General features: G+C 41.6%; 3 protein-coding genes, 2 long non-coding RNA genes, 1 other non-coding gene and 1 pseudogene across 12 annotated transcripts; 3 read left to right on the forward strand and 4 right to left on the reverse strand.

The window, feature by feature from the left end:
- The first annotated feature begins 37,927 nt into the window (after window positions 1-37,927).
- On the forward strand, window positions 37,928-311,964 carry myo5b (myosin VB). Of its 4 annotated transcripts, XM_087990689.1 has the most exons (41): window positions 37,928-38,331; window positions 118,799-118,909; window positions 122,406-122,577; window positions 126,072-126,216; window positions 143,486-143,642; window positions 150,787-150,930; window positions 154,276-154,357; window positions 171,118-171,225; window positions 173,557-173,666; window positions 186,681-186,946; window positions 188,834-188,915; window positions 189,136-189,276; window positions 190,894-191,016; window positions 197,304-197,387; window positions 214,701-214,847; window positions 220,378-220,475; window positions 233,201-233,287; window positions 235,589-235,700; window positions 237,101-237,312; window positions 240,162-240,318; window positions 243,673-243,912; window positions 244,839-245,075; window positions 253,390-253,483; window positions 254,057-254,205; window positions 256,211-256,330; window positions 258,675-258,809; window positions 259,364-259,429; window positions 260,427-260,471; window positions 265,909-266,148; window positions 267,259-267,356; window positions 272,614-272,691; window positions 273,879-274,077; window positions 279,241-279,334; window positions 281,843-281,980; window positions 283,508-283,659; window positions 284,204-284,293; window positions 290,028-290,178; window positions 299,174-299,459; window positions 301,205-301,379; window positions 302,582-302,662; window positions 309,510-311,964. In XM_087990689.1, the coding sequence occupies exons 1-41, from the start codon at window positions 38,305-38,307 to the stop codon at window positions 309,660-309,662; spliced, it is 5,586 nt and encodes a 1,861-aa protein (XP_087846815.1). In that variant the 5' UTR covers window positions 37,928-38,304; the 3' UTR covers window positions 309,663-311,964. The 4 variants fall into 4 exon arrangements, with proteins under 4 accessions (XP_087846815.1, XP_087846826.1, XP_087846821.1 ...); XM_087990700.1 differs by lacking the exon at window positions 272,614-272,691; XM_087990695.1 differs by lacking the exon at window positions 260,427-260,471.
- On the reverse strand, window positions 127,985-128,099 carry LOC148152213 (U4 spliceosomal RNA; annotated as a pseudogene).
- On the reverse strand, window positions 311,657-346,110 carry LOC148152214 (uncharacterized). 4 transcript variants are annotated; one of them, XM_087990730.1, is made up of 4 exons: window positions 344,184-346,110; window positions 339,135-339,263; window positions 329,152-329,245; window positions 311,657-311,791 (listed from the first exon to the last, which is right to left on the reverse strand). In XM_087990730.1, exons 1-4 carry the CDS (start codon window positions 344,257-344,259, stop codon window positions 311,743-311,745), a joined length of 348 nt encoding a protein of 115 aa, XP_087846856.1. In that variant the 5' UTR covers window positions 344,260-346,110; the 3' UTR covers window positions 311,657-311,742. The 4 variants fall into 4 exon arrangements, 3 of the variants coding, with proteins under 3 accessions (XP_087846856.1, XP_087846849.1, XP_087846838.1); XR_015758166.1 differs by lacking the exons at window positions 311,657-311,791; window positions 329,152-329,245 and adding an exon at window positions 336,771-337,501 and having other exon boundaries at window positions 344,119-346,110; XM_087990723.1 differs by lacking the exons at window positions 311,657-311,791; window positions 329,152-329,245 and adding an exon at window positions 336,771-336,931 and having other exon boundaries at window positions 343,894-346,110.
- LOC122556044 (small Cajal body-specific RNA 18) lies at window positions 345,576-345,662 on the reverse strand. The gene has a single exon (XR_006313445.1).
- A 362-nt stretch (window positions 346,111-346,472) lies between the features above and the next one.
- acaa2 (acetyl-CoA acyltransferase 2) lies at window positions 346,473-408,221 on the forward strand. Its single transcript, XM_043719477.2, has 10 exons — window positions 346,473-346,565; window positions 377,634-377,800; window positions 380,396-380,524; window positions 388,914-389,030; window positions 391,807-391,954; window positions 394,783-394,958; window positions 400,123-400,252; window positions 402,030-402,100; window positions 402,941-403,095; window positions 407,431-408,221. Exons 1-10 carry the CDS (start codon window positions 346,550-346,552, stop codon window positions 407,513-407,515), a joined length of 1,194 nt encoding a protein of 397 aa, XP_043575412.1. The 5' UTR covers window positions 346,473-346,549; the 3' UTR covers window positions 407,516-408,221.
- Window positions 408,222-433,938: 25,717 nt separating this feature from the next.
- On the reverse strand, window positions 433,939-458,868 carry LOC148152215 (uncharacterized). Its single transcript, XR_015758169.1, has 3 exons — window positions 458,476-458,868; window positions 443,904-443,976; window positions 433,939-434,221 (listed from the first exon to the last, which is right to left on the reverse strand). It is a non-coding gene; the product is annotated as an uncharacterized LOC148152215 (long non-coding RNA).
- Window positions 458,869-511,619: 52,751 nt separating this feature from the next.
- LOC148152216 (uncharacterized) lies at window positions 511,620-537,533 on the forward strand. The gene is made up of 3 exons (XR_015758168.1): window positions 511,620-511,722; window positions 516,087-516,131; window positions 532,184-537,533. It is a non-coding gene; the product is annotated as an uncharacterized LOC148152216 (long non-coding RNA).
- Window positions 537,534-576,716: the final 39,183 nt, after the last annotated feature.

The raw sequence follows: 576,716 nt of genomic DNA on the forward strand, positions 1-576,716 counted from the left end.
CTTTGAATGGGTGCCTACAACGACTAAGAACATTGAGCCCATGAAATGACCTACATAATTGATGTGTAATCGAGTCCAGGGTTTACTTGGAAATTCCCACGAATCTGGGGAAGCTGCTGGCGGTAATTCCTGTCCTTGTTGGCACTCTGGGCATTGCCCCACTAACGTGGCTAAGTCCTCATCCAATCCTGGTCACCACCATCTTCATTTTGGAGATCCCTGGGTGGCCTTGGTGGAGTTCAGCCAGTATCTGGTGGTGACTTTTGCTTGGGACAATCACTCTTGCTCCCTATAATGATATGCCATCCTTCACTGTGGTCTGGTCTGTCCAGGTTAAAAAGAAGGTTTCATTTCCAGTTATGAAACAGGCTGATGATACCCCAGATGGCAGTCTCCTATATTAATTGTAGCATATGAGTATTAATTGTAGCATACTTCTTGGAATCCTTATCTAACTGCAATTGAAAGTACACGTGGCTCGTGAAGGACAGCCCCCTACAAGCTTTGAGTATAAATCCTCTATGCGAGAAATAGGATATTGATCCACCGATGAAAAGTGGTTTACCAATTAATTAAAATCCCCACCAAGGTGAACTGACACATTGGGCTTCACAAGCGGTATGACCAGTCCTGCCCATTTCACAAATTGTTCTGGTTTGATGATTCCTTCACATTCCAGCCTTCTGGTTTCTGTCTCTACTTTTACCCATAAGGCAAATGGCACTGGACGGGCCTTGCAGCATCATGGAATTGCGTCCTGGTCAACATGCAAGGTGGCCTTGACTCCTTTGATAGTTCCTAGACCTTCCTGAAAAACATCTGGGCATTTAATTAGGACTTCACTCAGGCAGCTATTTTCTAACTGAAAAATGTTGAGCCAATCAAGGTAAATCTGTCTCAACCAATTTCACTCCATCATACATAGGCCCAAGCCTTTACTGCAATAAGCGGTAACTGAACCAGTTGCTTTTCATTAGAGACTGGAACTGAAGTCATACCTTTAATCTTTAAAGTTTCCCCGAAATTGGTTTTCAGTCTAGCTGAGGTGTTGCGCACATTAATCCTGGGTAGATTTTGGTAAAGACTAGTTCTGCAATCTAGTTCTGCTGGCTGGCTTGCTGTGTTCTTTCAGCCTCTTGCCTGTCTATTTTGGATTCCAGCAGCTGCAGTTTTTCTGTCCTCTGCAATCACTAAAACAGCCATGATAGCATTGACCTCTCATGAAACCTGGTGACCATTTAACCAGATGTTTATTTTGACTGAGTCTGATTTGGATCTTGGGTTGATAAAGTGTGGCACTGGAAAAAGCACAGCAGGTCAGGCAGCATCTGAGGGGCAAGAAAGTCAACGTTTCGGGCAGGAGCATTCTTAGGACTCAGTTTGGATTCTGATTTGGATTTTGCTAAGCAATTCAACTGTTCCACACCAGATGTAGGTGAATTTTCCAGGGTGTGCACTCTCCTGGATATTGGCCTATGAGTTCTCTTACTCAATTTAGGTCTAGTCGTACTCCTTTGCTGTCTTGAGTGTGCATACCAGCTGCAACTACAATGAGTTACTGGACCAGATCCAGAAGTAAACTTTAACCATTTGGCTGAGGCCTGGCTTTGTTGTGGGGTTTTGCTGTAGCCTGACTCGGATCTGTCTTTTCAGAATATGTCCTGAGTGTGGCTATGCAACTGCCTTCACTCAAGTGATGTTCCCCAAGGTCAGTCGGATTGGTGAGGGTGTCCGCTTCCATTGGAATATCCTGCAACTCACACGTTCCACTTGCCACATATTCCAATGACAAAGCCAATTTTAATGTCTGTTTGAAGTCCAGTTCGGTTTCAGCTAGTGGTGCTTTTGCATGGTTACATCATTAATCCCACATCCCAAATGGTCTCGCAGCATCTCATTAAGGGTTAAACCAAAGTCACATGCTTCTGCCAGTCGTCTTAACCCAGTCAAACATCTCAATACAGGTTCCCCTGATTCTTTAATTGCTGAGTAAAACCAACAGCCTCTCAGAATCAGAGGAGGCTCGGAGTTGTAATAGTCTTTAACTAATTCTTGAAAAGTTTTAGTATCTGGTGCCTCATGGAAAGTTAGACTCCTAATAACCTGGCCCAGAAGCTGCTGTGAGAATTACTCTTTGCTTTTCATCTGCCCCAATGTCATTTGCCCAGAAAAAATAAAGTTTTATTTCCATATAGTAGGCCCAGTCTTTGACAGCAGGATTCAACAAGTCAAGCTTCCCAAATAACTGCATGATGCCAGAAAGGCTTCCCCCAACTCAAAGCTGATTGTTGTGAGCCAGTTTCTTCAAGGACATGCTTAATTCTCATCACCACTGAAATCACTCCACAGAGGCCGAAATCCAAATACCAAGACACCCTTTATTTATACTTGGAAAGTCTTTGACACTGGTCTAGCTCCCACATACCCAGCTCTCAGAGTCAGAATTTCTGACATTGTTCTTTTTATCTGTTAGCCTGGGCTTTCTGATTGAAACAGACTAACAGTCCCAATCAGGGAACTCATATTCTGTGATGTCTACTAGGCTGACCGTGTTACAATCACTACAAAAAGGAATTGGATAATTATTTGAAGAGAAAATACTTAAATTGTTATGAGGAAAAAACAGGGTGTTAAATCTAATTACATTGCTCTGTGGGGACACAGCACAGACATCATGGGCCAAATGGCATCCTATGTATCTTTGATTCTATGAAATTCAAACATACAATATTGGTTTGTGATATGTGTTATTTTCTACAAATGATATTAGTTTGTAATCCAATTCCTGAAAAGTCCTATTTTGTTATAATTGCTCTTGATTTGATATCTAGTTTTTAATTAATTTGATTAGCTGTTAAAGCCCAAATCAAGGGCCTGAAATTATTTTCTGTCACCTTCCCAATCATGTGATAAAGCCAGTTTCCATCGGTTTAAGACAGGAATTTGTTTTTCACAGGGGTGATTGAGTCTTTGGAACTGCCAAGATGGTAGAAGCAAAGTCTTTGAATATTTTTAAGGCAGATTTAGGTAGATTCTTGAGAAGCAAAGGACTGAAAGGTTATCAGGGACAGGTGGGCATGTAGAGTATTCAGATCAGCCATGACTTTAATGAACGGCAAAGCAGGCTCAGGAGGCTTATTTCTGCTGCTCAATCCTATGTTCGTGTATAAGAAAAGGAATGGTAGCCCTGGTAAATAATTATCCCTCAATGAACATCACACATAAAATGAAGTCTGGTCACATATATGTTACTGTTTATGGCGGCTTTGTTAGGAATTAGCTACCACATTCCCCACATTTCAAAATGGTCATGGTATTGTGGTAGTGTCACTGAACTTGTAATCAGAATGCTATGCCCATATTCTGGGGATGTAGTTCAAATCTCACCATATCAGAAGGTGAGATTTGTATTCATTGTACAAAGTCAAAGATGAAAAGCTTTAGCAGGCTGTTGCTGGGTATGGAAGGTTTTAATTACAAAGAAAGGCTGGGACATTTTTCACTCGAGCATAGGTTGATAGGCGATCTTATAGAAGTTTATAAAATAATGAGGGTATAAATTGAGTTAATGGTAGGTATCTTTTCCCGTGATGGGGGATTTCAAGACTAGGGGGCACATTTTTAACGTGAGAGGAAAGAGATTTGAAAAAGACATGGGGGCAAATCTTTTACACAGATGCTGGTTCACGTGTGAAATAAACTTCCTGAGGAAGTGATGGACGTGGATACAATTACAATGTTTAAAAGACATTGTGATAAGTAAATGAATAGGCAAGGTTTGGAGGGATATGGGCCAGGAGCAGGCAGGTGGACTTGTTTATTTTCTGATTACATTTGGTATGGACTGGTTTGGCCGAAGAGTCTGTTTCCTTGCTCTATGACTCTATGACTGCATTACTTTATGACAAATATATGGGATATCTGGTCGGCATGGACGGGTTGGACTGTAGGGTCTGTTTCCATGCTGTACATCTCTATGACTCTATATTATTGGCATTTTAAAAAATCTCATTCACTTATGTCCTTTAGGGAGGGATATCTGCTAACTTAACTTGATCTGGTCAATGTGTGACTCCAGACCAACAACAATGTAGTTGAATCTTATCTGCACTCTGAACAATTAGGGATGGACAATAAATGTTGACCTAGACAATGATGCCCACATCCACTGAATGAATTTTAAAAAGCACAAGAAGCTTGATGCTATCCTGAATAAAGCAGCCCACTTGGTTGGCACAGCATCCATAAATCCTCAATCATTGATGCTCAGTAGTAGCAGTGAGTACTATCCACAAGATGCACTGCAGAAATTAACAAAGGTTCCTCAGACAGCGCCTTCCAAATAGAGATATACAGTATGGTCCTACTCATCCGTGCTGACCAGATATCCTAACCTAAACTAGTCCCATTTGCCAGCACTTTGCCCATATCCCTCTAAACCCTTCCTATTCATATACCCATCCAGAAGCCTTTTAAATGTTATAATTGTACCAGCCTCCATCACTTCCTCTGGCAGCTCATTCCATACATGCACCATCCTCTGCATGAAAAAGCTGCCCCTTAGGTCCTTTTTATAACTTTCACCTTTCACCCTAAATCTATGCCCTCTAGCTCTGGACTCCACCACCCCAAGGAAAAGACTTTGTCAATTTATCCTATCCATGCCCCTCTAGAAGGACAAGGACAACAGATACAAGGGAATACCACCAACTGCAAGTTCCCCTCTAATGTGTGTGTGTATGTGTGTAGCAATAGCAAATAGACTGCAGCAGTTCAAGAAAACAACGCATTGACACTTTCTCAAGGCCAACTAATTAATGCTGGCACACAAAGAAAAACAAAATAAAATACTGTCCGACACAAACCACGCTGTCAATGTTGTTTGCTACAGAACCATAAAAAAAACCATTTTCTGCACATGTACTTGATTGAAACCCTAATTTTAAGGCGCATACAGTTCACCTCTCAATCTTCTCTTTGCTATTAAGAAGAGCCCCGGTCTGTTCAATCTTTCCTGACAGTGATTGCCTCATGGCTCTGGTACAATTCTTGATAATCTTTACTGCATGTTTGACAGTACTGACCTTTTTGCCAATATATACAGGAAAATCTTTGGGGGCAAGTGGATTGAGATATTTCAGGAAATTGACATTGTACTGGGTGGCATGGTGGCTCAGTGGTTAGCACTGCTGCCTCACACCACCAGGGTCCCAGGTTCGATTCCAGCCTTGGGCGACTGTCTGTTTGGAGTTTGCACATTATCCCTGTGTCTGCGTGGGTTTCCCCGGGTGCTCCGATTTCCTCCCACAGTCCAAAGATGTGCAGGTCAGGCAGATTGGCCATGCTAAATTGCCCATAATGTTAGGTGCATTAGTCAGAGGAAATGGGTCTGGGCGTGTTACTCTTTGCAGGATTGGTGTGGGCTTGTTGGGCCGAAGGGCCTGTTTCCACACTGTAGGGAATCTAATCAAGGTGATCTGCTCTGTCTATATGAGCAGATATGCACATTGAATCTCTTGGATATCCATGAAGTGGAGGTGCCAGTGTTGAACTGGGGTGAATCAAAACCTGCCACCCATTCTAAGTGATTTAAGACTTAACAGCAATCTAGGTCTGCTTAATACATCAGTTGTATGACACTTTGATCTTTTACCATAAAATCCGTGTTCTATGATCCTGTCCACTAGCTACCTATCAAAGGGGCAGTGTTCCAAAAGCTTGTTCTTCCAAATAAACCTAATGGACTATAACCTGGTGTTGTGTGACTTTTACTCTCTTGGGTAAGTCATTAAGAAGTGGCTGATTTTGTTAAGAAGACAATCATATTGAATGGAAGAAATTCCATTCCAAAAAATGGAAATATATTTCCTACCCTCATAACGACTATGCCAAAATATCATTATTCATGGTTCCATGTTTTTATCCTTTTCTCCAGATTTTCTATTATTTTTCTTTTTTATAGCTGTTATAGATCCAGTTTCTATCACCATTCTGGAAAGGCATAATCTATGTTATATATAATATATATACATAACCCCTCGTGTTAAAATTCTCTTCATTCTACTATGTGTTTCTCCTGTGATAACCCTTGAACCAAGCTTTCTATTTTCTGACATACCATCCAGCACAGATAGTCTGTATCTCTGTTATCAACCCACAACTAGAGCTGAGATAATTAGATTCATCACAGCTTGGAGATTGAACCTGGGGCATTCCTGCTATGCATGGATTAATTATTCATTGGATAAAACCAGTTATTCATTGGCAGAACTAGTCAATACAATTGTCAAGTGATAACATTTTTGAGATAATGATATTTAGTGAAAACTTTGTGTTTCATTACCAAATGCCATCCACTGCAGGGGTTGGTTCAGGACCTGTCATTGTAAAGGAGCTGCATCAACAGCAAACTGCATAAAATACATTTCAATCTCACATTAATTCACTTTCCTCCTGACACTCATTCTACCAAGGACACATTCCACATATATTAACATTATAATGAAAGTATATAAGTATATCTTTCCAGATGATTGGCTGCAGTTTAAAAAAAATGGCAGATAAAGAACCTACTTAAAGCAGGATATTATTCATTGTCCTTGAAACCACTAAATCAAGCAATCAAGGTGTTTCTGGAAATCATAAACCAAAGTTGGAAGGAAAAGAGGAAACATTCAGAAAGATTCTGAAGATTGGCAGGATTTAAACACGAGTGATACACAAGTGAAAACAAAGGGACACAGTTAAAATAGGAGGTTGTGAGTTCAAGGAAAGTTTAGCACATGATTTGTATACACTGTGTAATATGGGAAAAACAATGGGCTGGATTTTCCAAAGAATAGCATTCTTATGCAGCTTGCCATTTGGTCCTTTTTCTCTGAAAGAAGGGAGCTCTGCAATACTGGGGACATTCACTCAGAACTCCTGCAGAAATACAGAGCCATACTTCCATTCTGGCAGTTCTTCTGTCACACAGAACTGTCAGAACAAAGCAAACCGCACCCTGTCTTCACAGCAGGCAGCTGCCGAATCAGCTGAAATAGCTCTGCTGGGAGAGCATTGAACTGAAGATCGAATGGTCCCTGGTTCAATCGTGGGTCTTGGGGAGAACAAACATGGACCCTTGTGTTTCATTATTCCTCAGGAGTTCCTGCACATTAGTGCAGTGGTTAGCCCTGCTGCCTCACAGCACCAGGGACCTAGGTTTGATTCCAGCCTCTGGCAACTGTGGAGTTTGCACATTCTTCCTGTGTCTGCATGTGTTTCCTCCGGGTGCTTCAGTTTCTTCCCATAGTCCAAAGATGTGAAGGCGAGGTGGATTAGCATTGGTAAAACGTGGGATTTCAGGTTTAGAGTGGGGCTGGTTTTGGTTGAGATGCTCTTCAAAGGATTGATACAGATTTGATGGGCCAAATTGCCTCTTTCAGCACTGTAGGGATTCTAAATTCTGACATTGATAGGTTCTGACACCATGTGGACAGCTGTCGCCATATGGTATATACATACGGTCAGTATGACGTTAGAGTGCTGGGTAGGTTACCAGATGAGGAGAAGGTAGGATGCTAAGGAATTAGAATGCCAGCTGGGTTGAGGGGAGGGGGGGTAGGATGCCCAAAGATTAAAGAGGTAAGTAGGGTGCAGCTGTGAGGGCAAATGTATCAGTTGGTTTTGGACTGCATGAGGTAATGGCATTAGGTGCAAAGTGTGTAGAGTGCCAGTGTGCAAGAAGATCAGGTAGGAGATGCAACAGGTGGTGTTGTGGACGAGGCCACAACCCCTCAAAATGTTTTAAGAAGGTACCTCAGGCCTTAATATTTTATTATCTTTTAGCCAGTTTAAAGTGGATATTCCAGGACTGATGCAGCTGGTCAAACCACTCAGCTTTAAGCAAAACAGAATTTATATAAACACTACGGATGAAACACGAACAAAAGAAAACAGAATTTAGAAGAACTTAACTTATTTGGTAACCCAACCGACATGATATTGCAATTTAACAAGCTGTTCCAATCCCTGCAGCATCACATAAGGACATCCCTTGGCAAAAGGTGAATTCAAACACAGGTTCTTACAGGCAGGAGAGGTTTGACAGAGAAAGTTCAGGCAAGGCCTCTGTTGAAATATGGAACCTCTTTTCACTGAAGCTGCGTCTCTAGGTCCCCATCTAAAACTAAACCAAACTAGAAGAAAATCTGAACTGGAAGACCTGGCCACTCCCCTGCCATTGTTTCCAAGCAAATATTTCCAGACATATTGGAACCTCTGCCTTTACGATCCAGCTTGAAAAAAAACCAAGGACAACATAACCTTGTTAAAGGTGCAGCATCGTCGCAGTAGGAATGGGTGCAAGAAATTGGCTCCAGTGGAGGGCGAGCCTGGAATGTTCAGGTCTGGCAGTGGCAGTGGTGGAGGACGTTGGGTTGGCACCAGTGGCAGAAATTTAGATGGGTTTGGATGGTCAAATCCAGTCTGGTTCGGTAGCAGGAGCCTCTGGCCTGTTTGTGGTGGTGGAGGAGGGATGGTTCGTGTACAGAGTGGGAGAAGGGGAAAGCTTGTCAGACTGTGGGGGAGGAGGTGTTAAGTCAGATCTGGGGTGGAAAATGGGGAGAGGGAGTTTGGGAGTGGAGTAGGAAAAAGTGGAGTCAGACTCCAGGGTGGGGTCCAGTCAGAATCTGGAGGTTGTAAGGGTTTAGGGGAGGTCCGTTTGAAGATGTGTGATGTAAATATGAAGTCTGTTGAAGGAGTTAGACCAGGTATTTAATAGACTAACATTTCCTGTGTAACTATTTACATAATTTCACTGTAAATCTCCGAATTTAAATGGAAATTTAAATGTAAATGCAAATTTTCAGAGGTTCAAGGCATAGAAGAATTCCTGAGCAGAATCTTCCATTTGTCAGGCAATTCCCTCAGAGTCTGAGACAATTGGGATTCCATATGGTCTCCAGACACAACTCCTATGTATGTTGGAATAATAACTATCTGGTCATCAGAAAATCTGAATCTTTCCAACTTATTAGAGAGAACTGATTGCTGAAACTGGAATAAATGATTCGCGGAGTAAGGTGAGAATATAGACATATGAAATTAAGATCTCTATCAAAAGGTGTGGGATTGTTGGAAGCAACTGCTCTTTCAGGTTTCTAGAAATGATTCCCTTTGTATGTGTATTGTCAATTCATCTGCTTTTGGCTGTATGAATCCAAATTTATAATACTTATATTCCTATTGACTGTACGTCACTTAGATGAAGTGAGTTTAGGAGACATTACCTGTTTCAACTCAAGTTAGAAAGAAGAAGAAAGTTAAAAATTTTAGGAGGAAATTCCAGAGATTAGGCCTGAGGCAGATGAACACAACGCTGTCAGGATGCAGAAGAGGTGAGAATTACAGTTGTGTGAAGATCTTGGAGAGTTGCAAGTTTTGATTAGTTTACAGTGATGGGGAGGAACAAAACCATGGGAAAGCTTTGAAAACAAGGATAGGAATATTAAACTGAAGCATTAAACCTCGAACCAATGTAAATAAGCAGTGACCGGTAACATGTGAATGAATCTTGGTATGAGTCAGGGCATGAGCAGCAGAGTTTTGGATGAACTCAAGTTTGTTGAAGGTACAAGTTGGAATGCCATCCAGGAGTGCTTTGGATAGATACAGCTAGCAGCAACAAAGACATGGCTGATAGTTTCATGAGCTGGGACAGTGACAGGGAATGGTTATGTGGCACAGCTGGTAATCAAATGGAACAAAGGTTCGAAGCTTATCTCCAGTTAAAATAGAATTCAGCATTTGTATGCATTTGTTAAAAATTCAGATTGTTTAAATCTCAGATAGAGCCCTGCATAGGAAAGGTATTAAGGTCTTGGAGATTCCAAGGTATGGAGGGATTTTAATTATGAAGAGAGACTGAAGAAGCTAGGATTGTTCTTCTGAGAGCAAAAATAAGGAGAGATATAATAGACATGTTCAAAATTATGAAGGATTTTGACAGATAAATGAAAGAAAATTTCCACTGTTAAGAGATTTAAAAATCAAAAGACAATGGTTTAGCAACATTGGCTAAACAAAGCCAGAGAGGCGATGTGGCGATCTTTTACTCAGCATGTTCCGAATATCTGGAATGTATTCTCTGGAAGAGTGGTGGAAGTAAATTTGACAGAAACCCACAAAAGCAATCACAAACATTGGACTTAGGAGCAGGAGTACACTAGGCCATTTAGCCCTTCGTGCCTACTGCACTATTTGATCAGATCACTGCTGACCTGACTGTGGTTTCAGCTCTTTACTTTTCGATGCTCAGTCACTTCCTTGTCAATCAAGGGATCATATCCGTTGTCAATACTTAGCATGGCCTTTAAATATATCCAATGATTCTGCTACTTCTGCGGTCTTGAGTAGAAAATTCTACACACTAATGACTCTCAGAGAAAATAAATTCTCCTCATCTCCATATTAAATGTGTGGACTATGCTGAGTTGGTAGGACAGTTTCTGCCATTGTCTTTTCTGGCGCCCAGGTCAATGCCAGGTGGTTCGCCTGGTTTTATTTCTTTGTTGAGACTTTGTAGTGATTGATACAACTGAATGGCCTGCTCTGTCATTACAGGATAGTTAAAAGTCAACCACATTGCTGTCAGTCTAGTCACGTACATGCCAGACCAGGTGAGGATGGCTGATTTCCTTCCCTGAAGGACAACTGCAAAGTTTTACCAGAGTGAATGGGAAAATTACTGGGTCTGTTTCGTCAAACAGAAATAGAAATTGCAGGCAAAAAATCTGAAAGAACTGTGGATGCTGGAAATCTGAAACAAAAATAGAAAAGGGTCTGTTTCACATTGCCTTTCATTTCAACAGGTAGTGGGAGATGAAGGTTTGCAGCCTTTGTGTCTCACCCAATTAATCAGCTCTGGTCTGTTTCTTTTCTGTGGCTTTTAGAAGCTCTGAACATTCCTGTGTACTTCTGTTAGTAGTTGCACCTTGATGCAGCTCTTCAACATTCAATCTCAGCTCCACTCAGAAACCGCATTACAAAATTGACACCCAACATTTTGGCATGTACTGTATCTTTATTGTAAACAGGTGTCACAGTAGGGTTCACATGACTACGGCAAGTCAGGGGGCGCATTAATACATTTCCATTCCAAATAATTGCATTTATAGCTAGCAGTCTTTGAAAGTTATTGAACTACTTCAACCTAAGCAAAACAATAACATAGGAAGTAAAATGTTATTCTGTCTTTACAAAGCTGTGAAGTCCAAAGTTTGATCCCCAGTTGATTGATCTTGGCTGGGAGGAAGCTTGAGTCTATATAATTGTTTCAGTACCTTTGGAATAGAAAGGAGGAAATCAACCAAAGTTCTAGTGATCACCATACAGGGATTTCTGGTGGAATGTGGAAGCATGTGAATGCTAAATGCTAGTCGAATCTGGGTTTGACATGTTGTCAAGCTGGGAATGTAAAATTCATGGAACTGATGGGGAGTGCCTTAATTTAAAACAAAATTGAAAAATGGCACCAGCTCATGTAAAAATTGTTCATATCTAAATTACATGGATGAGTGGAAAGGGAGCAGAGTAATCCAGTCATTTGTTCTTGAGAGGTGAGTCCAAACCAATGGCTAAATAAAAGTGAGAACTTTGAGATTCCAGCACTTAAATGCTTTTGGGTCAAGAAGAGCAGAAATACTTCCTCTGAGCCTGTTAATCTAATCTGACACTATCTTCCCCTACTTCACAGCAATCTCTTCTTCATCAGGTCTCTCCTCGATGAGTTCTTTGCCCACAATACGTTTCTACCCGTGGTTTCTCTTCTGTGATCTCTCCCAATAGAGTCTTTTTACCCACAGTGATTTTCTGTGTCCTCCGAATAATGAAGATAATGATACTTTATTTTATGTGAACATGTGACTAGCTTAAAGTTATGGTTGGAATTAAAATGAGTAATGCGCCCAAGTGCCTTCCATCAGCCTCATGTTGTTTCTGTAAAATAAAATTCATCTTACTCACTTCATAAATTTAAATGTGAAAAATCAACATATGAATAAGCATCCATTACAATTAAACTTTATTGCCTGAGTCGTGACAATGAACCAAATATCATTGATGCAGAATGGAAAGTTTAAACATGCTGAAATAATAATGAAGCAGAGCAACAGCAGCTTCCATCAGCCTGAATAACATGCAGGGCTGACCTGATAAGTGGGAGGTAACATTCACACAACTTGTAGCTAAAGAAGTACTTTTTGAAATGGAGTCACTGTTGTAGCCAATTTTTACATAGCTAAATCTGACAAGTAGCAAATAATGAGGCACACGATGGGTTTTTTCCAGTGGAATTGGTTAAGGATAGAAACTGGTTAAGGGAGCACCCTTACATTTCTTCAGTTAATATATACAACATGCAAATCGGGAACAGGGGAAAGTCATTCAGCCCATTGATCCTGCTCCACTATTTAATAAAATCATGGCTGCTCTGATCATACTTTGGGATCTTTTATGTCAACCTTGGAGGTCAACCTTGAAGGTCACATGGTTCTTGCCCTGAAGAAGGGCTTATGCCCGAAACGTCGATTCTCCTGTTCCCTGGATGCTGCCTGACCTCTGTGCTTTTCCAGCAACACATTTTCAGCTCTGATCTCCAGCATCTGCAGACCTCACTTTCTCCTCTTGTCCAAACATGTCATTTAATAGAAAACTTCTTTGACAGTGCAAGGATTCTGCACTCCTTTGACCCCACCCACCCCGATGATACTCTCTTCTACTTTCTTCTGTTGAGTAGAAGATATAAAAGTTTGAAAACATGTTCGAACAGATTCAAGAACAGCTTCTTCCATGCTGTTATCGGAATTTCAAGTGGACATCTTAAATGTTAATCTTGCTCTGTTTCTGCATCTGCTCAGCAGCTGTAACACTATCCCACACTCTGTTCTGTTACCCTGATGCACTTGTATAGTATGATCTTTCTGAAAAGCACTTAAGACAACACTTTTCACTATACCTCGGTACACAGTAATAAACCAAATGAATGAAGTGTTAAACTTGGTATGTGCTTAAGTCTTTGAAATGGGGCTTCAACCTTTCTGAATGTATGAGAGTGTTATTACTGAACCAGGGTTGCCATTCTGCAACAAGCAAACTTGACACCATCCAGGACAAAGCAGCCGCCTGACTGGCACCACACCCAACAAATTCAGCTTTTATTCCTTTCACCACTAATGTACAATTTGTGCCATCTATGAGTTTCCCTGCAAAAATTCATCAAGGCTCCTTTGGCAGCACCTGCCTAAGCTGTAACCTCTAGCATCTAGACAGACCAAAGCAGCAGATGCTTGGAAACATCACTGTGTGTAAGTACCCCTCTATTTCTTGGGAAAGTTGGGCTGGAGTTGTGGTTATGGTAGTCGCTGCAATCAATAATCCCCCTCCAACAGCATCCCACATCCTCCTATGCATGACTGTATCTGCCCTCCTTATACAAGACAAGTTGAATTACGTAGTAAGTGGATTCTCAGAAGACTTCCTAAAGCTAGTGACTATACACCTTAGCCAAAATGAGGTGAAGTAGTTGAAGACATACCTGCAGTGAAGTAAAGTAAGGCACACTCCAAAGTGGCAGCATGTTCACACTAGCTCACCAGCTCCTTCCAAGATTTTTTTAATGTTGTTGAAGGTCCAGCACAAGTGCATTGAGGGCAAGTGGGGAAGATGCATTTCCACAGGTACAGCTCACTGCTGGTCTCTTATTGAAGCACAGAACAACCAGAGTAGTACTTTCTTAGACACAGTGGGCCGACTGTCTCCTGGGACTTATTGGGTGTCACAGTGTCTCAGTGTTTAGAACTGGGTACTCTGGTTTCCTCACACAGTCCAAAGATGTGCAGCATAGGTGGATTGGCCATGGAAAATGCAGGGTTACAGGGATAGGATAGGGGGATGGGTCTAGGTGAGGTGCTCTTCAATGTGGACTCGACGGACTGAATGGTCTGTTTCCATTCTTTGATTCTATTACCCAGGAAGGTGTTGGACAACAGTTAAAGCTAAGAAAAACCAAATGGAGACAGCTAAGTTTGCTTCTGGGATCAAACAGGGATCACTTGTCTTTAGCACAACAACAATTTGACAGGTAATGAATGATGGCTGCCTCCAACCCATGTCTAACGGAACTGAGTAGTCCTCCCTCGCTTACTGTATCTGAATCTGTAATGCTCTCTCATGCTGAAGGTGAAGTTCCTCCTGCACAATGTCTTCAACTTCCTATTTCTTCCTAAGAAATTTTCTGCCACTCTCTCAGCTCTTCACCACCCATCACATCCCTTCTTTGCCTGCTCCAGATATGCAGTACACAGCTGCACAAATTGTGCAGCACACTCTGTCTGGAGTATACAATAAGGACCCCCCACTCCAAAGACCATGGGCACAGCGACAACGAAACAGAAACAGAACTAGAGCCTCTTAATATTTTGTGCAGTCAGCATTCATATCACACACAAATGACTAGTTGATTTTGATAAGGAATATTTTCATTTCCACCCAAATTTCCTCACATTACCTCCGACCCCTGGCCTTACAGCTTAGCCATGCCAAAAACCATGGAGCACTGTCTTTCAGTCAAAGCCAGGGTGGTCATGATCATCATTGACCCCCTATCCCCTACAGTGACCATAGAAGCCCTACACTGTGGAAGCAAGCCATTCAGCCCATTGAGTCCAAACTGACCCTCTGAAGAACATTTCACCTAGACCTAATCCCGTACCCTATTCCTGTAACCCCACATCTGCCATGGCTCACCAACCTAGCATGACATGCTTGGACACTAAGTGGAATTCAGCATAGCCAATCCACCTAACCTGCACATCTTTGGACGAGAACAAAGAAAACAAAAAACAAAGAGCAACACATCACAGGAACAAGTCCAGCAGCCCTCCAGGCCTGCACTGACATATTTTGTCCTTCTGTTCGAAAACTGTCTTCACTTACAGGATCGATATCCCTCTATTCCCTTCTTATTTATGTATTCATCCAAGTGCATCTTGAATGCTGCTATTGTGTCTGCTTCCACCATCTCCTTTGGCAGCGCATTCCAGGCACTCACCATCCACCCTTTGTACTTGCTTCATACATCTTTTTTAAACATCCCCCCTCGCACCTTGAGATTGTGCTACCCAGTAATTCATCTCTCTATCCTGGGAAAAAGCCTCATATTTTCCACTCTGTCTATACCATTCAGAATCTTATAAACGTCTATCAAGTTGCCCCTCTACCTCCTGCATTTCAATGAAAACAAACTAGTCCAGCCAATCTTTCATTATAGCTCAAAATTCCCCATACCAGGCAACATCCTGGTAAACCTTTTCTGCACCCCCTCTAAAGCATCCACATCCCTCTGGTAGTGTGGTGACCAGAACTGTATGTAATATTCCAAGTGTGGCCTAACTGAAGTTCCATAAAGCTGCAGCATAACTTGTTCTATCCTTATACTCAATGCCCCTTTCCAATGAAAGTAAGCAAGACATAGGCCTTTTTTAACCACCTTACCTACCTGCACTGACACTTTCAATGATCTGTGGGCTTGCACAACCAATTCCCTCTGCATATCAATATTCCTAAGGGTTCTGCTATTCACTGTAGAATTTCCACCTGTAATTGACCTTCCAAAATGCATCACCTCACATTTGTTCAGATTAAACTCCATGCCATGTTTCTGCCCATGCCTTTGATTTATCTAAATCCTGCTGTACAAAGTTAAAAATCACACAACACCAGGTTATTATCAATTAGATTTATTTGGAAGCACTAGCTTTCAGAGTGCTGCTCCTTTATCAGGAGGTTGTGTAGTATAAGATCTTATAACCTGGTGGACTATAGTTGGACTATCATCTGGTGTTGTGTGATTTTTAATCTTTGTACTAATTAGACAGCTACTTTTTCCTCCAAATCATTTATCCAGATCACAAACAGCGGAGGTCCTGGCAGTAATCTCTGTGGCATACCACTAGTAACAACCCTCCATTCCAAAAAGCATCCTTCTGCTTCCTTCTGTTTCCTAAGACTAAGCCAGTTCTGTATCTATCTTGCCAGCTCACCCCAATACCATGTGACTTCATCTTTTGTACTAGCCTACCGTGAGGGACCGTGTCAAAGGCTTTACTGAAGTCCATGTGGCATCAACCGTTCTTCCCTTATCAATCATCTTTGTCACCACCTCAAAAAACTCAAGCAACCGAGTGAGGCACGACCTTCCCCATACAAAACTATTCTGTCTATCACTAATAAGCCCATTTGCTTCTAAATGTGTATAGATCTTGTCCCTGAGACTTTTTTCCAATTATTTCCTAACACTGATGTGTGACTCACAGGCCTGTAATTTCCAGGATTATCCCTGCTACCCTTCATAAACAATGGGACAACATTGGCTATTCTCCAGTCCTCTGAGATCTCACCTGAGGCCAAATAGGTTACAAAAATGTCTGTCAATGCTACAGCAATTTGTTCTCTTGCTTCCCCCAATATTCTGGGATAGATCCCATCAGGACCGGGGGATTTACCTACCATAGTATATTTTAAGACACATAACACCTCTTCCTTTTTAATAGCAACTTCGCTTGGAAATGTTTTACTCATTTCACTGAGATAATCCTCCACCAATTCCTTCTCTTTACTGAATACTGACACAAAGTATTTGCTTAGGACCTCAGCTACCTCTTCTGGCTCCAGACACAGATTCCCTCCTTTGCCCTTGAGTGGGCCAACCCTTTCCCTGGCTGCCCTTTTGCCTTGGGATTCTCCTTAATTCTGTTTGCTAACAACTTTTCATGACCCATTCTAGGCCTTCTAAGTTTTATCCTACAACCTTTTATACTTCAAAGGCATTGTCAGTTCCATCCTCCTGGACCTTACGTATGCTTCCTTTTTCTTTTTGACCAAGGTCATAATATCCTTGGTCATCCAAAGTTCACACAACTTTCCCGACCTATCCTAGATAAAGAAGAGAGTGGTCCTAAGGGAAGAGTACTAAACTGGGCCAAGGCCAACTATATCAAAATTAGGCAGGAGCTCGTAAATGTGGATTGGATATAGCTATTTGAAGGGAAGTCCACATTTGAGATGTGGGAGACTTTCAAAGATAGGTTAAAGATAGTGCAGGATAGACATGTCCCGTTGAAGGCAAAGGATAGGAAGGGCAAGATTCATGAACCATGGATGACAGGAGAAATTGTATGACTAGCCAAGAGGAAAAGGGAAGCATGCATAAGGTCTGGGCAGCTAAGAATAGAACGGGCCCTGGAGGAATATCAGAAGAGTAGGACAAGTCTTAAACGAGGAATCAAGCGGGCTAAAAGGGGAAATAGCTTTATTGAGCAGAATTAAGGAGAATGCCAAAGCAGTTTATTCTTATATAAAAAGCAAGCGGGTAATTAGAGAAAGGATTGGTCCACTAAAGGATAACGAAGGAAGGCTGGGTGTCAAACCTGAGAAAATGGGTGAGATTCTCAATGATTACTTTGCATCGGTGTTCACTGAGGAGAGGGACATGATGAATGTTGAGATTAGAGATAAAAGTTTGATTAGTCTGGATCATGTTGACATAAGTAGGGAAGATGTGTTGGGTAGGCTAGAGGTTATTAAGGTGGACAAATCCCCAGGATCAGATGGGATCCATCCCAGGTTGCTGAGCAAGGTGAGAGAGGAAATAGCTGGGGTCCTGACAGATATATTTGTGGAATCCTTAAATACAGGTGAGGTGCTGGAGGACTGGAGGGTTGCTCATGTTGTTCCCCTGTACAAGAAGGGTAGTAGGGATATTTTGGGTAACCACGGACCAGTGAGCCTGACGTAAGTGGTGGGAAAGTTGCTGGAGAAGGTACTGAGGGATAGGATCTATTTATATTTAGAAAAGAATGGTCTTATCAATGATAGGCAACATGGTTTTGTGCTGGGGAGATCGTGCCTTACCAACTTAATAGAGTTCTTCGAGGAAGTGACCAAGTTAATAGATGAAGGAAGGGCTGTTGATGTCATATACATGGACTTTAGTAAGGTGTTTGATAAGGTCCCCCATGGTAGACTAATGGAGAAAGTGAAGTCACATGGTGTGCAAGGTGTTCTAGCTCGGTGGATAAAGACCTGGTTGAGCAACAGGAGACAGAGAGTAGTAGTTGAAGGGAGTTTCTCAAAATGGAGAAAGGTGACCAGTGGTGTTCCACAGGGGTCAGTGCTGGGGCCACTGTTGTTTGTGATATACATAAATGATCTGGAAGAGGGCACTGTTGGTATGATCAGCAAGTTTGCAGATGACACGAAGATTGGTGGAGTAGCAGAAAGCATAAGGGACTGTCAGAGAATACAGGAGGATATACATAGACTGGAGAGTTGGGCGGAAAAGTGGCAGATGGCTTTCAATCCAGACAAATGTGAGGTGATGCATTTAGGCAAGACTAATTCTAGAGTGAATTATACAATGAATGGAAGTGCCTCGGGTAAAGTTGATAGGCAGAGAGATCTGGGACTGAGGTCCATTGTACCCTGAAGTTTGCTGCACAGGTGGATAGTGTGTTCCAGAAGGCATACATTATGCTAGCCTCCATTGGACGGGGTATTGAGTATAAGAACTGGAAAGTCATGTTAAAATTGTACAAGACATTGGTTCGGCCACATTTAGAATACTGTGTACAGTCCTGGTCGCCACATTACCAAAAGGATGTGGATGCTTTGGAGAGGGTGCAGAGAAGGTTTACGAGGATGTTGCCTGGTGTGGAAGGTGCTAGCTATGAAGAGAGGTTGAGTAGGTTAGGTTTATTTTCATTAGAAAAAAGGAGATTGAGGGGGGGACCTGATTGAGGTTTACAAAATCATGAAGGGTATAGACAGGGTAGAGAGAGAGACAAGCTTTTTCCCAGGGTGAAGAATTCAATAACAAGAGGTCACTCTTTCAAGGTGAGAGGTGGAAAGTTTAAGGATGATACATGCGGCAAGTACTTTACACAGAGGGTGGTGAGCATCTGGAATGCGTTGCCAGCTGAGGTGGTAGAGGCAGGCACTGTAGATTCATTTAAGATGCGTCTGGACAGATGCATGAGATGGTGGGGAGCAGAGGGATACAGATGCTTAGGAATTGACCGACAGGTTTTGGCAGTTGATTTGGATCAGCTCAGGCTTGGAGGGCTGAAGGGCCTGTTCCTGGGCTGTAAATTTTCTTTGTTCTTTGTTCTTCATTCTCACAGGAATGTGCACTCCTGAACTCACCAACTGCCATTTGAAATATTCCCACATGTCCGATGTGGATTTGTCTTCAAACTGTTGCTGCCAATCAACATTCTCCAGTTCCTGCCCAGTATTGTTATAGTTCGTCTTCTCCCAATTTAACACCTTCACCCAAGGACTGCTGTTATCCCTGCCCATGAGTATCTTAAAACTCACATTATTAGAGTCACTGTGGGAGGAAACCCATGCAAACAGAGGGAAAATGTGCAAACTCCACAAAGATAGTTGCCCAAAATTGGAATCGAACGTGTGTCCCTGGCGCTGAGGCAGCAGTGCTAACCACTGAGCCATCTGGCCACCCTGGAGAACCATGTTCTCCAATACAGTATCATGCGGCATCATCTGCCACCATTGTACATTGAGTTGTTTCTCTTCACAATTATTCTGCCCTCTGCATCTCAGCACGCTGCCTCTAATCTTAATAATTGACTTTCCCAACTTCCCTACCATAAGGGTGGCTTGACTTTAAGTGAACAGACCCTTACGACTGACTGCATCCCAAACCCCTTTCCCTCACCCCCCACCTGGACTGCCTTGGAGGATCAGCCCTGACAGATGAGTGACCAGACTCCTGACTTATCTCTGTATGTTCTCTGACTGACTTATTGCTAATTCCTGGACTGGTTGCACTAGACTTGCAAGACTGACCATGGCCCATTTCCTGGACTGCTGTAATATAGAACTCCTGACATTGAGTACCCCCAAGCAATCAAGCCCCTGGATTGAAATTGGATGTTTCCCCGCCTGACTGTGGTGACACCCCTTGACTGATGACAGTCTCCTTCACTGGACTGAGGATCACCCCCTTAGACTTTGTGATGTGGTCATTTGGCTGAAATATATACAGTGTTTTTGACACAGAAGTTGTTGTAACACACTGTAGGTGCAACATTGACATAACATCGTGCTATGTAATGATATGCCCAATCTTTTGGCTGTTCAGTGCTAGCAACCACAACAAGTTGGCTGGCTTTGTGTTTGTGCCAAATAGCAAGACAAGAGAGAAGTAATGTGAGCCTTTAAGATCTGAATGAGGTGACAAAAGTTTAAAAATGAAAAACAAAGCTCTGTGTATCCACTCGCAAAGTAAGCGAGTGCTAAGCAAGTGAGTGAACAGCAGTGAGGTGTATCTAGGTCTGATAGATGAGGTGGTTGCATGTTTATGAAGCTGTATTACAGCAGTGTTGAATTGAAAAGTGTTGGTTCACTCCGAATTACAGCACTGGAGTGAAAAACTGTATTGCAAGTGGGTTCAAGATGTGCCATGATGACATACTGAGGGCCGTGTGTGTCTGATGCCACCCTTTGGGGATGAGAGGCATAATTGAGGTTGCTAATCATGGAGTGTGCTGTGTGTTCAGGACGGAGGCCTGGCGGAGCAAGCCATGAACTGGAGTCGCCAGGTAACTGGTCTGACTTTCACACCAACAACATATGAAGTTATTGCAACAGCTTCTAGTCTGCAAATTCAACCATTTGTTTCTTCAGGATTTTTGGTAGTTTTCGTTGGCTATTCTATCCAGTAGTTTATTTAATGCATTGACCACTCTTTATGTGGAAATGGATTGCTTGATGTATCTTGTCACTGGACTAGCAATCCGAAGGCCAAGGCTAATTGCTATGACTGACTGAGATAACATGATGGAAATAAAGCCTCGCTCTCCTTGAGTTGTCACAAAAGTTACAGATTTTAAAAAGTACACAAAATTCCCCCATTTATCAATCTTACAGATCCAGGTTGACAGAATTCATAGACCAAGTTTCCATACATAACAAAAATGACTATGTATCATAAATATACACATCATAATATACATAAGTATACATATCATAAATATACTAGCTATGGGGAAATAGTTATGAACTGTCTGTATATAACTCTGCCGATTAAAAACCTCAACCCTTGTAAACTCACCCTTACGCACATACACAGACAGTAAAAAAAGTGGTGATGGATGGAAAATCTATGAAAGCTATTCAGTGATTCTTGTTCACAAGGGTTGTTAAAATGATTCTTATGATTCTTGTGCTGGTCAGAATGCTTCTTCTCAGTCATTCCTTTCTGGATATTTCCACTGATTAGCAAGAGACATGGAATGGTTGGATCACTAATGAAAGGTCTCTGACTTATCAAATCAAAAGTCATTGCTTGCAGTTATTGATGAACTGGTTTTCATCAGACTTTAAGTGGTTTACTTCAGAGAACACAGAGAGCTCCTAAGTTGGTTATTGTACAAAGGCTTCTCTGTTCTGGATTAGTGGTGCTGGAAGAGCACAGCAGTTCAAGCAGCATCCAAGGAGCAGCGAAACCGACATTTTGGGCAAAAGCTTCTCTGTGTCTTGTTCACAAACCCAAGCTATTTAGCTACCTGAGAACCAATCACATGATTGTTGGCAGGCCGAAGACTTTTACCTTGATAACTGGTCATTAGGTCTCAAATTAATCCACGACTCATTGCCAACCAAAGCTAATGGAAGTAGACAGACAGGTGCGGCAAGCAATTAGGAGGGCAAGTGGGATATTGGCCTTCATTGAAAGAGAATTTGAGTTCAGAAATAGGGATGTTTTAATGCAGTTATTCAGGACCTTGGTGAGATCACACATGGAATATTGTATGGTTTTGATCTCCCTACCGAAGAAAGGATATACTTTCCATAGAGGGAGTGCAGTGAATGTTCTCTAGGCTGGAATGGCAGGACTGACCTATGAGGAGAGATTGGTTCCACTGGGTCTGATTTAAATAGAGTTTAGAAGAGCGAGAGGGAATCTAGTCAGAATGTATAAAATTCTAAAAGGCTGGCTAGATTAGGTGAAGGCAAGAGTTTTTTCTGTTGTGGAGTCTAGACTGCAGATGTTGGAGAGTCAGTGTCTAAAAGTATGACGAGGGAGATATGAGGTGCCATTTCTGCCACCTACAATCAGATCTCACCACCAGAGACCCCACCCCTATCTGCGTTCTGCAGAGACCACTGCCTCTGAGACTCCCTCGTTAGGTCCACATCCTCTGCCAATCCTCCACTCCTGGCATCTTCCCTGGCTGCTGCGAGAGGTGTAAAACTTGTGTCCAGACCTCCCCACCCACCTCCATTCAAGGCCCTAAAGGATCTTTTCACATCTGGCAGAGATTTTCCTGCATGCACATCCACCTCATCTACTGTGTCCGTTGCTCTCAATGTGGTCTCCTCTACACTGAGGAGACAGGACGCCAACTCACAGAGGGAACATCTCTGGGACACACACACACACCGAACAACCCCACCACCCTGTGGCCAACACTCCCTCCCACCCCGCCAAGGCCATGGAAGTTGTGGGCCTCCTCCACTGCCAAATCCAAGCCACCCGACGTCTAGAGGAAGACTGTCTCATCTTCCACCTTGGCAGCCTTAAATCACACAGCATCAATGTTGACTTCACTAGTTTCAAAATTTCCCCTCCCCCCACCTCATCCCAGGTCCAACCCTCCAACTCGGCACCGCTCTCTTGACTTGTCCCACCCGTCCATCTTCCTTCCCATCTATCCACTCCACCCTCCCTTCTGACCTATCACAATCACCTCCACCTATCGCCTTCCCAGTTACCTTCCCCCCAGCCCCACCCCCATCCTCTTATTTATCTCTCAGCCCCCTTCCCCCCATCACTCCTGATGAATGGCTTATGTGCAAAACGTCAACTCTCCTGCTCCTCGGATGCTGCTTGACCTGCTGTGCTTTTCCAGCACCATACCTTTTGACTCAGTATATGGGGTCGACCATTTAGGACAGAGATGAAGAAAACTGTTTTTACTCAATGTATAGTGAACCTGTGGAATTCTCTACCACACAAAGCTCTGGAGGCCAAGTCACTGAACATATTCAAGAAAAAAAAGATACATTTTAGATCTTAAGGACATCAAGGAGTACAGGGGGAAAGTGGGAATTTGGTATTGAGGTAGAGAATCAGTCATAGTCATATTGAATGATGAAACAGGCCACCCCCACTTTCAATGGAGACAACTTTTCTACTCCAGTTTATCTGGAACAACTGCTGTAACCCACAGCTGTGCAGTGTTCACAATGAGTATCTAGTTACTTGCTTTGAAGCCAAGCAGAAATCCTTGCAATCCCTGGTCTTTTCTGATTTCACACCACTTTTAAAAATACAGTGGTGACCCCAGAATCTGAATACCTTATTGTTTGAACAACTTGGAATCCGAACAATTATTTTGAGAAAATTTTGCCCTAAAATCCGAACACATTTTCAGAATCCGAACACCACGTACCGTTCAGGTCGCACATTGTTTATTCAGTTCATCCCGGGAAGTAGTCATGAAAGCATCTCTCGTGTGTCCATCACCAGTTTACCTCGTGTTTTCACCTTGATTTGTGCTGGGTTTTTTTAATTATCACCCTTGTGCATTCACCATGGCACCCAAGAACAGCAGTGAAGCAAATGAGTGCATTCACCACTAGCACTCCTCACTAAGGTAAATAAAGTTATTTTCATGTTAGTACATTTATTTCCTGCCTTTATTATTATTACTTGATATTTAGGTCATTTACTCATCTTATTTTACCTTAACCATGTGTATTTGTAGTTAAAAGTGTCTTGAAAATGTTTTTTTTTGGGTCCAGAAACGGATTAATTCCCTTGCTATTATTTCTTATGGGGAAAATAGTTTCAGAATTCAAACCTTTTGCAATCTGAACAGCCTCCTGGATTGAATTAAAGTCAGACTCTGAGGCACCACTGTATCGGAAAAAAGATATGGTTTTTATATTATACTCAGATGACAAGCTTCGACTCCAACTCGGGCAGCTGACGGAATTTAAATTCAATTAATAAAATCTGGATTGAAAACTATTAGTAATGGTGACCATGGCAACTGACGAAAGGGTGGTACTGGAAAAGCACAGCAGGTCAGGCATCATCCGAGGAGCAGGAGAATCGACATTTCAGGCATAAGCCCTTCATCATGAATGAGGCTCATCACAACTATCAACAACTGCCTTCAAAACTTATCTGGTTTATGATTGCCCTATAAGGATTGAAATCTGCCTTCTTTGCCTGGTCTAGCCTGTATGTGACTTCAGACTCACAACAACCTTTTCACTATTCTTTAAAATTTACTAGTAAGCTATTTAATTCCTGTACAATTAGGAATGTGCAATAAATGCTGAGTCTGTCATTGACATCCACTTTCCTTATAAGAGTAAATTAAATAAGGTCCGAGATCTGTTTTTTTTTAAATTAGTTGGCGCTCTGCTGCCTTTCTACTGAAACCTCTTTGTTAATGTAACAAAAATAATTGTCCTATACTCTAAGGATTTCCAATGCTCATTTTTCTTAAACAAGCAAATAATTATATAGAAAATAATTTAACAAAAATGTCGTAACCAATTTACTAAACAAAAAAACACACACAAATAATGCAGAGGGAACTCAAAATCGTGAAATCAAACTAAATAACTGTATTGAAGTGAACCTCTTCTAACACAACACAACAACAACATTCAGGTCTGACTCTTACATTATGTAGGGAGAGCTATTTCTTAATATGGCCTCAGATCTGGTTAATCAATACTGTGCACACACTGCAGTGCCAACTATTTCTGAGTATTCAGGCATCACAGTGGATTCATGTGGAGGACAATGTCTTGAAGACATAAAAAACTCCACAAAATGCTCTTCATTAACCTAAGAGTGCAGTCAGTCAGCCAGATAGACAATCAGCCTTTTTAAATTGATTGAAATCTAAAAGCAGCTTATGACTGCTAGCTTTTGCTTAGTCCCTATGTGAATTAACAGAGTAAAGGAATCACCGTAATATGTGTAACTTTGAGTTTGAGCTTTGAAACTTAACTTTGTTGAAAATTGATTAGATATTAATTATATGAATGATATAATTATGATCAAAATTAATTATTTTAATGTGCCTCCACTGCTCGCCAAAACAAGCAAGTTACGTTAGAAATCAGCCTCTGCACAGTGACTTTAATCTAATGGCAGACTAGGCAATCAAACAGTTCAAATGGCTACATGACCTCACCCTCCAATTCTGCTGTCATACTGTGGCTTGTAACTTTTGCTATCTCTGTTGGTCAGACAAATATGATGCTATGCTTCTTCTCAAATATGAAGATCGGACACTTTATCACTTTATAGTAACTATCACTGAAGATTTGTATGAGGAGGCTGACGTGGCTCCCTTCCCAAACCAAACTGAAGCCAGAAGAATCCAAGAAAATAAGTTACGTTTGACTTTTTGGGGGGGGGGGGGGTCAAGTTGAGAAGGCGTGTCCCTTCAGATCACACAGTTAACTTCAGCAGAACCTTGCCCCAGATATTTCTCACCCTCCAACTGTGATGGCTTCTTAACTAATACATTCCCACTCACATCACATACCTGACAGCCAAAATCCATTCCTTTGTTTCTCTGGTAGTGGTGACCTGCTGCCCAAGATCTCATTCTTGCCCACTGGTCAGTTAATGATTTCCAACACATTCAGGCAATTGACTGTTAGGACCCATGGAGATAAAGCCTAGGAGGTAAAATTTCCTGGTGTCACGTTGTACAGGATCGGATGGTTTTGTATCTCGACCAGACCTCAGCCCACAAAACTCTCACTAGGACTTCAGATGTTCAATAGACACAAATAAAGCTGATTGCTCAAAATAAAAATACCGATTCCATCCCTGATGAAGGGCTTTTGTCCAAAACGTCAATTTTGCTGCTCCTCGGAAGCTGCCTGACCTGCAGTGCTTTTCCAGCACCACTCTAATCTAGACTCTGATCTCCAGCATCTGCAGTCCACACTTTTGCCAAAATAAAAATACTGTCGGTTTCAGAATAAAAGAGGTATTTCACTGAGCCAGAACTTTATTTTAAAGTAGGAGACAGTGAGGTCTGCAGATGCTGGAGAACAGAGTTGAGTGTGTGTTGCTGGAAAGGCACAGCATGTCAGGCAGCATCCGAGGAGCAGGAAAATCGATGTTTCAGGCCGGAGCCCTTCATCATCAGATCCAATACAATCAGTCATTGGTTGCAGTAATCAGTTTTCAATAATCTGGCAGCTGTACAGTAAGAGGTATGTTCAGTTATCTGTTGGAGCTGTCAGTCTAAATTGGTCAGGGAGGTAGTCACAGTCAGTCCCAGGTGTCTGTTCCCAGAAGGTGAAGGTATTTATCAGGAGCCAAATCACTGATGGAGCTATTGGAGAAATCTGTGATAGGGTTTAGAGGCATCATGTTGAGATGCAAAGGGAATATTAATTGTGAAGGGGCAAGATCAAATATGAGGATGGGAGATGATTGAGTATCGGAGAGCACAGATTATTGTGGGTGAAGAAGTCTTGAAGATGGTCATCATGATAGCTGGCATAACTAAGCTGTATGTCAGAGGCACAGGGGTAAAGTGGAGGATGACAGTAAAATAAATGAGTTTTGTGGGGAAATGTGGAAGTTCAAACCTGATGGGATTGACAGAGAAGGAAGTTTTCAGAGTTGGGGGAAGGAACTTGATTACCAGGCTGAAGCTGTTACTCACTCTGTGAAACATCATATGTATTACCTTCCATATTCATCGAATTGTAAAGCTGCAATGAAAATGAAAACTGACTGCCATCACACCTGGAGTGGTCGGACCAAGTTATTTTTATCTACCTGAATGACCAGGGATTTGTGAAGGACGTGAGGCCCTTCAAGGGACAATTGCATTAATCAGACCTTTAAATAATACAGGTTAAGGACATCTCCAATCACAGAATTCTGCATGTGAATCACATGCAGTGATTAATTACTATATGTCCTGATAAAAATCCTGACCACTAGCAATCTTAATCATGTTGTTGGTCATCTTTGTGAAGCAAAAGTAATGACAGAAGACATTTAAAGTATCACTTGTGCTAAACTTTGATGCAGCTGATAGCTTCCACCATCTTTAAATTAAGGGGTGGTAGGTATAGGACAGATGTTAGGGGTAGATTCTTTACTCAACGAGTCGTGAGTTCATGGAATGCCCTGCCAGTAGCAGTGGTGGACTCTCCCTCTTTATGGGCATTTAAACGGGTATTGGATAGGCATTTGGAGGATAGTGGGCTAGTGTAGGTTAGGTGGGCTTGGATCGGCGCAACATCGAGGGCCAAAGGGCCTGTACTGCGCTGTATTTTTCTATGTTCTATGTTCTATGTTCTATCTATGGGGACCTGTGTGGGACCTCACAGGCCTTGACCCACAGGTGTAGCAAGACTGTCATAGCAACATGTGCAAGTTTAACCCCCTGCATCTCATTTCCCCATGATGATGTCAGTGGTGTAGCAAGGCATTGCAGATATATTTGGCTTTCCCTCGGTGCAGGATGCTTTGGATTGTACTCATGTCAAATTCCATTTCAAACCGCAGTTGATTTCATCAATAGAAATGGCCAATGTACAACTCATTTGGGGTCATTAGTCTCACACCTTGGAGATTTGCACCAAGTACTCTGATGCCTATCTCCTTAAGAAGTCTCGGCTTCCCGCTTCAGTTCAAGGGCTGGAAGGAAGTTTGCTTGGAGATAGAGCTATCCTCTGTCTGCAATCAATGCTGATGGCACAATTACACAAATCTGTGACTGAGGCTTCGTGTAGGTACAATATAGCCCATTCTTCCACCAGCATTGGAGGTGCTTCATTCTTGTAGCAGCAACTACAATGACAGGCAGTCAATCAGATGAGAGATGATTTTTGGAGCAGTTACTACACCTTCTGAAAATGAGATTCTGATGCTTCGATCAGGCTGGGAGGAGGGAAGGAGGTGTGTTTGCAGTACACTCCAGATAAAGTGTGCTGCATAATCTTTGCTGGAGCAGCCATAAGGAGTTTGTGGTGGATGTTGGAGGACTGGCTTCAGGGTTCCAAGGAGGAGGATGGGGATAATGAATGGAAGGAACATCTCCTTCACTATTACTAAATAATTCATCATCAGGTTCAATAAGTCAGATAGGAGTTAATTGAAACCAACTTCCTTTAGAGCTGGATTTGGTGAAGTTATCTTTCATTGAGCTTGATCTGTTGTTGCTCGAAAGGCAAGCAGCTAATGTTTGTCCCAGAAGCAAATGTAATATTTTTGTTTGCTCTTTCTTCACTTATTCTACTGTTTAATAAAAGTCAACTTTAACAACTGTGTGAGAGTATTACAACGTATGATGTTTTCATTTTCAGTAATGAACAGATATTAAACTGAGTGAGGGTGAGATCAGTGGAGCTAGGGAGGAATAGCATCCATAGCTTTATTCTTGTAGCTGCAACTATGATGACAGTCAGTCAGTCAATCAGATAGGTGATGATTTTAAGCCCAGTATATTCATGAATGTGATATTCCATTTACAATGATGTGTTACCTGTGCTACCTATGTGCCAGTTGAAGCTTTTCTTTTTCACTTTCCTCCTTTTATGTCTCCTGTGAAGGACCATTTCTGGCTGGCAGTGTTTGACCTGATGTATAGCTACGGTTTAAATGCCCAGTCAGTCCCTGCAATAGCGAGGCATTTCCACCAGTGGTGGGGGCATGATCATGTACGTGTGGCACCATTGAAGCATGATACATACATAGAGGTGAGCAGTGGAGCACTGTATGGAATAGGCGAAAGTGAGGACTGCAAATGTTGGAGATCAGTGTCAAGGTTAAAGTGGTGCTGGAAAAGCACAGCAGGTCAGGCAGCATCCGAGGAGCAGGAACATCGACATTTCGGGCAAAAGCCTGCTCATTCCTGATGAAGGGCTTTTGCCCGAAACGTTGCTTTTTCTGCTCCTCGGATGCTGCCTGAGCTGCTGTGCTTTTCCAGCACCACTGTAATCTTGACATTGTATGGGATAACTAACTCATTAGAGAACACAGAGAGAAACCTTCTTTGAAGGTCTCTGAAATTGACAGTAAGGTGGATTTTCAGAAAACTCACACCAGTTTGATCAAACTGATCCTCCGAGGACTGCAGAATTCCTCCAGAACTTTCTGTTCATACTTCTTCAGTGATTATACTGGGAGTAGGATTGCCAACTCTGGTTGCCTGTATCCCTGGAGGTCACATCACATAACCTCATGCCAGCAGCAAACCCATTTGTTGTATACCAGTCTGAAAGGATCTGAATAGGTTCATTTTTGATTGAGTGAAATAAGCACTACTTGCTGTCAGGAGGAGAAAATAATGATTTCTTGAGAGAGGATAGGAAAGGGCCACATATGAGATATACCTAAACTTAGATTTTCACCAATTCTTTGTGGAAATGTGCAATCTATTTTTATAACCAGTAAATAATTTCAGAAATGTAATAAGCGATATTTAATTTACTCGACAAGACTTTTCTCATTATACCACAATATTGGAATGATAAGACCATAAGACATATCAGCAGGAATTAGGTCATTCAGCCCATTGAGTCTGCTCTGCCATTCAATCACAGCTAAGTGTCTCAACTCCATTCTCCCGCTTTCTCCCCATAACCTTTGATCCTCTTGACAATCAAGAACCTGTCGATCTCTGTCTTAAATATACTCAATGACCTGGCCTCCACAGCCTTCTGTGGCAATGAATTCCGTAGATTCACCACTCTCTGGCTGAAGATATTTCTCTTATCTATGCTGTAAAGGGTCTTCACTTTACTCTAAAGCTGTGCCCTTGGGTCCTGGCCTCTCTTGCCAATGGAAACATCTTTCCAACGTCCACTCTGTCCAGGCCATTTCAGTATTCTGTAAATTTCAATTAGATCCCCCCTCATCTTTCTAAACTCCATTGTTCCTTATTTGTTAACCTTTTCATTCCTGGGATCATTCTCGTGAACCTCCTCTGGGCTCCCTCCGGGACTAGTATAACCTGCCTAAAGTATGGTGTCCAAAATTGCTCATAATACTCAAAATGTGGTCTGACCAGAGCCTTAGAAAGCCTCAGAAGTACATCCCTGCTTTTATATTCTAGTTCTCTCGAAATAAATGCCAATACATTATTTGCCTTCCTAACTACCAACTCAACCTATAAGTTTACCTTAATAGAATCCTGGACTGGGACTCCCAAGTCTCTTTGCACTTCAGATTTCTGAATTTTCTCCCCATTTAGAATACAGTCCATGCCCCTATTCTTCCTACCAAAGTGCATGACCTCACACTTTCCCACATTGTACTCCATCTGCCACTTCTTTGCCCATCTCCTAATCTGTTTAAATCCTTCTGCAGCCTCCTGCCTCAATACTACCTGGCCCTCCACCAATCTTTGTATCATCTGCAAACGTAGCCAGAATGCCCTCAGTTCCTTTATCTAGATCATTAATGTATAAAAAGGTGTGGTCCCAACATTGAGTCTTGTAGAACACCACTAGTCACTGGCTTCCATCCTGAGAAGGACCCTTTTATCCCCAATCTCTGCTTTCTGCCACACAGCCAATCTTCAATCCATGCTAGTACCTTGTCTCAAACACCATAGGCCCTTATCCTACTCAGCAGCCTTCTGTGCAGCACCTTGTCAAAGGCCTTCTGGAAGTCCAAGTAGATAATGTCCATCGCCTCTCCACCTACTCGTTACCTCCTCATAGATTTGTTAGACATGACCTCCTCTTGATAAAACCATGCTGACTTGGCAATATTTTCAATTAGAACTTCCAAGTATTCAGAAATCTCCTCCTTCACAATGGATTCCATAATGTTGCCAAAGACTGAGGGCAGGCTAATCGGCTTGTAATATCCCATCTTTTGCCTTACTCCATGATCATACAGACAAGATTGCATAAGCCACTAAAGAATCCACATACTGGTAACTCTTCAAGAAAAAGTGATACTGCTTATTGCTGAGGACAAGCGAACGCTGATCCCCCGAAAAGATCATCTTGTTGCATAGTACTTCAAAGTTACAGGCTGCATCATAAGGCAGTGGTCTGTGAAAGTGGTTCCTGAGTTTACACTCAGGTAGTTTGTGAACAGGCATTGGAGATTGCATGAGTCAAGACAAAAATAATTCTTAAAAGAGGAAAACTTTAAACAGCACAGTGATTCAAGCTGAAAGGCAAGAATTTAAAAAATAAGTTGCTGCTCAGTTTGGGCATCACTGCCTCTGAATGCGAATAACATGAGACACAACAAAAAAAACGAAGTGGAATTAGCAGAGCCAAGAGAGAAATTTGCACAATCTTGGAGCCACGGAAGTTGTGAACATAATCACTTTAGCATTTGGCAGTTTTAAGAAGTGAGCAATCCTGGCCTATCACTGGTGGGGGGGACAGCCTAGCAGGGGTAAGCTGCAGTGACCGGGTCTGTGGCGTGAGGTCTGGCTCTGAGACTCAGAAGGGAAAGGGGGAGAGGAGGAGAGCGCTAGTTATAGGAGACTCTCTAGTTAGAGGGACGGACAGGCGATTCTGTGGGCATGGGCAAGACTCTCGGATGGTTTGTTGCCTCCCGGGTGCCAGGGTCCGAGACGTCTCGGACCGTGTCTTCAGAATCCTTAAGGGGGAGGGTGTGCAGCCAGAAGTCATGGTGCACGTTGGCACCAACGACATAGGTAGGAAGAGAGGTGGGGAGGTCATTCAAGAGCTCAGGGAGTGAGGCTGGAAGCTGAAAGCTAGGACAGACAGAGTCGTCATCTCTGGGTTGTTGCCGGTGCCACGTGACAGTGAGGCAAGGAATAGGGAGAGATTGCAGTTGAACACGTGGCTGCAAGGATGGTGTAGGAGGGAGGGCTTCAGGTATTTGGACAATTAGACTGCATTCTGGGGAAGGTGGGACCTGTACAAGCAGGACGGGTTGCACCTGAACCAGAAGGGCACCAATATCCTGGGAGGTAGGTTTGCTAGCTATCTTCGGGGGGGTTTAAACTAATTTGGCAGGGGGATGGGATCCGGACTTGTAGTCCAGCAAGTAGGCTAGCTGTTTTTCAGGATGTCCAAGTGTGTGGGGAGGCTGTGAAGAAGGTAGCACAGACAGGGAATACTTGTGGACACAGAGATGCGTATACTTCAACGCAAGGAGTATCAGAAATAAGGTGGGGGAACTTAAGGCGTGGATAAGTACCTGGGACTACGATGTTGTGGCCATCACGGAAACGTGGATAGAAGAGGGACAGGAATGGTTGTTGGAGGTTCCTGGTTACAGATGTTTCAGTAGGATTAGGGAGGGTGGTAAAAAAGGAGGGGGGGTGGCGTTGCTAATTAGAAATGGTATAACAGCTGCAGAAAGGCAGTTCGAGGGGGATCTGCCTTTAGAGGTAGTATGGGCTGAAGTCAGAAATAGGAAAGGTGCAGTCACCTTGTTGGGTGTTTACTATAGGCCCCCCAATAGCAGCAGAGATGTGGAGAAACAGATTGGGAAACAGATTTTGGAAAGATACAGAAGCCACAGGGTAGTAGTCATGGGCGATTTCAACTTCCCAAATATTGATTGGAAGCTCTTTAGATCAAGTAGATTGGATGGGGCTGTTTGTACAGTGTGTCCAGGAAGCTTTTCTAACACAGTATGTAGATTGTCCGACCAGAGGGGAGGCCATTTTGGATTTGGTACTCGGTAATGAACCGGGACAAGTGATGGGCTTGTTAGTGGGTGAACATTTTGGTGATGGTGACCACAATTCTGTGACTTTCACCTTGGTTATGGAGAGAGATAGGTGCGTGCAACAGGGTAGGTTTTACAATTGGGGGAAGGGTAATTACGATGCTGTAAGACAGGATCTGAGGAGCATAAGTTGGGAGCATAGGCTGTCGGGGAAGGATGTCGTGGAAATGTGGAACTTTTTCAAGGAACAGATACGACGTGTCCTTGATATGTATGTACCGGTCAGGCAGGAAAGAAATGGTCGCGTGAGGGAACCTTGGTTGACGAGGGAGGTTGAATGTCTTGTGAAAAGGAAGAAGGAGGCTTACATAAGGTTGAGGAAACAGGGTGCAGACAGAGCAGTGGAGGGATACAGGATAGCCAGAAGGGACCTGAAGAAAGGGATTAGGAGAGCCAAGAGAGGGCATGAAAAATCTCTGGCGGATAGGATCAAGGATAACCCAAAGGCATTTTATGCGTATGTGAGAAACATGAGAATGACGAGAACGAGGGTAGGTCCAATCAAGGACAGTAGTGGGAGACTGTGTATTGAGTCGGAAGAGATAGGAGAGGTCTTGAGTGAGTACTTTTCTTCAGTATTTACGAATGAGAGGAACCGTATTGTTGAAGAGGAGAGTGTGAAACGGACTGGTAAGCTCGAGGAGATACATGTTAGGAAGGAAGATGTGTTGGACATTTTGAACAACTTGAGGATAGACAAGTCCCCCGGGCCTGATGGGATATATCCTAGGATTATGTGGGAAGCAAGAGAGGAAATTGCAGTACCGTTGGCAATGATCTTTTCATCTTCACTGTCAACGGGGGTGGTACCAGGGGACTGGAGAGTGGCGAATGTTGTGCCCCTGTTCAAAAAAGGGAATAGGGATAACCCCGGGAATTACAGGCCAGTTAGTCTTACTTCTGTGGTAGGTAAAGTAATGGAAAGGGTACTGAGGGATAGGATTTATGAGTATCTGGAAAGGCACTGTTTGATTAGGGACAGCCAGCACGGATTTGTGAAGGGTAGGTCTTGCCTTACAAGTCTGATTGAATTCTTTGAGGAGGTGACCAAGCATATGGATGAGGGTAGAGCAGTGGATGTAGTATACATGGATTTTAGTAAGACATTTGATAAGGTTCCCCATGGTAGGCTTATGCGTAAAGTCAGGAGGCATGGGATAGAGGGAAATTTGGCCAATTGGATAGAAAACTGGCTAACCGGTCGAAGTCAGAGAGTGGTGGTAGATGGTAAATATTCAGCCTGGAGCCCAGTTACAAGTGGAGTTCCGCAGGGATCAGTTCTGGGTCCTCTGCTGTTCGTAATTTTTATTAATGACTTGGATGAGGGAGTCGAAGGGTGGGTCAGTAAATTTGCAGATGATACGAAGATTGGTGGAGTTGTGGATAGTGAGGAGGGCTCTTGTCGGCTGCAAAGGGACTTGGATATGATGCAGAGCTGGGCTGAGGAGTGGCAGATGGAGTTCAACCCTGTCAAGTGTGAGGTTGTCCATTTTGGAAAGACAAATAAGAATGCGGAATACAGGGTTAACGGTAGGGTTCTTAGTGAGGTGGAGGAACAGAGGGATCTTGGGGTCTATGTTCATAGGTCTTTGAAAGTTGTCACTCAGGTGGACAGAGCTTGTAAGAAGGCCTATGGTGTATTAGCGTTCATTAGCAGAGGGATTGAATTCAAGAGTCATGAAGTGATGTTGCAACTGTACAGTACTTTGGTTAGGCCACATTTGGAGTACTGTGTGCAGTTCTGGTCGCCTCACTTTAGGAAAGATGTGGAAGCTTTGGAGAGGGTGCAGAGAAGATTTACCAGGATGTTGCCTGGAATGGAGAATAGGTCGTATGAGGATAGGTTGAGAGTGCTAGGCCTTTTCTCATTGGAATGGCGAAGGATGAGGGGTGACTTGATAGAGGTTTATAAGATGATCAGAGGAATAGATAGAGTAGACAGTCAGAAACTTTTTCCCCGGGTACAACAGAGTGTTACAAGGGGACATAAATTTAAGGTGAAGGGTGGAAGGTATAGGGGAGATGTCAGGGGTGGGTTCTTTACCCAGAGAGTGGTGGGGGCATGGAATGCGCTGCCTGTGGGAGTGGTAGAGTCAGAATCTTTGGTGACCTTTAAGCGGCAATTGGATAGGTACATGGATGGGTGCTTAAGCTAGGACAAATGTTCGGCACAACATCGTGGGCCGAAGGGCCTGTTCTGTGCTGTACTGTTCTATGTTCTATCACAATTTTCCCAGAGTTTCCAACTGCAGAATTATCAGTGTAGCCCATCATGCCGGCACCACTTCGATTATCTAATGCCACTCTCCTGCCTTTTCCTCATATCTCTGCATATCGTTACTATCTAAAAAGAAACTATCAATGCCATCTTGAATGCATCAAGTGAACCTGCCTGCATCACATTTCCAGGCAGTGCATTCCACACCTTAACCACTCACTATGTGAAAATGTTTTGTTCTCCCATCACCCTTGCTTCGTTTGCATATCACTTACCTCAAGTCTCATTCTTGTTCCATATACAAGTGGAAATAGCTTCACTCTATCTCCTCTCAAGGTTTTGAAAGTCTCAATCAGGTTGCCTCTCAGCCTTCTCTCCAGGGAGAATTATCCCAACTTCATTCTATCCTTATAGCTGAAGGTTTCAGAGCTTTCTTATACCTGGAACCATTCTAGTAAATTGCTTCTGCACACTCTCCACTCCATTTATATCTTTCCTATAATGTGGCACCCACAACTGCATGTAATACTCCAGCTGAGGTCTAAAAAGTGTCTTATGCAACTTCAACATATCCTTCCTGCTCTTGTACTCTATGCCCCTATTATTAAAGTCAAGAACACTGTGTATTTTAGTTACTGCTCTCTCTGCCTGTCCTTCAATGATCTGTGTTTAGGGTGAGAGGGGAAAGATATAAAAGGCACCTAAGGGGCAATTTCTTCACATAGATGATGGTATGTGTATGGAATGAGCTGCCAAACGGAGTGGTGGAGGCTGGTACAATTTTAGCATGTAAAAGGCATCTGGATGGATAAATGAATAGGAAAGTTTGGTAGGGTAAGGGCTTGGTGTTGGCAAGTAAGACTAGGGATTAGGTTGGGATACCTGGTTGACATGGACAAGTTGGACCGAAGGGTCTGTTTCCGTGCTGTACATCTCTATGACTCTCTATATATTTAGGCCCTTCTGCTCCTGCACTCCCTTTAGAATAGTACCTTTTTTTATATTGTTCTTCAAACTGAAGTGCACCACTTCACACTTCCCTGTATTGAACCACATCTCCCACCCAGCCACCCACTCCACTAACTTGTCAATGTCCTTTTGGAGTTCCACACTGTCGTCCTCACAGTTTACAATTCTTCTAAGTTTAATAAGATCTGCAAACATGGAAATTGTCCATTGTGCACCAATATCCAGATCATCAAAACATAACAGAAAAATCAAGGGTCTCAATACAACTTCTAATGAACTCTATGACAAATTTTCTTCCCCCCAAAAAATATTCATTGACCATTGCTCTCTGTTTTCTATCATTTACCCAATTTTGCAAGTGGTGCGCTCAAAGCCAATCAACAGCTTGTGAGGCCTTGTTTTTTTTTAAATGTGGAACAATAGAAGCAACCTGAATGGGTGGGGTCGAGCTCCCACAGAACAAAATTTTAGTTTTAGCTTTCAGTTGCAGTTGCTGGGGTCTGGAAGCTGTTTTTTTCTTTCTCTGTTACAGCTAAATGCTGGGGTTCTCTTCTTATTTTTGGAATTGCATTTGAGACAATCTGTTTTACTGACTTTGCCTTTTCCAGAAGTGTGCTTGAGGGATGGAACAATTAATGAGTAGTTTATTATTTTGTTAAGTATTTCGATCAAGTTACAGTTAAGCCAATTATTTTCTTTCTATATTGACTGTATGTTAACTGTAGTGTTTGATTAAAGTGTGTTTTGTTTCAAGTCTGGTAGTTTGACCAATCTAATTGCTTTCTGAATGTATTGCCTGGCACTTACCTTTAAAATAAGAAAAGGTTAGGGTCTAGATGAACTCCTTCACATGTTTTGAGGGAGTTTGGTCTGGCCCATAATACATGACTTACTAATTTGTTGTGAGCCACTGTATCAAATATCTTCTGAAAATCCATGAATATGTCATGAATCTTGCCCTCATCAGCCCTTTCCATTACTTCTTCCAAAAACTCCAGCAAGCCAGTTAAACACAATTTCCCCTTTAAAAATGCATGCTGACCGGACACTGGACTTGAAAATGTTAATGTTAACTCTGGGCAGCCTGATCCAGTGAGAGCCAAACCTAAGGATAAATCCTCTCAACAGCCTTTGTCCTGTGGATCCTCTTGATATCACCTGCAAATAGTTGCAGAAATGCAGTAATCTACATCTTGCTTGCTCTACAGATTCAATAAACCAGGAGATGGCTAGACCAGGTAAATCCGAAAGAACTCATATGGAAAAGATATGGACAGCAGCTCAGACACTCAGGCCATTTATCACTAATGTCGACGGCCCTGAAGGGCTTTTGCCCGAAACGTCGATTTTGCCTGTCCTCGGATGCTGCCTGAACTGCTGTGCTCTTCCAGCACCACTGATCCAGAATCTGGTTTCCAGCATCTGCAGTCATTGTTTTTACCCCATTTATCACCAAGTCACACCCTTTGGATTGAGCGCCTTTCCCCAGTTCCCCTCTTGTTGAGAAAAAGACTTCACATTGGCAGTGGGAACACAACTTTTTCCCCCCCAATCTCTTACTAAATTTTACATCTAACAAATAAAAGTGTGCGAAGTAGAGAAAGAAAAGCGTTGTTTTAAAGCCCTTTTAAAAAGTGTTAAATTACTTGCAGGATCTTTAATTCTGGAAACTGGGGGACAAAGATGAGGGGGAGCCCAAGAGTCCACACTGAGCTTGACAGAGAGCAAGGACAGGGGAAGCAGCGCTCCCAAACAGCAGGAACTGCCCTGGGGGAGAACCCCAGCACAAGAGACAGGTGTCGCAGTGCTGAACCCGTCCCTGGCGCGGAGACTCAAAACGCGGAAGTCACCAGCAGATGGCTCACCTTCAGCTCGCTCCCAGAGCCTGTTGGGGAAAAGGCTGGGTTCAGTGACACGGGAGATTAGAGCACCTTGCGAAGCGTTTCACAAACACACGTATTTATTTTCCTCTCGAAAAGCCCACAGTGTACGTCTCCGGAGCCATTTATGATTCTTACGCGGCTGCAACTTTTTGCATAATTGCCCTTTCCTCCGAACTAAAGAGAAGAAAAACCCCATTAGGTCGGGGAGCGGCTTAAAACCTGCGGGGCGGAGATCTTGACACCAATTTTACACCTGAGTGAAAGGTCGCTGGGGAAAGGCAGGAATCTCGGGGAAAATGGCGACGAATGGAGACATTGCTTTGCTAATGTCCAGTTTGGATAATAACTAAAGCAGCTGGGGGACGGCTACACGTCCATCTGCCCATTGCTTCAGCAGCAGGACGAAGAAGGCGGACAAAGTACAGAGCGACATGTCAGCCTCGGAACTTTACAGCAAGGTGAGCGCTGGGCAGATTGTAACCATTCTAAATGTGTCCGCCTCCTGGATACCACTTTATTAAAAATAACAAACCCCCTAGTGTTAAAATCTACAGCCCACTGCAGCACCGAGTCCAGGATAGTAATATTAATGGGGGGAGGAAACAATACAATCCGAATCCTATCCTCATCTTTCACAAAAAATGTTTCATTTTAAAAATCAGTTTCTCCACCTTCCTTCCGTTCGCCCGTGTTTATTCGGAAGCTTCAGTAAACCTTTAAGTTTCCGCTGCCATTGAGATTAAAGTCAAGGCTGCGCGATGGGTAAAGTTGTGGTAATTTTCATTGTGGCAGATTTTCTTTCTCCCTTTTGTGTCTTTCTTTTGGAAAATAAACGCTTAATATCTCCTCGAAGCTGGTGGTGCGGAACAGGTGTTTAATGGTGCAGGGGAGATTGGGATCGTTTGTAGTTTAGCAATATCGGTAACAGGGCATAAAAATATCTACACCGTTTTGAATAGTTTTTATTTTTAAAAATGCAGTTCTACCTCCTGCACTTTGAGGTTTTGCTGTTGTCTCTTGATCCGGAAAGGCGAAAGGAATTCAATTTAAAAAAAAAGCATTGCTCTTAAAAACTCAGATTTAGCAGCATCTGTGGGGAGAACCGATTTAAAGGGCCAAGTGTGAGGACCCTCTTTCGGAACGTTTCTCTCCACAGATCCTGTCAGACCTGAGTTTCTCCAGCAATTTCTGTTTTTGTTTGTTTCAGATCTCTGGTATTTACAGTTTTCTGACTTTTCTTTTAAAAAAACGACGGATTTATGAAAATGCTGTCGGCCCCTTTTAGTAAAAGTTTGATTTCATTGGAGTGAATGCATCATAAATCTGCACACAGTGAGAATGTCTCTTCCTTGTACTCGATCCGGGGACTGGATTCCTTAATCTTTGAATCGGTGATATTAAAGATCAAACTGTGCCTGGATACTTAAAGAAAAGCCTTTTGCTTGCTGGTAGAACACCACTCTGCCTGCACAGTTAATCATAGAGATGTACAGCACAGAAACAGACTCTTCGGTCCAACCCGTCCATGCCGACCAGATATCCCAACCCAATCTAGTTCCACTTGCCAGTACCCGGCCCATATCCCTCCAAATCCTTCCTATTCATATACTCATCCGAGTGCCTCTTAAATATTGCAATTGTACCAGCCTCCACCACTTCCTCTGGAAGCTAGCTCATTCCATACATGTACTGCCCTCTGTGTGGGAAAAAGTTGCCCAGTAGATCTCTTTTATATCTTTTATCTCTCACCCTAAACCTATGCCCTCTAGTTCTGGGCTCCCTGACCCCTGGTAAAAGCCTTTGCCTGTTTACCCTATCCCTGCCCCTCATAGTTTTGTAAACCTCTATAAGGCCACCCCTCAGCCTCCGACGCTCCAGGGAAAACAGCCCCAGCCTGTTCAGCTTCTCCCTATAGCTCAAATTCTCAAACTCTGACAACATGCTTATAAATCTTTCCTGAACCCTTTCAAGTTTCATAATATCTTTCCGATAGGAAGGAGACCAGAATTGCACGCAATATTCCAACAGTGGCCTAACCAATGTCCTGTTCAGCTGCAACATGACCTCCCAACTCCTGTACTCAATACTCTGACCAATAAAGGAAAGCATACCAAATGCCTTCTCAACTATCCTATCTACCTGCGACTCCACTTTCAAGGAGCTATGAACCTGCACTCCAAGGTCTCTTTGTTCAGCAACACTCCCTAGGACCTTACCATTAAGTGTATAAGTCCTGCTAAGATTTGCTTTCCCAAAATGCAGCACCTCGCATTTATCTGAATTAAACTCCATCTGCCACTTCTCAGCCCATTGGCCCATCTGATCAAGATCCTTTTGTAATCTGAGGTAACCCCTTTTGCTGTTCACTATACCTCCAATTTTGGTGTCATCTGCGGGAATTGGTAGCGCCGTCCTAAATATTATTGTACATGCCAGATTTTGGAAACTTGCGATCAAAGTTCACAAAGGCAGCAGGAGGAATTTAGATTAATTTTACTTTTCAAAAAAAATCTTGAATTTTATGAAAAATTAGACCTGGTAGTGGTGAGTCTGATACAATCACATTTTAGAGAAAAAAAATCAGTAATGTCGAAGTATCAGAAAATCTGGTGACTTTACCAAGTCTGATCAAATGTGATTTACAGCTTTGTAGTTATCTCTGAATTGTCCCCAGAAGTAACCTAGCTAGTGATTAGATGCATCAAACTGCTGCAGGAAAGTCAAATACAAATAAAATGGGGCAGCCTCCATGCCATCCAGCTAAAACCTTGGATAAAACAAAGGCACAGCCTGCCTAGTCAAGCCTGAAAATACATTCTCAGTAACCATCTGCAGACTTGTGCCAATACAGGGGCTGTGCCACCCAGTCAGTTTCCCAGAAGTCTCCATTACCATCCCTGGTTAAGTCCTATGCTAATGGCAGAACAGAATGCACCTTTGGTCAATGGTATAAAATTGCCATAGTCCTACTGGACCACAGAGCTGTTATGATTTGATTTGGTTTATTGTCACATGCACAGGCAGATCGTAGTGAGCAGGGACATACAGGTTATATTGTGAAAGAAAAACTTGGACAGAGTATAACATACAGGCTACATCACACAGGATGTGCACTAGGCAAGATCAACAGGAACAGCATTATTTGAAGTTAGAGTGTCCATCCATCAGTCTAAACAGCAGGGAGGAAGCTGTTCTTGAGCCTATTGGTGTGTGTTTAGATCAGAGTGGTGCTGGAAAAGTACAGCAGGTCAAGCAGCATCCGAGGAGCAAGAAAATCAACGTTTCGGGCAAAAGCCCTACATTAGATGTGTGTTCAAGCTTCTGTATCTTCTGTCTGACGGAGAGGTTGGAGGAGAGCATTACTGTGGTGCGGTCTTTGTTGATGTTGGCAGCGTTTCTGTGGAAACAAGAGGTATAACTTGAGACATGGATGGTAGGTTGGCTTTTGTGATGGTCTGGGCGGTGCACACAACCTTCTGTTGTTTCTTTATGGTTGTGGGCAGAGCAGTTGCCGTACCAGGCTGTTACGCACCTGGATAGTATGCTTTATACGATGTATCTGTAGAAGTTGGTGCGGGTTCTTATGGACATGCCAAATTTCCTGAGGCACCTGAGGAAGAAGAGGTGTTATTGTGCCACCTTGATCATCACATCCATGTGGGAAGTCCAGAACAGGTTGTTGGTTATCATCACTCCTAGGAACTTGTTGCTGTCAAACCCCTCACCGTCCGCTCCATTGATGTAGATGGAGGGGGTATGTTCTCCTCCTACATTTCTGAAGGCAATGATCGGTTCTTTAGTTTTGCTGACATTGAGAGAGAGGTTGTTCTCATTGAACCATGTCACCAAGCCCTTTATTTCCTTTGTGTTCTGCCTTATTGTTCTCACGAGAGAGAGAGAGACAACTGGTGGTGGTTTAACATGAGGGTTACTACCCAGGTGAGGGGGAAGGTTGAGAAGGAGAGTCTTCATGGTAACCTAAATTGAACCATGCTGCATCGCAAACCAGCTGGCTAGCACAATGATATAAAGTAAAAGTAAAGTCATCGTTGTCCCACAGGACCATACAATGATATGAAGTGGCCCTGAGTGACCTCAATATTGACTGCGGAATTCGTGCCTTGTGATTCAAGTTAGCAATGTGAAAGGAAACCTCTGATTATCATCTCCTGCCTTATTTCAACTAATGAATCAGTTCTCCTCTATATTGAACCCTGCTTTGAAAAGGCACAATGTACTCTTTGTAGAGGTTGTCCATATCAACCATGAGGAGCACCACAGACTGAGCTAACTGCATCCTGAAGGACGTATCTGCCAGACTGGACCCACAGGAGACCAATGTCGAGAGAATCAATAGGTGCAATTTTCCATTAAAGTGTTTGTAGTAGTGACCTTTTCCAGTTCTTCTGGAGCAACGGTTCAATCTTCACACTGAGAATAGCCTGCAATTCTAAATGGGGTAGGTTCAGAATACTTGAGGGAATCCAACACTGGATCCTCTGTGTGAGCTCCACCTTTCACAAACGGTGGTGAGTGTTTGACAACAGGGATCTATGGAAGTCAACAAAAGGCCTAATGTACAATTCAGTGTTGTCACCACACTCCTGTATTGAGGTGATATCTGGACTCTATCCGTGATATGTAAGCGTGTCAGCAAAATTCCACCAGCAATGTCTCCACTACTTTTTCTGGATTTAATGGGAAGACTTCCATTTTAGGCAAAACTCCTGTAAAATTAACTACGGTGGACTGAATGCTGTGTCTCATGGTGAATGTGTATCTTCTTCGCAACCATGCTCTATTCTTGACACTGGAAATAACCAGCATGTGGAACAAATATGCTAAAGAGACTCATTGAAGTTTTCCTTGAAATGTGGAAGCATTAACTTTAATGATTGGGAAGGTCTTGTCAATCATTTAAAATGACAATAATATGTCTGTCAAGTTGCACCATGCTTAGACTCCACATATTTTATTGATCAGGGAATATAATTGCAGAGAAGGACAGAAAAGGAAACGAATCCTATACTCACTACCCGATGGGACATCCTGTTCCATGTCCCAAAGATCTGGAGGTGAGAATTGGCCACCTTTGGGTGTCACATGAAGAACCAAGCAGAAACTTGTGACTGAGGAAACGTCATCCTTGAATCAATGGACTGATCTTTTTATTCAATAACACCATACGATATAGGATTAGAATTCGGCTACTTGGCCCATCTAGTCTTCTCCGTTATTCAATCATTGGTGATATGTTTCCTAACCTCATTCCCCTGCACCTTCACTTACTCCTTGATCCCCATACTAATCAATTATCAAGTTGGCTCCAAGGTGATGTCACCAAAAACATTGACAATTTCACTCAATAGCTGTATTTTATTAGAACTAAGGCAAGTTATTGGGATAGTGTGGAGAGAGATGTTTGAGGACCCAGAGTACTGAATGTGCTCTTGTATCCTCAGGTGATACTAGGAGAAAGTGAGGACTGCAGATGCTGGAGATCAGAGCTGAAAAATGTGTTGCTGGAAAAGCGCAGCAGGTCAGGCAGCATCCAAGGAGCTGGAGAATCGACATTTCGGGCATAAGCCCTTCTTCAGCCCTGAAGAAGGGCTTATGCCCGAAATGTCGATTCTCCAGCTCCTTGGATGCTGCCTGACCTGCTGCGCTTTTCCAGCAACACATTTTTCAGCTCCTCAGGTGATACCTAAAGTGACTGGCCTGTTTACGTTATACACTGAGAGAACTGACTTAATCAGTGGAGCTGACTCTCCTTGGTAAATATTTCATGAGTTTTCCCCTCCTGTGAGCTATTAAGTTCATTTAGGAAAGGAATAAAGGCTAACATTGTAGAACACCTCAAACAGAAATTGCTGGAGAATCTCTGTTCATTTGGCAGTGTCTGTGAAGAGAGAAAGTCTTTGGAGCCTGATCAGAGGAAGGGTCATTGGATTTAATGTTAACATTGTTTTCAGTCCACAAATGTGTCCAGACTTCCCAAGTTTCTCCAGCAATTTCTGTTTCTGTTTTTGTTTGTTTATGATCTCCAGCACTGGCAGTCCTTTGTTTTGTGTTATTTTAGTGTAGAGCACCAGTAAGTTTGGAAAAAGTTTGGGTGAGCTGGCACGTTAAAGTGAAATACATGAACAAAATTAAGATTTAAATGTAAGTAGGACGAAGGAGGTAACAAATTTGACAGTTTTAAGGCCTAGAGAATTGAGAGTCAGTGTGGCAAAGGGCTGATATGCCTTGATTTTAAGTATTGACAATCTGGGTGAAGGTGTGCAAATGTAGGATGATATTTTTAAAAAGCTGATTATTAAGACCATGTGATAAGAGTTCAAGTTGGCCAATTAGTCCATTGGGTCTGCTCTGCCATTTAATAATCCTCAACTCCACTTTCCTGCCCTTTTTACATAACCCTTGATTTGTCCTACAGGTTAAAAAATCTATCTCCGTCTTTAAGATCTATAAGCCACTTTTCTATGATAAAGAATTGCATAGATTCACTACCTTCTGAGAGAAGACATTTCTCATCATCTCATTTTTAAAGGGTGACCCTTACTCTGAGATTATGCCCTCTGATTCCAGACTCTCTCTCAAGGAGAGACAACCTTTTGGCACGAGGCCTGTCAAATCGCTGTAGAATCTTTGTATGCTTCAATAAGTCACTTCTCATTCTTAACTCCAAAGAGTTTGACTCCACCTCTCCTCATAATACAGTAGTTTTAGCAAGATATCCCTTTTTAAATATACTGGGTTCCCTTTGAAATAAAGGACAATATTCCATTTGCCTTCCCTCTTTCCTGCTGATGTTTGCATGTTAGCTTTTTGAGATTTATGCACAAGGACACTCAAATCCTTTTGTGCTGTAGCTTTCTGTGATCTTTCTCCATTTAAATAATATTCAGCGCCTCCATTCTTCCTGCAAAAGTGCATAACCTCACATTTTCCCACATGATATTCTGTCTGCCAAGTTTTTGCCCATTCGCTTAACCTTTGTCCGTCTGCAGGCTCTGTGAGATAGCCAAATCTACTGGTGGCAAACCACTGAGCCACCATGCCGCACCCCCCTATAGGGGAGTAGTCAAATTCCAACTATAATGTTCTTATTGATTTCTGGATAAAAATGTAAATCATCACTGGCAGGGAAATGGCCGCGTAAACCTCCCACATTCCACCTATGAGACAAAGATGTACCACCTTAGCCCCGGGGCATTCAATTTCTTGCAGGTCAGTAGAGCAAATAACTCCTTAATATCTCAGGGATAGAGCAGAGTTAGCATTTTGAGTCCAGTGATTCTTCATCAGAACTCAATGCTCTTTAAGTAGACCAGCATGTGGCACATTGTCAAGTGCCTGTTGAAAATCCAAATGTATTACCTCCATTGTTCCTTTTTATCTAGCTTGCTTGTTACTCCCTCAAAGAATTCTAATAAATTTGTCAGGTATGGTTTCCCCTTAATGAAGCCATGCTGACTCTGCTTGATCATATTATGTATTTTGAATTCTTAGTTGCATCTTTTGGTAGAGGGCATTGGTTTAAGGTGAGAGAGAAAAGATATATAAATGGGACCTAAAGGGCAAATCTTTCAGAGTGGTGTTTGTATGGAATGAGCCGCCAGAGGAAGTGGTGGAGGCTAGTACAAAAACTGCATTCAAAAGGCATCTGGATGGGTATATGAAAAGGAAACGTTTAGAGGGATATGGGCCAAGTGCTGGCAAATGGGACTAAATTATATAGGATAATTTTGGTTGGCATGGATGAGTTGGACTGAAGGGTCTGTTTCTGTGCTATACATCTCTATGACTCTAATAATTGACTCTAACATTTTCCCAATAACAGACATTTATAATGGTATTAAAATAAAATACTGAACATATTATATTCACTAGCATAGCTTTAGACAAAAAGAATGTTGAACTATGATGACAAAGCTGAGTAAATTAGGATATGTAGAGAAGTGGGGCTGTTTGTCCCAATCATTCTTAGCTACTGAAGTGGTCCGTGCCCATATGGAGCAAGACCTGGACAAGATTTTGGCTTGGGCTGATGTGTGATGCATATTTTACTTGCCACGTGTTAAGTGCTAGGCAGTGCTGTCCAACAACAGAGAACCAGCCAATGCCCCTTGCTATTCAATGACACTACCATCTCTGGACCTCCACTATGAGCATCTTTGGGGGTTCCTGTTGATAGACTCTGAACTGGACACACACATACATTGGTTACAAGAGCAGGCCAGGGACTGAGAATTTTATGGCAGGTAACTTGCCTTCTGAATCTCCAGAGCCTATTCATAAGGTGCAAGATAGGAGCATGACGGAATATTCTCCTTTTGCTGGATGAATGCAATTCCAACAATGTTCAAGAAGCTCAACCTCTAGGACAAGCAACCTGTTTGATTGGCACCCCATCCACCACTTTCATCATTTGCTCTCTTCACCACCTTCAATAGCATCTTCCAAACCGTTTCACCACGTAGATGGACAAGGACAGCCGGTGCATGGGATTATGATTAGCTGCAGGTTTCTCTCTAAGTGCAACACTACCCTGAACTAGAATTATATCATTAATCTTTCACTGCCCAGGCACCAAAGTCCTGGACCTCCTGCTCTTATAGTATTGTGGTTGTACCAATCGCCAAGGTCTGCAGCAGTTCAAGAAGGCACCTGGCCACCATAACCTTTTTATTGAGGGTAATTATGGATGGACAGTGGCCTACCCAGTTGTGCTCCTATCCTGTGATATAAATGTTAAAAAATGGCTTTGGCTCCAGTCCTCCTTTTTTCTCTGTTAGATTGGAAAATACTATCGTGGTATGGAATATAGCAATGGAAAACCCATCTTTGTAAATTCAAACAATTTCAGAATTTTTGAAGACTTTTACAGTTTCAAGGATAAAATCATGTAATTATGCTCACTTCACACCTTTTTAAAGCCAAATGTTATTTTCTGTAATTTGTATTTAAATGGCACCTTTTTAAAATGTAATAAAACAAGCACTTCTTCCTGTGAAGCAATAAATGTCATCACCACGTAAACGGGAATGCAAGAGATTTGTAGATATAATAAATGTATGATATTGTCAATGAAACAAAGTAGAGTACACAACCAGCTTTTCAAAATAAAGCTAACAGAATAATCTTTCTGTGAAAGCAGATTAAGTATGGAAATTTTGTTCTGGTGAGACTCCAAAGTGCCTGCGACATTAAATCACTTTTTAAAAAAAAAACTGGTGAGCTGTAGTTTTGATCTTGGCAGTATCAATAATTAGTATTCAGAAGAATAAAACTAGTGTCTGTTGCAGTTTTGGAATATTTGAAAATTAGAACTCCATCTTGTTGATCTTGCTGTGAGGAACATGGGATAATAAACAGTGTTCTTTATCCCCCATTTTACTTTAATTCCCTCTTTCACTTTTAAATGTATCTTGGAGGGAGTGACAAGGAAGAATAGGTTTTTATCATGATGGAATGATTACAAGGTGAAGATCACATGATAAATTCCAATATCTCGTTTACTGGATTGATTCCTGGTGTGAGACCATTGTCCTCTGAAGAGAGGTTATGTAGAATGGGCCAGTATTCCCTCAAGTTTTAGAACAAGAGGTATTTTATTTGGAACATTGGATAAGGACAAGATTTCTTGGTGCAGATCCTGAGAGCTTGTTTCCCCGGCTGCTGAATGAGGAGACATCATTGGGATTGAGGCAGGGGTTGATCATCTGTGTCTGAAATGAGTAGTAATTTCTTCCCTGAGAACTGTTGAATTTTGCAAGTTCTGTAATGCAGAGAGCTCTGGACGTTCAGTAATTCCATCAGTTGCTCAGTATTTCAAGTTTGGAAATAACAAGGGAGTTCAGCAAGCAATTAAGATGGTAAGTTGAATGTTGTCATTTATTGCAAAGGAAATGGAATATGAAAATGTTTTTTTTTTGTTTTACTAGGCATTGATGGGACCAAACCTGGTGTGTTATGTACAATTTTGGTCTCTTTGTTGCAACACAATCGTTTCTTAAATAATTTTGGATAATAATAATTTGACTGATTTCCGATATGTGTTTATCTTTTTGAGAGAATCTTGAATGTATCCATTGAGGTTTAGAGGAATGAGGCGTCACCTTATTGAAACATAAGATCCTAAGGGGATTTGATTGGATGACTCACCTTGTGGGAGAGACCATACTCGGGAACGCAGTTTAAAAATAGGGATTTTCTAATTTAAGATGTGTTGTGTCCCTGGAATACTCTTCCCCAGAGAGTAGTTGTGGCATTGTCATTGAATATTTTTAAGCAGTGGTAGATTTAATTCTTGACTAACAAGGGACTTGGATCATTGAAGGCAGATCAAATATTGAATGGTGACCACTGTCAAATCAGCAGTGGTCTTTGTTGAATGGTGGAGCAGGCTTGAGGGACCAAATGGCCTATTCCTTTCATCTGTTCATGACTGAGATAGATGTTTGGGTTCTTGGGATCAAGGGAAATGGAAATCAGCGAGAAAATGAGATTAAGATCAAACTTGTACATGACCTTATTGAACGGTTGAGCATACTCGCTCTTGATGTGAAGGTGCCGTTGTTGGACTGGGGTGTACAAAGTTTAAAAATCTCACAACACCGGTTTCTCGTCCAACAGATTTATTTGGAAGCACTAGCTTTTGGAGTGCTGCTGCTTCATCGGGTTACTCCACAGCCACTTGATGAAGGAACAGTGCTCCGAAAGCTAAAGCTTCCACATAAACCTGTTGGACTATAAACTGGTGTTGCAAGATTTTTAACTTTGTGCTTTTTCTTGTGTTCTAATCAATATTGGTATCCCCATTGGAAATGTCACTCTGGATTGATAACTTGGAGTTCATTCGACTAATTGGAGAGTGCTATAAAATGGATTTTCCTTGAAATATAGAGGTGCAATAGATATCTTTTTATCTTTTATATAGATTCTCATAATGTGTAATAAATCTTAATATCCAATAGCCTAACAGACTTGATTTGGAACTATTACCCTACTCTATATATTAACATAGTTCTTGATGTATTTTGGAACCCACCCGGACCCATTCCCCTACACTTACCCCTTCACCTAATACTATGGGCAATTTAGCATGGCCAATTCACCTAACCTGCACGTTTTTGGACTGTGGGAGGAAACCGGAGCACCCGGAGGAAACCCACGCAGACACTGGGAGAATGTGCAAACTCCACACAGTCAGTCACCTGAGGCGGGAATTGAACCAGGGTCTCTGGCGCTGTGAGGCAGCAGTGCTAACCATTGTGCCACCGTGCTGCCTACGATGATTGTATTTATTTTTATATAAGATGACAGGTTTGTCAAGCTTAATACAAGGGAACTGCTTGTATTATGTCCAGTTAACTTTGGTAAAATATGTGTTCCTCTAGAGCTTATGCTGTCTTGTAAGGTGTTTATTTGCATTTTGAATGAACCACCTCAGTTTGTTCTTTTTAAAATATTGAAACTCTTAATTACACCTATTGTAACACGTGAGTGAATGTTACACCTCCTTTACAAGTTGGTGCAAATTGGTTTCTGAGGGACAGACCGGCTGTGAAATGTTTGCTCTTTCTGTAAGAGTGGTGTCTAGTGCCTTTTGGCATCAAATGTAAGATCAGGAATTGAAAGGTGCGATTGTAGAGAGGAATGGTTTTAACCTGCATTCCACAATTTGGTGCAGTCTGTTAGAGCTGGGATGCATGGCACCAAACTAGAACTGAAAAGGGGAACTGGAAGTTTGGGAGTCAGGAGTCAAAGTTTCAAACCGAATACAGCTTTGAGGGGAAATTACTTTCTCCTACAAGAGAATCCAGAGTTTTTTTTCTATTTCATTTTGCATTGACTTTGACTTTGTTTTCATGCAACTTTGATTTTGTGTGCTGCTGTCTTTTGAAATTTGATATTCAAATATGATTTTGTGTCACTACCTTTTTGTATGAAGTGATTTTCCTGTGTTAGCCTTCAGAACATTTTTCACTCCCACATTATCTCATCCAAGCTTCTGTCTTACAATGAGGAGTCACACTGGACTTGAAGCATTAACTTTGTTTTTCACTCTGCAGATGCAGTCAGATTTGCTGAGTTTTTCCAGCACTTTTTAAAATACATATTACTTCAGGTTTCCAGCATCTGCAGGACTTTATCTATTCCCCTTTCTTTGCTATATTGCAAGGGCAAGAGCTATTAGTGAAATCCGGCAGAGAAGAAATGTTTGCAAGTAAATAGGGATGGACAACAAATGCTGACACAGCAAGTTCTTTAACCCCCTCACCACCCCAACCCCACATCCTCTGGCCAATCCCATTAACATTGTCTTTTGTAAAAAGAGCTGATCTATGGAATATATTGTGCCATGTAAATTCTCGAATAGAGTGAGGACTGCAGATGCTGGAGATCAGCTGAAAATGTGTTGCTGGAAAAGCGCAGCAGGTGATGCTGCCTGACCTGCTGCGCTTTCCCTGTAAATTCTACTTGTGGTTGAATTTTTTTTTGAGTGCGATGCTTACTGAGTAAAGCAGTTCCCACAATGCTTCCTGACTCTTCCTCATACTTGGCCTCATTGGTATCTTGTCTTCAACTGCTCGGGTCATGTGCACTGGAATTCTTCCCCCAACTTAAACACATTTCTCTTCTCCATTTTAACACCACCTCTAAAGACCCACCTCCTTCAATTAAACTACTATTATTTAATTTTTGCTTTTGTGCTCATTTCTGTCTGATTACATCCTTCATTGAGTGCTCTGGATATCTTTCTATGTCATTGTGCCTTTATAAGTGGGTGGAATTGTATAAAATCTGCACACCACTGGAGAGAGGAATTCAAATGAGGTGGCAGTGATGCAATTTCACTTTCTCCTAGTATGATCTCATTTCAAGCTCAATCTAATATAAACCAATATCAAGCCGGTACACAGTGTGAAAACATTAGCTAAATTTAAAATGGCTAGTTGGCATGTTTGCAAGTACTGTTCAAACCTATTAACCAATGTATTATTATTGTAGTTTGTTAATTTGGCTTCTGTCAGTTATGCATGTGCACTCCTCTCTCCAACCAGCTTCTTCACTGTGCCTTTCATTACATCTGTGTGACTGTTTTGTATTTATTTAGGGATGTGGGCATTGCTGCTAAGGTCAGCATTTCCTTGATTGTCCTTCAGTAGGTGATATTGAAGCACCTCCTTCACTGTAAAGAAGTGGCTTACCATTTCAGAGTGCTGTTAGAGTTAACCACATTGCTGTGCATGTGGACTCGCATATTGGTGGCGAAATGTAGATTTCCTTCCCTGATATCAGTGAAATAGATTAGAACATAGAACATTACAGCGCAGTACAGGCCCTTCAGCCCTCGATGTTGCGCCGACCAGTCATACCAACCTGAAGCCCATCTAACCTACACTATTCCATGTACATCCATATGCTTGTCCAATATCGACTTAAATGTACTTAAAGTTGGCGAAACTACTACTGTTGCAGGCAAAGCATTCCGCAAAGCATTCCATACCCTTACTACTCTGAGTAAAGAAACTACCTCTGACATCTGTCCTATATCTATCACCCCTCAATTTAAAGCTATACCCCCCTGTGCTCGCCGTCACCATAATTGGAAAAAGGCTCTCCCTGTCCACCCTATCTAACCCTCTGATTATCTTATATGTCTCTATTAAGTCACCTCTCAACCTTCTTCTCTCTAATGAGAACAGCCTCAAGTCCCTCAGCCTTTTCTCGTAAGACCTTCCCTCCATACCAGGCGACATCCTAGTAAATCTCCTCTGCACCCTTTCCAAAGCTTCCACATCCTCCTTATAATGCGGTGACCAGAACTGTACGCAATACTCCAAGTGTGGCCGCACCAGAGTTTTGTATAGCTGTAGCATAACCTCGTGTTTCTGGAACTTGATCCCTCTGTTAATAAAAGCTAATATACTGTGTATGCCTTCTTAACAACCCTGTCAACCTGGGTGGCAACTTTCAGAGATCTGTGTACATGGACACCGAGATCTCTCTGCTCATCTACACTACCAAGAATCTTAGCGTTAGCCCAGTACTTTGCATTCCGGTTACTCCGACCGAAGTGAATCACCTCACACTTGTCCGCATTAAACTCCATTTGCCACCTCTCAGCCCAGCTCTGCAGCTTATCTATGTCTCTCTGTAACCTACTACATCCTTCGTCACTATCCACAACTTCTCCGACCTTAGTGTCGTCTGCAAATTTACTAACCACCCTTCTACGCCCTCTTCCAAGTCGTTTAAAAAATGACGAACAGCAGTGGACCCAGCACCGACCCTTGCGGTACACCACTGGTAACTGGACTCCAGGATGAACATTTCCCATCAACCACCACCCTCTGTCTTCTTTCAGCAAGCCAATTACTGATCCAAACAACAATCCAGTAGTTTCATAGTAATCATTTACTTTTATTTCAAGTTTTTAATTAAATCAAACTTAAATTCCCAGTTGCCATGGTGTGATTTGAACTCATAAATTGACCAACATAATCACCATGCTATTCTAATTGATATGTAACCCCTATGCAACCCTCTTTTTTTTTAAAAAAAAGGACATCATGAGATTTGGATCTTAGGAAAGATTGAGCAATTCCACATTTCTGTTTGAGTTGCTTTTTCTCTGTCTGTAGGTTAGATTTGCTCTGTAAAATTAACTCCAGTCTAATTCATTACCCATTTCCTTCTGGTAGTGCTCATCCTTGACATTTATGTCATCACTTAATACATTATAAAATCCTGGCAGTGCTGATGTTGTAGCTATGATTTTTCTTTTTCTTCTCTTTTGCATGAACAAAAAGAAAAGGAGAATGAGGCTAGAATGGTAGTTGAGGTTCAAAGTGATGGTGATAATTCAGTAGTATGTGCGTCATGAAGGTCTTTGATCTGATTGAAGTCTTCAAGATATTAACAAGAAAAGACAGGCTCGATAAAGATAAACTAAACTACTTCCCTGGTTGGGGACTTTAGAAACAAGAAACGTGTTAGGCAATGCTTGCACATACAAAGGATGGCTGAGAATCGGAACTCCTCACCACCCACAAACAGTAGTGAATATTGGATCAATTCTTAATTTTAAACCTGAGAAATTTTAGTTAAGCAAAGGTATTAATGGATATGGCCCAAAGGCAGGTATACAAAGTCACATATCTCATTGAATGGCGGGAAAGGTTTGAGGGGCTGAGTGGCCGATACCTGTTCCCATATAGTTAGCTAATAGAAAATGCAGGTGCAAAAGGATGATAAGGAAGACCAAAAGAATATTATAAACTCATAGTTCCCCAACTCCTAGACTGGGATCTGCGAAGCTCCCTCTTTTTGAAGACGTGGGAAGTTAGAGGTTTAGGAGTGTGTCACCTCTGTGTTCTTTTCCTGCTTGTATAGAGGTTCTGGGTTGCTGTGCTACACAGGGTGCAATAAATGAGTCTTCATTTACTAAGCATTGTGGTTTAAACCCAATTATCACTACTCTGGATAATCAGTGCATGCACAAAAGAATGTATATTCCTCTAGACTATTAATGGCGGTGTTGCAAAATGGAGTGAGTGACCTTTTCCACCTCATGGCAAGAGAAATTAAGTGATTGATGGTGAATAGTTCAAACACTTGACTGTCAAATGAGATGAAGGCATTGTATGTTTGAGACTTTCTTAGTGCAGTATATGGCAGGGATATGATGTTGAATGCTCCTACCATACCTTCCCTGGCCAAATCTTTAAGTTTCTAACAACACTGGTTGCTGTCGGGGGAATGATGGAGTTGGTACTCACTCCCCAATTTGTGAGACTCCACCTGTGCCAGGTGCCATTCTCTTGCATTTGACTTCATGCAGTCACGCTCTCACTGCTTTCGGATTGCTTTGGGCCCTCCTGCAGACACGATCCGCGAGAGATTCTTTGAGGAAGAAATTCTGTTGTGAAAGTGAAACTATGCTGCCATTTCAAGTTCATACAGGTCTTCAAATCTGGTAGTAAGATGACTTTTCACACATTCTAACTGAATATTCATCACTGAGGGCTCACCATCATAATTTATGCATAGCTTCCTCTGAAACTGAGGGAAGGCTAGTCTACTTGTTGCAATGCGGAAGCGCTGGCGGGTTAATCCAGTGATCTAGATAATGTTTGGGGAATTGAGTTCGAATCATGCCTCAGCATTGAGTTCAATTTTTAAAATAAGACTGAAAATATGGATGCAATGATGACCATAAAACCATTGTCAATTGTCGGGAAAAAATCCGTCTAGTTTGCTAATGTCCTTCCGGGAAGGAAACTGTCCCTTATCTGGTCTGGCCTATGTGTGACTCCAGACCCACAGCAATGTGGTTCACTCTTAAATGTCCTCTGGGATGGGCAATAACTGTTGGCCTAGCCAGTGAAGTCCTCATCCCATGATCGGCTTTTTAAAAAAAAATCAATATTTCTGCTATTTATCTGCTCGGGTTTGTATGCTTGTTTTGATTATTATGTTTCTACAGTGATTGACATGAAAGGTTTTTTTTAAATGGTCACATCCGTCACAATTGGTATCACCGCATACTAAAGACCATTTGGTTGATACTATTTCCATTTCTTCTTGTCCTGCCATCTTGTCTATGCAGTGTTTATCCTGTAGCTTCTGTTAAAGGAGCTTAGTTGAGGTAGCATCAACCCCAGCGCAGTATGCCTATTGATTTAGTTTTACATGCTTACTTGAAATGGACAGGAATGCCTTCAGAGGCAGCAACATTGAAATAATAGGAGAAACTGGAAATCCCAAACAAAAACTGAAAGTTCTGGAATTCCAAAGAAAGTATTTTTAAAAGAAAAGAAGCAAAAATGCTGGGAGAATCTGAGTTAATGTTTCATTCTGATATGTGTTGACAGACCTATTGAGTTCTCCAGTGGTTTCTCTTTGAATTTAAAGAAGATTTGTCTGCATTGCATCTTAAGTAGCATCTCCAAGTTACTGTTCTGCGTTCTGAAGAGCACTGCATGTGAAATGTTAACTCTGCTTTCTCAATACAGATGCTGCCAGACCTGCTGAGTATCTCCAGCATTTTCTGCTTGTGTGAATGATGACGTTGCAGTTTATTTATAGATTTTTATGTTGCTTTTATATTTTAAAAAAAGTCTCCAGATGCACTGGAAATTACACTGGCAGCAAGAAAGGTACAAGTAATAAAACTATTTAGATCTGAGATTTTATTTTAATCATGATGGGCAAATTTGTAGTGACAGGCAAAGGATATGTAAAGCTAAGTGATGAGACATTGTTAGCTTTATAAATCTTCCTCCCATATTTAACACTAGTGTGGTATGCATATCTTGTGAACATGTTGGAATTACCACTGATTTCTGGTTTTGCCCTGCAATGTAAATTGCATGGATTTAGCACATTAGGAGTAATACTGCATTATTGTGCACAGCAGATGATAAATAGTTCTGCAGTACCTGACTCCAGCATTTGCACTCTGTTTCTTTGCAGGACATTTCAATTTGGAAAGCAATTGCCTGATTGAATTCTTTGCGGAGAGATTTGAAGTACTATGTCATAAAGAAAGACATTTTAATTCAGGATTTGCTCAGCATACAGATGTGATCATTTTGCCCTTGTGATACAGTGATCAATTAGAATCATTGCTATAAAGCAGATAAAACAATCTTTCGAGGAGGGGACAAATATTTAGACTTGAACTAGAACAGCAACAAATCTGAAAGCAAAACATGTGGATATATGGACAATTGAAGTAATTTCAATTATCTGAATCTGCTTTATTTAGGGGGGACTTTTGTTCAAACTGTATTTTGTAGCAGTTTAGGTGGGTGACTCTTTACTATAGCCAATATTATGCAATAGCAAAATTTTCATTTGCAATTAGTCATAGTCATAGAGGTGTACAGCATGGAAACAGACCCTTCGGTCCAACCCGTCCATGCCGACCAGATACCCCAACCCAATCTAGTCCCACCTGCCAGCACCCGGCCCATATTAAGATATTTTGCTGCTTTTATTTAAAAGTTCAAGCATTTCATTTGAATGCATAGAAAACAGCATCAGGACCTATTAACATTCTAATTTTGCCTTTTTACTGCGTGCAAATTATGTCCCCAGTTTATGAACGTCCGACTCAGAAATGTTTGTACTTATGAATGTGATTTCATATAAATGTAATTTCAAAGATCTGAAATTAGTGTTTTCTGTACTTATTACAAATGGCTATTTCATTATTGTCCAAAGTTAAAAATCACACAACACCAGGTTATAGTCCAACAGGTTTAATTGGAAGCACACTAGCTTTCGGAGCAACGCTCCTTCATCACCTGATGAAGGAGCGTCGCTCCGAAAGCTAGTGTGCTTCCAATTAAACCTGTTGGACTATAACCTTGTGCTGTGTGATTTTTAACTTTGTACACCGACATCTCCAAATCATCATTATTGTCCTGCATTGTGACTCCAGGTCAGAACCTGTTCACAGCTGGAGGACTGCCTCTATATTTGCGCACAAGTTCCAGGCAGTGACCATCTCCAGAAGACAAATCTAATTTTCCTTCTGGAATTCAATGGCATCCCATTGCTGAATACTCCCACCATCATCCTGGAACTTACTATTGACCATGCACTGAACTAGAGGAGCCATCCTTCTTGAAGAAAAAGGAGGCATATAATCTGTACCAAAATAATAATAGATATCAAGAAGAGTACCTCGAATGAAGAGAGAACCTAAAGCTGGAATAAAGAAAGCTGAGAGGGAGCAAGAGGAAAGCATGGCAGGCTGCTCTAAAACAAATAGTAAAATGTTCTTCAAGCGTATTATTAAAGATTACTGAAGCAAAAGGTATGGCAGAAGTGTGAAATGAATACTTTACTTTTTTCTGACCAAACTAGAAGATGGTGACAATAGCTTAGTTGAAAATATGGGTGCTGAGCAACTGAGCAGTATTATGATAAATGAAGAGCCGTTTTCCCACATGGTCCTCAGAGCCAGTCTTCCTTCTAAGATAACAATCCAATTCTCCCTTAAATGCTTTGATTGAATCTACCTTTGCCATCTGTCAGGCATTCCAGATCCTAACCACTTGGTGCTTTTTAAAAAAAATCTTCTTGCATTTTTGCTGCAGCTTTTGACACTGAATCTGTGTTGGCCCATTTTTAGATCTATCTGCTATTGGGAACAGCTTCTTCCTAGTTACTCTATCCTGTCAGCCCTCATGAGTTTGATTGCCTCTCAAATCTCCTCTCAATCTCACCTTTCAAACCAAACTTTTCCGATATATCTACTACCTCTGTTTTCCTTCTGTTCTGATGAAAAGTCACAGATCTGAAACATTTAGTTTGCTTCGGTGCACAGATGCTGCCTGGTTCACTGAGAATTTCCATTTCTTTTGCTTTTTATTTCTCATTTGCAGCATCTGCAGTATCATGCTTTGCTCTTGTCCAACATAATCAATAATGTATTATATTTTTATATTTTACAATATTGTGACAACAGTAATATAAAAATCTTTATAATTGACATATGTTGATGTAACAGCTTAGACATTTGGAATAATAATGGACAAGCGCTCAACATATCTAGGTGACAATTTTTATTTGTGTACTAAGGCCACTGCAAAAGAGTTAGAAAGAAATGAAATTTAATTGTTGAGCATTTACCATTAATATTGGCAGCAGTGATTTTCTGGGTTCAATATTTTCTGTCCTCATCTAGAAGAAAGATTTGTACATCGTGTACTCCTATCTGTGGTTTTAATGTATCTCGGCTCTCTGAAATCTGGAAAAAAGAATGACTTTATCAAGATTAAACTGCATATTGTTGAATACCATTTCCCCCAGGCTACCCTCTCCTTACTCTACTCCTTTGTTCCTTTCCTGAAGGTGCTATCTCATGTTAGAGTATCGTTCCTTTTGTAGTACTGTACTCTGGCACGTTGCATGAGTGCCCAGGCTTAATAAGGTTGTCAGGGTAAATTTATATTAATGATAGTTGTCATCTCCCCTCAAGCAGACTCTCGTGTCTCTCTACAATATGTCCCTGGAACTCAAGTCTGCCATTCTGGAGTTGACACAAGATAAAGGTTTTATCAATGTTTGTCGAAGTTTCCCAATGTACTTGTCTGTTTAGACCCAGGCAAGCAGAAAGCATGAAGCAGGTTTTTATATCTGACAAGAATTATTATTTATTACAAATAGATGATTGTCTACCTATAGCTAGAATCTGAACTATTGACACACAACATGATTAGTTAAAACTCTAACACCGTTAAGGCCCTCTTATGGTGCAGTGGTAATGTTTCTACCCCAAGGCCAGGAGGCCCAAGTTCAAGTCTCACCTGTTCCAGAGACTTGTAATAACTTTTCTCTGAACAGGTTGATTCGGAAAGCAAATAGGTAAAACTTTGTTTTCACACAGACAAACAAGAAACTGGTGTTATGGTGGAGGGAAAACTGGAAAAACTAGTCTGTGTCTAGAAGGTTTGCTGAGATGATCCTTTTTTGTTTGGCAGGACTAGTTCTTCAATATCTCTTCTCCACATACACTCTCCACACCCTTCCAGGAGGCACAGACTGATTCACAAATTATAAGGTCTATTGATTATTGGTTAAAAACCACAACTTCCAGCAACTGATGAGAAGGCAAGAACTGAGGATGATACAAAATGTTTACAGAGCGATGTAGACAGATAAAGCGAGTGGGCAAAAATGTGGCAGATAGAATATATTGTGGAAAAATGTGAGGTTATGTGTTTTAGCAAGAAGCATAGAATAACTGATTATTATTTAAATAGATGCACAAAGACTGCAGAAAGCTTCAACCCAGAGGAATTTGAGTGTCCTAATGTATAAATCACAAAAAGCTACCATGCAAGTGTCATAGAATAATGGGGAAGGCAAATAAAGTACTGGCCTTTATTTCAAAGGGGATGGATTATAAAAATGAGGGAAAACATCCAAAGAACTGCAAATGCTAGAAAACCAAATCAAAAACAGAAATTGCTGGAAAAACGCAGCAGACTTGGTACTCATTGGAGTTTAGAGGAATGAGACGTGACCGTCTTGAAACATACAAGATCCTTAGATGACTGGAAAGGATAGATGTGGAAAGGTTGGTTGTTTCCCTCTGTGAGAGAATCTTGGACCAGAAGCCATCAACTCAGAAGAAGGTGCCACATAGACACAGATCAAGCAGATTTATTTTTTTGAGGGTTGTCCATCTGTGGAATTGTTCTTCACAGCAGGCTGTTGAGGTTGGATCATGAAGTATTTGAAGGATGTGTGACACAGCCTTTTAACCAGTGACAAAATTGAGAGCTATTGAGAATGGGTAGGAAATTGGAGTTGATTATCAGATCAGCCTGCTCAGGTTGGAACGGTAGAGCAAAATTGAATAGCCAATTTCTGCTCTTGGGTCTTATGATCTTGAGGGAAAATAAACTGAATAACTTCAGGTATTTTCTACTGTGAAGAGAGAGAGAGAGCGAGAGAGACACCACCCCCCTTTCTGGAGATCTGAAGGCTTCTGGTGATGTTGTTCATATACACCAGCTACTAAGGAGCCAATCATAAAGTTGTAGGCAGGCAGATAGCTTTTGTCATCCCCTGCTGGTCACAACTCTACAAACTGATCAGTTGCTTGTTGCTGGCTGAATATTACATTTTGTACAGACCCTGGTGCCAGTCTGTCTTGAATTTTATTGGTGCTGTACCATCCAGGCAAGTGGGAAGTATTCCATCACACACTCTTGATTTGTGCCTTGTAGATAGTGATCAGGCTCTGGGGTGTCAGAAGATGAGTTATTTGCACAGTATTCCTAGCTTCTAACCTATTTTTGTAACCACTTTGTTCATGTGGTAAGTCCAGTTGAGTTTCTTGTCAGTGGCAATGCCAAGGATTTGGTAGTGAGGATTCAGTGAGGGTAATACCACAAAGTCAAGGGACAGTGTTTAGATTCTCTAACTGGAGATGGTCATTGTCTGCATTTGTGTGGCATAAACGTCACTTGCCACTTTTCAGCCCAAGCCTGGATATTGTCTAGATCTTGTTACATTTGACCATGGATTGCTCTAGTCTCTGAGTCGCGAATGAGCAATCAACAACGATCATCCCCACTTCTGACATTATATGGAGGGAAGGTCTTTGAAGCAGCTCAAGGTGTAGAGTTTGCCCTTGATACACATTTATTCCCGTTTTGCTCGGGATCTTTCGTACCACACTTGGTTAAATGCAGCATTGATATTAAGACTGGTCATACTCACCCCTGGAATTCAGTTGTTTTGTCCCTGTTTGAACAAAGGCTGTAATAAGGTCAGGAGCCAAGTGGCCATTGCAGAAAATCCAAACTGGCATCACTGAGAAGGTTCTATGTGATAGAACCTTTCACGTCTTCCATCACTTTATTCTTGATTGAAAGCAGAATTATGGGGCAGTATTTGGCTTATTTGCATTTGTCCTACTTTTTGTGTACATGACATAGCTGGGGATTTTTCCACATGGTGGGGTCGATGCCAGTGTTGTAACTGTACTGGAAGAGCTTGGCTAGAGCAGGGCTAGTTCTGGAGCACAAGTCTTCAGTACTATTAGTGATCTGTTGTCAGGACCCATAGCTTTGAAGCATTTGTTGTCTCAACTATTTCTTGATATCATGTGCAGTGAATCAAACTGACTGAAGACTGGTATCTGATGCTGAGGACTACTGGAGAAGACAGAGTTGGATCATCCTCTGGACATTTCTGACCAAAGTTTGTTGCAAATACTTAAGGCTTATCTTTTGCACTGGTGTGCTGAGCTCTTCCATCATTGTGCCAACTAAATTGAGGTAGTTAGTAAAACAATCACTCGATCTACATTTGCTTTCCACAATATCGAGCAGATAGGGCACAGAAACTGGGACATGGTGAGAGGAGGTGGATGAATATTATACCTCGATGATTTGCATCAGAAGGAGAGGGGCTTGTCAATGTGGTGGAAGCATGATTGCATTAGATTCCCTACAGTGTGGAAACAGGCCTTTGGCCCAACCAGTCAACACCGACCCTCCGAAGAGTAACCCACCCAGATCCATTTTCCTCTAACTAATGCACCTAACACAATAGGCAATTTAGCATGGCCAATTCACCTGGCCTGCACATTTTTGGACTGAGAGGAAATCAGAGCACCTAGAGGAAACCCACGCAGTCACTGGGAGAATGTGCAAACTCCACACACAGTCTCCCAAGGATGGAATCGAACCTGGGATCCTGGTGCTGTGAGGCTGCAGTGCTAACCACTGAGCCACTGTGTCACCCATCTTGTGAAAGAAGTGCTGACTTGTAAAGGAAGGGGAAAGTAATTTTGGTAGAATTGTACTGGAAATGATCTATGGATGGTAGGTGATCTTTCAAATGCAGAGGCCTGGTTTGGGTTCAGGGTTGTGGCAGAAAGAAATGAAGAGAAATGAGTGTCAACTGAACGGAATTGTGCAAGATGTTTTGAGAGAAACAAGGTCAGAGGCACGAGAAATGGGATGAACTCATTTAAGGGAATTTCTCTAACACCAAGGCAATACAATCTTTTGGTCTCTGACCACGACTGTTGCAAAATAATTTAAATTTAATCATTTAGCAAATTAACAACTGTTCTCAACTATCAGTCCCATATAACAATAAAAACATCCCTGGAGAGGTCACCCACCCCACGACTGGTGCCTCCATATCCATGAGAAGTCATGCACTTTTCAGAAAAGTGCATGCCTGAATTATTGTTCTTCAAATATGTATGGCATGCTCGGAAAGCTAATATCAAGAACTAGCATCTTGCCTGCCCTTTAAAAATGTCACTTTTTTTTAGAACATGTGAAACAGAAATGGAAACTTATGTCTTCCCCTTGAGATGGAATTTGGCGCTCTCAGGTGATCAATATGAAAAACATAAATGTGTTAGAATACTGTAGATTAATGAGTTGTTAGTCCCAACCAGGCGGAGCTGTTCTACTTTACTGATTAGCAGATTATTGTAATAAGTTTGTATTTTATGGTTGTCATGTGTTTCCATTCCTATGGGAATGGAAGAAACTATGAAGTAAGACACAGTCGTTTGAAGGAAAGCATGATCTCCATGTGAAGACAATCACCAGACACACAATGAATTAAGTTTAGCCTCTTAGAAAATTTAAAAAAAATTAAGGAAAGTTTTCTTGGAAATTTCGTGTTTTTCATAGCTCTCTTACGCAACATACTTCCATTATGTTCTTGTAATATCAGCCATTTTAACAGCCAGAACTGATGTTAACTTTTAATTTTTTCCAGACATTTCTGAAGAAGTTAACAGGTCTGTCAGTTTCTGTGAAAGCAGGTTGACGTTTTGAGTCCAGTGACCCTTGCCCCCCACCCCGGCCACATCTCTTACCATCGCACACCCTCCCCACTGTGGCCCTCCTGAAATCTGCCCACGTGTGACTTAAACCATCGTATAGCACATGTGCCAGTGTCAGCAAATGCAACCAAAAATAAAACTCCAATTGACATCCCAAAGGACCTGTTCATCTGGAATTACTAGTTGTTTCTTATTCTGTACAATGATTTACTCTTTCTAAAAAAAACTTGCCTACTTGAAAGCTAGTTGGCTTTTGAATAGTTGAAATTAATTTGCAATACCTTGCATTGTCTGAAATTAAAACCTTGATTGTATCAGCGTTAAAAAAGTTTTTGTGCTTACCTTCAAACCTTTCCTCTGTTATCTCTTCCAGCTCACATTCCCTTCCTTGCTATGTGGCCCTCAGATTCTGGCTTTGGATGTATGTTTCCTACAACGTCTCGCACTTGTGCCCTCCTGACTTTCGGTAGAACCCTCAGCTCGAAGTACCCTCCCTAAACCCACTGCCTCCACCACCAGTACTCACGGTGGCAGTGGGCGGCACGGTGGCACAGTGGTTAGCACTGCTGCCTCACAGCGCTAGAGACCTGGGTTCAATTCCCGCCTCAGGTGACTGACTGTGTGTGGAGTTTGCACATTCTCCCTGTGTCTGCATGGGTTTCCTCCGGGTGCTCCAAAGATATGCAGGTCAGGTGAATTGGCCATGCTAAAATTCCCATAGTGTTAGGTGAAGGGGTAAATGTAGGGGTATGGGTGGGTTGTGCTTTGGCGGGTCGGTGTGGACTTGTTGGCCCGAAGGGCCTGTTTCCACACTGTATGTAATCTCCTCTCCCTCTCCTCCCTCTCCCTCAGTTTCCCAGAGGAATTTTTTGAATAGTCAGCCAAACTTTCAGTCTGTCTTCTTAAATATCTCTCCAGTACATTTTGGAATATATTCCATTTATTGATTATACCCAAGGCAGTATTCCTTCCCCCACTGCCACTTGCAGCACCTTGTGATTGTTCTCCATGAATGCTGCATGAATATAAAATGTTGCAGCAATGCATATTATAATACTGCCATGAGCAACAGCAATAGAAATGGACATTGTGTGCTTCATGATATTGAAATTTGCTTGATTATTGCTTTGTAGCTTGAAAATCCTAAGTTAAAAAGCTTTTGTGGTCTTTTGAGATTCTAGGAAATTAATAAATTAGAAATGAGCAATTATGCAATGAATCATAATCTCCACACCCTGAGAATGCATGGAGGCATAATGAGGGAGTAACTTGAGTTGATAAATGGTCTGGTGTGAATTTGAGGAAGTTGTTTTGGAATGGGGTATGTTGTGGGTGGGTGGAGGGGGAGAGAAAGCTACACTGGACAGAAGTGCCGAAAATAGTGATCAAGGAAGTGACCATTGAGTTTGTGAAGGCCTAACTATGACAAAGCAGTGTGCAGTAGGCACGTAAATTGCATTGTTCTCTGAACAGCTATTCCATTTTTAGTAGCTAAAGTAAAACCTTCTCAAATGATTTGCCAATGTATTTTTTCTTTGCAAATGACGTAACTCATATATTCTAGAAATCCTTGATTATATCGCACTCCAGATGTCAAATTGATACTTGGCTGAATGTGGTTCTTTTTAATATTACTAATTATGGCACAATACCTTCCATGTGACTTTAAGGTGTGCCTGATCACAGCACTTTGTCCTGACTTTTAAGGGACCAGTCCAGCAACATACACTGATGCAGATACGCAGTGGTATGTGTTTGACACAAATGATAAGGCTTCTGAAAGGAATGTCAAATTTTAACATCTCCACTAATCTTGGAGGTTATCTAATTGCATAAAAGGAAGCCATTTGAAGTGGAAAAAGTATCTGTGATGCATCTGGGTTGAAGAAAAGATACATGCGAAAGATGATTATCTGATATTTTTAGGTGGGTGTTCCAGCTGCTGTAAGTGAAATTCTTGTTTTTGGTTCAAGGAAAGTTTAAGTTCTCCTAAGAAAATAATAGGTGCGTATTTATAGCTGCAGCATTTACATTTGTTTTCAATAGGCGGTGGACATCTCCAATTGATCTCTCAGCTGAAAATGTAAGGCCTGCTTAGAAAAGGTTTAACATGCCTCTGCATAGTGTTCATTGCCTAATTTTCTTCTTGTGTTCTTCTGTGAACTGTGTCTCAGCTCTGTATTGTTTAGCCAATAATCTGCTCTTGCTGACTCAGAGTTGGTTCAGGCATACACAGGCTTAGCTGACCTGTATAATGTCTCTTTATGAAATTAGAGGACATCTAGTATGAAATTATGCCTCAATATCAAGTCAACACCTTTTTTAGCAGGTGGTCAAGAAGGGAAAAATGTTCCCAGATAAAGTATAGAGTCATAGAGATGTACAGCACAGAAACAGACCCTTCGGTCCAACTCTTCCATGCCAACCAAATATCCCAAACTATTCTAATCCCATTTGCCAGGACTTGGTCCATATCCCTCCAAACCCTTCCTATTCATATACCCATCCAGATGTATTTTAAATGTTGCAATTATACCAGCCTCCTCCACTTCCTCTGGCAGCTCATTCCATACACTCTTACCATCCTCTGCGTAAAAAAACGTTGCCCCTTAGGTCCCTTTTATATCTTTTCTCCTCTTCCCCCTAAACATATGCCCTCTAGTACTGGACTCCACCCCCCCCCCCCCCCCCCCCACCTCAAAAAGTCTATTTATCCTATCCATGCCCCTCATGATGTTATAAAACTCTATAAGGTTATCCCTTGCCCTCTGACACTCCAGGGAAACTAGCCCTAGCCTAACCAACTTCTCCCTATAGCTCAAATCCTCCAACCCTGACAACATCTTTGTAAATCTTTTCTGAACCTTTTTCAAGTTTCACAACATCCTTCCGATAGGAAGGAGACCTGAATTGCACAGGGAGGACTTAAAGCTTAGGGATGAAGACTTCTGAAACTTGAATATGAAAAAATCCATTAGTGTTCCTACATTTCCCACACACTCCCACATGAACCACACAAAGCTACAACTAAATCAGTGGTCATTTTATACAAACAAGGAAATGGTTATCTGCTTATTCTCGGGATGTGATGACAAAATTGTGGAAGCTCCATTTTCTAGTCACATGGCTATATGTGGAGATATTTAGAAACAGTGAGAAAAAGGAAGCCTACCTTCACCACTGTAAAGAGAATTAGTACTTGATCAAGCTGTAACTATTGTAAAGTTAAAGTCAAAATGGTAGAATGAAGATTTGAGTACGGTCTTAGATCTCTACCTAATTGAGCTGGGGGTGTGCAATCAATGAACTTTGTGTCAGGAAATTGGTCAGGGAGATTAATTGTCAGAAAGGGGAATTTATTGAAATAAAAACAAATTGTGGAAACACTTATGTCTGAAGAACAGAACGTTCTGAAAAAGGGTCATGGGACATGAAATGTTAATTCTACTTTGCTTCAACAGATGCTGGCAGATCTGCTGAATTTGTCCAGCAATTTCTGTTTTTGTCTGATTTCCAGCATTCGCAGTTCTTTGGGGAATGTATTGAGTCAGAAATGCATAAAAGGTTTATGTTCGTATTAATCATCTGTACTTTGACCAGAACTAGTTTATGGACTATTGATGAATCTTTTTGATTTATGTATCCTTGCAGTAATAAGTGATTAGTTCACATTGACTATTTTCAACTGAATATAGCACATCCAATTAACTGGTTTGGAACAACAATAATGATTTGTAACCCAGCGGAGAATGGATGCAATTTTATTTAAGTCAAAATTAAGAGCCAAGAAATAAGTTACCAGGGAAAGTCTTTGAATTGGACAGTATTTGGTTTACACGATTAGGGCTAAAACATTTTCGATTTTATATGGTGTCTTTTCACATGGCATAACTGTTCCTGAACTTCAGAAAGTGTGATGCCAGCTGTCAAAAGACTAAGCGACAGCAATCTTTCTTCAAAGAAGATAAATGCAAGTGTACTTTGTGCTAAGTAGAGAGAATATATCCTAGCAATTTTGTAAGTTAAATCATAACTACTGTTAAGCACTGACTAATAAAATTTAACATAGGGTTGGGAACAAGTCTTCACACACAATGATTAATGCTTCCAGTAGCTCTTCAGACTTCTGAACAGTGACTCCAAAATCAATTGAAGGGTACTCTTCAAAAACTTCAAGACATTCTGCAAATGGAAGTATTTTTTTCATTCTTTTGCCTGAGAAAACTATCTGATGTGTTGTTATTGAATCTATGAATGCCTGTAAATGTTTGCTTAGTGTTATAAAATGGAATTCAAAGTACAGTTCTAGAATTAATATGTATTCCAGAACAGATTTGAACTACCAGTATGAGAGCAGTCACTGAGGCAGTCCCAGACAACTTTTCTGTCCTCTATTGAGATATTGAAGAGGGCACTGTTTCTGTTTAAATAATTGTCCAATGTGGGAGTTATTGGGAAATTTAAGAGACTTGGCATTTATTTCACACCATATTCCACATTTGATGTAGGTAGACCCCTAGTGCTATTAGGGAGGGAGAGTTAGGATTTTGATTCAGTAAAAGTTAAGAAATAATGTACAGATTCCTATACCTTGTCACCCATCTGTGTTCCCCTGGAGTAAATGCAATTGAGATTTGTTGCTTTTTGTGTATAATTTTTGTCGTCATTTTCGGAAGTGAAGTTTAAAAATGGGATAAATGCAATTGAAATGCTAGAACCCCAGGCACATAGTTGTGTGGCTATGGGTGAGAGTCCCCCATGGAAGATACTGAAATTTGAATCTGATAAAAGCTTCTCTAAATGTAATCATATCGGTTTAAATGCATGAAGCTGTGTATGATCTCTGTAGGTAATTTTTATTCAGGGCTGTTCTCCAGCTGCATGTTTTTTGATCTGTCAAAATTTTATTTTGGAAGTTGTTTGTTAGTTTTTTTCAAGTTCATTTGACTTTGATATATATCTCGAACCTAAAAGATCAGAATTTTTTTTTTGAAAGAGCAGGGAACATTGAGGAACGTTGACAATACCATTTGGAGAAAGGGAGTTAAAATTGAAAACCTGGAATGTATTTTGGTTTTAAAACAGGGTTTATAGGAAAGAATCTGTACAGGTATTTGATAAGGTCCATTTGTAGTTTTGGTGGATTGTGCCACAGTGGAGTGGTGACTAAATGTTGGTTCAAAGTGTTTGATTTTATAGATGGATCTTTAAAGGTGGAAGGAACTAGAGAGGCCGACAGAAATAATTCTGAGAGTTTGGCACACGTAATTTAAACTCCGATCCGAATAGTAGGTTGAAAAATGTTGAGGAATCATTTTTTCATTCATGGGTTGTAGCTTTACTGGCAAGGGCAGCATTCATTGCCTATACAGAGTTAGTCTTGAAGGTGGTGGTGTGCTGTCTTGAGCCTCTGAAGTCTCTTTGGTGTCAGTAGATCCCCAGTGCGGATTCAGGAGGAAGTGAGGAATTGGTGACATATTTCCAAGGATGGTGAGTAGCTTGGAGACTAACTTGTAGGTGAAAGAGTTCCCATTTATTTGCTTCCCTCCTTGTGATTGTATGTTTGGAAGATGCTGTCTAAGGAGGTTTGGTCAGTTCCTGAGTTTGGTTTCAATGTTTTCACAATTCATTAATCTGTGATATATGATACAAACGAGTAACAGTGATTTCTCTAGTTGTATATTTTGAACTTCAAAAGAACAGTGCCAGATCAAGATAAGAATTAGGATTAGCTTAATGTCACGTACTCCCATCAGTACGGTGAAAAGTTTACAAATCATCACTGCGTTATCTCAGGTACAAAGGAATGAAATGTTCAGAATTACAGTATTTCCTCCCCAGTATGTGCCAGTCCCTAGCCTCCAGACTACAAAACAAATAAAAGAAGAAATAGCTTTATCTTCTGAACAAGGGTCAACAAACAGGGCTTTTGCAAGGTTCTGCAGCCAGAAGCCCTTGCTCTGGGCACTGCCTCTGCCGCAGCTGAGTCCATGTTTCTGGCATCACCACCAGCCTCCGACCAGAGTCTGTGTTGCAGGTCAACCCCAGCCACGAATCCCCTTCTGGGCACTGAGCACCGCCATAGCTGACGATCCACTGAGTTCCCAAGTCTAGGCTCTGGGCCTAATGCAGGCCCACTCCAGGCACCAAGTATTGCAACAGCTGATGACTGAGTCCCCGGGTCCAGGCTTGGGCCTACCACAGTCCGGAATCTTTGCTCTGGACACCTCCACTGTTGACACTGCTCCAGCTTCCCCACGACGTCAGAAAAGAAAATGTAAAAGCAGACAAGCTTTGGGCTTAGGAGCTTGCATGCTGCCATATTTAGAAGCAATGTGTAATGATAACAGATTTATGCATTAGTACTCAGAGTTGACTTTGACTTCTGAACTTTTACAACCCTTTATCCCAGGAATGAGCAGCAATATTTGCATTCCTTGGTGATCGAATAGATCAGACTTTGGAGCTGATTTTGAATATGGGTGGGTTAATGCATACAAAGCTTGGCTTTGGAAGAGTAGCTACTTCTACTGGTTTCATGAATGCAACCCATTGATGTTGCGAAACCAAGTGCTTTGACACGCCGGTTTTTCCAATCTGTCATGCACTGGTTAAAACCAATTTGAGCGAAGCCTTATTATGACTCCTTTGATTTTGCAAAGTTGGTGCCATTGGTTTTGTTCAGTATGCTGAATGATTATAATACCAAGGGCACAAACTCAAAATGAGTAATTTTGTAGAAAGACGAGAAATCATGTGGAAATATCTTGAGAAAACACCATACCAACTTGGCTCAATGAAACCACTTTTGGCTTTAAGCCAAAATCCTTTAAGCTGAAAGCTAAGTTTGAAAGCATGCACATACTTTGGATAATACTTCAGTGTAGAACTGTAAGGTGGCCTATCCTTTTGGGATAGATATTTACATCGCAACAGGGTCTTAGTTACAACATCCCATGGCAATTTTAAGTAGGAGCAGGGAATTTTTCAGGTGTCCTTCAATCGTTCCGTTTATAGCTATTTGTGGCATTTCACTGTTTTTAATTTGTTTGAAATGTCATCCACCTTGTAATTTTAAAGTAATTGTATCTAAAATTACATTATAAACTTGAGGATTATGCTCATTCTATGTGACTTTAAATCCTTTTCCTTTTACCAGCATGGTAGGTGAAATGGATCATTTAGGTACATTTAATGTGTTTCTGAAGAAAACTGAGCGATACTGAGGGTGGAAACCTGGAGCATGGACCTAAAGGATTTCCCCGTTAACTTTTTAAAATGGTTCTTCTGAATAATGGGCTCTGAATGCAGACACTTTCACTTGTACAGTTGTTGGAGAAAATGACATGGACAATACACAATGATGCAAGAGACTTCAGCTGGAGAACAATTCGTCTTTGTAATTTTCTGTGACAGTGTTATGTAATTGGACCCTAGGTAAAGATCATGCCTTGTTCATCATAAATGAATTATTTATTTTTCTTCTACACCAAGTAGTACGATACAGTCATACAACACAGAAACAGACCCTTCGGCCCAACTCATCCATGCCAGCTCAGCTTTCCTAAACTGAACAAGTTCCATTTTCTGCAGCTGACCCATATCTCTAAACCTTTCCTATCCATGTGCCCATTGAGATGCCTTTTTAAATGTTGTAATTGTACCCTGTTATACCATTTCCTCTGGCAGCTCTATCCATATACATACCACCTTCTGTGTGAAAAAGTTCCTTCTCCAGTCCCTTTTGTACATCTGTGCCTTCTCACCTTGCATCCCTGCCATCTAGGTTTGGACTCCCCTAATGACTTAGGCCATTCACCTTAATGCCCCTCGTGATTTTTTAAACCTCTTAAGGTCACCCCTCAGTTTACGATGTTTCAGGGAAATAAAATCTCAGGTTTTCATAGATTCTCACAAAAGAAATGAAAAGATATTGACTTCATGCAGTTTGCTTACAAAACTAGTTTACTAGCTCTTTCTCCCAGTCCCAGCTCTTACCAATGTTTTACTTTTTAAAAAAAAAAGGATGTGATTTTTAAAAATATACTGTGCTGTTTTTCTTTAACACTACTTTGTAGTAAATGATACTTGAATTAAGACCTTCTGGTCTAGAGTCATGGACATTCCAATTGCACCACAGGACCCCTTTCTTGATAAAATGACCGTAATCTGAACAGAACTGCATTCTATTGTAGAAAGCTCGGAGATGAAGGATGGAATTGGCACTTAGGCTATACACACTTCGCCTGCCGTCTTCAGGCATGTAGATTACAAATATTATCTTCTGAATCTTGATTCCGGTTATTCTTTCTTGTAATTTTTAAATCAACCTGTTTGGGTGTGTTATAACACACTTCCATACAAGAGCTTGGAACTTGACTCTGGTCCAGGGGTATGGACACAAGCCTTAAGACTTATCTCCTTCCCTCTTTTATAAAATATTTTCATTGACCCGATTAGAGATGTTGGAGTAAGTACGATATGAAACCAGGCCTCCTCCATTGTGGCACAGAGACCCTTCTGGGGGGAATAAAAAGCCATTTGTTTTGTTTCCTTAGCTGTAGAGATGGTGGTGACATGAGAATTCCCCTGGGTGTCTAGATTAGTATAGCGATATGTTTCTGGGACATGGGTGAAAATCCCACCATGGTAACTGATGGAATTTCAAATCCGTTAATAGATCTGGAATATAAAACCTCTTAGTAGTAGTGACTATGATAACTGTCATTTGTTGGAAAAATGCATCTGGTTCACGAACATCCTCGCGCGAAAGAAATCTGCCATCCTTACCTGGTCTGCCTTGCATGTGACTCCAGACCCACAATGTGATTGCTGCTTAAATGTGAAGATTATATTTCATTAGTTTTATGCTATTTTCCATGTCACCATGACTTTTGCAATTTAATGGTGGACAAACTTTGGGGAATCAGCAGGTGAGTTGCTTGCAGCAGAATTCCCAGCCTTTGACCTCCTGTTGTAACAACAGTGTCCATATAGTTGTTCCAGTTCTGTGTCTGATAATTGGTAATTGAGGTCTCCTTTTTAAAGTCTGCTTATCACCTGCAAGGCACAAGCCAGCTGTGATGGACTATATCTTGCACAGCTGGACAAAGTGGCTTCAACAATGCTCAAGAATGCGATCCAAAGCAGTGTAGCCTGCTGCATTTTGGTATTGCAATTACCACCTTAAACATTTTACTCCGTCGCCATGATGTATGTGGTAAACTGCTGCTACTGTTTAAAAGGCATTGCAGCAATTTACTACGCCTCCTTTGTCAGCACTTTTTACAAACTAACAACCTCACCCCAACCTTAAAGATGTGGTAATTCTTGATTGTTCTGTGGAAAACCATTCTTTCTGCAGATCCTAAAAGTCATTGCCCTTATACCTATGGTAATAATAGAGTACATATTTGGATGTGGAAATTTAAAGAGGGATGGGAAAAGTTGAGAAACAGCATGATTCAGTTGTATGGAGTAATTTGACCTTTCATTGTAAATACTTGAAAGTATCTTTTGGTTTAGTTACGATGCAAGACTATGTGTAGGAATGCAACCAGTGATAACTCTTTACATAGTTCTATGTGCAAGTAGTTTCACTTTGTGGTTATCAAGTACAGGAGCCATGGCGAAAGCTGGAGTTGAGCAGGAGTGAATCCAGAAGAATCCAATAAAAAGGTGTGATTAATTTTTTTTTATTAGATTACTTACTTAGTATGGAAACAGGCCCTTCGGCACAACAAGTCCATACCGACCCACCGAAGCGCAACCCACCCAGACCCATTCCCCTACCTCTATGGGCAATTTAGCATGGTCAATTCACCTAACCTGCACATTTTTTGGACTGTGGGAGGAAACCAGAGCACCTGGAGGAAACCCATGCAGACACTGGGAGAATGTGGAAACTCCACACAGTCAGTCGCCTGAGGCGGGAATTGAGCCTGGGTCTCTGGCGCTGAGTCAGCAGTGCTAACCACTGTGTCACCGTGCCGCTCATTCCTAAATTCTGGATTAGTGGTGCTGGAAGAGCACAGCAGTTCAGGCAGCATCCAAGGAGCTTCGAAATCGACGTTTCTGGCAAAAGCCCTTCATCAAGAATAAATGCAGTGAGCCTGGAGCGTGGAGAGATAAGCTAGAGGAGGGTGGAGGTGGGGAGAAAGTAGCATAGAGTACAATGGGTGAGTGGGGGAGGGGATGAAGGTGATAGGTCAGGGAGGAGAGGGTGGAGTGGATAGGTGGAAAAGGAGATAGGCAGGTAAGACATGTCCGGACAAGTCATGGGGACAGTGCTGAGCTGGAAGTTTAGAACTAGGATGAGGTGGGGGAAGGGGAATTGAGGAAACTGTTGAAGTTCACATTGATGCCCTGGGGTTGAAGTGTTCCGAGGCGGAAGATGAGGCGTTCTTCCTCCAGGCGTCTGGTGGTGAGGGAGCGGCGGTGAAGGAGGCCCAGGACCTCCATGTCCTCGGCAGAGTGGGAGGGGGAGTTGAAATGTTGGGCCATGGGGCGGTTTGGTTGATTGGTGCGGGTGTCCCGGAGTTGTTCCCTAAAGCTCTCTGCTAGGAGGCGCCCAGTCTCCCCACATCGGGAGCAACGGATACAATAAATGATATTAGTGGATGTGCAAGTAAAACTTTGATGGATGTGGAAGGCTCCTTTGGGGCCTTGGATAGAGGTGAGGGAGGAGGTGTGGGCGCAGGTTTTACAGTTCCTGCGGTGGCAGGGGAAAGTGCCAGGATGGGAGGTTGGGTCGTAGGGCGTCGTGGACCTGAACAGGTAGTCACGGAGGGAACGGTCTTTGCGGAAGGCGGAAAGGGGTGGGGAGGGAAATATATCCCTGGTGCTGGTGTCTGTTTGGAGGTGGCGGAAATGTCGGTGGATGATTTGGTTTATGCGAAGTTTGGTAGGGTGGAAGGTGAGCACCAGAGGCATTCTGTCCTTGTTACGGTTGGAGGGGTGGGGTCTGAGGGCAGAGGTGCGGGATGTAGACGAGATGAGTTGGAGCGCATCTTTAACCACATGTGAAGGGTGTCTAAAGGAGGAGGTCATCTGGTGTGTTCTGTGGTGGAACAGCTCCTCCTGGGAGCAGATACAGCGGAGGCGGAAGAATTGGGAATACGGGATGGCATTTTTGCAAGAGGTAGGGTGGGAAGAGGTGTAATCCAGGTAGCTGTTGGAGTCGATGGGTTTGTAAAAAAAAATGTCAGTGTCAAGTCGGTCGTCATTAATGGAGATGGAGAGGTCTAGGAAGGGGAGGGAGATGTCAGAGATGGTCCAGGTAAATTTAAGGTCAGGGTGGAATGTATTGGTGAAGTTGATGAATTGTTCAACCTCCTTACGGGAGCACGAGGTGGTGCCAATGCAGTCATCAATGTAGTGAAGGAAGAGGTGGGGAGTGGTGCCGGTGTAATTACAGAAGATCAACTGCTCTACGTAGCCAACAAAGAGACAGGCATAGCTGGGGCCCATGCGTGTGCCCATGGCTACCCCTTTGGTCTGGGGGAAGTGGGAGGATTCAAAGGAGAAATTGTTAAGGGTGAGGACCAGTTTGGCCAAACGAATGAGAGTGTCGGTGGAAGGGTACTGTTGGGGACGTCTGGAGAGGAAAAAACAGAGGGCTTGGAGGCCCTGGTCATGGCGGATGGAGGTGTAGAGGGATTGGATATCCATGGTGAAGATGAGGCGTTGGGGGCCGGGGAAACGGAAGTCTTGGAGGAGGTGGAGGGCGTGGGTGGTGTCTCGAACGTATGTGGGGAGTTCCTGGACTAGGGGGGATAGGACAGTGTTGAGGTAGGTATAAATGAGTTCAGTGGGGCAGGAGCATGCTGAGACAATGGGTTGGCCAGGGTGGTCAGGCTTGTGGATCTTGGGAAGGAGGTAGAACTGGGCAGTGCGGGGTTCCCGGACTATGAGGTTGGAAGCTGTGGGTGGGAGATCTCCTGAGGTGGTGATGTTCTGTATGGTCTGGGAGATGATGGTTTGGTGATGGGGGGGTGGGGTCATGGTCGAGGGGGCAGTAGGAAGAGGTGTTTTAGAGTTGACGTTTGGCTTCAGCGGTGTAGAGGTCAGTGCGCCAGACTACCACTGCGCCCCCTTTATCCGCTGGCTTGATGGTGAGGTTGGGATTGGAGCAGAGGGATTGGAGGGCTGTGCGTTGTGAGGGTGAGAGGTTGAAGTGGGGGAGGGAGGTAGACAGGTTGAGGCGGTTAATGTCCCGGCGGCAGTTGGAAATGAAGAGGTCGAGGGCAGGTAATTCCTAAAGTCAATCTTAGGCCTCTGTTTTTCTCTGGTTCCAGGTCCTACTTTAACCATCCCACTCCCTGTACCTGAACATCAACAATCAACACTTCACTATGCAAAGGGCCATTTCCTCTACTCCCACATGCTGCAGTTCCTCCCATTGTTAACATGAGACACTTTCCACCTGTGGTTTGTTCCATTTATTATTTGACAAAAACAATACCAGAACATTGCTGGAGTATCTGGACAGCTAAACACAGGAGGATTTTTTTTTAATTGGAGTGTGTATAACTGACTGCAAGAATGAAAATCTTCAGAATAAGTGGAGAGAGAATTTCAAAAGTGTCAACTATTTGATTTTTTTTAAGTGAAGAGTCAAACAAAATTTTCATTGACTAAACCAGGCACCAAAACATAATTTTAAATCTCCAAGTTTAATATTGGAGAAAGAATAGAGAAGAAAACAAATGTTGTGAATGTTCATGAGTCACAAAGATGTACAGCACGGAAACAGACCCTTCAGTCCAACTCATCCATGCCGACCAGACATCCCAATCTGACCAAATCCCATTTGCCAGCAATTGGTCCATATCCCTCAAATCCTTTTCTATTCATACACCTGTCCAGAAGCCTTTTTTAAATGTTGTAGTTGTACCAGCCTCCACTACTTCCTCTGGCAGTTCATTCTATACGGGTACCCCTCCCTCACATGAAAATGTTGCCCCTCCAGTCCCTTTGATATCTTTCTCCTCTTATTGTAAAACTATGGCTTCTAGTTTTGGACTCCCCTACCTTAGGAAAAAGACCCAATGGATTTTCACCCAATCCATGCCCCTCATGATTTTATAAGCCTTTCAGTCTCCGATGCTCCAGAGAAAATAGCCGCAGCTAATTCATTCTCTCCCTATAGCTCACATCCTCCAGTCTCAGCAACATCCTTAAATCTTTTCCGAACCCTTTCAAGTTTCACATCATCTTTCCCATAGCAGGGAGACCAAAATTGAATGGTGAGACCATTTTTAGAATACTGCAGTGTCCTGAACAGCTGCAACATGACTTCCAGTTCCTTCTACTCAATGTTCTGACCAATCAAGGCAACTGTGCCAAACGGCTTCTTCACCACTCTCTCTGGCTGTGACTTCACTTTCAAGGAACTATGCACCTGTACCCCTAGGTCTTTTGTTTGGCAACACTTCCCAGGGTCCTTACCATTACCATTACATCTAAATCTTGCCCAGGTATGCCCTGCCAAAATGCAACACCTCACATTAATATAAACTCCCTCTGGCCTATCTGATCCAAGATAAACCAAATCATCCGCCGACATTTCCGCCACCTCCAAACGGACAACACCACCAGGGATATATTTCCCTCCCCACCCCTTTCCGCCTTCCGCAAAGACAGTTCCCTCCGTGACTACCTGGTCAGGTCCACGCCCCCCTACAACCCACCCTCCCATCCTGGCACCTTCCCCTGCCACCGCAGGAATTGCAAAACCTGCGCCCACACCACCTCTCTCACCTCCAAGGCCCCAAAGGAGCCTTCCACATCCATCAAAGTTTTACCTGCACATCCACCAATATCATTTATTGTATCCGTTGCTCCCGATGCGGTCTCCTCTACATTGGGAAGACTGGACGCCTCCTAGCAAAGCGCTTTAGGGAACATCTCTGGGATACTCTCATCAATCGACCACACTGCCCTGTGCCCCAACATTTCAACTCCCCCTCCCACTCTACTGAGGACATGAAGGTCCTGGGCCTCCTTCACTGCCACTCCCTCACCACCAGACGCCTGGAGGAAGAACGCCTCATCTTCTGCCTCGGAACACTTCAACCCCAGGGCATCAATGTGAACTTCAACAGTTTCCTCATTTCCCCTTCCCCCACCTCACCCCAGTTCCAAACTTCCAGCTCAGCACTGTCCCCATGACTTGTCCTACCTGCCTATCTTCTTTTCCACCTATCCACTCCACCCCCCCCCGACGTATCACCTTCATCCCCTCCCCCACTCACCTATTGTACTCTATGCTACTTTCTCCCCACCCCCACCCTCCTCTAGCTTATCTCTCCACGCTTCAGGCTCTCTGCCTGTATTCCTGATGAAGAGCTTTTGCCCGAAACGTCAATTTTACTGCTCCTCGGATGCTGCCTGAACTGCTGTGCTTTTCCAGCACCATTCTAATCTAGACTCTGGTTTCCAGCATCTGCAGTCATTGTTTTTACCTATCTGATCTTGTTGTTCTGAGATATTTTGGTGTCATCTGCAAACTTAGTAACCATACCTCCTCTTCACATTCAAATAATTTATGAAAATGACAAAAAGCAGTGGACCCTGTGCTGATCCTTGTTGTATAATTATTTGAGAACTTGAGTTTTACAGTGGAAGATAATTGGATTTTAGTTTACAGTTCTGTGAAAATTTTGATTTTTTTTAAGAAAGCCAGAAAGGGTTTCTAAGAAGTCATAACTTATTATCATTGACCAAACCACAAGGGATAATTATTAGAGTGCTGTTTTCCCTGGAGTGTCGGAGATGAGGGATGACCTTATAGAGATTTATAAAATCATGAGGGACATGGATTGGGTAAGTAGACAAGGTCTTTTCCCTGGGGTGAGGGCATAGGTTGAGAGTGAGAGGGGAAAGATATAAAAGAGATCCAAGGGACAACGTTTTCATGCAGAGGATGGAATGAGCTGCCAGAGAAAATGGTGGAAGCTGAAACGTTGACAACATTTACAAGGCATCTGGATGGTCTGTGAATAGAAAGGGTTTAGAGGATATGTGCCAAGTGCTGACTAATGGGACTGTATTAATTTAGGATATCTGGTCAGCATGGACGAGATAGGTCGAAGATGTTTCCTTGCTGTACATCTCTGTGACTCTATGCTTGCTGACTTGAGTGTTATGACTGGAGAAAGAAAGATGCTAGATACAGGTTCATTGATAGAGTTTGTAACAACCTAGGTTCTGTTATTGACAGTTGCCAAGCAATCAGGGCGGGGAGAACTCCTGAGTGACATGCAACATCTCATACTAGTGTAAATTAAATCTGCAAATGTGATTTTCTTGATATCTGAGCTGACTGGTCTCCATGTCTTTATATAACATAACTTCAGGAGTTCACACAGTTTTATTTGTTCCACTTTGGTTTCCTGAACTTGCTTCGAGTTGTGGTCAAGTGATTGCAACCAGTCCATGCTTTTACCTTTTCAAAAAACTATGCTCTTGGGTAGTCAAATCAAATGATAGAAATTAAAAATTGCTTGTCCATAGTTTTGCTGTTGTTCTGGTAAGATGGGAGAAGAACACATTCAAGGCTCCATATGCACCTCTTCCTTTTTCATTTATTTGATCTCTACACTCAAGTAGACACCCTGGATATATCACTCTCAATTGAAATCTCACATCTAGGATTTGTCCAGCGTTGACTGCTCTTCATTGCACATGGTGGATGAACAGGCAAATGTTGCATTATCTGTAATAATCAGTAGTAATTCAAACACACCAGATGAACTAAACCATCTGATTTTTGCATGCAAACTATTTTTGCAACGTGCATATTTAGCAACTATTTGCACATATATGTAATTATAGGATGTTTGCAATTTAGAGTCTAGAATGGATATAAAATATGATGAAAATGTACAGTTCTTGTGATGTCAATCAGCTTCAGGTATGATGTTACATGCTGGACATTGCCAGGGCTGCAGTAAGTACATTTTTGAATATTGACACAAAATCATAGTTGTTAAAATTGCTTTAGAATTAAAAGGTATTTTTGACTCCTTGCTTAGTGATGTTCTTGTCAGGCACCACCCTTTTCCCTCTGTAGCTTCCACTCATTGGAACAGCTTACAATGAGATACTGACTCCCTTTGACAACTATATTTGCTTGGAAAACATGGTGGAATTTAACCCTGGATACAAATCTCTGTGGAAGTAGGTTAACCGTGAAATATATTGGTTTGATTTTCTTCACAATGAAGTTGTATATTTGCCACTTCAATGCACAATGGCTCTTATGTTAGAATTCCTGGTTACATAAATCACATTTGATTTTTTTTTTCCCTACAGGCATTATTTTGAAATCAAATTTAAAGGGAAAGAATATATGGACTCATGAAAAGTGACCTTGTTTCCCTGCTGTTTCTAGGCCTTTGTTCCCAATGACTTGGAACAAATATCTAATGCTGGTGGAAACCCACCTGTCCCCTTTCATCAAACAAAAAACAGTTCATCATGAAGATGGTGGGGAAGCCCATGTAGTAGCTGAATCAACTTGTTAGCTTTAAATACTGTACATTTTCACCTCAAATCATTACTTTGTATTCTGCAAATCTTTTGTGAAAACTAGCCTTTACCAATGTTAAATAAATCTCCTGTTAGCTTGCAGAATTCATGCATTGTCAAATCGGCACTTTTCCAGTATATTGAAATATATTGACTGCAATGGCAGCGACCATTAATGTACTTCAAATATTCCGACTCTCCTGATTTGTCAAATGGTGAAATTCAAAACCTTATCACAATACTACTAACTTTAAAGTACAGCCATCTACGATCTTTGTTTGAACTTCCCCTCCTATTCTGGAAGCCTCAACTCCATCCTTGGATGCAATTGCACAGGTACTGGCCATCTGCAGGTACCTCCTCCAATATTCACGCAACCAATGATATTTGTGCATGACCTCCACAGGTCTGATTTCAGCCCTTTTGCTAACTGCTGTCCAAGATTTAAGGGGTCACATTGCCACTGCTGCTGTGGGAAGTCAGGTGGAAAAAGATCTTCATGAATAGTCTGCTCAAACTACTTTCCAGAAAATGTCATGAGTGAGCAATAATGAAGTCCATGTGATGCTAATTTAAATTAGCCAACCCAAAGTGATGTTTGAGTTGGAAGCAAGCACCTTTGCATTCTGATGACTCAAATGAATAGTAAAATTAAATATCTAACAGGAAGGCAAGGAGCAGTAAACCTGTATTAATGCCATGGGAATCAAACTTAAAATGAAGGTATTTTAGAGATATTTGCATGCTACTGCATGGCTTTGTAAGTGAGTGAGGATCACAAATGATCAGATCCTGATCAATAGAGGTATTAAAACAAGATGCCCTCTGATTAGGGAAGGTAGCAATTTTGCAGCTGCCTTCCACATGAGGACAGCAGAAGTTGGCATAGTTCTAGGCTGTGTAGATTGGAGTAGGGGAGGTGCCTCTCCAGCGGATGCTTTAAATCTAGGGACAGCAATTACAGACACCGCTGAAATCAAACCCATGGGGATCGCACATCCAAGTATTGTTGGATGTATGAGCATTGAAGGAGTTGGAAAAGGAGCAAAGACAGCACATTACTGGAGAGGCAGGAGCAGCCAAAAGGCCTGCCCCACCATGTAATTCAGCAAAGCCTACTGCATCATTTTCCTTGATCTGCCTGCCCAGTGACTCCTGTACTTATGGTCAGCTTGGTTATCTCACTTACCTCTGGCATTTCTAAACTTGCAATATAAAAGGCTGAACTAAACACTTCAAAATTGCAACATTTATTTTGAGAATGTGCCTTTTTAAAAAATGAGTTAAAATGAGGATGTCATGTGACCTGACTGTAAGCCTGAGTGAGTTTAAATTAGAGGTTGAAGGAGGCCCAGTTTGCTTTGTTGAAAAGAAGGTGTAAGGTTGTTTGTACTTGGAGAGAATGGCAGCATTTACATGTTCACAGTGGGAGGAACTGGGTCTCCAGAGCCCCAGAAACATGTTGAGAATGTATTTGTAAACAGTGCTGCTTTAAACTGAGCATTTAGTTCCAAGATCGAGGTAGCTCACGCTCCAGGCCTGTCGCAGCCAGGAGTCCCTGCTCCACCACCACTGCAGCCAATGCCCCACGGTCATTCCAGGAGTTCATGCATTGAGATTACAAATTCAGGAGTCTCAGTTGACACTGTTCCGGTCTCCCTGTGACATCGGGAAGATGAAGGAAAGAAAAACAAAAAAAAATGAAAAGCAGCCTGCAGCTCGAACATTACCTGCTTCTCGCTCACTGGGAGACCCCAGACTGGGGCAGTGTCTGGCTCATCCTGGTGTTGCTGCCACCGCTGCTGGAGACCACCACCTTTACCCGCCACTCTCCAGACTATAAAGAAAAGAAAACTCAGAAAAAGAAGCAAAAATTAAAAGGAGAACAGGAGGAAAAGAAAAGCAGAAAGACTGTCAGGAGGTCTGCAAGCTTATCCAAAATGCAAGTTGCAGACATATAACTCCAAAATACAGGATATGAGAGTGAAATGGGCCTCATCCTCACCCCAACCATTTGGTGTGTCGTGGTACAACTAAACTGGTTCCAGCAGCTTGGCCCAAGTTATTATAAGTGTGAGCAGCAACAATGGAGTTCCATGAGCAAGATTTTATGTTACTGTTACTACATATAACTGCGAGATTGCTTTTCAGCACTTGTGTGGCTGAAGGAAACTAAAAATTGATTGACTGAATAGCAGGCCCTTGGACTCCTCCATCGCCAGAGCATAGCAACACGACGGCTGGAGGAAGAGCGCCTCATCTTCCACCTAGGAACCCTCCAACCATAAGAGATGAACTCAGATTTCTCCAGTTTCCTCATTTCCTCTCCCCCCACCTTGCCTCAGTCCCAACCTTCGAACTCAGCACCACCTCCCTAACCTGCAATCTTTTTCCTGGCCTCCCCGGCCTATCACCCTCACCTTAACTTCCTTCCACCTATCACATTTCCAACGCCCCTCCCTCAAGTCCCTCCTCCCTACCTTTTATATTTGCCTGCTTGGCACACTCTCCTCATTCCTGAAGAAGGGCTCATGCCCGAAACGTCGATTCTCCTGCTTGCCGACCTGCTGTGCTTTTCCAGCAACACATTTTCAGCTCTGATCTTCAGCATCTGCAGTCCTCACTTTCTCTCTGACTGACTGAATAGGGAGTCTTATGTGAGACAGAAACTCTTGGCGGTAGACGTTACCTTATTGGTGTCCCGTCATATAACATTAATTCACATTAATCCTGCGAGGTGTTGGTGTGGTAAACAGAAGGCTTCGGGATACAGCCCATTGCCTTTATTGTGCCCAAGTGGACTGTAGACAATCAAGTTTGTTAGTGTCGAAGTTGGACAAGTCATGGGGATGTTCTAATCAAACTTTTACAGCATTCTCGTCCAACAGCACCTTGTGTTGCATCCACTTCTGTCATTGAAAACCTAAAGTGACATTCAGGCACTGGCAACAGGGTAGAGTAGAGCAATTCTGACAGTCATAGAGATGTACAGCACAGACACTAACCGTTCAGTCTAATTTGTCCGTGCTGACCAGATATCCCAACCTAATCTAGTCAGAAGCACTTTAAGGTTTATAAGATTGGAGAGTGTTTTGTTGCTAACCTTTGAGATGAGGTCGCTGATGCATGATGTTTAAAAAGTATGTAAGGTAAGTAGTGTATAATATGAGGATAAACTGATGTATTGTTATCAATTAAGCTCTGGGACTAGGATGATGACTACATGTTCAATGTAATAAAAGATAGCTTCCTGATCTCAGTCCTAAAGTTATCTCAGGAAGATCAATAATTTGAATGAATATCAAGGCAGATTGGTGAAAGCAGAAACCTTGATCATTTAAGCAATAATTAATCTGGACGGACTAAATGGCCTTACTCATTAGTAAATAACTTCAAAGAGAACACCAGCTAGCTGCCTCAGTTTGAGAGCATGTGATCAAAGTTAAGTCATAGTACAAAATTAATTAAATTGCTAAGGTGCTGTAAAGCAAAAATAAAACTAAATTTGTAGAACACAAATCCTTCAGTGGATTTAAAACCCATTTTTGTTTTTTGCGTGAACATTTCCCTCTGGAATGATTATTGAACCAGTCCAGTTTCTATTTCACACAGTCTCTGAATATTATTTGAAGTCTGAGAAGGTGAATTTTTAATCATTGACCACCTGGGTGGTTCCAGAGCACCTGCTGCCCTATAGCATCTCAACTAAATGCTCATTACTTAATGGGAATCATTAAGGTTCATACTAACAGTGCTTTTGTGTGCGAGCATCACAGCCAGTGCTGATGTTTATAAAGGCAGAGTTTCTAGCTGGTATCAGCACAGAGTGAACAGCTGCCAAAACTGTCTCAACTGTATTGAGACTAATTATATTATCAGCAACTCGCCACCCCGTTCTTCCTGTTAAGAACAGATAACTCATAAATCTGGAATCTAATCTGGTGGCCTAAATCTGGAGAAGACTCTCAGATCAATGGAGCCAGGCTGACGAATGTCAACTTTTCACCAGTTCTCTCATTCTCCCCCCCGCACTTTATTCCCAGATCTAATTTTCCAACTCTGCACTGCACTCGCGTGAGTTTAAGAGGTATAGTTAGTAAGTTTACAGATGACACTAAAATCGGCGGTGTAGTGGACAGCAAAGAAGGTTACCTCAGATTACAATGGGATCTTGATCAGATGGGCCAATAGGCTGAGAAGTGGCAGATGAAGTTTAATTTAGATAAATGTAAGGTGCTGCATTTTGGGAAAGCAAATCTCAGCAAGACTTACACACTTAATGGAAAGGTCCCTGGGAGTGTTCCTGAACAAAGAGAGCTTGGAGTGCAGGATCATAGCTCCTTGAAAGTGGAGTCACAGGTCAATAGGATAGTGAAGAAGGCGTTTGGTGTGCTTTCCTTTATTGGTTAGAACATTGAGTATAGGAGTTGGGAGGTCATGTTGCGGCTGTACAGGACATTGGTTGGGCCACTTTTGGAATATTGTGTACAATTCTGGTCTCTTTCCTGTTGGAAGGATGTTGTGAAACTTGAAAGGGTTCAGAAAAGATTTACAAGGATGATGCTGGGTTGGAGGATTTGAGCTATAGGGGGAGGCTGAATAGGCTGGGGCTGTTTTCCCTGGAATAACCTTTGAGGTTTATAAAATCATGAGTGGCATGGACAAGCTAAATAGACAAAGTCTTTTCCCTGGGGTGGGGGAGTCCAGAACTAGAGGGCATAGGTTTAGGTTGAGAGGGGAAAGATACAAAAGGGACCTAAGGAACAACTTTTTCAGAGGGTGGTACATGTATGGAATGAGCTGCCAAAGGAAGTGTTGGAGGCGAGTACAATTACAATTTTTAAAAGGTGTCTGAATGGGTATATGAACAGGAAGGACTTAAAGGGATATGGGCCCAGTGCTGGCAAATGGGACGAGATTACATTAGGATGTCTGGTCGGCATGGATGAGTTGGACCGAAGGATCTGTTTCTGTGCTGTATCTCTCTATGACTTAAGCACATAATCTAGTGTCAGCCCAGAGTATGATAGAGATCCTGTTTTGCAAGACACGCCAACATGTTTTTGGATTTGATATCTCCCTAAGCAGGGAGCTGAAATCAGTTGTGAAATTATTATCACTGACTCGGCTTAAAAACAAATGGTTTGAAGGTACAACTCGGAATAATCCTTGTCTGTATGGATCAGCTAGTCATTAAAGCAATTATCAGTTATGGGGCAAGCTTGTTTCAATCTGATTTCTTGGTTGGATAGCTGTCTCTTCTATTTTACAGAAACAAACTGATATGACAGATTTGCCTTTGCTGTGTGATTGTTCAATGAAAACATTGTGTGGAGAAGGAAAAAATATGGCTTCATAAGTTTTTAAATTGTATGCACTTAGACTATTGAATAACTTAAAAGCTGATGTTACTTGGGGTTATTGGAAATTTGGTTCTGTGAACCAATTCTGACATTGAAATGACCAATTCATGAAAAACCAAAACTGTGAATCTGCACTTAGATTAAGGAAGCCAGATATATCCCTGTAAATTTAGGGAGCTGGTTTCCACATCTCCTGGAATCCAACCTGAACTTCCCATTTAGTCGCTTAATCTATTGCATTTCACTTTTCAAGTACTGATGATTTTAAAGGTCTTGGGTAATACTCCTATCAATTGTATTTCCTGTGTTTAGAATAAAGTTACTTTTAAAACCTCATCTTCATTACTTTTATGTCACAAATACATTTGCCGTATTTTCCTCTGGATTGTCTTGACTTATGAGATTCATTGTGAGACTTGATTAATTTTATTGATGTTGTATTTTCAATAAATGACTATCTCCTATTTTGTCTCTTGCCAGCCAATCTTGTTGTTTCCTGTACTAGAGTGTATTACTTTCTAACGAAAGGAGTTTTATAAATACATTTAAGGATAAAAGGGTAACTAGGGAGAGAATAAGACCCCTCAGATATCAGGAAGGCAGCCAATGTGTGGAATTACAGGAGATACTAAACAAGTATTTTGCATCAGTGTTTACTGTGGAGAAGGACATGGAAGATGTAGAATGTGGGAAATAGTTAGTTGGTGACATACTGAAAAATGTCCATATTACAGAGGAGGTGGTGCTGGATGCCTTAAAATGCAAAAAGGTGTATAAACCTCCAGGACCTGATCAGGTGTACCCAGAATTCTGTGGGAAGCTGGAGAAGTGATTGCTGGGCTCCTTGCTGAGATATTTGTATCATTGGTAGTCACAGGTGAGGTATAGGAAAACTGGGGGTTTAACGTGGTGCCACTATTTAAGAAAGGTGGTAAGGAAAAGCCAGGGAACTGGAGACTGATTAGCGTGACATCAGTGGTAGGCAAGTTGTTGGAGGGAATCTGAGAGACAGGATTTACATGTATTTGGAAGGGCAAGGACTGATTAGGGATAGTCAACATGGCTTTATGTATGGGAAGTCACATCTCACAAACGTGATAGCATTTTTGAAGAAGTAACGAAGAGGATTGATGAGGGCAGAGTGGCGAACATGATCTATATGGACTTCAGTAAGGCGTTCGACAAGGTTCCCCATGGGAGACCGGTTAGATCGCATGGAATACAGGGAGAACTCGCTATTTAGGAAAAGAACTGGCTCGAAGGTAGAAGACAGATGGTGGTGGTGGTGGAGGGTTGCTTTTCAGACTGGAGGCCTGTGACTAGTTGTGTGTCACAAGGATCAGTGCAGTCATTTTATAAATGGCTAAAATTTATTAAATGTTTTGGATATGAATAGTTAGTAAGGTTGCAGATGACACCAAAATTGGAGATATAGTGGACAGCGAAGAAGGTTACCTCTGATTACCATGGGATCTTGATCAGGTGGGCCAATGGGTTGAGGAGTGACAGATGGAGTTTCATTTAGATTAATGTGAGGTGCTGCATTTTGGAAAGGCAAAACAGGGCAGAACTTATGCACTTAATGATACTGTGCTCGGGAGGGTTGCTGAACAAAGACTCCTTGGAGTGCAGCTTCTCTATTGAAAATAGTTACAGGTAGATAGGATAGTGAATAAGGCACTTTCCTTTATTTGATCAGAGCATTGACTATCAGAGTTGGGAGGTCATGTTATGGCTGTAGAGGGCATTGGTTAGAGCACATTTGGAAATTTGTGTGCAATGCTGCCTCCTATCAGAAGGATGTTGTGAAACTTGAGAGCGTTCAGAAAGGATTTACAAGGATGTTGCCAGAGTTGGAGGACTTGAGCTATCAGGAGAGGCTGAATAAGCGAGGACTGTTTTCCCTGGAGCATTGGAGGCTGAGGGGTAATCTTGTAAGAGGTTTATAAAATCATGAATAGGGTAATTAGACAAGATCTTTTTCCTGGGGTAGGGAAGTCCAGAACTAGAGAGCATAGGTTTAAGGTGAGAAGAAAAGCTTTAAAAGAGACCTAAGGAGCAACCTTTTCACCCTGATCATGGTGTGTATGTGGAATGAGCTGCTAGAGGAAATGGTGGAAGCTAGTACAATTACAACATTTAAAAGGTATCTGGATGGGTATATGAATAGGAAGGATTTTGAGGGATATTGCTAAGTGTTCGCAAATGGGACTAGATTAATTTGGGATAACTGGTCAGCATGAATGAGTTGGACCAAAGGGTCTGTTTCTGAAGAAGGGTTATATCCAAAATGTTGACTTCTCTATCACCTGATGCTGTCTGGCTTGCTGTGTCCTCCCAGCCTCCTGCTTATCTACCTTGTACATCTCCTATAATTGTACTGATTTGATTTTTCCCAGATCCTTTATGACTGCTTTGATCCTCAACTCCTGGAATATCCTGGGTTATCAGCAAATGTTTTTGTTGTATCCTCAAAATATTCTCCTGCTTAAATTCTCAAATCAACTGTGTCAGATCAAGGGGCAGTACAATGGCTCAGTGTTTTAGCACTGGTGCCTCACAGAGACCTGGGGTTTGATTGGAGACTTGGGCCTGTGTGGACTTTGCATATTTTCCCAATGTCTGCGTGGATTTCCTCCAGGTGCTCCAGTTTCCTCCCACAGTCCAAAGATTAGGTGGAGGTTACGTGCAGATTAGGTGGATTGCCTGTCAGGCCCAGGGCTGTGCAGACTCAGATTAGCCAATCGAAATACAGGATTATGGGAATAGGGTGGGATGCTCTTTTTGGAGGATTGGTGTGGACTTTATGGGTTGAATGGCCTGCTTCTGCACTCCGGATTCACTGATTCTATATCAATGAACCCTTTGTTCAAATGTACTTGGCACTAGCTACGTTTGCAAGCTGGCTTCCTTCACCTGCTGCACCCAGCCCACCATTTAACGCTCTGTTCCTTGGTTTTGGATGACTGGTGGATGCGGCTACCAATCTAGATGTTGCTGACCGATGGGATTTCTGTCCTTTAATTTCAGGGAATGCCTGTGCAAGCACTTAATTACCTTATTGATCCTCTTCAATGGTCATCAGAATTGATGAGGCCTGCTGCTACTTCAGCCATTTGGTTAACTACAAATTCCCAGTCACAAATGCTAAGTTCCACCTTTTATTTTGCCCATCAATTGCTTTCCAACACACACAAACCACCATCCCCCACCCATCTCAATTGCAAGTGGCACTATTTTATCCCCACCTTTCATTCAAGCTGGTAAAATTTGTAATCCATCCTCTCCTTCCCTACCACAACTTCCTCCTATTGCTCAGTTAGTTATTCCCTCTTCCTCCCCATTGTCCAGTCATTCCTGGCTGAATCTCTCTCCCCTCTTCCCCTCTTCCCCTCTCCCCTCTCCCCTCTCCCCTCTCCCCTCTCCCCCTGCTATTCATCACCTCCCTCTTCCCTGCAGTACCACTCCTCATGTTACTTAGGAATGTGAATGGAACTACTGTGTGATGATGCTGAGAACTCTTGTCACTTTATTTTAGTTGTGTGCAATTATTGTTGCACATTTAAAAAAAAAACCTGCTATTAATGAGTGGGCTGAATTTTGTTATCAAATGCTGATGTACAGGTAATAAGGCCATTAGACATAGGTAGAGGTATAGGCTGTTTGGCCTTTCAAACCCATTTCTCCATTTGATTGGAACATGGTTGATCTGACGTACCTTATCTCTACTTTCCTGTGCTGTCCCCATAACACTGAGATTCTTCATCACTAAGGGCAGCATCTGTCTCAGCCTGAAATATGTAAGGTGGCATGGTTGCTCAGTGGTTACCATTGCTGCCTCAGCACCAGGGACCCAGGTTCAATTTCAACCTTGGCCAACTGTCTGTGGAGTTTGCACATTCTCCCCATGTCTGCGTGAATTTCCTCCGGATGCTCTGGTTTCCTCCCACAGTGTGTGGGCTAGGTGGATTGTCATGCTAAATTGCCTGTAGTGTCCAGGGATGTGCAGGCTATGTGGATTAGCCATGGGAAATGTGGAGTGACAGGGACAGAGCAGAGGAATAGGTGGGTCAGGATGGGATACCCTTTGGAGGGGCAGTGTAAACTCGATGTGCCAAATGGTCTGGTTCCACTTTGTAGGCATTCTATGATTCCAAGGCACTGTTCCCCACAGATTTCTGTGGAAAAGAGTTCCAAGGACTGTCAACCATCAAAGAAATTCCTCCTCGTGTCAGTCTTAAATTGGCAGCCCTTTTATTCTGCCACTGTGCCTCTGGTCCCAGACTTTCCCATAAGGGGAAATGTCCTCCTCAGCGTTTACTCTGTAAAGCTGCTTATGAATCCTGTGTGTTTCAGTGAGATCACTTCTCATTTTGCTAAATACCAGTGAGTGGAATCCTAACCCTTTTCAACCCTTTGCTCATAATACAGTTCCTCCATAACCGGGATCATCCCGATGGACCTTCTTTGAACTGCCTCTAATGAAATATCTTCCCTTAAGTAAGGGGACCAAAACTGCTTGCCATATTCCCAGACGTGGTCTCATCAGCACCTTGTACAGCTTCAGTAAGTCTTCCCTACTCCAACCCTTTTGAAATAATGGCCAACATTCTAGACTTTAGTCTGGCATTTGACTTGTCCTTGATTACCTGTTGCAGTTTGCAAAAAATTGGCTGATGGAATTTAATGTGGTAACGTGTATGAGGTCATGCATTTTGCTCAGAAGAATTAAATTAAATAGAGAAAGACTCCAAAAAAGTGCAATTCAATGATTTTAATGCCCAGATCATCAAGGGACGATGGTTAGATTCTCTCTTACTGTGTGTAATTTTCTGGTATAATATTACTTGTCACTTATTGCCTCAAGCCTAGATATTTTCCAGGTCTTGCTGCGTATCGACACTGTCTGCATTATGAAGTCACAAATCGTGTCCGAATTATGTGCAGTCATCAAAGAATACTCCACTTTTGACCTTTATGACCGAGGAAAGGTCATTGAAGTAGCTCAACGTGGTTAGGCCTAGGGTACTACCTTGAAGAAAGCCTGCAATCATGTTCTTAAACTAAGATGAATAAACTCCAATAACTACAACAATCTTTCGGTTAGTTATGAGTCCAGACACTGGAGATTATTCCTCCATGATTCCGTTGTGTTTAGTTTTGTTGGGCCTCTTGATCTCAATAGCAATGTCTCTCATCTCTTCTCTGGAGTTCAACCTCTCTCTCCTTGTTCGGACTAAGGATGTAACAAGGTCAATGGTTGTTTGTCCCTGGCAGAACCCAAACTGAGTATCAGTGAGCAAGTTAATCTGTTTGCAAGCTTGTTTGATAGCGTTGTAGGTGACCCTTCTGTGTCTCCCTGTAAGTTGTCTGGAGAGAGGAGATTAAGGGTGTGAGGAGAAAGTGAGTTTAGCTTCTGAAGAATAGAGACTGCTTTCATCCTATTGTTTTATTACTGTTAGAAACGAAAATCGCTTCTCAATAATCGCTCTAGACAAATTCAGGAAAACAAAGTTTTATTAACAAGTCAAGTCTGCAGAGTCGGGCACCCTTAAAGAAAAGGCGCGCTGAGGCTTACAAAGTCTCCATTATTTATAGGACAAGTCCCTCCTCTCCTTGGCTCCAACAAGCCATGAGGTTCACATTCTTAAAAACATCATTATTTTTATCACAAAGTCTGCAACAAAAGGCTCCAGAGTCTCCAAAGTTTGTTGTTTTTCTCACCCTGTAGTCTTATCAGTCAAAAAGCTTTAATCTTGAAACAGATGTCTCAAGTCGCACTCCCATCCTGGAGTCTTATCAGCGAAGGACTTATCCTTCTCTGCTGTGTGAATGGCTTCATTAATCAAGAGCCTGCTCGCTTTCACTATAGCTCACAAATTGTCAGCATTCTGCACAATTTAAACTACTCTACTTTTGAGTATATAAAATGGTTGTTAGAAAAGAAACAAAGGTTTTGTCTTTTATTATAGATCAGTCTGTGGTCCAGGCACATCTTAAAGTTTAAACCGAAATTACCTCTTACAATTACTAAAATTTCTTAAAGTTCTTGCAACAATAAATAGATTTCTTACCCTATAATCTGAACTGGACTTGAAGCCAACTTTCTCAAAAGTTTACATTTTTCTTTAAATGTCATCTACCCTCCACTGCTTTAAATACTACCTGTTTTTTGGCAGAAAATATAATGTAAGTATTTTGACACATGATTTGTGATTTATTTACACTTTAATATTGCATTGCATTTTTTCTTTCAATGAAAGACCATCACATTAAAATTTTTAAAAAGACTTTAGTCTGGCATTTGACTTGTCCTGTATTAATGCCATGTGGGATCATAACAGTATCCAATTTTTCAGTAGGAATGGAGTTGATTTGAGGGAAAAGATTGCTGGAAGATTAATTTGATTGACATCTCTCTTGCACACAATCAGTTGAGACTCAAGTTTATAACAAGGCACTTCCATAGTGGGTCAGGTTTGTATTGTTTGCTGGTTTTACCTTACTTGTGGTAAAGTAGATACTGGATTTTGGAAAGTGTCTTTTTTAATGAAATTGAGGATGGTTGGGTGGAGGCATTGACCTCTGTTTGCCATTGTGAACAGGGCATTCTTCCATGTATGACTAACATAGTGCAAACAACACAGAACTGTCTCTGATTTGTAATGCTGTGAATATGGCTGTAACAAAAAAAAATGGATTAATTAGGAATACCAGCTGGCATCTCACACTGAAATGCTCGCTGGAACAATGTTTGGTAATGAACTGAAGGTAATTATGCCCATGTTCTGAGCTATAACATCCTTGAGTTCAACATCCTAATATGGAGACCCTAGAAGGACACATTTTTAATTGTGCAGATGGTAATACTGCTTATGCTCGCAAAATAACAAATTAGAATGTTTTTGACATGAAGCAGGAAGGGATAAAGGATGGACATGAGTGGACCCTGGTGTGCTGTTAATATTATAAGAGGTTTTTGTTTAATCTGCTTGTCTACTTGTCATCTCTATCACCACTAGCCATTTATGACTTAACCTCTTGTGTACTACAAAGTAAACATTCACCGCAAATAGATAAGTTATTTATTTTCTAATAGTTCCTTCAGTTGTTTATTCTTTCTACTATCTGAAAACTTTTTAAAAAACCCATAATTAACATTCTATATGTTCTGGATCCTTAGCGAACTCGCTTTCTCTATTACTCATTTCAATCTTCACTATTCTGCTGAAAGGCATTGATCCTTCACCCAGAATGCCAATTTTAAAAGTTCAGTCTGGTTTTTCACTTCAAGACGTGGCCTTGCACCAAATAAAGAAACACTAGTCAGAACTTTGTTAATGAAGAGGCAATGGCCTAGTCGTATTATCGCGAATGTTATGGGAACCTGGGTTCAAATCCCACCATGGCAGATGGTTGAATTTGAATTCAGTAAGGAATTTGGAACTAAGGGCTTAATGATTACCATGAAACAATTATCAATTGTCAGGAAAAATCCCATCTGCTTCACTAATGTCCTTTATGGAAGGAAACTGCCATCCTTACCTGGTCTGACCTATGTGTGACTGCGGGCCCACCGTAATTGGTTGACTCTTAACTACCCTTTGGTCAGTTCGGAATGAGCATTTAATGCTGGCTTAGCCAGAAATGCACACATCCCATGAGTTAATTTAAAAAAAAAGTCTGCCTCTGAACACGTTTCTACATTACTAATTGGAGACAGTCCACAGAAGGTTCACCTAGATTGATTCTGGATATGCAGGGATTTTCTTATGAGAAGAGATTAAGGAAGTCGAACTTGTATTCGTTGCTGTTTAGGAGAATGAGAAGACATTCTATGAAAACCGACAATCCTTTCTTGGCTTAGGAGGGTAGATGTGGACAGATTGTTTTCCCTTGTGGGAGATTATGGGACTGGAGGACATAATTGAGTGAGGAGTAACCCATTTTGAGACTCTGGTGAGGAATTTTGTCTCCCTGAGGGAAGTGAACCTGTGGAATTCTTTATTTCAGAGGACTGTAGAGGCTATCTCATTTAAAAATCTATTTCAGTCTTGAAAGTACTTTAATTGGTATGGGAATTAAGGGTTATTGTGAAAAGGCAGGAGAATGGAGTTGAGGATTAATACATCAGCCATTACCTTATTGAATAGTGGAACAGACTCAGTGGATTGAATGGCCTACTTCTATTTGTACATCTACTTGGGGGTTTCCATTAGTTTATGGGAAGTTGTCATTTCTAGGACATGTTTCTGTTGTCTATTTTAAAATTCTGGTATCTGCTGTGTGCTGGGTAATCTCATCTGGGGTGACAGTTGGCTTTGCCTCCCTCAATCAGGAGGAGAATAATCTGTACTTTGGTTTAGTTGGTTTATATAATATTGGGTGGGTCCTTCACATGAAGAAAGAAAGTTCTTTGTCACATCCCTGGACTGTGCTAAATTGATGCATTATTGTCAATGCTGAAACTGCCATGTTGGGTTTGATGCCTGGATAAGTGAGAATTGACTGTTATTAAATAGAAGTTGTACTATGAGAATTAGGCCATGTTTTGGGCAGGCAGTGGCCTAATGGTATTATTACTAAGCTAATAATCCAGGGAACCAGGTAATGTTCTGGGGACCTGGGTTCGAATCTCACCATGTCAGATAGTGGAGCTTGAATTCAGTTTATAAAAATATGGAATTAAGAGTCGAATCATAATCATGAAACCATTGCTAATAGTTGAAAAACCTATCTGATTTACTCATGTCCTTTTTTTTTCAAGAAGAAACTATTTTCCTTATCTGGTGTGGTCTACATGTGACTCCAAACCTACAGCAATGTGGCTGACTCTTAAGGACCCTCTGGGCATTTAGGGATGGGCAATACATGCTGGCGAGCTAGTGATGTTCTTACCTGTCAATGAATTTTAAATAACAACTATTGCAACCATTCTGTGTTGTCATTTACCCTTCAAGGAAGCAAATATTTCCAATCCAGTTTGCAGTTCGTGCTCTTGTAACTTTCAGTCTCTTCTGACTGGGTCAGGCTCTGTATTAATTGCGCACACGTTGAAATAAATTACTCATGGCTGTTGTTCATATGAAGCTGCACAATGTGATTAATTGGGGGTGGTACAAGAGGACTGGCATTGTGGGTCACAGCAATATTAGGGCCGGGTGATGCCTTGGGTCCAAATCATGGTCCACTAAGAAGAGAATCTATCTTTGAGAAGCATGAATTTATGAAGTACACTGCAGAATGAAATAATAAAGTGATTTATATAATATTGTATGCACTTCGGGCCTGACTTGGTATTCGTGACATTGTACAATGGGGACATGATGGAAGGAGGATGTATTGGTAATTATTGACTAAAAGGGATCATCCTGGTGAAGTCAAAAGACACCACAATTGCAGTGAACGACCTCTTTCCTAATATGCTCTGACATAATGAGGTTGAATAACTAGTTCAATTAGTCTAGCTATTCAAACACTTCTACCCCACCCTGTGTCACCATAACAACCTAAAGCAAACAATGCTGTTCTCTGCTGGTACCCAAATAAATTCTATCAATATCAAGCTCTTTAGGACACACTGAGATGTGACAGAATTTCCATTTACCTACTTTTGTTTTTGCATGTCAGCAAAAAAAAGAAATGCAAAGTGAAATAATGTTCACCTCCCACCTTGTGGAAACATTCCTAGTTCAGTTATCACTGCTGAATCCCTTTCATTAGCTCTTTACTAACCGATAAAGGGACAGTGCTTCCCATTCGTTTGAATCAATGACTGAGATTTAATGCTGATCAAACATCAATAAGGTATTTAAATTATTAACTGGTAATTTTTTTGTCCAATCAGCAATGTTTCCACTGTCGTGTCACCCTGCCTTGGTGACTAGTCAATCCATTGATTTCTTTTTTTATCGATTTCAGTGGATGTAGGCCAACATTTATTGCCCTTGAGAACAATAAATGTTGGTGAGCTGCTGTGTTGAACCGCTGAGGTCCATATGCTGTAGATTGATTCCCAGTCCCATTAGAGAGGGGGTTCCAGGATTTGAACCCCACAACACTGAAGAAATGGTGATTTATTTCCAAGTCAGGATGATGAGTAATTTGGAGGGGAACTGGTACTGTTCCCATATATCTGCTGCCCTTGGCCTTCTAGATGGTCTTGGGTTTGGCTGATGCTGTCTAAGGAGCCTGGGTGAATATCTGCCATGTATTTTGTGGATGATGACAAAAAACTGCAGGTGCTGGAATCTAAAATAGACAGGCAGGAGGCTGGAAGAACACAGCAAGCCAGGCAGCAACAGGAGGTCGAGAAGGTTACACCCAAAATGTTGACTTTGCCACCTCCTGATGCTACCTGACTTGCTGTGTTTTGCAAGCCTCCTGCCTGTCTATTACGCATCTTGAAAATAGTACATACTGCTGTTACCAAGTATTGGTGGTGGAATGACTGAATAGCACTACATCCACAAACAGGCTGCTTTGTCTTGGATGGTGTAAAGTTTGTCGTGGAATTGGAGCTGCAAGCAAGTATGCAGTAATCTATCATACTTCTGACTTATGCCTTGTAGATGTTAGAAAGCTGTGGGGAATCAGGAGATGGGTTAGTCACGGCAGGGTTCCTTGTCCTTCACCTGCTCTGTGAATTCAGTTGAGTTTCTGGTCACTGGTAACCCCAGGATATTGATGGGGTATAGGACATAGATTCTCTCTTACTGAAGATAGTACTTGCTTGATACTTGTGTGGTGCAAATATTAGATTAGATACCCTACAGTGTGGAATCAGGCCCTTTGGCCCAACCAGTCCACACTGACCCTCCGAAGAGTAATCCATCCAGACCCATTTCCCTCTGACTAATGCACCGAAAACTATATGTGGCAATTTAGCATTGCCAATTCACCTAACCTGCACATCTTTGGACTGATGGAGGAAACTGGAGCACCCCGAGGAAACCCACGCAGACACTGGGAGAATGTGCAAACTCCACACAGACAGTCTCATCTGAGACTGGAATCGAACCTGGGTCCCTGACACTGTGAGGCAGCAGTACTAACCACTGAGCCACCGTGCCACTTTTCCTCCTTAGCCTGGATATTGTCTTGTCTTGCCTTGCTGCATTTAGATAGGACTGCTTCAGTATCTAAAGAGTCATGAATGGTGCTGAACATCATTTGGGTATCATTGAACTTCTAACCTTGTGATGGAGGCAAGGTCAAGTCAAGTTTAAAGAAAGCAGGAAAAGCACTCTGCTGTCCAAACATGAACAACAAAACCAAGGGCATCAACCAGTGCAGAGCTTGTAATAAGCCTCAAGTGTAGTGAGCTAGAGAGTTGTCTATAACACATGGATGAACTGGAGAGTAGACCTCTTTACATGTGCGGGAGATGATTACCTTATCACTGTGTGACTGTTCAGACTATTGGGAGGTAGATGAGGTGGAATTAACAGATGCCTAAAACACCAATGTAGCCAATATGGTATTCTTGACATTGTGATGAACAACAATGGTCCTCAGTCACGATAACTGAGTGAAGACGATTGAGAAATTTAACATCATATATCTCCACACTAATTCCAGTCAAACAGAAAAGCTAAAGTAGTAATGAAAATTGTCAAAGGATTCAGAAAGAAATTGAGCAACTCCCATGTAGATGTATGCAAGGTACTCTCCGAGTGGAGAAAAACATCAAAGGGAGGCATGAAGATTAGTCCGGTACAAAGACTAATGTCACACAGCACAATGTGCTACTCTTCCAATAGTAAATACTAAAGTCAGAAGTAGTCACGGGTGTGTGAGGCAAAGTGAAAGTGAAAAGACATAGCCCAATTGCATTTTTACAAGGCTGCTAATCCATTGCCACTGAGAACGTTGGAGAGTCAGAGTACAAACCTTCAATGCTTTCAATAAGAGTCAGCCCAAGTGGCAACTTAGACTTGTATAGAAAAGTTTTCACCTCAATCAGAAGATGTGCCATCACACCAGGCTCATTCGCATGGCTGGAGAAACCGGTCCTCCGACTGCAGGTAGCTGATCACGAAGATGCAAACTAACAATCAACCCTGTCCACAGATAAATCATCAGGCCCAGATGTCCACAGAAACCTAACAGTGGCAACAAATAACATCGGAGTGACACTCAAAGAAGAAGTAATGTTACTTTGAATGTTTAGCAAACGACAACGTGTGCCCGAAAAGACCAGCAAGATTTGTAGACTCTGTCTGTCTATCTGTCTATGCATGTGTGCATAATGCAAATGCTGAGACAAATGAGTGTACCAAACTGGCTAATGCATTAGAATAGTCATGTATATTGTGTAACTCAATATACATGAAACATGCAAATTTTTATTTTGTATAATGTGGATTGAAAGTAAATATGTAAAAATGCCCTTCCATTACTGGCAAGATCTCATGATATCTACTTGGGGAAGGCAGTGACATAGTAATAATTTCAGGCTGACGTTCTGCTTCACCCGTTTAGAATACAATTCCAGTTTAAACTTGAAAATTGCATGAACGTGTGTCACTTATCATGTTTATCAAAATCAATATTTTGCTTTTCATCTATAGGCTGGGTTTAGGTGAAAGAATGAAACTTTACCTCTGAAAGCAGTGCTAATTTATAAAATAGCAATTATGGTTTTATATAGAGGGTTGTGTATAAGAGGATTTGCATTATATTATTCCATTTTAACAAAGTTAACTACTGTTCCATTCATAGTGACTTCCCTGTGAAATCATCCAATGATATTCTACTTGGTGGTTGATAAACTGAATAATGGCACATCCTCCATTAAATAAAAAAAACCGATAACCACAGCAGAATTGTTGCATTCCCAGTGCATTGGAAAATTGGATTAAAGTTACGCTGAGATCAGGAAAATGTCTTACATTGTTTTTTAGAGAATATTAAATAACTAGTCACAGAGTCATACTGTCGTAGAGATGTATAGTATGGAAACAGACCCTTTAGTCCAACTTGTCCATGCAACCAGATATCCGACCCTAATCTAGTCTCATTTGCCAGTACTTGGTCTATATCCTTCAAAAGCGATTCTATTCATATACCTATCCAGATGCCTTTTAAATGCTGTAATTCTACCAAGCTCCACCACTTTTCTCTGGCAGCTCATTCCATACATGCACAAACCTGTGTGAAAAAGTTGCCCCTTTTATATCTTTCCGCTCTCACCCTAAACCTATGCCCTCTAATTCTGGACTCCCCCACCCCAGGGAAAAGACTTTGTCTATTTACCCTATCCATGCCCCTCATGATTTTCTAAACCTCTGAGGTCACCACTCAGTCTCTGACGCTCCAGGAAAACAGGCCCAGCATAGTTGGCCTTTTGCTGTAGCTCAACTCTGGCAACATCCTTGTAAATCTTTTCTGAACCCTTTCAAGTTTTACAACATCCTTCTGATAGGAAGGAGACCAGAATTGCAGACGATATTCCAACAGTGGCCTAACCAATGTCCTGTACAGCTGCAAAATGACCTCCCAACTCCTGTACTCAATGCTCTATCCAATAAAGGAAAACATACCAAACCCCTTATTCACTATCCTCTCTACCTGCGACTCTACTTTCATGGAGCTATGAACCTGAACTCCAAAGTCTCTTTGTTCAACAACACTCCCTAGGACCTTACCATTAAGTGTATAAGCCCTGCTAAGATTTGCTTTCCCAAAATGCAGCACCTCGCCTTTATCTAAATTTAAACTCCATCTGCCACTACTGAAACCATTGGCCCATCTGGTCAAGATCCTGTTGTAATCTGAGGTAACCTTCTTCGCTGTCCACTACATAAAGTCATAAAGTTGTATCACTTTACAAATCACATGAAGCATATTGACCACTGTCATTTTAAATTTATTTGCAAATATTTTGCCGCCTTCTTTCTCCTTCCGTCAAACCTGGTCTCATTTCCTATTAATGCTGTACTCCGTTTATCATTCTTTTGAACCAGACATTGAGTGTTGGCATGTTTTTGAAATATGGAAACCCCAACTGGGACCAAACATTTCTTTCTCCTCTCACCTTGGACCTTTTGGCAGGAGATGCTCCTTAGTGATAAAGATTTAAGCTATTGTTGTTTGAACGTAGTTACTGCCATTACCTTTGGCCAGTGCATCAGAACTACTATGAGACTCTGAGGATGCTGTTAATAAGTAGATCAGTCTGGAGCGCTACAGAGCCTGGCTAATTTATATTTGTTCATGAATGTAGAGTGGTGAGGCTATTCTAGCAGAAATCCACTGAATCTACATCAGTACCTGACTGGGCAATGCATTTACATTCAAAACCTTCAGGGGCACAAACATGCTCTAATTCAAAGCATTAAAGCTCTTCTGCAGGATAAATTTATCTTGTGTTCAGAAGTGCTTTTTGTTTTGTCAAATTTGCTAGAGGCTGAACTTGTTTGAATTCTGAATAACTGCATCATGTATCTTTAGAAGATTTTGTTCAGATGAAGAACTTTAACACATTGAACTTTTTTCCCTGTTGTACAAGGGCAATGAATATATCTATTACCTAAAGCTTTGTGTTTTTGTTTTTTTAATAATATTATGACCATTGTATTGAGCAGTAAGTGACGTCATTACCTTAATATAACCTCAGCCGATTTTAGTATGTCCCCATTCTGTTCATGTAATTCTGATGCTGGTCATCTTTTTTTACTTTACTCATGAATCTGTTATGTAATCCTGGGCCTGCTTTCTTGGTTTGATCTATCCCTCATATATCCAGCTGGTTTTTTTCCTCCCCCACACTCAGACTTGCACACTTTTATTTTTGCTTGATCTGTTCAGATCATTTGGATATCACAGGCCAGACCGGCATTCTTTGGGCATTCCTTGATGCCCTTGAGACAATGGAGATGAGCTACCATTTGTTAAACCACACCGATCCACGAGGTAGAAGTACACCCATAATGCTATTAGGCAGGGTGTTACTGGTTTTGATCCAGTGTCACTGAAGGAACTGTAATTTGTTTGTCAGGATTGAGTGTGGCTTGGATGAGACTTGCAAGTAGTGTTCCTATGAATTTGCTGCAGTATTCCTAGCCTCTGACCGGCTTTTGTAGCCATTGTCTTGATACAGGTGAGATTGGTTCAGTTTCTGGTCAGTGGTAATTTATGTAACTCCAGAGGCCTGTGTCCCGTCACCAAGTCACACTTTAATTACACGTGGAAAGTCCTTGCCGCTCATCCAGCTCTGAGTGAACTGAACCTCTGACACTCCTATTTATATCTGTCAGCCAAGGCTCCCTGATTGGGCCAGACTAGCAGCCCCGATCAGGGAACTTATATTCTATGAAGTCCACCTGGCTGACCTTGTTACAATCACTAGATCCTGCTCCCTCTGAGTCTGAGGATATAGGGCTGTTCTTTATTTTGTAACTGCCCCTGAGACATTTTAGCTCTGCCTCTGAGACCAACTCCATGTAACACACAGTGGCTCGCCTCTTGTGCACTGAGCATCTTGGAAGAAATTCATTCTCTTCCTCAGATGACAAAGGTGTCAAGACATCGACATCCACCGTGTCCATCTCCAATTTCGATGTATCTTCTCCATGTGGTGGAGAGTGAGAGGCCATGGAGATGAGTTCTGGGACAGTTGAAAAGGTAGTTGAGCTGAGCATGTTTTGCTCCTGTACTTTTTTTTTGAGCTTGCAGCTTTCATATGGACCAGGTACTTGTTCGGGACCGTTGCACCTACTCTAACTTTTTATACATCACTGGACCTGACCTCACGTCAACCATGTCTCTTACCCAGGCAGGGGTATTCCTGTGGTTCCTACACCAGACCTTGTCCCCTTAAGTAAACTGCCTCTCTCGCTTAGTGGAGTCTTGACATTTCTGATGCCAAGTCACCACTTCCCACCCTCCTGACCCACCTCGGCAAATCAAATTTAATCTGATACGGCACCTTCTCCCCATTAGCAACTCTGGAGCTAACCCTGTCGTTGCATCAGGAGTGAGCCTATAATCAAATAGAAACTGGGACAATTTGGTTTGCAGTGAATCTAAAGGCAATTTCTTTAAGCTTACCTTCAAAGTTTGGACTGCTGTTTCTGCCAGACCATTGAATGATGGATGATCTGGTGCTGTCCTTTGTCGCATATCATTTGAATTTAGGAAATCCTTTGATTCCCTGCTAGTAAATGATGGCCTGTTATCTGTGACCAACACTCCCAGATGTCTGTATATTGCAAAAGTTTTGCAATTGTTGTCCCTGTGTTTGATGAATTAACTCTGCTTGTCCAGCCACTTTGAGTGGGCGTCCACGATGACTAAGGAAACTGGTTCATGAAATGACCAACATAGTCAACTTGTGGGGGAACTGCTGGTCGTAATTTTTGACCTTGTTGGCACTCTGGGCACTGCCCCACCAACATGGCTGTGTCTGCACCCAATCCTGGCCGCCAGACATAATTTCTCAACAGCATCTTCATTTTGGAAACCCCTGGTGGAGTTCAGCCAGTATCTGGCAGTGACCTTTGCTCAGAGCAATCGCTCTTGCTCCCCATAATGTGTCTTCTAGTGTGATCTGCTCTGTCCAGTTACAAAAATATTTCAATTCTGGTTATGATGGTCCTTTTGGTTTCCCGTATCACCACCAGCTATTTCAGTTTTACCAGGATCAGATCTCTCTATGTCCAAAGTCTGATATTATCAGCTGTAACTGGAAGTGTGTCCAGAAAATTTAAACCATTGCAGACTCTTCCAGTGACCTTTCCACCATCCGTTGAAAAATTACACAGGCTGACAAACCCCAAATGGCACAAACCTTTGTGGGTTTTAATTGTGGCATACATTTTAGAATCTTCACCGAACTGAAATTGCAACTACCCATGGCTTATGTCCAGCTTTGTGGAGGGCAGCATTTATGTGTGAATCCTCTCTGAAAGAGATTGGGTATTTTTGGAACTGCAAAAATGCAATTTACTATTTGTTCAAAATCTCCACAAAAGTGAACCACCCAGCGGCCTTCATAGTTGGTATGACCGATGCTGCCCATTCTGTGAACTGGACTGGTTTCTTTGCTAATTTCTGCCTCTACCTTTTCTGGGTGGGGCGTTGCAGAATGGTGGAATTGCTTCCTGGTCAACATGCAAAGTGGCCTTGGCTTTGATGATCGACCGTCCTGAAAAACTTACAGGTATTTAATTAGGACTTCACTCAGGCTGCCATTTTCTAATCAAAACATGTTTATCCATTCTAGATCAATCTTTCCCAACCAATTTTGCCCTATCAAGCTTGAGCCTGAGCCTTGTACTAAAATCAGTGGTAACTGAACCAGCTTCTTCTCCTAAGAGACCAGATAGGTTCTCTGTCTAGCCAAGGATTTGGGGTCCAGAGTAAATTTTGTTAAATTCTGGTTCTGCAATCACAAACAGCCACACCTGTATTGGTCACCATTAGAAATAGATGGTTCCATTCAAGTCTAGCGGGACTTTCTTGCTATCTCAACTCCTGCTTACTGGAGTAAAATGACTTGTCAGCCCAGATGCTGAAGTAAATTTTAACTGTTTGGCAGAGGCTTGACTTTGTTTTGGAGTTTTGCTGTGGGCTGCCTGGAGTCCCTGTGTTCAGGATATGTTCTGACTGAGACTATGCAATTGCCTTCACTCGAGTGGTGTTCTCCAGCTCAGAGACTGGCAAGGGTTTCCACTTCCATGAGAATACCCTGAAACTCATAAGCTCCATTTGCCAATGATAAAGCCAGTTGCAGTGTCTGTTTGAAGTCCAGCTGAGCTTCAGTTAGTAGGTGCTTCTGCATAGTTACATCCTTAATCCCAAATACCAAATAGTCTCTCAATATCTCATTAAGGGTTAATGTAAAGGCACTTGCCTTTGCCAGTTGTCTTAGCCTTGTCAAAAATCCCAATATGGATTCCCCGGTTCATGAATTGCTGAGTAAAACCAATAGTGCCTCAGGATTGGAGGAATCTTGGAGTCGTAATATTCCTGAACTAAATCTGTCAATTCTTGAAAGCTTTTAGGATGTGGTGCCTCAGATTAAGTTAGGCTCCTAATAAGTGAAAAAGCTGCAGATCCACAAGCTGTCAGGAGAATTGGACATTGCTTTTCATCTGCCCCAATGTCATTTGCCCAGATGAAAAAAAACACATTATTTTCACATTTTGGGCCCAGTCTTCAGGATCGAATGAGTCAAACTTCCCAAACAATGACATCGTGCTTACCCCAACTCAAAGACAACTGTGGCAAGTGAATTTCTCAAGGACTGTGCTTTTCTCTTGTCACCACTAAAATAACTTCAGAGGCCACTATCCTGTCACTAACTCACTCTTCATTTGCATGTGGAAAGTCCTTGAGCCTGATGCAGCTTTCTCAGACCCCAGCTGTTCGACTGAACAGAACCTCTGACACTAATGTTTAGATCTGTCAGCCTGGGCTCCCCAATTGGGCTGTAATCCTTCCAATCAGGGAACTTGTTTTCTGTGAAGTCTACCTGGCTGACCTTGTTACAATCATGACAGTAATCACCAGGACGTTGACAGTGGGAGTTTCAGTGACACGCTATCAAACGTCAAAGGGCAATTGTTAGATTTTCTTCTTTTAGAGATGGTTATTGCCTGGCACTTGTGCAGCATGAATGTTACTTGCCAGGTCTTACTGAATTTTTAGACATGTTTCAGTATATGTAGAGTCGTAAATGGTGCTGAAAATTGTACAATCATGAGCAAATATCCACACTTAAGATGTTATGATGGTCATTGTTGAATCAGTTGAATTTTCCACATTGTTAGGTAGATATCAGTGTTATAGCTGTACTAGAACAACATGGCTAGAGTTTGGCATGTTCTGGACCACCATGTCTTCTGTACTACTCCCTTTGCATTAGCCAGTGCCTCTAACCATTTCTTGATACCATGTGAAGTGAATTGAATTGGCCGTGATGCTGCAGACCTTTTTGGAGGAAGCTGGAATGGATCACTCAAAGCATTTCTGACTGAAGCTTGCTGCGAATGCCTTATCCTTTACACTGTGTTGGGCTTCCACATCATTGAGGATACGGATATTTATGGATCTGCCGCCTCCAGTTTAATTGTCCACCACCTTTCACAACTGAATGTGGCAGGATTACAGAGTTTTGATTTGGTCCATTGGTTGTTGAATTATTTAGTTCTGTCTAGCACTTAGTGATTATGCAGTTTTGACGTGAAATAGTCTTTTGTAACTTTAGATGGACGCCTAATTTTTTTTTAAGGCATTTTGGTGCTGTCCCCACTCCACTCTTCTTTCAACCAGACATCCCTTGGTTTGATGGTCATACAAAGTTAAAAATCACACAATACCAGGTTATAGTCCAACAGGTTTAATTGGAAGCACACGAGCTTTCGGAGCGACGCTCCTTCATCAGGTAATTGAAGGAGCGTCGCTCCAAAAGCTAGTGTGCTTCCAATTAAACCTGTTGGACTATAACCTGGTGTTGTGTGATTTTTAACTTTTGTACACCCAGTCCAACACCGGCATCTCCAAATCATTTGATGGCCATAGTTGAGTGGGAGCTATGCTGACTTATGAGGTTACAGATTGTGTTAGAGTACATTCTGTTACTAGTGATGACCCGCAGCACCTCAGATCTATGCCATTTAGCATGGTGATGGTGCCACTCAACGCAATGGAGGATATTCATGATGTGAAAACAGGACTTTGTCACCAAAGGCACTATGCAGTGGTCACCCTTACCGATACTGTCCTGGACAGATGCATCTGCAGCAGGCAGATTGGTGAAAATTACATTGTGTATTTTTTTTCCCCTCTTGTTTCCCTTGCCACCTGCTGCAGACCTTGTCTAGCAGCTACATCATTAGCTTGATCAATACGGTACTGCTGAGCCATTCTAAGGATAGACATTGAAATCCCTCAGAGTACATTCTGTACCCTTGTGATCCTCAGGGCTTCCACCAAGTGGTATTTATCATGGAGTACTGATTCACCATCGTGGGAGCATGGGAGAGAAAGGAGAGGAGGGAATCAAGGCATGTGTTAATCAGGGGATTTCCTTGCCTTTATTTGGTCTGAACATTTGAGATTTCATGGAGTTTGGACTCAGTGCTGAAGATTCCTAGGGCATCTCCCTACTAAGTGTTGCACATCAATGTGCTCCCCCCTCTGCTGGTATGCCCTGTTTGGATTTGAACCCATGACCACAGATCATTTGCCCTGGGATTCGGAATTGATATCCTTTGATATTCCTATTATATTAACCCCCTGTATACCAAGTTAACCTCTGCTCCCTCCTGTGATTGAAGCCTAAATAATGCAGTTGTGACCCTTTTTCGTGATAGTATCTCTGCTCCCAGTGACTCTGCATCCTGTCTTTGCAACTTTGCTAAGACTGGCACATTGCACCAAATGTAAACTAAGGGAACATTTCGCCGAGCATCTCAGCTGGGCCCGTAGGGGCCGACCGGACTTCCCAGTCACTGCCCATTTCAATTCCCCTTCCCACTCCCTTTCCGACATAATCATCCTTTGCCTTCTCCATTGCCACAGCAAATCAGATGGCAAATTGGAGGAACAGCACTTCCGCTTCTGCAAGGGCAGCTTGCAGCCTGGAGGACTCAACATTGAGCTCTCCAATTTCAAATAACCCCCCTTTCCATTCCTCGACTCCCTTCCAGCCCCCTCCCTCCCTATCACCTGCCTCCTCAACCCTTTCTTGTAGCCACCAAACAGATTCATTCCTCCCATTGACCAACCAGGTCATACCGTCTACCTGTCTTCACTATCCCCACTTCATCACCCTGCCCCCCAACTCCCTTTATCTGCAGCTCCCCCTACACCCACCCCCAATCCTGAAGAAGGGTTACACTCAAAACATTGACTTCTCCACTTCCTGACGCTGCCTGGCTTGCTGTGTTCTTCCAGCGTCCTGCTTGTCTGCATTGCTCTACTCCGCACAGTTTTGTCTTCAGAAAGAATTGAAGAAAAACAAAAAAAATTGTCTCTGTTCTTGTAACTTATATTTCTGTGGGATACCACTGAAGACCACCAGTTTCTTGAAACAATTGATGGTTTTCATTGAAGCAGTTGACTTTCTGTTGGAGAGCTTAAGCTGACAGGAAACTAATCACACTGCATCATTAATATTGCTTCATACTTGATTAGTAATTTGTTGATACTGTAGTCCATGAACAACTCCTTCAGGCTTTGTATCTGTGTATTAGGCCCTGACTTAATTAGTGTTGGCTGATGTCAATAATTGAGTAATGCTAAGGGTGTGCTATAGTGCTAATGATTTTGCAAAGTAACTGGCAGATAATTGGAACCCACAAGAGATACCAAGTATAAAATCCATGCCGTTCTACATTCTTGTTTATGCAGATGGACGAGGTGTCCATTTATTGGGCTTAGTGTTGGAATATGATTTTGATGAAAGTAGGAGTCAGTTAGGAGTAGTTGTGGATTAAAGAGAAACTGTAGGTCAGCATTGAGCAATTTGCAGTTCGGAGGTGGGGGGGAGGCGGCATCAGCAGCGGGGGTATAGTGTGGAGGGGATAATGTGGAAGAAGGGTGAGAATGCCTGGTTTGTCTCGGAATATGTGCCTAGGCAGATGAAATCATAGTCCACCCTACTGACAGTATAATAAAATGAGCTGCACAGGTAAAGAACGTATAACACACCCTTCCATAGTCTAGGGATAAACTGCTAATCTGAGAGGTTGTTAAATTACTTAATTTGAGAATGGAAAAATATCAGTCCTGTAATGAATATATATTGAAGATTTGTGGAAAACTTCATTGTTAGAGCAGAATCTGGATCTGTCATTAGGTTTTCCCTAATGTACGCTGTTCTAGGATCACTGCAAATTATTGCAATTCCTAAAATCTGCAAAATTTCCCCTAATGTAAAAAATGTCAGAATTGGAAGAGTGATCATGTAGATTTCACACATACAAACACAATACGCCCATTTACTTAATTAAACAATCCTACTGCCGACTTCCTCTATTTTTAAATAAGATGTTAGCAGTTGAGTTTTATTTTCAAACATTTTGCTATGATCAGCAAAGAAAGATGTTGGGGTTTCCATGGACAGAGGTTTAGATCTATTGTGACGATACTTCCATTGCTTCCAATGGGTTGAGGTTTCACAGAGATTTAGTCAGATCCACATTTAATATCCTGATTTATGTACATTGATTTCTAGATTTGTTGCAAATAATTTTAACAGGCCATATTCAAAAGTATTGGTGAAAAGGACAAATTGTCAAAGATTTTCCTCTTGCACTCATCAGGACATTTCACAAGAATACCAACACTTGGATTGAAAGCAGAGTTGAAAAATGTGTTGCTGGAAAAGTGCAGCAGGTAGGCAGCATCCAAGGAGCAGGAGAATCGACGTTTCGGGCATAAGCCCTTCAGGCACCGAAACGTCGATTCTCCTGCTCCTTGGATGCTGCCTGACCTGCTGCACTTTTCCAGCAACACATTTTTCAGCTCTGATCTCCAGCATCTGCAGTCCTCACTTTCTCCTAATTGAAAGCAGAGTGCTGATTATTGGAGTTGCCATGAAAATTGCACTCATTGATTCTAATTGACTGTTTACAGTCAGGCTTTGTTTAACTTTAAATCAGGCAGATTAGCCCTGGTCAGTGAAAGGGACCAGTGAAGGGCCGTCATTTATTGTGCCAAGTTAAAACAGGTGCAATGTGTGTACATTTTCTTTCTGTCCTAGGAAGGACAGAACCCAACATATATGCAGTTCATGCAAATGCACTACACTGCAAACCTGGCTGACAATCCTAAATTAGTTCTCTGGGTAATTCCTTACACAACCAGGGCTATATTTGTCGAATGTTGTCCAAATGCAAAGTTACGTCTAATGTTAGACACTCTTGTGACAGCTGTCTGTCACTTAAATGAGTAATGTCATGTCTGAATTTCAGTATTGGTGGAGTTCCAGGTGTGCAGGCCAAACTGGGAGATTATATCATACAGCATATCCCTTCAGCTGTTTACAACATGCAAGGTATTGACCTTACCCAATCAGCTGGCACTTGTAAAACAATGTCTATAATTAGTTGTAATTCTACAGTCACTAATTTGCTGGTAACAAATTTAGGATTATGGGTGCATTCTCATTTGCAGCATGTCTACAATTAGAGTTCACTTGCCAATGATCAGCACTATCCTCTCATGAAGTATAAATGATAGTTTCCCCCTTGAATTTACATTCTTGCAAAATGTCCTGTTTCTCAGGTGTAGATCTTGAGAAATGGTGGTTTGGGCCAGAATGCGCAGGTTCTGCCTCCACATTGATCGATCTATTTTTTGCCAGCAGGGGAAAGAATGGGTATGATTTGGGAAACTGCAGGAAGCCTGAACTTAAAGGCCCATTTGAACATTGTATTGAATTCAAACAGATGTATTTAGGCTGTTGCAATGGATTTGAACCCACCATATTGGAGTCATGAATCAATGGAGGAGATGAAAATACTCTTAAAAGTCTGATGCAGTCTGCTTAGTGTCTTTGTCTGTGGTTTTCAAATCTTTCGTCACGGGGCAAAAAATAAAGCTGTCAGTAAATTTTAAAATGGAGTCTTCGGGACTATGTTGGTTAACAAAGCACCAGTTATAGGTAGGAACCGAGGAATAAATTACTATTGGGCCTATTCCACCATTTAAGATAACTATAGATGATCAAAGACTTTTAAAAAATTTTTCTCCATGCTGCACCCATGTCTCTCTCACTGGTAATCAGATCAATCTTAACTTTGAATACATTTAAAGACTGAGCTTTGGCATCAGTTTGTTGACTTTATGCAAATGGTTGTTATACTGTTTAAGCTGGAGTTGTAAAAGGTAATTATCTCAGAGTTTGAGACCCTAAAAAGGCTACTAAAGGATTATCTGTCTGTGACTACCAAATGAACAAATATTTTGTCTATAAGAAATGTAATACTTTGAAGCCAGATTGAAGTTATTTTTAAATGTACGGAATGTGGGCATCCCTCGTTGGGCCAACACTTATTGCCTATCCCTTGAGAAGGTGTTGGTGAGTTGCCTTGTTGAACTGTTGCTTCCCATTTGTTGTAGGTACAGGATTTTGATCCAGTGAGATTGAAGGAGCAGTGATATATTTTCAGGTCGCGACGGAGAGTGGCTTGGAAGGGAATTTGCAGGTTGGTAGTGTTTCCAGGTACACACTGCTCTATAATTACTACCTTCTAGATGATAGTAAATATAGAGTCATAGAGCATGGAAGTGGACCCTTCAGTCTGACCAGTGCATGCTGATCATAATCCCAAACCAAACTAGTTTCACCTGCCTGTGCTTGGCCCATATCCTCCAAACATGTCTTAATTAATGTATTTATCCAAACATCTTAAACTTTGTAACTGTACCCACATCCATCATTTCCTCTGGCAGTTCATTCCACACACAAACCTTTGGAAGATGCTACATTGGTGAATTTCTACACTGTTCTACTCGTTCAAGATCTTCCTTTAAACTTAGTTCTTTGAGCAATCATTTTGTCTGTCCTCCTTGTTTATCTTTTGACTCGGTGTCTTTTTCTTTTACTATGCTTTAAATGACAGAAATATATTTTTACACGTTTTCATGTACTGGAAGAATGCTAGTTCTTTTTGTAACTGCTAATATTGCAACTGTGTGTGTGATATTTTCCATATTTTGTCATAGCCTAGTTAGTTACTCAATACCAGGTTTGCATCAACAAATACTCCCAAAATTTAGTTGACATTCTGTTCTATTTCACTGAGTGTTGACCAACCTTTCTTGATTTGATTGAATTGTGCAAGGGTCATATCTTGTTATTCCTGATGAAGGGCTAATGCCCGAAATATCGATTCTACTGTTCTTTGGATGCTGCCTGACCTTCTGTGCTTTTCCAGCACCAAACTTTTCGATTCCTATCTTGTTAGTCAATCTAGTGATTTCAGTTTGTTTGTTATTTTTTATTATTCTTCAGAATTTCAATCAATAGTAATTTTCACCCATATTTCTGAATGTATTGTCAGTCAGTCTTTAGCTGCCTCAATTGTATTGGAGTTGCCTGAATTGGTCGAGTCAGCACCACTGCTTAAGACATTGGTACTTGTTATCATTTTCCTCAAAATAGCTGAGAGTTATGCACTGACAATTGCATACTACTTAAAGTATCAGTGCATTTGACATTGTTGAAGTTTATATCATTCTGTAGCTGGAGTCTGCAGAAATATTTATCACTTTTTGTGGGGGTGTTGCAATTTTCAACTTTTATTTGTATCTTACTTTACATCTTAGAAAATTATAAGGAGCATAATTTTGAATGACTTTATTCACTTGTTAAACGAGTTCCTGTTTAGTACACCTTCCAAATATTGGTTTGACAGCTTTTGCTCCCCACCTAACTGCAAACCTCTTTGCTGCAATAATAAAAAAATTCAAAGGCAGCTTTGGAAATTAATAGAGTATTTGAAATTTTGTGGAGATGTGCATTGAGCAGTGGTCCATTAAGTGCCATGGTACACATTAATTGATATTTGCATGGGGACTTTAAGTGAACTTTATGTTGTGAAACGGGTTAATTTTTGGATAGTCACAGTTGCCAAACTTCCTTCAAACAAGGCATTGGTCTCCAGAAATGGAAAAAATAGTCTCCTTATGCCCTTTCTCTTTTTAAGGGATGTCTGCACAAAAAGGAAGTCATCTAACTTCCGGTCCAAATCGTACAAAATGCCTCACAGGCTCATTGAAAACACAGGAACAAACTTCATCCTGATCAGAAGCTGCAAAGTATTATTTGAATTTTCGGAAGCCCTTTATAATTTTATGGAATTGCGCTTACATCTTGCCACAGTTGCAGCAGTTTGGAAATGTCAATACCCTTCATGTTACAGCTTGTTTTTTCTTGCATAGGTATCCCTATTGTCTGAGTTGGTTGAGAGCATAAAGCCAGGTATTTGTTAATCATAACTAATTACTAAACTGAGTGACTTTCTCTCTGGTTACTTCCACACCCATAAAATTCCCCAGACTTAATTATCTTTTGTCATTCACCTTTTTAATATTGGATGGCATCAGTGAACTAGCTCCCAACATATAAACTATCAAACCCAGCTGCATCAACTAACCGACAGATTTAGATCTAGATTGTTGTTTCATGTGGCATTGAGTTAAGAAAAGAAAGAGCTATTCCTTCCTGTCCCACTAAACTAGCCAAACTGGATGAAAACAGACATGGAAATAAAAGTAACGTTGAGTAACATTTGCATAAATGTCAGAATCCTTCCCCAGAAGTGACACAGATTGGAGTGTTTTGGATTTGGGCTGTGAGCACCCACCCATTTCCCCAGAATTGTGTTGTGATGATCTGAACAATTATTGGCTGAATGCTGCAGGCTGATGATTGAATTGGGGCAGCACCTAGATCAGGTGATAGAAGTTGCCTACAGTATAATGACGTTATAAATTAGGCATTGGAAAAAGCAGACAGCTGACTCATTGTTCCTATGTAGGAGGCAACAAAGCTGCATGAGACTGCTTCAGGTTACTCACAGCTTAGACACACCTTCAGTTTTTAAATACAAGACTTTCACTTTCTGCGTAGTGTTTTTTTTAAGCACCGGATTGAGAAATTTAGAGTCAAGCAATGAAATAAAAATGTTTCTTATGGGACAGCAGTGGTGGTGTGCAGTTGGCTTAAAGGCTAAAGAGTAGATGGATGTATTTTGAACTGGAGGATGGTGGACTGTTGTGTCCCAAGGTTAGTTTTAAAACCATTGCATTTTCTGCTGTATAAATGACTTGGATCTTCAAATTTGGGTAATATTCCAAAATTTGTCTGACCAAACTTGGAGAGGTAATTAGTACGTGAATTGTCTGCAACAGGATGAAAACAGACAAACAGAATAAGCAAGTAAATGGTGGGTAGAATTTAATATAGAAATGTCTGCACTTTGGCTGAAGGCATTGAGAAAAGCAATGTAGACTTATTGGAATAATTCGAAAGAGATTATAGGAAGAAAAGGACCTTGGGGTGCTCATGCATTAATCTGTTGATTGTAGATAAGTCCCCAGGACTCCAACTGATCGATCCCAAGATTCTGAGGGAGGCAAGGGAGGAGATCAGTGGGGCCTTGACACAGATTTTTGAGTTGTCTTTAGCCACAAGCAAGGTCCCAGAAGCATGGAAAATAACCAATGTTGTTTCTTTTTTTAGAAAAGACAACAGGGACAATCCAGGAGGAGAAAGTGAGGACTGCAGGTGCTGGAGATCAGGGTTGACAGTGTGGTGCTGGAAAAGCACAGCAGGTCAGGCAGCATTTGAAGAGCAGGAGAATCGACATTTCGGGCATAAACCCTTCATCAGGATCAGGATTCCTGATGAGCTTATGCCCAAAATGTTGATTCTTCTGTTCCTCAGATGCTGCCTGATCTGTGCTTTTCCAGCACCACACTTTCAACAGGGACAATATAGTATTTCATAGGCTGGTGACCCTGAGGTCAGTAGTAGGGAAATTTATTGAAACACGCACACAGGGATAGGACTTACTTACTTGGAAAAGAATGGATTTATTATGGATGGTCAAAATGGCTTTGTGCGGAGATGTTTTGTCTCTCAAATTTGATTGAGTTTTTCGAGGAAGTGACTAAGATGGTTGAAGATATGATATAAATGATATTTGGATGAAAATGTAGGTGGGCTGATTAGTAAGTTTACAGATGACACAAAAATTGGATTTGTGGATAGTGAGGAAAGTTGTCAAAAGATACAGCAGGATGTATATCAGTTGGAAAGTTGAGTGGAGAAGTAGCAGATGGAGTTTAATCTGGACACGAATGAGGTGATGCATTTTGGGAGGTCAAGTGCAAGAGGAAAGTGTGCAGTAAATGGCAGGACCTATAGGAGCAGACAGATATGCTGAGGAATCTTGGGGTACAGGTCCATAGTTCGCTGAAATGTAACAAGTGGATAAAGTGGTAAAGAAGGCATATGGCATGCTTACCTTCATTGGTCAGGGCATTGAGGACAAAAGTTGGCAAGTCATGTGCAGCTGTATAAGCTTTTAGTTTGGAGTATTGTGTGCAGTTCCGATTGCCACACTATCGCAAGGATGTGGAGGCTTTGGTAAGGATGCAGAAGAGTCTATTAGCTGTAAGGAGAGGCTGGACAAACTTGGATTGTTTTCACTAGAGCTTCGGAAGCTAAGCAGCAATGAAATAAGTTGCCTTCCCACTTCCAGGATTGCCAACTATAGGCTGAAGTATTATGTCCTATGACTCTAATTTGGGAGTGTCTTGTGAATTTGAGAAGGGCACTCCTAAGTGCAGTACTGTGTCATGCTTAACCAGCAATCTCAGAATGATCCTTGTGTTGAGTTTGATCTTGATTGGGACTGTTGGTGAAGAAGGGGAAATACTCCAATGTTCTGACAAAGATGGCTTACTAACAGAAAGCAGAAAGTTGGGATGAATAGATTTTTTTTAATGGTTGGTGAACGTAGCTAATGAGACACAGAAGGGTTTGGTCCTCTGACTCTAACTACTTACAATTTGTATCAATGACTTTGAAGCAGGGATTAGAAAGTATTGCAGCCAACTTCATAAGTGATGCTAAAATAAGTAAGTTGCAATAAAGAAATAAGAAATTTTCAAGTGGATATGGATAGTTTGGGCAAGAATTTGGCAGATGGTGTTTAATGTGGATAGGTTAGAGGTATTCATGTTGCTTGGATGAACAGAAAGGCAACTTATTGTTGAAATGGAGAGAAACTTCAGTGCAGAAGGACCTGAGTGTTTTTGTGCATAAATCACATAAAACTAGTATATGGGTAATAATGAAGGTAAATGGAATTTTGACATTACTTTTATATTTATTCCTTTAGAAATTAGTGTTGTTTCAACTGCACAAAGCACTAGTAAAACTGTACCTGGAATACTGCGTGTAGTTTTGGTCCCCTTGCCTGAGGAGGAATGTAGTTATATTGAAGTCCGTTCAGAGAAGGTTCAGTAGATTGATTCCAGAGATGAGGGGTTTGTCTTATCGAGAGAGTGAACAGTTTAGGCCTATCCTGTCTCAAGTTTAGAAGAATTAGAGGAGATCTAATTGTTATATATTGTAAGATGCTAAATGGGATTGACAAAGTAGATGTAGAATGAATGTTTCTTCAAGGGATAGTCTACTATGAGACAACATAGTTTGAGGAATATGGGTAATGGATTTAAAACAGATGAGAAATTATTTCATGTGAAGAGTCTGTGGAATTCACTACTCCTAAGTGTGGTGGATGCTGGAACATAGTAAACTTAAGAGGAGATCGGCTTTTAATGGATATGAAGGGTTACGGAGAGCTGGCAGAGAAATGAAGTTGAGGCTGAGATACGATCAGCAATGATCATATTAAATGGCAGAGCAAGCTTGAGGGGCTGAATTGCCTTCTCCTGCTCCTAGTTCTTCTGTTTGACCAGCAAGCAATGATTTGTCTAATAAAGGCTTTGTATTTACTTTGAGAGCTTGAGTTTTGAAGAACTGCAGAAAAATTGATTTATTTCAACTTCTGTATCTGGCTTTACTTTTTAAAGATTGATGGAAGGACACATTTAAACACTTTCTTTTAACAAGGCATTTCTTGGAAACTACAATATTTCAGTTTAATTTTACTTGTTTGGCTGTTTCTGTTGTATATTATAGTTGGTCTAAAAGTGTAGTGTTGGAAAAGCATGGCAGGTCAGGCAGCATCAGAGGAGCAGCAGAATCAACGTTTCGGGTGTAAGCCCTTCATCAGGAATATTCCTCATGACCTGCTGTGCTTTTCCAACACCACACTTTTAGCCTTTAATGTCCAGCATTTGCAGTCTGCTCTTTCTCCTATTATAGTTGGTGTATGTTATGTTGTGACAGTCCCCTTTTAAGGGGCAAGTCACATGACTGTGTGCAGCCAGTGCTCACGGGCTTGTTCAGATTAAAAACTTCCCTGTTGGGCCAACTGGTTTGGATGTCCTTAATGCTGACTGGAGCCTGGTGTTTCCTGTCTGCAAAGGAGCTAACGGTTTGTTTGAGCAGTACTGTGCTGAAGGTGGAGGTTGTTTTGATTCAGGTGGGGGAGAAAGCTATTGAGGGACAGGCTGCTCATCTGTCTGCCTACCTCTCTCTGAATAACTATTATTCTGAATCGAATGGGAAACCTGATTGTGTTCCTGAAGAGTGTCAGGAACACTTCCTGAAGACATTGCAACTGTCAAGACCCTGGAGATGACCGTGGGTGCCAGATTCCCAAATCAAAGGCCAACTGAACATTGCATATTTTGTCTTTTTTACCTTTTGAGAACTAACAATTTTAACTAAAATTGTTTCCCCCAAAGTAAAGCTCTGCTGGGAGAAATCTGATTTTATTTCTCCCATTGTGTGTGTGCAAGGCTAAACATTTAATACTTTTGTATTACAAACTGTGTGTAAATTTATTCAATGAAGATGCAGAATTAGTTTTGTGCAATAAAAAATGAATTATTTTGAGTTATTTCCAAGAAAAATCTGGTTATTTGATTCATTCTAACTGTAATATAGAGAAAGCTGTCCATATCATCAATAGACATTCGATACAACACAATATCTATTCTGACTTGTGTAGTAGCAAGACTAGAGAGAACACACCCTCCTCCTTTCTTTGTTGTAAGAAGTGAATAGCAGTTTCTGTGCTTATTAACTTTGGTTCTTGTTAACCAAATGGCCATTTGCTGAAATTAGCAATAGTCTTTTTTTGTGGTAACTTTGTGAGAAAACTGCTTGTCAGCATTCTATTTCATCTCTGCTGTGAATATTGGTCTTTGTTGGATGACTGAAGAATCATGGCATTGGCCTTCAATTCATCAATTCCAGGAACAAGTGGAAGAAATTGCAGCAATAATATGCAAATTTGGGTGTGGAAATTATTAACGGTGTGTCTACGCACCATGCAATATGTGACCCATACATTGGTCATTTGTTAAGATGCTCTAAGGTAACCGTCCAATGATCTGTCTTTCAGTTTACCAAGTTTGGTTTTTGCGCCCCTAAATAAGCCTTATAACAGCTGATCTCAAGTGAATTACCAACTAAATTGAGATACAGATGATCCGTGATCTAATTAAATGGTTGGATGGGCCGAGTGACTTTCCTCTTGGTCCTAACTACACTCAGTTTCTCTTCTGTAGAAAACTATGTACTAGGTATGCACAAAATATAGGTTATGCAAGTTATTTGCTTTACAATCCAGTATTTGAGAGACAAATCGATTATTGTTGTAGTTTGTATCAATAATACAAAGAATTTGCATAGTTGGGTGGGGCAGAAGACAAAGTATTTACTCCATTGTAGTCACTAAAGCATGAACAGAAGATTTATATTTCCAAGAAATAAATATTCAAGCAATAAAAAGTTTCGTGCCATGGTATGATTTTGCTGCTACTCTTTCCTTTTATGGATTTTTTTTTTGTCCAGTTAATAGCAGTGATGACCATTATGTCTCCAGAATGGAATTTTTACTGACCTTTGCCTTTATGAAATATGTCAGGGACCAACTCCAAAGTTCAAAGTTGTAACATCTTCCAGTGTAATGTCACATAACACAGACGGTGTACTGCAGTTCTCTTTCCCTCAGTGTAAAAATAATCAACTTTTCTGATTATGGAAGGGGTGAATTATATTCTATCTGAGGTGAACATTTGAGAAAGACCTTGTTTACAGTTTAGTTTTGGAACGCCAGCTTGATTTTATTAGGATATTGTGTTTGAAATTGATCTCATGTTATTTTCATTCTCTGCTGATTTGACTGGTAATAGCAGGTGACTTGGGACCAATGCACCTTCTGGCTCAGGTGAAAGTCAACCTCAGAACAGAAACTTCAGATTTTTACACATTCTGCTGCAGCAGAATTTGTAATAAAGTTGAGGCAAAATCATGCTGGATTGTGATAGTTGGTGTTAGGTTATGGGACGTGAGGCACACCACCACCCATAATTGGGGCAGGGGTGTGGTTGGGAGTGTTCTGTTCTGCTGTTTGGGCGGGGCCTGGCTGTGCATTCAGTTCATGTCCCTGTCTGGTGTGAATAACTTGCTGTCCAATACTCACCGCCTGGAGGTTTACGTAGTCTCTTGGCAAGGTATTGGAGTGTTACTAATGCATGTAATCTGCTAAATTGGACTAGCTTTAAGTAAAAGGTGTGATTTTTCTTTTCCAACCATACTCCTGCACTCTCTGCCCCTGCACCCTCCACCCCACATGATGTCTAGAATATAGAAAAGTACAGCACAGTACAATATTTGCCCTTGTGGTTGTGCAGACCTTTTATCCTACTATTCTGGTCAAACTAATATCTGTACTAATAAGTTACATAGATATTGACTAATTTTTAAAATATCAGTTCTATGATGAGGCCAAATAGGTTACATTTCGTGTACTGTAAATGAAATGCTTAATAGGCAACTGGATCTCTGTGTAATTCATTTAGCATTGAAATTTGTAACATGGCCTTGCAGAGAGAACTTTCACCCACTCATCTGAAATCCTTAAGAATATGTTCAGTAAATATTTTAGCAGATACTTGTATCAATTCTGACACAATACAAATGCCAACCCATACGGGGAAAGGAATTTCTGCGTATTATATTCCTGCAATATTGGTTGACCCATAGAACTCAGCAAGCATTTGTAAATCCTAAAAATGATCTAGTGCCTACTTTTATCAAGTTTGGTAGTGACCTTTGTATGACTTCAGAATTTGAAGATTTGTGCTCGCTCTAGTATGCCAGCAGGATTGAGTTCTATTGAATTTTGCACGTCACTTGTCGTCCAATATTGCTTTAGTGTATAACTGAAAGTTGTGTTATGTGACATCGTAATACATTTCTCCTCCATCTAAGAGAGGGGGTGTCTAACAAGCTCACAGGATGTTTGATTGGATTGTGAAGGCAACTTTTTCTCTCTTAAACTCAGCTACTTTACAGATCACCACCATTTCATTGGAAAACCATCCTTAAGAATTTCAGGACATTTTCTTAATATATTGCTTTTGGGGCTTGTGATATCATTAGAACCGTTCAAGTGCATTAGCAACATTAGAGAAAAAAAAATTTTTTACTCCTGGAGGGTAGTGGATTAGACATTTTGGAAAAAGTAATTGATTAAATTAATCAACATTTTCTTTGGCCTTTATCGAATTTTTTTTATTACTGGGGTGATTAGGCTTAGCAGTGATAATGGCACAGTTTAATTTATTTTCATGTTATTTATGAGGAGAAACTGGATATACCTTGGGAATTGACAGGCAGTATTCGTAGGTTGTATCTGCAGTTATTTTATTATACAGTACTAATCATACACGAGCTCTGGGCAGAGCCAGCCTGATGAGCCAAGTGCTCATCTTGCTTTACAATATATCCTCTTAACTCCATCATAAATTTTTATTCTACAGTTACAGTAGCTAAGAAAGCGTAACTTTCCTAAGGCAATTAAATGTGTGCTTCAGACAACGCACAAAGCTTTAATATTCCACAGATCATCTGAACTAGACCCCAGAATTCAAAATAATCCTTTTCAGTGACTCTATCAATGTCATTTGAGGACTAGAAAGTGACCTGAATTAGCTTCATACTCCTAAAAGGAGTGATTAAAGGATCAAGGATTTATGAACTGCAAAAACAAAATTTGCTAGAGAAACTTAGCAGGTCTGGCAGCAGCTGTGGAGAGGAAGTTGACTTAACGCTTCGAGTCCAGGGACCCTTCTGAAGGAATTTTTTAAGTGTGTCTGTATATATCTTAACATCAATTCGAAAAAAGTGTGACATTTTCAGTATTCATCGTAACAGCTTTTTGAAACTTTTTTAAAGGAATTAAATAAATGATTGTGGAATATCGAATAGATTTAGCACATTTTGACTTTTAGAAACTAAAATAAATTATTGACAAAGCATCTATATTAAAAATGGAAAAGAATCTGTTTGGGTCAATGAGTTGTGAAGTTCTCATTCTCTGTTCTAACTCAGCATTTTCTTACTGATGACTGCTGCTGTACAATTCCTCAGTCGCATCACAGACTGGTTTTAATTCCCACATTTCATACGTATTACCAATAAATCAAAGCTAACAATAACAACCTGGACTTGACAAAGTGAGCTTGTTGCTTCCCCTTCACCTCTAATAAATATATTACTTAGTTACGTTGCCCTCAAACTTTTCAAATAATTTGAATTCCCAAGAACAGAAATGACCAAATTAACACATTCTGGACCATAAGGGACATGGCTTGCACATTCTACCAGCCCTCTTGTCCCTGGAGACACCCTTGCCTGAAACTCATTGACTTGATGAATCCTTTGATGAAAGGAAAATGGTTTTAGCCAATGGTGCACTGATCCCACAGACAGCCCGTGGTATAAAGGTACTGACTTAATGTGAACTGTTGTCAACAGTATGTCCTTCTAAGAATAAATTTTAAAGATCTATTGATAAACATAAAATCAAATGGCTGGCTGACTGCTGTCCTAAGGGATGCTTTTCTCTGGTTGCTCTGAGGGTGGGTCGTCTTAAACAATGCAGCAGTTACCATGATTCTTGTATGTTAAAGTAAGATCAGACTGCTTCTTGCAGTGTGGTCCTAAAAACACACACTGTACCTTAATGCTTTCTATCCACTAATCATCTTGTATTTTATTTGCAGTATACGAAGGTTTGGATCCCTGATCCAGAGGATGTTTGGAAATCAGCAGAAATCACCAAGGATTACAAAGATGGTGATGAGATCCTACATCTTAAACTGGAAGATGAAATGGTCAGTTTGTGTTTGGCTTTGGTGGAAAGTGACATGTGGAGAAGGCACATCTATTGTTAGGGAAGTAAAAACAATGACTGCAGATGCTGGAAACCAGATTCTGGATTAGTGGCGCTGGAAGAGCACAGCAGTTCAGGCAGCATCCAAGGAGCAGCGAAATTGACGTTTCGGGCAAAAGCCCTTCATCAGGAATAAAGGCAGTGAGCCTGAAGCGTGGAGAGATGAGCTCGAGGAGGGTGGGGGTGGGGAGAAAGCAGCATAGAGTACAATGGGTGAGTGGGGGAGGGGATGAAGGTGATAGGTCAGGGAGGAGAGGGTGGAGTGGATAGATGGAAAAGGAGATAGGCAGGTAGGACAGGTCTGTACAAGTCACGGACATCTATTGTTAGTACAGTCCTTTTGGGGTTTGAACATGTATTACACTTAGGGTGGCTCTTCTTTGAGTTAGCTTCTATCTTTCAAGAGGGATGCAAGATGAGCAATTTCTTCAGTGAGTCAATGCCATCTGTAAGTGGCAGGAGTCATGGACTGAGGCACAGCACATTATACAAGACATTCCATATTTACATGATGAGGAACGGAGAGCAGTTTGTAGTATTTGGTTTGATAGTATATCCCATTGTGCAGATGTATCTTGTCCACTTTAGCCTTAGCAAAATGTGTCTGATGATTTGAAAAGTGATGTGGGATGAACATTGTGTTTTGCTTTACTATCAACCCAGAATTTGGCTGGTATAAGGTAGCGAGACTTCTAGTGAAGTGGTCTTCGTGGGTCAAGGCAGGATACGGGAAGAGCGACATCTGAAACGATGTACGCTGCTTTCTGATAAATACAAATCCCAGAACTCTGACATTGCTCATCACAATGTGCTGGTTTGGACAACTGCTACCTTGCTTTCAGCTTTTTGGCTCATTTGGTAGTGTTATCTTTAATTTATAACTGTTCATGTCCTGTTCCACTTCTGCATTGCAAGAAGTTTCTTCTTTCATGTGACATTTAAGTCAAAAGTCCATCTGTCTGCTCTGGCAGGTGTAATTGATGTCATTCTCAAAAGTGAGTTAGGAAGATAGACTTCCCAGTATTCTGCTATTTTCCCGTGCATCTCCTCTTTCAATTCTGCCAAAAATTCAATACTCTGGTAATTCACCCTACTGACGATTGCAGGGCCTTGCATGCAAATTAGTAGCCCAATTTTCACTCCTTGTGTCTGAATTATTGTTCAAGATGAACTTTGAAACGATGAGAGGCACCACGTGAATGTAAATGATGTATATTTTTACTCGAACAGCAAGTGTGTGAAATGCAAGGGCGGACAAAAAGATGGACAAAAGAAAATGCTTTAAGAGCATTTATGTCTTGTGAAATCCTTGTTTCTCCCTTCGCTGTGTATGCTGAGTATTGGCTCTCTGAATTCACTTTGAAAGTGCAGCTTCTTCTCCATCTTTCTCCACTGTTTCAATGATGATCCTGACTGCTGATGTTTAATCTGGGTGGTGTTTGGTACCCTCAAAAGCCTCTGTAACATTGAATTTACTGACAGAAAATATGGGTGAGACTTTTGACAGTGGTGATGGTGAAGCAAAGATGGATGAGTGTAATGTTGTCATGTTAGGAATAGGTAATTTTGGTAGAGTATAAAATTTGGGATTTGAAGATCTGTGAATCAAGTGGGTGCAGTGATAGTGCATCTTTTGAGTGAACAGCCAAGGAAGGGAATAGACAGAATCTAGGAGTTGAAGATTTTGTGAGAAGCTGAAAAGGATGACTTTCATCTTGCCTAAACTACACGAGCTTCCAGTTTGTATCTCCAACTTGATTTTGGAGAAACCGTCATTCAGCATTATGTTGTGTGAGATGTTAAGCATGGTGGTGGAGGAGTAGAATTAGAAGTCGAGAGACCAGAATATCGATTTCACTTAAAAGATTTCCGCAATGCGCAATTTACCAAGACCGTTGGTTACTATATCTGTTCTTTCCTGAAAAGCAGCATGTATCAGAAAATGTGTTTTTCTGGGGAGAAAACAGTTGTCAAATGAGGCATCAAAAATCAACATTTCAGGGAGAGGAGACCTCAAGAACACCCAGAAAATGCCCACGTGTCACACGCATTGTATCCACTTTTAAACTACCACAACACAAATGATCACCTATACTGTTGTCATTCCCTGACAGTGGGTTTCCTGCAGGTCTAGGTCAACTGAAATGTTGTGGTACAAAAATGTTGATTTTTAAAAAAAAAAATCTACTTGTGGAATCTGTGAGTCCCTGGCTTTCCAGCATTTATTGTCCGTCCTAGTGAGGCTGATGGATTTCTTCTGATTATTGGCGATGGAATTAAGAATCTAAAACCAGTTTTTTAAACATTGTATTCAAGTCCAGTTTCCTAGAACATTAACTGAGTCCCTGGGTTGATAGTCTAGTAATGACCTCACTAAGCCACTGCCTCCCTTCTACTGCCATTGCATTCAATGTGAACTATTCTGCTGGCTGTAAAGTCTTTTTTATTGAATGTGCATTTTATTCCTTTTTAATGATATTAATGATCTGGATGAAGGGACTGGGGACATTCTAGCGAAGTTTGCCAATGATACGAAGTTAGGTGGACAGGCAGGTAGTACTGAGGAAATGGGGAGCCTGCAGAAGGATCTAGACAGTTCGGGAGAGTGGTCCAAGAAATGGCTGATTGAATTCAATGTGAGCAAATGCACTTTGGTAAAAAGAATACAAGCATGGATTACTTTCTAAACGGTGAGAAAATTCATAAAGCCAAAGTACAAAGGGATCTGGGAGTGCTAGTTGAGGATTCTCTAAAGGTAAACATGCAGGTTGAGTCCGTGATTAAGAAAGCGAATGCAATGTTGTCAATTATCTCAAGAGGGTTGGAATATAAAAGCACCGTTGTGCTACTGAGACGTTATAAAGCTCTGGTTCGGCCCCATTTGGAGTCCAGTTTTGGTCCCCACACCTCAGGAAGGACACACTGGAGCGTGTCCAGCGGAGATTGACACGGATGATCCCTGGAATGGTAGGTCTAACATATGAGGAACGGCTGAGGATCCTGGGATTGTATTCATTGGAGTTTAGAAGATTAAGGGGAGATCTAATAGAAACTTACAAGATAATACATGGCTTGGAGAGGGTGGACGCTAGGAAATTGTTTCCGTTACGCGAGGAGACTAGGACCCGTGGACACAGCCTTCGAATTAGAGGGGGTAAATTCGGAACAGAAATGCGGAGACATTTCTTCAGCCAGAGAGTGGTGGGCATGTGGAATTCATTGCCGCAGAGTGCAGTGGAGGCCGGGAAGCTAAATGTCTTCAAGGTAGAGATTGATAAATTCTTGATGTCACAAGGAATTAAGGGCGACGGGAGAATGCGGAGTTGAAATGCCCATCAGCCATGATTAAATGGCGGAGTGAACTCGATGGGCCGAATGGCCTTACTTCCACTCCTATGTCTTATGGTCTTTTTGATTTTTCTGTTTTACTTCTGCAGCCACTGGAGTATTCCATCAATTCCAATGCAGAGCAGTTACCTTTCCTGCGCAATCCGGATATACTGGTAGGTGAGAATGACCTGACTGCTCTCAGTTACCTTCATGAACCTGCAGTACTCCATAACCTAAAGGTCCGATTCCTGGAGTCCAATGCCATATACACGTATTGTGGTAAGTAGAAGACAGTGATAGAATAAGAAGCAGGTTGACTCTCCTGTTTGGACATGCATGTTTGGTGAGGAGGGAGGGGCCTTGGGCCACTGCTTTGGGAAAGAGAAGTGAAATGTTTGTTCAAGATGTCACGTTGATAGGTGAATTTATTTGTTACTGTCTGAGGACAGGCAGAGGAATTGTGTACAAGTAAGTTGTTTTTCACCACCCACAAAGACTCAATAATGGCTTCATAATTAGTGGATTAATTAATCCACTAATTATGAACCATTGCTTACCAAAGTCTCAAATTTTTATCTGCTGTCTGCTAAATCAGCTTACCTCCAAGTGTGGTGCCAGAACTTTGCTCTTGATCATTGATCTGAAATGGGAAACATGAGTTGTATTTCGACTTGAAACTGCAATCAAATGATTTTAAGTAGACTGGTATTGATTGTAGGTTAGAGCACACCAGCTTTGTCCCTTCCACTACCTCGTTTCTATTCACTGTCGCTATTCATTATGGTTATTTTCCTGGGCTAGTAATCCATACAATTAAATTGATATCATCATTTTCCAGATTATTAAATTCCACAATGACAGTTTTAAGTACACAAATTCAGTTTTGCGAATAAATCAAGAGATTTTTTTTTTAAAAGGCTACCAACAGTAAAACTGATCATGAAACTTTGATTTGTTGTGGAAGCCCAAATGTTTCTCTAATGTTCTTTTATAGGAACAAAACATGCCATCCTTGCTGTTGAATCTTAGGAAGATAGAATACAGCACAGATCAGGCCCTTCAATCCTTAATGTTGCGCCGACCTATGAACTATTCTCAGCTCATCTCCCTACACGATCACAGTCATCATCCATGTGCCTATCTAAGGATTGTTTAAATCTCCCTAATGTGGCTGAGTTAACTACATTGGCAGGTAGGGCCTTCCACGCCCTTACCACTCTCTGTGTAAAGAACCTGCCTCTGACATCTGTCTTAACTTCAAATTGAGGGTGATAGATTTATGTCCCCTCATATAAGCTGACGTCATCATCCTAGGAAAAAGACTTTCACTGTCTACCCTATCTAATCCTCTGATCATCTTGTATGACCCTATGAAATCCCCTCTTAGCCGCCTTCTTTCCAATGAGAACAGACCCAGGTGTGTCTCAGCCTTTCCTCATAAGACCTCCCATCCATACCAGGCAACATCATGGTAAATCTCCTCTGCACCTTTTCCAATGCTTCCACATCCTTCCTGAAATATGGTGACCAGAACTGTACACAATATTCCAAGTGCGGCTGCACTAGCGTTTGTATAGTTGCAGCATGATATTGCGGCTCCGGAACTCAATCCCTCTACCAATGAAACCTAACACACCGTATGTCGTCTTAACAGCACTGTTGTAAAAACAATGACTGCAGATGCTGGAAACCAGTTTCTGCATCAGTGGTGCTGGAAGAGCACAGCAGTTCAGGCAGCATCCAAGGAGCAGCGAAATCGACGTTTCGGGCAAAAGCCCTTCATTAGGAATAAAGGCAGTGAGCCTGAAGCGTGGAGAGATCAGCTAGGGGAGGGTGGGGGTGGGGAGAGAGTAGCATAGAGTAGAATGGGTGAGTGGGGGAGGAGATGAAGGTGATAGGTCAGGGAGGAGAGGGTGGAGTGGATAGGTGGAAAAGAAGATAGGCAGGTCGGAGAAGTCCGGACAAGTCATGGGGACAGTGCTGAGCTGGAAGTTTGAAACTAGGATGAGGTGGGGGAAGGGGAAATGAGGAAGCTGTTGAAGTCCACATTGATGCCCTGGGGTTGAAGTGTTCCGAGGCGGAAGATGAGGCGTTATTCCTCCAGGCGTCTGGTGGTGAGGGAGCGGCGGTGAAGGAGGCCCAGGACCTCCATGTCCTCGGCAGAGTGGGAGGGGGAGTTGAAATATTGGGCCACGGGGCAGTGTGGTTGATTGGTGCGGGTGTCTCTGAGATGTTCCCTAAAGCGCTCTACTATCAACCTGGGTGGCAACTTTCAGGGATCCAAGTACATGGACTCCAAGATCCCTCTGCACATCCACACCACCAATAATCTTTCCATTGACCCAGTACTCTGCCTTCCTGTTATTCTTCCCAATGTGCATTACCTCACACTTAGCTGCGTTGAACTCCATTTGCCACCTCTCAGCCCAATTCTGCAGTTTATCCAAGTCCCTCGCAATGTAACATTCTTCCACACTGTCCACTACTCCACTGACTTTAGTGTCCTCTGCAAATTTACTAATCCATCCACCTATGCCTCAATGTTTAAGTCATTTATAAAAATTACAAACAACAGTGGTACCAAAACAGATCCTTGTGGCACACCACTAGTAACCGGATTCCAGGCTGAATATTTTCATCAACCACCACTCGCTGTCGTCTTTCAGAAAGCCAGTTTTTAATCCAAACTGCTAAATCACCCTCAATCCCACGTCTCTGTATTTTCTTCAATAGCCTAACATGTGGAAACTTATCAAAGGCTTTACTGAAGTCCATGTATACCAGGTCAACTGCCCTACCCTCATCTACACGTTTGGTCACCTTTTCAAAAAGCTCAATGAGGTTTGTGAGACACAACCTGCCCTTGACGAAACCATGTTGACTATCTGAAATCAAATTGTTGCTTGCTAGATGATTACAAATCTCATCTCTTATGATCCTTTTCAAAACCTTTCCTACAACAGAAGGAAGGCTCACTTGTCTTTAATTACCTGGGTTATCTCTGCTGGCCATCTTGAACAAGGGCACGTTTGCAATCCTCCAGTCCTCTGTTTTCGAATGTTGTTTTGATACCAGAAAGTCAGTTGTGAGAAGCCAAATTCCTGCCTCTCTTGGTGTTGCATCTGAGCAAAAGGAATATGAAACCTTCTTTTCTGAGTGTTGGAGAACTCCTGCTCAGAAAGCTCTATGGCTGCAAACATGTAACAAGAGACACTATCATTTCTCACATTCGTCATCATTAATCAATGACTAACCAGAATGTACTTGGCAGCTCTTGGTGTTCAGTCAGAGATTTACTTTTTTTTCTCTCATTTGTGTAGAAGTCAGTTGACTGCTCATTTTAAAACAGATGTCCTCACTTGGGTGAACTAGCTTGATGTCATTGTGCCTTTTGATTCAGATGTGTGAACAAAACTAAAATGTATCTGAGCAAATGACATTGGATGGAGCTTGCCGTTGCTGTGCAATAATCTTTAACAACAAACCTGGGAGTCTGTGCTTTACAAGTAATTTATGAAATTTATAATCAATGCTATTTTTCTATTAGGAGAGCGAGAGATTAATTTAAATCGTTTAGGAAATGGGTTCCATCACTGGAAGTAAAACTATTATGTCTACTGCCTCCAACCTTTGTCGTCTTAAAACCTTCTAGCCACAGCCAGAGATGTTTGAGTTTGCACATTGGTCAAATTGAGGTTTGAATGCAGACTATAGAGTTGGAAATACAATACACTTGATCTTTGGGTGTGTTATAATGACCTTTGTATTTCCAGGTATTGTCCTGGTTGCTATTAATCCTTATGAACAGTTGCCAATTTATGGAGAAGATGTCATTCATGCATATAGTGGACAGAACATGGGGGACATGGATCCTCATATCTTCGCAGTTGCTGAAGAAGCATACAAGCAGATGGCAAGGTGAGTGTATTTGTACAAGTTGACCTTTCTTACCGTGTATTATAAGGAAGAGAATTTTAGTTTGATTCCATTTTTTTAATACGCACGTAAATAGCACATAACACGAGCTGCTGTTTTGGATACATGAGCTATGTTATCAAACTGCTCTTCTGCACGTGTGATGCTGGTGATCTGCAATCTTAAAAAGTGAGTGCATTGTTGGAAATGAAGAGGAAAAAAATGGAAAACAAATGAGACTTATCTCTCTGTTTGAAATGTTAGAATACTGGGGCAGTTTCCATTCCATTGAAAACACAAAGGGACTCATTAAAATTATCACCCAGCTATGTTTTAGGTAGTCCCTTGGGATAAAGGATGATAAATCTGAAGTATGATCTATGGCCTCAGCAGCATGGCAGCGTTTGAAAGGTCAAGTACATAAGTTGTTTGGAGGTCTGTCACTTTTTCTGATGCCTCAACTTTGCATGTGCATTTTTCCAAAAAATGCCATCAGTTTTTCCTGTCAAATGAGTGAAGTTCTCCATTTTAGTTGGTCACAAGCCCTGATCTCCCATGAGTTAGGGGACATATGTGACATCTTCAGGATTGCTTTAAAGATGTCCATTGAGTATTTCTGCTGTCTTTCTGACTCACTCCCCTTGCTGCAGCTGAGTTTGATGTAAAGCTGTTAATTAAGCAAGCATAAGAACAACCTACCTTGGCCTTTGGAGCTGGTTTAGCCTGACTTAGCAGCTCAGTGCTGGGCATGATGGCTTGAGAGAGGACACTGTTGTTGGACTACCTTTCTTGTCCTTAACTTTGGAAGATCTTGAGAATACACTGCTGATTAGTACTTTACCAGTGCTTTTGAGGTGTCTGTTGCCGTTGTCCAAGTCTCTGAAGTATATTTGAGAATGGTGTTCACAGCTGCCTAGTAATCCATAATCTTAGTCATGGGTTTGACACCCTGGTCCTCAAATACACTTTTACTCAGTTGGCCAAATTTAGTTGACTACGCATTTGTTGAGAGAAGGCTCCTCTCAAGATATAGATGATGGTCCACATTTTCCCAGGTATTATTATTTGTTGTAATAGATGAAAAAAATATTAAACTAGTTGTCACTCAGTTGCGCGCAGTAACAACTCTTTACTCTGGTAACAGGTGGGGTTTCATTGTGATGGTGGATGGATAAAGCAGGAATAAGTGTGCTTCCTATTGTAGTTTTTATTATTTTTATTATATCTGCCATCCTGTGTGAGAAGATAAAAGCCAGCAGTAGAGAGGCCAGCATGTGAAGAGTAAACCTACGTGAGAAGGGCAGTGGGTGGGAAATACAAACAAGTGGCAGAGGGCTCCTTCAACCTGTTTCTACCTGTACCTGGGTGGCTCAGTGGTTAGCACTGCTGCCTCACAGCACCAGGGTCCCAGGTTCAATTCCAACCTTGGGTGACTGTGTGGAGTTTGCACATTCTCCCTGTGTCTGCGTGGGTTTTCCCCAGGTGCTCCGGTTTCCTCCCACAGTCCAAAGATGTGCAGGTCAGGTGAATTGGCCATGCTAAATTGCCCATCATGTTAGGTGCATTAGTTAGAGCGAAATGAGTCTGGGTGGGTTACTCTTCAGAGGGTCGGTGTGGATTAGTTGGGCCAAAGGGCCTGTTTCCATACTGTAGGGAATCTAATCGAATAAGTACGACTTAACAGGAAAAAAAGGTGATTTGAGTATTTCTTCGTCTCTCTCAATGTGTTAAATGGTTTTAATCAGGAGACTTTATTACTACTGACGAGAAAAATTTAGCAATTCATTTTAAAAATATTTAACATCCCATGTTTTTTGGGAAAAGTTTTCAATAAGCAATAATTGCACCTCGGTTAAACCTCATCGGCTACGATATCTCACTGGGGCCTCTTTGCAAGTGGGCGGCACGGTGACACAGTGGTTAGCACTGCTGCCTCACAGCACCAGAGACCCGGGTTCAATTCCCGCCTCAGGCGACTGACTGTGTGGAGTTTGCACATTCTCCCCATGTCTGCGTGGGTTTCCTCCGGTTTCCTCCCACAGTCCAAAGATGTGCAGGTCAGGTGAATTGGCCATGCTAAATTGCCCGTAGTGTTAGGGGAATGGGTCTGGGTGGGTTGCGCTTCGGTGGGTCAGTGTGGACGTGTTGGGTTGAAGGGCCTGTTTCCACACTAAGTAATCTAATCTAATCTTTTAAAAAAAAGTTAATTAAATGGAATTCAGATGGTTGAATAGGTGATGTTTTGCAGCTTTAGTATGTAAAAGCTGGGAGACACTTGGTGTGATCCACAGTGACCATATCTGCAGCAAGTGTTGGCTGCTCGAGGACCTCCAGCTCAGAGTTCATGAGCTGGAGTGTGAACTGCAGACAATGTGATGCATTAGAGAGGTAAAGAGTTCAGGGACACACTTTTTCAGGAGGCAGTCACACTCCTTTGATGTAACTAATCTCACTGGTCAGGATAGAAGGATGGACTGAGGGAGGTAAGTAAAGGAGTCCCGAATGTAGCTTTGGGGAGTGTCAGACAAATCTTTATCTGATAGGCACATGATTGTTGCTCCACATGGAGGCGGGGGCACAGACTGCAGGGGTACAAGCAAACTGACCACAGCATTATGGTACAGATGTCATTCAAGTGCTGAGGGAGAAAAGTGACATGTACTGGAAATAGGGGAATAGTATAGATAATAAACATTTGTCTGTTTAGCCAAGACAGGTATTCCTGAAAGTTTTAAGTTGTCTACCTCAAGCCTAGGCTAAATACCTCTTGTTTGGGCTGAAGAGCAACTTGGAATGGGAGGGGAAGGATCCAGTGTGTGTGGCTCACGTAGGTTATAATGACATAGGTAAGATGAGGGAAGAGTTTCTGCTGAGGGATTATGAGCAGCTTAAAACTGAATTAAAAAGCCAAGTCACATTCAAGGGATTTAAAGGAAGTAGCTATTGAGATAGTGGAGGCAATAGTTGCAATATTCCAAAACTCTTTGGATTATAGGAGGATTCTAGCGGATTGGAAAACCACTAATGTGACACCCCTGTTTAAAAAGGAGGAAAGCAGAAAACCAGAAACCATAGACCAGTTAGTCTACTGGCAGTTGGGGAAAATGCTAGAGTTTGTTTTTAAGGAAGAAGTAGAACACTCAGAAATGCTGAGCACCAATCAGAGTCAGCACCAGTAGATGTCATGTGTATGGATTTATGGATGGCATTCACACTAGGGTATTACATAAAACATTATTACACAAAATAGACAATAGGTGCAGGAGTAGGCCATTCAGCCCTTCGAGCCTGCACCGCCATTCAATATAATCATGGCTGATCATTCCTAATCAGTATCCTGTTCCTGCCTTATCTCCATAACCCTTGATTCCACTATCTTTGAGAGCTCTATCCAACTCCTTCTTAAATGAATCCAGAGAGTGGGCCTCCACTGCCCCCTGTGGCAGAGCATTCCACACAGCCACCACTCTCTGGGTGAAGAAGTTTCTCCTGAGCTCTGTCCTAAATGGTCTACCCCGTATTTTTAAGCTGTGTCCTCTGGTTCGGCACTCACCCATCAGTGGAAATATGTTTCCTACTGCCAGAGTGTCCAATCCTTTCATAATCTTATACGTCTCAATCAGATCCCCTCTCAATCTTCGAAACTCAAGGGTATACAAGCCCAGTCGCTTCAGTCTTTCAGTGTAAGGTAATCCTGCCATTCCAGGAATTGACCTCGTGAACCTACGCTGCACTCCCTCAATAGCCAGAATGTCTTTTCTCAAATTTGGAGACCAGAACTGCACACAGTAGGAGCTTCGGTCATTGGGTATAATGATCAGAATGCATTGACGATTGATTAATACACAGGAGTCAATCAGAATTAATGGATCTCTTTCAGGTTGGAAAGACATAACTGTGTGCCAGAGGGATCAGTCCTAGGGCCTCAATTAGTCACTATCTATTTTAATGGCTTGGAGGAGGGAGCAGTTGTAATGCATCCAAATATGCTGATACAAAACTAAGTGGGAGGTATATTGTGATGAGGATAAAAGAATATGCAAGGGGATATAAATTGAGTCGGTGGTAAAATCTTGGCAGACGGTGTTTTACATGATGTTAGTGATGTGTGAGGTCATATCCTTTGACAGGAAGCATCAAAAAGCAGACAATTATTCAAATTGAGAGAGAGAGAGACACCAAAAAAAAGTACAGTTTCGAGCGATCAGAGTGCATGAATTGCCAATGATTAGCACATCAATGCAGCAATGGGAGCAAATGGAATTTTGGCCTTTATTGCAGGAAATCTTTGGGAGGGTTGACTCTGGAGATTGGCCAGCATACTTGGATGTTGCAGAACCCTGATGGCAAAGCCTCTGGATCAGAAGCTTGCTTGATCTAGTGAGCTCTTTTGCTTTTGGGGCAGGCAATTAATTGCCCCTGCCATTGCCTGTCTCAGAACAAAGCAGTCCTCTTGATCGGCACACAGACAGTCATTCCCTTTACTACAGATACTCAGTAGCAGCAGTGCGTACCATCTACAAGTTGCACTGTAAAAATGCATCAAGGTGACTTAGTTAGCATTAATTCAAATGTATGATCCCTATGGCTAGAAGGGCGACCAGATAAGTGGGAATGCCACCACTCCCAAGTTTCTCACCAAACTATTCACCAACCTGACGGGAATATATCACTATTCCTTCACTATTGCTGGGTCAAAATTCTGCAGCTTCCTCCTTGACAGCATTGTGAGAGACCAAAATCAAAAAGACTGCATTGGTTCAAGAAGGCAGTTCATCACCACCACCACCACCACCACCACCTTCTCAAGGGCACCTTGGGATAGGTACTAAATGCTGGCACAGCCAATGATGTCCACATCCAAAAGAACAAAGAATGTTACTGGACAGGAACAGACTCTTCAGCATCAAGTCTGTGCTGATATGTGACACTTTTCTAAACAAAAAAACCTCCTTAAGCGATTCACATTTCTACCCTGGGAAAACGACTCTAGCTATCCATTGTATCTGTGTCCCTCATAATTTTGCAAATTTCTATGAAGTCACCCCTCAGCTATTTCCAATGAAGTGAAAATCTGGTTTTTTAAAAATTCTATCCTTGCCATTCTGATTTGTCAATTTTCTGCCTCAATTATAAACTAATTTAAAAGTTGTCCTTGGTTATTAAAATTCCAAGTTATTTTCCCCCTTTTTTTTGCTGCAACTCCTCAAATATAGGTGTCACAAAGTAATAGTTCACTTCTGTTCTTTTTATATTAGAATTATTAGATTTTGAGGGAGAGCTCAGAAGGCTTGGGTCTTCAGTATAGTCTGTTTAATAGAGCTATATAATGAATTCATTTGAAGTTACTAGCTTTAAACAGATCAACTATAATGAGCTGCCACATCAATTTATTTCAGAACCTTCATTTTCTGGTAGTTTTTACATAGATCTCCAATTTTATTGCAGGCAGGATAGGAATGCCCAAATTGACTTGGAAAATGCACAGGCATTTTGGGAAGAATACAAACTAAGAAAATAATATCAGATTCAATTAAGTTCTAGATGCTATAATTGGCCCTGACTTGATTTTTTTACTGCACCAGTGAACATATGATTTATGCCTGGGAACATCAATTGTCGAAAAGCTGGAGGAGACTTTAATTGATTTTAGCACAGCAGAATTTTTTTAATCTTCCTCTTTGTTTCTTCAGCTGAAAGCATTGCCATTGCTGTGGTGTGGGTACGTGGCAATTGCTCATCTCCCCCTTGCTCTACAAGAGTTTTTATTCCAGCAAGGAGCAAGAAAGGTCACTGCTTGTAAACAAGGACTGGCTGTTACTTCTCCCCTTTTCTCTTTCTGTCTTTTTTGTTTCAGGATGCATTATTAAGGGTTAAATGTCAATGGTTAACCCTTTAAAAGTGAAAGTAGCTAGCTGGCTGGCTGACTAGACATCTGATTTCTGGTGCAGGGTGAAGCCAGCAACATGGGCTCAAATCTCATACCAGTGATGTCATTGTGAAGATTTTGCTTTCTCAATCTTGCCCCTCAACTGAAGAGTGGTGACCCTCTGGTTATACTCACTACCAGTCGTGTCTCTCTAATGACAGAACAGTCCTTTGGACCTGTGGCAACTTTCACTTTCATTTCTAAAACTTTTGATGTCGAGGCATACCTCAGAATTCTGCGGATGCTATACCCATTTAAGCATCCCACTGAGTCCTCGTTATGTTGTTAAGAACTTGCATGACTCATTCTTCAAATCACAGCAGTTGGTTACCACTGCATTGTGAACAAACAGCAGCATAAGAAAAATGCATGAGAAAGCTCCAACGAATTCTGAAGAGGGGTCAAAATTTGGTTAACTCTGCTTTCTCTCCACAGATGCTGCCGGATGTGAGTTTTTCCAGCAACTTCTGTTTTTGTTTCCGATCTCTAGCATCCATAATTATAAAGTCATGTCCCATGGAAACGGATCCTTCGGTCCAATCAGCCTGTGGCAACCATGTTTCCAAACTAAACTAATCTCACCTGCCTGCACTTGGCCCACATACCTCTAAACCTTTCCTAACTATGAACATATCCAAGTGTCTTTTGAAATGTTGTAACTACCTGTATCCATAACTTTGTCTAGCAGTTTGTTCCATTTTTGAACCACTCTGTTTTTAATAAAAAGTTGCTCCTTATGTCCCTTTTAAATCTTTGTCCTCTCATCTTAAAAATATAGCCGGAGTTTTCAACTCCCCATTTCCTGATGAAGAGCTTTTGCCCAAAACATCAATTTTCCTACTCCTCAGATGCTGCCTGACTTGTTGTGCTTTTCCAGCACCACTCTAATCTTGACTTTCGAACTCCCACCTGAGGGAAAAGACCCATTTAGTCTGTGCCCCTTGTGATTTTATAAACCTCAGTAAGGTTACCCCTCAACCTCCCTCCTATGCTCCATTGAAAAAACTCCCAGTCTTTCCAGTCTATATTTTAATATCCCAAACCTTCCATTCCCAGTAACATCCTGGTAAATCGTTTCTGAACCCTCTTCAATTTAATAATATTCTTCCTATAACAGGGTGACAAGAACTTCACACAGTATTCCAAGAAAGGCCTCACCAATGTCCTATACAACCTCAATATGATGCCACAACTCCTATACTCAAAGGCTGAGCAATGAAGGCAAGTGTACTAAATGCCCTCTTAACCACCTGTGATGCAAATTTCAATGAATTATGTACCTGAACACCTGGTTCCTCTATTCTACAACACTGCCCAGGGCCCTAACATTAATTGTATAAGCCCTGTCGTTGTTTGTTTTACCAAAATGCAATACCTCGCATTTATCCAAATTTAGTTCCATCTGCCACTCTTCAGCCCATTGACCCAATTGATCAGGATCTTTGTGATCTCTGATAAACTTCTTCATTGTCCACTATGTCACCAATTTTGGTGGCCTCTGCAAATTTACTAACCATGCCTCCTGTATTCTCATCCAAATCACTTATATACATGTCAAACAAAAGTGGACCCAGTGTTGATCCCTGTGGAACGCAGCTGGTCACAGGTCTTCAGTTTGTAAAACCACCCTCCACAACTATGCTCTGTTTCCTAACATAAAACCAATTTTATATTCAATTGGCAAGTTCTCCTTTAATCCCATGTGATCGAACTTTACTAAGCATTCTGCCATGTGGAACCTTGTCAAAGGTTTGACTAAAGTCCAAGTAAGGAATGTCTAATGTTCCGCCCTCATCACTTTCTTTTTGACGACTTCATTTTTTAGATTAGATTAGATTCTCTACAGTGTGGAAACAGGCCCTTCGGCCCAACAAGTCCTCCAAAGAGAAACCCACCCAAACCCATTGCCCTACCCTACATTTACCCCTGACTAACGCATCTAACAGTGTGGGCAATTTAGCATGGCCAACTCACCTGACCTGCACATCTTTGGATTGTGGGAGGAACCCAGAGCACCTGGAGGAAACCCACGCAGACATGGGGAGAATGTGCAAACTCCACACAGAGTGGTGGGAATCGAACCCAGGACCCTGGTGCTGTGAGGCTGCAGTGCTAACCACTGAGCCACCTTGCCACCATTAATAAAAAAAACTCCAACTTTGTGAGACATGATTTTCCTTTTTTTTTGTTTTCATGTCTGGCACACTGTTCAGAACTGTGGTCAATAAATATGCCTGTTCACTGTTGTGCACACACCCTGAGAATTTTCTCAAAGAATCATGACAAGCCCTGTAACTTCTAACTGACACTGGGTGTAGTCATTCCAATTAGATACCCTGTTCTTTAAAGCACACCTTAGGTGCCTCACCTTAGCCACAGAGTGAATAATGATGTGCATACAAAGCAACTTACACAACATAGGAAACATCGACTAACCGTTTCTAAAACATTGCAATCCAAAGAAAACCAGGAACTGTCAAACCATTATGCAACTTAAAGATGGGCCTTAATAAAGGCTTTAAACCGTGATCATTGCTACAAGATAGCGAAATAAGATTGTTAACTTTTTTTTTATTATTTGGGATTTTTGTCAGTATTTTCTGATCGCATTTCACAATTCAGTTTGGTTTTCAGTGAAAATTGAAACCCCTAATTGATAGCTTATTTAGTTTCAGGAGCTTTAAACTTCCTGAAGACACAACAAAAGGCTTTTTATTCTAATGTGTCGCCATTGACCTGTAAGAACTTTGCTCAGAAGCCAGTTCAAAGTTCCCCATCAGAAGTAGGTCACTTATGAAGCAAGAGTAAACTGAACAAACTGTCTTGTCAGTACTCAGCATAATTCCTATTTTGTTGAAGGGGCCAATACTCTAATTGGATAAAACTTGGACAGTTTCACCATACCTTCTGCATTGATTATTTTATCTGTGTGTTTAACTCTTTCCACAAGCATTATCACTGCTGTTACATTACACAGGATTATGTAATAAGGACTTATAAGGGAAAATATGAGTCTTGTGAAATAAATAGAATGGAAGTTACTTTGGTTGGAAATGACTGGCTTCTGACAGCCAAAACAATCATCCATTGCATCATAAAAACATAGAACATAGGAGCAGGAATAGGCCTCAAGCCGCTAGAGCTATAAGAAGCTACCTTCTTGTAAACACATAATGTTTTGGCCTCAACTACTCTTTGTGGTAGTGGATTCTGCACTCACCATACTCTGGGTGAAAACATTTCTCCTCATTTCAGTCTTATGAGGTTTACCCCTCTTCCTTAAATTATGAGCCGTGGTTCTGGACTCTCCCACCACCAGGAACATTCTTCCTGCATCTAACGTGTCTAGTCCTGTTAGAATTTTGTAGGTTACTGAGATTCCCCCCACACCCCCCACCTCCAATTCTTTTAAATTCTAATGAATACAATCCCAACCAACTCAATCTCTCTCGTACGTCAATCCCACCATCCCGGGAATTGATTTGGTAAACTTTTGCTGCATTCCCTTTACAGCAAGAAGATCCTTTCTCAGATAAGGAGACAAAACCACCCACAATATTCCAGGTGCTGTCTCACCAAAGCACTGTATAATTGTAGGAAGACATCCTTGTTCCTGTACTTGAATACTCTCTCAGTATGAAGGCCAACAAACAGTCTGCCTTCTTTACTGCCTGCTGCACACAAATGCTTAATTTCAGCATCTACTGGAGGATTGCCTTGGTTTCTCCACAGCAAGTTCAAGTTTAATCTCTGGGGAACGGTTTCTAACATTCCTGGAGAAAAAATATCTTGGGCTTTAAAGATCTCTGAATTGTTGTGGGTCCAGTGGAATTCATTGAGCATATTGTACTTAGGCTGTCACAGAGGAGGGATTTCTTCAGCCAGAGGGTGGTTCATCTGTGGAACTCATTGTGGCAGAAGGCAGTGAGAGGGGCCAAGTCATTGAGTGCATTTGAGACAGGGAGAGGTTCTTGATTTGTGAGGGGATCCAGGATTATGGGAGAAGGTGGGAGAATAGGGTTGAGACATGATAGGCTGAATGGCCTAATTCTGCTCCGAAGTGTTATCGCTGTATGGCCCTCCAACATTTTGGACTTTGTGTAAATCTCCTGCCTTTTCTCTTTAGCCCTGCACATTGTTGCTATCCAAATAATCATTCAATGCCTCTTGAATGCCTCAATTGAACCTGCCTCCACCACACCTTCTAGGTGATGCATTCCATATCCTGACTACTTGTTATGTGTAAAAGTTATTTTATCTCACCTTGCTTTTGCTAAACGCTTCAAATCTATGCCTTCTGGTTCTCAATCCATTTGAGTGGGAATAGTTTCTCCCTATCTACTCTGACTAGACCCCTCGTAATTTCATAAAATCCTATCACTTAGCCTTCTCCTCCAATGAAAACATTTCCAACTTGTCTAATCTGTCTTCATAGCTGAAGTTTCTCATCCCTGCAGCCATTTTCATAAACTTATGTACTCGCTCCAATATATCACATCCTTCAAGTGTCAGAAGTTCAGGACTGTACACAATACTCCAGGTCTAACTAGTGCCTTAAGTCCTTCATAACCTCCCTGCTCTTGCATTCTTTGCCCCTATTAATGAATCCTAGAATACTGTTTGCCTTATGAACAGCTCACTCTACATGTTCTGCCTTTAATGACTTGTCCATAGAAACATTGCTCCTGCACATGTTTTAGAATGGTATCCTTCACTTTGTATGGTCCCCTCATTTCCTTAGTACAAATGTTCCTTACACACCTCTGCAATGAACTTCATCTGATATCTATCAATCCATCCATTCCCCCACATGTCCTTTTGAAGATTGACACTGTCCTCCTCATAGTTTACAATGCTCTCAAGTTTTAAATCATGTGCAAACTTTGCAGTTCCTTGATTATTTTTTTTTAAAAGTTCATGGGATGTCAATGTTGCTCACCAAGCCAGCATTTATTGCCATTCCTAATTCCTAGAGGACAATTAACAGTCAACCACATTGCTGTGGGTCTGGAATTCTACGCAGATCAGACAAGGATGATACATTTCCTTCCTTAAGGGTATTAGTGAACCAGATGAGTTTTTATAACAATTTGATAGTTGTAGACTTTTTTCTTAATCAAATCAATTTTCAGTCTGCATGGTGTGATTTGCATCTTGCGTGTCCCCTTGAACATTAGCCTGGGGTTTTGGATTACTAATCCACTGTCTCCCCTGAGTCCCAATGTTGCACCATGGAGAACTTCGCTATGTTGCTTACTCTCGTCTGAAGAATGTTCATTAACCATTGCTGTCTTTCCTATCACTAAGAACTTTGCATTCATGTTGCTGTAGTCACTATGAGTCTGTTAATTAAAAAATATTTCTCTTAATTAACAAATGAATGTTTCAAACAATTATAAAATTCTAGGGAGAGGGGAAGAAGGTTGAATGAATCATGATAGTCAGTCAATTATTCATTTCCTTCAGTTGGCATGAGAGGTTCTGTGACAATATATCTGTGCTGCAATTGATGACAACAATGCGGCTGTATTTGGAGACATTAGGACCATGTGAAAATATCTGTGGGATTTTATCCAACCAAAGTTTCTTTATAATTGGTAATTTTTATTTTTCTTTTGGTTCTAGTTGCTTTGGGAACATGTGCAGCAGCACTGCAAGTGGTTTCAATTTAAGCGATTTGTAATAATGGCATTTTACTGTTGAATTCATTAAATTGCTGATATTACCTTTGAAACTAAATGAACCTTTGAGCCTTAATTTGTTTTATAATTTCTGACTGATAATGCCTCTAGTTTCTGTGCTCCTTGGTTTATTAAAAATCTGCATTGGGCAAGCATAACAAGGTAGCAGCTTTTGCTTAGTTGCAGTGCTTTTGCCTCTAGGTCATTGCGTTATTACTTTTTCTCTATATCACTTTATTACTAGAGAGGGTGATTGATAAAGATCAGGAGTAGCTAATCTGTTTGATTACTTTGTCATCCCATTGCTCTTGCACCCACAATGTCCTGGTGCTATTGAAGTTAATCCATGTCACTGTTCATGGGTGTCCTGCCAGGCCAATGGCTCAGTGTCTGCTGATGCTACATCCTGAAGTGTATTTGTCAGCAGTGTCTTGCCATTTCCTTCCAATCTCAAGGATAAGGTAAGGAGGCAGGTTCCAAATCTATTTTAACTCAAATGGGAAATAAACTTGCACTTGTTATTCTGAACCCATAAGATACAAGAGCTATTTCAACCTATCTAGTCTGTTCCACCCTTTGATCATAGCTGATATAGTTCTCAAATCCATTCTCTTGCAACCTTCTATAGCCCATGATTCCATTACCAATCAAGAGCCTATCTATCTCTGTCTTAAATACACTCAATGATTTAACCTCCACAGCCTTCTGAGACAGAGTTTCACAGATTAACCACCCTCCTCATCTCAGTTCAGAGACTTGGAACATTGGGACCTTTTCTGAGGCAGGGGTGACTTGTACAAAAGGGACGTGTTGTATTGAAACTGCAGGGGAACCAATATCGTGTCAGGGAGGTTTGCGACTCAGGAGGGTTTAAAATAGAGTGGCAGGAGATGGGAACTAGACAGCAGGTCAGCAAATGGAGGGGTTGAGGGGAAGGTAGATGTTAGGACCAGTAAGTCAGAAAGGAAGGACAGGCAGAGACAGGTAAATGAACATGATGGTTCCATGGGTTAAAGTGTGTTTATTTCAATGCAAAGAGTATAATAGGCAAGGCAGATGAGCTTAGAGCCTGGATCAGTACATGGAACTATGATGATACAGCTATTTCAGAGACTTGGTTGAGAGACATGGATAGGACTAGGGGGCATAGGTTTGGGGTGAGAGGGGAAAGATAAAAAAGAGACCTAAGGGGCAACTTTTTCATGTAGAGGTTGGTGCGTGTATGGAATGAGCTGACAGAGGAAGTGGTGGAGGCTGGTACAATTTCAGCATTTAAAAGGCATCTGGATGGGTATCTGAATAGGAAGGGTTTGGAGGGATATGGTAGGTGGCACTAGGTTAGGTTGGGATATCTGGTTGGCATGGACGGGTTGGACCAAAGGGTCTGTTTCTGTGCTGTATTTCTCTGATTGTATGAATTTAAATATGAGGTGCTGCACTTTGGGAGATCAAATGTTAAAGAAAAGTATACAGTTAGTGGCAGGACCCTGAAAAGCATTAATGTACAAATTAATCTTGGGGTTTAAGTCCATAGCTCCCTTAAAGTGGCCTTGCATGTAGATAGGATGGCAAAGAAGGCATATAGCATGCTTACCTTTATCGGTTGTGGAACTGAGTACAAGAGTCAGGATGTCATGCTGCAGCTTTATAAGACTTTGGTTAGACCATATTTGTAATGTAGCGACCAGATTTGAACACAGTATTCTAAGGAGGATGTGGAGGCTTTGGAGGGAGTGCAGAAGAGGATTACCAGGATGCTGCCCGGATTAGAGCGTATGAGTGATAAGGAGAGGCTTGAAAAACTTGGGTTGTTTTCTTTGGAGCTGAGGGGAGACTGGAAATGATGAGATACACAGATAGAGTTGATAGTCAGAATCTTTTTCCCAGAGTTGAAATGTGTAATTCAAAGTTTGTGAGAAGATTTGTAGCTCGGGTGCTCGTTGTTGTGGTTCTGTTCGCCGAGCTGGGAATTTGTGTTGCAGACGTTTCGTCCCCTGTCTAGGTAACATCCTCAGTGCTTGGGAGCCTCCTGTGAAGCGCTTCTGTGGTGTTTCCTCCGACATTTATAGTGATTTGTATCTGCCGCTTCCGGTTGTCAGTTCCAGCTGTCCGCTGCAGTGGCCGGGTATATTGGGTCCAGGTCGATGTGCTTGTTGATTGAATCTGTGGATGAGTGCCATGCCTCTAGGAATTCCCTGGCTGTTCTCTGTTTGGCTTGGGGATATGCAAACAGTGAAGTTGGTAGGGCGAGCTGAGAGGTCAGTTAAGAAAGCATTATGGGTCCTGACTAAGTAGAAAGCCAAGAAGTTATGATTAGCCTTTTTATAAAGTTCTTGTTTGGCCTAAACTGGAATCCTGTTCTGACAGCACGCTTTGGGGAGACATTATAGATGATGCAGAAAAAATCCACAGAATCGGTCCGGGCACTGGGCGTATTCACCTTGGATATGAGAAGTTGAGAGGAGATTTGATCAAGGTGTTCAAAATCATGAGGCATTTAGGTGGAGATGATGGAAAGATTGATAACAAGTATATTTGGCAAAGAATGGTGATATGGCTAATGTATTTCAGTGATAAGTGGTCAAGATCTGAAATGCACTGTCAAGAGTGCAGTGGAGGCAGATTTCGAATGTGGCTTTGAAAAGAGATCATTATGTAAAGCAATATAATTTGCAGGCCTGCAGGGAGAAGGTGGGGATGTGGGACTAAGCGTGTTGTTCTTGAGTGATTTTTGCAGACTCAGGAGTGAATGACCTCCTGCAGTGCTGCAAGTGCCTTGTGATTCTGAATCTTTTTAATCTTGCTGTTTTAGCACATGGTTGGGTAGGGGCAAGTATATTTCTGCGGAGCAGATTGTGCCAATATCTGCTTCCCTTTGAAAATGTATTGAGTAGGTTTGAGTTGTAATAAAGGAATGAATATTCAGCACATTGATCAGCTCTTTCGGAAAACTTACATATTGAACATTTTGAAAATATGAAATACAAGAAAATGCTAGAAATATGCAGCAGGTCTGTTACAATCAGAATGGGAAACATTTATACTCTTTGTCCAAATGAATATCATAAATGTTGTGAAAAATCCCTACAATTGACCCTGTGCTTTGTAATCGTCTAAATGAACTTGAGAAATATTACTGTAAACGATAGCTCCGTAGTGCAGTTTACTTAAATTCAGCTATCCAATCCTGTTAAAAGAGGTAATGATGAATCTTCTGGGTTCTGCGCAATTTGCTGTGATTTTTCTAAACATGTGTAAATGTAGAAGTTAAGTGATTATCATGCCAATTCCTTTTGCTTTTCCTACATAACCTCTCAGTGATGTACAGCACAGAGACAGGCCCTTCGGTTCAACTCATCCATTTCCTCTATAAATCTAGTCCTATTTTCTAGGATTTGGCCCATATCCCTTTTAAACCCTTCCTATTCATAAACCCATTCAGATGCCTTGTCAATGTTGTAATTGTACCAGCCTCCACCACTTTCTCTGGCAGCTTATTCCATACACGCTACTTTCTTTTGTGACTGAGCCAATTAGTTAAGTGACAGTGACAGTAAAGCAACACAAAACAAGTCAGACAGAAGCATATGACTGAGTGCAATAAACAGGAAGCATGAAATATTTTAGTTTTACAGGAAATCTAGTAATGCAGATTGCACTTACCAATATACAATAAATAGCAATAGAAGAAGTGACCAATAAAACTGTTCTGGGGGTGCTGACAGAAAAAGAAGTACAACCAGGATGTCTGTGAGAACACTCTTGCTCTCTTCAACCACAATATGACTTCGCCTTCACTATGGCAGATTCAGACCCCAGTTGTGACAAATGGATGTACAATATTTGCCAATTGCAGTGAGTAATGTTGGTCTTTGCATAGAATCTGAAATGTTTACCAGTTGTTTTGGTACCAACATTAGAGATTTACTTTAATGCATATACCAGCCACAAGGAACACTAACTATTACCAAAGGATCACCCAGTTTAGGATTGTTTGTCACTTCGCCTGATACTAACATATCAGAATTCAGCTCTAAACAAGTTGCCTTGGGCTGCATTGTTCCGAGAGCAAACGGTCTGATGTGTTGTGACATATTCCTCCCACAGGGAGTGTTCAGTCAGCATGTACCCCTAAGAAAAGGGTACAGAGCCTTTTACCATAACCCAAAGCACTCGACATCCAGTGGATTACTTGAGGTGTATTCCCTGTTGTTGTTAGTTCCTCCAGTTAATAACAACATAAGCCAGTTTGTTCACAGCAATGATGTAAATGATCAATTAGTGTCTTTTTTTGTTAGTGTTGTTGCTGAAGAGATGAATGTTTGTCTGAGATTGGGAGAAAAGAGAGAACTGTTCTACCCGTTTACTAGTGCTGTGGGGTCTTGTGCACACAATTTTATAATTAAATGTTACCCTGGGTTAAGCCTACAATCTTTTAACTCAAAAGTACAATTGCTGAGCTAAATGACATTTGCGTATATGTGTATAATTTAGTTAAACAGTTATGAGAAAACTCTTATGCAAATAAACCCTTTTTTATTTAAAAAATAAAGTGAGAATGGGGAAAATTTGTACTGCATGTTTTCAGATTATGTAGCAATTTAGTAAGAAGTTAATTTTACTTTTAGTTCAAAGACCAATGCTTTGGAGTGCCAAATGGTGTAATGTGGGAAGGACAACTTGGTAAATCTGATAGTAGTGACTGGGTGATATTAATTAACTCCAATTATCTATTTTACAGGAAATATTTGTGTTGAGTTCTCATATCTTCAAGATTGTTTGTTTGCCTACATGTATAGTCCAGAGGGATTGAACTTTGTGCTTGTAAACAGGCATAAATTACGAAGTATTTCACCACAAAGGTTAAATCTGTGCATTTGTTTTGAAACAAAATGTTTTGGTACCTTGTAGTTCCTGAGGATCTTGTCTGAATGATGCCTCTGTATTGATAACCAGCTCATCAAAGTGAGAATGAGTATTTGGTTAATCCTTGGATGCAATTATTGGTTGATTTGGTTTTCAGCTGAAATTTCACTGGGCTGCTTCTAACCTCTGACTGTAACTTTGTCTGAAGTTTAGTAGACATCCAGGACCATCATTTCCACTGTGTTCTTGCTGATTCTCTGAAATTACAACTGGAGATCAGGAGAGACATCTCTTAATTGTGATGTTAAGTGAAGAGACCCAACTGACCTGTATATCACTGCCCTATTGTCCAGCTTGGTTCAAACTCTGCATAGAGTTCAACCCTTGCTAATGCTCAAAGCATTGTGTCAGATGTAGGATTGGGGTGTACCCACGCCAGAATGTGATCTATGGAATCCACAATTAACAGACTCCAACATGAGCTTGTTGTTCTATTACACCAAACAAGGTCTACAAAAATTAAGGTCTCTTCAGACAGAATCATATAATTCAGAAATATGAATGTTTATTGACTGTGTGTACAAGTCAACGATAGATAAGTAACATGAATATTTCTGGTTCACTACATACAACAATGGGAAAGAGTATATTGTGTGGTGGAGCAGGAGCTTAAGGGGAATAAAAGTGAAGTTTGAAAAGGATAAAGCACTGAAATTGTGATAAAATAGAACTAAACAAGATTATGATGGAGAGAGACAAATCTAAGCTGTCTGTGATTTTTGTTTCTACTCTCCAGAGATGAGAAAAATCAATCTATTATTGTAAGTGGGGAGTCTGGAGCTGGAAAAACAGTCTCTGCAAAGTACGCCATGCGCTATTTTGCCACCGTTGGTGGATCAGCCAGTGAAACAAATGTTGAAGAAAAAGTACTGGCCTCAAGTCCAATAATGGAGGTAAATGAGCTATTTTCTGTATTGTTATTAGGAAAATGAAATCCTCCTTAACCCAGTTACTGTGAGATATTTAATGACAGGTGATTCATTTCCTTCCCTCCCTTCCATTCAAGCCACCTTGAAACAACCAAAGTCTCAAAAATAGGTGGGCAACTTTCTCTTGGGCCTCTCCAAGTTCCTCTCAAAAATAGAAATAAGGGACTAGGAGGCGAGATTGGAACAAGAGTAGACCATTCAACCCATTGAAACTACCTCTCCATTCTGAATAATTTTTGAATATGCTTCGTGCCATTTTCCTGCATGATCATCTTAACCATTAGTGTCAGTAGTCTCCAGAAAACTATCAGTTTCTGTCTTGAACCTGCTCAATTTTCCACATAAAAGATTTAGTGGATAAATGCCGCCCTATTGAAGTCTTAAATGGCATGCCCTTTTCCTGAAATTGTCGTCTGATTGTAGGAGAAAGTGAGGACTGCAGATGCTGGAGATCAGAGCTTAAAAATGTGTTGCTGGAAAAGCGCAGCAGGTCAGGCAGCATCAAAGGAGCAGGAGAATCGACGTTTCGGGCATAAGCACTTCTTCAGGAAGGGCTTATGCCCGAAACGTCGATTCTCCTCCTATCTTCTGATTGTAGAGCCACCAGACAGGGGGTATCCCCTATCAATACCCACTCTTCCAACTCCAGTAAGAAGTTTGTAACTTTTGATATTCAGACTTCTCAAGAATGCAGACCCAGTTTTCCCCCTCAGACAATCCTACCATCTCAATAATTATTGTGATGGGCCACTGCTGTGCTTCATGTATAGCAAATGTGATTAAAATTGAGATTCATATACTTTGAGCTATTTTTAGAGCTTGGATTTCAAAATAGTGACATATAAATGTTGATTACTTCTGTGAAGGCATTTTTAAAAAAGAAAACATCAGAATATTCTTCTGGAACAGTGAACTAACCAAATGGTGTCAGAGGGAAGGTTATTCTGAACTCTTGGAGTGTTACTGGAATAAACTCTTTATGCTGTAGAGTTTATAATAGGTCGCATAGATATGGAAGACCATTGGCTTGTTTTAAGATTGGATAATTGAGGATTGATTTTTAGTTTTAAAAAATTGGGAGATTGAAAGTTTTTATGGCTTGGAAGTGACTCTCTTGAATTGGCCTGTCAAAATTTTAACTGTATTTAAACTAGAATAAATTACCAGTTACTCACCAATTGCTTTTTCTACAGCTCCAAGCTGGCTGCCAAATATTAATCTGTTTTTAAAAAAGGGGGTAAAAAAGCACCACCACCTCCGTTCACCAAACACTCTCTGCTTGAATTTTGCACTCCACTTACATTTCAAATCTTTAGAGCTACAGTGCAAGAACTGCACTGAACTAATTCACCTAATTTAGCTGATCAGATGTTCTCTGGGGCCGCTTAACTTGCTTTACTTTGTTACCTTACTTTAATTTTTAGCCAGAGATAATCCGTCAAATGCTAGCTACAGACTGTACTTTCAAAAAGACTTCAACACTGCATTTGCCAAATGAAACCATGGTTATTTGGCAGCTTGATTGGTTATGTTTATTTTTGATGAGCTGCCCTCATTCTGTTAGTGACTTCGTTTAGGAGTTGTATGTTTGTATTCTGTTAATCATGCATTCCCACTTAGATGGCAGCAATTCCATTTTGAAAGATACCAATCGCTATTCTGTTTCAGTTGTTCCCCTTTACAGAAGATGATTGAATAATGCTTTGGATACTGTTGGGGTAGCAGGGGTAAGCTGCAGTGACCGGGTCTGTGGCGCAAGGTCTGGCTCTGAGACTCAGAAGGGAAAGGGGGAGAGGAGGAGAGCGCTAGTTATAGGAGACTCTCTAATTAGAGGGACGGACAGGCGGTTCTGTGGACATGGGCGAGACTCTCTGGTTTGTTGCCTCCCGGGTGCCAGGGTCCGAGACGTCTCGGACCGTGTCTTCAGAATCCTTAAGGGGGAGGGTGTGCAGCCAGAGGTCGTGGTGCACGTTGGCACCAACGACATAGGTAGGAAGAGAGGTGGGGAGGTTATTCAAGAGCTCAGGGAGTTAGGCTGGAAGCTGAAAGCTAGGACAGACAGAGTCGTCATCTCTGGGTTGTTGCCGGTGCCACATGACAGTGAGGCAAGGAATAGGGAGAGAGTGCAGTTGAACACGTGGCTGCAAGGATGGTGTAGGAGGGAGGGCTTCAGGTATTTGAACAATTGGACTGCATTCTGGGGAAGGTGGGACCTGTACAAGCAGGACGGGCTGCACCTGAACCAGAAGGGCACCAATATCCTGGGGGGTAGGTTTGCTAGCACTCTTCGGGGAGGGGGGGGGGGGGGGTTTAAACTAATTTGGCAGGGGGATGGGATCCGGACTTGTAGTCCAGCAAGTAGGCTAGCTGTTTGTCAGGATGTCCAAGAATGTAGGGAGGCTGTGAAGAAGGTAGCACAGACAGGGAATACATGCGGACACAGAGATGGGTTCAAGTGCGTATACTTCAACGCAAGGAGTATCAGAAATAAGGTGGGTGAACTTAAGGTGTGGATCGGTACCTGGGACTACGATGTTGTGGCCATCACGGAAATGTGGATAGAAGAGGGACAGGACTGGCTGTTGGAGGTTCCTGGTTACAGGTGTTTCAGTAAGATTAGGGAGGCTGGTAAAAAAGGAGGAGGAGTGGCGTTGCTAATTAGAAATGGTATAACGGCTGCAGAAAGGCAGTTCGAGGGGGATCTGCCTTTGGAGGTAGTATGGGCTGAAGTCAGAAATAGGGAAGGTGCAGTCACCTTGTTGGGTGTTTACTATAGGCCCCCCAATAGCAGCAGAGATGTGGAGAAACAGATTGGGAAACAGATTTTAGAAAGGTGTAGAAGCCACAGGGTAGTAGTCATGGGCGATTTCAACTTCCCAAATATTGATTGGAAGCTCTTTAGATCAAGTAGATTGGATGGGGCGGTGTTTGCGCAGTGTGTCTAGGAAGCTTTTCTAACTCAGTATGTAGATTGTCCGACCAGAGGGGAGGCCATATTGGATTTGGTACTCGGTAATGAACCGGGACAAGTGATGGGCTTGTTAGTGGGTGAACATTTTGGTGGTGGTGACCACAATTCTGTGACTTTCACCTTGGTTATGGAGAGAGATAGGTGCGTGCAACAGGGTAGGTTTTACAATTGGGGGAAGGGTAATTGCGATGCTGTAAGACAGGATCTGAGGAGCATAGGCTGTCAGGGAAGGATGTCGTGGAAATGTGGAACTTTTTCAAGGAACAGATACGACATGTCCTTGATATGTATGTACCTGTCAGGCAGGAAAGAAATGGTCGTGTGAGGGAACCTTGGTTGACGAGGGAGGTTGAATGTCTTGTAAAGAGGAAGAAGGAGGCTTACATAAGGTTGAGGAAACAGGGTGCAAACAGAGCAGTGGAGGGATACAGGATAGCCAGAAGGGACCTGAAGAAAGGGATTAGGAGAGCTAAGAGAGGGCATGAAAAATCTTTGGCGGATAGGATCAAGGATAACCTAAAGGCATTTTATGCGTATGTGAGAAACATGAGAATGACGAGAACGAGGGTAGGTCCGATCAAGGACAGTAGTGGGAGACTGTGTATTGAGTCGGAAGAGATAGGAGAGGTCTTGAATGAGTACTTTTCTTCAGTATTTACGAATGAGAGGAACCGTATTGTTGAAGAGGAGAGTGTGAAACGGACTGGTAAGCTAGAGGAGATACTTGTTAGGAAGGAAGATGTGTTGGACATTTTGAACAACTTGAGGATAGACAAGTCCCCCGGGCCTGATGGGATATATCCTAGGATTATGTGGGAAGCAAGAGAGGAAATTGCAGTACCGTTGGAAATGATCTTTTCGTCTTCACTGTCAACGGGGGGGGGGTGGTACCAGGGGACTGGAGAGTGGCGAATGTTGTGCCCCTGTTCAAAAAAGGGAATAGGGATAACCCCAGGAATTACAGGCCAGTTAGTCTTACTTCGGTGGTAGGCAAAGTAATGGAAAGGATACTGAGGGATAGGATTTATGAATATCTGGAAAGACACTGCTTGATTAGGGACAGCCAGCACGGATTTGTGAAGGGTAGGTCTTGCCTTACAAGTCTTATTGAATTCTTTGAGGAGGTGACCAAGCATGTGGATGAGGGTAGAGCAGTGGATGTAGTATACATGGATTTTAGTAAGGCATTTGATAAGGTTCCCCATGGTAGGCTTATGCGGAAAGTCAGGAGGCATAGGATAGTGGGAAATTTGGCCAATTGGATAGAAAACTGGCTAACCGGTCGAAGTCAGAGAGTGGTGGTAGATGGCAAATATTCAGCCTGGAGCCCAGTTACAAGTGGAGTTCCGCAGGGATCAGTTCTGGGTCCTCTGCTGTTTGTAATTTTTATTAATGACTTGGAAGAGGGAGTTGAAGGGTGGGTCAGTAAATTTGCAGATGATACGAAGATTGGTGGAGTTGTGGATAGTGAGGAGAGCTGTTGTCGGCTGCAAAGAGACTTAGATATGATGCAGAGCTGGGCTGAGGAGTGGCAGATGGAGTTCAACCCTGCCAAGTGTGAGGTTGTCCATTTTGGAAGGACAAATAAGAATGTGGAATACAGGGTTAACGGTAGGGTTCTTAGTGAGGTGGAGGAACAGAGGGATCTTGGGGTCTATGTTCATAGATCTTTGAAAGTTGCCACTCAGGTGGATAGAGCTTGTAAGAAGGCCTATGGTGTATTAGCTTTCATTAGCAGAGGGATTGAATTCAAGAATCGTGAAGTGATGTTGCAACTGTACAGGACTTTGTTTAGGCCACATTTGGAGTACTGTGTGCAGTTCTGGTCGCCTCACTTTAGGAAAGATGTGGAAGCTTTGGAGAGGGTGCAGAGAAGATTTACCAGGATGTTGCCTGGAATGGAGAATAGGTCTACGAGGATAGGTTGAGAGTGCTCGGCCTTTTCTCGTTGGAAGGCCAAAGGATGAGGGGTGACTTGATAGAGGTTTATAAGATGATCAGAGGAATAGATAGAGTAGACAGTCAGAAACTTTTTCCCCGGGTGCAACAGAGTGTTACAAGGGGACATAAATTTAAGGTGAAGGGTGGAAGATATAGGGGAGATGTCAGGGGTGGGTTCTTTACCCAGAGAGCGGTGGGGGCATGGAATGCGCTGCCTGTGGGAGTGGTAGAGTCAGAATCTTTGGTGACCTTTAAGCGGCAATTGGATAGGTACATGGATGGGTGCTTAAGCTAGGACAAATGTTCGGCACAACATCGTGGGCCGAAGGGCCTGTTCTGTGCTGTATTGTTCTATGTTCAATGCTAAGCCAGACTGAATAATAAATTGGTGCAATAAAAATCTACACATCTTAATTCTGCTTTTCTAATTGCTAGTTTAACAAATGACATGAGTTATTTGTAAAAGGTGGAAATTACACAAAGGATGTTATCAAAAACCAGTTATTTTAATTTAAAGCTTTTGACCTTTACATTGATTTTTATTTCAGCGATTTAAAACAAAAAATGTACTTAAGAGAAGTATAGTTGGATAAAAAAGATGCTAAAACTATGATGAGCTTGCCTAGAGGGATGACCATAAGTGAGGGAGGTGAAGAAGAACAGTATAATTTCAGAAAATGGCTGGTGGTAGGATGGTCAAATGCACAAAATGCCAGTTACACTTAAATGGAGAATTCAGCAGTAAGAGTAGTGGTGAATGCACAGGAGTTGGAGGCTAGGGACAGGGAAGACTAAATAATAAAAGAATTGAAACACAACAAAAGTGAAAATTTTAAATTGTAGGATTTTGTGGTCCCAACCTTCATGCAGTCCAGGAAGACCTATGGGAATAGGTGAGTGTGGCTTGGTACAGGAAAGAAAATGAGGTTGGCATGCAAGTGAGAAGAACATTGGATTAGCTGAGTCCAGAATCAATTAGAGAATTCAGTATTTCAGTGGCTGAAGGCAGGAATTGGTTAAAAGAGTTGGGAATGGGTTGTTTGTGACTGGCTTGAGAGAAAAGTTGATGTTATGGTGGCGGAGATAGATGCTGCTTGTATTGGGGAGTTTGTGGGCTTAGAAACTTGGCTAGCGTGTATCAGAGATAGGAAACTCTCAGCGTCAGCCTGCAATTGGTGGAGGGTTAGTTGGGTTCATTGTGAGTACTCAAGATGATAGCTTCAGTGTTTTAGTGTTTAGTTGGATAAAGGTACAGCTAAACCAACAGCTCATATTGGACACAGTTCATATTGGGTAACCAGTCTTATGACATTTTGGCAGTGCAAGGTTGGGAGAGATGGTGAAGAAGTAGGGCTCAGTGTATATCTGAAAATTGACTATCTGTGGATGCTAGAAATCCTAAATAAAACAAGTGCTGAACGAACTCTGCAGATCTGGCCACAACTGTGCGGAGAGAAGCAGTTAAACATTTTGAGTCCAAAATGACACTTCTTCAGAACATAGGTTCCAAAGACAAGTCCTTTTGGACTCTAAATGCCAACTCTGTTTCTCTCTCCCCAGATTTTGTCAGACCTGTTGTGTTTCTCCAGCAATTTCTGTTTTTTATATTGGTGATGTCATCAAGTTATCTAAGCAACAGTCATATTAAAGGATTTTCATGGATTCATAAAATTCTTATCCTTATTCCTAATTCTGTCTTGCCTCTGCCTATCCCTGTAATCTCCTCTCATCCTTGGAGACACCAGCACTTTTCTAATGCAGGTCTCTTGCATTCCTAATCATTATTCACCACTGGTGCCCATGCCTTCAGTTGCTACAGCCCAAGCTCTGGAATTCCCTCCCTATACCTCGCTTTTCTCCATTAAAATACAACTTAAAACCTACTTCATTTCAAGATTTTAGTCATTTGACCTATTACCCCGATGTGGTTTTATAACTTATAGCACTACGCTGAAGAACTTTTTAATGCTCTCTTACTTTTAAAGGCATTATATAAATGGTGATTGTGTTGATTGATGTTTCCCTAATTGTGATTTGGATAATCAAGTGGATTTGCCTGTTGAAAAATTAACTTGCAACTCCACTGCACATGTAGGAACACTATTGATTCTCTAAAATGCTGAGCTTCTTATCATATCCAGATTCATATGTCATTATCAGGTTTTAATAATTTCAAAGTTTCTTCTTCTCAAATAGGCCATTGGTAATGCGAAAACGACAAGGAATGATAACAGCAGTCGCTTTGGGAAATACATCCAAATTGGTTTTGACCGACAATATTATATAATTGGTGCCAATATGCGAACCTATCTGCTGGAAAAGTCCAGAGTGGTTTTCCAGGTTTGTATCTATGACGTCTGCAGTAAAATATATTAGGTCATGCACGTAATAAATCAATTTTAAGTTATTCTCTGTAAAATTAAATGGAGTGGAACATATGTTAAATGTAACTTTTTCACCAAAGATTCTAAGCAGACAGGAAGATACAAAAATAAATGATGACTTTCACCTAACCTTGTGTGGTCAGTAATTGATCAGCTGAACGCCAATTGGCTGCCCCCTTTTGGTGTTGGGTTTTGCTTGCATGGTTGAAAATGTTCTAACTTATTACTTTGCCCTTACAATTAAATTCGTCAATACATCATAACAAGTATCAGTCTGATGACGTCAATTTGATTTGCATGTTTTTACATATCAAATGTTGAATTGTAATCCATATTTCCAAAAAGAGCATTTATCCTAAATTAATGCATAAATTATCTGCATTTACTCATTTGTTATCCTAAGCATTGAGTTTTACCAGTTACACTCTCCAATTAGTTCCCGCACTACTATTGTCTTTTTTTTTATTATTCAGCATATTTGAGTGCTTTCTGTTCCATCAATGTCTTGAGGAAGAAGATAACATTAGAGCCGCACTGCTCAATGTGTGTGCACGGCCCACCAAAATAGAGATAATAAGATTTCCCTCTTGCTGAAAACTGGAAGTGATTACCATAATTATGAAACTGACTTTTCCACCTTATGCAAAAGAAGAATATTACACTTCCAATCATGTGTTAGGTCATTTGAAATGATTTTTACTCTGTATAGCAACAGTTTTGGTAAAGTATCCGTCATCTGCCTGATGTATTTAAATTTAACGAGCCTAATTATTGGTCTGAAATGACTGTGGTACTATTTATAAGGTTACTGACTAATGGGTGATTTTTGTGATTGAGAATTGTTGGGAATAATTAACTTTCTATTGATATTAGAAAATTATCTTTCTTTTCAAGTTGTCTAACTATGGTGGGATGATGTGGCGCCACAAAGTGATAAAGCATTGGTGCATGTCCAAAATCTGTATTGGGGAATTTTCAAGTGCAGCTGTATCATTTGTTGGAATTTGGAGGCCACACCTTTGGCCTCTATATTGGAGGAAGGATATGCTTGCTTTGGAAGCAGTACAGTGAAGATTCACTAGATTGTTTTCTAGGTTCAAAGAGTTATCCTATGAGCAGAATAAATTAGACCTTGCTCTCTGGAATTACGTAGAACATAAAAACATTAAAAATATGAGCAGGAGTAGGCCATTCCGCCCTTTAAACCTGCACTGCCTTTTTGTTGTGATCATGGTTGATCATCCAACTCAAAAGCCTATAACTGTAAGATGTGAATTCCTTGAAACATGCAAGATTCTGAAGAGTTTTTGCATTGTAGACACTGAGAAGTTGTTTTCCTCTGACTAGGGAATTGAGAAACATGCAGATAAAATCTTGGCAGAGGGAGACGACACTATCATTTGAGATTGAGATGAGGAATTAATTCACTTAAAATATTGTGATTCTTTGGAATTCTGTACATCAGTGAGCAATTGATGGTCCATCGCTGACTATATTTATTGCTGTGGTAGATGGAATTTTGGTATCATGGGCAATCAACATATGAAGAGCGGGCAGAAAAATAGAGTTGAGATAAAAGATTAGCCCTAATTGTATTGAATGATAGAATAGGCTGGTAAGGCTGTGTGGTCCTGCTCAATTATGTCGACAAAGGTGGAAAGACCCAATACCAGAAAAAGAAGTGGATGCTGAGTTACCCAGACCTCAAATTGGCTTTCTATGGCTGCTCCCCCGTTGTATTCGGGGGGAAGATTCTCTTCTGGTTGGAGTCATACCTGACACATAGGAAGCTGGTTGCCGTTGTTGGTGACCAGTTCTGGGGCATCACTGCTAGAGTTGCTAAATGGGATAGACTCTGACCATATCTAGATTGGTCAACCATAAGGCCTCATGGGCCATCAGCAGCAGCAGAATTGTACTCCAACACAGTCAGTCTCAAAGACACAAATCAGGAATGTGACGGCGTACTCCCAACCCGCCTAAATAAGTGCACCTCCAACAACACTTGAGGAGAGTGACATCAAACAAAATAAAATGACCTGCTTGATTGGCACCACAACCACAAATATTTTCCTCCACTGACGTACAATAGTGCAAGCAATAGGTACTGTAGGAATTCACAAAAGCTTCTTAGGCAGCATTTTTAAACCCATGATCGCAACCATCTAGACGCAGCAGATACGTGAAATTTGGAAATATATTGCCAATCCTTCAGTTTCTCTGGGTAAAAATATCACAATTCCCTCCGTAAGGGCATTGTTGGTCTACCTACAGCACATGGACTGCAGAGGTTCAAGAAAGCAGATCACTACGACCTTCTCCAGGGCAACTAGGACCGGTAATAAATGTTAGCTACCCAGTGTTGCCCATGTTGAATGAATGGGCACCTGCAGTTCTGCTCCAGTGATCTTCCTCATTTTGGAAATATATCACCTTTGCTGTAGCTGGAGCACAATCCTGGAACTCACTCGCAACATTAACTCCACCACAAGGCAACTAGGAGTGGGCAGTGGAGCTGGCTGAACCAGTGAAGCCCAGATCCCTTGAGTGGTTTTAAAAAAAATCTCAATTAGTTAGCTGGTGGGCAATTTGTACTTGGATTTAAAACAGGGAAAAATAGCTATCAACTGTGTATCCTTGATTAATATAATTAAATAGCATTTCTAGTTTAAATTCTGAACACTCCGAACACTTGATATTTAGTTACTTTCAACCTCTTCGCAGTTTTATTTACATTTGGCATCACAAACAATTGATAGAATCTACTGCAACCATATTCTATTTTATTTTTTTAAAATTGCTTTCAAGAGGATAGTAACCTGGCAAATGCTGTAAAACGATTAAAGTTCAAACAAACCTCAAATTCAACCAGGCTACTTGTAAAAAAAAACTCATGCATTAATGAAAAGCAAGGTGAACATACTGCAAGCTACTTAGTGCACTGGTGCTTCAATACCTTGGAGTGATGTAAAAAGCCTCTTTTTACCTAAGAACAAACAAACTTTGGAGGGACAACTTACCTTGAGCATCAACTGGATATTTCTAAACTAGTTTGTGTGTTACATGTTGACATCCTGGAAGCAAGTCGCAACGTCTTCTATAAAGAGGCCATGGTGCAGTGGTGGTATCCCTACCCTGGACTGAGAGGCCCAATGCCATCTGCTCCAGAGATGTGTAACAATATCTCTTAACAGGTTGATTAGAAAAGTAAAGCAGGAATCGAGCATAGGAAGAAGAGAAGGTGTTAAAGAAAATTCTGCCAAGAGAAAAACATTTTTGCCTTTTGTCTTTGTTTGTTTAGGCAGAAGATGAACGTAACTACCATATCTTCTACCAGTTGTGTGCCTCGGCCAATCGACCCGATTTCAAAGAACTGAAACTAAGTAAGTTAGTTCATCCAATTGTTCCAATACTGAAATAAAAAGATGTACTCTCACCTTTCACCTTGTGTATGAATTCACTGCCAGAAAAGCACTGTTTTGGATATGTTTCCACAGTCATATTGCTGTTAGAGAAGTCAAAATGTTAATATAGGCGATATACATTGCTTGCTGATGATTCGTATGCATTACCAGCTTAATCTTACCTCCTTGTGTTTATTCTGAATAAAATACAAGAGTTTTAAATAGAATGTCAGCATGCCCTAGGAATTACCCAAGTGCTTTGTAGCTACTTTAATTAATTCTATTTGAAGAGCTGTCATTGTTGTTATGCAGCAAGGTCCCAAAAGAAGCAGTTTGGACTTTTTGGTGTTTTTGGCTGAGGGGGTAACATCAATAGTGCATCCACAAGTTTCTCTGTACTTTTTCAGGTAATGCAGCAAAATCTTTTGTATGTTAACTTTATAGACACTGGACCAGCTTTGTTTAAAACAGAGACCCAGAGATAGTTAAGTATTAACTTTAAAGATGGCAAAGTAGGTCAAGAAGGAAATTAATAAAATGTGGAATCCAGGGCTAATGATAAAGATATAGTGGATAAAAGTCAAGAAATTATGAAAATCCTGGATTAACTAGCTTGACCATAATTATCATCATAATGTATCAAAGATTATTTTGTTACATTTATTTGATAAACTTCATGCATACAATGAGCTCCTGAATTTGACCATGAATGGTGAGGACAAGAGTTTCTTCAATGAATGAATACATTTTAGTATTGTTAAATAATGTTTTTTTTTAAAATCTGAATTAATTCACAGTTTTAAAAATAATATGGGGTTAATATTTGAATTATCCTCCTGGTGAAATGTTAAATAATGGGAGAAAGTTATAGACTCTGTAGTTTTTGGAGGGAAATCAATTTAGGGATATAGGGAGCAAACTGTACTTTCTGTTTTGAACTCGGAAGCCAATCAGCTAGACTGAAATATTCTTTTCTAGCCTTGTGTATTCTTGTGGCTGATAATAATGCAGCCTGCATCATTCTTCAGTATATAAATAACACTGGTGACATTCAAGCTGTTAAAACAGTTGGACAAGCAGATTATAAACTTGAACTCAACATGTTACTACTTAAGTAGTGCGTATCAATTTGCAAACTGGAGTGGGAGTGAAAAATGTTTGGAATCAATTTCTACAATGATTGGTTAATATAATTTATGCACTTGGTGTCTGATAAATGCAAAAAATACTTGGAGGGGCTTTCATGAAGTAGTGAAACATTTGCAAATTAAAGGTTTGCCAACAAGATGAAGGAAACTTTCTTTCAAGGATTTGATCTCCACAACACAATTAGGAGCTGTCACTATAATGAATATGGCATAGTCTCATCATAAATTAGCACTCTTTCTTTAGCTTTGTGCCCTTTTAGTGCTTTGTAATGTAGGTTACTTTGTAGAAGATTGCAGGATAGTTACAGGGATAGTCTAGTACAGGGATAGTGTAACATTTTTCAGGATTTTGATATGGATTAAACTCCTTGAAGGGTCACATTGATGATACAATGTGACATTCATTAGGAAATGGTGGCATCATAGTCAAGTTACTGGACTAATAATCCAGTGGCCTGATGGCAGTTAAGATCAGTTAACCTATCTGGAATAAATGTCTAGTTTTAACAATGACTGTTAAATCCATCATCGATTTGTTGTTTTAAACAACTGATTCGATAATGCCCTTTTTTAAGGGGAAGAAAGTCTGCCATATTTTTTTCATTTTCTAATCAACCTGTTCAGAGACTTTATTACACATCTTTGGGGCAAATGGGACATTAGGGACACTGCCACTGTGCCACAAGAGTCTTAATCTACTTTGCTTACTTTGTCCAACCTACATGACTCCAGATCTACTGCAATTAACTGCCTTTTGAAATGAAAGAGCAAGCCATTCATGTCAATGGCAATTATGTGCGGGCAACACGTTGGCCTTGCTGGTGACACTCAGATGGACGAATGGATATTTTAAAACAAACCCCTAAAAATGAGATACCAACCTAAAACTACAACTCAGGAGTACACGCTAAGCTACAGATACTACATCGATGAACAGGGCTAAGTGATTAAGTAACTCTTAGATCTGATCATGTGCTGCTATTCTGCCAGAACCAGTTGTGAAAGGTGGTGAACGCCTACAAAACTCACCATTATTAGTGATAGGGAAAACTCCGATAAGCAATTTACCGACTTCTTGAGTAATGAGAATGAGCCATAAATACTGGCTAAGCCAAAGAAACCCTATACCATGAAGGCATACAAAAAAGGAGCAAATAAAGGGATATTGTAAAAAATAAAAGCTCTCTGTGATGAATGCAATAAATTAGCATGGGTGCAAGATTGGCTCATTAGCACAAAACAAAAGTGAATCCAGAAATAAATCATTGTCTGGTAGGGTGTGACGAACAAAGACCCAAAGGGGTCTCTGTGGAACTTAAACCTTTTACAATTTGTATCAATGATGTAGCTGAGGATGTGAAGGCATGTTAGCTAAATTTACAGCAGGCACCAAAGCAGTTATGAAAGTATGCTGTGAAGAATACAAGAGTTTGGGGACAGATGTAGTTCGGCTGAGTGAGGAGGCAAAAATCAGGCCGATGGGTATGATGTAGGAAAATATGAAGGAGTTTCCCATGTACTCTAATTTTATTTACTTACTTCCCCTGGGACCTTATTCAGAAACCTTCTGAAAATCTACATATACCATATCCTCTTGTTCTTCTTTGTTTATGCTGCAAGTAGCATCTCCAAAAATCTCCCGAGTTTGTCAAACATGATTTCCCTTTCATAAGTCCATACTGACTCTGCCTGATTTTGCACATCTTTTTCTAATAGTTTATTTCTTCCTTCTTTATAACTGATTCCAATATTTTCCTTTCTACTGCTGTCAGACATCAGGCCTGAAGTTTTACACACATCCTCATAGGATCAGCCCATCAAGTTCACACTGATGCTCTGAAGAGCATCCCACCCAATCCCCATAATCCTGCATTTCCCATTGATAATTCATCGAACACGCACACCCCTGGACACTTTAGGACAACTTAGCACGGCTAATCCACCTAACCTGCACATCTTTGGACTTTGCGAAGAAACCAGAGCACCTGGAGGAAATCCACGTGGACACAGGGACAATGTGCAAACTCTACTCAGACTGTTGCCAGAGGGTGGAATCGAACCCAGATTCCTGGTGCTGTGAGACAGCAGTGCTAACCATTGAGCCAACATGCCGCACCAACCTCCTTTAAATAGTGGAGTAACATTTGGCAACTTCGAGTCGGAAGCCTTCCAGTAGGAACCTTTCCAGAATTTATAGAACTATGCAAGATAAAAATGAAGTGTTGGAGAACTTCATAGGTCTGGCAGCATCTTTGGGAGAGAAACAGTTAACAATTTGAAGAAGAATGAAAGAATCATACAGCATGAAATCAGACAGTTTGGACCAACTCATCTACACTGACTGGACATTCCAATCTGACCTAGTTCTATTCTCCAGCATTTGGCCCATATCCCTGCAAACCCCTCCTATTCATATACCCATCCGGAAGACTTTTAAATATTGTTATTTTATCCACCTCTGCCACTTCCTCTCTCAGCTCATTCCATGCGCGCACCATTTTCTGCCTAAAAAAGTTACCCCTCAGGTCTTTTTAAAAAAATCTTACCCCTGTCGCTCTAAACCTCTGCCCCGTAGTTTTGGACTTCCCCCACCCTACAAAAAAACCTGAGGCCATTTGCCCTATCTATGCCCCTCGTGATTTTATAGCCCTCTGGTCACTCTTCAGTCTCTGACACTCCAGGGAGAAAAGTTCCACATTATTCAGCCTCTACCCTTAGCTCATAACCCGCCAATCCCAGCAACATCCTTGTAAATCTTTTCTGCGCCCTCAAAAAAAAACAACTGTTTCTCTCTCCATAAATGTTGTTAGACCGGCTGAGTTTCTCCAACACCTTTTTTAGTTATTTTATATTCACATTGTCCACAATTCTTTGCTTTCATTTTAGAATTATGATAAATACCTGCCAACTCATCCATTATTTCTGTTACTACTTCTTTTAACACTCTGGGATGAAGTTTATTTGGTCCAGGAGATTTATCAAACCTCAGCAAATGTTATTATAGAGTCATAGAGATGTACAGCATGGAAACAGACCCTTCGGTCCAACCTGTTCATGCCGACCAGATATCCCAACCCAATCTAGTCCCACCTGTTAGCACCTGGCCTAAATCCCTCCAAACCCTTCCTATTCATATACCTATCCAAATGCCTTTTAAATGTTGCAATTGTACCAACCTCCACCATTTCCTCTGGCAGTTCATTCCATACATGTAAGAGGCGAGTAAAAGTTGCCTCTTAGGTCCCTTTTTATATCTTTCCCCTCTCACCCTAAACCTATGTCCTCTAGTTCTGGACTCCCCCACCCCAGGGAAAAGACTTTGTCTGTTTATTCTATCCGTGCCCCTCATAATTTTGTAAACCTGAATAAGGCCACCCCTCAGCCTCCAACGCTCCAGGGAAAACAGCCCCAGCCTATTCAGCCTCTCCTGTAGCTCAAATCCTCCAACCCTGGCAACATCCTTGAAAATCTTTTCTGAACCCTTTCAAGTTTCACAACATCTTTCCGATAGGAAGGAGACCAGAATTGCACGCAATATTCCAACAGTGGCCTTATTTCACCAGTTCAGTTTTAGAAGTCCCTTGGTTGCCTCTTTTTCTGAGTTTTTCTGAATCATTGCCATGAAGATATATGAAAAGGAATTTCTCCACCATTTTTCTTTGCTCCGTTAAAAATTCTCCTTCCCCCATCTGTAATGGGCGTACATTTATCCTTGTGAATCTTTATCCTTTTGCATGCCAATAGAAGTTTTTTTCGTCAACCTCAATGCTTCTCCGCTTGAATTTATATCCTTTTTTTTTCCTTTCCTCATCAATTTCTTGTTCTTCCTTTCAGTCAGAACTTGCTCCCATATCTCTGGCATTGGAAACCACTATTGCTAACACAGCTTTAATGTTTTGGGGAAGATATGCGGGGATATGAGGAAGATTTTTCTACACTCTCTGGATGATAATATTTGTAAGCTTGTTCTATGAGGGTGATGGAAGGGGAATGATTTATGATTTCAAAAGGAAATTGGATGACCATTTAAGTGAAATAAGCATTTGGAATGGAAGGGGGTAATGGGACTGATTTGAATTGTCTAGCATGGACTGGATGGACCAAGTGGGCTGCTGTGAATATGATTCTACAAAAATCTAGAAATTTGCAACGCATGCTAGAACAGAAATGCTAGATAAGAATCAAAAATATTGTCATAAGCTGGTTGAGCATTTTCACCAAGCCAAGTCAATAGAAATTGATACCATTTCTCTGCAAGTCAGTAAATTACCTTAAGTGTCAGTATAATTGTAGCATGCTGTACATAGTGACTGAATGTACAAATTTATTTCCAGTTGGTATAATGCTGTACTTTAACCAACTGCAAGCCATGATCTCTAGTGATTGCCTGCTTTAACACTGATGCAATGAGAATGCCACCTCGAATTTGATTACGAATCATTTTTAATTATTTCATTTATATGAATCATGCGGTTCCTATGCATTTTAAAAAAATTCTTTTCATTATCTCTAATTTGTCCCATAGAAAATAATTTCTTTGGAAAATCTTTGTCAAATATCTTGTAATGTAGAAAAATCAATTTTTATCAATTTTCTGTTTTTTTTTGAAGGAATTCAAGACCCATTCCTCTGATATTAAATTGCTAATTGCCTTTGAATGTTTTGTCTTTGACCTTGAGATGTGCAGAAGTGAGCAACAATGTTTGGGTGCATGTCTGTCTGTTTATTTTTCTTGCCAAATTATGTGGAAGAAATGGATGCTTTGAAATGAGGAGTGAAAACTTTTATAGGGCTGCTCAAAAAGAGAAGTGGAAGAAAGTCCATGGGATATCACATTATGAATCTCTCTCAAAAAAAATTGATGTGGAATGGTGATGAATTATTTTAAACTTGGTCAGTGTTGGATGCAAATAGACATTTTGAAAAGAGATAGCAAAGATTGTTTGTAGATATTTGATAATTGAATGACAAAGAGAAACTAAAGGAGGATAATTTATTATCATTGGAAAATGGTCTTAAGAAAATGTTGTCCAGATTTGTTTTGTAAAATGCAAAAATGGGGTAGCTAATGGGAGTGAGATGGGGCAGGGTTAGGGCTGGTGGAGGTGGAGGTTGGAGTCAGTTAAGAGTCAATCATGCTGCTGTTCCAGTTGACTTCCCATTCCTGTTGATTTCCCATTCCATGTACCAATTCTCGGTCAGCAATACAAACTAGTGGATAATTTTATTGGAGTCCGTTGAGATATATGGAAATGGGCCACAGTGGTTTTCCCTTTAATTTTCCATGATTCTTTCTGTCCATCTTCTACTGGGACTCTTTCTGTACTTTTCTCAACAGTGTGACTGTGGTTTGCAGCTTGGCCAAAATTAGTCAGTCAATCAATCATTCTTTCTTCAGTCCAAATTGGTTGCAACCAATATCGTAAGTCACCCTGTCTCTCTCATTTGTGCTAATTTATGACAGTTATGGATTTCAGCCAAATGATATGTGGCTCAAGAGATTGTGTCATCTGAGACATTTTCCAAATAAATACTGTGGACAGATGTCAGTATTCTGATTGTAAATGAAAACTACATTGAAGATATTCTAATTATCACAGCATGTTTAATAATTAATTTAATCATATTCAGTTTTAATCCTTTGTGCTGAGCATTGTAAGCCTCAAAAACCCTCAAATGAACTTCGTGGTTCATTTACTCATTCGGAATGTTAATTTCCAGCCTTTCACTTCAACGAATTTGCTGATTTCTCACAGCATTTTCAAGAAAGTTCAGGAGTCTTGTTGAATAAATGTAATTGACTAAAATCTGAATAAAAAGGATAAGTAAACTTGGGTAAGGAGACCCCAATCAGGTCATCAAGTCAGCCATTTCAATTCACTTTATAGTGGATAGAAATGAATGTTCCTCAGTTTAGCAAGTTGGAAGCCTGGTTTTTGACTGGGTTGAGGGGTGGCAGGAGTAGGGTGGGGGGAGGGAGTGGTGGAGGTGGAGATTGGAGTCAATTAGAGTCAATCATGCTGCTGTGGGCCTGGAGACACATACTGGCCACCTGTTCTTATTTCCAGTAAACACAGCTAATTCAAAATGATCAATAGATTTTTATTATTTTTAAATTTTCATGAAATTCTTTGTCACTGTGTTTCCAGTCCATTACAGAAACTTAATAGCTTAATACTTTATAACATCCATTCTACTAAATTACTAGCATAAATTGTGGTGTAATTGCAGACTAGGACATGCTAATTTTTTTTACATACACTTCTGGGTTGTGGATATTGCTGGCTGGCCAGTATTTATCTCACAGTCCTGGTTGCCCTTGAGAAGGTTGAACAAGAGTCTCATTGTAAATGCTTGGCATGAAGGAGGGAGCTTTCCAATTTATATTATATTATTTGTTCTGTTGGAACAGAAAGTTTAGGCTGATGCTCCAGAACACTACTGAGGGAAATGTGCAATGCTAGAAATACCATCTTTTGAGTGAAAGTTTGAGCTGAGTCCCTGACTACGATTTCATGACATTCCTTTAGTGAAGAGCAGGGGAGTCAACCTGGTGCCGTCACCAATGTCTTTTCCTCAACCAATATCGCTGACAGCAATCATCTGGTTGTTATGGCATTATTTGTTGGAACTTGCTGTGTGTAAATCAGCTGCCACCACTCCTACATTGTAACAGTGAGCGCACTGTAAAGTACTTGCATTCGTAAAATAATGCCCTTATTAGGTATTGTCAGCAGGGCTATATTGGGGAGGGGTGGGGTGATGTCTCCAATTTGATTGAGTTTTTTGAGGAAGTGAAGATGGTGATTGAGTGTAGGGCAAAGGACGTTGTCGACAAGGACTTTAGGAGTTGGGAGGTCATGTTGCGGCTGTACAGGACGTTGATTAGGCCACTTTTGAATATTGCATGCAATTCTGGTCTCCTTCCTATCAGAAGGATGCTGTGAAACTTGAAAGGGTTCAGAAAAGATTTACAAGGATGTTGCCAAGGTTGAGGGTTTGTGCTATGGGAAGAGGTTGAATAGACTGGGGCTGCTTTCCCTGGAGTGTCAGAGGTTTAGTGGTGACCTTTACAGAGGTTTATAAAAACAATTGGGGCATTCAATAGGATAAGTAGACAAGGTCTTTTCCCTGGGGTGGTGGAGTCCAGAACTAGACGGCATAGGTTTAGGGTGACAGGGGAAAGATATGAATGAGACCTAAGGGGCACTATTATCATGCAAAGGGTGGTGCCAGAGGAAGTGGTAGAGGCTGGTATAATTGCAAAATTTAAAAGGCATCTGGGTGGGTATATGAATAGGAAGGGTTTAGAGGGATATGGACCAAGTGCTGGCAAATGGGACTAGCTTATGTTGGAATATCTGGTCAGCATGAGCAAGTTGAATCAAAGGGTCTGTTTCCTTTGGTGATCTCTGACTATATTTGACAGAGCTCCTCGTGATAGGTTGATCCAGAAGATTAAGGGGGCGGCACGGTGGCTCAATGGTTAGCACTGCTGCCTCAGCGCCAGGGCCCCAGGTTCGATTCCAGCCTTGGACGACTGTCTGTGTGGAGTTTGCACATTCTCCCTGTGTCTGTGTGGGTTTTCTCTGGGTGTTCCGGTTTCCTCCCACAGTCCAAAGATGTGCAGGTCAGGTGAATTGACCATGCTAAATTGTCCATAGTGTTAGATGCATTAGTCAGAAGGAGAATGGGTTTGGATGGATTACTCTTCAGAGGGTCGGTGTGGACTTGTTGGGCCAAATGGCCTGTTTCCACACTGTAGGTTATCTAATCTAATCAAGTCACTTGCTCCACGATGAGTTGATAAGTTTGATACAAAATTAGCTTGGCCAGATAAGGCAATTGTGGAGAGGTGTTTTTCTGAGTGAATATCTGTTAGCAGTGGTGTTCTGCAAGGATCAGTGTTTGGACCTTTGTCATTTGCTTTTTGGATGAAAATATAGGGGGTCTGATAAGTAAGTTTGCAGATGAAATGAAAGTTGCTTGAATAATGAGGAAGTTTATCAAAGGTGAGTGTACAGTAAATAGCAGGACCCTTAGGAGCATTAATGTACATAAAGATCTAGGAGTGCAAGTCCTATCGCTCCCTGAAAGTGGATACAGTGGTGATGAAGTCAAATGACATGCTTGTCTTCATTGGTGAGGGCACTGAGTATAAGAGTTGGCAAGTTGTGTTACAGCTGTATAAAACTTTGTCGGCCACTTGTAGAGTATTGCATATAATTCTGGTCGCCATATGCTATAGGAAAGATGTGGATGCTTTGGAGAGGGTAGAAAAGAAGTTTACCAGGATGTTGCCTGGATTGATTGTATTACCTATAAAGAGAGTTTAGACAAACTTAGATAATTTTTGCTAGAGCATCAGAGGTTGAGGGGCAACCTGAAACAAGTATATAGAATTATGAGAGACATGGAAAGGGTGGATAGTCAAAGTCTTTTTTTTTTCTCAGGGTGGGAATGTCAAAAACTAGGGCCATGGGTTTAAAGTGAGGGGGAAAAGTTTAAAGGAGGTGTGTGAGACATGTTTTTTTACACACCAGTTGGTAGATGCCTAGAATATGCCATCATGGGAGGTGGTAGAAGCAACCACGTTAGCAACTTGTTCGAGGCATTTAGACATAGGCAATAGAGGGATACGGACCATGTGCAGGCAGGTGGGATTAGTTTAGAATGGCATCTTGGTTAACATTGACATGGTAGGCCAAAGGGCCTGTTTCTATGCTCTACTGTTCTGTGTTCTATTTACTTTGCGACCTGTAAAACCAAAATATCTGGGACATCTTATGGTCATAAATTTTAACTTTGTAACTCAAAGGAAGATTTGCATTTCTAAGAGACATGAAATAAAGGATTTTATTTGATGTCTGTAACTGGAAATTTGAATGGTTTTGATTCATAAAAATTGACAGATGGAATGTAATCTTTGTCACTGCCAATTAACTGCCTGATGCAGACTGTTGTTTATTCCACAGTGTTAGCAATTATCGAATCCAAAGTAAAGTATTGGGCTTCCCCACTTCTGGCATGGGGTCAGATACAATATTCAACTCTGGGTTGTTGCCGGTGCCACGTGACAGTGAGGCAAAGAATAGGGAGAGAGTGCAGTTGAATACGTGGCTGCAAGGCTGGTGTAGGAGGGAGGGCTTCAGATATTTGGACAATTGGACTGCATTCTGGGGAAGGTGGGACCTGTACAAACAGGATGGGTTGCACCTGAACCAGAAGGGCACCTATATCCTGGGGGGTAGGTTTGCTAGCACTCTTCGGGGGGGTTTAAACTAATTTGGCAGGGGGATGGGATCCGGACTTGTAGTCCAGCAAGTAAGCTAGCTGTGTGTCAGGATGCCCAAGACTGTAGGGAGGCTGTGGAGAAGGTAGCACTGACAGGGACTACTTGCGGACACAGAGATGGGCTCAAGTGCGTATACTTCAACGCAAGGAGTATCAGAAATAAGGTGGGTGAACTTAAGGCGTGGATCGGTACCTGGGACTACGATGTTGTGGCCATCACGGAAACGTGGATAGATGAGGGACAGGAATGGCTGTTGGAGGTTCCTGGTTACAGGTGTTTTAGTAAGATTAGGGAGGGTGGGAAAAAAGGAGAGGGGGGTGGCATTGCTAATTAGAAATGGTATAACGGCTGCAGAAAGGAAGTTTGAGGGGGATCTGCCTCTGGAGGTAGTATGGGCTGAAGTCAGAAATAGGAAAGGTGCAGTCACCTTGTTGGGTGTTTACTATAGGCCCCCCAATAGCAGCAGAGATGTGGAGAAACAGATTGGGAAACAGATTTTGGAAAGGTGCAGAAGCCACAGGGTCGTAGTCATGGGCGACTTCAACTTCCCAAATATTGATTGGAAGCTCTTTAGATCAAGTAGATTGGATGGGGCGGTGTTTGTGCAGTGTGTCCAGGAAGCTTTTCTAACGCAGTATGTAGATTGTCCAACCAGAGGGGAGGCCATATTGGATTTGGTACTCGGTAATGAACCGGGACAAGTGGTGGGCTTGTTAGTGGGTGAACATTTTGGTGATGGTGACCACAATTCTGTGACTTTCACCTTGGTTATGGAGAGAGATAGGTGCGCACAACAAGGTAGATTTTATAATTGGGGGAAGGGAAATTACGATGCTGTAAGGCAGGATTTGAGGAGCATACGTTGGGAGCATAGGCTGTCAGGGAAGGATGTGGTGGAAATGTGGAACTTTTTCAAAGAGCAGATACGACGTGTCCATGATATGTATGTACCTATCAGGCAGGAAAGAAATGGTCGTGTGAGGGAGCCTTGGTTGACGAGAGAGGTTGAATGTCTGGTAAAGAGGAAGAAGGAGGCTTACGTAAGGTTGAGGAAACAGGATTCAGACAGAGCAGTGGAGGGATACAGGATAGCCAGAAGGGACCTGAAGAAAGGGATTAGGAGAGCTAAGAGAGGGCATGAAAAATCGTTGGCGGATAGGATCAAGGATAACCCCAAGGCATTTTATGCGTATGTGAGAAACCTGAGAATGACGAGAACGAGGGTAGGTCCGATCAAGGACAGTAGTGGGAGACTGTGTATTGAGTCGGAAGAGATAGGAGAGGTCTTGAACAAGTACTTCTCTTCAGTATTTACGAACGAGAGGGACCGTATTGTAGAAGAGGAGAGTGTGAAATGGACTGGTAAGCTAGAAGAGATACCTGTTAGGAAGGAAGATGTGTTGGACATTTTGAACAACTTGAGGATAGACAAGTCCCCCGGGCCTGACGGGATATATCCTAGGATTATGTGGGAAGCAAGAGAGGAAATTGCAGTACCGTTGGCAATGATCTTCTCGTCTTCACTGGCAACGGGGGTGGTACCAGGGGACTGGAGAGTAGCGAATGTTGTGCCCCTGTTCAAAAAAGGGAATAGGGATAACCCCGGGAATTACAGGCCTGTTAGTCTTACTTCTGTGGTAGGCAAAGTAATGGAAAGGGTACTGAGGGATAGGATTTATGAGTATCTGGAAAGACACTGCTTGATTAGGGACAGCCAGCACGGATTTGTGAAGGGTAGGTCTTGCCTTACAAGTCTTATTGAATTCGTCGAGGAGGTGACCAAGCATGTGGATGAGGGTAGAGCAGTGGATGGAGTGTACATGGATTTTAGTAAGGCATTTGATCAGGTTCCCCATGGTAGGCTTATGCGGAAAGTCAGGAGGCATGAGATAGAGGGAAATTTGGCCAATTGGATAGAAAACTGGCTAACCGGTCGAAGGCAGAGAGTGGTGGTAGATGGTAAATATTCAGCCTGGAGCCCAGTTACAAGTGGAGTTCCGCAGGGATCAGTTCTGGGTCCTCTGCTGTTTGTAATTTTTATTAATGACTTAGATGAGGGAGTCGAAGGGTGGGTCAGTAAATTTGCAGATGATACGAAGATAGGTGGAGTTGTGGACAGTGAGGAGGGCTGCAGAGGGACTTAGATATGATGCAGAGCTGGGCTGAGGAGTGGCAGATGGAGTTCAACCCTGCCAAGTGTGAGGTTGTCCATTTTGGAAGAACAAATAAGAATGCGGAATACAGGGTTAATGGTAGGGTTCTTAGTCAGGTGGAGGAACAGAGGGATCTTGGGGTCTATGTACATAGATCTTTGAAGGTTGCCACTCAGGTGGATAGAGTTTGTAAGAAGGCCTATGGAGTATTATCGTTCATTAGCAGAGGGATTGAATTCAAGAGTCGTGAAGTGATGTTGCAGCTGTACAGGACTTTGGTTAGGCCACAGTTGGAGTACTGTGTGCAGTTCTGGTCGCCTCACTTTAGGAAAGATGTGGAAGCTTTGGAGAGGGTGCAGAGAAGATTTACCAGGATGTTGCCTGGAATGGAGAGGAAGTCATACGAGGATAGGTTGAGAGTTCTCGGCCTTTACTCGTTGGAACGGCGAAGGATGAGGGGTGACTTGATAGAGGTTTATAAGATGATCAGAGGAATAGATAGAGTAGACAGTCAGAAACTTGTTCCCCGGGTACAACAGAGTGTTACAAGGGGACATAAATTTAAGGTGAAGGGTGGAAGGTATAGGGGAGATGTCAGGGGTGGGTTCTTTACCCAGAGAGTGGTGGGGGCATGGAATGCGCTGCCCGTGGGAGTGGTAGAGTCGGAATCATTGGCGACCTTTAAGCGGCATTTGGATAGGTACATGGATGGGTACTTAATCTAGGTTAGAAGTTCGGCACAACATCGTGGGCCGAAGGGCCTGTTCTGTGCTGTATTGTTCTATGTTCTATGTTCACTCGCACCTCCAGTTTAGGATTCTCCCTCTCTTGTTTAGATTCATGATTAGATTTGTCCCTTTCTGTCTCGTCTATCACATCCAACTCAACGACTTTCCCAAAGTTCTGGCTGGGATCTTTGGAAGAGGGCAGTTGTCGGGTTGCCACTCTATTAGGAAATTCTGCTGACTTGGTGCTGTTCCACAGTTCTTCTGGAGCCTTTTAGGTCTGGCTGTTCCAGAAATGCAGAGTGCTTTGCCTATCTGGGAACTCTCTGAGGGGGAGCGGAGTCAGGGGAAACGCTAAAACCCTCTCCACAGCCCCCACCAAAATGATCTCTTCTCACCCACCCACTCTTCCCCTCCCCACCCGCCCTCCATGTGGCACTAGCTGCATGTGGTAAGTATAAATGTCTAGTCTTTGAATGTTAATGAATAGTAACTGGATGAATGAATGGACAGATGGTGAGGTAAGTAGATAAGTTGGCTGTGGGGCAGCCTGCTTTATTTGGATGGGCAATCAGGTGGTGGCGCGGTTCCTTGCATCGGGTGGGGACTGTAGTTAAGCCAGCGAAATGAGGTCATCGCTAGGAAAGGTAATTTGCTGTGGTTGGGAGTTGCAGTCTGGTTACATCAGAGGAGAATAGTAAGTTCTTCAAGGAGTGGGAAAAGTAAATGCTCGAGTCTCAAGGGGTGCATTTGGGCCAAGGAGTAGTCAGATGCTCAGGGAATAGTTGGATTTGGTCAGTAAAGTAGGCAGTGGCAGCGGTTAGTCCAGTTGGGTCAGGTTTGGGAGAGTTGCAGGTGATGGGAAGGCAGTCAGGTGGTTGGAGAAGAGAGGTCAGGTTGAAAACGTATAACAGGTAATTATGTGGTTGGGGGTTGGTTGTCAGTTCAGGGAGCATTAGTCATATCAAGGTGGTTGGGTCCAAGAGTAGTTTGCTTTCTCTTATGTCAGATTTGTTAATCCTCTAGTTAGGAGTTAGTTTAGTACAAGTGCAATTACGAATTGTTCTTTAGTTGATTAATCAAAGAAAATTAATATTTTACATGTATTTCAAGTCATGGTTGAATTTCACAAGATCCGCTTATAATCTTGGGTTCTGTTGTAGTCCTCAATTCCTATTTGCTGCGCTATTTTATAGGCTGTAAGGGGAATGTACTGCGGTGTTCTCCAAATTAGCATCACAGACAGTTAATGACATGAATATGAGTAAACAGAGTATATATTCAAAAATAACACCAACATTTTAAAATGCAGTAAATGCTGAGGCATGTAACAGCAGGAGTAGCACAGACTGATTAAACAGACACTTGACAGATGCAACCTAAGGCAGTGAAGCGTGACGTGATACAATTTGATGAGAAGCAGTAATTTTTTTTGTTAAAATTCTATAATTTTGAAGAGGATTCAGTGACAGACCTCTGGGTATACACAGGGTAGGTGAAAACACATACAAGCCTTGGTAGGCAGTGAGGGCAAAGTGGTGACTTTTCTTCATTTTTTTTTTTGAAAAAACAAGTAGAATCTGTGACTTTATAAACAGGAGCCTTGGGCGGAGTCTCCACTCCCAAAGGTCTGTGCTTTGCGGTTTAATATGTTTATTCTCTTAAGCATCAACATTACTCCCCTTCTCACCATTGAACCCTCAATCCTTCCCAATTTTCCAGGTCCCACTGCCCCTCAAGTAAGCCTCATGAGCTGAATATAAATATCTGCTGTTGGGCTCACCATCATCTTCTCAAGGGCAATCGAGGATCCAGCAATAAATTCTAGTCTTGCCATTGACCCTCTCATCCCAATGACAAGTATAATCAAATGCTTTGGTCCTGAGGCCAAGCTTCCTGCTTGAAAGGCTCTAGCCAGCAGATTAGATCGTCTTTGTGTAGAGACTGCAGAGGGATTAGAAATTCTGCAGTTCCATAATTAAATTCTGCAGAACATTTGGGGAACCCATTTCCTGTCTGCACAACAGCTCTGTCCCATCCCCTTCAGTCCACATATAAATAATTTACTGCCAGAAAAAAATTCTACTATGGAGTGGAAGCCTTTGGTTGGGTTTGTTCTCGCTGGAGCAGGGAAGGTAATATTCAAAACCACGAAGGGGTTTGATAGAATAAATAATGGGACATGTTCCAGAAGACAGTTAAGTAGTATTGGCTCTGGAGTCACATGTAAGCCAGACCAGGTAATGATGACCGGGCAGATTTCTTCCCTGATGGAAATTTACAACATGACAATGGTTACCATTAGACTTGCTTTCGATCACAGATTTTTATTACATTTGAAGTTTTGCAATCTGTCGTGGTGGGATTTGTACACACATTCCCAGAACATTAGACTGGGGCTCTGGATGACCATTTGCATCACCATTTCCCCATTTTAGCAAACATGTTATGTACAGCTTGATTGTTATGATCTGCAAAGCACTGTCACAAGTGCATCGTGAATAAATACAGTAGTACATTTCAAAAAGAAATGGGAGTGAATACTTGAAGGGAAACAATTTGCAGGGCTTTGGGTAGGACTGGAATAGAATTAATTGAGCTAATTGAACTAAAATAGCTCTTTGAAGGCTGGCAGAATACTTTGTACCATTCTATTTTGTGTTTCAGTGTTCTGTGATTGCAGGGAAGAGATGGATATGGTTGGCACTAAACTGGTTTAGTAACAAATGATTTGTGTTGATTTAAGATTAATGGTTTTAATTGGGCAGTGTGGATCCATGTCAGCGAAGAATCCATGTTTCTGTACAAAAATGAACAGTACTGTAATCCAGCAATGAGTATAATACGGAGAAGGGTGGGAGGGATGCAGTGTGATTGATTTTGTGCGGAAAGTCAAAGGGTTAATGTTGGCGCTTCTGTTGGCTGTAGGATGATTCACTGCCCGTTCCCAGATCTTTCTATTTTTATTTGGATTTTCAACATGCATGATTAGTGTTTTAATTACAAATTCTAATCTTTGGTAATTAATCAAAATTCATCAAGGAAAGAGAATCCAACTAAGAATGGAATGTATAATCTTAATTGCAATAAAACCATATATTCTATGGGTAGATTGTAATTATCTTGAACAAATTAACTGAGATGGGTGACACTAACTTTTATATAGCCGGAATGCTAATTTTCACATAGAATCATTTGTAAAATGGTATTAAAAAATTCCATCGCTCAAGACTTTTAATTCCATTTTAAACATGTAGACTAATTAATATGACTTTATTTTCTAGCTGTAAATTCTTAGCTTGATGAAGTTATAATGACGGCAGCACAACAACTTTACCTTCCAGAATGGAACAACAACGTACACTGCTAACCCATTCATCTGTAATTATAAATAACTGGAATTTTGCTAATTTTTCAGGCAGTGCGGAAGACTATTTTTATGCCACACAGGGTGGTAACACAGAAATAGATGGAGTTAATGATGCTGAGGATTTTGAGAGGACATGGAATGCTTTCACACTACTTGGTAAGGTCAAAGGTCTCTAATTTCAAAAGATAAATTCAAATCCATTTTGTATTTATGAGTCTTGGATTCGCTGTCATGTTAAAGTAGTGTCATTTTCATGCAAGTATGTTTGTTGAAGGTTGTTACATAACAACTTATCCTGGAATTTTTAGGTTGACCAGAAAGTATCTGGTAGAATTTCCACACTCAGTTGCTGTCATGGAGTCCTATTCATATCAGACAGAGCTTGCACTGACTTGAGGAATGGCTCGTTAAGTGAGGATTTCTGGTATCCAGGAGTCAAACCAACAAGGACCATCTCCCCTTAACATTTAATTATGCTCTCTTGGGAAATGTCCCACTTTGAACATGCTGGTACTACCATTGACCAAAAACTGAACCAAATCAGTCATGTAAATACAATGGTTACAAGAGCTAGTCAGAGCCTGAGAATTCTGTGGTGAGGAACTCCTCTCCTATACCAAAGCCTGTTCACAATCTTCTAGCCACATGTTGGGATTGAAGGGCTGAATGGCCTACTCCTGCTCCTTAGTCAGGTGTACTGAAGTAAGACAGGAGTGTGATTGAATATTCTTCAGTTCCCTGGTTTGGTGCAGCTCCAACACCACTAGAAGCTTGAACCATCCAGGATCAAGCACTCTGCTTGATTGGCACACCATCCACCAGCTTCAGAACTGCTCCACAGTGGCCCCATGTACAAGATGCAGCTCCCTATGATAACTGACCGCACCTTCCAAATCCATGGCAAAGACAGCAGATGCATGGGGGCACCACTATCTGCAACTTCTCTTCCAAGCCATACATTATCTTGACTTTGAACTGAACCGCTGTTTATTGTTGCTTCAAAATCTTGAAACTCCCTTCCTAACAGCACTGTAGGTATGCCTGCTTCAGGACTGGGGCAGCTCACCACTGCCAACTCCAATTCGGGACAAAAGTAGAAATTGCTGGTAAAGCTCAGCAGGTCTGGCAGCATCTGTGGGGAGAAGTCAATTAACGTTCCAGTCGAGTGACCCTTCTTCAGAATTGATGGTGGCTAGGAAAATGTCAGTTTATATGCAGAAGGTGGGGGAAGGGGCTAAGGAGGAAACAAAGGTGGGGATAAAACCTAAAGAGAGAGAAGAACAGTTGAACAGACAAAGAACAATCTAGCTGGGAGAGCGAATAGCTGTTAATGGGGACTGTTAATGGCTATCAATGGGTTGTGTGTAATAGCAGACTACAGTATATGATAACAATGACTGGTCGGAGTAAGGACACAGAAAAGCTCAGGCCCTAAGGTTTTTTTTTAGATTACCTACAGTGTGGAAACAGGCCCTTCGGCCCAACAAGTCCACACCGACCCACCGAAGCGCAACCCACCCAGACCCATTCCCCTACGTTTTACCCCTTCACCTAACACTACAGGCAATTTAGCATGGCCAATTCACCTAACCTGCATGTTTTTGAACTGTGGCAGGAAACCGGAGCACCCGGAGGAAACCCACACAGACACGGGGAGAATGTGCAGACTCCACACAGTCAGTCGCCTGAGGCGGGAATTGACCCGGGTCTCTGGCCACAGGCGACTGACTGTGTGGAGTTTGCACATTCTCCCCGTGTCTGTGTGGGTTTCCTCCGGGTGCTCCGGTTTCCTCCCACAGTCCAAAAAGAAAATGTGCAGGCTAGGTGAATTGGCCATGCTAAATTGCCTGTAGTGTTAGGTGTAGGGGAATGGGTCTGGGTGGGTTGCGCTTCGGCAGGTCTGTGTGGACTTGCTGGGCCGCAGGGCCTGTTTCCACACTGTAAGTAATCTAAATCTAAAGTTATTGAACTTGGTTTTGAATCCAGAAGGCTGCAGTGACCCCAAGGTGGAAAATGAGGTGGTGGTGTTCCAGCTTGCGCTGAACTTTGCTGGAGCACTGCAGCAAGCCTGAGACAGATGTTGGGCTGGGAACAAGGTAGTGTGTTCAAATTCAGGGTCTTTCTTTTCTGTGAACTAGTTTTGGTTTTTATAGAGTGAAATTAGAGATGGGCAATAAAAATGCTGGCTCAGCCAATGGTACCCGCATCCCATTAAAACATAAGTTTAATTTTAAAAATTAGTAACTTAATAAAAGGTGAAAGGGATTAAATTAATTTTTTTTACAAGTTATAAACTTGTCTCTTAAGTAGTTGGGTTTAAACATCTGTGTTTGCAGTTTAATGTGGAAATATCAGTTATGGACAAAGTGGCTACCACTTCTGAATATTGTTTTGACTTTAGTTGCAGCAATGGAACTAAAATAACACTGTTGCTAATCTCTATACTCTTGGGACTGGAGTTGGTAATGATGCATTTATTTTCTTCAGGTGTAAAGGATGCACACCAGATGAACATTTACAGAGTAATCGCTTCAATTCTCCACCTGGGAAATGTGGAAATAGTGTCTGAAAGAGATGTAGACACTTGTGGTGTTGCTGTAAGTCTCATGCAGAGCATTTACTCCAAATGAAACCTCCTCCATAGACAGGCTGCTGACATTAATATTTCTTATGTGTATTTAAGATGTTGAGCAGTAAGGCTTTCTGGCACAGTTGTGATCTACTTTCATGAGTAATTACTGTGCTAAGAGACCAAACTTCACTCATTTATTTCCAACTTTAACTGAACTTTAACATTTAGTTCAGTGCTTGTAAAACTTTTTTCCCCATTGTCACTTTGTCACTTTGTTTTGAAGATGGGTGCAAAGGGGAAGAAGGAGAGAATGTGTGGAGTACAACAATAGATTAGATTTTTAGATGATTAGATTAGATTAGATTACTTACAGTGTGGAAACAGGCCCTTCGGCCCAACAAGTCCACACCGACCCGCCGAAGCGTAACCCACCCAAACCCATTCTCCTACATTTACCCCTTCACCTAACACTACGGGCAATTTAGCATGGCCAATTCACCTAACCCCTGCACATTTTTGGATTGTGGGAGGAAACCGGAGCACCCGGAGGAAACCCACGCAGACACTGTGAGAATGTGCAAACTCCACACAGTCAGTCGCCTGAGGCGGGAATTGAACCCGGGTCTCTGGCGCTGTGAAGCAGCAGTGCTAACCACTATGCTACCGTGCCGCCCAATAGGTTCTGTTTACTTTTCTAGGTTTTAAAGTAATGAGTACCTTCCTTCACACTTCGCATGTGGAATGACCCACGTGAGGAGGTGGTAAATGCTGATAGTTACAACATTTAAAAAATATTTGAGCAGGTAAATAAATAGGGAATGTTGAGAGGAAATGGGCCAAATGCAGACAAGTGGGACTAGTTTATTTTGGGAAGCCTGGTTGGCATGGACTGAAGGGTCTCTTCCATGCTGTATGACTCTATGCTGTATCCTCATGGCAGACTCCTACAAAAGGTAACATATGATATCAAGGGTGAGCTGGCAAGATGAATACAGAACTGGCTTAGTCACAGGGGACAGCGGGTAGCAGTGAAAGGATGTTTTTGAGAATGAAGGGTGTGACTGGTGGTGTTCCACAGGGATCCGTGCTTACCTTCGCTGTTCATGATCAACGTAAGTGATTTGGAGCAAAACGTGGCTGGTCTAATTAGTAAGTTTGTGGATGAAACAAAGATTAGTGGAGTGCGAATAGTGAGGAGGATTGTCAGAGGACGCAGCAGGATATAGATCAGTTGGAGGCATGGGCAGAAAAATGGCAGATGGAGTTTAATCCTGACAAATGTGAGGTGATTCATTTTGGAAGGTCAATTACAGGTGGAAAGTATACAGTGAATGATAGGAGTGTTGATATGCAGAGGGATTTGGGTGTGCAGGTCAACTGATTATTGCAGTGCAGGTAGATAAGGTAGTAAAAAAGGTCTATGACATGTTTGCCTCTCTTAGAAGGTGCATTGAGTATAAGGACAGGCAAGTTGTGCTGAAACTTTATAGAAGTTTCAGTGAGGCCACACTTGGAATATTGCATGCAGTTCTGGTCACCACTTTACCAGAAGGATGTGGTTGTTTTGGAGAGGGTACAGAAAGGGTTTACCAGGATGTTGCCTGCTATGGGAGATTTTAGCTTTGAAGAAAGGTTGGATAGACTGGGTTTGTTTTCACTGGAATGCAGGAGGTTGAGGGGCGAACTCATAGAAGTCTAAAAGATTGTGAATGGCATAGGTAGCATGGAAAGTACAAGGCTTTTTCTCAGGGTGGAGAGGTCATTTACTAGGGGATACAGGTTCAAGGTGCGAGGGGGTCAATTTAAAAGCAATGTGCAAGACGCATTTTTCACACAAAGGGTGGTGAGTGGCTGGAATTTGCTGCCAGAGGAGGTGGTGGAAGCAGACACACGAGCAGCATTCAAGAGGCATCTGGACGAATACGTGTATTGAAGGGAATGGAGGGATATGGATCCTGTTAGTTAAGACAGTTTTAATATGGAAGAGCAAAATGTGGTGACCCAGGCTTAGAGGGCCGAAGAGCTTGTTACTGTGCTGTTTTGTTCTTTGTGTAACAGGAATCAAGCCCCAAAGATTGTAATCATGACCAAAAATATCAAGGAGAGTAAGGGGTTGTGTGGGTTTTAACACTCATTCTAAACTCCACAGCAGCCGTTGATGCCTTGGTGTATGCATCTCAAAATCTTGACTTAAAACACACGCCTTGGGAAGCCCTTCATTAAGTTATAGCTTTAAATTATCTCCTTGCTGTGTGCCTTTTTTCTTTTACAATGAAGATTATGCAATGGTTGCCTTGGCTTATTTAAATGCATGATGTGGAGGTGCTGGGGTGGACAAAGTTTAAAATCTCACAACGCCAGGTTATAGTCCAACAGGTTTATTTATAAGTACAAACGTTTGAATGCTGCTCCTTTGTCAGGTGGCAAGTGTATTCGGATCATAGGACATAGAATTTATAGCGAAAGATCATTGTGTCATACAATTGATAGTTATGGTAGGGGATTTTTAACTTTCCAAACATAGACTGGCACCACCATAGTGTTAAGGGTTTAGATGGAGAGGAATTTCAGTGTGTAGAAGAAAATTTTCTGATTCAGTATGTGGATGTGCTTACTAGACAAGGTGCAAAACTTGACCAATTCTTGGGAAGTAAGGCAGGGCAGGTGACTGAGGTGACAGTGAGGGCCAGCGACCATAGTTTTAAACTAGCGATGGAAAAGGGTACACTAGATGTAAAGTTGAAGTTCTAAATTGGAGGAATGCTAATTTTGGTGGCATTAGGCAAGAACTTTCAAAAGCTGATTGGGGGCAGATGTTTGCAGGTAAAGGGATGGCTGGAAAATGGGAAGCCTTCAGAAATGGGATAACAAGGATCCAAAGAAAGTATATTCCTGTCAGGGTGAAAGGAAAGGCTGGTAGGTATAGGGAAAGTTGGATGACTAAAGAAATTGCGGGTTTGGTTAAGAAAAAGAAGGAAGCATATCTAAGGTATAGACAGAATAGATCGAGTGAATCCTTAGAGTGTAAAGGAAGTAGGAGTATACTTGAGGAAAATCAGGAGGACAAAAAAGAGACATGAGATAGCTTTGGCAAATAGGGTTAAGGAAAATCCAAAGTGATTTTACAAATCCATTAAGGGCAACACAGTAACTAGGATAATTGAGCATAGGACCCCTCAAAGATATATGTGACACCACAGGAGATGGCGGAGTGTTTATGGTGAAGAAGAACATTGAATATATATTATGTGGGGAAATAGATGGTGACATCTTGAAAAATGTCCATATTACAGAGGAGGAAGAGCTGGATGTCTTGATATGCATAAAGGTGGATAAATCCTCAGGACCTGCTCAGGTGTACCCAGAACTCTGTGGGAAGCTAGGGAAGTGATTGCTGGGCCTCTTGTTGAGACATGTCAATAGTCACAGGTGAGGTGCTGAAAGACTGGAGGTTGGCTAATGTGGTACCACTGTTTAAGAAAGGTGGTAAGAAAAGCCAGGGAACTGTGGACTGGTGGGCAAGTTGTTGGAGGGAATCCTGAGGGACAGAATTTACATGTATTTGGAAAGTCAGGGACTGATTAGGGATCATCAGCATGGCTTTGTGCATGGGAAATCATGTCTCACACACTTGATCGAGGTTTGAAGAAGTAGCAAAGAGGATTGATGAGGGCAGAGCGGGAGATGTGATCTATATGGATTTCAATAAGGCGTTTGACAAGGTTCCCCATGGGAGATTGATTAGCAAGGTTAGATCTCACAGAATACAGGGAGAACTAGCCATTTGGATACACAACTGGCTCAAAGGTAGAAGACAGAGGGTGGTGGTGGCGGATTGTTTTTCAGACTGGAGGCCCGAGACCAGTGGAGTGCCACAAGGATCATTGCTGGGTCCGTTGCTATTTGTCAGTTTATATAAATGATTTGGATGGGAACATAGGTCTAGTTAGTAAGTTTGCAGATGACACCAAAATAGGAAACATAGCGGACAACAAAGAAAGTTACCTCAGATTACAACAGGATCTTGATCAGCTGGGCCAATGAGCTAAGGAGTGGCAAATGGAGTTTAATTTAGATAAATGCGAGGTGCTGGATTTTAAAAAAGCAGCTCTTAGCAGGAATTATACACTTAATGGTAAGGTCCTAGGGAGTGTTGCTGAACAAAAAGACCTTGGAGTGCAGGTTAATGGTTCCTTGAAAGTGGAGTCGGAGGTAGACAGGATAATGAAGAAGGTGTTTGGTATGCTCTCCTTTATTGTTCAGAGTATTGAGTATAGGATTTGGGAGGTCATGTTGTGGCTGTTCAGTTCATTGGTTAGGCCACTTCTGGAATACTGTGTGCAATTCTGATCTTCCTATTGGAAAGATGTTGTGAAACTTGAAAGTGTTCAGAAAAGATTTACAGGGATTTGCCAGGGTTGGAGGATTTGAGCTACAGGGAGAAGATGAATAGCCTGGGGCTTTTTTCCCTGGACCATCGGAGGCTGAGGGGTGACCATTTATGGAGGTTTATAAGATCAGGAGGGGCATGGATAGGATAAATAGACAAGGTATTTTCTCTGGAGTGAGGGAGTCCAGAACTAGAGGGGAAAGTTTGAAAAGGGACCCAAGGGGCAGCCTTTTCACACAGGGTGGTGCGTGTACAGAATGAGCTGCCAGAGGAAGTAGTGGAGGCTGGTACAATTACAGCATTTAAAAGGCATCTGGATGGGTATATGAATAGGAAGTTTAGACTGATATGGGCCAAGTGCTGGCAAATGGGACTAGATTAGATAGGATATCTGGTCAGCATGGTTGAGTTGGACCAAAGGGCCTGTTCCCATGCTGTGTTCTGTATGACTCTAAACTGATGTAATTTATTGACCAAACCTGGATTGCTATTAAGTCGTTCTTCTTTTAGAATGGCCTCGAGGTTTCGATTCATTAACATGTAAATTGCAGAAATTTTGCGATAAATTCAGTATCCTATGATCCGATTTCCCTAGCTAGCTGGCGAAGGAGCAGCACTGCGAAAGTTTGTACTTCGAATGAACCAGTTGGACTATAACCTGGTGTTCTGTGATATTTAAATGCAGCCAGTGATTGAGAAATATCCAACAATGTGGCTAATTAGTTCTCTTAACCTGAAACCCCTCACCAAATGTGATCATGTTTGATGTTCGAATAGTTTGATGTGTGAAGTCCTTTGCAAGTTGCAAATATAACGTATTGTTAAATTGTAAGTTGACTCTTAACTGTATGGGTATGTATGAGACACTCTGAAAGAATCTTAAGTTTGTCTGAGGATTTGGAGTGTAATGAAATACTCCTCACTTGACTTCCCTGTCAAGCTGGAGAAAGTGAGGTCTGCAGATGCTGGAGATCAGAGCTGAAAATGTGTTGCTGGAAAAGCGCAGCAGGTCAGGCAGCATCCAGGGAACAGGAGAATCGATGCTTCGGGCACAAGCCCTTCCTGAAGAAGGGCTTGTGCCCGAAGCGTCGATTCTCCTGTTCCCTGGATGCTGCCTGACATGCTGCGCTTTTCCAGCAACACATTTTCAGCTCTTCCCTGTCAAGCTGGTTGTTGATATTCCCTGTTTTGGATTTGATCCAAGTTATCACAGACCAAGTTAACTTTCCAAATAGCCAGCAGCATCTCTTAGAAATATCGTGTCGTTGGTCACAGCATGAAGAAAAATAAAGTTGATTTGAAATTAATTGATCTTTCCAGCTTCCCCATGGATTCCTGTCAAGTGTCTACCCTTGAATGAACCTTGTTTTGAACGTTTTATCTCTCAAAGTACATCACCTAGGGAAGGAAAATGAGCTTTTGAAATGTCAATGATTTAGCGATTTGCATATTTGCAGTTGAGACAGCAATTCTGCCAAGCACCTTTACTACACAAATGGTGACCTCCACACCATGGTGCTTGTCCTTGCACCTTTGCTTGGCCTGAGCAACAAGAGCCGTTTAGAAACGAACCAATGCAATTCAGCTCAGGTGAATACTTTTATTTTCATTTAACCCCTCAAATAGGCTTTATTTGTGCAGCACTGTTGATGTGGATTTTTTTGCAATTGATGTAAGTCGTTCAGTCAACAGTATTTTTTCAAAGTCTTTTTATCCTTCCAGTCCACTCATTTGTAGATTAAAATTGCACTTTGAGGTGAGGTTGGAGTGTCAAACAAGCTGTGTCTTTTTGAATAAGAATAAATTAACATGTACATCTCTGAACTGTATAACTGGCTTGAAGGCAAATGATGCTGAAGTTCCATTTGATTTTTAGTTCAAAATCACTTGAGAAAATTTGTGATCAAAAATTTAATCTAGGAATAATGTCCTATCTTAATTTTTAAAATCTTTACATTTGATAAAAACTGTTTATCTTTGTTCCAACATGTCGCACGCCTTGGCTATTTATAGTGAATATTTCTGGAAAATTGTCTAATCATAGTTGTAAAATAAATATAGAAAAGAATATTTGTCGTAAATTTAGCAATGTGTTTGTAAAGCATGAAGCAAAATTGAAGATGTTTGATATGTAAGATAATTTTGTAATTAAATGCATTTGGGAGTAAGGGGAAGAATCACAGAATTGTTCCTGTATAGAAGGTGCCCATTCAGCCCATCCAATCTGAACTGGCTTTTCACCTGAGCATCTAACTCAGTGCCATTTTCTTGATTTCTTTCTCGAATCTTGTGCATTCTTCCTTTTTCAAAAGGAAGTTGATACCCAATAGAAAAATGCTGGACAGAATGCATGAGCAGAGTGAATTATGGATTCAGATAATTCCTCGAATGTATGAGTGAGCCATGCAATATAAAAATTTACAAAACAGGCCTTTTTATATATAACGCTCTTCTCTGAACTGGAGACATTCAAAAGTAAACTCATTGCTCTACTTTGTCCTTATATAGTTCACTATTTCAAATTATCAGTGCAGTTTCCCTCTACAGTTGCCTTGGTCTTAATTGTATTCTGTACTCTGGATTGTGGTTTAGCTCCTCTTGCCAGGGGAAGACAATGGCAATAGACAATAGGTGCAGGAGTAGGCCATTCTGCCCTTCGAGCCAGCACCACCATTCATTATGATCATGGCTGATAATCCTCAATCAGTATCCTGTCCTGGCTCACTGATGTCTTTCAGGGAAAGACATTTGCCATTCTCACCTGGTTGAGTCCTACATGTGCTTCTCAACTGCTCGCTGAAATGTCAGTCAGTTCAAGGGCAACTAGGGATGGGCAATAAATGCCAGCAATGCCCTTGTCCATGAGTGAATTAAAGAAAGGAAACTTGTATGTGCAGGCAATGGATAAGTATACTTAGCTTTGATATCCCCATGCTAAAATAGTTCAGTATCCTCAATGAGCGTGATCAAATAGGAAAGCTTTTAAAAGTACTGCAAGGTAGATCATAAGAATCATAGACCCTTTAAGAACTGGGGAAAGAAAATAACAATTTGCAGAAAATTGGTGTGCTTTATGCAGTACAAAAGCACCTTGTGGTTTTCCATTGATTTGCTGGAAACTATTGGTGCTTACTGAGACTGATTCAATAATTTACAGTTGCTAATAGAATCAGTAGACAGTGTTTTAAAGGCACAGCTGATGCACAAATATAGCAGAAATAACCTCTGTCAAGCAGTTCATTTCTGGTGTGTTGAAACTTTATTGCTGGAACAGCACAGCAGGTCAGGCAGCATCCAGGGAACAGGAGATTCGACGTTTCGGGCACAGGCCCTTCTTCAGGAAGGTGTGTGTCTAGAGGGGGCAAATAATAGATGTAGAGTGCTGGCAGCAATATGTCACTTTGTGCAGTGATCTAGTGACTGTTAAGTACTACGTCAAATATTTCTCAGAATCTGAAATTCAGTGTGAATATTCCCTCCAAAAAAATACTGCTTTTCTTTTCTTTGCTTTCCTTTCTTATTTATTTGTAGGATATGGGCATTGATTGTAAGGTCAACATTTCTTGATTTATTTCTTCTAATTCCCTCGAAGGAGGTGAGAAGCAGTTATCCTGAACACAACCAAATAGCTTTCTAGACCTTTCTCAGAAGGCAGTTATGAATCAGCTACTTTTTCAGTCAATTACTGTTTTCTTTACTCTTTCATGGCATCACTGGCAAGGACAGTATTTGTTACCCTTCCCTTGTTGACCTTGAACTGAGTGACTTTGACATCCATTTCAGAGGGCAGTTAAGACTCAGCTACATTGCTGTGGGTCTGGATTCCTGTGCAGCCAGTTGTAGGATGGTAGATTCCCTTCCCAAGAAAGCAATAATGATAAAGAAAAGTGACACCATTTAATGATTGCCAGGATGACAAAACTATGAAATTACCTTTCAATTTCAGATTTTATTAGTTTAATTCAAATTCCATAAGCTATTGCACTGGGATTTAAACCCGTGTTCTCTGAGCAATAGCCTGGGCCTTTGGATTACTATTCCAGCAACATTACCACTCCACAATCATCTCTCGATATATTCCTCACACAAAGGCGAGACAGCACATTTCCTTTCCTAAAAGAAATAATGAACCAATAGGTTTGTGATCACCATTATTGCTAAGGGTGTTTTATTTTAAACCTTATTTAATTAGCTAAACTTTAAATTTCTTATTTGCCATGGTGGCATTTGTATGTTAGTAGATGGGATTAGGAGAGCTAAGAGAGGGCATGAAAAATCTTTGGCGGGTAGGATGTCCCCTTTTATGCATATGTGAGAAACATGAGAATGACGAGAACGAGGGTAGGTCCGATCAAGGACATTAGTGGGAAACTGTGTATTGAGTCGGAAGAGATAGGAGAGGTCTTGAATGAGTATTCTTCAGTATTTACAAATGAGAGGGACCGTATTGTTGAAGAGGAGAGTATGAAACGGACTGGTAAGCTAGAGGAGATACTTGTTAGGAAAGATGATGTGTTGGGCATTTTGAAAAACTTGAGGATAGACAGGTTCCCTGGGCCTGACGGGATATATCCTAGGATTATGTGGGAAGCAAGAGAGGAAATTGCAGAGCCGTTGGCAATGATCTTTTCGTCTTCACTGTCAACGGGGGTGGTACCAGGGGACTGGAGAGTGGCGAATATTGTGCCCCTGTTCAAAAAAAGGGAATAGGGATAACCCCGGGAATTACAGGCCAGTTAGTCTTTCTTCAGTGGTAGGCAAAGTAATGGAAAGGGTACTGATGGATAGGATTTATGAGTATCTGGAAAGACACTGCTTGATTAGGGACAGCCAGCATAGATTTGTGAGGGATAGGTCTTGCCTTACAAGTCTTATTGAATTCTTTGAGGAGATGACCAAGCATGTGGATGAGGGTAGAGCAGTGGATGTAGTGTACATGGATTTTAGTAAGACATTTGATAAGGTTCCACATGGTAGGCTTATGCAGAAAGTCAGGAGGCATGGGATAGTGGGAAGTTTGGCCAATTGGATAGAGAACTGGCTAACCGGTTGAAGTCAGAGAGTGGTGGTAGATGGTAAATAATCAGCCTGGAGCCCAGTTACAAGTGGAGTTCCACAGGGATCAGTTCTGGGTCCTCTGCTGTTTGTAATTTTTACTAATGACTTGGAAGAGGGAGTCGAAGGGTGGGTCAGTAAATTTGCAGATGATACGAAGATTGGTGGAGTTGTGGATAGTGAGGAGGGCTGTTGTCGGCTGCAAAGAGACTTAGATATGATGCAGAGCTGGGCTGAGGAGTGGCAGATGGAGTTCAACCCTGTCAAGTGTGAGGTTGTCCATTTTGGAAAGACAAATAAGAATGCGGAATACAGGGTTAACGGTAGGGTTCTTAGGAAGGTGGAGGAGCAGAGGGATCTTGGGGTCTATGGTCATAGATCTTTGAAAGTTGCCACTCAGGTGGATAGAGCTTGTAAGAAGGCCTATGGTGTATTAGCTTTCATTAGCAGAGGGATTGAATTCAAGAGTCGTGAAGTGATGTTGCAGCTGTACAGGACCTTGGTAAGGCCACATTTGGAGTACTGTGTGCAGTTCTGGTCGCCTCACTTTAGGAAAGATGTGGAAGCTCCGGAGAGCGTGCAGAGAAGATTTACCAGGATGTTGCCTGGAATGGAGAATAGGTCGTACGAGGATAGGTTGAGAGTGCTCGGCCTTTTCTCATTGGAACGGCGAAGGATGAGGGTGACTTGATAGAGGTTTATAAGATGATCAGAGGAATAGATAGAGAGTCAGAGACTTTTTCCCCGGTACAACAGAGTGTTACAAGGGGACATAAATTTAAGGTGAAGGGTGGAAGGTATAGAGGAGATGTCAGGGGTAGGTTCTTTACCCAGAGAGTGGTGGGGGCATGGAATGCGCTGCCTGTGGGAGTGGCAGAGTCAGAATCTTTGGTGACCTTTAAGCGGCAATTGGATAGGTACATGGATGGGTGCTTAAGCTAGGACAAATGTTCGGCACAACATCGTGGGCCAAAGGGCCTGTTCTGTGCTGTATGGTTCTATGTTCTATGAATATGTAGATTTAGTCTAAACCAATTTCAGACCAGTCCAGTAATCTAACAACTATGCTCCTAATACCCAGTAGCTTGCTAAGCCCTTGTACTGGATTTCAGTTATGCTGCTGCTGGTTTCTTATAAATGAACCTTGCACATTGTGAGTCCAATTTTCAATAATTATATTAACCAGCTAAATTACTTTGAATTTGTTTAAACCTTCTAAAATCACTAATTTAAGCTAAACATCAGCAAATTATGAACCCCTAATTGTCAGATGGTCAGCTTCATGCATTAACCAAACTTGCATGAGAATGATGAAGACTTGCTGTGGGATAGCAGAGGCCTACCAACGGTCATGGGACCATACCTTAACTTATGACTAATGTGGTATTACCTTCAGTGAGGGCGAGGATTTTTTAAAATCATCCACTGAATGAGCAGATTGCTGACTGGGCCAGCATTAATTACTCATCTCTCGTTGCCCTTATACAGTGATGGTGAGCTGCCTTCTTGAAAGACTGAAGTCTGTTTGGTTTATTGAGGAGAAAAGGAACAAAAATAAATAAGCGTTTTTCCTGCAACAGCTGCCCACCCCCACCCCCAACCTAGTGAAGCCACAACCACCAGAGATTAAGCCTTTATAGATGTTAACAAAATCTGTGCTGAAATCTTACCCTGACCTATTCAATACTGCTAACACAGATTGTACCAAGTTCTTTTCAGTACAGTTATGTTCTATTCAGTAATTTTATTTGAAAATATTCTACTTGTATTAGGATTTTAATCAATTCCACAGAAAATATAATTTATTGGTGAATCTGTGCTTAACCTCCTTATTCACAGAGCAATCCAATTTGTATAAGCAGCATCAAGCATTTAATAAACGTTGCATAGAATTTAGCTGTCGCTGTGTTATATCCGGCTGTGGATTGTCGCAATGTACAGGGAAAACTTAATTGCCAAGTACTTTACAAGAGAATTTAATAACAACTATTTTATTGCTCTCGTGATCAGAAATAAATTGCCGCTGTATTGATATTCTGTATTCAGCATTTATCTAGAGTTTTTACATAATTATCTTCAAATGGCTGCGACTTTTCTGTTTATCAAGAGTCGAGAGAACTTTTCATTTTTAAAATGACTTTGTCATCACAGATTTGCTGTGGTACTACAGTTAAATTCAAAATAAAATTCTTACTGCTATACCCTATTTATGTAAGAGTATGACATTTCTCCATTTGACACCCCAAGAACTCTAGCTTCCCTGCACCATTGTACTATTTTTACTGTTGTGGCTCTTCATCTTAATGTGGTGAATGCTGGTCCAATACATTGACCATTTGATTGGGCTTGCAATCTCCTGGAAGATTACAATGGTGGGTGCACTACCAACATCTGGTTGTTGTCTGTTGTCAATTTCAGAGTCCTGACAAAATTCAATTGAGTTTAACTTGTAAATCTAGTTTAAATTGAGGCACCAGGAGTTTGGTTGAAGCTGCTTTAGCTTGTTTCCTGCGAATGGAAGTCATAACGTTTCAAGTTATTTTTGTTGTATAAAATAGGTCATGATTTCTGCTCTTGATCACCGTTCTGTGACCCTGCTTGGTGTGCACAAGTATGTAAAGAGGAAACTTGGATAAGATTCAGCTTATGTTATACTCCACTATGTTTGAAGACCTCGCTGTCAGGACTTTTACATTAATGTTAACTACTTGGACAAAATAAAAGCTAGTTCCAGAGGTGTAGAACTACTGTTTGCTCAGTTCCACTTTCCAATCTATAATTGCAAACTTTATTTCCTTTTTAATTTTCTTCCAGCTTCTTATGAAGCTTTTGTGCCTTTTTTTAAAGATAGGAATCTCTTGGGGTTGGGGTACTTTGTCCAAATAAAATGGTAGCATTGATAGTGAGTAATTTGGGGGATACCTGTGGTAGGGTGGACAAAGTTGAAGTCACATGACACCAGGTTACAGTCCAACTGGTTTATTTGAAATTGCAAGCTTCGGAGCACTGTTCGTTCAGGTGAAGTCTGACACTCCACCTGACTAAGGAGTAGTGCCCCAAAAGCTTATGATTTCAAATGTGTCATGTGACTCTTGACTGTATGTAAGTAAAGCAGTGGGTTTCACGTCAGTTCTGTGCCCCACACAGCAAGAAGGAAATCAGGCAGGATGCAAAATATCCAAGCAATCCACTACAATCCATTCTATGCATTGGTCAAAACATTGAACTTTAAATTATCGTTCCATTTTATTTTAGGTGTATATAAAATTATCTAAAGGTCACACAAGATCACAGGCATCTCTGTCCATTAGAGAGACAATTGTTTGTACAGTAATTGCCTCGAGGAGCACCATTCCTCATGGGGCAAGGTGAGGCAGGCCTCCTTAAAGTGCCAGAGCCAGTACAGTGAATGAACCCATGCCAGTGATATCATTCAGTATCACACTCTAGCCAAATAAAGAACTAGCTTTACTTAGTATTCTCCTGATATGTAACCACTGTTTTAGTGAGTAGAGGGGTTTGAAGAAATTGGATGGATGGAAAGCAATTGTGTTGTGTTTCCAATGCATTACTTGTTCGTTTATCTGCTTTCAGAGAAACGATGAGCACTTGAACTATTTCTGTGATTTACTGGGAGTAGAGCACGATCAGATGGAGCACTGGCTGTGCCACCGCAAGCTTGTCACAACGTCTGAGACTTACGTCAAAACTATGTCCAAGCAGCATGCCATCAATGCCAGAAATGCCCTAGCCAAGCACATCTACGCCCAACTCTTCAACTGGATTGTGGATCACATCAATAAAGCACTGTACACGACCAGTAAACAGCACTCATTCATTGGAGTACTGGATATTTACGGGTACAAAATGGAGTGTGGTTAACACAACATTGAACAAAGTATAGCTGTAGCTACCTTTTTCAAACTGTGACTTTAGTACTGTTTGAATGATTGGTCTAGTAAGCGATCAATGAGAAAAGACACTTTTTTTTCAGTAAAAAGGGACTGTTGATTGAGTACATTATCAATACGTAACAAAGTGAGGGACACTAGACTAGGAATGGAATACATCCCCATTTAGGGTATTCATTCAAACACCCCAAGGTAAGGGTACAGAATGGTTAGTTGCAGAAGTTTCATTGCTCCAACAGTGTGCTGAGACTCAGCTTCAGAGAACAACACCTGCTGCACCTGGCCACAATTATCAGTTCTCACAACAGACGCATGGTGTAACACTTTCAATTTGATGTCAGTTTTCTGCTTGAGCCTTTTGACCATTAAAATCAGATTGAGACTGTTAAAAACCCACTTCATATGGACTATTTAAACAGAGAAGCTTCCATCCCATCAGTTGTAACCATTAACAGCCCCAAATTCCAGGGACTCGAAGGACTATCTAACTATGACTTTGTGGCACGATAGTTTGCTTCCTCCTTATTGACCATTTAAGTGACTCTGGTGTTGATATACTTGACAAAGTGCTCATTCATAGCAAACAGCATCGAGGACTTTCATAAATTTGTTTTCTTCCATGTTTATTGCAATATGCTGAGGCACCTAGAGCAGACTGACAGACACTGAGCCGTATTTAGAGATCTGACTGGTGTGTGTATGTATGTGATGTGTGAAACCGTGGGCATTCCCACTGTACAGGCTTAATGATAGTGAATTGGAGCATTGTCTGCCCAAAACATTTAATGTTTGTTATAGCTGAAGCATGCTTGATGGCAGAAGGGCAAGACCTGGTATGTCTCAGTATCTTCCTGTGATAACACCTCTGAGATTTGGTATTGACCTTTTGGGCAATTAAAGTCTCAACACTAGTTTCAGTGGGTTTGTTTTTAGCACACCATGTTTGAACTCCAAATTGCAATTTTGGATGAAGACTGTTTGTCAAGGTGCCTGCTTTCAACATGCTAGAGGCTATTATGTGCTAAAATGTGCTTTAAAAATGAAATGCAAATGACATAGGTCATTACTAATGTTTACATTGCTTAGCAACTTAGTGCATAAAAAAGATCTGTGTATTATGGATTACCTCAAATTATGGGCCTTTTTACATCATTCTATCATGTAAAAATGGCTTCTCTCACCATTAAACCTGCGTAACGTACATCTGAAGTTAGTGCAATTGCAGACTAAATACAATTGAATTTGCAACAGAAAGTTAAATCTATTAATAAATAGCACAAGAATGCTTTTAACGAAGTAATAGTTGGTGATGAATACCAATAAAGCTTTCTGGGACAGAATGTGAGCAATTAAAGTCTTAATTCCTAATATTTGATGAATTGTTATTTAGAATGTCAATTTTCAAAATGTTTTAATTAAGAACAGCATGCTTTTTAATTTGTTTGTTTTTGTCTTTTCCCCATCAGATCTTTCTTTCCTTCTCCTCACTTGTAACTTTTTGATGTTGAACTTGCCCATTTTATTCATTTTATTTATCTTCCTTCTCAGTTCTTCTGTTTTTTTTTCTCATTGGTTACAGGGATAATATAGTGTTCTCATTGTTTTCAAAAGTCTAAGGTGCTCTCTTACCTTTGTACTACTACTTACTGTCCCTTCCGGAAACTTTGTGAGCAAATATTTTAAAGTTGGGGAGTGCAGGAACAAATCCAATTTGCTGAATGCCTTTCTCCAGCAAATGTTCTATTTACTGTCTGGTTCTATTTATGTTCCCTCTAAATCTTGTTTGATTATTTAAGTAAGAAAATAATGTCTTTTCTTCCTCCCCATGTATTACAGGTTTGAAACATTTGAAATTAATAGTTTTGAACAGTTTTGCATCAATTATGCCAATGAAAAATTACAGCAGCAATTTAACCTGGTGAGATTGCTGAACTACATTTTACTTGCATATGCTCAAACCCTTTCTTTCAGTAGTGATATTCAATTCTAACTGCATCAAGTTTATTTTGTATTTGCCTTGACTCTAATGTTTCTCTTTAAACTGTTACTGAACAAACATTCTCTTTAAATGTAAATTGCCAGTATTAGATAACTGTTAATGTAACCACTTTCTGTTGGTTGTTTTCAATGTTTTTCAGCATGTCTTCAAACTGGAACAGGAGGAATACATGAAGGAGCAGATACCATGGACTCTAATTGACTTCTCTGACAACCAACCATGCATTGATCTTATTGAGGCAAAATTGGGCATTTTAGATCTGTTGGATGAGGAATGTAAGGTAAAGACATTGTGGTAGATTTTACTGTTGTTGAACATAATTTTCTTTTAGTTGAGGAAAAACAATAAGGTGAATTCATTGTACACGAACTCAGCGACTCACTCTGTTGAGGTCAGTTTTAATAATACTGCGTATGCCCAAATTGCTGGTGTTACCATGCGACCCCGGTTTGGCCCAGCACTTTCAAACATCTTTGAATTCCACGAGTAATGTATTTTTGAAATGGCACCTAACCTCCTACCTCTTGCACATTTCCAATATGTTGCTGATGTGTTTGCTATGTTTGAATCTTTAGCTGCGTATAAATGTTTCCTTTTGCATTTTAACAGTCAAATAAAGTCCCATTTCGTTCCTAGTTGTAAACAATGGCCAATGGGTTCTCTAGTAGCTTATGCAAACCTGTCTCTACTAGTCAGTATACACATTTATTCCTACAGTTCCAGGTATGATAATATTGGCCTTATTGCTAACTTCACTAATGCAACCCAGGCTATTTGTTCACTTTGCAAATCCATTGTTGAAATAGGGTGTATCAAAGCCATCCTGCTGGATAATGACTATCCCGAGCGCTGCATTTCATACAAACTTAAGGATATCCCTAGGGTGGTTATTCTTTGTCTGAAAAGTACCCAAACTACATGACAGAGTAAAGTATCTTCAAAGCTTGACCGATAGGTGAAGATGTTTCATTCTACTAATATGCAATAGCCACATAATTGGTGTTCACTGCTGACAGGATTTTGCTGTCATGCCAAAAAGACATCCGTCCAAATTGTTTTTAACCATTTCTTCGCACAGTCTCCTTTTTGTTTAAAGCAGTAATTTCCTCTTTTCAGTCCAAACACAAGGAGATAAAAAGATGTTGTCTTCACGTGAACCAAGGAAGGGCAAAAGACAGGATCTGGTGTTTCTGTGGAAAAATAATTGATTAAATTATATGGGGTGCTATCCTGCAAAACCTGCTCCCCAACTAAGACCATTAGTGGAGGTGCTGATGGAGGGAATGTTTTCTTTGGGAAGAATGGCTGATTTGCAAATATTTAATGCCCAGTTGCTGCTTATCAGGCTGGAGGCAGGATTCCCTGCCCCTTTTGTACAGAAGTCAACATCTCTCTTCAATTTCAGGCCAGGAGAAAGTGCAGTAATGGATCGAAAGTAATTGAATGTTTGGGGGAGGGACTTGGGTCAATGATTTGCACCCCTTCACCATCCCTTCCCCTTCCCAGCCCACCACCAGTTTGACGTGGTTGCTTGACATGAGTCCTGTCTTCCTCCAGTTAAATGGCTGCAGCAGTGGGCTGATGCAATTAACTTCCATCTAGGGCTTCCATTGGCACAGTGCTGCTATTGGTTTCAGGAGCTGATTGTCTGCCCACTGGAGTTAATGTGCCCTTCCACCTTCAAATCCCTGTTAGCAGTGTTAGATCTAGAGTGTTAATTCTAGGCTCAATTAGGAAAGGACTAGCACATCATCATTGTTATAATTATCAGTCCTACAAGTATACGAAGAATGTTTTGTGTGTCTGTTGTTTTACAAATAGTGCCGCTACCAAGCACTCTGTTTCCTGTGAAATCTAATTAGCTTCTAAGTCAAATTGATTTTGTGCCTCCGTTCAGATGCCGAAAGGGACAGACCAGAGCTGGGCCCAGAAGCTCTATGACCGCCATTCAAGCAGTCTGCACTTTCAGAAGCCCCGGATGTCCAACATGGCCTTTGTTGTTATACATTTTGCTGATAAGGTAATAACTACATGGTGATTATTTCACACATTGGAGTTTATATCCACACACAGCCAACAAACATTTTCACTGTTTACAAAGTCATTTTAAAGGTTCAAATGAGAAACCTAAAATGAAACGGAGGAACTGAAATCTACATTCGATTACAATTGGAAAGTACAATGGAATTAGATTTTAGTAAACTTTTCTTCACTTCCAAAGTCAATTATTCAAATGTTCACCTTTTACGCTTTCTTCTCTGCTCTAGATTTCAGATCATATTAAACTCTGCTGTCAACATCTTAACTTGGCCTGAGCTCAGTTCATCTATCACATGCTTGTTGATGTACATTGGCAAACTGGAAACCAATGTCTCAATTTTAAAATGGTAATCGTCTCTTCAAACCTTTCCTCAACCTCCCCCTCTATCTCTGGAATTCATCCACCCCAACAGCTAGACCTGTTATGCAACTTTTTCCACCTTTTCACCATTGGCAGCTACCCTGTGAGGGTCTGAGTTCTGGAATTCTGAGCCAACCTGCTTGGTCACATTTTATCTCTTCCCAAGGCACCTCCTTAGAAATTGTCACTCTAAGTTTTTAGTCACCCATCTTAATATTATCTTTGGTTCAGAGTCAGTGTTTACTTTGAAAGCAGGATCTTCAGAAGATACATTAAAATTGAAACCTCAGTATAAAATTAGTTTTGGTGCTTAAACTGTTTATGGAAGAATGGAGTTAATTTGCTTTTTAAGGGACTTTATCCAGTTCATTTAAGATCTGAGAATTGAACAATTCCAGATAAAGCCTCCTAAATATGAAAGTTCTGAACACTTTCACTCCTAAATCCCAAAGAGAATTCTCAGAATATTAATCAATATTTACAATTGGCCAGTTAAATATCACATGGCAATATATGAGCAATTCTGTTAAATAGATTATAGGTTGTTCTTTTACAAATATTTGCTCAGCAAAGTTTTTTTTTCCCCAAAATGGATTAATCAATGCAGTATTGATTTTGAAAGGAATGGTAGATTGGTGGAGAGGGAGTTTATTTTCTTAAGGTTCATTAAATTTGAGTTCGTAGCTTTTGCTTCTGATGCCACATTCCAGATTGAAAAGCAGCAAAATATTGGAAATTTTGCAAATCTAATATATAGACTAATAATGTAATTTTTATAGCAAAAGATGTAATGGTTCTAGCACTGACCCTTGGGAAACATCGCAAGCTACAATCCTCCAGTCTGGGAAACAACCATGTACAAATTTGCTGTTTTCTATCTCTCCATTAATTTTTAAAATCCAAATTTAACAATGACTCTCCTCCTTAAATCTCTTTTTTTTTTAAAAAATCAGCCATTAATGTGATATCTTGTGAAACATTTTCTTAAAGTCCAAATAGACTGCATTCCCTTCAACCAACTTTCTCTGCAACTGCATCAGGTGCTCACCAAGTTCTTTTCATTCCCTGCCCCCACTCTCCACACTCCCCTGTTTTCCAATGTTTAAACACGCATTTACTACCTTACATTGCTTCCTTGACTTACCCACTTTGTCAAATTGAATATCATTTCTTTGTTATTTCTAAGCTAATTCAAGCTAGCAATCCTGTATCCTGTGCTTTCAAGTGGGCAGAAATCTTCCCCTTCCACACCTCAAGTGGCATTTTTTCACCCAGTTTGTGGACTTCATTTTCCAGCTTTGCTAGCTCTTGGTTGTACTGTTTGGGGGCAGGAGCGGTGGGAAACTTTCTTGCTGCTGTCAATATGCCTTTCTCCAACACCAAGATACTGTGTCCAACCATCTAGACTGTTTTCATTTCTTAATTTTCATCCTTGTTTCATCTCTCTGCATTTCCCTCACCACTTTATTTCTTGCAACCTCCTCTCATTCATTGTGATACAGTCCCCTATTTTTCTCTCCTCCAGTGCAGTCTATTCTTTTGCTGCAGTGATGGTCTAGCATGAGTTATTGAAGTAAGTTCTTGTGATGGCTGCAAACTATAGACAAGAATTGCTGAAGAAACTTGGCAGGTCTGGCAGCATCAATGAAGAGAAATCAGAGTCAACATTTGAAGTCCAGTTGCTCTACTTCAGAACTGACAGTAGCTAGGAACAACTGGTGCATGTGCTGAGGATGTGAAGGAGATGGAGCCCAGAGGCAGAGAATAACAGGCAGCCAAAGGATGATATTATGTCAGGGATACAAAAAAAAACTGATAATGGATGACCATAAATAGGTGAAGTAGCAGCTTTTCTTTCTCAATGACTTGCTACATCCATTCCTTTGTCAGTGCTTCATACGCCCTCTCTCTCTCTCTTGCGTGCGCTCTCTCTCTTGCGTGCGCTCTCTCTCTTGCGTGCGCTCTCTCTCTTGCGTGCGCTCTCTCTCTTGCGTGCGCTCTCTCTCTTGCGTGCGCTCTCTCTCTTGCGTGCGCTCTCTCTTGCGTGCGCTCTCTCTCTTGCGTGCGCTCTCTCTCTTGCGCTCTCTCGCTTGCTGTCTCCTTCACCCCCTCGACTTCAGTATATGTGCACCTTTCCCTAGCTAATTTCAGTTCTTAACTCGAAATGTTCATTCTGCTTTCTCTCTACAGGTGCTGTCAGACCTGCTGAGATTCTCCAGCAATTTCTGTTTTTGTTCTATATTTCTGGCATCTCCACACCTGTACTTTTGTTTTATCAGATACAAGCATTACTGCCTTAGTAAGCACATTTGTCTATTGTGTGAAACTACTAGGATAATTGCCAATAATGATGAGTCTTGGATATGCATGAGTAAACAAAGACTGGCCTGGCCCAAGTTGAATTTTGTCAGAAAATGCTGATGGGGACTGTGGCTCCAAAATGCTGACAGTTAGCATATATAAGACTGACAATTCACAGCTTTCAAGCTGTTAGTGCCTAAAGGCTTGCCTATAGTTGTCAAGCTGCAAAATTGATTGAACACCGCAACACAGTTTGCTTTGTCATGAGACTGTCACCTTGCAATTGCTGATGGAAACACTTTGGACACATGATTATGGAGGAAGAGTTTAAAAAAAAAACAGAAGTCTAATTCTGAAGTTCTTGTTAGAAAGCAGAGTTTGTAATGCTCTGCCCCAGAAGGCAGTGGAGGCCAAGTTTCTGGATACTTTCAAGAAAGAGATGGATAGAGCTCTTAAAGATAGTGGAATCAAGGGTAATGGGGATAAGGCAGGAACAGGATACTGATTGTGAATGATCAGCCATGATCATAATAGTGCAGGCTCGAAGGGCCGAATGGCCTACTCCTGCACCTATTGTCTATTTTTATTTACAAATTTGTTTATGATGTGTGTGTACATTATGTATGTAACTATGCCTATAAATGTATACTTTTATACACACCTCATGTCTACAGATATTGGATGCTAAGAAGGCCACATAAAGTTAGCTGGAGAACTTAATTTTTGTCACTGTAGGTCCAGCCATTTAAGACTATGTCTATCCCTGTGGTCAAAGTTAAAAATCACACGACACCAACAGGTTTATTTTGGAAGCATTGGCTTTAGGCGTGCTGTTCCTTCATCAGGTGGTTGTGGAGCAGGATCATAAAACGCAGAATTTATAGCAAAAGATTAGTGTCATGCATGCAACTGATAGGATATATTGAACAAACGTCTATTGCTGTTAAGTCTTTCATCTTTTAGAATAGGTTGCTGGTTTTTGTTAATACGTAAATCCCAAAACTTCTTTCAAATCATACTCTCAAGATACCTTTTTTAAATAAAACTTGAAGTTAAAATTTCAGCTCCGACAATGCATTAAAGGTGAGGTTAGAGTGTGTCTGTATCCCAGTCTTGAGTCAGACTGATTCTGTTTCCAAAGTAGGAATTTATAAAATGTCACATGGATTGACTGCCTGCAGGTTGTGTTTTTTTGAGCAAAATAGAATGTATTGGCAACTACAATTCTGTAAATCTAAATCAAAATCATCCCATAGACTTGTGTGTGTGCATGCATGTGAGGGGGAAATGGGAGTATGAACGCATGTGCTTCTTGGGGGGTGTATGTATGTGTGTCTGAGAGAGAGCACGTATATGAGAGAGGGTCTGCATGAGTGTGCATGTATGTGTGAGTGTGTGTAATAGGGTCACCTATAGTGTGACATGAACCCAAGGTCCCTGTTGGGGCCATTCTCATGGGTACCAAACTTGGCTATCAGCTCTGCCCCACCACTCTGTGTTGTTGCCTATCCCGAAATCCGCCTTGGAGGACTGTCAACCCAAGGTCTAAGGCCGAATGATCCTGACCGCTGAAGTGTTCCCTGACTGGGAGGGAACTGTGAATATCCTTGTGATGAGGAATATTTTTCCTTTTCCCAAAATGTTTTCTTCAAAAGAAATGGATACCTTCAATTTCAGATCTTCCACCAATTAAAGGTTTCTGAATTTCAACATTTTCCTGTGGAGAAGTTAACACATGATTTTGATTTTCCACAAGTTTCTAACTATAGCCTCAAAGTCTAAGTGAGGGTTGATGAGTCAATATTGAGATCACAGAATAACTATTGCTTTGAAAAGTACTTGCTGTTACTTCCCGAGGCACTTAGATGATAAATGAACTGCTGCTTATATAGAACTGAACTTTATTGATGAAGAAGGCATTGAGTTCCCAGATCACTTCCTATTATGTTACACATGATGAAGATCATGTATAGATGTCTACATGGAAGTTTCTAGTTTCAGTCTCAGCTACTTTTATTAGGATTTATGCAAATGTGTTTCATTAGCTGCCTTACTACTTAGGAAAAACAGCATCATTGGATGTGAAGTGATTGTGGAAACATATTCTCGTAAGGCTCTGTGGTTTTGGTAGGTGATGGGGAATAATCGAGCAATGTTCAGCAGGTAATGGGAAAGGCAAATGCAAAAGTCTTACTAAAACTATACAAGGCACTAGTTAAATCACACCTGTAGTATTGTGAACAGTTTGGGTCCCCTTATCTATGTGAAGGTATATTGGCACTTGAGGTAAATCAGGGAACATTCCCATGGGCATGAAGGCACTGTCTTATGAGGAGAGATTGAGTGGATTGGGCCTGTACTCATTGGAATTTAGAAGAATGAGAGGTGACTTTAATGAAGCATACAAGATTCTTGGCAGGGCCTGACAGGATAGATGCTGAGAGGATATTTCTCATTGTGACAGAGTCTGGGATTATTTAAGATGGAGCTGTGGAGAAACTTCTTAAGTGCGACAAATCTGTGGAATTCTTTACCGCAGAAGCCTGTAGAATATGTTTCATTCGATATGCTCAAGACTGAGACAGCCTTTTAATCAGTAAGAGAACAGAGGGTTATGGGAAAAGGCAGGAAAGTGGAGTTGAAGATTGAGATCAGCCACGGTCTCATTCAATAGTGGAACAATCTTGATGAGCTGAATGGTTTACTAATGCACCTGTCTCTTAGGTGTGGTAAGAAATTCAGCTTTCTGTTCTGCAAAGCCTCCATTTATATGTGCCTTTAACAGCTGATTAGTGACTTACTTCAAATATTCAATGATTAATTAATTAATTATCTTAAGGAATATGGACACCGCTGGAAAGGCCAGCATTTGTTACCCATTTCTACTGCCCTTCATCTGAATGGCATAACTTGGTGGATTAGGAGTGGCATGTAGGCCAGCCCAGGTACAGATGGCATTAGTGAACCAGATGAATTTTTACAACAATTGATAATAGTTTTAGTGAGGCTAACTTTTTTTAAAATTCTAGATTGGTGAATTAGATTTTTAAATTCCACCAGCTATTGTGGAATTTGTACCCATATTCCCAAAGGTTAGCCTGGACCTCTGGATTACTGCTTCAGTGACATTACCTCTGTGTCGTCATCTTCATTCATGCCTGTGTGTATGTTACATGTACGAACACACATCAGTACCTTTTCCCAGAGAGTCTTCCATCTATCTTTGTCGCTTTTGTTTCGCAGACGACAACAGCTCATTCTGGGTGCTATTACTGGGCTTTGATAGATGTCTTTGTGTGAACCTTTACAGTGAAAGTGATTGGTCTCTGAAAAGCATTATGCCTGACTCCAGTTCTGTCCTTGCATTTCCAGTAGGAATCAGGAATGTGGAACGTTTGACAGTGTATGATACAATTAACAGAGCAATGACTAATTGCCCCATTATACTTCTTTAAAAGTTATGTTCATTGATACCTTCCATATTTTTGAAACATATTAACTTTTAGTTACACTTGTAAAAGTAGCTTTATGTAATTGTACCTCTGTAGGTTGCTATCTATTGGGTATGGCCTCCTACCTAATGCAATGGTTGTTCTCTTCCACAGGTGGAGTATCAGTGTGATGGGTTCCTGGAGAAAAACCGCGACACAGTACACGAAGAACAGATCAACATACTGAAGGCCAGCAAGGTATGATGGCCCAGGTCAAAATCCACTTCCACTTCTATTACATCTACACTGCAACCCAAGGCTGGTGTAGGCTTCTACAGGTTAGGCATGTTACCAACCAGTTCCATTGTAGTGTTCGACCACATGAATGCCATTTGGAAATTTGCAACCCAAGAAAACCAGTAGTCTGAATAAAGCATTTATTTTGTGAATGCTTCACCTTTTAGGAGTTCAGTAAGGTAAACTAACTACTCATACTTACTTCAAGGCAAAGTGAAAATTTGTTTTCTTAAAATTATTACTTCATTTTAAAAAAAGTAAGTCTTCTTCTTCCCTGACCTGTAAACATTGAATCATTCCTTGGATGCCATTCCTAAATCTCACTCAATTGATATTGTGTTGGTGTCATCCTGGGCATTTGTTTCCTCTCAGTTTCTTACCTTTCCAACATGATGGAAGAGCTGGATTCTGTTCTTGTTTGTTTGTTACATGTGTGAGCGCTCCATTGGGAGCAGCTAGTTATATTGGTGGGATGGTGCTAGAGTTTGCATCTGGCAATTTAGATTGGCTAAGCACCTGAATGTTTTGCTAATGACTCCTGTCATCATGATATTTTGAGCACCTTTTATAGTTGGGTGAAAGGGGAGCCTGGGCTCCCAGTTGCATTGAATCACTGAGAATTATACAGAGCAGTTCACATGGTGCTTTTTCCTCTCACGATTGCTGTACTATGTATTGAACTTGGCAAATGTGTAAAGTCTGTTGGTAAACACAGCATTTTAGTACATAGAAAGAAATGTAGATTTTCAGCATAGAAACTGTTCAGTTCATGTCTGTGCAGACTGAAAATCTGGTCTAATGCTGCTCTTCTGCTCTCAGTTCATAGCCCTGTTTGTTGCAGCATTTCAAATGCATATCCAAATGTCGTTTAAATATAATGAGGTTCTCTACCTCTAGCATCCTTTCAGGCAGTCGGTTCCAAGCCCTTCCATCCTCTGGGTGAAAAAGTACTCCTCACCTTGCCGCTAATCAACTATCAAAGTGCTGAATGACAAAGCAGGCTTGCAGGGATCAGTAGTCTCATTCTGCTCCTAACCCCCAGGTTCATATAAACCAAGCAGTCTGGCAATTTAGTGGCAGGCAGAAAAAGGAATTGAGACAACAGCCAGTTCAGCCATGATGTTGTTAATTGATGGGGCAGGCTCAATGGGTTAAATCGCCTACTCCGCAGTCCTGTGTCCTTAAATAAGTGTTGGACAAATTCAGTATGTATGGCAGCATCTGCATTGAGAAAAACAATCAAAGTTTGGAGTCCAGCATAACTTTGGAACTGAAAGGAGATGAAATTCTGATGGATTTTGTACTTTTTGAACAATAGGGGATGGTCACCTGGAACAAAGAAAAGTGTGTTGTTTAAGGCAGTGGGTTACTGTGACATGGTGAGAAGAGTGCCATGAAAATTCCAGGAAGCAGCACTGCGAGGCTGTATCCATCATTCTGATCTCCTCTGGTGCCTTGGTGTCTAATATTGAAGGCAGGATCTGCTGACAATGGGCAACCCTGTTAACCGGAGCATGTGCAAGCTTCCAGAGGTTCAATCCTGCATATGACAAAATGTGACGTGTTATGGAATTGTTTGTTTCCTTGATACTGAGAAGGTTAGGAGCTACTTGTATAAAGTAATTGTAGTGATTGGCGCAATGTCAGTGAGGTGGATCTCATGGAATATGAGTTCCCTGATCAGATCAGGTTAAAAGTCCCCAACCAGGGAGTCCTGGCTGACATATAAACAGGAGTGTTAGGGGTTCTGCTCACTCTAGGAGCCATCTCTTGAGTTAGCCGGGTCAGTGTCTTGGACCGTACACGTGTAAGTAAAGGGTGAATTAGAGTCATAGAGATGTCGTGGAAACAGACCCTTCAGTCCAACCCGTCCATGCCGACCATATATCCCAACCCAATCTAGTCCCACCTGCCAGCACCCGGCCCATATCCCTCCAAACCCTTCCTATTCATATACCAATCCAAATGCCTCTTAAATGTTGCAATTGTACCAGCCTCCACCACTTCCTCTGGCAGCTCATTTCATACACATACCACCCTCTGTGTGGAAAACGTTGCCCCTTAGGTCTCTCCTATCTTTCCCCTCTCACCCTAAACCTATGCCCTCTAGTTCTGGACTCCCACACCCCAGGGAAAAGACTTTGTCTATTTACCCTATCCATGCTCCTCATAATTTTGTAAACCTCAAAGGCCACCCCTCAGCCTCTGATGCTCCAGGGAAAACAGCCCCAGCCTGTTCAGCCTCTCCCTATAGCTCAAATCCTCCAACCCTGGCAACATTCTTGTAAATCTTTTCTGAACCCTTTCAAGTTTCACAACATCTTTCCGATAGGAAGGAGACCAGAATTGCACGCGATATTCCAACAATGTCCTGTACAGCCGCAACATGACCTCCCAACTCCTGTACTCAATACTCTGACCAATAAAGGAAAGCATACCAAACGCCGCCTTCACTATCCTATCTACCTGCGACTCCACTTTCAAACAGCTATGAACCTGCACTCCAAGGTCTCTTTGTTCAGCAACACTCCCTAGGACCTTACCATTAAGTGTATAAGTCCTGCTAAGGTTTTCTTTCCCAAAATGCAGCACCTCACATTTATCTGAATTAAACTCCATCTGCCACTTCTCAGCCCATTGGCCGATCTGGTCCAGATCCTGTTGTAATCTGAGGTAACCCTCTTCGCTGTCCACTACACCTCCAATTTTGGTGTCATCTGCAAACTTACTAACTATACCTCTTATGCTCGCATCCCAATCATTTATGTAAATGACAAAAAGTAGAGGACCCAGCACTGATCTTTGTGGCACTCCACTGGTCACAGGCCTCCAGTCTGAAAAACAACCATCCACCACCACCCTCTGTCTTCTACCTTTGAGCCAGTTCTGTATCCAAATGGCTAGTTCTCCCTGTATTCCATGAGATCTAACCTTGCTAATCAGTCTCCGATGGGGGACCTTGTCGAATGCCTTACTGAAGTCCATAGAGATCACATCTACTGCTCTGCCCTCATCAATCCTCTTTGTTACTTCATCAAAAAACTCAGTCAAGTTTGTGAGACATGATTTCCCATGCACAAAGCCATGTTGACTATCCCGAATCAGTCCTTGCCTTTCCAAATACATGTACATCCTGTCCCTCAAAATTCTCTCCAACAACTTGCCCACCACTGAGGTCAGGCTCACTGGTCTATAGTTCCCTGGCTTGTCCTTACCACCCTTCTTAAACAGTGGCACCACGTTTGCCAACCTCCAGTCTTCTGGCACCTCTCCTGTGACTATCGATGATACAAATATCTCAGCAAGAGACCCAGCAATCACTTCTCTAGCTTACCACAGAGTCCTCAGGTATACCTGATCAGGTCCTGGGGATTTATCCATCTTTACCCATTTCAAGACATCCAACACTTCCTCCTCTGTAATATGGACATTTTGCAAGGTGTCACCATCTATTTCCCTTACAGTCTATATCTTCCATATCCTTTTCCACAGTAAATACTGATGCAAAACACTCATTTAGTATCTCCCCCATTTTCTACGGCTCCACTCAAAGGCTGCCTTGCTGATCTTTGAGGGGCCCTATTCACTCTCCCTAGTTACCCTTTGTCCTTAATGTATTTCTGAAAACTCTTCGGATTCTCCTTAATTCTATTTACCAAAGCTGCCTCGTGTCCCCTTTTTGCCCTCCTGATTTTCCTCTTAAGTATACTCCTACTGCCTTTATACTCTTCTTAGGATTCATTCGATCTATCCTGTCTATACCTGACATATGTTTCCTTCTTTTTCTTCACCAAACGCTCAATTTCTTTAGTCATCCAGCATTCCCTATACCTACCAGCCTTCCCTTTCACCCTGACAGGAATATACTTTCTCTGGATTCTTGTTATCTCATTTGTGAAGGCTTCCCATTTTCCAGCTGTCCTTTTACCTGCGAACAATTGTCCCAATCAGCTTTTGAAAGTTCTTGCCTGATACTGTCAAAATTTGCCTTTCTCCAGTTTAGAACTTCAACTTTTTGATCTGTTCTATCCTTTTTCATCACTATTTGAAATCTAATAGCATTATGGTCGCTGGCCCCAAAGTGCTCCCCCACTGACGCCTCAGTCACATTGGTGACGGGCTATCGGCCTTCACTGAGTTATTTCAGTAATGGTTCTGATGGACTCAATATTTGCAAAAGATGGTGGTTGGCAATTGTTCCACATACTGTCAGGGAAAGGGCAAGAGAGATTAGAAATCAGAAGTGTTATGGAACAGAAGGCTAAAGATGCAGTAATGGTGATTTAAAAAGTAAAAATTCATTTATGCTCATAATAGAATCAACATCAAGTATAACAGAAAGTGAAAGGGGGAACCAAGACATAGTTACTTATGAAGAGATATCAGAAGGGCAGACAGAGTCTGTGATTGTGGTTGATGAACTCAATGTTGAGTCCAGAAGGCTGTAAAGTGCCTGATCAGAAAATGTGTAATACAGTTTATGCAAAAATTGTCTGGAATGGTTTGTTCAGAAGTAATGAAAAGTTAATAACTTTAACATTTTATTTTATTTTGTATATTGAAGGATTGTGATCTATATCTTGAAGACAACGACTTCATAACAATGTGTTTGGGGCCAGTTTTTATTTGTGGTGTAGAGAATGATGTTTTTGTACGATGATCAAAAATGAAATAGTCTGTTAAAAAGGGATAACTCCTAGATCATGGTTCTTTGTATAAAATTTCACAGAACAGCATTGTTACAACACAGGAGATGACATTTGGCCCAACTGATGTGTAACTTTCCAAATGAGCAACTCCCCTAATATCATGCCCTCACCTTCTCCTTGTATCTCTGCATATTGTTTCTTTTTGTTCATATGGCTGCCTGAGTTCCTTCTGAAAACTTCAATTGAACCTGCCTCCACCAGACTGTGGAGCATTCCAGAAGTTAACCATTTGCAGTGTGAAGCAAAGGTTTTCCTTTCTCTCTGGAAGACAGCCCTGATGACCTCTATCTTTTGTTGTGGTTCTGTTCGCCGAGCTGGGAATCTGTGTTGCAGATGTTTCGTCCCCTGTCTAGGTGACATCCTCAGTGCTTGGGAGCCTCCTGTGAAGTGCTTCTGTGACGTTTCTCTGGCATTTATAGTGGTTTGTCTCTGCCACTTCCGATTGTCAGTTCCAGCTGTCCACTGCAGTGGCCAGTATATTGGGTCCAGGTCGGTGTGTTTGTTGATAGAATCTGTGGATGAGTGCCATGCCTCTAGGAATTCCCTGGATTCTATCTTTTAAAACATTTATCCATAGGATGTTAACATTACTGGCAGGGCTAGCAGCTCGAGTTGTCCTTGAGAAGATGATGGTGAGCTGCTACTTTGTGAGTTGCAAGAAGAAAGATTTAAGAAAGCTTCAAGGTGATATGGACAAGTTGAGGGCAAACATAATGTAGATGCTGTACAGTGTAGCTAAATATAAAGTTATAAACCGGTGTGCAAAATGGAAAAGAATATTATCTAAATTGTGATATATTGGAGTGGGTGTACAAAGTGATCTGGGTATCCTTATACATCAGTCAATGAAAGTAGAGTGTCAGGAGATGCAGCAGGCAGTTAAGAAGACAAGTGGCACATTGACCTTCATTGCAAGAGGATTTGAGTTCACATGTCAGGATGTCTTGCTACAGCTGTACAGAGACTTGCTGAGACCATACTGGAGTACTGTGTGCAGTTTGGTCTCCTTCCCTCTGTAAAGGATATACTTGCCATAGTGGGAGTGCAGCAGAGGTTCAGTAGGCTGATACTGAGGATGGCACTGCTGGCCTATTAGGAGACACTAGTTTAACAAGGCTGGTATTCACTCAAGTTTAGAATGCTGAGAGGGGATCTGATGAAGCCTATAAAATTTTCTAATGGGGCTGGATAGATTAGATGCAGGGAGGATGTTTTTCTGTTTGAGAGTTTAGAACCAGAGCACACTGTCTCAGGATACAGCATAGACTGATGAGGAAAGATTTCTTGACCTGTGGAATTCTGTACCATAGAAGGCTGTGGAAGCCAAATCACTGAATATAATCAAGAAAGAGATAGTTAACTTCCTAAATTTTCAAGGAATCAAGGGATATAAGGAGAAAGCAGGGCTATGGCATTGAGATAGAGGATCAGCCATGATCATTTTTAAGGGTCAAATGGCCTATACCTGCTCATAATTTCTATGTTTCATGAAGTGCTGTTGTTTCCTAAATTGCTGGTTGAGGTGAATTTTCAATGGTAAAAGGGAGGGCATTCCAGGATGTTGATGTGATTTCTCTTTCCTGACCATGCAAAGCTTACTGATTGTTTGCTTTCAAAAGGCCCTATCTTCAGTAGAGCTGAAATGAGCTGAAATGATTCACAGTGGTCAAGTTTCAACAATAGTCAACAGTATTTTTGTCATGTTGAGCATTCCAATAATTCTTCAGTTGGTGCTGGAAACATCCGAGGAGCAGCAGAATCGACATTTCGGGCATAAGCTTTTCATCAGGAATGGGGCTTATGGGCTGAGGGACTGAGAGATAAATGGGAGGAGGGTGAGGCTGAAGATAGCTGAGAATGTGATAGGTAGATGAAGGTGGGAGAGAAGGTGATAGATTGGAGAGGAGGGTGGAGCAGATAGATTGACAGGTCAAGAGGGAGGTGCAGAATTGGAAAGTTGAGACTCTGGGTGGGGTGGGGGGGGGTGAAATGGGAAAATTGGTGAAATTGAATTAATGCTGTATGGTTGCAGTGTGCCAAGGCAGAAGATGAGGTGTTGTTCCTCCAGATGTTGGGTGGTTGGAGTTTGGCGATCGAGGAGGTCCAGGACCTGCATGTCCTTGGTGGGGTGGGAGGGGGATTTGAAGTGTTCAGCCATGGGGCGGTGGGGTTAGTTGGTGCAGGTGTCCCAGAGATGTTCTCTGAAATGATCTGCAAGTTGGCATTCTGTCTCCTTGGTGTAGAGGAGACCACATCGGGTGCAATGGATACAGTAGATGATTTGTGGAAGTACAGGTAAATGTCTGTCTGATGTAGAAGGATCCTTTGGGGCCTTGGACGGAGGTGAGGGGGAAGGTGTGGGCACAGATTTTGCACTTCTTGCTGTGGCAGGGGAATGTGCTGGGATTGGAGTGTGGGCTGGTGAATGGGTGTGTATCTGACAAGGGAGTCGCGGAGGGAATGGTCTCTCCGGAATGCTGGGGAGAGAAATATATCCCTAGTGGTGGGGTCTGTTTGTAGCTGGCAGAAGTGGCAGAGGATGATGCGATGTCTCCGGAGGTTGGTGGGGTGAAAAGTGAGGACCGACGGGGTTCTGTCCTTGTTGCAGTTGGGAGTGATGGCATTCAAAGACGGAGGTGCAGGAAGTGGAGGAGATGTGCTGGAGGGCATTATCAACTAGGTGGGTGGGAAAATTGCGGTCTTCGAAGAAGGAGGCCATCTGGGAGGTTCTGTGGTGGAATTGGTCAACCTGGGAACAGTTGCGGCAGAGATGGAAGAATTGGGAATGAGGGAAGGTGGTTTTACAGGAGGTAGGCTGGGAGGAGGTTTAGTCTAGGTAGCTGTGGGAGTCGGTGGGTTTGTAGTAGATGTCCGTGGTTAGTTGGTCGCCGGAGAGAACATCTCTGGGACACCCACTCCCACCAACCCCATGGCCCCATGGCTGAACACTTTAACTCTCCCTCTCACTCCACCAAGGGCATGCAGGTCCATCAATTGCTAACCATGCCTGGAGGAAGAATGCCTCATTATCTGCCTTACGAAACTGCAACCACGTGGGTTTAATGTGGATTTCACCAGTTTCCCCATTTCCCCTCTCCCCACCTTTATCCCAGTCTCAAGCCTCCAACTCGATGCAGCCCTCTTGACCTGACCATCGTCCTTCCCATCTATCTGCTTCACTTTCCTCTATCACCTTCACCAGCACCTTCATCTACCTATCTCATCTCAACTGCCTCCCCCCACCGCCTGCCATTTATCTCTCCGCCCCGGCCCACAAGCCTCATTCCTGATGATGAGCTTATGCCCAAAATGTCGATTCTCCTCCTCGGATGCTCCTTGACTGACTGTGCTTTTCCAGCACCAAACTCCCGACTCTGATCTCCAGCATCTGCAGTGCTCACTTTCTCCTAATAATTCTTCAGTTTGATGTACTTCTGGGATTTGCTTTGATGCAGTATGATCTTTCACTGTGAATCTAAAATGCATTCCGTAGACTGTATAGATTGATAAATTTATTTATCAATTGTTTACCTATATGCAGGTGGAAGGCATATTACTTGAGTGCATGTTAAAATACATTTACTGAAATGATGGTGTGGTGTTTAGGACATGTATTTGGGTGATGTCTTACTGTTTTTAGAATAATGTAAAATTGAGTAATGATTGGATCCAGTATGATCATTTACTAGCTGCCTTTCAGATTAAAATAAACACGTTGTATCCAAATTGGGGAGAATATTCATAATACTGGATGGATAAAATATGTCCACCTGATTCACTCTCTCTCTCTCTCTCTCTCGCTGTCTCTGTCTCTCTCCCCCCTCTCTGGTGCATCTTTGCTTATTGTTAACTATTCTTTGCTACTTTCTTTCATAATTAATGAACAATTAGTATGGATTAATTTTGTAAGTTTCAATAATAATCTTGAAGTTTTATTGAAGGATTTTGAAGTACATTTTTTTTAGAGGACAGATCCAAATACTTTTGTTGTTCTTGTAATTTAAATTATTTATTTGCTGTATCTTCAAATGTGGATGCACATTGTCCATAGTCAATGATCTATCCAAATGGTGAATTATTGAATTGCTTGAAGCAAGTGAAAGCCGTTGATAAAGGTGAATAATGAAAGTAGAAAATAATTAACTAAAAAAGGAGTAGATGTTGGTTCCATAATTATTCACTAAGGACAAATTAAGGATCAACTCTTATCAGTATGTGGCTGGAGCAAAATAAGCCTTGCTGAATAACTGTGTTGGTCATTTTCATAATTCTGGGGTCCAATGAAAGTTACTTATTGCCATCATTGGTTGAGAGAGATGTTTTCTAACTGGTTTGACTGTACAAACCATTACTTGCTAGGAGAAAGTGAGGACTGCAGATGCTGGAGATCAGAGTCAAAAAGTGTGGTGCTCGAAAAGCAGAGCAAGTCAGGCAGCATCCGAGGAGCAGGAGAGATGACGTTTCAAGCATAAGCTCTACATCAGGAATGTGGGTGGGGGCCCCAAGGGGGGCAGATATATAAATGGGTGGTGGTACGGGGAAGGTAGCTAGGAATGCTATGGGTAGATGAAGGTGGGGAGTGATGGTGCTAGGTCGGAGAGGAGGGTGAAGCGGATAGGTGGAAAGGAAGATGGACAGGTCAAGAGGGTGGTGCTGAGTTGGACTGTTGAACGTGACATGAGGTTGGGAGAGAGGAGATGAGGAAACTGGTGAAAGCAACATTGATTCTGATGTCAGTTTTCACCAGTTACCTCACCACCCCCCGCAATGTTCCTGATTAAGAGCTTATGCTTAAAAAGTCAACTCTCCTCTTCAGATGCTGCCTGACCGGCTGTGCTTTTCCAGTGCCACACTTTTTGAAGCCATTGCTTGCACTCATTTTAATAGACTTCATTTGAAAATTACTGTGGAATACTCCATGCAAACAATATAGCTTCGAATAAAGGCAAAATGCAGTAATTGGTAGAAAGCTGTAGCAAACAGAATACTGGAGAAACTCCGTAGATCTCGAAGCATCTTTATAGAGAGAAACAATTAACAGTTTTTGGGTCTGATCTGACTCCTTTTCAGAGTTTCTCTAATGCTGAATGAAGTTATACACAAATGTAGATGAAATTGTACTGATATGTATAAAAGGGTGTTTTATGAATGAGCAAACTCCCAATATTTTGCAACATCAGGGCTTAATTCCACATTCTGAAATTTCCAAATTCATCATTACGAATGACAAACTTTTGGATTTTTTTTGTTCGCTGTAAATCAACACTGACTAAACAATTGTGTATTTATTGCCTATTAAGTAGACTAAAGAAAATGTATCCCCATTAACCTCTTATTGCAACGAATGCTTCACTCCATATTTGTACGTTACACAGCACTATGAGAGATACGTAGTCTGGTGTGTAAAGTTTCACACCCCTCCCTGGCATTAACAAGACTTCTTTGATTTACTGCACCTTCCCACCTTGTCACCTGTTTATTTTAAAATCCTCTCTACTTCCCTAGTTGGTGGCATGCAAGAGCACTGTCTCCAGCATGGGACAAGGAGGGATTACCCCTTCGGTACAGATCCCAGTTTCACTTGGTGTCCTTGTCCCATGAACTGGAACCCACTTCGCACTCCCCAGTCTGAGCCATAACATTGTGTCTCTAACCCAGTTTGGCTGTGACTTTGCTAATAATGCAAAGTTAATTACTTTTGAGGTTCAGCTCCTTAATTCTAATGCTAGCTCCTCATGTTGATGATGCAGGACCATGTCCTTTGTTCTACCAATGCCTTGGTACAGATGTAGACTGTCATGACTAGATCATCCCCCTCTTGCTGCAAGTTCTTTTCCAGCTCCTTAGCAGATGTCCCAAACCCTGACAATGGTCAGGCAATATGGTCATCTGGACCCACAATCATTACTGCAGAGACTAGTGTCCATCTCTCTCACTATACCATCCTGTACTACCACTGCATTCTTCTTACTGTCACCTTTTGATGGCTTCCTGCACTACAGTGCCATGTTCCTCTTTAGTTCATCCACCCCGTCGCAGTCCTCGTTCTCACCCAGACAGGCTGAATGAACCTCAAGCCTTTGTTAGGTAATTGCGATGGCTGAGGCTTCTGCCCTCTGGGTCCTGTTACCTTCCTCCAGTTTCATGCTCCTGTCCCAGACACTGAGCAAATCTGATGACTCAGCCTTAAGAAGGGAAATGGCTCTTCCTGCCACAAATAATCCAGAAAAGGTTCCCCCTCCCTGATATGTCACAGTCTCTGTAGTTCAGCGTCCTGCTCATAATATCTACACCAAAGCTGCTCAAACTTGAATGTTTGATTCAAGACATGTTTGATATACACCAAACTGACATGCAGGAGCTCCATGTGCTGTAACTGAGACACATCGATTGTCTTGCCATTGTTACATATTCCAAAGAATTATTTACTGCTTAGTTGTTTCTACATATTAACCTAACCACTTGTTGCTTTGCTACATTAAACCTTTGGGATAGAATAGACTTGGTCAAGTAGCTTCTTCTCCTGTAGCAACATAATCTCAATTCCTGAGTGCTGACAAAGTTAAAGTCAAAGCCAATGACAAAAAAGAGAAACTTGTTCCCTTCCTGTCACTTCCTTAATCACTTAACTTTGGAACACTACTGTGAGTCATACTCAAATGCTTAGTTACACTAAGTTGGCTATTTTTATATGCTCCTAAAACAAAGGCTCAGCTGACTCAATGAGGATTCAGTTTCAGCTTTTTTTTAAATTAAGTTCCTTCATTGGAAGCATGTTAAAACCCTGTTTAAGGTTGACAGTCATGGAATTTAAACAGTAGCTTATAGTTTAATGCTAGCTATAAAGTTAAGAGTTATATAGTATAAAATGTAGAGTTTCTTATGTAGCAACTACATGGAATCAATTCTAGGGCATATTATTCCTTCATTTCCAAGAAACACTCATGCATTGGAGACAGCATATAAGCGATTTACACAAATGGTTCAAGGAATGAGAAACTTCATTTATGAAGACAGATTGAAGAAATTGGGTCTGATGTCCCTGGAGAGAAGAGGTTGAATGAAGATCTGATGGAGGTTTCAAAATCATGAGTAAGCTGGATAGAGTAAATAAGATGTTCCTGCGTTCAGGGAAGGATTACAATGAGAGGACATGGATTTAAAATGATGTATAAAAGAAGCAAAGTTGAAGTGAGAAAAATCTTTTTCACATAGCAAGTAGTCAGAGTATGAAATGCATTGCCTCGAGGTGCAGTGGAAAATTGTACCTTCAATTTTCAGTTGAAGCAATCAAGGATATTGAATGATTATTTGGATAGAAATAATGTGCACGGGTCTAAAGTGAAAAAGCATGAGGTTAATACGAGGTAATGATGCTCGTTTGAAGAGCTGGTGCAAGCATGATGGGCTGAGTGGCCTCCTATGCACCCTAGTATTTCTGTGATCCTGTAGTGATGCTGTGTAGTGATAATGGACTTTGTCATTCAAAAGGGTGAAAGATGAATTGAACAGAGGAATTTAACTGTCATTTATATAAATGGTTTGGATGAGAATGTATGAGGCATGGTTGGTAAGTTTGCAGATGACACCAAACTTGATGGTATAGTGGACAGTGAAGAAGAGTATCTAAGATTACAAAGAGATCTTGATGAGTTGAGTCAATGGAAAGAGGTGTGTCAGATGGAGTTTAATTTGGATAAGTGTGAGGTATTGCATTTTGGTAAAACAAACAAGTGCAGGGCTTTTACAGTTAATGGTGGGGCCCCGGGTAGCATTGTAGAACAGAGACACCTAGGGGTTCATGCTAATAATTCTTTGAAATTTGCACCACAGTTCGACAGGGTGATTTAAGACTGTATTTAGTGTGCTTGCCTTCATTGCTCAGCCCATTGAGCACAGGAGTTGGGACATCATGTTGAAGTTGAGACCTCTTCTGGAGGTGTGCAATTCTCATTGTCCTGTTATAGGAGGGATAGTATTAAATTGGAGCGGGTTCAGTAAAGTTTTACCAGGATGCTGCAAGTAGAGGGTTGGTGTTATAAGAATCTGCTGGAAAGGCTGGGATTTTTGTTTCACTGGAGCATAGGAGGTTGGGGGTGACCTCCTTGAGGTGTATAAAATCATGATGGGCATCGATAGAATGACTAGCAAAGGCCTTTTCCCTAGGTTGGGGATTTCAAAACTAGGGGGCATATTTTAAGGTCAGAGGGGAAATATTTAAAAAGGACATGAGGTGCAACTTTTTTATACAGTGGTTTGTGTGTACAATGAACTGCCAGAGGAAGTAGTGGAGACAAACACAGTTACAATGTTTAAAAGACATTGGATAAGTACATGAATAGGGAAAGTTTGGAGGGATATGGGCCAAATGCAGGCATGTTGGACTAGTTTAGTGTGGGAACATAGTTGTGTGGACTATTGGTCTAGAGACTTTTTCCATGCTGTTATAGACTCTGACTCTATAACCGGTTTGAAGTTCAATCATCCAATTTATTGCAAAATAGCAATTTTGGCCCTCCACTCCATGACTTTGTAAATAAAATGCAAATTTGTTCTTGTCTTGTGCATTCAGGTTTGGCTGTTCCTATATTGGTAGCTATATGGTACAAGTTAAGCCTCTTTGTGTGCTGAGACTTCTTCATCATTGACTCTCTGTGAGCAATGAGTCATTTGGGTAGAATTTGGTCAGCACAATCATATCACCACCATCACACCAGCCCTCCCCATTTCCCAACTCCTGTGCTCATACCCCATGTACATGCCCCCAACCCTTGCAGGTGTGCAGTCCCCCATGCACATGCTTGCAACGCCACTCAGCCCCACACTGATACACAAACATGCATACACACACCTTTCCTGACTGAATTTGGCATGTCTGTCGAGCAAGTGCTGGTAGGTTATTTGATCACGGGTCAGGTTATGAAGAGGGTAGAAGGAGGAATGACAATACCTCGAGTAAGGCCATTGAGGTAACAGTTAGGAGTGAGGGACGTGAGTGATTTTTGTGCCACTGTCTCCCTCCCACCTTTTTCCTAATCCAGCGATGGTGCATTAGATTGTTGACTCATCTGTTACCAATCTTGATACAGACTCTGAATTGAATTTTGAATGTTCAAAATCCATAAGACTTATGACCTCGCAAACTACATTTAACTCCTGGCTTCCAGACTTTCTCTTTAACTTGTGACTTTTTGTCTTATTTTGAGTCAAATTGTGAGTGTAAATTGCTTCAGGTCGTGGTGGGCCAGCCTTAAATAATTTCAGATAACTGTGAAAAAATGAAAACTGGTAATCAATGCATAATACTTTCATGTAACTGTTAAAGTTCTCCCTTTTGCAAAGAAAATTGTTTTTTCGATGCATTGCTTTTTGACTCTGTTGTTGGAAAACCATTTTGCTACTTATCGGAAGAAAAAAATCTCCTGAAGTTTGATTAGTTTGTCAATCAAGTTAAACTCCTCTATCATATTTTACCTGAAGGTTTCTTATCAGCAGCTGGCAGCTGGTTTAATAACCCTTTCTGTCAATGACCACTCTACATCAGTGAGTTGATTTCCCCTGAGCCATTTGTCAAGTTTTCCCTTCTGCATCAGTAGACAGCGGTCACAAATAATGGCTCCTTTTAAAAGAAATCAAAATTGAAGAATTGACGTTTAGATGGAAAGCATGTTTATACCTTGAGGCCTCAATGGAAAGGTAGCATAATGTTTTCACCCTTTCACTTCAGAAGAGAGAGATCATTGTTCTTTCAGCGCATTGTTCATGGACAGACTGCTGCATATAAATGCCAAGAGATGAAGTAAACTGAAGATTTTCCAAACTCCTGTTGTAGAAATACAGAACATAGAAAAGTACAGCACAGAACAGGCCCTTTGGCCCATGATGTTGTGCTGAGGATTATTCCTAATCTAAAATAAAATAACCTAACCTATGTATCCCTCAATTCACTGCTGTCCATGTGCATGTCCAGTAATCACTTAAATGTCTCTAATGACTTTGCTTCCACCACCACTGCTGCCAATGTATTCCATGCACTTACAACTCTGCTGAAAGAACGTACCTCTGACACCTCCGCTATATCTTCCTCCTAATATCTTAAAATGATGACCCCATCGTGCCGGTCAGTCCTGGACTGGGGAAAGGTCTCTGGCTATTGACTCTATTTATTCCTCTCATTATCTTGTATACCTCAATCAGGTCACCTCTCTTCCTCCTCCTGTCCAGAGAGAAAGGTCCGAGCTTAGTCAACCTCTCTTCGTAAGACAAGCCCTCCAGTCCAGGCAGCATCCCAGTAAACCTTCTTTCCACCATCTCCAAAGCCTCTGTATCTTCCCTATGTTAGGGTGACCAGAACTAGACACCATATTCCAAGTGTGGTATCACCAGGGTTTTATAGAGCTGCAGCAAAACCTAATGGCTCTTAAACTCAATTCCCCCTGTTAATGAAGGCCAAAAAACACCATATGCTTTCTTAACAACCCTATCCACTTGGGTGGCAACTTTGAGGGATCTATGCACTTGAACACCAAGATCCCTATGTTCCTCCACACAGCCAAGAGTCCTGTCTTTTATCCTATACTTAGCATTCCATATTCGACCTTTTAAAATGCATCACTTCGCATTTATCCAGGTTGAACTCCAACTGCCATTTCTCAGCCCAGCTCTGCATCCTGTCTATGTCACGCTGCAGCCGACGATAGCCCTCGATACTATTGACGGCACCTCCAACCTTTGTGTCATCTGCAAATTTACTAACCCACTCCTCAACCACCTCATCCAAGTCACTTATGAAAACTACAAAGAGCAGAGGCCCAAGAAAGAGCCCTGCAGGACCCCACTCAACACTGTCCTCCAGGCAGAATACTTTCCATCTGCAACTTCTGTCGGCCAACCAATTGTGAATCCAGATAGCTAAATCCCCCTGTATCCCATACTTCCTGACCTTATGAATGAGCCTACCATGGGGGAACCTTATCAAATGCCTTGCTGAAGTCCATATACACCACATCCATTGCTTGACCTTCGGCGACCTGTCTCGTCACCTCCTCAAAGAACTCAATAAGATTTATGAGGCATGACCTGCCCCTCACAAAGCCACGCTGACTGCCTTTAATCACTCTGTTTTTCCAAATAATCATAAATCCTATCCCTCAGAATTCTTTCCAAAACTTTGCTGACCACACATGTAAGACTGACTGGTCTGTAATTACCAGGGATTTCCCTATTCCCCTTCTTGAAAAGAGGAACAACATTCGCCTCCTTCCAATCGTCCGGTACAACTCCCGTGGTGAGTGAGGAGGCAAAGATCTTTGCCAGCGGCTCAACAACCTCCTTTCTCGCTTCCCGGAGCAACCTAGGATAAATCTGGTCTGGCCATGGGGACTTATCAATCTTAAAGTTTGCCAAAATTTTCAGAACATCAACTTCTTCAATCTTGAACTGGTCAAGCCTGCATCCCAGCTCCTCAAAGTTCTCATTCACAAGGTTCCTTTCCTTAGTGAAAACCGAAGCAAAAAACCCATTTAGGGCTTCCCCTATCTGCTCAGACTCCACCCACAAGTTCCTTACGCTATCCCTGATCGGCCCTACCTTCTCCCTGATCATTCTCTTATTCCTCGCGTATGAGTAAAATGCCTTTGGGTTCTCCCTAATCTTTCCTGCTAAGTCTTTTTCATGCCTCCTCCTGGCTCTCCTCAGTCCATTTCTGAGCTGCTTCCTAGTCAGCCTGTAATCCTCTAAAGCTGTGCTAGATCCATGTTTCCTCTAATATAGCTCTGTAAATGCAACAACTGTGCTCTATTATTTGGATTTCAGTGAAGTGAGGAAGAAACATTCTTCAGTATGCACGCAGAATGCCGGAGAAACTTAGATCTGGCAATGACTGTGGAGAAAGAAAAAGTTGCTGTGTCAAGCCCAGTATGACTCTTCAGGGCTTTGAAGAGCAGTCAGACTGAACTCAAAATGTTAACTCTATTTCTGTTCCGACAGGGGCTACTAGATCTGTTTACCCCAGCTTGTTTCAGATTTCCAATATCTGCAGTGTTTCACTCTTATTCTTTCTTGAAAGGCTCGGGGAGTAAATTCACTGCATTTTGTGGAGCTTATTAAAATTCTGCTCAGCCTCATCTCATGACCTGTTTTGAATGGGAATGAAATTACATTTGGTAACCCTTAAGGTGGGGAAACACAATGCATCAAGGCTCCAGTGCATAGAATAGCAGGATACTATACACAGAAGGAGAACATTTGAGTGCATCAGCTCTTTTGAAGAGAAATCAGATTAAACCCCTCTCCTATTCTCCAACAATATTTTTCTCCAATTCTTATATCCCAATACTTTCATCAGCCATCTCGAGTCAATGTTAGCTTGCTCTCTTTCCATGGTTGCCAGCTGAGCCACTGTGATCTTCAGCATTGGTTGTTTTCAGTACAGATTCCAGCATCTTCAATAATTTGATCGTACCTTTTGCCGCTTGTTCTTGCTGGGGCAAGAGGGGGAGATGGGAAGAATCTCTTAGTTCTGTATAAAGTGATTTGTTTTCAATTGCACCCCTTTTGGTTTCAGTATCAGCTGGTAGCTGACCTCTTCCAGGGAGAGAAGGAACCTGCGACTTCCAACATAAAGACGAAAACTTCGAAAATAAGCATTCGACCACTCAAACCTGCCATGAAAGCACCCAATAAAGAGCACAAGAAAACAGTTGGACTTCAGGTACATACATTATTTTGGCTAATTTCCCCTCCCTACTGAATCGACTGATTCAACAATGTATTGTAAAATTGAGGGAATCTTAACTTGTTCTGACACGTTTTCTTGCCAATGTTTGCTATTCTAAAGAGTTGATTTTCTTTCTTCTGATATGATTCTCTCTTGGCTTTCCCCACTGCAACTTTTACCTGTAGCATGTAAAACCTATAGCTTTTGTCTATCTTGGAGTTTTGAACAGTGTGGAAGGGCTTTCTCTGCAAACCAGGACTCTGATTGTTAGTTATACTTGTAGCATTTTAAGGAAAGTAGTTAAAGGGAGGGCGCACCCAACTCTGCCTCTGAGTACTTTAACTTGGAAGTTAGGCCAGTACTTCTCATGAAGATTTGGATTAAACAGTTGGTAATAAGCAAGGATTAAATTCTGAGTCGAGAATAGTAAGTGACTACAAAGCAAGTTCTAAAGTCTAGGTCATCACAGTATTGTGACGATTGATGTGTATTATATAGCTAATGAGAGGTGCTTGACCCTGAAGTTAACTGCTGGAAAATATTACATGTAAACTCAAAATGAAAAGTCATACCCACAGTGAGAGCTCCATCATAGCAGCAGGCATACATGCGTAACGCACATACACATGCACGAGAATGCCATGTAAACTGTTCAAAGAGAAAACAGGAAATGGTTCGAGCTTGAAGTGACGTAATCAGAGATTAGAAGTCATTGCTTTCATGACATTGGCCTAGATTTTACAGGAAACCAATGGGTGGGAATTCGGGTAGATCGATCGGTAAATCAGGACGCATGCTATCGGCAGGTAAATTATCTCATTTAAGCCAGAGTGTGGGAAGCCCAGTTTCAATGTAAAATCCAAATCGTTGTGTCTAAATAGCTAAAACCTGGGAGATTATTGAAATTGGTGGACTTGCACAGCTACTTGGATATGCTTCCATTCTTTACTTCCAGGGTCTCCATCTTCATCAAAAATCTTGTACATCAGTGGTGCTAAGTTCCTTTCCAGATGGTTTCTACTTAATTTAGACACCAAATACATTCCAGTGTAGTGGGGGAAATTCTTACTCACGCCCATTATGTTGTTTAAGCCTCTGTGCTCACCTCTTAGAACTCTCACGACCTTCATAGAATCTCCGCCGGCCCCATCTTTTCTTACTACTCTGACTTCATTCATTACAATCCTTGTATCATAACTACTGCTTGTTCTTCAGATGATTATTGACAGGTGGCAAGCTTTAGGAGCTCTGCAGTGCTCCGGACTTCTCATTAACTTGAATAACTTCAGATCTTAACTATAGAGTCCGCTTTCCGTATCAAATAGGAAGCACTACTCTTTTCAAAGAGACTGCCATTGAGACCCTCCATTTGAACTGTGTGCATTCATTGGGCTTAGGGTTCACTTAGAACATAGAACAATACAGCACAGAACAGGCCCTTCGGCCCACGATGTTGTGCCGAACATTTGTCCTAGCTTAAGCACCCATCCATGTACCTATCCAATTGCCGCTTAAAGGTCACCAAAGATTCTGACTCTATCACTCCCACAGGCAGCGCATTCCATGCCCCCACCACTCTCTGGGTGAAGAACCCACCCCTGACATCTCCCCGAAACCTTCCACCCTTCACCTTAAATTTATGTCCCCTTGTAACACTCTGTTGCACCCGGGGAAAAAGTTTCTGACTGTCTACTCTATCTATTCCTCTGATCATCTTATAAACCTCTATCAAGTCACCCCTCATCCTTCGCCGTTCCAACGAGAAAAGGCCTAGCACTCTCAGCCTATCCTCGTACGACCTATTCTCCATTCCAGGCAACATCCTGGTAAATCTTCTCTGCACCCTCTCCAAAGCTTCCACATCTTTCCTAAAGTGAGGCGACCAGAACTGCACACAGTACTCCAAATGTGGCCTAACCAAAGTCCTGTACAGTTGCATTATCACTTCACGACTCTTGAATTCAATCCCTCTGCTAATGAACGCTAATACACCATAGGCCTTCTTACAAGCTCTATCCACCTGAGTGGCAACTTTCAAAGATCTATGAACATAGACCCCAAGATCCCTCTGTTCCTCCACCTCACTAAGAACCCTACCGTTAACCCTGTATTCTGCATTCTTATTTGTCTTTCCAAAATGGACAACCTCACCGTTGGCAGGGTTGAACTCCATCTGCCACTCCTCAGCCCAGCTCTGCATCATATCTAAGTCTCTTTGCAGCCGACAACAGCCCTCCTCACTATCCACAACTCCACCAATCTTCGTATCATCTGCAAATTTACTGACCCACACTTCGACTCCCTCATCCAAGTCATTAATAAAAATTACTCTACCCTGCACTGCTCTACCCTCATCCACATGCTTGGTCACCTCCTCAAAGAATTCAATAAGACTTGTAAGGCAAGACCTACCCTTCACAAATCCGTGCTGGCTGTCCCTAATCAAGCAGTGTCTTTCCAGATGCTCATAAATCCTATCCCTCAGTACCCTTTCCATTACTTTGCCTACCACCGAAGTAAGACTAACTGGCCTGTAATTCCCGGGGTTATCCCTGTTCCCTTTTTTGAACAGGGGCACAACATTCGCCACTCTCCAGTCCCCTGGTACCACCCCCATTGACAGTGAAGACGAAAAGATAATTGCCAACGGTACTGCAATTTCCTCTCTCGCTTCCAACATTATCCTAGGATATATCCCATCAGGCCCGGGGGACTTGTCTATCCTCAAGTTGTTCAAAATGTCCAACACATCATCCTTCCTAACAAGTATCTCCTCTAGCTTACCAGTCCATTTCACACTCTCCTCTTCAACAATACGGTCCCTCTCGTTCGTAAATACTGAAGAAAAGTACTCATTCAAGACCTCTCCTATCTCTTCCGACTCAATACACAGTCTCCCACTACTGTCCTTGATCGGACCTACCCTCGTTCTCGTCATTCTCATGTTTCTCACATACGCATAAAATGCCTTTGGGTTATCCTTGATCCTATCCGCCAAAGATTTTTCATGCCCTCTCTTAGCTCTCCTCATCCCTTTCTTCAGGTCCCTCCTGGCTATCCTGTATCCCTCCACTGCTCTGTCTGAACCCTGTTTCCTCAATCTTATGTAAGCCTCCTTCTTCCTCTTTACAAGACATTCAACCTCCCTCGTCAACCAAGGTTCCCTCACACGACCATTTCTTTCCTGCCTGACAGGTACATACATATCAAGGACACGTCGTATCTGTTCCTTGAAAAAGTTCCACATTTCCACGACATCCTTCCCTGACAGCCTATGCTCCCAACTTATGCTCCTCAGATCCTGTCTTACAGCATCGTAATTACCCTTCCCCCAATTGTAAAACCTACCCTGTTGCACGCACCTATCTCTCTCCATAACCAAGGTGAAAGTCACAGAATTGTGGTCACCATCACCAAAATGTTCATCCACTAACAAGCCCATCACTTGTCCCGGTTCATTACCGAGTACCAAATCCAATATGGCCTCCCCTCTGGTCGGACAATCTACATACTGAGTTAGAAAAGCTTCCTAGACACACTGCGCAAACACCGCCCCATCCAATCTACTTGATCTAAAGAGCTTCCAATCAATATTTGGGAAGTTGAAATCGCCCATGACTACTACCGTGTTGCTTCTGCACCTTTCCAAAATCTGTTTCCCAATCTGTTTCTCCACATCTCTGCTGCTATTGGGGGGCCTATAGTAAACACCCAACAAGGTGACTGCACCTTTCCTATTTCTGACTTCAGCCCATGCTACCTCTAAAGGCAGATCCCCCTCGAACTGCCTTTCTGCAGCCGTTATACCATTTCTAATTAGCAACGCCACCCCCCCTCCTTTTTTCCCACCCTCCCTAATCTTACTGAAATATCTGTAACCAGGAACCTCCAACAGCCATTCCTGTCCCTCTTCTATCCACGTTTCCGTGACGGCCACAACATCGTAGTCCCAGATACTGATCCACGGCTTAAGTTCACCCACCTTATTTCTGATACTCCTTGCGTTGAAGTATACGCACTTGAACCCATCTCTGTGTCCGCAAGTATTCCCTGTCAGTGCTACCTTCTTCACAGCCTCCCTACATTCTTGGACATCCTGACAAACAGCTAGCCTACTTGCTGGACTACAAGTCCGGATCCCATCCCCCTGCCAAATTAGTTTAAACCCCCCCCGAAGAGTGCTAGCAAACCTACCTCCCAGGATATTGGTGCCCTTCTGGTTCAGGTGCAACCCGTCCTGCTTGTACAGGTCCCACCTTCCCCAGAATGCAGTCCAATTGTCCAAATACCTGAAGCCCTCCCTCCTACACCATCCTTGCAGCCACGTGTTCAACTGCACTCTCTCCCTATTCCTTGCCTCACTGTTACGTGGAACCGGCAACAACCCAGAGATGACGACTCTGTCTGTCCTAGCTTTTAGCTTCCAGCCTCACTCCCTGAGCTCTTGAATGACCTCCCCACCCCTCTTCCTACCTATGACGTTGGTGCCAATGTGCACCACGACTTCTGGCTGCACACCCTCCCCCTTAAGGATTCTGAAGACACGGTCCGAGACGTCTCGGACCCTGGCACCCGGGAGGCAACAAACCATCTGAGAGTCTCGCCCATGTCCACAGAACCGCCTGTCCGTCCCTCTAACTAGAGAGTCTCCTATAACTAGCGCTCTCCTCCTCTCCCCCTTTCCCTTCTGAGTCTCAGAGCCAGACCTCGCGCAACAGACCCGGTCACTGCAGCTTACCCCTGCTACCCCAACAGTATCCAAAGCGGTATACTTATTGTTTAGGGGAACGACCACAGGGGATCCCTGCACTGCCTGCTTCCTCCCCTGCCCACCTCTAACTGTTACCCAGCTACCTGTGTTCTCTGACGTAGCTATGTCCCTGTAGCTTCTATCTATCACCCTCTCAGCCTCTCGAATAATCCTCAGTTCATCCAACTCCAGTTCCAGTTCCCTAACTCGTTCTGTGAGGAGCAGGATCTGACTGCATTTCCTGCAGATGAAGTCGGCAGGAGTATCAGTGGTCACCCCTACTTCGAACATCCTGCAGGAGGAACATTCCACTGCCTGTGCTGCCATTACTCTACACCTCGTCTCCGAAAACAAGAACACTGAGTAGCTTACCTGTGGACTTTAAAATTAGGTTAGAGGAGGAGGATGGGAGGGAGGCCCTACTATGTAGGGCCTGAGGTCTAAAACACACCCACTCAAATATCAGTCACCTACCTTCCCGACCAGCTCTGCGCTCCAACCTCACTTCCGCCCTGCTCGCGCCGCTCTCTGCTGTGAGAAGACCGTTGGCGTTCTTGTTTTCTTTTCTCCAATGAAAATGAAAAGGGTGATGATTTTATAGCAGGTCAGACTTGTGCTCAACCAGTTTACCATTTAAATGATAAAGCTGAAAAAGATCCCTCTACTTCTCATTGTCATAGCAAATAACAGCTAATATTATGTTGAGGAGCCTTCAGTCTCTCGTGTGTATGTGTGTGTTTATACTTAAGTAAAAAAATCTGTGTGTCTGTTTAGTTTCGGAACTCTTTGCAACTACTCATGGAAACCCTGAATGCTACAACACCGCACTACGTCCGCTGCATCAAGCCAAATGATGAGAAATCTGCATTCTCGTAAGTAATATATACGTTGACCAAGGTGATACTATTTCTCTTGTGGTTTGATGCCACACTATGAATTTGGGTTCAAGATGGGATGGTCAAGGAGGAGGCAAAGACTCAAGTTGTCATCAGGCTTGGTTTTCAAAGTAACTCTGTATTGTGCTTTCATTCTGAATACAGTTATACATAATAATCCTAGGTATGGCAGGCTTTGATTTCGGGATTGGCCCTGACCGATTATAAGTGAAAGTGAGTACTGCAGACGCTGGAGACTAGAGTCATGAGTGTGGTGCTGGAAAAACACAGCAGGCCAGGCAGCATCCGAGGAGCAGGAAAATCGAAAATTCCTGATGTCGGGCTTTTGCCCGAAACATCGATTTCCCTGTTACTCGGATGCTGCCTGACCTGCTGTGCTTTTTCAGTGCCACACTCTTGATCCTGACCAAATATAACTGTCTTGTTCGTATGCACACTCCTTTTGCCCACATAAGTCTTCCAGAGAGTTTTAATACAGCCCACATTGTGCTATTTATGCAAAGTGACGTGAGCTCTGTGACCTGAAGCCCCTGCGCAACAACATTCTATAAATCGTAACTTTGGCAGGAGGTTCTTAGGCCTTTAGAAGTTAATTTTACGTCGAGGGAGTGTAAAGATACAGTTCAGGCTAATTTGCCAATGTGATTCCACCCTTGGCTCTCCGTTCCTGTGGCCGGAGTTGGGGGCTGCTGAGTGCCAGAGTCAAAGTATAATGCTGGAAAAGCACAGCTGGTGAGTCAGTATCCGAGGAGCAGGACTGGCTGTGCTTTTCCAGCACCACACCGCTCGACTCTGATCTTCAGGATCTGCAATCCTCTCTTTCTTTCTCCCAGCTGCTGAGTGCCATTTTGGAAATGTGCAGTGGCAGGAACCTAATTGATTGTTGGTATCCTGGTAATCCTCAAAAATTGATGTCAATCGGTTCCTAAACAATCATCTCTGAAGAGTTGAGAATGCAGCAGGAAGTCTGTAAGGCCTAAACCCACCAGAATTTCAGGGCTGTAAAGGCCGAAACTGGCATGGCTGAGGTCAGAGAAGTGAAGCAGCTCAGTGAAACTGGTACAACCAGAACTATTAAAGATGGATAATTACTGGAACCCTTTATAGAACAGGGGCTGAGGGCATGTGTGCTTTAAAGGCTCGTGGTGACACATGACCCACCTTCAGATGAGCTCACAGAAGGAGAGCTTATGTGTGAGAGAGAGAGCCACAACAGCTTCCTTCTGGGGAGGAGCAGCAGATTACACATGTACATGACAGATTGATGCTGAAGGATTGGCAAAACATTTGGTTATTCACACAGGATATACAGGCCAAGCTTGAACCTATTGGAGGAGCAACGCCTTGGAATATCATGGCTATCACTCCATGTGACCCTAAGGAGTGAGTGACTACCTATTGCCTGTAGTTGTGCCAGGGTGGATTGCTGCCACCCTGCAATGGCTCTCCTCCATTGCTGTTTGATTCGCCACTAAGGGCAATCCACCTCCAGTGTGACTCCTCTCTCTGGTACTATGCACACTCTCCTCATTAAAGATCAAAACTGTGACAAATAGCTTAACAAGCACAGGTATTTTTGATTTGTCCTTCTGTTGGAAAGTAACTGTTAATCAGTTTAGCTATGAATCCAAGTAATGTGAATGCTTTTGATGATTGAGAAGGGGACCTAGACACACAACTGCTTCCATTATAGTCATCTTACTCAAGGAATGAAGAGGTTGAGCAGGTTGCACTTGTGTGTGTTTGAGTTTAAAGGAATGATAAATACGGCAAATGCTTGTTGAAACATACAAGGTCAAAATTCTGAAGAGGTTTGACAGAGTAGAGAGGCTGAGGGGATGCTTTCCCTCATGGGGGATACAGGTATAGAGGGAAAAATAATTTTTTAAAAATTCATTCAAGGGATGACTGTATTTCTGGCTAAGCCAACATTTCCTGCCCATCCCAGAAGGCAGTTAAGAATCCCCCACATTGCTGTGGGTCTGGACTCACGCAGGCCAGTCGAGGTAAGGATGGCAGTTTCCTTCCCTAAAGGACATTAGTGAACCAGAGGTTTTTTTTTCTAATAATTGACAATGGCTTCATGGTGATCACCAGACTCTTAATTCCAAAATTAGTTTATATTTATTGAATTCAAATTCCACCATCTGCCGTGACAGGATTTGAACCCGGGTCCCCAGAGCATGACATTAACAGTCCAGCAATAATACCACCAAGCCATTGCTGCCACCCACCTCTCCCTGATATAGGAGGCTCCTTATTAATGAAGAAGGATGTCTTTTCTGACAGCCATTTATCTTTGGAATTTCATACCTCTGAGATCAATGGAGGCTGTGTCATTTGAAATATTTTCATGGCTAAGTTAGATAGATTTTTGATTATCGAGGTTTATTGGGTGCAAGTGGGAAAGTGAATTATGGTCATGATCAGATCAATTATGAGCTTAATGAGCGGCAGAGTAGGATTGGGGTGTCAAAAGGTCTGCTCTTCCTATTTTATATGTTCTTATTTCTCTGTTCACTCTAAGGATCTGATTAATTCAGTCCTGTCATCTGAGTATGGCCAGGCATTCATGTTACCAGATTCCAAAAGGACATTGCAGCAGATTCTTTTGACCAGACCCTGGCAGCATGATTTCTAGCCAAGGCCTGCTTGACTGTGTTGCTGGCCTCCTCTTTCCACCCTCCAGAAGCAGGGCATGCCTCCATGACCTCACCAATTCTTCAAACCCCCGTGGCCTGTCTAGAGTTAATGTGTACCTTCAATGCCTGTAACCCATGGCACTTGCCTGCATGAATGTACTTAAAAGAGCCTAAATGAGCCTTCAGGCTGCTGGCTTACTGTATAGAAAGGTAAAAACAAGGGCTGCAGATGCTGGAAACCAGATTCTAGATTAGAGTGGTGCTGGAAAAGCACAGCAGGTCAGGCAGCATCCGAGGAGCAGGAAAACTACTGTACAGAAAAAAGTGCCAAAAGTGTGTGTTAAAATATTTTTCAAAATTGGCATCTAATTTACACAAAATGCTACAGTTAACATTGTTATTGCAGATTTTACTCTGGATATAGAATTCTTCAGCTCTGAGGCAGCATCATTAGGTAGGCATATAGACAGTTGCATTAGTGTTGTTTTTGTTATTTTCCTTATGAGGGTGGATATTTTTAAGAGAATACTGATCCCTACTCAACAATAGGACAATACATGAACACCAAACCTAACATTTTTTTGTCCAATAGAACTTTTTTTTTTAAAGTGTGATCTACTGATTGGAAAAAATGAGACTCATTGCATTACTGCGCAGTTCTAATTGATATTAGCATGTGTAAGATCTTGTTAAATGATGAGTTTATCTTTTGTACATTATAATAGACAAGCTCTGTCACATGCTGTTGTGATTAATGAGTCCATTAATGCATGTAATTATGATTGATGAGGCTGTTTAAATGCATGCTCATGTAACTGAGAAAATCTTGAACAATGTGCATTTCTAATTGTTGGACCCTACTGACCTATCCACTGTAATTGAAGGGAACAGTTAGTATCTGCACTTGTAATTGAGAAGACATATTGCAATATGTCATGTGTAGCATTTACTAGCTGAAGGAACAGAATCCAAATTTCGCTATACTGTATAGAGGCTATGATCAACTGTGCTGCAACAAGCTGATTAGTAATAGTGTAGTTACTTTTGTTCTTTGTGGGGCCATGCTGAATGCAAATTGGCTACAGTAGTTTCCTGTCAAAAGCTATTAAAACACTTCAAGAAATTCATTGGTTACGAAGCACTTTTAGACAGTACTTGTTACACTGTGAATTCCTACTTTGATTGCACCAATCAACTTGAATGATTGACTTCTGCAATCTTTATTTCTGCCTTTTATGTTCTGAAACTTTGCGATGGCAAAGTAACTCATTCTGAAATAATGTTACAATAAAACCTACATTGATTCACTCCATGCTATAACTTGGAGAGTCCAGCGTTGACTGCAATAATAATGTGCATTTGTATAGCAAAGAAACATGTCCTGAGGTACTTGACAGAAGTTAAACAACATGGAGGATGATAAGCAAAAGGCTTATGAAGAGTGATATTTTTGGCGAACTTAAAGGCAGTGTAGCTAAGGGACCTACTAAGGAAATTCTAAGGGGATAATAGAGCATTGCTTCATATATATCCAAATGTTGCTCCATGCTGGTATAAAGTTAATGTGAAAAATATAGCATTTAACATCTAAAATTTTGAATTTGAATCGTAAGGCAAAGTCTAGTTTGTTGCAATTTTCCATACTTTTTCCTGGAATTTTCAGAGAATACTCTTAACTATCTCCTTTAAAGAACCAAGGAGGGATTAAACATAATCCTGAACGATCCCTAGTGCATGCAGAGATATGATTGCCAACAAAATCTCATCACCTGGAAAATCAATGAAACACTGCTTCAAATGAAATACTATAGCAATTATTTTTATATTAAAAAGTCCCATAAATTATTAATAATAATACAAAGCTTCAGGAGCAGTGATCTATGCAATTTACCTTTCTTATTGTTTAACTTTTGGAAGTTGATATCATTTTAAGAATGTAGAACAGTGCAGCACAACAACAGGCCCTTCGGATGAATATGATGGCGTTATAAACTAATCCCATCTGTCTGTATTTCTCTTTCCTGTCTGTTCACGTGTCAGTCTAAATGCCTCCAAACTTTATCATATCTCCTACTATCTCCCATGGTACCATGTTCCAGGCATCTACCACCCTCAGTTTTAAAAAACACATACCTTGCACATTTCATTTAAACCTTCCACCCTCTCCCTTTAAACCTATGCTCCCTAATATTTGACATGTCTGCATTGAGAAAACAACTCTGTTGATCCATCTTATCCATGCCTTTCATAATTTTATATATTTCTATCAGGTGATACCCTCAGCCTCTGATGCTCCAATGAAAAAAAAGTCTACATTTCCCCAACCTCCTTATAGCTAATATGCTCCAGTCAAGGCAACGTCCTAATAAACCTCTTTGTATTTTAACATCTTCTCCAAGGTCTCCACATCCATCCTATTGTGTGGTGGCCAGATGCAGCAGTGAAATGAAAGAGTCAATATTTCTTCTGCACTGCAGACTTGTACAAGTTTTATTTTACTTGAAGCAGATAGCCAATCTATAACTGTCAGTGCGATTATGAGCAATAAAAATGTAATTGGTTCTATTTGATTTGATCTTGGTTGGGACTCTTGACTGTACTTTTTGCTGCATTATATTGAGTAAATGGATGCAGTTGAGGTTCTCAAAGCGAGACTTCCCTCTTCAAATTTCTTGAGTTATTCTTTCTGTGAGTTTGACTTTTCTATGCACATTAATAGACATATACAGCTTGCCTTATTGCTTTTCCATAGATCATGGCTGCTGTGTATACCATCTAAAAGATGCATCCGAGCAACATACCAAGGCTTCTTCAACAGCATCTCCCAAATGCACAAATTCTTCATTTTAGAAGGGCAAGGGCAGTAGAAACATGAGTAAACCGCCATTTACAAGTTCTCCTCTGTGCACACTGACCTAACTTGGATCTATGCTACTGATTCTATTATCTTTTCTAGCTAAAAATCCTGGAACACACTCACTAACAGCACTAAGCTTATCCTTCTAACAGACTGCAGGAATCGAGGAAGGTGGCTTACCACTGTCTCGTGAGGACATTTTGAGAATGGGCAGTACATGATACTCCCATCCTGTTAGTGAGTAAAACAAATGTTCTCTACAATGATTCTCTCACTGGTATTATACTTGAAGTGATTAACAACTCCACCAAAGTAGGAGTCAGAGGAGTTTCTGACAAATAATATTGTACACAAGTACAATTTGCGTTAATGTTCCTGAAAGAGATACAAAATAGATGTTGATGACAGGTGTGAACAGTAGGGGAAGTGGGTGTCATCAAAATGAAGGGTGGTATATTTGCTCTGAAGTTGTTGAAATCAATGTTGAGAGGTGGCACAGTGGCTCAGGGCTTAGAATTGCTGCTTCACAGCACCAGGGAACTCTGTGATTTCAATGTTGGACAACTCTCTGTATGGAGTTTGTATATTCGCCCCGTGTCTGTGTGCAGATTAGCTGGATTGGCCATGCTAAATTGTCTGTAGTGTTGAGGGATCTGCAGGCTAGGTGAATTAGCCATTGTACATACGGGAATATAGGATAGATAGGGTGGGGGTTGGTTTGGATGCGATGCTCTTTGGAGGGTCGGTATATACTTGATGGGCTGAATGACCTCTTTCCGTAATGTTGGAATTCTGTGATTCTATAAAGGTGGGAAAAAGGTTCCTTCTTCTAGCTTGCAGTACATTGCATCAGCAGAGGACAGAAATATTAGCAAAATCATAGAATAGGAAAAAAACTGGCTGGATTCCATGTTAGTTTATTGACATTTGCTTGCACACCAACATTTGGCCTGAATTAGTACATTGGTATACTTCCCAGGTGCAGCTGATTAACCTAAATTCAAGTTTAATTGCTCAAGTAACACAACCCGAGCAGATATTTCAGCAATCATTACAGTCAAAGCCCAAAATCATTTCCAATTCAAAACATTTATTTCATGCTGAGAAGTGACTGCTTGAGTGAGAGTGGATATGAAACATTCCAATGATTGAATTGCAGAAAATTTGCAGAAATCAGTCACAACAAAAGGTGAAGTTGCGACCTGCTGCTTATCTGCAATTGAGCTTGTGGTAGTGATTCTTCTCTGTCCTGCCAGATCAGTCCACTTTCAACAGTTAGTGATAGCATTACGCATCCAATTTATTTTATCTGGAAGCGCACACTGTAAGGTGTTATATCTTCATAAAATATATTTTTATTGATGATCTATCAGCATCCAGGATCTCTGTAAAGCGCACAACTTGGATCAAGGTGCATAATTAATTTGAAAATATTAAGAGACAAGAAATAATCTGCAAGGTATACCCTTCTCTGACAATGGTGCCAGCAGCCCCTCCAATAAAAATGATTCCAGAAAACAGCAGAGTGTAAATGATTCACAATGTATTGAATTTCATCTTATCTCTTAATACGTTGGTAAACTGAAATGAAAAATACTAACATGATGTGATATATTCCATTTAGCCCAGTTCTTTTAAACACATCTCTCTCTAAATGCACTCAACTACTTTCCTTACTGTCCTTTTCCAACATGTTCAAAACTCAATTACATTATTTACTACATTTTGTGTCATGCCTGTTCATACTCCACCATTATCCTTTATACTTGTTGGTTTCCCAAGATGTTCAAGAGTCTCCAACGAAAACTTTGTTCACTAATTTACAGTGATTACAAGTTGAAATTTGGATCAAGTAGTTTATGCAAGTGTCAGCTTCTCATTTGAGCAGTTTTATGATGACGACCACAACCAGTCTCATTCAAAGGCTGGAAAGTTTTGATTCTGTTTTAGTGGGCTGGGTTTTACATGTCCCACCAGACCTTTCTAAACCAGAGGAGACATTAAAAATATCGATTGGCTAGCTCACCACCTTCACACCTATTCCCATACTAACCCCATAATAGGGTGGACGGGTGCCGTAATGGCCAGTCTGCCTGCCATAATTGAATAAATAACTTGAGTCACTTTAGATTTTAAATGTGATACTCATCAAGCCATTCGACTTTTGGCATAGGTAGGCACTTGAGAATGGACAGTCCTTTTTCATTTTAAATTTTAAACTTGAAATCGTGGAAGTGGCCACTTGTGAAGTCGAGTGTTGTTTGGTCTACAAGAGCAGCCAGGTGTCTGGTGTCAAGGGAGTGGAAGTCCCAATATGCTGTTAACATCACCATCATATTATGACCCCACCAGCCTGGTAAAATACAGCCCCATGTTTTGCTTCAGCCTGGATCTTGACAGAAAACTTGTATGCACACAGTCACAGACATGTTGTGGTACAAAGGAAGCCATTTGACCCATTGTGTCATTTTCCAAATGGGCAATATGTTTCAGGACCATTCTCCTGCCTTTCAATGCAATTCTGCACGTAGTTTCCATTTAAATAATCATCCAATTCCTCGGATGTTGCTTGACCAGCTGTGCTTTTCCAGCACCACACTTTTCGACTCTAATCTCCAGCATCTGCAGTCCTCACTTTCTCCTATGCTTGTTGGAGTTAGTTTTCACAGTTGTGGGACATCTCTGCAGGAGTTCCTCATTGTAATGTCCTAGGTCCCAACCATCTTCAGCCGCTTCTTCAGTGACCTTCCCTCCATTATAATATCTGAAGTATGTATGTTTGCTGACGATCACACAGTGTTCAGCACCACTCATGATTCCTCAGATACTGAAGTAGTCCATAAACAAATGCAGAATTGGAGAATTGCCAAGTTTGAGCTGACCAGGAGCAAGTAACAGTGACATCACATAAGTGCCAGGAAATAACCTCCAACAAGTGAGAATCTAGCCATTGTCCCTTCACATTCAATGGTTTTACCATCACTGAATCCCCCACTGTCAGCATCCTGGGGAGTTAACACTGACTAGAAATTGAACTGAACTAGCTGTATAAAATTCAGTGGCTACAAGAGCAGGTTAGAGGCTAGGAATCCTGCAGTGAGTAACCCTTCCTTTCTGATGCCTAAAGACTATGCACTATTTACAAGGGCAACTAGGGACAGGCGATAAATATTGGCCAGCCGGTGACACCCATGCCCAATGAATGAATTTTTTATGAAATGGAGATGAAATTGCAGATTTGTAAAATTGTTTTACTGCAGCAGTACAGGGCCTTGAATCTCGTGTACATTTGGCTATCCTTACTTGAAAAATGATATAATTGTTTTAGAAGCAGTTCAGAGAATGAGGGAAACTTACGAAGAAAGGTTAGTCCCTTTTGCGCTTAGAAGAATTAAAGGTGATCTTGATTGGAACATATGAGATCCTGAGGGGACTTGATAGAGTAGATATTGGAAGGTATTCAAACTTGGTGCAGAAAATATAACCGGTTAACACAGTTTAAGAACAAAACATCTCCCTTCTTAGACTGAGATGAGGAGAAATGTTATCACTGAGGTTTAGTCTGACATTCTTTCCTGCGAAAAGCAGTGGAGACTGGGAATTTACTCAAGGCAGAGTTGGACAGATTTTTTGTTAAACAGGGGAGTTGAAGGTTATGGGGAGCTGACAGGAAATTGGACCTGAAATCCACAACCAGTTCTGCCATGATCTTATTGAATAGCAGGCCAGGCTTGAAGGGACTTTGGCCTGCACTGAAGTCATATGGCCAATGCTGCGTGAAAGCCATATAGCAATAGCCAGTTGTTGCCTTCGCACCATCTGATGCCATAACACCAGCCTTAAGAATATTGACAACGCTAATTGCTTATAGTGCAACTTTTTTATGAATGTAAGGAAGCTGAAGCCATTTGTAGTTTTTAAATTGCTTGTCCTACACTACTGTGCAATGATATTTTAGCCCAGATATTGATCTTGGCATCATCATATTTGGTATGGGAAGGCAGTGCCACAGTGACAAGTCTCCGGTCTAGTAATACAGAGTTCTGGACTAATTTTCTAGTAATGTGGATTCAAAATCCAATGTGGCAGCTGGAGAAATTTAAATTCAATTAATAAGTTAGTCGTTGATTGCAGTATAATCTCATCTGGTTCACTAATGTTCTTTAGGGAAATAAATATGCAAGTTTCACCCAGTTTGGTCTATAAATATCATTTCAGACCCAACTTGAAGATCAACTCTTAACTGCTTTCTACAATGGTAGTGGCTCAATTTAAGGACAGTAATGATTGGTCAACATCCAGGTAAACTGATGTTGGTTGAAGAAAAAGTGATTTAAAAGGTCCCATGTGTCTCAGTGCCATTATTTCTGAAATATCAGGAATGTAAAAATTCTACTTTTAAGCAATAATATCCAAAGTTCAACAGTTAGGGAAACCAACAATCCCCCCATTTGCAATTTTTAGAGGATTGCTGATGGTTCCTGCAGGTATTTAGTTTTCATATGATTTGGTGCAATGAAGCAGAAGAGTAGAGAACATCTTAAGGTTGAGAAATTAGCATTAGGTTCTGTGAACATTATAATACAATGAAAATCCATCAAAGCTCAATTTTTTAAAGAAAAAATAGATGATATCCTAGCTCTTGTGCTGAAAGTCACTTGTTATTTTAATCATTCCCTGAATAAATGTTCCTTGCAGCACGGATCTGAAATTCAAGGAACAAAGTACATATGGATAAATTTCTTTTGAATATCATGATCTCTTACTTTCTTGATGGTTTGCAATTTGTAACATTCATCATTCCCACATCAACAGCAAAGGAAGTTGCTTCTGAGCCAAAGGTGAAACACTGCTATGACAATATTGCCCCCTCCTGTACAATTCTGGAGGAACATACAAACAAGGAGTAGTCCATTCAGCTCCTCAAGCCTCCACTGGTATTTAATAAAATTGTGGCCAATCTGATTGTAACCTCAAATCCACATTCCACCAACCAACAAGTGACTTCTTAACTTTATCATTTCTTGTCTCTATCTAAATCTTGTCTACATCCTTAGTTCATGAGGGCAATGACCTAACAGAGCCAATGCTACACTTTTTTCCTAACCTTTTTTTAAATAGTCCAGTCTTAATGTATGTCAGCCTGGAGCTTTGTCTCTGTAATAGCTACCAGATCATTCATTTTTTAGTGTGGGCTCTCTGTTCATCTCAGAAAGGTGGACGTTTTGCACCTAATCATATCCATTCCCCACTAAAGTTAGTATCTCATCTTAATGAGTGCATGAATAGTGGCACATGTTGCCATTCACTTACAGTTCAAGGTCCCTATCACAATCTGCAACACCTGAAAGTAACATGATGGACATCAATAAATCTATTGGAAATTTTAGGAGAAATTTCTTTACCCGGAGATCTTAGAATTTGAAACCAACTATTTCAAAGGTGGATAGCATTGATGTATTTCAGGGAATGCCAAACAGGGATATAAAGGAGAAAGGACTAAAACTGTAGACTAAAAGCATTGATGTCAAGTACTGTCACTCTCATCTCTCTGGAATTCAGCTCATCTGTCCATGTTTCGGCCAAGGTTGTAATGAGATCAGGAGCTCAGTGGTCATGGTGGAACCCAAACTGTGAGCACTGATGATCAAGAGTAGAGTTCTGAAATACAAATCTTCAGCATGAATACTGGATCTGTTGGTTCAACAGGCCTGTTTCTGGGTTATAAACACTGGTAGGAAATGCTTTGAAGATTGAAGATTATGATTGGTAATTCTGTCCCATCCGGAGCTCTCCGAAAGTATCCATTAAAGCTGGTGAATTGAGATAGTTAAGATAATAGTTAACTGCCTCAGTTAAGATAATAGTTAACTGGGAAAAGTTAGACAATAAATCCATCCAACTCATGAGTTACTATTAAGCTCAACATCCCCACCCCAACTTAGCATTCCATATCCCAACATCTATATCTCCCCCAACTCCTGATGACCACAACATCACCCTCTGGCCCAATGTGATTTTGTCACCCACAACAACCCCTGCCCCAAACCCATTTCTGTAGCCTGAGCATCCAGCTGACTCCACACCCAACTTGTCAGTCAGCCTGAACACTGCCAGTTTGCCTCAGATTCTGACACCATTGCTCTGGAACGCTGCTGCCCTGGCCCCTGATGTCCCTCCCACTACCACTGGCCCTGGTGCACCAACAACACTTCCCCCACCCTGGCCAGTTTAGAAATGTGATTTTAGGCCTATCCTCATTCTTTTACAAAACAATCTTGAATCTATGTGCAAAATTTTCCCCCACTGATACTTTAACAACTTGCCTGGCTCTGATGCATAATATTAAGTCCAAGACAGCCCCTCTTTTGTAGGTCTTTCTATGTTCTGGCTTCAAGTGTTCTCTTGGATACATTTTAACAATTTTGCTCCCTCTAAATGCAGGGATACTGGGATGGAGGATGCCCTTCGGGGTGTAGAAAGGCAGAATTGCCTCTTTCTGTATTGTAGGAGTTCTGTGATTCTAAACCTTTAATATTATAAGACCCTAGTTAATGTTTGAGAACCTGAAATCTCCTACTGCCATGACCATATTGTCTGACACCACCACCTGCCACGGCCACATTTTCTGACATCTGCTTACACATCTGCTCTATTTCTCTCAAACTGTTAGGGGGGCCTATCGTACACTCCCAGAAGTGTGGTTGCTTTTTTGTTGAATCTTAATTGACACATTTGAAGAGCCTTCTAAGATGTCATCTCTCCTTCCTGCTGTTATTGACTCTTTGATCAATATTTGACACCTCTTCTTTTACACCTTATGACCTAGGCTAGCTTCCATTTTCTGATTTCTCTTATTTAATCTAAATTCCACCAGCTGCTGTGTTGGGATATGAACCCACAATTCCAGAGCTTTGGTCTGGTCCTTTTGATTACATGTCCAAAGACATTACCACTACATCACCTTCTCGACCTCTAATCTATTTACAATGGCAAATCTGATTCAGTACTGGAATGAGGTGGACAGGTTTGGTCTTGTCTCAGTTCCCACTGTGCACGAATCTGTAAGGCAAACTGGTTGATAAATTAGCTCCAGATTGGTACTGTCCTACATTGTGTTGAAAAAAAAAAATAGATTTAAAAGATTGGATAACAAAATTTGAATTGGATCTGTTCTAAATACTCATTTTTCTCTGTTCCAGGTTTGACGCCAAGCGTGCTGTACAGCAGCTCCGGGCCTGTGGGGTTTTGGAGACTATTCGTATCAGTGCTGCAGGTTACCCATCAAGGTAGGTGTATGATTCATACGCTTTTACAGGGTTCATCCAAAACCCTCTTGGCATTGAATTGAAGGTTTATCATTGCTATAGAGTACACATGTTGGATATAAACAGAAGTATTTCACAAACAAGTTACTATGGCCTGAACATTCCAAGGAGTCATGATCAGAATCACCTATAGAAGGTGACAGTTTGGTTCCATTCTGTCTGCACCAGCTCTTCAAAGGGGCATCAATGCCAAGTGCCAATCTCGCATTTTCTCCCATATCCTTGCACATTATTTCTATTCAGATAATCTTCTAATTGAAGACAGAGATGGATAGGTTTAACTGAATGGCAGCGCAGACTCAGTGGGCTGAATGGCCTAAATCTTCCCCTGTGTCTTGTGGTCTAATGGTTCATGCCCTCTTGAATGCCTCAGTTGAAGCTATTTGTATCACATTTCCAGGCAGTGCATTCAATACCCTTAATTACATGCTGAATAGTAAAGACTTTTCTTACATCATCTTTGCTTCTTTTCCACATCACTTTAACTCTGCGCCACCTTGATAATTTTATTTTTTGAGTGAGAATGCTTCTCACTATTTACTCTGTCCAGCTGCTTATGGTTTTGAAAACATCTATCAAATCTCCTTTCAGCCTTCTCTCTAAGGAGAACAGTCCCAGCTTCTTTAGTCTATCATTGTAACTAAACAGATCCTTCTAACTAAATTTTGCTCCAATATTTTGTTGTTTGTCCTCAGTGACAATTTTCGATCTTGGAGTTCCATTCCTGGCTCCTTCAGGTATGCAGACCATATCGGAAATTAAGGAGAAAGTGAGGTCTGCAGATGCTGGAGATCAGAGCTGAAAATGTGTTGCTGGAAAAGCGCAGCAGGTCAGGCAGCATCCAGGGAACAGGAGAATCGACGTTTCGGGCATTCCTGAAGAAGGGCTTATGCCCGAAACGTCGATTCTCCTGTTCCCTGGATGCTGCCTGACCTGCTGTGCTTTTCCAGCAACACATTTTCATATCTGAAATTAACACAACTCTCATTGTGCAGGATAGTTGGGAACGTCAAATCTTTTTGACCTTTTTGCAGCAACCAGTGTGTATGTGTTCTGACATTTCCGTGTCTGGCAGCACAGCCAGATATTTTGACAGCTGCTGTGAAAAGGTAACTGAGATTACATTGTGGGGTTAAGAATGTGATCTCGTGCTGAGGGTAGGTCATGGTCTGAGAATGTTATGGCTGGTCGCAGTTGTTCGGGCTGGTGTTTGGAATTTGGAGGGGGCATGGGGGAATGTTCAGTAAGACTGGTGAGGTGAGATAGGGGAGGGATTGCCAGAGGTTGAGGAGTGGTACGTTGGAGGGGTCAGCTTAGTAGTTACCCAGGAGTTGGACTTCATTTTTAATTTAACATGTTCCAGAGTAACTATGAATTCAACGGAAGTGAACCTTGCCAAGATGTTAGTAAAGCTAACCACGAATGCGTTTCCTGAAAAAGTACAAGCTAGAGTAGATACAATGTCTGCAGCAGGAATGCTACATGCCTATAAAACGGATTGAACTCAGAAACTAAGTTGAATGCCAACTTAAAAAAGCCAGTGATGTTATATAAATTTGTTCTTTCCTTCTCACTTTCTGCTTTTCATGCCTAGTGAGAGATAAGGCATACAAAGCCATGATTATGGCTGTTTCCATTGCTAGATTTGCCTGGATCAGGCCACCAATCTGTCACTGGGAGGACAAGGGATATATCATGCATTGTTGGCATGGGGTCTCTCTCACACTCCTGCCATAGACAGGAGGATTTTACAATGCATTTGGCTACATTATGGCTATCATGTCCTGGAGTAGAACTTGAATGTGAAGCTTCTGACTCTGAGACCACTGCGACCTCTACCTTCCTTGTAATTATTTATTTCCAGAATTGAATCCACAGAATTCTCCATTAAAAATTAAACAATATAATGTTTTAAATCTGTTTATATTGACTGCTTTGTTGAAACTTGACTCATAAATTCTATTACTCTTGAGTGAAAAGGTCTCAACTGACTTGTCTTTTTTATTCTAATTTAGTTTTTCTCTTTACACCGTTAATTGAATGTATCCCTGTAATCCATAATTTGCTTGGATCAATATCACTGTCTATAAATATGGCTCATATAAAATAAAATTGATTTTTTTCCTAAAAATATCTACTTGGTGTTCTTCTGACTGTCTGCATCTAATGTAGTTCCTCTGTAATTTGCTGGAAGTCACCTTAAGAGCCACTTAAAAATTAGGCAGCTGAATTGTCACAATACCAAACGTATTTTTTTGACAGGTGGACGTACCATGAGTTCTTCAACCGATACAGAGTCCTAATGACCAAGAAGAACATAATATTAAATGATAAGAAAGAGACTTGTAAGAGACTTCTTGAAATTGTTATCAAGGTAAGGATTTTGTGGAGGCCGTGGCATAGCTGTGATGTTAAACTGGAGGCCCAAGCTAATAGCATATGTTCATGTCCAGAGTAGTGTGTTCAATATTGTGAAATTTGAATTCAATAAAAAAGGAGTTAAGAGCTAGTTAAATGGTTTTTAAAAACCCATCTGGTTCATTAATGTCCTTTTTAGGGAAGGAAATTTTGCCATCCTTACCTGGTCTGGCCTGCATGTGACTCCAGAGCCACAGCAATGTGGTTGACTCTCAACTGCCCTCTGGGCAATTAGGGATGGGCAATAAATACTGAGTTAACCAGTGACACCCACACTCTTAAGATTTAAAAAAAGCCTTTGGTGCCAGTCCAGAGTTACCTCCTTATTAGTGGAGATCGTCTCTGTCAAAAAAAAAGTCTTGCCAATTTTGCCATGGTGGTAAGGCTTGCAAAAACATCACAGACATGTTCCAATAAATGTGTGTGCTGCTCTTGTACTGATAGTAAATATTGATGCACTTTGGGAGAAGTAACCTGATAAAGGAGTACTAAATGATTGGCAGGGCAATAGGAGGCTCAGAGGAGTGGAGGGATCTTGGCGTGCGTGTCCACAGATCCCTCAAGGTGGCAGGATAGTTTAATAGGGTAATTAAGAAGGCATATGGATTACTTGCTGAAAATGTGTTGCTGGAAAAGCGCAGCAGGTCAGGCAGCATCCAGGGAACAGGAGAATCGACAGGAGTTTCGGGCATAAGCCCTTCTTCAGGAATCAATATGGAATACTTGCCTTTATTGAGGAGATTACAAGATTACATGGCATAGATTACAAGAACATGGAGGTTATGTTGAAGCTGTACAGGATTTTGGTTAGGCTGTAGCTGTACTGTGCAATTCTGGTCTCCACACTACAGGAAGAATGATTGCATTGGAGGGGATGCTGAGGAGATTCACCAAGATGTTGCCTGGGGTGGAATATTTTAGTTATGAAGAAAGGCAGGATAAACTCAGGTCATTTCTTTAGAGAGAGAAGGCAGAACAGGGACATGATTGAGATGTATAAGATTATCAGGAGTATGAACAGGCTAGATGGGAAGCAGCTGTTCCCTTAAGTTGAAGTGACAATAATAAGGGGGCATAATCTTAAGGTGAAAGATAGAAGCTTTAGAGGGGATTTGAGGGAAAAACATTCTTCTATCTGTCTGTGTTAATAGTTGAGACCCAATACCTTGCAACCTTTAAAAAATACATAGATAAACACTTGAATGTCATAACATTCAAGTGCTGGAAAGTGGGATTCATGTGCACTTAAATTAGTTCTTTGACACTGTCTCAATGGATGAACAGCTGTCTGATTCTGCAAATTGTACAATTCAGTCACTCAGTAAACAATTTTTTTGTGATTTTTATTTTCTTCAGGATCCTGATAAATTCCAGTTTGGCCGATCCAAAATCTTCTTCCGTGCTGGTCAGGTGGCATATCTGGAGAAACTGCGAGCAGATAAGTTCCGAGCTGCATGTATGATGATACAAAAGACTGTTCGTGGTTGGTTACAGAGAACTAAGTACAGGCGGATGAGGAAGGCTGCCATCACTATTCAGAAACATATTCGGGGCTACCAAGCTCGCAGGTAGGCTTTATTGCCAGAACTTTCATGCATTATGAGGGACTGAAGGGACACACCTCCTTTGTCATTCTACTATTAAACTTACTATGAAGTGGGTGAGATTTAACATCTCTGCAATCTGCTTACACAACATACAGAAACAACATTGGTCTGAGGAAGGAACTTCCCAATTATTTGAGTGTTTCATGCATTATGTATTTTCTGGATCAACACAGGAAATTTCAATTAACATCAACAAGAATAGTCATGCTTGCCTAAGGTGGGCATGCAGGCTTGATTAATGACATGTGAGGGCTGTCAGATAGGATGTGTTGGGTAGAACAGGGCTCAGTTTTAGAAGGATTAGGTCTTATTGAAAGATATAAAATTGAGAGGACTTGATCGGGCTGCTTGCCTTTGCCAGAAAATTAAGTACTATGGGTCATTTGGGGCTGAGCTGAGAAGAAATGTCTTCACTTGCAAAATTATGAATCTTTGAAATTATCTATCTTAGAGGGTTGTGAATATTCAAAGTCTGTTCAAGACAAAGATTGACAGATTGCTTCAAATTAGGGGAAGAGGTCAGGATTTAATTCAGCCACAATCTTTATGAATGACACAGCAGGTTCGATTGGCTTTTGGTTCCTCTGATTCTGATTTCTTATGTTCTGGAAATCTCACCAACGCCCCCCATCAGAGAAAGGTTCCTCATTGAACAGCTATGACTTAAAAGCAATTCATCAGCATAAGATTTTGTAGCTTAAGTTGTAGTTGCGTCCAAAATTCTTTTGCTTATATTGGCTGAAGGAGGATGTCCTCTGAAACAAAATTGGTGCATTTCTGGGGTCTGGTTAGAATCATATAATCATGGAATTTTACAGTACAAAAGGAGGCCATTCAACCCATCGCAACACTACCAGCTTCCAAAAGAGCTACCCAGTTTGAACCGTTCTCTAGCCTTCTCTCCATAGCCCTCTAACTTCATCACTTTCAAATGTATGTCCAGCATTCTCCTGAAAGTTCCTATGGAATTTGCCTCCAGTACTCTCCCAGGCAGCGCATTCTAAATCCTAACAGCTGAATAAAGAATTTTCTCCTCCTTTCACTCCTAGCTGTCTTGCTGATGATCTTCAAATTGTGACCCCTAGTTACTTACATGCCAATTACTGGAAATAGAATATCCTCTTTATCCTTTCAAAATTATTCATAATTTTGAACACCCCAATAAGGTCGCCTCTTCAACTTCTCTACTCCAAGGAGAATAAACCAGATTTCTCTAATCTTTCCTGATATCTAAAATCCCTCTTTTTTGGTAGCATTCTGGTAAATCTCTTTTGTGCACACTCCAGTGTTTTTTTTTAATTCACTCACAGGATGTGACATCTCTGGATAGGCCAGCATTGCTTTTAATATCTTCCTTTAATGAAGAGCCCAAAACTGAGCACAATATTCCAAATGTTGTCTGAACAATGATTTATAGAGATGTAGCATCACTTACTTGGTTTTACACTCGATATCTCTTAATAAACACAATGATTCTATAAGCTTTCTGCACAACTGTTTCAACTTGCATGGGCCCATTCAGGGAATTGTGTATATGAACCCAGAGGTCCTGCTGCTCCTATAGTCCTAGCAATGGCCACTGCTTGAATTTGCCGTCCTGGGACTGTAGACCTGTTGGCTATTGGGTGGCAGCTGTCGAAAACAACACCTTCCCCAGGCAAGGACAAACATCTCATCCTGAGCCAAACTCAATGGCCGGCTGTTTCATTTGGTGGGCTTTAGACGGACTTGGTATTGCTATCCTTAAGCATAAGAATTACTTTCCAAAAGCTCAATAAATGGAAGCATGTTTTCCTGCAGTATTCTCCTCCTCACCAAAAGAGGCTGTAGATCGACAAATGTCAGCCTAGGTTGCCTCCGATCCAGGCCTGGCTACATCTGTACTGGGTGTGCTGCCAGCCTTTTCAGCCGTACTGAAGAAGGCTCACTGGACCCAAAACATTGACTCTGCTTTCTCTCCACAGATGCTGCCAGACTTGCTGAGCTTTTCCAGAAATATCTGCTTTTCTTTCTGAGTTCCAGCATTTGCAGTTCTTTGGATATTTTGTTTTGCCTTTTAAGCACCTCTTCTTTATCTATCGCTATGCTGCTCAGCGGCCCCCTGTCGCTGCTTTACATGGTTATTTGCTGTCCTTGAGCCTAGGCAGTAATGGTTTGTATGTTGTCTGATTGTTGTAACATCACAGCTAAATCCAGTTTTACTAAACCACTTGCATCGTAATCACTTTGAAAGGGGTTGTGGTGAGTGATAATGTCCCTACTTTAGGGCCAGAAGATCCAGGTTCAAGTCCCAACTACCCTTGGCGTGTGTCATATGTGTTCAAGCAGATTTTACCTTTTTAAAAAAACATTCTCTCACTGCTGTCCTGAAGATACGCCCTATGTTAGAAGTAGAATTCCAGGCCTCTTAGAACCTTCTAGAATGTTTCTCGCTTTGTCTTCCTAAATAGCAAATATTACTACCTACTTTATCACATGAAGCCTGACAATTGCAGATGCCAGCCTCCTGCACCAGCTCCCCTCCTACACCACCAAGGACCAACCATCTGGCCCAGTGGTCTCTTTCCTCCATATCCCTTTCTTTTTCCATTATCCACTATATCCTAGCATTAATATCTCCTTGCTTTTTTTCTTACCGAAATGTTTGAGCCGACCGTGATTTCAGTGTGCTCTTGATTTCAGATTTTGACGTTTTTTTTATTTTAAAGTTGCATTTTAAGATGTATTGGATCACTTGCATCCATTTTTATCAGCCAACCTGCCTTCATTCATTCTTGTTAATACCCTCGGTTCATTTTGGTTATTCTAAGGTGGGTGGATTTGCTGCGAAAAACAAGAGCTGCGGTCATTTTTCAGAAGCAGTATAGGATGCATGTTGTGCGACGAAAGTACCTGCATATTCGCAATGCGGCCGTCACGATTCAGGCTTACACTCGTGGAACGTTTGTCAGGCGGGTGTACCATGAGGTAAATGTTTTCACGTTTCTGGGTTTAAGTTTACATGTAAAGTTAGCTTCTAATCATCATTCTTGAAAATGAGAGCCCCTTACCTCACACACTGAGGCAGATTTTGTCTGAGGTTATCACTGGGCCCAGAATCAATGTTCACCAGGATCCCTGGTCCCATCTTGGAGGCATAAGACCAGTCCAAGCTTGGGACCTTGAGCCTTATTTATTAAGTAAAGTATCACAGCCTCTGCAGGCAACTTAGCGTTGCAAAAGCTGAATTTCTTGACCAGAATTGACACACAATGGGGAGAGGAAGTGTGTTTATTGTAGCCTGTAGCAACTACCAGTAATGCTGTGGAGCTGGGAAGAACACTCCTTGTTCGACCTTCTATGAATTTTGCAAACATTCAAATTTAGCTTTTTGGTGGTAGCTGCTGCTGGGCAGCTTTCACACCTATAACCCTGAACAGGGCAGCCCAGCTTCATGGAGGAAGGAATTCATGCAGACAGTTGATCCCCTCGTTAGCATGTCTGAAACCCCCAGTGTTGGTTCAGGCACAATAAACAAGAATCAAATAAGTATTATGTAGTGTTTTCATATTTTCCAGCATCCTTGGAACAGAGGTCATAGCCCTGTGAAAGTGGTCATTTATGATCATGATGTCTGTGGAGAAAAAGATATATTTTTGCCAGAAATAACATAATAATTACCAATTAACAATGATAATTACTTGCTGAAGGATTACATGGTATTATAGCAGAAGTTTTCTCATGATTCCCAATTACAGTTAGTAATTCCTTTAAAAATATTGATTTTGGTTAACATTTTTTCCATTATAATCAAATGCTTTATGAAATATGTATCCTTTCAATATTGTGATATTCACTTTTAGGTCATTTACTTCACATTTGTACTGAATGTTTGAATTCTCTAGTAAGTTTTATTACAGTGAAGTAAATATGTCTCAGTTTTGGTGGGAAAACATTTGGTTATTGTCAAATGACTGGCTAAAATGTTACTACTTTGGAAATTGGTGCAAAGGACATGTTAGTGCTGCTGGTGCTACTCAAAGCTTTGAATCAGGATAGGTAGTGCGGAGGGTAGTAGATGCTGAATCACCACAATGGTCTCCAGTCCTGTGCGCGCATGCCTCACTAGTTCCATTTTCTGGGAATGTGGAATAAACAGATCAGCCAAGAGTGGACCTTTTCTTGCTGCACTTGCCAAGTGTCACTCCTCGATCACAGATTCTCCAAGAGTAAAATATAAACCATTTTGTTTTTGACACAATGTCACACATTTCAAATATATAATAATGGCTTTAAGTATCCTGGTTGAATTTTGTTGATATGGAAGTTCAAAAGGGCTGTATTTAGGGCTGTTGCCCTATTTGTGGATGCATCCTTGTCAAAGTCCAGGGTGAGTTTGTATCAGCAGTGTGAGATATTAATAAATTCTGGATGTAAGTTTGCTTGCTGAGCTGGAAGGTTCATTTTGAAGCTGAAAAATCAACCTTCCAGCTCAGCGAGCAAACTTACATCCAGAACCTCAATCTAAGCTACAAATCTTCTCAAAACTGGCTAATATTTACAAATTATATGCAATGTGGATTTCAACTTTATCTCTAATGTTTGTCAAAAAAAATCAAGACCATCAGACACATAGATTTTACATTCTTTAATAAATAATAGAAAATGTGTTCTTGTAACATTTATATTTAACTGTTCTGTCTATTTTTATGGAAAACTCAATTTGGCTTTACTGCCTCAGGCCTATTTTTTGAAATTCCATTTTTGATTAAAACATTTTTTAAGTCACTTGGAAGATTTGTATTCATGGTTTTTTGAGTAACAGCTAGCATGTATTGAATAATATTTCTTGGCGCATATAGTCAGAGGAGGTGAATCATTGTTAGTGAATATGCCAAAATGATGCATCCTATTGCAGTGCAAAATGTTAGTGGGGTGGTTAAGTTTTAATTGGAAGCAAGTTGCAACAATACATGTGATCTCTGGTATCGCAAACTCATTCCATAATTGATCCCATGAGAATGGGATCATGAGGAATATCACCGAGATTGTTTTTAACCATCATTTGGATTGACGGTTCTAAACCTTATGTTGGAACTGCATTATCTCTAATGGTTTCATTTTAATGGTACTCCTTTGCTTTTGCTGTAAGTGAATACTATACATTAAGCTTGTGTGATGCCATCTCTTTAGAGTTTTTTTTGCAATTATGCAGGATTGACTCCATTTTATTTTCTATTTTTACTTATGATAATTTTGATCGCCTGCTTAAGCTGGCTTTATTTCTTGGAAGCCAAAACATTTTCCTCATTGCTCTTCTCTCCGTTTGTGGTCTTGACTCCTTTTCATTGAAAGTGGTAAAGTTGCTATGAGTCAGCCCCTTGGAAAGTGATGAACCAAATCCACTAACAGAAGTGTGATCCCAAACAGCGATTGTTTTTGTTTCCAATATGTCCAGTGTTTATCAAGGCCACTGGACAACAATTAGGTGGATATGCTGTCTCTCGTTGAATAGAACTAAGAGTGGCTAAATTAGATATAGCACAGATCAGCAAGAACCAGGAATCAAAAGTTGGGTAACCTTGAATTGTATCACTCAAATCATTACTGCCATATTATTCTGTAATTTTGACCAGTGAAGCTAAATTTTCACTGCCGTGTTGAATTATTGGTAGCCATGATGTGGAGGTGCTGGTGTTGGACTGGGGTGAACAAAGTTAAAGATCACAAACACCAGGTTATAGTCCAACAGGTTTGTTTGGAAGTACAAGCTTTTGGAGTATTGCTCCTTCATCAGGTTGGCATGCTGCTGAATGATGACATTGTTTCCCTCGCAATCTTTTAAAATTGATTTTGCATGTTTCACTTGATTCTCTAAATTAAAAAAAAAAATTTGTTTTTCTGCAGCAGAGTCTCTTAAGTCCTAGCTTGTTAGCAATAAATAAAATATACTCATTCATTATGAATTCTGTTGGGAATATCCAACTATTTTCATGTGGACATGTTTTTCCTGTAATATTTGAAAAAGTTCATTGAATGTGAAGGGCTGTGGTACATCTTGAAATGTAAGAAGCCTTCAGAAGGGATATGCAATCAATGAGAAAAAGCTATCATCCTAAATGTAGGTAGGATGTGATTAAGAGCTAATAAGATATTGTCACATCTTTTGTACCCTGTGTTTTTATTGGGAATTATAGAAACCTTGCAGCTTTGAGAAGTGTCAGCATGAATCTAAAGCTGTCTTTTTATGGTGTTGGAACTGTACCTTGCTGCACTCTACTGTGTAGTCTACCAAGTTGTTGCATGTTTTCTGACTTTACTGTTATTTTCTGATCTCCACAGTTGCTACGGCAACACAAAGCCAGTATTATTCAGAAATATGTAAGGGGTTGGATAGCCCGGAAGAGGTTCTCCAGGATACGCAATGCGGTCATCTACCTCCAGTGCTGCTATAGGCGCATGAAGGCACGCCGTGAGTTAAAGACACTGAAGATTGAAGCCAGGTCAGTAGAACACTACAAGAAACTCACCAGTGGGATGGAAAATAAAGTGGTCCAGCTTCAAAGAAAGGTCGACGTTCAGGTAAGAAAGACCTCCATCTAATTTCAAGTTTGTTTTAAACTTAACTTTTGCAAGACAGCACATTTTAGGACAAATGAATGCTGTTATATATGCAAGTGAATAAGAATTAGCATAATTGCTTTAAAGAAACTTTAAGTCAAATTCTGCACATAAAATTGGATTGTCTTCTGCAGTCAATGAAAACTCCAAATCATTCATTTGAATAATGAAAGTAAATTTTTCACACTTCTTTCTCCCTTTCTTAGCTTTTCTTTAAGGCACCAATCTCTGTACACCTTGACCTAGTGACTATGTGGTCTGAAGAGTTAGTGTCCAATGTATGTGATAACTTCAGACTTCACCTCTGCACAAGTTACGTTAATCAACAAGTGGCCACAATGTAGTTCTTAGTATTTTTCCCATCTTCCAATGCCCTACTCAAATGGAAGGATTTAGAGTAGAACATTTATTACTCTGTCCTGATGGTGCCTATACTTGGTTGCCACTTGTTATCTACTTTAAGCTTTCCTTGTAAGTGTTTCAGTTCTCTGCTTATGGACCTTGCTGGCAAATCCAGTATTCGTCGCTCATCCTTGATGAGCCATAATAATAAAACACTCTGGTGAGTGAACCAGAGTCGTAGAAAGAGCTGAAGAGACCCAAAAGCGCCATATTAGAGAGTGCCTGAAAATGGCCCATAGCAGAATGCCATTTACTACAGTAGCCTTGAGTCTGAACTTAAACGAAAACCTTGTTCTAGATTAAGTAGTGATAGAAAACTCGAGTGTTGTAATAATATTTTGAAATGTTTTCAAACCTACTTGGGAACCACTTCTATATTAAATAACCTAGAGCAATCAAGCAGAATGTCTTTTGTTTGTGAAATACAGTGCTATGAATATTGCGTTATCTATTGGATTGATCCCACCTGATGATTGTTTCCATAGAACAAGGAACACAAGGCAATGACTGAGCAGTTGATGGCAGTGAATACAGCACAAGCTACCGAAATCGATAAACTTAACAAGGAGTTGGACCGATGGCGTGAACAACAGGGTGACAAGAACCGAGAAACTAGCTTACAGGAGGAAATTGAGAAACTCCGCAAGGAGCTTGGGAAATCCCAGACTGAACGCAAAATCCTGGAAGACACTTACACCAGGGAAAAGGCAGAACTTCAGCAGGTAACCAAAACTTGAAGTATTTTAAACCAGTTGACAACTGAAAATTAATTTATTGGTCAATTCTAGGTTGGTCATTTTGAAAAATATTTGCATAGATTTTTGCATGTGCATCCATTAGGAGAATTTATTAAATTAATAATCAGAATTACAACACAGGGAAGAGGTTATGCAGCTAGCCACATTTCTCCTCCAGAGCTGTCTACATTTCACTTTGTTGCTTTTTTTCTATATTGCTATTTATAATTTTTCATTAAAAGTGTTTAGAGAATTCCTTCAAACATGTATTTCTAACTTTTGCCTCCATAACCACTTGACATACTCTGTTTTGTAATCTCTTCAGAACTTACTAGAGCTTTTCTAATCTTTTCAGTTTATTTCTGTAATGATATATTTTTCAATTTATGCTCCCTTTCTATTAATTCTAGAACTGCTAGAATTGGTCTTTGCTAATTTACTTTCTCTAATCTTTTCATTGCACCTTGAAACTTTCCTTCTCTTCTCCGGTTTATTTGGAGGGGGAGAAAAAGTCTAGCCTTTTGCCATGACTACATCATCATCGTGTTTTTGTAATGAGCCTCCACTGTGTGACTCTAATTTCCCTCCGAAAAGGGATGCTGTTAACTACGCTAACATTGAGATAGAACATAGAAAAATACAGCGCAGTACAGGCCCTTTGGCCCTCGATGTTGCGCCAATCCAAGCCCACCTAACCTACACTAGTCCACTATCCTCCATATGCCTATCCAATGCCCGTTTAAATGCCCATAAAGAGGGAGAGTCCACCATTGCTACTGGCAGGGCATTCCATGAACTCACGACTCGCTGAGTAAAGAATCTACCCCTAACATCTGTCCTATACCTACCACCCCTTAATTTAAAGCTATGCCCCCTCGTAATAGCTGACTCCATACATGGAAAAAGGTTCTCATGGTCAACCCTATCTAAACCCCTAATCATCTAAATCACCTCTATCAAGTCACCCCTAAACCTTTTTTTCTCCAATTTCCTTTCATTGCATAAAATATCTCATGTATAAAAATCATCACCACCGTGTTTGTCATTTAACAGTCTTTCCATATTTCAGGGTCAACAAAGTTGAAATTCCTAATGAAAACCCTAGCTGTTATAAAGTTGTATTGGAATACCATAACTAATTTTATGTTCTTATTTAAAATATCTCTTACTCTACCAGAAAAAATTATTTCTCACTTGGAAGCTAAAATTATTGTAGGCTGTGAAATGTGTCAAATGACATACAAAGTAATTTTCCCTCTGGAAAATAAATCTCGAGACTTTAGCATTTAATTTCACTTCAGTAACTTCTAAATCGACCAGTACAACAGGCTGCAGTTCTGTGCACTTCGTTTCTTTCATTATCGTAAAAGTGATAAGCATAGAACTGTGTCAGCATTTGTAATGTTTGTTTTTGCTGGTTTCTGCATGAGGATGCATTTTTAAAATTAAGACCAAAGTTAAAATTGACAGATGGTGAGGGAAGTATAGAGAATAAACTGAAAGCTCTATCTAATTAGCACAATTCTTGACCTGGAAGTGGTTGATGCTGGTATGTTGCCTAAAGGAGAAACATTTCCCTTCTCTAGCCTCTGCACATGAGTGAAGAGTAACGATGTCAGAGGTGAGAGGTGTCCGGGGCAGTAAACTTTCCCACAAGTTTTCAGTATAATCTGTGCACAGCTATGGTGCTCCTTTCCTCAGTCATTAATTCAGAGCATCTCAATTAATGATGTGTATGTAACCAGGACCAAAAGGGCATGTTTTTTTCTTTGCATACATATTATCTCGGGGAAAGAAATCAATCATAGAGTTAAATACGATATTTCTATGAACTAAAGAGAAGTTCCAGGCAATTCAAGTATGTGCTGAGTTTAACGTATCTGTAAAATATGTCAACTGAGTCAGATGACTAGTTTTTTTTGCCCTCCTTGTTGGTGGTTTGAGTGTTGGGAATTTGTGGCAGGGGAGAAATGTAAAATTGAGCAGATGGTCACATTTATCAGTTGCACTCGGAAAATGGTAATGATCGTTCCTGTTGAGTAGCAATTGAACAGCTGACTAGCTTACAGCGCCACTTCAAAAGGTATTATGATTCAATCACATAGAATAAATTACAGTCGGTTCTGAATTAATACGAGAGTTCTGATCCTGTGCTACCCTACGTTATAAGAAAATTGCATAATAACAGCACCATTTAAAATAATGGGGCCAGAATCACATTATAACCAATACAAGTTCACATTCTACGAATAATGGTCTAAATTATTCAATAGTGTTATAGCCGATTCCCATTGAAGAAACACACATTATAGCAAAACGGACTGTAGAGTCACATGTAGACTAAGCGCATAAGAATGGGTAGAGCTAGAGGATTTCTTTGGCAGAACATGGTAAACCAACTGAGTTTTAATGGCAATCAGTCTACTTTTACATTTTACACTTTTTACATTTTTCTGTGCAAATTTCATTAGATTCAGTTTTACAAACTTTGCTCATAACCATTACAATATCAATTGGGACCTTTCACGTTTGTAGGGGACTTGATACCATAAAACAGCATTTTATGAAAAGCATTAGATAAATGTAGGAAAGGATTGGAGAAAGGGGAATCAAGGATGAGCAAGAGACAGAAAGGAGAATAAGAAAACTGATCGGTAAAGAAATCAAGGGCCAGGCTCAAATAGAGCCGGAGTGAAAAATAATGGCTGCAGGATAAGTAATGTTAAAAAGATAAGCCATAAGGCTTTATCCCTCAGCGCATGGAGCATTTGCAATAGACTGAATAAATTAATCCCGTAACTAGATGATAACATCTAGTGGGCGGCACGGTGGCACAGTGGTTAGCACTGCTGCCTCACAGCGCCAGAGACCCGGGTTCAATTCCCGACTCAGGCGACTGACTGTGTGGAGTTTGCACATTCTCCCCGTGTCTGCGTGGGTTTCCTCCGGGTGCTCCGGTTTCCTCCCACAATCCAAAGATGTGCGGGTGAATTGGCCATGCTAAATTGCCTGTAGTGTTAGGTTAAAGGGGTAAATGTAGGGGGTATGGGTGGGTTGCGCTTCGGTGGGTCGGTGTGGACTTGTTGGGCCGAAGGGTCTGTTTCCACACTGTAAGTAATCTAATCTAATCTAAACAGATATGTCATAGTTAGAATTGCAGAGACATGGCTGCAAAATAACCAGGATGGAAACTGAACATCTAGATGTACTCAGTATTTAGTAAGGACAGGCAAAAAGGAAAAGGCAGTGGAATTGCGTTACTGGTTAAAGAGGAAGTTAACATAATAGTGAGCAAGAATGTTAGCTCAAGTGTTGTTGAATCTGGATGGGTAGGGCTTAAAAACACACAAGGGGCAAAAAACATTAGACTGAGTTCTATATAGACCCACCCAAACTATGGGGGTGTGTTGGGAATGGCATTGAATGGAAATTTAGAGATGCATGCAATAAAGAATCTGGGTATTGTGTAATGAGAAAGGAATAATTGGCAATCTAGTTGTGTGAGGCTTCTTGGGGAGAAATGACCATGATGGTAGAATTTTTAATCAAGATGGAGAGTGACATAGTTGATTCTGAGACCAGGGTCTTGAATCTAAGTAATGAAAGCTACAATAGTATAAGGTTTGAGCTGTATATGATACATTATAGGATGTTACTTAAAGATGCAGAAGAAAGACAACGACAAGCATTCGAAGATCACATAGGTGAACTGCAGCAATTGTTCTTTCGTGCCTGGTGCAAAATTGAACAGAAAAGGTGGCCAAACCATGGCTGACCAGGGAAACTAGAGATAGTATTAAATCAGGGAAGAGACATGAAAATTGTCTGGATAAAACAACAACAGAGGTAGCAGTTTAGAATTCACCAAAGGAAGACAAAGGGATTGATTAAGAAAGTGAAATTAGAGCATAAGAGTAAGATGTGGGGAACATAAAAACTAACTATAAATGTTTTTATAGGTACAAAAAGATTGGTGAAGACAAATGTAGCCAGAAACAGGGGAATTTATAATGAGGAGCAAAAAGCTAAATGCATACTTTGGTTCTGTGTTCGCAAAGGAGAATGCAAATAACATAGCAAAAATGCTGGGGAAAAGAGGGTTTAATAATCGCAAGGAATGAAAGAAAATCTGTATTCATGGAGAAATGGAGTTTGGGAAATTGTTGGGATTGGAGACTGAAGTCCACAGGGCCTGACAATCTGTATTCCAGAGTACTTGGGGCAACACGGTGGCTCAGTGGTTAACACTGCTGCCTCACAGCACCAGAGACACTGGTTCGATTCCAGTCTCGGGTGACTGTCTGTGTGGAGTTTGCACATTCTCCCTGTGTCTGCATGGGTTTCCTCTGGGGACTCCAGTTTCCCCCCTCAATCTAAAGATGTGCAAGTTATGTGAATTGGCCATGCTAAATTGCTCATTGTGTTGGGTGCATTAGTCAGAGGGAAATGGGTCTGGTTAAGTTATTCTTTGGAGGGTCGGTGTGAACTTATTGGGCTAAATAGCCTGTTTCTACACTGTAGGGAATCTAATATAATCTAATCTAATCTGATCAAATGGCCTTTGGATGCATTGGAAATTGTGGATGCATTATGGTCATCTTCCAAGATTCTACAGAACCGGGAACAGACTGGAGGGTTGCTAATGTTAAAGCTTACAGTGATAGGGAAAATGCTGAAGTCTATTATAAAAGATTTAATAGCAGAGCGCTTGGAAAATAGTAGCAGGATTGGATAGTCAGCATGGATTTAGGAAAAGGGAAATTATGCTCGACAGATCTACTGGAATTCTTCAAGGATATAACTCAGTTGATGAAGGGGAACCAGAGAATGTGGTTTATTTGGATTTTCAGAAGGTTTTCAACAAAGTCCCACATAAAGCAGTAGCATGTAAAACTAAAGTACATAGGACCGGGGATGGTATATTGAGATGAATTGAGAACTGGTTGGCAGGCAAAAAACAGAGTAACAGTAAACGTGTCTTTTTTCCAATGATCAGTGGGATACTACAAGGATCGGTGCCAGGGCCCCCAGCTATTCGCAATTTGTATTAATGATTTAGATGAGGGAACTAAATGTAATATCTCCAAATTTGCAGATGACACAAAGTTGGATGGGAAGGTATGCTGTCAGGAGGATGCAGAGATACTTCAGTGTGGTTTGGACAAGCTATGTGGGTGAGCAAATGCATGGCAGATAAATGTGAAGTTATCCACTTTGACAGCAAAAGTGGGGAGGTAAATTATTATCTGATTTATAAATTGAGTGAGAGGAATGTGTACTGAGATATGGGTATCCTTGTACACCAGTCGCTGAAGGTAAGCTTTGGTGCAGCAGGTGGGAAAGAAGGCAAATTGCACTTTGGGCTTCAAAGCGAGATGATTTGAGTATAGGAGCAGGGATGTGTTGCAGCAAATGTACAATAGATTGGTGAAACCACTCCTAGAATAATGTGTACTGTCCTGGTCTCCTTAACTGAGAAGGGATTAGATTAGATTAGATTAGATTAGATTACTTAGTGTGGAAACAGGCCCTTCGGCCCAACAAGTCCACACCGACCCGCCGAAGCGCAACCCACCCATACCCCTACATTTACCCCTCCTTACCTAACACTACAGGCAATTTAGCATGGCCAATTCACCTGACCTGCACATCTTTTGGACTGTGGGAGGAAACTGGAGCACCCGGAGGAAACCCACGCAGACATGGGGAGAATGTGCAAACTCCACACAGTCAGTCGCCTGAGTCGGGGATGTTCTTGCCATAAAGGGAGTGCATTTCCTGGTATGGTTGGGTTGAGACATGAGGAGTGATTATATTCACTGTAGTTCAGAAGAATGAGAATCTCATAGAAATGTATTCTGACAAGAAATTCCACCAAGGGTAGACATGATAGATATAGGGAGGGTGTTCTCAATAGTGGGGAGTGACCCAGAGGCCACTGTCTAAGTAGAAATATTTAGGACTGAGGTGAGGAGAAATATCTTCAAGAGAATGGTGAATTGGTGGAATTCACTATCAGAGAGTGGTCTAGCCAGAACATGGCGTAATTTCGAGAAGCAATTGGTTATAGCACTTCGGGCTAAAGAGATCAAAGGATATGAAGAAAAAGCAGGAACAGCCTATTGTGTTAGCTGATCAGCCTTGGTCATATTGAGTAGTGGAGCAGACTCAAAGGGCTGAATGGCATACTCCTGCTCCTATTTTCTATGTAATTTAAACAAGGTAATAAATGTAATTTATTTCAAGTTATTTCCAGCCATATCTTGAGGCTACTGACCTGAAATTATGTACTTCATCTCACTTACAGGGGGCAGTCTTCTTGATGCAAAGAAACTGACACCAAACTTGGTTAATGCCATTCAGTTAGTTATGCCAGGTTCCATAACTTCACATAAAATTTCATGCATTAACTTTGCACACTCAGAAGAATGAACTCTGTGACTCCTCAGTCTGCAGTCAATTATGTTGATGCTGATGTTGCAATAGTTTGCGAACAGGTTTGTACCAGTGCTCATCATCAAGCCAAAGGCAATTACTTCAGTTGCTTCAGCGACTACTGCAATGTTTTACTGCTGAGTACGTAATAAAACGAAGAAAGACAATTTTCTCAAATTTTTGCAGCTTTTTTTCTAAATTTATGTCCAAGTGAAAAAAATCTACATTAAAAGTAAGTGTATTTAGAAGTTAGGACTCTGAATCCTTTTTGATATACTGGAAAAAAAAGACATTTTCTGTAGCAATTGAAAATAAACTGTCACCTTTTGCTTACAAAGTTGACAATCTTTAAAAACACAAAAATACTATTGGTATATATCTGTTCTGATAAATCTCAACTTCAACTAATGATCTTCCCTCACCCCTTTTTAATTCCAAAATCATCTTTTGTGTGAACTTGCTTAAACTGCCTGTTTCAGTAGTTTTCAGAGAAAATGTCAACAATGCACCCATTAATATTAACTTTTTTTCTCACTAATATTATGATCTATACAGGCATTTCTGTTAGTGGTAAAGTTAAAAACAAAAATTTATAGTCAGCAAAAAAAAACTAACAATGAATTCAGGGCAATGAATTCTTGAGTTAAGAATATGGAGCTTGTTGCCACATGGAATTGCTGAAGCAAAGGCTACAGCTGTCTTCAGAAACTAATGTACTGTTTTACTGCTGAATACTTGATGAAGTAAAGGTGGCAATTTTCTACAGCTTTTATTTCAGAATGAAAAACTCTGTACAATAAAATGGGAAAGTGCCCAAGTGAGACAGGAGTAGACGGATACGTTCATAGAGTACAATCAGTTAGTAGGAAGGAGACTTAGATGGAGCAAAAATAAACTAGTTACACAAATGACCATTCTCTGCTTCAAATTCTTTGTAAGCATAGCTTGGCATTCTGAACATTTCTGGAGTGTACATGTTGAATTACAGTGCTGTTCAGAGTTTAATAATTTACTGATACTGATTGCCAAGAATGATGTGTGAATCACAAGAGGAAGGCAATCCACTGTGGATATATATTGCAACACGTTCAAATGATTTGCGAAAACAATGGACCAGAAGAGAGATCTGTGATCCACTTTGGAAGATAAAATATTTAATGTTCCTTTAGAGGGGAGAAACAAGTAGCTTTTAAATCAATAACTATGTATTGCTGAGAAAAGACATGTTTTCATCAAAGCTTTTTGTCTTGCACTCATCAGGACATCCACACGAATACCACTATAACAAGGAGCAACATTTTATAAGAGAATGCATTGATTGGCAAATAGGCCTGATTTGTAGAGGCATTACTATGGAGAATACAAGAGCTGGATGATGACTGACATATAACAGCCACACTTTACGTTTAAATCAGGCAGGTGGACTGGCCAAACCTTTGCCCTGAGAAATGAACCAGAGAATGACTGCTACTATTTTGTTAAGTTAAAATTTGCACAATTTGAGTTCATATTCTTTTGGCCAGTGGAAGGTAGTGGGTATTAATAGATTAGTGTATTTTTATTGTTAATTTACACAAGTGTACCATTCTGCAAGCCCAACTGTCAAGTTTAAATTGGTCTGTGTAATTCTCAGTACACTTGGGATTGTTTAGCAAGTGTTGTTCAATCACTGAATCACAATTGTTTGTCAGAATGCTCTTACACATCCTAATGGTCTCCTTAAATTCTCTTCTCGTGCAGAATTGCATGTCATTCCCTATTACTTTGGTATCCTTGTGGAATGGCTTGAAGAAGGCAAGACTAACTTCTATGATCTTTTTTTTTAACATACCCAAATTCTGTACTATTCTTTATCTCTTGCTAGCGTGTACTAGATTTGGAGAAGGAGAACACATTGCTGAAGGATGAGAAAGACAAACTGAACCAGAGCATCAAGAATGAGTCGAAGGATGTAGCAGGTAAGAACTTATGGTAATGACAGCAAGTTCCTATGGTTTTGCTTGGCTCCTTTGAAGTACTGGTGGTTTAAAGACTTCAGGATGAGATATGATTATGATGATGTAATAGATAGGTCTGGTTCCACGAATATGCTAAAACTATCAATTCAAATGTTTTGGATATCTCTACCTTATGAAACACGTGAATTTCTGTATAATTTGCTGTTAAACGTAGCCAGATCACTGCTTGCATTCACACCTTGATGTGCATTAAATAAACCTACCTGAGTCTTCAGGCAGTGATAAGCTCCTTGTTTCATCAAATTGTAGGATTTTTGTTCCCCATTTACTTAGTGTCTAGGTAATGCATAACTGACCCACAACACATACATGTTGAAACTCCCACTGAATGGCAGCTTCTCAAATCTGTTCCAAATGGGCTGCTGCTGGTCCAAATAATGCCCATTGGAGTTTTCGTGTTGAGTGTGAATAAACGCAGCAAACCCAGTATACAAGGAGCATGTGAATCTGATTAGCAACATTTTCTTTCTGCCTCAACCCATTGCCTATAACAGGATTGCACTGTATCTACAGAAAAACTCTCTCAGAAGACAGCAAAGGAAAGTGAGCTGGCAAAGAAGGAGTTGGAGGAAGAACGCTCTCGTTATCAAAACCTCCTGAAAGAGTATTCCCGTCTGGAGCAGCGCTATGACAATCTGCAGGAGGAGATAAATTTAATTAAGGTGATTTAAAAAGCTAAAGATTCTTTTACAACTATAACACATATTATATAAATGTGCAATATAGAACACTGAGCATGGCTTACATATATTTCTGATATTACTGCAGTTCAGACCAGAAAATGCCCAGAAATGAGCATAATTGCTATCTCTGTTGCACTTTAAAAGTGGTCATCAGTGTCTTTGGTGAATAGTAGAAGCTCTCAGAAGTCATTCACATCATTTCCCATCTAGAAAGGCAATGGAAATACTGTCAGCAAAACAAGAAAACTTCTATTTCTGGCTCAGGACATTTAGTCATGCAGATCCAGCATGCACACGGTGAAAGAGAGAGACTACTAGCTTTGATAAGCTATTCTCATCAATTGCTCATAGGGAAAGTAAAATTGCAACATGGCAGCTTCTGGAAATCCAAAGGCTTGTAAATCCATGATGATTTTAGCTGCCAGTCCATCTGATTCACGAAGAACCTTCAGGGAAGGAAACTGCCATCCTTATTTGATTTGGTCTACATGTGACTCTTGGTCCACAGCAATGTGGTTGACTCTTAACTGCTGTCTGGGCAGTTAGGGATGGGCAATAAATGCTGGTCCAGCCAGTAATGCCCACATCCTATGAATGAATAAAAATAACCTTGCAATCACCCCATCATGTCTCTGGAAGAAAGAGAGGTAGTTCTTTGCTTCTGGCAGGATGTCATGCTCATGTGGTGTACAAGTCCGAGATAGAACTACAACAATAAGACAAAATAATTGTGTGCTTATGACTTCCCACTGGGAGCCCAGGACATTGAATTGCCTCATGCTGAGTAGAGACATTATGAGAGCAAATTGTGACCAACTGTAGTCCTGTAAAAGTGTTTTAGAGCTTTTCGTCATTCCAGGAATATCTTCGAAGTAGAACAGGATGGGTCTATATCCATTGGAGTTTAGAAAAGTGAGCTCTAATCTTCTTGAAACATATAAGATCTTGTAGGGCCAGGATAGGGTGGATACTAGGCAGATGCCTCCACTTGTGTGAACGACAGAACATACGGTTTAGGAATTCGAGGTGGCCCTTGTAAGGTCAAAATATGGAGATTCATTTCCTTTGAGGGTCAGTTTAGAGTGGAATTTTCTTCCTCGGGACAGAGGGAAAAAGTGGATCTGAAATTACAACCACACTTGCCAAAATCTTATTGAATGATGAAGCAAGGTCAAAGAGCCAAATGACCTTTTACTGCTCCTATGTTCCTGGATTCCAATATGGTTCTGTGATCTAACATCTGGAGTGGATACAAGATATGGACAACTGTGGAATACAAAGTGAGTCTTGCTAATCCAGTGCAAATATCTAGATTTCATGCTTCCAGAAGCATTGCTTACAATGCTCATCACCACTTCAGTTGTTTCAACAACAGAGCACAGTTAGAGGTGTTTCCAAGACTCGCAAATTCAGCAAGTCATGCCTTCCAGGTTGGAGATAAAATAAGAGTTGAGCCTATGTGAATAGGAAGAAAAAAATGACAGGTAAATACCCTCTGCTCAGTTTCTCACCTGAACCTGCTAATGAACCGAGTATTAATATATTGGGCCCCAGTCATTCTTTCCAATGATCGTTTTTCTGCTGTGATGCTAACAGTAAGTGTGGGGAGGCTATTAGTAGAAGATATCACAGCCAGCTTTATTTCTGGCCTCATTTTATATTCTTTTGGCTCTGGGAGGGGGAAAATTTTTATAATCAATATCTTCCTCCCTTGACCAAAGACACTCAGACCAGTTCTATTTGAAATTAACTAAGTATGCAGGCTAAGGTTTAATATACAATCCTCTGGTTTATATGGCTCAGTTTCAAATTGAGAGGTGACTTTATCTGTTGTCATTTCAAGAGCTCATCCATACAATACACATCCTTAAGACATGATCAATTCAGGCTGTAATGACAGAATTGTATGACATGTGGTACTATAAGATTGTGAAATTCAAACACACTTTCTACCAATTACTACTTAATTTCAAAATTATTGCAGCATACTCCGGGCCACAGGAGAAATCCCTCCAATCAAAGTAGTCTTGGATCAGATTCTAACTACCCTTCTGTCTCTACGTCTGAGGTTGGGGATACAGAGGATGCAGTGCAGCTGGTGGAGGTGAGAGAACATGTGACAGATTTACAATTCTATGATGTCATAACTTCACAGCCAAATAGTTGTAATCTAGCAGGAAACAATGAGAAAGCATTAATGTTCTATTTAAATATCATCAGACATGTAACAATGTTCTAATTGTAGATTCATATAGGAAAAGAAGAGGCTGTTTAGTCCACCATTCCTGCAGCAGTTCTTTGAAAAACATGCCTAACTAGCGATATTCCCTGCTCTTTTCCCATAGTTTGGCAAATCCTTCCTTTTTAAATACGTAAACAACTTCTTTATGGAAGTTACTCCGCTTCCACCACCCTTTCAAACATTTCATTCCAGACCATAGCATGCTGAGATTCTGGTGAGCATGATAATATAAAAACACCAGAAGTCTGTAGTTGACTGTCTTCAGCCTTCCCTTTGCTTCTCAACACTAGCGGAGCTTGTATTGCAAACGTCTGGATCTGATCATTCATCAAATTATTTGTGAATTGTGATTGGGACAATTGTTTCTGGAATGTCACTTGATTCAGAATTCAATTTATGGAAAGTATTTCCTATTGTTTCAGAGGACTGTTTAATGAAAGAAATTGATAAACAAGATACCGCTCAAACTGACTCCGTCTAATAACAATGAACAGTGTTATGCCTCATTGGGGTAGAATGCTGGAAATGAAACCCTACCTTTCCCAGGTTCATCACAACAGTTAAAGAAATTTTTTAAATTTAGACAGAGTTCCATAATCTGCAAGTCATGCAGACATAAAGTCATAGAGAGATACAGCACGGAAACAGACCCATTGGTCCAACTTGTCCATGCTGACCAGCTATCCTAAACTGATCTAGTCCCATTTGCCAGCATTTGGTCCATATCCTTCTAAATTCTTCCTATTCATATCTCTATCTGGATGCCTTTTAAATGTTGTAATTGTACCAGCCTCCACCGCTTCCTCTGGCAGCTCATTCCAGACATGCACCAACCTTTGCATGAAAAAATTATCCTTTAGGTCCCTTTTCTAAAATCATTCCCCTCTCCCCCTAAACCTAGATCTGGACTCCCCCACCCCCGGGAAAAGATCTTGCCTACCTATCCTATCCATGCACCTTTATAATTTTATAAATCTCTATAAAGTCACCCCTCACCGTCCGATGCTCCAGAGAAAACAGCCCCAACCTATTCAGTCTCTCCCTATAGCTCAAAGCCTCCAGCTCTGGCAACGTTCTTGTAAAAGTTTTCTGAACCCTTTCAAGTTTCGCAACATCCTTTCAATAGGATGGAGACCAGAACTGCACACATGGTGGACAAAAAACCTGAACCAGGTTTCTGTACTTAATAGGAATTACTCATTATTTTAAATAAATAAAATCAAACTTTTGATAAACAATTCTGAACCACGGACATATAACTCTACTAGTTAAAACTGTAGCCCCCTTATAATCATGACCTCCCCCAACACCCAACTTGCGCAACAACACATACAGACACAGACAGACAGAGTGGGACGGCAGTTCGGTGGTTCCTGTCCTCTGGGTTTGCTGACATGATTGTTGTGATCAGAATTTTACAGAGATCTAATTGCTCCAGAGAAAAAACACTCAACCCCAAACTGGGCAGCTACCTCGAAGTCCAACACATAGTTGTTGGCAGGCGGACTGTCATCAATAAGTGGTCACTAGTCCACAAACCAATCACTTACTTGTTGTCAGCCAACATTTCATTCGTACACCCCTTGGCTCCAAGCCATCTGCAAATTGGGTTTCTGCTACTGATTGAATGAATGAGCAGCTGTGTAAACAGTGCTTACAATGAGTGTCAGGTTGCTTGATTTTAAAAAGTGCATAAATCCTTGGTTCTTAAAACAGTTATTTTCTCATGTCAGTCCACAATCAAAAATATGGGAAAGTAAAGCGATCTGGTCTTTACAACAGTTGTACGTGTGAATGTAACACCATGGGCTCAAATATATAATTGCTTATTGCATAATTACCTTAATGTAATGTGTGCTATTCCTCTAATATATTGATATTAATAATAAGTCATCGAGTTATGCAGCATGGAAACAGACCCTTAGGTCCAACTTGTCTGCGCTGACCAGATATCCAAAACTGATCTGTTCCCACTATGTGCCTACATTTGACCCATATCCCTCTAAACCCTTCCTATTCATATCCACATTCAGGTGCTTTTTAAATGTTGTAATTGTATCAGCCTCCTCCACTTCCTCTGGCAGCTTGTTCCAAAAATGCACCACGCTCTGCATGAAGAGGTTGCCCCTTGGTCCTCGTGAGCCACATGGTATTACATGAAAAGTTGTCTGAATTGCTGGCATTTTAGATGTTTCTTTGTTTACAGGAAGCTGGCTTGGAGAATGCTGCCATGGACATGACTATATTCTTGAAACTACAGAAACGAGTGCGGGAACTGGAGCAGGAAAGAAAGTTACTGCGTGCAGAGATTGAACGAAAAGAAGCAGCAGAAACTAAAAAGGTGGTGCAATAATAAATGAATTCTGAAAAACCGTTTGTGCATGATCTCACTTGAACATGCAATTTTAAAAAAATTATGCACTTATTAATTTTTAAATAATCGTTTGGTATTTCTCCCGTGAAGTGGTTACGATATTTATTTGGCTGTCCAGGTAATTGCAATGTCTATTTAAGTACCTAATGTCAGTTGGACAGCAGTAAAAACACTAACTTTGATTTCCTTGAGCTATGTGGAGTACTCAGTGTCAGTCATTGTTCGTTAATGTGGGTGGATAACTGATGTTGCCAAGATCATGTTAATTATGTTGTGTCCTCGTCATCAAATAACTTGCCAATGCTCTGGTCTAAGGTCATATGTTTTTTAAAAAAAAATGCCACCTGGATGGAGTGAGGTACTGAAAAGTGCTTCTGTCTATTATGAAATAGATCCTAAAATAAGTCCATATTTTCAGGAGAAAATTTAGGAAGAAAATGCTAAGTATCAAGATGTTTTTTTCAGATTTTACTTTCCATCCTGTTGGTGTATGACAGTAACACTATGCTCTTTGTGTGCAGGCAAATGAATACAATAGCATCCCGGAGAATGAACAAGCAGCAGATTTGGCTTATGACAGTTTAAAGGTACGAGATGAACCAATTAAGATATTGATTACAGAGTAAGCTGTTGAAAAAATATTTCCCACTCAATGAGTAAACCAGCAAAATCTACAAGTGATAGATCCAGCGACCTTTCTTTGGGTTGACCTAACCCACTGATTAATTTTCTTTTTTAAAAAAAAAAGGTAGATTGTCTTTTAATGCAATAAAATTAATGGAAAAGGTAATTTCCAGTTCGAGACTGATTTAATATGCACATGATCTTTCTCACTTTGTGGAAAGTTGAAAATTTCAGTACTCCATTTTGCCCATTTAATTGATATTCTTCATCTGCAGATATGAACAACACTTCTTTATCTGTATCCAAATTATTGGTACACAGTAGCTAGAACTAAAACCTTTTGAGAACTAACTTCAACCTCTCCGAACAACTTCACTGTTATTCTACAGTGGGATGTGGGCATTGCTGGAAGGTCAGCTTGTGTTTCCCATCACTGATTGATCTTGGAATGTAGTGGTGAGCAACTGCCTTGAATCACTGCATTTCTGGGGACAGTTAAGTGTCAAACGCATACTCTGTGGGTCTAGAGTCTAATGACAGATTTCCTTCACTAATAGACATTAGTGACCAGATATCTCCTTTCATGAAAGATGATGCTAATTTCAAAGTCACTGAGATGAACTTTGATTTCCATATTTATTCATTCATTGAATTTAAGTTCCACCAGTTACCCTTTTTGTTTTACATTCAATCGCAGGATATGGGTATCATTGACACTATGGGAAGGGTGTGTCAGTGGAAGGCAGTTATTTGTTGTCCATCTCTAATTGCTTTCAAGAATGTGGTGACGAGCTGTTAAGTTGAACAACTGCAGTCTGTGGCAGTGGGTACTTCCCACAATGCTGTTAGGTTGCATGATCCTGGATTTTATCCCAGTGACAGGGATGCGGATCCAAGTCCGGACAGTGTGGATTTGTAGATGGTAGTGTTCTTACGCATCCACTGCCCTTATCCTTCTAGGTCTTAGAGTTTGCGAGTGTGGAAGATGCTGTCGATCGAGTCTTGGTGAGTTACTGCAGTGCATCTTGCAGATGGTACAAACTGTTGCCATTCAGCATTGGTGGTGGAGGGAGTTTGAAGGTGCATGGGGTGTTAATCAAGTCTCTGGGATGGTGTTGGGTTTCTTGAATGTTGTTGGAGCTGCATCCATGCAGGCAAGTGCAGAATATTCCTCCACATTCCTAACTTGTGCCTTGCAAATGGTGGACAGGCTTTGGAGAGTCTCGCAGTGAGTTAGCACTGACTTCCCAGCCTCAAGGCCTGTTCTTGTGGCCAAAGTCATTTAAAAAAAAAAAGCAAAAAACCACAGATGCTGGAAATCAGAAATAAAAATAGATATTGCTGAAAAAACTTAGCAGATCTAGTAGCATCTGTGGAGAGAAAAAGACCCATCTAATCCATCCTCCCCATCCTGGCAGAGCTCACTTCACTTTGAACAATTTCTCCTTTAAGTCCTCTCACTTTCTTCAGGTGAAAAGGGTGTCTATAGGCCCAGTTCTGCCTGTCTCTTTGTGGGGTATGTAGAATATTCCTTGCTTCAGTCATGGTCTGGTCCCATCCCGCCCATGACTCTTCCTCCGGTACATCGATTACATCATAGATGCTGCTTCCATCTGTCACCCAGAATTGGAAAAGGTTGTTAATTGTGACTGTTCTGATGATGCCAGTGTCGACAAGGGACCCTCCGAAATGTCCACCTTCTTCCTCAACCAAGGATTCCCCATCGACTGCACTTTGGCTCTCAACCCATCTCTTCCCTCCCACAACAACGATAGGGCCCCTTCATCCTCACCTATATCCCACCAGCATCCACATTCAAAGGATCATTGGCTGCCATTTCTGCCACCTGTAGCAGGGTGCCATCACATATTTTCAGTTGCCCTAATATAGGAAAGATGTTATTAAAGTTAAGAGGGTACAGAAAAGAATGACAAGTGTGTTGCCGGGTCTGCAGGGTTTGAGTTATAGGAGGAGGCTGATTAGGTTGGGATTTTTCTCCCTGCAGCATCAGAGGCTGAATGGTGACCTTAATGAGGTTTATAAAGTCATGAGAGGCACGGATAGAGTGAATAGTCTAGGTCATTTTCCTAGAGTGGGAAGCCCAAAACTAGAGGGCATAGGTTAAAGGTAAGAGGGGAAAGATTTAAAAAGGACTTCAGTGTAATGTTTTCCGCACAGGGAGTGGTGCGAGTATGGAGCGAGCTGCCAGAGGAAGTGGTGAAGGCGGGTATAGTTACAATACTCAAAAGGCATCTGGATGGGACCATTCCCTCTGGGACACCTTGGTACACTCCCCCTCCTCCTCCAATCTCAACACCACCTAACATCCCACAGCACTTTCCCATGCAATTGCAGAGATTTAACACCTGATCATTTATTTCCTTCCTCCTCACTACCCAAGGCCCACACACACTTTCCAGGTGAAGCAGCAATTTACTGGCACTTTACTCCATCTAGTCTACTGTGTTTGAGCACAATGTGGTCTCCACATACTCTGGAAGAGTAACACCCCAATTTTCACTTTGGTAACCGTGCAGCCTTTGGGACTGAATGTTGGGTTCAACAATTTTAGTCAGCAGTCACATGACACCAGGTTTTCGTCCAACAGGTTTATTTGAAATGACAAGCTTTCAGAGTGCTGCTCCTTTGTTAGGTCACTTCACCTGATGATCTGGTGTCATGTGACTTCTGACTTTGTTTCTCCAGTCCAATACCTCCACGTCACGAGAATTTTAAGGCCTGACCACTTTCTCCATGTCCCCAATCCAACCCCCAAATGCCATGCCTTGTCATCACATGGGCTGCCCTCACAAATAACCCGTTGTCAGCTACTAACAGTCTTCATTAGCAGCTATTCGTTTCCAGGCTGACCTTTACCCATCTCTTTGTTTGCCTGTTTATCTTTTCTCTGGGCTCCAGCTCCACCTATCATTTGCTTTTTTTTCCCTCTCCTTCAGCATATATACCAATCTTTTCTTCGCTAAATCAATTCTGAAGGGCCACTGGACCCAAAACCCCAACTTTGCTTTCTCTCTGCATATGCTGCCAGACTGTTGAGTTTTTCCAGAAATTTCTGTTTTTGTTGCAGTAATTCTCACCTCACCTCTGGAGTTCAGCTCATTTATTCATCTTTGGATAGAGGCTGTAATGAGATCAGGAGTTGCATGGCCTTGGTGAAAACCCAACTGTTAGTCAGCAGATAATCGCTGAACAAGTACTTGCCACTGTTGATTATGCTTTCCATCACTTTGCTGATGCTTAAGAATAGGTTGATAGGATAATAATTGGTCTCATTCTGTTTGTCCTGCTTTTTGCGCACAGGACATATCTGCAATTTTCCACATTCTGTTTGCCAGAATTGTCCATTCTGGACCAGCTTGGTTTGAAGGGTAGCTAATTCTGTAGTTCAAATCTTCACTATTATGACAAGGATTTTGTCTGGGTCCATAACCTTAGCATTATTGAGTACCTTAAGCAACACAAATTCCCAGCTCGGCGAACAGAACCACAACAGTACCTTAAGCAATTTTGTGATACCATATGGAGTGAATCAAAATGGCTGAAGATAAATATCTATGGTGCTGGAGACCACAGGAGGATGCCAAGAACGATCATCTACTTGGCACTTCTGGTTGAAGATCTCTGCAAACGCTCAGCTTTGTCTTTTGTATTGATGTTAATGGATTTCCTTCACATGGAGGGTGGAGGTATTCATGGAGCTAGGAGAAAGTGAGGACTGCAGATGCTGGAGATCCGAGCTGAAAAATGCGTTGCTAGAAAAGCGCAGCAGGTCACGCAGCATCCAAGGAGCAGGAGAATCGACGTTTCGGGCATAAGCCCTTCTTCAGGAATGCCCGAAACATCGATTCTCCTGCTCCTTGGATGCTGCCTGACCTGCTGTGCTTTTCTAGCAACACATTTTTCAGTATTCATGGAGCTTTTTGTCTATATTTGTTCAAGGGATGTGGGTGTTGCTGGCTGGGCCAACATTTATTGCCCATCCAAAATTGCTCAGAGGGCGGTTAAGAGTCAGTTCCCTGCTGTCTTCATGGGATTTAAGCCAGTATCCTCGGGCCATTAGCCTGAGCTGCTGGATTATTGGTCCACTTACTAAAATTGTGCACCATCACACTCTCTAATTCTTATCGCCCATTTTACTAATTCTAAATGATTGGTAGTATAGTTTGCTATGCTTCCACTAGTTCCTTACCCCTCAACTTTATTTTGTAATTTTACATGAGATGTGTTGTTAAACATCTTCCTATGGTCCATAAACACTGCATCCACTACACTTTACCTACCTAATCTCTGATATTTCCTGAAGGATAGCAGCAAATTGTCATTTGATGACCATGACCGGCATTCCTGCGATGGTGCAAGCCTGCATGGGCAACGTGAGCAAGAACCTACCATGTAGGGACGATGGTTATAAAGGGTTTGGATTCAGGGCTACAATTACAGGCAGTTGACCATTTGTACGACATTATTGAGATTGTTTGTTTATTAAGGAGCAGCAGTTAAAATGCGAAAACAGCTAAATAGACAGGGAACTGCAAGTATGACAGTTGAAGGTGCTTTGCATACACCGGACTGAATGTTTGGCACAGAATATTGTTGATCTCAACAGCTTGTGAAGTCAGAGTCTGGCTGTCTAGCCAGAATGCAGAGACTTGTTAATGTACTTCAGTTCTATAGTGTGATATTTTGCGATCATCTGTTTGAACATTTCTAATCAATGAATGCAGAGAAGATCCAAAGATGTCAGAATGGTCACCTCCCTCTCTGTCCATCTTCCAGTGGAGATCATTGATTCATCCCAAACATTTACATAGAGAAGGTATACAAGTGATATTCCTATCAATTTGGGAATGTCAATATGAACATGCTAGTGTGGGATAATCCAGGACTACTCTTTGAAATATCTTCTTCATTAAACAATTGATGTGGTTGACACACATCCTAGATGATTTCTTTGTTATGGTTACTCACACCATATTTTATATTTTATGATTAGGTGCCCAGCTCTCCTTTCACCCATTGGAACAGTTACTGTAACTGTGCTTTTGTATAGAATGCTGGTCTAGTTGACTTCAAAACTGGCATCAGTGCTGGCACCCTATGCCACTTTGTTAGATGCATGACCATGTTTGGCTGCCACACTCTTGACCAAGTGCCAGACGTCACATGAAAATTTCACCCATAATTCCAGGAATCACCGCAATTTACTCATGTCCACCATAGAATCCCAGGATTTTAATTGTCTCAGCTTCCTCTTAGCTTTTCTTATTCTGCCATTAACATAATTTTCTCCTTTGGGAGAAGGTTTGTTATTATTCTCTTAAGTTTTTAATTGATTTACAGCAAGTTTTCCATGGCATCCTGAAAGCATTGAGCTTTTTTTTCTAATAGAATAGCCTCATTCTCAAGTTTGGCAGTATCAAAACTATCAATGTTGATCTACAGTTGATAACTTGAATAGTACAGCTTGTTTAATGCAGCAGGAAATTCTGAGATGTGCTACAGTCATTGCTCTGTCAGAAGTTGTCACAGACAAATGAGGAGATAGCCACTGCATTAACCAAAACAAAATAAAATTCAGATGCTGGAGATCAGAAACAAAGTCAGAAATCACTGGTGAACTTCAGGTCTGGCAGCATCTGTGAAGAGAAAACAGAATTATTGTTTCAAGCCCGCTGACCCTTCTTCAGACATGAAAACTTGTTCAAAGGACTGATTTGCACAAAGGATATAAATGGGGAGTGAATCCCCAAGCACGTTAGAGACATTAATGACAACTATAGAGAGTAGGAGAAGGACAAATGGCCAGAACTGAAGGAGTCTACAGTCTCTTGAAGATAAATGGGGGAAGTATATTAGAATTTTTGTAGGAGTTTATAGATTTTGAGTCTATACATTGTGTCTGTAAGTTGGACAAAATCCTTGCAAGCACTTTTTTTTTCAGATGGTATAGTCTTTGTTAACACTCCCTCCATGAGGGAGAGTGTTATTTTTGGGTATGGCTCATGAGTAATGACAGACTTCGGTTTCTTGCTCAAGAGTCAAAGCTTCACGAAAGAGCCCAGTCATTGAGGGCTGACTTTGTATCGTGGAAGGTATCATTGGTAATCTAAACCATCAACAAGCCATTTCTAGCAGGAGTAAGAATGATTGATTGTGATTTTCACCCCCTTCAAGTCTAAAAAACAGTGCAAGAAAACTATGGATGAAAGATTGTGAAAAATAACGGGAGTAAACCATTCAAAAAAGTCCAAATCTTTTAACTTTATCTGTCTACCTTGCTTCCAAACCCCTTAATAACCTAGATGAAGCCTATCATTCTCAGTTGTGAAGTCTTCAATTTCCGTAGTTTCTACACACAACATGTAGATTCTCTAGTTGAATTAATTTATTGTTTTGTGACATTTTCCAATTCCTTACACAGCGACAAGAGCTAGAATCTGAAAACAAGAAGCTGAAGAATGAACTCAATGAGCTAAGAAAAGCAATAGCAGAGAAGGCAATCGGGGAGAATCCAACTAATGATGAGGAAAATGCATACAGTGTACTGCTAAATCAGCTGAGGGCTGCCAGTGAGGAGCTAGAGGTGCGCAAGGAGGAGGTTCTCTTGTTGAGAACTCAAATTGTTGATGCTGCTCATCAGAAGGAAGTGGTGGGAAACATGGTAATATACTTGCTATTAATATAACTTCTCTTTTCTTCATTCATTTGATTTGTCTTCCCCATTTATGAATTTCACACATTATTTACAAAATCACAGCATATTACAGCACCACAAGTTGTGTGCATTCTAGACTGCAACAATTCACTACATAACAAAATAAAGTCCTTCTGCTACATCTAATTTTTAACCAATCACTTCAAGTCTGTTTCTTCTAGTTATCTAAACTTCTGCAATTATGAATAGTTTTCCATTATAAAACTTCTGCAAAATTTCTTTTTAACTTGTCTAAAAACCTGATTCTCAAGTTTCTCCACATTACTGAAGTCCCTTGTACCAATTCAGTAAATCAGTAGTCAACCAAGGAGTTCTTCTCTTTTGTTATGATCCTGTCAAATTTATATTACAGTCTGACTGGGGACAAGAAACTTATCTTCAAGTGGACAAAATGTGAAATTCATACACTTAAGTGAAACCATTAGATTCCATAATTTGAGCAAACAACAGTAAGCTTGACTGCACAAAGTTAAACAATAATGCAGTTGCCAATATACATGAAAGCTACATTTTAACAACTAGAATTAGCTTCAGGTAAATCTGGGTAACAGACAAGCTGTGGTTGAACACTTGACAGAGCACATCAAATAGGAAATACAGAGAAGGTAGATCCTGTGAATTTCTCAGTAATGCTGCCACCACCACCACCAATAGTGACACTGTCATCACATCTCATTATTAGTGCCATGACACCACTGTCTCTCCAGAATTTGCTGCTTTAAGCTAGAGGGAATCCTGTTGCCCTTGCAACTTTGAATGGAAGAATGTCATTTTTAATTGGATGGCACTATTCTGCTGTGGCGGCTAATTGGCTGCTTAGGAGAAAATCGCGTGAGTAATTGCACCAGGTGGGAAAACAACTTTCTAATCCTCATTTGAGCCTAACTGGGGGTTTTAATGCTGGCAGGAAAGTCCTGCCCACAGTGTTTTGGCAATTGTAGCCTTCGTGGATCTGGTCATCTTTGTCGATCCTTTCCAAATGAAGTGCACATTTTAGTGAGAATATTCCAGCAAACTTGGTCATGTCAAACATGTGATTTCATTTTTGGATTGCAGGATAATGTGACTGAGAAATATGAATGGAAACGAAGTGATGAAAACACAGAGAAAGATGATGTCATTGAGGCTTACAATGGTATTTGTGAGACTAACAGGTAGGTTGGTGTTGGTTCAATCTATATTGTCTCTTCCTGTCTCCACTCTGGTTTTTCTTTAAGGTCCAGAGGTTTACTTATTTTATATCAACTCTCCAGAAGTATTCTCTTATCCCAGCAGGGACAAACTAGAATAATTTGTTGTGGGTTTGCTCTCCACAGAAGTGTGACTGCCATAACATATTGGTGTCCCTACAGTGTTACTTTTTACTCCATTGTGAATAGAACAGAGGCCCATGGAATGATGTTAGTTCTCTTTGATGTACAAATTCTTAAGTGAATTGGATTTCAGAACTTGGAAGCAATTCCCAGCCTGTAGTGCAAAGCTCCTCATAACATGTACTGTACTAAAAATATGGAGTCACTCCGAATTACAGATAGCAATCTGGGCTATAAATCCTTGTTGGTTTTGTCTTTCCCATCTATTAGGCCCCAAAGATGCAATGACAAACTGTAGTACTCTCATAGCTCTTACTGCTACTTTTAATGGAGATAACTAACCCTATAAATTGAGTCAAACCTTGTTGGTGCTACAGTTTATATTACACTGCTGCATGGATGGAAGAGGTGATTTTCAAACGGTGATCAAAAAGCCCTTGATTTTTCAGAGAGGGGCCCTATCCGGAGATGCTGCCATTCAAATTGTTTATTCAACTAATAGTTTTCCTGACTTGGGAATGTGTTGTTATCTGGGACTAGGTTTTAATTTTGGGTTGGATGAAAGTGGCTGCAAAAGTGGCATTTTCATTAGCAGGGTGCTGGCTGCAGTGGAGCCAGCCAACAACAGAATGGTTGCAGTTTTAAAGACAGCTTATGTAAATTGTTGTTAAAACAAAGGCCTGCTTGAGTGCCCAGTTATTATTAAAGCAGTATGAACCTCTTGCCATTTCCCATCACACTCCAAACCATGGGGGAGGAAGCCATGAGGAATGGATGGAAGGCCACAATGGGAATGGATAGGATCTTTTGATCATACTTTTCAAAACGGCTCTCTCATCTAGACTGTGGCTCGTGATCCCTCTGAAGGGCTGGTTGGAGCCCCCAGCCAGGTTGAGATTGCATGCCAGCTGTCCCAATCAACACACAGGCTGAAAAGACACTGCAGGAAATTGGAAGCCCAGGAAGAGGGTTTGAGAATGTTCTTTCCACCCCTCCAAGCAATCTCCCAACTTCATGGAAATTCATCCCAGATTGCCAAAGCTTTTCACTTTGTACACATCAGGCCAAAAACAAGGGTGTCAAATTTCAAATGATCAAAGCAATTTTTTTTTAACTGTTTTGTTTTCATTCATGGAATATAGATGTTGCTGACCAGGTCCATCCCTAATTGCCCATGATGGAATTTTTAAAAAGATGGAGTGTTACTGGAAAGGGTAGTCAGGGACCAGGTTTTCATCTTGGTTTGGGTGAAAGTGGCTGCTTTTTAATAAGATGGTCAGGAGCCACTGCCTTGAACTGCTACAGTATGTGGTGGGTAGGTACACCAACAGTGCTGACTTTGGGTGATAAGAGTTTGACTCAGTGACAACAAAGGAACAATTAATGTAGTTCTAAATCAGGATAATATGTGACTTTGTGGGGTACTTGCAGGTGGTGTAGTCTTGTATCTATCTGTCCTTCCAGGTTATAGTAGTCCAGCTTTAGAAGGTGCTACTGAAATTACGTTGACTCGCTGCAGTGAATTGGCATTAGAGGGAGTAAATTTTAACGATGATGAATGTTGTGCCAAAACAAACAGGCTGCTTTGTCCCAGATTGTTGTTTGAACTGCAGTTTTCCAGGCAAGTGGGAGTATTCCAACAACGCTCCTTGTGGACTGGCTTTGGGAAGTTAGGGGCTCGGTTAGTTGCCACAGAATTCCCATAACCCAGCTGTTCTAGTCACCTTTTTATATGGCTAGTTCGGTCCACATTCTGGTCAGTGTAAACCCAAAGATGATAGTGTAGGATTTAGCATTGGTAATACCATTGAATGTCAAGGTGTGACGGAAGATTCTCTCTCTTGAGGGGATAGTACTTGCTTAGCACTCAGTTGGCAAGTAACATGCATTTATACATCAGCTCAAATCTGAAAATTGTCCAGGTCTCTCATATGCACAGGGCCCGAGGAGTTAGAAACTATGCCAAACATTATTCAGCACACCCATTTTTAAACCTCATGGAAGGTCATCGACAAATAACCTGGGATGATTGGGCTTAGGACACTGACCTGAATTTTTGCAGTGATGTGCTGTGACTGAGATGATTGATTTCCAGCTACCAAAACCATCCTCCTTCATTTTAGGTATGATCTCAAACTAGATTATTCCCTCCTGTTATGCATTGTCTCCCATACTTGGTTAAATACTGCCTTGATGACTTGGGCAGTCACTTTTCCGCTTACCTTTAGAGTTCAGCTCTTTTGTCTGTGTTTTGGATGAATGCTACAATGAGGTCAAGAGCTGAATGGCTCTCGCAGAAATCAAACTGGGCATCCCCATGTTTTTACTTCTCTCTTTGAATGGAGCATTTAAATAAGATTTGTCAAATCTGCTAATATAAGCATAAATTGCTTGCGTTTGGAACTAAATCTCTCCAGTACACATGTATAGAAAGTAGAGCATTACTGCACAGTACACGCCCTCCGGCCCTCGATGTTGCGCTGACCTGTGTAACCAACCTGAAGCTCATCTATCCTACACTGTTCCATTTTCATCCACATGTCTATCCAATGACCATTTATATGCACTTAAAATTGGTGAGTTTACTACTGTTGCAGGTAGTGTTTCCACACCCCTACTACTCTGAGTAAAGAAACTACCTCTGACATCTGTCCTAAATCTATTACCCCTTAATTTAAAGCTATGTCCCCTTGTGCTAGCCATCACCATCCAAGGAAAAAGGCGCTCACTGTCGACTCTATCTAACCCTCTGATTATCTTGTATGTATCAATTAAAGTCACCTCTCACCACCTCTCTAATGAAGAAAACCTCAAGTCCCTCAGCCTTTCTTCATAAGGCCTTCCCTCCATACCAGGCAACATCCAGTAAATCTCTGTGAACCCTCTCCAAAGCTTCCACGTTGTTCCTATAATGCGGTGACAAGAACAGTACGCAATACTCCAAGTGTAACCACACCAGAGTTTTGTACGGCCACAGTATGACTTCATGGCTCCGAAACTCAATCTCTCTACCAATAAAAGCTAACACGCCGTATGTCTTCTTAACAAACTTATCAATCTGGGTGGCAACTTTCAGGGATCTATGTACATGGACACCGAGATCTCTTTGCTCATCTACACTACCAAGAATCTTGCCATTAGCCCAGTACGCTGTATTCCTGTTGCTCCTTCCAAAGTGAATCACCTCGCACTTTTTCACATTAAACTCCATTTAAACTGTGACCCCTGAGCCCATGTCTGCAGCTTATTTATGTCTCTCTCTAACCTGCAAACATTCTTCAGCACTATCCACAACACTACTGACCTTAGTATCATCCGCAAATTTACTAACCCATCCTTCTATGCCGTCATCTAGATCATTTATAAAAATGACAAACAGCAGTGGCCCCAAAACAGATCCTTGCGGTACACTTAACTGTACTCCAGGATGAATATTTCCCATCAACTGCCACCCTCTAGCCTCTTTCAAATAGCCAACTTCTGATCCAAACCATTAAATCACCCTCAATCCCATGCCTACATATTTTGTGCAATAGCCTACCTGTGGAACTTTATCAAGTGTTTTACTGAAATCTATATACACCATATCAACCAGTTTACCCTCCTCTACCTGTTTGGACATGAACTCAAAGAACTCTAAGGTTTGTGAGGCATGACCTTCCCTTCACAAAACTGTTGGCTATCCCTCATCAACTTATTCCTCTCCAGGTGATTATACATCCTTTCTCTTATAACCTTTTCCAACACTTTACCCACAATCAAAGTAAGACTCATTGGTCTATAATTACCATGGTTGTCTGTACTCCCTCCCTTGAACAAGGGGACAACATTTGTTATCCTCCAGTCTTCTGGCACTATTCCTGTAGGCAATGATGACTTAAAGATCAAAGTCAAAGGCTCTGAAATCTCCTCGCTGGCTGCCTGGAGAATTCTAAGATAAATTGCGTCCAGCCCAGGGGACGTATCTATTTTCACACTTTCCAGAATTGCTAACATCTCCTCCTTGTGAACCTCAATCCCGTCTGGTCTAGTAGCCTGTATCTCCATATTCTCCTCGACAACATTGTCTTTTCCTGTGTGAATACTGACGAAAAATATTCATTTAGCATTTCCCCTATCTCCTCGGACTCCATGCACAACTTCCCACTACTGTCTTGATTGGCCATAATCTTAGCTGAAAATGTGTTGCTGGAAAAGCGCAGCAGGTCAGGCAGCATCCAAGGAGCAGGAGAATCGACGTTTCTTGCATGAGCCCTTCTTCAGGAATTCCTGAAGAAGGGCTCATGCCGGAAACGTCGATTCTCCTGCTCCTTGGATGCTGCCTGACCTGCTGCGCTTTTCCAGCAACACATTTTCAGCTCTGATCTCCAGCATCTGCAGTCCTCACTTTCTCCTGGCCATAATCTTACCCTAGTTGTTCTTTTATTCCTGACCTATCTATAGAAAGTTCAGGGTTTTCCTTGATCCTATCTGCTGATGACTTCGCATGTCCCCTCCTCACTCTTCTTAGCTCCCTCTTTAGGTCTTTCCTGGCTAACTTGTAACTCAAGTACCTTAACTGAGCCTTCACATCTCATACTAACATAAGGCTTCTCCTTCCTCTTGACAAGAAATTCAACTTCTTTAGTAAACATTATAGTTGTTTCTCAGTTTTTGATGGAATCAAACTCTCAACTGTTGTCCTTTGTGCTGTGATATTGTGGCATAGCAATGCAGAATATTAAGGCTGATATATTGATACTTTAATCTTATTATAACAAGGTTTTTGTTAATTCACACACTGGGCAGCAATGCGGAAATCGCCATGCAGGGCATCAATAAAATGGACATTTGAGAAAATCTGCTGCGCGCACAATGGGAATTAAAGGGAATTTTGTTGGCAAGCATTTTTGACAGAAAGGAAAGGGGATGGGAGGGGTAGACACCTTAATAGAGTAGTACATTTGATAACAATCGAGTAATTGAAGGAGAGGAAAGATCTAGCATGCTGATACATACCCTTACTTTCTATGTTCACTCTGTCTTTGTTCTTTCTGAATGACTGACTTCTTTCTCTCCCTTTTGCTCCTGCTTCCTTTCTTCTGTCATTCACTTCCAGCCAGGCTGAGGACTGGCGATACCTCAATGAAGATGGCGAACTAGGCCTAGCATATCAAGGCCTAAAAGAAGTTGCCAGGTCAAATGTTTATTTGTTTTTTGTTTTAAATGAGTACAAGATTTAAGTGTGTTGGAAAGAGTTTGATTCTCACCTGGTGCTATGAAGATAAATACATGGCATTTTTGAATGAATTTGGGATGTTTTGAAAACTTTACACCTCAATCTTATTATTCAGCTTTTAAAGGCCATTCAACAAACACGAGGGTTAAGGTTCATATTGTTAACAGTTCATTCTTTTTGGGTGGTCCTAATCCCCACAGGATTTGAAAATATATTTAAATATTTTTAAAGATTAGATTACTTAGTGTTGGCATTTATTACTGTGGAACTGAGCTATCTGGTCTATTCAATAATGAGTACATGATTATCCTAAGAACGTTCCTGAATATTGTGCATTGGCAGTATAGGCTAAGAGGAGAATTGACTTCATTTGTAGTGCCTTTTCTTTTATACATTCATGGGACGAGGGCATCATTGGCTTGGCCAGTATTTATTGCCAGTCCCTAATTGCCCAGAGGACTGTTAAGAGTCAACCACATTGCTGTGGGTCTGGAGTCACATGTAGGCCAGACCACCGTTTTCTTCCTTAAAGGATATTAGACTCTTAACTCCTGATTTTTATTGAATTTGTATTTCACTATCAGCAGTAGTTGGATTCGAACCTAGGTCCCCAGATGTTACTAGGGTCTCTGGATTAACAGTCTAGTGATAATATCACCAGGCTGTCACCTTCTCCCGAAGACTGTTCATTTAAATTTTCTAAGGTCATGCATGAAAACTAATTAGTTCGGCAAAGTGCCATAACGTTGATAAGACAGCAATGTCAAACTTTCAGGTTCAGAACAGTCCCAAAGTGTAGTTGCATTGAACTCAATGTCTGTTTCTCTCTCCATAGGAACTGTCAGATATACTGAGTTTCTCTAACATTTTCTGTTTATAATTTATATCACCAACATCCACAATACTTTTCCTATATACCGTTTATATATGATAACACATATTAGTATTGTAATGGTAAATTATTACTTTACTTCTATATGTAAAATAAGAATGGGTGGTCCTCCAAGCTAGAGAACACAAACACATTACAGTATAGTGAAACAAAAATCTTTTCCTTTTTGATGGTGAAGTAGCGTTTTAAGAAACAAACTTCTTAGCCAGCATTTCCAGCTGCTGTTATCTAATTTTGTGCTGTTGCATTACAGGCTGCTGGAGGCACAGTTGCAGTCTCAGATCAGACAACATGAGGAAGAAGTGGGAAGAATGCAGAATCATATTGAGGTTCTGAAGGAGGATTTGGAAAAGCAACAGCAGGTCCTCACACAGACACTACAGATGTCTCCAGAAGCACGCATTGAGTATAATGTGCAGCAGGAGATCACACGCCTCACCAATGAGAATCTGGTAAGATGGTCAGTGCTGACAATTAAGACAGGATGAGCTTCAGGTGTATGCTTACATTTGAATAGACCATAGTGTACATTGTTATATTATTACACCAAATAGCTTCTATTTCAATTCTGCTGCAGTGGGCAATATCCTTAGCATTCCCTAAGATGAAGGTCAACAGAGTGATTTTTTTTTTTAATTATCAAAAAATAAAATAAACTGAGAAATCATTTTTATAATAAAAAGTAACTTTTTCAGAGCCCTTTATTATTGATGGATTAAAACTGTTAGCTCCTCCTCCTCCTGTGCTTTCAATTGCTGGAAATAAGTAAAAGAGAGAAATCTCAATTTTGTCAATACCTCACTGTGAAGCATGCCATAAATAGTGTGTGTCACAATGGAGTGGATCAGCGAGTCCGAAAATAAGTTTTATAATAAAATCCAAAGAAACCAATAACTTAACATTTCTGTCTTCTCAGATATGTCTGTAGTTAGCTTTGGAAATAATTAAAGATTACTCTCTGCACCTGTAATAGCTTGAGTCAGTGACAGCTTTTTCAATATCAGGATTGGTAAGTTTAGGAATTACAGAATGGCTTGTGTAGACATAGAAACATAGAAGATAGCAGCAGGAGTAGGCCATTTGATCCCTTGAGCCTGCTTAATATGACCATGGCTGATCATCAAGCCCAACATCCTAATCTTGCTCTCCCACCATATCTCTTTATCCTGTTTAGCCAAAAGAGCTTTCTCTACCTCTTTCATCAAAACACACTGTTTCGGCCTCCACCACTTTGTGTGGTAGTGAATACCACAGGCTCATCACTCTCTGGGTGAAGAAATTTCTCAATCCTACAAGATTTACCTCTTATGCTTAAACTGTGACCCCTGGATCTGGACTCACCCACCATTTGAAACATCCTTCCTGCATCTAACCTGCCTATTCCTGTTATTTCATAGAAGCCTATAAAATTCTACCCATTCTCAACTTCAGTGAATACAATCTTAACTGACTCACACCAGTAGGCATCACAGACGTGGTTGCAGGGGGTTCAGCACTGGCAGTTAAACATCCAAGGAATTACAACTTATTGAAAAGACAGGGAGGTGGGCAGAGGGGGCAGGGTTGCCTTGTTAGTTAAGAATGAAATTAAATCTAAGGTACTGAATGACAGAGGGTCAGATGATGTGGAGTCCGTGTGGGTGGAGTTAAGGAACCACAAAGGCAAAATAAAATGGGTATTACGTACATACCTCCTAACAGTGGGGATGACCAGGGATTCAAGATGTACCGGGAAATAGATAGGGCATGTCAGAAAGGCAAGGTCACGGTGATCATGGGCGACTTCAATATGCAGGTGGACTGGGTGAATAATGTTGCCGGTGGATCTAAAGAAAGGGAATTCATGGAATGCTTACAGGATGGCTTTTTGGAACAGCTTGTGATGGAGCCCACAAGAGAGCAGGCTATTCTGGTCTTAGTGCCAGAATGAGCCAGACTTGAAAAAAGCTCTTAAAGTAAGGAACACTTAGGAGGCAGCAATCATAATGTGGTAGAGTTTAGTCTGCAGTTTGAAAGAGAAAAGGCAAAATCAGATGTAATGTTTTAGTGAGCTACTGGCATGGATTGAGGGTTGGCTGTCTGACAGAAGGCAGAGAGTTGGAATAAAAGGCTCTTTTTCAGAATGGCAGACGGTGACAAATGGTGTCATAGAATCATAGAAACATACAGCATGGAAACAGACCCTTCAGTCCAACTCGTCCAGGCTGACCAGATATCCCAACCCAATCTAGTCCCACCTGCCAGCACCCGGTCCATATCCCTCCACCTTCCTATTCATATACCCATTCAGATGGCTTTTAAATGTTGCAACTGTACCAGCCTCCACTGCTTCCTCTGGCAGCTCATCCCACACACGTACCACCCTCTGTGTGAAAAGATTGTCCCTTAGGTCTCTTTTATATCTTTTCCCTCTCACCCTAAACCTATGCCCTCTAGTTCTGGACTTTCCCCCCCCCCCCCCCCCCCCAGGGAAAAGGTTTTGTCTATTTATCCCATTCAAGCCCCTCATAATTTTGTAAACCTCTATACGGTCACCCCTCAACCTCTGATGCTCCAGGGAAAACAGCCCTAGCCTATTCAACTTCTCCCTATAGCTCAAATCCTCCAACCCTGGCAACATTTTTGTTGATCTTTTCTGAATCCTTTCACATTTAACAACACTTTTCCGATAGGACGGAGACCAGAATTGCATGCAATATTCCATCTTTGCCTAAACAATGTCCTGTTCAGCGTTGGGGTTGCAGTTGTTCACTTTATATGTTAATGATTTGGATGAAGGGACTGCAGGCATTCTGGCAAAGTTTGCTAATGATACGAAATTAGGTGGACAGGCAGGTAGTACTGAGGAGGTGGGGAGGCTGCAGAAAGATTTAGACAGTTTCGGGGGGTGGCCCAGGAAATGGCTGATGAAATTCAACGTTAGCAAATGCGAGATCTTGCACTTTGGAAAAAAGAATACAGGCATGGACTATTTTATAAATGGTGCGAAAATTCATAAAGCTGAATTGCAAAGGGATCTGGGACTGCTAGGCCAAGATTCTGTAAAGGTTAACTTGCAGGTTGAGTCCGTGATTAAGAAAGTGGATGTAATGTTGTCACTTATCTCGAGGGTTGGAATATAAAACCAGTGATGTGCTTCTGAGACTTTTATAAAGCTCTAGTTAGGCCCCATTTAGAATACCGTGTCCAATTTTGGGCCCTACACCTCAGGAAGGGCATACTGGCTCTGGAGCATGTCCAGCAGAGATTCACACTGATGATCTCTGGAATGGTAGGCCTAACATACGATGAATGGTTGAGGATTTTGGGATTGTATTCATTAGCGTTTAGAAGGTTGAGGGGAAATCTAATAGAAACTTACAAGATAATGCGTGGCTTAGAAAGGGTGGACCTTGGGAAGTAGTACTCAAATCCTTTCACCATTAAGGCCAACTTACAGTTTGCTGCCTTTACTGCCTGCTGCTTGTTTACTTTCAATGAGGAAACCCAGGTCTCTCAATGTTTTTTTTCTCTCAATTTACAGCCATTTAAACAATGATTTACCTTCCAATTTTTGCTGTCAAGGTGGATAACATTTATGTATGCATGCACATGTCACCTATCTGTCCTGACGTCCCATCAACAACCCGTGACTGCTCCCTCTTGCAGGGCATCGTCAACATCTATCCTTCTCAACTTGCACCCCTCTCCCCTTCCCCCTGCACCTGCCCTAATCTCCCTCCATGCCTCCCACCATCATCAGCAAAACCACTACCACTTCCTGTCTGTTTTACAGTGATTGTTGTTTGTCATTTATGTAAATGATCTGCATGAGAATTTCGGAAGCCTGATTAGTAGGTTTGTGGATAACACCAAAACTGGTGTTAGAGTGGACAGTAAAAAAGGTTATCTATCTAAGATTACAGATGGATCTTGATCAATTGGGCCAATGGGACAAGGCATGGCAGATGGAGTTTAATTTGGATAAATATGAGGTGTTGCATGTTGTTGAGATAAACAAAGACAGTTTAAGGGAGGGCCCTGGTAGTGTGTCAAACAGAGAGCCATAAGGGTTTAGGTACACAGTTCTTTGAAATTTGTATCACATATAGATTAAGAAAGCACTTACTACACTTGTCTTCATTGCTTAGACAATTGAGCATAGGAGCTCTGTTGTCATGTTGTAGTTCTACAGGACTTTGGTGAGGTACAGTTCTGGTCACTCTGCTAAAGAGAGGATGTTATTAAATTGGAGAGGTTACAGAAAAAATTTACAATGATGTTACCAGCACTGGAGAGTTTGGGTTATAAGGAGAAGCTTTTTTCACTGGAGCATAGAAGTCTGAGTGGTGACGTTGGGCTTTACGAAATCATGAAGGCATTGATAAGGTGAATAGCAAAGGTTGTTTCCCCATGGTAGAGAGTTCAAAACTAGGGGACATATTTTTAAGATGAGAGGAGAGAGATTTAAAAGGGAACTAAGGGGCAACTTTTTCCACAGAGGGTGGTACATATGTAGAATGACCCTTCGGAGGAAGTGGTAGATGCAGGTATAGTTACAACATTTTAAAGGATATTTAGACAGGTACATGAACAGGAACGATTCAGAGGGATATGGGCCAAATACAGACAAATAGGAATTGTTTAGTGTGGGAAACATAACTGGGATGAACAAAATGGACCAGAGGATCTGTTTCTGTGCTATATACACCACCCATGACTTCTGTTTCCCTCTCTATTGATGCTGCTAGACCTACTGAGTTTCTCCAGCAATTTGTTTTTGCTTGTTTCAGATCTCCAACATCCTCAGTTCTTTGTTTTATATTAGTCAATAAATGTGTCTACATTCTTCTAACTTGCCCAATCAATGCAGAATGGTATTCATTAAAGCTGAAACTGTAGAATGAGAGTTACAGGAGATAGGTTTACAATGCACACTGTAGTTTGCATCTATCCTATAGTTTTAGTTGTCAGATGATGTGAGGGACTGGCGCACTGCAGCCAATGCAGAGAAGATTGATCCAGAGGACTGAGTTCTGAGAAAAGTCTAAAAGAAATTGTTTCACTATGAAAAGCTGTGTGAGAAATGTTCTTTCAGAAATACATGACTGTCCAGGGAGTATGAAAAAGTATTAGCTCAGATTGAATTGTAGATAAGTTGGGTTCAAACTATGAAAATTACATTTATGACTATCAGAAAAATTTCCTCTTGGAAAATCGTTAAGCAATATGATAAATAGCTTCCAAATAGTGTTGGACGTTACCTTAAACAAATGCTAGAATCTCTCCCTGCTGGTGTGGCACAGAATGGCACTCTAGCAGTGGCATAGCGTGGGCTGGTGTGGTCCGGAGTGGGACTCTGGCAGTGGTATGGCGTGGGCTGGTGTGGCCTGGAGTGGGACTCTGGCAGCAGTACACTCTTTGCGCTGTATTTCACATTGAATACACATGACAATAAAGTGATTTGATTCAATTCAGTTCTCTAACCTTTTAGTCTTGTAACATAAAACATAACGACCTGATGGGTTCTGTAGTGATAGTTCCATCATGTGAGGAATCATTATTTTGGACACAATTTTGAGTTATTCACCAACATATCGAATCTATTGGTATTTATCCATTATCATGTGTTCTAGGATCTTAAAGAACTGGTAGAGAAACAGGAAAAGAATGAGAAGAAACTGAAGAAGCAACTCAAGATCCACATGAAGAAAGTTCAAGAGCTTGAAGGTATAACTAAGTTTAGAACCTCAGTGAGATCAGATCTTGGGGGTTGGGGGTGGCAGGGTTTCTGTTCCGTGTGGTTCTATTCTGTTACATTAGATAGGATTTAATGCTCCACCCCTGGCAAGTTTGAAGGTGAGGAAGCATGTTATATCCAGCAGGCAGCCTCCCTGCCCACCCTGATCTCCACTACAATTTTATCATTTGTGGAGGTGGCATCAAGTGGTATGCCCACCAGAGGGTAATTTGAAGTCTTTGATTGTGCAGTTAATTTTCATGTGACACACTGTCACCAGGATTAGGTGTTAAATGCTGCAGGAATAGCTGGATTTTTTCCCTTCCCTTAATATAATTCAGCCTGTGGATACCAGCTCAATCATTGGGGAGATCATTGGCTCTAACTGAAATCCCAGAATTGAACATTTTACATTACTATTTCCAAGCCCTGGCCAGTGAACGGTGAATACCAGAAGCAAAGAAAAATGTAAGCTTGTGTGTATGTAAAACAATAAAGATGTATCTATGGATATTGTATTCTGATACATTAAATGCTTTATTGAGAATAAACAAAATAACTACATCTTTTGAAAATGATCCAGTCTAGGCAATGTGCATCTTTCTCCGAATTCAATAGCCATGAGCTACTAGTTCTAGGAAAATATAAATTGCATTTTTCAATAAGAAGATTTCAAAAATAACTGCTGAGGAGACCTAAGCATCTCCTGAACTGTCAGTGGGGGAAAAAACAAGCATCTGTTTTGAGCCATGAAATCATGAAGATTCCAGATTTTATTCCTGATTTGTTCTCTTACTTCAACTGAACCAACAGTGAGGATGAGAGCCTTAATGTTTTCAAAGTTTGTGAGAAGATTTGTAGCTCGGGTGCTCGTTGCTGTGGTTCTGTTCGCCGAGCTGGAAGTTTTTGTTGCAAACGTTTTGTCCCCTGTCTAGGTGACATCCTCAGTGCTTGGGAGCCTCCTGTGAAGCGCTTCTGTGGTGTTTCCTCCGGCATTTATAGTGGCCTGCCGCTTCCGGTTGTCAGTTTCAGCTGTCCGCTGCAGTGGCCGGTATATTGGGTCCAGGTCGATGTGTTTGTTGATGAGTGCCATGCTTCTAGGAATTCCCTGGCTGTTCTTTGTTTGGCTTGCCCTATAATGGTAGTGTTGTCCCAGTCGAATTCATGTTGCTTGTTGTCTGCGTGTGTGGCTACTAGGGATAGCTGGTCGTGGAATTTCGTGGCTAGTTGATGTTCATGGATGCGGATCGTTAGCTGTCTTCCTGTTTGTCTTATATAGTGTTTTGTGCAGTTCTTGCATGGGATTTTGTACACTACATTAGTTTTGCTCATGCTGGGTATCAGGTCCTTCGTTCTGGTGAGTTGTTGTCTGAGTGTGGCTGTTGGTTTGTGTGCTGTTATGAGTCCTAGTGGTCGCAGTAGTCTGGCTGTCAGTTCAGAGATGTTCTTGATGTATGGTAGTGTGGCTAGTCCTTTGGGTTGCGGCATGTCCTTGTTCCGTTGTCTTTCCCTTAGGCATCTGTTGATGAAATTGCGAGGATATCCGTTTTTGGCGAATACCTTGTATAGGTGTTCTTCTTCCTCTTTTTGCAGTTCTGGTGTGCTGCAGTGTGTTGTGGCCCTTTTAAATTGTGTCTTGATGCAACTTCATTTGTGTGTTTTGGGGTGGTTGCTTTCATAGTTCAGGACTTGGTCTGTGTGTGTGGCTTTCCGTGTACCTTTGTGGTGAATTCTCCGTTTGGTGTTCTCTGTACCATCACGTCTAGGAATGGGAGTTGGTTGTCCTTTTCTTCCTCTCTCGTGAATCGGATTCCTGTGAGTGTGGAGTTGATGATCCGGTGTGTTTTCTCTCTTTCCATGTTTTTAATGATTACAAAGGTGTCATCAACGTATCTGACCCAGAGTTTGGGTTGAATTTGTGGTAAGACTGTTTGTTCTAACCTTTGCATTACTGCTTCTGCTATGAGTCCCGAGATCGGTGAGCCCATGGGTGTTCCGTTGATTTGTTCGTATATCTGGTTGTTGAATGTGAAGTGTGTTGTGAGGCACAAGTCCAGTAGTTTAAGTATGCCGTCTTTGTTGATGGGTTAATGTTTTCAGCCAAACCAGAAAAACCCAGCCAAGTGTTTGTTGACAAAGTCCTGGCAAGACGACGACTTTGGGCAAGTTCAGGGTTGAACTTGACATCTAAGCGCGCTCATGAAGTGAGGCCAGTACAAGAATTCACAGGTTGACTCTTCGTGAAATTGGATACAATGTGAATATGGAAGAGGTTAGGAGAAATAGGGGAGGAAAGATTAGTAGGAGGATAAATGTAAAATTGCAATATAAACCATATGAATGCACTTTATCATTGGTGGGAAGTAGAACTCATGCCACAAAATTGAAAGAAAATTTTATTTTGATACTTTAAAACTCATTTCAGCATTATTCATTTTGAGTTATGGCATATTACAACTTTCCATATTAAGTTAATGGGATGTTTGCTATGTTTCCAGCAAGGACCTTCGTGCAGAAGGAGTCAAGGCCTGAGCTAACCAGACAGGTCACTGTGCAACGGAAAGAGAAGGAGTTCCAGGGGATGCTGGAATACTACAAGGATGATGAATCCCTGCTTATTCGCAACCTCATCGCAGGTACTCACCATTTCACAGTGAAAGGGATGTTGCTATGTAGAATCTTAGTCTAGGTCACTTACTCATTTGTAGCTGCACCTTCTTAGTGATAGCCACTACACTCACCTCTGCCACCTGACTCTTTTAAAGTTCTGGTATGCTACTGGTATCTTCCACCATGAAGACTGATACAAAATACCTGTTCAGTCGCTCCACCATTTCTTTGCTCCTTCTTATTACTTCTGCAACCTCTCCAGGCAATACCTGCCTCCCTCTTATTCCAAGAGGAAAGCAGGCCATTGGAGGGCAGCAGGTGTCAAAATGGATGGTGGACTTCCCAGTATTCTGCTCCTTAATGTGGAATAAGCTTTACCCTGACCACCCCAACTGGCTGATTAACTACGTCCAAGCCCCTGGACTGATATGAGAGGCTTGAATTATTGTACTGGGAGCCCCCTGAGCAAAAGCTATCAGCCTTGACCTGACTAAGGCCAGCTAACAACCAAGTGTCCTGGATTTGTATGCAATAAACACCACAAATCAACAGTACTGTCAACCAATTGTCTTTGGCAAAATATAAAAAGGCAAGGCAACACAAGGCAGACATCCAGATAGACACAGAATGAGTTAGAGCTGTGTCAACAAGTGGACAGGCTAAAGATGCAGCCTGGTCCAGTCCATATCCCTGAGTCCTTGCAGCAGCATTACAATGAGAGTTGCAGGTGCAGCATTGAAGTTCCAAAGACTTCTATGAGTGGATTGGATTGTGCCATGAGGATTGGCACATGTCAAATCCCAATATCTATTGATGTAAAGTATGTGTGTAGCCAGTGTCCATAGTGTGCCTTCAAGTGTTAGTGCCAAGAGTCTAACCTGAATGCTCTGACTTCCATGTTGAGAATTCTTGACATCTAACTTGCTTGGCTCCTTTGGTAAGATGGGAAACTGAACATTAATGAGGTCAGTTGCAGTATTAATAATGTGTTTATCAAGCTATATGCCCCTTAACCGACAACTCGCTGATCCCTTGTGAGTAACTCGGCATGCCACTCGTCAAAAGCATAAAAGATGCAGTGAGATGTTCCTGATGTCACGAGAGGTCTTGCCAAATCCCTCATCTTGCCGCAAATCTTGTCATAGTGCACCTCACTCGGAGCACTATAAGAGTCCACCTATTGTTTCTATCTGTATTTTTACCCTTGAAGATCTGTGCATCTCTCACTGTTAATGTTCCCAACATTTTATTGCTTCACGTTTCTCTGTATTTGACTTACACCTTTCCACTTGACTAAACTATCAGCTTTATGGTGACATCAACATAATGCAATGCACATAATTTTATAAACAAATTGCATTATATTATGAAATTAATGCCAAGAATTTACCAAAGGTAAAGGCAACAACATTTTTAATGGAGAAGAGGTGTCATCAGAAGCTGGACTAACTGATTAATTTCCATGTCAACTTACATATAGGCCATGTGTGAACATTGTCAGTATAATTGGTGATTAAACAGTATGGTGTTTTCACTTTCCCACCCATTTCTAGACCTGAAACCTCCAGCAGTGTCTGCCACAGTACCAGGTCTGCCTGCATACATCCTCTTCATGTGCCTTAGACATGCAGATTACATCAATGATGATCAGAAGGTCCACTCACTCCTCTCTAGTACCATCAATGGCATCAAGAAAGTGTTAAAGGTAAGTAATTTATTTGTTCAGTGCAGCTAGTAAACCTTTCCAGAGTGTGGTCAGAACTAAGTTAAATTTATGGTAATTTAACTGTTCGTTGAAATTTAATGCCCCTTGCACATTCTCATAAAATAATAATATTCAGCCTTAAACTCCATGATGCACTGACACATGCTGAATTACAGTCTAGTGGAAGCTGGCTGCTCATCCATCTAGCTTCCTTTTTGTACACTGAGTATCGGCAAGATATGAGACAGTTGAGGAATATTATAATTGATGTGGGACTATGTTCCCAGATCATTTATTTATAGTAGGAACCTTTTAAGAGATATCATGGTAAGGACCTTGTTTAGTTTTTTTTAAATTTCATACCCGAATCATAAACTGCTCATCCAATACGCACAGTTATGATGTTGCGTTCCTGACTCAGTAATTTAGTTTCACAATTGGCCATGTCGGAGACCACAGTATTTCATTAGTAAATCTAGTATGCTGAAGTTTATTCTTATATTACAGCTGTGCTCTTGTTAAAAGTACTTATTGTGTTTTTCAGAAACATAACGATGACTTTGAAATAACGTCATTTTGGTTGTCCAACAGTTGTCGCCTCCTACACTGTTTAAAACAATACAGTGGAGATGAAGTAAGTCTGGTTTATCATTTCTGTTTCACAATAAATAGTGCTTTGTGTGTTTTCCTGAAGAATTAAGTGGAATGGTATCACCAAAGTGTAGGAAACCATTGCTGGAAAAAGTGAGACTTTTTGTTGCCCATCAAGCACTTTCAGATTAAAGCCAACTGAAGCAAAGGTCCCCTCTGATCATAAGTAAATACAAGAAGTGCTGGGGAAACTCACAAGGTCTGGTAGCATCTGAGAGAGAGAGAAACAATTGACATTCCGAGTCCACTGTGACTTTTCTTTGGAACTGAAGAGTGAGGTGGAAAAATAATAGATTTTATACTGTAGAGAAAGGTAAGGAGGTGGAAGTGGAACAGAAGAGAAAGGTAAGGGAGATTAGAGGTCAAACGTGTCACAGGCAAATGGATTGATTAATGGTTATAGTGAAGCATAGACCCCTTCTGATCATTGCTAATGATGCGCCTGAGCCCAGTCTTTGAATGCACCTTCTATTTCACAATGTAATTGCTTTCTTTCAATTCCCATATCAGCAACCTCTGACTGAGATTGCCAATTATGGGATGTCATTAAGGCAATTTTGTGTTCTGAAAGTATATCCACAAGGGTTTGGAATGTATTTTATAGGCAAAGATTGAACCCATAGTACAATATTATGAGCACTAATTGGAAACATTCGTGGGTTGAACTGATGGAAATTACCAAAGCTTCTGAAAAGGTGAGAGATTTTTCCACATTGTTGGTGACTTGTTAAAATCTTGCTTCACAGAATGCTAGAAGAGATTATTTGGCCAGCTTTTGAGCCTATCCAAATAGTTATTAGGTGCAATGTATTTCTAGACATGAGAAGTCTGATACTTTCTTAGCTTAATTTCACTTCAGTCATTTTTTTAAAAAATTTGTCATGTGTTTATTTCACTTCACTTTTTTGAAGCCTTAGTTAAACTAAAAGCACCATCTCTATAGCTGTAACACTACATTCTACATTCAGTTCTATTACCCTGATGACGTACTTATGTAAGGCATGATATGTCTGGTTGGCATGCAAACTAATACTTTTCACTGTACCTCAGTATATATAGAGTCATAGAGGTGTACAACACGGAAACAGACCCTTCGGTCCAACCCGGCCATGCCGACCAGATATTACAACCCAATCTAGTCCCACCTGCCAGCACCTGGCCCATATCCCTCCAAACCCTTCCTACTCCTATGCCCATCCAAATGCCTTTTAAATGTTGTAATTGTACTAGCCTCCACCACTTCTTCTGGCAGCTCATTCCATACACATCAGATCAGAAAAAGGTGATCTCACTACAGAAATATATAAAATCCTTGGAGGGGTTGAAAGGATAGATACAGAAGTGTTTTCCCTTGACTCTAGAGTCTGTAATTAGGTAACATAATCTCAGCCACTTCAGTTTAGATGGGGAGAAAGTCTTTCCTTCTGAGGCCGTAAATCCTTGCAATTCTCCACAGACATCTCTGAATGCTCAGTCATCAAGCATATTCAAAACTGAGACTGATAAATATTTGGACACAGATGGAGTCAAGAGATATTGCAATATTTAACGAAAATACAGATCAGTCATAGCAAGTAGGTGAATCTCAGAAATATTATGGTACAGATGGAGGCCATTTGGCCCATCATATTTACACTAGTCTTCAAATAGACGTCATTATCTAATACCAAGCTCTGTTCATTTCCCAAACCCTTGTGTCTTATTTCTATCCAAATAACATCCAGTACCCCCCTTGAATGTCTACTCCTGCTCCTACTTCTTATATTCTCCTAAGTTGGGCATGCTCTCCCAAGAGGATAGAGGGTGTAGTGTGGTTTTGATAGAGTAAAGGTCAGTATGTAAAGATTTGGGGTACTAGGCAAAAAGAACTGGAGGTAACATGAGAATTTATGCACCAACATTTTATCATTTGGAAACGTTACTGAAACAGTTCTGGTAGCAAATTTATTGGTAAACTTTAAATACAATAGAACTTCCAACTGAAAGGGGAAAAATGCTCGGGATAGGGCTTGGATTGGGAACACCTGGATAGCTCATTCAAAGAGCCAGCATGGCTATGATGGGCTGATTAACCTCCTCTGTGCTGTGTTATTCTACCAAAAACTCGAGTTGATGCAAATTGAGATTGGAAGTATTTGACACATAGGAGTTCTACACAGTGGATGAAAATAAATCTTTGCAACATTGGGCTTACCTGCCAACTAGAGAACCAGCAAGAGGCCCTCGTTGTCGGGACTGGGGAAGGTCTACCATTCTACCAGGCTCCATTTAACTGGATGTCAGGCTTTCCCCAGTATTAAGGAGCTCAGGCACAGAACTCCTCACCCCTCGAGTTTTCAGTCAATTCGAGACAATCTAATTATGTTTTAATTAATCCATGGGATGTGGGCTTCACTGGCCATGCCAACATTTATTGCAAATCCATGATTTCCCAAAGGGCATTAAAGAGTTAACCATATTGACAATACAACTATGGCATCACCTCCCCACAATCATCATAGGAGTGCTGGCAAGTGCTATCAATATACTTAATGGAGGTCTACAATTATCAAATGAGAGAGGAGGCTGGGTAGGGATTGCAGGGATTAGGAGAAGGTGTTGGAATTGGGGCTGTTGGATTTGCTGTACTCACCGCAGGCCCCTTCCTCATGGACATAGAAAGCAGGACATTTCCAACCCACCACTTCCAGCCCTTTGGGTTTATTGTTTTGATCATCAGTAAAGTGATGAAAAATGCCATTAACATTGCTATTAAATAGCACCTGCTCAGCAATAACTTGTTCAGTGACACCCAGTTTGGGTTCTGCGAGAGCCACTCAGCTCCTGACCTCATTACAGCTTTGGTTCAAACGTAGACAAAAGAGCTGAATTCCAGAGGCAGGGTGAGAGTGACAGCCTTGACATCAAGAGTGGCATCAGGGGGCCCCAACAAAACTGGAATCAACGCATTATCAGGAGCAAACTGTCCACTTGGATGGAGTCATACCTACACGTAGGACTATATTGTTGTTGTTCGAGGTCAGTCATCTCAACTCCAGGATATCTCTGCAGGAGTTCCTCAGGGTAGTGTCCTAGGTTCAACCATCCTCAGCTGCTTCAATCAATGACCCCATCAAGGACACCATGACCACAAATAAATCAGACCTTCCCTTCACCATAAGGTCAGAGGTGAGGATGTTTGCCGATGATTGCACAACAGTCAACACCATTTGTGACTCCTCAGACAGTGAAGCAGTCCATGTTCAAATGCAACAAGATCTGGACAATACCTCGGCTTAGGCTGATAGGTGGCACGATAGGTGCACCACACTAATGCTGGACAATGACCACCTTCAATAACAGACTAGCTAACCACTGCCCCTTGATATTCAATGGTGTTACCCTTTCTGAATCCTCCACTGTGAACATCTAGGGGATTACCATCGACCAGGAACTCAACTGAACTCACTATATAAACACAGTGACTACAACAGCAGGTTAGAGGTCAACTGTCCTCCTGATTCCCCACAGTCTGTCCACCGTCTACAAGATATAAGTCCGAAGGGTGATGGAATATTCCTCACTTGCTTAGCTGGGTGCAGCTCCCACAAAATTCAAGTTTGGCACCATCCAAAGTAAAGCAGCCTCTTGAGCAACACCATGTCCACAATGCCCTTCACCACTGATGCTCAGCAGGAGTGTATACTATCCACAAGTCACACTGCAGGAATTCACCAAAGATCCCCAGAGAGCACTTTCAAATCTCGTGACCACTTCCATCTAGAAGGACAAGGCAGCAGATAGAGTCATAGAGATGTATAGCACAGAAACGGACCCTTCGGTCCAACATCTCTACGCCGACCAGATATCCTAAACTGAAGTAGATCCATTTGCCAGCATTTGGTCCATATCCCTCTAAACCCTTCCTATTCATGTACCCATTCAAATGCCTTTTTAATTTTGTAATTGTACCCATGTCCACCACATTCTCTGGCAGCTCCTTCCATGCATTCACCACCATCTGTGTGCAAAGGTTATCCCTCAGGTCCCTTTTAAATCTTTCCCCTCTTTCCTTAAATTTATGCTGCTTAGTTTAGGACTCCTATCCTGGGAAAAAGACCTTGACTATTTACACTATCATGATTTTATAAACCACTCAATGGTCACCCCTCAGGCTCCAACACTTCATGGAAAACAGTTCTAGTCTGTTCAGACTCTCCCTATAGCTCAAACTCTGCAATCCTGGCAACATCCTTGTAAATCCTGCCTGAACCTTTTCAAGTTTAAAACATCTTTACTATAGCAGGGACACAAGAATTGAATGCCATATTCTAAAAATGGCCTTACCAACGTCCTGTACCGCTGCAACATGACATCCCAACTCCTATACTCAATGCACTGACCAATGAAGATAAGCAATCCAAATGCCACCTTCACTACCCTGTCTACCTGCAACTCCACTTTCAAGGAACTGTTTACCTGCACCCATAGGTCTCTTTGTTTGGAAACACTCCCCAGGGCCCTACCATTGAGTGTATATGTCCTGACCTGGTTTGTTTTACCAAAATGCAACACTTCACATTTATCTAAGTTAAACTTTATCTGCCACTCCTCAGCCTACATGGGAACACCACCCACTGGAAAATCCTCTCCAAGTCACTCACCATCTTGTCTTGGAAATATGTCGCCTTTTTTGCACTGTTGCTGGATCAAATTCCCGGAATTCCGTCCCTAATGGCATTGTGGGTCTCTGAACAGCATGTGGACTGCAGAGGTCAAGAATGCAACTGACTGCCACATTCTCAACGGCAGCTAGGAATGAGCAATGAACTAGCCAGTGATACCCATGTCCCACAAATGAATAGAAATAAAAGCCTATCAAGCTTGTTTAAAATCTCAGCAATTAATTTATATTAGTTGTCCTCATCCTTCCTACCAAAATGTACTGCTTCACTCTTTATTACATTCATCAGTAATATTTTTGCCCATTCAATGCTCAATGTGCTCCTGAAAGCTATATTATCCTCATAATGTATGCAGCATTTCTGAATTTTGTATCATCTGCATGCTTTGAAATTCTCACTTGTATAATCAAGTTCAGGTCACCCAAATATATTGAAAAGAGCAAAAACTCGCCTTGGGAGCTCTGTTGTACATTTCTGTACAATCTGCAAAAATAAAAGTTCTGTGCTATCTGCTTTCTGTCCTTTGCCCAATTTTCTCCAATTAATCTCGTGCTTTAATATTGTTTAAAAATATATTATGTGGCATTTCATGAAATGGATCTTTTGAAATTGCATCAATCGCATTGCACTCATTAATAATCTCCATAACTGCATCAAAAATTCAATCAAGTTGGTCAGACTCAATCTTTTTTTCCATTATCATATACATTATAGTTATTTTTTCTATGACACTGCTATGTAATATCTGCCGTGTTGAATTTGTTTATTTGGGAAATTAGAATGATGCCACAGCAGCATCCTTGCCAATACCCGATGAAATTGAGAATGACGATTCCCATTTTGGGAAACACTGAAGGCATTTAAAGCAAGTTATATGCTTCTTTCTTGTGGTTAATGGATGAGGATGTGCATATTTGCATAGGTTTTTTTCTTTAGGAATGTGTGTGTCTATTCATTATTGAGCTGGTCACTTCTGAAAGAGAGAATATGTGAAAGTAAAGCAAATGAAAAGATAAATCCTTGTTTTCTCATGTTATTTCTCAATTCTTTCAGGATTTTATGAAGCAGAATAATGCACGTCAGAATGAGCACAGTCTCAAGAACTTTGACCTCACGGAGTATCGTCAGCTTCTGAGTGATCTTTCTATTCAGATCTATCAACAGCTGATTAAGGTTGCAGAAAATCTTCTTCAAAGCATGATAGGTAAGGTGTTTATAGAAATAGGCATTTTTTTGTGGGAAAAAAACCCTCGACACTCAAAATGAGTCATTATTTTCAAGTACACTTTCACAAGCATTACACTTCTGATACCTAAACAACTACTGTTGAGTGTTGATGGGTTATTTGGAGTGTTGAACACTGAATAGTGTTAAGGCTGAGCTTGCCAGGGATTTTTGAATGGTGATCAACTATGCTCTCATTGATTTCCCTATCCCTTCATCCACCCCACCTCTTGCCTAGGCAGACAATTCACAACATTTCAACTGACAACCCACATGAGATCAGATAACTCTAAATAAACGTGATCTGGATTTTTAAGTCAGGAGCAAGAAGCATGAGACAGACGTGTTTCTAATTTCTGAAACTTCCCCTATGGAACAGTGTTACTCAGAGTTATAAGAGCTGTATAGCATAGAAACGGATCCTTCAGTCCAACTTGTTCATGCCGACCACATTTCCTAAATTAATTTGGTCCCATTTGCCAGCATTTGGTCAATATCCCTCTAAACTCTTCCTATTCATATACCCATGTTGTAATGTTGTAATTGTACCAGTGTCCACCACTTCCTCGGGCAGCTCATTCCAAACATGCACTACGCTCTCCGTGGAAAAAGTTGCCCCTTAAGCTCCCTTTTAAATCTTTCATCTCTCACCTTAAACATATGCCCTCTAGTTTTGGACTCCCCCACCCTGGGGAAAAGTCCTTGTCTAGTCACCCTATCTATGCCCCTCATGATTTGATAAGCCTTTATAAGGTCACACCTCAGCCTCCAATGCTCCAGGGAAAATAACCCCAGCCTATTCAGCTTCTCCCTATGTTGACTGTTAACTCCTGGACGACACAAGTTTCAGTTCAAAGGTAGACACTTTTAGTGAACAGCCAGCGAGAGATTCTGGGTGACACCAAAAGTAGTCTTGTAGCCATCTTGTGGTGGCACTCCTCAATGATTCTCGTAACATTACATACAAACAGTACATTTTAGACTTTGTTTGGCCGTGACGATTACCAGACACCCACTGTGATTTCCAGTCTCAGCCTGTCAAAGGAGAGGTACACAATCAAACATATAGTGAGTCACTAATAGGGGATCTTTAACCTTTGAGTTCCCAATACTCCCAAACACTGATAAGCCAGTAAACTAGAATTTTTTTTACTTTTGGGGTTCTCAAACTTCTTCACCTATAGCTCAAATCCTACAACCCTGGCAACGTCCTTGTAAATCATTTCTGAACCTTTTAAAGTTTCACGAAATCCTTTCTATAGCAGGAAGACCAGAATTGAAGACACTATTCCAAAAGTGGCCTAAATAATGTCGTATACACCTGCAACATGACCTCCCAACTCCTATACTTGATGCTCTGACCAATAAAGGAAAGCATGCCAAACGCTCCCTTCACTATCTTGTCTACCTGGGACTCCACTTTCAAGGAAATATGAACCTGCACTCCAAGGTCTCTCTGTTCAGCAACACTCACAGGACCTTACCATTAAGTGCTGTTAAGATTTGCTTTTCCAAAATGCAGCACCTCACATTTATCTAAATTAAACTCCATCTGCCACTCCTCAGCCAATTGGCCTATCTGATCAAGATCCCATTGAAATCTGAGGTAACCTTCTTTGCTGCCTACTGCACCTCCAATTTTGGTGTCATCTGCATTCTTGCTAATTGGCTCAGTGGTTAACGCTGCAGCTTCACAGCATCAGATACCCGAGTTCATTTCCAACTTCAGACAAGTGTCGGGGGGGGAGGGGCATTTTGGAGGGTTGACTCGATGGGCTGAATGGTCTGATTCCACACTGTAAGGATTCCATGATAAATGATGGAAAACATGGACCCAGCAACGATCCTTGTGACATACCACTGGTCACAGGCCTCCAGTCTGAAAAGCCACCCTCCAACACCACCTTCTGTCTTCTACCTTTGAGCTAGTTCTGTATCCAAATGGCTAGTTCTTCCTGTGTTCCGTGTGATCTAACCTTGCTAAACAGTCTACCATGAGGAATCTTGTCAAACGTCTTACTGAAGTCTATGTAGATCACATCCACTGCTCTGGCCTCATCAATCCTCTGTTACTTCTTCAAAACTCTCATTGAGATTTTAATGGTTGGATCCACGTAATTGGTATGGAGACAGGTTTTCTGTCCAATTAAAAACATTGGGCAGGCTTTCAAACCTGGCGGGTGAATTGGGGCCTTTCAGTTTAACAGGATCAGCAGCCTGCACTGGATAGTAATTAATGCGAAGCACCAGCAATATAATGGATAAGGTCAAATGTGACACAGTAACCTTTGAGATCCAGAGTGAGGTCAAACAAGATTGTGTTCTGGCATCTTGTTATGCTGTCGTATACCTTCAGGTCAACTACAATCAGTTTTGATATAACGCAGTAATTACGTTGTCGTGCAATTCCTTGTTATAAGAGTATTGTGTAATAGCAGCACTGTATAAACTAGTGGAGCCAGAATAGCATTGTAATCCATACACTTCACACTTTAAGACTTTGTGCTTTAGAAACAGTGTCCCCAATTCGTCAATCGGGTTAGAGCGAATTTGCATTAACGAAACGTGCATTATAGCAGAATGTAAAAACAATGACTGCAGATGCTGGAAACCAGATTCTGGATCAGTGGTGCTGGAAGAGCACAGCAATTCAGGCAGCAGAGCCTGTCCTCTGATGCTGCCTGAATTGCTGTGCTCTTCCAGCACCACTGATCCAGATTATAGCAGAATGACCTGTACAGTGTGTGTCTATTTACAAACCAGAACTGATGGAAAGCTGTTAAGTTTGGTTTGCCAGAAGTCCAAGACAGGTACAGTAATCTCTGAGTTGCTGTACTAATAATCCAAACAAGGAACACTTTAGTAGCAGATGAACAAACAGTGTCATGTCTGTAAAGTGAGAGGTTTGACAATCACGTCAGGGAGATAAGTGCCATGGTTGCCACAACACTATGTATTAGCATTGGCAATATGACACTGAAGTTTATTGATAGATTCAAATAATTAGGCTCCACAATTACCACCATCTCACGTTTTGCTGAAATCTTGCAAAAACTACACACCTTGCAAAAGCTCCAGCTATTATACTCAAACTGTGGAATAATAAAAATCTAAGAACATCAAACTAGAAGTCTCCTAAGCATGCGATCTCAATATGCTGCTGTATGGTCAAGTGACCTGGACAATATAAGCTTGACACGAATCCCACCAGCATACATTCATTGCCATGCCAACAATGTCCTTCTGTACAGGGAAACTCAGTTACACCTCCTTGTCATCTATACCTTGCTCGTAACTGACCCTGCAATAATGATGTGAAAATGGTAGGCATTAATACTGATTTGGAGATGGTCACTGATGCCCATGACTTCTGGAAGCTGACTGTTTGGAAGGGCAATCGAAGAAGCAAAAATCTTAACTGGCTGAGAAGGCCCAGTGAATTGAGCACCTTTTCAATCCACTGTCTTCCTCTGCAGCAAGTGGGGCAGAGGTGCCATGCTAGATTGGGGCTTCTAAGTAACGACAGGTGGTAGATCTTTAACTCCGAGTTGACCGTCATGTCCTAAACCATCATCTTATGAGCTGGGAAGCACCATTTGGGAGCGGAGAAGGCACTTCAATATGGAAATGTTTGCTCACCAATCCTTTTAAAGTTTTGAATTAAAAATAGGTACAGCAGCCAGGCCACTACTGGATGCAGAGAAGCTCTTCTCCTGCAGCAGCACCCAAATAGGTATGAAAGGCCTCTCAGAAACATTCTAGTTAAGTGGGCCTAACAAGGCACCTCATGAACCTAATTAGTTACATGTTCCTGAGCTAGGTATCCCTGCTGGATATAGAAGAGAATGGGATTGAGAAAACGACATGCCGGTAATTACAGAATCCATCCGCTTTCATTCCCACTCTCAGCAAGGCTTGTGTCACACAGGAATGCAGTAGGTTAATCCCCTCAGAACCATGAAAAGTGTTGTATGAATACCTATATGAAAGGCATTTTATATTCCAGTGTTCTTCAGTGAACAATGTAGCTGAAAAAATTCAGACCATTATGATTTGATATTCCTGTACTGTTTTTCTAGCTTTATGATTTTTATTGACAAAAATGATGAGCAAGTACAAATGACACCCTTGGGAATTTTTTTTATATATAAATTGCTAAAGGCAAAGGGAACTGAATTTGTTTTCCTTTAGATCTTTAAGAATCATGGAATAACTTTTTTTCTGCTTTTCAATCCCTTTGAACTGTTGACTTCAGCATTTCTCTTAAAGCTTCCTCAACTTCTAATGGATGGGAGTCAGTTTCTGTAATTAATCTGCATTTTGTTCTTGCTGATGTTTTGATGTGAATGAAGCTCAAATGTTGATGAAAGGCAAGGTCTTGGCCAGGCAGTTTCACTCTGTTACTAACAAGTGCAGATTCACAGCACAAAACTCTTCCATTTGTGCAAAAATGCACAAAGATTGACAATTCCACAGATGATGCTCATATTATACATTTATTGACCCCCTCCAGTAAATGTGGCTGGATCAAGTCATTTAGCTGCACTTAGCTAATGCTAGTTTGCTGATCAACCTATCTGAGTGGAGATTTTCTAGTGGATTTAGAACAATAGAACAATACAGCACAGAACAGGCCCTTCGGCCCACGATGTTGTGCTGAACATTTGTCCTAGCTTAAGCACCTATCCATGTACCTATCCAATTGCCGCTTAAAGGTCACCAATGATTATGGCTCTGCCACTCCCACAGGCAGCGCATTCCATGCCCCCACCACTCTCTGGTAAAGAACCTACCCCTGACATCTCCCCCCCCTATACCTTCCACCCTTCACCTTAAATTTATGTCCCCTTGTAACACTCTGTTGTACCCGGGGAAAAAGTCTCTGACTGTCTATTCCTCTGATCATCTTATAAACCTCTATCAAGTCACCTTCTGGATTAGTGGTGCTGGAAGAGCACAGCAGTTCAGGCAGCATCCAAGGAGCTTCGAAATCGACATTTCAGGCAAAAGTCCTTCATATTCCGCCACCTCCAAACAGACCCCACCACCAGGGATATATTTCCCTCCCCACCCCTTTCCGCCTTCCACAAAGACCATTCCCTCCGTGACTACCTGGTCAGGTCCACGCCCCCCTACAACCCACCCTCCCATCCTGGCACTTTCCCCTGCCACCGCAGGAACTGTAAAACCTGCTCCCACACCACCTCCCTGCGGTGGCAGGGGAAGGTGCCAGGATGGGAGGGTGGGTTGTAGGGTGGCGTGGACCTGACCAGGTAGTCACGGAGGGAACAGTCTTTGCGGAAGGCGGAAAGGGGTAGGGAGGGAAATATATCCCTGGTGGTGGAGTCTTTTTGGAGGTGGCGGAAATGTCGGCGGATGATTTGGTTTATGCGAAGGTTGGTAGGGTGGAAGGTGAGCACCAGGGGCGTCCTGTCCTTGTTATGGTTGGAGGCGCATAAGCCTATCATGGGGAACCTTATCAAATGCCTTACTAAAATTCATGTACACTACATCCACTGCTCTACCCTCATCCATATGCTTGGTCACCTCCTCAAAGAATTCAATAAGACTTGTAAGGCAAGACCTACCCCTCACAAATCTGTGCTGGCTGTCCCTAATCAAGCAGTGTCTTTCCAGATACTCATAAATCCTATCCCTCAGTACCCTTTCCATTACTTTGCCTACCACCGAAGTAAGACTAACTGGCCTGTAATTCCCGGGGTTATCCCTATTCCCTTTTTTTGAACAGGGGCACAACATTCGCCACTCTCCAGTCCCCTGGCACCACCCCCACTGACAGTGAAGACGAAAAGATCATTGCCAACGGTTCTGCAATTTCATCTCTTGCTTCCCACATAATCCTAGGATATATCCCGTCAGGCCCAGGGAACCTGTCCATCCTCAAGTTTTTCAAAATGCCTAACACATCTTCTTTCCTAACAAGTATCCCCTCTAGCTTACCAGTACGTTTCATACTCTCCTCTTCAACAATACGGTCCCTCTCATTTGTAAATACTGAAGAATACTCACTCAAGACCTCTCCTATCTCTTCCGACTCAATACACAGTCTCCCACTACTGTCCTTGATCAGACCTACCCTCGTTCTTGTCATTCTCATGTTTCTCACATATGCATAAAAGGCCTTGGGGTTATCCTTGATCCGACCCACCAAAGATTTTTCATGCTCTTTCTTAGCTCTCCTAATCCCTTTCTTCAGCCCCCTCCTGGCTATCCTGTATTCCTCCAACGCTCTGTCTGAACCTTGTTTCCTCAACCTTATGTAAGCCTCCTTCCTCCTCCTCCCAAGCCATTCAACCTCCCTCGTCAACCAAGGTTCCCTCACACGACTATCTCTTTCCTGCCTGACAGGTACATACATATCAAGGACATGTCGTATCTGTTCCTTGAAAAAGTTCCACATTTCAACGACATCCTTCCCTGGCGGCCTGTGCTCCCAATTTATGCTCCTCACTCCTGTCTTGCAGCATCGTATTTACCTTTCCCCCAATTGTAAAACCTGCCCTGTTGCACGCACCTATCTCTCTCCATAACCAAGGTGAAAGTCACAGAATTGTGGTCACCATCACAAAAATGCTCACCCCTAACAAGCCCATCACTTGTCCCAGTTTGTTACCAAGTACCAAATCCAATATGGCCTCCCCTCTGGTCGGACAATCTACATACTGAGTTAGAAAAGCTTCCTGGACACACTGCACAAACACCGCTCCGTCCAATCTACTTGATCTAAAGCGCTTCCGATCAATATTTGGGAAGTTGAAATCGCCCATGACCACTACCCTGTGGCTTCTGCACCTTTCCAAAATCTGTTTCCCAATCTGTTTCTCCACATCTCTGCTGCTATTGGGGGGCCTATAGTAAACACCCAACAAGGTGACTGCACCTTTCCTATTTCTGACTTCAGCCCATACTACCTCCAAAGGCAGATCCCCCTCAAACTGCCTTTCTGCAGCTGTTATACCATTTCTAATTAGCAACGCCACCCCCCTCTCCTTTTTTACCATCCCCCCCAATCTTACTGAAACATCTGTAACCAGGAACCTCCAACAACCATTCCTGTCCCTCTTCTATCCACGTCTCCGTGATGGCCACAACATCGTAGTCCCAGGTACCGATCCATGCCTTAAGTTCACCCACTTTATTTCTGATACTCCTTGCGTTGAAGGATTCGCACTTGAGCCCATCTCTGTGTCCGCAAGTATTCCCTGTCAGTATTACCTTCTCCACAGTCTCCCTACATTCTTGGACATGCTGAAAAACAGCTAACCTACTTGCTGGACTACAAGTCCGGATCCCATCCCCCTGCCAAATTAGTTTCAACCCCACCCCCCCCCCCCCCCCCCCCCCCCCGAAGAGTGCTAGCAAACCTATCTCCCAGGATATTGGTGCCCTTCTGGTTCAGGTGCAACCTGTCCTGCTTGTACAGGTCCCACATTCCCCAGAATGCAGTCCAATTGTCCAAATACCTGCAGCCACGTGTTCAACTGCACTCTCTCCCTATTCCTTGCCTCACTGTCACGTGGCACCGGCAACAACCCAGAGATGACGACTCTGTCCGTCCTAGCTTTTAGCTTCCAGCCTCACTCCCTGAGCTCCTGAATAACCTCCCCACCCCTCTTCCTACCTATGACGTTGGTGCCAATGTGCACCACGACCTCTGGCTGCACACCCTCCCCCTTAAGGATTCTGAAGACACGGTCCGAGACGTTTCGGACTCTCGCAACCGGGAGGCAACAAACCATCCGAGAGTCTCGCCCATGTCCACAGAACCGCCTGTCTGTCCCTCCAACTATAGAGGCTCCTATAACTAGCACTCTCCACCTCTCCCCTTTTCCCTCTGGGCCTCAGAGCCGAACCTCGTGTCAGAGACCCGGTCACTGCAGCTTACCCCTGCTAGGCCATTCGCCCCCCCGCCCCCCCGCCCAACAGTATCCAAAGCAGTATACTTATTGTTGAGGGGAACGACCACAGGGGATCCCTGCACTGCCTGCTTCCTCCCCTTCCCACCTCTAACTGTTACCCAGCTATGTCTGTTCTCTGGCGTAACTATGTCCCTGTAGCTTCTATCTATCACCCTCTCAGCCTCTCGAATAATCCTCAGTTCATCCAGCTCCAGTTCCCTAACACGGTCTGTGAGGAGCTGGAGCTGGCTGCACTTCCTGCAGGTGAAGTCGGCAGGAGCATTGGTGGTCACCCCTACCTCAAACATCCTGCAGGAGGAACATTCCACTGCCTGCGCTGCCAGAACTCTACACTTAGTCTCCAAAACAAGAACACTAAGTAGCTTACCTGTTCAGCCGACTGAGACCTTTTTTGTTCAGTTAGAGGAGGAAGGAGGGTGGGAGACACTACACGTGTAGTGTCTCAGGTTCCTTCTCCACTCAAACTTCTTACCTTCCCAGAAGCCTCTGTTGACAACTTCCAGATTTATTTCAATATTTCTGTTAAACTTTTAAAGGTGAAACTTTTGTACAACATTGATTATATTCTGTTTATAGTTAAACATAAAAAGCACCGATAGATTCACCAAAGCTGCACTCAGCGTGCAGGTCATGTGACACTGACACAATTTGTCCATGCTGTTCTCTTCCTCTTGGAGTAATCAGTATTCATCGTGCAATAGAAATGAAATAGAAAAATGCTCCATTGTTCATTCTAGTGACATCCTTCCCCTAAATGAGCATAAGACTTCATCCAGAAAAAAATTCCCAAAAGTGGTGAAGTTCAATCAGACTTCTGACTAAAGCTACTCTAATTTGTTTTTGTTTGCTCTTCAAATGTGACAAAGTTGAATTTACTGTCATTTCCAACTTCCACTGAGAAAGTTGTGCTGCACACATTGTTGAACATTGAGGAAAATACATTGAGAATTTTTAAAATCATTATTTATTTGTTATCATTTCTTAATTATATAAAGTTCATGTAGCTATATCAAATTCTGTTTTTGTTTTAACAAGTATCGGCAATGTTGGAAAATGAGAGCATTCAGGGTCTGTCCAGTGTAAAACCGATGGGCTACAGGAAACGTTCTTCCAGCCGGGTGGATGGAGATAGCAGCTACACTCTAGAGGCTATGGTACGCCAGCTTAACCTGTTGAACAACACCATGTGTGAGCATGGATTGGATCCCGAGATTATCCAGCAGGTCTTTCGGCAACTTTTCTACATCATCAATGCTGTTACACTTAACAATCTGCTCCTGCGAAAGGATGTGTGCTCGTGGAGTACTGGAATGCAGCTCAGGTATGAGTGCTGGAGAATGACTGTCTCCTCCCCAAGAGGTTATTTTATCTTTGAATTCATAAACCAAACTGCAATGGCCAAATGTCAGAATTAATTGAGCGATTGTGAAAGAAGTGTTTTGTTCTTGGTTCCCAAAGATTTAGGATTTCTCTGATAAGATGCATATTGCTTGACTTTTGGTCAAAATGTAGAAATTCTCTGACAATCGCAACAAAATATACAAAGGACTCCACAAAAGCAGAATTGATATTTTCAGATGTTTCGTCACCATACTAGGTAACATCTTAGCTGAGCCTCTGGACAAAGCACTGCTGATGTTTCCTGCTTTCTATTTATATGTTTTGGTTTCCTTGAGTTGGTGATGTCATTTCATGTGATGACATCATTTCCTATGGTGATATCATTTCTTGCTCTTTTTCTCAGGGGATGGTAGATGGGGTCTAACTCAATGTGTTTCTTGATAGAGTTCCAGTTGGAATGCCATGCTTCTAGGAATTCTCGCCTATCTCTCTGTTTGGCTTGTCCTAGGATGGGTGTGTTGTCCCAGTCTAAGTGGTGTCCTTCCTTAACTGTATATAAGGATACTAGTGAGAGAGGGTCATGTTGTTTTGTGGCTAGTTGATGTTCATGTATCCTGGTGGCTAGGTTTCTGCCTGTTTGTCTATGTAGTGTTTGTTACCGTTCTTGCACGGTATTTTGTAAGTGACATTAGTTTTGTTTGTTTTCTGTATAGGGTCTTTCAAGTTCATTAGCTCCTGTTTTAGTGTGTTGGTGGGTTTGTGGGCTACATTCAGATAAAGAAGGAAACCACTTCGACTGGGACAACACATCCATCCTAGGACAAGCCAAACAGAGACATGCACGAGAGTTCCTAGAAGCATGGCATTCCAACTGGAACTCTTATCAACAAACACACTGACGTGGATCCCATTTACCACCGCATGAGAAAAAGAACAGGAAATGACATCACCAACCCAAGGAAACCCAAACATATAAATAGAAAGCAGGCAACACTAGCAGTGCTTCACCCAAAGGCTCCACTGAAGATGTTACCTAGTATGGTGATGAAACATCTGAAAACGAACCTTCTTTCTCAGCGAGCAAACCTACACCCAGAACCTGAACCTGTACTACAAATGTTCTCAAAACTTGCTAGCAGAGTTGACACATACAACAATGACCAGAGATGGTGAGGAGACCTGGTATAGCCTTGTTTTTGACAGTAGTTCAGATGGCTCACACACTTAGCCTTGTTTAATTTTTTTTTGGTCTTACACATGCATTCAAATTTCAAAGGGACTTAGTCCATATAAACAAAATGATTTTTAGATAGACTCTTCAGAGTTCTGCGAAAATACTAAAGATCTTTTTCATCTATCACGTTGTCCATTAGCAAGCAAAATGTAAGTTGACCTGTTGCCGTTGACAAGACTATGAAGGATATATTGCTAGGTCAAATAGTCTGCTGCATCACAGTTAATGTTAGGTTGAAATAGCTCAGTAATCTCTACAAAAGAATCTATTTGGATCTCTTTCCATTTATACCTTATCAGGATATCATTTAAGAACTCCTGAATTCCCACGTTTGCTGCTAAGCAGCTATGGTTCTGCTGAGCAGAAAATCATCATCAAATATTCCAATTTATTTCTTTAGTGCACAAGTCCATTAATGTTTGTTTCCTTAAGGCTGGCCTTTGGTGTAGAAGTTGTCTACTTTCTAATATTATGTTTTGATGTTTGTGGAGGTACAACATTAGTCAGTTAGAAGAGTGGCTCAGAGGAAAAAATTTACATCAGAGTGGGACCATGAAGACAATGGAGCCTCTAATCCAGGCAGCTCAGCTACTTCAAGTGAAGAAGAAAACAAGTGATGATGCTGCAGCCATCTGTTCAATGTGTACAGATCTTAGCCCACAGCAGGTAAGTGACCTTTAGCTATTTTATAGTGATGGCAGAGAAATCAACCTTTGAGCAAATTCTACTTAAGATTTTTCAGTAGTTAGTAATGTCTTAGAGCCATAGTCTTATTCCGATTATGCAAAGTTACTGATATCTGCTAACAATCATGTCAGAATGTCGGATGGCAGTAAGATGTTAGTCAATGTGTGAGGCGGATTACAAACTAATAAATACATTCAAGTTAATTTTCAATGTAAGATCAATCAAAATTCAACCTGTGTCCAAATGACACATACACTAAAGCAAAATACTGCAGATGCTATAAATATGAAATAAAAATGGAATGGAAAGTGCTGTAAATATTCAGCAGGTCTGGAGCATCAGTGGAGAAACTGAGTTAATCAGCTTCAAAATAGAAAGGTCAGAAGATTTCTCCCAACAGTCAGAATCTTGCTCTCTCAAAACATATTGCCAAACCTGTTGAGAGTTTCCACCATTTTGTTTCAATATTCTCATGCCTCCAATTAAGACCTGAGAAAAATCAACCTGCCAGATACATCCAATGATTCCTTCCTTTTGTCGCCAATTGGTTTAGAGAAAAAGGTACCTGAATGCATCACATTCAATTCAATATTTTAATGAAGTTTTTACGCTCTAATTGTGACAAATTGTAATTTCTTCGTGCAATCTGTTTTAATTTATATATTGCCTCATGTTTAAAGCAATCTGACAGATATGTCACACTGCAGTTATGTCATGCACTTGCAGTTGTGCTAACTTTGGTATTTTTCTCATCAACACATTTCCCTACTGGGGTTTGGAATAGTTTATAATCTGGAGTGAAACTGCCCTTTGCACCTTATACAAACAAGTTTGTGTCCAAGGTTTTGCTGCTAAACAACATTTGTAATCATCCTGTCTTCTCCTGAAATCTGCTGGACACTGGAGTACAGATAACCTCCAGTGCCTCGACAGAGTCTCAACATGCTATTCAACTGTGGTGCCTTCATATAAGTGTATTTTCTAAAAGGAATGATTTGGATTGCAATCAAAATCAGGAACTCTGCTTGATGGTTTGTCCAGGCCCTTTGAGGCTCCGATTGCAGCATCTCTGACCATTGCTAGATAACTTAGTAAATATCTTGTCTGAACACTGCGACCTTTGTCAGGTTTTTCTCAATTGCATATCAAATTCTGCGTCTATTCTATTTTTTCAACAATAGATTGTCAAGATTTTAAACCTCTACACACCAGTGAATGAATTTGAAGAACGTGTAACAGTAGCGTTCATTAGAAACATTCAGGTAAGTTCCTCCTCAGCCCATAAAAATGAGTGCTACTTTGTTTAAATGAAATCAGTCACATTTATACACATTTTGTTCATTTTCCACATTCCATTCCTAAGAAATGCACTAATTTTTACTTTCACGCCTGTTGATCCTACAGTTCAATAGGTAAAGGAATAAGACCATAAGAAATAGGAACAAGAGTAGGTAATTCTGCCCTTTTCAATAGGATCGTGGCTGATCCGACATCCCTCATCGACTTTCCTTCGTATTCTAAATAACCTTTGATTTCCCTGATTGATCAAGAATCTATCTATCTCAGACTTAAAGATTCTGCCTCTCGGCTCTCTGCGGAAAGGAGTTCCAAAGAGAGAGAACCCTCTGAGAGAAGAAATTCCTCCTAATTTCAGCCTTAAATTGGTGCCCCTTTAGTCTGAAACTATACCCTCTGGTCCTAGACTCTCCTATAAGGGGAAACACCCTTTCAGCATTTAACCTGTCAAGTCCCTTAAGAATCCAGTTTGTTTAGATGAGATCACCTTTCTAAACTCCAGTGAGTAGAACCCCAACCTATTTGTTCATTAGACTCTGATCATCCTTGTGAACTTTCTTTGGACAGCTTTCAATGAAATGATAATCTTGCCTTAAATAAGGGGACCAAAACTGCTCGCAATGTCATATATTGGTCTTAAGCACCTTTTACAGTTGTAGGAAAACTTCTCTACTCTTGTACCCCAATCCCCTTGAAATAAATCCTTTAGCCTTTCTGATTCCCTGCTGCACTTCTGTGCCAGCTTTGTGTTTCATGCACAAATACCTCCAAGGCCCTTTGTGTTGCAGCTTTCTGTAGTTTTTTGAATTTAAATAACATACCATTCTTTTGTTCTCCTTTCCAAAATGAACAAATTCACGTTTTCCTGCATTATACTGCCAGCTTTTGCCAGCATTTTGTCCACTTACTTAACCTATCAATATCTCTTTGCAAACTGTTTGTGTTCCTCTTGCACCTGGCTTCCACCTATTTTTGTCATCTGAAAATGTGGCTACAGTACATTCACTTCCTTTCTTCAATTCATTAAGATATATATTGGAAACAATTGCAGACCCGGCACTGATCCCTGTGAAAACCCACTGGTCCTAGGTCGCCAACCTGAAAAAGAGCTGCTTATCCCCACTGACCTTTTTCTTAACAATTTAGCTGATTCTCTATCCATGTCAATATACTATCCCCCACCATTATGGAATCTTATGTTATGACTGAACTTTTGTGAGGAACCTTGTTGAATACCTTCTGGAAGTCCAAATCCAATATATCTCCCTCTGTTCACTCTAGCTAAGACTCAAATAAAGTCAGATATGATTTCCATTTCACAAGCCAATAATCTGTTTCATTGGACTATGATTTTTCCAAATGTTCTGCTATTACTTCCTTAATAATATGCTTCAGGGAAACTTGCTTTCAGTGTCTTCTAATAAGAAGGTAAGAGTACTTAAGTACACAGAGTCCAGTCAAAAAAATCCAGTCTGCACCTATATCTCAAAATTCTACCCATATCCTTGCCTTGTAAATTCCTCAGTTGGTCTTCATAAACTTAATAACCTAACTATGCAGTCAGCAAGGGTGTGAAGTGTATTGTGGGAGAAGATCCACAGTGATAAGTAGGAGGAAGAGTGTGCAATCATGTCATGCAAAGACACCGCTCATTTACATTCTGAGAGTGGACTTTGCAGTCAGCATTGACGTGAAGGGTGTGGTGGAAGATCATCCGCAGTGATGGGCAGGAGGAAGACCATCTAACCAGAGAATGCTAGCACATCGTTCAAAACAAAAGAGGGATCAAGGGTTATGGGGAGAAAGTGGTAGAATGGGGTTGACAAACTTATCAGCAATGACTGAATCGCAGAGCAGACTTGATGGGGTGAATGGCCTAATTCCTGTTACTATGTCTTATGTATTGGCTATTAGAAATTTTAAGAGCTGAAAAAGTGTTGCTGGAAAAGCGCAGCAGGTCAGGCAGCATCCAAGGAGCAGGAGAATCGATGTTTCGGGCATGAGTCCTTCAGGAATGGTTCCTGAAGAAGGGCTCATACCTGAAATGTCGATTCTCCTGCTCCCTGGATGCTGCCTGACCTGCTGCGCTTTTCCACCAACACTTTTTCAGCTCTGATCTTCAGCATCTGCACTCCTCGCTTTCTCCTAGAAATTTTAAGAGTCACTATATCAGTATGGACTAGAATTATATAAGACTGAACAATAAAGGATGCCTTCTTTAAAAGACGTTGAAATTTTACAACAATCCATCAGTTTCATGGGACTAGATTTTTATAGATGGAAATGTGTTGCTGGAAAAGCACAGCAGGTCAGGCAGCATCTAGGGAACAGGAGAATCGACGTTTCGGGCATTAGCCCTTCAGGAAAGGTCGATTCTCCTGTTCCCTAGATGCTGCCTGACCTGCTGTGCTTTTCCAGCAACACATTTCCATCTCTGATCTCCAGCATCTGCAGACCTCACTTTCTCCTCACTAGATTTTTATAGCTCTCTGGGGAGGATTGGTTGACAGGGATTCCTATAAAGTTCCACAAGTGCTATGTCTGTCATTTACCTACCTGCTCTGCCACAATTATATGATCGACAAGGGAGGGACTGGAAAGGCCACTTGCTATAGGCCACTTACAGCCTCGTCTTGCTGCTGCTAGATTTAATCATGAGCCAAAGGTACTCAAACTGAAGATCCAGCCCAGCATGTGGCACTGTGCATTTTGGTGAGTGACAGCAGGGCAGAGGTGCTGCAGGAATGGCCTACTTAATGGACTTATTGTCCAGATGGGAGCAAGTATTTTGCTTCGTGACAAATAATAGTCTGCTAACCATTAAATGGGTCCACTTTTGTTTGTCTTTTATAAGAATGATTTGGATGGAAATTTAGGAGGCATGGTTAATAAGTTTGTGGATGACACCAAAATTGGTTGTATAATAGACAGTGAAGAAGGGTATCTAAGATGACAGAGATCTTCATCAATTGCATCAATGGCCTGAGGTATGGCAAATGGAGTTCAATTTGGATAAATACGAGGTATTGCATTTTGGTAAAACAAACCGGGCAAGTCTTATACTATAGGACCTTGGGTAGTGTTGTAGAGTGTTCTAGGGGTTCAGGTATATAATTCTTTTGAAATTTGTGTCACATGTAGACAGGCTGGTTAAGAAGGCATTTAGCATGCTTGCCTACATTGCTCAAACCTATGAATTTAAGAATTGGGACATCATGTTGAGGTTGTACAGGATGTTGGCGAGACCTCTTCTGGAGTACTACATACAGTACTATGAAAACAAACGAGCAGGAGGAATCTGTTTGGCACCTCAAGCCTGCTCCGCCATTCATCACAATCATGGCTGACCATCCAACTCAATAGCCTAATCCTGTTTTATGCTCATAACCTTGAACCCATTCGCCCAAAGTGCTAGATGTAGCTGCCTTTTGGCATCAACCATTTCATGTGGTAATGAATTCCACAGGCTCACTTCTCTGGGTGAAGAAATGCCTCCTCGTCTCCATTCTAAACGGTCTAGCCCAAATCCTCAGACTATGACCCTGGTTCTAGATGCACCCACGATTGGGAGTCTCGTCCTGTTAGAATTTTATAAGTCTATCTGAGATCCCCCCTCATGCATTTGAACTTCACCAAAAATTATCCTAATCTAGTCAATCTCTCCTTTATACATCAGTACTGCCATCCCCGGAATCAACCTGGTAAACCTTTGCGGAGCTTCCGCAAGAGCAAGAGCTTCCTCCTTCAGAAAAGGAGAGCAAAACTGCACACTGTATTCTCAGTGTGGCCTCACCAAGGCCCTGTATAACTGCAACAATGCATCCCTGCTTCTATATTCAACCTCTCACAATAAAAGCCAATATACCATTTGCCTTCTTTACCAGCTGCTGCATCTACATATCTACCTTCAGCGAATGGTACACAAGGACACCCAGGTCCTGCTGCAAACTCCCCCCTCCCAATTTACAGCCATTCGGTTAGTAATCTGCCGCCTTGTTTTTGCTTCCATATGAATAACTTCACATTTATCCAAATTATACTGCATATGCCCATGGTTTGCCCACTCACCGAACCTGACGAGATCCTGCTGAAGGATCTCTGCATCCTCGTTACAGTTCATCCTCCCACCTAACTTGGTATTATCTGCAAACTTTGAGATTTTATATTTTGTTCCCTCATCTAAATCATTAGTATATATAGTTAGTAGCTGGGGTCCTAGCACCAATCCCTGTGGCACCCCACTAGTTACTGTCTGCCAATTTGAAAAGGACCCATTAATCCCTACTCTGTTTCCTCTGTGGCAACCAGTTTTCTATGCATCTCAATACACTTACCCCAGTTCCATGTGCTTTATCTTGCACAATAACCTCTTGTGCGGGACTTTCAAATGCTTTCTGAAAGTCCAAATATAACACACTGACTGGCTCCCCCTTGTCAACTTCACTACTTGTCAACTTCGTAGAATTCCAACAGATTTGTTAAGCATGATTTCCCCTTCATAAATGCATGCTGACTCTGTCTGATCCTGGCCACTGCTTTCTAAATGTTCCACTATAATGTCCTTGATAATGGATTTGAAAATTTTCCCCACTACCAATATTAGGTCTCCTGGTCTATAATTCCCTGGTTTCTCTCTACCTCCCTTTTTGAATATTGAACTAATACTAGCTACCCGCCAATCTTCAGGGACTGTACCAGAGTCTATAGAATCCTGGATGATAACCACCAATACATCCACCATTTCTAGAGCTACTTTCTTAAGTAATTTGGGACATAGATTATCAGGCCCTGAGGATGTATCCGCCTTCAATCCCCTCAATTTTCCCAGCACCATTTCTCTACTAATATTGGTCTTCCTCAGTTCTTCCCTCTCACGAAATCTTGCATTCTTCAGCATTTCTGATGTCCTTTTTTGTGAAGACAGAACCAAAGTGTATATTCAGTTGCTCAGATATTTCTTTGTCCCCTATTGTGCATTCTCCCATTTCAGTCTGTAGGGGACCTACATTTGTCTTCAATCTCTTTCACATACTTATAGCAACTCTAAATGTCAATCTTTGTTCCTTGCAAGCTTACTTTTAGACTGTATTTTTCCCCTTCTTAATCAATCCCTTATCCTTCTTTGCTGAATTCTAAACTGCTCCCAGTCCTCAGACCTAATATTTTTCTTGGCCACTCTGTATCCTCTTTCCTTGAATCTAATTTTGGCCCTCTTATCCATTTTACTTTTATGCCAGACAAGGATATACAGTTGTTGTAGTTCACCCATGCGTTCCTTGAACGTTTGTCATTGCCTATCCACTGTCATCCCTTTAAGTAACTCTCCACAATCTATCAAGGCCAACTCATGCCTCATATCTTAATAAAGGAAACTATGGAGATTCAGCACCCTAGTCTCAGAATCAACTACCTCACTCTTGAATTTGATTTTTAAAAAATTCTATCATATTATGGTCGCTCATCCCCAAGAGGTCTCGCACAGCTAGATTGGAAATGATTCCTTTCTCATTACACAGTACTCAGTCTAAGATGGCCTGCTCTCTAGTTGGTTCCTCCACATATTGGTCACATATATTCCACTAGGAATTATTAAATTGGAGAGGTTCAGAAAAGATTTCTCAGCATGTTGCCAGGGATGGAGGGTTTGAGTTATAAAGATTGGCAGGGACTTTTCTCACTGGAACATAAGAGATTGAGGGGTGATCTTATTGAGTTAGATAAAATCATGAGGGGCATAGATAAGGTGAATAGCAAGGGTCTGTTCCCTAGGGGAGGGGAGTTCAAAACTAGGGGGCATATTTTTAAGGAGAGGCAGAAAGGTTTTGAAAAAGACATAAGGGACAACTTTTTTTTTTACACAGAGTGATTCATATGTGGAATAAACTGCCAAAGGAAGTGGTGGATGTGTTACGGTGTGGTAATGAATCCTTGTTAATTAAACCAAACACCCAGAAAATCTCACCTCTCCTCATAATCTATTAAAATGAGTGACAGAGAACTTCAAAATTCCACTATTTAAAGAAAATGTTTTCTTCAACTCTAAAAGTGAACATTAAACTACAACTATTCACAACTCTCAGGCCCCTTTCTCTTAAGTGCTTATTACCTGCCTCCAATTCTGTTCCAGTAAGACACTTATTAAAATCACATCAACATAATTTCAAAGCCACATAGTGGCTGTCATCTTTGGTGTCTTTCTTCTTCCGGCTGAAGATCTCTGAGTTGTCTCCTTTCTTTTTACTGCGAATATGTTTCATCTGAAAAGATACCTTTGATAGTGTTTCCTAATTTCTTGGCTCTCTCTCTCTCTCTCTGCATTTTTATATCCCAAGGTTCAATGTTGGCAAAACAATAAATTCAAACTCAATTAGGTTTTAGGATCCTGGGGCATAATTTTAAACCAGTTGCATTGTAATTGTTGACAAAACGCCAACCAACTTGGGTATAAATTTCACAGTCAAATGTTACATATTTTCAATTTTTCCAGTCCATATCACAGGTGCTTGTAAGCTTTCAGTTCAGAACAGTATTCACACTCTCTTAAGGATACAGTACAAGCCTTCAACTTCATAATAGATACAGGCACAATTTCAACATTTAAAAGACATTTGGATAAGTGAATGGTTTGGAGGGATATGGGCCAAATGCAGGCAAGTGGGATTAGATTGGTTTGGGAATATGGTTGGTGTGGACTAGTTGGATTGAAGGGTCTGCTGTACTGACTCTATAAATAATCTCAGAATAAGCCACAAACGGAAGATGGATCTAAATACATTTTAACTTTTGTATTTATTTTTTTTTTTCTTCACATAGTCCTGTTTACAAGACCGCAATGAACCGCCTCAACTTTTAATGGACTTCAAACACATGTTTCCTGTAATCTTTCCGTACAACCCTTCTGCACTCAACCTGGATACCATTCACATCCCAGCAAATTTGAACTTAACTTTCCTCAATAGAGTATAGAACAAAGTTGTATATGTGAAAGGAGGAATGGAGAGAGAAGATTGCAGGATCTTGGATAATTGATGTCTTTCAATCAAAAGTTATTATGGAGAGAAATAATTGCACAAGACCTGTTCAAAAAGAAACAAAAATGATCGAGCACCACTACAAAAAATGTCTCCAAGAGGCCATTTGAGATGCAGTCAGCAGGAACAGCTAACCGATGACTATTTATTGTGTCAGATGTTTAAAGAAAAAAATCAAAGGTGATGTTTTCATGAATAGTGTATTTGTAACAAAAAGAAAGTACTGGGATTCATGTGCTTTTTGAATATTTAACAAATCTGTTTTCATTATGCTTCTTTGCAAAGTTGAAGCATGAAGTGGAATCTTTCTTTTGCATTTATAGTCAGAGTGGGAACATTATAGGTAAATAATGTACAGTACAGATAAAAGAAAATGACTGGAAAATACAAACAAGAAGGGGCTTTGATTCTGTTCAGTGTGTGTACCTAGTTTGGAACTGGTATCACCTTTCTGCTAGACGCATAAATAATTCCTTATCCTTGCTGCAACCATAGCCGTGGGCTTGTTTTAAGAGTTGTGTAATTTATTATTTCAGTTGTTAATTACACTGCTCCTATCCCTGCTTCTTTGATTCTTGGACCGAGAGAGATTTTGAGCTAGTTGGTGCGCACTTACATTGTGGACTTGACTCCTAAATGAAGATCAGCTTAGCTTTGTATTGTATTTGACTCCTTAAGAGTTGGTCAGCTCAGTGATGCCGACACCATGGGTTCAATTCCTATAATAGCTGAGGTCACCACTAAGGTCCAAACTTCTCGACCTTGCCCCTCACCTGAGGCATGGTAACTCTCAGATTAAACTCACCCACCAGTCATTTCTCTCTCTCGTGATAAACAAGCCCTGTGAACCTCTGGGACTTTGGCAACTTTACCTTTATCTATTTGCCTCTCAAAGTATATATGTGGCAATGCTGTGCATAACCCCTTGAAACAATGACATTTAACCATAGCCAAAATTGTACTGTGTCCAATTGATATCTAAATGGTTTAATCATTAAGATGGGCAGCACAGTGGCCCGGTGGTTAGCACCATTGCCTCAGAGCACCAGGAACCCAGGATCAATTCCAGCTTCAGGTGACGGTGTGGAGTTTGCACATTACCCCAGTGTCTGCATGGGTTTTCTCCCACAATCCAAAGATGTGCAGGTTAGGTGAATTGGCCATGCTAGACTGTCCATACTGTTCAGGGATGTGTAGTTTAGGTGCATTAGTCAGGGGTAAATGTAGAATAACAGGGAAGCGGAATGGGTCTGGGTTGGATACCCTTCAGATGGTTGGTGTGGACTTGTTGGACCGAAGAGCCTGTTCCCACACAGTAGGGATTCTATTCTATAAGATTATAACAGCACAATATTCCTGGTGTTCTTACTACTTGTGGATAAAAAATGAACTAGTTTTATACTTATTGGGGGATTATACTTTGCAGGAACTTGAACTCATTGAAAATAATGTTCATTAATTATAAAATGTGAACATTCTGATGCATCACAGAAGTACACAATTAGTCTTCCAATGCTGATACAACAGAACCTCACTGAATATCTAAATCCAGCAAACATTTTGATTTAGATTACTTGTTGTTAATGGTAAATTACCTTTTGGATTTATACCTCCCTCTCTGTCTCCCTTGAATATGTAGACTGCATGTGCCTGTAACCTCTGTTGGCCGAAATTTGAATTTCAAGGCTTCAGAAGTGAATGTTGGAATTAATCTGTCATTGATTTGATGTATAGATACTTTCAATCACAAACTTCTATTTAGCAGTCAGAGTAATAACTTATAAGAATAACAAATATTCTTGATATTATGACAAATACAATTGCCATATGTTAATTTTATTTTACACATCAGTATGAGCAACATTGCTAATTTGGTTCTAAATGATGAAAATTAACTTACTTTCTCCCTTTTCACTGATCTGCATCGTGTGAATCTAAGTTTGCTGTTCCAATAGAAATTCCAGTGTGTCCACGCAATACATAAATACAAGCAAGACATCAGATCCTCAAATGCATCATCTTCTCTTCCTGTTTTTTTTCTCACATGATGTTCTTATCTTCATCCTAGAGAAATGAAATGGAAACAGTGAAGTGGGAAAGTTTTAAACCACCCTGTTAGCAAGCACTGTATTTAAAACAACTATGGTTATGACACAGAATGTACGTTAATAGAATGTTACATTTCTCTGATAGATTGGTGTAATTTTTCTTTAATAAATTTTTAATCCAGATGGTCAGATGGTTGAAAAAAGTCATTCATTTTTTATTTGGATTCCTGGAATTAAAATAGGATTGAGGCATATAACCTATATAACTACAACAAATACTTGATTAAGATGCATGAGAAACTGATGCAGTTTCAACATTATGCTCTGATATGGTCAAAAGAGAAGAATTAAGTACAAAAGTAGCAATTAAAGACAGTTCTGCCAAGGACAGTAATTATATTGTTCAAAATCTGACTGCTGCGCCATGGCTTGCCAGCAACATGACTCACTTATTGTAGAAATAAATTGGAGTTCTCATGATGACTAGTTGGGTAACTGCACCATCTGCCACACTGATCGAGATCATGTTCAATCTCTGAGTTACTGAGTTAGACAGACTCAACCAAAGACAGTGGAGGTACTAGAAGAGTGAACACTCAGCTTGATTTTGTCTTGGTAATAGTCAGTGAGCTCAGTCATAAAGTGTGTGGAAGAGATACCCTTTACTGTCAATTAGTTTTGTTCTTTCATGATCTGAGCTAACACATGGTGAAAGGCCATGTAGTGAAGCATTGGCATTGATCCTTTCTGAGAATAATTCAATGAATTATGATCTGAACTGGGCTATCAAAAAAGGTGGTGAGAGAAGATTCAATAGCAGCTCTCAAAAAGGAATTGGAAATATACTTAAAAAGAAAAAAAGTATGGCCAATTGTTAGAGGAAGAAAGTAGGATTATTTGGATTGGTTGTTTCTGAAAAACAAGCAGAGCTAGGCTAAATGGCTTAATTATTAGAAGGTATCAGATTATATAGACATTTCTTTGGACAAAAAGACAAAGCAGCTTAGCTGTTCCATTGCTTTTGATATACTTCACTCTCATTTAATCATCTCACCTTAAATTTAAGTCCTTCTATTTCTAGGAAAGTATTTCAAGTTAGAATACCAATTGAGGCATGCTACAAATACAATGGTATTAAAGCCCTGCATATTTAATTGTAATCATAAAATGTGATAGTCATAAACACACAGGCCACCCCCTCCCCCTGCCACATGTCAGGCTGATCATGATGATGTATCACTGGCTATTAAAGACCTCAAGGAGCTTTCAGTGCCCTTTCACCAGATGATCCAACATGGAGATTGAGTACTTTCATTGTAAAGTCTTCCCTCCAAGTACAACCATTGATTTAAATAATGTGCTTCAGTATTACTTCTGAATGATTTTTGAAGTTGTTTGAATGTTGGATATAATGAGACACATGACCAGGACATTCCACTGAAGTAATACTTGGGGATATGATGATGTGGAAATTGTGAGATAATCATTTCAAGTTTACTTAATTTTATTCCATATGTATTTGTTTCCTTAACAACTTGAAGCTGGAAAAGATCTAAACAAATACAGGGGCAGAAATTTACATCTCCACACACACACAAAACCAAACACACCCCTCACCATCCTTGACCCCTTTCTGCTGACCCCTTTCTGCTGACCCCACCCTGAGCATTATGTCTGCTATCTACCCCAAAACCTTACACTTATTTGGTGCTGGATTCTTGGGACTTAAAATCCAGAGACTGCTTGTAGTCCCATTCCTGTCCGCTGCAGCTTTTGCTGCTGCTGACACTTTCTCCTGTATGAGGGGTGGAAGTCCAATCTTCGAGCAATTACTATTCCTTGGAGCAGTGTTGGCAACACTGACTCTTCAAGTGGTGGGAAGGGGAACCTCACCATCCTAAAAATCCTGGCCAATAAATAAACCACAAGGACCCATCTAGCTCAATACTTCAAAATGAACATGATGAAATGAATTAACTATTATATTTGTTCTCATGCACTTGGAATGTTTTAACAGTGGTGGATCAGATTTTTACAACTTTAGGCTGCTGACACTTCCCAGAAGATATTCTTTTAAAGGCTCAATATCTTTGTTAAAATGTCACACTTTTGTACTTGAAGAGGAAGAACCAGGTGGCATCAGAGTTATGATGCCCTATTTAATCAGTATTTATATCATTACACTGTATCTGCAATGAGAAATTCCTAAAGAGAGAGTCTCTAAAATACACTTTTCAAAGTTTTTATGTAATTCACAATGTGCACAAAGTTTGGCATCAATAACTAAGTCTGAGGTTTAGGCATTAGACTCTGGAGTTTTTGGATTCATCAGATGTAGTGGAATTTCAGAATTAAGTGAATATTTTCAGATTGCTCCATTTATCTTAATGTAAAATTGAGAATTTACATATTGCATTAATAGATTTAAAATTTGCAATTGGTGATGCACTGTAAACAACAACAGGCATATTCATTTTTTAGCCTTGCATACATAAAACTGGTAGAGGACTTAATATAACTGTACAGTAATTTATCAGCTTTTTATATTGATCAGTTTTCAAGTATATTAAGTTTACTGGTCAATATGCATTTGTTTGGGTTGTTGGATGATTAGGATGTTTATATAATAAGGATTGAAGAGGAAGAATCACTTCTCCCTTCCTTGATGACTCCAAATGCATAGGAAAAAAAATATATCCATGGGAACATTTATAAGGTCAACTTTATTACCGTTCATGATATTTTTGTCATTTTTTGCACAACTTTGATTTTTAAAAAAAATTGTTAGTCAAAAAACATAGTCATCCCTCCTTCCAAGATTTCTATCACCAGTATTGGTAACTATTGGTACAAAGTTGGCTGATTATTGGTCAATAATAATGTACTGCTGTTAAGTGAATTATTAAATGCTTATCATGATTAAGACTGTAATAAAGTAATGTGCAACCAATAAATAGTAAAATGTAAAAGATCAATGATGAATATTCTGATCAAAGTAATTTTTACATTTTGAAAAACTGTAAACTACATGCTTTATTATAACAGATACTTTAAAATGGAAAAACAGTAATGTCAAATAAAGAATTTTGAATATAATTTTAAAATTCTATTTTATTTATGTTGACCTCCAATCTTGGATACATTTCTACTTGCATGTTCCTTTCAAAGGGTATGGAAGAATATTGCTAGCATAGTTCCACAGATGAGGAATGAATGAAAAGAGTAGAGAAGAGAAGATTGTTTTGTTCTGCTTAAAGCAGCCAAAGATAAAAAGATTTAAGGGAAAGGTCTAAATCATTCAAAGTTTTATTTTTTTTTCTCTTTTTTTTCTTTTTTCACCCAAGTGGCCAGTGACAAGCAGTGCCCTACACAAAAGGCAATGCTGTGTGATCAAACATTGAAGGGTAGGGATCTCCTGTTTATTTTTTGTTTTAGCCCCCACACTACCGCCTAATTGCAGTAGTGCTTATTTTTCATTCAAAGTTTTAAATAAAGCATTTCCAGTAGCTGATTGGTTGATAATCTGAGGACACAAATTTAAGGTGATTGGCAAAGGAGTTTTTTTTAATTGAATGAGTGGTTGGGTTTAGAATGCTTTATAGTTCGGGGTGGAAAATGGAGGCAGACGATGGGACTAATTGTATTTCCCTGAAAAGAGCAAGCCAATAGACACCACCTGTGCTATACCAATCTATAATTCTGTAATCATCTTAGATAAAAATAGTACAAATTGGGAAATAAATTTTGCTGTCAGGGTGGTTAAAACTTAAAAGTGGTTGAAATGTAATCAAATGGTGATTTCTTTAGATGTGCTATCAGTACTTGTTTCACTAAGTTGGAAATCCAGCTGCTGTAACGCTCAATATAAGTTCAGAGTAACTATTCAAATAAAGGCATATTCAAAGTGCACATAACATTATATTTTTAACAATTTTTTTACTCAAAGATTGATGATTACAGTTTTAGATTAACACATTTCAGTGTCAATGTAATGTAAGAATTCACAACAACGACAGTAAATGAGTCACAGGATATGTTGTCCTATCAATAGTAGTGTCATAATACTCTGACAGCAAGTTAACTCCTCTACTATTGTATGAAGATTGCCACCCACTCTCACTCCCACAAGTTTTCACCGATTGATCATCTCCCAAGGATGTATTATCATGACATGGATACGTTGTTGCAGTATTTGAACAGTTGATACCATGTTGCAAGAATTTCTTAGTAAACAACTGATAAAATTGGCAACCCATTTATAATCTGGAACTCCTCAAAGTGAGTTCAGATCCACAAATAGAATGGCTAATGGTGTTCTAAAATTATTCTGCTTACTTTGTGGCCATAATGTACAAGCCAACAGCTACAGCAACATAGCAACCTGTATTGAAATCTTTTGTTTTACATCTAGCTGTCTCAATTTACTGTTTTATCCAAAAATTGGCATCTCTGATGCAGCATTTCCTCAGTTAGGTGGAAGTATTAGCCTTGATTATGAACGGAACTTGAAATTATAACTTTCTAACTGAGATGCACAAAAGCAGCAAGCTTAACTGCAAGATTGGATAGGACTAGAGCAAGAATGCAGTCTTCCAACTTTTGTTCTCTAGGATTTCTGGTGCGCAATCAGTAATTTGCTAATTTTTAGGTGGTTTGAATCACCACCCCCCTCTCCCCCCAGCCCAGCCACCCCAATCCCTGGTTCTGACACGACCTATATAGGGAATGTGAAATGAAGAAGGCAGTAAACAGGTGTTTCAGGGCAAAAGAATCTCTGCATTTATTAAAACAGAAAATTGAATATATCACCAGAAAACAAAAGAAAAAGGCAAATTACAAGCAGTGGAATTGACACTTTCAAGTACAGAGGCTAGGACTAAACTATACTATTATATAGAACATAAAATATTACAGCACAGTACAGGCCCTTCAGCCCTTTATGTTGTGCCGACCTTTTATCCTAATCTAAGATCAAACTAACTTATGTAACCTTCATTGTACTCTCATCCATGTGCATATCCAAGAGTCACTTAAATGGCGAATGTATCTGACTCTACTACCACTGTTGGCAGTGAATTCCATGCACCCAACACTCTCCTGTGTAAAGAACCAACCTCTGACAGCTCCTGTAAATCTTCCTCCAATCACACCTTAAAATTATGCCCTCTTGTGATAGCCATTTCCGCCCTGGGAAAAGATCACTGGCTACCTACTCTTCTCTATGCCTCTCATCATCATATACACCTCTATCAAGTCATCTCTCATCCTTTGCTGCAATGAGAAAAGACCTAGCTCTCTCAAACTTACTCCATAAGACATCCCTGTCAGTCCAGGCAGCATCCTGGTAAATCTCTCTAAAGCTTCCACTTCCTTCCTATAATGAGATGGCCAGAACTAAACACAGTGTTCTAAATGTGGTCTAATCAGGTGTCCATGGAGCTGCAGCATAACCTTGCAGCTCTTAACCCTAATGAAAGTGAACACACCACAGACCTTCTTAACCCTACCAACTTGGGTGACAACTTTGAGGGATCTGTGGACATGGACCCCAAGATCCTTCTGTTCCTCCACACTGCCAAGAATCCTGCCTTTAACCCTGTATTCTGCTTTTAAATTGGACCTTCCAAAATTAATGACTTCACACTTTTCCAGGTTGAACTCCATCTGCCACTTCTCAGCCCAACTCTGCATCCTGTCACTGTCTCGTTACAACAGCCCTCCACACTATCCACCACTCCACCAACCTTTGTATCATCGGCAAACTTACTAACCCACCCTTCCACTTCCTTGTCCAAGTCATTTAGAAAAATCACAAAAAACAGAGATCCCAGAACAGATCACTAAGGAACACCACTGGTCACCAAGCTCCATGCTGAATACTTTCTATCTACTACTATCCTCTGTCTTCTATGGACTAGCCAATTCTGTATCCAGACAGCCAGATTCCAACTATCCCATGCCTCCTTACATTTTGAATGTTAATTTCTAAATCTATTAGTTAAACAAGGTATTTACTGCTACACACAGAACAGTAATATGATCTCAAGGACATGAGTAAAGAGACCTTCCTGTACCATTGCCAGGGAGAAAGTTTGCACCGTAGATGCTGGAGATCAGAGTCGAAGAGTGTGATGCTAGAAAAGCACAGCCGGTCAGGGAGCATCTGAGGAGAAGGAGAGTCGAGGTTTCAAGCATAAGCTCTTCATCAGGAATGTCATTGCCACCCCATCTACACGCCCAAACCCCCACACCCACCTTCCTGCTAACTAGTTGGAGTTTAGGGTCTCCATGAATTGAGTTTACCACTGGACCAACATGATTTTGAAGTGTGGGTTGCTGTTCTCACTCGCTGTAGCTGGTGCTCTGTTGAGGACTTTGGACACTGTAGGTTTCAGTCTGGGCTGTATCCGCTAATGTAGTAAGACATGTTTGGATCTGTCAGGTGAGTACTTTAATTTTCCTTATTTCTGGTGGTTCTTGCTAATGGGTCTTTGTCTTTAGAAGGTGCCTGAGGTTGGGGGTGTTGATCAGGTTGGTGTTGGTGCTCTCGGGTGTCTTCAATTGTTGGGTCTGTTGTTGGTGGCCAGTTGATGGAGGTTAGAGATAGCTGTGAGGATCGTTCTTGATGCAGTGATCCTTCTCCTGGCAGTAGTTGCAGGGGATCCTTCCTTCTTCTGTTTCAACCCCTTCTGACATTTTTTGCCTGAGATCGGGGCCTCCAATTATTCAAAATTGTAGGCCTCTTATCTTCCTGCCAAATCTGGTTTCATACAATAGACTCTTTGTTGTTTCTTTCGAGATGAATTGGTCTTCCTGATTATTAGAGTAAGTGCAAATGTCCTGTGTTTTTGTGATTGAATATCCACTAAAGTTGGAGGTCTTGGAAATTGTGCAGGATCTCCATGTTGTCTGAATTCAGTTTATTCATTGTTCTTGTGCTGAGGTGTGAATAGATTTCCCCAGCTTCCAGTCAACCTGTCCCTGGGTCTGCATATTCCAGCATAGCTCACCTGCTGGGGTTTTCTTTGTTATGTACAGTTACAATGTTTAAAAGACATGTGGATAAGTACATAAATAAGAAATATTTGGAGGGATATGGCCAAGTGCAGGCAGATGCGACTAGTTTAGTGTGGGATTATGGTAGGCATGGACTAAGTTGGACCGAAGGGTCTGTTTCCACGCTGTATGACTCTATAATAAAAAAGATTTTGATCGAAGTCCAGTAATTCTAGATGGTAGGGAATCTTCTCAAAATGAGTGAGATTTTGCTCAGTTCTAACACCAGAAGAAGAATCTGTACGAGCAACAAAGATTATGTTGATAAATGTGGGCAAAGATCAAATCCGAATTAAAAATGGAGGTTTCCATGGTACCCCGAGAATGCAGAATGGGGAAGCCCAGCAGTATTATTGCTAGACTATTAAATCCAGAAACTCTGCTAACGTTCTGGGAACCCGAGTTCAAATCCTGCCACAGCAGATGGTGGAATTTGAATTCAATAATAAATTTCTGGAATAAAGAATATACCGATGATCATGAAACCATTGTTGATTGTTTGAAAATCCATTTGGCTCAATAATGTCTTTCAGAGAAGGAAATCCACCATTGTCACCTGGTCTGGCCTACATTTGACTTCAGACCCAGAACAATGTGGTTGTCTCTCAACTATCCTCTGAATTGGCCTAGAAAGCCACTCAGTTGCAACAATCAATCACTACAAAGTCTTAGAAGAGAAAAAAAACAAGGCAGACCACATGGCATCGACCTAGGCAACCCTATAAAGTCCTCCATACTATCATGTGGGGGCTAGTGCCAGAATTGCGAGAGTTGTCTCTGAGACTCACTAAACAACAACCTTTTATTCTTTTGTTTTATTCACTTGTGAGACATGGGTGTTGTTGGCTGGCAAACATCCCTAAGTTGCCCTTGAGAAGATGGTGGTGAGCTACCTTCTTGAACCACTGCAGTCCATGTGCTGTAGGTAGATCCATAATGCCATTAGAAAATGAATTCCAAGAAATTTGACCAAGTGTCAGTGAGGAACAGAGATATATTTCCAAGTCAGGATGGTGAGTGGCTGGGAGGGAACTTGTAGGAAGTGTTGTTCCCATGTATCTGCTGTCCTCAGCTTTCTAAATGGAAGTGGTCATAGTTTTGACAGGTGCCTCTAAGGATTTTTGGTGAATTTCTGCAGTGCATCTAGATAGAACACACTGCTGCTATTAAGTGTTGATAGTGAAGGGAGTGGATTCTTGTGAATGTGGTGCCAATCAAATGGGTTGCTTTGTCCTGGATAATGTCAAGCTTCTCAAGTGTTGTTGGAACTGGCCCCACCCAGGCAAGTGACTCCAACCAGTAGAGAGTTTGCCTCCTGATCCTCATTGATTCTAGTTTTGCTGGAGCTCCTTAATTTCACATTTGGTCAAATGAAGCTTTGTTGTCAAGCGGTCACTCCTACATCACCTTCACAATTCAGCTCTTGTGTCCATGTTTGAACCAAGGCTGTAATGAGGTCAGGAGTTGAGTGGCCCTGGGTGTCACTGAGTCAGCTATTGCTGAGCAGGTGCTGCTTGATAGTACTGTTGATAACACCTTCCATCATTTCACTGATGATCGAGAGTAGACTGATTGGCTAGTTTAGATTTGTCTTGCTTTTTTTAAATTGTACAGGACATACCTGGGCAGTTTTCCACCTTGTCACATGGATTCCAGTGTAACTGTATTGGAAGAGCTTGGCTAGGGGAGCAGCAAGTTGTGGAACACAAGTTTTCAGTACTATTGCCAGAATGTTGTCAGGGCCCATTGCTTTTGCAGTATCCAGTTTCTTGATATCATGTAGAGTGAATCCAATTGTCTAAAGATTGGTTTATGAAATACTGGGGACCACGAGAAAAGGCTGAGATAGAGCATCTAACCACACTTCTGGCTGAAGATTGCTGCGTGGGCTTCAGCCTTATGTTTTGCATTTATTTGTTGTGTACTTCCATCATTGACAGTGGGGATATTTGTAGAGTCGCCTCCTTCAATGAGTTGTTAATTGTCTTTTTACCTGTCCGGGACCAGCATGAGACAGAGCAGAGGTGACGTTGGAGACAAGGAGCTTTCCGGGAAGGTAAGAGAACAGTATAAATCTTTACCTTCGAAGCCCAAGGCCTTTGTCCTGTCCAGGAGTAGCAGGAGACAGAGCAGAGGTGACGTTGGAGGCAAGGAGGTTGCCGGGGAGGTAAGGGCTTAGTATAAATTTGGGCAGCGGCTAAATCCGAGATACTACACATGTTGTATCTCCCTCCCATCCAACCTCCTCTAACCAGAAGAAAAAGAACTCTAAGGTAAGCTTTTTTTTCCCCTTCTTTTCTTTCATATATTTAAGTGCATTGTTTGGTTTTAGTTAGTTGGTGTAAAGTTAAGGTTTACAACTGCAGGGGAACTCAGACCTCTTGCCTGATGTGGGAGCTCAGGGAAGTGGCTGATGTCCCTGACTCTTACACTTGCAAGAAGTGTGTCCAGCTGCAGCTCTTGTTTGATCGCATGACTGCTCTGGAGCTGTGGATGGACTCACTGTTGAGCATCTGTGATGCTAAGGAGGTCATGAATAACACGTTTAGTGAATTGGTCACACCACAGATTAAAATTGCTGAGGGAGACAGTGAATGGGTGACCAAAAGGCAGAGAAAGAGGAGGAAGGCAGTGCAGGTGACCCTGCAGTCATCTCCCTCCAAAACAGGTATACCGTTTTGGATACTATTGGGGGGAGATGGCTCACCAGGGGAGGGCAGCAGTTGTCAAGATCATGGCACTGCTGTTCAAAAGAAAAAGACTCATAGTGCCATAGTCATAGGGGATTCTATTGTAAGGGGAGTAGATAAGCGGTTCTGTGGCCGAAAACGAGACTCCCGGATGGTATGTTGCCTCCCAGGTGCTTGGGTCAGGGATATCACTGCAGAGCAATCTGAATGGGGAGGATGAACAGCCAGTTGTCTTGGTGCATATAGGCACCAACAATATAAGTAAAAAAATGAGATGAGGTCCTGAAAGCAGAATTCAGGGAGCTACGAGAGAAGTTAAAGAGGAGGACCTCAAAGGTAGTGATCTCAGGATTGCTACCAGTGCCACGTGCTAGCCAGGGTAAAAATGAAAGAATAGGCAGGATGAACACGTGGCTTGAGAAATGGTGTAGGAGGGAGGGGTTCAGATTTGTGGGACATTGGGACCGGTCTGGGGAAGGTGCGACTATTACAAATTGGATGGTCTATACCTGAAGCAGACTGGAACTCCCTTGGCGAAGTTTTTGCTACTGCTGTTGGGGAGGTTTTAAACTAATGTGGCAGGAGGCTGGGAACCAGAAGAGAAGACTACTGGACAGTGAGGTGGAAACTGGAGACTGCAAGGATCACGAAGTTAGCATTACTAAAGGGAAGAGTAGGCAGACTGCAGATGAATGCAAAAGAACTGGAGCCTGAAGTGCATATACTTTAATGCAAGGAGCATAATGGTAAAGGCAGATGAGCTTAGAGCTTGGATTGGTGCCTGGGGGTATGACGTTATTGTGATCTCAGAGACCTGTTTGAAGGAAGGGCATGATTGGCAACTAAATGTTCCAGGATATAGATGCTTCAGACAGGACAGGGAAGTAAGTAAAAGGAGTTGCATTGCTGGTCGGGGATGATGTCACGACTGTGCTAAAGGAGGACACTATGGAGGGCTTGAGCAGTGAGGCATTATGGGTGGAGCTGAGAAATAAGAAGAGTGCAGTTACATTGTTGGGGCTGTACTACAGGCCTCCCAACAGTGAGCGTGAGCTAGAAGAACAAATAGGTAAACAGATTATGGAAAAATGTAGAGGCAGCAGGGTGGTGGTGATGGGAGATTTTAATTTTCCCAACATTGTAAGGAGCGTCCAGGAAAGGTTTCTAGAGTAGTATGTCAATAGTACGACAAGGGAAAGGGCCATATTGGACCAGGTGTTGGGGAATGAGCCAGGCCAAGTGGTAGAAGTTGCAGTGGGGGATTTCTTTGAGAATAGTAACAACAATTCTGTAAATTTTAGAATACTCATAGACAAAGATGAGAGTGGTCCTAAGGGAAGAGTATTAAACTGGGGCAAGGCCAATTATATCAAAATTAGGCCAGAGCTGGGAAATGTGGAATGGACACAGCTATTTGAAGGAAAGTCCACATTTGATATGTGGAAGGCTTTCGAAGATGGGTTGAAGATAGTGCAGGATAGGCATGTCCCTTTGAAAACAAGGGATAGCAAAGGCAAGATTCGTGAACCATGGACGACAGGAAAAATCATGCGACTAGCCAAGAGGAAAAGGGAAGCATACATAAGGTCCAAGCAGCTAAGGACAGAACGGGCATTGGAGGAATATCAGAAGAGTAGGACCAATCTTAAACGAGGAATCAAGCAGGCTAAAAATAGTCATGAAATAGCTTTTACGAGCAGCATTAAGAAGAATCTCAAAGCCTTTTATTTTTATATAAGAAGAGGGTAACCAGAGAAAGGATTGGTCCACTAAAGGGTAAGGAAGGAAGGTTGTGTGTTGAACCTGAGAAAATGGGTAAGATTCTCAATGATTACTTTGCATCAGTGTTCACTGAGGAACGGGAGGTGATGAATGCTGAGATTAGAGATAGAAGTTTGTTTACTTTGGATTATGTTGACATAAGGTGGGAAGATGTGTTGGGTAGGCTAAAGGATATTAAGGTGGACAAATCCCCAGGACTGGATGGGATCTATCCCAGGTTGCTGAGGGAGGCGAGAGAGGAAATAGCTGGGGCCCTGACATATCTTTGTAGTATCCTTAAACACAGGTGAGGTGCCAGAAGACTGGAGGGTTGCTCATGTTATCCCCCTGTACAAGAAGGGATATTCCAGGTAACTACAGACCAATGAGCCTGACATCAGTAGTGGGAAAGTTGCTGGAGAAGGTACTGAGAGATAAAATCTATTTATATTTGGAAAAGAATGGACTTATCAGTGATAGGCAACATGGTTTTCTGCAGGGTAGATCATCCCTTACCAACTTAATAGAGTTCTTTGAGGAAGTGACCAAGTTGATAGATGTCATATACATGGACTTTAGTAAGGCATTTGATAAGGTTCCCCAAGGTGAACTAATGGACAATGAAGTCACATGGTGTGCAGGGTGTTCTAGCTAGGTGGATAAAGAACTGGTTGAACAACAGGAGACAGAAAGTAGTAGTTGAAGGGATTTTTTTCGAAATGGAGGAAGTTGACCAGTGGTGTTCCTCAGGGATCAGTGCTGGGGCCACTGTTGTGTATAATATACATATATGATCTAGAAGAGGGCATTGTTGGTCTGATCAGTAATCTTGCAGATGACCTGAAGATTGGTGGAGTAGCAGAAAGCATAGGGGACTGCCAAAGAATACAGGAGAATATAGATAGACTGGAGGGTTGGGTGGAGAAGTGGCAGTTGGAGTTCAATCCTGGCAAATGTGGGGTGATGCATTTTGGGAAGTCTAATTCTAGAGTAAACTGTACTTAAACGGAAGAGCCTTGGGAAAAGTTGATGAGCAAAGAGGTCCATTGTACCCTGAAGGTGGCTGCACAGTTGAATAGCGTGGTCAAGAAGACATATGGTATGCTTGCCTTCATGAGATGGGGTACGAAGTATAAGAGCTGGCAGGGCATGTTATAATTGTACAAGACTTTGGTTCGGCTGCATTTAGAATACTGTGTACAGTTCTGGTCGCCACATTACCAATAGGATGTGGACGCTTTGGAGAGAGTGCAGAGAAGTTTTACGAGGATATTGCCTGGTATGGAAGGTGTTCGCTATAAAGAGGGGTTAGGATTGTTTTAATTAGAAAAAAGGAGATTGAGGTGGGACCTGATTGAGGTCTACAAAATTATGAAGGGTATAGACAGGGTAGATAGAGATAAGTTTTTTCCCCAGGTGAGGGATTTAACAATGAGAGGTCACTCGGTCAAGGTGAGAGGTGGAAAGTTTAATGCGGATATACGCGGCAAGTACTTTACACAGAGGGTGGTAGATGCCTGGAATGCGTTGCCAGCAGAGGTAGTAGAGGCAGGCACAGTAAGATTCATTTAAGGGTCGTCTGGACAGATGTATGAGTAGGTCGGGTGCAGAGGGATACAGTTGCTTAGGAATTGGACAATAGGTTTAGACAATGGATTCGGATTGGCTCAGATTTGGAGAGCCAAAGGGCCTGTTCCTGGGCTGTAAATTTTCTTTGCTCTTGTCAGTAATCATGGGACTTGGCTCCAAACCATAGGCTGGTGGGTCTGTTGTTGGTGAGGGAAGAAGCAGGCTTACTGTAGGAATGCTGGGAAGGGAGAGTGTTTTTGGACATTGGGCAGTGATGGAAAAATCTTACTTTCTCTGTGCAGTAAACCCTAGCTCCCTTTACATGCCAGGTGAAATATAAAATGGAGATAAATATAGGTATGCAGTCTCACTAAAACATTGAACTGACAATCTGCTATCTGGGAGTAGTTTGGTTGCCCAGCTTTTGTACTGCACCAATTAAACTGGGAAGTAGGCAGATTCAATACTAGTTAGATTTGTGTTTGCAATTTCTAAAATGTTTACATCTGACCCAAACCCACCCATTTCTGGGCTAAGTGGGGGAATTCTTTCTGTTGGGCAGAATCTTATAGGGGCCTGAACAGTGTGGGCTATGGTGTCAAATGTGCAGAATTTCATGAAAATTCCAGCAAGATTTATTTTGGGAACAACTGGAATGAGCTGCCAGAGGAAGTGGTGGAGGCTGGTACAAATACAACATTTAAAAGGCATCTGGATGGATATATGAATAGCAAGTGTTTAGAGGGATAGGGACCAAGTGTTGGAAAATGGGACTAGATTAATTTAGGATATCTGGTCAGCATAGATGAGTTGGACCGAAGGGTCTGTTTCATGCTGTACATCTCTACAACTTGTTGCACTTTTTCACTAAGTACCAGGCAACAAGTTGAGATTCTTGGTAAGTAGCAGCGAGTTACCTATTAAGGGGATATTGCTCTTTAACAACCTAATTAACTCTAGATCTTGCCTCATTTACTTGCAACTTTGTCTTGTACTGCCTGTCTTAAGCAAACTGCATGCTGAGAATTCTCAACATGGAAGTCAGAACAGATACCTGGTAACTTCAACTCCTGTTTTCTCCAAAGGACATCCATGTTAGACACCAAGCCCCATATCTCAAGGCATCTGCACCCTACATCCATGGGCATTGGCATCTGACATGCAGCCTCCAAGAACCCTCATGACATATCTCTGGACCACTTGCAGTATGCGTCTGTACTTCATGCTACATCTCAAGGTGCAATGTTAACTATTATTGTAATGCTGCAGTGTAAAGACACAGTTTTATGCATTTTCATGGGTAGAATTAAGCTGCAACTCTGGTGTGTTTTCTTGTTGACTTAGTACTCACTGAATTTGAGCTTACCACGATGTTCGCAAAATCCTTGCTTTGCTTTGTTTTCTTGCGCCTTGCTTCTCAGCCAGACTTACTAGGCTCTCAGTACTGCAGTATTGACAGGCTATTTGCACAGATACACAGCTAAGAAGTTTGTCATATTGTCAGCTGTCCTCAGGCAGATCATTGGGCGAGCCTTCAGTCAGAGTGTCCTGGCACTGGAAGTCAAGGGCAGCCTCTAATACCAATCAGTCAACCATTTGGGATGGTCAGAGTCAGGATCCTCTTCTCATCAGAGGATCCAAATGCTAGGCAGCACACCAGCCATCTTGACTGTTTCAGAGCAGAAGGAATGCGGACTGTCTAAGGTTGGAGTGGTGAGTGAGACAATAATGAAGTAGTAGAGCATGAACAAAAACAGAAGTTGCTGGAAAAGCTCAGCAGGTCTTACAACATCTGTGAAGAGAAATCAGAGTTAAAATTTCAGGTGTGGTGACCCTCGGAACTGTTGAATCTGTGAAAGGGTAACCAGACCCAAAATGTTAACTCTGATTTCTCTTCACAGATGCTGCCAGACCTGCTGAGCTTTTCCATCAAGTTCTGTTTTTGTTTACAACATCCGCAGTGCTTTCTATTTTGATTTAGTCGTGCACAAACCTTGGTGGGAGATGGATGCAGTAGCAGAAACAGATCGCATGTGAGGTATCAGAAGGAAGGTGATGGCACTTACAATGGCAGAGTGTAGAAGGTCATTTCATTCAGTCTCACACACTGGTAAGAGAAAACTCAACTAGGCCTTGCAGAGAGAAACCCTCTGTGAAATCCGACAAAATTGACACAGCCAAAACAAAAATAAGATTCAGCCCATTGTTTTTACAATATCAAAAAAGAAGAAAATAATTTATTAGAGTAGAATCATGCCTGTCTGGGTCTTGGAACACCTTTTCAATTAATAATTTCAAAATTCTTAAAGGGATTTGTTTTCACCAGCACAGAAAATAAAACAAAATGACTTATTAACTGCAATTGGCTACACAATATGTGGTACAACTGACGAGTCACATGTCATTCAATTTAATTTCTAAATGTTCAACAACACAGTCACTTGAGAGTATACAGTTAATCTGGTTGAGCTCTGCAGGTCAAAAACTGTCAATATAGCCAGGAGACTAACCCTTTAAATTAGTAACAATCCAAAGAAGTCCATTTGAAAATTCAGAGAGAGAAGATTGAATGCTAATTTACAAAAGAAAGCTTTGGAAGTTAACCTGTTATTTATGGAGCACTCTAATTATATAGTAGGTGAAGCAAATTGAACTGCCAAGTTGCTTTCAGGAAAATTAAAGTTAATTGCATGCTTCTCGAGCTTTACAAAAGAAGTAAGCTCTGCTGAAGGTGAAAATGATGCAGAAGGATATTGGAGGAACCCTCCCATACATACAATCACTCATAAATAAATTATTACAGCAGGAGTCTGGTTTTATGTAATGGTTTACAATCAAGTTACATGGATCAGCATCGACTCGCAATTACCCTCGCCTTGAAAGTGAAACAAACATCGTTGGTTGAATCTTCCCACATTTTAGCAAAGTGTTATTTTCATCAAGTTTCATGGAGGTTTTCTTTCCATGAGGCTGAGTGAGTTTTCTGGTGTGATTGACACAAACTCACCTTATTAAATACTTTCTACATCCTTATTCATGGCCATCTTGTCTGATGCTAGCCTGGGTTTCCCACTCACCATAGCTGGAGGTACTCACCCCTGTCTAGATATCCTGGGACATATCAGCAGCCCTGTTGCCAGTGGCATATTTGAAAGCAGCCTGGAGCTGTCCTATATGGATGCGGTCATTCCCAGCAGGCCTGGTGGAAAGGCAGAAATTGGCATCCTCCTTTGCAGCCAGAGTACTGAATGTCCAGATAGATTGGGTGGGAAAAGAAGAGACAGCAGGCACTAGGTAAGCTGCAGGATTACAGTAAGGCAGTTGGGACCCTGCTGCTTTGGGCTGGTTGTCTCCATCTCCACCCTGCCTGCCTGCCAGCCTCAACCTTCTGGGAGGTCTGAAGAGAGTACATTTGCCACTGGGGAGGACATTCTCTAGACAAAAACACCATTAGGGCCAACCAATCAAACTTCCAAAGTCAATGGTTCCACAATAGGATAGGTGCCCTCCAGCCCCCTTACAGAGCCCGAGACCACACTGATACGTAGAGGGAGAGAAAGATTTAAAATCTTAGCAATACACAATATTCCATTGTTGAAGTGATCATCTCCTGCACCATGCACAGGCAATGGATAAGTCACAGGTTACTGCTAGGCTCCATCTTTGCAAACATTGCTACTGCATCACAGGCATTAGTAGGATTCATTTATCATTTTTATATGGTCAGGGTGGCTTGGAAAGAATTTGGGCTGCATATATCAAGTAACGCCTAACGTTCACAAACCATGATGCTCATAGCTATGTCTCAGCTTCAGTGTTCAAGTAGCTATGAAGGGACTCACATCACTAGAACCTGAAGCCCACTTCCTCACGGAATGAAGAACCTACCCTGCTCAGTCTGGGCATAGTTATTAGCCAATTTCATCTCCATTGTGTATTCCATTGTCATTTACAGCATAATGGAAGGCAACAGCAGTCAGTCCTTGAACAGAGTCTGAGCCTTTCTGTCTTGGTGACTCCCCATTCAGAACCTGAAATAATCTGTTCAGTGTGTTCCTAATCCTGATCAGAAGTAAAAAAAAATCTAGAGCAGAGCAGAGCATTCTCTGTGAATATTAGATCAAGACTGGATATGGCTGCAGTGGCCATCTTGTGTGAACAGCCCAGTGACACTTTGCCCTGAAAGGCCCATTGCAAATGTTCTAGACATTGTGGTAACAATGTCACTTAAAGGATTTTACAAAGGTACCTCATTTGCAGGAGGTTGGTGGCTTGAGAGTAATTTTTGATCTGAGCCTACCTTGCCACTGTCCATGATGGGTGATTGGGACTTGCATCCTCGGAATTTACCATCACTCCTTTCAGCTTATGAGCGAGGAGGCAAATTGAAACATCTGAAAACAAAACACTGATTTTATTTCAGATTTAGACTGCTTGTCAGAATAGGACCAACATAATACTGAACATCTATGTAATATTTGAGAAGTGCCATATGCAATAAAACAGTCTGCACACAAACAATAAAATCCTTTAAGGTATGCATATGATTGGGTATGAGTCAATCTTAACGGAACCATACACTGAAACAAGCTGATGATTCACTATAAACATTGACCAGGATCCCAATGGGCAATCACATGTGCTTTAATGTAGCATAGTGAACTGCATATTACTTCTGGCACTTTATCTGTTGTTGTTCACACTCTTGACATCTGAACTCCTTAATACTGCGTATTTTTGGTTACTGTAAAGGTTTTGTTACTTACTTTCAACAATTGCTACTTACAGTGACACTCCTGATTAGTCAAGGAACAGCAGTAAAGAAAATCTAGTAGCATGCTCCCATTGTCCCTCCAAAAAACAGAAAGATGATCACTGAAGCACTGGGGAAACCGTTTAAACTGGCTATTTCTCCTAGGATCCATTCAAGTTACATCAAGAAATTGGGAAAACATTCTGCATCTCAAACCACATGAATTTTGTTGTTGTTCTGAGATTCAGGAGCAGGAGCTGCTGAAAAGATGCAAACCACTGAGCACCTAAATATTAAAAATCATCTGAGTGTCAAAGTAATGTTTTCTTTAACACTTCCCAGTCTCTTCAGTCAGATTTTTGTTCTTTCACACTGTACTTTCACACTGAGCAACCACACTTTGCTCCCACATCTTTCTCTCAAGTTTCCTGTAGTCCTAAATTAATTCTCAAAAGCTTTCAATGTAAGAGTCAATCTGCTACTCCCAAATACAGTACTAACAATGGTCTCCCACTGCTTCCAGATCCTTGACAACCTGTTTGCAAACCCAGAAATCCTCATTACAATTATTCCTGCCTCATTACCATTACTCCAACTCCTAACCATTACAATTTTAATACTGCAATCTTTGCAACTATGTCCCACTCCATAAGTTACACAACTGCAAACTAGGAATGTAGGAACAGGCATTCAGCCCCTTGAACCTGTTCTACCATTCTATAACATCATGGCTGATCTGTGGCCTAATTCCTTTTGCCTGCCTTGGGCCCATTCCTATTGATACCTTTGCTTAATAAAAAAATGTCCATCTCAGATTTAAATTTAACAAGTGAACTAGCACTGACTGCCGTTTGAGGAAGAGTTCCAGACCTCCAATCTGCATTGTTCTTTGCATTTAGAAATGCTTTCTAATATCTCTCCTGAATGATCTTAGAACACTGAATTAATACTATTTTGATAGCTCCTATTACTTAGACTATTAAAGAATATCACTACTTTGCTTATAATGATAATTACAGCAAATAAACTAACCTGCCCATCTATATATTCCATATAGTAATGATTCTTTATACATTAAGACAAATATTCTCCATCCAAATAAGACCATCTATCTCCTGGGAGAAATGAAGAAACAGAATTCCAGTCAGAAACATGTCCGTTCTCATGAGGAAACCATGATGTGGAGTTGCTGGTGTTGGACTGGGGTGGACAAAATCAGCAGTCACACGACACCAGGTTATAGTCCAACAGGTTCATTTGAAATCACAGGCCTTCAGAGGGTAGCCCCTTCATCACCTGACAAATGAACAGCAGCAGCACTCTGAAAGTCTGTGATTTCAAAAACCTTTGGACTATAACTTGGTATCGTCTGACTTCTGAGGATTTCTTGTTCGCTGCATAAACAGCCAATATGTTTGATGTGTCTCAAAAAGGGTCCAATGCCTAATAGCTAACCTAATTCTGCTTTTCCGTAACTGGTTTATCCAGTTGATATAATTGGTGTTCAAAGTTTGGGAGAAGATTTGTAGCTCGGGTGCTCGATGTTATGGTTCTGTTCGCCGAGCTGGGAATTTGTGTTGCAGATGATTCGTCCCCTGTCTAGGTGACATCCTCAGTGCTTGGGAGCCTCCTGTGAAGCCACCTAGACAGGGGACGAAACGTCTGCAACACAAATTCCGAGCTCGGCAAACAGAACTACAACATATAATTGGTCCACATAAATGAAAAACAATCACTTCATAGAATCCTTACGGTATGGAAATAGGCCATTTGGCCCAACAAGCCAAAGCTGACACTCTGAGGAGTATCCCACCCAGACCCATTTTTATATTACTCTATATTTCCTCTGACTAATGCACCTAGCCTATACATCCCTGAACAATATGGGCAATTCAGCATGGACAATTTACCTAATCTGCGTATCTTTGGACTGTGGGAGGAAACCGGTGCACTTGGAGGAAGCCCACACAGACACAGGGAGAACATGCAAAGTCCCACATAATCACACGAGGTTGAAATCGAACCCAGGTCTCTGGCGCTGTGAGACAGCAGTGCTAACTGAGCCACTGTGCTGCCTTAAGAATACAGACCAGCTCTTTGGATTTACCTTTACCTGTAGCTAAAGTGGCTTAAACTAGGAAACAAACTTGTGTTCTGATTCTACGACATGGAGATAGTGAGGACTGCATATGCTGGAATGTCAGAGTCGATAAAATACGGAGCCGGAAAAAGTGCAGCAAGGTATGCAGCATCAGAGGAGCAGGAGAGTCAATGTTTTGGACAGGACCCTTCATCAGCCCAAATGAAGGGATGGGACAGGAATGGTTGTTAGATGTTCCAGGGTTTGTGAAAGGGGTGTGTGTGAAAGAAGTAGAGTGATATTGCTAATCAGGGATAGTATCACAGGTGCGGAAAGGGAGGTTGTCAAGGGGGATTTGTCTACAGAGTCAGTATGGATGGAAGTCAGAAACAGGAAAGGAGCAGTCACTTTATTTAGAGTTTTCTACAGCCCCCCCTATAGCAACAGAGACATGGAGGAGCAGATTGGGAGGCAGATCTTGGAAAAGTGCAGAAGTGACTGGGTTGTTGTCAGGAGTAACTTTAACTTCCCTAATATTGATTGGAACCTCCTTAGTTCAAATAGGTTGGATGGAGCAGTTTTGTCAGGTGTGTCCAGAAAGGGTTCCTGATGCAATATGTTGACAGACCAACTAGAAGGGAGGCCATATTGGATTTGGTGCTTGGCAACAAACCATGCCAGGTGACAGATCTCTTGGTGGGAGAGCATTTTGGTGATATTGATCACAATTCCCTGACCTTCACTATACACATGGAGAGGGATAGAAGTAGATGATATGGGAAAGTATTTAATTGGGGAGGGAGAATTACAATGCTATTCGGCAGGAACTAGGGCACCTAAGTTGGGAACAGATGTTCTTAGGAAAATGCACGACAGAAGTGCTGATAGTGCTGGACAGGTTTGTCCCACTGAGGCAAGGAAGGGATGGTAGGTTGAAAGAACCTTGGTGATAAGGGATGTGGAATATCTAGTCAAAAGGAAGAAGGAAGCTTACTTAAGGTTGAGGAGGCAAGGATCAGACAGGGCTCTAGACGGTTGCAAGGTAGCCAGGTAGGAACTGAACAATGGACTTAGGAGAGCTAGAAGGGGGTGTGAAAAAGCTTTAGTGGGTAGGATTAATGAAAACCCTAAGGCATTCTACACTTGTGAGAAACAAGAAGATGGCCAGACTGAGGGTAGTGCTGATCAGGGATAGTGGAGGTAGTCAGAGGAAGTGGCGGTGATCCTTAATGAATATTTTGTTTCAGTATTGATGACTAAGAGGGACCTTGACGTTTCTGAGGACAGCATGAAACAGACTATTATACTAGAATAGGTTAATGTTAGGAAGAAGGATGTGCTGAAAACTTTGAAAAGCATAAGGATAGATAATTTTCCTGGGCCAGACAGGATATACCCTAGTTTACTACAGGAAACAAAGGAAGAGATTACTGCCTTGGGTGATGATCTTTGCATTCTCACTATCCACCGGAGTAGTGCCAGATGATTGGAGGGTGGCAAATGTTGTTCCCTTGTTCAAGAAAGGGAATAGGGATAATCTTGGGAATTATAAACCAGTCAGTCCTATGCCAATGGTGGGCAAAGTATTGGAGAGCATTCTGAGAGATGGGATTTATCATTGATTACTTGGAAAACCATAGTTTGATCAGAGATAGCCAGTATGGTTTTGTGATGGGCAGGTCATGCCTCACAAACCTTATTGAATTCTTTGAGGACGTGTCAAAACATGTTGAAGGTAGAGCATTGGATGTGGTGTCCATGGATTTTAGCAAGGCATTTGATAAGGTTCCCCATGGTAGCTCATTCAGAAAGTAAGGAAGCATGGGATACAGGGAAATCTGGTTGTCTGCATGCAGAATTGGCACATAGAAGGCAGAGGGTGGTGGTAGATGTAAAATATTCAGCCTAGAGCTCGATGACCAGTGATGCTTGGCAGGGATCGAGTCTGGGATTGTGGCTCTTTGTGATTTTTCTGAATGATTTGAATGAGTAAGTGGAAGGGTGGGTTAATACATTTGCCAATAACATGAAGGTTTTTGGAGATGTGGATAGTGTTGAGGGCTATAGTAGGTTGCAACGGGACATTGACAGGATGCAAAACTGGGCTGATAAGTGACAGATGGAGTTCAACCTGGAAAAGTGTGAAGTGATTCACTTTGGAAGGTTGAATTTGAATGCAGAATATAGGGTTAAAGGCAGGATTCTTGGCAGTGTGGAGGAACAGAGGGATCTTGGGGTCCATGTTTATAGATCTCTCAAAGTTACCATTCACATTGATAGATGGATGGTGTGTTGGCTTTCATTAGCAGGGGGATTGCGTTTAAGAGCTGCGAGGTTATGCTGCAGCTCTATACAGCCCTGATTAGGAACACTTGGAACATTGTCGTTAGTTCTGGTCACCTCATTATAGGAAAAATGTGGACGCTTTAGCAAGGGTGCAGAGATTTACCAGGGTGCTGCCTGGACTGGAGGGCATGTCTTACGAAGAAAGGTTGAGAAAGCTAGGGCTTTTTTTCATTGGAGCAAAGGATGAGAGGTGACTTGATAGACATGTACAAGATATTGAGAGGCATAGATAGAATGGACAGCCAGGGTGAAAATGGCTATTATGAGGGGGCATAATTTTAAGGTGATTGGAGGAATGTTTAGGGGAGATGTCAGAATTAGGTTCTGTACACAGAATGGTGGGTGTGTGGAATGCATTGTTAGCAGTGGTAGTAGAGGCAGATAAATTAGGGCTATTTAAGTGATTGTTGAATAGGCAAATGGAAGAGAGTACAATGAAGGGTATGTAGGTTAGTCTGATCTCACGTAGGATAGAAGTTTGACACAATATCAAGAGCCAAAGGGCCTGTACTGTGCTGTACTGTTCTATAACATAAATTGCATAAAGAAAAATGTTTTAGCTTTCTGTCAAGCTGAATTTAGTGTATGCAAGTTAGAAGTCCTCCACTTTTGATCAAAGAAAGATAGACCAAAGTATTGTTTCCTTGAAAGGAAAGGAACTCGGAAATGTGGTGGGTATATAAATCACCAAAGGCAAGGGGTCAGGTGCAAATAGCCCCTTTAAAGACTAATGGACTGTTAGCCTTTAGTTCAAGAGAGCTGGAATATGAAGAATTGGAAGTTATGTTACAGTTATATTTAGATCTAGTTAGACTCTGACTGGAGTACTATCTACAAATATGGCCATCACAACTCATGAACAGCATCCGAGAAAAGTTCCAAGGAAGTCATTATTAGACTCAAAGTACTAACTCTATTCCTATCTTTACTGATATTGTCACATCTGCTGAGTTTCTCCAGCACTTTGTTTTATTTCTGACCGCTTGCATTTGCTTTTACTTCATGAAGAACATATTAGGCTTGGAGGAAGTGCTGTACAAAATCAACAGGATGGTACTGGAACTAAACTATGAAATTATGATGTTGGGGAAGGGATGACTGGAATCTTACATTTCTATTCTGGTTGTTTGAAAGGGATACCCCAATTTAGTCCTATGCTTCTCTTTTTTCTCAAATAACCCTACAAATTAATCCTCTTCAAGTAAAGTACTTTCAAGACTTTTTGAAAGTATGTATGGAATTTGCTTCCTACATCTTTAATTACAGCACTTAGATCTTACCAACTGTACATTTGAATATAATTCTCCTAATTTCTTCTCCATACATATTGAATCTATAGATTGTCACTTTACATCTTGTTACATATTATCAAGTTATTTCAATTTTTCGTATTTCTATTATATTCTTCTTAACTTACTTTAAGTAGGAGAAAATGAGGACTGTAGTTGCTGGAGATCAGAATGAAAAAGTGTGGCACTGGAAAAGGATGTAAGTCCTAGGCCTCCTCCACCACCAAATCCTAGAGGATGATCACCTCATCTTCCGCCTTGGGACCTTCCAACCACATGGCATCAATGTTGATTTCACCAGTTTCCTCATCTCCCCTTCCCACACCTTGTCCCAGAAACAACCTTCCAACTCGGCACCGCCCTCTTGAACTGTCCGACCTGTCCATCTTCCCTCCCACCTATCCACTCCGACCTATCACCATCACTCCACACCTTCATCTACCTATCGCCTTCCAAGCTACCTACCCGCCAGCCCAACCCCCTCCTCTCAGCCCCCTTGTTCCCCCACCCACATTCCTGATGAAGGGCTTATGCCCGAAATGTCGACTCTCCTGCTCCTCAGATGCTGCCTGACCTGCTGTGCGTTTCCAGCACCACATTTTGTCTCTAAGTAGAATAATGCCAGGTTTTCTAATCTTTCCAAATAACTGAATACCTTCTCCTCTACTACCATCCCTGTAGATTGCCTAAAATTTGACATCCTTTGTAAAGTGCGATGCCCAGATGGCACACCTCAGCTGAGAACTAACCAGTGATGGTTTATCTTGACTTCCTTGGTTTTATATGCCTTTGTAAGTAAGAGTAGTAAAAGGGCAAAGTCAATTAATTCGTTAATTTTTTTTGGCCACACTATTGTCCTATCTCTGGTTCATTCCTCAGGGTAACACCTCAATCAACCTACTTCACTTAAATTTCTGCTGTACTTTTCCAGTGCCACACTTTTTGACTCTAATCTCCAGCATCTGCATTCCTCACTTTCTCCTAGTTAAATTTAAACATGACAGTTAACAGTCAGTCATCTTAACTGGTGTATTATCTGTGGCAACGTGTCTACCAATCAGCACTGTCATCACATGCATACAAATGTTATTTTTCTTTCACTTGGGTACTTCTTGCAAATTGTTCTGAGGAGTGCAAGCTGAAAAGCTTCAACAAGATGTGACTTTTCTCAGCAAATATCTTATATCAATTATGAACAGCTGCACCCAATAGCACTGATATAATAAACTGAACTGAAATTTCCTTATTATCGGGTCAGTGTGGACTTGTTGGGCCGAAGGGCCCGTTTTCACACTGTAAGTAATCTAATCTAATAACAGAAAGATTGAGAGATGACACAATTTAGAGCTTTAAAATATTGTGAAACTTCCTGATAATGTAGATAATTTCAGTATCAAAAAACTGCAATCACAGAATTTAAATATATCATCAACATCTATGCTCACAAAGTCTTTGTTGATATATCAGTTGACCTTTTTAATATACAATATGGACAGAGATTGCCAAAATAGGCACAAATTATCAAATACTATACGCAATAAGTAGCTGAGTAGATGGTCATTGTTGATGCATTGAGTTAACTTGTTTGATTCACACTTCATTACCTGGAAAGCTGGAAAGAAATGTCAGAAGAAAAATCAAAATTACTGTCTTGTTTTATTGCTTTATTTTATGTGTTTTAACAGCAGGACAAATTGGCAATTGAAATGTCCTGAAAGCACCAAAAAAACACACAGATGAATTGTGATAAGGTTGAAGAGAGCATGGTTTTGATGTAGTCCTGTCATTTGCAGAGATGATTCAAGATTACTAAATGACAATTTTTGTAGGAAACTGGATTACAAACAAATCAGGACGGATAGAAAAAGAGACACATGGGCAAATCAGATGATACCGTACTGTCAACAACTAGCAATATTTCACAGCTGATAGTAAGAGCTGGTTAACATTCAAAGTGACACATTCTGAGAATTATGCTACTGATCTGAAGCGGCAAAAGTCAAATAGCAAGTATTGTCCAATGTGCAGGACAGTTTGGTTCTCATAGAAATCTTATTATTTGGTACAATTTTTAGAACAGAAAACACCAAAATTATACATAAGGTCAAAAGAAACTGGTAGATCTTATGTTCCAGGTGTATGATCATTCCTCACAACCAAAGCATTAATGGTATTCAACCATCTGAAAAGATTTGGAAATATAAAATTATTTTATCATTGAATGCCTGAATTGCAAATAACAATTGTCAAACTACTAGCTGCATGAATGCAGACAACAAGTTATGGAGCTTTTTCAGCTCCTACACACCATCCTCAAGACTCACTCTATTTGAAGCTGTTTATCAGAATCTTTTTTGGAAACTCAACCATTTCCAATTAATCAGTGGCTACTTTGTGGATGACAGAACTAAATCCGGAAATTCAATCCTCCCATTATTGGTACTTCTGCAAAGTCTTTTCATTAATCTTTCGCTACCTTCAAAAAATCATCTTACAGAAATATCCAACCTTTGTTCCAGCAAAAAGATGAAAGATCAACCAAGAACCCAGTGAGCTGAGTCCAGCCTAATGCCCTTGCTGTTTGTCCAATAATAGGTTCAGTCTCAGGAGGAGGAGCAAAGTTAGTGGCTGGAAACTTGTGATTGGAAGAGGGGGAACACCATGTGTGGAAGAAACAGAATCTTGGATTGGAGGAGCTGCAAGTGGCAGCTTTGTTGCTGTGGTGTTCGCTGCTCCTCCAATCACAACTCTGCTGCCTGTTCCCCATTGATAATCAGCTTGTTTGTGGTTCTTTTTCATTTTGTGTGAAAACGTTGAAACATACAGGTTGAAATATACATCAAACTAGCAGATTTCTGAGATGTCAAGACTGGAAATCTTCCCAACCTCAAAGATTTGTCTCATACCTAATACTTCAATCTAGTCAGAAAAACAGATCTGCCACTATTCTGTGTCTCCTATTTGTCAGGCAAAACATACCATTAACATATAATGGCAAAATTGTTATGAGGTAATGCACAATTGGTGCTAGCACGAGACAAGTCAGTTCCCTGAGAGGACCTTGGATGGATGAATTATAATTTTTAAATAAAGTTATGGAGTTATAAAGCACGAAACAGACCCTTTGGTCTGACTCATCCGCCTCATAAACATCTCAATTTAACCTAGTCCCATTTGGCCCTTATCTCTCTAAACCATTCCTATTCATATACCCATCCAGATGCCTTTTAAATGTTGTAATTGTATCAGCCTCCACCACTTGCTCTGGCAGTTCATTCCAACACACACTACCATCTGTGTGAAAAAGTTACCCCTCAGGTCCCTTTTATATCCATCCCTCTCACAAATCTACATGCTCTAGTTTTGGACTCCCCCACTCTAAGAAAAACATCTTGGCTATTCACCCTGTCTATGCCCCTCATCATTTTATAAACTTCTATAAGGTCACCCCCTCAGCCTCCAACACTCCAGGGAGAAAAGTCCCATCCTATTCAGTCACTCAGCTCAAACCCTCCAGTCCTGGCAACATCGTTGTATATCTTTTGTGTGCCCTCTCATGTTTAACAACATCCTTCCCAGAGAAGGGAAACCAGAACTGAACACAGTATTCTAAAAGTGGCCTCACCGATGTCCAGTACAGCTGCAACATAACATTCCAGCTCCTGTACTCAATGTTCTGACCAATGAAGGCAAACATACCAAATCCTTTCTTCACCACCCTATCTATCTGTGACCCCACCTTCAAGAAACTATGCACGCGCACCTCCAGGTCCCTTTCTTCGGCAACACTCCCCAGGGTCCTGCCATTAACTTACCTTTGTGGCAAGATGGCCAGAGTAGGACACTCCACCCAGAGCTCCTCTGCTCCACTGGTTCTTTTTGGGTTTTTTCCCCTCTCTTTTTAGCAGTTCTGGAGGCATCCATTGCAAAACTTTTCTGTAATCCTGTATTAGAATACATGTGACAATAAAGGATATTCTATTAACTGTACAAGTCCTGCCCTGGTTTGCCTTACCAAAATGCAAGACCTCACGTTTACTTAATCTCCATCTGCCACTCCTCAGCCCATCTGATTACAGTACTATTGTACTCTGAGATAACCTTCTTCACTATCTACTACCACCAACAATTTTGGTGTCATCTGCAAACTTACTAAACATACCTCCTATATTTACATCCAAGCCATTTATATAAATGATGAAAAGTTTATGGACCCAGCACCAATCCTTGTGGTACACCACCGGTCACAGTCCTCCAGTCTAAAAAGCAACCCTCTATCGCCACCCTCTGTCTTCCATCTTCAAGTCAATTTTGTATCCAAATGGCTAGCTCCCCCAGATCCCATATGATCTAACCTTACTAGCCAATTTACCTGTTACTAAAATATAAAAAGCAATGTTGTAGTCTTTGTTTTTGCAACATAAAACAAAGTGTTTGATGACTAAAATGAAGATAAACAAAGAAAAAAAGAACTGTTCTCTTATAAGAGAATTCAAGCCTTGTATTGGAATCAGTGCAACCTGGTACAGCTTACAAGCATTATTATAATTCTAAAAAATCTAGTGCTGTATCTCTAAAAGACTTGGTCCAACTCAATTCCCAGAGCAAGAGAGAGTATTTTTTAATATTTTGATGGGCTTGAAGTAATTAACTTTGAACTCATCGGCTGAAACTGTAGATAACCCTTTCTTAATTACTAGGCTGTGACTTTTTCCTTTTTGTTAAAGAAAAACTTTCAAAATCTTCACTTCTTTTGTACTGGCTATATTGCACACACAAAACTGGGATTAATAATAACTTCTTATTAGTTTGACACTGTCCTTAATTTCTGGGAGAAAGTGAGGACTGCAGATACTGAAAAGCGTGATTCTGGAAAAGCACAGCAGATCAGGCAACATCAGAGGAGCAGGTCAGTCAATGTTTCAGGCATAAGCCCTTCCTTTTGGACTTGCTGCAGGTAGTGGTTGTCCTGATCAGGTCCAAATTGTGACGGTCTGAACGTAATCTTGAGTCCATGCAGGATGTCAGTTGTGTAGGCAGGTGCTGAGGAAGAAGAAGTGGCTGTAGTAGCGGGTCTACTTCAGGACATGGCTGAAGAGCTTCAGGGCAGAGGAGATGGCCTGGGGGGTGCAGTGAAAGACAGACTCACTGAGATCCTTGTGGAGGGAGGAGGGGAACATCTTCAAGGTAGGCATCCTTGGGAGAGTCTTTGCAGTAAGGTTATAACGATTAGGAGAACGTCAGGACTGTAGATACTGGAGATCAGAGTCGATAAGTACGGCACTGGAAAAGGACAGCAGGTCAGGCAGCATCCCAGGAGCAGGACAGCTCCTCACATACTGCCTGACCTGCTGTGCTCATTCAGTGCCACACTTTTCAACACTGTCCTTAACTTTCAAAGCTTACAATGGTTGGTTTATTCCCTTCCTAGACTGCTTCTTCCTTACTGCAAAATAAGCCTTCCTAACCTGCAATCTTCTTCCTGACCTCTCCGCCCCACCCCAGTCTGACCTATCACCCTCACCTTGACCTCTTTCCACCTATCGCATTTCCGACGGCCCTCCCCCAAGTCTCTCCTCCCTACCTTTTATCTTAGCCTGCTGGACACACTTTCCTCATTCCTGAAGAAGGGCTTATGCCCGAAACGTCGATTCTCCTGTTCCCTGGATGCTGCCTGACCTGCTGCGCTTTTCCAGCAACACATTTTCAGCTCTGATCTCCAGCATCTGCAGACCTCACTTTCTCCTCAAAGATTGAATGACAATCATTGACACTTTTTGTTTTCTCTCTCTCTCTCTCTTGCAGGACAAGGTGGTGCACAACTGAAGGCAGAAGGATGAGATGCATCCAATTTTACTGAGGAGTGAGTTGAGGAAGCAGTGGCATTGGCCATAATTTTTTAATCTTCCTTCCAGTTAGTTGGTGCTGGAGAAGTGCAAATGTTGCCTCATTGTTCATAAAGATAAGCTGAAAAACTACATGCCAATCAGCTTAACCTTGGTGTTGGAGAATTAAAGAAACAATAACTCAGGACAAAATTAATAATCACTTAGGGAAATGCAGTTTAGCTTCAAAAAGCCACAGATTTGATAAGTGCAATTCACATTTAACTAACTAATCTGACATTTTGTTGAAGTATCAGAGGTTTGGAACTGTTGTTGTAGTGTACATGGACTTCAAAAAGACATTTGATAAAATGCCACACAACAGATCTATAAGCAAAGTTAATACTTGTAGAACAAAAACATGAGCAGCATGGCTATGAAATTTATTGGGACAATAAACAAAGTTGTAATGTGCAGTTGTTGTTCAGCTTAGAAGAACGTTTGTAGTCGAGTTCTGAGGGTTGGCTTTAAGATATTTATTCTTCATGATATGCATCAATGATTTAGAAGTTAATATATAGTGCAGAGATTAAAATTTCACAGATAATATGACACTTGTACAAATTGGTATTGACCATTACACGTAAGAGAAGAAGTAGGCTAATCAATGAGATCATGGATGATCGGATAATTCTGAACTCGTTTCCTAGTTTCCATAACTCCGGATTCCCTTAATTATATCCTGTCATCCTATTGGAAGCATGTTGTGAAATTTGGAAGTGTTCAGAAAAGATTTACAAGTATTTTGCCAGGGTTGAAGGGTTTGAACTGTAGCGAGAGGCTGAATAGGCTGGGGCTGTTTTCTCTGGAGTGTTGGAGGCTGAAGGGTGACCACATTGAGATTTTAAAAATCATGAGGGGTGTGAATAGGGTAAATAAACAAGGTCATTTCCCTGTGATGGGGGAGTCCAGAACTAGAGGGCATATGTTTAGGGTGAGGGGGGAAAGATTTAAAAGGGACTTGAAAGGCAACCTTTTCATACTGTGGTGCGTATTTGGAATGAGCTGTCAGAGGAATTGGTGGAGGCTGGTACAATTACAACATTTAAAAGGCATCTGGATGGGAATGTAAACAGGAAGGGTTTACAGGGATATTGCCAAGTGCTGGCAAATTGGACTAGATTAATTAAAAATATCTAGTCGGCATGGACAAGTTGGACTGAAGAGTCTGTTTCCATGCTGTACGCCTCTATGGCTCTCCCACAAAGGGAAGCAATCCTTCCATATCTACCTTGTCAAGACCCCCAAGAATCTTGTATGTTTCAATAAAGACACCTCTCATTCTTCTCTAATCTAACAAGTTCAGGCCAACTCAATCTCTCCTAAAAAGACAGTCACTCCATAACTGTTAGCCTAGTGAACTTTCGGTGGACTGCCTCCAATGCTGGTACATCCTTCCTTAGATAAGGGGCTTAAAACTGTTCACAGCATTCCAGCTATAGTCTGACTAGTGCCTTGTATTGTTTTAGCAAAACCTCTCCACTTTTATACAACATTCTCTTTGAAATAAAGACCAACATTCCAGTTACCTTATCTATTACTCACTGAACTCAGACTTCATGGTATGTGAAGCACTGATTCAGTTAGGGAAGAATGTGCTACAGAACAATTCTTACATTAACTTCAACTCCAAATAGTTGGTAATTTAATAGCATGTAGGCATTTTTAAAATAAATAAACATCTGAATCATCAAATAATCATGATTACTTCAATATGCATTCAATTCCAAGGAAATTACACACTTATCATTTGTAAAATTAATGAGTTCCATTAATGTCTCAGTTGGAAAATACATCAAGCATAGTACTCAGCCAAAGCCTAGGTTTGATCTGCATTAGACAATCAGTTATCCACAGTTATCATATGACAGTGCTACAACTGTCCTTTACATCCCGTACAGGAGATGGAAAAAAGATTCAGTGCTGATTCTTGACAACCTGTATCATCTGTTGTAAAGTGCAGTGGGTAGATATTCAATTGAGATGGCCCTTACAGTCAAGCAGATCGCAAGCTGTGACTGCCTAGATTCAGACATAACTGGTTGAGGGTAAAAGAAAGCCAACACATGGGGAATATGAATCGCCAGCTCCAAAAGAAGTCTCTTCCATGCAAAAGACATCGACTTAAGGGGTTTACAAAATCCTTAAAGAGGTTTACAAAATTATGAAGGGCATGGATAGGGTAAATAGGCAATGTATTTTCCCTGGGGTCAGGGAGTCCAGACCTAGAGGGCATATAAGACCATAAGACATAGGAGCGGAAGTAAGGCCATTCGGCCCATCGAGTCCACTCCGCCATTCAATCGTGGCTGATGGGCATTTCAACTCCACTTACCCGCATTCTCCCCGTTGCCCTTAATTCCTTGTGACATCAAGAATTTATCAATTTCTGCCCTGAAGACATTTAGCGTCCCAGCCTGCACTGCACTCTGCGGCAATGAATTTCACATGCCCATCACTCTCTGGCTGAAGAAATGTCTCCGCATTTCTGTTCTGAATTTACCCCCTCTAATTCTAAGGCTGTGCCCACGGGTCCGAGTCTCCTCGCCTAACGGAAACAATTTCCTAGCGTCCACCCTCTCCAAGCCATGTATTATCTTGTAAGTTTCTATTAGATCTCCCCTTAATCTTCTAAACTCCAAAGAATACAATCCCAGGATCCTCAGCCTTTCTCATATGTTAGACCTACCATTCCAGGGATCAACTGTGTGAATCTCTGTTGGACACGCTCCAATGCCAGTATGTCCTTCCTGAGGTGTGGGGACCAAAACTGGACACAGTACTCCAAATGGGACCGAACCAGAGCTTTATAACATCTCAGTAGCACAATGGTGCTTTTATATTCCAACCCTCTTGAGATAATTGACAACATTGCATTCGCTTTCTTAATCACGGACTCAACCTGCATGTTTACCTTTAGAGAATCCTCAACTAGCACTCCCAGATCCCTCTGTACTTTGGCTTTACGAATTTTCTCACCGTTTAGAAAGTAGTCCATGCTTGTATTCTTTTTTCCAAAGTGCAAGACCTCGCATTTGCTCACATTGAATTCCATCTGCCATTTCCTGGACCACTCTTCCAAACTGTCTAGATCCTTCTGCAGCGCCCCACTTCCTCAGTACTACCTGCCTGTCCACCTAACTTTGTATCATCGACAAACTTCACTAGAATGCCCCCAGTCCCTTCATCCAGATCATTAATATATAATGTGAACAGCTGCGGCCCCAACACTGAACCCTGCGGGACACTGCTGGTCACCGGCTGCCATTCTGAAAAAGAACCTTTTATCCCAACTCTCCCTTCTGTCAGACAGCCAATCCTCAATCCATACCAGTAGCTCACCTTGAACACCATGGGCCCTCACCTTGCTCAGCAGCCTCCCGTGTGGCACCTTATCTAAGGCTTTTTGGAAGTCTAGGTACACCACATCCACTGGGTTTCCCCAGTCTAACCTACTTGTCACCTCTTCAAAGAACTCCAACAGGTTTGTCAGGCACGACCTCCCCTTACTACATCCATGTTGACTTGTTCTAATCCAACCCTGCTCTTCCAAGAATTTAGAAACCTCATCCTTAACGATGGATTCTATATGTTTAGGGTGAGAAGGGAAAGATATAAAAGAGACCTACGGGCAACTTTTTCCACAGAGGGTGGTACGTGTATGGAATGAGCTGCCAGAGGAAGTGGTGGAAGCTGATACAATTGCAATATTTAAGAGGCATTTGGATGGGTATATGAATAGGAAGGGTTTGGAGGGATATGGACCGGGTGTTGGCAGGTGGGACTAAATTGGGTTGGGATATCTGATCGGCATGGATGGGTTGGAATCGAAGGGTCTGTTTCCATGCTGTACACCTCTATGACTCTATTAAACTGGGTTCAGTTCCAAATGTCCGTGAACTTTACACAGTGCATTGACAATTCCAATTTTCCCATTTTCTACCACTGTCACTGGGCAATTTGACTTAAGGGGTATCAGAACCAAATACAACATCAGTCCTCACCCAAAATATAGAGGAAAAATGTGAACATATTTAACACGTACACATAACATATGCAGCACTGAGACAAAAATAGAAATTGCTGGGAAAACTCAGCCAGTCCGGCAGCATCTATGGAGAGAAATCAGAATTAGAGTTTTGGGTCAAGTGGAATCTTTGTTCTGAGGAAGGGTCACTCAACCCAAACCCAGGCAGATGGAACTAGTGCTTAAGTTTGGGAACATGGTCAACACGGTCTAGTTGGACTGAGGGGTCACGCTAAATGACTCTGAAATACTTGCTAACTGAATTGCAGTTTTCCTTCATGAATATACCCCAATGGCCTCTCTAAGCAAATCCATCATTCAGCTCAATACGATTGTGCATATGCGGGTCTCAGACATTTTCCAGCTCCAATTCCATCATTAAAGTTCATTCTGGAACTCAGATTGCGCAGTGGGCTAGTCATCATCGACCGCTTTTTACACACACATATGTTAAAGACCCTTCCCAAAAAAATGACCTCTAACTAAATCAGCCAAAAGGAAAACGAATTAAAGATTATTCACCCCAACCCCCACAAACCCTCTGAACCTACTGTAAACTCTACAACCAAGATTAAATCAAAAATGATGCACACAGCCACACACACGGTCCCATTACAAAAAAATTGTTTAATCATCTCCAGCTCCTCAAACAAGGGCCCGATCATATAAGGAAAATAGACAGGTTCATCTGGGGAAGGGTTTCACACTCAGTCAATCAAACAGGCCAAGACTTAAACCGCCTCCGTTTATAGCTCTCTTCGCTCAGAAAGGACTTTCTCGCAACCAAACCTCTATCTTTTCTATTTTTAAAACAAACTTCTAAACCGCCTTTCTCCTCCCGCGCGCCTCAAACGAACACGCTGCACCCATCTCTGCGCATGCGCAAGGCCAGCTGCCAACGGGCCGCATATTTCTGTTAATAATCCCGCCCACTAAGCGGGATCTCCTGTTACTATCGGTCCATTTAAATGTCAATCATCAGCCTGACGTGTTTTGAATGGACGGGCGTCCTGTAGACCATGAAGGTGGCAGAGTATGTGTTTTACCATTCTGTTCTGTGGTTTCGTCACTCGCTTTTCATCTCGTAGCTGAAATTTAATTAACTTATTCAATTAAATCATACAACAGGATTTTATGTTTTGAAAGGTCTCTGTTTTAATTTGTGCTGCGATTAGGAGTTTGATAAGTGTGAAAGGGTCAAGTGGAATCTTTGTTCTGTGTGTTGAATGTTGTCCCGCGGATGGAGAGCTGGCTGTTGAGTGCAAGCTCCTCTCAGTGTTTGACAGTGAAGGGAATTGAGTGGAGGAGGTCCTACAACATGGCACTTCTCAGAGGTAAGTCAGTCTGAGTAGAACAACGTTTATGTCTATCTGCTTGGATCGTAGAGTGACAAACAAAGAAAACCATTCTTATAAACATCATAAAATGCTGGCACTTTGCAGCAATTGTGTTGACTTTGAATATGGAATAAAATTCGCCCCCGGTGTAATCCAATTGCATCCTTGAACTTTGTTCCATTTAAACAACTTCCATTCGTACATTTGTGGAGAGCGTATGTCAACTTCAGCGGAGCTGCGATCCAAACTGCTAACGTTTGAAGAGATGATAGGAGTCGCTTTTAAAGCTTTTTGAAGTTTTAAGATGGGACTGTGTGGACTGGCATTGAAGCAAAGGCGAGAATGGGAATTCTGAAACCTCATTCCTGATGAAGGGCTTTTCCCCGAAACGTCGATTTTCCTGCTGCCTGACCTGCTGTGGCTTTTCCAACACCACACTCTCGACTCTCCAGCATCTGCAGTCCTCACTTTCGCTTAGTTCTGAAGAAGAGTCCATGGACCCCTCATGTTAACACTGCTTTCTCTCCATAGATGCTGCCAGACGTTTTGCGTTTTCACAACTTTTTTTTATTTTTGTTTCTGATTTCCAGCTTTCGCAGTTCTTTGGTTTTTTTGTGAGTGTGCAGTATCGAAAAAATATATTGTAGTTCCATTTAATCAGGAAATTGTGTTCATTTTTAAAGAGTGGCTTTCTTTTTAAAGAGAAGCTATTCACTAAGCAACTAACATGAATAAATATGTACAGGACATGACTGACGATTGACTGACTGACTTTTTGATGTTTTTCTACTGGCCACTGAATTGGTTTGGTTATATCCTGAAATGTAATTTTGGGTAATTTTGTATTTCAGAATGGACATTGATGTCACAAGACTTCTTTTAGTGTCAGCCTGCCATAAACGATTAGGGAATTAGATTTGTGATTGTTTTAACAAACAATTGATTTCAAGAGGCATAAAGGTGGAAAAAGAAAGGTTACTGATGGTGGTAATCAAAAAGATTGGTTTTGGTGGAAGTGAGTGAGATGTTAGCTGTGGAGGGAATGCATTGGCTGAGGGTACAACAGATCCATCAAAAGAAGATTTATTATTTTTATTGAACTTTTTGTTGGAAATCTTGCACTTACAAATACTTTGTCTTGTTCTAAAATAAACGTAGTTTTATATGTTTTCCAAATTGCAACCATGTTTTTTTTATTCCTTTGTGGGATGTGGGTGTCACTGGCTGGCTAGCATTTATTGCCCATCCGTAGTTGTCCTTGAGAAGAGGTGGTGAGCTCTTGAACCGCTGCAGTCCACTTGCTGTGGATCGACTCACAATATTATTAGAAAGGGAATTCCAGGATTTTGACCCAGTGACCGTGAAGGAATGGTGATATATTTCCAAATCAGGATGATAAGTGGCTTGGAAGGGAATTTGAGGTTGGTGGTGTTCCCATATATCTGTTGCCCGTGCCCTTCTAGATGGAAGTGGTCATGGATTTGGAAGGTGCTGCCTGAGAATCTTTGCTGAATTTGTGCAGTGCGTCTTGTAGACCGTACACACTGCCGCCACTGAGCGTTGATGTTGGAGGGAGTAGATGTTTGTGGATGTAGTGCCAATGAAGCAGGCTACCTTGTCCTGGATGGTGTTAAGCTTCCAACGTGTTGTTGGGGCTGCATTCATCCAAGCAAATGAGGAGTATTCCATCACACTCCTGATTTGCGACTTGTAGATGGTGGACAGACTTTGAGGAGTCAGGAGGTGAGCTACTCACAGTATTCCTAGCTTCTGATCTGCTCTTGTAGCCACTGCATTTATTTGATGCGTCCAACTGAGTTTTTTGTGAAAGATGATTGACACTTGTGATCCAATCATATAAGTCTATTTGTCTGAAATAATATTTAGATTATACAATATCAGTTGTTTTTCAATCAATTTCTTTTTTTAAATTCATTTTATTTGGGTTTCCCCTTTATAGTAGAGATCTTCCAGAAGCAATGAACCGGGCATTATTTTTAATTAGTGATTTATATGCTGTTAATATTTCCCAAATTGTTGGCAAACTTGGAGAGTGTAGATTTGTAATTCTGAGGAGCGAGAAAGACAGAACTTTAAATCTAATAATAGTAGCTATGATTTGTTTTAAAAAGAGATTGTCAAAATATGTTCCAATTTTAAAAGTGGAACTCTGAGATTGATGTATCCATTAGTAACAGAAAATGTTCATATTTTGATTTCTTGCACCAGTGTGTTCAACCTTCCAGTTGTTGTTTCCTCCAATTTGGAATTCTGTATACAGCGACATATTATATATGCAGTGGTTCAAGAAGGTGGCTCACTACAGCCTTCTCAAGGGCAACTGGAGATGTTCTGCCTATATTTATTGCAGGCTTGTGGGAGCATTTAACAGGAATTTTACCCCATTTGAAATTTGAGTTGTTCAGTTCTGGATTTTAAAGAAAACATTTGGAAGAAAATAAATTTGTATTTCTAAAGTATCTTGTATGATCGTAAAGTACTTCATAGCCAGCAATTTGCTGTGGAAATTTCTCAGCACAGGGAAATGTGGCAGACAAATTGGTTTCCCAAATACCAATAGACAATAGATAACAGACAATAGACAATAGGTGCAGGAGTAGGCCATTCAGCTCTTCGAGCCTGCACCGCCATTCAATATAATCATGGCTGATCATTCCTAATCAGTATCCTGTTCCTGCCTTATCTCCATAACCCTTGATTCCACTATCTTTGAGAGCTCTATCCAACTCCTTCTTAAATGAATCCAGAGAGTGGGCCTCTACTGCCCCCTGTGGCAGAGCATTCCACACAGCCACCACTCTCTGGGTGAAGAAGTTTCTCCTGAGCTCTGTCCTAAATGGTCTACCCCGTATTTTTAAGCTGTGTCCTCTGGTTCGGCACTCGCCCATCAGTGGAAATATGTTTCCTACTGCCAGAGTGCCCAATCCTTTCATAATCTTATATGTCTCAATCACATCCCCTCTCAATCTTCGAAACTCTAGGGTATACAAGCCCAGTCGCTTCAGTCTTTCAGTGTAAGGTAATCCTGCCATTCCAGGAATTGACCTCGTGAACCTACGCTGCACTCCCTCAATAGCCAGAATGTCTTTTCTCAAATTTGGAGACCAGAACTGCACACAGTACTCCAGGTGTGGTCTCACCAGGGCCCTGTACAGCTGCAGAAGCACCTCTTTGCTTCTATACTCAATTCCTCTTGTTATGAAGGCCAGCATGCTATTAGCCTTCTTCACTACCTGCTGTACCTGCATGCTTGCCTTCATTGACTGGTGTACAAGAACACCCAGATCTCTCTGTACTGCCCTTTTACATAAATTGATTCCATTGAGGTTGTAGTCTGCCTTCCTGTTCTTGCTACCAAAGTGGATAACCATACATTTATCCACATTAAACTGCATCTGCCATGCATCTGCCCACTCACCTAACTTGTCCAGGTCACCCTGTAATCTCCTAACATCCTCATCACTTTTCACCCTGCCACCCAGCTTTGTATCATCAGCAAATTTGCTAATGTTATTGCTGATACCATCTTCTATATCATTAACATATATTGTAAAAAGCTGCGGTCCCAGCACGGATCCCTGCGGTACCCCACTGGTCACTGCCTGCCATTCCGAAATGGAGCTGTTTATCACTACCCTTTGTTTCCTATTAGCCAACCAATTTTCAATCCAATCTAGTACTTTGCCCCCAATACCATGCACCCTAATTTTACTCACTAACCTCCTGTGTGGGACTTTATCAAAAGCTTTCTGAAAGTCCAGGTACACTACATCTACTGGATTTCCCTCATCCAACTTCAGAGTTACATCCTCAAAAAATTCAAGAAGATTAGTCAAGCATGATTTCCCCTTCATAAATCCATGCTGACTCTGACCTATCCTGTTACTACTATCCAGATGTGCAGTAATTTCATCCTTTATAATAGACTCCAGCATCTTTCCCACCACGGAGGTCAGACTAACTGGTCTATAATTACCTGCTTTCTCTTGCCCACCTTTCTTAAAAAGTGGTATAACATTTGCCACCCTCCAATCCTCAGGAACCGACCCCGAATCTATTGAACTCTGGAAAATAATCACCAACGCATCCACGATTTCCCGAGCCACCTCCTTCAGTACCCTGGGATGCAGACCATCAGGCCCCGGAGACTTATCAACCTTCAGACCTAACAGCTTCTCCAACACCAAATCTTGGCAAATATAAATTCCCTTAAGTTCAGGTCCTTCAGCCACTGTTACCTCAGGGAGATTGCTTGTGTCTTCCCAAGTGAACACAGATCTGAAGTACCCATTTAATTCCTCTGTCATTTCTTTGTTCCTAGTAATATATTCCCCTGTTTCTGTCTTCAAGGGCCCATTTTTTTGCCTTGTACATACCTAAAAAAGCTTTTACTATCCTCCTTAATATTCTTGGCCAGTTTACCTTCGTACCTCATTTTTCCTCTGCGTATTTCCTTCTTAGTAATCCTCTGTTGCTCTTTAAAAGCTTCCCAGTCCTCAGTTTTCCCACTTATCTTAGCTATGTTATACTTTTTCTCTTTTAACTTTACATGTTTCTTTACTTCCCTCATCAGCCACGGCCGCCCATGCCTCCTCCTGGGATCTTTCTTCCTTTTAGGAATGAACTGATCCTGCAACTTCTGCATTATACACAGAAATATCCGCCATTGTTCCTCCACGGTCATCCCTGCTAAGGTATTGCACCATTGAACTTTGGCCAGCTCCTCCCTCATAGCTCCATAATTCCTTTTATTCAACAGAAGTACTGTCACTTCCGACTGTATCCTGTCCCTCTCAAATTGCAGATTGAAGCTTATTGTATTATGGTCACTTCCCAATGGCTCCTTCACTTCGAGGTCTCTGACCAATTCTGGTTCGTTACACAATACCAGATCCAGAATTGCCTTCTCCCTGGTCGGCTCCAGCACCAGCTGCTCTAAGAATTCATCTCTGAAGCACTCCACAAAGTCTCTTTCTTGTGGCCCAATACCATCCTGATTCTCCCAGTCTACCTGCATGTTAAAATCCCCCATAACAACTGTAGTAACATCTTTACGACAGGCCAATTTTAGCTCCTGATTTAACTTACATCCGACATCCAGACTACTGTTTGGGGTCCTGTAGATGACTCCCAAGAGGGTCTTTTTACCCTTGATATTTCAAAGCTCTATCCACACTGACTCTACATCTCCTGACTCTAGGTCCCCCCGCGCAAGGGACTGAATATCATCCCTTACTAACAAGGCCACCCCACCCCCTCTGCCCGTCAGTCTGTCCTTACGATAGCACGTGTATCCTTGAATATTCATTTCCCAGGCTCTGTCCACTTGAAGCCACGTCTCAGTTATCCCCACAATATTGTATCTGCCAATTTCCAAAAGAGCCTCAAGCTCATCCATCTTATGTCTAATGCTTCGTGCATTCATGTATAGTATTTTTAATTTGTTACTGCTCTCACCCTTCCCATCAACCCTTATTTCACTCAACCTTACAGCATGATGCCTTTCCGAGTTTTCTGCCTCATTAATACAGTTGTCTTTCTTGACTTCTCTTGTTCTAACTTTCCCTTCAATTTCCTTTTTAAACATCCAGCTTGTCCCCTCCCCCCCGCTACTTAGTTTAAATCTAGCGGTGTTGCAGTAGAAAACCTGCCTGCCAGAATACTGGTCCCTAACCTATTAAGGTGCAAGCCGTCTCTCTTGTAGAATTTATGTTTACTACAAAATATACCCCAGTGATCCAAGAACTTGAATCCTTGCTTCCTGCACCAGTTCCTGCACCAGTTCCCCAACCACACGTTCAAGTCCATTATCTTGGTCCATTACCGATGAGATATGACAAGATATTGCTACAGGACTACATACAGCACAGAAATTAACTATTCAACCCATCCAGGCATGCTGGCGTTTGTGCCTACTCAAGCTTTATCCCATCCTTCCTTATCTGACTCTTATCAGCATGCCCTTCTATTCTCTTTTCTAACTTTCTCTTAAATGCATGTTTTCAACCCAACTACTCTAATTCTCACTGCCCACTGATTAAACAAGTTTCTTGAGAATTGTCTATTTTCTTTGGTAACTATCTTGTATTGATGGTCTCTAATTTTGTTTGTTATTATACTTCATAAATGCAAATGAGATAACATTAAAAACATTATATAAATGTATACCAGATACGTAAGCACCATTAAACAAAATTCAACACTGATTCACAAAATGAGACATTAGGGCAGACAACCAAAGGTTTTAAACAGCATCTTGAAGAAGAAACAAAAGGTAGAGACAAGAAATTTACAGAGAAAATTGGGAATCGTGGCTTCAACAACCAACGGCATGGTTGACATTAGTTGAGCAATTAAAATCAGTGAGCAAAAAGGGGACGTGCAGATGTCTGGGAGTGTTGTCGAAGTAGAGGAAACTGCACAGGTAAGGAAGGGCCACTAAGGTCCTAAAAATGAGGAATAAAAATTTTAAATTACAGCTTTGCTCAGCTTGGACATCAGTGAAGTTCAGGAGCAATAGATAATGGGACATGGTAACATGGCAAATTAGGATGTAGATAGACTTTAGTTTTTGGAGGGTAGATAATGGAAAGCTGGTCAGGTGTGTGTTGGAAAAGTCAAGTCTAGAAGTAAGGAACGGATGAAGGTATTAGCAGTAGATGAACTGAGGTGAGGTAATGTTATAAGGTGGAAATACACAGTCTTGGCATGGGATATATGCTTGGAAACTCATTGTGGGATCAGATATAATAGTATAGTTATGAATGATCTGATTCAGCAGCAAATAGCTGTTAAGGAGCAGGATCAAGTTAGTGACAAAAGGTGTTTGTTGCAATGGTTTCAGTCTTTTTAGATTAGATTACTTACAGTGTGTAAACAGGCCCTACAGCCCAACAAGTCCACACCGCCCCGCCAAAGCGCAACCCACCCATACCCCTACATTTACACCCTACCTAACACTACGGGCAATTTAGCATGGCCAATTCACCTGACCTGCACATCTTTGGACTGTGGGAGGAAACCGGAGCACCCGGAGGAAACCCACGCAGATACGGGGAGAACGTGCAAACTCCACACCGTCAGTCGCCTGAGGCAGGAATTGAACCCGGGTCTCCGGCGCTGTGAGGCAGTAGTGCTAACCACTGTGCCACCGTGCCGCCCACGAATATCTTAATATTTAAAACTAAAATACTGCAGATATTGGGAATCTAAAATAAAAACAGTGCTAGAGAAATTCAGCAAGTCTGGCAACATTTTTAGAGAGGGAAATAGAGTTGACGTGCTGAGTCCAATGAACTTTATTTGGAACATCAATATTTAGTTAGAGGTGATTATCTTATGTTGACTACTGGATGAGTAATAAGCCGTCGAACAATTTAGAAATAGTCGCCAGAGTTGGGGGAGGGTGGTCAATGTCATAAAATCATAGAGCTGTACAGCGCAAAAAAAACTGGCCCTTTGGCCTATCAAATCTGCGCCCATTAGAAATGAGTGCCTGGATATTCTAATCCCATTTTCCAGCATTTGCTTCATAACCTTGCATGCAGTTGTTGTGGGTACGTTGGTCGAGTTGGGAAATTGGCTTGCAAATGTTTCGTCCCCTTTCTAGGTGATATCCTCAGTGCTGGGCCTCCTGTGAAGCGCTGCTGTACCATGTCAGTTGGAATTTATTTGATTTTGACCACTGCAACTGGAAACTGCAACTGGAAGCAGCGGGAACAAAACCAACTAAATTCCAATCAACTCAGTATAGCAGCTCCTCACAGGAGGCTACACTGCACTGAGGATGTTACCTAGAAAAGCATGAAATGTCTTCCCAGCTTGGCAAACATACCCACACCAACTGCAACCAGCACATGAGCTACAAATCTTTACACAAACCTCGATAACCTTGCATGCCTCAGCATTGCAAGAACACTTGTGAATACTTCCTAAATATTGACGGTTTCTGCCTCTTATCACTCATGCAGGCAGTGATTTCCAGGTCCCACCACTGCCTGCGTGAAAGCTAATAAATGTCTCTCCCTTGCCTCTTACCTTAAATCTGTGTCCCCTCATCATTAATCCCTCCAAAAGATGAAAAGGTCATTCCTATTTATCCTGTCTATGCTGCCTATAACTTTACTTATCTCAAACATATCCCCCTTCAGCCTTTCCAATCTCCCAGTGTGGGAATCATTATCTTTCATGTGTTTTAATCAGAAACAGAAAAAATTACCATTTACAGAAAAGAATTGGTTAATCATTATCTTTCATGTGTTTTAATCAGAAACAGAAAAAATTACCATGTACAGAAAAGAATTGGTTAATCATTTGGGAAAGATCAGCAAGTTCCAGGTTTGCTTCAATCTCCAGCTAGTGTAGAAACATTTATATTGGGCAAATGTTTCTCCAAAGCCTTGTAAAATAGCTGAGACAACAATAGCATTTTCAGCAACAAAAATAGAAGTTGCTGAAAAGCTCAGCAGGTCTGGCAGCATTTGTGAAGAGACGTCCGGTGACTCTTCCTCAGAACTGGCATTTTCAGTGTTGTGATTTATTGCCTGGCTTCTGTTCACAAATTAGCATAGTTTGCAACTTTGCTTTACATTGGTGATTATCATTTTTCACATGCTTATCAGAAGGGATAATCTCTTTCACAGGTTGTTTTAAATACTGAATGTATGAATAATTTTTTGCAATGGCTTCTCTGAAGTAAAATTTGGCCTTTTTGAAATATCAACTGGATTAAGTCATTTTTAAGCTTTCTTTCATAAAGCAAAGTTCAATGGTTTGTTTGTTTTACTTCCTCACCAACCCCACTGATAAAAAGTGAGCCAGTCAACAACTTTAGATCCATTATTGCTGTCAAATGTAGGTCCACAGTCCTGAGGTCAGATATTTGTCTACGTTTGCAATTTTTTTCAAGAGTATGGGGGATTTCACAAGTTGCCAACATGTTCAGTGTGAGAAGGGGAGGAGCTACTGACTGTTGTTCCCGTGGGTAAGGAATGGTCGAGACTGCTGCTATTGCAAAGGTCTTTTTAATAACAACAGTTGCTATCGAATGTACAGTGTTGGAAGAGGCCATCAGGAGTGAAACAGGGTAAAATAAATTCATTTGAGTTAGTCCTACACTTTGAGGGAGAATCAGCTATTGAATGTACACTGGAAAGAAAAAGTATATGATGTTGTAAGTAGTATTCCAAATACTGGAGACAGTTCACCCTTTAACTTAGTTTTTGTCTTTAACACATGATCACTTTACTTGAACTCTTGATTTTACAAACATCCACTGGAGCTTTAGGGCACTGGAGGAAATGACTGATGCCAGAAATGGGAAGTTCTTATTACTGTGCTAAAAATTTAAATACGTCATTCAAAACAGTTAATATTAGCTGAAATAGTAAGATTCCACGAAGAAAATAGCAAGTGAAATGTCACAAAAAATATATAGGTATGCTAACCCATTTTAGATCAGTCATCCAGAAGGCAAGGTGGTGACATAGTGGTAATGTCACTGAACTAATAATGCTGAGGTCCAGGCTAATGCTCTGGAGACACAGAACAAAGAGCAATACAGCACAGGAACAGGCTCTTCGGTCCTCCAAACCAGTGCACCACATTTTGCTCTTCTATACTAAAACTGTTTTCACTTACAAGATCCATATACCACTATTCCCTTCCTATTCATATATTTGTTCAAGTGATTCTTGAATGTTGCTGTTGTGTCTGCTTTCACTGCCTCCTTTGACAACATGTTCCAGGCACTCACCACGCTTTGTGTGAAAAACGTGTCACGCACATCTTTTAAATTTTCCCCCCTCGCACCTTGAACCTGTGTCCGCTAGTAATTGACCCCTGCACCCTGAGAAAAACCCTCCTACTTTCCGTGCTATTCACAATCTTATACACTTCTACTAGGTTGCCCCTCAACCTCCTGCATTCCAGTGAAAACAAATCCAGTCTATCCAAACTTTCCTCAGAACTAAAATCCTCCATACCAGGCAACATCCTGGTAAACCTTTTGTGTACCCTCTCCAAAGTATCCACATTCTTCTAATCGTGTGGTGGCTAGAACTGTATGCGATATTCCAAGTGTCGCCGAACAATATTATGTAAGACTGCAGCGCAACTTGTCTATCGTTATACTTAATGCCTCTTCCAATGAAGATAAGCATACCATAAGCCTTTTTTACTACCTTATGTACCTGTGCTGCCAACTTCAGTAATCTGTGGACCTGCACACCCAGATCCCTTTGTATATCAATACCCGTCAGGGTTCTGCCATTCATAGAGTCATAGAAATGTACAGTACAGAAACAGACCCTTTGGTCCAACTCGTGCATGCCACCCAGATATCCTAACCTAATCTAATCCCGTTTGCCAGCACTTGGCCCATATCCCTCTAAACCCTTCTTATTCATATACCCATCCAGGTACCTTTTAAATGTTGTAATTGTACTAGCCTCCACCACTTCCTCTGGCAGCTCATTTCATACATGCACTACTCTCTGCGTGAAAACATTGCCCCTTGGGTCCCTTTTTAATTTTTCCCCTCTCACCCTAAACCTATGCTGTTTAATTCTAGACTCCCCCACTCCAGAGAAAAATAGCTTGTCTATTTATCCTGTCCATGCCCTTCAAGATTTTATAAACCTCTATAAGGTCACCCCTCAGCCTCCTCCAGGGAAAACAGCCCCAGCCTATTCAGCCTCTCCCTGTAGCTCAAATCCTCCAACCCTGGCAACATCCTTGTAAATCTTTCCTGAACCCTTTCAAGTTTTATAACATCTTTCCTATAGGAGGGAGACCAGAACTGCACACTATTCCAACAGTGGCCTAACTAATGTCCTGTACAGCCGCAACATGATCTCCCAATTCCTATACTCAATGCTCTGTCCAATAAAGGAAAGCATACCAAATGCTGCCTTCATTATCCTATCTACCTGTGACTCCACTTTAAAGGAACTATGAACCTGCACTTCAAGATCTCTTTGTTCAGCAGCACCCTCAGGACCTTACCATTTAATGTATAAGTCCTGGTCTGATTTGCCTTTCCAAAATGCAGCACCTCATGTTTATCTAAGTTAAATTCCATCTGCCACTGCTCAGCCCATTGGCCCATCTGATCAAGTTCCCGTTGTACTTTGAGGTACTTCTTCATTGTGCACTACGCCTCCATTTCACCTGTACTTGACCTTCCAAAACGCATCACCTCATATTTATCCGCATTAAACTCTATCTGCCATTTTGCTTCCCATGCCCCCAACTGATCGACATCTTGCTGTATCCTCTGACACTCCTCCTCACTAACCATAACTCCACCAATCTATCATTTGCAAACTTACTAATTAGACCAGCTACGTTTTCCTCCAAATCATTTTTGTAGATCACGAACAGCGAAGATCCAAGCACTGTTGGTTCTTTTTCCTTTAAGATTGTAAGAAGAATTTTCTAGTTAGGGCTATCAATAGTCCATATGTGATAGATTTCATATATTTTAAAAAAATCTTTTTTAGCACAGAACACAAATGCTTGTTCTCACCATTCACTTGTTTTAATATTTATATTTGCTGTCTCTAATTTGTTTTAAGTGCAAATAAGGAAATATCAAAAGATCATGTAAAATGCAATGTGGAATAGCTTGTATACAATAAATCTTTGAAACTAGTAAAGAATATGTTCAATGGAGATGATGAAACTGGAATCGGGAAAACTGTGATGGACAGATGCAACTGCAGCCAGCAGATGGAAAGGATGCAACAATGAGAGGGAGAAACATATCTGACCTCTTCCTAACCAATCTGCTTGCTGCAGATGCAACTGTCTGTGATATTATCAGTAAAAGTGATCACCACACAGTCCTGCCTTCAAATTAAGAATAGCATCTTGTGTGACTAAATGGGGCAGACTTTGAACAGATCTAGCAACTCAAGACTGGGTATTCATGAGCTGCTGTGGGCTATCAACAGCAGCAGAATTTACTCCAGCACAATCTGTAACCTCATGGCTCAGCATATCCCCAACTCAACCATTACCATTAAGTCACAGGATCAACCCTGGTTCAATAGAAAGTGCAGGAGGACATGCCAGGAGCAGCATTACGCATACCTAAAACTGAGGTGTCAGACTGGTGATGCTGCCAAACAGGACATGCCTATCTGCCAAACAGCATAAACAATAAGTGATACACAGAAGTAAGCAATTCTACAACCAAAGGATCAAATTGGGTTAGATTCCCGACAGGGTGGAAACAGGCTCTTTGGCCCAACAAGTCCACACCAACCCTCCGAAGAGTGACCCACCCAGACCCATTTCCCTCTGACTAATGCACCTAACACTATGGGCAATTTAGCATGGCCAATCCACCTGACCTGCACATCTTTGGACTGTGGGAGAAAACCGGAGCACCCGGAGGAAACCCACGCACACATGGGGAGAATGTGCAAACTCCACACTGACAGTCGTCCAAGGCTGGAATTGAACCTGGAATCCCTGGCGTGTGAGGCTGCAGTTCTAACCACCGTGCCACCCTTAAATCTAAATTCTGTAGTTTTGCCATATCCAATCGTGAATGGTGGTGGATAGTTAAACAACTCACTGGAGAAGGTGGCTCCACAATTATCCCCATCCTCAATGATGGAAGAACCGAACACATCAATGCAAAAAAAAAGGCTGAAGAATTCACCACAATCTTCAGCCAGAAGTAACAAGTGTATGATCCATCTCCGCCACCTCCAGTAGTCCCCAGTATTGTAGATACCAGTCTTTGGCTAATTCAGTTCAATTCGCATGATATCAAGAGAGAGTTGGAGTCTCTGGACACTGCTTTGAGCCCTGATAACATTCAAGCAATAGTATTGAAGACTTGTGCTCCCCTAGCCAAGCTCTTGCAGTATTGTTGCAACGCTGGTATCTACTCAACAACGTGTAAGTGACTCCCATGAGTGATTTTTATTTTAAAAAAGCTTTCTTCCAATGAATGTACATTAAAGATGGAGACTATCATAGTTGTAGATATGGAAGTAGAGGGTTTTGGGATTTTTGCTCATGGTTATATCGGACAATTGAAGTTGCAAGCCATTGGTTTGGTTTGGCCTGAGTGAACAGTCCGGCTGGGGCAGGAATGAAAAACAAAAATGTTTCCATTACCAATGAGCAATTGAAACAGTTAATTGAATATATTATAATGTTTTAAAAAGAAGTTAAGAGTTGAAATAGTAAATGTCAACGAAATGTCAGTGTCCTGATGTTTTTCACCTGAAGTGATGATTCAGTACTCCATCTTGAACACCAGTCTAAAGAAACGCTGAAGGTGACAAAGACTCAATCTACTCTGGGTAGGAGCTCCAATGTCCATCACTACTGTCTAAAGACCTAAAGGACAAAGCTGGTAGAATGAGTCTGTGACAAGTGGTCAGGGGGAAAAGAAAATCTACTTAACTTTGTCCTCACCAATCTACTTGATGCATATGCACAGTTTCAATAGGAGTGACCACCACATAATTCTAGTGGAGAGAGGAACTAGAGATCAGAAATCCATGAAGCAATGTGGGCCATCAGCAATAGCAAAATTGTATTCATTCACCATTTAAAACAACATAGCATATCCTCCATTTTGCCATTATAATCAATCCAGCGGATCAACCATGGCTCAATGAAGTGTGTAGAATCGCCTGCGAAAGTAGCATGAGGCATACATAAAAATAAGGTGTCAACCTGGTGAAGCTGCAACATCGGATTACCTGTATGCTAAACAGTAGAAGCAGAGTACAATAGTCGGGTAAAAGCAGTTTCACAATCAATTGATCAACAACCAGCTCTGTAGTCCTGCCATTTCCAATTATAAAATGTTAAATGACAGTTAAATGACTCACTATAGGTGGAGGCTCCACAAATTTCGCCATCATCAATGATATGGGAGCACTGCACGTCTAGTGCAAAAACATAGAGCAGTAATTGGCCAATACTTCAGCCTCTCGTGTCATCAGCACAGTGATGGAAAGAGTTATTGATAATTCGATGGGGAAAGGGGTAGCCTGCTCACTGACACCAGGGCCACTCTGCTCCTAACCTTACTAAAGCATTGGTTCAAACGTGGACTAAAGAACTGAACTCCAGTGATAAGGAGAGAATGACTGTACTTAATATGAAGGCACCATTTAACGGAGTGCGGCATCAAGGAACCCAAGGAAAACTAGATTCAATAGAAATCTGCTGGGGTTGGGGCAGGCATAGTGACAGTTGGAAGCTCCCCACATGTTTGGAGTCCTACCTGATACAAAGAAAGGTAATTAAGGTCATTTGAGGTCAATTATCTTACCCCCCCCCCCCATATCATGACTGCAGGATTTCTTCAGGGTAGTGTCCTAGGCCTACTCATTACACAGCTGCAAGTGTTCAACGCTGTTTGCAACTCCCATATTGAAGCAGTCAGTATCCATATGCAGCAAGATGTGGACATTCTTGGGCTTATGTGAGTAACAGTTGTGCTACATCCGTGGCCGGCAGTGACTTTCTGTCTCACTGGAGACTATAACCATCGTTCCATGATGTTCAACACTGTTACCAATGCTGAATCTCCCAATATCAAAATCCTGGCTTTGCCATTGACCAGAATCTGAATCAACCAGCTGTAAAATGCCATGCTACAAGAGCAAGTTCGTGTCTAGGAATTTTGCAGCAAATAGCTTGCTCACTGTGACCACACAACATCTATATAGCACAAGCAAAGAGCGTGATGAAATACTGTCCACTTGCCTGGATGGGGACAGCTCCAACAACACTCAATGGTTGACACTGTTCAGGGTAATGCAGCACAGCGGCAAGCAACAGTGTGTACTGCCTTCAAGATACACTGCTGTAACTACTTAGGCTTCTTCGACAACACCTTTACAAATCTGGGGCCTCTACCTCCTAAAAGCACAAGGACAGCAAACCTACCAGAGCATTATCACCTGTAATCTCGCCTCCAAATCACGCAACATCCTTGGAACTGTGTCACCACTCCTTTTATTGTCATTGGGTCAAAATCGTGAACTTATTTCATAACCCACTGAGTACACCTACACTACCAAGGACTGCAGCAATTCAAAATTAGGGTGGCATGGTAGCTTAGTGGTTAGCACTGCTGCCTCACAACACCAGAGACCTGAGTTCGATTCACACCTTGGGTGACTGCCTGTGTGGAGTTTGCGCAATCTCCCTGTGCTTGCGTGGGTTTCCTCTGGGTGCTCCGGTTTCCTCCACAATCCAAAGATGTGCAGGTCAGGTGGATTGACCGTGCTAAATTGCCCATAGTGTTAGGTGCATTAGTCAGGGGTAAATGTAGGGAAATGTGTCTGGGTGTGTTACGTTTTGGAGGGTCGGTGTAGACTTGTTGGGCCGAAGGGCCTGTTTCCATACTGTAGGCAATCTAATCTTAAAAAATGGCGGTTTGTCAATTTTCTCGAGGTCAGTTAGGAATGGGCATTAAATGACCAGCCATTGATGACCACTTCTCATAAACAAATACAAAACATATTAAGACTGGACATTACTTTTGCTGTGCTATCAACTTAAAATTAATTGAAATTCTAACTCCTGTTCCAGTGCATGTTCAAGCAATTGTCTGTCTGTATAACTGATACATGTGTATCACCTGTTGCTGAATGTTCACATAACCTACGTTCTTTAAAACAACTGTCAGCAGAGTTTAGTTTGGAATGGAATAAAGGCATGGGGCACACCTTAGGGAAACTGATCCGTCTAGACCACATTTATTTACAATTAAAGTATCTTTACACAGCTAACTGGAGGCCAATATTTTCTCCAAGCTACATGTTTGCAACAATGTATATTTAATTAGTGCTTCTAATATAATAAAATGTACTAAGGTGTTAAGTTCTTTGACCTGAGATTCTTTACACACTTGAATGCCAACTTCTGTGAATAACAACCAAAATATTATTAAGCACATATATACAAGCTGTGGCGAAATTCTTAACACTCTTTGTCATGCTTGTGAAGCGTGTTGAGAGGTGTCCCTGAACAAAGGAAACAATTCTTCCTTTATACAAATTCTTTACGTTGCAGGCAGTAATACCCACAAGACAATCCCCAGCCACTCCCTCACAGTCACATGCCACTCAAGACACAATGCAGTGACCGAATCATCTCCAGAAACAATATAATGTAAGTTATCCCTTAATGGCCAAATTTTTAATTACAGGACATACAAATTCCAACTGTAATGTTCTTCTTGATTTTGAATAGGATGATGATGCAAATGTAAATAATCTCTGAATAACAGCAGATGGCCATGTAAGTGGCCCCGAATGGCAAGGGATGGGAATGTAAATTCACTTACATTCTACCTGTAAAACAGAGACATCCCACCCTGCCCCCCGAGGGATTCAATTTCTTGCAAGTCAACAGTGCAAATTAACTCATTAATATCTCAAAGGTATCTCACCTGAAGGGGAAAGGACTAGGATAGTTAAGGTATATTGAACATTTGCCTATAAATGTTGTGTCATAGATAATAAGAGCAGGGAAGTTGTGTTAGAGCTGTATAGGAGTTTGGTGAGGCTACAGTTGGAGTACTTTGTGCAGTTCTCGTCACTGCACTATAGGAAAAAAATGATTTGTACTGGAAGGGGTGCAAATGACATTCACCAGGATGTTGCCTGAGATGGGGACTTAAGTATGCTGTCGAGAGTGTGCTCTGGAAAAGGTAAGGCCTCACTTCCTGATGAAGGGCTTTTGCCCAAAACATCAAATCTCCTCCTCAGGTGCTGCCTCACTTGCTGTGCTTTTCCAGCACCACACCCTCGACTCTGCTCTCCAGCATCTGCAGTCCTCACTCCCTCTTTTTTAAATTTGCTGGTGGACTGAGAAAGTTAGTTTGGTAAAGGGTCTCAAGAAAAGGAATTTGAGGAATGTTTGTGAGATTTTGTTTTGGGCTGAAAATGTGTTGCTGGAAAAGCGCAGCAGGTCAGGCAGCATCCAAGGAACAGGAGAATCGACGTTTCGGGCATAAGCCCTTCTTCAGAAATGAGGAAAGCCCTTCTTCAGGAATGAGTACTTTCCTCATTCCTGAAGAAGGGCTTATGCCCGAAACGTCGATACTTTCCTCATTCCTGAAGAAGGGCTTATGCCCGAAACGTCGATACTTTCCTCATTCCTGAAGAAGGGCTTATGCCTGAAACGTCGATTCTCCTGTTCCTTGGATGCTGCCTGACCTGCTGTGCTTTTCCAGCAACACATTTTCAGCTCTGATCTCCAGCATCTGCAGTCCTCACTTTCTCCTAGAAGATTTTGTTTTGGAGCAAGTTGTGGGAGCCACTGGGAAACAGGCAAGACTGGACTTGATCATGTGTAATGAAGCAGGCTTGATTACAGAACTAAAGGTGAAGGACCTGTAATGGCAGTGACCATAATGTAATAGAATTCAGCCTGCAGTTTGAGAGGGAAGAGTTTGAATCAGATGTAATGGTATTACAATTGAGGAAAGGTAACTACAAAGACATGAGGAAAGAGCAGGTCAGAGTTGATTGGAAGGAGAGCCTAGCAGGGAAGATGGTGGAGCAACAATGGCAGGAGTTTCTAGGTATAACTCAGGAGGCACAGCAGAAGTTCATCCTGAGGAAGAAGAAACCAGCTAAGGGGAGGATGAGGCAACCATGGTTGACAAGGCAAGTCAGGGACAGTATAAAAGCAAAAGAAAAAGCAGACAATGTGATGAAGATTAACTTTCAAAAATCCAGCAGAGGATAATGAAAAAGCAATAAGAGGGGAAAAGATGGAATGTAAGCTAGCTAGTAAGATAAAACAAGATTGCAAGAGGTTTTTTTGGACATATAAAAGGTTAGAGAGAGGCAAGAGTGAACATTGGACTTCTGGAAAATAAAGCTGGAGAAGTAGTCATAGGGAGCAAAGATATGGTGATGGAACTGCATAGGTACTTTGCATCAGTTTTCTCAGTGGAAAACGGTTGCAGCATACCAGAACTTGAAGTGAGTCAGGGCAGGGGTGAGTGTAGTGGCCATAACCTAAGCAGAAGGTGCTGGGAAGCAAGAACGGTCTGAAGGTGGATAAGTCATGGAGTACACTCAGAGTTCTGAAGAAGATGGGTGAGAGAGATTGTTAAAGTATTGGTGATGATCTTTCAGGAAACACTGGAGTCAGGGAGAGTCCCAGTGAACTACAAAATGGCTAATGCACCACTCCTGTTTAAGAAGGGAGGAAGGTAGAAGACAGGAAATATAGGCCAGTTAGCCTGATCTTGGTCATGGATAAAATGTTAGCGTCCTTTCATTAAGAATGAGATTGCCTGTTTACTTGGAAGTGCATGGTAAAATAGGGCTGAGTCAGCACAAACTTCGTCAAGGTGAGGTCATGCCCCACAAGACTGTTAGAATTCTTTGAGGAGGTAACAAGCAAGGCAGACAAGGAGACTACAGGTACCCCCACGTTTCAAATGTTCTTTTTACACCACTTCACTTTTACGAAAGACCTACATTAGTATCTGTTTTCACGAATCCGAAGAGGATTTTCGATTTAACGAAAAATGGTGAAATTTTTCCCATAAATCATGCACCTTCAGTTCACGTCATTTGTAGCTAATGAAAAGTTTTCTGGGAACGTTGTACTTTCTGATAATGGGGAATACCTGTAAATGGATGAGATCTATTTGGATTTCTGGAAGGGTTTTGACAAGGTGCCGCACAGGAGTCTGCTAAATAAGATAAGAGCCCATGGTGTTAGGAGCAAGGTACTGACCTGAAGAGAGTATTGGCTAACTAGAAGAAGATAGAGAGTTGAGGGTAAAGGTGTCTTTTTCAGGACAGCAGCTGGTGACTAGTGGAGTTACGCAGCAATCAGTGTTGGGCCCACAACTATTCACATTATGCATTAACAATTAGGATGTAGGAATTAAGTGCATTGTTGATAAGTTTGCAGATACAAAAAGTTAGGTGGAGGAGCAGGTAGTGTTGAGGAAGTGGAGGCTGCAGAAGGACTTGGATAGGCTAGGCGAGTCTGCAAAGAAGGGCAGATGGAGGATATGGTGGGGAAGGTGTGGGGTTATGCACTGTTGCAGGCAGAATAGAGGCATAGATAATTTTCTAAATGGGGAAAGGCTTTGGAAATTTGAAGCACAAAAAGACTTGGGTTGCTAGTTCAGGATTCTCTTAAGGTTAGCGCATAAGTGCAGTTGGCAATTAGGAAGATAAATGCAATGTTAGCATTCATTTCAAGAGGTCCAGAATACAAAAGCAACGATACACAGCCTCAGCAGTATAAGGCTGTAGTCAGATCACTCGGAATATTAAGAGCAATTTTGGTCCCTGTATCTAAGGAATGATGTGCTGGCATTGGAGGGAGTCCCATGGATGAAGAGCTTGTCATCTGAGGAGTGGTTGAGGACTGTAGTTCTGTATTCAATGGTGTTTAAAAGGATGAGAGGGGCTCTGACTAAAACTGGATAGAGTGGATGTGGTTAAGATGCTACCACTAGTAGGAGAGAGTAGGACCCGGGGCATTGAAAGGATGACCCTTTAGACTGAGATGAGAATTAAGATGAAAAGTGAAACTCCTCTTTGGATTCTCGAAAACTGATGTAGGATGCACTCCTTCAGCCAGAGGGTGGTGAATTTGTGAAACTTATTGCTGTGGAGGCCAGGACATTAAGTGTATTCAAGATAAACATTAGGTTCTTGATTCATGAGGGAATCAAAGGTTATGGGGAAAAGAAAGGGGTTGAGTTTTTGATTGAATGGTGGAGCAAACTGAATGGTCCAAATTGACTAATTCTGCTCCTGTATCTTGTGATTTTAAGGAACATTTTAGCTATGAAGCAAGTTGAGCAGAGAAGGCTGAGAGAGAACCTGATTGAAATGTATAAGATTAAGGGGCATAGACAAGATGGCTAGAAAGCACCTGTTTTCACCCGAGTTGAAGGGTCAGTAACAAGGAGTCATGATTATTAGGTGAAAGGCAAAACATTTAGAAGGAGTTTTTCAACCAGGGAATTGTCCAGGGTATAGTTATGATGTGGAGGAGCCGGTGCTGGACTGAGGTGGATAACGTTAAAAATCAAACAACACCAGGTTATAGTACAACAAGTTTATTTGGAAGCACTAGCTTTTGGAACGCTGCTCCTTTATCAGCAAGCTGTGGAACAAGAGTTTATACCAAACGATTGGTGTCGTGCAACTGAAATGATATATTGAACAAACATAGATTGCTGTTAAGTCTTTCATCTTTTAGAATGGGTTGCAGGTTTTGGTTCATTAATGTGTAAATCCCAGAACTTCTTTTAAATCACATTCTTAAGATAAATTAAGGGTGGCATCTCAGTTCAGACAATGCATTAAAGGTGTGAGGTTAGAGTCTGTATGTATCCCAATCTTGAGTCAGACTGATTCTATTTCCAAAATACACCACTTTTACGAAAGACCTACATTAGTATCTGTTTTCATGAATCTGAAGAGGATTTTCGATTTAACGAAAAATGGTGAAATTTTTCCCATAAATCATGCACCTTCAGTTCACGTCATTTGTAGCTAATGAAAAGTTTTCTGGGAACGTTGTACTTTCTGATAACGGGGAATACCTGTAAATGGATGAGATCTATTTGGATTTCTGGAAGGGTTTTGACAAGGTGCCGCACAGGAGTCTGCTAAATAAGATAAGACCCCTTGGTGTTAGGAGCAAGGTACTGACCTGAAGAGAGTATTGGCTAACTGGAAGAAGATAGAGAGTTGAGGGTAAAGGCGTCTTTTTCAGGACAACAGCTGGTGACTAGTGGAGTTACGCAGCTATCAGTGTTGGGCCCACAACTATTCACATTATGCATTAACAATTAGGATGTGGGAATTAAGTGCATTGTTGATAAGTTTGCAGATACAAAAAGTTAGGTGGAGGAGCAGGTAGTGTTGAGGAAGTGGAGGCTGCAGAAGGACTTGGATAGGCTAGGCGAGTCTGCAAAATACTACATGGATTGACTGCCTGCAGATTGTGCGCTTTTTGAGCAAAATAGAATGTATCTACAAATATAATTCTGCAAATGTAAATTCACCCCATAGACTTATATGTGCATGTGTGTGCATGAAAGAGTGTGTGTGTACGTGTGAGACTGTGTGTGTTTGCGTGTGTACATGCTTGGTAAAGTGTGTGTGTGAGAGAGAGAGTGTGATGAATATCAGCCTGTGAGAGGGCATGTGCATGGGTGCGTGTGTGTATGAGAGAGGGTCTGTGTGAGTGTGAATATGTAAGAGTGTGTGTGAGAGTGTATAGTGTCGTGGTGTCACCTGTAATGTGACATGAACCCAAGATCCCTGTTGAGACCATCCCCATGGGTTGTGAACTTGGCTATCAGCCTCTGCTCGGCCACTCAGTTTTGATGCATATTCTGAAGTCGGGCTGTGCAGCGTACATGGTGGGTGATGTTCCCGTGTGTAGTGGTGGTATCCATGTCAACACTCCGACACATCTTGCAGTGGTTGCCGTCACAGAGTTGTACGGTGTTGTAGTCCATATTGTCCTGAAGGCTGGGCAGTTTGCGGTGAACAATGGACTGTTTAAGGCAGTTGTTTAAAGCCGAGAAGTGAGGGCGGAGGCTAGGTCTTGGCGAGGTGCTCGTCCCCATCGATAATGTGTTGCAGGCTGAGAAGAACATGGCGTAGTTTTTCCGTTCCTGGTAAGTACTGGATAATGAAGGGTACCCTATCATTTGCATCCCTTATCTGTCTCCTGAAGAAGTCATTACTGTTTCTCACTGTGGCAAGTTGGAACTAGTGATCAATGAGTTGCGCATCATACCCTGCTCTTATGAGGGCTTCCTTGAGCACTTTCAGGTGTCCGTCGCATTCCTCCTCACCTGTGTGTGCGTAGGGCTTGTCTGTAGGGGATGACTGTTTTAATATGTTTAGGGTGGAAGCTAGAGAAGTGCAGTATCGTAAGGTTATCCAGGAGTTTGCAGTAAAGGTACTGATATGCCCATCATTGATGGAGCTGTATGTGTCCAAGAATGAGACAGATACTAAAGAGTAGTCCATGGTAAATCTAATGGTGGGATGAAACTTGTTGATATCACTGTGTAGTTGTTTCAATGACTCCTCACCATGGGTCCAGAGAAATAGTGATGTCAGTTATATCCTAGGATTATGTGGGAAGCAAGAGAGGAAATTGCAGTACCGTTGGCAATGATCTTCTCGTCTTCACTGGCAAAGGGGGTGGTACCAGGGGACTGGAGAGTAGCGAATGTTGTGCCCCTGTTCAAAAAAGGGAATAGGGATAACCCCGGGAATTACAGGCCTGTTAGTCTTACTTCTGTGGTAGGCAAAGTAATGGAAAGGGTACTGAGGGATAGGATTTATGAGTATCTGGAAAGACACTGCTTGATTAGGGACAGCCAGCACGGATTTGTGAAGGGTAGGTCTTGCCTTACAAGTCTTATTGAATTCTTCGAGGAGGTGACCAAGCATGTGGATGAGGGAAGAGCAGTGGATGTAGTGTACATGGATTTTAGTATGGCATTTGATAAGGTTCCCCATGGTAGGCTTATGCGGAAAGTCAGGAGGCATGGGATAGAGGGAAATTTGGCCAATTGGATAGAAAACTGGCTAACCGGTCGAAGGCAGAGAGTGGTGGTAGATGGTAAATACTCAGCCTGGAGCTCAGTTACAAGTGGAGTTCCGCAGGGATCAGTTCTGGGTCCTCTACTGTTTGTAATTTTTATTAATGACTTAGATGAGGGAGTCGAAGGGTGGGTCAGTAAATTTGCAGATGATACGAAGATAGGTGGAGTTGTGGACAGTGAGGAGGGCTGTTGTCGGCTGCAGAGGGACTTAGATATGATGCAGAGCTGGGCTGAGGAGTGGCAGATGGAGTTCAACCCTGCCAAGTGTGAGGTTGTCCATTTTGGAAGAACAAATAAGAATGCGGAATACAGGGTTAATGGTAGGGTTCTTAGTCAGGTGGAGGAACAGAGGGATCTTGGGGTCTATGTACATAGATCTTTGAAGGTTGCCACTCAGGTGGATAGAGTTTGTAAGAAGGCCTATGGAGTATTATCGTTCATTAGCAGAGGGATTGAATTCAAGAGTCGTGAAGTGATGTTGCAGCTGTACAGGACTTTGGTTAGGCCACAGTTGGAGTACTGTGTGCAGTTCTGGTCGCCTCACTATAGGAAAGATGTGGAAGCTTTGGAGAGGGTGCAGAGAAGATTTACCAGGATGTTGCCTGGAATGGAGAGGAAGTCGTACGAGGATAGGTTGAGAGTTCTCGACCTTTTCTCGTTGGAACGGTGAAGGATGAGGGGTGACTTGATAGAGGTTTATAAGATGATCAGAGGAATAGATAGAGTAGACAGTCAGAAACTTTTTCCCCAGGTACAACAGAGTGTTACAAGGGGACATAAATTTAAGGTGAAGGGTGGAAGGTATAGGGGAGATGTCAGGGGTGGGTTCTTTACCCAGAGAGTGGTGGGGGCATGGAATGCGCTGCCCGTGGGAGTGGTGGAGTCGGAATCATTGGCGACCTTTAAGCGGCATTTGGATAGGTACATGGATGGGTACTTAATCTAGGTTAGAAGTTCGGCACAACATCGTGGGCCGAAGGGCCTGTTCTGTGCTGTATTGTTCTATGTTCTATGTTCTATGTATCAGTCAGATATCAGTTACACAAGATGATTAGGGGTTTAGATAGGGTTGACCATGAGAAGCTTTTTCCACGTATGAAGTCAGCTATTACGAGGGGGCATAGCTTTAAATTAAGGGGTGATAGGTATAGGACAGATGTTAGGGGTAGATTCTTTACTTAGCGAGTCGTGAGTTCATGGAATGCCCTGCCAGTAGCAGTGGTGGACTTTCCCTCTTTATGGGCATTTAAACGGGCATTTGATAGGCGTATGGAGGATATTGGTTAGGTGGGTTTGGATCAGCGCAACATCGAGGGCCAAAGGGCCTGTACTGCGCTGTATTTTTCTATGTTCTATGTTCTATCTAGTGCGTATTGCTGGTTGGAGGTCCTGTGCAGAAAAGAAGTCTTGTTTGAACCTGTGCATGAAAATATTGGCATATTGGGGTGCAGATTTGGTCCCCATGGCTGTTCTGTGTCTGGATGAAGAACTGGTTGTCAAAGATGAAAATATTATGATCGTGGATGAAGCGGATGAGTTGTCAGGTGGTGCTTGGTGATTGTCAGTTGTTGGTATTGAGTACTGAGGCTGTTGCAGCGATGCCATCATCATGGGGGATGTTAGAATGGAGTGCTGAAACGACTATTGTGATGAGGACTGTTCCCGGTTTGGCTAGTCCATGGGTGCTGAGTTTCTGTAAGAAATCTGTAGTGCTGCGACAGAAGCTCGGGGTCCCCTGCACAATGGGTGTCAAGATACCCTCGATATAACCAGAGTTCTCTCACAGGATCCCATTACCTGATGCGATGGCATGTCTTGGTGTGTTGGCTTTGTACAGGGCGAGCCTTGTATCCATGGAATTGTTTTCTGTGGTTTCAGTTACCCGCGGTTTACCGCAGCCTGAACATATTATAGAGAAGTTTCCAGAACAGGGACCAGGGAGCTGCTGAGAAGATAGGTTTCCTATTTAAATGAATGGGTTCGCTCAAATCCGTGGCTTCAGGCTTCTGTGGTAGGTCTTCGAATGTATCCCAGCGAGTATGGGGGGACTACTGTATACCTTCGGAAGGCACTACGAGTCGCCTATTCAAGAAGTACATGGGATGAGAGTGCGTATATTTGAGGTAGGTTTGTCATCCCGTTCCCGTCTCCGTCAAAACAAAACACTCAGAGACACAGTATGGCTTTACCTCCTTCATCTTTATTCCAGGCTCTGGAGGGAGAGAGAACAATCGCACATGTGCACAGAGACATGAGTTCTTGGTCTTCTCTCGAACAACATTTTTAAAATGAATTTTGTAGTCATTTTACAGGGAGAAGCATCCAGATAAGGTAACATACATATTGATTGGGTGACCGTTACAATTAGTGAGTGTCAGTAGTAAAGATTAAGCCATCTGGCATTATACAATGAATAACTGGCTTCAAATAATGAAGGCTTTTAACCCTGTTAATTGACTTTACATACTGAATGCTTCTTCATCTTGTTAAATGGCTTTACATAATTAATGCTTTTCCACCTTGTTACACCACTACCCTTGCCTCCAGCACCTCATTGTTTATTGCAAATTCTTATCTGATCTGAGTCATGCTTAGCACATAGAACATAGAACAATACAGCACAGAACAGGCCCTTCAGCCCACGATGTTTTGCCGAACATTTGTCCTAGCTTAAGCACCCATCCATGTACCTATCCAATTGCCGCTTAAAGGTCACCAAAGATTCTGACTCTACCACTCCCACAGGCAGCGCATTCCATGCCCCCACCACTCTCTGGGTAAAGAACCCACCCCTGACATCTCCCCTATACCTTAAATTTATGTCCCCTTGTAACACTCTGTTGTACCTGGGGAAAAAGTTTCTGACTGTCTACTCTATCTATTCCTCTGATCATCTTATAAACCTCTATCAAGTCACTCCTCATCCTTCGCCGTTCCAATGAGAAAAGGCCTAGCACTCTCAACCTATCCTCGTACGACCTATTCTCCATTCCAGGCAACATCCTGGTAAATCTTCTCTGCACCCTCTCGAAAGCTTCCACATCTTTCCTATAGTGAGGCGACCAGAACTGCACACAGTACTCCAAATGTGGCCTAACCAAAGTCCTGTACAGTTGCAACATCACTTCACGACTCTTGAATTCAATCCCTCTGCTAATGAACGCTAATACACCATAGGCCTTCTTACAAGCTCTATCCATCTGAGTGGCAACTTTCAAAGACCTATGAACATAGACCCCAAGATCCCTCTGTTCCTCCACTTCACTAAGAACCCTACCGTTAACCCTGTATTCCGCATTCTTATTTGTCTTTCCAAAATGGACAATCTCACACTTGGCAGGGTTGAACTCCATCTGCCACTCCTCAGCCCAGCTCTGCATCATATCCAAGTCCCTTTGCAGCCGACAAGAGCCCTCCTCACTATCCACAACTCCACCAATCTTTGTATCATCTGCAAATTTACTGACCCATCCTTCGACTCCCTCATCCAAGTCATTAATAAAAATTACGAACAGCAGAGGACCCAGAACTGATCCCTGTGGAACTCCACTTGTAACTGGGGTCCAGGCTGAATATTTGCCATCTCCCACCACTCTCTGACTTCGACCGGTTAGCCAGTTTTCTATTCAATTGGCCAAATTTCCCTCTATCCCATGCCTCCTGACTTTCCGCATAAGCCTACCATGGGGAACCTTATCAAATGCCATACTAAAATCCATGTATACTACATCCACTGCTCTACGCTCATCCACATGTTTGGTCACCTCCTGAAAGAATTCAATAAGACTTGTAAGGCAAGTTTTTTTTTTAGATGTAATCTAAAAAAAAACCTACTCTTCACAAATCCGTGCTGGCTGTCCCTAATCAAGCAGTGCCTTTCCAGATACTCATAAATCCTATCCCTCAGTATCCTTTCCATTACTTTACCTACCACCGAAGTAAGACTAACTGACCTGTAATTCCCGGGGTTATCCCTATTCCCTTTTTTGAACAGGGGCACAACATTCGCCACTCTCCAGTCCCCTGGTACCACCCCCATTGACAGTGAAGATGAAAAGATCATTGCCAACGGTACTGCAGTTTCCTCTCTTGCTTCCCACATAATCCTAGGATATATCCCATCAGGCCCGGGGGACTTGTCTATCCTCAAGTTGTTCAAAATGTCCAACACATCTTCCTTCCTAACAAGTATCTCCTCTAGCTTACCAGTCCGTTTCACACTCTCCTCTTCAACAATACGGTTCCTCTCATTCATAAATACTGAAGAAAAGTACTCATTCAAGACCTCTCCTATCTCTTCCGACTCAATACACAGTCTCCCACTACTGTCCTTGATTGGACCTACCCTCGTTCTCGTCATTCTCATGTTTCTCACATACGCATAAAATGCCTTTGGGTTATCCTTGATCCTTGATCCTTAGCTGAACCTTTGTTTCACAAAACTCAAATCTTAACTCTTTCCTCACCTGCTCATACCCTATACACATTCTCATTCCCTTCTTTTATCATTTCATATTAACCAATGGCATTTCCAGCTTTCATAAGAGTCTGACCGCCAGTATTTAAGCAAGTTATTGATACATTGATTATAACAACAAAAAATACTAGTCTGTTACAGTAAATAGAATTTGAAGAATCCTCACATGTGGAAAAAAATCAGCAGTAAAGTTCTTAAATCCATATTCCTTCGTGACCGCTCTGTCCCCTCCAAGTCAAGTGGAAAAGAGTGAATTCTCCAAAATCTCCTTCAGTAAAGACCAACCTGAAAACAATGTTCAGTCTGTCCTTGCACACCACTTCATGGAGAAATCTGAATTCTTGGATAAGGGCGATTAGATACTTAACAAAACTGACGAGACTTCCATCCTTCCAAAGATGCTTCAGATGGAGGATGCCAGCGCATCTGAGCGTGCAGTGCAGCAGCAGGCTGGGTGAATGCAGAATTCTTTGCTGCTTCTGCTCCCGTTCTGCTGTTAAATGTAACAAAGCCAATTGGCCGTTGTGATGTTAGCTTGATCAGTGAGCCTTCATATCCCTTAAATGATCGAAAGGTAAGGTAAAGCTCACATGGTTTAATGTAGGAAGGCCACTGACAAAAAGCACACCAACCTCCTCTTCACTGTTGTTAGTTTCTTCATTTTTCATGCTCATTACTGGGGGGCTGATTTAATCCGTTGGATCAGGCTGTGGAGAGGGGGGCAATGGTCCGAAGGCGTGCTTTATCTGTGAACAGAGAAACTCTAGAGACGATGTTAACTGCTGAAAGTATCTGCATTTCCTCTCTCATTCCTTCCTTGCCAAGGTGGTTATCAGTATGACGACAGTCACACATTTAACTACACTAAATTGTGTCTGCTTATTTCAACATTCTTTGAATTCTTGAATTCTGTTACTCTGTTCACAATTTGTGACATTATCAAGTTTTATACAATCCATAAACTTCTAAATTGTACTGCCTAAACAATTTCATCCATTATAAACCACAATCAATGGTACTAAAATCAAATCCTCTGGGGACCCCATTCAGGTTATTCAAATCATTTTTCTTTAACAAATTAATACTTGGCTAATGTGAAAGCTGTCAGGAAAAGTATTTCAAAAATCTGGAACAGCAAGAAAATAACAAAATGTTTCCTGTGCTTTAGCAATTGAAGAGTCAGTTTCAGTTCAGATTTAAGTTGCAAATATTCATGGGAAACCAATGCTGAATATTTTAAAATATGTTCTCCAAATGAAACTTCCCAAATGAAACAGTTGGAGTTACAGTGGCAGCTTTGGTAGAGATCAGCATGCTTTGAATTTGCAATATGAAGGGGGGCAATCAAGTCTTAACAATAATTGAAAGAATTTTACAGCTCAGCCTCAAGTTCTAATATGCTCGATAAAATCTTAACAAAACATCAAACTCAAAATGCACTCTTCTTTTTGTGAACACGCTACACAACAGCAGCAAAGATATTATAATACAGTGCTTGAATCTGGTAAAGCATGACCACTGACCCAATTTTTTTTTAAACGGGCATTGTAGAATTTCAAGCAAATAGAGGGCTCAAGACACTCAATCAATTTGTTTTAAGGTCACAAGTTTGATAATTTTAAATTGGACCTAATGTTGTACATTTTCAATCTATAAGCAAAATCTGCCCCATTACATTGAATTGAGATCCTGATTCAAATAAGGTAAAACAGTTTCTTAAAAGATTTTCGGAACCAGTATTTTAACAAATCAACATATTTAAATATTAAACACTCTCAGCATGGCACAATTTAAATTGAAACTGCCTTTTCTGACCCAAGTATGAGTACAACCACAATTTCAGCATTTCTCTTTTTTTTCTCACATCCACTCGATGAAACTACACATAAAAAGAGAAAGCCTTTGCAGTGGACCACATGGCACCACAGTCTAAGACACTCTCTTCCCCCAGAACGAAGATTCGCAGACCCTCAAATTTCACCTCCTTTTCTTGTAAACTCGTGCAACCTGACAACATCCCCACATCTCACCCTCAATTCTTTAACCCCTTTCTCATTTTACTGCTGACAGGGGCTCAAATCTCAATCAAACATAGAGAACTTGAACCCCGATCAAACATAGAGAACTTGAATCCACCCACAGAACTCGAGCCCCTGTTTGTCAGCATGTCAGGAGCTCAAACCTCAATTTAACCCAGGGGACTTGAACCTCAAAATAGTGTGGAGGATTTGACCCTCAATTAAACCCACCCAGGGGACATGAACCCCAAAACAGTACAGAGAACTCGAATCTCGCTTAAACCCAGGGGACTTGAATCACAGTTAATCTCCCCTCCCGCCCAATATAGCACAGAGGACTCAAACCTCTGTTCGTCAGTCTGCTTATGAAACTGTGTCTCTCAACTGAACTAATTATCATTTGAGGCGTCCGTAGAATACAGAGCGATTGAACGAGGGGACTATTTCCAACACACACAGGAATATCGAGAGGGACCAAGGTTTAAAACCTTACCTTGTGGGCGCGTCTGTTTTGAGATATCAATGTTGCAGGCAATCGTTGACACTGCCCGATCATAACTATTCGTTTGGATCCTGCCAGATCCTGCCAATCCCGCCTGTATTGTCATCCTGTTCCCACCTCAGTCAAAACAAAACACTCAGAGACACAACATGGCTTTACCTCCTTCATCCTTATTCCAGGCTCTGGAGGGAGAGAGAACGATCACCCATGTGCACAGAGACATGAGTTCTTGGTCTTCTCTCGAACAGCAGTTTCTTAATGAATTTTGCAGTCATTTTACAGGGAGGAGCATCCAGATAAGGCAACATACATATTGACTGGATGACCGTTACAATTAGTGAGTGTCAGTAGTAAAGATTAAGCCATCTGGCATTATACAATGAATAACTGGCTTCACATAATGAAGGCTTTTCACCCTGTTAAATGACTTTACATACTGAATGCCTCTTCATCTTGTTAAATGGCTTTACATAATGAATGCTTTTCCACCTTGTTGAACCACTACCCTTGCCTCCAGCACCTCATTGTTTATTACAAATTCTTATTTGATCTGAGTCATGCTTAGCTGAATCTTTGTTTCATAAAACTCAAAACTTAAGTCTTTCACTTTGCTCATACTCCAAACACGTTCTCAGATTGGATTAGTATACCTTTTTTTTTGGGCATTACAGACTGCATGGGCCAAGGCTTCTTTTGGCCAGTATCATTCTATAATTCTTGGAGTGATTAATATTAAATGTAAAGGAAAGAAAACACATAAGGTGACCAAGAACTTTGTCAAAGTAGTGGGTTACAGTAGCATTTTAAGAGAGGAATGGGGAGGAGCGGAGACATTAAGAATTGGAATTTAAAGCTTAAGTACTCGGCTTCTGAAGCCATGTCCTCCAGTATTAGAATGAAGGAATCTAGTTGTGAGGCCGCAATTGAGGATGAGCTGTGGGAGTGTTGTCAGGTTGCACGAGTTTACAAGAAGAGTTATGTAATAAAAGATGAGGATTTTAAGATTGAGGTGCTGCTGCAATGGCAGTTAATATGGGACAGTGAACAGTTGTTGTAATTGATAGTGGTGAGAAATTAGCACTAATGAACTAACAATCGATCAAACTCTCATCTCTGAGTTTATAGATTTAAATTTCAGGGCAGGGATCCACACTGCAATCCAAAATGACTATTCAGTCCAATACTAAGGAACTATTTCATTAATGAAGATATTATGTTGGAGCTGAAAAACTGGCCTGTCTACCTACAAAGTCATTGCATTCCATTGTGAGACATTTATCAGGGAAGTGCTTAAGAATCATGGTTTACTGAAGTGTTAATATAAATATTTATGAATGTTCTTTTCACATTGCTATAATGCTATTTCCGCAAGATTGTAAAATATATTGTTCAGTATGTATCAAAATGCTTTAACTTGCTTTGTTTTTGCTTTTATTTAAAGGTGTATTCATTGTTGCTGCCAAACGTACTCCTTTTGGTACATATGGTGGTGTACTGAAGGATCACAGTGCCACAGATTTAGCCACGCATGCTGCAAGGGCCGCACTCTCTGCTGGAAAGGTTGACCATAACTTGGTGGACAGCATCATTGTTGGAAACGTAATGCAGGTCAGTATCAGATGGATCACAGTTTTAGAGTTGGAATACTGCAGCTGCTTTGGGTTCTGAGCCTTTTTTTTCAAACATTTCTATCTCTGGACAGGACCTATGGTGATATTGATGTGTGTGTAGAAAACCACTTTGTAATTAAGCTCTTTTCACTCCCTTAATATATGTACATAACAGATGCATAATTGCGCAAGCATCATTTCAATTATTAATTGAATCCTTTTATCTTTATTCTAGGAACACTGAGGCAATAGCAACGTGTCTATTTAAATTCAACTAACTCAACATGAATTTTTAAAAATATAGACTTGATATTACAGTAGGTTAGAGAATTGATGGCAGATTGCCATCATAGACTGTAGAGGGTCTCTAGTCAAAAACTTTTACACCACAAAAAGATGTCCTTAGGCCCATCATGTTCATACTGGTCATAAAGCACTTATCTGCGGTAATCCTGTTTTCTAGCACTTAGCCGTTACCTTGTACGCTATAGCGTTTCAAGTATTCACCTAACTAATACATCATGTATTCTCTTGCCTTGATAATTCTCCCAAAACGCACAACTTCAAACTTTTCAGGGTTGATTCTTCATTTTTGAGGTCTCGTCCTCTTCTCTGTCTGAGGAAGAGTCATGCCACTACAGATGCTACCAAACCTCCTGAATTTCTCCAATATTCTCCAATAGTTTGCTTTAAAACCTTTTCTTAAGAATTCTCAGATTCACTAATATTGCTGAGCCTTATCTTTTGTAAAGTGTTCTCATACTAACCTCAACTGCTTTCACACTTGCAGTACTACTGAAAAGTATTTTATAAATGTACACTTTTGTAATATTTTGTGAGTAATTGGGCGTCTTGCACTCAGGAGGTGTTTACAAAAACTTGACTGGGTAAAGTTACTATGAATAATTTAAGGCATTTTATTTAATAGTTATGATTAGATTTCATTGGTTCAATCAATACTGCTTTTAAAATGATATGAATCTAACTTCCTTACCTCAATGGGTATTTTTATTTAGGCAACCAAGGTTATATACAATCTCTAACTCTGGTGAGAGGCTGCCACTGAGTCAAGCTGGAAGTATATATTTTTTGAGAGGAGAAATTTTGAATAGACATCTGCAGTGAGAATTTGGGGAAGGCCCTGCCTGTGATGGGGTGAAAATATATTGGATGTTCAGAAGGACTGGAGGAGGTTGCAGAGGTAGCATTGGCTATTGGCGAAGAAGACCCTGTTCAGCAAGATGCAGGTGATGGGGGAGAGGTCTCTGAATTTGGAGCAGGATGTGTGGAGAACATGGACTTTATAGGAGGTAAAGGATAGGAAAATTGAGTGTTGGAAGATTTGAATCTAGAGGTGACTATGGTGGTGAGGACTTCACTAATAAAGAGCAAGAAGAAGGAATGGAGGTTCACTAGTCTTATCAGAATTTCTGAGTATGGTGAAATACAGGCATGTGTACCCTCACCCTATTTGTCCAGCTGATTTCACTCAAGGTCAGCATTGATAAGAGTCTATCATTGATCTTATAATTATATTTTAAGAAACTCTTGTGTGTTTGCTTTATTCCAAAGCCCCCTTCTGATCATACTAGTATTCTTTAGCAAACATATTACTCATTTTGCTGGATCCTCCAAGTAAAGACTAAAAACTGCAGTGGTCAGTCTAAGACATCTTCCCTCTTGCTTTTCTAGTGATTCGAAATTTAAAAATTGATGATCAGACTGTTGGGTGGTTATATAAGTGCCACTGTCCTTTAATGGCTCAAAACATCACTGGAGTATTCTGTACAGTTTGGTCCTGTTACCTGAGGAGGTAACATTGCAAGGCAATCGAGAACAAGGAGTCATGGTTTTAGGATAAGGGGTAGAAGACTTACAACAGGCATGATGAGAAATGACTTCTCTCAAAGGGTCGTGAATCTGTGGAATTCACCAGCGCTGTATACAAGACATTCAGTAAATTTAAGGAGGTAATTTTGAATTAAAAATTTGTCTATGGGTTGAAGGGTTTTGTAGAGTGGGCAAGCAAGTGAAGTTGAGGCTGAGATAAGGAGAGAGTGAGGACTGGAGATCAGAGTCGAGAGTGTGGTGCTGAAAAAGCACAGTAGGTCAGGAAACATCCAAGGAGCAGGAGAATTGATGTTTCGGGCATAAGCCCTTCAGGAATTTCAGCGCCACACTCTTGAGGCTGAGATGAGGTCAGCAATGATCGTATTAAAATGGCAGAGCAAGCTTGAGGGGCCTAATTGCTTACTCCTAATTCTCACATTCAACTTGTAAAGGAGAATACTGAGAGACAATTAGCCTAAGTGAACTAAAAGGATGTTTCTCAATATTGACTATTCTTATCTGTCCTCATTATAAATTTCCCTCTGGTCATGTTGGAAGCAGATATTTTAAAAACTACTTTAACTTCTACTTGCTGCTAATGGTATTATAGAATTATAAGTCAGCAGTGGTGGGTAAAAATGGTCTTCCATCCTTTTAAAGTAACCTCCTTCAATAAAATATGCATAACCTCTATTAGACTTTACACTAATTTGTTAAAAGTAGTGGATTTGACGCAAGGTGAAATAAATTTGTTTTTATTAAGAGTTCTCCAGATGCTGCTTATATTGCCAGACATGTTGGACTACAAGTTGGAATTCCAATCCCAGTACCTGCCTTAACTGTAAACAGACTCTGTGGATCTGGTTTCCAGTCAATCGTCTCTGGAGCACAGGTACTGAACAACAGCATTGCATTCTAGATTAGAAGATTAAGCCTTGTTTTTCTCTCTCAACTTATATTACTGTATATGTTATTTTTAATGAAAAGTATTTGTAAGACCTTTGTACTACATGGCTGTTTTTATGTATGTGAGGATTTTTTTTTAAAAAAATTATTCCTTGGCTTTTACTAGTATAATGTGACCAGTAAATCTCAAGGAAGGCTGAGCATCCTCTAGTTTCTCTCTTACAAGGTTTCTTGTAATGAAGTACCCTATTGCTAGTTACAGAACTGGCTCGAAGGTAGAAGACAGTGGGTGGTGGTGGAGGGTTGTTTTTCAGACTGGAGGCCTGTGACCAGTGGAGTGCCGCAAGGATCAGTGCTGAGTCCACTACTTTTTGTCATTTATATAAATTATTTGGATGTGAGCATAAGAGATAGAGTTAATAAATTTGCAGATGACACCAAAATTGGAGGTGTCGTGGACAGCAAAGAAGATTACTTCAGATTACAACGGGATCTTGATCAGATGTGCCAATGGGCTGAGGAGTGGCAGGTGGAGTTTAATTTTGATAAATGCAAGGTGCTACGTTTTTGGAAAGCAAATCTTAGCAGGACTCACACACTTAAGGGTAAGGTCCGAGGGAGTATAACTGAACAAAAAGACCTTAGAGTGTAGGTTCATAGCTCCTTGAAAGTGGAGTCGCAGGTGGATAGGATAGTGAAGAAGGCGTATGGAATGCTTTCCTTTATTGGTCAGAATGTCGAGTACAGGAGTTGGGAGGTCATGTTGCAGCTGTACAGGATATTGGTTAGGTCACTTTTGGAATATTATGTGTAATTCTGACCTCCTTCCTTTGGAAGGATGTTGTGAAACTTGAAAGGGTTCAGAAAAGATTTACAAGGATGTTGCCAGGATTAGAGGATTTGAGCTATTACAGGCCAATTAGCCTGACCTTGGATGCTGTTAAGATTTTGGAATCCGATGTGAAGGATGAGATTTCTGAATACTTGGAAGTGCATGGTAAAATAGGGCAATGTCAGCATGAGTTCATCAAGGTCATGCCTGACAAATCTGATTGAATTCTTTGAGAAGGTAACGGGCAGGTTAGACCAAAGAGAGCTAACGGATGTTATCTACTTGGATTTCCATAAGGCCTTTGACAAGGTGCTATATAGGAGGGTGCTGTGTAAAATTAGAGCCTGTGGTATTAGAGGCAAGTTACTAGCATGGATAGAAGATTGGCTGTTTGCCAGTCAGCCAGAGTGTGGGGGATAAAAGGGATCTTCTCAGGGTGGCAGCCGGAAACTGTGGTGTTCCACAAGGATCAGTATTACATCCAGTTCTGGTCGCCACACTACCAGAAAGATGTGGATGCTTTAGAGAGGGCACAGCAAAAGTTTACTGGGATGTTGCCTGATATGGGGGATTTTAACTACGAAGAAAGGTTGGATAGATTGGGCTGGTTTTCACTGGAATGCAGGAGGTTGGGGACAACCTAATAGACGTTTGTAAGATTGTGACTGGCATAGATGGAGTGAAGAATGAGGGTTTTTTCCAGGGTGGAGGGGTCAATTACTAGGGGACATAGGTTCAAGGTTCGAGGGGTGGCGGGGGTGGTGGGGGGGCGGGGGAGTTTAAGAGAGATATGCAAGGCATGTTTTTCACACAAACGGCAGTGAATGCCTGGAATGCACTGCCAGAGGAGGTGAGGGAAGCAGACACACCAACAGCATTCAAAAAGCTCCTGGACAAATACATGAATAGGAAGGGAATAGAGGGATATGGATCCTGTAAAGGAAGACAGTTTTAACATGGAAGGGCAAAATGTGTCGGTGCAGGCTTGGAGGGCAAATAGCCTATTCCCGGGCTGTATTGTTCTTTGTCAGTGTTGGGACCACAACTTTTCACTTTATACATTAATGATCTGGAATAGGAATAGTGCCTGAGGACTGGAGGATAGCAAATGTGGTTCTCTTGTTCAAAAAGAGGTAGTAGAGACAACCCTGGTAATTATAGACCAGTGAGTCTCACTTCAGTTGTTGGTAAAGTATTGGAAAAGGTTACAAGAGAGAGGATTTATAACCATCTAGAAAAGAATAATCTGATCAGGGACAGTCAGCACGGTTTTGTGAAGGGTAGGTCATGCCTAACGAATCTTATTGAGTTTATTGACAAAGTGACCAGACAGGTAGATGAGAGTAAACCGGCTGATGTGGTGTATATGGATTTCAGCAAGGCGTTCAATAAGGTTCCCCACAGTAGGCCATTGTACAAAATGCGGAGGACTGGGATTGTGGGAGACATAGCAGTTTGCATCAGTAATTGGCTTGCTGAAAGATAACAGAGGGTTGTAGTTGATGGAACATGTTCACCTTGGTGTCCAGTTATTAGCGGCATACCGCAAGGGTTGTTGTTGGGTCCACTGCTGTTCATCATTTTTATAAATGACCTGGATGAGGGCTTAGAAGGGTGGGTTAGTAAATTTGCAGACGACACTAAGGTCGGTGGAGTTGTGGATAGTGACGAAGGATGTAGTAGGTTGCAGAGAGACATAGATAGGATGCAGAGCTGGGCTGAGAGGTGGCAAATGGAGTTTAATGTGGACAAGTGTGAGGTTTGGCCGGAGTAATTGGAATGCAAAGTACTGGGCTCATGGTAAGATTCTTGGGAATGCAGATGAGCAGAGATCTCGGTGTCCATGTACATAGATCCCTGAAAGTTGCCACCCAGATTGACAGGGTTGTTAAGAAGGCATACAGTGTTTTGGCCTTTATTAATAGAGGGATTGAGTTCCGGAACCAGGAGGTTATGCTGCAGCTGTACAAAGCTCTGGTACGGCCACACTTGGAGTATTGTGTACAGTTCTGGTCACTGCATTATAAGAAGGATGTGGAAGCTTTGGAAGGGGTGCAGAGGAGATTTACTAGGATGTTGCCTGGTATGGAAGGAATGTCTTACGAGGAAAGGCTGAGGGCCTTGAGGCTGTTCTCGTTAGAAGAAGGTTGAGAGGTGACCTAATGGAGACATGCAAGATAATCAGAGGGTTAGATAGGGTGGACAGGGAGAGCCTTTTTCCAAGTATGGGGCGGCAAACATGAGGGGACACAACTTTAAAGTGAGGGGAGATAGGTATAAGACAGATGTCAGAGGTAGTTTCTTTACTCAGAGTAGTAAGGGTATGGAATGCTTTGCCTGCATCGGTAATAGATTCGCCAAGATTAAGTGCATTTAAGTCGTCATTGGACAGGCAAATGGACGTACATGGAATAGGTGGGATGGGCTTCAGATTACTTTGACAGGGCGGTGCAGCATCAAGGGCCGAAGGGCCTGTACTGCGCTGTAATGTTCTATGTTCTATATGTTAAGGAACTAAGGGTATTCTGGCTAAGTTTGCAGATGATGCAAATATAGGTGATGGGACAGGTAGTATCAGGGAGGCTGCAGAAGGATTTAGACAGGTTAGGAGAGTAGTTTTACGACACAGAGGTCAAACCCCTCTTTCAATTAAAACCAAACACCTAGAAAAGCTTGCCTCGCTTCCTAATCTGTTAAAAGTATGAGTGAGTGAAAGAGTACTCCTATTTAAAGAAGAAAAAAACAAGTAGTTTTTCTAACTCTAATAGCAAACACTAAACAAAATTATTAACAAACTGAACACTTTAAACTACTTACTATGTGACCCTAACTCTATGAAAATGCTGTTCCAATAAGACCATTATTAAACATGACATTAACTAAATCTCAAGTCCGCACAGTCTCTGTCTTCTCCACTGTCTTCAATCTTCTGTCTGCTGATCTGCCTGGATTGTCGTCTTTCTTTTTACTGTATTTTTAACAGGAAAAGCTCCCTTTTGATAAAGAGTGCTTTTTTATTTCTTGGAGAGCAAGATGTTAGGTGAGCAGTCAGTTCTATGGCAGTTGCTTTGCCATTCAGTGGCAGTTGCTTTGACCAAACTTTAAAAAAGCCCTAGTTTTATACACCAACATTGTTCCCACTCATTAGTCTGATGATGTCAATACAGTAAATTCAAACTCAATTGGGTTTTAGCGTCCTGAGCACAATTTAAGTAAATTTGGTTAAATTTGAATTCTTGTCAAAACAGCAACCAAAACTCATGTACCTATTTTGGATCAGCCAGTCTCTTAGCTGTTCTGTTTGGACAGTTATAGCTGTACTTTAAATTTACTTTAAAATTCTGAAAGCACTTTCTATCCTAAAGTGAACATACACTCTTTCGACTTTGTAAAAGTGGGCAGGGTGGAAAATGGAATACAATATGGGAAAGTGTGAGGTTATACACTTTGGTAGGAAGAAGAGAGACAATAACTATTTTCTAAATGGGGATGAAATGCAGAAATCTGAAGTGTAAAGGGACTTGGGATTCATGATCTAGGATTCTCTTAAGGTAAACTTGCAGGTTGAATCTGCAGTTAAGAAGGCAAATACAATGTTGGCATTTAATTTGAGAGGACTAGAATATAAAAGCAGGGATGTACTTCTGAGGCTCTATAAGGCTCTGGTCAGACCACATTTAGAGTATTGTGAGAAATGTTTGGCCCCATACCTCAGGAAGGATGTACTGGCCCTGGAACGGCTCTAGAGGAGGTTACGAGAACGATCCCAGGAATGAAAAACTTAAGATATGAGGAACATTTGAAGACTCTGGTACTATACTCGGTGGAGTTTCGAAGGATGAGGGGAGATCTTCTTGAAAGCTACAGTTTAGTGAATGGCCTGGATAGTATGGACCTTGGGAAGATGTTTCCATTTGTAGGACTAGGATGAATGTAGGACTCAAGGCCTTGGTGTAAATGGAAGACTCTTTAGAACGGAGATAAGGGGAAACGTCTTCAGTGATGAATCTATGGAATTCATTGCCACAGAAGGTCATTGAGTATATTTAAGGCAGGGATAAAAGTTCTTGATTGTCAAAGGGGATCAAATGTTATGGGAAGAAAGAAGCAGAATGGGGTTGAGAAACTTATCAGCCATGACCAAAATCGTTGGGCTGAATGGCCTAATGTCTGCTCCTATGTCTTATGGTCTTCTGGTCTTTAGAGTATGTTGTCAGTTTTCTAACTTTTCCTGGGAAGCTGTTAAACTTTTACTGAGTCAACTTCCTCCGTAAGGTATAGCAGATGTAGGCCATTCAGCCCACTGAGTCTGCTCTGCCATTTGATGACACCATGGCTGGTAATCCTCAACTGCAATTTTCTGCCTTTTCCTTCATCCTTACTGACCAAAAGTCTGTCCACCTCAGCCTTAAATATATTTGATGATCCAGCCTCTGCAGCTGTCCAAGGTAAAGGCAAAGTCACAACCCCCAGAGAAACAAAATTCCTTTTCATCTGTTTTACATGGGCTCTCCCACAATGGGAAATAACCTTTTCTGCATCAACCCTGTCAAGTTCCTCAATCTTGTATTTTTCAGTAAAGTCATTCTTCTAAACTCCACTGAATACAAGCTCAACTGCATCTCATACAAAGATCCTTTATACCCAGGATCATCTTAGTGAACCCTCTGAACACTCCAACTTCAATGAAGCACTCTTGATGGGTTTCAGTTTCCTGACCAATTCCCGTAAGAATATGCTGCTCCAACGACCATCTGGAAATTAGAATCTCTAGACCATAATTGTACCACCGAAATGAATAGTAGGAAACCATTCAATTGCTGGTGTAAACATTGCAAGTCATGAAAACCAATTTAGACCCGGATATATTAAGCCAGAGACATGGGAACTGAAGTAGGCCATTCAGCTTGTCGAATCTGTTCTGTCATTGAATGAGGCTGATCTGATAAACATCAATGCCACTTTCCTGCCTTTCCCCATATCCCTTGATTTCCTTACTAATTAGAAATCTGTCTATCTCAGCCTTGAATATACTTAATGACAGCCCTCTCTACAGTAAAGATTTCCACGGATTCATTATTCCGAAGAAATTCCTCCTAATCTCAATTTCAAATGTCCAACTAGTTTTTGAGATCCTTCCCTCTTGTCCTCGACTCTCACATAAGGGGGAAACAATCCTTTCGCCTCTACCCTTTCAAGTCCATTAAGAATATTGTAAGTTTCAATAAGGTCTCATTCTTCTAAATTCCAGTGAGTATAGGGATTTAGGAAATTTGGCACATCCACAAGGACCCTAACCCAACCTCTAACAATGCACTATTGAGAGCATATTGTCCGGGTGCATAATGGCCTGGAATGGCAACTGCTCTGCCCAGGACAGTAAGAAACTACAGAAGGTGGTGTGCATAGCCCAGACCATCACAGAAGCCAGCTTTGCTGACTGACAGGGTTTGCCCAAAGCCTGCAGAATCATAACCTTCCTGAAGTGGCCACAGGCAAAGCAGTTGTCAGCAGATTATAGGAAAGCAAAGTGCAGAAATCTTTCAACAAGATGAATTATTACTTTGCTGCCACTTCAGATCAATTTCAATAGACATTCCCAGTGGGTTTTTTTAAACAATATCTTCAAGATGCTCTCTTCAGCTTCCCAAATGTATATTGCCAAAACAGGAGGCGATCCACAATATTTTGTTCTTGGACTTTTGCCATACCTTTCAATATGCCCAAATCAAATACTGATATCTTTCCTATGAACTAAAGTGTGATTTTGTACACCGCATGATATGCCCAGAATGAGTAATAAACTTTTGCAGGATGTGGGTATTGCAGGATAGGCATACATTTATTGTCTATCCCTAACCGCCCTGGATAAGGTGATTGTGAGGTGCCTTGTTGAACCACTACAGTCTATATGGTGTAGGTACATTCATAATGCTCCTAGAAGGGAATTCCAGAAAGGGATAACAATATAGTCCCAGGCTGGTATGTGGAGTGGAGGTGAACTTGCACATGGTGGTATTCCCACACATCTGCTGTCCTTGTCATGGGTTTCGAAGGTGGGAAGAAGCCATGGTAAGTTGTTGAAGTGCATTCTGTAGATGGTATAATGTACTGTCACTGTGCATCAGTGATGGAGGGAGTGACTGCAGGAGGTGTTTGTTCCTCCCCACCAACATCTTGCAAGCAAGCAGCGAGTATTCTGTCATACATCTAATCAGCACCTTTCAGAAATCAGACAGTTTATTACTTGTCATAGAATTCATAGCCTTGGACCTGCTCTTATCGTCATTTTATTTGTACCGATGGTGCAATTCAGTTTCTGGCCAACAGTAACCCCCAAGATGTTGAGAGTGGGACATTCAGCTTTGGTAACATCATTGAATGTCAAATCGAGTTTTTCTTCTTGGAAATGACCTTTTCCTGGTACATGTGTAACACAAATATTACTTATTACTCATCATCCCAAGCCTGAATGTTGCCTAAGCCTTGCTGCAAATCGACACGGACTGCTTTAATATCCGGGGAGTCATGAATAGTGCAAAATATTACGTGAACATCCTTACTTCTGATCTGATTGGGGCGAAGGTGCTGCTCCTAGCCCTGCCCCAGCCCTCAACCACAGCAAAGTGGCTCCTCCTCTGATCACAGACTTCCCTTTTACATCCCTCTACTTCCCCTACGTCTGTAAGTATTGATTACATGCCACTTTGCTCACGATGTTTCGATTTGGAGGACATCAGCCTGAAATGCTAATTTTGTTTTTCTCTCTACAGGCGCTGCCAGACTTGCTGAGGATTTTTAGCATTTTGCATTTTAGTTCAAACTGTTATTAACTGCCCATCCATAAAATTTGTCTGTGTACATATAGCTGTGTGTAACATCAGATATTACTCAATTGTATTGAGGCCATTCAGCCCAATGGATCCACATTGTCGTTAATGCTCCACCTGTGCTTCACATGTTTTATCCAATTTCATCAGTACATTCTTCTGCTCCTTTCTTCAGGATCCCCATGGTCTAACCAAGATTATGCATTTAAAATATCCTTTTGCTTTTCATTTCTATCCCTTAAAATGAAACTCTGTTTTGTTTTTGATTTGATTGCTTTATCCTCTCTACTCAGTGATTTATATATCTTTTTCTGTACTCCTCTGACATTTTGTCATAACACTACAATTAATGTTTTACAACATTTACAAATTAATGAACTGAAATAATTACATTTGAGCTGCTGTAAGTATCTTAAAGTTTTTTAATATTTGCATTATGAATATTTTAGAGCTTTCTAATTAACATTTTAACAGACCTAATTTGTCACAATTTTGTATGAGTTTATTCAAGTAAAATATATTATTTTAAATAAGTACATTTTTAAAAAGAATATACAGATTTAATATTTAGCATTTAATATTTAGTATGTTCCAGGCTTATAAACGCTAGGTTCTTGGGAATGTGCCAGCATTGGTGTATAATTGAATTAATTCATTCAGATTTTAAATGGCATGTCTGTCTTTAATAAAATAATACACTCACTTTGTTGCAGGAGATCTGCCTTCGAGAATCTGAGATTGTATTGTGCGCAGGATCAGAAAGCATGAGCCAGGCTCCTTATGCTGTTCGAAATGTACGATTTGGCACAAAACTTGGGGTTGATATCAAGGTAAAATATACTTTTTTAAAACCAGTTAATTAGTGGGCATTACTAGCTAGAACTTCATTTATTGCCTATCTCTAAATGACCTTAAAAATGTGGTGTTAAGCTGCTTGCTTGAACTATTGCAGTTTATTTAATGCGGGTACACTTATGGTGCGGTTATGAAGGGAGCTCCAAGATTTTGATCCAGTGTTAGTTCAGGAACATCAACTTTCAGTTCTCAGTGTGTATGTGAGATTTTGTACAGGTTGTGGAAGAGGTGGCATTTCTATGCTTTTGTCCTTCTAGGTGGTGAAAGTGCTGTCGATGGAGCCTTAATAAGTTGCTAGGATAAATCTTGAAGATGGTATGCCAAGCTACCACTGTGAACGTTCTTTCTATGCATCACAGGCACAAAGTGGGCAGCTTTATCTTGAATGGTTTTGAGCTTTTTTAAGTGTTGTTGTTATCTAATTAGTGAAGTGTATTCTATTATACTCCTGACTTATGCTAGGTTTGTGAAGGTTTGTAGCTCAGGTTGAGGTTTAGGGTGTAGGTTTGCTCGCTGAGCTGTACGTTTGATATCCAGACGTTTCATTACCTGGCTAGTAACATCATCAGTGGCGACCTCCAAGTGAAGCGAAGCTGTTGTCTCCTGCTTTCTATTTATGTGTTTTGTCCTGGATGGGATTCCTGGGGTTGTGGTGATGTCATTTCCTGTTCGTTTTCTGAGGGGTTGATAGATGGTATCTAGATCTATGTGTTTGTTTATGACGTTGTGGTTGGAGTGCCAGGCCTCTAGGAATTCTCTGGCATGTCTTTGCTTAGCCTGTTCCAGGATAGATGTGTCTAGATCTAGTTACCATCTATCAGCCCCTCAGAAAACGAACAGGAAATGACATCACCACAAACCCCATCCAGGACAAACATATAAATAGAAAGCAGGAGACAACAGCTTTGCTTCACTTGGAGGTCGTCACTGATGATGTTACCTAGCCAGGTAATGAAACGTCTGGATATCAAACCTACAGCTCAGCGAGCAAACCTACACCCTCAACTCCTGAATTGTGATTTATAAATAGGGTGAACAGTCTTTGTGGTGCGAGGGAGTGAGTTTCTTGCTGCACAATTCCCAGCCTCTGACCTATTCTTGTAACCACTGCATTATACAGCTGGTCCTGTTAAGTTTCTGACCTAAAGTTATCATTAGGCCAATGATGACTGGGGAAATCCATGCAAAGGCATTAATATCTGGGGTAATGGTTATTCCCTGGTATTTCTGTTGTGAATGTTACTTGCCACTTAGCCCAAATTTTGTCCAGATTTCAGGGACTGCTACGTGTAGGAACAAACTCTTCAGAATGTGAGGAGTAATGCACAGTAATGAGCACAGCTTTACTTCTAACCTTGTGATGATGTAGCTGAGAATAGTTAGGCTGAGAATATAGTCCTGAGGAACTATATTCTGGGGCTAAGATGTTGACCTCCAACAACCATCTTCCTTTATGCTAAGTGTGACTCTAACCAGTGGAGAGCTTTCCCCCTCATTTCCACCTTTATCACCATCAGTGTTTCCTCTAGTTGGTGCTCGACATGGAAAAGTACTGATTCGTCAGCTGAGTGTGGGTGGTACATTGTAATCAGCAGGGTGTTCACTTGACCATGTTTGATGTGATGCTATAAGATTTCATGGGTTTGGAGTCAATATTGAGGACTTCCAGGACAGCTCCCTCCCAACCGTATACCACAGCGCAATCTCCTTAGTGTGGGTAGCAGGACAGAATATACCCAGTGGAATGTGGGACATTGTCTGAAATATATGATTTGATGTTTGTGACCATTTCAGGCTGTTGCTTGATGAGCCTGTGAGATGGTTCTCCTGATTCTTTGAGACTTTGTATCAGTTTTGCTGAAACTGAGTGGCTTACTAGTTCATTTCAGAGGACACTTATGAGTCAACAACAATACTGTGGTCACCTATACACCAGACCAGGTATGATCAGGCAGATTTCCTTCCCTCAAGGGCATTAGATGGGTTTTTATGACAGTAAATAATAATTTAACTCCATCGTTATACATTTCGATTAAAATTAGAAACCCATAGAATTCCAACAGGCCAATTCTCTGCCATAGGAAGCAGTTGAGATCAAAGCATTGTGTATTTTCATGATATAGGGACTAAAGGAATGAAAAGGTCTGGAGAGAAAGTGGGAATAGGGTACCGAGTTGGATGAACAATTATGATCATATTGAATGGAGATAAGGCTCAAAGATCTGAATAGCCTCCCCTGCTTCTTCTTTCAATATATTATTTTAATTATTATTTAAGTACATTTCAAATTCCATCTTCTGCTGCAGTGGTTTCGAACCTGGGTCCCTACCAAAGTACTATCTGTGTTTCTGGATTACTAGTGCAGTGACAATACCAGTACGCATTGCCTCTAGTATATTGCAGTGAATGGCTAAGTCTTTCTGCTATGGTGTATATTAAGATGGTGATGTTAAGCTTCTTGAAAAGCTAAACCCATTGAAGTGTTCAAAGTGTATTTAATCATACTCCTGGCTGAAAACTTGTAAATGATTGAAAAGGATTTTAAAGTACTGCCATTACGTATAATATGGCTTATTATGTGCAGAACTAGAAAATGTTGTGAATGAGAATCTTACTGTGGATACTGACAACTTGCCTCATAAGATTGAGAGCGATGTCAGCATTTACTTACTGTACCTCAAAAATACAGAAAATTGTGTGAATTAGAAAATTAAATTGTTATTAATATTTTTCAAATAAATTGTTCTACAGATGGAAGACACTTTATGGGCAGGACTGACTGACCTCCATATTAAAACTCCTATGGGTCTTACAGCAGAAAATCTTGCTGAGCAATATGAAATAAGCAGGGAGGAATGTGATGCATATGCACTGAAGACTCAGGAGAGGTGGAAAACTGGTGAGTACTCCAGTGCTGCTATGTCATGTGTAAAGCCTGCATGTGAAGACATTTTTTTAAAGTGAATTTGAGTGATTCATTAGTTTATAAAATCATGAGGAGCATGGATAAGATGAATAGCCACAGTCTTTTCCCTGTGGAAGTCCTAAACTAGAAGACATAGGTTTAAGGTGAGAGTGGAAAGATTTAAAAAGGACCTGAGGGATAACCTCTTCACTCAGAGTGTGGTGCATGTATGCAGCGAGCTGCCAGAGGAAGTGGTGGAGGTGGGTACAATTAGTACATTTAAAGGGCACCTGAATGGCTGTATGAATAGCAAGGGTTTATAGGGATATAGGCCAAATGCTGGCAAATGGGACGAGGTCAGATTGGGATGTCTGGTTGGCATGAATGAGTTGGACTAAATGATCTGTTTCCATGCTGTATGACTCTAAGAATGAAAGTAACCACAAATAATTAAATTGCAAAACTAAAACAGAAAATGCAGGAATGTTTGCAAATACAATTAGCTTAAGATCATAAGTCTAGGAACAGAAGTAAGCTGTTTGGCCCCTCACGCCTTCTCTGCCGTGCAGTAGGATCATGACTCATCCTAACATTCATCTTTCTGCCCTTTCCCCATAACCCTTGATTTTCCTACTGGTCAAGAAACTATCTACCTCACCCTTAAATATACGTAAAGACTCTGCCTCCACAGATCTCTGTGTCAAGGAGTTCATAAGACTCTCAACCCTCAGAGAAGAAATTCTTCATCTCAGTCTTAAATTTGGCACCCCTTAATTCTGAGACAATGCTCTTTTAATAAAGTACCTTAAAATCTTCAAGTCAGTGGTAAGAAGATCTTTTAGCAGCTTTGTAGTTGGTATCATGAGGTGAAATCATTCATGAAATTGTTTATTCATGAATTTCTTGCCTAAATGTGTTATAGTCTATAACCGAATGTAAATAACAGCACCAAAAAACAGGTACTTTAAGGCTAGTTGCCTTTGTATCTGGCATTAGGAAACTTTTATTGTCTATGATAAAAGGGTATAATTGCAGAGAAATTGGAAATGTATAACATGCAGAATCAGCATTGCTTTACAATGAGGAAATCATGCCTGACAAATTTATTAGAAATACTTGAGGTAGTAACAAGCAGGATAGATAAAGGAGAATTTTTGATTTAATATATCTGGATTTATGAAAAGTGTTCAATAAAGTATCATGCATTGGGTTACTTAACAAAATAGCATGAGACAAAATATTTAAAGGGATGAACAGGGTACATGCAAGAAATATGTTTCCCCTGGTTGGGGAATCCTGAACCAGTAGGCAGAATTCAACAGTGCCATTTAGGACCATAAAATCATAAAATCTCCACAGTATCGAAGCAGGCCATTCGACCCATCGAGTCCATGCCAACTCTCCGAAGAACATCCTTCCCATACCCACCTTCCTACTCTCGCCCTGTAGCCCTGCATTACCCATGGCTAATTCACCTAGCCTGCACATCCCAGACACTATGGGCAATTTAGTGTTGCCAAACCACCTAAATTGCACATCTTTGGACTGTGGGAGGACACTAGAGCACCCAGAGGAAACCCACACAGACACATTGAGAATGTGCAAACTCCACACATAATGGTCACCCGACGTGGACTCAATTCTGGATCCCTGGTGCTGTGAGGAAGCAGAGAAACCACTGGGCTACCATGCTGCCAAGGTAAGGAGATTTTTGGAATTCTTTGCCTGAAAGGCTGTGGATGTCTTTATGTATGTTTAAGTTGCTAAGTGTTTGATAATTAATGGCCTAATGGATTCTGGGAATAATGAGGGTAAAAGCCATGAACGTATTAAATGCAGCAGAGGCTTGATTAGCTGACTAATCTACTCCAATTCTCCAATGAGTGGTGAGAATGACCAAGTCTACAGAGCAATGCAGACAAGTTAAGTGAGTGGGCAAAACTTGGCAAATGGAATATAATATAGGAAAATGTGAGGTTTTGCACTTTGGCAGGAGAAATAGAGGAGCTGAACATTACTTAAGTGGAGAAAGGTGTGAATGACTCACAAAAAACAGCATCCACGTTTAGCAGGTAATAGGGAAGGCAAATGATAAGTTAATTTTTATTTCAAAGGGAATGGTGGATAAAAAGATGGAACTTTTGCTAAACCAATGTAAGAAGCTAGAACTAGCACAACTAGACTACTGTGAGCAGTTTTTGTCACCTTTTCTAAGAAAAGACTTATTGGCTTTGGAGGCAGTCTAGGGCAGGTTCATCAGGTTGATTCCGGCTATGGAGGAATTTCAGTTATGAAAGGATTTATGAAGGGAGTGTGAGTAGGTTGAGACTCTACTCTGTTTAGAAGGATGAGAGATGTCCTTATTGAAACACAAGATTCTGAGGGGACTCGACAGGATGGATATGGAGAGGTTGTTTTCCCTTGTGGGGAGAGTTTAGGATCAGAGGGCATAATCTGTGTAAGGGGTCACCTACTTAGAACAGAAATGAGGAGGAATTATGAGATAAAAATCTGTGAAATTCTTTACTGCAGTACAGCAACCAAGAGTTATGAGGAAAAGGCAGGAAATTGGAGTTGACGATTACCGCATCAAATTAGATCTCATTGAATGGCAGAGACTTGATGGGCTGGATGGCCTACTTCTGCTGCTATGTCTTATGGTCTTATGTTTGGTGATTATATGTTAGTTGTTTGGTGATTATATGTTGGTATTCTGGCCTGTCTTTGAGAAAAAAAAATGGTAATTTCTTTCTCCTAAGATTGAGACAGAGTAATAATATGCATGTGTGCACCATTGATACATAATCCATAATACCTTTCAGCCAATGAAGCTGGTTACTTCAAAGAGGAGTTGGCTCCAATTGACGTGAAAATCAAGAAAGGAGTACAGTCTATTACACATGATGAGCACCCTAGACCAAATACCACTGCAGAGCAGATGGCCAAGTTACCAACTGTGTTCAAGAAAAATGGCACCGTCACTGCAGGAAATGCCTCGGTATGTTCTATCTCTGTCCTTGTGGAATGTTGTCAAGTCTAATTAATGTCTAGTTTTGCCATTAAATAATTTTGTTTCTCCAGTTTATCTTTAGTCTTCCTATTCTGCTAAGAGAAAGTGAGGACTGCAGATGCTGGAGATCAGAGCTGAAAAATGTATTGTTGGAAAAACTTATAAGCTTATGCCCGAAACGTCGATTCTCCTACTCCTTGGATGCTGCCTGACCTACTGCGCTTTTCCAGCAACACATTTTTCAGCTCTTCCTATTCTGCAACATGTTTGGTTTATGATTCAGTGCTGGTCAAACTTCTTTTTCTAGCTACTGGTGCTATCCTAGGTAACTACTTGAGGAACAGACTCTGTATTAACATGACAACGTATTCAACTGAAGGTGAGGTTCTGACATGGCAGATTGAGTTTAAATAAATATGAGGTGTTGCATTTTGGTAAGGCAAATGTAAACAGGACTTGTCCAGTTAGTTGTAGGCCCTGGGGAATTTTGCCGAACAAAGAGGCATAAGGGTGCAGGTGCATTGTTCCTTGAAAGTGGAGTCGCAGGTAGACAGGGTTGTAAAGAAGGCATTTGGGACCGTTGCCTGCATTGGTTAGAACATTGAGTATAGGAACTGGGATGTCATGTTGCGGCTGTGCAAGACATTGATTAGGCCACTTTGAGAATACTGTGTACAATTCTCTTGCCCTTCCATAGGAACGGTGTTGCTAAAGTTAAGAGGGTACAGAAAGATTTACAAGGATGTGACCAGGACTAGAGGATTTGATGCATAGGAAGAGGCTAAATAGGCTGGAGCTTTCTTCCCTGGAGTGCCAGAGGCTGTGGAGTGACCTTATAGGGGTTTATAAAATCATGAGGAGCATGATTCAACAAGGTGCCACACACAGGGCTATTGCATAAGGTAAAGGTGCACAGCGTTATGGGCAATGTATTAGTATGGATGAAGAATTGGTTAACTAACAGTGGGAGTGCTTTTCTAGTTGGCGATCAGTGACTAGTGGTGTGCCTCAGGGATCGGTGTTGGGACTGCAATTGTTTACAATTTACATGGATGATTTTGAGTTGGGGACCATGTGTACTGTGTCAAAATTTCAGGATGACATTAAGATGAGTGGTAGAGCAAAGTGTGCAAAGGACTCTGAAAGTTTACAGAGAGATATAGATAGTTTGAGTAGGCAAAGGTCTGGCAGATGGAGTACAATGTTGATAAATGTGAAGTCATCCACTTTTGTCGGAATAACAATAAAAAGGACTATTATTTGAATGGTAAAAAAAATGCAGCATGCTGCTGTGCAGAGCGACCTTATGCGTGAATCACAGTTTGGTTTGCAGGTGCAATAGCTAATTAACAAGGCAAAAGGAATTTTGTCCTTTATTGTTAGAGGGATTGAGCTTAAAAGCAAGACAGTTATGTTACACCTGTGTAGGGTGCTGATGAGGCCACACCTGGAGTACTGCCTGCAGTTTGGAGTCCTTACTTGATTGAGAAAGGATGTACTGGCACTGGAGGTGATGTGGAGGAGGTTCTCTAGGTTGATTCCAGAGTTGAGGGGGTTGACTTATGATGACAGACTGAGTAGACTGGGATTGTATTCTTTGGAAGTCATGGAATAGAAGCAGGGAGGATGTTTCCATTGGCGGGTGAAACGTGAACAAGATGGCATAGTTTCAAAATTAGGGGAAGCAGATTTAGGACTGAATTGAGGAGGTACTTCTTCAACCAGAGGGTTGTGAATCTATGGAATTCCCTGCCCAGTGAAGTAGTTGAGGCTTCATCATTGAATGTTTTTTAAAGCTAAGACAGAGTCATAGAGATATACAGCATGGACATCTTTCGGTCCAACCCATCCATGCCAACCAGATATCCCAACCCAACCTAGTCCCACATGCCAGCACCTGGCCCATATCCCTCCAACCCTTCCTCTTCATATACCCATCCAAATGCCTCTTAAATATTGCAATTGTACCAGCCTCCACCACTTCCTCTGGCAGCTCATTCCATACCCGTACCACCCTCTATGTGAAAAGGTTGCCCTTAGGTCTCTTTTATATCTTTTCCCTCTCACCCTAAACCTATGCCCTCTAGTTCTGGACTCCCCGGCCCCAGGGAAAAGACTTTGTCTATTTACACTAGGCATGCCCCTTATAATTTTGTAAGCCTCTATAAGGTCACCCCTCAGCCTACGACGCTCCAGGGAAAACAGTCCCAGCCTGTCCTCTCCCTGTAGCTCAAATCCTCCAACCCTGGCAACATCCTTGTAAATCTTTTATGAACGCTTTCAAGTCTCACAACATCTTTCCGATAGGAAGGAGATCAGAATTGCACACAATATTCCAGCAGTGGCTTAACTAATATCCTGTACAGCTGCAACATGACCTCCCAACTCCTGTACTCAATAATAGTAAATTTAGATATTTGACTTAATATACTGATTATCTAATTAGTGAATGAATAACAGAAACCCCAACACAGATCCCTACAGGATCCTTACTCGTCATGTCCTGCTAATGGGAGTGCTTACCCATTATTCCAACTCGCTTTTTCCTGCTATTTGGCCAATTTCCTATCCGTGCCAGTAATTTGCCTTCAATTCTATGAGCTTCCACCTTAGCTAACAGTCTCTTGTGTGGAACTTCGTCAAAACCTTCTGGAAGTCTATTTTTAAAAATCCAATTGCCTTAGCTATATCCACTACCTTTGTGACCATTTCAAAACCTGAGATTTGTCAGGCATGGCCTACTCTTCAGGAATCAATGCTGGCTCTCTCTGATTAACTGAGTTTTTAAAGTGATTGACCGACCACCGCAACCTAAATATTTTCAAATAACTTTTAAAAGAAGATTGCATATCTACTCAGTCTGTGATATTTTCTAATCAACCTGTGCAGAGATTGGATTAGTTTAGATTACTTACAGAGTGGAAACAGGCCCTTCGGCCCAATAAGTCCACACCGACTCGCTGAAGCGCAACCCACCCAGACCCATTCCCCTACATTTACCCCTTACCTAACACTACGGGCAATTTGGCATGGCCAATTCACCTAACCTGCACATTTTTGGACTGTGGGAGGAAACCGGAGCACCCGGAGGAAACCCACGCAGACACTGGGAGAATGTGCAGACACAGACAGTCGCCTGAGGCGGGAATTGAACCCGGGTCTCCGGCGCTGTGAGGTAGCAGTGCTAACCACCGTGTCCTTTAACACCTCTGGAGCAGGCAAGACTCAAACCTGATTTCCCTGGCTCAATGGCAGGGACACTATCAGCTTGTCACAAGAACCCCTAAGATTTGTTTTTGAACAGTAAAGGGATTAAGAATTATGGTAAGAGGGTGGGTAAGTGGAGCTGCGGCCACAAAAAGATCAGCCATGATCTTATTGAATGGTGGAGTGGGCTCAAAGGGCCAGGTGACCTACTCCTGCTCCTAGTTCTTAAGTTCCTATGTTCTTATGAATAAGATGAATAGCCAAGGTCTTTTCCCCAGGGTGGAGGAGACGCAGACTAGATGTGTGAGTTTATGGTGAGAGAAGAAAGATTTCAAAATGACCTGAGGGTTAACTTATTCTCACAGAGGGTGATGCACATATGGAACGAGCTGCCAGAGCAAGTGGTGGAGGTTGGTACAACTACAATATTTAAAAGGCATCTGGATGGATATATAAATAGAAAAGGTTTAGAGGAATATGGGCCAAATGCGGGGAAATGGGATTCTGTCAGATTGACATGTCTGATTGGCAGGGAAGAGTTGAACTAAAGGGTCTGATTCCATGCTAGATGACTCTATGATTTTATAGATGTCCATCATCATGATTAATTACTTTCACCTCATAACCTGTTTTATGTCTTTATCTCAGATCACCAACTGCTGACAGCAAGGTCATTGAAGGTTTTACTTCAAGATTTGACCCCTCCAATATTCTCATGGTCAATGTTCCATTTTCCAATATCCACAATCCACAACTGAAGATCCTCAAGAAACCTGCTGCCTGTATCCTAACTTGCACTAAATTCTATTCCCCTATTATCCAGTGCTCACTAATTTACACTTGCACCCAGTTCAGCATATTTCAATTTTGAAATTCTTACCCTTCTTTTCAAATTCTCCATGATCTCATCCTGTGACTGTTACTTATTGGAGATACATCCTATCTTCTCCTCTAGTCCTTTAGAATCTCGATGGCTGAACTCTTCCAGTTTTGGCCTCTTTTTATTTTAGCCTCAACGCAAATTTGAATTGCTTTACCATTGGCAGTCATGCCTTCATTTCTGGTATTCTTTTGAAGTATCCTGGAACTTTTAAAAAAAAATCACATTAAAAGTATAATATAAATACAAGTTGTTGGAGTTATTGCTTGCTGAAGTGATTATTATTCTTGTGTGGACCTGGATAATATGGTCAAAGATTATTTGACCACGGGGCCATCACAACCAGGCTTGACCTTATTTTTTTCCTGGTGTCCATACATGGGTACTTTGCAGCAAGAATTGCAAGATAGAAATCAGAGCCAAAAATGTTAATTACTTTTTCCTACCTTCTAAATCAGGGTCACTGGCAGTTGGGTACCCCAACAATTAGATTAGATTACATTACAGTGTGGAAACAGGCCCTTCGGCCCAACAAGTCCACACCGACCCGCCGAAGAGAAACCCACCCATACCCCTACACTTACCCCTTACCTAACACTACGGGCAATTTAGTATGGCCAATTCACCTGACCCTGCACATCTTTGGACTGTGGGAGGAAACCGGAGCACCCGGAGGAAACCCACGCAGACACGGGGAGAATGTGCAAACTCCACACAGTCAGTCGCCTGAGGCGGGAATTGAACCCGGGTCTCTGGCGCTGTGAGGCAGCAGTGCTAACCACTGTGCCACCGTGCTGCCCATTGTCTAGCCAGGTGATTGGTATCTAAAGTGGGACTATCCTGGCTCCCATGGCTTAGTTAATTTAATGAATCGTCAAATATTACTAGCCTGTTCCTTTTGAATTCATTAGTCAGATAACATAATGAAAATACAGAAGTGTAAACAGATAGTTACTGCCCCAGAGTCTAGATTGCATAAGATTATTGAACAAGTATAACTAGATTTGTTTTGAGAACAGAAGATAGTTTACAGATGGAATGATGGCTATAATTTACTTTTCTTAGGGAGTGTGTGATGGAGCTGCTGCAGTGATTATAGCCAGTGAAGACGCCGTCCAGAAACATAAACTGACTCCACTAGCCAGAATAGTGGCCCATCATGTGTGTGGATGTGATCCAAGCATTATGGGAATTGGTGAGTATTACTGTATATTCAGTCAAGGTGAAGGGCAGATAGTAACAAAGTGGTAATGTCACTGAATTAGTAGTACAGAGGCCTGGGCCTGGAGACCCGCATTAAAATTCTCACCAAGACACCAGATGCCCAGTATCAATCAATGCTTTGATGAGACTAAACACTGGTAGAAAGTGAGGACTGCAGATGCTGGAGATCAGAGTCAAGAGTGTGGTGCTGGAAAAGCACAGCAGGTCAGGCAGGGGCTTATGCCTGAAACGTTGATTCTCCTGCTCCTTGGATCCTGCCTTACCAGCTTGCATTTTCAGCACCACTCTCTCAACTGAGACAAAATACTGAGGCAAACTAATCATAAAGTTTGCCGGGAACTAACCAGCCACTAAATTTCTTTTTAGATGACGATGGTTAACACATTCTAAATTGTCCAGTATCAGGCTATAAGATTGTGTTCAAATCAATTGGGTCACCTAAGTTTGCTATTGTTAGTCAAAATATTAATTCTTCTATGTGAAAAGCCTATCTATTGTTATTTTAATTGAGATAACACTTTTAATAAAATAGTGATGTGGAATACCAGAGGAATTGATAAGCTGGATTGTACAACATAATTCTAACATCATAACTTTTGTTTAATTCCATTTTTGGGATGGGGGAAATAAACTAAGTTTGTTCTGAGATACAATTTAAATTTGAAATAAGATCCATTGCTGTAGTGTGGAATGTGAGGTTATTGAAGATGTTATACTAGCTAACCAGATACTGGCAGTCTTTCAAAACTTATTTTTATCCATAGGCACATAAAAAGTGTAAATATCTCCGTTGCCAGTGGAGCTTCATTTTCATCCCCCTCCATTACCTGTAAATGTATGTAACATCTGGCAGGAGTTGTCACATGGCAATCAGGGACATGAATCCTGACCTGACCCAACCCCTCCCCCAGTTTCTACCACTTTATTATGGTTCTGATGCTCAGTGTGAAATTTACTTATTGCCACCCCACAAAAGTTAGAGATTGAACTGAGAAATAGCCTGGCTTGTATGGCTCAGTGCTAATTTAGCACCATTTTCAGGGGTCTGTTCACCACCTGACTCAGGCAGTCTCAGCATTTTTATACTGGACACCAACCTTTTGTCAAAACATGGAAACAGCTTTAAAGGAATTTTGCTGCTTAGCAAGATCAATTTCAGATAAAGCTCGCATCCAAACTATTAAATTGTTCTTTTCCTTCAGATACTGATCAACATATTTTATGGAGTAAATTGGCAGAAGCCCAAGTGCCACCAGTCCTTGATTAGATATTTAGGATTAAAGGTGGGAGCTAAAATCAAGTTGCTGGATAGGAAAGCAGCAGTTAGTTAGTTCAATGATACCTATGCTTTTTAATAAAAAAGTTTGCTTCTCTGACCAAACACAAAACTCTTTTCCAGTCTCCTTACAAGTTTCCCTCAATCGTTAGCAAATAAACAGAAGTGATTTATTTAGGAAGACGAATTTTACTAATGAAGTAAGCATTAAAACTTTCAAAGTGGATGTCTTTGCATACCTCTCCTGCAAAAAGTCATCTGGCCTTTGTTCATCGCTTTCTATGGTCCAAATGGCTAAAATTAAGAACTGTGATGCCGGGTGACTGCTGATGGTACAGCATGTTGATGCCTTACTATTCTAACCTGCTACCTGCTTATTTTTGTGTTTTAAAATCTGGCAAATGCAGCGGCAAATTTTAAGAACTCGAAGCATGTTTCCTTACTAATTAGCTCTTACTTTTGTCTCTGGCAGGCCCAGTGCCAGCAATCAGTGGAGTCCTAAAGAAAGCAGGATTATCCTTGAAGGACATGGATTTGGTAGAGGTCTGTTAAAACCAATGAAGTGGTTTACGGTAGCCATCATTAGAAGTATAATACAATTAAACTGCAAGACATCTCACCCTGTTGGCTCTATCTTTTATTTCTTTCTCCCACATATGCTTATTTATTTCCCCCTTGTTTAATACGCTTGAGCTGTGTCTAAATCAGCCAACATTTGATTGAATGGCAGAGCAGGTTCAAGGGCCTAATAAGCCTGCTCTTGATTCTAATTTTACTTTTACTGCTAATTACTCTTCCTTCCACTTTTTTTTTCCTTTCACATGATGTCTCGACAATGTTGCCTCTTTCATGGAGTTAACTTTCTGTACTTTGCACAAGAAAAAGTGAGGACTGCAGATGCTGGAGATCAGAGTTGAAGAGTGTGGTGCTGAAAAAGCACAGCCAGTCAGGCAGCATCCAAGGAGCAAGAGAGTCGACGTTTTGAGTGTAAGCCCTTTATCAGCACCCACACCTGATTAAGAGTGTATGCTTGAGATGTCAACTCTGCTGCTCCTTGGATGCTGCCTGACTGGCTGTGCTTTTCCAGCACTACACTCTTCAACTCTGTACTTTGCACAGGTTTGTTCTTTGAGTATGGAGCGTTGCACCATTCTCCTCCAGTGGCCTTACAGTTCACTGTCTAGGAGGAATTGTAGGGTTGGGAATAAGATAATTGGCCGAACTTCATCTCCCTAAACCAGGGACACTGAGGCAAAGTATATCTGCTGCTGTGTAGGCTGAGATAAGTAATACACATATATATTATGTATATGTGGTGGAAATTATTGTTTTTCAAGCTATGTTTACAATGTTATTGATTATGATGTATTCTTTCTTCAAAAGGTAAATGAAGCTTTTGCTCCTCAGTATTTAGCTGTACAGAAGGCTCTGAAGTTGGATCCCAAAAACACTAACGTGAATGGAGGGGCTATAGCCTTAGGACACCCACTGGGAGCATCTGGAACCAGGATAACAGCTCATCTAGTTTATGAGCTGAGGTACAATAACTATTTATCTGTCTGTTTCTTGGCTAAATGGTGTGGATTTGGGGGAAGGGAGGGTGTAGTCAAGGTAGCGCTGGGAATCGGTGCCCATGTTGAGTCGGACTCTGGAGACGGAAAGGTCCAGGAAGGTTAGGGAGGTGTTGGGGATTGGCCATGTGAACTTGAGGTCAGGGTGGAAGATGTTGATGAACTGTTCAGCCTCCTGGTGGGAGCATGAGGTGGTACCAATACAGTCATCAATGTGGCTTTGGAAAAGGTGAATGGTGCCAGTATAGCTATGGAAGAGGGACTGTTCCACATATCCTACTAAGAGGCAGGCATAGCTGGGACGCATGCGGGTGCCTATAGCTACCCCTCTTGTCTGTCGGAAGTTGGACGTTTCGAAGGTGTAGTTATTGAGGGTGATCAACAATACCCTCCATCGCATCTCCTCCACTTCTGACACCTCCGCCCACGAACCCATTCCCCCAACCGCAACAATGTTAGAACTCCTGTGGTCCTCGTATTCCACCCCACGAATCTCCTGATACAACACATTGCCCTCCACTATTTTCACCGTCTACATTCAGACCCCACCACCAAAATTATATTTCCCTCCTCATCCCTATCTGTGTTCCTCAGAGACTATTCCCTCCACAACTCCCTTGTTAGATCCATGCTCCCCACTAACCCACCCTCTACACCCATAATCTCCCCTGCTGCTGCATGGGATGCAAAACCTGCATCCACACCTCCCACTTCACCTCCGTCAAAGACCCTAAAAGATCATTTCAAATCCGGCAGAAATTTTCCTGCACACCCACCCATCTTATTTACTGCATCTGTTGCTCTTGAGGTGGTCTCCTGTACATCAAAGAAACTGAGTACCAACTCGCAGAGTGGTTCAGGGAATATCTCTGGTCTGCACACACCAAACAACCCCACTGTCCTATGACCAACCACTTCAACTCCCCCTCACGTTCCCCCAAGGACAAATCAAAGCCAACTGTCAACTGGAGGAAGAACACCTGATCTTCTACCTTGGAGCCCTGCAACCACACAGCATCAACATTGACTTCGCCAGTTTTCCAATCTCCCCACCCCACCCCACCTCATCCCAGATCCAACTCAGCACCACCCTCTTGACCTTACCTACCTATCCATCATCCTTTACACTTATCTCCTCCATCTTCCCCATTGATATATCATAATCATCTCCTACCTGCACCCACCTATTGTCATTCCACATACCATCCCCCCCCCCCCCCCCCCTCCCCCACCAGCCCTATCCCTTCCCCCCCATTTATCTCTCAGCCCCCTTCCGCTCCATATTTCTGATGAAAGGCTTATGCCCGAAATGTCGACTCTTCTGCTCCTTGGGTGCTGCCTGACTTGCTGTGCTTTTTCCTGCGCCACACTTTTCAATTTTTACCCAAAGGAGACAATGCCTGCATTAAAACTGCCGAATAACTAATTTGAAATAAGATGCCTACAAAAAAACTGATGTCGACCCTTAAGTTGACTTTAATTTGCAGTTTTTATTGTATATAAAAATGTGTCTGACAACCCAAGATTAATGAAAATTTTGTTTTGTATTTCTTTTGAAACAGAAGTCATTTGTGTATTGATTCTAATACTTAGTAAAAGCAGGAAGTGTTGAACTTGTGCAGTAATCTAATAGAGAGAAATTGTACAATGTTGGGAATTTTGATGGAAAAAAAATTATTTCTAAAAAGTTAATACATTCTCAAGTACTGATCGTGCTGTTTCTTCTATATTCTGATTGGGTTATTTGTAGATGTGTGTGTCAGCAGTAGATGGTGCTCTCATACTCTTTATATATGAACTGAAGAACCCATTTTATTATTATTGATTTGCTTTCCTGCTTCGTAATGTTCTGCACTCATGTATTTTGTGTTTATATTATTACAACATAATATAAAACTTGAGAGTTTTTTTTCTACTTTAATAGCACAGTATAGACTCCAAAGCATGTCAAAGAGGCATAAAGATGTGTGCTCACAGGAGATGTGAAGAGGAGGTGATGATCAGTAGCTTTATCAGAGAAACTGGTTGACAGGAGGGGCTTACAAAGGAGAAGTTATAATGGTAATATGGAGTTGTTACAGCACAGATTTTATCGAATACTGCCTGATGTAAGGAACTACAGTCTGAAAAGGCCTTAAAATAATTTGTTCCATTGGTACAATATAGATAATGAACTCAAATTTCAATTGTCTGAGCATCCATAATTTGTAAGGAAGATTTGGATTACAATTTCCTTTTGTGGAATGACTTTACACCTAGCTCTACTTTTAAGGTTATGTCATGTTGTCTTACTCTGGGTTTTTCTACTTTAAATAATATGGCAAAGTAATTATCTTATCTGATACCTTTATTATTTTATTTAACAGCCTCAATTAGATCACTTATTTCCCCGAATTAAATAGACTCTTTTCCTTGATTTGACTAGAAGATTACTGATTTAGGAACCAATCCTGAATGCATTCTGTAAAATATTCTCTACTTTGAACACATGGCTTATCTTCATTATAGTGACTAGGATAGCTGATATTTCCCAATATTATTACCCTGATGATCTTCTAAATCTTTATCAACTTTCAAAAGGCTGCACAACCTTTTATCTCACACCTGATAAGCAATGAGTGACCTATTTAAAAATGAAACCTTTTCTTATTTCTTGACTCTATACAAAATGTAAATAAAGATGCATTATTAACACAACTGTATCATAACTTGCATTGTTGTTAACTCCTGTTTTGTTATAATGTTTTGTGCAGTCACATAAAACCCACACAATAATGACATTCTGACATGTGCTTAGTAATCTCATTTTACTTTTTTAATATTGTTTGAACTACTCCATTAGTCTTTTAATCTCTCATACTTAAGCAGTTTTTCCAATTTTTTTTGTTTGATAGTTGAAACTATTAGAAAATACTTCTGCTTCTAGCCCGAGAGCTTTATCAATTACACTCTTTTCTGAAATCTAGACGTACCATACCACTTGAATTTAAATCATCCTATCATCCTTTTGTTATGGTCCTTTTCTTTTATTGCCCATTCCTAATTGTTCAGAGGGCAGTAAAGAGTCAACCACTTTAAATGTCAGTAAGAAAACTATCCAGGAGATGTGCTATTGTTAAATAAGAACGAAAAATGAGAACAGGCCATTCTGATAATCATGTGCCTGTTATGGAATTTCTTGCCACACAGCTTGAACTTATTTTCTTTCTCAGATTAATGTCCCTTTTCCCCTTTACACAGACAAGACATTCATATTCCTATGTCTCCAACCTTGATTGCCTCTATACTTTCTTTTCAAATTAAGACAAGATGAGGGGCAAGTGCTGGAAAATGGGATTAGAATTGTTAGATACATGTATTCAGCCAATATAGATTCGATGGGCCAAAGGACCTTTCTCTGTGCTGTGGATCGTTGTAGCTGTATTATCCCCCTGGTTCCTTCATTATCTCAGAGGATAATGTTTCATGTTCCTTGGTAAAAAGCTGTTAGAGATCATGAAGGTACCAATTATAACTTGAGTGTATCTCCATCCGATTATGTTACCATGAGTTATTACAATTTCTTGAACAGTGCAAGGGGGGGAAATAAAAACAATAGCTTCATCGTCTAGCAGAGTAACCAGTAAAAATCACAAAGCGTTTCCACTATAGAGAAAATTATTGCTGAGCCCACTTCTGCCTAGCTCAATGTCCTGTCTTATAAATGCCTTCCTACAGGAATTAATGAAAACAACACACTGGAATTGAGGTAAAACAGAGAAATCAGGTTGCTGGAAACCTGAAACAAAAGCAGAAATTGCCGGAGGCACTCATCAGGTCTGGCAACATCTCATAGAGAGAAAGCAGAGTTACTGTTTCAAATACAGTCACCCTTCTTCAGAAATTGAAGTTCTGGTTGACCTTTCAGGCCAATGACTTTTCATCCAAATTTTGTCATGCATCTTCTTTCTAAAACCCATAGTTAATATTCTGGTACTTTTGGAGCTTGGGCCAGCAAATATATCATGGTGGCTTTCAAAAATTGTATATGTTGCCTTTCCTTTATTGAGGAAGTATCCCTTTATGTAAAAGGTACTAAAGGTTTAGAGTTTGCTTATTAAAAACGCTCTTGAGTCCAGGTCAATAAAAAATTTCAAAACTGTGATTGATTTTTGAAGATTTTGCAACCTAGTTGTGTAAGTATCGATCGGTTATAGCCTAATTGAAACTGCAACTTGCTCAGGGAACTGAGTGCCCTACTTCTGTTCCTATGTCAATGACCTGTTCATTTAAAGTGATATTGATTGTGTTCATACTTTTCAGACGGCGTGCTGGTAAATATGCAGTGGGTTCAGCCTGTATTGGAGGTGGGCAAGGAATTGCCATCATCATTGAGAACATGAAGTAAAGAAAAGGGAAGAACAAAGAATCTTGTGCTACAAGAACAAAACTATAGTATTTGATGCTTGTTGCTGGCTTTGTTTTGTGGTAGTTGCTGCAGTATCTTACACTAAGGTCCTACTCAACTCCTTCCAAAAGCATTACCTTAACAAATTGTTAAGCATTCTCATTTAGGGGAAACAATTGGCAGTAATGTTAATGGAAAGAGGTGGTAATGATGCCAGGGCTATGAGCCAGCCAGTATTTACTTGTGAATATGCAACAAAAATCAGTGGAAATTCTGCAGAGTATCACTGTTCAGGATTACCAAAGAAATTAACCTCACAAAAATTTGTTGGCTAAAATTTGTATTTTTTTTCTAGTTTCCCTAAGGCCTTTAATTTTCAGAAAATCTTCTTCAGCTGATTTATACTGGTTTAGAGCACAGATGGTTAGATAATAGAAGACATGTTTGTGGGAATCAATTGAAATCATTCACTTTACATAGCCAAGAAATTAATAGCATAAGCAATAAAAGCAAGAGTGGACTGTACATCTCCCAGGTCTGCTCTCCTTTTCAGTAAAATTACAATTTATCTTGGCCTTAGTGCCACTTTCCTGCCTGTTCCTTGTAATTCTTGGCTTCTGCTATAGTTCAAAAATCTGTCCATTTCAGTTGTGAATAAATTCAATGAATTAAATCATTCTTACATAAATAATCTCTTATTCTGAAACTTTGTCTCTAGTTCTGATTTCTTCAATGGGGGGGAGCAATCTCCCAGGATCTACTTGATCAAACCACAACTTTATATGTTTCAATAAGATCACCTCTCATTCTTCTGAACTCCAATGCTCTACTTTTCCTCATACCTCATGAGCCAACCTTTTCATCCCAAGAATCAGCCCATGGAATACTGTCTGAATTGCTTCCAATGCCAGAACATCTCTCCTTAAATAAAAAAGACCAAAACTGTATGCAATGCTCTTCATGAGGTCTCAACCATATAGTTTTATCAAGATGTCCCTGCATTTGTATTCCATTCTCCTTAAAGTAAATTATTATTTACTTTAAATAATTACTTGCTAATTATTTGATGTATCTGCCTTCTAGCCTTTATAATTCATGTACTTGCACCTAGATGCCTCTGTACTGCAGCATTCTGCAATCTGTCTCCATTTCAAAAATACTTTCCTTTTCTATTTTCCTACAAAGGTTGATAACTTCTCAGTTTTCCATATTATACATTTTCAGCCAAATTTTCTGTCATTCAGTTAACCAATCTGTGCTTTACCGACTGTGTATCCTCTTCAGGCTCTTAACTATTAGTTAGCCATTCCTTTGTCCATTGCTTACATTTTTGCCCTCAAAATCACGAGTTCCTACTTTATGTATCCAACTTTCATATTGCACCTTAAAGTATCTTTTGAATATTCAAATATACAACATGCATCAGTCCCCTATTTTACTTGTTGCACCCCTGAAGAATTCCGTTTTCATAAAGCCACATTGACTCTGCTTAATTGTCCAATGTTTTTTTTAAAATACGAAGCTGCTTCCTCTTTAACAAGATGTTAGGCTAACTGATCTAGAATTTCTTAAATAAGCAAGGACGCAAGGTTAAAACGAGGAAGTTAGGAGTAAGAGGGGAACTCATAGCAACATTTTGGCTTTTTGATCAAAGGATTGTGGAATAGGCGTCCTGGAAAAAGCCTTAGTTGATGAAAAAGAATAAGTTCTTTTCGATAAATAATTGATTGATTATATACACTTATCTTCCAAGTACAGCACAGTTGTGATTGCCTAATGCTAAAAATATGGCATGATCAATGTTTCATTTCCTGTTTCTTTCCCAACCAAAAACGTCTTCATTGAGCCAAAAATAACTAAATTAATTACACTGTGGTAGGCAAATCTGAGACTTGAGTACATGATTAACTACTGGGGAATGCCAATACTGTGGTCACAAAACCACTGGGAGTTTACTTCAAGCATCAGTAGATTTATTGAAATTGCTAATGTAAAAAAGTATTTTTTAAATCTCTCACTTCTAATCCCTAGAATATTTGTTTGCTGTTGGGAATTTAATTTTGTTTCCCTTAATCTTTGTAAAAGTTGCAAAACCAATCTAGGCTACTTATCTTTTTTAAATTGACTTTCCCTATTTTTTGTTTTCTTAAAGGAGCAGGTCATGATAGGACTCTAGTCCCACGAATGCTAAATATCCTCCCTCGATGTGTTCTTTGGATACAAATCCAAACAGTGAATGTCAGTTATTTCGCCACATAAGGAATCACAGTTGAGGCCAATCTTATAATCATCTGGGGCCATATTTTTCTAATTGTACAATATTTGAAAAAAGAATTACCCATTAAAAAAAAATCTTGTTAATTTAGAGAAGGTTTTACATTAATGCCTGATATCTGCCGTCAAACATTTTTCAACAGATAACTTGATCATCATTTGGTTTCTCTCTCGCTCTCTCTGCAGCACTGGCTGATCAACTATTTTGGCACAAACTTGGACTGGAGCCTGAGTCTGATCACTCATCACCACTCAAGGCATTTTAATGAGCAAGCACTTAGGAGAGTTGCTGCTTTTTATATTGAGTCTATGAATTTTCTGGTCCCATTCTGTTACATAAATGCAGTGCAATGGAGTAGGGTATTTGACTGCCTGAAACCCCACGTCAGAGACTGCATAACTGGACACTGAGTCCTGTACATACCCAGAATGGGTGAAAATGGGAGTAGAGCTGCCATGGGCCAAAGTGGTTTTGCTAGGCCAAATACAAAAAGGCTGCTGTTTTTCATGATATGTTATTGGTTTGTGGAAGCTCTTATAAGAAATGAGAGCATAAGGAGTTGAATTCCTAGGGCCACTCTTCGTTTTAGGATGGATAGCAAATCCATCCTTTCAACTCCCACCCCATTTTTACCTACCCTATCTTTTACTCATTTTCTGGAATTTTTTTGGAATGCCTTGACTTTTTGGCCTGCTTTGTCCTTGAAATTGTTAAAGTATTAAAGAGGAGGCTTACTAAATGTCTGCTTTCCAGATTTAAATTATGCAACATTCATCACCAACATCACTTCTCTCTAAAGTATGGACCACAATGTGAAAACACTGAAGTATTAAATTCTGATCTATATGCAGAATGGTAAATTGGCCATGGAAATTAAGTGCAAACAGCTTTTTTTAATGCTGTGTTCATGTTGCTATTTCATTAGCTTTTCTGGGTGTTGATAGCTGGAGTAACATCATTTAATTGTGCAATTCCATGATAGGATATCTGCAGATATTGAAGAATATCAGAAAATCTGCAGGTTCCATGTTCTAATATAAATCTTGCTGCTGCACTCACAGCCTTGGGTTATATTGTAAATAGTGTTGTAATAACTGCAACACAAGAGGCTACTGTCCTTATTATTGTTTTGGATATCCATCATTCTTTGTAAGATCCTGGAAAAGGGAAACTGTCTGTGACATTTGAAAAAGAATGATAATTAACTATGGTGTAGTGATGATATTGCAAAGCATCCCAGCACTTTTTCTGAAAATCAAATTTCTAACAATAAAGCAATGATTCATTACTTAATAGCATTTCATTTTATGCAGCAGTCCATGATTTAACAAATTTTGTCCACATATCCCTCTAATTAGAACACCTACATCTCATTAACTTATAACTTTCAAAACTTATTCCTGAACGGAAAGAACTTTTCTTACCATTTGTGGAATGTGGATGCCTTTGGCATTTGTTGCCCATCCTGAATTTCCATTGATCAGAGTTTGCTTATGGATCTGACATCACATACAGGCCAGGCCAGGGAAGGAAAGCAGATTTCCTTCTGTAAAGGACATTTGTTAATTGGTATTTTTAGGACAATCAGTGATTGTTTCTTGGTTACCTTTACTGAGACCAGCTTCTAATTCCAGATTTTATCATAGTCAATTTAAATTGCAGCACCTGCAGTAGTGGGATTTTGATCTTTTGTTACTAAAAGCACTAGCCTCGCCCTCTAGATTACTAACCTGGTGGCATTTCCACTATGCTATCACCTCCCCAGTTTGACCTGGACTTTCTGTTTGTGTGCAGGAAAAGTACCCTTTTTGTTGCTATGGCCTGTACAGATTGAGGACACAGTTGGACTTCTGAATGTAATACTGACACTGACTAATTCATTGTGAAATTCCTTTTTTAGTTTCAAAGTTTATAACAATCACATTTTTCCCCCTTTTATTTGCCAAAGTGTGTTAGAAAACATTAGCTGTAACTGAGATTTGTTTTTTTTAAAAAAAACTGTCGCATCTATTCTAGATCTGTTATCCATATCATCTCTAATGTTCACAACTGGTAAGCAAACTTAAAACTGTGCCTTACATAACATGATGTATTATTACTATATGAAACAGTGATAGAAAATAAATTACCAATGATTTTGTTTTATTGGTGCAATAATTCTATTGTGCTGCATTGTAATGTACACAATTGAAATAAAATGTAAATGTTATTTTATTATATATTTTCCTTCTACCCATTTTTGGGCTGTCTTGCTCCTTACATTATCCTTCTGAGAAGGGGGTGGATTATAGACTCTGATACCTGTCATTACTGCCCAGCATCTTCTTGTAAATACATATGAACATCCAGAGGGTGAATGTTATTTCCTTTCTCTTCCCCATATTCCAAATGTTGCCAACAGTAGAGCCAATATCAGCTGAAACTTACGTGAAAACTGTTTGTCAAAAAATCCAAATAATAAACTGGAAATCCACACTGGGATTTCTGTTAGAATTTATTAACCACATTTGATTAGTAGAAACAGAAATAGATCATATGAACAGGAATAGGCCATTCAGTTTCTTGAGTCTGCTCTGACATTTATTATGATCTTGGTTGATCAAGCATTTCAAAGCCGTATGTCTACACTATCGCCGTAACCCTTTATGCTAATCGGAAATCTATCAATCTCTATCCCAAATATATTCAAAGACAGCTTCCACAGCATTGTGGGGCAGAGAATTCCAAACATTCACCAATCTGAGGAAACTAAGTTCTTCTCATGTCCCTCTCTTAAAATGCCAGAGCATAGTATCAACCAAGTTCTGGTAAACGGGATCCGTGTGATTTCATTTTAGTATAAACATGATGGGCCGATGAGTCTTTGTATGACTGTATGACTCTAAATGTCATCCCTCTTTATTTTTAACTTGTACCTGTGGTTCTAGACTCCTCAACCATGGAAAAAGTTGATTTTGCATCTACCCTTTCTATCCTGTTGTGTTTTGAAGGTTTCAGTGAAGCCACCTCTCATTCTTAACCTCTAGAGAATACAAGCCCAGTTTGCTTAATCTCGCTTCATAGGAGAGTCTTACCATCCTAAGAACAAATCTGATGAACCTTAGTTACTATCCGTCTAAGCAATAATATTTTTTCTGGGTCAAGGAGTCAAAAAGTACTCAAACTCCAGATGTAGTCTGACCAAATGCCTACACAAATGAGTTGAGACTTCACTATCCAATACTGCAGTTCTCTTGTGACAAGGATTACCATTCTGTTTGGAGAAAATGAGGACTGGAGACCAGAGTCGAGAGGGTGGTGCTGGAAAAACACAGCAGGTCAGGTAGCATTCGAGGAGCAGGAGAATTGGTGTTTCAAACATAAGCCCTTCATCAGAGTCTCATTCCTGCTCCTCGGATGCTGCCTGACCTGCTGTGCTTTTCCAGCACCACACTCTCTATTTCCATGTAATGGAAAACCTTTCATAGTCCATTTTGTCTCCTGTTTGCTAAATTAACATTCGCATTCTATTCCTTATCAGTTTCTTAGTCCTCCTTTGCTGTATTCTAAACAACCGGTTAATCCTCTCAATTTTAAGTTCCTCCCTTCATTTTATGTAATTGAGGGAAGTTTGCTCACTTTAGCTAGTGGTTAGCAATGTGTAGAAATATGACACAGCACGTTGCATCTGATTTTCACCTTTGTAGTTATGCCAATGTCTAATAGAGCTCAGTAATCCAGACAGTATGGTTTAACTTACTTGCTCATCTGTTGGAAGATCTCTAATGCAAATTCCGTATAAAACAGTGAATCAAGAATTCTATAAAATTAGCCTCAAAAAGGCCAAATTTGGATGAGTTGAAGAACAGCAAACACATAAGAAAGTGTTTTACTTACAGAACTCCCCATCATGTAACTGTCAGATGGCTTGAGTGTGACTTTGTCATATTTTTCATTGTTGTTTACTGGAAAATCTGGAGTCATGAGCCAAAAAAAAAGGTCAAACTCAATGCGAGAAGGAAGAAAAAAGTATCTCCATGTCAATGTGTGGATCTGGTAGAATTTGACCAGAGAAGGGTTACTAAGATTTCTTGGAAGGAAACCTTAAACAATGTCAAACAAAAACAGAGTTAAAAATCACACAACACCAGGTGGTAATTCAACAAGTTTATTTGGAAGCACGAGTTTTTGGAACACTGCTGCGCTCTGAAATCTAGTGCTTCTAAGTAAACCTGTTGGACTTAACCTGGTCCTATGTGATTTTTAACTTTGTACACCCCAGTCCAATACCAGCATCTCCAAATCAAAACAAAATGGCTGGAAAATCTCAGCAGGTCTGGCAGCATCTGTGCAGAGAAAGGTGGTAAGGACAAGCCAGGGAACTATAGCCCAGTGAGCCTGATGTCGGTGGTGGGCAAGTTAAAGGGAATCATGAGGGACAGGATGTTCATGTATTTGGACGAGTGGTGCTGGAAGAGCACAGCAGTTCAAGCAGCATCCAAGAAGCAGTAAAATCGACGTTTCGGGCAAAAGTCCTTCATCAGGAATAAAGGCAGAGAGCCTGAAGGGTGGAGAGATAAGCTAGAGGAGGGTGGGGGTGGGGAGAGAGTAGCATAGAGTACAATAGGTGAGTGGGGGAGGAGATGAAGGTGATAGGTCAGGGAGGAGGGTGGAGTGGATAGGTGGAAAAGAAGATAGGCAGGTAGGACAAGTCCGGACAAGTCATGGGGACAGTGCTAAGCTGAAAGTTTGGAACTAGGGTGAGGTGGGGGAAAGGGAAATGAGGAAACTGTTGAAGTCCACATTGATGACCTGGGGTTGAAGTGTTCCGAGGCGGAAGATGAGGCGTTCTTCCTCCAGGCTTCTGGTGGTGAGGAAGTGGCGGTGAAGGAGGCCTAGGACCTCCATGTCCTCGGCAGAGTGGGAGGGGGAGTTGAAATGTTGGGCCACAGGGTGGTGTGGTTGCTTGGTGCGGGTGTCCCGGAGATGTTCCCTAAAGCGCTCTGCTAGGAAGCATCCAGTCTCCCCAATGTAGAGGAGACCGCATCGGGAGCAACGGATACAATAAATGATATTAGTGGATGTGCAGGTAAAACTTTGATGGATGTGGAAGGCTCCTTTAGGGCCTTGGATGGAGGTGAGGGAGGAGGTGTGGGCACAGGTTTTGCAATTCCTGCGGTGGCAGGGGAAGGTGCCAGGATGGGAGGGTGGGTTGTAGGGGGGGAGCGTGGACCTGACCAGGTAGTCACAGAGGGAACGGTCTTTGCGGAAGGTGGAAAGGGGTGGGGAGGGAAATATATCCCTGGTGGTGGGGTCTTTTTGGAGGTGGTGGAAATGTCGGCGGATGACTTGGTGTATGCGTAGTTTGATAGGGTGGAAGGTGAGCACCAGGGGCGTTCTGTCCTTGTTACGGTTGGAGGGGTGGGGTCTGAGGGCAGATGTGGACGAGATGCGTTGGAGAGCATCTTTAATGGGAAGGGAAATTGCGGTCTCTAAAGAACGAGGCCATCTAGTGTGTTCTGTGGTGGAACTGGTCCTCCTGGTGGCAGATATGGCGGAGGAATTGGGAATACAGGATGGAATTTTTGCAAGAGGTAGGGTGGGAAGAGGTGTAATCCAGGTAGATGTAGGAGTCTGTGGGTTTGTAAAAAATGTCAGTGTCAAGTCGGTCGTCATTAATGGAGATGGAGAGGTCCAAGAAGGGGAGGGAGGTGTCAGAGATGGTCCAGGTAAATTTAAGGTCAGGGTGGAATGTGTTGGTGAAGTTGATGAATTGCTCAACCTCCTCGCGGGAGCACGAGGTGGCACCAATGCAGTCATCAATGTAGCGGAGGAAGAGGTGGGGAGTGGTGCCGGTGTAATTACGGAAGATCGACTGTTCTACGTAGCCAACAAAGAGACAGGCATAGCTGGGGCCCATACGTGTGCCCATGGCTACCCCTTTGGTCTGGAGGAAGTGGGAGGATTCAAAGGAGAAATTGTTAAGGGTGAGGACCAGTATGGCCAAACGAATGAGAGTGTCGGTGGAAGGGTACTGTTGGGGACGTCGGGAGAGGAAGAAACAGAGGGCATGGAGTCCCTAGTCATGGCGGATGGAGGTGTAGAGGGATTGGATATCCATGGTGAAGATGAGGCGTTGGTGGCTGGGGAAACGGAGGTGTTGGAGGAGGTGGAGGGCGTGGGTGGTGTCTCGAACGTATGTGGGGAGTTCCTGGACTAGGGGGGGGATAGGATAGTGTCAAGGTAGGTAAAAATGAGTTCAGTGGGGCAGGAGCATGCTGAGACAATGGGTCAGCCAGGGTGGTCAAGCTTGTGGATCTTGGGAAGGAGGTAGAACTGGGCAGTGCGGGGTTCTCAGACTATGAGGTTGGAAGCTGTGGGTGGGACATCTCCTGAGGTGATGATGTTCTGTATGGTCTGGGAGATGATGGTTTGGTGATGGGGGGTGGGATCATGGTCGAGGGGGTGGTAGGAAGAGGTGTCCTCGCGTTGGCGTTTGGCTTCAGCGGTGTAGAGGTCAGTGTGCCAGACTACCACTACGCCCCCTTTATCTGCTGGCTTGATGGTGAGGTCGGGATTGGAGCAGAGGGATTGGAGGGCTGCGCGTTGTGAGGGTAAGAGGTTGGAGTGGGAGAGGGGGGTAGATAGGTTGAGGCGGTTAATGTCCAGGTGGCAGTTGGAAATGAAGAGGTCGAGGGCACGTAATAGGCCAGCACGGGGTGTCCAGGTAGATGCAGTGTGTTGGAGGTGGGCGAAGGTGTCCTCGGAAGGTGGGCGGGAGTCCTGATTGTGAAAGTAAGCTCGGAGGCGGCAGAAGAAGTATTCGATGTCACGGCGTGTATTAAATTCATTGATGCGTGGACGGAGGGGGATGAAGGTGAGGGGGAGGTCTGGAGGGATGGTGTAAACTCAGCAGGGCTGGGAGCTGTGACCTGGTGTGGGTGTGGAGCTGGGAGTCGGGGAGGAGCCAGTAACTGTACATGTATTTGGAAAGGCAAGGACAGATTGGGGATAGTCAACATGGCATCATCCATGGGAAATCATCTCACAAACATAATTACATTTTTTGAAGAAGTAACAAAGAGGATTGATGATGGCAGCGTGGTAGACTTGATCTATATAGACTTCAGTAAGGCATTCAACAAGGATCCCCATGGGAGACTGGTTAGCAAGGTTAGATCTCATGGAATATAGGGAGAACTAGCCATTTGGATACAGAACTGGCTCAAAGGTAGAAGACAGAGGATGGGGTGGAGGGTTGTTTTTCAGATTGGAGGCCTATGACCACTGGAGTGACATAAGGATTGGTGTTGGGTCCACTACTTTTCCACATTTATATAAATGATTTGGATGTGAGCTTAAGAAGTATAGTTAGTAAGTTTGCAGATGACACCAAAATTAGAGGTGTAGTGAACAGCGAAGAAGGTTACTTTGGATTACAACAGGAACTTGATCAGATGAGGCAATGGGCTGAGGATTGGCAAATGGAATTTAATTCAGATAAATGTGAGGTGCTGCATTTTGGGAAAACAAATCTTAGCAGGGCTTATACACTTAATGGTAAGGTCCTAGGGAGTGTTGTTGAACAAAGAGACCTTGGAGTGCAGGTTCATAGCTCCTTGAAAGTAGAGTCACAGGTAGATAAAATAGTGAAGAAGGCATTTGAAATGCTTTCCTTTATTGGTCAAGTACTGAGTACAGGGGCTGGGAGGTCAGTTGCGGCTGTACAGGACATTGGTTCGGCCACTTTTGGAAGATTGCATATCCTATCGGAAGGATATTGTGAAACTTGAGAGGGTTCAGAAAAGATTTGCAAGGATGTTGCCAGGATTGGAGAATTTGAGCTATAGGGAGAGGCTGAATAGGCTGGGGTGTTTTTCCTGGAATGTTGGAGGCAGAGGAGTGACCTTATAGAGGTTTATAAAATTTAGATTAGATTAGATTAGATTACAGTGTGGAAACAGGCCCTTCGGCCCAACAAGTCCACACCGACCCGCCGAAGAGAAACCCACCCATACCCCTACATTTACCCCTTACCTAACACTATGGGCAATTTAGTATGGCCAATTCACCTGACCCTGCACATCTTTGGACTGTGGGAGGAAACCGGAGCACCCGGAGGAAACCCACGCAGACATGGGGAGAACGTGCAAACTCCACACAGTCAGTCGCCTGAGGCGGGAATTGAACCCGGGTCTCTGGCGCTGTGAGGCAGCAGTGCTAACCACTGTGCCACCGTGCCGCCCATAAGTGGTCATTTTAAAAGCACTTAAACCAGATGGTTTGAACATTGAAAATCGAAAGGCATTCAATATCTTGTTGTTTTAAATAGTAATTGTGTGGGAAACTGAATGATTCATATGTATATAGAAATATAATACCAAAGCTTCTTCATGTTTCTCTTGAGATGTAGTTGTTGTTCCCTTCTCCTCTTATGGCCTTGGAAGTTATGCTTTCATTGTATAGGGTCAGAATGATCTATGTCAAAGTCAGAATAGTATGTATCATTAAGGGATAAGTAAGGGTGATGATGATCCCAAAACATTTCCACTGTCATTCTTCTTGATAGTAGTCGCAGAAAAGGGAGCTACTTTTTAAAAACCATTTTATTGGTAACTCCATGTGAAGAATAATATTAGAAGGAGTCTGTCAATAGCCTCATCTCACTCGCACTTCAGCAACTTATGATTTTTTCAAAACTTGGTGCAAGTGACCTCCTTGCTTTAAACAGGAAATAGCAGAAGCAGAGGAGAAAAGTGAAGAAATTAGGGTGAGAAATTAAATGTCAGCACACCCTAAAAAAAAGCTATTCTTAGCTACTCTCATTCCTGATTCTATTAATACACTTACTAAGAATTACTTTTGAGTTAATAAGGGAAGAATCATAGGCAACAGTCATATTTCCCACAGTCTTCTGACAGGGTTTTTAACTCTCAAGCATCTTTAACTCATCTCCCACACTCTGACAATAGCAACTTAAGGGAGTTAACAGAGTGTGAGCTCCTGCTGGTATAACTGGAAGTGTATGCCACTTTCACACCAATTTTCCATTTTCCAGGAGATTGTAATTAAAATTTAAAGTGCTACAATATGCATAGAAGATAATGTGAATCTGCAGTTACAAAAGCTCTTCAATGGTTATAAGTACCGTCGGCTGACAATACTGTGGATATAAGAGGGCTACAGAAGATCTTTGTGGTCAAAAAGAGAAGTCTGTACCTTGGTCAAATTACTCCGTCTCCATTGTTATTAACTCAGGACTTGACAGCACAAAGGTGGTATGCAGTGGTTTTCAAAATTAAATTTAATTTATGAATATTTCAGGGTTCATTGGTTTCATTTTATTTATATATGCATCATCATTGTTTGTTGTGACCAGCTCAGAGTGCTAAATGTACTGGCACATCTTACTGTTGGCACACACCAATGGTTATGTTGGAGTTAAATACAGTTTTGTGCTTTTATTTTGTTCACTCTTTATTGAATGTTCATGCTGTCCAGTATTGTCTTCATTACTCTATTGGAAATTGCTGTACTTGTAGCCTCAGCTAACGCTCCTTTCTATGCAGTCTCAAGCACATTGATCAAGATCACACTGAGTGCAGATTATTGAAATGTTGTACATACACTCAGAACTCTGTGACCAATCTGCCAGCCAATGCCCAGAGATATTACACTTCTGGTAAAGTTCTGTTTGGCAGCTGAATGTCAGGACCAATTATTTACCTATTTATCTAATAGGTGAAATTTGCCAACACTTCATAACCCTGGGTAATTGGCCTGGATTTGACCTCAATTTGGTTGGAAAAGGGGCAGTTAATCTTGGATGTTTTGGCCTTGAGGTGTTGCTGGGCTCAGTGGGTCTGGCAGTATCTGTAATTCAAAGTCAGAGTTAACATTTCGGGTCCAGTGGCCCTTCTTCTGGTTTTTCTTTACAGATGCTGCCAGCCCTATTGGGTTTTTCCAGCGGCTTCTGTTTTTGTTCCATATTATTCCAGTCATTTGACTTGTCTCCAGCAGCAACTGATGTTTGATTTTTTGTAATTATCTCTCTGCCTCATTTAATCAGATTCCGGGACATCCCTTCGGTTGTTATTCAGGTATTGACACTTGACTCACACTGGGAGAAAGTGAGGACTGCAGATACTGGAGGTCAGAGTCAAAAAGTGTGGTGCTAGGAAAGCACAGCAGGTCAGGCAGATCCAAGGAGCAGGAGAGTCGATGTTTTGAGCATGTGCTCTTCATCGGGAATGCGAACTTATGCTCAAAACGTTGATTCTCCTGCTCCTCGGATACTGCCTGACCAGCTGTGCTTTTCCAGCGCCACACTTTTTGACACTTTACTCACACTGTCTAACACCCTTAGTCACCCGCAGAATCTTATTATTCGACTTCAACTCACACCATTTGTATGATCTTTTGACCTCTCTGCCCTTGATCTCTCTGCCCAGAAACTCGATATTCTGTGTGCTTTCCTTTCACTTCACCTGACAGAGGGGCTACGCGCTGAAAGTTTTTGATTTCAAATAAACCTGTTGGACGATAACCTGGTGTCGTGTGATTTCTGACTTTGTCCACCCCAGTCCAACACCAGCACCTCCACATCATGGAAACCTTTGCTGATCATTGGAAAATCAACAAGCGCTGGAGCCACTGCTTCTGAATATCTGTTGTATTCTCTGTTGTAGAATCAGAAGATAGATGCACACTATTATATGGGAGTTTAAGAATGGTGCAGTGGGATAATGAGCATTCACTGCCACCAAATGCCCCAAGAGCAAACCATTCACTTGACGAGTATTTAACAAAGACTGGGTTATCAATGGCTAAGAATAAAGCATTCTGTGTACTGGCAGCAACCTTGGCATTCTTATGTAGAGTCTGATTCTGCTAGTTGTATACCAGCTACCTGATGATAAAGGCAAAGCCCTTCCTGTTTGCAAATTTAACATTTCTCTGCGGTGAAGCATGATTTCCTACAGGTTTCCGTGGAATTTTGAAAAGGGGCCACTTGGAAGAAACCTAATATCTGTGGTTCCTTCTCACTGCAGCTACAGAAGAGGTGAGGAATTTCACAGCTTTGCCAACATATCGTATGATTTTGATGAACTGCAGACTGGCTTTTCCTGCAGATGTCATGTACTGTCTCCAGGAACCATCACACTCTCTAGCCATTCCCACAACTCCCCCTCAAGGCAATTAATCCAAGGCCTTGACAGACGATGGCAACCCCGCCTGCACTATGGGTCCGATTCAGTCTGCAGCATATCATGTAGCTGCAGCTGCAGCTGCAGCTCTAAAAATCCCAGACTTCCAAACACACTTCCCTCACTGAAAATCTGACAATGTGCACTCCTTCACCTGTGGTGTTGACACTATTTGTCATCAGGTTTTCAGCAAAACATTCTCTTCTTCCTGACAAAGCAAATACTGTAGTGATCACAATTCAGTAACATTTAGAGTAGCTATAAAAATAGATAAAGATAGACCAAGAGTAAACGTTTTAAATTGGAGAGAGTCCAGTTTTAATAAGTCAAGATGTGATTTGGCCAAAGTGAACTTGGTACAGCTATTTCGATGCAAGCAAGTGTCAGACTAATGGGAAACATCAAAAGAAGCTAAGGAGGGTTCAGAACAAATATGTTAGCATAAAGGTAAATGGTGGGACTCACAAACCCTGATGTTTTTGGATGTCAAATAGCATACAGAGTAGAATAAAGTGAACGAAGAAAACTATGCTGTACTGCAGAAATTCACCCAAGCTCCTCTGACAGCACCTTCCAAAACCCACAATCACTTTTATCTAGAAGGATAAATGCAGCAGATACATGGGAACAACACCACCTTCAAGTTCCCTCTAAGCCACTCATCATCCTGACTTGGAAATATGTCGCCGTTCCTTCATTGTCACGAGGTCACAATCCTGGAATTCTCTCCCTAAGGGCATTGTGGGTCAATTCACAGCCGCTGGATTGCAGTGGTTCAAGAAGGCAGCTCAGCACCACCTTCTCAAGGGCAAATAGGGCCGGCAATAAATGTGGCCCAGCCAGTGATGACCACATCGCACAAATGAATACAAAATGTTGTCCATCAACAACTCAATACTGCAGTATGTATAGAGCAATAAAGAAAGTTAATGTAAAAGGAAATTTATAAAGTAATGGTTCTGAAAGGGTTAATGTTGAGACTGCATCGTTCTCCTCCCAATCTGATGATGTCATATGAGTCTTAGGTGAAGAACCAGAAAGTCTTTGAGATCCTGATGGATCAGACATACCACTGTTTGCTCCTGATATTCTTTGTAACTATGTCTAACTGGAAAATGTTACTTGTAATTATTACTATCATGCCATAAATTACATAGAGTCATAGAGTCATACAGATGTACAGCATGGAAACAGACCCTTCGGTCCAACCTGTCCATGCCGACCAGATATCCCATCCCAATCTAGTCCCACCTACCAGCACCCAGCCCATATCCCTCCAAACCCTTCCTACTCATATACCCATCCAAATGTCTCTTAAATGTTGCAATTGTACCAGCCTCCACCACATCCTCTGGGAACTCATTCCATACACGTACCACCCTCTGCATGAAAAAGCTGCCCCTTAGGTCTCTTTTATATCTTTCCCCTCTCACCCTAAACCTGTGCCCTTTAGTTCTGGACTCCCCAACCCCAGGGAAAAGACTTTGTCTGTTTACCCTATCCATGCCCCTCATAATTTTATAAACCTCTATAAGGTCAACCCTCAGCCTCTGACGCTCCAGGGAAAACAGCCCCAGCCTGTTCAGCCTCTCCCTGTAGCTCAGATCCTCCAACCCTGGCAACATCCTTGTAAATACATCTTGTTGTTAAGACAAGTGCATCTTTTTAGGATTTATCTTCTATCTCTATTAACCAAGCGGACTCTTAGATCTAGTAGAGATCAGAGGACTTGGGTGGGGGTGGGGGGGGTCGGCTGGTGATGCACAGTGGCAGTGTCTCATCTAAGCCAAGAGACCTGGGTCCAAGTCCTGCCTGCTCCAGAAGTGTGTAATGACCTATATGAACAGGTTAATTAGAATATATCTAAGATTAAGGCCTTTGGGGACCCATGGACACCCCAAGGATTGGGGTGCATCATTACCTCTGGTAATACCATGCTATTTTGAGTTTTCTGAATTTCCTTTGTACATTTCAGTTGACCTTTTGATTTCTTTTTTCCTTACTGTGCGCCACCAAGGTCTGAAAATGTGTTGCTGGAAAAGCACAGCAGGTCAGGCAGCATCCAAGGAACAGGAGAATCGACGTTTCGGGCATAAGCCCTTCTTCAGGAATGAGGAAAGTGTGTCCAGCAGGCTAAGATAAAAGGTAGGGAGGGGGGACTTGGGGGAGGGGCGTTGGAAATGCGATAGGTGGAAGGAGGTCAAGGTGAGGGTGATAGGCCGGAGTGGGCTGGGGGCGGAGAGGTCAGGAAGAAGATTGCAGGTTAGGAAGGTGGTGCTGAGTTCGAGGGATTTGACTGAGACAAGGTTGGGGGGGGGGGGGGGGGAATGAGGAAACTGGAGAAATCTGAGTTCATCCCTTGTGGTTGGAGGGTTCCTAGGGGTTCCTCCAACCACAAGGGATGAACTCAGATTTCTCCAGTTTCCTCATTTCCCCTCCCCCCACCTTGCCTCAGTCAAATCCCTAGAACTCAGCACCGCCTTCCTAACCTGCAATCTTCTTCCTGACCTCTCCGCCCCCAGCCCACTCCGGCCTATCACCCTCACCTTGACCTCCTTCCACCTATCGCATTTCCAACACCCCTCTCCCAAGTCCCTCCTCCCTACCTTTTATCTTAGCCTGCTGGACACACTTTCCTCTTTCCTGAAGAAGGGCTTATGCCCGAAACATCGATTCTCCTGTTCCTTGGATGCTGCCTGACCTGCTGCGCTTTTCCAGCAACACATTTTCAGCTCTGATCTCCAGCATCTGCAGTCCTCACTTTCCCCACCAAGGTCTGTATGATCTGTTTAATGTTGTTTGAAAAAGGCTAGAAAAGAGGTTGTTGGCAGAGTTAACAGTGGCTCACTCATTCGCACTGCTGCCTCACACAATCAGTGACCTGGGTTTGATTCCAGCCTCGGTTTACAGTGTGGAGTTTACACATTCTCGCTGTGTAAGTGTGGGTTTCTTTTGGGTACTCTGGTTTCCTCCCACAGTCCAAAGATGAGCAATTTAGGTAGACTTGACAAGCTAAATTGCCCATAGTGTTATGGAATGTGGTGTTTAAGTGTGTTAGCCATTGGGAATTGTAGAATTACGGGTGTGGGTGGGATGCTGTTCAGAGGGTGGATGTGGACTTAGAGTCATAGAGTCACAGAAATGTACAGCACGGAAACAGAGCTTTCAGTCCAACCCGTCCATGCCGACCAGATATCCCAACCCAATCTAGTCCCACCTGCAGCACCCGCCCCATATCCCTCCAAACCCTCCCTATTCATATACCCATCCAGATGTCTTTAAAATGTTGCAGTTATACTAGACTCCACCACTTCCTCTGGCAGCTCATTCCATATACATACCACCCTCTGCGTGAAAAAGCTGCCCCTTAGGTTTCTTTTATATCTTTCCCCTCCCTATGTCCTCTAGTTCTGGACTCCCCGACTCCAGGGAAAAGACTGTGTCTATTTATCCTATCCATGCCCCTCATGATTTTTTAAACTTCTCTAAGATCACCTTTCAGCTTCTGACGCTCCAGGGAAAACATCCCTAGCCGATTCAACCTCTCCCTATAGCTCAAATCCTCTGACCTTGGCAACATCCTTGTAAATCTTTTCTGAACCCTTTCAAGTTTCACAATATCCTTCTGATAGGAAAGAGATCAGAATTGCATGCAATCTTCCAAAAGTGGCCTGACTATTGTCCTGACGAGCTGAGAATAGTTCACAGGTCGGCGCAACATCGAGGGCCGAAGGGCCTGTTCTGCGCTGTATAGTTCTATGTTCTATATTCTACCTAAGTGCCAATTCTGTATTCAAATGGCTAGTTCTCCCCATATTCCATGAGATCTAACCTTGCTAACCAGTCTCCCATGGGGAACCTTGTTGAATGCCTTACTGAAGTCCATATAGATCACATCTACCACTCTGCCCTCATCAATCCTCTTTGTTTCTTCTTCCAAAAACTCAATTCAGCTTATGAGACATGATTTCCCATGTCTCATAGTCCTGTTGACTATCCCTAGTTATTTCTTGCCTTTCCAAATACATGTACATCCTGTGCCTCAGGATTCCCTCCAACAACCTGCCCACCACCGACGTCAGGCTCACTGTCTATAGTGCCCTGGCTTCTCCTTACTGACTTGTTGGGCTGAATGGCCTGTTTCCACACTGTAGGGATTCTATATAAATATAGTTAGATGGACTTCTCTTTAAACTAGTTCTTTTTATTTTTCTGTTTTTCTTAAACTATCAAAATGCCACTGTATTTTAGTAAAATATGAAAGCTTTTCGCTGTATTTTACTGTAATTCTCACAGTAAAATACACATGATAATAACATCATTCAGAATCAGAATTCAGAGTTCCTGGGCACAGAACAGTTCAGTGACACTGAAGGCACAACAACATATTTCCAAGTCAGGATACAGAATGACTTGGAGAGGAACATCTTTATTCTGCCAACAGTTGTATGGATAGATTAGATTAGATTAGATTACATTACAGTGTGGAAACAGGCCCTTTGGCCCAACAAGTCCACACCGACCCGCCGAAGCGCAACCCACCCATACCCCTACATTTACCCCTTACCTAACACTACGGGCAATTTAGCATGGCCAATTCACCTGACCTGCACATCTTTGGATTGTGGGAGGAAACTGGAGCATCCGGAGGAAACCCATGCAGACACGGGGAGAATGTGCAAACTCCACACAGTCAGTCGCCTGAGGCGGGAATTGAACCCGGGTCTCCAGCGCTGTGAGGCAGCAGTGCTAACCACTGTGCCACCCACTTCAGATCCACCCTCATTTTTATAATCAATAGAGACAAAGAAAACTGCAGGTGCTGGAATACAATGTCGACAAGCAGGAGGCTAGAAGAACGCAGCAAGCCAGGCAGCATCAGGAGGTGAAGAAATCGACGTTTCGGGTGTAACCCTTCTTCAGGTATGGGGCTGGGTGTAGGGGGAGCTGCTGATAAAGGGAGCAGGCGGGCAGGGTAGTAAGGTGGGGATAGGTGAAGGCAGGTAGAGGGTACGACCTGGTTGGTTAATGGGAGGGATGAATCTGGTTGGTGGCTGAGAAAAATTGAAGGGAAGGGCTGTAAAGGGAGCCGGGTGATGAGAAGGGAGGTTATTTGAAATTGGAGAACTCAATTTTGAGTCTTCCGGGCTGTAAGCTGACCAGGCGGAAGATGGAGCAGCACCGTGGCTCAATGGTTATCACTGATGCTTTAAAGCGCAAGAGAACCAGGTTCAATTCCAACCCTGGGCAACTATCTGTGTCGTGTTTGCACATTCTCCCAATGTCTGTGCAGGTTTCCGCCGGGTGTTCCAGTTTCCTCTCATATCCAAAGATGTGCAGGTTAGGTGAATTGGCCATTCTTAATTGCCCTTGGTGTTCAGGGATTTGTAGATTAGGTGCATTAGTCAAGGGAAATGTAGAGTAGTAGGGGAAGGGAATGAGTTTGGGTGGGTTACTCTTTGGAGGGGCAGTCTGGATTTGTGGGCCAAATGGCCTGTTTCCACACTGGAGGGATTCTATCTTCTATGAGGTGTTGTCCCTCCAATTTGAGGTTTGAATCATTGTGACAATGGAAGAGGCCAAGGATGCTCATGTCGGAGAGAGAGTGGGAAGGGGAATTAAAATGGGCGGTGACTGGGTGGTCCAGTCAGCCCCTGTCAGCCCGGCTGAGATGCTCAGTGAAATGTTCCTGTCGTTTATGTTTGGTCTCCCCTATGTAGAGACCACATCGAAAGCACCTGATGCAGTAAACTAGGTTGGAACAGAGGCAGGTGAACATCTGTCTCACCTGGAAGGACTGTTTGGGGCCCTGGATGGAGGTTAGTCGGGGGGGGGGGGGGGGGGTGCCAGCAAGTTTTGCATCTCTTCCGGTTGCAGGAGAAGGTACATGGGGGTTTGAGGGGGTTGGTGGGGAGAGTGCCGCAAACCAAGGACTGTCGAAGGGAATGGTCCTTGCGGAAGGCATAGAGGGGTGGGGAGGGGAAGATGTCCTTGGTGGTGGGGTCTAGTTGGAATTGGCAGAAGTGTTTAAGGACAGAATACAACCCCTAAAGTATGGAAACAGGCCATTCGGCCCAAGACGTTCACACCAACTTTCTGAAGAGCATTCCACCCAAACCCTCCCCCCTACCCTGTCCCTGTAACCTTGCATTTCCCACGGCTAATCCAGCAAATTTACACATCCCTGGACACCATGGGCAATTTAGCATGGCCAATCCACCTAATCTGCACATCTTTGGACTGTGGAAGGAAACCAGAGCACCCGGAGCACCACACAGACAGGGGGAGAATGTGCAAACTCCACACAGATAGTCGTCCGAGAGAGGAACTGTTTTGACATTTCCTGATTAAGTTCATGACTTTTATTGCTTATCCAATAGCTTTGAGCATAGCTATTATTATGTAAATAGAATTTGTTGACTGGAAAGTTATGAAAAGATTAAACTCAGAATTTTTTGGCAACATCAAGACAAAAGAGGAAGATAGATGAATGATTTAACAAAGCATTTCACGCAGATTTTACTAACTGGATTTGCAAAAGAGTATTGTGTTATTCTGTAATGAGGCATTAGTCCTGCTGTGGGAAAAGAAACTTGTCTGTAGAATTGGAGGGCAGGCTTTATTTATGGGATTTAAATGTCTGCAGTATGATGGCTAAAGATGCAGGAATTGTTTGAAGCAGCAACTGATGCAGGAAGAAGCCTGAATTGAAGATGTTTATGAAAAAAAGATTGTAATATTTGTCTGGAAAAACGAAAGTGATTGTAGTAGGTAGTTGCTATTAGTGCGTTTTTGATGCAACTAGAATTCACTGTTTCATTTCCAAAGCTTTCCTTTAAAAGAGATATGTCCATCTCAGGAACAATATGCTCAGGATTATTACAGGGACAGGTGGCTCCTGATCTGAGCTGAAACTGTTAGAGGAAATTAGTGCACAGAGACAATCATTTCTCATAATTTTAAAATCCCTTTCAAATACTGTCACTTCTGAAAAGTCACAGAAGAAATTTGAGTCCAGAGTTATTTAGCCATAGAACTGGGTAAATTCAATTGGGTACATTTGTCCAATTTTTAAACTGTTATTTTTGGCTGCTATTTTGGAGCAGGGCAAAGGAAATTTGCCCATTTAAAAGTTTTTGCAGCCAAATATGAGATAAATATGAGCTCTCATTTCTGTTCTTAATGGAAGGAAAAAGAAACAGCATTTGACTAAGTGAATGAAGGATGAAATTGCTGCATGAGCCTAATGTTCCAAATGACTTCATTGCATTGGGATGCTCAGTGTGGTTAACCTTGTTCTTGTGGTTTCAACTATAAAATTTTCACTGGGATTATAGATTGTTCTCATGCTTGAGTTCAATTCTAGTTTTATGACTACTGTCGCAGTTGAAAGTCCCTAGTTGTTCCCTTTCTATTCTTCAGAAATGATGGAAGCTAAAAGCAACCAGCAGATGTGCTAGGAGTAGAAAGCCACAGCTGATACCTATATTTTTTAGAAAAAGAATCGCTTATGGAACATAGATATTGCTGGCTGGGCAGCATTTATTGCCTGTCTCTAGTTGGTCTTGCGAATGTGGTGGTGAGCTGCCTTCTTGAACCTCTGTAGTCTATGTCCTGTAGGGTAGATCCACAAGTTACCTTAAAGATTTGGAGCATTTGGAACTTGAACCTCGGTGTCCTGACTCAAAAAAGGCATTCTCAGCTACCTTCTCCCGAGCCCCACTGCCCATCCTTTTATCTCTCCACCCCCGAGGTTCCCAGCCTCATTCCTGATGAAGGGCTTTTGCCTGAAACGTTGATTTTCCCACTCCTCGGATGCTGCTTGACCTGCTGTGCTTTTCCAGCCCCACACTCTTGACTCAAAAGAGGGACACTACCACCACGCCACAAGAGCACCCATAAAGTGTCTACTGTTCTGATGTGCTACTGCTGTTAATGATATTGTTGAAGCAGTTGAAGATGGTTGGGCTGTGGACACTACCCTGAGAACCTCCTGCAGAGAAGGCTTGGAGCTGAGATAACAGACTTCCAATAACCATAACCATTTTCCTTTGTGCTGGGTATGACTCTAACTAGCAGAGAGATTTTGCCCTGATTTCCATTAACTCTAGTTTGCAAGAGCTCCTCAATGTCACACTCAGTCGAATGTGGCCTTGATGTCAAGGTCAGTTACTATCACCTCACCTCCAAAATTCAGTGGTTTTGTTCATGTTTGCACAAAGGCTGTAAAGAGGTCAGGAACTGAATGGCCTTTGTGGATTCCAAAATACGCACCAGTGGGCAGGTTATTGCTAACCTTGATAACACTGTTGCTAACACCTCTCATTAGTAACTGTGTGGGTCAAGAGTACACTGATGGGGAGGTGATTGCTTGGGTTGGATTTTTTCTGCTTTTTTTTTAATGCAATATACCTGTGGGCAATTTTCCAATTTTGATGTCAGTGTTGTAGCTGCAACTGAATTGCAGAAATTGAAAACATTTCTGTTGATAAAAACTAATTCCTTTAAATGCTTTGCAAGTTAAACAGTATTCATTGTATTAGTGGATGCCCAAATCATAGGTGCAATGAGGAACAGATGTACCACATCACTGTCTAAATATATTTTGTTCACTTCAGCATCAAACACTCCTAAATTGTTTCACAGATACCTATTATAGAGATGTACCGCATGGAAACAGACCCCTCGGTCCAAATTGTCCACACTGACCAGATATCCTAAATTAATCTAGTCCCATTTGCCAGCACTTGGGCCATATCCCTCTAAACCCTTCCTATTCATATACCCTTCCAGATGCCTTTTAAATGTTGCAATTGTACCAGCCTCCACCACTTCCTCTGGCAGCTCCTTCCATACACGCAGTGCCCTCTGCGTGGAAATGTCACCCCTTCAGTCCCTTTTATATCTTTCCCCTCTCACCCTAAATCTATGCTGTTGAGTTCTGAACTCGCCCACTCCAGGGAAAAGACCTTGTCTATTTATCCTATCCATGCCCATCATGATTTTAAAAAACCTCAAAAGGCCACCCTTCAGTTTCTGATGCTCCAGGGAAAACAGAGCTGGAAATGTGTTGCTGGAAAAGCGCAGCAGGTCAGGCAGCATCCAGGGAACAGGAGAATCGACGTTTCGGGCATAAGCCCTTCTTCAGGAATGGGGAAAGTTTGTCCAGCAGGCTAAGATAAAAGGTAGGGAGGAGGGACTTGGGGGAGGGGCGTCGGAAATGTGATAGGTGGAAAGAGGTCAAGGTGAGGGTGATAGGTCAGACTGGGGTGGGGGCGGAGAGGTTGGGAAGAAGATCTCAGGTTAGGAAGGCGGTGCTGAATTTGATGGATTTGACTTATACAGGGTGGGGGGATGAAGAAAATTAAGCAGATGGGTATAATGAGAAAAGCCTAGCTCCCTCAACCTTTCTTCATAGGAAAATGCTCTCCAGTCCAGGCAGCACCCTGGTAAATCTCCTCTCTAAAGCTTCCACATCCTTCCTATAATGAGGCAACCAGAACTGAACACTGAATATTCCAAATGAGGCCTTATCAGGCCTTTATAGAGCTGCAGCATAATCTCCCTGCTAATGAAAGCCAATATACCATATGCCTTCTTAACAGCCATTTCAACTTAGGTGACAACTTTGAGGGATCTATATATGTGGACCCCAAGATACTTCTGTTCCTCCACACTGCCAAGAATCCTGCCTTTAACCCTGTAATCTGCATTCAAATTCAACCCTCCAAAGTCAATCACTTCACACTTTTCTAGGTTGAACTCCATCTGCCACTTCTCAGCCCTGCTGTGTATCCTGTCAATGTCCCATTGCAGCCTACAACAGCCCTCTACAATATCCAAACTCCACCAACCTTTGTGTCATTGGCAAACTTACTAACCCACCCTTCCACTTCCTCATCTAAGTCACTTATAAAAATCAAAAAGAGCAGAGGTCCCAGAACAGGTCCCTGTGGAACACCACTGGTCACCAAGTTCCAGACTAACTACTTTCCATGTATCACCATGCTCTATCAAATATGGGCAGCCAATTCTGTATCCACGCAGCCAAATTTCCCCTTATCTCATGCCTCCTTACTTTCTGAATGAGCCTACCATGGGGAACCTTGTCAAATGCCTTGCTAAAATCCATGTACACTACATTCACCAATGTGTTTTGTCACATCCTCGAAGAATTCAATAAGGCTTGTGAGGCATGATCTACCCCTCTCATGTTGACAATCTCTAATCAAGCTACGCTTTTCCAAATAATAATAAATCCTATCTCTCAGAATCCTTTCCAATAATTTGCCCACCACTGATGTAAGACTAACTGCTTTGTAATTCCCAGCTTATCCCTATCCATTTCATTAACAAGGGAATAACATTTGCCACCTCCAATCATCTGTACTACTCCAGTGGACAGTGAGGACACAAAGATCATTGCCAAAGGTGCAGAAACCTCTTCCCTCACTCCTCGTAGTAACCTTGGTTATATCCCGTCTGGCCCAGGGGACTTAGCTATCCTCATGTTTTTCAAAATTTCCAGTACATCCTCCTTCTTAACATCAACATGTTTGAGCGTATCAGCCAGTTTCACACTGTCCTCACAAACAATTTCCTTATCATTAGTGAATATCGAAGCAAAGTATTCATTAACAACCTGCCCTATCTCCTCTGACTCCAAGCACAAGTTCCCTCCACTATCCCTGATCAGCCCTACCCTCACTCTGGCCATCCTCTCATTACTCATATAAGTTAGAAAGCCTTGGGGTTTTCCTTAATCCTACCCATCAAGGTTTTTTCATGCCCCCTTCTAGCTCTCCCATATCCCTTCTTTGGTTCTTTTCTGGCTACCTTGTAACCCTCTAGAGCCCTGTCTGATCCTTGCTTCCTCAACTTTAAGTAAACTTCCTTCTTCTTCTTGACTAGATATTCCACATCTCTTGTCATCCAAGGTTCTTTCACCCTACCATCCCTTCCTTGCCTCAAGTGGGACAAACCTATCCAGCACTCGCAGCAAGTACTCCCTAAACAATTTCCACATTTCTGTAGTGCATTTCCCTGAGAATATCTGTTCCCAATTTATGTTCCACGTTCCTGCTAAAAAGCATTCTAATTTCCCCTCCCCCAATTAAATACTTTCCCACACCGTCTGCTTCTATCCCTCTCTATGACTATAGTAAAGGTCAGGGAGTTGTGATCACTATCACCGAAATGCTCTCCCATTGAGATATCTGACACCTGACCTGGTTCATTGCCAAACGCCAAATCCAATATGGCCTCTCCTCTAGTCAGCCTATCTACATAGTTAGATTCTTTACTTAGGTTCTGCACTTGTTAGACCTTAGTTTGAATATTGAAAACAGTCTGGGTACTATATCATGGGAAGGAGAAAATGCAAGAATGGTTCTAGGAATGAGAAATTTCAGTTATGAGGTTAATTGTAAATTGTTCTCCTGGGAGAGAAGTAGGCTAAGGTGAGATCTGAGGGAGGTTTTCAAAATCATGAGCAGATGTTTATGGAACAGTTGGCGGAAGCTGGTCTAACCTGCAAAAAACAAGAATTAGAGGTCGCAAATTTAAACTGATTTGCAAATGAAGCAATTATTATGTGAGAAAGACCTTTTCATACAAGTAGTTGGGTATGGAATGTGCTGCCTGGAAATGTAGTGGAGGCAGGTTCAATTGACGCACTCAAAGAGGGAGATGGAAGACTATTTAGATAGACATATTGTGAAAGGGTATGGGAGAAAAGCAAGAAATTGGCAATAGGTAATGACGCTCATTTGACTATAAGACATACTAGCTATCTGATGAAGGACAAGAGCTCCGAAAGCTTGTACTTCCAAATAAACCTGTTAGGCTATAACCTGGTGTTGTGTGATTTTTAACTTTGAGTAAAAGCTGCAGATGTGATGGGCTGAATGACCTCCTGTGATTCTGGGTAGTCATTGCAGTGATGCAAGGAATATAGTCTCCAATTAGCATTGAAGACTATGCTTTCACCACCTTAACAACTATATTATCAACAGTAACCCATCTATTTTCCCTGTCACCTAACCACCAATGTAGACGCATAATGGTTCATTCAATTGCTGGCAACAGGGCTGTGTAGCAACTACAGTCATTGCTGCTCCCAAAGTTATTAATCCAGGAACACTTTGCATACAATCCTCGCTTTTTGTACTTATATTAGAAATGACATGAATTGCCAAGGCAAATGCCAGGCTTTTGTTTCTCAAGGAGGTCTGTTTTGAAGGAAATTTATTTAATTAATACACAAGTTATTTGGTGCAACTCCTGACAATGTGATACACAGACAGATGGGTCAGGGTGAATTGGCTCGGGACGTTAAAAAAATACTTGTACTCTAGGAAAGTCATTGAGTTCATTAAAGCCTAGCTTGGCAGCAATATTCTGAGAAATACTTTATTGAACAGTTTGAATTTATTGCTGATTTAGTTAAGTAAACATTTACACAGCTTTTTCCCAGACTTCTTATGCGTTTGCATTTTTTAGCCATAAAGATATCGAGTTACAACAACTGTGCTGCACAATCACAAAACACTTTTTTTTCTCAGCTTTCCAGAATTTGGGAATTCTGGTAAGGAGGAATGAACAGAATCCCTCTCTTTATTCATCTGTCCCCTCAATCGATTGCAGCAAGGTTACATTAAAAGGAGATCCCTTCCCCTGTGGACTCTATTCTCCTAGACCTAAATTAACCCACATTTTAAAACAAACTAATTTAACCAGACTTTCGTAACTTAACAAAGAATGAGTTTCTAAATGAGTAAAGCTGAAAATGTGTTGCTGGAAAAGCGCAGCAGGTCAGGCAGCATCCAAGGAGCAGGAGAATCGACATTTCGGGCTTGAGCCCTTCTTCAGGAAGGCTCATGCCCGAAATGTCGATTCTCCTGCTCCTTGGATGCTGCCTGACCTGCTGCGCTTTTTCAGCAACACATTTTCAGCTCTGATCTCCAGCATCTGCAGTCCTCACTTTCTCCTATTCGTGAGTAAATGCAAGAAAGATTACTTACAAAACACATATACACCAAGTTTGGAAATAAGAGCGAAGTCCAAAAGGCTAACCATTTTAAAAAAATAGATCTACGGATCCATCTCTAAGTTGTACAGAACGTTCTGACTGTTTCAGTGTAGGCTGCTGGCAACATTGGCCTTGGTAGCTGAAGAGTCGATTTCAAGATTCTCAGTTTTGTAGGTTGGTTAAGATTCTGTTGTTCTGATTCATTTCGACAGTACCTGAAATTCAGGATTCAGGCTGAGAGAAAATCTTTTTATTGTCCTGTTTCCTTTCGTCTCGCTTGCTGTCCAGCTGGCTGCTAGCACCCAGAGTTGTAGCTTTTTGGAGGGTTTATTGTGCAAAGACCAATGAGATTTCTCACCATATCGTTTTAAACATGTCTCATTAAATACTTAACCCCCTCCCATGATATCCCTCACACCCGATTCTATTCCCTGTTACGAGAACAGCTTGTCCTTCATATTTGCTGAAAGGCAGGCATCCCTTGTGAATTTTTTAATTCATTCACGGAATATAGATGTTGCTGGCATTGCCCATCACTGGGAAGATAGTGGTGAGTTGCATTGTTGAATGCACTGTTGGATCTCCAATGCTATTGTATATAAAGATATATTATACAAATAACTTGATATTCTATTTGTACGATATAAGAATGTGAAGAGAAAAAAGACCAGTGAAGTCAAATGTAGGTCCCTTACAACCAGAAATGGGGGAACTTATAACGGGGAACAAAACAAAATGGATGAAGAATCGAACACATATTTTGGTCTGCACAAAAGAGGATACCAATAATTTCCTAGAAATGCTGGGGAACCAAACCTGTTGTGAGAGGGAGGAATTGAAGAAAAAAAGTATTACTAAGAAAATGGTGCTGAGAAATTAATGGGGGTTAAAGGCTAACACATCATCAGGGCCTGATAATCTGTATTCCAGAGTACTAGAGGAAGTGGCCCTGAAAATATTGGATGCATTGGCAGTCATTCTTCAAAATTCTATAGGCTCTGGAGTAATTATACTGCTTTATAAAATCCCACTACTTAAAAAAGGAGGAAGAGAAGAAATTGAATTACAGACCAGTTAGCCTCACATCAGTACTGGGAAAAATGCTAGGATCCATTCTGAAAGATGTGCTAACAGAATATCTGGCAAACAGGATTAGAAAAAGTCAGCATCAGTTAGGAAAGGGAAATCATGCTTAACTAATCTTCTTAACTTTTGTGAGGAAGTAACTAATGGAATAGATAAGGGGGAACCAATCGTTGTGACGTATTTGGATTTTTAGAAGGCAATTGATAAGGTCCCACATAAAAAGATAGTAGGCAAAATTAAAGCACATGGATTGGGAGTAATATTCCGGTATGGATTAAGAATTAGTTGACAGATTGGAAGCAGAAAGTGAGAATAAGATGATAAGCAATGACTAGTGGTTTACCGCAGGGATCATCTATTCATTTATATATATATATTATATATAAATGACTCAAGCGAGAGAACGAAATGCAATATTTCCAAGTTTATTAATGGCACAAAATTAGGTGGGATTGTGAGTTGTGAGGGGGCTGCAATGAGGCTTCAAGGTTATTTAGACAAGTTGAGTGCATGGCAAACATATAATAGATGGTGTATTATGTGGATCAATGTGAAATTATACATTTCAGTGTGAAAAACAAAAAGGCAGTGTACTATTTAAATAGTATACTGGGAACTGTACTCCTGTCCTTGTACTCCAGTCAATGAAAGTAAACGGAGTTTGTGCAACAAATAATTAGGGAGGCAAATGGTTTTGAGTTCAGAAGTAGGGATACTCTACTGCAGTTAAACAGGGCCTTGGAATATTGTGTGTGATTTTGTTTACACTATCTAAAAAAGGGTATACTTGCCAAATAGAGTATGCAGCGAAGGTTCATTAGGCTGATACCAGGAAATGCAGAACTGTCCTATGAGGAGACATTGGTTGAATGGGGCCTGTATGATGACAATTTGGAAAAGTCAGAGGATATCTGATTGAAACATACAAAATTCTATCAAGACTAGACAGACTAGATGAAGGGAAGATGTTTCCTATGGTTGTAGAGTTTAAAACCAAGGATTACAGTCTCAGGATAGGGAGGAGGCCATTTAGGACTGAGATGAGGAGAGAATTCTTCATTCAAATGATACTTAACCTGTGGAATTCGCTGCTACAAAAGACTGTAGTGACCACGTCACCAAATATTTTCAAGTCAGAAATTGATCAGTTTTTAGATACTCAAAGCATCAAAGGGTATGAAGAGAAAGAGGGAATATGGCATTGAGATAGAGGATTAACCATGATAGAATAAAATGGTGGAGAACGTTGCAGGGCCGAATAGCTGACTCACAGTCCTCGTTCCTGTGTTTCTATAAGCCAGTATTAGAATAAGTGACCAGAAGCCTGGAAAAAGAGGTTTTAGGGAATGACTTTGAGGAGAAAGAAGATGTAGTGAGATGGAGATATTTTGAAAGAACGTTGTGGCCTAGGCCCAGGCACTAATGGTGCAGAAAAGAAAATGCAGGCGGCAAAAGAGCCAAAAAAATACATAAACCAAGGCTTCCTCCTGAAATTTTAATAGAATTTCCAAAATTTATTTGAGCCATTTTACTCATTTTACTTGAGTGGGTTTCTTAACCATACCTTAGCAACAAGTAATTGGTCTATAATTTGACAGTTTGATTACATGCTGGAATTTCTGGCCTGCAAGTGAAATGATAAAACAAGTGTCTGCCCTAAATGGAGAAATCCAATCCTTGGTGAGAATCAAGTGGAAGTTTGCTTCAGTTTGAAACTGAGCACACTGGAGCCAGCTATAATCATCAATTAGTTCCAAATTGTTGATATGATTACTTTGTGCAGATTTTTCTAACCTTATCTGTTATTTTTAAGTGCATTCAATTGGTGATTCATGCTTTGGCATGAGCCAAGGATAGAAGATTTCTGGAAAATAAACTGTTGAGGGGCACTGGCCATGCACCATTCAGGCTGCACAATACCTTGTTATGTTGGAATATACTGGCAATTACTGCAACGGTCTACTTTCCTCAACCACTGATTTCCACATATTTCTTTCCTTTCCCTTACAGTACAGCTAATTTATATTCAAGATAGTCAGAGGGCCATAGGGCTGTTCTCTCATTACAAGGACATAGATGACCGGTTGCAGTTTAATCTAAGGGTCACCATGCCTCAGGTGAGGGGCAAGTTTGCGATGGAGAGTCCTTCATGTAAACATTAACCAGTACAGGAATCAAACCCACGCTGTTACCTCACTCTGCACACTCTCCACACTCCCCACCAACCCCCCCCCCTCCACGCCCAGCATCTTCCCCTGCCGCTGCAAGAGGGGCAAAACCTGTGCCCACACCACTCCCTTCACCTCCATCCAAGGTCCCAAAGGATCATTATAAATCCAGCAGAGATTTACTTGCACATCCTCAAACCTCATTTACTGTATCCGTTGCTCTGATGTGATCTCCTCTACATTGGAGAGTTTGAGTGCAAATTCATGAAACAGTTCAGGGAACACCTCTGGTCCATATGCACCAACCAACCCATCTTCCTTAGCCATCTATTTCAGCTCCCTCTCCCACTACCCCCATGACATATCTATTCTGGGCCTCCTCCACCACCTAAACAAGGTCATTAACAAACTGGAGGAAGAACACCTCTTCTTCCACCTTGGGAGCCTACAACCACATGGCCTCAACATTGAATTCAGCAGTTTCCAATACTCCTCTCCCCCCACCCTATCCCAGATCCAACCCACTGACTGGGCTCCACTCTCTTGACCTGAACTACCATCTTTCTTCCCACCTATCTGCTCCACACTTCCCACCAACCTATCACAATCACCTCCTACATTTGCCCACCCATTGCCTACCTTGCTTCTAGCCTCACCCCCTATTTATTTCTCAGCCCCTTTCCCGCTCCCCCTCCCCAGTTCTGATGAAGGGTTAAGCCCAAAATGTCTCTTTCTCCTCAGATGCTGCCTGATATGCTGTGTTTTTTCCAGTGTCACACTTTATCAACTTTTGCAAACCAGCCTTCCAACCAACTGAGCTAACCAACGCACTATAAGATAGACATAGATGTATTAAACAGATAAGTAACACTTGGACAGCATTCCCAAGAATTCTACATGGCAAAAAGTAAATATTTTTATCATTGTTGTTGAATACATGGTTACAGTTATAAAATCTTTTGACCTCTTTAGAAGTTATGTCACAGCCAAGTTAATAGTTGCATCTCTGGCAAAACAAACTGTATTTAGCTTGAAAACCCTTACTCAGGACAGCTTGATTTGGTCGCATTATGCAAACTTTTCTCAGAAATCAAAGCAACCAGTTAATTTCAAATAGCTTATATGATTAACACCTGGGGATTTTTCAATGTGGCTTGGTCCGGCAACAAAGATTCCATGTATTCAATTCCTGGACATCTTTATGGACAGGAGTTCGCAATTCTGATCTGTGCTCAACTCAGGTTATTGGTCACCCTGAACAAAGACATTGGATTAGATCAGGGCCTCTAGTGGTATCATACTGTCTGGTATGAAATATGTCTGCGTCTCATATCCACTTTATGTTGACAGGAAGTGTGGGAGAAGCTTGTTGTTTTAACATTTGATGAAATATAAATAACGCATTTACTTGTTTATAAACCTGTTTTATGTGGTTTCAAGTCTGGGACTTGTTCAAATGTAGTATGTGTCCGATCTAAGGATGAACAGGTCAACATGTCGCACCACTTCCAGTGGGAAAAATTGAATGGAAACAGTTCTCTCTCTGTTGCTTGCGGTTTACTCCTATATATCAGGTAAATGGAGAGACATATTCTGAATTTTAAACAATATCAAGTCTGCCTACAGGAGTTGTCATTGATGCAGAGCAGAGATTTCTTAGCATTACATTTCACACATTGCAACATTTCAAAAGTACTTAAATGCCTGCAAAGCACTTTAAAGAATCCTGAGTATGTGAAAGCTGTTGAACCGATGCAATTATCAAGTGAAAACAAGTGAAAAGTGATAACAACTTGTCAGAATCCTTGAATATTATTCACACTGAAAAGGTAGTTCAAGCATGTTGAATATTGAACGCATGTCTGAAGCATGCAGACAAACGGTGAAGCAGTTACAAATATCAATCCAAATAATTTAAAGGGCATTTGATTTGGTATTGTCATATGTACCAAGATACAGTAAAAAATATTGATTTTGCATGCTAATCAGACAAATGATACCTTACATAAGTACATCAGGATGATAGAACAGAATTCAGAATATAGTGTTACAGTTACAGAGAAGATGCATTGACATATCAATTTTAATATGAGAAGTATGTTCATAAGTTTGATAGCAGTGGGGAAAAAGCTGCTCTTGAATCTATTTGTATGTGTTTTCAAACTTTTGTATCTTGATCAACAACAGAGCTGGAGAACATCAAGAAGCTATGATTGGTGCCAAATCAAGTGGACGGTTTCTGGAGGTTGTGCCAAATGATTTAAAATTATGGTTAGTTGATCAGGAGTGCACATGGTGAAACAGGCAAACATGCAGATCCTCTGTGGTCACCCATGCAGTGATAAATGGAGTGGCTAAACCTGCATATTACCTAATCTGAATCACTCAACTAACTGAGCTGCCCAGCTGTATGCTGTGAAGCTATGTGTCGGTACAGTCAAAACAAAGTCAAAAACATAAAGGCATTGCACATAAGTATTTTTCTTTAGTTTAGTCTTGTTTATTCACCTACTTTTTTGACATACAATGCAATGGCCATATTTACATTCATGGGGTGATTTTCTAGAAAGTGTTGAGATGCCAGGAACAAAATAAAGGGAAAGGGGGAGTAGGTATTCACGACATCAAGTATCCTTTACCCTATTGGGAGATTTCCAGGGCTTCTGGTGGATAAGGATGGGGACAGAAATGGGGCTACAGTGTGGGAAGGGAGGTGGGGGTAAATGGAGTTCAAAGCAGCTAAATGTGAGGTGATGCACTTTGGGAAGAATAACAGGAAGGCAGAGTATTGGGTCGATGGAAAGATTCTTGGTAGTGTGGATGTGCAGAAGGATCTTGGAGTCCATGTACATAGATCCCACGCAGGTTGATAGTGCTGTTAAGAAGGCATATGGTGTGTTAGGTTTCATTGGTAGAGGGATTGAGTTCTGGATTCGCAATATCATGCTGCAACTATACAAAATGCTGGTGCGGCCACACTTGGAATATTGTGTACAGTTCTGGTCCCCATATTTCAGGAAGGATGTGGAAGCATTGGAAAAGGTGCAGAGGAGATTTACCAGGATGTTGCCTGGTCTGGAGGAAAGGTCTTATGAGGAAAGGCTGAGAGACTTAAACCTGTTCTCATTGGCAAGAAGAAGGCTAAGAGGGGATTTGACAGACACATATAAGATGATCAGAGGATTAGATAGGATAGACAGTGAAAGCCTTTATCCTGGGATGATGGCATCAGCGTGTACGAGGGGGCATAACTACAAATTGAGGGGTGATAGATTTAAGACAGATGTCAGAGGCAGGTTCTTTACGCAGAGAGTGGTAAGGGCATGGAATGCCCTACCTGCCAATGTAGTCAACTCAGCCACATTAGGGAGATTTAAACAATCCTTAGATAAACACATGGATGATGATGGGATAGTGTAGGGGGACGAGCTGAGAATAGTTCACAGGTCGGTGCAACATCAAGGGCCGAAGGGCCTGTTCTGCGCTGTATTGTTCTATGTTCTATGTTCTATGTAAATACAGAACTAATGTTGATGACAGACATGAGCGAAAAAAAAGGCATGTCATTGGTCATGGGCGTGATCTGCCTCGACACTTTCTTACCTTGCTTCTGGAACACTTTTTTGTGAAAAGTGCAATGTAATTCAAATTCTTTTTCTTTGTTCCTTTCTCTGTAACTGTGAATGCCAGTGATATCCATCAATCCCTGGTGCCCAACATTGCTAGAATGAACCTGAGAATTTATTATTGCCATTGCAAGCTTCGCAATCCCTCAACCAACAGATTGCACTGGTATTACATCTGAAATCTTAAATAATTGCACTTAAACAGAACTTTCAGTGACCAGAGAGGTAGCCCTGAAAGTAACATTGAAGTTGGAAAAGTTGACAGCGTCAGTATCTTTCTTTAATAAGAGTATGGTCACCCCCCATCACCCCCTATCACTCCCAATTCCACAGGCCTAGAAAATATGGGTCCTTATCTTCTCACTCAATATCTATCACAAAAGATTAAGAGTTTCTGAAGTTTTTTTTACAGCCCTCACATTTTTCAGACACATTTGCTGTTTAGGAGTGAAATGAAACATATGATGACACATCTGGACTCATGTAAACGTCTTTCGTTCATCTAAATATCTTCCCAAGTATTGTATTCATTCAGCCATAACACTGCTGCAGCTGCTTGCTCTGGAAGCAGATATTATTCCAGGCAGAGCAACTTGAGCTAAGTTCTGTTGATTTCAATATTCGATTGTTAAACCATCAGCAACATTGTGCAAGGCTGTTGAAAGTAATCCCAATTTCACCTGAAGTCAATGTTGTGTAGGTGCCCCCCCCCCCCCCCCCACCCACAGAATATCTGCTTCAACTCCTTCCAAGACCAATTAGTACTAGAGACACTGAATCCTTAGCATTTGTTTGTGATTTTCCCCTCAGTGCCTTGGTTTTCTCCTTTTCAAAGATGGGGGTCCCAAAATATTGACTTGTATTTATATAGCACCACCTTCCATTATATTGTTAGCAGTTTACAGTCAATGAAATACTTTTAAAGTGAAGCCACTTTTACACAGTAGGAAATGTCAATGTGCTCAAAGTGAGCTCATACAAGCAGCAATGTGATAATTACCAAATGGATCATTTGCCTTCTGGTGTTGATTCGAGGGATGAATTTTGGCCAGGCAGAAGCAATAAATCTCCTACTTTTCTTTGAAGTAGTACCATTAAATCGTTTATATCCACCTTTCAGAGTAGACAGGACCTTGGTTTGATATTTCATCTGTGACAATGTCTCTGATCGTGCAGTGCTCCCTCAAATACAGCCATAAGCATCTGCCTGGACTTTTGTGCCCAACTTACTACTGTGAAATTTGAACCCATGAATGTTTGACTTGAAGGTGCTACTGGCTGTGTTATGCAGACATTAGTTTTTATTTTAGATTTTCATGTGTCATGTACCTTAGATTGGCAGTGGGTAGATGGCCATCCATCAGATCAAAGTGAGAATCTTGATCTGATCATGGTGGGACCTTGTTGTAATTGCCCTGTGGGTGAGGTAGCACTCACCAATAGGAATGGGAAATGTACTCCCTTGTGGAGCTTACCTGGCGTTTTATGGTGATGTTGAAAGGATTTGTGATTGGGTGGTGGATGAAAAGGTAGAGACATTGAGAGTTGAATCATAGAATCCAACATAATGGAAGTAGGCCATTCAACCCATCAAGTCCACACCAAGCCTCCAATGAGCATCCACAACCTTATTTCCACAACGTTGCATTTCCCATGGTGATTCCACCTAATCCACACATCTTTGGACTGTTGGGAGAAATTGAAACAACTGGAAGAAACCCATACAAACACAGGGAGAATGTGCAACTTGCATATAGACAGTTACCCAAGGGTGGAATCAAACCTGAATCCCTGACACTGTAAGGCAGCTGTGCTAACCACTGAGGCAGCATGCACATATCACTGGTTAATCTGTCATGTAGCGATAGGATCTTAAGCATAAGGTAATGAGGCATTTACTTGTTTCCTTTTTAATGGCCCATGCTAATATGAACATCGGCTGTGCATTATTAACAATGGAGCTTTTAGCAAGTTTGAACTTTGTGATGCCTCGTTCTTTTTGAAATGTCCAGGGAATGGGAGGAGCAGATATGTGTAATATGTGAATATGTGTGCATGTTAGTTAAAATATTAACCTCGCCCCTGTTATAAAACTCTAATGACACCACTTGTAGACAGACAAACAAGATTAGTATTATGGCTGGAGGGAAAACCTGGGAAGGCAGTTCAATGGCTCCTGCTCATTGGGTTCACAGAGATGATCTCTTTGCTTGCCAGGACTTTTATTTAATCTCTCTTCTCTCGATATTTTTCATTTTCTTGCAAGAGGCATAGAGTTACTGGTTGACAAATTCCTTATTGCTGAAAAGCGATAAACTACAGTAACTGGTATGGGGAAGCAAATTGGCTTTCTTCAGGTTTCAGGTAGCTTGTACTGCTGAAAAACACACCATCTTCCCTATGAAGGTCCAAAGGCTTCTGGCAGTAATGCTCCCACCCATAAGCTGTACAGCTACCCAGGAGCCAGCCACAACATTGATGGCAGGCAGATGGCCTTCATTATCTCCCATTGGATAGGCATATGGAGGATAGTGGGCTAGTGTAGGTTAGGTGGGCTTGGATCGGCGCAACATCGAGGGCCAAAGGGCCTGTACTGCGCTGTATTTTTCTATGTTTCTCTATGTTCTAACTGGTCAAAACTCCACAAACCAATCAGCTACTTGTCACTTTGTACACAACCTGAGGTCAGTCCATCTGCAACTATCCTCTCCTACTGGTAGAACAAAACAGCAGAATAAGCACCATTTACATTGATTATTAATAACCTGCATAGAAAAAAATACAGCAATCCCTTCCACAATCCTTGGTATGAAAACAGTCCTTTTTTCCCATTTCAATCCCCAGTTGAAAATTCAGAAAAATATATTATAGTCTTTATGTTATATGCCTGATAATTTCACATTGAAAGCCGATATTATTTTTAAAAAACCTAGCAAGTTAAACTTTAATTACTGTTGTATGATCTTATTTCTGTCCCCTCTCGCTAACTGGTTTGCTGACCAGTGTGAACAACTTACCATAACTTACTTTAGTCTGTAATGTTGCTCCTCTCTATCAGGTGACTCCTTATACTTTCTGTAGTCCTTGAATCTGAAAAGGTTTGAAACAGTTAATGCTGAGGAGTACCATATGCCTCACTCACTGTAATGATGTCATGTGAACCTGTAGGTAGAACAGTTTAGGATTTTGAAGGAGTAAGACCTAACGTCTGCATCTCCTTGAAGTCTCCATAACAATGTCCATCACATCATTGTAACCTGTTTTCAGTTGCTACCTACTACAAAAGACCGTTCTAGTTAGAATGGAAAGTGTTTTCCCTCCAACACACTGGACTAAGCAGGCCCTGTAGTTTCCTTATAATTTACGTGGATAATGTCAGCAACCTTCAAGATGAGCAGCATCTCATTCAGTATAGTGAGCTGGCCTGACTGTACAACCATTTCCAGTGATAGTGTAAAAAATCCTTAAATTCTTGTGTCCAAATATAATTGCATCATCTCTAATAATATGATAATGAGCCATCCATTCATTGATCACATTTTTGTTCATTCACAGGTTGTGGGCATTACTGAAAAGGCTTGGATTCATTACCGTGAGCTTCCTTTTTGATCTGCTACTGTTTACCTGTATTTTCTTGAAGGTTCAGTTGAGGGGCTGGGCATGGGACTGAAATCACACATAGGACAGATATGGTGAGAACTGCAGGCTTTCTTCCTTAAATGATATTATTGAACCTGTTTAGTTTTAACAGCTGCTAGGGAGTCACTTCTTCTGAAACAAGGGTCTTATAACTATACCATTTCAAAACCAAATTAAAATTCTCAAAGTGCTCTGAATCTATTTGCATGTTTCTGGATAACTGGTCCTGACCATTAGATTATTAGTCCAATGATATAATCATTATGTGACTTTACCCATTACATATACTATAACCAATTTCAATTTTGAGAGTTTATGAATATGGAAGCGTTTTTTCTCTATTTTAGTTTCAGAATCTACCTTTGCAAAGTTTTTAAGAATTGTGTATGGAGTTTTTATGAGTAAAGGAAATCATCAAAGCAAGGTTAGAACCAGGCTACAGCCCTATAGATATTCACTGGCTATACAGTGCTCTGTGGCACAGACGTAGTGTCCCTACCTCCTGGACTGAGAGACCAGAGTTTAAGTTCCACCTGGTCCAGAGGTGTGTAATAACCTCTTTGAACAGGTTGATTAGGAAAAATGGCCTGAAAGAATACTATCTCTGAGTTGGGGGCATTTGAAAAAGTTGTTCAATATACCTAGTAGCTTATACATCACAGGCCATTGACACAACTGAAGACAGTCTGAAAGATCTGCTGTGACTGAGATGAGGTGCTAGAAAAAGTTGCTGACTTGCAAAATGTGTGAAATGAGGAGCCAACGTAATGGTAAGGTTTATTATACAGTGTGTTTACATCCAGGAAAGCCAAACCTATCATCCATTCAGTTACATGCACATGGATGAAGAGTAAAATAATCAGAGAGTATTACACCAAGTATGGGGCCAGTCCATTAATAATACATGCACCACTTATGTCATACAGTAAATCTACACTAGAACAAAAGTGTACTGTGTTCTTATGTTGTCTAAGCTCCAACTGCTGAAATTCAATAGATGTAATTTTATTAATTGCAGGAGGGGATGTTGTTACATTAATCCTGAATGAACAGTTTGGAAATACTCCTCTCAAGTTGAAAATGTTAATTTCCTTAGGCTCATCAGAGATATCGAATCCACTGAGGAGCTGTTAAACTTGGGATTCCCTCTGAACTGCTAGTTTGTATTATAATATATACCACTCTTCATGATTATGTACCAGCACAGCAGCCCCTCAGTAAGGTATAACACAATAATTGCTTAACTTGATGAAAATCAATATTGAAATTTCACTCAGTTAATGATCTTGAGGTTCCTTCAGTCTAACTGTGGAGTGCCACTACCTCAAAGACTACAGTGAACTATAGACAAGGTCACTATCACCTTTTCAGGTCAACAAGGGATGGACAAATAATACAAATTGTCATGTTTGCCCATATCTCCAGAAGAATATAGGAAAATATACCATTGTCTGAGTCCAGGAGAGGAATTGGACACAGAGAAGGTGGCATCTTATGATGCTCCTGGGAGCTGGAATCAACGGGTTGGATAACTTCATTATGCAGTAGACCATCAATCAGTGTCCTGAAGGTAGGATGAAACTGAGGAATTCATTTCCCTGAATTTTAAAGATGGATTAACTTCCTGACATCAAGAGGAAGGAAGTCCTTCAGCATTCATTAAGTTACATATGATTAGATTAGATTAGATTCCCTACAGTGTGGAAACAGGCCCTTTGGCCCAACCAGTCCATATCAACCCTCTGAAGCGTAACCTACCCAGAACCATTTCCCTCTGGCTAATGCACCTAACACTAGGGGCAATTTAGCGTGGCCAATTCACCTAACCTGCACGTCTTTGGACTGTGGGAGGAAACCGGAGCACCCGGAGGAAACCCACGCAGACGCAGGGAGAATGTGGAAACTCCACACAGACAGTCGCCTAAGGCTGAAATCGAACCTGGGACCCTGGTGCTGTGAGGCAGCAATGCTAACCACTGAGCCACCGTGCCGCCCTAATCATGCATGCTCATTAACAAATTAATTTGCCTTCGTGAATTAAGTTATCCATGAGCGAGCAATCATGCCTCCAGATTCCCGACGAGATATAAGAGGCATGCATCAGGTGAGGTACTGCACTGGTTGGATTTAGTGTGAGAATTCACTGCTTTGTCCTCTTTGAGGAGCATTGCTTAAGCAGGGATTCATAGATGATCAGGTGGGGGAAGTTCAAAGGGGCAAGGAGAAAGGAGCCAGACTGTCACCTGAACGCCCACAATCAATGTGGAATTTGTTACCATTGCAGGATCCTAAAAGTGCAAGGAACAGTTGACCGCACACACAGCACTGAGAACTCCGCAAACTGAGAGGTGTTTCACTCTCTGAATGTGCAGATCCTCTGTGATTACAGGAACCAAATCCTTCAGCCATCGAAGGAAATCTCATGATACCTACATCCTCATTCACTCACAAATGCTGCAAGTGTTTGCTCTACCATAATGACGCAGAGGTGGCTCACTGGTGACAGGCAATACTAAGCAGGTTAATGATCCCAGTACAGAACCCACAGTGCAGGTCAGAAGAGAGATACAATGCCATCAATGCCTCAATAAAGACAATAATGAAGCAGACTTTTGGGCTACTAAAGATGAGATTCCATTGTTGGACCGTACAGCTGGAGCAATTCATTACTCTCCAGAAGAATTGTCCAGGATTATTGTGGTCTGCTTAACCCTGAAATATCTCTATGTCCATTATCCTCGTCTTATCCTATTGGCTCGGCGCTCTGGTTTCTTTCATGAGCACAGGCATTTTTGTTTCATTGCATTCTTCTGGTGGCTAAATTAGATATTACATTTCAAATTAACACTATCAGTATTGTGATCCTGTATATGGATCAATCCGAAGTAATACCACTCCAACTCATGCTTCACGTGCTGCATAACGACTATAGCTGCAGGATAATGCAACACATTCCCACACTCTTAGCCACCTGGAAGGAAGACCCGCTGTAGTCCCAATCACATGTTACATCGGATGCCACATGCACTGGTAATTTGGCACTGATCCACTCAGATATCACAAGCTCATTCTCTGGCAGAGAGCAATGCTCTCTGGAGAACCAGATTGGAACTGAAACCGCAGAGAGATGAGATTCAGGTGAACATGATATGATGGGTTGTCAAATGTATTAAAAGCCCTGACTACGCAAATACTACCCAATTTTTCAGCTTTTACTGACTGGAAATGAGGCTTAACTCTCTTAAATGTGAGCAACCATTTCAATGACTAGCAACAAAGTGAAAATGCAACAATAAAACAGAATTAAACATTTATAAATGTGTTTCTTCAACAGAATAATTAAACTTTTCCACTTTTGCATCTTTGAAATTCTTGATCTTTACTTTACTCCCGCTATATCTAGAAGCAGCACTGACATCTACAGTGATGCTAAGAGGCCATCTGCTGACTGCTGACTGCTGTGCCCTGTTGACATTGAACTGGCAGCAACCCCCTGGTGGTCTGAGGCCTGGAGGGCACTGGCATAGCTACTGATCCACTGTTTTGACCTGAGGTAATGAGGCAACCTCTTGCCTAACCATTGACTCACAACACTCATAGCTGTGGAGTGATGGTCTGTGCACAATTTCAACATCCACCATGTGTTCTGCTGGACCTGGGTCTTCATGATAGTTGCCATTGTTTACATAAAGACTGCAAAGTGCTGTCCTGCCAACACTTGGATGCACCTCACCATATTTTGTGCATGGCATCCAGCATTTGTGCCTGATCATTTCCTGTCTGTCTCTGCATCATTTCATGCTCTCTTAGTTAAATTAAACTCGCTCTGCCACTCCTAAGCCCACTGGCCTACTTGACCAAGATCCTATTGTACTCAGACAACCTTCTTCACTATCCTCTACACCACCAATTTTGGTGTCATCTGCCAACTTACTAACCATGTTTCCTATATTCTCATCCAAATCGTTTATATAAATGATGAACAACAATGGACCCAGCACCAATCCTTGCACTAGTCATAGGCTTCCATTCTGAAAAACATCTGTTTTTCTACCACCATCTATCTCCTACCACCAAGCCAATTTTGAATCCATTTGACTAGCTCCCCCTGGATCCCATGTGACTGAACCTTGCTAACCAACCTATCATCTGGAACATTGTCGAAGGACTTGCTAACGTCCATATAGACAATGTCCATTGGCCTGCCCTTATCTATCTTCTTGGTACTTTTTTCAAAAACTCAATCATGTTTATGAAACACTAACATCAGACTGACTGGTCTGTAGTTCTCTGGTGTATCTTTATAGCCTTTGTTAACCATCCTCCAGTTCGCCGGCATTTCGCCTGTGGCTGTTGATGATACAAATATCTCAGCAAGGGGCCCAACAATTTCTTCCCTAGCTTTCCACAAAGGTCTGGGATGCACTTGACAAGGACCCAGGCATCTACCTTCATGCATTTTAAGACCCCCAGCATCACTCTTCTGTAATGTGGACTGTTTCAAGAGATCATTATTTATTTCCTCTTCATAGTTTTGGACTTGCTGCAAGGATCTGCTGCAGACAGTCAAAAGTATTAGAAGATAAAAGCAAATTACTGCGGATACTGGAATCTGAAACCAAAAGAGAAAATGCTGGAAAGCCTCAGCAGGTCTGGCAGCATCTGTAAGGAGAGAAAAGAGCTGACATTTCGAGTCTAACTGACCCTTTGTCAAAGTATTAGAAGGTTTTACACAATCTCGTTTCTCAACAGCATTTCAGGCGTGAGTCCTATGTGTGCATCAATAGCAGACTGGTAGCATCTTCACTAGAATGGTGTGTGAATCCAGTCTATCCATCAGCACATTCTAAGTCCTTGTCCTCCCCACTAAGTTTGTTGGTATCCTCCTCTAAGAAGGTGAGGATTCTCATGTTGTAGTTGTCCTATAGGCAGACAGAGGGATGGAGAGTCATTGCGATGGGTGTATTCGTAGAGTCATAGAGATGTACAGCATGAAAACATGCCGTCTAGATATGCCAACCCAATCTAGTCCCACCAGCCAGCACCTGCCCCATATCCCTCCAAATCCTTCCTATTCATATAACCATCCAAATGCCTCTTAAATGTTGCAATTGTACCAGCCTCCACCACTTCTTCTGGTAGCTCATTCCATACCCGTACCACCCTCAGTGTGAAAAAGTTGCCCCTTAGGTCTCTTTTATGTCTTTCCCCTCTCAGCCTAAACCTATGACTTCTAGTTCTGGACTCCCTGACCCCAGAGAAAAGACTTTGACTACTTATCCTATCCATGCCCCTTATAATTTTGTAAACCTCTATAAGGTCACCCCTCAGCCTCTGATGTTCCAGGGAAAACAGCCCCAGCCTGTTCAGCCTCTCCCTATAGCTCAAATCTCCAAAACAGTTTTTGAGCAAACATGGATATGACAGCTCCTGACTCCTTCCCAGTAAATGGTTAATAACCACACTATCCTGGAACTGCAGGAACCTTCATGAATAAAGTAGCTTCTGCAAGTTCATTCCACATGTTCCATCTGCAGCTGAAGCCTGCACATGTTATTCCTGCCTGAATCCTTCTGCACTCATATACTTATATCGCCTGAGGAGTGTCACTTTGCAGCTATTTCACAGTGGCACAAATCCCTGGGGATTGCAGCCCAGCAGATTGTAGGAGAACTATATGCAAGATTATACGTTCATGTGGCATCCCCACTCACACTGAGCTGTCCTGCCAACTCCACCCAAACTGCCTTGGTCTGATGCAAGGCTGCCATTCCTGGGAAACAAAATTCCGCGCCCCCCCTCCCCCAGATGGATTGGAGGGGAACCTGCAGAGAAAACTCACTGCACATTTGTCTTCATGGAGTCATCCTGAATAGCAAGGCAGTAGTGGAAGGGGGAGGGGGAGGCAGGGACTAGGAGGTTTTGCTGCAGCATGAGACACAGAGTGATAATGTTGACTGGCAAGGACTGAATACGTATCAGGGTACCCTTTAAAGACAGCATATGAATATCCGAACATATGAACAAAGAGCAGAAGGAGGACATTCGGCCCATTAAGCCTGCTCCACCATTTAACAGTTCTGTTAGTAACAATCAAATCCAAATTCCCACGTACCCCTATTTCCTTGCATACCAAATATCAATTTGCTTTAAAAATATTCAAAGATTTTGCTTCTTTCACCTTTCCAGGAAGAGATTTATAGAGTCATAGAGATGTCCAAAGTCTTCTGGAGTACTGTGTACAGTTCTCATCTCCCTGTTTTAGGAAGGATATTATTAAACTGGAGAGGGTTCAGAAAAGATTTACCAGAATGTTGCTGGAAACGAAGGGTTTGAGTTACAAAAATAGACTGGATAGGCTGGGGCTGTTTTCCCTGGAGCGTCAGAAGCTGCAGGGTGTCCTTATGGAGGTTTATAAAATCATGAAGGGCATGGATCGGATAAATAAACAAGGTCTTTTCCCTGGGGTGGGCGAGTCTGGAACTCAAAGGCATAGATTAAGGGTGAGAGGGGAAAGATTTAAAAGGGATCTAAGGGGCCTTTAAAAGATCTTTTCCCTCGGGTGGGGAGTTCAAAACTAGAGGACATTTTTTTAGGTGAAAGGAAAACGTTTTAAAAAGGACATGATGGGCAACGTTTTTACATGGACAGTAGTTCGTGTGTGGAATGAACTGCCTGAGGAAGTGGTGGAGATACAGTTACAATGTTTAAAAGTCCTATGTGTGCATCAACAGCAGACTGGTAGCATCTTCACTGGAATGGTGTGTGAATCCAGTTTATCCATCAGCACAGTCTAAGTCCTAAAGTGAATGAATAAGAAAGGTTTGGAGAGATATGGACCAGACTCAGGCAGGTGGGACTAGTTTAGTTTGGGAACATGGTCGGCGTGGACTGGTTGAACCGAAGGGTCCATTTCTGTGCTGTATGGTTAAATGATTCTATGACTTTGTGACTAACAACCCACTGAGAGAAAAAAAAAAGAGTCATTTCTGATTAAGTGGATGATTGAATATTTTTAAACTGTGTCCCCCAGTTCTAGATTCTCCAATAAGAGGACATGTCCTCTTCACATCCAACCTTCCAAGAACCCCCAGAATCGTTTATCTTTCAATCAAGTTGTCTCTTACACTTGTAATCATGAGTGGACACAAACCTAGCCATCCAACCTTTCCCCATAAGACAAACCGTTCATTCCATTATGATTGTAGCAGCCCTCTCTAAACTGCTTCAATTTACACTTACATCCTTCCTTAAATAAAGTGACCAGAACTATACACAGTACTCCAGTTGAAGTCTCACTGTTCTGTATAGCTGAAGCATAACATCCCTACTATTGTACTCAATTTCCCTCACAATAAAGAGGAGTATTTTGTAAAGGAAAAGAGAAGTATATGTCACAGACCGGGCCAGCATTTATTGCACAACTTGAGTTGTCCTTGAGAAGGCTGAATTGCTGCAGTCATCGTACTGTAGGTAGACACATAATGCCATCAGGAAGTAAGTTCTATTCCATTATATTAGTCTTCCTAATTACTTGCTTTACTGCTCAGACACCCAGAGCTCTCTGTACTTTAAACAGTTCTGTAATCTCACACTATTTTACTAACTTGCTTTTGTTCTTTCTCCTTCAAATAAAAGCTGAGAAGGTTATTGTCATGGCTGTTGATCAGAGAGCAGAGTTAAGTCCAATTAGATCTTTTTCAGGCATGATGTCAAGAATGTTGTGCAACAGGGATTAGAGTTGGCTCCTCAACTGTTTCCAGTTTATGTAAATGACACAGATGAACAAGTTGAAGGTTTGCTTGCCAATTTCGCAGATAGTACAACGATAGTTTGGGAAATAAGGTGTGGAAAGAACATAAGAAGGTTACAAAAAGATACAGATAGGATAAACGAGGCTTTTTTAAATTTCACTCCTGGGACATGGGCGTCACTGGCTGGCCAACATTTATTGCCCACCCCTAGTTGCCCTTGAGAAGGTGGTGGTGAGCTGCTTTCTTGAACTGCTGCAGTCCACCTGCTGTTGGTTGACCCACAATGCTGTTAGGGAGAGAATTCCAGGATTTTGACCCAGCGACTGTGAATGAACCCTGATATATTTCCAAGTCAAGGTGGTAAGTGGCTTGGAGGGGAACTCACAGGTGGCGATATTCCCATCTATCTGCTGCCCTTGTCCTTTTAGATGAAGTGGCTGTGGATTTGGAAAGTATTGTCTCGGGACTTTGATGATTTTTTGCAGTGCATCTAGTAGATAGTATACACTGTCATTAGTGAACGTCAGTGGTAGAGAGAGTGAATGTGGTGACATTCAAGCGGCTGCTTTGTCCTGGATGGTGTCAAGCTTCTGGAGTGTTGTTGGATCTGCACCCATCCAGGCAAGTGGGGAGTATTCCACCACAGTCTGCCTTGTGTCCTAGAGATGGTGAACAGACTTTGGGGAGCAAGGAGTTGAATTACTCACTGCAATATTCCTAGCCTCTGACCTGTTCTTGTAGCCACTGTGTTTATATGGAAACTCCAGCTGAGTTTCTGGTCAATGGCAACCCCAAGGATGTTGATGGTGGGCATTCAGTTAAATGTCAAGGAGTAGTAGTTATTGGAAATGGTCATAGCCTGGCATTTGTGTTGGCATGAAAGTTACTTGTCACTTGCCAGCCCAAGCCGAGATATTTTCCAGATGGTGTTACATTTGAACATAGGCTGCTTCAGTGTCTGAGGAGTCATAAGTGATGCTGAACATTGTGCAACCATTGGTAAAGATCCCCATTTCTGATTTTATTATCATTAATCATGGAAGGACATTGATGAAGCAGCTGAAGGTGGTTAGGCCTAGAATACTACCCTGAGGAACTCCTACATGGATGTGGGAAACAGTAAGGACTGCAGATGTTGGAAGTCAGAGTCAATAGATGTGAAGCTGGAAGAGCACAGCAGGTCAGACAGCATCAGAAGAGCAGGAAAGTCAACATTTTGGACTGAAACATTGACTGTGCTGCTCCTCAGATGCTGTCTGACCTGCTGTGCTCTTCCAGCTTCACATCTATTGACTCCTACACAGAAGTCTGTGACAACTGACCTCCAACAAACACGACCATCTTCCTACATGCCAGGTAGACTCCAACCAATAGAGCATTTGCCCCCAAAATCCATTGATTCTAGTTTTGCTAGGGCCCCTGATGGCTCACTTAGTCAAATGTGACATTGGTGTCAAGGGCTGTTATTCTTACCTCACAGGAGACAAAGACCAGGCAAATGGTGTATGATGTGGACAAATGTGATAATGGCATGAATGGGATAGGGCCAGATAAAGGTGGCCAATTCAGCTAATTATTTGGCTGGTTAGTAGTTATTTTACCAGGCTGCTGTAATTCTATAACCCCCCGTAGAGTCTCCCAGATACATAAGCTTCACCAGGTCTGCCACCCAACAGCTTCCCAAGATTGACTGCCGTTCCAGATTGTCCTGAGCCAAACCCAAAGCAACTGCTGGATGATTCACACCTCCAATTATCAGGGCCTGCCTAAGTGGCACCATTACTTGTGAAAAAAAACATCTGAAGGACACCTCTTTTGAAATACCCTATATGCTTCTTGCAGCCTCACCAGTGATCATTTTATCGTTGATATTGCTCTTGATCAAACCAACAGCTTGGAGAGGCCAGCCACATTTTTAATAAGGCAGTTGTCCCAGAGGAGGCATCTTAATTGACCACCATTGGTAAAATCACCCAGCAGCCCCAGCAAACCCTGCGCAGACACAGGACTTGCACTTGTTCCAGATGACTGGTGGAATTCCAACTGATATCCTTGCGTCTGCAGGTCAGTAATCTGGAATAATTTTGTACACTTTCAAATGCAGCTGAGGAGAACATTCTGTTTGAAAAACTGATATTTTGAAATGTCTGAGGTACTTTTTATGCTTTTGGAGAAACAGTTTATACGTTTGTGCCCAAGCATGTTTTCTATGTGGGCATATTGAATACAATTATTGAAAATTATTTCATAAATAACAGTAACGTTAAATAATGTCTTTGACTCTATTTTAAAGGGGCCATTTAATGGACACTGATGGACATGGCATTAAAAGACATTCAAAATGAAATGTAGACATGTAAAATAGAAAAAGAAGGATAATGAATAAGCTACTTATAAATATGGCAGTTGACTCATGACAAAACTTTTAACACAGATATGATGGGTTAAATTGCTTCCTTTTGTGTGTAAATCTTTATGCTTCTCCATTAAGATCAGATTCGGAGGCATGTAGCAAAATAGATAGCATGCTGGCAGTTAAGCTTGTAAAGAATTAAATCCTTTTTTGGATAAAGTAGGAAAGAGATAGCAGAAGCATTATTCCATATCTATAAAAGTAGGTGATGCAGAGGACTGGTCGACAATGGATGTGATTTTGTTTTAAAAGGGAGGGAGCTTGAGTAGGCCCAAAGAACTAGGATGGTGCTGGAAAAGCACAGCAGGTCAGGCAGCATCCAAGGAGTAGGCAAATCGACATTTCGGGCAAAAGTCCTTCATCAGGATGTCAATTTTCCTGCTCCTTGGATGTTGCCTGATCTGCTGTGCTTTTCCAGCATCTACAGTCCTCACTTTTGCCCAAAGAACTAGAGACCAATTAGCTATAGGCTTGTGGTAGGACTAATGAAGCATTGAATATGAGAACCCTGCCTCAAAAATGGAACAGAAAGTTTAGAAATTTAAACTATAATGAGGAATAATCATCAATAGTATAGGTCATACTTCACTATCATGTTGGATACTTCAGAGAAGTAACAGAAAGGTTAGAAAAGGGTAAATACAGTGGAGTGCAGTATTTGGATTTGCAAACGATTTTATATCACTGTAGAACCATGACTAAGGTCAGAACAAATAGAGTCACGGGCAGCACGGTGGCTCAGTGGTTAGCACTGCTGCCTCACAGCACCTGGGATCTGGGTTCGATTCCAGCCTCGGGCGATTGTCTGTGGAGTTTGCACATTCTCCCCGTGTCTGTGTGGGTTTCCTCCGGGTGCTCCGGTTTCCTTCCACAATCCAAATATGTGCAGGTTAGGTGAATTGGCCACGCTAAATTGCCGGTAATGTTTGGGGCATTAATCAGGGGTAAATGGGTCTGGGTGGGTTACTCTTCGGAGGGTCGTTGTGGAATTGTTGGGCCGAAGGGCATGTTTCCACACTGTAGGGAATCTAATCTAAATGGCAGACCAGGTTGACAAGCTGGTTACAACTCAGAAAACAATGTGTAGAACTTATTGGGCACATATGAAGTCATCGAGTCATACAGCACAGAAACAGACCTTTCAGTTCAACTCTTCCATGCCAACCGAGTTTTCCAATCTAAACTAGTCCAATTTGCCTGTGTTTTACCCATATCCCTCTAAACCTATCCTATTCACGTACCTGTCCAAATGTCTTCTAAATGTTGTATCTGCATCTATCACCTCCTCTGACAGTTCATTCCACATACAAACCACCCTCTGTGTGAAAACGTTGCCCCTCAAGTTCCTTTCAAATCTTTCTCCCCTCACCTTAAAAATATGCCGTCTAGTTTTACACTTTCTACCCTAGAGAAAAGACCTGTGCTATTCACCTTATCTATGCCCCTCAGAATTTTATAAACTTCTACAAGGTCACCCCTCAACTTCCTACATAAATAAATCCTAGCCTCTCTTTATAACCCAAATCCTTCAGTCCTGGCAACATCCTGGTAAATCTTTTCTGAATCCTGCTCCCCATATTAACAAAATGATATCAGAGCACCTAAGAAAGTGCAACTCAAATTGCAAAGATGTTTCTCGAACTGGGAGGCTATAACTTCCTGGACAGACTCAACAGCGCCTTATTTCTTAAAATAAGGACTAAATGGAGATTTTCCAAAATGCAAAGGAGTTTGATGTAGTAGACATGGAGAAGAATGCTGCTTAAAGGTGAAACCACAACTAAGGGGCATAAACAATCATTAATAAATTGAAAAGACATTTCAAGTGAGCCACTTTTATTCAGAGAGTATTAGGAATGTGAAATTCCCTCCCGCAATGAGTAGAACATGGATGTAATCCTCACACCCTGCTTCCAGCAAGGTCTTCCTCCCACTTTCTCCAACACTGTTGTATGTGTTCTAATGATGTCACCTTCCTCAATGTGCTGCTGACATGTTCTCCATTTTGCCCAGCTAAAGACCCCCTCCCCGCCACTGGTTGATGTAGCCCTTAGCTGTGTCCAATACATTTCCTGACTTCTGGACTTACCCTTTCCCCTTCCTCCCAGAACAATAAGGTTACCCTTGTCTTTACCTTCCATCCCACCAGTCTCCACATTCAAAGGATCATCCTCTACCATTTTTGCCACCTCCAATAGATAGCAACACCAAACACATTTTCCTCTCCCTTCACTGTCAACATTCTGCAGGAACCATTCCCTCTGTGATACCCTGGTCCACAACTTTGTCAATCCCAAATACTCTTTACACCCACACCTCAATGCATGCGTGGAAAATTGCTCAGGTATGTCCTGCATGCAAGAAACTGGACTTCAGTCAATTGGCACAACATCAGTTGACTGTCAAAAACGGTGATGCTGGAAAAGCACAGCTGGTCAGGCAGCATCCGAGGAGCAGGAGAGTTGACATTTCAGGCATAAGCCCTTCATCAGGAATATTGAGGGTTGGGGGTTGTGACCAAGGGGGCTGAGAGATAAATGGGAGGTGGGTGGGGCTGGGGGGAAGGTAGCTAGGAATGCAATAGGTAGATGAAGTTGGATGGTGATGGTGATAGGTTGGAGTGGATCTATGGGAAGGAAGATGGACAGGTAAGACAATTCAAGAGGGTGGTGCCAAGCTGGAGAATTGGATCTGGGATAAGGTGGGGGAAGGGGAGATGAGGAAACTGGTGAAATAAACATTGATGCCATGTGGGTGGAGGGTGCCAAGGCGGAAGATGAGGCGTCAGGTGGCTTGGATTTGGAATGAAGGAGGCCCAGGACTTGCATGTGGGAGGGGAAGATGAAGTGATCAGCCTCAGGGTAGTGGGGTTGTTTGATGCATGTGTCCTGGAGATGTTCTCTGAACAATTCCGCAAGTTGGCATCCTGTCTCACCAATGTAGAGGAGACCACATCGAGAGCAATGGACACAATAGATGAAGTGTTTGGAGGTGCAGGAACATCTCTGCCGGATGTAGAAGGATCCTTTGGGGCCTTGGATGAAGGTGAGGGAGAAGATGTGGGCATGGGTTTTACACCTCTTGTCGATTTTCCTGTTCCTTGGATGCTGCCTGACCTGCTGTGCTTTTCTAGCAGCACACCTTTTGACTCTGATCTCCAGCATCTGCAGTCCTCACTTTCTCCACAGCGGTCAGGGATGTGTAGATTACGCGTGTTGGCCAGATGTAAATGTAGAGTAATAGGTAGGGGAATGGGTCTGGGTGGGTTACTCTTCAGATGGTCGATGTGAGCTTGTTGGGCCAAATGGCCTGTTTCCACACTGTAGGGATTCTATGATTTCTATGAAAATAATTTCAACAATTATAATGTGCCTGAAATTATGTCTGGCACACACAGAAGTACAAAAAGAAACAAACACATACAGATATAAACACAACAACAACTTCTAGTCAACAAAAGTCTAAGCCATTTGTCTTTAAGCATCATCAGATTCGTTTATTTAAGGTACTTAAAGCTAACTATAATTCAAGAAAACAGACAGTGCAATAAAGCAAGGAAATTAACACAATCAATACAGAGGAAAATAGTAGTATTTTAAATGCACTATCAACTAGAATAACACTATTAGAACACTATCCTACTTACAGACAGAAAACAACAATGTTTAATTTCAGACTCTTTCATCAGAATTGCTATCTTGGAGGTCCCATTGCACTGGCATTACTTGCCTTCCCTTCCCTGCTGGCTATGTCTGAATTTTGGGGTCTCGAGTTTATGCTTACCTCTCAGATCACGGTTTGGAAGTGTTCCTGGGCGTTCTGGCTTGCTGCACCTGGAGCCTGGATGAAGACTTTGGACGGAGTACGTTCTTCAGTTTAGATTGATTCCACTGATGTGGTAAGGTGCATTTTGGATCTATCAGATAAGTGTGGTTTTCTTTACTGTCTGCTGCTTTGGTGAGCCTGGTCTTTACCTCACGTTGTGTCTGAGGCTTTGTGGCGTTGGTTGAGTTGGCTGGTGCTCTGAGTTAGGTCTGATGGTCATGGTATGTTGTGGAGGTTTTTGCTGTCATGCTCTTGGTTCAAAATGGCACATGTTCAGAAGCTCTTGTTCAGTTGGCACTGGTTTTCTCAGTTGAAACTTTATTGCTGGAACAGCACAGCAGGTCAGGCAGCATCCAGGGAACAGGAGATTCGACGTTTCGGGCACAGGCCCTTCTTCATTCCTGAAGAAGGGCCTGTGCCCGAAACGTCGAATCTCCTGTTCCCTGGATGCTGCCTGACCTGCTGTGCTGTTCCAGCAATAAAGTTTCAACTTTGATCTCCAGCATCTGCAGACCTCACTTTCTCCTCGAAGATTTCAACCTACTGGTTTTCTCAGTCCTCTAGGATATCTTTTATTCCAATGAGAACTTTGATTTGGCTTCCCCATTCTCGCTTCACAGTTCTTGGTTCAGAAGCTGCTTGTTGGGGGTGGAAGCCTGTTGGCAAGCTATTTGTGCAGTAGCTTGTTTTTTGAAAAAGGCAACCCATTAGGTGAGATTGGGGCTGGTAGTTATTGTGGGCCCTGTTATTGCTGTTCAAATCTGTAGTTTTCATTGTGGTCTTAATGTTCTGTTCTGAAGTTAATTGGCTTTCTGATGGTTACGTATATGTGAACGGGTTTTCATGAGGTTGAATGTCCATTATCGCTGCAGGCCCCATACTGTCTGCACTGTGTAGCCTGAGGTGTTAAAAGTGTCTTGGGCTAATGTTGGCGGCTAGACCAAATCCTAGCCACCCAACAACTGAAGGAAGAACACCTCATCTTCCGCCTTGGGACTCTCCAACCACACGGAATCAATGTTGATTTCTCCAGTTTCCACATCACCCCTCCCCTTACCTTATCCCGGATCCAAACTTTCAACTCAGCACCATCCTCTTGAACTGTCCTACCTGTCCATCTTCCTTCCCACTTATCCGCTCCACCTCCACTCTAACCTATCACCATCACCCTCCACCTTCATCCACCTATCGCATTCCCAGCTACCTTCCCCCAAGCCTGACTCCCCTCCCGTTTATCTCTCGGCCCCCGCCGTACACCCCCCAACACTGCGCATCCCCCCCCCCCACTCCTGATGAAGAGCTTATGCTCGAATCATCGACTCTCCTGCTCCTCAGATGCTGCCTGACCAGGTGTGCTTTTCCAGCACCACACTGTTTGACTAGGGTTGGTTTCAGTCAATTGCTCTTTTAAAGAGGAGGTGTAAATTGGGATTTCAGGCTGAACAATAGTACCAGATAGCAATCTCCATTCTTAGACCTGTTGGTTGTGTTGTGTATTTCCCCTGGACTCAGTTCAGCTGTCTCTCCTCTTTAAAAGTTTTGGAAGTCCAGCATTTTGTCCATATGTTTGAACTTTGGTGAATTTTGCTCGATCTTACAGACCTCTCCGAAATAGCAGAGACCTGAGGTTTACACTTATCGTCTTGTAACTTCAGTGTTCCAGGCTTTTGCAGAACTCATGACCAATTTTGGGAGGGATTCTTTGGCTTTAACCAGTAAGTCTTTTCCAAGATTAAAGACATCCTGCAGCATTACGTCCAGTCATGGTGAGATAATTGTACGCTGTGTTGCTTGTGTACATATTCTATTATCGGAAAGTCACAAAAGGTTTTACAAATGTCCACTGCCTTAAAAACAAAATGTTTAGAGTCATAAATATTTAAGAGAGATAGGGTGGTGGTTACATTTCTAGAAGCTCAAATCAAAACAACTCAGGATTATTTTTATCTAATCCTACAAAACAAAATATTTAAACTTGTGACTCAGATGAAGAGTCCAGTGACTGAAGTGAAATCGAAACCCAGCAGTGCTTGTGTGTTAAAAACATAGCTTAGCCAGATAATGAAAACTACTTGTTGAAATATTAATTAATCTATCAAACATTCTGAAACTGGCACACGATAAGTGTCAATTAATAATATTTATAGGTAAAGAAATTATCAACATTGTCCGCTATCTCACCGCATTGCCATCAGGGGATGCTGTTGTCATTTCATCTGATCTTTGGGTAAGTGTCCTCCAAGGTGGCCTTTGAGGTTCACAACAACTTGGAATCGCCGAGCAGAAACTGATAGCCTTGTTCTGTACCCATGAAAATGGCCTCAACCGTGATCTTGGGGTCATGTTGCACTACATGTGGCCCCACCACACTGCTCTGTATCTGTAAACTTTTCCTTAACTGTTTTGGCAGCATCACCTTGATCTCTCTACCTTAAGTAGCTTGTACAGTTTTGGATTACTTATTACTTTGAATAGACCCTTGGCATGCGACTTTTCTACCCAACATATTATTCCAGTCAAATGAAAACTGAAAGAGCTGCACATGCTGTAAATCGGGAGCAGGGCAGGGGATGCTGGGAGGGATGGGGGAACTCAGTGGGTCTGGCGATACCTGTGAGGAAAAATCAGAAAAATCTGTGACCCTTCCTCTGGTGTTATTTCACAGATGCTGCCGAACCTGCTCCTTCTGTTTTCCAGCGGCTTCTGTTTTTGTTCTATGTTATTCTAGTCATTTAGTTTGTCTCCAGCATCACCTTTATTTATAATTTTTTGTAATTATCTCTCTGTCTGATTTAGTCAGATTACAGGACATCACTTTGGTTGTTATCCAGGTATGGACACTACGCATACTGTCTAACAACCTTGGTACCTGCAGAGCCTTGTTAGTTGACACTCTACTCACACTATTTGTGTGATCTTTTGACCTCTCTGTCCTTGATCTTTCTGCCCATAAATTTTGTGTTCTGTATGCTTCCCTCTGACCACCTGATGAAGAGGCTAGGCTCTGAAAACTTGTGATTTCAAATAAACCTGGTGATTTCTAACTTTGTCCATCCCAGTCCAACATCGGCACCTCCACATCATTTCATATCGTTCTAAGTACCTAGTTTCCTACTAACACTGTCATCCCAGCAATTTATTAAATTCATTTCCACTTCTCTCCTGAAGCATGAAGCCGAGTGCACATTGTGGTGAGCTATTTGATTTACAGCCTCGGGCAACCAGAATGGCCAGGGTTGAGGTGGATATCGGTGCAGAAACATAGAACTTAGCCACCATCAGTGCACTCATCTTGTTCATTGACTGTCATTGGGCCATCACTTTTGATGGGTTCACTGCTGGAAGGAGACTGTTCACACCCTCTATCATGTACTCCTTATTGTGCTCTGAGGACCTGCTTAATGTCCTCATTAAGCAACTGTGCTTCACATGATTCACTCTGAGATGTGCAATGGTGATGCAGGCCGAGGTGACCTTGGGTGACAAAGAAACTGGGCTCAAGTAACCAGGTGAGAGAGAGAGAGAGAGAGAGAGAGAGAAGACGAAGGAGTGGGTTTTTGGAACAACTGGAAAAGGAAACAAAGAAGGTTAAGAGAACAGCGTTGTCAGATGGGTGCATTTCATATTAGAAACATTTTTATTGCAGTGATTAGTTATAGAGCCCTGCCTTGCAAGATAAGTTAACCACTACATTGAATAGCATTTTGTACATTTTGAGATGTATTGGACCGCTTAACCCTTTTGAAAAAGGCTATAATGCATTCAGCACAGAAGAAAACAGTGCTTAAAAACTCTGTAACGCTGATCTGAAGTGATTTGTAGCCACAGCCAATTAAATTTGGAAGGAAGAATCTGGTTTGTAGTTTTCCCATAGAGTAAAAAACAGATACTGCTTCTGCTTAATTAATAGACATCAGGAGTAGCTTGAGGAAAAATAACATAACCACCTTTATTTTGAAGTCTCCAATTTTTGTATTTCTAATGGTCTGCTTTATTGGAAGTGTAGCAGACAGCAAAGAAGGTTACCTCAGAGTACAACGGGATCTTGATCAGATGGACCAATGGGCTGAGAAGTGGCAGATGGAGTTTAATTTCAATAAATGTGAGGAGCTGCATTTTGGAAAGGCAAATCAGGCAGGACTTATACTTTTAATGGTAAGGTCCTGGGGAGTGCTGCTGAACAAAGGGACCTTGGAGTGCAGGTTCATCGTTCCTTGAAAGTGGAGTTGCAGGTAGATAGGATAGTGAAGAAGGTGTTTGGTATGCTTTCCTTTATTGGTCAGAGTACTGAATACAGGAGTCGGGAGGTCATGTTGGAGCTGTACAGGTCATTGGTTAGGCCACTGTTGGAATATTGTGTGCAATTCTGGTCTCCTTCCTATCGGAAAGATGTTGTGAAACTTGAAAGGGTTCAGAAAAGATTTACAAGGATGTTGCCAGGGTTGGAGGATTTGAGCTATAGGGAGAGGCTGAACAGGCTGGGGCTGTATTCCCTGGAGCATTGGAAGCTGAGGGGTGACCTTGTAGAGGTTTATAAAATCATAAGGGGCATGGATAGAGTAATTAGACAAAATCTTTTCCTTGGGTAGGGGGAGTACAGAACTAGAAAGCATAGGTTTAGGTGAGAGGGGAGAATTTTAAAAGGGACCTAAGGGGCAACTTTTTCATGTAGAGGGTGGTGTGTGTATGGAATGAGCTGCCAAATGAAGTGGTGGAGGCTGGTACAATTGCAACACTTAAAAGGCATCTGGTTGGACATATGAATAGGAAGGGTTTAGAGGGATATGAGCCATGTGCTGGCCGGTGGGACTAGATTGGGTTGGGATATCTGGTTGGCATGGACGAGTTGGACTGAAGGGTCTGTTTCCATGTTGTACATCTCTATGACTCTAACAGCTGGGGCTATTATGAATGTGTTTAAAGTTACAGAGGAATTTAAAAAGCTACAAAGGTCACATATATCAACTGGAAGCTGTGTTGACAGTGTGACAATTTTGAATGGTTATTAAAGAAGTACCTGCATTTGATATGGGTCATGAACAGAAGTTCTTTTTTTTTGCAAGTGAATAACCACTTGAAGGGATTCATGTTTTATTAATTAGGTCAGGATTTGTCTTACTGACAACTCAATTAGATTGTTAGACGTCTGCTTTTTATATCCATTTCAAAGCATTTCTATTGGGTTGGTCCGTGACGTCAGCGATGCCACCGACTGAGTTCCGGTGAGTGATATCACTGGTGGTGGAAGTGACGTCAGCGATGTCATCATCAGGATTCTGATGAGTGACATCTCTGGGGGCAGAAGTGGCTGTGGCAGTGCCAAAATATCAAACCAGCAGGCAGAGGAGGGCGCTGTGGTAGGTTGGCGCACTGACCATTACACTGCTGAAGCCAGGCACCAACTTGGAGACACGTCCTCCTACTGCCCCGTTGACCACAACCTCACCAACCATCACCAAACCTTCATCTCCCAGACCATCCAGAACCTCATCACCTCTGGGGCTCTTCCACCCACGGCCTCCAACCTCATAGTCTGAGAACCCCGCACCGCCCGATTCTACTTTCTACCAAAGATTCACAAATCTGTTTTCTCCGGTCGACCCAATGTCTCAGTCTGCTCCTGTCCCACTGAACTCATCTCTGCATACCTTGACATCGTCCTGTTCTACCTTAATCCAAGAACTCCCCACCTACGTTTGGGACACCACCAACAGCCTTCACCCCTTCCAAGACTTGCCTTTTCCCGGCCCCTATGCCTTATCTTCACCATGGACATCCGGTCCCTATACACATCTGTCCTCATGATGAAGGCCTCCAAGCACTTTGTTTCTTACTCTCATGCCACCCCAACGAGTACCCTTCCACTGACACCCTCATCCACCTGGCTGAACTGGTCCTCACCCTAAACAACTTTGCCTTCCAATCATCCCACTTCCTCCAAACCGAAGAGGCAGGCAAGGGCACCCGTATGGGCCCCAGCTATGCCTGCCTCTTCGTCGGGTACATGGAACAGTCCATCTTCCCTAGCTACACCGGCACCATTCCCCATCTTTTCCTCCGCTACATCAATGACTGGATCGGCGCCACCTCGTGCTCCCATTAGGAGGTTGAACAGTTCATCAACTTCACTAACACCTTTCACCCCAACCTCAAATTCACCTGGACCATCCCAGACACCTCCCTCCCCTTCCTGGACCTCTCCATCTCCATCTCTGGTGACTGGACATCTACTACAGACCCACCGACTCCCACAGCTATCTGAACCACACCTCCTTCCACCCTGTCTCCTGTAAAAATGCCATTCTTTATTCCCAATTCCTCTGCCTTCACCACATCTGTTCCCAGGATGGCCAATTCCACCATAGAACATCCTAGATGGCCTCCTTCTCATGTGGTTGATGGTCGATGATGCCCTCCAGTGCATCTCCTCCACTTCCTGCACTTCCTCCCTTGACCCCCACCTCTCCCAACACAACAAGTACAGAACCCCCCCGGTCCTCACCTTCCACCCCACCAACCTCTGTATACATAGCATCATCCTCCGCCACATCTGCCACCTACAAACAGACCCCACCACTAGGAATATATTTCCCTCCCCACCCCTATCAGTGTTTCAGAGAGATCATTCCTTCTGCGACTCCCTTGTCAGGTCCACAACCCCCACCAGCCCACACCCCACTCCTGGCACCTTCCCCTGTCACCACCAGAAGTGCAAAATCTACGCCCTCATCCAGCCCCTCACCTCCATCCAAGGCCCCAAAGGATCCTTCCACGTCTGACAGAAATTTACCTGTACTTCCACCAATGTCATCTACTGTATCCGTTGCACCCGGTGTGGTCTCCTCTATATCTGGGAGACAGGATGCCAACTTGTGAATCATTTCAGAGAACATTTCTGGGACAGCTGCACCAAACTACCCCACCACCCTGTGGCTGAACACTTTAACTACCCCCCCATCACTCCACCAAGGACATGCAGGTCCTGGGCTTCCTCCATCGCCAAACTACCCGATGCCTGGAGGAAGAATGCCTCATCTTCCACCTTGGGACCCTGCAAGCACACAGGACTAATGTGGATTTCACGAATTTCCTTATTTCCCCTCCCCAACCTTATCCTCATCCCAAGCGTTCAACTCGGCACCACCCTCTTGACCAGTCTATCATCTTTCCCATCTATCCACTCCACCCTCCTCTCCAACCTATCACCTTCTGCGCCACCTTGTATTCCCAGCTGCCTTCCCCCAGCCGCACCCCTTTCCCATTTATCTCTCAGCTCCGCCCAGTCCATAAGCCTCATTGCTGATGAAAGGTTCACTCCTGACACGTCGATTCTCCTGGTCCTCAGATGCTGCCTGACCTGCTGTACTTTTCCAGCACCACACTCTTCGACAAAGCATTTCTATTATCATCATGTGATTCTTGAGGACTGTACATAGCAGATACTTGGTGAATGGTTATGATGCATTAAGAAAGTAAGGGAATAAAGAGGGGTGACAGGTCATAGAATCCGTATAGTCAGGAAAAAGGCCATTTGGCCCATCGAGTCCACATTGATCATCTGAACAGCATCCCACACAGAACCAACCCCTACCCTACCCCATAACTTTGCATTTCCCATAGCTAATCCATCTAGCCTGTACACGTCTGGACACTGTGGACAATTTAGCATAGCCAATCCACCCAACTGCACATCTTTGGACACATATGTGTGAGTGGAATGGGAGCAAGTTGAATGGTAAGATTTGGGGGTTTCTAAGAACTATTTTGGACAGCTATGATAATGACCCAGTTACCTAATATGGGCCTTCTAACCAGCCTCCTTCAGTACTCTCACTCCTCTGATGTCAACTCAGGAGTTGGGAAACCCAAACACTGCCAGTTCATTTCTCCAGGAGACAAAAATATGGTGGCTGTGGCAGAGGTTTTGAGCTCATGTTTCCAAAGTTGAGAAATGGCCCAACACACTTCGCGAGCTCCATAAGAAAATCTGGCCATTGCTATCACCCGTCACTTTGTATCCTAACTCCTGATCCCATCCTACTGCCTGGTTCCTGTCTGAGACTTAGGCATACTGCTTATAATTTTGGCACCCTTTTTCAACCTGAGACCTCTTACAACCCCAAATCTTCTTCATGTCTAAGATCACATACTTCATTTTAGCATCGGTCTCTACCTCTGTCTCAGCTCAGCTGCTCAATTCCTCATCCATGGCTTTTCTTATTTCAAGTCTCACCTATTCCAATATTCTCTGGGCTAACTTTCTATTTGATATCCAGCCATACACTCTGTTACCTAACTTGCATCAGGCCCCGTTCTCTGATCACCTCTGCTCTCGTTGGCCTATATAACACAGAGTTTATCAATATCTTGAATTTCTATGTTTATTACGTTTCGTAATGCTGTCAAAAGCCCTCATGGCCTCAGCCCATCCTGCTCAATTTCTGTGACCCTGAAATCAATGGTCCCTATCATCTCTTCTCCCTTTAAGGATCATCAGAGGGGATAAACACAGTAGCGAGGAAAGAGTAAAGTATTTAGCATCCTTAAAAATGGACAAACTATGAGATTTGGAAGAATTGTATCTGATACTATTAAGACAATCAAGGAAAGAAAATGTAGGTTGTGATATAATTTTTTTAATATTCACAGCATGCAAGCTTGGTGCTGGAAGACCGAAAGACTGATAATGTTGTAGCTTTTTGTTTGGAAAAGGCAAAAGAGATAGATCAAGTTAGCCAGTCAGCCTTAGGTGGTTGTGAGAAAGTTATTGACGGATAGTATAATCTTAATTTAAATAGCACAGGTCAATTGAGGGCAGTCAGTACGGAGCTGTTCAGGGCAGGTTGTTTCTGACCAGTTTAAATGTTTTGATGAGGTACCAAGGAGGGTTGATGAAGTGTTAGATTAGGCATGAGAAAGTTTCTCATCGACTTGGAAGAGAGGTCAGCAATCAATTCATTGCAATGCGCCCAGGGAGACGGTGGGAATTATTTTGAATGATTTTGAAAGACAAATGATGTCCAGTACTGGGCCTGTGGTTGTCTGGAGGAATAGGGTGGTTTGTAGTTTGGCTCCACTTTTGTATAATATTTAGACATCTCTTCAGGTAACTCAGGGCCTGGTCTGTATTCGGGAGCTGTTCCTTTACTAATTTTAGAAGCTTTTAGTGTTATGATGAAAGTCTCTAATATGTTATAATTATTTGGGAACTTGGGTTCTAAACTGGAGGTAAATGGGTTTTAGTTATTAGTTATAGAGCCATAGAATCGTAGAGATGTACAGCATGGAAACTGAACCTTTGGTCTAACTCATCCATGCTGACCAGATATCCTAAATAAATCTAATTAGTTTTTGCCAGCATTTGATCCATATCCCTCTAAACCCTCTTTTCATATATCCATCCAGATGCCTTTTCAATGTTGTAACTAACCAGCCTCCACCACTTCCTCTGGCAGATCACTCCACACACGGACCACCCTCTGCGTGAAAAGTTTGCCCTTAGGTCCCTTTTAAATTTTTCCCCTCTCACTCTAAACCTATGCCCTCTAGTTCTGGACTCACCACTCCATGGAAAGAACATTGGCTGTTCACCCTGTCCATGCCCTTTATGATTTTCTACACCTCTATAAGGTCACCCCTCAGCCTCCAGGGAAAAAGCCCCAGTCTATTCAGCCTCTCCCTCTATCTCAAACCGTCCAACCCTGGCAAAAGCCTTGTATATCTATTCTGAGCACTTTCAAGTTTCACAACATTTTTTCTATAATGGGGAGACCATAATTGCGCACAGTATTCCAAAGGTGGCCTAACCAATGTCCTGTACAGCTGCAATATGACCTCCCAACTCCCATACTCAATGCACTGACCAATAAAGGCAAACATACTAAACGCCTTCTTCACTATCCTATCTACCTGCGCCTTTACTTTCAAGGAACTGTCAACCTGCGCTCCAAGTCTCTTTGTTCAGCAACACTCCCCAGGACCTTACCATTAAGTCTATAAGCCCTGCCCTGATTTGCCTTTCCAAAATGCAGAATCTCACATTTATCTAAATTAAACTCTATCTGCCACTCCTCAGTCCATTGGCCCATCTGATCAAGATCCTGTTGTAATCTGAGGTAACTTTCTTTGCCGTCAACTACACTTCCAATTTTGGTGTCATCTGCAAACTAACTAATCTGTGTTCACAATCTGTGAAGGTAAGTTTTTTTAAAAAGTCAGAGGCTGACTTTTTTTTAGCATTGGGTCAAAACATTATGTACAAAAAGCTAAATGATTAAATAAACTATCTGGTGAGATTAATGGCGATAGTGTTTACTAAATTAGGATATGCATTTCAGAGAGTCAGTGGAGAAGCCAGAAGCAGTTCAGAGGAAAAGATTCATTCAGTGAATCTGGTATTTAATAGCCTTAAAATAGTTAAAGGAAGTGGAAAACTAAGATTTTTTCCCTTAGAGTTAAGTAAGATAAGTTAGCGATTTGGTTTGTTTGTGGGTCACAGATAGAAATGAAATTTGCTGCAGCTCATAGGGCAAGCAGTCCTTGGCTGTTCCCAAAGGCAAAAGCAGTTTCTGCGTGGTGTTCATTTTTTGTTTACTTTTGCTGTTGCTGAATAACATGAATGTTTTCAACCATTTGAAGATTTTCCTGTATGTGATGGTCCTGCATTGAACAATGAGAATATTTTGGGGAATGAGTAGCACTTCCTTATACGAGATGGGAAGATGGATTGACACCAAAGATGGGTAAGCCATGTAGTCTGGTTCTCGAACAGCAACAGATTTACGAATGTGCACTTGCATTTGCAATGAAGTGTCAGCTGTGACACCTACATGTCCTGTGTTTAGGGTGAATGACAACTCCTGGCAACTTTGACCTGATGCATGGTTGGGCTATAAAGATGGTACTAGCACCAGAAATCCAGGATGTTCCAGCAGCCTGTCTACCTGTGGTGACAGGGAAAGCACAACAAGCAGGGTATCACAGGGGCATGGTGCCGAGGTGATTAGGCTATACTCAGAAAATGGCATTATCAATCTCACAGAGAAAAACCCTCCATGAAACTTGCCAAACCTGACACTTAGCTGTTTTCTGGTAAAACTCAGCCCTCAGTTGCAAACCAACAATGTTACCATGGATTTATAGTGTGAAATGTCAAATCACCAGTAACTAAGTGGATTGAATCACTAAGACAGCAATATTCCTGAAACAACTTCAAGATTTCTACCTTTAACTGAAGAATTATAGATGCTAGAAGTGGCAGTTGGGGGTTAGAGCAAATACTATCACTTTCATTGTCATTACTACAGCAAGCTCTTTGTTATTGGCCTTCTATTTGTTCTTTCTAACATTTTTTATAAAACTTTCTTTTCTATAAATTTGTTCTCATCTCTGAATGTGTTACTTCTTCATTGACTCTAATTCGGTGTCTATTTCCTTACCTTTCATTGGCTCTGTTTCTTTAATCTTTCAATAGTTGCTGTGATAAAGCATTGGACACAACATTCAACATTACTGTACTGTACTTGTACTGTATTCTAATCAAGATCCTAGAAATTTGTAGAGCAAACATATTGCAATATCAAAGGTGTGCATAAAAACTCAATTACCATCTTTCACCAACAAAATTATGATCGAAGCAATTTCTGCCTGTAGATGTTTGTTCCATAATATAGATTAGCTGCCTCTTGAAAATTATGCTGGATAATTGAGAAGATGGATAATTGATAGACAAGCCTGAAATGATGATATGTTTGCTTGTTTGAAATTGGGTAATCTGCAATATGTGCTTATTATATTCATATTTATAATTTTGCTTGCACAAGTTCTGGCAACCATTTATCTAACAGATTTAGCTAGCATACAGCAATGTTTAATATATTTATAATATCTGAGAGTCGACAGAAATTGTTAAATGGTTCATTAAAAATACATATTTTAGTGACCATTTCTGAAGTACTTAATAAGTACTTAATTAGCTTCTGTAGTGACTGCGACCAAGTCAGCCAGGTGGACCTCATAGAATATGAGTTCCCTGATTGGGCCTGTTAATCTGGTCCAATCAGGGAACCCTGGCTGACAGATATAATCAGGAATGTCAGAGGTTCTGTTCACTCTGAGAGCTGGCTCTGAGGGAGCTGGATCAATGTCAAGGACTTTCCACATGTAAATAAAGGTCGACTTGGTGAAGGGTTATCAGCTTTTTTGGAGCTGTTTTAGCTCCCCACCAAAGTCTTTCAAACTTTTTGATCCAGGAAGTATATTATTCTTGCCATTCCCCATGTATAAATTGACTGACTTTCATCAGCTCCCAGCAATGCTCTTAAGGACAGGATCCAGCAAATTCAGTTAGAACAGAGTAGTCATTATTTACAATTTGCAGAATTGGTAACTATATATTACCTCACAATGAGCTTGGGAAAGTTGTAACAATTCTTCCTTTCATAGCTTGAAACATTTCTATTCACTTGCTTTTAATAATCTCCTCTGTAATAAAGAAAATCTCTGAAAATCTCTATGATCTTTGCTTCTGCCTTAGGCTTTCATTCAGGTATCACTTAGCATATTTTTACCACTTTGTAACTTCGAGACAAATGGTTTGATGTAGGGTTCTAAAATAAGCTTCAAATAAGCTTTCTGTTGTTTAGCTATTTTCCTCTAGAACTCCAGTCCTTTATTTACCTTATTATGGCGGTGTTAATCTATGTTGGTACTTTTAATGCAAAACTGTTAAAAGCTCATCAGTCTGTAGGATGACCTATGTTTTTCACTTTCCAGATGCTGCCTGACCTGCTGTGTATTTCCAGCATGTTGTATTTTTATTATTGTTACTTTAAAATAAATATAAATTTGTATTGCTCAAAGATCTTGGTAGCTCTAGTTCATTGAAATCCTCAATTTCCAAAAAAGAGATCATTTTACTCCACTTACCAGATGTGCCAACTGATGGAGTTGTGGTAATGTCACTGGTTTACTGATCCACAATTCTAGAGTAATGTTCCAGGGAACTGTGTTCAATTTCCACCAGAACAGATGATGAAATTTGAATTCATTAAAAAGCAGATCTAAAGGTGACCATGTAATTGTTGCTAATTTTTATAAATGCCCATCTGTTCACTAATGTCCCATTAAGGAAGTTATTTGTCATCCTTTTTGGTCTGGCTGGCATATGATTATTTTGTAATTATCCTATGAAATGACCTAGCAAGCCACTTAGTTCAAAAGGACAGTTAAGAACGGGCTAGCCAGCCACACCCACATCCAGTGAACGACTAACGACAGCTCCATGTTTGCAAATCATTAGAAATAGGAACAAGACTTAGCTCCTCAAGTCTGTTCCATCATGACTCTTGACTCTCTGCTAAAGCAAAAAGTGTGCTTACTACACCCTTAGTATATATTTAACAACCATCCTCCACTATGTCCTATTATCCTAAGTCATGAATATGGATTTTAAATAACTGAAGCTCCAACATGTATTACTTGAGGACTACCATCTACAGTTTACCATCCTAAAAAGAACCCAATTAATCTGAGTCTTGTCAGTCAAAGCCATCAACCATGTCAGATCCATTTCCAGCATTTCTTCTCTCATTCCATTCTCCTCTTGCAGAACTGTGATAGGGTTCACCTTATCCAATTTTCACCCCAACACCCTCCACATTCAAATCCTTCAAAACTTCAGTCACCACCAGCATGACCCCACCCCATTGGGTGCATCTTCCCTCCTCCTCCCCTCTCAGCAATTTGGAGTTTGTGGTCCCTCCACAACACCTTGCTCCACTTTGTAGAACACCTCCACTCAGTCTGCACACAAGACCCTAATCTTCTAGTTGCTTCCCATTTTAGTTCACCATCTAGCTCTGACACTCATATTTCTGTGCTCAGTCTGTTACAATGTTCCTTTGATGTCCAATGCAACCTGGAAGAACAGCACCTTCTTTCCCATAGTACAACCTTTGTATTCAATATGGAGTTCAACAATGCACAGTCTTTCCTCAACTTTGGTTATTTTTCTTTGTCAAGTTCGAATGTGCGTTGAGCCTTCACATGCTTACTTTCAGACAGCGTGTCCTTTATTCTGCCATTAACACCTATTCAAGACTAATGCTCTGTTTCTTTGTTGCAACCATTTCACACTTTGTCTTTTGTTTTCTGACATCTTTGTCATTTCATCTCTCCTCTAACCTATGCCAGATCTTTTGTTTTACGTATTGTTTTACCATTTTTCAAAAGCATAACATGCATGATCAACAGGGTTTTGTGCTGTGGTGGTATTGTTCCTACCTCTGGATCAGAAGATCCACATTCAGGTCCATTGACTTTACCCGTGATTTTTCCCATATAGTCCCTGATTTGAACTCTGTCGGTCACAGAATGGTTTGTTTGTAGTAATCTTCTCAACTTGGCTGCAGTTTAATGTATTTGTTTCCTACAAATCTTCCACTCTTTCGAAATATTACACCACAATAACTGAAGCAGAAATTACTTCACTCATGAGTTAGATCATCTGTTATATTTTCCATGTTTGGTATAATGAAGATATTTCCCTAGAGAAAAAAAATTCAGTGATAACTAACATTGATGACCATTATACAATTCTTACTTACCTTTAAGCATTAATCACACACAACTCAAATAAAACAGAACAATGTTAACAAAACTTAAGTCTGACAATACGTGTAGAGAGAGAGAGTTAAAGTTCACTTGAGAATGTAACTTTAAAAAAAGTTCTGTGATTTACATATGAAAGAACTGAAGCCAACATGATCATTCTAAAAGATGAGAGGCTTAACAAGCAGTCCAGATCTTTTTCAATATACCATTTCAGTTGCATCACACTGTAAACTTTTGCTATAACTTCTGTGTCCACAACCACCTCCACAAACACTAGCTCTGAAAGCTAGTGTTCCCAAATAAACCTGTTGGACTATAACCTGGCGTTGTGTGATTTTTAACTTTGTCTACTTCAGTCCATCACCGGCACCTCCCACATCATGTAGAGAGAGAAACAGACTCTTCTTTGGAACTGCACACAGAACTGTTAGCTTTGAGCAGTGAAGTATTTCTATTAACTGTCTATTTTAATGCATCCATTTGCTTGGGATGAGTAACATCATTTTGCATAATTCTTGGCATTCAGGATTTTCAGGTCCATTTTTGTCAGACTACTGTAACGAACACATACAGTGCATTTATACCCTAACTGCTTCTTTTGCAAACAATTTCAATCCATTTATGACTAAGAACAGTTTCTCCCTATCTATTCTGTCTGGACACCTTTTTTTTTAGAATCCCTACAGTGTGGAAACAGGCCATTCAGCAACAAGTTCACACCGACCCTCCGAAAAGTAACCCACCCAGATTCATTCCCCTACATTTATCCCTGACTAACGACACTAACCTACACATCCCTGAATGCTATGGGCAATTTAGCATGGTCAATTCACCTCACGTGCACATCTTTGGATTGTGGGAGGAAACTAGAGCACCCAAGGAAACCCATACAGACACGGGGAGAATGTGAACTGATTTTGAAAACTGCTATCAAATCTCCTCTTTATCTTAGAACATAGAACAATGTTCTCTCTGAGGAAAAGTACACCCAACCTCTTCAATCTATCCGCAAAGCTGAAGTTTCAAATCTCTGGAACCATTGTTGGAAATCTCTTCTGCACTCCCTCTCCATGACATTCATCTCTCTTTCCTGAAGTGTGATGCTCAGATCTGTACATATTGCTGCAGCTGAGGTTTAACCTATGTCTTGTATAACCACTGGCATTTTCAATGCACATTCCACCACTTTTTCCTCTATGTTAACAACTTTGTTGACACTGGCAACAGAAGGAATTCAGATGCTAAGTTGTCTTCATTAATAGAATATTATTAGCTGCCAGTAATTGTCCTGGTGAGAAGCTCACTCAGCCGTTTTAGAGGGTAGTTAAGAGCCAAACATATTGCTGAGTCTGGAGTCAAGTGTAGGGCAGCTTTCCTTCCCTAAAGGTAAATGTGAACCAGATGGATTGATATGTGGCTGTGGTCACAGAGTTGCCCAAGGCCAGCTTTTAATTCTAGATTTTGTTGAATTCAAATTTTGCAATATTGAGGTTCAGTCCAATGTCTCCAGAATATTAGGCTGATGTTCTGAATGACTATGGATTAGTGGATTAGAAGAGCACAGCAGTTCAGGCAGCATCCAAGGAGCTTCGAAATCGACGTTTCGGGCAAAAGCCCTTCATCAGGAATAAAGGCAGTGAGCCTGGAGCGTGGAGAGATAAGCTAGAGGAGGGTGGGGGTGGGGAGAGAGTGGCATAGAGTACAATGGGTGAGTGGGGGAGGGGATGATGGTGATAGGTCAGGGAGGAGAGGGTGGAGTGGATAGGTGGAAAAGGAGATAGGCAGGTAGGACATGTCCGGACAAGTCATGGGGACAGTGCTGAGCTGGAAGTTTGGAACTAGGGTGAGGTGAGGGAAGGGGAAATGAGGAAACTGTTGAAGTCCACATTGATGCCCTGGGGTTGAAGTGTTCCGAGGCGGAAGATTTATTGTATCCGTTGCTACATCGAAGTTTTACTTGCACATCCACTAATATCATTTATTGTATCCGTTGCTCCCGATGCGGTCTCCTCTACATTGGGGAGACTGGGTGCCTCCTAGCAGAGCGCTTTAGGGAACATCTCCGGGACACCCGCACCAATCAACTACACCGCCCTGTGGCCCAACATTTCAACTCCCCCTCCCACTCTGCTGAGGACATGGAGGTCCTGGGCCTCCTTCACCGCTGCTCCCTCACCACCAGATGCCTGGAGGAAGAACGCCTCATCTTCCGCCTCGGAACACTTCAACCCCAGGGCATCAATGTGGACTTCACCAGTTTCCTCATTTCCCCTTCCACCACCTCACCCTAGTTCTAAACTTCCAGCTCAGCACTGTCCCCATGACTTGTCTGGACTTGTCCTACCTGCCTATCTCCTTTTCGACCTATCCACTCAACCCTCTCCTCCCTGACCTATCACCTTCATCCCCTCCCCCACTCACCCATTGTACTCTATGCTACTTTGTCCCCACCCCCACCCTCCTCTAGCTTATCTCTCCACGCTTCAGGCTCGCTGCCTTTATTCCTAATGAAGGGCTTTTGCCCGAAACATCGATTTCGAAGCTCCTTGGATGCTGCCTGAACTGCTGTGCTCTTCCAGCACCACTGATCCAGAATCTGGTTTCCAGCATCTGCAGTCATTGTTTTTACCTCGTTCTGAATGATTAATCCAGTGACATTGTTACATTGCCTCACCACCTCCTCTTAGATAATGGTTAAGCCTTATTTTTTAATTTAACTGGTGGGCTAAGGGTGTCAGCTAACATTACAGCGCAGTACAGGCATTTCGGCCCTCAATGTTGCGCCGATCTGTGAAAACAATCTGAAGCTCGTCTAACCTACACTATTCCATTATCATCCATATGTTTATCCAGTGACCATTTAATTGCTCTTAAGGTTGGTGAGTCCACTACTGTTGCAGGCAGGGCATTCCATGACCTTACTACTCTCAGAGTAAAGAACCTACCTCAGACATCTGTCTTATATATATATCACCCCTCAACTTAAAACTATGTCCCCTTGTGCTAGCCATCACTATCTGAGGGAAAAGGCTCTCACTGTCCATCCTTTCTAATCCTCTGATCATCTTGTATGACTTTATTAACTCACGTCTTAAATTCCTTCTCTCTAACAAAAACAGCCTAATGTCCCTCAGCCTGTCCTCATAGGACCTTCCCTCCATACCAGGAAACATCCTGGTAAATCTTCTCTGAACCCTTTCCAATGCTTCCACGTTCTTCCTGTAATGCAGCGATCAGAACTGTATGCAATACTCCAAGTGCGGCCACACCAGAGTTTTGTACAGCTGCAACATTACCTCATGGCTCCGAAACTCAATCGGAGTTAGCAATAAAAGCTATCACACCGAACGCCTTCTTAACAACCCTATCAACCTGGGTGACAACTTTCAGGGATCTATGCACATGGACACCGAGATCTCTCTGCTCATCTACACTACCAAAATCTTATCATTATCCCAGTTCTCTGTATTCCTGTTACTCCCTCCAAAGTGAATCATCTCATACTTTTCAGCAATAAACTCCATTTGCCACCTCTCAGCCCAGCTCTGCAGCTTATCTATGTCCCTCTGTAACCTGAAACATCCTTCTACACTGTCCACAACTCCATCAACTTTAGTGTCATCCACAAGTTTACTAACCCATCCTTCTACACTCTCATCCAGGTCATTTATAAAAATGACAAACAGCAGTGGCCCCAAAACAAATTCTTAAGGTGCAATAGCCTGCCACGGGGAACCTTATCAAACACCTTACTGAAATCCACATACACCATATCAACTGGTTTACCCTCGTCCACCTGTTTGGTTACCTTCTCAAAGAACTCAGTAGTTTGTGAGGCACGACCTACCTTTCACAAAACTGTGTTGACTATCCCTAATCAAATTATTCCTGTAGAGATGATTATAAATCCTATCTCTTATAATCCTTTCCAACACTTTACCCACAACCAAAGTAAGGCTCACTGGTCTATAATTACCAGGGTTATCTCTACTCCCCTTCTTGAATAAGGGAACAACAGTTGCTATCCTTCAGTCTTCTGGCACTATTCCTATAAATAATGACGATATAAAGATCAAAGCCAAAGGCTCTGCAATTTCCTCCCCAGCTTCCCAGAGAATCCTAGGATAAATCCCATCTGGCCCACAGGATTTATCTATTTTCCCACTTTCTAGAATTGCTAACATCTCCCCCTTATGAACCTCAACCTCATCTAGTCTATTAGCCAGTATCTCAGTATTTTCCTCAACAACATTGTCTTTTTCCTGTGTGAATACTGACAGAAAATATTCACTTAGCGCCTCTTCTATCTCTTCGGACACCACACACAACTTCCCACTACTGTCCTTGAATGGCCCTAATCTTACCCTCGTCATTCTTTGTGCTCAGACCTGTGCTTCTGCCTGTGCTCAGACTGTGACCGCTAACCTGCCTGTGCTCAGATCCCATGACCTCTAATCTGCGTGCACTCAGATCATGTTGTTATAAAGAAGATTATATTTATTATTGCTTGGAGAACTCAGGTTTTGAAGGAATGCGGAAAAAGGAATTTGTTTCAAGTTTTGTAGACAAACCTGGAATTCTTTAAATGGGATCTTTGGAAGTTCACTATAAACAATGAAGATTATTTTTAAATAAGATGTCCAGTAAATCATATGATAACAGCTTGCTGTCCAGTAGTCACTTGTAGAGCTTTCTGAATAATGATTGGCTTGGAGAGGTCAAGTTTGTTTTATCTGTTCATTTGGAGGAAGCCCATTTATAGCAAGCTGAACTGCAGGACAGCCTGCTTCCTGCTCCCCTAATCTCTCCCATGCTCAGTTCATGACCTCAAACCAGTCTGCTCAATCCTTGAGACCTCTGACCTCTAATCCCATGCCCAGGCCCCATGCACTCTGACCAGGACCTCCACACCCTCTAGTGGATTCTCCAGTACACTACAGCCTCTAAGTAATATTCAAGTGCTACACTTCCCAACGGGAGGCAATTCTATTAATCCAGACACCCAGAGATACTTTGGTGATCTAGGTTGAAGTCCCACTATGGCAGATGATGGAATTTGATTGAAATAAAAAAACCCTGAAATTAGAAGTCTAATGATAATCATGAAACCATTATTGACTGCTGGAAAGACCCATCTGGTTCACTAATGTTCTTAAGGGAAGGAAATCTGCCATCCTTACCTGGTCAGGACAACATGTGACTCCAAACCCACAGCAATGTGGCTGACACTTGACTGTCCTTGGGGCAATTAGGGATGATCAATAAATAATGGCCTAATCAATGATGACCACATCCCAGTAACAAAATTTTATAAGCTCCCAATGGATCCAGTGTACTCCTCCTTCCTGTTTATTACACTGTCAGTAGATCACCCACACTCTGCACTCACATCGCACTCTCATTCAACTCCCATTGGGCTCATGAGCCTACTAGACACATGGAACCCTGCGCACTCTGCTCTCAGTAGATTCTCCTTGATCTATGCTCACAATGTGTCAATCCATGCATTGCACTCCAAATGGATCTACACTCTCCCATAATACATTCCCAGTAGATCTGGGCTTTACATCTGGAATGGAACTCTTGTCACCTCACTGCCAGCAAATTCCCCAAGAACTGCATCTTCCAAATGCACGGCACTGTCAGTCAGTCCCCACCTGTATTAGATTTGAATGTGCTACATTTCTTTCCATTGAGCCTGGAAGCACAGCAGGTCCCAGACCTCTTCAATCCCAGTTCATACATTCATGGACAATATTTCCAATGGATTTCATTTGCCTCTTCATTCCTGGTTAGTCTCTAGTATTTTTTAGAGTGATTCAGTTCCTATATTTACACTGACAAGCCTACTGTTCTGTGTTGGCCCCCAAATCCTATGTTCCCAATGCTCAATCCCCCACAGTACTACTTTTCCATTGGGTACCCACAGTCTGTTTTCTTGCTTTCCCAGGGACAACACTGACAATGATGTGATTACACATTCACTCTCATAGTGACTGTGAGAGCTATCTGCAGCTGGGACCATATACATACACGCATACTCACGGAGTGACTGGGAAAGCCATGCTTCATGAAGCTGACCCTAGTGACAATGGGAAATGGGAACAGTATTTTGTCATACTAACAGAGATTTGCTGAGGATAGGTTGCCAAATAGAAAAAATAATGAACATGCGCAGGAAAATGCTCATGCCATACAGATATGATGAAGAACTTAAACAGAGACAGATATGTGCCACCATTTTAAGCTTTGTTCTGTGCTGCATAACAGTGAAAGGTTAAAAGAGCATACCACTGCTGTTTGCCAGCTTTGGCCAGCTGGTGGCATGGAGCTGATTCATGGTTCAGGGAGGGAAGGTCGGGCTAGCAGGCTGTCATTATCATTTGATGGGACTTGGAGAAGTATTCTTACTACTTCCGACACTTATAGCTATAACTGCACTAACTTCCTTACCATACTTGAAGTGTCTTCCAGCAATAGAGAGCATGGTGTGTGCTAACCAACTTGTTATTTATGTGTTGTTGCATGTGTCAAGAAAACTAGTAAAAAGTGTTTTGCTACCGCAATCTGGCGATACTTTGCATTACATAAATAATAAAAAGGAATTACATAGAATTAATCCTCTGCACAAAAGGTCTTTAAACACACCTTCATAGCCTCTGCAAGAGTCCCTGCTCTGGGCACAGCAACAACCATCCCGCTAATAGTCTACATTTCAGGCATACCTTGCCCAGGAGTCCCTACTCTGTGCACCGGCTCCACCACAGCCAATGACCCGTCAAGCATCGCGGTAAACTATGACTCGCCGAGTCCTGTGTTTCTGGCTCAGACGTGAATCTGAATCTGAATCCTTCCCCACGGTTCCCAATCATAGCTCTTTCAGTCACTAAGAATTTTCTGGGAGGTGGATGAAATCATTCTGGGAGTATTACAGAAAGTGAGCAAGGCAATGTTTTCGGAATTGTCAGGCTGGAGTTGGGGTTGCATGTGTCTGTGAGAAAAGGGGAGATGATTGTGGCAATCGCACAACATTTGCAATTGTCAAGAATGCCATCAGAATCTTTGCAAATGATTAAAATTCAATTGAAAATGAAGCAGCCTGAAAAAGTGCAGAGCAATAACTCTATTTGTAAATTTCTTTTTATTCTTTTGTAACTCCTGATTGTGGTGACAAAACACTTTTCACTGTGTATTTCTAGATATGTGTGACAATACATAAATAATAAGCAGGAGAAAGCGAGGACTGCAGATGCTGGAGATCAGAGTCAAGAGTGTGGTGCTGGAAAAGCACAGCAGGACAGGCAGCATCCGAGGAACAGGAGAATCGATGTTTCGGGCATATGCTCTTCATCAGGAATGAACGATTCATTCTTGATGAAGGCCTTATGCCCGAAATGTCGATTCTCCTGCTCCTCAGATGATAAATAACAAGTAGGTTAGCACACACTTTGCTCTTTATTGCTGGAAGACACTTCAAACTTCAGTTTGAATGATGATAAAGAGCAGAGGAAAGAAGAAAGAGAAAAGGAAAGGAAGGCCTGAGCAGAAGAGAGTTGTTGAATTTTAGAGATTGGATCTGAAAACTCAAAATCAACTTAAACTGATGGAGATAGACATGAAAATTAGTAATGATGAGGATAGTGATGGACAGCAAACCTATAAAGGCCTGGTGGGGATTTGTTTAAATGTATCCAAGCATTGGCTAACTACAATGAGTAGGATGTAGAAGCCTTTTTAATTTCATTTGACAAAGTGGCTAAAGAAATGAAGTGGCCAATGACAATGTGGGCTTTGTTGATTCATAAAAGTTTGTAGGTGGAGCTAGTGAGGTAGTGAGGTATTTGCATCACTATCAGAGGAGGTATCTGGAGAGTATAATGAGGTGATAAATACCATTTTAAGTTGGGGCGGCATGGTGGCTCAGTGGCTAGCACTGCTACCTCACAGCACCAGGGTCCCAGGTTTGATTCTGGCCTCAGGTGACCGTCTGTGTGGAGTTTGCACATCCCCCCTGTGTCTGCATGTGTTTCCTCTGGGTGCTCTGGTTTCCTCCCACAGTCCAAAGATGTGCAGGTCAGGTGAATTGACCATGTTAAATTGCCCATAGTGGTAGGTGCATTAGTCAGAGGGAAATGGGTCTGGGTGGGTTACGTTTTGGAGGGTCAGTGTGGACTTGTTGGCTGAAGGGCCTGTAGAGAATCTAATCTAAAAAAAAGTGCATATGAGCTAGTCCTGGAAGCCTACAATGTTTTAGGAATCTAAGGAGAGAACCTGGTCAAACATACATTAAGTTTGAAAGGGTCAAACAAAGTAATTTTGATAGATGGATAAAGACATTGAAAATACATCAAACATATAAGGCCGTGAGAGAGACAATTATTTCAGAGGTGTTCAAGAATTTAGTTCCCAAAGTAGTAAGAACTCATGTGGAAGAGCAGGAAGTTAAGACTGCAAGATTAGCAGTGGAAATGACAGATGATTATGAGTTGGGTCATAAATCAAAAGTTGGCTTCTGACATCAATTTCAATCTGTGAGGTATAGGAATTGGGGAAAAGAAAATGAGATCTCATTGAAGATAGTAAAAGTAGTTTACCACAAGATAAAAAGGAAATTCATGAGGGGGAAAGAGAAGTAAAACAAAAGTCAGGTGTTTTCATTGTAATAAAGTAGGCCATGTGAAGTAACAGTGCTGATGGTTTAAAAAAAACACTGGGAAGACAGATGTGGGAGAACAGGATAAGACAGTGAGTTTTGTTGAAGTGGTAAAGGAAAGCACAGTGGTAGCTAAAAAGCTGCAAAAGAATGTATAACCTGGCTGGTTGAGAAAAAAAAGGATCCAGATCTCTTTAAATGAATTTACTTGCGAGGGTAAGGTTTACTCATGTATGCCAGGAAGGTGCATGTAAAGAAATTACGATTTTATTAGATATGGGAATAAAATCAATTTTTGATGGTGAGAAATGAAGAGATATGCGGTTCAGAAGGAGTACTGCCAGAAAAAGTGGCCGTATGTGGAATTCATGAAAAAGAGCAGTGTTCCATTATATAAAGTGATATTGGAGAGTCCAGTGAAAAGCGAAGAAATGGTGAAATTCTCAGTTCCAGAAATGCAGTTTATCCTTGGTAATGATATAGCTGGAGCACAGTAGGAGTGATGCCTACTCTGTTTGAAACATTGGTGGAAAATCAGGCAACTAATTTCCTGTTACAGGAAGTATATCCTGGGATTTTTTTGACTGTTTGATAACAAGGTTACAAAGCCACAGGTTGAAGCAGGAGGAGAAATCAAAGAATAAAGATAAGGAAGTTAAAGTTCAATTATCAGAGACTATGTTTGAACAAGTGGTTGAGAAAGATAAGAACAAGTGGAGTACAAAATGAATATTTTTAGTTCCTAATTTCCAAATTAGCTGAATTATAATGGAAAAATGAAAAACTAAGGCAGTTGTATAAAAAGTCATACACCAAAGAAAAATCTCAATGTATCTCAGAATGTTACTATCTTCAAAATGACATCTTGATACGGAAATGAAGACCATCACATATTCAGGCAGTTAAGAAATGGGCAGAAGTATTACTGGTAGGTTATAGAAAGGAGGTGTTGCAGATAGCACATGATTTTCCAGTAGGAGGTCATTTGAGAATAAGGAAATCTCAAACCAAAATACAAAATGCATTTATTGTCCTGGACTGCAAAAGGATGTGATTGAATTTTGCCAGACATGTCATATGCATTAGGTAATTAGAAAACTCAGGCAGTGATAAAACTAGCATCCTTAATACCCATTCCCACATTTGAGGAACCTTTCACAAGGATCTTAATTGATTAGGTAAGATCTCCACCTAAACCAAAGGGTGGCAATCAATATTTGTTAACCGAAATGGATGTATCTACTAGATTTTCAGATACCATTCCATTACACAATATCATGGCTAAAAGGATTTTGATGAAGAATTCTGGATGACGAGCTTATGCCTGAAATGTCAATAGTCCTACTCATAGGATGCTGCCTGACCTGTTGTGCTTTTCCAGCATCACACTCTTAGACTCTGATCTCCAGTATCTGCAGTCCTCACTTTCTCCCAAAAGGATACTAGAAGAGTTACTCAATTTTTTTTCTAGATATGGACTATCCATAGATATGCAATCAGATCAAAGGTCAAATTTTACATCAAAATCATTCAAGGGGTTATGGATAGCTTAGGTATAAAACAATTCAAATCCACTCCACACTATCCAGAATCACAGGGAGTACTAGAAAGGTGGCATCAAACTTTAAATCCAATTTGAGGGTTTATAGTCAAGACTATCCAGATGATTGGGATAAAGGAATTCCATTTGTACTTTTAGCAATTAGTGATGCACCTAATGAATCAACTAAGTTCAGTCAATTTGAATTAGTTTTTGGGCATGAAATGAGAGGACCGCTGATATTAATTAAGCAGATATTGGTAAGTCAGACATCAGAGATCACACATTTGGACTATGTGTCAAATTTTAGGGAAAGGTTAAATAGAGCAGGTGAATTGGCTAGACAGAATTTAAAAGTAGCACAGCATGTGATGAAGCAGGAAACAGACAAGAAATCAAAAATCTGCAATTTCGCTAGTGGTGATAAAGTGTTAGTGTTTCTCTCAGTGGGAGTTGAATCTTTAAGGTAAGATTTAGTGGGCCTATTTAGTGGGCCTTATCAAGTCAAAAGGAAATTAAGTGAGGTGAACTATTTAATAAGAACGCTAATCAGAAAGAAATTTCACAGAATGTGTCATGTGAATATGCTCAAAAGGTATCTTGATAGGGGAGCAAAGGAAAAGGACAATGTTTACTCATTCCAATACAGAGTGAAAAAAATAAGTTTAGAGGATTCTGAATTGGACATTCCTCAAATTAAATTGGACAATGAGAAAATTCTCAAAAATTGGGATAAATTACTGAGCTACCTTAGAGAAGAAAATTGAAATGACCTGAATGAGTTATTATAATCTCATGGGGAGGTATGTAAGAAAAAGCTGGGAAGTACTAATTTAAATACACATAATGTAGATATAGGACATGCTGTTCCAATTAAGCAACATCCTTATAGACTTAACCCTCTAACGTTGGCATAGATGCAAAAACAGATTGAATGCATGCTCAAACACAATATAATTGAAGTAAGTTGCAGTGAATGGAGCTCACCTATAATAATGGTACCAAAACCAGATGGTACCCAATGCTAAGTTAATTCAGTTGCAAAATCTTATTTATATCCTATTCCACCTTTAGAAGACTGTATTGAAAAGGTTGGACAAGCAACTTATATTTCAAAGTTAGACTAATGCAGAAGATATTGGAAGGTACCTTTATGCAGAAGAGTGAAGGAAATTGACACTTTTGTGATGCTGAATGGACTGTATCGTGTTGTTTGGTATGAAAAATGATCTGATGATCTTTAGTCACATGTGAAAGGCACATTTGGAATATCTATCGGAATTGTTCAATTGACTTTGGGAGGCTTGGTGGTAAAGCTGGCTGAGTGAGTTCGCAAAAAACTCAAGTCAAGTTCCTGGGCCATGTCATTGGACATGGACAAATGGCCCCACAGAATGTGAAAACAAAGCTTATTGAGGTGGTTACCATACCATCGACAAAGAAGAAAGTGCTACAATTCCGGGTACTGAATGGTTTTCAACAGACATTCATACCGAAGTTTAGCAGTATGGTTGCTCGTAGAAAATTTCAGTGGACGGAGGAATGTCAGAAGGCATTTGACAGCCTGAAAGCTATGTTAACCACTGCCCCAGTATTAGCCACACCTAATTACGCAAAGCCATTTAAGGTGGCTATTGATGCACCTGATGTGGGTGTCAGTGCTATACTCTTACAAGAAGATGATGAGAAGATAGAAAAATCTATTGGGTGTTTTTCCAGAAAGTTGAATAGTCATCAACAGAAATATTCCATAATTGAGAAGGCGACTTTGAACTTGATGTTAGCAATGCAATATTTCAATATTTATATTTCCAACAATGTGTCTGAGATAATTGTGTGTACCAATTATAACTCCTTAAAATATTGGAAATATCTAAGGATAAAAGATCCGTACTGTTTAGATGGAGTTTATTATGGCAGCCGTTCAATTTGAAATGTTTACATTTGGCAGGTTAACAGAACATAATGGTCGATGTGGTGTTGTGACTTTGATGAAGATGGAGGCATTTGTTGGCAGGAAAAAAATGTATTGAAATAGACTGTTCTAGTGAATGTTTGTATGCTTGAAGTCAATGTAATGTATATATGTTGTAGTGTACTAACTGTAAGACTTCAAGGTTTTTAAAAATTAAGCTATCTTTGTATGTTGCTAGTTCATTTCTTTTAAAGTGGAAGGTGGGATGATAGTATAGCTTTAAGGGTGCATTTTATTCTTTTGTTTTTGAAAAGTGGTTTTAAGTCAGAGGTACTGAGCTGTCTATTAAAAGCCCATAAGGTAAGCAGCTTGTGAGGTTGTGGGTTTTCTTTTTAACGTAGGAACAATAGAAGCAGCTTGAATGGATGGAGAAGCTCTCACAGAAACAGGATTTTTAGTTTTCGTTTTTCAGTAGCAGCTGCTGGGACCTTGAAGCTGGACGTGGAAGCTGTTTTTCCTCTGCCAGTTACAGCTAAAAACTAAGGGTTCTCTTCCTGCTACTGGAATTGTATGTGAGACTGTCTATTTTATTGAATTTGCCTTTGCGAAGAGTGTGTTTGTGAGATGTTACTATAGAACATAAAACACAGAAAAATACAGCGCAGTACAGGCTCTTTGGCCCTCGATGTTGCGCCGATCCAAGCCCAACTAACCTACACTAGCCCACTATCCTCCATATGCCTATCCAATGCCCGTTTAAATGCTCATAAAGAGGGAGAGTCCACCACTGCTACTGGCAGGGCATTCCATGAACTCACGACTCGCTGAGTAAAGAATCTACCCCTAACATCTGTCCTATACCTACCACCCCTTAATTTAAAGCTATGCCCCCTTGTAATAGCTGACTCCATACGTGGAAAAAGGTTCTCATGGTCAATCCTATCTAAACCCCTAATCATCTTGTACACCTCTATCAAGTCACCCCTAAACGTTCTTTTCTCCAATGAAAACAGCCCCAAGTGCCTCAGCCTTTCCTCATACGATCTTCCTACCATACCAGGCAACATCCTGGTAAACCTCCTCTGCACCCGTTCCAGTGCCTCCACATCCTTCCTATAGTATGGTGACCAAAACTGCACACAATACTCCAGATGCGGCCGCACCAGAGTCTTATACAACTGCAACATGACCTCAGGACTCCGGAACTCAATTCCTCTACCAATAAAAGCCAGTACGCCATATGCCTTCTTCACTGCACTATTTACCTGGGTGGCAACTTTCAGAGATCTGTGTACATGGACACCAAGATCCCTCTGCTCATCCACACTACCAAGTATCCGACCATTAGCCCAGTACCCCATCTTTTTGTTACTCTTACCAAAGTGAATCACCTCACACTTACCTACATTGAACTCCATTTGCCACCTTTCTGCCCAGCTCTGCAGCTTATCTATATCCCGCTGTAACGTGACACATCCTTGCTCACTGTCAACAACTCCACCGACTTTCGTATCATCTGCAAACTTGCTCACCCAACCTTCTAGCCCCTCCTCCAGGTCATTTATAAAAATGACAAACAGCAATGGTCCCAAAACAGATCCTTGCGGAACACCGCGAGTAACTGCACTCCAAGATGAACCTTTACCATCAAGTACTACCCTCTGTCTTCTTCCAGCCAGCCAATTCCTAATCCACACCTCCAACTCACCCTCAATGCCATACCTCCGTATTTTTTGCAGTAGCCTACCATGGGGAACCTTATCAAACACCTTACTAAAATCCATATACACCACATCTACCACTTTACCCTCGTCCACCTCCGTAGTCACCTTCTCAAAGAATTCAATAAGGTTTGTGAGGCACAACCTGCCCTTCACAAAACCATGCTGACTATCCTTGATCACATTATTCCCATCCAGATGTTCATAAATCCTATCCCTTATAATTCTCTCTAAGACTTTGCTCACAACAGAAGTGAGACTCACCGGCCTATAGTTACTAGGATTATCCCTACTCCCCTTCTTGAACAAGGGAACCACATTTGCTATCCTCCAGTCTTCTGGCACTATTCCTGTAGACAACGAGGACATAAAAATCAAGGCCAATGGCTCTGCAATCTCCTCCCTTGCTTCCCAGAGAATCCTAGGATAAATGCCATCAGGCCCAGGGGACTTAAATATTTTCACCCTTTCCAGAATTTCCAACACCTCTTCCCTACATACCTCAAAGCCGTCCATTCTAATTAATTGTGACTCAGTATTCACATCGGCAACAATGTCCTGTTCCTGAGTGAATACTGACGAAAAGTATTCATTCAGTGTCTCCCCAATCTCTTCAGCCTCCACACGCAACTTCCCACTACTATCCTTGACTGGACCTATTCCTAACCTAGTCATTCTTTTATTCCTGACATACCTATAGAAAGCCTTTGGGTTTTCCCTAATCCTACCAACTAAGGACTTTTCATGTCCCCTCCTTGCTGCTCTTAGCTCTCTCTTCAGATCCTTCCTGGCTACCTTATAACTCTCAATCGCCCCAAATGAACCTTCACACCTCATCTTTACATAGGCCGCCCTCTCCCCTTTAACAAGGGATTCCAATTCCTTATTAAACCACGGCTCCCTCACACGACCCTTTCCTCCCTGCCTGACAGGTACATACTTATCAAGGACACTCAATAGTTGCTCCTTGAACAAGCTCCACATATCAATTGCGCCCTTCCCTTGAAGCCTACTTTTCCAAGCCGTGCATCCTAAGTCGTGCCTCACCCCATCATAATTTCCCTGCCCCCAGCTATAACTCCTGCCCTGCAGTGCACACTTATCCCTCTCCATCACTAGAGTAAAAGTCACCGAATTGTGGTCACTATCCCCAAAGTGCTCACCTTCCTCCAAATCTAACACCTGGCCTGGTTCGTTACCCAGAACCAAATCCAGTATGGCCTCACCTCTTGTTGGCCTGTCTACATATTGTGTCAGGAAACCCTCCTGCACACATTGGACAAACACCAACCCATCTAACAAACTCGAGCTATAGCTTTCTCAGTCAATATTTGGAAAATTAAAGTCCCCCATAACAACCACCCTATTACTTTCACTCTTCTCCTGAATCATCCTCGCAATCCTTTCTTCTACGTCTCTAGGACTATTAGGAGGCCTGTAGAAAACTCCTAACAGGGTGAGCTCACCTTTCCTATTCCTAACCTCAGCCCAAACTACCTCAGATGGCGAGTCTTCATCCATCGTCCTTTCCACCGCTGTAATACTATCTTTGACAAGCAATGCCACACCTCCCCCTCTTTTACCCCCACCTCTGACCCTACTAAAACATTTAAACCCTGGAACCTGCAACAGCCAATCCTGTCCCTGTTCTACCCATGTCTTCGTAATAGCCACAACATCGAAATCCCAGGTACCAACCCACGCTGCAAGTTCACCTACCTTATTTCGTATACTTCTTGCATTGAAGTATACACACTTCAAGCCACTTTCCTGTTTACAGGCACCCTCCTTTGAGATTGATGCCATGTTCCTAACCTCCCTACCCTCAAGGTCCTGCACCCTAAAGCTACAGTCTAGGTTCCCATGCCCCTGCAGAGTTAGTTACTATGTTGGACCAGTTGCTATTTAATAGTTAAATAATCTATTATCCTGTTAAGTTCTCCAATATAATTAAGTTATTACAATTTCTTCTTGCTTTTGTTGTGTTTTAACTATAGTGTATAATTAAAGTATGCTTTAAATTTGGTAGTTTGATCAATCGAACTGCATCTGGAACGCAACATCTGGCACTTTTGAAAATAGTCTGATCGTTCTTTCTTAGCTCCATAGTAAATTACTTTGTATTTCTACACATTAGACTTCATCTGCCACAATACTTTCCACTCAGACAATGTTTTTGAAGTCCTCGCTGTACCTACCTATACATTTCTTACTGCATCACTTGCTTTGGTGCCATCAGAAAGCTTAGATATGCAGCTCTATATTCCTTCATTTCAGTTACTGAATAATAGTGAACTTTCTGTATCTCATCACTCTATTCTCAACAAGTTGTCTCCTGTTTCCTATCTAAATGCAGGCCCATGTCACAAGGATACCTTCAATTTCATACACTCTTATTCTTACTATAATCTCCTGGAATGTAGGATCATAAAATGCCTCGGATATGTACAAATAGATATGGTAAGGATAAAAAAAAAGTTATTAACCTATTTTCCTAACCAACTTGCTCAGAGATGTTATGATACATCTCTGGAGTAGGTGGGAATTGAACCCAGGCCTCCTGGTCCAGGGAATGAGGACAAACCAGTGTGCTACAAGAGGGCCACAGAGCTACAACAATTCTATGGTTGCCATTAAACTAGCTTCCTTTTCACTCCAGATTTTGCTTCGTTAATTCATCTGCTATGGTGGGCTTTGGATATTATGACTGTTGGTAGACTTGATGGCAATTGGTAAGCTCAGTTGACTGGAGGACTGATTTGGGATACAGTAATATTAATATTGTGGGTTAAATTCCCGTTTCTACGGAGGTTTCCATGAAACGTTATCCTTCTCAAACTCTCCTCTTACCTGTGGCTTGGCGACCCTCAGGTTAAATCATTTTGTACCTTCCCTCTCTAATGAGAAGCAGGCCTAAGGGACGATGGGAACTTTACTTACCTTGCTAGATTAGTCAATGAGGAGAAAGTGAGGACTACAGAGGCTGGATATCAGAGTCGAGAGTGTCATGCTGGAAAATCACAGCTTGTCAGAAGCAGGAGTATCAACATTTTGGTCATAAGCCCTTCATCAGGAATAAGACTTGTGAGCTGGGGAATAGAGAGATAAATGGGAGGGTTCTAGGGCTGGGGGGAAGGTAGTTAGGAATGCGATAGGTAGATGAAGGTGAGGGTAATGGTGCTAGGTCAGACAGGAGGGTGGAGCAAATGGGTGGGAAGGAAGATGGACAGGTAGGACAGTTCAAGAGGGCAGTGCCAAGTTAGAAGGTTGGATATGGGATAAGGTGGGGTTTGGGGAACTGATGAAACTGGTGAAGTCCACATTTATCCCATGTGATTGGAGGGTCCCAAGGCGGAAGGTGAGGCGTTCCTCCTCCAGGTGTCAGGTAGTTAGGGTGTGGTAAAAGAGGAGGCCCAGCACCTACATGTCCCTGGGGGGAGTGGGAGGGGGAGCTAAAGTGTTCGGCCGTGGGGTGGTGGGGTTGCTTCATGTGTGTGTCCTGGAGATGTTCTCTGAATCATTCTGCAAGTAGGTGCCCTCACTCCCCAATGTAGAGGTGTAGTCAATGTGACAATTATCATGGCTTTCTGAAAAGTAGGTCATATTTGACTAATCTAGTAAAATATGTCAGTCTCAGACACCAATATGTTGCCCTTGGGTTTCGTTTAGCCTTCGCTTATATCTTATCACAGGGATACACATTCTGATGGGGAGACATTCATTATGATACCAGCATTTCAACTCTCTATTAAAAGGCCCGTGAGCATAATTTAGGCTCTAATGACATACTACACTAGAGTTCAACAGGATTGTTGTTACTCACTTCCCAGAGAACAGGGAGATTAGATGATTTGCCAAAAAGGGATTCTTAACCTCCTGCAACTGATGTTTAGCAGTTGTAAATGCTTACAACAACAAAAGTAGATCATTCTGTTCCCCAGGCATATTTCCCCACTCATATAACTCAAATATGTTAACCTGTCTCTGATCCAGTCATTGGAGAGTATAGGAATTGAGCTTCAGGTTGTTCCCATGTTAAGTTAAATTATGGCTGATCTTTATCCAAACTTAAACTAAACCACCTTGTTTCATATTCCACATTAATCTAAGTAACATAAATCTGTCATTCTATTAAAAAGCTTTTTTGCTTAACCTAGCCAAAAAACAGCTTTCTGGCAACCTGATATTGATGTCCATGAAGTACTTCTGACATCCTCACCAGCCTAACTCTGATCTATTATCATTAAATACTTCAACTGCTATTAAGTAATAATATGCAAAGGAATGCAACTTTAGTTTACTGATATGTCTTGAAAAATTAAACCCTATAACCTCCAATCTGGTGAATGTACACCACCCTCCAAGACCATTGCATCCTTCCAGAGGTTAAAGGACGCAGAAATGAACTAAATCATCCAATGTGGTGTGAATGAAAGCATTCTACAACAGTCACACAGCTTCTAGCCCATTTGTACTCCAGTAGTTTGAGATGTAGGCTAACATTTGTCAGCTTTTAAAATTATTTCATGACTGCCTGTCAGTTCTCAACTTCCCACAATGTTAAAAATTGGTCTTTCTGATTGGTCTTTCTTAGCTTCAAAACAGATGGCTTTGCACTTACTCAAATCGAACTCCATCTAACACAGTTCTGCCCACCCAATATAGAAAGGATTCTTTAAAACTTTTTCCATCCACCTACACCACTTACATTACTTGTCTTGGTGTCATCAGAAATCTTGGTTATACGCTTTCTACTACTTTAGAGCAGTTACTGTAAAACATAGTAAGATGCTGAGACCACAGTACAAGTTCCTTGGACCACCATTAATCACATGCCATCGGTCAGAGAAAATGCTCTATTACAAAACCTTGCCTCCTATTACCCAGTTACCAACCTAAGTCACAATACTTACAATCTCAAATACTTTCATTTTTACTATAGTCTCCTGAGTGGAATCTTATAAATGCCTCTATATTTTCAACTAGATAATGTATATAAGATGATCCCTCTCCACCACGTTTGTGATATCCTCAGTTTTTTTTTACTAGGTTGATCAGATATGATCCACATTTCATAAAGCCATAATTACTTAATTTCTTCCCTATTGGTATGTCTGTGTATATATTGATGATGTTAAGGAGATGAATATGGTTATAGAACAACATGTGGACATTAAACTTATAGACTGACAGTGAGACAGTCAGTCACGGACTGCAATAAGAGACCTGAGAGCAGCTGATTGTCAGAAATAGTCTCCAGGCACATGACTACCAATGAGCAAGTAGACATTTACTTAATGAAGCAAAGATAACAATTCCAAACTACTGAGTTGGTATTGTCCTTCACAATTTCCTATACAAGTTAACAGCGCTGAGACAAACCTTTCAATGCTTGTAATCAGTTCATGGTATTATCTTTCTTGATTCTCCCTTCACAAAGTAAATCTATTCAGACCTTCCAGTGGAACAGATTCAGTCCTAGGTAAATCAGTCATGATGCAGCTCCATTTCCATCACATCAACTGATTGTGCAGCCTGCTGTCTCCAGTTTATTGATGAAGTGAAAAAGAACATATTGTGATGTCTGCTATCATTGTGATGAATGTTATATATTGTGATACCACTGTCTGAACCTTTAGCTGAAAAGCCCACAATTTGTTGAAAATGTGTTTAACAAACTCTTGGGCTTCATCCATGTTCTCATACCTTACTGTACTGGACTTAACAACAGGGAACAGGGAGAACAAGGAGATTGGACAATGTGTTGCGATAGGATTTGTTGCCATCTGCCATTGATTTTCAGCAATTTCAGCAATATATCTTTATATCAAAAGCATAGACCATTTGGTTCCCCAGGCATATTTCATGCCTTTTATCATGTTCCATAAATATCTTCTTTGATCCATAATAATTGATAAACTATAAGAACATGAACAGGAATAGTTCATTCGGCTCTTTGAGTTCATTGCTGAGTCCAATTAGATCATGACTGAATTGTATCTAAACTTAATTTAAGTCACCTTACTTCAAATCCCACAACAACCTAAGTAACATTGTCGATAATTGCACAGTATAAAACTGTGCATCACCACAGGAAATGACATCACTAACCCAAAGAAACTCAAACATATAAATAGAAAGCAGGAATCGTCATCAGTGTTTCACTAGGAGGCCCACTGAAGATATTACCTAGTATGGTGATGAAACGTCTGGAAATGAACCTTCCAGCTCAGCGAGCAAACCTACATCCAGAACCTCAACCTGAGCTACAAATCTTCTCAAAACTCACAATATAAAACTTTTCAATTAATGTAGTCAAAAACAGCTTTTTCAAATGGGATAGTGATTTCTAGTTTTGTTTATTTGATGAAGTATTTCCTGATATCTTGAACAGTTTAACTCTAATTTTAAAATATTACAATTGTTGTAGATTCCCTCACAAGAAGAAATCATTCCTTGCTATCTATCAATGTACCATCAGAGGCTCAGTATCCTCTATCCTCCAATGTCTTCCAGACCAGAGCTCTTTAGAGCAAAGATTCCAATCTATTTTTATTCCAGTCTAATTGAAATTAAAATTGATATTTAGGTAGGTTTTTTTTTACTATCAGCTCTAAGCTTCTGAACATTTTTTATTCAGATGAATCTTTCTTAGCTCCAAAGTGGCTAGCATTGCTTGCCCCACATTGAACTCCATCTAGCTCAGTTTTACCTAGGTGGTCTAGAAATGGTCCTTTACATAATTCTGCATCTGTCCACATTACCAACAGCATCATTTGTCTTAGTACCATCAGAAAAATTGGATACTGTGTGTTGTGTCATTTGAGTATATAGTACATTTTTTAAGAGACACAGTCATAATATCATTGTGACCTGAATGTACAAAGGTCTCAGAACCTACCTTAACTGGGCCACTTAAAGAAAGATGGTGGTATTGTAACATATTGCCCCATCAGATACAAATAACTTGCTGGAGGCAGAGGCGGACAACATGGTGGCAAATCACGGTGCCAGAAAAATGATGAGAATAGGAGTTCCTAAAGGCAGACACTTGAAATCCTGTCACTGCACCAATTTAATGTGAGTGCAGACCTGAAAATTAATTAGCCAGAATGCATTCTGCTTAAAATACTGATTCTATAAAGTTAGTTTCCTTGCCTCTCTTTATTTAAGAAAAATGTTGACAGCTTGTTTTCCTACTTAAAAACCAAAATAAAGATAGTAAAAAGGCTTCCTACAGATTAAAAGTTTAAAACAACACCAGTCAAGGCTACTGTCAAGGCTTAAATACAGAGCCATCCAATTTGAACTAATAGTTTCTATAATATTAAAAAGCTCTTTTCTGAACAAAGGCAGCTTACCTGTGTGCAAAGATCAGTGGGTTTCACTGTTTTCTCTCTCCAACTCAACATCAGAACAGGCAGAAGAATGCACAATGTCATCAAACCTTATTTGATGGCAATTCTAGCTTGTGCTAAAATTTGAAACTATATGTTTGTATTCTTTAAAGAAATAGGCTGGAAGTGATTAAAATTCTGTAAAAATGCTGCCACAATAGAAAACAAAGTGAAACGGAAACGGATAATTTTTAAGAAAGTATCAGAGCTAAACACATAAGAGAAACAAAGAAATAAATTCTGGACTCTCCTTCAATTAAACAAAATAAAGTACAGACCTTCAATGGGAAATGGAAGGCAAATAGTTACTTATGGACTGTACAGCAAATGGTATCTTTACAGAATTACAACTATTCAAGCACTGTATGCAGTTTTATTTTGTATTCAAACAATAAGTGATCCTCAGCAGATATCTTGAAAATCTTACTTCTTTTCAGCAGTTGGGGTTTGTAAAATTGATACATCAGTCTTTCCATAGATGGTAAGAAAGATTCAGAAAACATCTGGAAAATACATAAAGAACAGCTGAAGGTACATCTTAACTTCAGGATTAACTGACTCCAACTCATGTCATACAAATAGAAACCTCAAGAGTACATTGAGAAGTTTGTTACAAATGTCAGAGTAAAATGTATAATTGTGATTTCTCTGAAGAAGAAATCTCCAAGCAACTCAGTGAATTATTAATTGTCTCTACACTAATTAAGATCTTCAGGAAGGATCTTAAAAGGCCACCCTATTGATGCCTTGCCTGAAGCTGGACACATCAAGAAGCCATTGTGGCAGGTCAACAACAAATATGTACTGGAGGTGCATCCAACACCGTTGCTACAATCAACAAAGTACACAATACTGACAAGAACCGGAAAATAATGTTTTGTTGCAATGAAACAAATGATGTCCAACATTTCTTCACATTAGCAAAGCTTGTGACAACAAAGGGCAATGAGCAGACCAGCAAATTTGCAATGAACAAATCAGCAGGTGACCAACAGAATGACACAACATCATTACACTGTCAGCAAGGGAACTAATAAGCACATGCTCAAATATAAATGTATTGACAAAATGAAAAGTCAACCCAGCTAAAGCAAATTTTGGAAAATGACCAAGCTTTCCATATTAATGTTGATGGTATAAGGCAAGGGGAAGTTTTTACAAGCATTGACATCATAAATCCTTAGAATACTGACAGCACACGTTAAAAGCTAAAATCAATATTAGAGCCAGGGCCAATGTATTATCACTGTGCATCCCAAAAGACACGTACACCGCCTAGTGGAACTCCAAGGTACAAATTACAGGAGACCATCTCACAGCATATACTGGATAACCATTTCCAAGCATTGGCGTAATATGCACATTCGTCTAGACATTCAAAAACCTGGTAGATCATATGGTTCAGCAAAGGTAGGACAATCAGGGTGCAAACATTTTGGTAAAACCACAATACATGAAATTCAAATCTCATTCACTGTTGTGACCAGACCAGGCATGATACAATTGAATTAGCTAGAATTGAAGACATCCTTAAGGTAGGTCTTGGCAATTAGCAACTACTGAAGATGATAAACCACAAGAATTGCTAAAGACTATAATCTAGGGATTTTCAGATAGCATTAAAGAAGTATCCAAGAAGATCTTTCCATTTGGTCATATAGAGATGAATTCATATATCACATCGTCATTTTTCCAAACATGTCCTAACACCAAAAAGCATTCTGCCAATATATCATGCCAAAGTTACACCAGGGAGACATTGACATTGGGTCCTAGCACACGAATCTGTGTACTGGCTAGACATGAATCAGCATATTCAACAATCTTAAATACATATCAGCTATGTCAAACATATTAGCATCAATCGCAGAAGGAGGCTATACATCAGAAGTGTTTGATTCCCTTTTTGGGTGATTCCCATTACAGACAAACCTCAATAATCCAGCATTCGATTATCCGAATTTTGGATTATCTGAACAAGATCGCAAGGTGTTGATGCTTGGCTAAACTGTGTTAACCGGCATTTGATTATCCGAATATTCAATTATCCGAACAAAATACTCCCGCCTAAGGCGTTCAGATAATCGAGCTTACTCTGTAATTGACAAATTTGCAACAAAACAAATGCTTGCTATTTCTCACACAATTATTTTCAGCTTAATCAGTTTACCAGAATGGATAGTGCCTGACAACAGACTATAGTTCACTGGAAAATTATTCCAAATCATGAATGAACAGTGGGGAGTGACCCATCTTACATTGAGTAAGGAATACAAGGTGACAAATAATCTAGCAGAATATTTGGTATGAGCTATCAAGCCTATGACCAAGTGCCGAGCAACTGTTGGATGGTGTCACATCAGCCCTGGCTTGATGATGAGAATGTGGGGTCATGACCACTCAGATGTGTGAAGGTATGAGGGGATGGGGTATTGGATTTGGTTCGACAGCAGGGTGACAGTTCAGGTGCTGAGGGAATGACAGATCAGATTCTGGGAAATGCAAGAGCTCGAGGGAAAGTGTTACTGGGGTGTGTAAGGTAAGTATGGAACCAGCATCTGCAGTTCTTTGGTTTTTTTCGTTAAGAAAAGTGGTAAAGGGCTTACGAAAGGTCCTCCCTGGTGAATGGCTTATGTCCAAAACGTTGATTCTCCTGCTGTCTGACCTGCTGTGCTTTTCCAGCGTCACATTCTCAACTTGGACTATGTATTTAATAGGCTTGCTAGTTTTTGAGTAACTATTTTCCATACTTTAGTTAGATGTCTCTGAATTCTCCAATTTTGATGGGGGATTTTCAGAAGGTTCCAGGTGGGGAGAAATTGTCCAGTGAAATCTTTAATCTCGAGGGCAATTTCTTTGAAGTCTGCTATGATGAGGATTCTGCAGGGGTTTGATGTGCAAATCTCACCTCCGTTAGAATAACAACTGAAATGGCCAATGGAAAATTAAGCCAAGATTTAAACATCACATTGCTGAATTTTCATGTAAGACCGAGAGAGAAAGGACTGGACTACCATTCCCAACGCAACGTATTCCAGGAAGGCAAGCACAAACAACCTTGTCCAGCAACCAACTGTCTCAGCATTTCTGACACCTGAACAAGAGAGGAGAATGGAAGAGATACACAGCCAGAGTGAGGCTAGAGACACTGTATTTTGGGCAGAGAATCAAAAATCCAGTTACAGTCAGAGCAGCAGAGAAGCAGAGTGAACCTGCGGGTCAATGGTGGCAGTGGAGCTTCCTGGTAAAATCCTGAAGGTTGATCCCCACATCAAGCTCAGCCAGAGAAGAAGCAGGAGAGGTGCAGAGCGACCCTTCACTGAACCTTCACAGAGCACTCGAGGCAATGTTCAAGCAGTGGGGCTGGGCAAGAAGAAGCAGCTGATTGGGCGATTAAGGTAGGATTTAAAATTAAAGCTGTCAGGTCTGTGAGGCCTTCTTACTGGGAATCAGAGTCTCAGAGTAGAGCCTGTGGGGGAGGACCTTGTGCTGAATTTCTTGAGGAGTATCTAGAGGGTGTCGGAGTACACTTAAGCGTGAAACCAGGAAGGCTAAAAGAGGACACAAGATGGCTTTGGCTAATAAGGCAAAAGAGAATTGAAAGAGATTCTGCAAGTATGTGAAGAACAAAAGGTAACTAGGGAGAGAATGGAGTCTCTTAAAAATCAACAAGGTCATCTACATGTGGAGCCACAAGAGATGGATGAGATTCTAAATGAATATTTCTCGTCAGTATGGATGCTCCAGACCCTGGGAAATAAATAGTGAAGTCTTAAAGAGAGTCCACTTTAGAGAAGAAAAGGTGCTGGAAGTCTTAAAAATCATTAAGGTAGATAAATCCCTGGGACCTGATGAAGTGTATCCCAGGACTTTGTGGGACACTAAAAAGGAAATTGCAGGGGCCCGAACAGAGAGGTTTATATCATCGACAGCCATAGATGGAGTGCCCAAAGATTGGAGGATGGCTAATGTTGTGCCATTATTTGAGAAAGGCTGCTGGCAAATGCTTGGAAACTAAAGACCGATGAGCCTAACATCCATGGTGGGAAAGTTGTTACGGGATTCTGAGAGACAGGATCTACTGGCATTTGGAGAGGCAAAGACTCATTTAGGATAGTCAGTATGGCTTTGTGCATGGGAAATCATGTCTCAGGAATTTGGTTGAGATTTTTGAAGAGGTGACTAAGAAATTAGATGAAGGCAGTGCGGTATACATTGTTGATATGGAGTATAGCAAGGCCTTCGACAAGGTACTGCACGGTGGATTGATGAGTAAGATCAAATCTCACAGGATCCGGGGAGCTAGTCAATTGGATACAAAATTGACTTGGTAGTAGGAGACAGAGGGTGGTGCTAGAGGGTTGTTTTTCAGGCTGGAGGCCTGTGACCAGCAGTGTGCCACAGGGTTTGGTGCAAGTCCTGTGTTGTTCGTTATTTATTTAAATGATTTTGATGAGAATTTAGAAGGTATGGTTAGTAAGTTTGTGGACGACATCAACATCAGGTGGTGTAATGGACAGTGAAGAAGGTCATTTGGGAATGCCATGAGATCTTGATCAACTGGGTTGAGGAATGGCAGATGAAGTTTAATTCAGATAAATGCAAAATATGTAAAACAGACCAGGGTATGACTTACACAGAAAATAGTAGGGCCCTGGGGAGTGTTATAGAGCAAAGAGATGTAAGGGTACAAGTTCATAGCTCCTTGAAAGTGGAGTCACAGGTAGACAGGATGGTAAAGAATGTTTTCATCAGTCAGACCATTGAGTATAGGACATGGTGCATCTTGTTGCAGCTGTACAAGATGTTGGTGAGGCCACACTTGAATATTGTGTGCAGTTCTGGTCACCCTATAACAGAAATGATATGATTAAACTAGAAAGAGTGCAGTAAAAATATTAGTAGGATGCTACCTTGATTGGAAGGTTTGAGTTATAAGCAGAAGTTAGATAGGCTGTGGCTATTTTCCCCGGAGTGTAGGAGACTAAAGGGTGACCTTGAAGAAGTCTATAAAATCATGAAAGGTGTCGATAAGCTTATCTCCCTGGTACGGGAGTCTAAAACTACAGGGCATAGGTTTAAGGTTAGAAGAGAGAAATACAAAAGCGTCCAGAGGGGCAAATGTTTCACACAGAGGGTGGTGAGTATCTGAAACGGGCTGCCAGAGGTAATGGTGTAAACGAGTTCAATTTCATCATTTAAGAAAGAATTGGACAGGTGCATGGATGGGATAGGTATGGAGGGATATGGACCAAAGGCAAGTAATTGTGAAAAATGGGCAACATGGGCAAGTTGGGCTGAAGGTCTTGTTTTCATGCTGTGGGCATCTATGGCACCACTTGTAAGAAGTGCAGTATCATAAGCAAAGGCCATAGAGATTGTTACCTCTCAACCATTAGAGTAGCACAGGGTGAAAGGGAGGACAAACCATAGTAAAATGGTATTTATGATTTGAAATTGTCATTGACTTGTTTGTTTTGAATTTCAAATTTAAAAATGATCTCATTATCTATAAGCACTTTTGCTGCTTTCTTATTTCCACATGTTCGGGGTTCAGTTATGTTTGGCATTATTATGACCAGTGGTGTTCTGCAGGGAGCATTGTTGGCACCTCTGTTGTTTGTAATGTATAAAAATGATTTGGAGGACAATACAAGTGACCTGATTAGTAAGTTTGTGAATGACACAAGGATTAAGGGAGCTATGGATAGTGAGGAGGATTGCCAGAGAGTACAGCAGGATATAAATCAGCTGGAGAAATGGCAGATGGAATTGAATCTGGGCAAATGCAAGGTGATGCATTTTGGAAGGTCCAATGCAGAAGGGAAGTATACAGTAAATGGCAGAATGCTTAGAATTATTGACATATAGTGGGATCTAGGCCCACAAGTCCACAGTTGCCTAAAAGTGGCGACACAAGTGGATAAAGTGTCAGGAAAGATTTTAGCATTTTGCCTTTATTGAGTATAAAAATGTTGCAACTTAGTCAGACTACAATTGGAATATCTTCTGGTCACCACACTACCAGAAGAATATTGCCTGGTTTGGAGAGTATTAGCTATGAGAAGATTATGTACAAACTTGTTTGTTTTCACTTAACTGTTGGAAGCTGAGGGGAAAACTGATGAAAGTTTACAAAATAGCGAAGCATGAATATAATGGACAGTTGGATTTTTTTCCCAGTGCAGAAATGTCAATTACTAGTCGACAGTTAGACAAGTAACTCCAGCCAAGTTCCAACAACGATACACGATCAGTTCTGAGGTCTAAATGCTATTTAAAACACAAGTAGACACATGCATGTGAGCCATGGTTGAAATGAATTTGGCAGTTAACTGTCAGTCATCGTTAATTGGTGCTTTTTCCATATCTCTTCCAATTAGAGTCCACTCATTAATCAATTAGTACCCTTCTTCCATACAATATAAATGTTGATTTATTTTTATATTGGTATTCTTGCAAATTATTCTGATGAATAAACGATGAAAACCTTCAACAAAATGTACCTTTTATCAGCAATAGTCAGGTTCTGTACTACCAAATTATTTTGTTGATTTATTTCTTGTTCCAGAGCACGCCCCAACTCTTAAATGCATCTTAAAGAGGACTAGTATTATACTCCATATAGGATTAATTCCAAGAGGTCTGACAAGGTTTCCCTGAGGGATTTCCCAAGTTAGACAATCTGTTATTCCTAGTGTGAGGGCTTCCACTTGTCCCCTCTTTATTTGTCTTGGAAAATTCACAGAACTCTTGCTTCGGAAAAGGTCAGAATAACAGTTGTTCTCAACAATTTGGAAATTTCCACAGAAAACTTGTGAAATTCTCATGAGGTTTTAGACCTTTTTTAACTTCTGCATTTACTCAAAGAATGGAATCTGTTTCCAGAGGTTCTGCTCTGATTCTTTCTATCTCTGGAACATTCACTTTCATCCATTACAAAGAACAAGGAACAGGGCAGCACAAGAGACACATGCATGAATTTGGCAGTTAACTGTCAGTCATCATTAATTGGTGCATTCTCCAGCCCACCACGTCAGTGCCAACACATGATGCCTTTCCAAACTAAACTCTTTGTGGCTCTATGTGGTCTGCATCGCTCTATTCTCTGTCTCTTCGTATATCTGTTCAGATCGCCTCTTAAACATTGCTATTGTATCTATTTCTACCACCTCTTTTAGCAGCATATATCATGTACTTACTAACCTCTGAGTAAAACAAAATTGCCTCTCACATTTCCTTTAAACTTTCCTCCTTTTGCCTTAAATCGATTTACTTTTGAGTCTAAATGGAATTTCCACCCTGTTTTGATATGATTTGGCAGAGAAGACAGGAGGAGAGGAAATTTTGAGGAAATTTGTTGCTAAGTATCTCCATTTTTCTAATTTGTCCATGGTTAAAGGATAGAAAAATGAACACCATGCATGTAACCTTGATTAGCAACACATTCCTTTATCCTTTATGCGTGTGCTATATTAAGGGTGATGTTTGAATTATAAACAGAGCTGAGTGCCCCTGAATACCTCGTTGAGAGGAGCTGGTAAGATCAGACCTTGCACAACATTCTCTCAGAGGATTATTTAAGATTTGCGAAAGCCAATGAAAATTTGGCCAAGCAAGTACCAGTTTCAGGCAAGGGAATGAAAAAAGGATTTTGAGAAAGAGCAAAACAGGATGGGAATTCTTATTGCATCATTTCTAATTTTGATACCTTCCAATGTTAAAATTCTTTGAAGCATTTCAGATCTGCTACATTTATATGATAAGAAGAGAGCACAAGACCATAAGAGGTAAGATCCAAGGGAATGTTGCTGAACAAAGAGACCTTGGAGTGTAGGTTCATTGCTTCTGAAAGTGGAGTCACAGGTGGATAGATTAGATTGCTTACTTACTTACAGTGTGGAAACAGGCCCTTCAGCCCAACAAGTCCACACCGACCGGCCGAAGCACAACCCACCTAAACCCATTCCGCTACATTTACCCCTTCACCTAGGATAGTGTAGAAAGTGTTTGGTAAACTTTCCTTTATTGGTCAGAGTATTGAGTATAGGTGTTAGGAGGTCATGTTGCAGCTGTACAGGACATTGGTTAGGCCACTGTTGGAATATTGTGTGCAATTCTGGTCTCCTTCCTATCGGAAAGATGTTGTGAAACTTGAAAGGGTTCAGAAAGGATTTACAAGGATTTTGCCAGGGTTGGAGGATTTGAGCTATAGGGAGAGGTTGAATAGGCTAGGGCTGTTTTCCCTGGAGCATCAGAGACTGAGGGGTGACCTTATAGAGGTTTATAAAATCATGGAGGGCATGGATAGGATAAATAGACAACGTCTTTTCACTGGGGTGGATGAGTCCAGAACTAGAGGACATAGGTTTAGGTTGAGAGGGGAAAGATATAAAAGAGACTTAAGGGGCAACTTTTTCACGTAGAGGGTGGTACATGTATGGAATGAGCTTCCAGAGGAAGTGGTGGAGGCTGGTACAATTGCAACATTTAAAAGGCATCTGGATGGGTATATGAATAGGAAGGATTTGGAGGGATATGGGCCAGGTGCTGGCAGGTGGGACGAGATTGGGTTGGGATATCTGGTCGGCATGAACAAGTTGGATTGAAGTGTCTGTTTCCGTACTGTACATCTCTATTACTCTATGACTCTAAATAGGAACAAGAGTAGACTGTTCAGCCCTTTGAGACTGCTCCACCACTCAGAATCCTGGCATTTTTGACATTCCTCACATCCACATTCCTGCCATTTCGCAAAGGACCATAAGATGTAGGAATAGAATTAAGTTGTTTGGCTCATTGACTCTGCTCTGCCATTCGATCATGGCTGATATGTATCTCAATCTCATTCGCCTGCCTTTTATTGTAAACCCTTGATCCCCTTACTAATCAAAAGCTTAACTATCTCTGTCTTAAATGCATTCAATGACTTGCTGCCTTCTGTGGCAATGAGTTCCACAAGTTAACCACTTTCTGGCTGAAGAAATTCCTCCTCATCTCAGATTTGAAGGGTCATCCCTTCGCTCTGAGGCTGCGCCGTCAGGCCATAGTCTCTCCTATTGCTGGAAATATCTTCTTCATGTTCACTCTACCCAGTCCTCTTGCTATTCTGGAAGTTTCAATTTGATCCACCCTCATCTTTCTAAACTCCATAGAGTGCAAAACCTGAGTCCTCAACCAATCCTTGTTTGACAAGCCTTATCAAGATGAAATGTCCTTTGGTCTCTCTCCAATGACAACACATATTTTCTTAGACACACAGCCCAAAACTGCTCACAATATTCTAAAAGTGGTATATTGCTCTTGTATTGTCACTCCTTTGAAATGTATGATAATATTTCATTTGTCTTCCTAACTGCCAAATGAACGTGCATGTTAACCTTAAGAGAATCCTGAACTAAGATTGCTAAATCTCATTGTGCTTCAGATTTCTGAAGCTATTCCTCTATTAGAAAATATGCTTCCTACCAAAGTGCAGAACCTCATTCCAACAGAACCTTTGATTTCCCTGCAGATCACAAATCTATCTACCTCAGCTTTAAGGTGGATGTCCTCACAGCTCTCTGTGGCACTCAACCCTATGGGAGAAGAAATTCCTCCTCGTCTCAGTCTGACCTTGGCACCCCTTAGTTCTGAGACCACATCCTCTCGTCCTAGACCTTCTCATGCGTGGAAACATCCTCTCACCTTTTGCCCTGTCAAGTCCTTTAAGAATCCTATAGCTTTCAATGAGATCACCTCTCATTCTTCTAAGCTCCCAATGAGAAAAGCCCCGACCTGTTTAGGCTTTGTTCATTGGATAATCCCCCATGCCAAGGATCATCCTCGTGAACTTTCTTTGAACCGGCTCCATATCTTTCCAGATGTGGTCTCACCAGCACCTTGTACATTTGCAGTAATACATCCCTTCTGAGTAAGTCGCAAGTTTCTACACATCTGCATTTATGTGGCATGAGGGCCTATGGAATATGTCAGAATTTTATTGTAATATAGTACTGTAGCTTTGAAGTTCAGACAAATGGAAGGGTTTATGTGACCTTTTCTGAATTCAGTTTGACTGTAGGTTTGGGTGGCTAAATTGTTCAAGGTCAAAGGTTAGCTTGGATTCTTGAGAAGGAGCTATAAAGTATTTATGCTGAGAGACAATGGCAGCAGTCTCTGAAACGAAAACAATGTGCTAGAGAAACTCAGCACGGTCTTCTGTAGAGTTTCAGGCAAAACTCCTTCATCAGGATGAAAAGTCATAGCTTCTAACAAGAAGGGGATGGGTGGGTACGGCCAGATTGAGGGAGATTGGAGATCAACAGTGTCATGGAGCAAAAGACACAAGGCGTTGTAATGATGCAGGGAAGACAGGATATGGACCCAGATTAGGTGCTAATCAATAGGATAAAGATGAGCTATGACTAAAAATCAAAATGCAAACACTGGAGTTGGGTTGGAATGTGAGTGGTTATTATGTAGGTGCAGCAAGTAATCAGCAATGCTATTAGAATGCTATGTTCTCTCACAAGGGAAATCAAATGTAAGAGCAGTTATATAGGGCAGTGATAAGACTGCTTCTGGAGTGCTGCACACAATATTGGTCACTTTATTTAATGAAGAATATATTTATATTGGAAGCAGTTCAAAGTAGGTTTATCTGATACGAATAATGTTCCTTGTGGGCCATGTCACCTTTCATTTCTCTTTGCAGTACACAGGCTGTTTAGTTCACTGTGTACTCCCTTAAGATTGCAGCATGTTCCAGCTTGTAGACATTCAAAACAGAATGTTGGCTATAAAATGCTATTTTATTCCTAGTGCTGTAATTTCTGATTTCCATGCCTGTTCAGGTCTATGCAGTTTAGTGTTGTATGGTGAATGAATAGGTCTAAGTTTGTAAATACAGCATTAGATCAGCGGGCAAGGCTGTTTGGCATCATAACAACACCTGCTGGCACATACAAGGGAGACCTATTTGGCGCCCTTCCTGGCAAAAATAAGCAGTATACCTCATTCTATTGGGCCTCTGCGTCTCCATAATCTATCTTGTATTCTTTCACTTTACTGGGATAATTGCCGAGTATTTGAAAATAACCACATTACTCTAATCTTTAAAAACATAATTAGCTTGTATATTTACCTCATGCTCCAATCTGAAAAGCGGCATCTGCTATAAAAGAATTAATTGAAGCCTACTGCGTGAGTATAATGATTAAACATTCCAAATAAGCAATGGGTTTGCAAAAGTCAAATCATATATAATAATGTTTATTTAATTCAACACTGGCGGAGTAACAGATTGAACTGGAGAGGTTTAACTTGGGTCTAATCTTTGCCAGTTGTTATAGACTACATTAGAACTGATATTTGATGAGTTAGTATTTTATTTTGGTGAATCAAATCTGACAATTGATAATCTTCTATCGTTTTTGAGGTTAGTTATTGCTTTCTCTCACACCCTGGTTATACATAGAATTGAAGAGTTATTAAAATTACAGTTATGTCATTAGTACGAGTGCCTTTTTTTCATGGAGGTGCCACCCTTCCCAGGTTTTGAAAAGACTTCTGTTCTAGCAGTCGAAGCTCCCATTGTAAACAGACAGCGGATGAGGCCATCTGTTATTGCTACTTATTGTCTGAGGATGTGCAGCATTTATTCCCCAACCCTAAATTTCCTTGAGAAAATAATTATAAGACTACGGTCTCGAGTGTTTAGGGTGCATGTGCAGTTATGTAGAGTTCCAGGAGATTTTCACATCACAATGAAGGAACAGTGATGTAATTCCAGATCAGGCTGGTATGTTATGAGGAAGTGATAGTGTTTCCATCTGCATTCTTCCCTTGTCCTTCCACGTGGTGCAAATCACAGATTTGGGGGCAGCTGAAGACTCCTTGCCAAGTTACTGAGATGCATTGTTTGGATAATACCTCCGGCAGTCACAGTGTGCCAGTGATGGAGGGATGTATGGCTAGGTTAGTGTCACTTTCTGCTCCATGATGACACACAGGAAATTGGTAGTGGGAAATAGTATTTGGTAATTCCAGTGAAAGTCAAGTTAGGGCTGTCAGAGCTCAACTTACTAGAATTCTACTCTCAGGCCAGCGGTGGTATTTGTAATGAGACTGTACTTCATGCAGTAGTGAAAAGGGTCTTTGGTGTTTTTGGTAACTTTGGAGTCATTTTAATGGCAGTCACTTGAACTTTCACAAATCCTTCACACATGTTGCTACTGTGCTAGCCACATTGTGATTTTCTGTTGATTAAAATGAATGATTAATGATTTGTGAGCACTGAAGCAGAAAATCACACCAAAATAGCATTTTACTCTCTAAACCTTATGTTCTTCTTCATCATTGTAGTGAAGTAATAATTTGTATTCTTTATTTGAGATATAACTTTGAAGATAATATTCACTGGGAGACGGCAGGGCATATATGAAACCTCATTCACTGCTGCTTGCAGACTGACTGCATGTCGTGGGACATTGTATCTTGCCAAGGTCAGTAATGATACAGTAGTTTAAGGATAAAGAGTAAAGATAAGGTAGAATAAAACAGAGTAATGATTAAATAGTTATGCACGCTTCAAGGTATGTGCACATCACAGCTCAACATCCCCTTTTTTCTAACTTAAGGTTTAACCTTAAAGAAAAATCCAATTATTTACATTAAAGTGAAAGAAAATAGCATAATTGGGGAATTGCCTTTAACAGCAATGTGTGTACATGTCTCTGAAATGTATTGTTAGTTTGTTTATTTATCCAGCTTTAGATCTTTGCTGGAGGCTGCTGTACACTTTCAGAATGTTGATTGGGCTGCTTTGCTTACATTGGGACTTGGCTATGTTCTATTTGGGATATAGTTATGGATCTTCTTTTAGTTGTGGGACTGTCTTGAAAGAAAGAAATGGTAAAATCTGTAAGCAATGAAACTGATCTTGTACACTTGAAAATGGAATTCATTTCAAGTTTCACGTTATTCTTTCTGGGATTTGACAGCTGCTTCACTGTGTTCTCCTGATGGTTGGTGTTCATACTCAAAACAATGTTGCTTCTGGGTATGTGCTGATGGTTTCTGTTAAATCGCAGGTATCATCAATCATGTGTTCTGTTCAACTTTCGTCCAATATTCAAATTGGATAACTTGTTAATCCTTCATAACTGCTCAACAAGATATTCAAATCGGATCCAAAACAAGTAATAAATATATTTTTGTAGCTGTCCTTTCAAAATCATCCATTCCAGTAATAATCATCTGTGCATGAGCATAACTGTTTTCGGGTCAGGCTGGGCTAAAACAAAACCTTCCACAGGAATAGGGCAGTTCAGATCCCAATACTGGTTTGTGACACAGTATCCCCCACCGTTCCCCTTATATGCCACATGTCCAGTCAACTCTACTTCTGAGTCATAGAATCATACATTACAGAAGAGGCCCTTTGGCTAATCGAGTCTGCACTAACTCTGAATCTACACTAATCCCACTTTCTTCCCACTGTCCTTCCTGATACCCAATTACATCTTTCTCTCATGCCTTACTAATTTGAACCATTCCATCCACTGCCTTAGTGTTATCATTATTATCCTTGTAATGATGAAATGCTAATGTCTTGTCTGGACATAAGTTGTCTATCACAAATTCCAGCATCATCATCCACAGCACCATTTCATGATTTTGTAAAACAAAAAAACAAAAAACCTAGCTTCATGAGCAGATTTGATCACAGCTATATTATGATTATATGCAATTGAACTTAATTGTACATGAAGTTTGGGCCTCATCTAAGTCTCCCATCCCTGTTATTCACCTTTGGGATAGTGTTAGCTTTCTCTGATGTGGGGATCAAGATTCCCCAATAGTTCAATTTTAACATTTCTAGGCTCAATTTTGAATAGGTGTTCAACAATTTAGGTGTCATCATCTGGGGTGTGTCTATTGAGAATATTGTCTACAATACCCCACCTTGAAGGGCTGGCTTCATGCACTATGGAGTATGGTCCCTGTAGGGTTGCTTAAGCACTCCCCCTCCAGCTTAATTCGAGACCATGACCCTGATCTCCCAAACCCAAATAACATTAAGTTAATGTATTTCTCTTCAAATAAACTGTTTTTTTTCACTCCATAAGTCGCACCAAAACTACAGGCAAGATTGTTACATTTTGGCTGTGTCATTTTCATTGAGTTTCATGGAGAATTTCTCTCTGCAGGATCTAGCAAGTTTTCTCATGCTATCATCCCAAATCCCCCTCATCCCTATGGCAATCTCCTTATCCAATGCTAGCCCAATTCTACCACTCATCATAGCAATAAGAACCTACTACTGCAGATATATCCCAGAGTAGGCTGTCATTCCTAGTGCTCTGCCATATTTACACACCCTGAGTAGTGCTAGCTGCCCTGGACATGGCAGAGAGGGGGAACTTGGTATCCTGCCTTGCAGACAGTGACCTGGAGGTCCTGGTGGATGGATGATGCAAATGGGGACCATCTCCTTCTCACAAAATGGGCAATGGAGGTCATGGTGGGCTGAAGGGCCTGTTTCTGTGCTGTACTGACAGACCCTGCCAGCCTGGACTGAAGTGATGAGAATCACCGTGATTTCAGCTGTCTGGCAGTATGTCCAACAGTGTAAGAAGAAGATCAATGTCTAACTCAGCTATGCCAGGCTAAGTGCTACCATCTTTTCTCTGCTACCACACACTCACTGTAGCTTTGCTATTGCACTCATCTCCCAACAAGCCTTACGCTTTACCAATCTAGCTACTGCATGCCACATCTTCCCACACTCACACTCACCCACCCAGTGCACACTATAAACACTGCATGGCCTCTGTGCCCCTTCTCACTCACTAGTGACTCCTCACCACCATTCAGCCCACCTGCATCACCACTGACTAATGTTCCATCCACTTCCTCCTCACTCAACCACTTCCTTTCTCTCAACAGCCCACAATGAGGCAGAAAGAATGGGGACAGATGGTGGTGGGGTGCTCAATATTTGGTTTCTCATCCCTATGAGAATTTGACCATGACTGTTCCAAGTCCCTGGCATGATATTGGCAGCTGTCCTCGACATACCACACCTGGACTCCCTAAGTGAAAGGTGTCTCCTTCGACATGACTAAGGATTACACCCTCTGACTTTGAGACATGGCCATTTGTCAGCTAGCACATGGTGTGGGTGTAACACTGAGGTAACATGGTGCCATGCAGCAACATGCCCATCCCCTTAACTGGTAGCAGCTGCCTGTCTTTGTGTCTGCACTAAAAGGTAAGAAAGGACAAGGCAAGGCAGGCAAGGCAGAGGTGCTGTGAGCATCCAGGTAGGCACAAGATGAGTGAACACAAAGACAGCACGCAAACAGCTCTGAGATGCAACCTAGTCCAATCTGTGTGCTGTCCCTGTCCTTGTAACAGCCTTCCCAGTGAGAGGTGCTCATGTGTTCCAAATTTTATAAGAAGTGCTTGAAATTTGCAGCTATAAGGAAAGGTTGGACAGACTACTGTTAATTTGCTTAGAAAAGATGAAGCTGAGGGGTGACTTAATTGAGATGGACAAAATAATGAGGAGCTTGACTAGAGTGAGACTTAACCGTAGCAGAGAGCTTAATAAGCAGGAGGACAGGTTTAAGGTGATTGATAGAAGGATTAAATGAGACATGAGAGAAATTCTTTCCACCCAGAGGGTGATGTATGTTTGGAATTTGCTGCTCAGTTTTGTGGTTGAGGTGGAAACTCTCAACTCAAAAGGAATCAAGTTATAGCCACAGCTTTCCCATTACCTAGTTTTGATTTCAGGCACAATGGAAGGTGACTGCAAACTCACTTCAGGTCCTTCCCCCAATTCTCAGACGGCAGTGAGGCAGTGGAGGAGGGGTGGTGGAACAGGTGTACTGCTGGTTTGCCAACTCAGGACACATGGTGGAGGCAGCATAGCAAAGATAGACTCTCTTTCAGTTATGTCTTTTTACCCTTTTTATTCTTAAGCTATTCAAAATGGCACCAGACTGTGGCAACAGTTGAAGCTTTTCATTGTATTTTACTGCATTAATCATTGTCACAGGCAAGTGACAATAAATTATTCAAATTCAAATTCAAATTTCCCACCCCCACCCATCTTCAGCATTTAGACCAACCTTTTCCTAGCTACAATCAGTTCTGAGGAAGTTAACTCTGCTTTCTCTCCATGGATGCAGCCAGACTGCTGAGTTTTTCCAGCAATTTCTGATTTAGTTTCTGATTTCCAGCATCCACAGTTCTTTGGTTTTAAGATTAAGTCACCTTGTTCAAGATTCCTACACCAGAGACAATGATACCTCTTCATCTACCCAATTGAATCCTTTTATTATTTTAAATGCTGCAATTAGATTATCTGCCAGTTATGCAACTGAAGGAAATAGAAGACATGTTAATGCATGCTGTCATAATTTAACACATTAATCCCTAAAATACTTCCGGTGAATCTGCACCGCAACTCTTCCAATAACAATATATCTTTCATGAGACATTCTAAACTGAACACACTGCTCCAAATATTGTCCACATGAGGCCTTTATACAATTAATGCATAACTTGGTCCTTTTTGTATTCCAAACTACTGATATCATCTACCAAGCATTTTTGATTGGATCGTGTTCCTGACCAACATCATTAAATTATTTTTGTACCTAGATAGCTTTGCTTTTCCACAGTTCCCAGTCCCTTGTCATTAATACTGAACAGCAGTGGCTCAGATGAAGTGATGGACTGGTGAGTATACAAAATAACATGACTGTAAAGTCCTCTAAAACCATATATTTTCATATTTATAGAATGCACATTGAACTATGATGAACAAATTTTCATATTTGTATACTGAATACTATTATGCTCTTTATTACTGTTTTGCTTTTGTTTATGGATGGAGCCATGTTAATTTTCAAGAGTTGAAATGGGATAACGATGGAAAATCATCTGAGAAGTGCTATTGTACGTCAGTAAAGTAAAGGCCCAGTGTGATACTTTATGAAGCAATAGTTATTGACAAAACAGTGATTGACATCCATCTTGATTTGCAGAATCGAAAGCGTTACTCAAGATAGAATTGTGAAAGCGCTTCAGGTAGCACTCCTTAAATCAAGAAAATCAACTTCAGCTTTTAACACCTGCAGCACTGTGGGAAACTAAATATAAACAATGGAGCTGTCAGAGGAGGATTACAAATGAGAAATGACTGTGCTCATTCTTAAAAACTCTTAACACTGAGTAACATATGAAAGTCACGGAATGCCAGGACTGATTGGAATCAATGGTTATCAATGTTTATTCTAAAGGAGTATAAGTTCTAACCAATCTGTTCATTTTCTTCATGTTTGACAGCCCGGGCTTCAGCTGTCTACACTGTAAGTTCTGGAATTTTTTCCTAAATCTCTCCTATATTATATGAAACTGTCATTGGTTATTCGAAAAACTCATCAGATTTACTAATGTCCTTCACAGAAGGAAACCTGCCATACTTACCTGGTCTGGTCTTGAACCTTAGCAATGTGTTAACTCTGAAATGTCATTCATTTTCAGGACAGTTGCGGATGGGCAAACAAATGCTGGTCTTTTCAGCAATATCTAATAAAGAATACAAAGGTGCACATTTTTGTCATGTAGTAGCATGGCATATCAGGTTCGATGAATGACAAATTAAGTACATTTCTCAACAGTGCTCTGTTGTTCTGTGATCTTGAATGCAGATACTCCTCAAAACAGCATTCCAGCAAGTTACTTTCTGAGCACATATAAAATCTTCAGAGGTTTGGTTATTTGCACCAAAGTCACTAAACAAAACTACTACAGGAGTCATTGGATAACAGCAAGCTTCCTTATATGTTTCAGCTTATTACCCCCACCTCCTGAGGTAATATGGTTTCAGCAATAAGTCAAATGATTTTTTCTTAGAAAGCCAGTCATGCTGAAAGGTGAGAGAGAAACTTGCCCTGCTGATGTTATTCGTTCTTAGGAATATAACGGGTCTTTCTATTCATATGATGAGGCAAGTATTATGTTCTCTTGAAAGGACAATGCAAAATAAAATGTCAAGGCAAAATGATTTTCATGACTATGGACAGAGTTGTAAAACTCATTGAGGGCTCAGGTCCAGGAGGAGACAAAATTCTGAGATGATGCCCCAGTGAATTGTCAGCTTTTGTGGGTTTATTTTGGTATAATGGGTGCTAAGGGATTGCGAAGCCTTCCCCTAATGCAGGTACTCCTGCTTCTGGCTACAAATCTCCTTGACATCCTTCAGTTCTCATACAATGCTCATACTATCATTAAGAATCCATTGCCTACTTCAGGCAACTGTTCCAAGTACAAGTTGTTCTGGTATAACATGCATTTCGTCAACGTGATCGATGGATTGTGGACGCTGTTGGGATAACGCAAACGTTCTGAGCAGGTATAGCGATTTTCTTAAAAAGTGATTTTCTATAGTGGTTTTTCATAGCACGGTTTTCTACAGCATGAGGTTTCAGAAGAAAGCAACTGTCGCATTATAGCAGAATGACCTGTAACAAGGGGAGACTTCCATCACAACCTGGGAATTATAGTTTTGGAGGTGCAGCAACTTCAAGGAAATTCTTGGCCTTAAATTCATAAAGATAGGATATCAAATTATAGCTCCATTCCAAAGAAAGATCATGAGAACAAAAGTGTAAGGCAAAGAAAGCCAAAAACAAGCTCAAATAAGTGAGTGCAATAGGTCAGGGTTTTGGATTACTCCTGCTGGCTGTGCACCTGTGTTCCAAGTTTAACACACTGTCAATGACAATGTCACATCTGAAATACAGTGTATTGCACTCACTGGGACCTGTCTCCTGCTCAGCTTCTCATGACATATGCACAAAAAACACTCCTCAGTACAGCTGAGTGAAAAAGCTCAGGTAAGTACAACCCAGGTACAGGATTTCTGCCCTCTCTTTGTCACCACCTGAACATGGCACATTGACCATCCATTTTGCCAGGCAAAAATAAATATATTTATGGTATAAGTATAACATAGCTATCAAGGGTGCTGATCTACAATTTCATCTACCTGATCTAAGCTGATCTATGTAAATTGACAGATTATTAAAGTATTCCCTAAACACCATGTAATAGAAATATATTTCAGTTACCCATAATCAATTATTTGTGATTTTTCTACTGTGCAGTTAGACAGTTTATCTCTTCCATTTACAATCCTTATGATGTTCAGAATAATTAACTGAAATATCTATATTTGACACTAAAAAGTCACCAGCTTTTTCTACAAATATTCAGCTCAGCTACTTCTTTGCAGAAACACACAATTATCGTAGGATCATTCAGGGTGGAAGAGGCCCTTCAGCCCATCGAGTCTATGTCCACACACACACACACACACACAGATTCAAGAACAGCTTCTTCCCTGCTATTATTAGACTGCTCAATGGACCCCTTGCTTCATGCATCTCCTGTGCAGTGTAACCTTGTATGCCGAGCTCTGTCTAAGCACCCTATGATCTATATGTTCTTGTTGGCTAAGATCTGCCCGGAGTGCTAACAAAACATAGTTTCTCACAGTACTTAGGTACATATGACAACAACAAATCAAATTTTAAAATAAACAGAAACACAGAGGTCAGATTTCTGCAGTTGGGATCACTTCCTGCACATGTGATCATCCAGGATACTGGATGGAATCATGAATTCACATTTATGACAGGTTAAATATTCCACATGGTTGACTTCACCTGCTATATCTTAAACTTAAACTTATTTAGTTTTACTTGCTAACTTTTCTAATTACTTAATCTTAATGATATTCCTTTTAGCTTAATTTTAGTCTCTGTGATCTTGGACATTTTTGAATAGGTACAAAAACTGTAAGTAAAGTATAATAGTTAAGGATAGGTGGTGATGGTTATGTGATGGAGATGAAAGATTATCTGCTGGTTACACTGTACTTTGAACTTTAACCAGTATGTTCCTTAATGCAGTCAGGACTCAGCCATATAAACTGTAACCTGATACTGATTGAGGATGAAGTAAAGCAAATTATTTACTTGAACACAGTTATATATTTGGTTCTGAAACTTTGTAATGTAAAAGCAAATTTAATCTGAAATTAAGGCAGAAAATGCAAGATAAAAAGCTCTGTAGATGTATTTGGTGAAAAGCAAACATTAATACTTCAGGTTAATAATAATCTGAATGCCATCTCGTATTATCCTCATGAAGGTCATCAACTTGAAAGTTGACAGCCAATATTTACAGGGACACATAGACAAACCTGGTAAGGCTAGGAAGGCAGAATCCTTACTAAAATAAAGACAGCACCAGAATGATCATTATCGTATTGTTTTCGCATCCAAGAGAGTCCAAATCAATTGCTTTGCATTTTCCCAGACAACCACTGCTGGCAACTTATGTATTTGCCATCTCTATCAGTATTTGGTACTAGATAAAGGTTTTTTGAGTAGCTCATTACCAGAAATCCTCTTTGTCTTTGTTTTGCCTTGAATGGATCTAGTGATTAGTGGTAGATGATATTCCACTGTAAAGTATCTACAGAAGGCGTACTTTCCTTAGAAGACAAGAAGGTTTACTGTATAATAGCAATAAATGCAACTATATTTGGTCAGGCATAATTACTAAGACCTTAGTAAGCTTGTTCATCTGCTTCCATCAAAAAAACTAAAGCAAGAATCCTTAACTCCACCACAGACTACGTTTGACATCAATAGAATTGATTGAGCCAATGTAACATGAACATCAACCCCTTCCGAATCATTGCATTATTCTCCCTTCAGGCATTTCTCCCATAGTAAACCCATTATATAATTACATAAATATCTATACTGTACTTACCACTACACCATTGGCCCATAGGTCTGTGACACGACAAAGGCAAGGAGTCTGGATATTTCATCCTTTTCTCAGAATGTGTTCTTTTTAGACTTGGAACAATGATAGGTCTCTTACTTGAGGATTGTTGGCCCTAGTTCTGATCTGTGAATAACTCCTCCAGTGGAAGATCGTTTATCTCTCCGACATCCTTCATTGAAGATGTTCTTCTTCGTAGACTTGTTGTCGGTCCATTACCTAATCTGGAGGACATGTAATTCCCTGTCCATTAGCTCATATAGTTCCCCCATCCTGTCGACTTTTGATCTCTTTTCAGACTCCTGGATTTCTGAGTCAGTCATAGCATTGGCACAGTGGCTCAGTGGCTAGTACTGCTACTTCACAGTGCTAGGGTTCCAGGTTCAATTCTAGCCTTAGTGACTGTCTGTGTGGATTTTGCACATTCTCCCCATGTCTATGTAGGCTTCCTCCCATAGTCCAAAGATGTGCAGGTCAGGTGAATGGGCCATGCTAGGTGCATTAGTCAGCGGGGGGTGGGTTACTCTTTGGAGGGTCAGTGTGGACTTGTTAGGCTGAAGGACCTGTTTCCACACTGTAGGGAATCTAATCATTGCATTTTCTTTCTCAGTAGAAGAGGCAGTCTCTTTATCACAATTTCTGAATTCAAGTCTTTTTCATCCTGACTATATGTGTGGGTATTGGTCTGGCTCGCATGAATCATATGGAGCTTATCTCCCTTGAGTTGTTGATCAGGCAGATGTCTTTATTTGCACTCTGCAGTGATGACTGGTGACTTAAGCTTTTTCAGACTCTCAATCGTGTTACTGAATGACTGCTGCTCACTTAGTGCTATCACTATTGCTAACATTGACTCTTCTGCTTTGTTTAGCAGACTGTTTAACATCTTCAATTAAAGATTCATTTGTGAACTCAGGTGAGTTGGACTGCTCCTTCTTGTTTTTAGTATTTTACAGGCATGATTTCCAAAAATGACAATCCTGTATAATCTTAGATTTCATAACAAGATTTTAAATCTTCATTCTCTTTTGAGATCGCAAGTGACCACAATGCTGACTGAGTCTTGGGGGCTCTACACCTGGCAGTGTCTACGTGTCCCCATTGCTTCCTTTCCAATAAATATTCCTGAAGGAAAATTTGAAAAACAGGTCTTCTGTCATGCACAGGTAGATCATCCGTGATTGTGAAGTTATGTTGGTGCTCAAAGTATATGTTTGATTAGTTTTCCTACAGTGTGGAAACAGGCCCTTCGGCCCAACAAGTCCATATCAACCCACCGAAAAGTAACCCACCCAGATCCATCTCCCCATATTTAACCCTGACTAATGCACCTAACACTACGTGCAATTTAGCATGGCCAGTTCAGCTGACCTACACATCTTTTGGACTATGAGAGAAAGCCAAAGCAAACCCACACAGACACGGGGAGAATGTGCGAACTCCACACAATCAGTCACCTGAGCCAGGAATCAAACCCAGGTCCCTGGCACTGTGAGGCCACAGTGCTAACCACTGAGCCACTGTGATCTTGGCCAACTTGCAGGATTTCTGGTCTGACCATCCTTCAGCACACTTCTGGTGGAATGTTCTTATGGAATTTGATTGACTTGCTGCCCCATCATTCCTTCTCGCCATTTGAAATGTATTGTTTGAAACATACTGTTTTGAAGTTCTGCACATAAAGCTGGTATTGTGGGTAGTGTATTTGCATGGATAGAGGATTGATTCACTAAAAGAAGGCAGAGTTGAGACAAGGGGGCATTTTCAAGATGTTACAGTGTAACTAGTGGATTGTCACAGGGATCAGTGCTGGGGCTACAATTATTTACGATGCATGTTAATGACTTGGACAAGAGAAGTGAATGTACTATCACCAAGTTTGCGGATGACAAATCTGAAACAAGCAAAACTAAATAGCTGGAGAAACTCAGCAGGTCTGGCAGCATCTGTGGAACTGGTCAGTGGACAGGAAACATTAACTATTGTTTGTTTCTCCACACATTATGCCAGACCGGCCGAGTTTCTCCAGCTATTTCTGTTTTGCTTGTTTCCCCTTTATATGCCTTTCTGTAAAGGAGATTCCTCTAAAGGTCTCTGTATACGTAACCTCCTCTTATTCATGGCACCAGCAGAGAAATTTCAATGGGGCTACAGAATCAGGAAGGCTCAACATTTATTTAAGTTGAAAACGAGTGAAAGAGTCAGCCTCTGTGACTTGGGTGTTAATTCTGTGCTTGCTGTTTGATTTTGAGGCAATGCTGTACCTTAGGAACAGTTGCCTCCATGAAGTCCAGCCTTGTGTTCTGCATGGTCCTTCTGTCATCTTCAATCCGTTTGGAAATATTGTATCATTTTTTCACTTTCTTTTCAAAGTGCAGGTTAATTTTATTATTGTAAGGCAGTTTTAAATCTGTTGCATTTCAATATTGCATTTCAATGTTGCATTACAATAAGGGATCATGCTGTAAGGTTGAGTGAAATAGGAATTGATGTGAAGGGTGAGGGCAGGAACAAATTAAAAATACTATACATGAATGCATGAAGCATGAGAAATAATATTGATGAGCTTGAGGCTCTTTTGAAAATTGGCAGATACGATATTGTGGGGATAACTGAGACGTAGCTTTAAGTGGACAGGGCCTGGGAAATGAATATTCAAGGCTACACATGCTATCGTAAGGACAGTCTGACGGGCAGAGGGGGTGGGGTGGCCATGTTAGTAAGGGATTATATTCAGTCCCTTGTGCGGGGGACCTAGAATCAGGGGATGTAGAGTCAGTGTGGATAGAGCTGAGAAATACTAAGGGTAAAAAGACCCTCTTGGGCGTTATCAACAGGCCCCCAAACAGTAGTCTGGATGTCGGATGTAAGTTAAATCAGGAGCTGAAATTGGCCTGTTGCAAAGATGTTACTACAGTTGTAATGGGGGATTTCAACATGCAGGTAGACTGGGAGAATCAGGATGGTATTGGACCTCAAGAAAGACACTTTGTGGAGTGCTTCAGAGATGGATTCTTAGAGCAGCTGGTGCTGGAGACAACCAGGCAGAAGGCAATTCTGGATCTGGTATTGTGCAACGAACCAGAATTGGTCAGGGACCTCGAAGTGAAGGAGCCATTGGGAAGTAGTGACCATAATACTATAAGCTTCAATCTGCAATTTGAGAGGGAGAGGGTACAATCGGAAGTGACAATATTTCTGTTGAATAAAGGGAACTATGGAGCTATGAGGGAGGAGCTGGCCAGAGTTCAATGGTGCAATACCTTAGCAGGAATGACAGTGGAGGAACAATAGTGGATATTTCTGTGTGTAATGCAGAAGTTGCAGAATCAGTTCATTCCAAACAGGAAGAAAGATCCCAGGAGGAGGCATGGGTGGCCGTGGCTGACGAGGGAAGTTAAGAAACATATAAAGTTAAAAGAGAAAAAGTATAACATAGCAAAGATAAGTGGGAAAACGGAGGACTGGGAAGCTTTTAAAGGACAACAGAGGATTACTAAGAAGGAAATACGCAGAGAAAAAATGAGGTACGAAGGTAAACTGGCCAATAATATAAAGGAGGATAGTAAAAGTTTTTTTAGGTATGTGAAAGGCAAAAAAATGGTTAAGACTAAAATTAGGCCCTTGAAGACAGAAACAGGAGAATATATTACGGGGAACAAAGAAATGGCAGAAAAATTGAATTGGTACTTCAGATCTGTGTTCACTGGAGAAGACACAAGCAATCTCCCTGAGGTAACAGTGGCTGAAGGACCTGAACTGAAGGGAATTTATATTTGCCAGGAATTGGTGTTGGAGAGACTGTTAGGTCTGAAGGCTGATAAGTCCTCGGGGCCTGATGGTCTACGTCCCAGGGTACTGAAGGAGGTGCTCGAGAAATCCATGGATGCGTTGGTGATTATTTTCCAGAGTTCGATAGATTCGGGATCAGTTTCTGCGGATTGGAGCGTGGCTAATGTTGTACCACTTTTTAAGAAAGGTGGGAGAGAGAAAGCAGGAAATTATAGACCAGTTAGTCTGACCTCAGTGGTGGGAAAGATGCTGGACTCTATTATAAAGGATGAAATTACGACACATCTGGATAGTAGTAACAGGATTGGTCAGAGTCAGCATGGATTTATGAAGGGGAAATCATGCTTGACTAATCTTCTGAAATTTTTTGAGTATGTAACTCTGAAGATGGACGAGGGAGATCCAGTAGATGTAGTGTACCTGGACTTTCAGAAAGGTTGTGATAAAGTCCCCCATAGGAGGTTAGTCAGCAAAATTAGGGCGCATGGTATTGGGGGCAAAGTACTAGATTGGATTGAAAGTTGGTTGGCTGATAGGAAACAAAGAGTAGTGATAAACAGCTCCATTTCGGAATGGCAGGCAGTGACCAGTGGGGTACCGCAGGGATCAGTACTGGGACCGCAGCTTTTTACAATATATGTTAATGATATAGAAGATGGTATTAGTAATAACATTAGCAAATTTGCTGATGATACAAAGCTGGGTGGCAGGGTGAAATGTGATGAGGATGTTTGGAGATTACAAGGTGACCTGGACAAGTTAGGTGAGTGGTCAGATGCATGGCAGATGCAGTTTAATGTGGATAAATGTATGGTTATCCACTTTGGTGGCAAGAACAGGAAGGCAGATTACTACCTCAATGGAATCAATGTAGGTAAAGGGGCAGTACAGAGAGATCTGGGTGTTCTTGTACACCAGTCAATGAAGGTAAGCATGCAGGTACAGCAGGTAGTGAAGAAGGCTAATAGCATGCTGGCCTTCATAACAAGAGGGATTGAGTATAGAAGCAAAGAGGTGCTTCTGCAGCTGTACAGGGCCCTTGTGTTGTGAGACCATACCTGGAGTACTGCGTGCAGTTCTGGTCTCCAAATTTGAGGAAAGACATTCTGGCTATTGAGGGAGTGCAGCGTAGGTTCACGAGGACAATTCCTGGAATGGCAGGACTACCTTACACTGAAGCGACTGGGCTTGTATACCCTTGAGTTAGAAGACTGAGAGGGGATCTGATTGAGACATATAAGATTATTAAAGGATTGGACACTCTGGAGGCAGGAAACATGTTTCTGCTGATGGGTGAGTGCCGAACCAGAGGACACAGCTTAAAAATGGGGTAGACCATTTAGGACAGAGATGAGGAGAAACTTCTTCACCCAGAGAGTGGTGGCTGTGTGGAATGCTCTGCCCCAGAGGGCAGTGGAGGCCCAGTCTCTGGATTCATTTAAGAAAGAGTTGGATAGAGCTCTCAAGGATTGTGGAATCAAGAGTTATAGAGATAAGGCAGGAACAGGATACTGATTAAGGATGACCAGCCATGATCATATTGAATAGTGGTGCAGGCTCGAAGGGCAGAATGGCCTACTCCTGCACCTATTGTCTGTTGTCTATTGTCTTAACTGCCTTCTGGGATAGACAATAAGTGCTGCCCACATTTAAAAGCAATATCCACATCCTGAGAATGAATAAGAAAAATTCTCCTGGGAATGTGAAGTTTTTACCCATATTATCGAACTGTCATATGCACCCCTTTGCATAAACCAAATCATCCGCCAACATTTCCGCCACCTCCAAAAAGACCCCCCCACCAGGGATATATTTCCCTCCCCACCCCTCTCCGCCTTCCGCAAAGACCGTTCCCTCCGTGACTACCTGGTCAGGTCCACGTGCCACTACAACCCACCCTCCCATCCTGGCACTTCCCCCTGCCACTGCAGGAACTGTAAAACCTGCACCCACACCTCCTCCCTCACCTCTATCCAAGGCCCAAAAGGAGCCTTCCACATCCATCAAAGTTTTTCTTGCACATCCACTAATATCATTTATTGTATCCGTTGCTCCCGATGCGGTCTCCTCTACATTGGGGAGACTGGGCGCCTCCAAGCAGAGCCATTTAGGGAACATCTCCGGGACATCCGCACCAATCAACCACACCGCCCCATGGCCCAACATTTTAACTCCCCCTCCCACTCTGCCGAGGACATGGAGGTCCTGGGCCTCCTTCACTGCCGCTCCCTCACTACCAGAAGCCTGGAGGAAGAACACCTCATCTTCCGCCTCGGGACACTTCAACCCCAGGGCATCAATGTGGACTTCAACAGTTTCCTCATTTCCCCTTCCCCCACCTCACCCTAGTTCTAAACTTCCAGCTCAGCACTGTCCCCATGACTTGTCCGGACTTGTCCTACCTGCCTATCTCCTTTTCCACCTATCCACTCCACCCTCTCCTCCCTGACCTATCACCTTCATCCCCTCCCCCACTCACCCATTGTACTCTATGCTACTTTCTCCCCACCCCCACCCTCCTCTAGCTTATCTCTCAACACTCAAGGCTCACTGCCTTTATTCCTGATGAAGGGCTTTTGCCGAAACGTCGATTTCGCTGCTCCTTGGATGCTGCCTGAACTGCTGTGCTTTTCCATCACCACTAATCCAGAATCTGGTTTCCAGCATCTGCAGTCATTGTTTTTACCTTAGTGTCAATTTTGTCTGATTTTGCTGGTGTCATGTGATTGGTATATTTCACTATTTTAAATAAAAAAATCTTTATTTATTCCAGAATTGCAATTGAATGTCACTGTCAAGGTCAGAACTCATTATGTGCATTAGGATATGAATTAGGAGGCAGTAGGCTATGCAGCCCCTTGAATTTTCTCCCCAATTTAATAAGATCACGGCTGAGTGTACTTCCAGAAAAAGTGCTAGCTACAGGTACAATTACAATGTTCAAAATACATTTGGATAAATACATGAATATGAAAGGTTTGGAAGGATATAGGCCAGGAGTAGGCAGGTGGGGCTAGTTTAGTTTGTGATTATGGCTGGCATGGACTGGTTTGGACTGATGGTTCTATTTCCACGCTGTACACCTCTATGATCTATGATTTGATTGTGGCTTCAAGTCCACATTCTCTTCTGTTTTATTTATTTATGCCTAGGAAGAGGGTATTGCTAGCTAGACCAGCATTTAATTCCAGTATTTATTCTCCCCAATAACCTCACAGAATCACAGAATTATTGCAGTGCAGAAGGAGGCCATTCAGTCCATCATACCTTCATTGGTTCTGTTATCTAGGTGTACTCTGTTATATAGTGCCAATTTCCTGCCCTTTCCTCATATCTCTGGAAGCCATTACCATCTGAAAAAAACTCCAATACCCTCTTGAATGATTGAACCTGCCTCTACCATATTTTCAGGCTGTGCATTCCACACCCAAAGAATTCGCTCTGTGATTTTTTTTTCTCATATTACTCTTGCTCCATGCATATCACCTTAAATCTGTGCCGTCTCATTCGTGTTTCTTTTACAAGCAAGAACAGCTTCACCCTATCTACTTTGAGCAGCCCACTTGTGATTTTCAAAACCTCAATCAGATCTCCTCGCAGCCTTCTTCTCTCCAAGGAGAACAGTCCCAACCTCTTCAATCCATCCTCATTTGCAGTTGCAACTTGCCTATAATGTGGCACCCATAACTGTAGACATTACTCCAGCTGAGGTCTATCAAATATTTTCTACAAATCCAACATTACCTTCTTGTTTTTGTACTCTATGCCCCTAGTAATAATTATTAATGCTGATTTTTTTTTACTTTTATTTCTTTATTTTTCTAATTTATACATAAGATTTTATACCTAGGTATCTTTGTACCTAAGACGGCACCAGAAATGGTAACTTTCTACACTTTTCACTGTACTCATGTATCCCTGTACTTGCGTATGTATGACAATAACTGAATTCTAACTTGAATAAAGCTGAGAACAGTGTGCTTAATTAGCTCCTCTCTCTACCTGTCCTGCCACCTTAAATGATTGTGCACACATGCCACCAAATGCCCTGGTTCCTACACCTCCTTTAGAATTGTACTCCCTATTTTATATTGTTTTTAAATGTCCTTCCCACCAAAGTGCATCGCCTCATATTTCTCTACATTGAAGCTTATCTGTCACCCAGCTGCCCACTTCATCAACTTGTCAGTGCTCTTTTGGAGTTCCACACTATCCTCCTCACAGTTTACAATTCTTCCAATTTTATGATCATCTGCAAACTGGGAAATTGTCCTCTTCACACAAAGATCCAGATCGTGAATATATATCAGGAGAAACAAGGATCCCAATTTGACTCTTGGGGAACTCCACGACAAACCTTCCCCCAGCCTGAAAAATATCATTGACCATCATTCTCTGTTTTCTATCACTCAATCATTTTTGTGTCCAGGCTGTCACTGTCCCTTTTGTAATGCAACCTATAACTTTCTTCAGAAGTTGTAGTAAATTTCCCAAACCTTTGGCCAGGACATGTTATATAGAAACGGTCATGGATAGATTTTAAGTGACATTACTTGTAGGTGTTCTGGGGATAAATGCATATGTAGTGAGCTGTGAAGACGAAATATCATGTGACAGCTTCCGAGTCGTTAGTTCATGGAATGCCCTGCCAGTAACAGTGGTGGACTCTCCCTCTTTATGGGCATTTAAGAGGGCATTGGATAGGTATATGGAGGATAGTGGGTTAGTGTAGTTTAGGTGGGCTTGGATCGGCGCAACATCGAGGGCCCAAGGGCCTGTACTGCGCTGTATTCTTCTATGTTCTATGTTCTATGTTCTAGCTCGTGTTCATACACAAGTCCAGCAAGAAGTTTTTTAGCTTGCTTTCGAACAAGACTTCCCATTCCAGCTGTGTAGTAGGTCCAATGGATGCGTATTTGAATCCATCAATAAGAATGATGTGCCTTTTGGTGTTATGGCCATGTGGGCTAAGATGAACTATTCCTGGCTGTTTGTCTGGTTTATTGATATGCATGTTCAGGTTGGTCTCTATGACTCAATATAATGGCATAAATGGATCAAATCAACAAATGGAAAAAAAAATTGAGCAAGTCATACCAAATGCACTGCAGGGCATGGTATCAATTAGTAAACCTTACTATTAATCTGTTTAATCTACTCTCACATAAGTCATCATTCAGTCATGGAACTGTGTTATCACTATTTTAGAAATGAAAAGAGGCACAAACAAACTTGACAAGTATTTTACCTGTTCTTAACTTATCTTTAAGATGTTGCATTCTTAAGAGAGTAATATCAAACTTGAAACATTAACTCTGTTTTGTCCTCCACAGATAGCACCAGATCTGCTGAGTTTCTCCAGTATTTTCTGTTTTTATTATTATTGATATTGTCATGGACCAGGCCAGACCCCCTCAAAACATTTCAAGAAAGTAACCTGGACCCTAACCTTGTGAGTTGTTTTTTAGATTAGATTAGATTACATTACAGTGTGGAAACAGGCCCTTCAGCCCAACAAGTCCACACCGACCCGCCGAAGCGAAACCCACCCATACCCTTACATTTACCCCTTACCTAACACTACGGGCAATTTAGTATGGCCAATTCACCTGGCCCTGCACATCTTTGGACTGTGGGAGGAAACCGGAGCACCCGGAGGAAACCCACGCAGACACGGGGAGAACGTGCAAACTCCACACAGTCAGTCGCCTGAGGCGGGAATTGAACCCAGGTCTCTGGCGCTGTGAGGCAGCAGTGCTAACCACTGTGCCACCGTGCCGCCCACTAAGCAGGTGTAGTGGGGATATTCCAGGAGGGATGCAGCTGGCCCAACCACTTAGTTTTAAACAAAACAGAATTTATTTGCAAGATTACAGCATGAACAGGATATAGAATAACTTAACCTATCTAAAAACCCAACAGATTATCCCAGCTTAATGATGCTGTTCCAGATTCCTGCAACAATCCCCATAGGCACCCTTGTGCAAGAAAAGGAAAAATCAAACACAGTTTCTTACAGGAGAGATGTCAGACAGAAGGAGAATCAGGATGGACCTGGTTCTTTGGGTCCAGAGAGAGGGAGGATCAAGCATGGGTCTGTTTCTTTGGGTCCAGCAGCTTCACAACTGGCTGCCGACTAAAACCAAACCAAACAAGAGAAAAGCTGAGCTGGGAGAACTGGCCACTCTCCTTTCATTGTACAAGTGATTTTTGTAAACCTTAAAAGCTTTGTTAAGTAGATCAACCCCAGACATTTCGGAGCCTGTGTCTTTACGACCTCCTGAAAATAAGCCAAGGACAACGTTAAAGGAGCAGCATCGTCACAATATCTCAAACTTGGTCTTTGTTGTACCTCTGTCTCAGATGTACAAGTAGAGTCATGGTGATGTATAGTGCAGGAAAAGGCCCTTTCATCCAACTCATCCATGCCAACCAGATACCCTAAATTAATCTATCATTAATCAGCATTTGGCCCATATCCCTCTAAACCCTTCCTAGTTATATATACATCCAAATGCCTTTTAAATGCTGTCATTGCACCAGCCTCCACCACTTCTTCTGGCAGCTCAGTCCATACCCGTACCACCCGTTATGTTAAAAAGTTGCCCCTTAGGTCCCTTTTGTATCTTTCCCCTCTCATCCTAAACCTATACTCTCTACTTCTGGACACACCAACCCAGGGAAAAGACCTTGTTTATTTACCCTATCCATGCCCCTCATGATTTTGATTAGATTAGATTACTTACAGTGTGGAAACAGGCCCTTCGGCCCAGCAAGTCCACACCGACCTGCCGAAACGCAACCCACCCAGACCCATTCCCCTACATTTACCCCTTCACTTAACACTATGGGCAATTTAGCATGGCCAATTCACCTAACCTGCACATTTTTGGAATGTGGGAGGAAACTGGAGCACCCGGAGGAAACCCACGCAGACACGGGGAGAATGTGCAAATTCCACACAGACAGTCGCCTGAGGTGGGAATTGAACCTAAGTCTCTGGCACTGTAAGGCAGCAGTGATAACCACTGTGCCACCATACCGCCTCTATAAGGTCACTCCTCAGCCTCCAACGCTCCAGGGAAAACAGTCTCAGCCTATTCGAACTCTCCCTATATCCCAAATCCTCCAACCACGGCATCATCCTTGTAAATCTTTTCTGAACCCTTTCAAGTTTCACAACATCCTTCAAATAGGAAGGAGACCTGAATTGCACACAATATTCCAAAAGTGGCCGAACCAAAGTCTGGTACAGCCGCAACATGACCTCCCAACTCTGATACTTAATGCACTGACCAAAAAAAAGAAAGCATACTAAACGCCTTCTTCACTACCCTATCTACCTGTCACTCCACTTTCAAGGAACAATGAATCTGCACTCTAAGGTCTCTTTTATCAGCAACACTCCCTAGGACCTTACCATTAAGTGTATAAGTGCTGCAAAGATTTGCTTTTCAAAATGCAGCACCTCACATTTATCTGAATTAATCTCCATCCATGACTCCTCACCCCATTGGCCCATCTGAACAAGATCCTGTCATACTCTGAGATAACCTTCTTCGCTGTCCTCAACACCTCCAATTTTGGTGTAATCTACAAACTTACTAACCGTATTTCCTATGTTCACATCCAAATCATTTATGTAAATGACAAATAGTAGAGGACCCAGCACCGATCCTTGTGGTACTCCACTGGTCACAGGCCTCCAGTCTGAAAAACAACCCTCCACCACCACTCTCTGTCTTCTACCTTTGAGCCAGTTCTGTATCCAAATGGCTAGTTCTCTCTGGATACCATGAGACCTAACCTTGCTAATCAGTCTCCCATGGAGAACCTTGTTGAATGCTTTACTGAAGTCCATATCAATCACATCTACTGCTCTGCCCTCATCGATCCTCTTTGTTACTTCTTCAAAAACTCAAGCTTGTGAGACATGATTTCCCACGAACAAAGCCATGTTGACTATCCCTAATCAGTCCTTGCCTTTCGAAATACATGCACATCCTGTCCCTCAGGATTTCCTGCAACAACTTGCCCACCACTGACATCAGGCTCACTGGTCTATAGTTCCCTGGCTTGTCGTTACCACCCTTCTTAAACAGTGGCACCATGCTAGTCTTCCGGCACCTCACCTGTGACTATCGATGATACAAATATCTCAGCAAGAGGCCCAGCAATCACTTCTCTAGCTTCCCACTGAGTTCTCGGGTACACTTGATCAGGTCCTGGGGATTTATCCACCTTTATGCATTTCAAGACATCCAGCACCTCCTCCTCTGTAATATGGACATGTAAAATGGACTGCATTTCAGCAATGCTGACAAAAGACTAATTCTGTTGAAACTCTTCATTTTTCATCCATCAAGAGAATTCAGAAGAGGTATCAAACCAAAGGGAAGGTAACATTTTATAGTGTGAGAAAAGAGTATGTACTGTTGGCAAGTGGACTATGATTGGTAGAAGCATTGCCATGATGAATGCACCAGTTAGGACATTGTAGTAAAGGTGCTGTAATAAACAGCTTTCATGCAGTTTAATGGACTTCCTCCATTGCTCACACGTTTAATGTTTTCTTTTTCACAGCTCTCCTAATTTTAATGGACACTCTCACACAATTTAATAGTACCTGTTCCAAATCGCTCTTGAGAAGGTGGTGGTGAGTTGCCTTCTTGAACTGCTACAGGCCATGGGGTGCAGGTACATCCACAGGGAGGGAGTTCCAGGGTTTACCCAGTACCAATGACGGTTAAAGCCAGGATGTTGTGTGGCTTGGAGGGGAACTTGTAGGTAACGGTGCTCCTATGCATCTGGCAACCTTATCCTTTCGGATGATAGTGGCTGTGGGGTTTGAAGGTGGTGTGAAAGGAAGCTGTAGTGCATTTAGAAAATGGTACCCACTGCTGCCACATGTGTCATGGTGGAAGGGGAGAAGTTGAGGTTGGTAAACGGGCTGCCAATTAATCAGCTTGCTTTGTCCTGGAATGTATAACTCTCCAGATAAATACATGTCATTGCTATCTACAAATCACAGAGAAGCTGTGGCTAGGAACTAACTCCTGTATTATTAGATCTCAATTCTCAAAATGTTTTTAGAAACAAACACAAACCATGGTAATTAGGCTGTACTGTTTTAAACATGTGCTTAAATTCAAGGATTATTATTGAAAACTGCAAGAAATGGATAATGATATTGATGAAGATGAAAGAAATCAGTCACTGGATTTAATCAACTGCAAATTACAGCTGACAAAGTTCAATTAACTGAAATACATTAACATCCAGAAATTCAAATTGGGGCAGTTTGAATTTATTAAAACTTCAGTTAACCTGACCTTGATAACTGTCTTTATTTTAATGTAATCCTATCCTTTGTTTGTTTCATGTCCACAGTTCCATCAGCTCATGTTTATCTTGGAATAATGTGTCAAAGCACGGTGTGACAAATGGTCATACCTTTTAAAGCAATGAAACGTTATGGGCCTGAGTATAAAAATGATGAGTTTTACATCAGGGAACAAATATTAACCTCATTCAATCTCTGCACCACCATTTAAATATATCCCTTTGAAGGCTAAAATAGGAAAAGTGCAGAAGCTTTAAGGAAAACCCAGGAAATGGTGAACAGGCCCAGGAAACAAATCTGAAAGCAAGTGGAAAAGGAAAATGACAAGGAATAATCTGATTATTTGGAGGCGGAGGGAATATAAAGGAGAAAAAAGCAAGTAGAGGTTAAGAGTTCGATTCTGTTGACTACATTCACCAAAGGGTAGCTGCTATTTGATAACCTATAATTAGATAAAGACGTACTGCAGAGAGATATAACATTCTGTGCTCAAGTTCACCTTACAATTCTGGTCAGCACTTTAACTCATTCATGGGTTATTTATATTACAGAATCTGTGATTCCAAATTTGTGATCCATTCTTCTTGGAAAAGGTTTAGCAACATCACATGAAGAGCTTTCACTGCTAAATTGAATTCATATATTTCCTACTGTGCAGGGTGATGGAGGAGGGAGCAGATCTTTGATCTTTAAATTTGCATTTTATTTTTGTTTTGCACTCATATCCTGTTCTGCACAAGACTTCCAAATTCAATACCTTGCTCCATTCCTATAAAGTCATGCTGAGATCTATGAATATCTTTGAATCCTGCAGATATCCTGCAGAAAACCAGTTTCACTTTTTGTCCTGTCCAGGAAGATCAGTAACTTAAGACCATAAAACATAGGAGCAGAAATTAGGCCATTCAGCCCATTGAGTCTGCTCCGCAATTCAATAATGGCTGATAAGTTTCTCAAGCCCATTCTCCTACTTTCTCCCCATAACCCTTGATCCCTTTGATAGCCCCTTATTTATCTCAGTCTTAAGTATACTCAATGATCTGGCCTCCCGAGCCTTTTGTGGCAATGAATTCCATAGATTCACCACTCTCTGGCTGAAGAGGTTTCTCCTTATCTCTGTTCTAAAAGATCTTCTCTTCATTCTAAGTCTGTTCCATCTGGTCTTCGTCTCTCTTACGAATGGAAACATCTTCCCAACATCCACTCTGTCCAGGTCATTTAGTATTCTTTAAGTTTCAATTAGATCCCCACTCATCCTTCCAAACTCCATCGAGTATAGACCCAGAATCCTCAAGTGCTCCTTATATGTTAAGCTTTTTATTCCTCAGACCATTCTCATGAACCTCCTCTGAACGTGCTCCAGGCCTAATACATCCGTCCTGAGTTATGGGGCCCAAAACTGTGCACAATTCTCCAAATGTGGTCTGACCAGAGCGTTATAGGGCTTCAGAAGTATATCTCTGCTTTTATATTCAAGTCCTCTCAAAATAAATACCATCATTGCTTTTGACTTCCTAACTACTGAGTCAATCTGCAAATTTACCTCGTCAGAATCCTGGACTAGAACTGCAAGTCTCCTTTGCACTTCAGACTTCTGAATTTAGAAAATAGTTCTATCAAAGTGCATAGCCTCACACTTTTCCACATTGTACTGCATCTGCCACTTCTTTGCCCACTCTCTTAAACTATTCAAATCCTTCTGTAGTCTCCCCACTTCCTCAGTGCTTGTTGCTTCATCCAAATTGTTAATGTATAAAGTCAAAAATTGTGGTCCCAATACTGAGCACCACTTACGGAACACCACTTTCTGCCAGCTGCCACCCTGAGAAGGGTCATTTTATTCCCACTCTCTGCTTTCTGCCAGACAGCCAAGCTTCTTTCCATGTTAGAACCTTGCCTCGAATACCATGGGCCCTTATCTTACACAGTAGCCTCCTGTGTGGCACCTTGTCAAAGGCCTTCTTGAAGTCCAGGTAGATAACATCCATTGCTCTCCTTGGTCTAACCTGTTCGTTACTTCCTCAAAGAATTCTAGAATATTTGTCAGGCATCACTTCCCCTTGATGAAACCATGATGACTTTGCTGTATTTTACCATACACTTCCAAGTATTCAGAAATCTCATCCTTCACAATGGCTTTCAGGATCATACCCATGACCGAGGTTAATCTAATCAGTCTGTAATTTTCCATGTTTTGCCTTACTCCCTTTTTAAACAGCGGTGTCACATTAGTGATTTTCCAGTCCTTTGGGATCCTCCCTGATTCTAACAATTCCTGAAATATCACCGCTAACGCCTTCACCATCTCTTCAGCTATCTCCCTTAGAATTCTGAGGTGTAATCCAATTGGTCCAGGTGATTTATACACCTTCAGAGCATTCAGTTTTTCTAGCACCTTCTCCATGGTGAAGGCCACCAGACTCAGCTCTGGCCTTTCACTTACTTCAATTTTTGGGATATTATTCATTTCTCCCACCATGAAGACTGATGCGAAGTTCCTCAGCCATTTCCTTGTTCCCCATTACTATCGCTCCAGCGTCATTTTTCACCAGCCCAATGTCCACTTTGCCTTTCCTTAACCCTTTATATATCTAAAAGAACTCTTACTGTCTTCTTTTATATTACTGGCTAGCTTCCCCTCATATTTAATCTTTTCCCTCCTTATTTCTTTTTTTGTTGCCCTCTGTTAGTCTTTATAAGTTTCCCAATTCCCTGGTTTCCCTTTCCTTTGCCACATTGTATGCTTTCTCTTTTGCTTTCATGCTATCCCTGACTTCCCTCATCATCCATGGTTGCCTTATCCTCCCTGTACCATGATTCTTTTTCCTCAAGATGAATCTTTGCTGTCTCTCCTGAATTACTCCCAGAAAATCCTGTCATTGCTGTTCCACTGTCTTTCCTGCTAGGCTCCACTCTCAGTCAATTCTACCTAGCTCCTCCCTTATGCCTCTGTACTTGGCTTTATTCACCTATAATACTTTTATCTCTGATTCTATCTTCTCCCTCTCAAATTGAAGAGTAAATTCAATCATATTATAGTCACTGCCTTGTAAGTGTTCCTTCACCTTCAGGTCCCTTATCAAGTCTGCCTCATTGTATGATAATAAATCCAATATTGTCTGTTCCCGAGAGGGCTCCATTACAAGCCGCTTCAAAAAGCCATCTTGTAGATATTTCTCAAATCCTTTTCTTGGTTCCAGGGACTTCCTTCACACTGATTTCAAACACTTTCTGAGTAAACAAGTACTGTAGGGTTTCCATACCCTCAAGTTTGAGCCATTTTCTGCTTCTGGAGTTTACTTCTAAGCAACTAAGGACTTTTTCACCCACCTTGACTTTATGGAGACAGCTAACCTAAGAGCACTTTTTCTCTCTTACTGAACCTCTACACAATGCTTGACATTCCGGATGCTTCTGTCTTTCTAACCTCCTGTCCCATAGAGCAAATAGTTGCTAGGCAACAGCACTTTTCTTTTTCTCGTCATCCCTTGTTTCTAATGCATTGAACTGTTCATCTCCAGCTCAACTCCCTAGTTGTGAGCTTGCACAAAAACATATGTTTCACCAAACGTCAGAAATTCCCATTCATAGAACAAATCTAAAGTAAAACAAAAATGGTACCCTTCCCTTCTAAAAAATCACAATGTAGAAGTGCAGATCAAACTTGAAAATATGCATGTCTCTGTGCACTTTAAAATTCAAGTTTCCAAATAATAACAATAAAACATGAATATTTATCACACCAACTCACAGAAATATAAGAAAAGTATATTAAGAGGCATTTTCATCTTCTGTTACAATTGCTTCTCATGATATCTATTCTATTTCTACAGATTTCACTTTGTGAGTAATAATATACTTACATTACACAGAGATAGTCATCTTCATTTAATTTAATTAACTCCATGTGATATCAAGAAGCGATTGCAGGCACTGGATACTGCCCAGCACATCAGTACAAAAGATAAAGCTTAAGCATTCGCAGCAATCTTCAGCCAGAAGTACCAAATGAATGATGAATATCGGCCTCCTTCAATGGTCTCCAGCATTAAGGATACCAGTCTTCAGCCAATTTGATTCACTCCACAAGAAATCAAGAAATGTTTGGAGGCACTGGATACTGCAAAGGCTATGGTCCCTGACAACATTTGGCAACAGTACTGAAGACTTGTGCTCCAGAACTTGCCGATCCCCTAACCAAGCTCTTCAGTTACAACACTGACATCTACTCGACAATGAGTAAAATTGCCCATGCATCTCATGTACATAAAAAAACTGGACAAATCCAACCCGACCAATTACCGCTCTATCAGACTACTCTCAATCATCAGTAAAGTGATGGAAGGTGTCATTAATGTGCTATCAAGCAGCACAGGCTCTGCAATAACCTGCTCAGTAACACCCAATACAGGCCACTCAGCAACTGACCTCATTACAGCCTTGATTCAAATATGAACAAAAGAACTGAATTCCAGAGGTGAGGTGATAGCCCTTGACATCAAGGCTGCTTTTGACTGAGTGTGGCATCAAGGAACCCTCGAAAAATTGAAATCAGGGACTACATTCTCAGCTGATTAGTATCACATCTGGCTCAAAGCAAGATGGTTGTGATTTTTGGAGATCGGTCATCTCATCTCCAGGACATCTCTGCAGGAGTTCCTCAGAATAATATCTTAGGCCCAACCATCTTCAGCTGCATCATTAATGACCTTCCCTCCATTGTAAGTTTAGAAGTGGGGATGTTCACCAATGATTACACAATATTCAGCACCATTCATGATTAATCAGTCCATGTTCAACTGAAACAAGATCTGGAAAATATCCAGACTTAGGTTGACAAATAGTAAGTAGCCTTCTTGCCACATAGATGCAGCAGGTAATCAGGAAGGCTAATGGAATGTTGCCCCTTATTTCAAGGGTGGGTGGGGGTTGGAGTATAAGAGTAGGGAAGTCTTTCTGCAACTGTACAAGGTGCTGGTGAGACCACATCTGTAGTACTGTGAGAAGTTTTGGGTCCCTTATTGGAGGAAAGATATCATTTTATTTCAGGGTGTTCAGAGAATGTTCATAAGGATGATTCCCAGTATAGAGGCATTGTCTTAGGACCAAAAGCTAAACTGGCAAACAACTATAATCACTGGACCTTAGAAAATGCAAGGTGATCATATAGAATTCCTAAGAGGCTCGATAGCATAAATGCTGAGGGGGTGTTTCCCTTCATGGAGAATCCAGGACCTGATTCTAGTCTCAGAATAAAGTGATGCCAATTGAAGACTGAGTTGAGGAAGAACTTCTTCTCTCAGGTGGTTGAGAGTCTTTGAAACTCCTTGCCACAGAGAACTGTCGAGGCACAATCTTTGTGTATATTTAGGGCTGAGATAGTTAGATACTTGATCAGTTGGGGAAACAAGGGTGAAAAGCAAAGGGTAGGACAGCAGATCAACCATGATCCTATTAAATGGCAGAGCAGACTTATGGGACTGAATGGAACTCCTGTTCTTATTTATTATGGATCTATGCTCACATATATTCCAGGCAATGACCATCTCCAATCTAACCATTGCCCCTTGGTATTCAATGGTATTGCCATTACTGAATCCCCCACAATCAACATCCTGGAGGTTACCATTGTCCAGAAACTCAACTGGATTCACCACATAAATACAATGGATACCAGAACCAGAACTCATAATGCTGCAGTAAGTAACTCACTTCCTCACTCCGCAAAGCCCGTCCACCATCTACAAGGTACAAGCCAGGAATGCGATGGGTGATGGAATATTCCCTACTTGCTTAGATGAGCGCAGCTCCAACGACCTTCAAGAAACTTGACACCATCCAATAAAAAGCAGCTCTCTTGATTGGCACCACATCCACAAGCACCCACTCCCTCAGCCTCCAATGATCAACAGCAGCAGTGTGTACTATCTACAAGATGCACTGCAGAAATTCACTAAAGATCCTGAGATAGTACCTTCTAAACCAATGACCATTTCCAGGATGTAGGCAGCAGATACATGGGAACCTGAAAGACCTGCAAGTTCCCCTCCAAGCCACTCACCACCCTGACTTGGAAATATATTGCTGTTTCTTCACTGTCTCGAGGTCAAAATCCTCAAACTTACTCTTTGAGGGCATTGTGGATCAATCTACAGCAGGTGGACTGCGGCAGTTCAAGAAGGCAGCTCACCATCACCTTCTCAATGGTAACTCGGGATATGCAATAACTGCTGGCCAGCCAGTGATGCCCACATCTCACCCAGGGCTGGGAAAAGGAAAAAAAAATTCTTGGCTTTTATACCACTTTATTCTGGTGGCCGTCTTGCACAGGATCTCTGCACTTCCAAGATTTAGATGAATTCAGTAGTCACTTCTTCTACACTGTTAACAAAACATTCACCTGTTCCCACCATTTAAGTGGGATACAAATATTATTCAGGAATTTTAGTCAGATGACTACTAACCAGAAACCAAGGAAAAACTATTTCAATCAACATATTTGTAGTCACATAATAACAGTAAAAAAAAGTTTTGCTCAAGCCAAGGAGAAAGGAGAAAACACATAAATATGAATAAGGTTATGGCTGTACAGGACATTTGTTTGGCCACTTTTGGAATACTTTGTTCAGTTCTGGCCTCCCTGCTATAGGAAGGATGTTGTGAAACTTGAATGGATTCAGAAAAGATCTACAAGGATGTTGTCAGGGTTGGAGGGTTTGAGCTATAGGGAGAGGTCGCCCAACAGCTTAATAGTACACAGGGAGAGAGGGAAGGGGTGACAGGGAATGGGTGACCATCAAATTCCCAGGAGATAGTTCAGGAGTGGCCTGAGTGCATTTCACTCTTAACCAGTGTTTATTTCTGAATATTGACAAAGTGCTGGATCATCTGGGGAAAGCAGTCAGATCTAAGCTCGTGGCAGGTACAGGGAGATACAAAGAGACTAAAAGAGCAATCGTAACAGGAAGTATAGTCATTAGGGAACAGACAGTGTTTATTCAGCTACAGGATGGTACATCATCTCTCCAGTTTCAGGGTCAATGTTGTCACTAAATGGTTGCCAAGAAGGGAAGTGGGGAAGGTGAACAACCAATGGTTATATTTACTTCAGTACTAACAATATAAGGTAGAAAGAGGAATGTGACAATGCAGTCAGAATTTAAGGAACTAGCTGGGAACTTAGCAAACAAGACCTCGATGGTAGCAATCCCTGGATTACTGTTAGCGATCTAGGAGTGAGCATAGCAATTGAAGCACAGAGTAGATGAGAATGTGGCTGGATAGATGGGTGGGAGAGTCTTGGAAGATTGGGATCAGTTTAAGACAAGATAGGATCTTTAGGGGCCACATAAGTGGCAACGAAATGAAACCTGAACAAATTTCCTTCTGGAATGATCCAAAATGGTCCTGACAAAGTGTACATGGATAGGGATGTTTCCTCTTGTAGGTGTGTCCAGAACTAGAGGCATGTTTTAAAATTAGAGGTCATCCTTTTAGGATGGAGATGTTGGGTATTTTGTTTGTAGTGCGACTGTGGAAATCTCTGCCCCAGAAAGCAGTGGAGACGTGGTCACTGAATATTTTTATGGTGCAGGGTAGACAGTTTTTTGTTAGGCAGGTAATCAAAGGTGTTTGGGGGTAAATGAAAATGTGGGTTTCAGATCAGTCCAGCCATGATATTACTGAACTATGGAGTAGGCTTGAAGGGCTGAATAGCCCTATTCCACCCCTAAGCCAAATTGAATGTTTGGCCTATTCGATCTCAAGGCTATAGTCACCGTTCCCTCTAAGCTAGATTAGAGTGGTGCTGGAAAAGAACAGCAGGTCAGGCAGCATCCAAGGAGCAGGAAAATTGACATTTAGAGCAAAAGCCCTTCACCAGGAATAGAGGCCTTATTTTAGTAGTAGGAGTGAGAACAACAAGTACTCCGTCCCTGGGTGGTTTCGAACCACTAACCTTTCAGTAAACAGCCGAATGCACTGACCAATTGCGCCACAGAGCCTGGTATTTTTACCTAGTTCCCTCTAAGCTGCAAGGCCACACAGTGTATGTCGCTGAGCAATCTGATCCATTTCAGGAAGTTGCTGCTGCAGGAGGAACATTATATTACGTATTACATGTCAGAGTGAGCATTGGTTGCAATTTTTTTTTAAATTTGTCATTGTGAGGAAAGGTGAGGTTTTGGCAATGAGAGGGAGACAGCTACATGAGTATTTAATGCTGTGTATTAAATATTCCTGCTCACAAGGAAAACTAGCAAAGAAAGAAAAGGAATAGCACGACTGACTAAGATTGTAGAAATAAAGAGAGAATATGACTGAGGGTTAGTGGCGGGATGAAGGATAGAATCCATTTGGCTAGAGCTAGGAAAAATATGTGCAATGCAAATTGCTTTGTGTAGTCTATACGCCACCAACTAGTGGGAAAGGGAGGAACATATTTGCAAGGAAATTAGAAAGAAGTACAAGAATTATGAAGTAGTTATGATAGGCTACTTCAGTTATCTGACTATAAACTGAGATAATAGCTGGGTAAAGGGCAGAGTTCCTGGAGTGTGTACAAGAGGATTCTCAGCAACACTTTGCTTCCAGTCCAAAGAGAAAGGATAAGGAGAGGCAATGGCCTAGTGATATTATTACTGGTCTAGTAATCCAGAGGCCTGGTAATGTCCAGGGGGCCCAGATTTGAATTTTGCTTTGGCAGTTGGTGGAATTTGAATTCAATAAAAATCTGGAATTAAGAGTCTAATGATGACCATGAAATCATTGTCAGTTATCGGGGGTTCACTAATGCCTTTTTGGGAAGGAAATCTGCTATCCTTACCCAGTCTGGCTCATGTGTGACTCCAGACCCACAGCAATATGGTGAACTCTTAACTGCCCTCTGGGCAATTAGGGATAGGTGATAAGTGCAGGTGCAGCCAGTGAAGTCCTCATCCCATGATCAAATAAAGAAAAGAATCAGATGAATCTCAGTAATCTGTGAAGAGAAACTACTGAATTGTTTCCCAGTTTTCCTCTGCCCTTAGTCTAGTTTTCCCTGTGTGTTTGTGCATGTGTGTTTATGCTCAGGGGAGTTGCTGAAGAGATTTGAATTTGTATTTGTAATATTATGTGCAGACAGTTTGTAACTGCTTACCTGTAGCTAAAGCGTAATTACTTACAATAAATTGTAATTCTTGATTCTTAATACAGAAACCTAGCTTGTGCTTTCCATTCACCTCGGTCTGAAAATTGAGTAAATTGAGGAATATTATGTGCTTACTTTAAAATCTTTGTGTGGTGACTCTGACAATAACGAGGCTTGATTTCCAGTGCACTACCGCAGTGAATCATGAGCCCCGAGGCATCACACAGTTTGATACAGAATCATAGGATTACAGAAACATGAGTAGGCCATTCAACCCATCGATATTGTTCTGCCATTTAATGTAATTCCTCTCTTCAAGAAAGGAAATAGGGAAATCCCCAGCAATTACAGACCAGTAAGTCTCACGTCTGTCGTCTGCAAGGTTTTAGAAAGGATTCTGAGGGATAGGATTTATGACCATCTGGAAGAGCATGGCTTGATTAAATGCAGTCAACACGCCTTTGTGAGGGGCAGGTCATGCCTCACAAACCTTATCGAGTTCTTTGAGGATGTGACTAGAAAAGTTGATGAGGGTCGAGCTGTGGATGTGGTGTATATGGACTTTAGCAAGGCATTTGATAAGGTTCCCCATGGTAGGCTCATTCAGAAGGTCAGGAGGAATGGGATTCAGGGGAACATAGCTGTCTGGATACAGAATTGGCTGGCCAACAGAAGACAGCGAGTGGTAGTAGAAGGAAAATATTCTGCCTGGAAGTCTGTGGTGAGTGGTGTTCCACAGGGCTCTGACCTTGGGCCTCTATTGTTTGTAATTTTTATTAATGACTTGGATGAGGGGATTGAAGGATGGGTCAGCAAGATTGCAGATGACACAAAGGTTGGAGGTGTCGTTGACAGTATAGAGGGCTGTTGTAGGCTGCAGCGGGACATTGACAGGATGCAGAGATGGGCTGAGAGGTGGCAGATGGAGTTCAACCTGGATAAATGCGAGGTGATGCATTTTGGAAGGTCGAATTTGTAAGCTGAGTACAGGATTAAGGATAGGATTCTTGGTAGTGTGGAGGAACAGAGGGATCTTGGTGTGCAGGTACATAGATCCCTTAAAATGGCCACCCAAGTGGACAGGGTTGTTAAGAAAGCATATGGTGTTTTGGCTTTCATTAACAGGGGGATTGAGTTTAAGAGTCGTGAGATCTTGTTGCAGCTCTATAAAACTTTGGTTAGACTGCACTTGGAATACTGTGTCCAGTTCTGGTCGCCCTATTATAAGAAAGATGTGGATGCTTTGGAGCGGGTTCAGAGGAGGTTTATCAGGATGCTGCCTGGACTGGAGGGCTTATCTTATAAGGAGAGGTTGACTGAGCTCGGACTTTTCTCATTGGAGAAAAGGAGAAGAGGGGGCCAAATTGAGGTATACAAGGTAATGAGAGGCATAGATAGAGTCGATAGCCAGAGACTATTTCCCAGGGCAGAAATGACTAACACGAGGGGTCATAGTTTTAAGCTGGTTTGAGGAAAGTATAGAGGGGATGTCAGAGGCGGGTTCTTTACACAGAGAGTTGCGAGAACATGGAATGCATTACCAGCAGCAGTTGTGGAGACAGGGTCATTGGGGACATTTAAGAGACTCCTCGACATACATATGGGTGCATACATGAGGATCAGTGGTCGGCACAACATCGTGGGCTGAAGGGCCTGTTCTGTGCTGTACTGTTCTATGTTCTATGTTAATATCATGATTTGATTGTGGTTGATGGAACACTTCAATGCTTTTTACCCACATTATTCCCATTATCCTTTTCTACCTTTGATAGTCAAAAATGTACCAATCTCTACTTTAAATATACTTAAAGACTGAGCAGCCCCCCTGTGCGTTTCTCCACATCTTGGTCCTCGTTGGCATCGCCTTTATTTTTAAGTTGTGTCCCTTGGTTCTGGAATCCACAACCAGGGCAAAAATGTTACCTGCATCTAACCTGCCTATCCCTTTAGGTACTTTGTAAGTTTTAATGAGATCATCTCTCATCCTTTGAAACTCTAGAGAGTACAAGTCCAGGATACCCAACATAGGAGAACTTTTGTTACACTTCCTCTGTGGTAATAATATCTTTGCTGCGGTAAGGAGACCAAAACTACAGGTGCGGTCTAGTCAAGCTCCTATACAACTGAAGCAAGACTTCATCACTCCTGCGCTTAAATCTTTTTGCATTAAAGGCTAACATTTCATTAGCCTTCCTAATAGCTTGTACATTAGGCTTTAGTGACTGAGTGACAAGAACCCTTTGCACTTCTACACTTTCCAATCTCTTCCCATTCAAGAAATACTCTGCACATCTGTTCTTCCTACCAACATGAATAACGCCACATTTTTCACAATAAATTCTGTCTGTCGTGTTCTTGCCCACTCTCTCAGACTGTCTGAATCAGTGATAAGAGAGCGGAGACTCTGTAATCCAAATATATCACATCTTCACTCCACTGCGCTGTTTAACCTTAAACTCCTGTTTATACATCATGAAAACAATTTTATGATGATTACAAACTTAATAGTAAACTGTCTACTTTCTGTACTTATTGCATTCAGTGACCAAGTTTACTGGTGATCAATAGCAAAAAAAAAGCCTCTCCAGTTCTTTATCACCATTACAGTCCTCTATCAGTCTCAAAGAACAAAGTGAAAGGGTAGAAAAAAGGGATAGAAACAGTCTCTCAAAAATAATTAGGATGGAACTTGATATTTATTTCAAAATCAAATGTTTATATGCCAATAGTTTGGCTTGAAGACCTTTGGTTTCTTCTTTGTCATTTGTTTTATGTCTTGTTGGAGAATGTTTTGTTTAACCTCTAAATACAATGATGCAATGATTCTTATTCATGTCCTGAGGAGCTGGAACTGTTGAACCCAATCTGCCAGGAAGCCCCCTGGAGCTTTTAGAAAGGCAAGTGGTTGGGAGGCAGAAACACAGTTTCCGGAAATCAAGTTAACGTTTTGCTATTATATTCTCAAAACAGCTTTCTCGATGGTCAGGAGTCTCTTTTGCACACAATAGCATGCCACAAATAGGGGCGGCATGGTGGATCAGTGCTTAGCACTGTTCCCTCACACCACAGGGACCCAAGTTAGATTCCCGCCTTAGGTGACTGTATGGAGTTTGCACATTCTCCCCGTGTCTGCGTGAGTTTCCTCCGGGTGCTCTGGTTTCCTCCCACAGCCCAAAGATTTGCAGGTCATGCTAAATTGGCCATGCTAAATTCCCCATTGTGTTAGATGCATATTTCAGGGGTAAATGTAGGTGGGTGGGTTACACTTCAGAAGGTCAGTGTGGACTTGTTGGGCCAAATGGCCTGTTTTCACATTGGAGGGAATCTAGTCTAGTCAAATGTTCATTAGCACCTCAACTCACTGCAATTACTTTCACAGGGCCCTGCCTTGTTAGGCTAAAATTGGAAACAGGTGAATTCACAGACCCAATAAATGTATATGCAGTGTTTTCTCTAATTCTTTCCTCCTTATTAAATTTTGTTGGTAGTTCTTTGCTTTTTTAAATATTCTATCTAATCTTCCAAGCTGCCTTCTAACTTTGATGAATTGTATGTCTTTATTTTAGTTTGATACTATCTTTGATTTTTTTAGTTAACCATGGATAGTGGGTCCATGTCTTAGAATTTCTCATGTTTGTTGGAATCTAACTGTTCTGCACATTTTGGAATATCCCCTTAAATATTTGCCACTACATCTCTACTGACCTGCCTCTTAAATGAAATTGCCAATTAATTTTCACTAGCCCTGCTTTTGTGCTCTCACAGTTGTCCTCGTTCAAATTCAAACACACACTTCTCTCCAAAATAATCTAAAGAACAGAAATTGCTGGAAAAGCTTACCAGGTCTGGCAGCATCCGTAAAGAGAAATCGGAGTTAACATTTCGAGTCTGGTAACATTTCCTCAGAACTTTCCTCAGTACACACTTCTCTCCCTTAATTTGTACGTAAACTTCAATCATTTTACGGTCGCTGCTGTGCAAGGGTGGTTTCACGACGAGGTCAGCAGTTAATAATGTCTCATTGGTTAAAAACTAGGTCTATTGTAGCCTGCTCCCTGATTGGTGTCCTAACATGCTGCTCTAAGAAACTGTACCAAACATATTCAATGAATTTATCCTTAAGACTACGTTTTCCCATCTGATATTTACTTTACACTTTATATGTAGGCTAAAATTCCCCCAGGTTAATGGCTGTAGCCTTTTGCCAAGCTTTTGTTATTTCTTCCTTGATAACTTGTCCAACTACTGGAGCTTCTGTCACTCTTATTCCTACTCTCACTCTTTCAGCTGCTTGTGTCTACTTCACCGTTCTCACTTTCACTCTCATTCTCACACTTTCTCTCTCTCTCTCTCTCACTCTTAATCTCACTTAATCTCACACTTGCTCTCTCTTGCTGTCACTCTCACTCTTTTAGCTGCTGATCTCTGTTCCTCCTCCTCTCTCTCTGCCCTGCTCTTTAGCTGCAGGTGACTGTCTCCAGGTTCTCTTCTCTCACTTGTATGCAGTGTTGCTTGGAATTTTAAAAATGCTACAGTCTAAGTCATGAAGCCCCACATGGTCATCCAGCTCATGAGAACTCTGAGCTTATATTTGAATGCTTGCAATGGAAGGGGGTGAAGGCTGACCAGCCCTAGGGGCTTGTTCAATCAAAGCAGCCACACTGACTGATCCCACCAAGTAAGACCAGGGCAAGCTTTTGAAGCCCAACTGAACAGGGGTCTTAAAGGGAATTCTATTTATACAGGGGTTTTGGTTAAAATGGAGCTAAGAGAAAAGGTTCACACAAAAAGATGGGTGAGCTTAAAGGAATGGGAGGGAATAAAACATAATGGAAATTATTGTGGGGAGGACTGAAGGATCTTGGGACTGGAGGAAAGAGACTGGGATTCAGAACAAATAGACACACTGATAGGGCCAAGGGAGATCAAAGAAGGATGGGAGAAGAATGGAGATCAAAGAAGGATGTCTTTAAGTTGGGAAACCCAGAGGTTTGTTGGGAAAGAAATTGGAGCTGATGAACTGAATAAGGTGTGATGGAAGGATAAGGTTGAGTGTGGGGCTCTGGAGGGGAATGGGATCAGGGAAGAATAGGAACATCAAGTGAGATTGTGAAAGTGTCGATTGGAGAAGGAGAGGAGCCACCAGAGGAAATGAAAAGACAATGATGTGATGGTGAAGGGATGTGTAAGAGGATGAATGAGTTGAAAGAGATGGTAGAACCATTCATTGCAGTACTTGCCAGTCAGTGTCTCCAGAAAAGTCATTGCTTTCGGTGGCTTGCACAACCCAGTTCAGCATCCAAGGGGTTGCAGTTCAGAAGAGAAGAGGTGAGCCATACCCAGTGGGAGGTCAAGGCTCCTTAGCCCCTGCTCACTGAGCCAGTAAAAATGTATCCACAGCTGGAGCACTGAATTGAGGACCTGCTGGACCTGGCTCTCCACACAGTCCACAGAGTGAGCCATATGTTCACATGGCAGATCCACAACATCATACACAACCTGTTCCAGTCTCCACATAATCTCAGGCACCTCTTTGCAATGTTTCCCTGCATCACTGTCAGAGTACAGAGGCTCAGCACCCATACTGGGATCAAGAGGGACCAGTTCATACTCTGTCCTCCAAGTGTCAGAGACCTCTGCCTCTAGCTCTAGACCCATGTCAATGCTGCGCTCACCAGAATGTGACCCCGATTTCACTCTCGGTAGATTACACACTAGAGGTGATTGTCTTTACGTTGCTGTAGGGTGGAGAGGAAGACCTTGAAGAGCCAGTCTCTGATGGTCACAGCCCTTCCTCCTCAGAGATATGCTGGAAGGTGCTGGCAGTGTCCTGGGCTAAGGCTTTTCTTCCTTTGGCCCTGACTTGAAAGTGGAATCTGAAATCTGCAGAGAGAAACAAAGACTTCCGAGGGAAGAGTTTGCAGGGTTGACAAAGCTGGAATTGTCATTGTTGTTTCAGATACCTAGTTTGATGCCAGGTAGTCTGTCCACTTTCTTTCCTTTTAGACTGGATCCATTTCTGGGAAGTACAGTTTCAGAAGGATGCCAAGGGCATTTGGAGAGACTGCAGAAGTAATTTACCAGAATAAAAGCCAACTACCCTGGATACTGGATTCGAAATGTTAACTCTCTTTCTCTCTCCAGGAATGCTGTTAGACCTGCTGAATGTCTCCAGCATTTTCTGTTTTAGTTCAGAAAATGTCATAGAGTCATAGAGATGTACAACACGGAAACAGACCCTTTGGTCCAACTCGTTCATGCCGACCAGATCCCCTAACCTAATCTAGCGCCATTTGCCAGCACTTAGCCCTCTCAACCCTTCCTATTCATATACCCATCCAAACGCCTTTTAAATGTTGTAATTGTACTAGCCTCCACCACTTCCACCATTCCATACATGCACCACCCTCTGTGAGAAAAAGTTACCCCTTAGGTCTCTTTTATATCTTCCCCCCTCATTCTAAGCCCTCTGGTTCTGGACTTCCCCACCCCAGAGAAAATACCTTGTCTATTTGCCCTATCTTTGCCCCTCATGATTTTATAAACCTCTATAAGGTGGCCCCTCAGCCTCCAGCACTCCAGAGAAAACAGCTCTAGCCTATCCAGTTATATGAACAAATTACATAACCAAGAAAGTGGGATGAACACAGATCAGGAGCAGGTAGCAATGCTTCTATAGAGGTATCAAATGTTAACATCGAAGAAGAAAATCTATTCTTTGCACTGTTACTACCACAGGTTTATTTCCTATTTAGGCATTTGTTGACTTTAATCTTGTTCTAACAAGGTCTTAATCGTTAAAGTATGCCTGTCCCTCAGTGTTACTATTTTAATGGATGCAAGAGGCTGTGCCTGTTCCTAATTGTTACCATGTGACCCTTTCTGTATTAAGATTAGATAAAGGTCGCCCCCCCCCCCCTCTACAGTGGAAGAACATGCCAGCAATCATTGTCTAGTCTCATACTGGAAACCTAACCACACTCATTGTACTGAAGGGTTATTGACTTAATTAAAACCACATGCTCATAAGTGGCAAAAGTGAAAGCTAAAGCTTGCCAGGGGATGCAGGAAATGAAACCGTGCATCGTGAAGATCTAGAAAATGATTAACATTTCTTTGCAACCAAAACTCATTTGACCATGACAATAAATTAGTCTCTAACATATTGTTGATGAAATATTGGGTGACAGTGTTTACCGGCATCACAAAAACATGTAATAAAACATTTAGAGATTTTTCCATGTGTTATATGTTTGCCTCCAGGTCTCCCAGATTCTGAAATGTTGTGTTTATGAAACAGCGTTTCATGTTCTTTGGAAATTTTAAACACCTCACAACCAAACAAATTCGTTTTATGGGATGGCAACAAGAATTAAAGTTGTGCGACTGCCTTCGACTTTGAGAAAATTTCCAAATCAGATCACAACAATGTACTCAAAATACGAAGAATAACTTGTAGAGATATGAGCATGGACAATGAAGTAGGTTTTAAGAAGTGTATTCAATAAGAGTAAAGGCAGAGAAGTTTTAATGTTGCAGTCCCGGGGTTTATGGCCTCTGCAGCACAGATCGAGGGAGTAAGATTATTAATCCAGAAACTCAGCTAATATTATGGGGACCCGGGTTCAAATAATTCCATGGCCGATGGTAGAATTTGAATTCAATAAAGAATCTGGATTTTAGGGTCTAATGATGACGAATAACCAATTTCGATTGTTGGGGGAAAATATTAAGGGTCTAATTGCTTCGGTTCACTTATCCTTTAGGGCAGGAAATCTTACCTGGTCTAGTCCCACATGTAACTCCAGACCCACAGCAAAGTGGTTGATTCTTAACTGTCATCTGGGCCATTAGGGATGACCAATAAATGCTGGCCTGGCCAGCAACACCCACATCCCATTCAAAACAAAAGTCAATAGTGGAGCAGTTAAAGTGGTGAATGTGCGACAGGGTGGAGATGGAGCAGCACATCTTGGAGAGTTGTAATATTGGAAGAAGTTATAAAGACATGGAAGAGAAAGTACACATAAAGGAAGGAAACAGCTGGTCTGTTTTACAAACTGGTTTTCCAACACAGCTGTATCCAGTAGTTAACCATAGTGACCAAGTAACCCTGGCGAAAAATCAAAAATCATAGGGCCATAAAAACATATGCTTCAAAAAAAAATCCTCAATACTTTTGTTTGGTAAAATCAGTGAGCAGGAGGGACTGTGGCTGCTGGAAAACAGTTTGGCCTTAGTCCAAAGTCCAAAGTCCAAAGGTATGCAGGTTAGGTGGATTGGCCGTGCAAAATTGCCCATAGTGTCCAAGGATGTGCAGGATAGGTGGATTAGCCATTGGAAACGCAGGTTACAGGGATAGGATAGGGGTGTGGGTCTGACTAGTATGCTCTTCAGAGGGTCAGTATGAACCCGGTGGGCCAAATGGCCTGCTTCCACATTGTGGGATTAGAGTCATAGAGATGTACAGCACGGAAACAGACCTTTCGGTCCAACCCATCCATGCTGATCAGATATGCCAACCCAATCTAGTCCCACCTGCCAGCACCCAGCCCATATCCCTCCAAATCCTTCCTATTCGTATACCCATCCAAATATCTCTTAAATGTTACAATTGTACCAGTCTCCACCACTTCCTCATACACCTACCACCCTCTGCGTGAAAAGGTTGCCCCTTAGGTCCCTTTTATATCTTGCCCCTCTCACCCTAAACCTATGCCCTCTAGTTCTGGACTCCCCAGCGTTCTCTGTGAAGAAAAGTGGTCAGTTAACTTACAAGAAATTTGCTGCTGGAAAAAGTATACTCAATAAATGACTTCAGTGTAGAACAAAATATAATAAAGACAGAAGACCAGCATAAGTTCTCACTGTTCTCACACGAGCTACATCTCAAATAATCATGTTGGTTTTGATTTACTACAGCAGTGTGAGTGAGTGAAATTCATCAGGAAGAACTGGGGGTTTACTCAGTCATTTCAAAAGTGAAAAGAATTAATTTCCTATTCTTTTGAAACTCTGTTTCAAATTGCAAGTGGGGAATTTGAAAGAAAGTTCAAAATGAATCAGTGTTCTCTTTTTTGTTACGTCAAAGCAAATGAAAGATGTTCCATGATGTGAATTGAACCACAGTACTGTGTGTTGCCTGCCTGGTGGCCAAGTTCAGGATATCTCATCTGGGCTGCAGAGGAACATGGAGCAGGAGGGGAAAAATCCAGTTACTCTGGTTCACATAGGTACCAATGATGTAACCAGAATGAGGAAAGAGGTTCTGCTGAGGGAATATGAGCAACTAGGGACTAAATTAAAAAACAAAAACAAAAAAGGTAATGATCTCGAGATTACTACTTGATGCACAAGCTAATTGGCACAGCATTCATAAGGTTAAAGAGGTAAATGCAATGTTCAAAGATTGGTGTGGGAGAATTGGTTTCAAGTTTATGGGACATTGACTTTGGGAAAGGAAGCTGTTTGATGGGATGGGTTCTGGTCAAAATGGCAACAGAGTAAGGTACTCCAACTGGAGCCCCTCAGCTCCTGCTGTTTATTTCCTGTTTTCTTCTCTTTTTCCCCCTTTTCCCCTTTTTTGGTGTTCTCTCCTGAGGCTGGCGGTATGGAGCAGACCAGGCTGGAGACCCAAGCGGGGTGGAGATGGCAAGCAGACCCCAAGTGATGCAGCGAGGCCAGAACGATACAGGGATGGTCAGTGGGCTGGGCACTCAAGCAGAGGATGGTCAGCGGATTGGATATTTGAGCGAGCTGGGACAGTCAGTGGGCTGAACACATGAGCAGTGTGGGGATGGTCAGTGGGCTAGACACTTGAGCAGAGCGGGGACAACCAATGGATTGGACACTTGAGTGGAGCGAGGTTGGCCAGTGGACTGGACTCTCGAGCAGAGCGGAGATGGCCAGTAGACTGGACACTTGAGCAGAGCGGGGATGGCCAGTGCAATGGACACTCGAGCAGAGCAAGGATGGCCTGTGGACTGGACCCTCGAGCAGAGCAGGGATGGCCAGTGGACTGGACACTCGACCAGTTCGGGGAAGTCCAGTGGACTGGACACTCGAGCAGTTCGGGGACGGCCGGTGCACTGGACACTCGAGCAGAGCGGGGACGGCCAGTGCACTGGACACTCGAGCAGAGTGGGGAAGGCCAGTGGACTGGACACTCGAGCAGAGCGGGGACGGCCAGTGGACTGCACTCTCGAGCAGAGCGGGGACAACCAGTGCACTGGAGACTCAAGCAGAGTGGGGATGGCCAGTGAACTGGACACTCGAGCAGAGCGGGGACGGCCAGTGCACTGGACACTCAAGCAGAGTGGGGATGGCCAGTGCACTGGACACTCGAGCAGAGCAGGGATGGCCAGTGCACTGGACACTCGAGCAAAGTGAGGATGGCCAGTGCACTGGCCACTCGAGCAGAGCGGGGACGGCCGGTGCACTGGACACTCGAGCAGAGCAGGGACGGCCAGTGCACTGGACACTCGAGCAGAGTGGGAACGGCCAGTGCACTGGACACTCAAGCAAAGTGAGGATGGCTAGTGAACTGGACACTCGAGCAGAGCGGGGATGGCCAGTGGACTGGACACTCGAGCAGAGCGGGGACGGCCAGTGGACTGGACACTCGAGCAGAGCGGGGACGGCCAGTGGACTGGACACTCGAGCAGAGCGGGGACGGCCAGTGCACTGGACACTCAAGCAGAGTGGGGATGGCCAGTGCACTGGACACTCGAGCAGAGCAGGGATGGCCAGTGCACTGGACACTCGAGCAAAGTGAGGATGGCCAGTGCACTGGCCACTCGAGCAGAGCGGGGACGGCCGGTGCACTGGACACTCGAGCAGAGCAGGGACGGCCAGTGCACTGGACACTCGAGCAGAGTGGGAACGGCCAGTGCACTGGACACTCAAGCAAAGTGAGGATGGCCAGTGAACTGGACACTCGAGCAGTTTGGGGACGGCCAGTGCACTCGAGCAGAGCGGGGACAGCCAGTGGACTGGACTCTCGAGCAGAGCGGGGACAGCCAGTGCACTGGACACTCGAGCAGAGTGGGGATGGCCAGTGGACTGGACACTCAAGTGGAGCGGGGACAGCCAGTGGACTGGACACTCAAGTGGAGCAGGGACGGCCAGTGGGCAGGAGGCCCAAATGGCGCGAGGATAGTCAGTGGGTGGGTGATCCGAAAGGTGTGGGGACAGCCAGTGAGTGGAAGGCTCAAATGGTGCAGGGACAGCCAGTGGGTGGGAGGCCCGAGCAGTGCGAGGACAGTCAGTAGGACGGAGGCCTGAGTGGAGTAGGGACAGCCGGGGGTGGGATGCACGAGTGGAGCAGGGGTGAATGCTAGACTAGTGACCGATGGAGACAGTCAGCAGCTTGCCAGCCCAGTTAGATCACATATGAAAGTTTCCTGTGCTTATTTACTGCAGGCCCTTTATGGAACAACTGTGATGTTTATCTTTTTAACTCCATTCTATTTTTTTCTAACTTATACTATGAACAACTGTACTAATGTAACTTTATTCCTTTCTTTTTCTCTTTATTTCTCTACTTTCTATCTAAGATCTTTACCTAGGTGCTTTGTACATAAGATGGCGCCATATGGGGTGAAATTGTAAATTTTGCACTGTACTCCTTACTTCTGTACTTGAGTACATGTGACAATAAAGAACATAGGAAAGGATCCTTCAGGGAACAGTGATGATAGAGTCATAGAGTGATAGGGATGTACAGCATGGAAACAGACCCTTCGGTCCAACCCGTCCATGCCGACCAGATATCCCAACCCAATCTAGTCCCACCTGCCAGCACCTGGCCCATATCCCTCCAAACCCTTCCTATTCATATACCAATCCAAATGCCTCTTAAATGTTGCAATTGTACCAGCCTCCACCACATCCTCTGGCAGCTCATTCCATACACGTACAGCTCATTCCATACACGTACCACCCTCTGCGTGAAAAAATTGCCCCTTAGATCTCTTTTATATCTTTCCCCTCTCACCCTAAACCTATGCCCTCTAGTTCTGGACTCCCCGACCCCAGGGAAAAGACTTTGCCTATTTATCCTATCCATGCCCCTCATAATTTTGTAAACCTCTATAAGGTCACCCCTCAGCCCCCGAAACTCCAGGGAAAACAGTCCCAGCCTGTTCAGCCTCTCCCTGTAGCTCAGATCCTCCAACCCTGGCAACATCCTTGTAAATCTTTTCTGAACCCTTTCAAGTTTCACAACATCTTTCCGATAGGAAGGAGACCAGAATTGCACACAATATTCCAACAGTGGCCTAACCAATGTCCTGTACAGCCGCAACATGACCTCCCAACTCCTGTACTCAATACTCTGACCAAAGGAAAGCATACCAAATGCCTTCTTCACTATCCTATCTACCTGCGACTCCACTTTCACAGAGCTATGAACCTGCACTCCAAGGTCTCTTTGTTCAGCAACACTCCCTAGGACCTTACCATTAAGTGTATAAGTCCTGCTAAGATTTGCTTTCCCAAAATGCAGCACCTCGCATTTATCTGAATTAAACTCTATCTGCCAGTCCTCAGCCCATTGTCCATCTGGTCCAGATCCTATTGTAATCTGAGGTAACCCTCTTCGTTGTCCACTACACCTCCAATTTTGGTGTCATCTGCAAACTTACTAACTGTACCTCTTATGCTCGCATTTCAAGCACAGTTTGAGGGTAAGAAACTAAAGTTCTATACAAGTTTTCTTGAGTTCAACAAAGATAATTACATTTGCATGAGGACAGATCTGGTCCCGTTGGACTGGGCAGGAAGACTAAAAGGTTGAAACAAAAACAGAGATCTCTGGAGAAGTTCAGCAGGTCTGGTAACGTTTGTGGACAGAAAGCAGAGTTAACAGCTTGAGTCCATCATGAGAAGGAGCACTGGACTCAAAACATTTACTCTGTTTTCTCGCCATAGATGCTGCCTGACCATCTGAGTTTCTCCAGCAATTCCTGTGTTTATTTCAGATTACCAGCATCTGCAGTATTGAAACATATTGGGAAAGAAACATTTATTGGAATCTGGGAAACAGTCCTCAGAATACATAGCAGTCATGGTAGGAAAATAGACACATGCCAGCAATATGGTTGATTCTTAATGGCCCTCTGGGAAAATAGAGATGGGCAATAAATGCTGGCAACACCCACATCCTGTGAATGATTTTTTTTTTAAAAAACGCCCACGTTTAGCTTCATTGTTTTTTCGAAGCTGAATAATTTACAAGTGAATTTCCCAATGTTTGTAAATTCAAAAAAGGCTTAAACAGGAAATACTGATCTGAATAACAGATCTGAATAACAGATGAGAACTGAAAAACTGGTCGTCCATTTTTACACCATCGCAGCAACATTTATTTTGCCAGAAACAAAAACAGAAATTGCTGGAAAAGCTCAGCAGATCTGTCAGCATCTGTGGAGAGAAATCAGAGTTAATGTTTCGGGTTGAGTGACCCTTCCTCAGAATAGATTTTGCCTGGTGGTCTTTGGCTAACCCTGTTCTCTTTTCCTATTTGGTGGTGCCTATTCTAAAGAGGGGTGAGGTTTATGCTATTTTTCACCTAAAATACTAGCTTTTCATATTAACGACAATAAAATAGTCGCTTGGTCCGCCTCATCCACAAGGAAAAAGAACAGACGTTTTCTTGAACGATTGTTTCTGATTTCAGAATCCCTTCTTACCATCTTCACCTGATCAGAAAGCTATAATAGTTTACCAGATTGAGCCACAATTATATGTGCAGCTGGGGCTCAAAGACATCATTGGATCACAATCTACATATCTAGAGAAGTGAGTCATGTAGTCACAGAGCCAGAGAGTCCTACAGCACAGAGACACGCCCTTTGGCCCAAACTGGTCCATGCCGACCAAAATGTTCATCCACATTAACATCATTTCCCTGCACTTGGCCCATATCCTTCTAATCCTTTCCTATCCATGTATTTGTCCAAATGCCTTTTAACTGTTGTTAATGTACCCATCTCAACAACTTCCACCAGCAGCTCATTCCATATGCATACCGCCCTCTTTGTAAAAATGTTGCCCTTCAGGTTCCCATTTATTCTTTCCCCTCTAACCTTAAACTGATGCTATCTAGTTCTCAATGATGCTATCTAGTTCTCAATTCCCCAACTCTGGGAAAAAGACTGAGTGCATTCACCCTACCCATGCTTCCTCAGGATTTTATAGATCTATAAGATACACCCTCAATCTCCTACGCTCGAAAGAAAAAGATCCTAGCTTGTCCAACCTCTCCCTATAACTCAGATAGTTGAGTCTTGGCAATATCCTTGTAAATTTCTTCTGCACTCTTTCCAATTTAATAACGTCCTTCCTATAGCAAGATGACCAAAACTGAATACAATACTCCAAGTGCGGCCTCACCAACATCCTGTACAACTGCAACATAACTTCCAAACGTCAATAATCAATGCCCTGACTGTAGAAGGCCAGTGTGCCAAAAGCCTCCTTCACTGCTCTGTCTACCTGTGACTCCACTTTCAGAGAACAGTGCACCTGAACTCCAAGGTCCCTCTGTTCCATCACAGCCCTTAAGGCTCTACCATTCAACATAAAACTCCTGCCTTGATTTGGCTTTCCAAAATGCAAGACCTCATACTTACCTATATTAAACTCTATTTACCATTTCTCGGTCCACTTCCCCAGCTGATCAAGGCCCGGCTTTCTGATAACCTTCCTCACTGTCCACAATACTGCCTATTTAGTGTCATCAGCAAACTTACTAATCACGCCTTGTACATTCTCATCCAAATTATTGATATAGATAACAAACAATAATGGGCCCAACACTGAACCCTGAGGCACTCCACTAGTCACAGGCCTCCAGTCCAACAAGCGTCCTTCCACTATTACTCTCTGCTTCCTACCATCAAGCCAATTTTGTATCCAATTTGCCAGTTCCACCTAGATTCCATGTAATCTAACCTTCCAGAACAGCCTACCATGTGGAACCATATCGAAGGCCTTACTAAAATCCATATACACTACATCCACCACCCTGCCTTCATCAATCTTCTTGGTTACTCCTTCAAAGAACTCTAACATATTTGTGAGGCATGATCTCTCACACATAAAGCCATGCTGACTGCTCCTAATCAAACAAATGTCTTTCCAAATGCATGTATATCTTATCTCTCAGAATCTTCTCAAGTAACTTACCTACCACAGGTGTTAGGCTTGCTGATCTATAGTCCCCAGGTTTTACTTTGCAGTCTTTGTGGAGTAAGAACACAACTTCAAATCTTCCAGGACCTCACCCATGGCTAACAATGATGCAAAACTATCAGCCAAGACCCTGCAATTTCCTCTCTAGCGTCTAGGTGAGTGACTCATCTCCTAACTCCTTAAAGCCTTTCATCTATCTACACTGTCTAGAAAGGCAAGGTTAGCCAATACGTAGGATCACTGCCACTTCCAAGTAGAACATCTGCCTCTCCATGTCATGGTCCCACATTCATGCTCCATTTCAGAACTTGAGTGCAGATCTCAAGGCTGAGGGAGCACCGCACTATCAGCAGTACTCTCGCTCAGATGAGAATCTAGACTGAAGCCCCATTGCCTGCTTGACAGGAGAAATAAGCATTGCACTATTTTGAATAAGAAAGGTGGTGGTCTCCAGGACCGGTGCAATATTTATCTTTCAATCAATATCATATTTTAAAAAACGATCTGATCATTATCACATTGCTGTTTGTGGGAGTTTTGTTGAGCACAAATTGGCTTCAGCATTTCCTGCATTATAACATTGGCTACACTCGCATAAACTACCCTTTTGACTATAAAGTGCTTTGCAAAGACAGATGGTGATGAAAAACCATCTTTTTGTCATATTGCAAACCAGTCAGCCTTGGCAATATATTGTTGTTCCTTCATCATTTCTGGGTCAAAATCCAGGAATTCTCTCCCTCAGAGCACTGTAGGTGTGCAGTCTGCAGTGATTCAAGAAGGTGCCTCATTCATCACAACCTTCTGAAGGAGACTAAGGAATGGACAATAATGCTGGCCTTGTCATTAATGCCTGCATCCCACAAATATATTAGAAAAAATAAGGACTACAGTGTATATATGGAGACTTTGAAATATTGCCATATTAAAAAAACATAATTTTTGGAATATTGATGTAACAGTTCCCATGACCTGTCTGACCTAATCCAGTGATGTTTCTCGAAAATAAGAAAACAGGAGAGCTGATTTGTGGCAAGTTGTTTGTGTTCTTATTATACAATTGCCGCTATTGAAACCAAATGAACTTGATAAAGTAGTTCTGCTTTTGTGCTTGTGTGGTTGGTCACAAAAACAATGTGTGATTGTGAAGATCTCGAGAACCACAAGCTTTAACTGAATTAAAATACTTTTATGTAAGATGCTCATCTTATGAAAGGTTGTTGTGTATTTTGATTACATTAAAGGAGATTGTAAAGGAAATTACAAAACAACTACCACTTCTTTTCAGAATGTAAAGGTTCTTACATTTCATGTATTCTAAGAACCAGAGGTATTTTTTATGCATCTGTTTTGAATACCACAATAAAGCAGCCCATAGAATGATTGTACACAGTGTGCGTATAAAACCACCCACTATGTGTGGGTTGGAATGAAAAGAACCACTGGCCTTCAATATTTGAAACTTATGTGATGCCGAGGTGTTAAACATGTGGTGACTTCAGGGAATGAGGCAGTCCTTTACAGTCTCACAATTCCCACAAGTTTCAAATCCTTCCAGTTTCTGTTCTCATGTTTAGCTAAAATGCAAATAAGGTAACAACAATGTGAGGGTGTCATTTGTCCTACTTTCCATAGAAAGTTATGCCTTGTAAATGGGGCAAGAGGAAGTTGCGTCAGAGAAAGCTCATGTAGAACATAAACCCCTTTTCTTGTTTTCATAAAAGGGAGTTGCACGTCGCAGGCTAGGCCGTCCTGAATTGTCCTGGAGACAGAGGTGGTGAACTGCCTTTTTGTCCTTCGGCTGAGTACCAATAGGAAGAGATTTCACCCAGTGACCCAGTGGCAGTGAAGAAATGGAGATGTAATTACAAGTCAAGATAATGCATAATTTGGAAGGGAGCTTGCTGTTCCCACTTAATCCACTGCCCTTCTTCTATGTAGTAGAGGTTTCAAGTTTGGAAAGTGCTGTCAAAGAGTCCTGAGCGAATTGCTGCAGTGTATCCAATAGAAGGTACACACTGCTATCACTGTGCATCAAAGATGAAGGGAGTGAATGTTGAAGGTGGTGGATGGGGTATTGATTTGTCCTGGCTGACACACAGAAACACAGCAAATAGGAACACGGGTAGGCTATTCAGCCCTTTGGCCTAACTGCACCATTCAATATGATCATTCAACTCAGCACTCTGTTTCTACTTTCCCCCATTTCTTTGATTCCTTTAGCCTTAAGAACAATATCTATCTCCTCTTGAAAACATTCAATGTTTTGGCTCTGACTACTTTCTGTGATAGAGAGTTCCAAGGTTCTCCACTCTCTGTGTGAAGACATTTCTCCTCATCTCAGGCCTAAATGGCCCACTCTTTGTCTTTAGAGTATGATACACACTTGGTTCTGTACTCCCCAGTCATTGGAAACATCTTCCTGCATTTACCCTGTCTAGTCCTGTTGGAATTTTACAATGTTTTATGAGACTGCCCACCCCAACCACTCCAGGGAATATAACCTTAATTGATCCAGTCTGTCTTCATACATCAGTCCTAGTCTGATAAACTCTCTTTTTTGCAACCTGTCCATAACCAGAGCTTCCTTCCTCTGATGGAGACCAAACTGCAGACAATAATCCAGATGTGGTTCCACCAAGGCCCTCTACAACTGCAGCAAGTCATCCCTGCTCTTGTAGTCAAGTTCTCTCACTACGAAGGCCAACATACCATTTGCCTTCACCTACAAGTTTACTTTCAGTGACTGGTGTATGAGGACAGTCAGGTCTTAATACACTTGCTCTTTTCCCATTCTATTACCATTAAGATAATACCCTGCCTTCTAGTTTTTATGACCAAAACAGATAACCTCATTTTTATCCTTATTAAATGTCATTTGCCCACTCCCTCAACTTGTCCAAGACCATAAGATATCGAGTAGAATTAGGGCATTGTATCAAGGTGGATATGTGTCTCAAACCCATTCTCCTATTTTCTCCCTGTAACCCTTGATCCTTACTAATCAAGAAACTATCCCTGTCTTAAAAAAGTTCAATGACTTGGCATCCTCAGCCTTCTGAGGAATGGGTTCTACAGGTTAACCATCCTCTGGCTGAAAAAAATCCTCTTTATCTCAGTTCTAAAGATTTGTCCTTTCTCTCCTGTGTCTTGGAGCCTGTGTCTTCAGGTCCTCATCTCTTCTACTAGTGGAAACATCTTCTCAACATCCACTCATTGCCTGGCCACTCCACAATCACCATCAAGCCTGATTTAATGGAGAGTGCAGGAGGGCATGCCATGAGCAGCACCAGACACACGTCAAAATGAGGTGTCAACCTGCTGAACTGCCAAACAGGACTATTTGCATGCTAAACATCATAAGCAGCAAGTGATAGACATCGGCTCAGATCCAAGCTCTGCAGTCCTATCACATCCAGTAGTGAATGGAGGTGCACAATTAAACAACTCACTGGACGAGGAGACTCCACAAATATCCCCATCCCCAAAGATGGAAGACCCCACCACATTAGTGCAAAAGGTTAGGCTGAAGCATTTGCAGCAATCTTCAGCCAGAAGTACTGAGCGGATGATCTATTGCCATCTTCTCCAGTGGGCTCCAGTTTCACAAATACTAGTCTTTCGTAAACTTGATTAAATCCACATAATATCAAGAAATTGATATTGAAATTCAAATCGTTCATAGGATATGTATGCTGCTACCAGAGAAGACCATGGCCTCGTTTTATTATTGCTGGACTGCTAATCCAGAGACCCAGGTAACATTGAGGAATTTTCAATTCTCCATCTTTACCCTGAGATACAGTGGCATGGTCAAGAGGACTTCATTTCTATCTGTTCCTCTTAAGACCAGTGAAGGAAATTCATGATCTGGTAAGCCCACATGAAAGCACAGTGCACACTCCCACAGACTGCATCATATACAGGCTGAATCACTCTTACATGTATGCATTTTCCATGAAAGCCCTTCCTATAGTCACTCCATGGCCCCACAATAGACTCTTAACCCATTTCCACCGTATTATCCCTCTCATAGTTTCTAAGATTACAACAACCCATAATACAACTCTCAAGACTCTGTTCATACAACATCAAATACAACAACATCTCACTGCAGTTAGATCTGTTAGTCAAGATAAATCATTCATACTAGGATGGTTTCCTATTGAGAACAGGCTGGTTCTTAACTCAGCTCCTTCTCCTGATGCCCTTGGCATTGATAGAAATGCTCACTTTCCAGGGAATTAGAAAATCCTGGATGCTTTCCAGGAGCAATTATTAAACACAGTTTGATACTAAGAAAATATCGAGAGAAATAACCAAAAATGTGGTCAGAGGGGTAGGTTTAAAATAGTGTCTCCAAGGAAGATAGGGTGGCAGAAAGTGGAATGATTTAAGGAGAGAATTCAAGTATATCAGGCCCATACAACTGAAGGTACAGTGGCTGATGGTAGAATAGCTAAATGACCAAGTGACACAAGACAGCAGAAACCTTAATAGATGTAGGTCTGAGGGAGATTACAGAGATAGAAGGGCTGAGGCCATGGAGCTGTTTGAAGACAAGTATTTCATTTTTAATGTCAAGATGTTGCTTGAAAGCGAGGCAATGAAAGTTACCGTGCCCAATGATGATAGGTAAACTGTACCCAGTGTGATTTAGGACATGGGCAGCATAGAGGAAAGACTGAGGAAAATGGCTTTATAGTTGCCTAAAGATGCACCAAAGAATTAGTACATCGATCCAGCCACTATAGTTGGTATCCTTATATCTACAAGAGAGACTAGTGTTATGGATCAGACCAAACCCCTTTCAAATATTAAGGAGATATCCTGGACCCTAACTTTTTCTTATTTGAAGTGTCAGGAGCTACATTCAAGATGTAATTTGATTGGTTACACCACTTGATTTTAAGCATAACACACTTTATTCTCACTCTACAATTAAAACACAAACAACAGAAAGCAGAATGGATATAACTCTATTGGAAAAATTGACAGAAGAAAAGATTATTTAACTACTAAACAGCAACTGTTCAATTATAGTAACTTATATAAACATACTCTTAGCAAAGGCAAATTCAGTAAAACAGATTGTCTTACAGAGATTCTGGCAGTAGGAAGAGAAACCCAGCTATTTGCTGTAACGGAGAGAAAGATGTAGCAGCTTTGACATTTGGCTTCACAACCCCAGTAACTGCTGAAAGCTAAACTAAAACCCTAGGTCTCCATGCATTCGTGCTGCTTCCACTGTTCCAATTTAAATAAAAACCCAAGGCCTCACAAGCTGTTTAATTTCTTGGCTTGGAGCAAACTGTTTGCCACATCTGTCTCGATGTGGAGGTGTTGGTGTTGGACTGGGATGGACAAGGTAAGAAGTCACACAACACTAGGTTATAGTTCAATAGGTTTATTTGAAATCAAAAGCTTTCCGCACACTGCTCCCTTGTCAGGTGAAGAGAACCTGACACAGAATTTATAAACAGAGAGATCAAAATACATACAAATGGTGTCGACAGGCCGAATAATATGTCTCTGTAGGTGACCAAGAGCATCAGTCAGAGTGAGTAAAGTGTCAACAGCTGAATAACAAGTGAAGGAATGATGAAATCCAATTAATTGGGGCAGAGAGATAATTACAAAACATTAAAAATAATGTTGCTAGATGCTAGAAACAAACCAAATGGCTGGAATAACCTGATAGGTAAAAGAATCACATGCTGAGGCTCTAACTACAGTAACACGGAATCCATTTGATCACCTGCAGAGACTTAGTATTCAGTCACTCATACTATTTCTATGATTATTTTATCTCAATGCTTATAAATTCTATGACAATATGTTTCTCTTCACTTTACTTGTTGCAGGAGCTACATTCTGAAAGCTTGACATTTCAAATAAACCTGTTGGACTACAACCTGGTGTCAAGTGAATTCTGAACTTGTCCACCTCTATCTCAACTTCTCTGCATAAAAATGGATACAGTGCACCACTTAAAGCCATAATATAATTACACTGAACACACATAAAACAATCTTTTAGATGGGGTATTGTTCTGGATATCCAGTCATAAAAATCTGAATTTGGCATTTACGTTTGTTGGACTCCAATATTTGGAAGGATAGTTAATAGATTTGGTTGAAATGGTGAGACTGAGGACAGGCTGAATCAGTAAAAAGACTTGTGTTTCTGGATATAAGTAACAGTGTGGGAAACCTCAGCCAGAATCTCAGATGGACGTTCCTCATTGGCATCACCACCTGGGCATTACTCAATCAGTTGGTGAAACTCACAGCGAAAAACACCAGCTGGCGGGGATCACACAGCTGTAATAGAGCTGATCCAATTTTTCTCAATGTACAAATATTTCAGAGCCAATGTTAAAGGGCGAAACTGCATCCACACCCAGGTCTGAAAATGTATTTAAAAATTGAGAGCTTGCTGCTGAAACAAAGTACTCACATTGTTAACTGTTTGAAAAATATCAACCATTAGAGTCATAGAGTCATAGAGATGTACAGCATGGAAACAGATCCTTCAGTTCAACTTGTCCATGCTGACCAGATATCCTAAATGAATCTAGTCCCATTTGCCAGCACCTGGCCCACATCATTCTAAACCCTTCCTATTCGTATAGCCATCCAGATGCTGTAAATGCTGTAATATACCAGTCTCCACTACTTCCTCTGATAGATCATTCCATACATGCACCACCTTCTACGCGAAAAAGTTGCCCGTAAGATCTCTTTTAAATTTTTCTCCTCTCACCCTAAACCTACGCTCTCTAGTGGGTGGCACGGACTCTGCCTCACAGCGCCAGAGACCCGGGTTCAGTTCCCGCCTCAGGCGACTAACTGTGCAGAGTTTGCAAATTCTCCCTGTGTCTGTGTGGGTTTCCTCCAGGTGCTCCAGTTTCCTCCCACAGTCCAAAAATGTGCAGGTTAGGTGAATTGGCCTGGCTAAATTGCTGGTAATGTTAGGTGAAGGGGTAAATGTAGGGGTATGGGTCTGGGTGGGTTGCGCTTTGGCGGGTCGGTGTGGACTTGTTGGGCCAAAGGGCCTGTTTCCACACTGTAAGTAGTTCAAGTCTCCCCCACCTCAGGGAAAAGACCTTGTCTATTTACCCTATCCATGCCCTTCATGGATAGAAGACAAAAGGGCCACAAGAGAAATTATAGAGCTGTAAGGAATCAACTGAAAAAAAACATTGTTATGTGACTTCATAGTCCAGAGTTGAACCCAGCCGACATTTAGATTACCTGTGCCTTTATTCAGTCTGAAACTTATTCAGTCTGAAGTCAAAGAAAATGTTTTAAACCACAGTGGTTCCAAATGGTGATATCTAAGTTAAAGAAAGATTATGGTAGAATTTGATTGCTGATAAGGATAAGGAGAAAGTGAGGACCCAGATGCTGGAGATCAGAGCCATGAGTGTGTTGCTGGGAAAGCGCAGCAGGTCAGGCAGCATCCGAGGAGCAGGAAAATCGACATTTTAAGCATAAGCTGCCTGACCTGCTGTGCTTTCCCAGCAACACACTCTCAACTCTGTTAAGGATGAGTTAAAAGTGAAATGGAAAGTCTGGCAACTTTTATGGTGAAGCTTGAAGACAATGATTTGGAAGCACTCTTTGAAATTAAAACATTGATTTCTGATGGCAGGCTGGTGGGTAGATGTAAAGGAGAGCAGGGCAGCTGACTCAATTCAGACAGCAAGGAACAGCATAATTAGGAACTTTCACCATGCTTTACAATTGAAAGCATTTAGTATCCAATTGGCCTGAAATCTATATCGTTTTTGATAGGTGAATCAGATCAAATAACACAGTGGCTCAGTGGTTAGCACTGCTGCCTCATAGCACCAGAGATCAGGGTTCAATTCCACCCTCAAATGACTATATGTGTGGAGTTTGCACATTCTCCCTGTGTCTGTGTGGGTTTCCTCCCATAACCCAAAGACGTGTGGGTTAGGTGGACTGGCCATGGCAAATGCCTGGTTACAAGGATAGGATAGGGGTGTGGGCCTGAGTGGGATGATCTTCATTGGGTTGGCGTGGACTCGGTGGGCTGAATGGCCTATTTCAGGAGTGGCATGGTGGCTCAGTAGTTAGCACTGCTGCCTCACAGCACCAGAAACCCGGGTTCAATTCCAGCCTTGGGCGACTGTCTGTGTGGAGTTTGCACATTCTCCCTGTATCTGCATGGGGTTCCTCCAGGTGCTCTGGTTTCCTCCCACAGTCATAAAAGATGTGCAGGTTAGATGAATTGGTTATGCTAACTTGCCCATAGAGTTAGGTGCATTGGTCAGGGGGAATGGGTCTGGGTGGGTTGCTCTTCGGAGAGTGGACTACTTGGGCCAAAGGGCCTGTTTCCACACTGTAGGGAATCTAATCTAATCATCTTGAACAAAAGAACCTGACATAATCCTCCAGGATTACAATTCGAAAATGTAACACAACTAAACTGTTTGATATAGTTTAAAAGAAGAGCTACCTACAGACTGAAAGATCAAACACACTTTTCAATATGCAAGAACATACCAAAGTCATTACAATTAATTGTGTTCAGCAGAGAAGAATTCAAATTTAAAGTCTTAAGAATGTTTCTGCCAAACGTAGCAATGCTGGGTGCTATACTGTTGTCAGCAAATCAGTGTTACAGCAATGAAAGATGGAACTTGTTTTTATATATCACATTTCACAATCTTCAATATATCCCAAGGCTCTTCACATCTATTATGAAGTGTCTCTGTTATAATATAGGAAACACCAATTTGCAGAGAGCAAGGCCTACGAACAGCAATGAATGAATGACTAGATGATTTGTTTTGGTGATATGGGTCTGTACTCATTTGAATTTAGAAGAATGAGAGGTATATTGAAACATACAAGATTCATAGGGGCCTAGGCAGGGTAGATGCAGGAAAGTTGTTTCCCTTAACCTAGGACAGAGGGCACAATCTCTGAATAAGGGGTTGGCCTTTTGAGACAGTGATGAGGAGAAATCTATTTAGGGGGTAGTGAATGTGTGGAATCCTTTACCAGAGATGGATGTCAAGGTGGGTAATTAAGTATCTTCAATGCTGAGAGAGACAGATTTCTAATCAGTAAGTGATTCAATGGGCTATAAGGAAGATGCAGAAACATGGAATTGAGGATTATCAGATCAGCCATAATCTAATTAAATGATGGAGCTGATACGATGGGCTGAATGGGCTACTTCCACTTCTATATCTAATCATGTCATGTGTTGACAGATTAGCAGAAGACCAGCAGTAATCCCTTGCTCTTCTTCAAACACTACTCCTGGTGTTTTCACGTCCACCTGAGAAAGAGCCAGGGACTAAGGTTTTAGGACCATCTGAACTTAGAAATAAAATAGTATAACTCATGAAAGATGGCATTCCCTGGTGGTGGCAGTAATCAACAGGGGAAGGTTAGGGAAGGAATACCCATGTTTAAAAACTTATCAAGTGTTTAGATGACACACATTTTGAGAAAGTGGTCAGCTGAAGTGAGATGCGTGGCTTCGGGTCATCACATCAGCCCTATAAAATCATCTTCATATCCTTGAGGCTGCACAGAACCAGGAAGAGGGAACATTCAGCACTCAGGCTTTGAAAGCATCAACACTTCATGGAGGGCTGAAGGGCAGGATGTAAAGTATCAAAACATCTGCCCAGAAGGAAGGCTGCAAAGTTTGTGCGAAGATTTGTAGCTCGGGTGCTCATTGCTGTGGTTCTGTTCGCCGAGCTGGAAGTTTTTGTTGCAAACGTTTCGTCCCCTGGCTAGGCGACATCATCAGTGCTTGGGAGCCTCCTGCGAAGCACTTCTTTGATGTTTCCTCCGGTGTTTATAGTGGTCTGTCCCTGCCGCTTCCGGTTGTCAGTTTCAGCTGTCCGCTGTAGTGGTTGGTATATTGGGTCCAGGTCGATGTGTTTGTTGATGTAGTTTGTGGATGAATGTCATGCCTCTAGGAATTCCCTGGCTGTTCTCTGTCTGGCTTGCCAGTCGAATTCATGTTGCTTGTTGTCTGCGTGTGTGGCTACTAAGGATAGCTGGTCGTGTCGTTTCGTGGCTAGTTGATGTTCATGTATGCAGATTGTTAGCTGTCTTCCTGTTTGTCCTATATAGTGTTTTGTGCAGCTGGCAACAGGGCATAACCAGTGGCAATGTGGAAGGCCATGTGCAGGAAGAGCAGGACCCCAGCAGCAGGAGGACAGTAGAGGAAAAGCCTATTTATTCCAGGACAGACATGACTTCACACGGATAAAGGACATTACATTTGCTACCAACTCTAGTTTCTCCCAAATGCAAGGCATTGTTGCTTCCACCTATGTGACTACCAAATTACTCACTGACTGGTGAGATCCATCAAGAGGAAGGGTCTCCACTCTCTCCATGTCTGATTAGTCGGTGACCACAAACAGATCCACCTCCTTGTGTGTGCTCACATTACTGCTAGCTGCCTTGGCCACTTCATCCTCCACCAGACCAGATCTCAGATCTACCTCAGATCTTCAAACCAATCTCCAAAGTGTGTGAATAGATCCCAGAAGGTGAAAGAAATCCTTGGAAGTCAGAATTCCTGATCTCTCTACAGGAGTCCCAGGCAGAGGCAGGTGAGGGAGGTGATACAGCCAATATCACCTTCTGACCAGGGCAACCAGAGAGCAAGCCACTATGCTTCTTAACACACAGCTCTGATATCTGCGTATCCTCCTGTATTCTCATCTGAGGGTCTTCATCATTATGGTGATATGTTGCATTCTCCATAACGTGTCCCTCCAGAGAGGTGTTGATCTTGAGGATAGTGAGGGTCTGGAAAGAAGCAGCTAACTGTGGAAAGAGGAGAAGGAATTGGAGACAGAGCAGGGTGAACAGAGAGGGTTCCAGTTGCATAATGAAGTGGCCTGCTCCTCTGTCAGGGCCTTTGGCATTAGATCCAAGTTAAGCAATGAAATGAAGTGCTGTCCTATGCTGGGCACCTGGCCTCCAGCTCCAAGTGACATCTTTTCTGTGTGCAGTGGACAGTTTTGACACAAACAGCATCCTCAGTGTTGACTGTTGTAGAATTCTAATGAGTTCCTCAATTCAGTCCCCATTCCCATCCCCACTGGCTCCTAATTGGTCAAGAAATTCAGTCATTTCCCACTCGAAGTGGGTGGTTGGGGGGGGGGGGGGGGGGGGGTTGGAGTGGGGATCTGACACTGTTTCCCACCTCTATGATAAAAGTTCAGCCCAGGGTCCTGGTTTGGTATCTCATCTAAAAGATTTCCTACCAATGTGTAGTACTCTTTCAGTGCTGCATCAGAACTGCCAGCTAGATTATTTGTTCAGTTTTCTAAAGCAGAGTTTCAACCCACACCCTCCTAACTCCATTGAGCCAAGCTTGGCACATGTACTGCTGAAGGATTGCCACAGAGAAGGGCGGAATAGTTGAGAAGTGGCTGTTGCCTTCTTGTGGGGAAGATGATTCCGTGAGATTCTTGGGGAGGGTGACAGGGTAAGCCGATCCCTAAACTTTCCACGTCGCCCTTCCCAAAGTTTTGTAATGAGCAATCTCATTATAAATGAACAGAAAGTGTCCTTTGTCCTCTATAGATTCTGTTTTAAAAATATCTATAATCTATGAATTGAAAAAAGGCTTCCAAAAAGAAGCAAGAGCATCATTTAAAATATAAAATTAATACATTTTCCAGGGTAGCATAGCCTTTATATTGCACAAGTGATTTACTTTTAGCAGGTGGGTGGATGCTGGAAGCAGTGTGTATAATTTTTAAAATGTTTTGCTTGAGGAATTCTGCCAGATGTGTAGTTGGTGCTATGGAAGGCCGTCTGTGCCTTATTTAATGGCTGGAGGGGAACTGATTAATCATAAGAAAAGAACGTTCAGGAAATTAGAACATTGAGCAATTTTTCCACTGAAATAATTTAAATAACAATCTATCCATTATGATATAACTATGATGTAAGGATACAGTAGCATAATGTTTACATTACAGGACTGGTGATCCAGAGGTCTACACTAATGAGTGCAAATCCCACCACTACAGCTGGAGAATTTAAACTCAGATTAATTAAATAAATCTGAAATAAAAGGCTGCCCTCATGAATGGTGACCATGAAGCTACTGAATTGTGGTATAAATACAGCTGGTTCACAAATGTTCTTTAGGGAAGAAACTCTGCTATCCTCTTTTGGTGACTCCTGACTTACAGCAAAGTTCTTGACTCCTAAATGCCCTCTGAAACAACCCTTGCAAGCCCTACATCGGACAAGAAAGTGATTCATCATCCACCTTCTCAAGGGCATTCAGAGTAATGCCCACATTCTAGAATTGAATTAAAATATGTTTGTATCACACAAATAGTTTTCTCACAGACTCAACAGATAAATTGTTCTCTGCTTTTTTTTTAGTCTTAACTTCTTTTGATTAAACATTGCCATTTTGAAAGGACTTTTCTGCTACAAAGTCATCAGTTCTAACTGTTTAGTTTGCAACAGTTGGTTAAGTAAGAAAAGCCTGGAGAATACAGTACAGCCCTGTGTGACTGTGAGAAAGCAAACTGAAAGCTGCTCTGACCTTCGGGGTCCCAGCTGTACTACTTGTTTAAAAGGGTTAATACCACACTGGGAGACTTCAGAAGTATCCAGCTCCACACTATTAAAGCAATTTGACAGTCCTGGGAAGTTCTGTCTGCTGCAAGGTTTTGCTAGAAATTTGAGTGAGTCAAATTCAGCCAGAGTGGACATGCATGGTCGAAATGTGGAAACAGGCAGTTTGACTATTCCTTTCTAACTTTCTCTACTAGTCCTAATGAATGTGCCTACTCATTTTTTCTCCTGTTTAACTTATTCTTAAATGTTGGCATGACCTCTGCACCAATCAGAAACTTCAACAGTGTATTCCATCACTGTTGCTACATTCTGTATGAAAATATTGCTCCTGCTCCCTCTCCTAATCTCTTGTACTTATATTTGTATCCATGTCCTTTGTTGCAGCACTTACAATCAAAAAGATTTGCATATAAACCATGCATATCATGACTACCAGACATCTCAAATGCCTCACAGAACTTCTTTTGAAGTGTACTTATTGTTTAAATGTAGGAAATATATCAGCCAATTTGCACACGGCAACCTCTGACAAACTGCAATGTGATAATGACCAGTTAATCAGTTTTTGTGATATAGTTTGCAGGATAGGGATAAAGCGGTTGATTTGGTGCATATGGATTTCAGTAAAGCTTTTGATAAGGTTCCCCACGGTAGGCTATTGCAGAAAATTCAGAGGCATGGGATTGAGGGTGATTTAGCGGTTTGCATCAAAAATTGGCTAGCTGAAAGAAAACAGAGAGGGTGGTTGATGGAAAATGTTCATCCTGGAGTGTAGTTACTAGTGGTGTACCGCTCAGGTCTGTTTTGGGGCCACTGCTGTTTGTCATTTTTATAATTTGACCTGGATGAGGGCATAGAAGGATTGGTTAGTAAACTTGCTGATGGCACAAAGTCGGTGGAGTTGTGGACAGTGTGGAAGGATGTTGCAAGTTACAGAGGGACATAGAAAATCTGCAGAGTTGGGCTGAGCAGTGGTAAATGGAGTTTAATGTGGAAAAGTGTGAAGTGATTCACTTTGGAAGGAGTAACAGGAATACAGAGTACTGGGCTAATGGTAAGATTCTTGGTAGTGTGGATGAGCAGAGAGATCTCGGTGTCCATGTGCACAGATCCCTGAAATTTGCCACCCAGGTTGAGAGGGTTGTTTAGAAGGCGTTTGGTGTGATAGCTTTTATTGGTAGAGGAATTGAGTTTCAGAGCCATGGGGTCATGTTGCATCTGTACAAAACTCTGGTGTGGCCGCACTTGGAGTATTGCGTACAGTTCTGGTCACTGCATTATAAGAAGGATGTGGAAGCACTGGAAAGGGTACAGAGGAAATTTACTAGGATGTTGCCAGGTATGGAGGGAAGGTCTTAAGAGGGTGAGGGACTTGAGGCTGTTTTCATTAGAAGAAGGTTAAGGGGTGACTTCATAGAGACATACAAAATGATCAGACGATTAGATAGGGTGGACAGTGAGAAACTTTTTCCTTGGATGGTGTTGGCTGGGACATTGCTTTAAATTGAGGAATGATTGATTTAGGAAAGATGTCAGAAGTAGGTTCTTTACTCAGACAGTAGTAGGAGTGTGAAATGCCCTGTCTGCAACAGTAGTAGACTCACCAACTTTAAGGGCATTTAAATGGTCATTGAATAAATATATGGATGATAATGGAATAATGTATTTTAGATGGGGTTCAGATCAGTTTCCTCATTCCTGAAGAAGGGCTAATGCCCGAAACGTCGATTCTCCTGTTCCCTAGATGCTGCCTGACCTGCTGCGCTTTTCCAGCAACACATTTCCATTTCAGATCAGTTTCACAGGTCGGCACAATATAGTGGGCCGAAGGGCCTCTACTGCACTGTTTTGTTCTATGTTCTACGTTCTATAAATATTGGCCAAGTCCCCAGTGATAACTTCTTTACTCTTCTTTGAAATACAGATTGTTCTGGTATAATGTGAATTTCCGATATCACGATTGATGAATTGTGGACATTGTTTGGATCGTGCGAACTTTCTCCTGAATAGGTATAGCGATTTTCTATAGCAATCTTCTACAGTATGCTAAATTGCCCGTAGTGTTAGGTAAGGGGTACATGTATGGGTATGGGTGGGTTGCGCTTCGGCGGGGCGGTGTGGACTTGTTGGGCCGAAGGGCCTGTTTCCACACTGTAAGTAATCTAATCTAATCTAATCTAATCTACAGTGCGATTTTCTATGATAGTTTTCCGTAGCACAATTTTCTATAGCACAATGTTGCAGGGGCCTACGTCTGTTGCATTATACAAGAACATTTTGTAATAAAGTGGGATCTCTTCCAGTCACCCAAGCAGACAGCTCCTCAGTTTAATAACTCATGTAAATGGCAGTGCTCCATCACTGAATTGCTTGGCTTTGGTTATTATACTCAAAACTTTGGATTGATACTTGAACCCAGAACTTTACAGCTGAGAGACAAGAGTGCTACAAACTGAACTATGTCTAACACACAATCACCGCAAACAACTTGCTTCTACTTTTACAATCAGATGGAGGAGGGGCAGTGGCTTCCTGTTTTTCAATCTTCTGTCTCTCTCAGTTGGTTCAACAGGTTTATTTTTGCTTGTGGTTGTTGTGCTACAATTAAACTAAGTCAATTAAATTAAACTGAAGGAAAGTCAATGACAAGGATTTCTTAAGTGAAACAGAGCGGAACTTTATTACTTGTTAAACCTGAGAAAAATATGAAAACGTACCATCAAACCCAAAGCTTGTCAATAATCTTGATTTCTCAGTGAATGATGGTTTCTCCAAGTTGCTTTCTCATTGGCTAGTTTCTGAGCTTTAGAGAGAATGAGATAGAAAGAGAGGACAAATTTTCAGTATCCATCATGTTATCAGTCCATCTTGTTTTCTCTCTTCATGATCAAACATTGCTGTTGATAAACCTGTACTATGCCTGTGTCATTGTTTTATTCTAAGCTTGATAGCTGGAAGCGACCTTTTGTCTTAGTACATGCACATTTACCGTACAAGTGTGAGTAAAACAAGATTATTGATGCCTGACTAAGTTTCAGTGCCTCTTGATTAAAATGGCAGCTCTGATGTAGCAATTTGTGTATCTTCTATGTGGGTGGTCTGGGCTCTTAGTTGTTATTTAGGTCAATCATGGCCATTTTAAAACTAATTAATCCATGAAATGCTCAGATATTAAAGTCAAATGTTGAAAGTTGAATACCACAGTGTTAGGACCACAACTTTTTACTTTATACATTAATGATATGAGGGTATCCTGACTAAGCTTGCAGATGGTACAAAGATCAGTTGAGGGGCAGGTAGTATTGAGGAGGTGGGGAGCTGCAGAAAGATTTGAACAGGGTTAGGAGCGTGGGCAAAGAAGTGGCAGTTGAAATACAATGTGGGAAAGTGTGAGGTCATGCACTTTGGTAGGTTTCTCTTAAGGTAAATTTGTAGGTTGACTTAGTAGTTAAGAAGGCAAATACAATGTTGTCATTCATCTCAAGAGGACTAGAATATAAAAGCAGGGATGTACTTCTCAAGCTCTACAAGGCTCTGGTCAGACCACATTTAGAGTACTGTGAGCAATTTTGGGTCCTAAATCTCAGCAAGGATGTTTTGGCCCTGGAGCAAATCCAGAGGAGGTTCACAAGAATGAACCCAGGAATGAAAGGCTTAACATATGAGGAACACTCGAGGACTCTGGGTCTATACTGGATGGAGTTTCGAAGGATGGTGGGGGGAGGAGGTGGGGGGTTGGTTTCTGATTGTAAATTTCAGAATACTGAATGGTCTGGACAGACTGGATGCTGGGAAGATGTTTCCATTGGCAGGAAAGACAAGAACCTGAGGGCACAGACTTAGAGTAAAGGGGAGACCTTTTAGAATGGAGATAAGGAGAAACTTCTTCAGCCAGAGAGTGGTGAATCTATGGAATTCACTGCCATAGAATGCTGTGGAGGCCAGATCATTGAATATATTTAAGAGACAAATAGGTTTTTGAGTATCAAGGTGATCAATGGTTACAAGGAGAAAGCGGAAGGATAGTGTTGAGATATTTATCAGCCATGATTGAATGACGGGGCAGACTCAATTGGCCAAATCGCCTAATTTCTGCTCCCATATCTTATGATCTTATACTATTGCAATCCATTTTCACTCCCATCGAGCACTATTTACTCTCCCTCATTTCTTCAAAAATACATTTAAACTAATCTTCCGACTTCTAATGAAAGGTTTTTATTTTTTTTGCATTTACTTGCAACAAGCAATGTCTTATTATGGCCTTTGTATTCTCTCAACATCCCTCCTATAATTAGAGAACTGGGGACCAATTTTAAACTGTCAATTCACACTCTTATGATCCCATCTGTTTACCTTAGCTTCAAATTCACTAATGCCTTTTCTTAACAAAACTCTGTGGATCTCAGTTTCCACATTTTCAATTGCATTAACTTAACAGCTTTTTGGACGAAGAATTCTAAATCATCATAAATTTTCAGTGATGAGTTTCTTCCTGATATCAGTCCTGAAATACCTAGCTGTAATTTTAAGGTTATGACCCCTTCTTCTGTACTCCATAAAAGAAATAGCTTCTTTCCATCTGCTCTATCAAATCCTTTAATCATATTAACCACTTTGATTAGATCACTGTGCAATCTTCAATAATTAAGGGAATACAAACCAGCCTATGCAACCAAATCTCATAATTTAATCCTTTAACCGTGACTAAATCTCTACATCTCCAGTTCTGTCCTCTCCACACACAAACACAAACTCATCCAAAATTCCTTGACCTGCTTGCTCTCCTTTCTTTTAACACTTGCCAGTCTGAGCCAGCATTTGTTCTCTCTCCCTTATTGCTTTGACAAAGTGATAGAAAATAGAACATAGAACAGAGAAAAGTACAGCACAGAACAGGCCCTTTGGCCCATGATGTTGTGCCAAGATTTAATCCTAATGTAAAATAGAATAACTTAACCTATGGATCCCTCAACTCACTGCTATCCATGTGCATGTCCAGCCGTCACTTCAATGTCCCTAATGACTCTGCTTCCACCACCACAGCTGGCAAAGCATTCCATGCATTCACAACTCTTTGCATAAAGAACCGACCTCTGACATCTCCTTTATACCTTCCTCCTAATATCTTCAAACTATGACTTCTTGTACCAGTCAATCCTGCCCTGAGGAAACGTCTCTGGCTATTCCTCTCATTATTTTGTACACCTCGATCAGGTCTCCTCTCTTCCTCCTTCTCTCCAGAGAGAAAAGTCCAAGCTTATTCAACCTTTCTTCATAAGGCAAGCTCTCCAGTCCAGGCAGCATCCTGGTAAGGCTTCTTTGCACCCTCTACAAAGCCTCTGTATCTTTCCTATAGTAGGGTGACCAGAACTGGACACAATATTCCAAGTGTGGTCTCACCAGGGACTTGTAGAGCTGCAGCAAAACCTTGAGTGGCAACTTTGAGGGATCTATGTACCTGCACACCCAGATCCCTCTGTTCCTCCACTCTGCCAAGAATCCTGTCTTTAATCCTATGTTCAGCATTTGAGTTCAACCTTCCAAAATGCATCACTTCGCATTTATCCAGGTTGAACTCCATCTGCCTTTTCTTAGCCCAGCTCTGCATCTGTCTATGTCACGCTGCAGCCTGCAGTAGCCCTCGATTCTATTGACAACACCTCCAACCTTTGTGTCATCTGCAAATTTACTAACCCATCCCTCAACCTCCTCATCCAAGTCATTTATAAAAACTGCAAAGAGCAAAGGCCCAAGAACAGAGCCCTGTGGGACCCCACTCAGCACTGACCTCCAGGCAGAATACTTTCCATCTACAACCACTCTCTGCCTTCTGTCAGCCAGCCAATTCTGAATCCAGATAGCCAAATCTCCCTGTATCCCATACTTCCTGACATTATGAATGAGCCTACCATGGGGAACCCTATCAAATGCCTTGCTGAAGTCCATATACTTCATCCACTGCTCAACCGTCGTCGACCTGTCTTGACTCCTCCTCAAAGAACTCAATAAGATTTGCGAGACATGACTTGCCCCTCACAAAGCCATGTTGACTTCCTTTAACAACATTATTCTTTACCAAATAATCATAGATCTTATCCCTCAGAATTATTTCCAAAACTTTGCTGACCACAGATATAAGACCAACGTAAGACGTAAGACTGATGGTAAGCTACATGCTTAAACTGGAACAGGCTGTTGGTGTAGATCCATTCCCAGTGCTGTTTGCAAAGGATTTCCAGGATTTTGACCCAACGAAAGTGAAGGTACAGCAATATAGTTCCAAGTCAGGGCGGTGTGTGACTTGGTGGAGAACTTGCTGGTGATTATAATCCCATTTATAATTTGTCCTTTTCATTCTGGCTGTGGTTGTGGGTTTGGAAGGTGACATCTAAGGAATCTTATTGTGCTTAATCTTGTAAATCGCTGCTACTGTACACTAGTGGTAGAGGAAATTAATGTTAAAGGTGGTGGATGTGGTGCCACACAAATGGGCTGCTTTTTCCTGAATTGTGTCAAGTTTCTTGAGTGTTGTTAGAACTGAACTCATCCAGGCAAGTGGGGAATATTCCATCACGCTCCTGACTTGAGCCTTGTAGTAAGATGTCAGATTTTGAGGAGTCAGGAAGTGCTTGTAGAATTTCAAGCTCCTGTGTTTATAACCATATTTTTATGTGGCTCTTCCAGTTCAATTTCTGGTAGTGGTAACACCCATGATATTAATAGTAAGGGATTCAGTACAGGTATAGAATCCTTTATCCGAAATACTCTACACCAGCTGGTGAATTCTGCCTTATTCGGGACAGGTGGATGTCCAGAACAAATTATAAGAGTGAGTCAAGTGTTGAGGAGCATGGATATGAGAGGATCATGGAATAAAAGTTATATGGATAGATTGGAAAAATTGGGACTGTTATTCACAGAAAAGAACAGAATTGATAGCAATGTTCACAATCATTAGGAGCCCAGAATGTGTTGATGGGAAAAAACTGTTCCCACTGACTGAACAGAGGACAAGCATCATACAACATGAGGAAATATGTTTGAATGCAGTAAGTGTTTAAGATCTGGAATGCATTGCATGAGAACATGGTGAAGACAAGTGAAGCATTAGAAAAGATTTATATGGGAGAGGATGTGGATGTGGGACTGGGTTATTAGCTTTTCTTTTGTTTTTTGGCTGTGACATTTGCTAGCAAGGCCAGCACTGACTCACCACTTATGATTCCCATTTACTAGGTGGTACGTACGTATGAATTAGAAGCAGGAATAGGCAACACCTGCTTGAGCCTGTTCCTCCATTCAATAACTTTATGATTATTCCATCTTGGCACTCACCAATTAAAATTTCAACTCCTTGATTATCAAGGACTTATCTATCTCTGCCTCAAAAATATTCAAATACTCTGTTCCACTACTTTTTGAGGAAGAGAGTTCCAAAGGCTCATGATCCACTGTTTTACTTCTCTGACCAAGTCAAAGAAATGAATTATTAATTGTTTTGGAGAGCATGGCTTGAAATGTTGGAACTTGGCACGGCCTTTTGAAACCAATAAGCACTGGTGTACAAAGGCACAAAGAGTAATCATTAACTATAGTATGCATATTACTATATTATAAAGGTGCCCTTTGATGTCTGGATATCGTGGGAGCCCACCACACAAAGTGCTATATTTATTACAGTTTACTGAATGCTGAAATATCTAGCCATGTAGATAATCTACTTTGGTCACCAAGTTCAACTCTGTTGCACCATAGAAGACAGCACTAATGGAGAATGGGAGCATAGCGTCAAATTTCAATACCACTGCACCATTAATCCAAAAGCAGCAGACCAATGCTCTGGAGACATGGGTTCAAATTGATGAAATTCAATTCATATTAAGAATCTTGGAATATAAAGCTAATCTCAGTAATGGTAAGCATGGATACTATCTTTATTGTTATAAAGACTCAACTACCAATCCTAAACAGGACCAAACAAACTTTTACCTTTCTAAGACCATAAACATAAGAGCAGAAATTATGCCATTCAGTCCATCAAATCTGCTCAATTCATCATGGCTGTTAGGTTTCTCAACCCCATTATCCCATTTTCTCCCCATAACCATTGATTCCCTTGATACTCAAGAACCTATCTATCTCAGTCTTAAATATCTTCAATGACCTGGCCTCCACAGCCTTCTGTGGCAGTGAATTCCAATTATACACCACTCTCTGGCTGAAGACATTTCTCCTTGTCTGCATTCTCAAAGGTCATCCCTTTACTCTAGAACTTTGCCCTAAGGGTCCAAGTCTCTCCTACTAAGGGAAACATCTTCCCAATGTCCACTCTGTCCAGGCCATTCAGTATTCTGTAAGTTTCAATTAGATCCCCACTCATCCTTCTAAACTCCTTCGAGTATTGACCCAGAGTCCTCAAACATTCCTCATACGTTAAGCTTTTCATTCCTGGGACCATTCTTGTGAACCTCGTCTGAACACATTTCATGGCCAATACATCCTTCCTGAGATATGGGGCCCAAAAAATGTGCACAATACTCTAAATGTGGTCTGACCAGAGCCTTATACAGCCTTAGAAGTACATCCCTGCTTTTATATTCAAGTCCTCTCAAAATAAATGCTATCATTGCAATTGCCTTCCTAACTACTGAGTCAACCTGCAAGCTTACCTTAAAAAACTAGACTAGAACTGTCAAGTCTCTTTGCACTTCAGACTTCTGAATTTTCTCCCCTGTCAGACAATCGTCCATGCCTCTATTCTTCCTACCAAAATGTATGACCTCATTGGTCATTTCTTTCCCCACTCTCCTAACCTGTCCAAATCCTTCTGCAGCCTTCCTGCCTCCTCAGTGCTATCTGTCCCTCTTCTATTTACGTATCATCTGCAAATTTAGCCAACACTGAGATTTGCAGAAGACCACTTGTCACTGGCTGCCACCCTGAGAAGGATCCTTTTATCCCCACTCTCTGCTCTCTGCCAGACAACCAAACTTCTGTCCATGCTATCACCTTGCCTCTAACACTCATCTTATTCAGTAGCCTCCTGTGTGGCACCTTGTCAAAGGCCTTCTTGAAGTCCAGGTAGATAATATCCATTGGCTCTCCTTGGTCTAACCTGCTCACTACTTTCTCAAAGAGTTCTAGCAGACTTGTCAGACTTGATGAAACATGCCAACTTTGCCCTATTTTACCATACACTTTCAAGTATTCAGAAATCTCATCCTTCAAAATGGATTCCAGGATCTTACCCATAACTGAAGTTAGCCTAATCGGTCTGTAATTTTCCATCTTTTATCTTACTCCTGTTTTAAACAGCGGTTTCACGTTAGTGATTTTCCAGTCCTCTGGGACCCTTTCTGATTCTAGTTATTCCTAAAAGATTACCACTAATGCCTCCACTATCTCTTCACCTGTCTCCCTCTGGGGTGTAGTCCATCTGGTTCAGGTTATTTATCCACCTTCAGGCCATTCAGATCATCTAGCACTTTCTCCTTGGTGATGGCCACCATACTCAGCTCTGTCCCCTCACTCTCTTGAATTTTTGGGATATTATTCATGTCTTCCACCAAGAAGACAGACGCAAAGCAATTATTCAGTTCCTCATCCATTTCCTTACTCCCCACTACTATCTCTCCAGCGTCATTTTCCAGCTGCCCAATGTTCACTTTTGCCTCTCTTTTGTCCTTTATACAGAGAAAGCTCAACTATCTAAAGGACACAGGCAGAGAGTATTTCGTTTGGTTAATCGAATTTCAGATAATCAAATGCCAGATAACGTTGCTTAACCAAGCATCAGGACTATGCGATCTTGCTGGATAATCTGATATTCGGACAATCGAAGTTCCTCTGCATATCAAAAGAAACTCTTACAGTCTTCCTTTATAATACTGGCTAGCTTACTTAATCTTCTACCTCCTTACTTCTTTTTTTTTGTTGACTTGTGTTTGTCTTTGTAAGCTTCCCAATCCTCTGGTTTCCCACTGCCCTTTGCCACATTATATGCTTTCTCTTTTGCTCTTATGCTATCCCTGACGTCCTTAGTCAGCCATGGTTGCCTCATCCTCCCTGTATCGTGACTCTTTTCCCTCGGGATGAATCTTTGCTGTGTCTCCTGAATTGTTTCCAGAGACTCCTGCCATTGCTGTTCCATTGTCTTTCCTGCTGGGCTCCTCTCCCAATCTATTCCACCTAGCTCCTCCCTCATATCTCTGTAGTTGCCTTTATTCAGCTGTAATACCTCTGATTCTTTCTTCTCACTCTCAAATTGAAGAAGAACTTCAATCATATAATGATTACTGCCTCCTAAGGGTTCCTTCACCTTAAGCTCCCTTATCAAGTCTTCCTCAATGCACGTCACTAAACCCAGTATTGCCTGTTCCCTAGTGGGCTCCACCACAAGCTGCTCCAAAAAGCCATCTCATAGTTATTCCACTTTTCTTGCAATCCATGACCAACCTGATCTTCCCATTTTGAAATTCCCCCATGATCACTGTAACTTTACTTTTCTTACTCATCTTTTCTATTCCTGGTGTATCTTGCGCCCCAGCTCTTGACTGCTTTTGGAGGCCTGTACATAACTCCAACTATGGTCATTTTTGACCTTTGCAGTTCCTCAATTCTACCCATACAGATTCTACATTATCTGACCCTACTTTGTTTCTTATTGGGGAATAAGAAAGAGAGAAAAAAAAAACAGGAGAGGTTCCTCTGGTCTCCCAGCCTAGCATGGTGGCTTCCTGGCCTGGCAAGGTGGCCTCCCAGCCTAGGTAGCAGTCTTATGACTGGGCCTGGTGGTCTCCTGTTCTGGCCTGGCGGTCTCCTGTCTGGGAGTGACAGTCTCTCAGTGGCAGTCAGTTAGCTCGGATGGGTGGCCTTTTGATAGTTCATGGTGGTCTCAAAGCCTTGGGTGATGGTGTTTCAGTGATCCATCAGTCTTTCAGTGTCAAGAGTGTGGTGCTGGAAAAGCACAGCTGGTCAGGCAGCTTCCAAGGAGCAGGAGAATCGACATTTCGAGCATAAGCCTTTCATCAGTATTTTCCAACACCACACTCTTGACTCTGATCTCCAGCATCTGCAGTCCTCACTTTCTTTATGGCAGTCTTTCCGCCCACTGCGGCATCAGTGTGGACTTCCAGTCTCAAGGTGGTTCTAGAGCAGTCTCCTGGCCTGGAGATGAGGTCTGGCATGGTTTGTAGTCAAACCCAGCGCTGAGTCAGCATTTATTGTGTGTCTTAGTTGATCATGAGAATGTGGGGGTGAGCTGCCTTCTTGAACCACTGCAGTCGATGTGTTGTAGGTAGACCCATAAAGTCTTCAGGAAGTGAATTCCAGGATTATGACCCAGCGACACTAGAGGAATGGCAATGCATTTCCAAGTCAAGATGGTGAGTGTATTGGAGGGGAACTTGAAGGTGGTAATATTCC

Source organism: Chiloscyllium plagiosum, unplaced genomic scaffold (assembly GCF_037043375.1).
Source record: "Chiloscyllium plagiosum isolate Xiang-an unplaced genomic scaffold, Cpla_swu_hap1 HiC_scaffold_1, whole genome shotgun sequence".
NCBI classification, from domain to species: domain Eukaryota; kingdom Metazoa; phylum Chordata; class Chondrichthyes; order Orectolobiformes; family Hemiscylliidae; genus Chiloscyllium; species Chiloscyllium plagiosum.

What these genes read in the sequence shown, in the direction of transcription:
- acaa2 (XM_043719477.2), top strand. An exon ending in AACTTGGGGTTGATATCAAG is followed by an intron (nt 389,031 to 391,806) that starts GTAAAATATACT and finishes ATTGTTCTACAG; the next exon opens with ATGGAAGACACTTTATGGGC. An exon ending in TCCAAGCATTATGGGAATTG is followed by an intron (nt 400,253 to 402,029) that starts GTGAGTATTACT and finishes TGTCTCTGGCAG; the next exon opens with GCCCAGTGCCAGCAATCAGT.
- LOC148152214 (XM_087990712.1), bottom strand. Translation starts at nt 344,259, where the DNA reads ATGGAATTCAATGTGAGCAAATGCGAGGTCTTGCACTTTGGAAAAAAG. An exon ending in CACAGTTGATCCCTGGAATG is followed by an intron (nt 339,264 to 343,893) that starts GTAGGTCTAACA and finishes ATTCTAATACAG; the next exon opens with GATTACAGAAAAGTTTTGCA.
- myo5b (XM_087990689.1), top strand. Translation starts at nt 38,305, where the DNA reads ATGTCAGCCTCGGAACTTTACAGCAAG. An exon ending in GAATGCTTTCACACTACTTG is followed by an intron (nt 171,226 to 173,556) that starts GTAAGGTCAAAG and finishes TATTTTCTTCAG; the next exon opens with GTGTAAAGGATGCACACCAG. An exon ending in GAAAGTTCAAGAGCTTGAAG is followed by an intron (nt 279,335 to 281,842) that starts GTATAACTAAGT and finishes CTATGTTTCCAG; the next exon opens with CAAGGACCTTCGTGCAGAAG.